This window comes from Heteronotia binoei, chromosome 16 (assembly GCF_032191835.1).
Source record: "Heteronotia binoei isolate CCM8104 ecotype False Entrance Well chromosome 16, APGP_CSIRO_Hbin_v1, whole genome shotgun sequence".
Taxonomy (NCBI): Eukaryota; Metazoa; Chordata; class Lepidosauria; order Squamata; family Gekkonidae; genus Heteronotia; species Heteronotia binoei.
The window spans coordinates 23,841,354-24,276,021 of NC_083238.1; the positions used below are offsets into that span (position 1 = coordinate 23,841,354).

At 45.2% G+C, this 434,668-nt stretch overlaps 2 protein-coding genes and 1 non-coding gene across 9 annotated transcripts; all 3 read left to right on the forward strand.

Moving 5' to 3' along the window:
* The first annotated feature begins 23,862 nt into the window (after positions 1-23,862).
* On the forward strand, positions 23,863-34,817 carry TBR1 (T-box brain transcription factor 1). Its single transcript, XM_060257144.1, is given in 17 exon segments — positions 23,863-24,016; positions 24,095-24,893; positions 25,740-25,894; positions 26,290-26,411; positions 26,853-27,011; positions 28,290-28,351; positions 33,756-33,822; positions 33,824-33,994; positions 34,032-34,115; positions 34,117-34,146; positions 34,148-34,279; positions 34,282-34,314; positions 34,316-34,370; positions 34,458-34,654; positions 34,656-34,697; positions 34,699-34,764; positions 34,767-34,817. Coding segments are annotated over 17 exon segments (2,379 nt in total).
* A 96,377-nt stretch (positions 34,818-131,194) lies between these two features.
* On the forward strand, positions 131,195-424,021 carry SLC4A10 (solute carrier family 4 member 10). Of its 7 annotated transcripts, XM_060257355.1 has the most exons (27): positions 209,262-209,703; positions 248,848-248,929; positions 276,768-276,914; positions 303,296-303,434; positions 310,200-310,360; positions 336,105-336,293; positions 343,385-343,476; positions 345,493-345,591; positions 355,009-355,166; positions 357,285-357,372; positions 358,355-358,501; positions 359,915-360,015; positions 362,741-362,915; positions 363,093-363,226; positions 364,914-365,159; positions 375,993-376,098; positions 389,207-389,368; positions 392,108-392,221; positions 393,987-394,148; positions 401,768-402,019; positions 405,175-405,243; positions 405,999-406,172; positions 407,242-407,364; positions 413,223-413,290; positions 414,541-414,657; positions 417,685-417,723; positions 423,577-424,021. In XM_060257355.1, exons 1-26 carry the CDS (start codon positions 209,632-209,634, stop codon positions 417,695-417,697), a joined length of 3,390 nt encoding a protein of 1,129 aa, XP_060113338.1. In that variant the 5' UTR covers positions 209,262-209,631; the 3' UTR covers positions 417,698-417,723; positions 423,577-424,021. The 7 variants fall into 7 exon arrangements, with proteins under 7 accessions (XP_060113337.1, XP_060113336.1, XP_060113341.1 ...); XM_060257354.1 differs by lacking the exons at positions 209,262-209,703; positions 417,685-417,723 and adding an exon at positions 131,195-131,260; XM_060257353.1 differs by lacking the exon at positions 417,685-417,723 and having other exon boundaries at positions 209,261-209,703; positions 343,388-343,476.
* On the forward strand, positions 416,070-416,141 carry TRNAP-AGG (transfer RNA proline (anticodon AGG)). The gene has a single exon. It is a non-coding gene; the product is annotated as a tRNA-Pro (tRNA).
* Positions 424,022-434,668: the final 10,647 nt, after the last annotated feature.

Consider the following 434,668-nt stretch of genomic DNA (forward strand, 5'->3'; position numbering starts at 1 on the left):
TTCCCAAGTTCCTCTTTCTAGAACAGTCCATGTAGATCCTGGGGCCGTACTAAGAGGAACGAAACAAAACTGCCCTCTCCTCCCTCTTCCGCTGATGGACTGTTCCACCCAGGCTATGTAAAGCTCTTAGCTGTGTTGCTTGGTTGATTCCGTGCTCTCTGCAGTCAGAGCTTTCCAGGTCAGACAGTTCTGGTTTCCATTCTGTTTAGATTTTAACCCCTGCTCTACAAGAGGAAAACAAGCAACAGTATGGAAAATACCTTGCATTTTCCATGGCCTTTTGATAAACAATCTCTCAAGGATGGGAATCAAGCAGTGGAAAGTGGTATTTAGTGTTACTTTGGAAAAGAGATACAGCTAATTTGGCTATGTTTAAATAATGGTTGTTCCACTGGATGTGAACCTGGAGGACACATTTATGGGATGACTGAAGAAGAAGTTTGATCTTTGAGCAAAGCATCTTGAGCCCTAGAATGCGGCAGAGGAAATCGATCTTAGTTAAAATGCTTGTGAGAACCTGGAAAAATGAATCAAGAAAGAGGCTGCAGTGTCCCATGACAGTGTTCCAAATTCTAATAAGGAGTTTTATATATTTCTTTCAAACAGTTCACACACAGAATTCAGTATTTTGAGAAGCTCTGTGTTCATTATTTTTTCACCTCCATCTTTCAAAGGGCAGAATACAATATCTTAAGTTTTTACCAACACTGCCATATAGGATACAAATTCCATTCCCCGTATTTTGTAAACCAAGCACAAACATGGAGACATCAGGTAAGCATGCCAGTGTATTAGTTTTTCTAGCTCCACATGGGTAGCCATGTTAGTCTGAAGCAGTAGAACCACCTTGAAGACCAACAAAGCTTTTTTTCAAGGCACGAGCTTTCATGTGCATGCACACTTCTGAATAAGTTTGGTTTGAAACTAGTTTGGGGTAGTGGTTAAGCGTGCGGACTCTTATCTGGGAGAACCAGGTTTGATTCCCCACTCCTCCACTTGCAGCTGCTGGGATGGCCTTGGGTCAGCTCTCGCAAAAGTTGTCCTTGAAAGGACAGCTTCTGGGAGAGCTCTCTCAGCCCCACCCACCTCACAGGGTGTCTGTTGTGGGTGAGGAAGATAAAGGAGATTGTGAACCACTCTGAGACTCTGAAATTCAGAGTGGAGGAAGGGATATAAATCCAATTTCTTCCTCCTCCTCCGTTCTTAGTTTTCCTAGGTGAGAGAAAGCAAAATTTCTAAATGTCTGGCAGTGAATTGTATCTCAGTCAGCATACACATGTTGGGTAACATTTACTGCATCATTACACTAGTGCCATATGTAAGCCTGCCTTGTTCTAGTTCCCAGTCCTGCTGTCAGGGGCAGAGGGGCATGAACTTCCAGGACTTCACTTTCTCGTTCCACTTTGGACAGAGAGTGAGCACAAAGCAAATGGATGCTAGAACTTTTTAACAAAACCAGTGCTGTCGGAAACGAAAAGTTCATACCATTTTACCTACAGAAGGGATGTGAACGTTATATTCAGTACAGCTGAACATGCTGCATAATCTGAACAGCAATACATACTAGAGAGAGAAGATTACAATTTCCCAATCAAAGAGCCACACTTTGGCAATCCCTGAACCCACGTGGTGGGCCAGATGTGGTTAATCGTCATGTGCCGCTGTCTCTGAGTCCTCACTGGTTCTATGCAAACTGGTTTCCAGCAAGCTCCTTTTAGAAGCACTTGACCCAAGCATGTTTTCACTTGGAGCAGTGCTGCCCCATTCCATAGGGTAAACTATTCTGCAAACTCCCCAGACTTTCAGAAGTGAATCGCTCAGTGTGCTGGTCATTACAAATCCCTTTCCTGAAAGTAGCGTTTGTGTAAATGCTGCCCTTTTCCTGGAAAGTGTATAAGAAAACACGGACACAATAGAAAAACTAAAACATGCTGCTTTCATTCCCCCCCATTTGAGTGGAGAAATACAATGAAAGGCAGGATTGTCACACGGCATTTGTGGTTGCAGGCAACTTTTCACTCATCCTTGCCTTCGAAGAGTTTCCAAGCAAAGAACAGGAGCGACTGGACACGTTTCAAACTATTTCAGCAACTCCATATTGCACGGGCTTTAAGTTCTTCCTTTTCAGAGCTTCCATGAGAAGTTCTAACAATTTACTGTATATTAAAAAGATCTGGTCATTAATCTACCTCCAAGGAATCTGATGGGAACAATAATAAGACCAAAGCTAGAGATACTTTAATTGGCAAGCAGATGCTAATGAAAATTTGTTTAATAGTGTTAACAGTTGGCTACGTGATCATGAATGTTCCTTAGGCCTGACCTCCATTGTGTATTTTTCGTTGGCAGAACGTGTTTCTCTTCGCGACGCTCTTCTTGTTCTGCCAAAGATAATGTGTATATGGGATAATATAGATGTAAGGAAAAGCATAAAAGTAAACACGAAAGAAAAATAGATGGTTTCTTTGAATACCTTGCTCTGTGCCAAATTGCGTTCTTGAAATTTTTGGAGCGGTTGTGAATTCTTTGGAGGGATGACTTTGCTGGCAGAATGACTCAAACCCTGGGACATAATCGTATGGACTCTGCTGCCGCTTCGACAATTCAGTCATAAACAAAATTACCATGTCTGTTGAAGCATTCACAGGCTCTACTGTACAAGAGCCATCCCAAGCAGTCACACCATTTTACATCAATTGACTTCACCAGACTGAATCTACATTCTGCGGAAGGACCAGCTGTTTAAGATGGCATTATCAGGGTTACATACGGAATGGCCTTCATACCAGATCAGTGCTTTCTCCACCCTCAATATAACTGGCAAAGGCTCTTGAAGGCCTTGTGGTGGTAGAAGAAAATGCCAGCAAGTCACAGCCAGCTTCCTTAGGTGGTCACCCATCCAAAGGTTAACCAAGGCTGACTCTGCTTAGTTTCTGAGGTCTGAGGAATGCCTCATACAAACGTCTTTTCCAGACCTGCCGTCTGAGGTCACTGTGTGAAAGACACCAGAGTATTATATCTGAAGTCTGCAAACCCAGTGTGTGTGTGGGCGGGGGGGGGGGCAGTCTTGAGTGGTAGTGCTCTCAAACTACCAGAAGGCCTTTTAGTTTAACTCTAGTTTGAGGCACATCCGAAATATAGACAAGGAGGGGCTGTGGCTCAGGAAGAGCCTGTGCTTTGCGTGCGGAAGGTCCCAGGTTCAATCCTTGGCATCTCCAGTTAAAAGGGCCTGGCGCCAGACGATGTGCAGGACCTCTACCTGAGACCTTGGAGAGCCATTGCCAGTCTGAGTAGACAATGCTGATCTTGATTGGAACTGCAATCTTAACTCAATACCAACTAGCTTCAATTGTGTGGCCAAAGCAGGGATAAGGGCTTTATTTTGAAACTGGCTTTAGGGTTGCTTTCAACCAAGCCAATGTACATTGCTGCTTCTATTAGTGATACCAAGGCTAAATGGCAATTCTGTTTAGGAATAAACAGTTTTTAAGAGTATTGTGAACTCCCACCTATGCAGACTGGGTAGGAGAAGAAATAAGCTGAATGTTAAAGTATTAAGTGGGTAAGGCTTAAAGTTTTGAATATGTTTGAAGTTTCCAAAATAATCAGGATCTTCTTCGTGGTCTCTGTGCCTCACACTCATGGGATAGTGCGCCTGCGCCGATCCCCGAATCGGTATCTGAAAAAGCCCGGGATTTTTCCGCGCTCGGCGCCAATAGGGTGGCCATAATGTCTGAAGGCCAGCCAGGGACACCTTGGGGAGGCGGAAGGTAGGGGTGTGCGCGCCGCAGCGCGCGCGTCGCCGGAAACAGGAAGTGACGTCACTTCCGGTGACGTCATGCCACCGCCGGGAAAAGGAAGTGACATCACTTCCTGTGACATCATCTCCCCCCCCCCACGCCACCTGCCGGAAACAGGAAGTGACATCACTTCCTGCGACATCACCCCCCCCCCCCCGCGCCACCTACCGGAAGCAGGAAGTGACATCACTTCCTGTGACATCACTTCCCCCAAATGACATCATTTCCCCCAAATGCCACTGCCGGAAACAGGAAGTGACTTCACAGCACTTCCTGTGACGTCCCCAAAAATCCCCCAAATATCACCGCCGGAAACAATTTTGTTCTCAAATCCTGTATATACTTCATCAGTATATGGGATAAGGCACTTTCTCAACTGTGTTGCATAATGCAGCCTATTTATTTTGTCCTGTTTGCTCTGTTGGCTCTATCTGCGCCACCTTCATCACTTTCGGGGTGTGGATCCCCCAGTGGGGTGGGCTCCCGACTCCCTCCGCCGGCCGAAGCAGCCTGTCACTAATAACACAGGTCGAGATGCAGGACAGGAACCCGGAAGTGACCGACAGGCTGCTTCAGCGTGCCGCTGCGCCGGCCCCCTGGGCCCCACAACGATGGGACCGATGCCACAGGGACGGGCTCGAAACACTCTATGACCCCTCAAAAGAACAGCAGTCTAGCTCGCTTCCCCCAAGCCCTGCCGCCATAAGCCTCAAGGGGGCTCATTTTGCGGCATCTCCCGGCGGGAGGGTGGCATCCGCACGGGACACATATCAAATGAAAGAGGGGGCGCAGGGCTATCAGAAACAGCCGGCGGAGGGAGTCGGGAGACCACGCCACTGGGGGATCCACACCCTGAAAGTGATGAAGGTGGCGCAGATAGAGCCAACAGAGCAAACAGGACAAAATAAATAGGCTGCATTATGCAGCACAGTTGAGAAAGTGCCTTATCCCATATACTGATGAAGTAAATACAGGATTTGAGAACAAAATTGCACTGCAGGCAAACACTGCCCATAACTCCTATCTGGCCTTTGCTGAAAGGATTTGGGTGGTATGTCTGAAAGCACCAGAAGACACAAACACAAAGCTCCCTTACACTGAATCAGTGCTTGGGTCCACCAAAGTCAGTATTGTCTACTCCAGGGGTGGCCAGAGTTGCTTAACAAAAGAGCAACACAGAATAAAGGTCAGATGTTTGAGAGCCGCAAGACATGAACATCGGATATTTGAGAGCCACGGAAGGAAGGAAGGAAGGAAGGAAGGAAGGAAGGAAGGATGGATCCTGGGGATAGCTTCTCCAGGAGAAGCACTCCCAGCCAAGTCAGTGTGCAGCAAGGAGTGATCTCCTTCCTTGCCACAAGCAGATCCTGGGGCCAGTTTTTCTTTAAGCACAATTTAAACCATGCTGCAAGGAGAAGCCCCAGAGTCAGGGCGGGTTTTTTTAAAACTACAGATATTTTCTTCTTGGGTCTATTGGACCCAGAAAAAATTGGGATTTCTGAAGAATCCAGGATCCAAATACCATACCGATACTGGGATCTGGGATTTTTCAGAAATACTGGATTTTTTTTAATCCTATAGACTTGAACCAAGAAATATGGGGGGAGGGGGTTTGCATACCCTTAATCAAGAGATCCATAGCTGGGAAGCATTTTAACATTTGCAAAGACACTGATATATTTGCACAATCTAGCCAGAGCTAAACACTTCAGTCCTATTAACTTCAATTAAATAGTTAAGCATGGTCTTAAATGGCATGCATCAATGCTTAATTTTAAAGTGCTTAACTTTATTATTGTTACTGACCATACAGAACTTAATGGAGCTTTCTAGACAGTAATTCCAAAGCCACAATCACAAGTAGTAAAACTACATGTCCATTAGTTGCATTCTGTAAGATAACCAACAGATTTCAGTATTATATATACTTTCAGTACATGTCTTCCCTTGCTCCTATAGTGAGCTATCAAGTATCTGAACATGTTCCTTGTTATTTGCCTCCTTTTTTCAACTGAATTTTTCCATCTACTCATGCTCCAAGCACAATAAATTTAGTTCCGCTTTACACACCTTCAGAAATTGCTACTGTAGTACGTTAATGGTATACTGGTACAAATTCTCCAAAACAGTAATTTCTGACTCTGTGGTGACATCACATCACAATGTTTTTCATGGCAGACTTTTTACGGGGTGGTTTGCCACTGCCTTCCCCAGTCATCTACACTTTCCCCCCAGAAAGTACTCATTTTACCGACCTCGGAAGGATGGAAGGCTGAGCCAACCTTGAGCTGGCTACTTGAACCCAGCTTCCGCCAGGATCAAACTCAGGTCGTGAACAGAGGGCTTGGACTGTAGTACTGCAGCTTTACTAATCTGTGCTGCAGGAATACCATATTGGCTGCTGACTTAAAATTTGTGTACAATTCTTAGATGGAATGGCCAATGGAATTACCAAGCAGCAATATTAAAACTCTGGTCAATGTTAATTAGATAACTGGAGTGGATGGGACTTTGCAAATTTCTACCAGGTTTGCAGCTGTAGGAATATGCTCTTAAAGTAAAACCTCTGGGGCAAAATTTAAAAGAAGCAGGCAATCTTTTACTTTAAAAATTCATGTTGGAAAAACAACACTTTTTTCTGTTTTGGAAACAGATGTCTGAATCAATTTTATTGACACTAAATTAAAACAAAGCAAATTATAACTCTTATCATGCCACTATGCAAATATGAAAGAAAGGACTTAAGTAATGATCAAATAAAACTGGGATTTTTATTGCATGCCCAATCCATTACCTTTAGTTATGCAAAATTACACACAATGTTTTATAATGAGATGGAAATTCCATGTAAATTATTGTCTAACATATATGTATTTTATGCATCAGAGAAATGCATCTACCATAAGTGCTGGAAAGTTCAGTTAACAAGGAATGCTAAACCAAACACTGCAAATAGGCACATTTAACATATTAGAATATGACTACATTTGTCCCTGCAAAATGCATACCTAAGTGCCATGTTTATAAAAAATGTAGGGTGTGAATTGAGTCACAATACCTCCACCTTCAATGTATGTGCTCCCTGTATGGGTACTTCCTACTGCTGACCCCCTCCCCAGCAATCAAAGACCTCCTAAATCAGCAATCAAAGACCTCCTAAATCTGTGATAGAGCTAGGGTTACCAACTCTGGGTTGGAAATTCCTGGAAATTTGGATGTTGAAGCTTGAAGAGGACTATCCTGAGTGCTATTACACAGCAAGCACACAGAGGTAGTTTCTAGGCATCAGAGCTGATCTGAGTACAGTTCCAAAGTTCATATCAGTGCCAGTTTAAACCCTGTGGAGGCCGGGCCAGCTAGGGTTGCCAAGTCCAATTGAAGAAAAATCTGGGGACTTTGGGGGCGGAGCCAGGAGACTTTGGGGGTGGAACCAGGAGACATTGGGGGTGGAGCCAAGAACAAGGATGTGACAAGCATAATTGAACTCCAAGGGAGTTCTGGCCATCACATTTAAAGGGACAGCTCACCTTTTAAAATGCCTTTCTTCCATAGGAAATAATTAAGGATAGGGGCACCATTTTTGGGGCTCATAGAATTGGACCCTCTGGTCCAATCATTTTGAAACTTGGGGGGTATTTTGGGGAGAGGCACTAGATGCTATACTAAAAATTTGGTGCCTCTACCTCAAAAAATAGCCCCCCCAGAGCCCCCAATACCCACGGATCAATCCCCCATTATTCCCTATGGGAATTGTTCTCCATAGGGAATAATAGAGTGCCTAGTAGACATTTCCCTCCCCCCCACACACACGCTTTCTAAAGGGGGGGAAGGGCCTCCATACCAAGGAATCACCCCTCCCTGCCCCGGGGCCCCCTCCCTCTCACACACACACACAAACACCTACCGTACTTGGTCTTCTTCCCTCTGACTGCTGTGAAAACCAAAGCAAAGAAAGGGAGGGGCCGTTCTCCGAAGCCCTTCCTGTTTCCTCCTTCCTGCCCAGGCCAGCCTTAAAGGGGCAGGCATTTTACAAACTGCTACACCTACAGGTATGTTCTCCCCCCTCCAGCCCCCCCCCGCTTCCTGATTTCTGGAAACCCACCGGGGGATGAAGGGGGGGGGGTTGGGAAGCCTAGGGCCAGCAGGGAAGGCGAGGAGGGCCTCTCCCTCCGGCTACCAGCGCAGCACAGCTCCCCTCCCACCTTCCGCATCACCCCCGGACTTACCAAGTCCTTGGCTCGGAAGGCCAGCGCGCCTCCGCCGCAGCCATGCCGCCTCCTCCTCCTCCGGCCGCCTCCTTCTCCTCCGAGGCCGGCCCAGCATGTCCCTTGCCGCCCGCACAGCAGAGGGGCCGGGCGGAGAAGTGAAGCAGGCCCACGCATGCCGCCTTTGCCCCTGCAGGGAATGGAGGGGCGGGGCGCAAGTCCGGCCTGCTCCTGCTCCTCCAGCGTTGCTGCTCAGGGTCCTAGAAGGACCCAGATTCGGGGCTTGCCACGCTTCTCCGCAGCTGCTCCTCCGAGATGGGCTCAGGCTGAGCCCATCTCGGAGGAGCAGCTACGGAGAAGAGGCAGCAGCAGCGCAGCCTCCCCCCGCTTCCTGGCCCCGCCCATGCCCGGCTCCTCTCGCTGGCTAAACCGGGACTTGTAATGGTCCCGGTATAGGCAGGCCGGGAGGCGGGAATTAGGACCCAGAAGCGGGACATTCCCGGGTGACCGGGACGGTCTGGCCACCCTAGGCGCCAATGAGCATGCGCAAGCGACCCACTGCGCATGCCCACCAGCGCCCGCGCGGCAATCCCGCCAGTTCCTTTCTGACCGCTGCGCTGAGAGGTTTACCTTTCCGTTTCCCCGGTCGGTGAGAAGTTTTTTGGCTTCGCCTTTTCTTCTCGTTCTAGCCCGTTTACCGTTGTTGTTTAGTAGTTAGTTGTAGTTCATAGTTGTTAGTTAGTTAGTTAAAAAAAAAAAAAAAAAGCGTTTTGTGTTCGCCCGCCGGACGGCCCTTCGGGGCGCTTCGCCCGCGCTTTTCCCCCACTCCTCTTTTTCTCTCTCAGATTGTTCTGGGGAGTTTTTTTGCGGCTACTTTCTATGGAAAGTCGCTGGGGGTTTTTCAAACGCTGTCGTGCGTGTGGGAAGAAGATCGCCCCTCCAGACGGTCATTCCCTGTGTCTACTGTGCCTGGGAGAGGCCCACCGAGTAGACTCGTGTCCGCATTGTCTCCGCTTTTCGAAGCAGACGAGGAAGAACCGGGCGGCTCGATTATCTGTGGCACTGATCGAATCGGCGCTTACACCCCATCGACCGATGGAGGTATCGGCACCGAAGTCGTCCGAAACCCCGGCCCTGGAGCTCGCATCGGCCGATGCGGCTCCGATACGGACTTTGGACTTGCCGGAAGAGCGTGGCTCCACGAAACGTTCCCTTGAGGGCTCGGTGGATACGCCCGCTAAAAAGCGCCAGGAGGACTCGGGGACCCGACCTCCGAAAAAGGCGAAGTCGAAGGAGGAGCGAAAGCGACCCCGCACTCCTTCCCCATCGGGCGGTGCGTCGACATCGACGTCGACAAAACCTCCGAAAAAACCTCGGACGCCTCCGCGCCGTAGCCCAGCCCAGCAGCGCCTGTCGGCGTCGGAACAAGAGCCGGAAATCGACTTAACCCAACGGTCTTCGTCTTCGGGCTCCCGTCGTCGCTCCGAAAGCGAATCGACCTCGGAGGTTGATGCGTCGGCACCGGTGATCGACCCACCATTCAAGCCCCGAGTCAGGCGAGACACATTCTATCCTCCTCAACGCTTCCCGATACCACCGTGGGAGCAACGCAGGTGGCAGCCTCCCTACTCCCGGTACGAGACCTGTCGTTGGTACCCGGACGACTACCACGATTGGGAGCAAGCATCCCAATTTTCATCGGTGTCGAGGGTATCCCATCGGTCTCGGAAGGCCTCTGCGTCGGCGTCGGTTCCCCCGGATCGACAGTTGGTTCCGGTAGATGTGGATCGAAGACCACCGATCCTTCCACCGCGAGAATCGACCCCGATGCTCTCGGAGCACTCCACACACAAGGACTCCTCGTCGTCGGAGTCGGAGAGTGAAGTTCAGGGATTGGAGCCTTCACCGGGTTCCCAGACGGCCGAGGATCTCCCGATCTCGCCGTCGGAGGATCTGAAGTCCTATGGGGACCTTGTGAAGCGGATTGCCGCCACCCTCAAGCTGCCTGTGACGCAACCGGAGCCAGTAGTGGACGACAATGTGTTCGATATAATGCAAAGGAACACATCCACTGCGGTTGCCCTGCCAGTGACCAAGGTGATCCTCCAGGTGGTCAAAGAGCCTTGGGCGCGACCCTCCTCGACGCCAGTCTCATCGAAACGGCTGGACCATATGTATAGGGTCCAAGAGACTGGGGCTGAGTTCTTGTTCACCCATCCGCGCCCGAACTCGGTGGTCGTCTCCTCCTCTTCGAAGGCAAGGAAGGTCCACTCCTCCCCACCGGACAAAGAAGGGAGGAAGATTGATGGAATGGGCCGCAAGGTCTACTCCGCGGGGGCACTCGGCATAAAGGTGTCTAACTATGCCGCCTGCATGGCTAGATATCAGTATGCCGTGTGGGAACAACTTTCCCCCTTCCTTTCCTCGTTAACTGAGGAAAAGAGGGCTGCTGCAACCAGGCTACAAAAAGAAGGTCTCGCTGTGGCCAGACAACAACTGGCCGCAGCAAAACATATGGTTGAAGCCTCGGCCAAACAGATTACGTCTGCAGTCTGTATCCGACGGCACTCCTGGCTCAGGTCTACCACGCTCCACCAGGACACTAAGACCTTCATCGAAGATCTGCCGTTTGAGGGTGACGGGCTCTTCAGCACCACAACTGACTCGGCGCTGCAAGAGTTCGACAAGAGTGTCAAAACCTCTAAGAACTTGGGTGTCCAATCTGCTCCTAAGGCTTCCAAATCCAAGCAATGGTCCAAACCCTGGACCAAGAAGCCTTATCAGAAGTTCTCTCCGGAGCAATGGCGTCCTCGCCCTGCCCAGTCCGAGCGATCACCCTACTCGGGTAACGGCAGGAACCGTTATGGATCACAACCGCCCAGCAAGTCGAAGGGGGTTCGCTCCCAGAAGCAGGGGGTTTGACTTCTTCCAAGCACGCGTCGTCGTCCCCGTTGGGAATTCATCCATCCGCCTACGCCCTTTCCTGCCTGCCTGGGAGTTGATCTCCACAGACAGGTGGGCTCTGTCCATCATAGAAGAGGGCTACAAAATAGAGTTTGTTCAGACTCCAAACCAGTCCGTGGTAGTCACCACTCCCCCTTCCCCACCTCTGCTGGCGGAGGTGAACAACCTCCTACAGAAACAAGCCATAGAGGTAGTTCCACCGGAGGCCAGGACGGGAGGCTTCTACTCCCGGTACTTTCTGGTTCCCAAAAGGGACGGGGGCCTAAGGCCTATCATGGACCTTCGGAGTCTGAACAAATTTATTCTGTACCAGAAGTTCAGAATGGCTACGCTGCAAACAATCCTGCCCCTCATCAATCAGGGAGACTGGATGGCGACCCTGGACCTCAAGGATGCTTATTTTCATGTCAGCATCCATCCCGCGTTCAGGCGTTTCCTACGGTTTGCAGTGGGTGCTCGTCACTTCCAATTCAGGGCCCTGCCGTTTGGACTGTCTACTGCTCCTCGGGTGTTCACGAAGCTGATGAGTGTGGTGGCTGCCCATCTTCGTCTGCAGGGAGTCGTTGTCTTCCCATACATCGACGACTGGCTTCTTGTGGCGAAGTCGAGGGAGAGTCTAACAACCCACATCGCTACCACTCTCCGTCTTCTTGGCACCCTGGGGCTGCAAGTCAACCTGGAGAAATCCCATCTCACTCCCTCAAAGACAGTTCAATTCATAGGGGCTCTGTTGGACACTCAACAACATCGAGCATTCCTCCCTTCGCAGAGAGCGAAGGACATCATCAATCTGGTGCAGCTACTTCAAAGGCGGCGGTGGGGCACGGCTCAGCAGCTCCAGCGGATGCTGGGGTTGATGGCCGCGACGACAAGCGTGCTACGTTTCGCAAGACTGCACATGAGAGGCCTACAGATTTGGTTCTTGCGCCACTTTCGGCCTCTCAGAGACTCACCTCGAAAGAGGTTCACCATTCCACCCGGGACTCTCCGCTCCCTGCAATGGTGAGGAACAGAGAGCAACATCCGTCAAGGGGCCCCTTTTCATCTGCCGACCCCTACAGTAACCATCGCTACCGATGCCTCCATGTGGGGGTGGGGAGCCCACCTGGAGGAGCTGTGTGTGGGAGGCAAGTGGCCACCGAAACTGAGCCGGTGCCATATAAACTACCTAGAACTGCTAGCAGTTCACTTTGCCCTTCGATCGTTCCGTCCACTGCTGGTGGGACAGACTGTGGCATTGCTTACGGACAATACCACTGCCCTGTGCTATATAAACAGACAGGGGGGGACAGTGTCTCGCAGGCTATGCTCACTGGCGATGGATCTCTGGGAGGAGTGTCTCCAGTGGGACATTTTTGTAAAAGCTACACATCTGCCGGGGGTCCTCAACATACAGGCGGACTCTCTCAGCAGGGGTGGAGCCTCCCCACACGAATGGGAACTGCAATGGAGGTTCCTAGAGCCGGTGTTCCAACTCTGGGGCTACCCACAGCTGGATGCTTTCGCCACAGCGCAGAACAAGAAGTGCCCATTGTTCTGTGCCAGGGGAGGTGCGGATCCGGCTTCCTTGGGAGACGGACTTCTACTTCGGTGGGAGGGCTGGTTCCTGTACATGTTCCCGCCCTTACCTTTGCTAACGAGGGTGGTCCACAAGTTAGTGCAGGAGAAGCCACGTTGCATTCTGGTGACCCCGTGGTGGCCCCGTCAGGGCTGGTTCTCGATTCTGCTCCAGCGGTCGAGGGGGACCTTTTACCAGTTCCCGGCAGAACCGGACCTGTTGTCGGCCCAGGGAGGGCACGTGCTCCATCACAACGTGCCGCACCTGAAGCTGACAGCGTGGTTCATCGACCACTAGACTTCTCCACCAGGGTTCAACAAGTGCTCCAGAGTAGCAGGAAACCTTCCACCCGTGCCTCTTACGAGAGGAAGTGGAAAAAGTTCAGTGACTTTGTGGTTGACTCTCCAATGTCACCTGACACTGTTGGGCTGCCCACAGTTTTTGAGTTTCTTTTGTCCTTGGTGGATGAGGGGCTGGTATTCTCATCCATTAAGGTCTATTTAGCAGCTATTTCTGCTTTTCATGATTCAGTTGAGGGTTACTCTGTCTTTGCTCACCCGCAGTCCAAGAGATTTATGAAGGGATTGTTCCGCCTTCATCCCCCGTCTAGATCCCCTCCACAGCTGTGGGATTTGACTTTGGTCCTGGACAAGTTGACTCGTCGCCCCTTTGAGCCTATGGCGACATGTTCCCTGCAACTTTTGTCTTGGAAGACTGCATTTTTAGTTGCCATCACTTCGGCACGCCGTGCAGGGGAGCTCACGGCGATGCGGTGTGACTACCCATACCTTGCCTTTAGAGAGGCTGGGGTCTCTCTGGCCCCAGACATTACTTTTCTCCCGAAAGTGGTTTCCCAGTTTCACCTTAACTTAGAGGTTTGGTTGCCCACCTTTTACCCTAGCCCTTCCTCGGATGAGGAACGCAGACTGCACGCGTTAGATGTTAAGCGTGCCCTCCTGTTTTATCTAAACCGTTCACGGGGTTTTCGTAAGGACAATCAACTTTTTGTTTCCTACTCTGCCCCAAAGTTAGGGTCCAAAATTTCTTCTCAGAGACTGTCCAAATGGCTCAATGAGACGATCAGACTTTGTTATTTGTTGGCTAAGAAGCCTCTACCTGGACCTGTTCGTGGACACTCCACAAGGGCGATGGCCACGTCGGTGGCATTCCTGAAGGGTGTGTCCCTTTCCGATGTCTGCAAGGCGGCTACCTGGTCTTCTCCGCATGCCTTCATGAAGCACTACGCGCTGGACGTGCATGCTCAGCAGAGGACTCGGTTGGGAGCTGCGGTGTTGCAAGCTGTTTCTTCAGGCTGACCGTCTTCCCGCCTCCAGGTATGCTTTGCTTGCTAATCTCCCATGAGTGTGAGGCACAGAGACCACGAAGAAGATAGACAGGTTGCTTACCTGTAACTGTAGATCTTCGAGTGGTCATCTGTGCATTCACACTACCCGCCCTCCTTCCCCGCTGCTGACGGTCTCTCTTCAGTAAAGGGGCTTTCAGCGGTCAGGGAGGAACTGGCGGGATTGCCGCGCGGGCGCTGGTGGGCATGCGCAGTGGGTCGCTTGCGCATGCTCATTGGCGCCGAGCGCGGAAAAATCCCGGGCTTTTTCAGATACCGATTCGGGGATCGGCGCAGGCGCACTATCCCATGAGTGTGAATGCACAGATGACCACTCGAAGATCTACAGTTACAGGTAAGCAACCTGTCTTTCTTCCATTCGAGACCTCGCATCTCTGGACTGTAGGATCACCTCTTTATATTTCCTCTGAATCCCACTCCCGTACACTTATATTTAAATAGTATTATTTAAATACTATTATATGTAAATAGTATTATTTAAATACTCGACAGGATATTTAAATAGTATTAATCAGATTAGAATACATCAGTTAATTTTATTACTAGCAAACATTAGGTCACCTGAAAAACGTTTTTTTTAAATTACGTCGTTAAAAACAAGCATGCTAAATTTGCAAGCATATATAGCCATCTCAGCGGCCCCATGGCGCAGAGTGGTAAAGCAGCAGTACTGTGGTCTGAACTCTCTGCTCACGACCTGAGTTGGATTCCGGCAGAAGCTGGATTCAAGTAGCCGGCCCGAGGTTGACTCAGCCTTCCATCCTTCCGAGGTCGGTAAAATGAGTCCCCAGCTTGCTGGGGGGAAAGTGTAAAAGACTGGGGAAGGCAATGGCAAACCACCCTGTAAAAAGTCTGTCATGAAAACGTGAAAGCAACGTCACCTCAGAGTCGGAAAGGACTGGTGCTTGCACAGGGGACCTTTCCTTTCCTTTCCTTTCCTTTCCTTTCCTCTCCTCTCCTCTCCTCTCCTCTCCTCTCCTCTCCTCTCCTCTCCTCTCCTCTCCTCTCCATAGCCATCTTTCAGCAGCAGGTTGTCTATATTAAATTATTTCTTACACTGTGGAGTCACAGTACATCACCATTTAATTAGAAATAATCCGTATGATGTTGTAGCCACAGAAATGTATCTTGAATAAGCTTTTTGTTGGACAATTCATGCTTAAGGAAGCTATCAGGTCAAGTACTGGTGTTTCTGATTTAACAATGTTTGTGAAATATCTTGCCTGGCAAATGTGGGGTTAATAGAACATCACTTAGCTTCAGCAGGGATAACAACATGAAAACAGCTCCGAAGGGACAGAACTTTTTATTTAAATTTTAAAAAGCTAAAGATAGTCCCCTGGGCAAGCACCAATGGTTTCCAACTCCAGTGACGTCGCATCATGACGTTTTCACAGCAGACTTTTTTATGGGGTGGTTTGCCATTGCCTTCCCCAGTCATCTACACTTCCCCCCCAGCAAGCTGGGTACTCATTTTACTGACCTGGGAAGGATAGAAAGTTGCATCAACCTGGAGCCGGCTACCTGATCCAGCTTCCACTGGAATCAGACTCAGGTAGTGAGCAGAGTTTAGGACTATAGTACTGCAGCTTTACCACTCTGTGCCACTGGGCTGCTTTAAATATTTGCTTTTTATTTAAATTAGGTAACTTTAAACCCATAGGATTTTTTAAAATTCTAATTTACCATAGTATTACCAATTACTGTGTCTTGATTCATTTGGACTGTGGTGTTGGAGGTACCATGGACCACAAAAAATAAATCAGTCAGTTCTAGACCAAATCAAACCTGAACTCTCCCTAGAAGCTAAAATGACTAAATGGAGGCTGTCGTACGCTGGTCACATTTCAAGAGCATTCATTGGAAAAGATTATGCTAGGAAAAGCTGAAGGCATCAGGAAAACAAGAGGGCCTGTAATGATATGAATTGACTCAATCAAGGAAGCCACAGCTCTCCTTTTGCAAGACCTGAGCAAGGCTGTTAATTACAGGACTTTTTGGAGGTGGTTTATTCATAGGGTTGGGGCTCTTTAGCTTGGAGAAACGACGACTGCGGGGTGACATGATAGAGGTTTACAAGATTATGCATGGGATGGAGAAGGTAGAGAAAGAAGTACTTTTCTCCCTTATCGCACAATACAAGAACTCGTGGGCATTCAATAAAATTGCTGAGCAGTCGGGTTAGAATGGATAAAAGGAGGTACTTCTTCACCCAAAGGGTGATTAACATGTGGAATTCACTGCCACAGGAGGTGGTGGCAGCTACAAGCATAGCCAGCTTCAAGAGGGGGTTAAATAAAAATATGGAGCAGAGGTCCATCAGTGGCTATTAGCCACAGTGTGTGTGTGTGTGTGTGTGTATATATATATATATATTTGGCCACTGTGTGCCACAGAGTGTTGGACTGGATGGGCCATTGGCCTGATCCAACATGGCTTCTCTAATGTTCTTATGTTCTTGCCATAACTCTGCCATGCAACAGTCACTTCCAGGTTGGATAACTGCAACTCACTCTATGCAAGCTTGCCCTTGGGACTGATCCGGAAACTCCAGCCAGCGGGTGCAGAATGCAGCAGCATGATTGCTGACTGGACTGCCTGTACGGGCAGGCAGCTGGCCGTTGCTACGCAGTCTGCACTGGCTACCAATCAAGTACCGGATCCGTTTCAAGGTTCTAGTATTGACTTTTAAAGCCCGGAGGCCACTACGCTCAGCCAACCAACATCGGACTGTCCTTGGCCCAAAGGATGTCCGGCTTGCCTGGGCCAGGGCCTTTTCGGCCCTGACCCCAACCTGGTGGAATCAGCTCCCCAAGGAGATTCGGGCCCTACCGGATCTACTGCCATTCCGGAGGGCCTGCAAAACGAAGCTGTTCCGCCAGGCTTTTGACTGAGGCAGGCGGGCATCCCCATATCATCTAACTGGCCTCCCTGCGCTGACTTCAATGACTACCATCCTGATAACCAGGGTCTGGGCCAACACCGTTGATAATTGACATCCAGGACACCTGTGATTCCTGTTTCTCAATCTGTGAGTGATGTTTATGCCACCGACGTCGCCTTATTTCATTTTTTATTTAATTGTTTTAACTTTTAACTGTTTTATCGTTCGATTTTATTGTGCTGTAATCCGCCCTGAGCCCATCCTGGGGAAAGGTGGACTATAGATTTGCAAAAATAAATAAATAACGCGGCAGCACTTAGCACATCCACACACTCGCCCACCAAAAAGCAGAGGTTCTGGTACCTCACAGAAGACATTGCTGTCATCTCACAGTACCAGACACAGAGATAGGGTTGCCAATCCCCAGGTGGGGGCAGGGGATCCCCTGGTTTGGAGGCCCTCCCCCCCCCCCGCTTTAGGGTCATCAGAAAGCGGGGGGAGGGGAGGGGAGGGGAGGGAAATGTCTGCTGGGAACTCTGTTATTCCCTATGGAGATTTATTCCCATAGAAAATCATGGGAGAATTGATCCACGGGTATCTGGGGCTCTGAGGGGCTGTTTTTTGGGGGGTAGAGGCACCAGATTTTCCGTACAGCATCTAGTGCCTCTCCCCAAAATACCCACCAAGTTTCCAAAAGATTGGACCAGGGGGTCCAATTCTATGAGCCCCAAAAGAAGGTGCCCCTATCCATTATTATTTCCTATGGAAGGAAGGAATTGAAAAGGTGTGCCGTCCCTTTAAATGTGATGGCCAGAACTCCCTTAGGAGGTCAATTATGCTTGTCACAGCCTTGCTCCTGACTCCGCCCCCAATGCCTCCTGGCTCCACCCCCAAAGTCCCCAGATATTTCTTGAATTGGACTTGGCAACCCTACACAGAGACCAGATTTTCACAAGCCTCACGTGAAGCCAGGGGCCTAGCACCAGGCTGCCTGTGACTTGGGAGTGGCTCCTTTCCGACCTGAGCCCTCTGTGAGGGAAGGGAAGGAGCGCTCAGTCAATTGGTTAGTGAGTCCGCCCCTTCCTCCCTCCCTCCTTCTCGGCAAGGGGCAGGCAAGCTGCCTCTTCATTTCTTTCTTCATCACTTGGGGAGCAGGGCTGAAAGGGTTGGGGGAGTGTCCCTTTTCAAGGGTGTTTCAATCCCCCTCCATCCCTGCTCACAGGGTGCCCTGGGGATGACAGGGGGAAGAGGAGAATGATACAAACTGCTTTGGGTCTCCACCGTAAAGAAAGGTGGGGTATAAATGAAGTGAATAAATGTAGCTGAAGATGGTGGGTGGATGGGAACAAGAGAAGGAAGCCAGGAAGGGTGCCCCTTGTAAGTCCTTGCAGGTTCTCCACTGTGCAACTGTGCCATAGTTTTTCCAGGGGCAGAAAAGGAGGGGGAATTGAAGGTGGGGATTAGAAGTGCGTTGGTTGTTGGGTGGGAAGGAGAGGAGGCAGGAAAAGGGAAGAAGCTAAGGGGATTTTAAGGAAACAGAAAATAGTGGGCGAGGTGGAATAAAATAACTCCCACAAGGCTTTGCAGGTTCCCACTAGTTTTAAAACATTTTCTTGCATGTGTGCACATACAGTAACACAATAAAGATCCATATGTTTTGGTAACAGCTGTTGCTGAAGAAACATCTACAAAAATTTGCACAGCCAGTTAGATTTCCAGTGGCCAATCAGAAGTCCTGCTGGTCAAAAGACTCACCAAGACCCGCCCACCTTCTAAAAACAATTGTTGGCTGCCCGGAAAGGTATCAGCAGGCACAGTCATGCCCATGTGCACCATTTTCAGGATCACTAGTTAGAGATATCCAAATCCCTCTTTGGTCATAAATCTCATCAATTGATTTTCCAACCAACACACTCTCAGACCAGCGATCTCATAGGGTTGTGGCAGTAATCAGGGGAAAGGAAAACCATATACACTGTGCTCTGGAGGCAGAATAAAAATGTGGTAAATACATACTTCTGTCTATCTAGGCTTCTCATTTATTTAGTCATTTGTGTTGCCTTTTCTTGATGCGGCAGAATTCCACTAGGCCAATTCCTGTCTGGTAGCCATTTCTGTTTGGTTCTTTTTCCCATAAGGCTTGCATCTCTCTCTCAACCCTGGCCTGTTCTGTCAGTACACTCTGCTCTAGAAGATCTGTGACATCTTTTAATTTTAGCCTTGGAGTCATAATATCTATGTGTCTCGATGGTTTCCTCTTGACACAGAGAGGTTACCTAGAGTACCACTGATAATATACAAATTGTTATTTGAAGAGACGTCAGGAAAGCTTGGACTTCTTGACCTCATAGAATGAGGCAAAGTTCATGCCTTACTGTATGAAAGGGGTTGGATTTTGTCAAATACGCCAGATGCTCATCACAGATCTGACAGTTACATTAGCTCCTATGGATAGGAAAAGGTACTTAATATCTGAGTTTTTTCTTGTTCCTTGTTGTTCTGGGCAAACACCCTCCTTATGGACCTTGGCAGAGCAACCAAGATATATATCCTCTATAGAATTATAGTGCACTCTAATTGGGTAATTGGTTAATTGGATTAATTCTATCTGCTGCATACTAGAACGTTATGTGTTTGAGATTTTTGCATTAAAATAATTATTTCTAATTCTAATAAAAGGTATTCTATCCCAATAAATAGTTTCTAAGGTAAAACCATTGTCTGGTTGTGAAAACTCTCTTGCCAGCCTTAATCCAGCCCATAGATTGTTAGTAGGGGGCCCCAGGTTTTCCTGGACCTTGAAATCTCCCAACATTTGGTACCTAAAGTGACTAGCTAATAATTAAAATAGACTGCTAAATTTCATAAAAACACAACTTGTGCAGGAGAAGCAATGGCTGCCTCACTTTCCATTAGTTAATTCAAAGGACTTTCAGAATAGAAGTGTCTCGCTTGCTTGGAGGCTGTACAAATGGCCCCAAGGTCACATCCTGAAGAAAGGAATTACAGCGCTTGGAGATGATGGTGGAAAAGGTCCTCCTCCAGATTCCCATCAGCTTAGGGGGTTCCCTGAGAATGACGCCATCCATCTACCACAGAACTTGGGCAACTTGATGCAGGCAGTGATAGATCTTCAAGTACTCTGGACCCTTTTCCTTCTTTTTTGTGAGCCTTCCTTCATTGTTCTTTCTTACATTTTTCTCCTCTGTGGAGGTAGTGGTTATACTACTAGAATAACCCATCTGAAATCTGCTCACAATTCAGCTGTGACAAACGTGATGTAACGGCTAGATGTTCAGCCTAGGTGGGATTCTTCATGTAGGACATGCATATTACAAGATACTTAAAAAGTAAAAATAGTACCATAAAATCATCTTTAAAAAAAATAATAAATGAACAATGCTAAAACCAAGCCATTCCACATAAGCCAGGAGCCTAAAAACATCATCAAAGAACTACTAAGCACCCTAAAAAGTCCATGATCATACCGTAAAGCAGCTGCAGATCATAAAACAGCTAAGAAGAAGAATAAACCCTTAGATTTAAAAACTGGTAAAAAAAGAACAGTTCAGGGCCTGGCACCTACAAGACAGTATGATAGGTGCTGGGTGAGCCTCAAGGGGGAGTGCCTTCTACTTCTAAAGGTGAGGTGCCACCACTGAAAAAGCCCTGTGCAGCTCATGTGTGAGATGTTGCTGCTTGAGAATAAAGAATGAACTATTGCCAAGGAAGAAACAAACACTTCCCTGATCCTAATTGCCTTGTTTAGCTCATTGCTAAAAGCCTGTGGTTGGGGGAAGCCAATACAGTGTCCTATCACCCACTTCAAATGTGTGACCATTGGTCTAAAGTGGAGTGATTGTTTCTTAGATGAGACAACCACTCCCAATCACTGCTAAATCCCAAGTTCTACGGCATCAAATGTAGTATATTAGACCAGCAAATATGCTGTAGTATAAACTTTCATGGGCCAAAAGGTCAGATTTAAGAAATTGTTGAAGATGTACATCATTGTGATTCAGAACACGTATGAATTCAAGTTCAAATATCTGTTTGAATATGAGCCATTCCCCATTAAGCATAACAAGAGACAAAGCATCAGCGTGTAAAATGGGACAGAATCCAGAGGATGTGTCCAAAGCAAAAGAGAGAGGGCATAACCCATCGCTGTTTTCCGCTCCTCTGAAATTTTCTAATGAATTCTAATTCAAACACTTTCACACTGGAGTCTCCCTTTGAAAACCCTGTTGTTGCAGTATAGTTTTCAGATGTTACTATTTTGAGTGTCTGTGCTCTTTTATTCTTTTTTTTTCAGTTTCAAATTAAGTTTATTGATGTATACAGGAATTAACATAGTATATCTAAACAAGTGAAGAACATATAGAAATGAAGCATCACTCAGTGAAAGACCACTGTGCATAACTACTTCATAATACGTTAGCTAAAACTATTGTTACATTCAGAGAGAAGTTCTTACCTAAATGCTGGTATATAAATTCCAGTCTGCTATAACATTAAGAGTGTTATGGTATTAACATTTGTTTTTTGGTGATCTAGGAACATTACCTTGCTCCATCCCAAGCCCAACAAAAGTAAAAAGGAAAAGAATAGTAGCAAAGATGGTAAAGAAAGATAAATTGAAGGTAGATTAGGTTAAGTGGTAAGATTTCATGAGACATCATGTATTCGAGATATGGAAGCCATTTCTCATCCAAAGACGCAGTCTTAGGATAAATGTCAGATGCAGAGAACTGACCTGTATCTTCTCCATGATCAGTTGATTTATTTTATTCTTGAGTGGATACTGACCTGTACAAACTTCCCCAAAAGAGTGCTGATCCCAATTTCCAAATGAATACAATCCAATACATTCCACTTCCTTGGCTTAGTTTGCCAGCTCTTAGAATTAATGGGATGGCCTATTTTGATCCCCGCCCCTCCCCCAGTCCAGAGGCCTGTTCCCAAAGGATGCACAGGGGCTTCTTGTATGTTTCCACTTCCCCCACACCATAAAGCAATTCTAAACCACAACTGTGGCATATAAAATAGGATGGTGTCGAATTAAATTGCACATAGAATACAATTAAAATGGAAAATGTTGATGTAGACAAAAAACGTGGAGATTTCAGTATCAAAATTTGTAGGACAGGAGATTTATTATTATTATTATTTTAGTTTTGTATGTTGCGTTTCCCCCTCCCCTCTGTAATGGGATGCCTTAGAAACGGTGAGGGAAATGAACCGGTGGTGTCCCTGGAGTCCTTTTGAAATCCACAGGGACGGTAGTAACTTTATTAGAACTTGCCATCATTCGCTATGTAGTATACCCGGTTACACAGATCTCTTCAGCATGGATGCTGAAGATGACATAGGTAGATGGACAGATAGACAGGAATCTGGTAGTATCATGACGCCTACCACCCTTACAGCAGAAGCTTTCGTGCACAATAAATCTCTGGCAGTCTTTAAGGACCCACAAGCAACTTATTTTTGCTTTTGTCGTGCTGGGTTCATGTGGCCAGCTCTCTCCGGAAGGGGGGAGTCTCCTAGGATTCTGCCTCTCTTCATCGGGGCCCAATTTGCCATCCTGGGATTGGTGGATCTGCTAGCCAGTCAGGGGAGCCGCCTCCATTCCACAACATAAAGGGAATCCAGAAAGGGGAGCCGCCGGAGGAAGCCGCCAAGCGCTCTATCTTTGTCTGCGCCGCAGTTAAGCCTCTTCTCAGCCTGATTTTGATTTCTGAAAGGTCTTTTCCTAGTCTCCCCATTTAATTTAAATCCTGGGCCGCGATCCAGACAAATTAAAGCTGTTTTTTATTTCTTAAAAAAAGGCAAAAGCAAAAGCTGAAATCCTAAGGAAATTGACTAGGCGCTTCCGTTTGAGTAAGCTTGCTTAGGCACACGCTTGCGCGTCCCACTGATTTCAAGGGAGAGTGGAGGAAATCCCACCGCAAGGAAATCTGCCTTCCCAAAATCTGTCTGGATTTGTTTGGGTTTTGTTTTTTTTTTTTAAAAAAAAAAAATCACGCAAACCAACCAACGGTGTGCCTTGGAAATCCTGGGCCCTCTCCCGTCTTTTTCTCAGAAGCTGCCATTTATTTCTAGGAATCATCCCAGGTATTTCCACAACCTCCGCCTCCTTCTCACCGGCGACCAGAGCGCTGTAGCGCGAGAGAAATCCCCGTGCGGGTCTGCCGGGGGATCGGACTGAGAGGGGAGAGAGAGCGAGAGAGCCTAGCGGCCCATCCCCTCTTCCTTTCCCAGGGAGCCCCAGAGGAGAGGCAGGCAGCGGCGGCTTCGGAGCGCAGGGGAGACGGGGGGGGGGCAGGCCAGCCGCAGCCCTGGGGGTCCCCGGGATCCTGCGAGGGGGAGCCCAGCCCCGAGTGCGCCCTCCAGAGGGAAGGGAGGGGGGACCCTGACACCTTGCTTAAAAAGCGGGGAGCAAAGGGGGCGAGGTGCTCTTGGGGGGGGGGGGGGAGACGTCTCCCCAGCGTCTCTTCCTTCCTCTCCGGAGGTCGCCCAGGCCGGAGCACGCGGGCTCCCTCTCCCTCTCCCGCTCTGTCTCTGTCTCCCCTTCTCTCTTTCCCCATCCCGCGGTTACGATCAGCCGCAGGGACGAGGCAGAAGAAGGCGAAAGGAGAAATCACTAACAAAGCACGAGAATAAATAATTCTCTCTCCCCCCCCCTCCCCCAAAAAGAGGGGGGGCCCCCGCGCCCCGATCCCCCCGCTTGGCTCCGCCTGGCTCCTCGCGCCCGGGAGCCAGGTGATTATCCTAATTAACGTCGATCTAATTAAATTACTGTCAGCGGCGAGCCAATGGCAGGAGCCGTTGCAGGCGCTCGGCAGGCAGGCAGGGCGATCAAAAGTGGCGGCTCGCCCGATCGCGGCGGCTCGGTGTCAATTGGCCAATCTGGGCTCCGCTCCGGAGGACCGGGCGGCGGGGCGGGGCGGGGCGGCCTTGGGGGGAGCCGCCTGGGGCGGGTGGCGGGAGACGGAGCGGGGCCGGCCGGCATGAGGGCCCCCTGAAGAGCCCCCAGTCGGTCCCCGCCGCGCCGAGCGGGGCGCCCCTCCCGGGAGGCCGCCGCCATGCAGCTGGAGCCCTGCCTGGCGCCTCCGTCGATGATGCTGCCCAAGAAATTCCTGCAGGCGAGCGGCGGCGGCGGCGGCGGCCCCGGCAGCGCTTACCCTCCTCCTCCTCCTCCCACGGCGGGCGGCTCCGAGCTGGCCCTGCACGAGCACCTCCATCCCCACCTTCATCCCCCCCCGCAGCCGCCTCCTCCTCCTCCCCCCCACCCCGCCGCCGCCGCCGCAGCAGCAGCCCTCCTCTCCGCGACGGCTGACAACCTGGAGAGAAGTTCACCTCGGAAAAAACTCGCCAGGGGGGGGATGACGAATCAGGCCGAGGCAGACAATTTCCCTGACTCCAAAGACCCGCCAGGGGACGCGCAGCCGCTCCACCACCACCACCACCAGCACCAGCACCAGCACCACCACCAGCAGCAGCAGCAGCCGCCGCCGCAGCCCGCGCGCACCAAACTCTCGCCCGTCGTCTTGGACGGCGGCGGCGGCCACGAGCACCTCCGGCCCGCCTTCGATGGAGCGGCCGCCGCCGCCGCAGCAGCAGCAGCAGCGGCGGCCGATCGCTACCTCCTCTCGCCGGCGGCCGCCTCTTCTTCTTCGTCCTCCTCCTCTTCTTCGTCGTCGTCGTCCTCTTCGTCGTCTTCGTCGTCGGCCGCTGCCCTCCAGCCCGCCGCCCCTTCGGCTCCGCCGGCGCCCGCCGCCGCCGCCACCATGTTCCCCTACCCCGGCCAGCACAACCCGGCGGCCGCCTTCTCCATCGCCAGCCCCGGCCGCTACATGGCCCACCACCCGGTGCTGGCCAACGGAGCCTACAACAGCCTGCTCTCCAACTCGGCGCCGCAGGGCTACCCGGCCGCCGGCTACCCCTACCCGCAGCAGTACGGCCACTCGTACCCGCAGGGCGCGCCCTTCTACCAGTTCCCCTCCGCCCAAGCCGGCCTCGTCCCCGGCAAGGCGCAGGTCTACCTCTGCAACCGGCCCCTCTGGCTCAAGTTCCACCGCCACCAGACCGAGATGATCATTACCAAGCAAGGCAGGTAAGCCCAGCCCGCCCAAGACGCCCAGCAGCCGCCGGCCCCGAGACTTGGGCCGCTTTCCCCCCCGAAGGCAACAAAAGCCAAACACTTTTTCCCATTTTTTTTTTTTTTCCAATTGCGCTTTGCTCTCTCGCTTCCTTGTTGCGGGCAACCTGCTTGAGTTCTTCGGGAAAGGCAGCGCCTTCTCTCCCTCGGCATTTTTCTCCCACTCGGACGAATTCTTCTCCTTCTCCTTCTTCTTCCTTCTCCCCACTTGGGGAATTTGTACCGAGGCGCATCTTTTGCGCGCGGGGTCGTTTTAGGATTTCTTTCTGGCGCTCTGCGACGGGCAGCCGAGCGCCTTTGGGTTACCCGAACGTGCTTCGCGCTTTGGGCAAGCGAGCCACTCAGCCCGGCTTCCTCGGAGCCAGCGCCTCGACCGGCCTCAGAGGGACTCGCTTCCGAGGAAACGCCACCGAGTGCCGGCAGGGAAACGGCGGGTGCCCCGAGTCCTCGGAAGCCAGCCCCGTCGAGCCGGGCAGAGAGCGCCGGAGCCGCCTTTCCTCCTGCCTGCAGAACGTTTCCCCTTCGAGGCGCGGAGCCGGTTTTTTCCCCAGGGGCGCCTTGGAACTAAACTCCCGGGGGCTCCCCTGACAGGCCGACGTCCCTCTCGGTGGGCATCTCTGGGTTTTCGAGGCCGGCCGCGAACCAGGAAGGGAAGGGGGGAGGACCGGGAAGGGGAACTCGGGGCGGGCTAGTGGGGCCTTCCAGCAGTTTCCTAATTCTATAGACATTTTCTCCCTTTACGCAAAACAAAAACCCAACGAACTCCCCCCCCCCCCGCTCCCTCCTTCCTCCTCCCCACAGGCGAATGTTCCCCTTCCTGAGTTTTAACATCTCCGGCCTGGATCCCACGGCGCATTACAACATCTTCGTGGATGTCATCCTGGCCGACCCCAACCACTGGCGATTCCAAGGCGGCAAGTGGGTGCCGTGCGGCAAGGCGGACACCAACGTGCAAGGCAAGTCCTCCGCTTCCAATTAACAAGCCCTTCGCACTCGGCGCGCACTCACACCCAGGCACACACACACACACACGTGCGCGCAGCCGGGCAGCCGAGCGCCCGAGGCGGCCGAGCGAGGTGCGAAGAAGCCTTAATGAAAGGGCGGGCGAAGCGCCGCAGCCTGGCCGGAGCAGGGACACAAGGGGAGAGGGGGGGAGCTGGGGGAGCTGGTCGAGAGGGCGGCCTTGGAGGGGAGGGGGGGGGTCCCCGATATTTTCAATCCTTTCCTGGTTTCGGTTTTGAGCCAACCACGGCAGGGGCCCTCCAGGGATTTCGGGGAGGCGAGACGCTCTCCCTCTCGGCGCAACGGCTCGCTTGCTTGCTTTCCGCTGAGCGAACGCGCCTCTCTGCAGGGAACCGCGTCTACATGCACCCGGACTCGCCCAACACCGGGGCCCACTGGATGCGCCAGGAGATCTCCTTCGGCAAGCTGAAGCTGACCAACAACAAGGGCGCCTCCAACAACAACGGACAGGTCAGTGGCGCCCCCAGCCCCCCCCCCAGCCCTCCCGCTGCTCCCGGGGAGGCTTCGGGCCTGGTGGGGGTTTTTTTTTTGGGGGGGGGGGGGGGTCTGCCGCGGATCGGTTTTTGCACATTATTTTTTTAAGGAGAAGCCCGATGATCCGTGGGGGGGCGGCCGGGAAACCCACCCTCTTCCCATTCCCTCTTCTGTGACCCAGAGCGCAGCAGGGGAGGTTTTTGCTTGGGATCCGCGTCGGTCGCTGTCTTGAAGAATCGTGGCGGAGTGGGGAGGAACAAAGAGGGCCTTGGCGGGCCAGCGGCTTTCTCGCCGGGGAGGGCGGCGGGGCTGCGGCCCGGCCAAGCCCCGCGTTGTCCCACCCTGGTTTGATGTCCCATCTCCTGCTCGCCTTCCCACCCCCCCCCCCCCATCCCTCCTGTCTCCTCCGCCCGGCAGATGGTGGTCTTGCAGTCCCTGCACAAATACCAGCCCCGCTTGCACGTGGTGGAGGTGAACGAGGACGGCACGGAAGACACCAGCCAGCCCGGCCGCGTGCAGACCTTCACCTTCCCGGAGACGCAGTTCATCGCCGTCACCGCCTACCAGAACACCGATGTAAAGAGCGCCCTTTTCTTTTTCTTCTCCAGCCCCCCACCCCACCCCATTTCCTCCCAGGATCGGAGAACCACCGGGGCAGGCAGGGGTGGGTGGGTGAGTCGCTGTGAGCCCCAGCCTCGGCCTTCTCTCGAAGCAGCCCTTCCAAGGTCTCTCCCGCCCGGCTCGCGGGCTTTGCTCGGAGCTCCTTCCCTGAGCCTGGGAGCACCTGGAGAAAGAGAGTCCCAGGAGGTGGTGGCCCCGGTGGGTGAGGAGGACGCCAAGCCGAGGGCTCCCTTTTTAGGCTCCCAAATGAATACCCCCCCTCCCCCACCCCCATACACACATCCTGCGGCTCCCGCTGTCTTTGTCTGAGCTCCCGGATCTGCTATGACCGCGTTTCGGTCTGTAATGGCTGAGTATTTCCTTTTCCCGTTGACGCGCTCAGGGCTGCCGGCGTCTGCAAAGACCGCTGCGTTTCCGGGCGCCAGCGTTTACCCGAGCAAAAAGCAGATCGCTTCGGAAAATAGGGCTTGAAATGATGCCTAGCAGTCTCGGATTTTGTGGCTGTATATTATACATAGTATAGTATATATATATTCACAAAATTTAGTATATAGTATAGTATATCTATATATATTCACAAAATTTGTAAGCAATTATTTTTAATAGCAGCACCACGGAATATGTTTGTTTTGTGGCCCAAAAGCGAGGATGCCTTTTTTCTTTTTCAACCCCTCTGCCGCGGAAGCCGGAGGCTCGGAGGCTGCGCGTTCCTGCCTCTCGATCCGGCCTTCCTACCCGCGCGCTCTTTTTTCCTCTGCATGCCGAGATGTTCTCCGTCTGCATTTCTTAGAACTGGCTGCTAGCCGTGTCGGCCACGTGAGGAGGCGTTACTCGCCCCTTGGGGCCCCGATCCTCTGCATGTTTAGCCGGTGGGGGCTTTAGTCCTACAGAAAGGTGCGCGGGATCGGGGCCATGCCGTGCGGTCTCGAATGGCTGTTTGCATTACTATCCACGCCAAACTGGAGGGGGGGGGGGAATCTCGCAAAGTTGGTGCCAATTTCAGCTGCCCAAAATTCTATTTTAAGTTTTTGGGGTCCTTCGTTCGTGGGGAGGGAGGGTTGCGTCTACCCCCTCCCCCCCAAAAAAAAATCAATACTCTTTTCTAGCGTCCGGTAGTGGAGAATGAACCCCAAAATTAAACGACAGAATGTTTTTAAATATAGATTTGTCTCTCGTGTGGATTTTTTTTTCTGGAAGAAGAACTTCTGACGCTTTGCTTCCCTCTTGGCCTAGATCACGCAGCTGAAGATCGACCACAACCCCTTCGCCAAAGGCTTTCGAGACAACTACGACACGTAAGTGAGACGGCCTCGGGCCCCTCCGGAGCCGCTGCGGCATTTTGAGACGGTAGCTCAGGATAGTTTGTTGACTTGCTTGGGGGGGGGGAAGAAGCGCCTGCAACCCGGGCCTGTGGTTCCCATCGCCTCTCCTCTCCTGAGAGGAACCGGCCTTGGAGGCTCCTCGGAGGAGATGGGAGAGGGCGACTGGCTGGCTGGCTGGTTCTTTCGGGAGAGCTAGGACAAAACCAGGCCGGCGCTGGTTGGCCATGGGGCGGAGGAAGGGGGAGGCGGCAAGTATCTCCGGCAGCCCTTTTCCTTAGCCGGCGGCCGGCTTTCACCCTTGGCGGGCGCTCCATTCCCCTACTCGGTTTCCTTGCGCAAAAGGCGCCAGCGTTCATGGCAGAAGGAAGGAGCTCTCGACACGATCCCGAATGTTTGTGGAAGAGGTCGTTATTGATCTGTTTGATTGATCGCATTGGCATCTGGCCCCTCCTTCAAGGGCCTTGCCCTCTTCACGAAATATTGGGGAGCGAATCCCAGAAGGGATTTGAACCCAGGCTTCTGCCCCATCTCCTTTTGATTCCATAAAGGGTGGCTTGTCTCTTTGTTTTCCTCTGATGTTCTTTGGGGCAATTCGTTTGCTCAATAGTTAGACCCAAGGCTGGGGGGGGGGGGGGGGGTTGGGGGAGGGGGGTCGAGGGTCGGGGAATGGGTCTACAGGGGGTTGCATGCTCAGCTGCGATCTGAAAACACTGAGGCTGATCATCTTCTTAAATGCGGTGGCGGGGTAGAGATCCAGTGGATGGAGTCAGAGCCACGATTCGCTATAACCAGGAATTTGCCACCAAATTGTCCTCTGCGGGCCCTTTCTCCCCTATGAAAGCCAGGCGTCACCAGCCGGTGGGATCAAGAAACAATCCTGTCCTCTTATGGGGCCGATGTCGGCAGCCGAAGAGCAGAGCAGAGCAGGTTTTCTGAGTGATGCCAAATCCCGAATCATTTCAGAGTTTGCGCAAAAGCAAGGGCTAGCTTTCATAAAGGGACTTTAGACGTGATCTTTGTACGTATATCCCCAGACTTCCAATTTGTTTCAAATAATAAACTCTGCTTTAGGCTTTCTCCAGGACACTAAGCGGTCCTAGACTTCCCTAGAGCCTGGGTTTCGCAGGAGGCATTTAACAGCTAATTCGATCTAATAGGAAAACTGCCTCTGATTTCTTTCACCTCCTCCTCACTTCGAGAATAAAACCCGAGGCAGCCCCTAACCTTGCCCTTTACCTGCCCTGGGGAGTAGACAAACAACACACAGGTCTAGAGCAAAGGCCATTGGATTCGAAGCCGCCATTGGAAGAGGCGCTGGCCTAATTGGGAGGTGAGGGAAGGGGAGTGTAGCTGTCCATGGTGCTGAAGCGCCAGCAAAACTCCGGCAGGCAGGAGACGCGCTATTATGCGCCTGGAAGTAAGCAACAAGACTAACTCCCAAATAAGCGTGAACTGGGCTGCAGTCGGACTGTAGGCGTTCCTCGGGCAGTTCGGCAGCTTTGAAGGAGGGGGTTTCCAGATCAGAAAAGGACCCTGTTGTCTCTGGGGTCTGGTCTTCTGGAAGGAAGCCTGCTAGGGTCTTTCTAGAACCGGCTCCGCTGAAGAAGAACAGAGGGGGTCTTTCCTAAAACACCTGACCTCAAACATTTAAACTTCACACTGGAGTCTAAATTTTAGGAAAGCCCCAACACCTTCAGTGAAGCTCGGGGAGACATCGCTTCCCAACCAAACTTGAGACCAGAAGCCACAAGGAGCGAACTCGATTTAAATCTGCGAATTTAGCCCAGAATAAGCAAAGCGGTTGAAGCAGCAGCTCAGCGCCTTAAATTTGCTTACAGCATCCACTGGATAATTGGGGGGGGGGGGGGGGGAGTTCAGGAGGTTAATTAAAGCACCAATCTGGCCTGAAATCCATAAACTTTGCATATATAATATATGCAAAGGATCGGCTCCCGAGGCAGTTTAAAATTAGGATAGGCTCCTAAAGAATTTGCCGGTATAGATTGGGATCGAGTATTGTAGGCCTGATTCTAGAAGCGCATCATTAGCTTCGACAGGGCTTAGTTATGTTTTTACACGACCGGGTGACCCCTCTCCGCCCCTTATTGAGATGACCGTGTGTGGGTCAAGTCGCAGCCGAATTAGGGGCACGCCGTCGGGGTCTCAAGGCAGGAGACGTTCAGAGGTGGTTTGCCGTTGCCTGCCTCTGCCTAGCAACCCAAGGCTTCCTTGATCGTCTCCCGTCCTAATTCTAACCAGGGCCGACCCGTCGGGGATCTGACGAGATCGGGCTAGCTTGGCCCATGCAGATCAGGGTTATTGAGACTTTTAGCTTTCTTTAAACGAAGGTGTCACGCAAACGGGCGTGATCGCAGGAACCAACCCGCCCCCACTCCCCCAAGAACGCCCAAAGAAACAATGGGTCGTAACAGATCCGTGCCAAAGCCACTCATTACCGCTACAGCGCTGTCAACACCAATACTTAACTGGAGCGGCAAACTAGGCAGGCATAGCGTCCAACAACCGGGGCTCCTTCCCTCCTTGCTTCCCACGGGAGAGCCCCTGGGCCTGGAACTGGCAGAGGTCCCGCGTCCTAACCTGTTAGCGACTCTGAGTTGCCAATCAAGGGCAGGTAGCTCGCCCGGATTGATTATTCCATTGGAGAAAAGGGTGCGATCAAGCGCCTGCCCCTTAAAACGCCCTCCGCGGGCACTTGATGAGCGGAGTGATTTCAATTTGACTCGCAGCCACGGCTGCTGTTCCTCGCCCTGCCACTCGCCTTCGTTAAGCCGTCTATTCCGAGCGCTCTGCAGATGGTTTGGGCCTGCTGTTTGTTACAAATGGCCCCCGAGTACCTGTTGAGTGTATTTGGGCCTCGGTCAATTTGCCACGCTGGCAGACTTATTCTTGGAGCACGGGAGGGGGGGCCTTGTTTAAAATTAAATATAAACTCCGTCCTGATCTTTACGCACTGCTAGAACGGGGTTTTAAAAAAAAAAAAAAGGAAAAAGAAAAAGAAAAAGAAAGAATGGAAAAGACCCGCATTTGGCAAAGGGAAACCGGTCGCTGTATATTTTCATGCCTTAAAGCCTTTTTAATATATATCTATACGGGATGGGGGAAAGTATATGTACTTTAGTGAGCCTGACGTAATCCAATGTTTCCTTGTCTGGGTTAGTTATCAAGCAGATGAGGACTCAGTTGATTGGATCCTGGGCTCCAAGCCAGGCAGCGATCCTCTTCCTCTCTGGATCTCCAGGTGCGCTGCCTTGTCTGAAGCTCTAGGGCTTCTCCAGGGGTTCGGTTGGTTTGAACGGGACTGGCCTGTTTGTTGTGGGAGGTTCCAGGTCACTTCCAGGGCCCCTGGCCTTCAGGGTTGTCTTGTTCTGCTTTGGCTCCTCAATCTCCCAGACAGATTTAGAAAATCCAGATCCTTCTGTGTTCTTAGTTTGCAGGAGAAAATGGCTAGATTGCAAGAAACTCTCCTCCTGTCACTTGATTGCCCAGTGATTCGATTAACAATTTCTAAGGGGGCGGGGGGGGGGTTGTTAAGCAGAAGTGTCTGAAACAAGAGATAGATCTTATGTTTCTGTGATGTTTTGGAATGAGGCATTATCCTGGGCATTCTAACACAGTTTGAAGGAAGGGGGATTCTGGGACTCTAGGATAACGAGGCTCTCCCAGAACATCTGGCCACACAACCTAGGTTATTCTGGGTTTCTCTCCCCCCCCCCCCCGCTTTCCCAGTTTTGATTCGCTTCTCTTCTGGGCTTTTGTCTCCGAACATTAAATCGGGTTCTAGATGCCACAAGCGTTAGAACCTTTCACACTTCTGTTTTCTGAACGCCTTGGGTTTTTGAGTCAGTAGGAACGCCTCTTCTCAACCCCCAGTTCGCCATTCATTCTCCCATTCCTAAACATCCAGAATACTTAATTCGAATCCTGGCTCAAGTAATGGCCAGCGAAGTCGCGACCAATGGTCCAGTCGTTCGAACGTGGCCCCGGCAGTCATGGCTGCGGCCTACATAGGGGTAAAAGAGCTGCAGAGTTTTCTAACTGGGACAGGCCTCGCTCGACTGTCCTGTTTAGTTGGTCTCCCAGGGAGCCGACAGACTCCATTCTTAGTCGTGGGGGACGGTGGAGAGAGAAAGAGAAACTGGAGACTGGACCGGAATTTAAAGCTTTTTTCTCTTTTTGACCTTTCTGGACAAATGCATGCATTTATTGTACTAGAACCTAGGCGTTTGAAACTTCAGGCTGTAAGCATTAATCCATAAAAGATCCAGGTTTGCTTTGGAAATCTGGTCCACTAGCCGAGAGTTCAGTAGGAATCACGGGGAAGACGAAAATAGCCCGGCCAGGCCTCTCTCTTTCTCCCACCCCCGCCCAGTTTTCTAAAGCGTCTTTCCCCATAATGTCTCCACATAATTATTTATTGGAACTTTGGTGTCATTTCAAAATATGACTATTGCATTTATTTCATTTTTCGAACCCAGCTTTCTGCTCCCCCAAGCAACAGATTTGAGCTCTTTTTTGTAATTTCCATTGGTCTCTGCAGAAGTGGTTAGGTTCTAAACTTAGGAGGGCCTGGGTTCTAGTCCAGCCGGCACCCTTTTCCTGGCAGGTTTCCTTTTAAGATGTGTTCAACAGGCAGAAATTCGAGAAGTGCGCCCCAGGACTGCTAGGTCTGGATTTCTGCAGAGCTACAGAACAGGAAACCCCCTAAGGAGTCTGACAAAAACCCGGCACGGTCCGGCTAGCCTGGAAAGTTTGGGTGTGGTTCTCTGGCTGCGCTTGTGATAACCGGGAAGGGAGACTAGAAGAGACCTCTGTACATCTGCAGAGGCATTCTTGGTGATTTAGCTGAAATTTGCTGACCTCGGAAACGGGTTCCCAGAACCTGCTATCCGCTCCTGCGCGAATGACGCCCTCAGTGCATTGCATGTCTCTTTGGCAGGTGGGGTCAGGGTATTATTCGGAAACCAACCCACCCCCGCGGGGTTCTGAGATTCTGTGGTGTGTCTGCAATTCCGCAGCCGGATCCTGGGCAACTCAGGAAAAAGAAAACCCATTCAGTTTTATGGGGTTTAACTCCCTCCCAAGTGAGATGAGGTCCCTGTGCGTACTTACTGGGCGCGGTGGGAGAGAGCCCCATTGAGTTCGATGGGATGGAACTCCCAGGACAGAAGACCGGGCTCAGCACAATGGCTCAGCCCGGTCTTTTGCCTGGGAAGGCCAGTGGGCGTGGCGTTCCGCAGGCACAGACTCTCGGTTCTGGAGGGGGTGCTAGGCGGGCGATGGCGGGTCTCTCTGGGCTCCTTCTCACGCCCTCCCCTCCTCTCTCTCCCTCCTGTCTCTGTGCCCCCCTCCCCGGCAGGATCTACACGGGCTGCGACATGGACCGCTTGACGCCTTCGCCCAACGACTCGCCCCGCTCGCAGATCGGTGCCCGGCGCCCGCTACGCCATGGCGGCGGCGGCGGCGGGCTCCTTCCTGCAGGACCAGTTCGTCAGCAACTACGCCAAGTCGCGGGGCTTCCACCCCCACCCCCACCACGCCCACCCCCACCACCCCCACCACCCGGGGGCCGGCGGGGGCGGCGGGGGCGGCGGCGGGGCGGGCGTGGGGGGGTCCGGGCGTGGGGGGCCCCGAGCGGAGCGTGGCGCACCCCAACGGCCTCCTGTCGCCCCAGCAAGCCGAGGAGCCCGGCGCGCCCTCGCCCCAGCGCTGGTTCGTTCACGCCCGCCAACAACCGCCTGGACTTCGCGCCGCCGCCTCTCCGCCTACGACCCGGCCGGCGACCTGGGCGGGCAAACGCCGCCACCCTGCTCTCCTTACGCGGCCGCCGGCGTCAAGGCGCTCCCCCTGCAGGCCGCCGGCTGCACGGCGCGCCCGGCTGGGCCTACTACCCGGACCCGTCGGGCTGGGGCGCCCGCAGGCCCTCCGCAGTACTGCGCCGCCAAGTCGCTCTCGACGTGCTGGCCCAACGGCGGCGGATGGGAGCGGCCGGGGCCGGCGCCAACAGCAACCCCTACTTGGCCGTCGGGGCGGGCAGCGGCGGCGAGGGAGAAGGCGACAGCTTTGGCGGCGGGCCGAGCGCTCCCCGCTGGTGGTGGCGCCGCCGCCCCCGCCGCCGCCCGCCGGCCCGCCCGCCGAGGACTCCAAGCCGCCCAAGGACTTGTCCGACCTCCGGACACTCCAGCTGAGATCGATGACACTACCCTCGTCTCATCCATCAAGTCCATCGACTCCACCGACTCGGGGATTTACGAGCTAGGCCAAGCGGCGGCGCCTCTCCCCCGCCGGCACCCCCGCCTCGAGAGAGCTCCTCGCCCCTCAAGAGCGAGCCCTCCCTCGCGCCCCGGGACTGCGACAAGACCTGCGCCGCCGCCTGCCGCCGAAGGACATCGGCTACTACGGCTTCTACGCCCACAGCTAGACCCCCAGGGGGGAGGAGGAGGAGACAGGGCAGGCCAGCGCCCCCCCTCGCCCCCCCCCCCGTGCTGGTCCAGAAGAGCCCTTTCGCTTGGCCTTGCGCCTGCGGCTGCGCCTCGGCTCACCGCTTTTCCCGCCCTGGCCCTTGCCGGCGACCTCTCCCCCCCCCTGCGACCCCCCGCCTCTCTCTCTTGGTTAAGCCCCCCCCTCCAAGCAAAACCGCCCTCCTCCAAGCCCGCAGGACTCCAGACTTTTGCCACCGCTTGGGCCCGGCAGGCGGATGACCCCTCCCCCCCAAGCAAGACTGGTCCGCAGCGCCCCTGCCTGCCCCTCTGCCCCCAGGTCCCAGGGATAGTCGTCGCCTAGGCCCAAGCGGCTGGAACGGCTCGAGGTGTGGCACGCCTAAAGGAACTCGGCTGGCTTCGCCCGGCCGGGGTGGAAAAGGACAGCAAGAAACCCGAGTGCGGTGGCGCCTCAGCGGCTAACCAAATGCTCGCTCTGGAACTCCAGGAGTATTTCGGACTGGATGCCGGAGAGGCCCACGAACTTGAGGCTGGAACCAGATCCGGTCAGTCTTTGAAGTGCCCCAAGACTCCGGTTTCTCCCCCTCCGCCCCCTTGCTGTAAACGCGGAACTGTGGTCCCGCCCTCTAATCTAGACCCCTAGGTCTTGCCTTCGACTGCACCCACCTGGTTGCCCCCTTCCACCTCCTCTGGGATTATTCGCACGTGGGGAGGGACGCCCAGATTCTAAACAAGTACAATAGCCCAGCGCCCGCTTAAATCCGGATGCGTTGTTCTTTTGCCACCGCTCCAGTCTCTTTGGGGGGCAACGCGCAACAGGGCGGTTCGCAGCGTTCCCCTTGGAGTTTGGCTGAGGGCTTTCATCCGCTTTAAGGCAGAGTGTGTGCGCCCCAGGGGAGTCAACCCCGAGGAGAACCAGTGAGGAGGGGCACTCCGGAGTTGGCAGGCTTGCTGTGCAGCGCAACTCCTAAACAGAGCGCGAATCCCCCAGGACTTGACTGCGTTTCGGATGGCGGCGGCGCTGTTAGGATCGCGCTCCTTTGGGATGGAAATCCAGCCGAGCCAGCGGGCAGTTGCAGGCCCCTGGAGACGGAGAGACTGCCTGCCTGCTTCGTCTCAAGGGTCCCTCCCCACCGCGGCAAAACTCTCCCCCCGGCCTTCCGCCCTTCTGGGATCTCTCTCGCCTTTGTGGAGGCCGCAGGGTCCATATGGCATCTACCGGCTCCTGCTGGCCAGGAGAAAGACTTCCGCTCGGGTTGGCTAGTGGGGCCAGCCAGGGCTGAGCTGGGACCAATTCCGCGCTAAGCCCTTGAAGCCTGGTTTAGCCCGAGTCCCCGAACTGACGTTCTACACTAGAAGCAGAGAAGAACCAGCTCTGTGACTCTGTGATTCTATGATTTGAGTGTAGAATCTCAGCTTGGGGACTGAGCTAAACCAGGATGAAAGGCCTCGGGCGAAATGACTTGTCTTGCCTGCCCCGCTGCCAACATTTGGAGGAAACTGGAGGTGGGGGAGAGAGATTTGCGTTTCTTTTGATTAAGAAAACCCCCTTGATATCTAAAACGAAAAAGGACAAGAGCCAGGGTCAAAAGCGAGCGGAGAGAAGGGCTCTAAAGGCGGGAAGGGGAGGAAGTAGAAGGGGAGCCACCTCTCCCCCCCCACCGCAGCCACCTCTCCCCCCCCCCCCCACCGCAGCCACCTCTCCCCTCCCCCCCCCCCACCGCACCACCTTCCAGAAGTTTTTGGGGATGAACGTGTCCTCGCGGACTTGGGCCTCTTAAGCGTTTATACTTCTGGGGGAAAGTAAGCCCCCCCCCCTCCGAAAGCCCGAAAGTTGTGTTTGTTTCGCCGCGGGGGTGGGGTGGGGGGGTCCGGCAGAAGTGCGAAGCGGGTGGGCTGTGGCTTCCTGGCTTGGCTGAGAGGCATTTCACTCCTGAATGTACCTTGGAAAGGGATCCCTTTTGGCCAACAGCCCGGCCCTTGCGCGCCCCACTGATTTCAGGAACGGCGCGATCCTAGGCACGTTTACTCGGAAGTAAGCCCCGCTGTGCTCAAGAGGGCTTACTCCCAGGTAAGTGTTGCATGTGATTGCAAGCCCTTCCCTTCTGTCCTCCCTGAAATCAAGGCGACTTCGAAGTGCGTCACTTTGGCTGAAGCTTGGCCTGACCCTCGTCCTCCTAGGGAGGTTCGCATGCCAGGAAAGCTGCCGGAAGCTGAAGTTGGAGCCGAGGCATATTTCTCATTTGTGAGGAGTTTCTCACCGACTTCAGTGGAACTAAATAGGATAGGATGGCAATCCCAGTGGAAGAAAGAGCCTAATGTGGGGCCTGGAGCAGAAGTTAATTCCCATGCCATTTCTAGGGGGTGTTTTATGGAAAGAAATGTCTCCTGCCAATATTCATGGGGCTTTAAGTTCCTTAGAATGGGCTTGCGCCCGATCTTACGCATGTACTTACAAAACATCCCCAGGTCGTTTCAGGAGCAGTGGTTTTCTAGCGAAGTGTGTTTAGGATCTCGGCGAACCTCCCTGAGGAATGAGTCAGTGGAAATCTGGCTAAGTGGGACTTCTTTTCCCATGCAACCCTGGATTTCTTTTTAGGGGCCTCCAAGCCTTGTTTAATCAATCAATGGGACCGGCAGCCCAGGCCTGAGGTTTTAGGGAAACCTTCCCCACCCCTTCATGTCACACTATTTTTTTTAATTTTTTTTTCTATCTATCTATCTATCTATCTATCTATCTATCTATCTATCTATCTATCTATCTATCTATCTATCTATCTATCTATCTATCTATCTATCTATCTATCTCTCTCTCTCTCTCTCTCTCTCTCTCTATATCATCTCTCTCTCTCTCTCTCTCTCATCTATCATCTATCTCTCTTCTATCTATCATCTCTCTCTCTCATCTATCACTCATCTATCTATCTATCTATCTATCTATCTATCTATCTATCTATCTATCTATCTATCTATCATCTCTCTCTCTCTCTCTCTGTCTCATCTATCACTCATCTCTCTCTCTCATCTATCTCTCTTCTATCATCATCTCTCTCTCTCTCATCTATCACTCATCTCTCTCTCTCTCTCTCTCTCTCTCTCTCTATCATCTCTCTCTCTCTCTCTCATCTATCATCTATCTCTCTTCTATCTATCATCTCTCTCTCTCATCTATCACTCATCTATCTATCTATCTATCTATCTATCTATCTATCTATCTATCTATCTATCTATCTATCTATCTATCTATCTATCATCTCTCTCTCTCTCTCTCTGTCTCATCTATCACTCATCTCTCTCTCTCATCTATCTCTCTTCTATCTATCATCTCTCTCTCTCTCATCTATCACTCATCTCTCTCTCTCTCTCTCTCTCTCTCTCATCTATCATCTATCTCTCTTCTATCTATCATCTCTCTCTCATCTATCTATCTATCTATCTATCTATCTATCTATCTATCTATCTATCTATCTATCTATCTATCTATCTATCTATCTATCTATCATCTATCTATCATCTCTCTCTCTCTCTCTGTCTCATCTATCACTCATCTCTCTCTCTCATCTATCTATCATCTATCTCTCTTCTATCTATCATCTCTCTCTCTCTCATCTATCACTCATCTATCTATCTATCTATCTATCTATCTATCTATCTATCTATCTATCTATCTATCTATCTATCTATCTATCTATATCTCTCTCTCTCATCTCTCATCTATCTCTCTTCTATCTATCATCTCTCTCTCTCTCATCTGATCACTCATCTCTCTCTCTCTCTCTCATCTCTCTCTCTCTCTCTCTCTCTCTCTCTATCTATCTATCTATCTATCTATCTATCTATCTATCTATCTATCTATCTATCTATCTATCTATCTATCTATCTATCTATCTATCTATCTATCTATCTATCTATCATCACTTGTTTTTGTGGGCATCTTCGAGATTGCAGGCGAGTTGCCGATCGACTAAAAAGAGAACTTGGTCTAAATGAAGCATCTGGCTAGATCCAGGGCGCCAGCGCTGACGCCCAGGGAGTAGTTAATTGTTCCAACTTTATTGCAGCACTTTTTGAAGTTTGTGCCTGCACCCTTTCCAATCTTTCAATACATTGATTACTTTAAAAAAAATGAAGCCCCGGGAGGTGAGCCAGCCTAAAAACCAAGCAGTTCTGAGTCGCGTAGATGTCTGGACAGGGAAGCCAAAAGGGGATTCTTCTTGGTCGAAGCTTGCGCTGCGCTCCGAAGTGCTCTTGGTCGAGGCTGACTCGTGCCCTCCGAACAGTTCGATCGCCGAAACGCTCCCTTAGCCTGGCGATCACCTCCTCGCCCCAGGCAGCCTGCTAATGATCCCCGGGGAAATGGGATCACGTGCGTGTGATTGCAGCGCCCCTTTCCAGAAAAGCCCAAAGCAGACGAGCGGGGCCAGCCGAAACACAGTGACGCCCTTCGAAGCCTGCACAGGGGACTACCTTTACCTTTTAAAGCCGAGGAAGTCAATGGGCTCAGAGGGGTAGAGCAATTTGGGGGATTGCTGCTGGAAAACCGGGACCCGTTTTCCGACAAGAGATGCGAACTAGCCCATTGTTCCCCGGAGCCTTGACTCAAATCGCCCCGCCCCCCGACTGCCTTCTTCCCCCTCTGTCCCAAATTGCCCCCCCCCAATCAGAACTGGCCTTGGGTGCAGCTTCCATTCGATTCCCCCCCCCCCCGGCCTGCCCCACCCCACTATGGTTGATTTCTAATGCTGTAAATCTTTGTAATGAGCAAGCGACAACCCATAATAGACGGCAGACTTGTTGGTACCCATAGTGTAGTCCAGTGAAAATGACTTCTGTGAGCTGTACTTTAAAAAAAAAACCCACAAAAGTAAAAGTACATTTAGTTTGGAAATATTTTATTTTTAATGCAAAAGTAAGTTGCTGGGGAAATGCACTAGGCGGGGCCGGGTCGGAGGGATTTTTTCCTCTCCTTTCCCTTTTCTTTTTCAACCTCCCCTCCCAAGTTCAGTCTCTTATTCCCTCGCGTAAGCAACAGTTCATATTCGACCGAGTTCCGCCCCCCCCCCACCCCCCACGTCGATATAGAGTAGCAAGTCTTTGAATTTTGTGTAGGAAATCTATATGAGCGACCCCTTTTTTTTTCTATTAAAAGAAAAACAACAAACCGTGAAATAAGCAGCAGGCAAAAACCGGTCAACTCTAGATTCGAATCGACGGGGATTCGTTCCCAGCTAGAAATTCAGGGTTTTCAAACCGTGTGTATATTTTTTGCCTCTTCTCTGTAAATGGATTGTTGTGATTTTTTTTTTTTAAAAAACGAAAACAAACTAAACGATTTGTTCTGTTATGTCTGTGCACCTGAATAATTATTTATACAAGTTGCAAATTCCATTTGAAGGAACAAAAGAGGATGTTTTGGTTTTTCGCCCGTTTGTATTGTCTGTGTAAACAAGGAGTATAATAAAACCTGGCAAAATGTTAAGCTGGTCTTTGCGCAGCGCGTTGCGCTTGGTGGAAGGAGCGAAGGGCGATCGGACCATTGGAGGCGGGGACCGGGGTGGATTTCTGAACCAAGGCAATGGAGGCGTGGGACTTTTCCCATCCCCCCCCCCTCCACCCCCGGAGTTAGTTATCGGGTGCTTTCTCAAGACGACTGTTTGCAAGTAGATTTTGCTATTCTTCCACAATAAAAACCCAGTTGCAAAGGGGGTTATTTAGTGCGTGTGAACGCACCCATTGTCCTCCCTCCCGTTGTGATTTATTTCTCAAAAGCAAATTATTTCAGGATTTGGGGCTGTTGTTTTACACACCTGCGCTGCTTCTTTTTAAAAAACTGTTGTGTTGCGATTTGGGCAAAAGCTGTCGATTTGCCTTTCAGGCCCTGCAAGGAATTTTTATTTGTAGAAGGAAGCGAGGAAATGGGTTGATGCATTTCAGGCAGGGACTGCGTCAGATCTGGTTCCTGGAGTTGCGCGGGGAGAGGCGGGGTCTGCGGGTAAAAGGCTGCGGCCCTGAGCCCTTGGGTGCAGTTCCCATGACTTCATTGGACTGGCCGAGTGGGTAGTGTCAGGGGAGTTTTGGTAGAAAGCAAATTGGTAGAACTCGGGTAGGCCTGGATGCCTGCTACACTTCTGTCCGCATCCACATCGGTGGGAGAGAGCCCATTGGCTTTCAAACTGCCTTCTGCTCCGTGGTCAGAGCAGATGTAAGGGAGTCTGGTTTAACACTCTACCCGCCAAACGCCTGCAAGCGGGCGTCGACATTTTGCTAGCACATCTGTAAGGCCCTGGCCTCTCTCTCTCTGCTCCTGCCTTCCCTCCCACTCCCACCCCTTCCGCGTTTCCTTTTCACTGACGCAGGCTCTGTCTTCCCAGGCCCAATGAGAAGATCTAGGCTTGGCGGCCACGGTCACCTCCAGGTCGCCCTGGCCTCACGTAGCACGCAGCTTCAGCCCCCCGCGAAAGTTGAAGGAAGTGGCGAGAGTTGATAATGTAAAGCAGCCCTCGAAGTTTCTAGCAGTAGGAGGATCAGCCACTAGGCGGCTCGGCCTGGACGGTGGTGGTGTGCACACTTCTCCCCCCTCCCCCCCATGAAATTGCGCAGTAATGGAGCTTTTATCTTATGTATTTGTGTCCACGAATTCGAATCTGTTTAGATGATTGCAGGAAAGTGGTCGAGAGAAACAGCCCCGTTTTTGTTTTTGTTTTTAAGCCAAAACGAAATTGAGGAACTAACTAGAAATTCAAGGCTGTTAAATTGCACTGTTAACGTTAGGATTCATGTTCTCTATGGCGGTCAGCATCGTTAGCTAATTTTAAACGACGATAATAACCTCTTAAATAGGCACCTGGGTACCTTGTCTCAACAGCTAAGGGCGGAGCGCGCTTTTAAAGTCCTTAACTTTGCTTGAGAATAAATCCCGTTGAAGTTAGTGGCAAGGGACCTCCAAATTAACGTGTACGAATATCTGCATGAATGCGCATCAATGGCTCCCGGCTCTGGCTTTCGATGCCCTCCCTTTAAAAAGTTTTATCCCCGTTTTGGAAATGGGGAAATTCAGCCTCCGGTTAATGATTTCTGTAGGACGTTCCGTTATTTGCCAATATTCGAGTCCAGGTTCCGGGACAACCCACAAAAAGGGTCACCTTTTGGAAGAGGCGCCTGACCTGTCCCTGACTCAGCGGTCTGCTGGAGTCCGAGGCGGTTTGGTTTAAAAAAAAAAAAAAACCCAAAACCACCAGAACACTTACGTCATGCCTCCTTCGTGCAGCAGGTGTTCCCACGCAAAGTCGGTGGGATGGCGATCGAAAAGACCTTTTTAGAAAAGGAGACAGCGACCTTAAGGACATCTACTACAGCTTAAAGGTGTGTCAAGATGTCCTAATGTGCTGTACGGAGAGTAATTGGAATTGACCCCAACTCACACACAAGAAAGGAGGGATGCGCTAGATTTTCTTCTCATCCTCAGTCACTAGTCTGGATTCTGTTTCGTAGTTTTGAATTAATATCGTGTCGAGATATATATATATCTTATATATATCTTATTTAAACGCATCAGTCTGGAAAGATATAATCGCCTTGAATATTCGGATTAAGGGCAAAAACTTAATCCAGGTGCTCTCTGAATAGGGAGCTCTAGTACAATGTCGAGGGCAAGTCATTGGTGCCATCATTGCCAGAAAGGTGGGAATTCGAATCAGAAATCACCCCCCACCCCCCATGGAAACAGACCATCACCTTCATTTCCTGCGCTGGAAAGAAGGCGTTCACTCGGCCCTGGGGCCCTTTCCCTAGGAATGGGTGCGATACTGGAGGGTCTGTCGCATCTTATTACCGGAAGGAGTTTTCTGTCATGTCCACTTCAGTGCTGCTCCCCTAAAGAGTAATTTCCGAAAGACCCTGGAGCCATAAACTGGCTCAACTCTCTAGAGGCAAAAGCGGGATACCAGCTCTCCGGAGACTGTTTGCGAAACTTGCGGCCTGGCCTTAGCCATTGCGTCTGGTTGGCTTCTCTAACTCAGTGGGAGAATCCTAGAACTAGGGAAGCACCTCAGCAGTCAGGTAGTCCGACTGGCTCTCTGGGGATACGTAGGCACACACCGCGGCCTCTCTGGTCTACCTGCTCAAGAGCGGTTGCGCTTCACGGTCTTCAGCACCATGGACAGCGCCCCGCGAGCAGCAACTCTATGGAAGCGCGAAGAAGTAGGCAGAGCCAACCAGCCCTGAAGGTCGATCTTCCATCTCCCCTTGTCTCAGGTTCAAAATAAGGAATCTTTAGAAGCCCCCCCCCCCCAGCTCTGCTCTCTCTCTCTCCCTCTCTTTTTAGTCAAGAGAGCATCTTTCCAGTCTTCACCAGAATCTTGGGTCTGGGGTTGTCGAGTCTCCTGCGGAACGCGCCCTTTAGCCCTGTAGTCTCCAGGGCAGATAGGGCTGGGTAATCATAAGAACGTAAGGGAAGACATGTTGGATCAGGCCAATGGCCCATCCAGTCCAACACTTTGTCACTCAAGCGCCGTCAGGAGTTCCATCAGTGAACCCGGGACACTAGAAGCCCTCCCACTGTGCTCCCCACCCCCCAGCATCAAGAATACAGAGCATCACTTGCCCCAGACAGAGCGTCCCATCTTCACCCTGTGGCTAATAGCCACTGATGGACCTCTGTTCCATATGTTTATCCAATCCCCTCTTGGAGCTGGCCATGCTTGTAGCCGCCGCCACCTCCTGTGGCAGTGAATTCCATGTGTTAATCACCCTTTGGGTGAAGAAGTACTTCCTTTGATCAGTTCTAACCCGACTGCTCAGGAATTTCATTGAATGTCCATGAGCTCTCGTATTGCGAGAAAGGGAGAAAAGTACTTCTTTCTCTACCCTCTCTATGCCATGCATAATCTTTTAAACCTCTAACCGTGCCACCGAACTTTTCCCACTTTCTCCCTGAGCGCGTGGCCAGAAAGATACTTCCAGAAGTCACATACCTGGCTCCTTCATCTAAATACATTTTTTTTTTGTCCTACTGGTCATCTACTCGGTCTCCCCTTCTTCTACGATGGGAGGGGTGATCGGACCCTTCCCTGGGTAAATTATACTGGCTTTCTTCCTAGTAGCAGGATGTGGGTAAGAGTAAAGCACAACGGCGGTTAGCAGACTCCGTGGTAACTGTGAAATAATCATGCCAATATAAAGTAGCTGCATTATGCGATGAAATCTCCGGAGAGATTCAGCTTCTTCTGAAATAACCTAGACCAGGGGGTTTGTTTTGGAAAGGGGGAGGAAATCGCACCCAGCTTTCACTCAAGCAGAGCTTCCGTTTACAGGAAAAGAGCAAGACTGTTTATGGAAATGGCTACAGAGACAGCCGCATACTGGAAAGAATTTCTGGGTAAGTACATTATGCCTAATGAGTTAGCCACAGCTGCTCGACTCTGAGGATTTGTAGGCTTCCCTTTGCTTTATCCGGGGCGATTTTAACCATCTCGTAGCAAAACGGTATCTCAACGGTGGTCAGCAACTGCCAGTTCTTGTGCATTGATGCGCCCTGCCTTCCTTGAAGCGGGTTGAGCCACTCTGCTGCGGCAGGGTTCTTCGCCTATGGGGCTCGGAAGCGAAATCCCGCTAAGAATAGCACGACCTTCCTCCCCGCGTAGCTTCCCAGCCTTACCTCAAGGAGCTTTCAAATATATTCCAAATATTTTCATCTCTTTGCCTCCTTCCCGTGATCACAAAAGAGGCCCCGTTGCCCTTAGGGCTTAAGCGAAGACAAACTTTTACCTTCTTGCGACTAGTAATGGATTGCACGAATATATTGGCTTTTGCTTAGAGTTTGATGTATGTACCTGTGCGGCGGGGTGGAGTAGAGTTCCCCCTGAAGATAAAGTGCTGTGTTTCCCCTTAGATTAAACTGCCGGGGCCTCAGTCAGTCAGACAATAGGCAAAAGTGGTTGGGTTGGTTTGTTTTTGGCCGGGAAGAAAGGCCAAAGGTGTGCAAATGTTTTAACAAATAAATAACATGTGAACATATGAAGCTGCCTTATACTGAATCAGACCCTTGGTCCATCAAAGTCAGTATTGTCTTCTCAGACTGGCAGCGGCTCTCCAGGGTCTCAAGCTGAGGTTTTCCACACCTATTTGCCTGGACCCTTTTTTGGAGATGCCGGGGATTGAACCTGGGACCTTCTGGATGCTCTACCACTGAGCCACAGCCGCATTCATGGCTCTCCAGGGTCTCAAGCTGAGGGTTTTCACACCTATTTGCCTGTACCCTTTTTTGGAGAGGACGGGGATTGAACCTGGGACCTTCTGGATGCTCTACCACTGAGCCACAGCCGCATTCATGGCTCTCCAGGGTCTCAAGCTGAGGTTTTTCACACCTATTTGCCTGGACCCTTTTTTGGAGATGCCGGGGATTGAACCTGGGACCTTCTGGATGCTCTACCACTGAGCCACAGCCGCATTCATGGCTCTCCAGGGCCTCAAGCTGAGGGTTTTCACACCTATTTGCCTGGACCCTTTTTTGGAGATGCCGGGGATTGAACCTGGGACCTTCTGCTTCCCAAGCAGATGCTCTACCACTGAGCCACCGTCCCTCCCCAATACAAATGCAATCAGCTAAAGCAGGCCACGGCCTGACCTGGGTAGCGCAGGCAAGCGGGATCTCCTCAGACCTCGGAAGCTAAGCACGGTGGGCCCAGTGTTCGTATTAGGCTAGGAGACCCACCAGAGAAATCCAGGGTTCTTATGAAGGGGGCAGGCGATGGCAAAGCGCTTGCGAACGTCTCTTGCCTTGGAAACCCCACCGGAGGTCACCAGAAGGCAGGTGCGACTTGACAACAACCGCAAGGACCACAAAGCAAGCCCACCGCGCAGCTTGGAATTGACAAGGCCGCCGCGGAGAAACCCAACAGCCAGCAGCCGCATTTCATTTATGGTGAATAACGCTCATCTACGGCTGACGCGCCCGCCGTGTGCGTTTGTGGAGGCCTCGTGTACGTTTCTTCAAAGGCTTTTTGAGTCATAGACGAAACGATGCTCTTCCTTGGGGAGGAGGTCGGGCTGAACCCTGCCTCTGAGGGTCGGGGTGGGGGGGGGGGCAGACACGAAGGGAAGGAAGGGCGGTGGCACAACTCGGAACAGGGAAGGCGGTGCGCGGGGGTTGGGTGGGGGTGGCCAAACCCCATCCTCGATAGCGTTTGAAGTGGCAGTGCAAAGCGACAAGAAGAAGAACGCCCTGCTCAGGCTTCCCGCGGGTGCTGTGCCCCGACAGAACTCTGTCCCCCCTATCTATTGACGTTTTATGCTGCTTCTCCCCAAATGGTCCTGCAGTTGCTAAACATCTTGGAAACCAGCATGCTGTGCGCTCTCAGCCTTTCCACTGCTGGTGGGCGCTTTCCTCCTTGCACTTGGAATGGAGGAGAGGATCCTGTCCCTTCCTGCTGCTCTCTTTCTTTTTTTCTGCCCTCAAGTCACAGCTGACTTACGGTGGTCCCTTAGGGCAGGGGTCCTCAACCTACGGCCCGAGGGCCAGATGCGGCCCGCTGAGGACGTTTATGCGGCCCGCCGGGTTATGGCAAAATCAGACCGGAAGTGATGTTCGACCTAAACTTGCGTTAGCAACGCACACTTCCAGCAGTGGGCTGAGGCGGCGGAGACAGAGTGTGAGGTGATATCGAGGTGAGGTGAGTTCCCAGGCCTGGGTGTGTGGTGTGGGGAAGGGAGAGAGATGCAGAAGACAGAGAACTGACGGCCCGCGGCCTTGTACAGTAACGGCAGTCCGGCCCTCCAACAGTCTGAGGGACAGTGAACTGGCCCCCTATTTAAAAAGGTTGAGGACCCCTGCCTTAGGGTTTTCAAGGCAAGAGGCATACAGAGGTGGTTTGCTTGGTCCTGCATAGCCTCCCTTGAACATCTCCCATCCAAATGCTAGCCAGGGCCAAGCTGACCCTGGTCAGCTTCTGATGAGATCTGGGTTAGCCTTGGGCTATCTGCAAATCCCCATGCCTGGTTACAGCCAATGGTTCCTCAGGCGGCCCGAGGTGGTCCTGACACCTTCACCGCTTTTGTCCAACTAGGATGGTGGAGTCCAACAGGTGTGGTTGGCTTCTGAAGGACTTTCAGAATTCAACAGTGCACAGCAGGTGTCTCTATCCCTTTTTCAAGGGTTCCCAAACTTTGTTGAGCTTATGAGCTTTTTTGGCATTTTGAGAGTGGGTAGTGGGTGGTGCTACTATAGGATGCTGGGCATGAGGGGAAGGCCATTCCCAAAAGATCATGAGGTCCCATGGATGGTGGATGGTGGCCTCCTCTCTGAAACATCTCCTGCCTCCAGAATGCAGAGGGAAGCTGAGAATGTGTCTTGGGAATTAGATGTTTGTTGGTTTCAGTTTCCAAACTGGGAGGGTTTGCACCCTGTGTTGTCACAGGCAGGGTTTTCTTTGTAGCAGGAACTCCTTTGCATATTAGGCCACACACCCCTGATGTAGCCAATCCTCCAAAAACTTACAGTAGGCCCTGTACTTAGAGCCATGTAAGCTCTTGGAGGATTGGCTACATCAGGGGTGTGTGGCCTAATATGCAAAGGAGTTCCTGCTACAAGAAAGCCTTGGTTGCAGGGGGAAGGTTTCAGTTTCGGAGTCATAAGGAAGTGTGTGCCTGTGATTAAGCAATGGACTATGTGCCTGCCTGTTACCCTACTTTGCGGGTAACAAAGAACCCAAATTCCCACCATCTCTCTCTCCCTCCCCCCACCATCGCCCAGTTCAATTCAAAACCCTTGGGATTGTATCCACAAAAAGCAAGCACCAAGTGGGCAGCAGGAAGCACATCGGTGGGTGTCACATTGGGGTTCACTGGGCTATGTTCTTGCCATCAGCACAAGCCAAAGGGCTGACTTTCTAGGCTGGCATCATAGCAATGGTTCTTCTTTTTCAGAACTTTCCCTTACATTTATCCCTTTTCAGAGCCCACGTTTCTTCCTTTCTGACCTGGATGGCCCAGACTAGCCCAATCTTATCAGAACTTGGAACCTAAGCAGGGTCAGCCCTGGTTAGTACTTAGATGGGAGACCAGTAAGGAAGTCCAGGGTTGCTGCACAGAGGCAGGCAAATGCAAACCACCTCTGAACATCCCCGGAAAAGCCTACAAAGTATGTTGGCTGCAACTTGACCGCACTTTCCACAACCCTTTGTCCCCTCTAGACTAAGCATTGGCCAACAGGACTGTTTGGGTTTAAAACCTGGGCCAAAAGTGACTAAACGAATGAATAATTCTAGCAGTAGTCATTTAGCCCCAGTTTCCTGCCCATTTGACCAAATTACACTGCACATGTTTTGAATGGCGAGAAAGAGGAAAACCAAGACTGGGTTTCCTCAACGTGGCTCTGCTGCTCAGGTTATCTTTCCAAATACGTGAACAATAAAACAGTCGCAATAGAATAACCAATCCATAACAGAGTAGTTGACTCTCGTAGTGGAACAGTCAGCCTATTTTATGAGACACAAATAGTGGTTTCATTAGAGAAAAGGAACCCCCCCCCCACAAACATAAGTAAGTTTTCAATGGATGTAAGTTTTAGATGATGGAAGGGGCCACAGTTTGAAAATCCCATCTCATGCTACCAAATATCCCCTTCCAGGATATTCCCTCAGGATATTAAATGTTCTTAGAAGAAAAGGACGATATTGGATTTATATCCCACCCTATACTCCGAATCTCAGAGTCTCAGAGCGGCTAACAATCTACTATATCTTCCTCCCCCACAACAGACACCCTGTGAGGTAGGTGGGTCTAAGAGAGCTCTTACAGCAGCTGCCCTTTTAAGGACAACTCCTACAACTCCTATGGCTGACCCAAGGCCATTCCAGCAGGTGCATATGGAGGAGTGGGAAATCAAACCTGGTTCTCCCCAGTCTGTGCACTTAACCACTACACTAAACTGGCTGTTAGAAGCTTGTACCAACTAAATTTCCTATTCCCTTTTTTCTTTAACTGACACTTAGCACTTTCAACATTTCATACTCCGGGTGCCTATTTAGGGTCCATTAGGCCATTTTAAGGTTGCTTTCCCTTTTGTTATTTTACAAAAACAATTTTCCCTGCATATCCAGAGAGCCCTATCTTGTCTGTGGGTAGCCTGCTCTTCTCGCTTTCACTGCTCACATAAAGGCCAAATACGCTCCTATTAGAAATGGTGATCAAAGTCCATGGATTTCTGCAATTCTGTGCGTTCTTCCTTAAGGACATAAGAAGAGTCCTGATGGAGCAGACCAATGGTCCATCAGTCCAACACCCTGTCTCACACAGTGGCCAACCACTTCCTCCAGAGGGCCAACAAAAGGGCAGAGAGGCTGAGGCCTTCCCCTGATGTTGCCTCCTGTCTCTCAGATTCAGAGGCTGAATGTCTCTGAACGTGAAGGTTCCTCTCAATCACCATGGCTAATAATTACATGGAGCTGACAAGGTAATTTCTGCATAGTTTAGGACTACTGCTTAAAATGTATTATATGTGTCATTGCGGTGTTACCTGTGTCATATAAGAAGTTCTGTTGCTATCTTTGCTGCACCATGAGGAAGAATGTTTTTTTTCTCCTAAATAATGTATTTAGTACCAAGGTGTTATTCTTTATTACTTGTGATGGTATGATGAGTCCTATTCAAAATGTATATCCTGCCTTCTGAAATGCAAGGCAGAGTACACTGGTCAGTACACAATAAAATGTGATCCAATAAACTAGCAAAAGCAACATCAGAAATGCCCACTGACTGTCCCAAATCCATTGGATAAAGCTCTGCAAAACAGCACAATCTCCAAGCCTGATGGAAATAAATGTGGATGCTCCCCAAGCTTTCTCTGAAGACCCTTTGACAACCCAGCAGTTGCAACAGAGGATGGAAGAAGTGTCACAAATCTACCAAATGAAGAGAACCACAGGCAAGACCTGTGCTGAGCAGAAGTAAGTGGCACACTGGCTCATGTGGGGAGAGATGGTCCTACAGGCATTTAGGTCCATACAAAGGCTTTATTGGTAAGAACCAGCACCTTGAACTGAGCCTGGAAGCCATGTCCAAGCTAATCACCCTATTTTAATCTTGGGTGGATATACATACATTTCATAGCTCCTATATCAGGCAAGTGACTGAATTTTACACTACTTGAAGCTTGCAGGTTGCCTGCAAGGGCAGCCCCCACAGAGTGCATTACAGTAATCTAGCACAGAGTCACAGAAGCATAGCCAGGTCAGTCCAGAAGGAAGGATAATCTGTGACAGATATGTGTGTGATATTTGGCACTTTTAGCAACAGCACCAAGCTGTTTTTCCCACAGCAAAGACTACATCTAGGAGCACCCCTAAACCATGGGGTCCTCAACCTTTTCTTTTTCTTTTTTTTTGCCTCTGGGCACATTTGGTGTTCTAAGAGAGTATGATGAGTGTAGCAATAAAATGACTGCCATGAAATGGCTGCTGGAGATGGCAGAGCCAACCACAAAAACAACCTTTAAAAAAAATCTGCAGAATCAATCCAACCTCCAGTAGTCAATCAGAAGCCTTGCTTGGCAAAACCCCACCTGGCCCCACCCACTTCCAAAAAACACTTGCTGGGTGTCATGAAAAGTATACTTGGGTGCCATGGCACCCACATGTACCACATTGGGGACCCCTGCTCTAAACTATAAGCCTAATCAGAAACTGTGGTCTGTATTTAATCACCTACTGACAAGTCAGCCCCTTCCAAAATATCACCATTTCAAGCCAGTGGGCGTTTTCGCACTGACCTTACACCGGAGCGACGTCCCTCTTCACCACGCAGCATCTGCGTGGATTTCGCACTAATTGCTCCGCAAAACCCAGAAGAGCCGCAAAGTCCCACAGCTTTTGCGTCGCAAATGTAAACCGCCAAAAACCAGTTTACATTTGCGACGCAAAAGCCGCAGGACTTTGCGGCTCTTCCGGGTTCTGCGGAGCAATTAGTGCAAAATCCGCGCAGACGTTGCGCGGTGAAGAGGGACGTCGCTCCGGCGTAAGGTCAGTGCGAAAATGCCCAGTATTACCTCTGTCTAGCCTGGATTCAGAGTAACTTGTTTTGTCTAATCCAGTTGAACACTATGCTCATACACTGAGACAGGACAGCAATGGCAGTCAATGATACATAAAGATGGCTGTCACCAGACATTGAAGACATCCAACTCTGGATGATCTCATTCAGTGACTTCATATGGATACTGAACAACACTGGTAATGGTATTAAGCCTCAGAGAACTGCCTAGACTGGGATGCTTGGAGATTATTTATTTTTAAAAGTTCCATGCTATCTCCTCGGAGTCTTGCTTGAGGTGGCTAACAATTACAATTCAAAGTCATGCCACCACAGAGAATGTCCTGTCTCTAGCTGCCACCCGCCAAGCCTCTGAGGTCAACCAGGGCTCAGGAGGCTGATGTTAACTGGTGGTCCGGATAGATCATCCTTCGAACCTGAGAAAAACTCTTGAAGTCCTTCCTGACAAATAACACCAGGACTGATTCCCCACTAGGCTTGTTCCGGTGTCAGACCTCTTTCCCCACTGTCGCTTCCCTCCGATTTCGCACAAGCTGCCATGCTGCAGCAACTTGGCCTGCCTCTTTCCCGCAGCAAGCAAGATCCTCTGAAAACCGGTTTCTGCTTGCCACAGGAAAGAGGCGGGCCACGTCACTGCAGCAGGACAGCTTGTGTGAAATCAGATGGAAGCGTTGGGAGAAAAAGAGCTCTGATGCCGGAACAAGCCTAGTGGGGAATAGGTCCAAGTTCGGCCACAGCAGTAACAGAAAAGTCTGCCACAAATTTCTGTCAGCCCAACAAGAAAAACTGATCAATAGCAGGGCTCTTTTTGTAGAAAAAGCCCAGCAGAAACTTATTTGCAAATTTGGCCCATCTCTTGACATCACCATTGTTTCACACAGGGCTTTTTTTGGAAGAAACCCCCCCAGCAGGAACTCATTTGCATATTAGGCCATACCCTTTGATGCCATGCCGACTGGAACTGCGTTCCTATGCATTCCTACTAAAAAAAAGAGCCCTGACCAACAGTATCGTAGGTTGCTGAGAAATTCACAGAATTAATATGGAAGCATTATTGCTATATCCATCTGTGGACATAGATAATCTACTAGTACAACTAAAACCAACTTTGTCCTATAACCCAGCCTGAAGTCATAGGATCAAGAAAATATGTGTTATTTGGAAATCCATGAAGCTACTGCACTGAAGAGAAGGATTTATACCCCACCCTTCACTACCCGAAGGAGTCTCAGAGCAGCTTATAATCTCCTTTCCCTTCTCCTCCCCACAACAGACACCCAGGGTGTTTTCGCACTTAGCGTTTGCTCCCCTTATACCACGGCGCAATTATGTCCGGCTCATTTTCCTCGTTTTCGCACATGGACTCATTTGCGGAGTCGCTTTCCATGAAGCCCCGGCTCAAATCGTTTTCCCACTGGCATCGACTTGAGTTCGATGCCCTGTCAATCATTTTTTTTTTAAGCGCAAGTCTGGTTGCGTAAGGACGTAATAACGTAACATCGAGCAGTCACAGCTGTTCCTTCCCCTTCTTTTCGTGGACAAACCGCATCACGTGTGCTGCTTCTGCTCATGGATTGGCTGTAGCTGTAGGATCCTCCACAGCCCTTTATGTATTAACAGAAGCATTCACAGTGGAGAATCCTAGCACTAGATTCCCCCCCCAAACTCTGAAGTTGCGAAATATCGCAATAACGAAGAGAGAGAAATCGAGGGGTGTGTGTGTGTGTGTGTGTGGCAGCTTCTTCCTTTCCCAGCCTCGCTCCCTTCCTCTGCGCTCTTTCCCCTCCCTGGCTGGGGCTTGCAACGGGGACCTGACTGATTCCTGCCGCCAGAGCTCCCCCCCCGCCCCATTCTCTCCTTCCCCTTCTGTGGCGCGTGTGAAGAGCGAGCTCGCGTCTATTTTCTAACCGAGCGGAATGTAGCCAGGGAGAAGAATGCAGGACTCCAACTTCCCATTTTATACATGGCGATTTTGTGCAGGTCCAGAAATCCTGGTGGCACAGCTGAGGGAGGCATTGCCTTTTTAAAACACACACACATGAACGCTTTGGCCCGCGCCGGCACTAGATTTCTCCCCCCCCCCCAAACAATGTATAATGTAGTTGCGAGATAACGCAACAGCGAAATAACGCAGGAGGGGTTTTTTTTTGTTAATTTCGAAATATCGCTATTACGCAAGAAATATGAAGTTAAAAAAAAAAAAGGCCATGCGGGCACTTTTGGGAAGCGCCGCGAACGGCTGATGATTGGCCAAGGGGGTGGATGGGGTGGGAGGACGGAAAGGGAGAGGGTGACGCCCACAAAGCAGTCGATCCGGCGTGGATGGATTTCCCACAGCAAACTCCGAGGAGTGGATCCGGTGTGGATCCAGAGGTTTTCAAAAACTCTGGAAGGATGTTGAAAAACATACTCCGGCGTGAAACCCCTGAAGCGCTGGAGCAAACCGCAGCGCCGGAGCAACAGGTGGGAAAACCAGGAAAAGATCCGGAGGTAAATGGGGTGCTACGCCGGAGTAAACGCTAGTGCGAAAACGCTCCCAGTGAAGTAGGTGGAGCTGAGAGAGTTCTGATGGAAACTGCTCTTGAGAGGAACAGCTCTGTGAGAACTTGTGACAGGCTCAAGGTCACATCAGCAGGTGGGGAGTGGGGAATCAAACCCAATTCTTCCAGATAAGAGTCTGCACAATTAACCACTATACAAAACAGCAAACTACACCACTATTATGTGCTTCATTGTCTTGATCAGAAAAGAAGTTTGATAATTGGACAGGCCTTTCATTTCCAATGGATTCTTTAGCAGACACCTCATTTCTTTTTTCAGCGTTTGAGAGATCATTCCCTGAAACAAGGATGTTACCTGATTTGGACAGCCCAGGCTAGCCTGATCTTGTCAGATCTCAGAAGCTAAGCAGGGTCAGCCTCAATCAGTATTTGGAGAGGAGACCACCAACGAACACCAGGGTCACTGCAAAGAGTCAGGCAATGGCAAGGCAAACCACTTCTGAACATCTCTTGCCTTGAAAACCCCACAGAATCACCGTAAATTGGCTGCCGCTTGTAAGGACTCTTTTTGTTAATGGAAATACCACCACATCACAGAATTGTTAATAAGCTTTATTGCATGTTTGGTCCAACCTAGTGAATTTTCTATCAGCTTTTCTCTATCCCCTGACATTTTCTATATCTACCAAATCATCCATATACGCTACAAAATGAGGGTAATGGTCTCATCCATTGATCCAATAGGAATTACCCGTCACTCCAGGCTACTACTAGGGAACTGCTATTTTGCCTGCCCAGATTTCTCAGAACATCCTGGAATCTTGTGTTATCTGTAAGTCTCCAACAGTATAATTCTAAGCAGAGTTAAACCCTTCTCAGTCCATTGAAGTAAATGGTCTTACGGTGCTCTGACTCTTCTAAAGGGTCCATTTCCCTTGTGGTTGGAAGGGAATAGATTCACTGCACCACCATTTTCCTACTCAATACAGAAAACTAAAGCTGTATGTTCTCTTAACATGTGCAGGGTTCAGTACAACTAGAGACAGTCCCATGGTTGCAATGGAGGCCACGAAGTCTTGGGTTTGGGAGGCACCATGGCTCAGTGGAAAAGCCTCTGCTTGGCATGCAGAAGATCCCAGGTTCAATCCCTGACATCTCCAGTTTAAAAGGACCAGGCAGTAGGTGGGGTGAAAGACCTCCGCCAGAGACCCGGAGAGCTGCTGAATAGGCAATACTGACTGATGGAGCAAGGGTTCAACTCAGTATAAGGAAGCTTCATGTGGTTAAGTCCTGGGCATCATCAGACAAGATTGCCTTATGCTCCCAAGGATGATACATTTCAGGATGTCCAACATTAGGCCAGAGACCTGCGTTAGTTAGTCAATGAGCACAGTGGAAAACTAAGTATATGATACATCAATATTAATGATTTATTTAGAATATTTCTATACCGCCTCTTCAGAGTCCCATTCAAGGTAACTTACTGTTAAAAAAACACAGCATATAACATAAGGCACTAGAATAATAAAAGACTATCCATAAAAAAGAGCATTAAATTCTTAATTAAAAGCTCAAGTAAAAAGATATGTTTTAGCCTGGTGCTAAATGAAACTAAAGAAGGTGCCAGACAAGCCTCAGGGAGGAGGGCATTCCAAAGGTGGGGTGCCACTACTGAAAAGGTCCTATCTCTAGTCATCACCACCAGCCTCAACTCTGAAGGCAAGAGCATAGAGAGCAGGCTTTGGAGGCAGATCTTAACTGGTGGACTTGCAGTTTAATATTACTGTCACTCAGCACAAGGTATGCTCAGTCAAAACTGGAATCCATCTGCCAAAGGGGAAAATCTCATAAAAACCATTCTCCACCCCTTCCTCTGAGATTAATGAAGGACTAAACATCCAGCTGAGGTAAAATGAGATAGAATAGAACCACTGCCCATTGCTAGCTAAGTCTTGGTTTCCACATGATATCTCATTCTCTTTTTCTTCTTCTTACATTATCACTGCCCACACACTATTTGGATGTTATATGGAAAGTCCTGATACATAATGATGAAAAGGCCTGATTGGTGTGGTGGTTAAGTGCGCGGACTCTTATCTGGGAGAACTGGGTTTGCTTCCCCACTCCTCCACTTGCAGCTGCTGGGAAGGCCTTGGGTCAGCCATAGCTCTCACAGAGTTGTCCTTGAAAGGGCAGCTCCTGGGAGAGCTCTCTCAGCCCCACCTACCTCAAAGGGTGTCTGTTGTCGGGGAGGAAGGTAAAGGAGATTGTAAGCTGTTCCGAGATTCTGAGATTCAAAGTGAAGGGCGGCATATAAATCCATCACCACCACCACCACCACCATCACCATCACCATCACCATCACCAGCATCACCACCACCTTCTTCTTCTTCTTCTTCTTCTTCTTCTTCTTCTTCTTCTTCTTCTTCTTCTTCTTCTTCTTCTTCTTCTTCTTCTTCTTCTTCTTCACCAATTCTTTCAAGAACATTGCCAGCACAGTTGTCTACTAAACACTAAAGTAACCCACCAGTGGAACTCATTAGAGGGACAATCACCCTCTGGCATTGTCCTCCAGAATCAACCAAGGACATTGAGTTGAGGAGAAAATATAACTTGCACCAGAAAGTGGAAGCAGAATATCTAAGAATGGATGATTATGACTGTCATCAGTCATTTCTTTATTAGAAGAATGCTGGATTTTTTTTTTGACAAACTTTCAGTAGTATTTTCCCATGGCATGTGGGAATATTCCTCTATCCATACATTTCAACACTTCATGTTGTGATGCCATCAGTGAGTGTTTGATAGAGCAGCAAAGTCTAACAGGCGGCTCACGTATGCCTCCTGGTGTCTTCTTGACTGCAGCATCAAGTGACAACTTGCATGTGTGAATGAGCCATCACCAATGAACTACCACAGACAGAAGATTCCCACCACCCAGTGTCAACTGCAACACAATACTCTTTGTGGAGACACTTCACACATTCCAGTTTGCTAGCTGTCAACTATCTAAACAAGTCATGTTCATACATGCAAGAACTGCAGGAGCTGACGCTAAACTTTTCCATACATACAAATGCTTCATGCATCAAGACCCATCCATGTGATCATGACTACTGGTTTTCTTCCTTTGCTGTTAATCTATTTTGGTTTTATAATATAATAATAATAAAATTTTATTTATATCCCGCCCTCCCCGCCGAGGCAGGCTCAGGGCGGCTAACAGCATTCATAGAATAATTATACAATACAGTAGTTATACAAAAAACTTTAAAATCAACATTGTCTTAAAACCATTCTGATTCACATTTAACATATTTTGACAGTAACGGTGATGTTCCTGGCGCTATTCTGTCAGTTTACATAGAAGTGAAGATCACTGAGGCCAAATCATTTTGGCGGATCCATTATTCAGCGTTCCATAGTCAGCAGTCTGCAAAGGCCAACCTAAAAAGGATGGTCTTGCAGGCCCTGCGGAATTGGTCGAGACTCCGCAGGGTCCACACCTCTTCCGGAAGCTGGTTCCATAGGCATGGAGCTGAGATGGAGAAGGCCCGTGTGCTGGTGTTCTGCAATTTCGCCTCCTTTGGCCCAGGGATGGTCAGCTTGTTCTTCCCAGTTGACCTCAGTGCTCTCTCTGTTTGTAATTTGTTTTGCATTTATTGTCTTGTTTTATCTTGAGTTTAAGACCGTTGGTCAAAGAAGCTGGTAAATAAAAGGAAGACCCATCCATATGTAATGTTATACCTTAGATGAGATATCTTTTATAATAGCTCTCAGCTGAGGGCTTCCAAAACCTCCCCTGCCTCTTTTCCCTTGAAAGAATACTTAATGGTTCCTTCTAACAGTGAGGAAGCTGAACAGCCCCACAACTCTCAGACAGACTGGAGTTTGTATGTGACTTGGTGGCTGCATATGAAGAAAAAAAATGACTGTAAATGAACTCAGATAAAAAGATGCTCCCTCCAAAGGCTTTATGGAAACTGAATAAACTGTGAGAGGCATAGAAGGTTGGGAAGCTGAAAATCAGCGATGGAGGAAAAGAAGAGGGGGGATTGGGGGTGGAAAGTGCTCTCAAGTCACATCTGTAGGGTTTTCAAGGCAAGAGATGAGCAGAGGTGGCTTGCCGTTGCCCGCCTCTGCACAGCGACCCTGGACTTCCCTGGTGATCTCCCATTCAAGAACTAACCTGAGCTGACCCCACTTAGCTTCTGAGCAGTTTGCGCAATTGAGACTTTGATCTAAAGTGTAACGGGAACTTTAGACAGATCAAAGTCTTCCACTAAACTGTGTGATGAGCTGGCTTGGATCCGCCACAGCCTTTCTGCAGACAGAAGGATTTTTCCTGTCCCCCGCCCAGGAGCAGCACTGCAGGGGGGCATTTTGGCCTTCAGCGGGAGTGGGGAGGTGAGAAAGTCATGCTCTGTGGGTGGAAATCCTTATGCCTGCGGAAACGCTCCAGTGGATCCAAGCGACTGCCTCCTTTTCCTTCTTCTAGTCCAAAGACAGCTGGATGGAGGGCCTATGACTCAATTGCAGAGGAAACGCAAGGCAGACTATTGGTCTGGTAGTATAAGGCAGTATCATAGGCTCTGGGAGAACCTGGTTTGATTCTCCGCTCCTCCACATATAGCTGCCGGAGTGACCTTGGGTCAGTCACAGCTCTCTCAGAGATGCTTTCCCAAGAGCAGTTCTCAATGAGTTCTCTCAGCCCCACCTACCTCACAGGGTGTCTGTTGTGGGGAGGAAAGGAAGGAGATTGTAAGCCGCTCTGAAACTCCAAGAGAAGGATGGGTATTATAATATAGTGGGTTCTATGCACTGAAGAGGCGAGGTGGTAGCGATAAACAGCTCTTTATTAGATACAGCAAGGTAGGTTGCTGTACTACAAAGATTGAGGAACGGGGCCCAAGAGGCCAACTATATACAACACAGGGTTTCCGTGCAAGTACCTTATTGGATCATTCAAACCGGCTAGGAGTCTCTGATTGGTGCCAGGCAGCAGGGATTTGGATCCTGCTGCCCATTGCTCTTGAGTCCCCAGGCTCCGTTCGCATGGCTCCAATGAGCCAGGCAGGACGCCTAATTCAGTCATTACTTGAGTCCAGTACACAACAGGTATAAATCCAATATCCTCCTCCCCCTCCTCCTCTTCAGCTTTGGCTGCAGGGGCTGACAACAACGTACTTCACACAGATTCAGAAGAGCAAAAGTAATCCTGCTCCACATCTAATCATTGACAGCCAGTGTGGCGCAGTTGTTACAGCACCGGTCTATTCTTGGGGAGACCCCGGTTTAATCCTTACTTAAGGTAAGGTGTGCCATTGAGACACAACTGACTCATGGTGACCCCCTAAAATTCTTCATGGGCTTTTCAAGGCAAGAGATGAGCAGAGATTATTTGCAGTTACCTTCCTCTGGACGGCAACACCCTAATCTTCCTTGGTGATCTCTCATCTACGTACCGATTCTGCTAAGCTTCCAAGCGGGGATGACAATGAGCTGGTCTGGGCTGTTAGGGCTGCTACAAAAAAAATTTCGACTTAGCTATGAAGCTAACTTATGTCAATAATCCTTACCATGCCAAGATCAGAGGGGGCTAGTGTTGTAATCTCCCTAAAACAGATGGGGGACCGAGGCACTGAGGAAATGGCTCGCCTAGTGGTTCAGATGGGGTGAGATTTGAGCTGCTATGTCCCAGAGCATAGCTTATGCTCTTAGCAGATGTGTATCAATGGCTTTTGGCTCTGGGTTTCTCTTATCCGTGTGCCCTCATTAGTCTTCCTCAAGTGTGGTAGTCAGTTCAACATTCTTAATTTTAATGATTTAAGTCATTTCTGCTTATGGAGCTGCCCTGTGGTTGATGACATGTGTCAGGATCACAGCACAAAGTTACACATGAATAATAGTGACCTTACATTTGAGCCTTCCATTGTTATTGCTGTTGACCGTATTTCTGATGCAGTGATGATAAAGGTCTTACTTGAGCAATTATTAGTTGTCCCTTACAGTGTTAATCACTTGACATTTAAATGCTCTGATGTTTTATGCTTAATGAAGAAAATTGTTGTTTTGTGTCCTTTCCATATGACTCTATTGTTTTAAAGGTGTTTCTTAAAGCCTGAAGAGTGGTTTGGATTGGAAATCAAAAGAAATATTTCTCATGACCCTAAGAATTTGAGATCCAAAGTAAGATGTCCCTAGGCCTGAAGCTCTTCTACAGTATGAGCTCACTTAAGTGATACTTAGGGGACACTGTCCCAATCTCTTCCCTGTTGGCATTTCTTGTCTTAAATTGAACCAGTTGCCACTCCAATCACCAAAGCAATAGATGGAGAAGAAATATGGGACATCTTCTCTACTGTAGAACATAATGGTCCAATGGCATGGATGCCATGGACAGCACATATACAACTTGTGCTGCGCCAGCTACACTTGCTTCCAGTTGAGTCATATTCAAGGTACTAGAATCAGATTCAAGGTAGAGTCAGATTCGACCTTCAAGGTCTTGAGCAGTCTGGGACCAATGTACCTGCAGGACTACCTCCTCCATTATGTTCTTGGGAGAGTGTTATGCTCTGTTGGCAGCAATTTGCCGGTGATCTCTGGCCCCAAAGTGGTCCGACTGTCCTCAATAAGGGCCAGAGCTTTCTCAACTCTGGCTCCAACCTGGTGGAACTCTCTGCCAGAGGACATCTAGGCCCTATAAGATCTTAGATAATTCCACAGGGCTGGTAAGACCTGGTTCCACCAGGCTTTGGACCGAGGACAGCAATGGCTGGCACCTTTTCTCCCCACCCTCACCCAGAATGCTCCAATATTCTCTTCTCTGGTAAGACCTCACTTGGAGTATTGTGTTCAGTTTTGGGCACCACATTTTAAGGATATAGGCAAGCTGGAACGGGTCCCGAGGAGGGTGACGAAGATGGTGAGACCACGTCCTATGAGGAAAGGTTGAAGGAGCTGGGGATGTTTGGCTTGGAGAGGAGGCGGATGAGAGGTGATATGATCACCATCTTCAAGTACTTGAAGGGCTGTCATATGGAGGATGGTGTGGAATTGTTTTCTGTGGCCCCAGAAGGTAGGACCAGAACCAATGGGTTGAAATTAAATCAAAAGAGTTTCCGGCTCAACATTAGGAAGAACTTCCTGACAGAGTGATTCCTCAGTGGAACAGGCTTCCTCGGGATGTGGTGGGCTCTCCTTCCTTGGAGGTTTTTAAACAGAGGCTAGATGGCCATCTGATAGCAATGAAGATCCTGTGAATTTAGGGGGAGGTATTTGTGGGTTTCCTGCATTGTGCAGGGAGTTGGACTAGATGACCCTGGAGGTCCCTTCTAACCATGATTCTATGATTCTGGATGAAGAACAGGATGCAATTGCCAGGATGCAATTGGAGTTTTAGAAGTCTATTGTTTCAATGTGTATTATTGTATTGTTTTAATCTATATGCTGTTTTTACTTGATGTACATCGCCCAGAGCCAGGCTTAGGCTAGGATAGGGTGATTCAATAAATCGAAATCATCGTCGTCGTCATCATCAGTTCTCCACTTGCAGCTGCTGGAATGGCCTTGGGTTAGCCATAGCTCTCGTAGGAGTTGTCCTTGAAAGGGCAGCTGCTGTGAGAGCCGTCTCCGCCCCACCCACCTCACAGGATGCCTGTTGTGGGGGAAGGAGATAAAGGAGATTGTAAGCCACTCTGAGACTCTGATTCAAAGAGGAGGGCAGGGTATAAATCTGCAGTTGTCTTCTTCTTCTTCTTCTTCTTCTTCTTCTTCTTCTTCTTCTTCTTCTTCTTCTTCTTCTTCTTCTTCTTCTTCTTCTTCTTCTTCTTCTTCTTCTTCTTCTTCTTCTTCTTCCTCCTCCTTCAGTTTAATACCAGAAGTTTAGTTTGGTGTGACTGTAGTCTTTTTCCGCCTTTGTGGCTGCCATCAGACACGCTGTTAGTCCTCACTCTTCCCACTCCACTCCTGTTTTATAGGAATAATCGTATGGTGCCACTTTCTAGTCAGGTGACAAGAATGATTGGAGTAACACACGTGAAGACGCTTGAACATTCCAGAGCCTGATAACCAATGTGAAGAGTGATTAATATATTGCAATTAAAAATCACAAAGGGATTAGACATTTTAGTTTGTAGTAGTGAAATCTGTTGGCCCTGGTAAATATCTAGAGGGGAGAAGACCAAGGAAGTCCAGGACTGCTATGCAGAGGCAGGCAACAGCAAACCTCTGTTCATCTCTAGTTCTGAGAACCCTTCGGCTCGCCATATGTCAGCTGTGACTTGATGGCATTTCCCACCATTAGTGAAATCTGGAACAGTCGCATGGCACCTTCATATTTAACAAGCATTTTGTGACAAACGTTTTGGGGACAGCACCCACTTCATCAGGTGCATGAACTAGCCTCTTTCAGTGCCACCTTATGCAAAGTGACGCCAGCCCAAGCCCCCTGAAACCGACCCTTTAGAATGGAGTAACACTGCGTAGGATGGCACTGTAAACTAGCTGGATATGCATTTTGAGCACAGTCCAGAACTCTACTGAATTCTGTGCTAGTTTTTCATCATATCATACTTTCCCTTGGCTTAGATCCTACCAGCTTTTCTGCGACTGACAGCTCCCTTGAACAGCAAAAGTCTATGCTGGGGAAGAATCACGGAAACATCATGGACAACAGACAGGTAGGGCTGTAATAAGGAGGGGAGTTGAGTGAAATGCTGCAGACAAGGTGGCTAGATTCAACCTCTTGCATGTGCAGTTCCCTCCCAATTATTCCACCAGGGGCCTGACTTTCCTGTGTAGAGGTCACAGATGGGACCAGCTATTGATTTTACATGTCTCTTTCCCATAACTATGCACAATATGAACTTATGAAGCTGCCTTCTACTGAATCAGATCCTCGGTCCATCAAAGTCAGTATTGTCTACTCAGACTGGCAGCGGTTCTCCAGGGTCTCAAGCTGAGGTTTTTCACGCCTATTTGCCTGGACCCTTTTTAGTTGGAGATGCCAGGGATTGAACCTGGGACTTTCTGCTTACCAAGCAGATGCTCCACCACTGAGCCACCGTCCCTCCCCAATATGGCTCAGCACTTGGGGACACGCAGTGAAAGAGGCCAAGTAATGCAAGCAACAGCTAAAGCAGGTAAGTCCTGCTACTGAGCTCCACATATCATGATTCAAAGAGAAAAGAGAAAATCAGAGCTGATATGAACCACTTTGATATAATCAGGGCTGGCTCTGCCACTAAGCAAACTAGGCAGCTGTTTAGGGTGCCGGCCTTCTGGGGGTGCCGAATTGGGTCATGTGAGTCAGTGATGTTATCAGTGTGTGGGGGTGGGTGGGAGGCTTCAGAAGTCAGCCTTGCCTAGGGTGCCGGACAGTCAAGGGCCAGCCCTGTATGTAATGGCCACTGGGGAGGGACGGTGGCTCAGTGGTAGAGCATCTGCATGGGAAGCAGAAGGTCCCAGGTTCAATCCCTGGCATCTCCGAAAAAGGGTCCAGGCAAATAGGTGTGAAAAACCTCAGCTTGAGACCCTGGAGAGCCATGAATGGGGCTGTGGCTCAGTGGTAGAGCATCTGCTTGGTAAGCAGAAGGTCCCAGGTTCAATCCCCGGCATCTCCAAAAAAGGGTCCAGGCAAATAGGTGTGAAAAACCTCAGCTTGAGACCCTGGAGAGCCATGAATGGGGCTGTGGCTCAGTGGTAGAGCATCTGCTTGGGAAGCAGGAGGTCCCAGGTTCAATCCCCGGCATCTCCAACTAAAAGGGTCCAGGCAAATAAGTGTGAAAAACCTCCGCTTGAGACCCTGGAGAGCCGCTGCCAGTCTGAGAAGACAATACTGACTTTGATGGACCAAGGGTCTGATTCAGTATAAGGCAGCGTCATATGGTCATATGTTGAGATAAACAAGCATAGTTAGAAGAATCATGTTAGCTACTGCCAGTTTCTACCATGTCCATGTTCCATAGTATAAAATTTGCTGACGTACTCTTATCATTCAATTCCGTTGTTGAATAGTTATCCATGTTGATTCAGCAATCCACCTCACCCCACTTCAACCGGTGAAAACAGAGTTGGATGAGATCCCCACCCTAGAAGAGACTGTTAAAGCCATCAAGCAACTGAAAAGTGGCAAGGCAGCAGGAGTTGATGGAATTCCACCAGAGATCTGGAAGCATGGGGGCACAGTACTACATAGCTCACTTCACAAAGTACTTGTCACCTGCTGGGAACAAGGCAAATTACCACAGGACTTTCGCGATGCAATCATCATCACCCTATACAAGAACAAAGGGGAAAAGTCAGACTGCTCCAACTACCGGGGGATAACCCTGCTCTCCATCGCAGGCAAAATCCTTGCCAGAATACTCCTGAACAGACTGGTGCCCACCATTGCAGAAGAACTCCTCCCAGAGAGCCAGTGCGGCTTCAGAGCTAACAGGAGCACCACCGACATGGTATTTGTTCTCAGGCAGCTCCAAGAGAAATGCAGGGAACAGAACAAGGGTCTGTATGTGACTTTTGTCGACCTTACCAAAGCTTTCGATACCGTTAGCAGGAAAGGCCTGTGGCAAATCTTGGAACGTTTAGGATGTCCCCCAAGGTTCCTCAGCATGATCATCCAGCTACACGAAGACCAGCGAGGCCAAGTCAGACACTGCAACGACCTCTCGGAGCCCTTCCCAATAGGCACAGGTGTAAAGCAAGGCTGCGTTCTCGCGCCAACTCTCTTTACGATCTTCTTTAGCATGATGCTTCAAAGAGCCGCAGTAGATCTAGATGAGGACGATGGTGTCTACATCCGCTATCGCACCGATGGCAGCCTGTTCAACCTGAGGCGACTAAAGGCACACTCCAAGACAATGGAAAAACTCATCCGAGAGCTACTGTTTGCTGATGATGCTGCACTCGTCTCCCACTCGGTATCAGCTCTGCAGCATATGACGTCCTGCTTTGCAGAGGCTGCCAAGCTATTCGGCCTAGAAGTTAGTCTGAAGAAGACAGAAGTTCTCCACCAGCCTGCACCCCAGGAAGATTATCACCCTCCCTGCATCACTGTGGGTGAATCAGTTCTGAAGACAGTCCAGCAGTTCAGCTACCTGGGGTGCATCATCTCCTCAGATGCCAAGATCGACAAGGAGATTGACAACAGGCTGGCAAAGGCAAACCGTGCATTTGGCCGACTGCACAAAAGAGTGTGGAGCAACAAGCATCTGAAAAAAGGCACAAAGATCAATGTTTACAAAGCGGTTGTGATGACAACCCTCATCTATGGCTCCGAATCGTGGGTTTTATACCGTCATCACCTGCGACTCCTTGAGCGCTTTCATCAGCGCTGCCTTCGCACCATCCTCAACATCCACTGGAGTGACTTTGTGACCAACACTGAAGTCCTCAAGCGGGCGGAGGTTACCAGCATCGAGGCACTGCTGTTGAAGACGCAGCTGCGCTGGGCAGGGCATATTTCTAGGATGGAAAACCACCGCCTTCCCAAGATTGCCCTGTATGGCGAACTCTCCACCGGCCATCGAAATAGAGGGGCACCAAAGAAGAGGTACAAGGACTCCCTGAAGAAATCCCTTAGCACCTGTCACATCAACCATCACCAGTGGTCTGACCTAGCCTCAGATCGCAAAGCATGGAGGCACACCATCCACCAGGCTGTCTCTTCCTTTGAGAACACACGCATAGCTGGTCTTGAAGACAAAAGGAGATTGAGGAAGAATCGCACTGCTACAGGACCAACGCTAAATCAGACTTTTCCCTGCAGCCGCTGTGGCCGGACCTGCCTGTCCCACATTGGTCTTGTCAGCCACCAGCGAGCCTGCAGCAAACGTGGACTATTGCACCCTTCTTAAATCTTCGTTCGCGAAGCCAAGCCGAGAGAGAGAGAGAGAGAGAGAGGTGATTTTTATAGCAGGAACTCTGTTGCCCATAAATACAGTTGTCTGGTAGAAACATAGCAATAGAAAAAGTAGAGCTAAGTGGCGGTCGGTAGATTTATAAGAAAATCATTTATCCAAAGTCCAGGCTCAGAGCAGGATTTCTGCAGAAGCTAAGTAAGCTACAATTGAGAGCCTCGAAGTACATCTTTTTAAACTAAATTACCATTTTTTTTGTGTGAGGGGGGGCCCATCATGACATAGTTTAGGGTCTCAGCATGTCTTAATCGGTTCCTGTCCAGACTTGACAGTGCTAGATCAAGAAATGCTCTCAGGAAACATTTATTGGATTGGGAAATATTATGTCTTGGTTCGTTCTCAAGCTGGTTTCTAAAAAGAGTTTGCTAATTAATTGCCTTACCAGTTTCTAAGAAACAGTTACTAGTTCACAAATACGCTGAGTATACATGCTAAATATAACATCCAGAATATGAAATAGTAGTTTGGAAATATGGAAACAAAAAAAGAGAAGAGAATGCTTCAAGAAATGATGGGTTAAATGAATTAAAGAGCTGGGACACTGAGGCTGCAAGAGTCAGAGGTTAGTTTGTAGCGGGGCTTTTTTTGTACCAAAAGCCCAGCAGGAACACATTTGCATATTAGGTCACACCCCCTGATGCCAAGCCAGCTGAAACTGCATTCCTGTGTGTTCCTGCTCAAAAAAAGCCCTGGGTTGTAGAAGAAATAGCTAGATTTTATCCTGGTGATTCCCCATTGTACTGGCTTATAGGCTCTGAGGTATTGGATTCTCTGGACTCGATACTGCCAAGGAAAGGAAAGGTCCCCTGTGCAAGCACCAGTTGTTTCTGACTCTGGGGTGATGTTGCTTTCACAACTTTTTCATGGCAGACTTTTTACGGGGTGGTTTGCCATTGCCTTCCCCAGTCATCTACACTTCCCCCCCCCCCAGCAAGCTGGGTACTCATTTTACTGACCTCGGAAGGCTGGAGCCGGCTACCTAAAAACCCAGCTTCCGCCGGGGATCGAACTCAGGTCGTGAGCAGAGCTTAGGACTGCAGCGCTGCAGCTTTAACACTCTGCACCACGGGGCCGTTGATACCGCCAAAGAACCATATAAAAAGTAGAGCGCTCAAGGCTTTAACGCAGCGGCAGAGCTGGAGCCAGGCGTGGCAGCAGACGTAACAAAGTTACACGGAGTCAGCAATGAGTTCTAAGACTAATAAAAAAACTTTTATTAGAGGAAATACACACAGGAGAGTGCAGGTGAGAGACAGGGGTAGATTACCTCTTCTTGCTAACGAGATGGTGTCGGATGCCAGCCTCCATGGTGACAGATGGAAAGATCATGCACCTTCTTTGTGGGGTTGCAAGAGAGAGGAAGTATGAGAGTGGATATAGAGGTAATTGCCCCCCGTAAAAGTAGCATTCTACTTCAAATGAAAGGATCAGATAGCAGGAAGAAGAAGACCATAGATTTGTACCCCATTCTTCTCTCTGAATCAGAGTCTCGGAGTGGCTTACAATCTCCTTTATCTTCTTCCCCCACAACAGGCACCCTGTGGAGTGGGTGGGGCTAAGAGAGCTCTCACAGAAGATGCCCTTTCAAGGACAACTCCTACAAGAGCTGTGGCTGACCAAAGGCCATTTCAGCAGCTGCAAGTGGAGGAGTGGGGAATCAAACTCGGTTCTCCCAGATAAGAGACCGCACACTTAACCACTACACCGAACTGACTCTATGGATGCTCTTTGTGTCCTGATCTCTCTATCTGGCTAAACTTTTTGATGCCATTTCTCAAGTCTGAGTCAGGAGATAGTGGAAAGTCCTCCACTTCCAACATGAATGTCTGGTACCAAAAGTCAGGCAAGGTAGGGTTATTCAGTCCAAGGTCAGAGGTCCAGATGTCAGGCAAGGCAGAGGTGGTGGCTTAGCGTCTATCATGCACATTGTGTAGATGCCTAACAGCCTTTCTTGCCTGGTTTTTATAGCCCCATGCCTATGGGTCATGCTTGCAGCCAGCTTCTCAGAAGCAATCCTGCAACTACTTCTTTGTTAGCAGCAAGCAGATGGTGTCAGGCCAGGAGGCGTGCACTTTGCCATCTTGTCTGTAGTTCTGTTCTCAGCCTCCATCTGCAGTGCTCGAAGGGTGTGGGTGCTATTGGTGGGCTGAAAACAACCAGCTGAAGTTCACCTACTGAATCAGGGCTGGAGAGTGTCAGTAGCTCTGCACCAGCTGCTGACCGTGATTCCTGAGAAGCCTGCAGCTCATTTTCCTGCTGGTCACCTTTTTCTGTTAACTCGAGGCTGGCTATATGGACTCCTCTTCTCTTGAGGAGTCCTCACTATCCCTGAGCACTGGTTGACCCCTGACACCCATGCTGGATGAGATATAGGTACACACCAGAGTGGTTATGAGAACTGTCCTACTGGAGTACGGATATCAAAAAGAAACACAAAACAGAATCATTGGGGAGGGGACATGGCTTAGTGGTAGAGTATCTGTGTGGCATGCAGAAGGTCCCAAGTTTAATCCCTGGCATCTCCAGATAAAAGGATTAGGTTGTATATGATGGAAAGACCTCTGCCTGAGATCCTGGAGAACTGCTGCCAGTCTGAGTAGACAATACTAACCTTGATGGACTGATGGCCTGATTCAGTAGAAGGCAGCTTCATGGGTCCATGAACCTAGTAACGTGGGACATAGGAAAGCTGCCATTAGGCCAACATTGCCTGAGCCTGGCAGTGCCGTGTTTGGGCATGGGACTCACTCTTCCCACCTGGTGAGAAACATATCAGTGCAGGTGTGCAACTGAATCACCATTCAGACAGGTGTGCAAGAGAACTAATCTCAATTAACCTACGAATCTCCATGTTAGGCAAGGCAGAGGTGGTGGCTTAGCATCTATCATGCACATTGTGTAGATGTCTAACAGCCTTTCTTGCCTGGTTTTTATAGCCCCATGCCTACGGGTCATGCTTGCAGCCAGCTTCTCAGAAGCAGTTCTGCAGCTACTTCTTTGTTAGCAGCAAGCAGATGGTGTCAGGCCAGGAGGCGTGCACTTTGCCATCTTGTTTGTAGTTCTGTTCTCAGCCTCCATCTGCAGTGCTCGAAGGGTGTGGATGATATTGGTGATTCCTGGATCACCAGAACTAGTTGTGCATCTGAATTCTCTGCACAAGAGGGGATGGAGAAGTGGAAGGAAAGAGGGATGTGCGAATAGAACAAGTGAGGTTTGTGCACATGTTAGTTTCATATAACCTCTGAATGTTTCCCAAGGAAGCCGGTTTCTTGTGTTTCCCCGGAGGCTGCTCCTTGGTTTGTCCTGCCTTCCCTGACTAGATCACCTTTTTAGATTGACTTTGGACTTTCACCTGCTCATGGACTTTACATGCTGTCCTCTGTAAATTGGCCATCTAGGTACAGAAGGGACATTAAGTGTTTGAGGCTGGTGCTGGAATTCAGCATATGCCCCTGAAGCACTGGATAGTCAGCTGCTGCAACCATAACTATGGCTGTTGCATTGCCTTCCATGGGGTCACTGAAGGCAATGCAGCTGATTATTCAGTGATACAGTGGTATAGGGCACTGGCTCAGAGGCAGGAAAACTGAGAGAGCAATTACATGCTGAACAGCTGCATCCCTGTTTGGGTCCGTACCCACAGCAAGTCTCAGGACTGGAGATTTGGATGGAGAGTGTCATCTGGCAGTTCAGTGGCAAACAGTGGAAATAGTTTTCTGTTTTTCAGCACTTAAGGTGAACATACAGGATTAGGTTGCCTATATTATGCATAGATAGAAAATGGAGCCGTCTCATACATACCAACATTGTTTATATTGACCCTGACCTGAATAGCCCAGGCAAGTCCGATCTCATCAGATCTCGGAAGCAAAGCAGGGCCGGCCCTGGCAACTACTTGGTTGGGAGAACTCCAAGGAATACCAGGGCCAGAATGCAGAGGCAGGCAAGCAAGCCACCTCTCTGAAATGTCCAAGCCCCACTAGGGGTCACTAGACGTCAGTCATGACTTCCAGGCAAGCTCTCTCTGTCTCTCTGTTTCTGTCTCTCTCTCTCTCTTTCTCTCTCTCTCTCACTCACTCACACACACACACACACACATTGTTTATGCTAGAAGTGACCTTGCCTGCAATAGCAAATCACCTCTGTTTGTCTCCTGCTTTGAGAACCCTTTGGGGTGGTCATATATTGGCTATAACTTGATGGCATTTTCCCACAGTAAAAACTGGCAGGGTCCCATGGGATCCTCAGATCTAACAAGTATTTTGTGACAGACTTTTTGGGGATATAACCCACTTCATCAGGTTCCTGAGCTAGTTTCTTTCAGGGTTGAGGATAAATTCTGAAATTCTGGTTCCTACACACAGTCATTTTATATATTTGTGTACCCATGTATCTCTTCAATTAGTTCCATTTCTCCTACCTTTAGACATTATTTTAAAGATTTCAAGTAGTTTTCAGTTCTCCAGTGAGAGCTAGGAAGTTGCCTGTCCAAGGAAGCAAATGTTGGGTGCCATAAAAGATAACAGAGTGGGCCATGGACACATCTGAGCCATGGGGCTTTCTCAGTTTTTTTGATTAACATTTTTTATCCTGCCCTTCCTCCCATGAGCCTACAGTGGTAGTCCTGGTCCCAGCTTCATTTTCTTCCCATAATAATCCAGAGCAATGTTTCCTCTAAACTGCAGAGTCTTGTGAGCAAAAATTCTACTTTGTGAGCTACTGGCATTAAAGCTGTGAGCTACTGCATAAATTAGTTTGCTCTAGGGCCATCTTTCCTGAGCTGAGACAAAAATGTGTGAGCTGGAGGCTAAAAATTTGTGAGTTAGCTCACACTAGCTCAGCTTAGAGGGAACACTGATGCAGAGTTCCTTATTTCCTCAGATCCATTCATAACTCTGCTCCTTGCTTCATAACCTTCCATCTCCAATGACAAAGCAAACCCTACCGCCCAGTTCTGTCTCTTGCTTCAGCATTGTGGGTTTGGAAACCGTAGTCTCGTTGGAAACACATGAAGCTGTTCCAAATTATTTTTAAACCCTCCACTCCCCACAAAAAAAGGAGAAGAAAACCATTCTTCGTATTTACTTTAAAATGCTAATAAACTATTAAATGAACAAGTAACACAATATGCAGCAATCTTTCACCATCCTTCCAGCGCCTAAAAATTGCAGGATGAAGTTGGTGTATACTTGATAACAATTTACATGTTTATTTTACCATCTGGTAAATGTGTAAATGATATTTTGGGAAGCACATTTCAAATTCACTTTAACAACTTATCCTCGACAATATGTATCCTATCTTATGTATCGACTGGAAGGTGGGGGGTTTGTTTTGCTTGGGTTTTTTCCCTTTTGGGAAAAAAAAATCTTGAAACAGGATTTTTTTGGGGGTGGGGATCTATCTACTTAAAAATAAGAAACTGATATTCAAGTGTTTGTTAATCCAGCATCATTAGTATATATGTAAGTCAAAGGTTCCTTTGAGATGGAAAGTCTTTATGTGTTGGAAGTATTTCAGTCACTTAAGCAATGGAGTGTTTTTGGGGTTTTTTTAATAATAATTTTTCTTTATTTTGGTTTAGATTTTCCAAAACAGTTACAGGTAAAATATCCAATCAGGAGAACAGTTATATATAAGGAAAAGAAAAACCATAAGTACAGTTACTATGGGTATTTTAAAGTTACAAATCTCAAAAGTTGTTGTTTCCAATTCTTAGAATTAAAAATAGAACATCTTGCTGTAAATCATTCTACTTGGAAGAATGTCTTGATCAGTCAGATAACTTACTAAAGGGTACCAAAGCAATGGAGTGTTTTGTAGCATTTCTGAGTATTGCAATTCAGAGATGAACACGTCAAGTTTCTTGCAGCCGTCAAGGGGGATTCAGAGGTATGAACCAAGAAGCAGGCCCAGTTATTTGTGTAACTCTTATCACATCCTTTCTAGGGGGCTTCAATTTGTTATTTGATATGTCTAAATATGGGAAGCTCGTTATTAGTTGTGTTTCAGCAAACCTCAAGTGGATTGCCTGCATTATGTACTTTAATAACATTTTGACCCTTTAGCAGTCTGTCTCCCTTTCCAGTTGTCTTCATTTGCAGTTTCACTGGTCTCACTAGAGTAGATCACTGGCACTTTCATAATTATTACAAACAGGGAATTTGACTTCTTTGGGTTGGTTTTTTTTTTAAAGATTGCCTCTCATATACCCTTTCTCAGCTAGTAACAATACACTTTGGTCAAAAGCAACCTGTCCTTCACAAGAATGTACCTCCACCCAAAGAGTACTTGTGAATGGTTCCTCCTCCTCTTTGAGAGGAGTGACAAATGGAGTGCCTCAAGGATCTGTGCTAAGACCTGTGTTGCTGGGCCTGTTTTATTTAATATCTTTATAAATGATTTGGATGACGAATAGAGGGAATGCTTATTAAATTTGCAGAAGATACTAAATTGGGAGGGGTTGCAAATAAATTTGAAGACGGAGACAGGATGATCTTGACAGGCTGGAAAACTTGGCTAAAACAAACAAACAAAAAGAATGTTAACAGGGATAAATGTAAAGTTCTGCATTTAGGTAGGAAAAATCCAATGCATAATTATAGGATGGGGGGAAAGGAGACTTGTCTTTGTAGAAGTTTGTGCAAAAAGGATTTAGGAGCCTTAGTGGAGCATACACTGGACATGAGTCAGCGGTAAGATGCAGTGGCTAAAAAGGCAAAATCAATTTTGGGCTGTATCAACAGAAGTAGTGTCCAGATCATGTAAAGTGATGGTATTGCTTTACTGTGCTCTGGTTGGACTTCACCTAGAGTATTGTATTCAGTTATGGGCACCACAATTTAATAAGGATATAGACAACCTGGAACATGTCCAGAGGAGGGCAACGAAGATGGTGAGGGGTCTGGAGACCAAGTCCTATGAGGAAAGATTGAAGGAACTGGGTATGTTTAGCCTGGAATGGAAATGACTGAGAGGTGATATGATTACTATCTTCAAGTACTTGAAGGGTTGTCTTATAGAGGATGGTGCAGAATTGTTTTCTGTTGCCCCAGAAGGTCAGACCAGAACCAACAGGTTGAAATTAAATCAAGAGATTTTCCAGCTAAACATTATGAAGAACTTCTTGACAATTAGAGCAGTTCCTCAGTGGAATAGGCTTCCTCAGGAGGTGGTGGGCTCTCCTTTGGTGGTTTTTAAGAAGAGGCAAGATGGCCATTTGACAGCAAAGCTGATTCTGTGAACTTAGGCAGATCATGAGAAGGAGGGCAGAGGGAGGTGATTTTCTTGCATTGTGCAAGGATTTGGGCTAGCTCACCCTGGAGGTCCCTTCCAACTCTATGATTCTATGTTTGCCATCTGACTGATTTGCTGCTGGTGTTGGAGAGCTCATTTCCAAAGCAAACTTTAACCAACCTTGTGCTTTATATTAATTAGCCCTTTAGTGTCTTCTGAAGTTGTGAAGCCACACACACCTGCAAATTTGAAAATGCTCAGTCACAGAGAACAGCATCCCAACATCATGAAGACTGCTGTTTTCTATCACTTTGATTTGGAGCTCCATTTGTGCCACAGAGCATTCATGGAACTCCATTGGGTTTATACTTTCCCAGGCACTACTGTCTGTAGGAATAACAGTGCAACCTTATTATCAGGAAGGAGAACAATACTAAACATACAATACTATAGAATGAGTTTATATAACATTTATTATGAAATGGAATAATCCTTTTACAGTCATTTCCACTGATCCCACAATATTGCTATTCTTCTCATCCAGTGAGGGATGACTATCGGTGGTTTCTTGATCTGTTATTTTTTTCATTGGTGGGGCAGAAATCCAATTCACAAAATTCATTTGCAGACTCAAGCATGATACAGATCCCAGTGCAATCATTTGTGCAAAGGGTGGGTTTGTGATCTGGTGCAGACTGATAATGGAGATAATCACAGTATGATTTTTTTTGCTATTTATTTATTACTAATTTAATTTCTATCCTGCTCTCCCTGCAAGTGGGAGGAAGCAAGGGTAGGTTAAAACATAAAGACTAATAACAATAACTACATTAAAATTAAAAAAAAATTCAGTTAAAACCACAAAACAGCGGTCAGATGGTATGCTGGTGTGGTGTAGTGGTTAAGTGCGCAGATTCTTATCTGGGAGAACCGGGTTTGATTCCTCACTCCTCCATATACACCTGCTGATGTGACTTTGGGTCAGCCAAAAGTTCTCTCAAGGCTGTTCTGCTCAAGAGCAGTTCTGGGAGAGCTCTCTCAGCCTCACCTACCTCAAGAGTCACAGGGTGTCTGTTGTGGGGAAAGGAAGGGAAAGAAGATTGTAAACCGCCCTGAGACTCCTTTGGCTAGCGAAGGGCGGGGTATAAATCCAATCTCTCTTCTTCTTCTTCTAAAAAGTACCCTACTATCCCGATTCTGCTTCAGCTTTTAATAAATATGGTCTGATCCATGGGTTTCCAAGTTATATCGTTTCAGCGCCGATTGAATAAGGCAGTTTTGCGGTGGTTTAACCTGGCAGTTTGAGCAGGAGGAGCCAACATTGACGTCTGCAGCCTTAACGAAAAGCCTGAGGAACTGTAACAAATCTTATAGGGCCCTTATCTCTATTGGGAGCTTATTCCACCCAACTGGGACCAGGCTCAAAAAAGCTTTGGCCCTAGTCGAGGCTTAGTTGGCCGTCTTTTGATCTGGCAATTAACAGTAGATGTATATCGGCCAAATGTGAGGCTCTTTGGGTCTGCATAAGGACTACACAAAGGCGTTTCTTTTTGGAGTTGCCAAGCAATCAGCGGTGGCAATCAGCGTGTCTAACTTTCCTTCCTGTGAGGCACCAATTCATAAATTGCTAGCTCCACACCATCCTTTGCTGAATCACAAGTCCGCTGCTGGCATCCCTATGTTCTCTGCAAAGCAACTGCATGAAGGTCACTGAACATCTGAACACTAATGAGTATTAAAAAAAAAAACCTCTCACAGGGAACCAACAGTTATATGAGTAGGTCATCATCATACCCACATTTGTAGAATTTGGCACTGAAACCTGTTTTGAACTGGGTCATTTCCAATTCTTTGAAATTTACTGAAAAAATTACTTCTTTCCAGCCATATAAACACAGTCAACGTTTCGGAATTAAATAGTGTCTGTTTATCTTCCAGTTCATCTGAAAGGCTAGGTCTATTTTTTCAGGGAACCTCATTTGTCAGGTTGTCCATGTTATTAATCTTTTCAGCTCCTTAACTGTTGAAGACATTTGTTTCTAGCTTGTGTAGTTAAACTAAACTTCTCCTACCGGGAAGATCTTGTCAAAGTTATTTGGGCATCCATTTCTGGTAAAACATGGGGTGCTTTCACACAGTGAGTGTTTGCAAGTGGATTTTGCCATTCTTACACAGTAAAAGTCCAGGTGCAAAACACATTATTTAGTGTGTATGAATACACCCATGGTTGGATCCTGCAGAAGACACTGATGGTCATAGACAGGTTTCATTTTGGGCAGGAGCTTACAGGAGTGGAGCTCCAGAATCTCTAAATTGTATTGTGCTTTTTCTTTCTTACCCCACCCCTATTCCAAATACTTGCTTCTGGGCTCCATTGTGGAGGGATGGTGGCTCAGTGGTAGAGCATCTGCCTGGGAAGCAGAAGGTCCCAAGTTCAATCCCTGGCATCTCCAAAAAGGGTCCAGGCAAGTAGGCGTGAAAAACCTCAGCTTGAGACCCTGGAGAGCCGCTGCCAGTCTGAGAAGACAATACTGACTTTGATGGACCAAGGGTCTGATTCAGTATAAGACAGCTTCATATGTTCATATATATATGTCCATTCAAGCCCTCTGTGATAATTTGCTGAATTCTAAGACTTTACAAACTTTCTAATTTTTTCCCCTCACCAAAAAAAAATGGGAAAATAACTAAAACATGTAAAGCAGACGGATGGAAATTTTCATCATGCCACTGTGGCCACATAGGAGAAAGTAATTTAAAAAGTACGATGGCAGTAAGGTTTGATTAAGACAATTATAATTCACGAAGCATTTCAAGGTAGATGCTGAGCTGATATAATTTAGTATACCTTCTGGTGATGTCAGGGGTGTGTGGTATATGCAAACGAGTTGTGCCAATGAGCTCCAGCACCTCTTTTTTACAGAATGACCCCTGGTTGCAGGCCTTCTCCACTTTGCCTTCTCTGCAGGTGTCCTTTCTGATTCCAGGAAAGTTGATTCCCTGAGTTGCCGAACCCATAAGGGCAAATAGCCATGTGGATCAGGAGATTACAGTGGGGATGAGAAAGGTGATAAAAGCAGCACAGAGAAAGCAGAAAAAAGAAAAAGGGACCGATTTTCTCCTCCACCAATTGCAGTTCACTCACCAGCTAACCGTTAGTCTATGTGTGTCCCACAAACCCAAAAATACATTTTTCCAGAGTTGTGGCGGGGAAGGAAGGGAAAGCAAAGATCCACATTACTTGAGTCATCCTTGCTTGATCCTTGTGCTGAATCCAATCCAAAACCTTTAGGATAGTGAAACTAAAATATATTGGAACCAAAGTATTTTTCCCAATTGAAGCAGTCTTCAAGTCTATCATCTAGATTGGCACATCCACAAAACAATTGCCCTTTTATCACACCCCCTCCAGCCTACAAATAGCAGCTCTCCAGCAGCCCTGGCCCCACTCAATGCACAGCAGCCAAGAAGGTCTGAGCGCCTGCTCCGGCTGCAACGCCACTGAGGATGTTCTCCGCAGCTGAGAACGAAATGTCTGGAAGGAAAACTTTCTCCAGTAGAACACGGCACTTGATCCCGAAAGATTCTACAAACCCTAATGATGTTACCAGCCGTGAAAACCTGAATTCTTTGATATCATCTAGATTGTCTTAATGCCACGACAAGGAGGAGCTATACCTAGACTTATTCAGTGCATGTGAGCCACTTGTGGGAAGGGCGGGATATAAATCTCGAATAAATCAATAAAAATAAATAAATAAAAACTGAAGATGGTGGGTGCAATCTTCTGCTCACAAAGCCCATCTTAAGGTCTTTTTTCTATTCATGGAATAAAATTTCAAGTATTGCAATTATTTTATCACATTTCATTCTTGTACGATTCAGTGTCCTAAGCAACAGAGGTGAGCTGTTTCATAATTACACCAGAAACTGCTTGTCCTTTAGGAGCTGTCCCTGCTATTCATTCGAAGATGCTACCCAGCCCAAATAAAATGGTTAATTTTAAAACAATTTTTCAGTTCCCCTGCAAATCTAAAAACAAGACTAAAGAGATAAATAGAAATAATTGGTAAAGACATATGTTTTAATATAAATTCTGAAGATCAACTGAATGTATCTTATTCTGCTAAAATGCTATCATTCTATAACTGTTATTCCATACTTGTTCTTACATCATTTAAACACAAGTTGCTAACTTCAATTATGGAACAGCTGTGCAGAGGAAGTCTGATTCCAAGGTGGAACTGGTTTTCTGGTGCTTGTAAAATAAACTATGCACTGCTATCAGAAGCATCCCTTGCCCAAATTCATAATAATTCATTAGAAATACCTGGTATAGTCTAGTGGTTAAAGTGTCAGACTGTAATCTGGGAGGCCCACATTCAAGTGCACTTTACTTGGGGCTGCCCTTGCAGACTGTCCGGAAGCCAAAGCTGGTATAGATGCTCTGGCCAGAGTGTTGACTGGAATAGATTGTAGGGACCATATCACGCCAATCTTGTTTTATCTACAGTAGCTCCCAGTTTGCTTCTGGGCTCAATTCATTGGCTTTTAAATGAAGAAGAACACTGCAGATTTATACCCCGCCCTTCTCCCTGAATCAGAGACTCAGAGCAGCTTACAATCTCCTATATCTTCTCCCCCCACAACAGACACCCTGTGAGGTAGCTGGAGCTGAGAGAGCTTTTACATTCATTCATTCATTCATTCATTCATTCATTCATTCATTCATTCATTCATTCATTCAGACCATTATAGGCATAAAGAGAGAGCTTTTTCAGCAGCTGCCCTTTCAAGGACAACTCCTGTGAAAGCTATAGCTGACCCAAGGCCATTCCAGCAAGTGCAAGCGGAGGAGTGGAGAACCAAACCCAGTTCTCCCAGATAAGAGTCTGCGCACTTAACCACTACACACTTAACCACTACACCAAATGCCTGTATAGCTTGAAGCCAACATACCCTAAAGACTGCCTTCTCCTGTATGAACCTGTCATCTCTGGTCATTTCTGGAGGCCCTGCTTTGGATGCCCTACTGCCCTCGCATTCTAGGCTAGATGAGCAGCAACTGGAGAAAGGGCTTTCTTGGTCACAGTGCCAAAAATTTGGAATTCCCTCCTCAAGGCAATTTGTCTGTCCTCCTGTATCAGTGTCTCTTGCCAGAAGGTGAAGACTCTTTTTGTTTGTTTGTTTCATTTGGCATACCCCTCCCCCCCAAATAACTGTTCTTGGCTCTCGTCCCTGTTTTGGGGGTCGCACGTTGATGCATTTTTACAGAATTATTTTTAATTTTAAACACTGATTTTTAAGTGTTCAAACGTTTTAATATTTTAATGTTTGTCACCTTGGGCACTCTGCTTAGATGGGAAAGTGCCATTAAAATGTTTTAAATTAATTAATCCCCATATTTAGTTTGCTGGGTGATCTTTGGCTAGTCTGGGGTGGTTGTGAAGATAAAATGGAGGGGAGGAGAATGTACATAAACAGGGCCACAAACTTCTGCTAACTGAAACAAATATGGAAGGGAATATAATGATTATTCTCATGATTGCATAACAGTGGCTGCATACATGGGAATCTTTATGTGACCATTGTCTGTTTGAACATATTTCTTTTGAGAACAAGATGTAAATTGACTAGTCAGTGGGTGTACAACAAAAATAGATGTTGACACAAAATGAAACCTTCGCAGCAAACAATTCATTATTTTGAACTGCGAAATGTTTTCGATGTTAGTGGAAAAATTGTTTATTGGATAAGGTGGGATTCAGATTAAATGCCCCCATAGCTTGCTAGAAATATGGCCATACACTCTACCAAGAGCTATAGTAGCCTCACAGAAAAGCAGTTTGTAATCATAGATATGATGTTAATTAACCTAGTCGTTATGTTAATTGCTCTTTCATTCTGCCCTTTATAAATTCATCTTCATTCAGATTAGTATATCGGCCACTGCATGGTATCTTTTCTATCTTTTAAAATCAACACTGTCCTACCTGGAGTCCAATGATCTGGATCAATTTAATTTCATCAAATATTTGCATAGATTCAACAACGATGTCTGGTGGAATGAATAGAAAATTGTTCCACCACACATGGTTCTTGAGTTTGTACAAATATTTGACGAAATTAAATTGATCGAATATAGAACTCTTATTTGTGTTCTGCCCTTTTGACTTCATTTATAAGTACATTTGTTAGGCGGTAGGTCCTATGGGACAATATTGGAGATACTCTTGAGAAAACTTGCTTAGGGACATGCCTTTTCTCTTGTAGGGTTAATAGGGATGGAGACAAACCCGGAAAATGTGTTTCAATTCATGGTGTATGAAGTTCATGAACCATGGACCATCATGAACTTTTTGACACTAGACAAACCCGTTCAGTTCGTGAAGTTTGTTACACAGTAGAATAGACCCTCTGGTGTGCTATAGACACCAGATTCACTGGGGATCTCTGGATGATTCTTCTCAAGCTGTTCTCCAAGTTTGGTGATGATTTGATTTACAGGGTCTGAATTATCCCAACACCCCCCCTGCAAAAAAAAGTTGGAGCCCCAGGAAAGTGCTTCCTTGGAAAATGACAGGCACAGGTTAAGGAGGTTCAGGATTGCATAGAATGGATCCTGTGCAAGCTATAGACACCACACTCACAGTAGTTTGGTGGGGATTAGATTCTCTAGTTTGACTGTAGTCCTTTGGAAACAATGGATGATGGGGCACCTTCTTTGGAGAGCCATAACTCTCAGACTTCGTAAACGGCTTTCCAAAGAAGGTGCTCCATCCTTCATTGTTTCCAAAGGACTGCAGTCAAACTAGAGAATCTCTCAATAGAAACAGAAGGGGGGGCATTTTTGCAAGCCCAGCAGAACCAGTGCCACTGTAGCACTGCAAACCCAACAAGACTAAGGTCAAGCCAGGAAAGTGCTTTTGGGGGAAATGTCAGGCACAGGTTCAAATGTGTACAGAACGAACCCCCTGAAAACTACACATACCAAATGCACAGGGAACCTTGGCCTGCCACCTGCTCCTCTACAATCTCTCCAAGTTGGAAACAGATTACATTTCTGGGATCCCAGTTATGGAATCCCGCCACCCCCCCTAAAAAGTCCCCAGTGATGGCTCAGGGACAAGCCAATGACACCAAACTCACAGGGAAATTTTACCTAGGCAGCCCCTCATCAAGCCAGACACTGGAAGTAAGGCAAGCATTCTCCATGCTCTCAGCTCCCCACAAGTCTCCAAAAGCAGCTTCTGAGGGACATAATAGCAGACAGCCCCAGAGTTGTGACAGAGTTACCCCACAACAACTTTGCCAGTGCCCCAGCCCCACCCGACCAGGGGAAACCAGAGTTTTTCACTTACAGTGTTTAGTGATGACAGAAAGAGAAACATCTGGCAGGGGCTCCCCAAAATAACCTCATGATAGGTTGGCAGACAGGGCACCCCAGCCCCACCAGACTAATTTTTTTTTCATTTAAGGTGCTCACAAGGTAGGTGCTATGTTATGAGGCAGATGCTGTTTCATGAGGTAGGTGATGGATGAGGGAGCCCACCTCCACCCAGCAGAGGCACCCATCCTGTCCCCCAAATGCCAAGGGTGCAACACGAATCATGAAATGGATTTGAACCATGAAAGTTGGGACTACGGTACAAGTTAAGGTTCCTTTTTGGTTTTGCCAAACAGACTATCATGGCTGTCTGAATTCTCAGGGAGGTTTAACTCTTGACACCTTACACCCTGAAACTCTTGTTGGTTTCTAACATGCTACTGGACTTGAATCTAACCCTCTAGAATCTGTCTTTTTTTAGTTACCTAGTGTGCAAAGATCTCACTAGGACTTAGCCTAAACCTTTGTTTTCAGCACATTCTGAGTTCTGGAAGAAAAACACTTTTAGGCATGCACAGAATGCCTTTCTAGCAACATTTTTAAAAATGCTGCGATCTCCTTTATTCCCACACACTTCAGTAATACTTAGCATACTTAAAAAGCATACTTAAAAGCAGTGGTTCCGCTGAGTAATATTTGTAAAACTGGAGGTGGTGGCAGCTACATACATAGATGGCTTCAAGAGGGGACTGGAAAAACATATAGAGCAGAGGTCCATCAGTGGCTATTAGCCACAAGGTATGGATAGAACTCTCTGTCTGGGGTAGTGATGCTCTGTATTCTTGGTGCTTGGGGGGGAGCAACAGTGGGAGGGCTTCTAGTGTCCTGTCCCCACTGAAGGACCTCCTGATGGCACCTGGTTTTCTTGGTCACTGTGTGATACAGAGTGTTGGACTGGATGTGCCATTGGCCTGATCCAACATGGCTTCTCTTATATTGTTATGTTTCCACATCCATGCATTTGTCTAATCCCTTTTAAAAGTCTTCTAAACCAGTGGATGTTTCCTCATAGTAGTTTATTCAATAAATTAATTATGCAGCATGTGATATAGACTGAAACCAATGGATTCAGCTATGAGATCCACTATTCCACATTTATAACCTCTATAACAGAGATTGATACAGATCGCAATGCATGCAAAGGGTGTGTGGGGGAATCACTCCTTCCCTACTTTGATAGATTCTTGGGAAATATTAACTCGGCACAGAGATTTTCTGTTTTGCTAATAAATATGTAGGTAACAATGTGGAAATAATGCAAATTTTCTTCACAGTTGGTGGAATTGTCACTATATAGTTCAATTGTGGAATCAAGTTGCATTTCAAATATCACAGGTAACAGGCTACACAATTCCAATCTTGCCAGAGAATTTCTTGTTAGATAAGTGGCTAGACTTAGACATGAGTAAGAGAACAAAAGAGCTGATATCCAACTTAATATCTACTGCTAGATTAACTATTGCTTTAAAATGGCTTGACAAATCCTCACCCACTATAAGCATTTGGCAAACAAAACTATGGGAACACTTTATTTTGAGTAAAATTTCTTATCAAACATCAAAAGCTTCATTAGAATATTACGAATCAAAATTTGTAGCAATATGGTTCCCGGTTTTAAGTTATATGACTATAAGTAATATAATACCAAAAAACCCATTGTATAAAAACATGATTTACTTTTAGATAACTATATGTAACTTTTGTGCTTTATAACTGAATGTTGTTATATAGTAACTTTATTATATTACCTATGCCTGAAACAGAACAATAACAATGTAACGTATCATAGTTTTTTAATTTAGTTATTACTTGCAATTGTAACTGTAACTGGACTTTAAATTGCAATACAATTTTAAATTTAAAAAAAATGTTTTAACATGGTAGAAACGAGAAGGGATGAGGCTCGAAGGGGGGGCGGGGGCACAGAGAAGCAAGGGAGAGGGAAATGAAGGCATACCAGGTTCGTTGATGAGCTTAGAAACAACTCCTGACAGGAAAATGTTTCCCTCAGCTTCGTAGCTTAAACAGCTTGCAGTGATGTAGAGCTTTCTAAAACAAAAATTGCTTGTAAAAAAGAAAAGAAAAAGAAAAGGCAGCAAACAGCAATGGGATTTGGGAAGTCAGAGCTGCTTTCTGTTTGCTCTGCTCTACCCCGGTGCACTCCTAGTGGCTGCAATGCAGAATTACACTCAAAGCAAAACAACCCCGCCACCCCACCCCCAAAATGTATTCATAATTCTAGCTTCACTGGGCCCTCAAGATGACTTGGCCCTTGGGAATTTTGCATCCTCTGTTGTCCCCCAGCTGCGCTGGCCACAAGAACTGCAGTAATCAGGCAAACAGTGTGATCATGGGGGGGGGGGAGGGGGGGCAGAAGCTACGTCACATTACCCCTGTGTGAAGAGGATACCAGTGCCGTCATGGACCCACTGACTGCTCCAGTTGATAGCGCCATAAGGCTACACCCCACCAACTGTACCACAGGGGCAAATGAGGAGGAGAGGGAGGTTAGCAATGGTGCTACCACCCCCAGTGTAGCAGCTAGAGGAGCAGAGGAAGATGGAGGTGAGGTGGCCATGGCCACAGAGCATAGATATTAGCTCACATGGCATGAGTGAAATCCAGTGGCTGATGCGATGCTCTCTGTCCCGCCAGGCTCCTTTGCCCTGATTTTGCTCCACAAGTGGCACACTCTAGAGCGGACCTGCTTGGAATTGCTCCCAGTGCACCAGGTGGTGATGCCCCCCCAATCCCCTCTTACTTTTTTTTGCTGCTGCCTCTGCTCTGGTGGTGAACTGTGCCGTAAATGGATGTGAGTGTGCCACAGGCATGACACAGTAGTGCTTAGCCCCCCTCTATCTGCCATTCAGCTTGCATATCCATGGGGTTGGCTCCCTGTGGCTGCCACTCTGTGATTAGTTGGTTCCCCCCCCCGTCTGTCCCAGTTACCATGTAGCACTCTTGTGACCTCTTGTGGGCATGACGGTTTGGTTGCTAGGGATGCCAGCATAGTCGTGGCCCATCTGTCCCACCACTGGGCAATACTCCCTCTAAGCTGTGGAGTCTGGTGAGCAAAAATTCTACTTTGTGAGCTACTGGCACTAAAGTTGTGACCTACTGTATAAAAAAGTTTGCTCGGGGCCATTTGTCCTGAGCTAAGACAAAAACGTATGAGCTGGAGGTTAAAAAACTGTGAGCTAGCTCACACTCACTCAGCTTAGAGAGAATATTGCTGCTGGGTCATTTGCCTGGTCCCCAGCCTGTGTGGATTCCCTTTAGGGAATGGCTCTGGCTGCCAGCCACCTCTGTTCTCTTGGGGTTGCACTGAAAACTTATCCTATCTCTTTCTTTCACTAGCAGAAGTGTTGAAGTAAGTCTGTCCGTCCATCCATCCATCCATCCATCCGTCCGTCCGTCCGTCCATCCATCGATCCATCCCACTGCTCTCCCAACATGACTTAATTAAATTAACCTTTATTATTGAGTTATTATTTTATTCACTAGATAGGCAAATTTATTTATTTGTTTCTTTGTCTATTTGCCATCAAGTTGCAACTGACCTATGGCAGCACTGTAAGATTGTCAAGGCAAGAGATGTTCAGAGGCTATTGCCTGCCTCTGTGTTGTGACCCTGGACTTCCTTTGGCAGTCTCCCATCCAAATACGGACCAAGACTGACCCTGCCTTGATTCAGAGATCGGATGAGACTGAGCTAGCCTGGGCTATCCAAGTCAGGGTAGTTAGGCAAGTAGACTTCCCAATTTGGCTTTATCATCTAATTCTCTAAAGAGTCAGAGTTTGGATGGATGTAACTTTGTTTGCCCGCAGACCTGAAGTGACTGCCTTGTGGTGCTCTGAGGCAATGTGCCCTGTAAGCTCTCATCTCTGAGCCCTTTGCAATGTAGGACAACAATAAATTAATACCAGTAAGCAAGACGGTATGATGCATTTTTATTTAGTTTATTTAGAGTCTTCACCTTCAGTCTCAGTCAGAAAGGGAGAACAGAGAGCTGGATTTAGACTGACATAGAGCATAACCTGCTTTCAGCTTTAGTGATCTTGTGTGCAGGAAACATGACACAAGAAGCTTCAATGATGTGATCTCTGGAGTCACTTTATAAGATATTGGGTCCTTCTACAAGTGGGAACAGCAAGGACTTGTGGGAGCATCTCATCCCCCCTGCCCCATTAGTTCCTCTTTCCCTTCCCTGAAGGCCCCACAGCCTTTCCCCTCTCCTTCCCACCCAACAGCCAACCTACATTTATCTGCCTCTTTATTGTCAGCTTCCCCCCTCCCCCAGTAGCCACTACCTAGGAAAACCATGGCACCGTTGTGTGGTGCCAACTGCTGGGCCAGCCCCATTTATTTATTTATTTATTTTATTCTTCGCGTTTATATCCCGCCCTCCCCGCCAAAGCAGGCACAGGGCGGCTAACAACAATCAAACATCAAACAATAAAACAGTAAGCAAACAATTAAAATTAACAATCATTACCAGTTAAACAATTTAAAACAGTTTAAAATAATTTAAAACAATTTTTGGTGCTAGTGTTGGTACCAGGAATCCCCAGGCCAGTCATTCCCCCCCACTGGTCTCCATTGTCACCTCAGACCAGTATATAGAATGCTCTGCTACAACCCTGTATTCCAGTTCTAGTTTCTACCGTCCCTGCCCTTGCTAACTAAAAACCCTCCCCAATCAATCTATCAGCCCCTACCAATTAACCTCCCCTAAATGGTTAATTAATTCTAAAACCCCTCTTAATTTCAATCTCATTAATTAATTAGCTAATAATCAATTTAACCCTAATAGCCAATTAAATTCTAGACCCCCACACCCACTAATTTATACTCCCCAACGTAATCAGCCAATAACTATCAGATTTCTCAATAGCTAATTAATTCAATAGCAACCCTGACCCAAATTAATTCCCCCCCAAGTTACTCTCCCCAATTAATCAATCACTAATACAATAGGTTCAATTATATTTAGCAGCTAAAACATAATTCAAAACTCATCGTTAGCAATAAAGACAGTTAAGTTAGGTGGGCATTCACTAAAGTACAACTGAAGTGAAGTGTTAGGAATGAAAGTGCTAATAATTAAAGTGCTTGATGATAACTAAAGATAGTATTAAAGTGCGGTCTATGTGCAGGCACCCCTTCTATCCTGGGGCCAAGTTCAGTCCCCACCAATCAGCTGCCCAGCAGGCACAGAGATCCTCCCCATGCCCCCCAAACGCCGAAGTTCTCCAAGCGGGAGCCAGACACAGTACCACCAAGCCGAGCGCGGCCCAAGCAGTCACCCCGCTGGGACCACAGCCGAATCAGCAACACTGGTACTGCCAACAATGGCAGCGGCCAGAGGATGGCCCGAATGCTGCCAGATGCAATCCTCGCCCAGGAACAGCACAGCCGCCGATCCAGGGAGCCGCCAGCAGCCAGGTAGCGTTGGTCCGACACGTAGGCAAAACTGCCACTGCGTAGGACTCATGTCAGAACCTCCCGGGGTGGTGGGGGCAAGATTTCTTCAACCGGGCGAGGGTCGGCTGAGGGGATTAGCAGTTTTCCTCATTGGCTGGGGGGGGGGGGGGTTGACAGCTGTTCCCATCCGCGTGAGTGCTCCACCACAACGGCCAACACTGCCAGCTCCACTCCTCGTTGCTCTGCCCCTCCCTATTGCGTCTGCCCAGCTCGAATTGCCATCACTTCCCCTGCTGCCCGGGTAGCCACTCACTCCACCCCGAGGTCCACCACAGCGCCACTTGCCAGCTCGGCAAGGCCACAAGCGTCTCCTTTTGCAGATTTTATCAGCGATAGAAGTCCATACAGAGTCCCAATTTCCTTCCTGCAGTCGACCACAACAGTGCATTATTCAATCCACCTTCCACCTTCCAAAATACAGGGCGTGGCGGGTAGTAGGAATTTTACCAACAGGAGCCCTAGCACCGAAGCTCAGCGCATGCTGCCATCTTAGATAGATCTGCATGGTAAAGAACCATCAAGGATTTTCAGGAGGGCACATTACTTTCTCTTGTATTCCACCTCCCCACATTATTTCCCTTTTCTGTCCTTTGGCAACTCTCCATAGTCTCTCCCTTTTCCCAATCTCATTTTCTCCTTCACCAGTCTACTTTTCATCTGCCTCCCCTCGTCATCTATATTTATTATTAATTTACTTCATTTATATCCTGCCTTCCTCCACAGTGGGAACCAAAGCAGCTTACATCATTCTCTTCTCCAGGGCTTTTTTGGTAGAAAAAGCCCAGCAGGAACTCATTTGCATATTAGGCCCCACCCCCTGACACCAAGCCAGCCACAACTGAGTTCTTGTGTGTTCCTGATCAAAAAAAGCCCTGCTCTTCTCCATTTTTGTCCTCACAATAACCCGATGAAGTAGGTTAGGTTGAGGCTGTGGCATTACAGGTTGAGGCATTACAGGCTTGGCATGATCTGGCCGCACCTCTAATTACAGTTTTACTTTGTAATGGGAAGTTTTGATCAGACATCCCACCCTGAACTGGCTTCACTGCACCCTCATTGGAATACTATGTACAGTTTTGGTCACCGTACCTCAAAAAGATTGGAAAAAGTGTGAAAAAGGGCAACTAAAATGATTAAGGGAATGGAAGATGAAGAAAGATTAAAGAGCTTAGGGCTTGTTAACTTTGAGAAATGATGAATGAGGGATGACATGATAGCAATTTACAAAACTATGCATGGGATACAGAAGGTAGAGAAAGAGGTACTTTTCTCCCTTTCTCACAATACAAGAACTCATGGGCACTCAATGAAATTAACAAGCAGTAGGCTTAAAACAATAAAAAGGAAGTACTTTTTACTTAAAAAGTAATTAACATGTGGGATTCACTGCTGCAGGAAGTGGTGACAGCTACAAGCATAGACAGTTTCCAGAGGGGACTGGATAAGCATATGGAGCAGAAGTCCATCAGTAGTTATTAGCCACAAGGTATAGATGGAAGATTAGGTCTGGGGCAGTGATGCACTATATTCTTGGTGCTTGGTGGGGCAACAGTGGAAGGGCTTCTGGAGTTCTGGTCCCACTGATGGATCTCCTGATGGCATCTGTTGTTTCCTAGCAAGAGCCACTGAGGGAATCCCTTGCTTAAAGCTACAGGTCCTCCTTTTATCACTTTTGCATTTTTAAACTACTCCCAATTTGTTCTTTTAGATTTCACATTTTTCTGCAAACCTGATGTCCTTGCCTGTTCACAGTTGCAGTCACCAAATTTAATATCCAAAGATTGGCCATCTTCACTATTAGAATATAAGATGATCTCTCTCTCGCTCTCTAACTCTCTCACACACACACATATACACACACACTAAATCTAAATATACAATAAATTTAATATGTTGTTAATGGAATGTTAATTAGATATTAGATATATATACTTCTAAACCTCATTTGTTATTTTGAAAGTGCCCAAGATCCTTGCTACATTTAATTTGATTTTTACCCTACTTTTGGTCTCCATATCCAGTAATAACCTAGGAAATACATGTTTGTCCTCTTAAATCATTTTTTCCCCCAAACCTCATGTTTCATAGGTCTGTAATGCAACTGGGAAACTACTTTGGATGGAAAGGAGGCATTTAAATGTTTTAATAAACGATAATTAAATAATCTCTTCGATCATATTTGAACATCTTTTTGAACCTTATGTTAACTTGACTTGGTCATTTCCTGATAGTGGTTGTTCATGCATTCTGAATCTTCCTTTATTATGACATTGAATTTCTATTGGACAAACCCATGTTGGCTGTTAGACCTGCTTTCCCACTCAACCATTCTTTCTTAAATCATACATTTACTGTTGCTTCAATTAGCAGTACGAGAAGTTACACTTGTAAATCCCCCCTACGCATTCATGAGAGAACAGACCCTTCCCTTTGGTTAACCATCCTCCAGTTATCTGGCACTATCCCCATTCCTTCAGAGTGCTTGGATATTGTAATTAAAACCTTCTCATGTTTTCCCTCATTCTTCTCCATTCAGTTTGTTGGGTTGTAATTTTTACTGGCTCCATGCCTTGGCAGCACTCAGCCATTCTAATTGCCTGCCTTCTCTGGTTTAATCAGAAAGCCTTTTAACTTCTCCTCCGGGCTTACAGCAAGATCAGTCCGAGTGGCCACAAGCTGCCCACTTGGGCTCTTTCATGAACCTTTCCGTAGCTCATTAGTGTCTTCACTTGAGAAAATACTTGTTGTCATTCTATATAGAACATCTGCTTCCCCCACCCCAGTACCACCATGATATACAACCTAAAAACAAATCTAAGAAGAGTTGGTCTTTATACTCTGCTTTTCACTAGAGGTCTTAGAGTGGCTTACAATCACCTTCCCTTCCTCTCCCCACAACAGTCCCTGTGAGGCAGGTGAGGCTGAGAGAGTTCTGAGAACTGTGACTGACTCAATATCACTCAGTTGGCTTCATGTGGAGGAGTGGAGAATCAAACCCAGGTTAGAGGCTGTCACTCTTAACCACTACACCAAACTGGTTCTTTACATATATGTAAACACTTTACATATGTAATCACGAGGTGGTTTTTGTATATGGTCACTGTACTCCTAATTTATCTTCGTTGCACTGAATAAGTGAACAGAAATTAGTGCAGTTTAGTGGCTAACTTCGGAGCCTACACATTTACTTTGATGTTTTGCTGAGTTCTTTGGAACTTACTTCCTAGCACCTGTGGCTTCTGATCTCACTACGGATCCCAAGGTTGCCCTCCTTAGCTCTTTAAAGGTCAGAATGGATGAAACAGAGAAAGAGATCTTTACTCAAATGGCCTAAATATGTATATACCCAGATTATAGGAATGTCCCACTTTAACATGTCAGAAACCTGTACATGTGTGCGCTCAGAGCAATTATTAATAATGGGATCTTTTGCCAAGTCTATACCAGGGTCCAAGGTCTAATCTAATGTCTCATAAGGGTGTGCAGACTCTTAAAAATAAGCAATCACTGGTATAGAGTTAAGAATTTATTAAGAAGAAGAAGAGCAAAGGGAATGAACAGACTGAATTCAGGGTTGGAGACACACACATGTGCAAGATAAACGTTCTATAAACTCTAACTTCTACTCAGTTCTAACTTTTGCAAATATTGCTAATATAAAGAGAAATGAGGGGACAAGAAGAACAAGGAAGTAAGACCTATGAGCCTGTCCCAGTAGGTGATATTCAGTAGGTTCATGAGAGGAAGAAAAAAGCAGTGTTGGTCAGAGTGGGGTGGAACAGTGGAGTGGGGTCATTGGTGCATTTGTGTTGGATGGCAGGGCCGCTACAGAGTCACACATGCATTCCCACTACTCGTTCCCATGTGGTGGTCTGGCGTCAGTTGCTGGATCCTAGTATTGAGATGAAACCCAAAGGCTGGATCAAAGTGATGGGATTCTTGGGGCTACTCAGGCTCTTTCATGAATTAAGATGTTCATCAGAACAGATAGGATCGGAGCCAAGAGTTTTAAACCTTATTGCTATATCAGGGAGATTACGAGCCTGCAGCAGACGTGGACTACTGCACCCTTCTTAAATCTTCGTTCGCAAAGTCAAGCCGAGAGAGAGAGAGAGAGAGAGAGAGAGAGAGAGAGAGAGAGAGAGACTGTGGTGCAGGAAAATATCTCCCAAGGAGAGGGAAAGTGGGGTCATCCGTGCCAGTATGGTCTACTTTGGCTGACTCTCCATAGTCTCAGGGAGAAATCTTTCAAATCAGCTGTTACCTGATTCTTTTAAATGGGGGATGCTGTGGCTTGACCCTGGGACCTTCTGCAATCCAAGAAGATATTCTGCCGCTTAGTTGTAGCCCCTCTCCAAGCAACTGAGTCTGCTTACATGTGCGCTTATGTTAGTATATCTCAAATCCTCATGGATTATGAGAACAATTAAATTTAATTTTTCATAAATCAATGCCTTTTTTTAAAAAAAAAAATCAATGCTATTTTGGTGATGTTTCTGATTTTTTAAAAAAGCCTATAACTTTGTGGCATATTTTACATGCAGCAAGTTCCAAGTTGCAACTGCTGTTGAAAGAATCTAAGGAAACAGAGCTGAAAGATGTTAGACCCTTGGTGGCCGCTGCCTGTTGAAGTAGATAATACTAGTCTGGATGAGCCAAAGGTTTAACTCAACATGACAGCATCTCTGAAGCATCAGGGGCACACCATCAGTCTGCTTCTTTCACTGAGCAAGAGCTATTTCTGTTCACCAGATCCCAACCCGTATTGAGCCAAAAACTCCTTTTAAAAGAGGAATGTAACAAGTCGTCTTCTGGGTAACATAGCCACATTGTTCAGTCAAAGGTTTAACGATAGCTTCATATGTTCACTTGGAGAAGGAACCATTCCTTTCCTCTGAGATGCAGTGGTATTTGTACAAAAATATGCAAGAATGAGTTGTTAACAGAAGAGTAGTTTTGAGGTTCTACAAAGCAATGCACAGTGATGAATATAGCAGATGATTGGGGACTTGAGAGGCATTTTTATTAGTTATACTGGACCTGAAATTTAATAGACACCCCTTCCACACACACCAATTCCAAGTCCCCACCTAGGCAGTTTTCCAGAGTGTGTTCTGTTCTCTAGACAGTGGTTGTCATGTTTCACCACATTTCCACTGAGAAAGGTTCTTCACGTGAAGAGTCCCTTTCAGCCCCTGAGATCACTGAGGCACAGGCCCCTCTGAGTGTTCTGCAGATAGGCCCCACAATTCTACCATGGCAACCAGTTGTGGTCCCCACCTCCAGTGACCAACCGGGTGCCACTTGGAAGGCCTGTGTCCTGCCAATGCCTTCTGGTGACCTGAAGCTGTTGCAGGAGCCCCGCCAAGGTCCCAAAACCACAGAGGTCCCCCCAGAACCTTAAGATTAGAAAAAAGGAGGACCAAGGAACAGAGAGGGATCCCTGAAGGACCACACAACGAGCAGCCCAGGGTCTGCCTCTGCTCAGTCTCTCTCTAGAAGGAGGTGAGGTGAAGTAGCTCTTGGCAAGAACCAGGGCTTTTAATCAGGTCATCAGAAGGGACACGGATCCCAGCTTCTCATGAAAGCCTGCAGAAACTTGGAAGCTTTGTTGTTTCAACAGCTCCCATAAGGCTTTGCTGCTGTTGTCTTGGCTTCTGCCTGCTTTATGTTGGCCAGCCTTCGAATCCCATTGAAGTAAATGAAGTTAACCCCGATCGGGATTGCGCTGTTACCATCCCAGTCCGCCCATGCCTGTTAGAGGAATCCGAAGCAGAATTACACCCTTCCAAACTCATGTACTCCAATGGATTTAGAAAGGTGTAACTCCGATTAGTATGGCACTGTTAACATCCCAGTCCATCCCTGGTTTTAAGCGTACGGAGAAGCGAAGCCCAGATGACCTTGAAGGCCCAACGATACGAAGCGAATCGGAGTGGGTAAGCCATCTCAACAGAAAGAGCCTTCTTTGCCTACTGCGGAGGGAAGCCGCGTACGACAAGAAGAGCCCAGGCAAAACTGCAAGTGCACAGTTTCCAGGGATGAAAGTAGGCTAATTAGTGTAGGAGGCTGAAGGGTTACAGAGAGCATTAGGTGTAAGAATGACACGATAGAGTGGGAAGCTAGCAGTCAGGGGCAGATGGTGCAATAATGTGACCTTCTGGGAAAGAGATGCTTAAAATAAACTAGAACAAATTCATTTCCTGCAAAAAAATAGCAATGCCTAATTCCCCCCCCCCCTCGGTTGTGCATATAAAAGTATTAATACGACCATTGTTTTGCTGCAGTAGTATATTTTTATTTAGGAAATCAGTCATTTGCGGAATAACATCCACAATTCCTTCGAGCAAAGTGAGAGTCCCTAATTCTTTATTTGTAGAATATTTCAAGAGATAGTTCGGAGAGCACTGGATCAAGTTGTAACGATTTGGTGCCCAGATGATCAATGTTCCCTCTAAACTGAGTGCGTGTGAGCTAGCTCACAATTTTTTAGCCTCCAGTTCATGCATTATTGTCTCAGCTCAGGAAAAATGGCCCTAGAGCAAACTAATTTATGTAGTAGCTCACAACTTTAATGCTAGTAGCTCACAGAGTATAATTTTTGTTCACAAGGCTACATAGCTTAGAGGGAACATTGCAGATGATGCCAAAGAATAACCCTCAATCCATTGTTCCCTTTGCCTGTTAGTTTGCTTTCCACAATAGGGGTTCCTCAGCAATGGAGGTCTTTCTTGAACTCCCAACAGGATGTAACCAATTGTAATTTGTTCTACGCTCATGTCGTAGATCATGTTTGCATTTTGTATGTAAGATCCCTGTAATAGACCAAGATTTGAGTCCAGATATAGCTGATGAAGGCAGCTTTGACTCTCAAAAGCTCATACTCTGAAAATTTCATGGGTCTCAAAGCTGCTACTGGACTGAAATCTAGCTGCAGCAAACCAACAGCTACCCTCTGAAACTAGCCCTGTAATATAGCTTTACATAAAGCTCTGTCTAAATTCATTTCCTTCATGGATTCTTTCCTTCATAGCAGCTATTTACTGCTAGGTAATATGAACTTCATTATGAACCTTGTGCCTACATTGGTGGTGGTTGTTTTTTGCTGTCAACTCACAGCTGACTTATGGCAACCCCTAGTGTGGTTTTCAATGCAAGAGAAATTTCAGAGGTGGTTTGCCATTGCCTACCTCTGGGTCATGATTCTGGTATCCCTTGAAGGTCTCCCATCCAAAAACTAGCCAGGGCTGACCCTGCTTGGCTTCCAAGATCTGACAACATCAAGCTAGTCTGGGCAATCTAGGTCAGGGCTCTGACTACCTTAAGATGTGGTAAAATATATTTCTGGGAAGCCAACTAGCCAGCCCAATGGACTGTTACTTGAGTTCCTTCTTTGCAACACCTCTCCCACCTTCTGAATGGGACAGAAGGGCTCAGGGATCTCCATTCCAACTTGTATCTGATGAAGGAGCTTTGCCTCTCGAAAGCTTAAACCTCCCAAATGGTGTTTGTCTCTAAGGTGCTGCAAGACTTGAATCTAGCTGTTCTGTAGTGACTATTACATGGTATTCTAAATACTATTGCTGACCTACAACTGTCTATTACATTTTTTTTAAAAAAAGACTTCAGTGCGGGATCCAGGTTTGTACCATTCCCCCCCCCCCCCAATAAAACCTGTGTATTGATCATCATATCTGATAATCCTTTCCATTGTATACACACACATACAGAAGTTCAAGCTGGTTTTGGAGAGGTAGAGGAACTAGAGATCAAATTGCCAACATTCACTGGATTATGGAGAAAGCACAGGAGTACCAGAAAAACATCTATTTCTGCTTCATTGACGACACTAAAGCGTTTGATTGTTTGGATGACAATAAACTGTGGCAAGTCCTTAAAGAGATAGGAGTACCAGACAACCTCACATGTCTCCTGAGAAACCTGTATAAGGGTCAAGAAGCAACTGTCAGAACGCGATATGGAACAACTGATTGGTTTAGAATAGGAAAAGGAGATCGACAAGGATGTATATTGTCACCCTGTTTATTTAATTTATATACAGAGTACATCATGCTAAGATTGCCAGGAAGACATCAACAACCTCAGATATGCAGATGACACCACTCTAATGACAGAAAGTAAAGAGGACCTAAAGGACCTTTTGTTGAAGGTGAAAGAGGAGAGTGCAAAAGTAGGCTTGAAACCCAACATCAAAAAAACTAAGATCATGGCATTTGTCCCATCACTCCTTGGCAAGTAGAAGGGGAAGACATCGAAGTAGTGACAGACTTCACATCCCTGGGATCCAAGATCACTGCAGATGGTGACTGTAGCCATGCAATTAAAAGACATTTGCTCCTTGGGAGGACAGCTATGGCAAACCTAGGCAGTATGATAAAAAGTAGAGACATCACCCAACCAACAAAAGTCCATATAGTCAAAACAATGGTATTTCCCGTAGTAATGTATGCAGGGGTGGAATTCTAGCAGGAGCTCCTTTGCATATTAGGCCACACACCCCTGATGTAGCCAATCCTCCAAGAGCTTACAAAAAAGAGCCTTGTAAGCTCTTAGAGGATTGACTACATCAGGGGTGTGTGGCCTAATATGCAAAGGAGCTCCTGCTAGCATTCCACCCCTGAATGTATGGCTGTGAGAGTTGGGCCATAGGGAAGGCTGAGCACAGAATAGATGATTTCGAGTTGTGGTGCTGGAGAAGACTCTTAAGAGTCCCTTGGACTGCAAGATCAAATCAGTCAGTCCTAAGGGAAATCAACCCAGACTGTTCCCTGGAAGGTCAGATGCTGAAGTTCAAATACTTTGGTCATCATATGAGAAGGGAGCACTCACTGGATAAGACCCTAATGCTGGGAAAGACAGAAGGCAAAAGAAGAAGGGGAGGGCAAAAGATGAGATGGCTGGACAGTGTTACTGATGTAACTAACATGAATATGAATGGACTTCGGAGGATGGTGGAAGACAGGAGGGCCTGGCATGACTTGGTTTTGGGGTCACAAAGAGTTGGACTCGACTGTGTGACTGAACAACGACAAATATACATTCCAAGAAGTAGGGTCATGATAGCAAAACTGACATATTAACCTTAAACCTGAATAAGCATGTGTTACTTACTGAATTAATTTATCTATATGCCACCTTTCCAGAGATCCTGTTCAAGGTGATTTACAAAATAAAACAAGAAAATCATTAAAATTAACAGCCATTATAATCCCTACCACAGCATTATGAAAATCACAAAACATTTAACTGCTTAAAACAACAAACATAAAACATGCCTTGGGCTAGACGTAAACTGTAAAAACAGTTTCAAAAGATCACCTCCCAATTAAAAGCCTAGGAAAAATTTATCTTTTGTCCTGGCACCTAGACAAGTTTAAGGTGAAGAGAGATGAGGTGCTGCCACTGAAAAAGCCCTGTTTCTGGTCCCATCTGCCTCACCTCTAGGGTTGCCAAGTCCAATTCAAGAAATATCTGGGGACTTTGAGGGTGGAGCCAGGAGATATTAGGGTGGAGCCAGGAGCAAGGGCGTGACAAGCATAATTGAATTCCAAGGGAGTTCTGGCCATCACATTTAAAGGGACAGCACATCTTTTTAAATGCCTTCCTTCCATAGGAAATAATGAAGGGCCACCTTCATTTGGGGCTCATAGAATTGGACCCCCTGGTCCAATCATTTTGAAACTTGGGGGGATACTTTGGGGAAAGGCACTAGATGCTATACTGAAAATTTGGTGCCTCTATCTCAAAAAAACAGCCCGCTCAGAGCCCCCGATACCTCCAGATCAATTCCCAATTATACCCTATGAGAATCGATCTGCACATAGGGAATAATGAAGTGTCCAGCAGACATTTCCTTTCCTCTCTTCTCCCCCCACCCCTGTCTCTGGTGACTCTGAAGTGAGGGATTGGCATCTCTACTCACGAGTTGCAGTCAACTTCTGCAAAGTAAAACAGACGCACCCTCCCAAGAGGAAGCCTTTCCAATTGGAGACTGAAGCCTCCGGAGGTGGAAAGCCACATGGTGGCTTTGGGGGCGGGGCTTCCCCCACCAGCCAGCTGACTGGGGGCGGGAAGGAGCCTGGGAAAGTGTAAGAACCCCTGCTGGGACCTGGGGATTGGCAAGCCTACTCACCTCTGTAGTTGGGGGTACAGAGAACAGATCTTGAGAGGAGGATCTTAGCTGGTGGGCTGAACAGTATGGAAGAAGGCAGTGTAGTGCCAGGGTTAAGTTTTAGTGACTATGTTCTGCAGGATTTCTCACCTTCTGTTGCAAGCCACAGGGTGGAACCACTAGCTGCAAGGCATTAGGCCTTGATTGCCAATTAGAGGCTGGTGGGCTAGTAAAAGAGGAGATTTCTCCTCCTAGTTTTAGTCTTCTGGGCTGCTTGCTTAGGCAAGGAGCTGTGGTGACTGAGGGTCAGTAAGAATATTATTGGGAATCCTGGTGGATTTGGCCAGACCGTCCTAGAAGGGAGTGCCTGTGGAACTCTGAACCTCTTAACTATCTACAATTGGCCTGAGGGTCAAGGTAAATAGACAGCTTTTAAAGCTTTTGTTATTTTGTTACATGGTGTTGGCAGGGCCGGCTCGCCCACTAGGCAAACCAGGCGGTTGCCTAGGGCACCGGGAGGTGGGAGACACCAAATTGGGCTTTTTCCCCTCCCAGTGCCCATGGCAAACACCTAGTTTGCCTCCCTCCTCTCCCCCACCGCCATCCTCCTGCCCTTCCTAGCACTGCAAGCCAGTGCTACGCTGTGCTCTGTTGCTGTCGTTGCTGCTGACCCCTCCTCTCCCCTCCCTGCCGCCGCGCTGCGGCTGCTTCTTACTGGCTTTGATGCTGCTGGCGCGGCTTCTAATCCTTTGAATAGCCCACAAGAGGAGACTTTGTCCCCCCTCACTTCCATTTCTGGGAAGGAGGGGGAGTGAGGTCTCCTGTCGTGGGCTCTTCAAATGACAAGATACTGCACCAGCTGCAGTGAAGCCAGTAAGGACCAGTCGCGGCATGGTGCGGGGAGGGCGAAGGAGTGCTGCGAAGGGAAGGAGGGCAGCAGCAACCGCGGGGGGAGGGTAAGGACCAGCCTCGGCAGGGGGCGATGGGGGGCAAAGGGGGGCAAAGGGAAGGAGGGTGGCAGTGGCCAAAGAGAGAGGGTAAGGACCAGCCTCGGCAGAGGGGGATGGGAGCGAAGGAAAGGAGGGCAGCAGTAGCTTGCCTGGGGCGCCATGTGCCCACGGGCTGGCACTGGGTGTTGGGAAAATACCTGTACGTCAGAATAAATTTTGTTTAACCTTTTGTTTGGTGTCAGTGGCTTGCAGAAGGGACCAGTGCATTTCGGCCCTAGTCAGAAGAGAGAGTGAATGCCATAAGTATCTCTTTGGTCATTTGGAGATTGTTGATCCTTCAGGGGAAACTGGGTTGGATTGGGCCCTGAAAAATACCAGTCTGGTGGCAGCAACCTTGGGAGAAGGTGGAAGAGCTTTGCCTCCCTCTTGGGATCAGTCTTAAAGTGCCCTGGTAGTAAGTTCCTAAGACTGGTCTCCTCGCAGGGAGTTGGGAGGTGGCTAGAGAGACTACTCGGTACCATAGGCAGTCTTCAACATTCTCAGAATTTAAACCCAAGTAGATAAAGGAGCAACTCTGTGATGCCATTTCAGATCAGGAAAATGGCATGGGGAATAGCATAGTCCCTCACAATGCCACGGTCCTGATCCACATCAAGGCCCTGCGCATCTATTTTTAAAACAAAATATATTGGGAGTTCACTCATGGAACTCCTAACATCTTGTGCACTTTGACCCTTTTGCCAGACCTGTGGTATAACTTTTTAAGCCCACTGAATACAATAGATTTAGATGTGCGCAGTTCTGCTTATGATTGCGTTGCTAGATGGCTCTCACCAGACACAAAGAAACTAGTAACTGCTATTAGTTCTCAGAACCAAATAACTTCATAGACCTTACATAAACGGAATGCATTTCTGCTCAGGTGTGGGTGGGTGTCCCTGTGATTTCTGCATATTGAAATGAAGATCTTTGCCATGCGGTAGTGATGGTGGAACATTCTAGAAACAGGGAAGGGCAGGAAGATTGGTCTCATGATCCCCCACAAATCCAACATAAAGCAAACACCAAGGAATCTTTTAAAAATGTGAAAAGTATCCCATTCTTCTCTAACTTTCTCTTAAATTCTCTTAAATTATTTGACAAGAATAAGGAAAGTAAAATTCCAGTTTCCTCATATTTTCTATGACTATCCATCTTTTGGTACTAATACAAAGAAATAGATGGTTTTATACTAGATTAACTGGACTATATTTAATGTTAAAGAGGAAAATTGCCAATCTGAAAATTGCCAATATTTTTGGTGGACTGTTTATTTAGCAGAATGGCAGGATATAAATATTCTATTTTAAAAATCTTGTCATAAGGGTACAAAATTCCATACTTCATGAAGCTCTCTCCATTTGTACAGCAGCCTGCCCTCTGGTGGCTTAAAAAATCTTTAATATTTTTACTGATGACCCAAAAGTAATTAATCAGAAACCTTACAATTTTAAGTTGGTAGATGAGTTTGGTTTATAATTTAGGAAAACAAATGCCTAGTAAAAGCAAGGGAGAAGGCAGTTTGATCAGCATCGACAACAGAAAGTTTACTTTTTTCAGGCAGCCACTAACTCCGTCCTTCCAAAGCGATTGAACATTAAATATATTAGATTTAAAACTGACTAGTGCGAATGGGTAGATTTCTGGGGAAAGTACATGGTATATCCTTGCAAAAGTTGAAAAAAAGCAAACCCTTTCCTGTTGTTTGAGGAGAAAGAAATAGATATTTTCCCCCCTTCATTTTCAGTTTTAAAATGTCTTTAGTTTCCATTTCATTCACATTAATTTTCATTTTGGTTTCCACTGTTTTCAATCAGGAAGTGCTAGGTAGAGTTCCCAGTAGGTAAGGCGGCAGATCAGGAAAGCCCAGTTCAGGGCTCACAAAATTGGTGACTCTAAAATGAACAGCAATCTGAACCCCCTGAGCCAGAAAGCCACCCAAATTGAACTGGTTCGAGTCCCCCTGGCAAATCCAAAAGTGAGTCTAGTGCAGGAGTGGCCAAACGTGCTTAATTTAAGACCCACTTAGAATAAACATCAGATGTTTGAGAGCTGCAAGACATGAACATCAGATGAAGGAAGGAAGGAAGGAAGGAAGGAAGGAAGGAAGGAAGGAAGGAAGGAAGGAAGGAAGGAAGGAAGGAAGGAAGGAAGGAAGGAAGGAAGGAAGGAAGGAAGGAAGGAAGGAAGGAAGGAAGATAGGGGAGGGAGAGGTGCAAAGAAAGCAACTTTAACTTTAAATGCATTCTCTGAGCCACTGGCTGGCTTGGCTCAGAGAAGTGATTTAAAGAGAGAAATGCCTTCTCCAAGCCAGCCGACAGGGTGTTGGGGGCTTTGAGAGCCACACAATATGTGTGAAAGAGCCAAATGTGGCTCCTAAGCCACAGTTTGGCCACCCCTGACCTGGAGGCTTTGAAAGGAACTTGGGATTGAGCACTGGGCTGACTCCTAGTTTGGTGCCCTTGCTCCCCCCCTCCCACCAAGAGAGTCCTGTCAGACCTTTCCAACTGGATCCAGATTTTCCTTTGTTTGAACGAACGCCGACCCTCGGTGACCGAACTGAGCAGAAACAGTTGCCAGTGCATATTAATAGCAGTCAAATGCATTCAGTGCTAGCAAAGAACCTCATGCGTGAATTTAAGTCCAGTTGGCAAGGTAAGCTCGTCTCTGAAATGTTGTTGGCTCTGCTGCAGCTGTCATTCTGTGCCAGCCCGCTCCATCCGATAGTAAGCAGGTGGCACACACATATTGTTTTTACTACATATCATTTTAATTTTGCAAAGCCTCCCTGAAATAAATAGGACATGCCTGCTAGTCAGTGTAAGGCAGTCTCTCTCTCTTTTTCCTTTAAAGATTGCATCTGAATGCGCAGAAATGCTCCTTCCGCTGTACAATATAGCAGCTGGTGAACCTGTTTATTCCCTCTGGCTGAAGTTGAAGCCTATCCTAAAATATAACTAATTAACTCCTATTAATTATGTTTCTTTTAAAAAGCACACATCTAAGCTGAAGCCTGAATGATGCTTTTTGAATGGTCTGTTGGAAGATTTCATTTCTCGTATGTATTTTAGAAATTTATACCCCACTTTTCTCCCATAAGTGGCTTACAACGTGGTCTTCCCTTCTTCCAGATTATCCTTCCAACAACTGCTAGCTTTAGTGGCACAGTTGAGGATTCAAACCTGGGTGTCCTCAACACTCTCCTTCATGGAATTTGTATGCCAACTCCAACAGGTCTCTTCAAGCAAAATTGCCCTTGGTCTCCTTAAGACAAATAGTTACTCAGCTCCTCCAAAGAGGTTTCACAACAGGATGCTTCTTCAAGGCTGAACACTCTGATAATTCCACAGTCGAATGATGCCTGTTTTCCAATAAGCCCAGAGTGCTTGTTTCACCCAAACATTTCTTCCACGATGGGAGAACATCTCTACCACAACAAAGTGGATCATTTACAAAATTTTATGGACAGGCATCAGCTCCAGTGATCTATGGATTTTGGTCGTATGGATTTCCAGTGGAATTGTAAGTAATTTGGTTGGTTTTGTACGTTGTTGGTTGCTTTGCATTCCATTATTGTTTCTGTCTTTCTGACTCCAGAACCTGCTTCAGGGTGGCTCTAATCACCTCGTCATACTGGCTCTCTCTATCAGAAAGTCACCTGAGGCCCATCCACACGCTCTTTTGTGAGGCCTTGTGCATAAACGAGAAATGTTTTGTGGGAGGCTACAACAGAATCCGACGGCGTGTTCTGAGACACCTGTATTCTAACAAAAACTGACCATCCATTGTAGCATCCTACTGTCCTGACTAATGAAAACAGACAGTTGTACTAACGATGCCTCAGCAGGGTGTCTATGAGTGGCATGGGTCTCCCTTATATCTTTTCTGATGCCCAATTTTCTTGTTTCCAAAGAGCCAGTCCTGGTTTCCCTTCATTTCACCCAAGCAACTGATGCTGCAGAAGATCCCAGAAAGCACCACCCGTATGCCTGCTGGGAGAATCCAGTGGGAAACCACTGCCTCTGTTGCAGGAGGATGCTTGGCTGGGAACCTCCTAACATTTTGTGGCACTTCCCAAAAGTGACAGCTGAGAAAAGGAGGAAAGGACACAACAGGGTCACAGCAGCACAAGCTCCATGTATTGAATTAGGAGCCCAGCCTCAAGGCGCCTGGGGGAACTTCTGGAAGTTTGAGAGAGGGCTGCGGCACCACCAAAAATGCCTTCCTTGGGGGATGCTGCTAGCCACAAAATGGCTAGTGATGGGGGCAGGATCGCCAGTTTGTTTTGGGAAAGAGATGCTGTGGAGAAGAGAGGGTTTGCTCCTGGCATGGCCACATGGAGAAGCATAGAAGTCTAAATACATTTTTAAAACGTCCCCTCTGGGTACCACGGCTCTCACCAATGTGCCTCTGGGCACCCACTTGCTTCTTGAGCCTTGGAGATAAACTCTAAAGAACAGAAACACAAGGTCCCTGCCTTCCAGCTGGCTGTCCAGCAAAGTGCTGAGTGCATCCCAGGCAGATGTTGCACCATCTCATGCTCTCCGTTTGAGATTCAAATCCAGATTCTAGGAGGGAATGGAAAGTTAGTTTCTTCCCACAGATGGCAAGCTGGGTGAAGTCCCACCAGATAAGCAGGGTGAATATTAGTACGACTGGAGGCAGTTTAGCTGAGGGAAGGGGGCAAAGTGGGCAGAGTGCCAAGAAGCAGGAACTTAAGGGAGGAAGGAGAAAGAAAAGGAGTCTGAAGAGGAAAGCTCGTGGGAGAAGGAGCTAGGAAGTCGTGAGGAGATTCAGAGTTGCTAGCTTTGCCCCTTAGGGTTGTTGCAAGAACCTGCAACATCTGCTCAGCATCACTGCTGCAGTGTAATCTAGCACAGTGTTTCCCAGCCTCTGGGTCAGGATCCAAAAGCCTCTGCAAGTGGGTTGCTGCTAGCCCTTCCCAATGACCAACCCTGCCCTTTCCACTGCTCTCTTTTGTATTTTGGAAACCAAGACCTGACCTTGAAAACAGTATCTTCCGTGTGATACATTAGCTGTTATTTCCTCTTCATTGCATAGGCATGTTGATCAAGTAAAACATGTCCTGATGGTTACTAGAGTCAGTTTCTTAGAATCTTAGGGAATATTAAAGGGAGAGATGGAGACGGAGAAGGAGGTCAAAGGCTGGAATGCAACCTCCATATGCAAAGGCTGTGCACATCAGAATGCAACTTGTGTGGGGCTCATAGTGGAGGCAGATGCGTCCTTAGTGTGATCTTTGTTGGTTTCTCAAAGACATCTGGCTGGCTACTGTAGAAAATGGAATGCTGGAAAAGATGGGTCACAGGTCATCGTTTGCCTAGGCGCCAAAAAACTGGAAGGCAACAACCTGGAAGGGTCACCATACCAAGTATGGGCTTGTGGGTCACCACCATACCATAAAGGTTGGGAACCTCTGACCTAGAACCCATCAGGGGGTTGGAAGGGTCAGGAAGCAAGGGGGAGGGGCTGGATTTTATATACTCATTTTGACTAACCAATGAATTCTTTGGGAGATTCCAGTTTAGACCAATACTCTCTCTAAGCTGTGGAGTCTCGTGAGCAAAAATTCTACTTTGTGAGCTGCTGGCATTCAAGTTGTGAACTACTGCATAAATTAGTTTGCTCTGGGGCCGTTTTCAGGAGCTAAGACAAAAATGTGTGAGCCAGAGGCTGAAAAACTGTGAGCCAGCTCCCACTAATTCAGTTTAGAGGGAACGCTGGTTGAGAGAAGTGCATTCTTCCTGACCAGATGACTATGCGGCTCCCTCACCTATCTTCTCCCCCAGGATAATGCCAAGGGGTGATTCCAGACTTCGATCTCCGTATTTTACAGTTGTTAAGCAGGAATAAAATAATTCTTACATGCCTAGGTTTGCAGGAGGGTCATAAAGTATGCAAAAGTGCAACAAAATGCAGTGTCAGGAAGGTAGCTGTGTTGGGAAGGGAGAGCCCTGGGTGTGGTCTGCAGCACAACAGTGAGATCAGCCTCCAGTAGCACCTTAGAGACCAATGAGGTTTTCAGGGTATGAGTTTTTGAGAGTCAAAACTCCATTCACTAGAGCAGGGGTGGCCAAACTGCGGCTTGGGAGCCACCTGTGGCTCTTTCACCCATGTTATGTGGCTCTTGAAGCCCTCACTGCCCTGTTGGCCAGTTTGAAGAAGGCATTTGTCTCTTTAAATCGCTTCTCCAAGCCAAGCCAGCCGGCAGGTTGGCGAATGCATTTAAAGTTAAAGTTGCTTTCTTTCCACCTCTCCCTCCCTCCCTTCCTTGCAGCTCTCAAACATCTGACGTTGACGTCTTACGGCTCTCAAGCATCTGATGTTTACTCTGTGTGGCTCTTACAATAAGCAAGTTTGGCACTAGATTCAAATTAAGAATGGAGATCCCTGAGCCCTTGTACCCCAGTCAAAAGGTGGGAGGGGTGTTGCAAAGAAGGGAATCAGGAGGCAGGGGGACACTACATAAGCCAATCAGTCTGATTCAAGCAGGGGAGAACGGCAGGTGTTGTTAAATGCCATCAAGTCATTTCCACTCGATGGCAGACATCCTACAGGCAACAGCCTCGCTCTCGTCCTGCAAACTGAGAGGCGCTTGGTGATGTTGGAAAGTGCTGTCAAGTCACACCTGACTAATGACAACCCTTGTGGGGTTTTCAAGGCAAGAGATGTTCAGAGGCGGTCTGCCCTGGCCTGTCTCCATGTCAGAACCCTGATATTCCACAGAGGTCTCCCGTCCAAATACTAGCCAGGGGCTGACTCTGCTGAGCTTCCAAGATCTGGTGAGATTGGGCTATCCTGGGCTATCCAGTTTAGGGCCAGAAGTGTTCAGGGGCAGCAAATTAGAATCTGTAGTGAGATAAGAATCCTATCTCCCTATTCAGCTCTGGGAGCTCCATTGTTCTGCATTTGGGAATAAACTCAAGGCCCTCAGCCCTCCATTGTCATCCCTGAGGGGCAGTCCCCCAGAACGAAAGAATGATTTGCCTTGCTGATGCTGAAATAAATGACTTCCTATCTGTGGTTACTTTGAAATTTCTAGGAAAGCAGAGTCAGAAGAAGCAACAGGTTCTGTAAAGACATCCTCCTCTGCTCTCTTCCGAATTTTGGCCCCCACCCCAAGAACTGTTTCCCTTATGTTTTTTTTTCTTCTGCTGCTGCAATCTCTCCTCAGTGCTTTTCCCGTCAGAAGCTTCATTTCTTCTCTTTTCTTTGCCTTTTCTTCTTGGTTCTTCATGGACCTGTACCCACACAAATCTTTCCCACATGGTGGTCAAACTTTATAATCCATAGTAAAATTAAAGCAAAATAGTATCGACTCTTCAAACCGTTATGCTGCAGTTCTACCTAGTGACCACTAAGTGGCACTACAGCCTTGGCAACTGAAACAGAGAGCCTTCCAAAGTCCGGTTTCGTTTCCAAAGACTTCTCTTTGATCGCATTAGATGCCAAATTAACGACAGCTAAGGTAAACTGCAAAATAGTGTAATAAGACTGCTTCTCATATACCATTTCTCGTTGGGCTTCACTCTTTTGGAAAATACATTTTGTACTTATCATCATCATCATCCATACAGAACAATTAGTGATCAGGAAGATGAAGCCAATTGGGGAGGGACGGTGGCTCAGCGATAGCGCTTGGTAAGCAGAAGGTTCCAGGTTCAATCCCTGGCATCTCCAACTTAAAGGGGTCAGGGCAAATAGGTGTGAAAAACGTCAGCTTGAGACGCTGGAGGGCCACTGCCAGTCTGAGTAGATAATACTGACTTTGATGGACCGAGGGTCTGATTCAGTAGAAGGCAGCTTCATATGTTCAAATTCATGGCCATTAGTCATAACAAATAAATGGAACCTCCATGTTCATGGGCAGTCTAGCTCTAAACACCAGGGCTAGGGACAAACCGCAAGGATGGCTGGTGTCCTTCAGGTCCCGCTCCTAAAAGCATCTGCTTTGCTATTATGGGAAACAAAATGTATGACTGGATATATCTCGCAAGGCTCTTCTTACGTTCCTAATAGATACACACACATAGTATCATCTTCATTTTTTAAAAAGCTTTTAAATCACTGGTGGGGGGTGAAGCACATTTTAAACGTCTTTGTTCTAATCAGAAATTCTGGGTTGATCGCATACCACTCACTTTCCTGCTTGGCTTATGAGTCTGTGCAACGTGGCAGCTTCGTTGTGTCTTTCCAAAGAGGCACTTTGCCCACCGACAGCTCTGCTTTCCGTCATTTTCCTTAACACTCTTCAGTTTTAGCATTCCATATTAAAATTCCTTTTCCATGCCACTTTCTGGTGCAAGGATGGGTCATGGCAGATAGGACAGGAAAGTAAATGGTGGCATTGTACTGAGGTTCAGAGATAAGGCTGCCACCTGAAGAGATTTCCATATATGCAACAGAAGAAGAAGAAGACTATACCCTGCCCTTCTCTCTGAATCAGAGTCTCAGAGCAGCTTACAATCTCCTTTATCTCCTTCCCCCGCAACAGACACCCTGTGAGGTAGGCGGGGCTGAGAGGGCTCTCACAGAAGCTGCCCTTTCCAGGAGAACTCTGTGAGAGCTATGGCTGATCCAAGGCCATTCCAGCAGCTGCCAGCGGAGGAGTGGGGAATCAAACCCAGTTCTCCCAGATAAGAGTCTGCACACTTAACCACTACACCAAACTGGCAACCCCTAAGTGGGTCTATTCAGAATCTTCCTCAGAGCTATTAAGTGGGGTTCTCTCCCACGAAATTTTTAATTTTTAAATTCACCAGGGCTTTTTTTTTTTTAGCAGAAATGCCCAGGAATGCAGTTCTGGCTGGCTTGGTTTCAGGGGGGTGTGGCCTAATATGCAAATGAGTTCCTGCTGGGCTTTTTCCTACAAAAAAAGCCCTGAAATTCACTATTTACTTCATTCTTGGACTTTTTGGCTGAGTCTCCAGGCAGATGACAGAATAGAAAGCAGTGCAGACTCACAGCACAAGATAGCCAGCAAACAAAGCCATCAGAATTAGAGAGCAACAAACTATCTACAGCGACATATTCTAGCAACAATACAAGTAGTGGATTACAAGGTATAGACAAGGCAGTATAAAAGCGGGCGATACCTACAATAATAATTGCAGCATCTAAAATCCTATTCTGTTAACAAAGGATATAGGGTGGCACTGATTGTGAGATCATAAGGCAAATGGAGTGCGTCGGAACATTACCATTGTATTGTTAGAATAAACTGTTCTTGTATTGTATTCAAGTGGCTTTTTGCAGCTGTGGAACAGCTCTCTTTTCCTGTACGTGTGCGTGTTAAGTGCTGTCAGCTATGTCTCGCTTATGGCAACCCTATGAATTAATGTCCTTCAAAATGTTCTGTCGTTAACAGCTTTGCTCAAGCCTTGGAAATGGAGGGCCATGGCTTCCTTGATTAAATCAATCCATCTCACGTAGGGCCCTCCCCCTTTTCCTGAGCCTCTTACTTCGAGGCTCCTTCCCATTCCCGTCGTGGCAACTGGAACGCCAAAAAACTAGCATCCTGTTGCCGCGATGGTAATAGGAAGTAGCCACAACATAAGAGGCGCCCACGGAACAACTAGCGGGCACAGGGAGAAGTGCGGGGGCCGAAGCAAATGCCAGTGAGGAATTAGCCAAAGTCTCCTTTTAAGAATCCTGGGAACCAGGACCTTTTTTTGTAGAAAAAGACCAACAGGAGCTTATTTGCATATTAGGCCACATCCCCTGATATCACCATTGTTCCACACAGGGTTTTTTTTGTAGAAAATCCCAGCAGGAACTCATTTGCATATTAGGCCACACCTCCTGGTGCGAAGTCAGCCGGAACTGTGTTCCTTTGCATTCCTGTTCCATAAAAGCCCTGCTGGGAACTGTGATCTGCCAGTGACCTCTCTCTGAACTGTAGTCTGGCAAAAGGGGTGAACGTTCTTTCAAAGATCCTGTCTCATAGGGCCAGAGTTCCCTTGGTCTCTGGGGAAGAGGAAATGCCCACCAACCCAACTAAGTAGGCGTGGATATGGTTTCTGACCATTTTATGCTACTACTGCTGATCATTGCTGATGTGGACCACATGTGGGGAATTTATGATGTGATGCCCTCATTATTTCACGTGGCACATATGAAGCTGACTCACCTCAAATTAGTCCATTGGTCTGATGGGAAGGATTATAGGGAGGAAGAAAGGCCTCGTTGCTCTTACATCCCAAGTTCCTCTATTTCCAGACTCAGCTATTTGATCTATCAGGTTGCCAGGATACAAACGGGTTGCTTGCGGTGCTGAAATTTCACTTCTGGATTGCCCATACCGCAGGAAGGGACCTATCCTATCAAATTTGTAGCCAATGGAATCTTTTGGACTCAGTCCTTAGAATCCTCAGTACCTTTTGTTATTGGCTCAATCGGTGTCGATGCTGGTCAAGAAGGGATTCCTATGCCATGTATCCCACTCATTGTAAAACTTTACAACTTTGCACAGGCCCTGCGGAAGTGCCATACCAAGTAGGGTCACCATACCAAGTACATTTGGGCTTATGGGTCACTATACTGAAGAAGTTGGGAAGTGCCGTTCTACATCTTGTTTACAATCTCTTCAGTTTGGTGTAGCGGAGAACCAGTTTGGTGTAGTGTGTGGACTCTTATCTGGGAGAACCAGGTTTGATTCCCCACTCCTCCACTTGCACCTGCTGGGATGGCCTTGGGTCAGCCATAGCTCTGGCAGAGGCTGTCCTTGAAAGGGTAGCTGCTGTGAGAGCCCTCTCCAGCCCCACCCACCTCACAGGGGTGTCTGTTGTGGGGGAGGAAGGTAAAGGAGATTGTGAGCCGCTCTGAGACTCTTTGGAGTGGAGGGCAGGATATAAATCCAATATCTTCTTCTTCTTCTTCAAAGGCTGATCACATTTCCCATTGTGAAACTTTACAACTGCCTCTGCAAGCTGAATGGCAGGCATGACCTCAAAAGGCTGCACTGGCACATGGCTTCCCTAAAGATGTACATGTTGTCAACAATGCTTGTAGGGCAGCCAACCCAAAAAGAACAGATGGTCCAAGTTCCAGGCTGGGACCTGGCTGAAGTACTGCATTACAGAGCATAGTTGGAGCCTTGGATATATATCCGCATCATGGGAGAGACAAAGTCCATTTCTGGCAAGGCCTAAGCCTTCTAAAGGGAGATGCACAAGGATATTTGTAATATAATAAAAGTACTTTCATCTTGGCAAAACTGAGCAATCTAATTGGTTGGGACTGGGTGGGATTGGGATGTATCAACCTTTGGCCCATCAGACTATCAATCAAGAGTACTTGCATGCTATTGGTTGAGTCTGCTCCTCTCTCCCGCCCAAGTAGCTGTTGCTAGCCAGCAAAGCTGATTCTGTCAGTAAAAGGCAGCCAACATTACTGGCTCTCACACTGGCTGAGTCACCTGTCACACTGACTCACAGAGGAGAGAAAGAAACTCTTCCCTCAACTGGCTGAGGGAGGAGTAGAAAAACAGCCAGAGAAATGCTTCCTTTGATTGGCTGAGGACTCCTCCTTATCCTCCTCTGGAAAGGGGGAAAAATGGCATCCTGTGGCAACAAACCAGAGACATAAACAGAGAGAGAGATACACAGGGACAGCGAGACACAGAGAGAGATTGAAGTCCTATGCATAAGACGAACATCATCACAGACAGACTGTTGGTCTGAAAGGTATCACTTAAGGCCTCTGAGGCAGAACTCATTGGGGCCAGTCCTGACTATGGCTGCAAGTTCCAGGTTGGTGGAAAATTCCTGGAGATTCTGTGGTGGGATTTGAGGAGGACATAGGGCTTCTTGCTGTGGAAACTGATTTGGTAACTTTGGACCAGTCGCAGCTTAGCCTGCCTCACAGGGCTGTTGTTCAGATCAAAGGGGGGAGAGGAGAAGGATGTAAGCTGCTTTGGTTTCTCCCCTCCCACTGAGGAGAAAGACTGTAATTTTCCTATGTAGAGACTGCAGGGAGGGGGAAGCTGAAGTCAGAAGGGCAGATAAAGAGAAGGAGATAAGGTTGCCAACTCCAGGTTAGGAAATTCCTGGAAATTTAAGGGGTGGGGTCTGGAGAGGGTGGGGTTTGAAAAGGGATGGGACCTCAGACAGGTACAATGCCATTTCCTCCTGGGGGACCACTGTTGCCATTCTACAGGCGAGGCCTGGAGATCACTCAGATTTACAACTGCTCTCCAGATGGCAGAAATTAGCTCCCCTTGAGGTGTGGGGGAATGAATGCCTTCACTTGGGTGGGTGGGAAGACAGAAAGAGTGGGGGGACATTTACCCAGAGCCTTTCTAGAGCCTGTTGTATTTTTTTTTCCACAACGGGCCTTATTCCTAGTAAGAAAACATTATACAGAAGGCCAAGCAGGCAGGCGAGGAGGGTAAGAGGCAAAGAGAATAGCTGACCTAAGACAGGGACAGAGTAAGTTAGAGATAAAGCTAGAATCTATGTGTTGCTTTGGCTAAGAACTAGGCCAGCCTTGAAGCATTTCTAGCAAATGTCTGCCTGGGTGGGGCACAGGGAAGACAATCTAGTTGCTTCACCTCTACTTGCTGGATCAAGCCAGTGGTCCATCTAGTTCAGTGTCCTATTTTACACAGTGGGCATCTAGTTGTACCGGAGGGCCAACAAATGAAGCACTGAGACTGCTAGTATTGGTTTTGTAAGGTTCACCGCCTCTGAATACAGAGCTTCCCTTTTATCACCAAAATTAGTAGTCATCAATAGGCCTCTCTTCCATGTATCTGTCTTATCCCTCTTTCAAGTCTTCTGTGGTCATGGCTGCAGCCTCAAGAGGCCCACCTCAAAGGGCACAAGTGTTTGAACGCAAAGTTTCCCAGATGAACAGAATACTTTTAGGTGGTGGTGGAAAGTGCCATGAAGTCTCAACAGCCAACTGATGGTGACTGCAAGGTTTTCAAGAGACAAGCAGAGGTGGTTTGCCATGGCCTGCCTCTGGGACTTCCTTGTGGTCTCCCATCCGTGGACTAACCATGGCTGACCCTGTTTAGCTTCCGAGATCTGACAAAATCAGACTATCCTCGGCCAAGGCCTTGACCCTTGATGGCCCTAGAGGAAAAGCCAGCAGGTAGTTTAGTCTTCCAAAAGCAGAACACAGCACAACGGCAGCACAGCCTCTCTTAAGATGACATCCATGATCTGAATATCTCTTTCAGGATATTGCTTCTGTCACTTCTGACTGAACCCTTGTTTCCCTAGCAGGTCAAATGATATTAATAGCCTGGCCAATTACCATATCCAGACACATCCTGAGTGTCCTAGTTTTGCTGTAGCCTGAAGTTGTTACAAGGCCAATATGCATCATTAATGGTTACTAATTTCCGATAAAGGAGCACGACCACAGCGTCCAAGCTGTGCTCGTTAGATTCATTTTTCTGACTCCCAAGCCGCTGACTGTGAAGATTCATTAACCAACCTGCGCACCATCCTTTGGTTGCTGGAAGAACATTAGGATGAATTCTGTTCTGTTACCAAAATGAGAAGAGGAAACTTCGTTTGTTCGTTTGCTGGAAGAGGTTGTTGATACTGATTAACTGTGAAGCGGTATGAATTGTGGTTCGTGGGTTATTTGATTTGAAGGAAAATGGAGTAGAGCAGGGGTGGCCAACGGTAGCTCTCCAGATGTTTTTTGGCCATGCTGGCTGGGGCTGATGGGAGTTGTAGGCAAAAAATATCTGGAGAGCTATCGTTGGCCAACCCTGGAGTAGAGCTTTCCATTGCTTGAAGATTTATCAAAACAGGAGCTACAAGTCGACTCCCTGTACTTTGATGCTCTGCTATCTTCCATGGATGCACTCTTTGAGAGTTTTGTCTCTGTCTCTATGTATTTGTGTCTTCTCACCATTATCACATTATTGTATTGCTATATAGTCTTAGTAATTGTTGGTCGCTATGACCATTTGTGGTTGTGTGTTTATTCACTTACCAGTGACCTCTCTGTTGTAAATTTAAAAAAAAAAATAGCTCCCATACTAGGCAAACCAACACAATACCTCCCTACTCACTTGCAAAAAGATTGCAGAAGAAGAATAAAAATAAATGAAGGAAAGCCTGGGTGAGAAAATGGGAGAAAGAGATGGGGGAAGAAGGAAAGTCGGGGGGAGGGCAGTAGAACCTTAAGCCTAGTTGCTTACCAGTACTGATTGCCAAGGACTGTGGCTGAAGAAGAGTTGAATTTATACCTTATTCACTCGCAGTTTCAGAGCAGCTTACAATCTCCTTGCTTTCCTCTACCCACAACAGACACCCTGTGAGATGGGTGAGGCTGAGAGAGCTCTGGGAGAGCTGCTCTTGAGAGAACATCTCTGTGAGAACTGTGGTTGACCCAAGACCATCCAGCTGGCTGCATGCGGAGGAGTGAGTTCTCCAGACTAGAGTCCATCTCTCTTAACCAGTACACTCAACTGGCTGCTATTGTAGCTGTGGAAAACCCTTTCATTTCAGCGAGGGCAGCCAATAACAAACTCTGCCTCACCCATGTTTTAAACAGCTTGGTGGCAACCAGCTGAAGTCTGGCAGGTATCACATTGGGGAACCCTAGCCAAGAGTGACAAGACCTCCAGAAAAATTCCACTCAGTTCTAAAATCTGTCATGCTGAAGTTTAGAGACATCTTACAGTGCAACACTTTAAGGCACTTGTTTAAGCAATAGTAACCAAGGGCTTTAATCTCAAATGCATCACTTGCCCACCACCAGCCAGCCTCCCCCCCTCCCCCCCTCTGGAACGCACCTGTGGGTGGTGGGCGGGCAGACCTCCTCCGAAGTCCAGCTGCAAGCCCTGGGGGATCTCCTATCCTCCCCCACCTTGCTGGGCTTCTGTTCTGGATCCTCCTGTTGGGAGAACTGTTGGAGCAGCTGCATGGAACCAAAGTGCTCCCAGGCACCCACCCTCACCGAGTTTGCACGTTAGCCTAGCCTGTGTTGGAGGGGCAGCCAGTCAGGCCTGCCAGAGCCTCCTCCTTTTTCCATCCCACCGCCCATCATCCACCAGTTGCACCCTGTGGAAAGAGGTACAAGAGATACATCCACAGGGAAGGGGGAGGAGCACTTGAGCTCAGAGCAGAGGGAGCAGTGGTGGCTGTGTTGTTGGATTGGAGGACGTCTTGGGCATGGGGCCTGGCTTATGGAGAGGGCAGCATTGTGATTGGAGGGCCGCCTGCAGGCCAGCCACTTCAAAAAGCAAGAGAGAAGGCAGTGGCACAAGGCTTGATGGTGGAGGTGAGCGGCATGCAAGAATTGAAATTGGAAGTTGGGAGCAATGGGGGACTCGGGAATACCAGGGGACTGTGGTTGGTGGGGCCAGGAATTTGGCATTGGAGGCTAAATGGTAGGGCATGGATCTTGGGGGCCCCACCATAGCTATGGGCCTGCATCACCTCCTACCTTGCCCTTTTAACAGGGGACTGAAACTGGGATCTTCTGCACACAAAGCAGATGTCCTATCACTGAGCCACCTTCTCCAACTGGCATTGTCTCTGTTATGTGCTATTGAGTTGCTTCTGACATATGGATGGTGACCCTATGAATTAATTATTAGAGATACGCACGAACTGGCTCAAGAATTACAGTTCGTGATGAATTCTGGCTGGTTTGTGGTTCGCTAACCAAAGTTTGTGACAGGTCAACCAGCACAAACTTTCCATGAACTTTCAAGCAGTTTGTGGAGGTTTGTGCCAGTTCATGAATAGGTACCCTTCCAGTCAGACTGAGGAAAGGGCTGCAGGCAGTGAAGGCATCTGTGAACACTCACAATGGGAGGGCTCATAAGTGGGCAGGGGAAGAACACACAGGCAACTGAGAGGAAAGTGGGTTGGGTGGGAAAGAAGGAGGGTGGGAGAGAAAAGCTTGGGATTAGCATAGGAGGGGAAGGGTACCTACAAACTATCTGCCCCCAAAACCTAGAACCAGCCCTGAAGTACTGCCACCACTAATGCCAGGATGGGGAGGTAGGGCCCTTTGACTGATAACATATTCTTCTGATACTTTTGTGGATGGTTTCTGTGCATGCTCAGCAGGATATACATGATCCCCACAGCAGGGGTTGCAAAGTCACCGTGTTTTCTGCAGCACGCTGATTCTCTACTCATTGCATGCTATTTCATGTTGCGGAGGTACCATTCATTTCATACATGACCTGATTTCCTTCCTCCAGCTTCTAGTGACACTAAATGCTTTCTCACATCACTGTCACACTGTGGAAGAGCCAAGGGGCAATTACCAGCACAGCTTATGAACGTAGCCCTGATTGATCTGTGGGTCAGGCTTCACGCTAGCCTCTGATGCCCTTGCTTCTAGGAGCAGTCTTTCCCCCTAACACTTCATATGAGCTGTGCTGTCAAGGTGTTGCATGCATTGTGGTGGAAAGTGCCATCGTGGCAACCAACGTACGGTTGCTCTGTATGGTTTCCAAGGAGGTTAGTCATTAACTGTTTTCACACACAGCTCACCTTGCAGTCACAATCCTGTTCCCTCCTCAGCGTCTGGTCAGATTTCCCGCCATCTGCGCCGAAGTTACAGGAAGTGCCGCAGCTTTTGCGTAGCAAACGTAAACCGCTAAAACCCAGTTCACATTTGCTACGCAAAAGCCGCGGCACTTCCTGTAACTCCAGCGCAGATGGTGGGAAATCCGACAGACGCTGCGGAGGGAACAGGATGGTGACTGCGAGGTAAGCTGTGTGCGAAAATGGTCATGGTCTGCCTCTGAGTAGCAAAGCTGAACTTCCCTGGGGTTTTCTATTCAAATATTAACCAGGGCTGAACTCTGCTTAGCTTCTGAGATCCGAAAAGATTGGGCTAGCCAGGCCTATCCAGGTCAGGTTGTGTATCTATATATTTAATTAAAAGACTAATATGCTACTTCTCAACCATCAGAACCCTGGGTGGGAAAATAAAAAAAGTTTGATGTCCATCAGTAATCTACAAAAGTTGTGAAGCTAAGCAGAGTACTAACATGTCCAAATCGTAAACAGTACAACCAGAATGAAAAGTCTTAAATCAGTTACTGATGGGAAGGAAAAGGGAAGGGAAGAAATCAGACAAGTAACATCAATCAAATGACAGGTAATATAAACGCAATTAAAACTGAGATGGTCACTGAGAGGATAGCAGAGCAAAGGGAACTTTCTAACTGAGGAGCCATGGCTGAGAAGGCCCTGTCTCCAGTGGCTGCTCACCTCACTTTCAGAGATGGGAGGGGGCACTCAGGGAAGGCCCTCAGAAGATGACCAAGGATGCTGGGAAATCTCATACAGCCAAAGATAATTCTTTATGTCCTCAAGTTCCACAGTGTTTAGAACCTAGGAGGCAATCGCCACCACTTGGTGCCCTGAAAAGTGAACACACCATAAGTGGAATTATTTTAATAATGGGCACATAAAGTCCCCTGTAGTTCATACCTATCAGCATTCTAGCTTCTGTATTCTGTACTGAATGAAGCTTCCAGACAGGTAGAGCACTTTGCAATAGGGCAATCTTGGTAGTATCCATACAGCACTGGATACTCTGCTATTGTTGAGCTGCAGCTGATGTTGGCAACCGGATTTTTCCTGCATGGGCAAGACAATTCAGTTGTGAATGGCTGCTAACAGCGCAATTTCCAAAGATGTGAACTGTGGTCCACTGCCTGGGTAACTGGCCACAGGAGGGAGGGACGGTGGCTCAGTGGTAGAGCATCTGCTTGGGAAGCAGAAGGTCCCAGGTTCAATCCCTGGCATCTCCAAAAAAGGGTCCAGGCAAATAGGTGTGAAAAACCTCAGCTTGAGACCCTGGAGAGCCGCTGCCAGTCTGAGAAGACAAGACTGACTTTGATGGACCACGGGTCTGATTCAGTATAAGGCAGCTTCATATGTTCATAAGTGGTACACCTGAAGATGTTGGAGCTAAGGCCCTTTGCCAAGGAGGCCTGAAATTCCATCCAAAGGCATAGATCTAATAGCAACTAAATAATAACTTTTTACCAGAGCATCCGGTAGGATATAGGTATAATCAGGGATCATTTCATAGAAAAAGAAGCGCTGGAGCTCATTAACACAACTCATTTGCATAACACATTTGCATATGCCACACACCCCTGACGTCACCGGAAGGTGTACTAAATTATATCAGCTCAGCATCTGCCTTAAAATGCTTCATGAATTATAATTGTCAGAATAAAACTTTATTCCCATCCAACGTTCCCTCTAAGCTGCAGAGTCTTGTGAGCAAAAATTCTACTTTGTGAGCTACTGACATGAAAGCTGTGAGCCACTGCATAAATTATTGTGCTCTGTGGTCATCCTCCCTGAGCCAAGACAAATATGCGTGAGCTGGAGGCTAAAAATCTGTGAGCTGGCTCACACTAACTCAGCTTAGAGGGAACACTGTTCTCACCCTACTTTTAAAATTACTTTCTCCTCTGTGGCCACAGTGGCCTGATGAAGATTTCCATCAGCCTGCTTTATATGTTTTGGTTATTTCCCCATTTTTTGTGGGGGGAAATATTATAAAGTATGTCAAATCTTAGAGTTCAGCAAAATTCTCACAGTGGGTTTGAATGATGGAGCCATATGGATAAACATATGGAGCAGAGGTCCATCGGTGGCTATTAGCCACAGCTTATTGTTGGAACTCTCTGTCTGGGGCAGTGATGCTCTGTGTTCTTGGTGCTTGGGGGGGAGCACAGTGGGAGGACTTCTAGTGTCCTGGCCCCACAGATGGAACTCCTGATAGTGCCTCGTTTTTTTTTGGCCACTGTGCGACACAGAGTGTCGAACTGGATGGCCCATTGGCCTGATCCAACATGGCTTCTCTTATGTTTTTATGTTCTTATGAGCCCAGAAGCAAGTAGTTTGGGGGTGTAAGAAAGAAAGAGCACAATAAAAAGTAGAGATTCCGGGTCTCCGCTCCTGCCCAAAATGAGGCCTGAGTATAATGCAGCTTTGGTAAAAGAGGTGGATCAGCCTTGAGGGTGACTTCCATTGCAGCAAATGTGTGGTTGTTGACTTCTGGAACATCTTGCTAATGTATTGCTAGAGAATCTGAGAGCCTGTGGGATGATTTAAATTCATAACAACTTCTTCAGTTGATTCACAGTAGACATACCTGGTTAAAATGGTGTTAGTCATATTGTTAGCAATAGCCGCTTTCTTTCCATAAATAAATTATCAGGATCTTTTTTGTTGGTTTACAAACCTTTTGTCACTGTATCAGGGAACTGCTAATGGTACAGCTGTGAATAGAAATTCTACATCAAGAGATACCACACAACAATTATAGCTTTCTGAAGAGCTGCATCTTCTGAATATGGCATTCCTTTTTTTTTTTGTTCCTCCTAAGCTGCACTCTTGAAACTAGGCATGCCCTTTAAGACGGCTGCTTAAGTTGCGTTTTTAGAATATAACGCAATGTTTAGATGTTTAAAAGAGCTGGAAATTAGGAAATATGCAAAGCAGCTTTGTGACCACATGGGAAATCATCAGGGGAAAAACAAAGTTTTAAGGCTGATCAAAGGGTGGGAAATGATCTTCGTGGAGTTTTAAGTTATTTTTTAAAAATCCAACAATATTCATCAAAGCCAAACTAACTGAAGGTAGGAAAAAGTGGATGAACAGTTAGAGCCAGGAGGTAAGTGGTTTGGCAATCGGACATCTGCGATGAGTCTGGAATTCCCATGTGACGAAGTCCTTCTGTCCCACATAGAGCTGCCAGAGGTTGTTGAATAGATGTGTGCCTGGAGTTCCACGATCAGAACTTAATTCTGAAGACCATGTGGGCCTGATTTGTACCAGAACTATGGAGTGCAGGGAGAGGTGTTTTGATCTTGTAGTGTATGCAGTTTTCCCAGCCTGATATGGGCCCAGGGAGTCACTATTTGCCCAGTCAGGGAAACTTGCATGTGCCGATAGTTGCACATAGTGACCCCCTGAGGCCATTTCAGATGAGAAAGGAATAGGAGTAGAGGACTGAATAATTTAACTGTGCCACTGCTCAAGGCTGTACAAGCTGTGGTGAAAGGTGTGGCTCTGTAAGACCAATGACGGGGGCAGGTCTAGGCAAACAAAATGGCTCAATGGTAGAAAATGTGTTTGGTCTGCAGAAGGTCCCAGGTTCAATGGTAAGGTAAGGTAAGGTAAAATTTTATTTGTATCCCGCCCTCCCCCGCCGAAGCAGGCTCAGGGCGGCTAACAGCATCTAAAGTAAACAATACAGTAATAAGACATTAAATTAGCATTAAAACATAATTAAAATAATTAATTAAAACATTCCTAAATCTAACAATACTAAATCTGGCAGTAGACATTATTATTTGACGCTATGTCTGTCAGATGGTATAATGATGGCAGATCCCTAAACCGGACCATTTTGGCGTTTCCTTTATTATACACCTATAATTCAGTCGTTGATGAACGCCATTTTAAACAGGGTGGTTTTGCAGGCCCTGCGGAACTGATCTAGGTTCCGCAGGGCCCGCACCTCCTCTGGGAGCTGATTCCAAAGGTATGGGGCCACGACGGAAAAGGCCCGTGTGCGGGTATTTTGAAGTTTAACTTCTTTTGGCCCAGGGATAGTCAATCTGTTTTTTCCTACTGACCTCAGTGCTCTCTGGGGCTCATATGGGGAGAGATGGTCCCTCAAGTAGGTCGGTCCTTGGCCATATAGGGCTTTAAAGGTAATAACCAGCACTTTGTACTGGATCCGGTATATAATCGGCAGCCAGTGCAGTCCGCGTAGCCCCGGCCATATATGCTCCCATCTTGGGAGACCAAGCAGCAGCCTGGCCGCCGCATTCTGCACTAGCTGCAACCTCCGGGTCCGGCACAGAGGCAGCCCCATGTAGAGGGCGTTACAGTAGTCCAGTCTTGAGGTGACCGTCGCATGGATCACCGTTGCTAGGTCCTGACGCTCTAGGAAAGGGGCCAACTGCCTCGCCCGCCTCAGATGGAAAAATGCTGACTTGGCAGTGGCTGTTATCTGGGCCTCCATTGATAATGAAGGCTCCAGTAAAACACCCAATCCCCAACATCCCCAGTTTAAACCATTAGCTAGTAGGTCAACATCATCAACATCAAAATATTTTATAGTTGTAGCCATAGGAAAGGAAAAGGAAAGGTCCCCTGTGCAAGCACCAGTCATTTCCGACTCTTGGGTGACGTTGCTTTCACAACGTTTTCATGGCAGACTTTTTACGGGATGGTTTGCCATTGCCTTCCCCAGTCATCTACATTTTCCCTCCAGCAAGCTGGGTACTCATTTTACCGACCTCGGAAGGATGGAAGGCTGAGTCAACCTCGAGCTGGTTACCTGAAAACCCAGCTTTCACCCGGGATCGAACTCAGGTCGTGAGCAGAGCTTAGGACTGCAGTACTGCAGCTTTAACACTCTGCGCCACGGACAACCCAGCAAATCCCCAAAAGTTTACAGTTTACTTCTAGCCATAAAAATTAAAACATTAAAAAAACACCATAGTAAAATACAGAACTATGAACAAGATTTAAAACATAAATAATAAAACAACATGACAGAACAAGACTATAACTTGGCCAAAATTCTTGTATGGGTGTCTGTGGTTATCTTCTTCCTTATTTTTTGTTGCTAGAAAGATGAAAGTAGCTACCTTAAGGGTAACATCTGGAATGGCATCAGCCAATAAAAATTTAATATATTCCTCTTCTGATTTAAACTTTGTGAGAAATTGATTCAGCAGTTTATTTTGAATGGGCCCATGGAATGGACAGGATAGAATACAATGAGCAATATCTTCTATCTGATTGGTACCACAGGAGCAGAGATGCTGGTCTACAGGTATTTTTTGAAATCCACCCTGAAGGTACAAGAACGGCATTGTTTGGAAACGGGCTTGGATAAATTCTTTTCTTAGAGGGGCGTTTGACAGGTCAGCAAGATAGCGGGAAAGAATTTATTTTTCTTGAACTGGGGATACCAGACAGAGAATTTAGATTGATGGTTCAGATTGATGTCACAAAGGGCGTCCTTTTCAAAAATCCAGTCCTGCAGTTTACTTGGGTCCCAGCCTATTACCGACTTTAAAGAGGGTAAAGAGTACATTTGTAAAATGGGTTAGCTAGTAGGTGATATGAAAGAGACCTGAGAAACTGGAGAACTTCTGTCAGTCCAAGTAGACAATGCTGACCTCGATGGACAAATAGTTAGACTCAACTTCATGTGTTCATTGTCTTCCATCAGTCTGGTGTTTCTTTCCATCTCATCCCCTGTTCTTCACTGGCTCTTGCCAGCAGTTTTAAAGTGATAGGTTGAGGTCCTTGACTGCATCGTTCTTCAGCTTCAAAGTCCATTATGGGCCCCTGTTAGCTACAGAAAGACGAGCTTATCACTGCTACCGGAGGAGAGGGAAATGGCCAGTCACTGGACTGAAAAGATCTTTTAAATGCAGTACTTTTTTTCTTAAAATCTGCATGTGGTTTGGCCACCACTGAGCTAGGATGTAGTACGGGTTCCCATCTGATAGCAAAGCGAAGACTGCCACCTAGGCTGCAGTACCAGCTGAACCTCCATGTGCATCCTTTCCCATCTATCATACCCTACAAAACTCTAGGCTCAGCAGTCCAAGTACCATGCCTCTTTTCTGCAGTCTTGAAGCAATTCGGTGCTCTCTTGGCTGTTTGCTTCTCTCTTGCCTCTAGCCTGCTGAACCTTACTCGCTATCTGGACCTGATCTGTCCTTAACTGTGCATTGACTTCCAAACCTGGTTGTTAGTACGCAGCTATAATGCACAGAGAGATTTTGTGGCAGGGGTAAAGACAGCAGTAAAACCTATGACCTTTATCGGCCTTTCTTATAACAAGACTGGGAAATCCAGAGAATGATTTGTTGAGCAGTTCAGGTCCTAGGATGGGAGCCAGAAGGGCTTAGGCTAAGAAGGATGGACTAGGACAGGAGTGTCAGCCCGGGGGCTGAATCAGGCCCTCGAAGGGCTTCTATTAGGCCTCCGAGCAATTGGCTGTCATCTGCTTCCTTCTCTCTCTCTCTCGCTTCCTTCTGCATAACAACTTGCTTTGCAAGGCTTATTCAATCGCACAGGACCTACAGAGCAAAGACTCTATTTTTTCCATTGGCTGAGGCTCCTCCCTTGGAGAGGAATGAGGAAGAATAGCTTGCTTTGCCAGACTCTCTCAGTAGCACAGCAGAGCTACTGAGCCAAGCCTCTCTTCCTTCTATTGGCTGAGACTCCTCCCCTTGGTCCCCTGGGGAAGTAAGGAAGGAGCCAGAGCTTCCTTTGCCCAGTTCCCTGGATTGCACGGGAGAGATACAAAGAAAGCACCTTTAAGACCAACGAGTCCTAATGTTTTAAGCAAGTTTTATTGTGTTTGTCTGTGTCCTTTATAAAGTTTATATTTCTGCTATCTAATCTTAAATAGGTACACAAACGGCCCAGCCCGATATGGCTCGGCCCAACAAGGTCTCACTTATGTCAGATCTGGCCGTCATAACAAATGAGTTCGATATCCCTGGACTAGGGTTATCTGCTCCAAATTGGGAAATCCCAGAGATTGTGGGGATGGAGGGTGGGGTTTGGGGAGGGGAGGGACTTCACTGCCGTCTACTGCCAGAGTCACCCTTCCAAAGCAGCCATTTTCTCCAGGTGACCTCTGTTGCCTGGAGATCAGGTGTAATAGTGGGAGAACTCCAGCCAGCACCTGAAGGCTGGCAACGCTTGGATGGACTAAACCATTCTTAAGAATGCAACAGGAAGTTCCTCGAGCAAAGGAAAAGTGTTCTAGGAAAGGAAATAAGAGTTGTTCAGGAGAAGAAAAAAAAGGAAGCCAGAAGGGGAAATGTGAGAACCAGCATAGTGCAGTGGTTTAAAGTGCTGGACTAGAATTTAGGAGATCCAGGTTCAAATCCCCTACTCTGCTACAAAGCTTACCAGGTGACCTTTGACCTAGCCTTCCCAAGCCTCCCGCCCTGGCGGGAGAATACTGGATTTTCAGCCTCTTTTCCCACTTTCCATAACTCTGGAAGCGGGGGGAGGAGGGGGGAATGGCGCCAAGGAGCATTTGCGTCGTCCGGGGAGGAGGTGCTGAGCCTGGCAAGGGAAATCTTGAGAAGGGAGGCTGGCTCGCCAGCGAGCGGGTGGAGGTGGCTGCCGAACGCAGGCGGGTCTTGACGGACTCCAATGCCCGATGCTTCTCCTCCTCCCTTCCCTTCCCACCCAGCCCCGTTGCAGCAGCCGTTCTTCCTTTTCGCAAGCTGCTTCCCGCGCCCAGTCAGCTGGCTGGGGGGGGGGGAGGAGAGAAGCCCCGCCTGCAAAGGACCATGTGCCTTTGCACCTCCGGAGGCTTGATTGCAAGGCTCCACTTTGGGATGGTGTGACTGCTGCTGTAAAGAAGCTGGCAGCAACTCGTGAGTAGAAAGGCCAGTCCCTCGCTTCAGTTGCCAGAAAGGGGGGGGGGAGGGAGGAGGAGAGGGAAACGTCTTCATTATTCCCTATGTGGAGATCAATTCTCATAGGGTATAATGGGGAATTAATCTGGAGGTTTTGGGGGCTCTGGGGGAGCTGTTTTTTGAGGAAGAGGCACCAAATTTTCAATATAGTATCTAGTGCCTCTCCCCAAAGTACCCTCCAAGTTTCAAAACGATTGGACCAGGGGGTCCAATTCTATGAGCCCCAAAAGAAGGTGCCCCTATTCTTTGTTATTTCCTATAGAAGGAAGAAATTTTAAAAAGTGTGCTGTCCCTTTAAATGTGATGGCCAGAACTCTCTTGGAGTTCAATTATGCTTGTCACACCCTTGTTCTTGGCTCCGCCCCAATGTCTCCTGGCTCCACCCCCAAAGTCTCCTGGCTCCTCCCCCAAAGTCCCCAGATATTTCTTGAATTGGACTTGGCAACCCTACTTTGACCAATCACTTTCTCTCAACCTAACCTACCTTGCACTATTTTGTGAGGGTAAAATGCAGAAGTGCGTTGTGTGCTACCCTGAGCTTCTTAGAGGACAGGTAGACTAAAAATGCTCTGCATAAATCAATGGTACTAAGTTAGGGAAATTAGGAGGATGAAGAAGTGGAAAATGAGCAGAAACTGCAGCTGAAATTCACAAACAGATATAAAATGTAATATGAAATATCATCTGCCGCTTGGGTAGGGTTGCCGGGTCTGACTCAGGAAATATCTGGAGACTTTGTGGGTGGAGCCAGGAGACTTTGGAGATGGAACCAGGAGCAAGGTTGTGGCAAGCATGGCTGAAGTCCAAAGGGACTTCTGGCCATCACGCTTAAAGGGACCACACTTCTTTTAAATGCCTTCCCTCCATTGGAAATGGAGGCACCTTCTTTTGGGGCTCATAGAATTAAACCCCTTGCTCCAATTTTTTTTTTTTAATTTGGGGGTAGGGTTTGAAGAGAGGCACCAGATGTTGTACTGAACATTTGGCACATCTACCTCAAAAACAGCCCCCCAGAGCCCTAGATACTCACCGATCAATTCTCCATAGGATATAATGGACTAGTCTCCATAGGGTATAATGCAATGCTCCACAGATATTTCCCTCCCCCCCATTTGCTGATTACCCTGAAGCAGGGAGGGGCCTCCAAACCTGGGGATTGGCAACCCTACCTCTGGGGTTTGTATCAAAACCTCTCCCTCCTTCCTAATCATGTCATTTGACTTAAGTTTGCAGGATCAAGCTCTTGAACCATTCTTGCCTTCACTTGTTTTCATTCCCCTCCCCCCTCCCAGTTTGGCTGGAATGAAAGCAAGCTTGCTGTAATTAAATTGTGAAAGGATTACCAACGTGTGTTTTCAATCTTCCTTAGTAAGTAAAAGAACTGAGGACTTAACAATCAAATAAGCTATGCTCCAAGTAAAGTAAAACCCACCCTGTGATCCAACTTTTTTTTTCTTTTGTAAAACAGGCTGGCCACAGCCCAATAATCAGAGGTGCAGTGTTTGCAATGCCATCCTCAGATTTTAAAAGGCCGGAGCTCCTTAGCCTTTGCATCAGAAGACAAGAGTTGTGAATGCAGCTCCTTTAAAACACAACTAAATGTTGTGCAGTTTTTTGGGGAAAGGGAAAGACTGAAGAAAATAAGCACGGTGGGCTCTCGAACATGTAGGGCGTTTTCGCACTTACCTTAAGCCAGAGCGACGTCCCTCTTCACCGCGCAGCATCTGCACGGTTTTCACACTAATTGCTCCGGAGCACCTGGAAGAGCCGCAAAGTCCCGCGGCTTTTGCGGCGCAAATGTAAACCGGTTTTTGGCGGTTTACATTTGCACCGCAAAAGCCGCGGGGCTTTGCGGCTCTTCCAGGTGCTCCGGAGCAATTAGTGCGAAAACCGTGCAGACGCTGCGCGGTGAAGAGGGACGTCGCTCCGGCTTAAGGTAAGTGCGAAAACGCCCAGAGTGTTCTTGAAGGGAATTGGCATATAGCTATGAATTTTGGTCACCTACAGTTCAGTTGAATGCAGGCTGTTCAGGGACAGTTGAGGTTGCTTGCTTATATACATGCAGTATTGTTTGAGTTGGTTTTCAGCTGTTAGCAAACACACTTCACTGGCTCTCTTTTTGCAGTATTTATTACAGTCATTATTTTAAAAATATATGAAGCACTGTTCAGGATAACGATCCAGCAGTCTTAGACATGTCTGCAGTACTTGTGGCGAAAAGTGCTTTTGCAAATCACGTTTCTCTGGTAAGCAATCTGTATAAACAATCCAGAAAGTGTATTACAGATGTTGAAGACAAGGCGTTAAAAGCAAAATGATGCATTCACTAAACATTGCAAGAGACTACAACCCTCAGTCTACTGTTTTCTAGCAGACCTTGGAAGAATGTTGCTTCCTGTACAAGGGACTGGAAATAAAAAAGGAAAGGCTTTCATAAAGGAACATATCTGAGCACTGTTATCAGTGTTTGGTTCTATTTATTTACGTACATCTCACTGCACTCTTCATCCAAGGAGCTTTTCCTCCAAGGGCAGTGTCACACCGCAAGGGGCCAGGAAGGGCCTGCTGCTGGCTGCCACCACTCTGGTAAGGGGCTGCATGGAGGGCACCCAACCACCCCTGTAAAACCTTTTAACAGTGACCAAGGAGAGGTGAGGACTTAGGCAATTAAGCAACAAAAACAAGTTTATTTACAATGCTCAAACAACAGGTGGGTAATAAAAGCTTTAGTACAACAGTGGAATATATAAACAGTAAAGGCTGGTATAAACAAAAAAGAAAAGCCCTGATGTGACTTGCTAAATGTTCCCTTCCTCTAGTACCAAATTCACCCTCCTAGAGTGAGGGATCTCACTCTAGCGGCATTCTCTCCAAACAGTAGGGTTGCCAATCCCCAGGTGGGGGCACGAGATCCCCCCCCCCCGGTTTGGAGGCCCTCCCCCCGCTTCAGGGTCGTCAGAAAGCGGGGGGGGGGGAGGGAAATGTCTGCTGGGAACTCTGTTATTCCCTATGGAGATTTATTCCCATAGAAAATCATGGAGAATTGATCGGCGGGTATTTGGGGCTCGGGGTGGTGGTGGTTTTTGGGATAAAGACACCACATTTTCAGTACAGCATCTAGTGCCTCTCCCCAAAGTATCCCCCTAGTTTCAAAATGACTGGACCAGGGGGTCCAATTCTATGAGCCCCAAAAGAAGGTGCCCCTATCCATTATTTCCTATGGAAGGAAGGCATTGAAAAGGTGTGACGTCCCTTTAAATGTGATGGCCAGAACTCCCTTTGGAGTTCAATTATGCTTGTCACAGCCTTGATCTTGGGTCCACCCCTAATGTCTCCTGGCTCCACCCCCAAAGTCCCCAGATATTTCTTAAATTGGACTTGGCAACCCTACCAAACAGACCCTTTCCCTCTGCAGCCTTTTCTAGAGACAACACCCCTTCTTCTGTAGCAGGATCTTTTATGTTTTCCTCCCAGGTCCCTCCCCTCCTAGGCCAGTTTTCCCCACAAAACCTCTTTATCCTATCAGAGGGACGGAAGGCATCCTGGGAGATATAGGCCCTCTAGCAACTCCTAGTTAGGGTTCTCCCTGCTCTCTAGGCTGCACTAGGCCTCAGATCATGACAGGCAGATTTAGGTGGGTCTCTGCCCTCTTCTGTCTTCACAACAACCCTGTGATCTCGTGATATTGATCACAGACCATAGAGATCAGCTCCCCTGGAGAAAATGGCTGCTTTGGAGGGTGGACTTCATTTAGTGAATTGCCCAAAGCCGGTCTTGTTGACTTTAAGCAGAAGACAAGAATATATATTTTTCCTTCATGCATTTTGCTATTTTCTTTATTAACATGCTTCCTTGTCCCCTTTTTCACCCCCTGCTCTTCTTATGTTAATTATTGCTCCTTGGTTTATTAATAGGGTTCTTGTTTTGGGTTCACAATACAAATGGTGCTATGGTTTAATTGGACACCTCAGTTTTATGTTTTTGTACTTTAAAAAAAGCTCTTGTTGATGAAATGGTTTTAAACTTCATATTTCAGAAGCATTCTAAGCTAAGGGTGTTTCATTTATACCCTTGGAGAAACGTCGACTGCGGGGTGACATGATAGAGGTTTACAAGATAATGCATGGAATGGAGAAAGTAGAGAAAGAAGTACTTTTCTCCCTTTCTCACAATACAAGAACTCGTGGGCATTCGATGAAATTGCTGAGCAGACAGATTAAAACGGATAAAAGGAAGTACTTCTTCACCCAAAGGGTGATTAACATGTGGAATTCACTGCCACAGGAGGTGGTGGCGGCCACAAGTATAGCCACCTTCAAGAGGGGTTTAGATAAAAATATGGAGCACAGGTCCATCAGTGGCTATTAGCCACAATGTATGTGTGTATATAACATTTTTTGCCACTGTGTGACACAGAGGGTTGGACTTGATGGGCCGTTGGCCTGATCCAACATGGCTTCTCTTATGTTCTTACCCTACTTTTCTCCCCAAGGGGAACCCAAAGCAGCTTACATAATTTTCCCCTTCTACATTTCATTCTCACTGTTGTCCTGTTAGGTTAGGCTGGGTCACCCGGTGACCTTCCAGGGCAGAGTGGGGATTTTATCCAAAGTCACCCGGTGATCTTCCAGGGCAGAGTGGGGATTTCAGCCTGGGTCTCCGAGATCCTGGGTCAGCCCTTTTAGTCACTGCGCCGCACTGGCTAGTGGTAATCACTGCATAGGGTTGCCAAATCCCCTGTGGCCACCGAGCCTCGTAGGTGACGTCCTCGCGCTGGTGACGTTGCAGACCGGTCGCTCTGTGGTTTTCCTGGATGCTCTAGCAATTTGGGAGGAAAACTCTAGAGTTTTCCTCCCAACTTGCTAAAGTGTCCAAGAAAACCATAGAATTTTCCTGGAAGCTCCTAGAACGGCTGGCATGCGACATCACTGGCACGATGACATCACTTATGAGTGATGTCATCGTGCCAGCAATGTCGGGAGGGGATCCACCCCCCACCGACCCACGGGGCCAGCAGGTGGGGGATCCCCAAAGCGGGAGAACCCCTGCCCGGGAGCTTGGCAGCCTTCATCATGTGGTATTGAGTTTCATAAGCTGAACATGCCAAGCACACAGAATCAAAATTTCTCTTGCTTCCAACCTGGCTTGGCGCTGAAGTGCTAGGTCGGAAGTAGGAGAAATGTTCATTTTGGTCCACCAGGAACCAAAGCAACGGGAAGAAACATCCATTTTTGCTCCTTGGGCAGCTGTCCAGAATAAGAGCATACATAATAATACTAAGTGCAGAAAAGTCTTGTGGATTCCTTTAAGAGATAGATAACCATGGATTCCAGTGCCACGTGGCCATATGGAACAACTGGAGCGTCTTAATGCTAAAGCAGGGAAGAACTGTAAATCAGAGAATCTGTTTTCAGATGCCATATGAAGCTCTGCTTTAGTAGTTAGCCTGGGCTTATGCCTTCAAAATATTTAGAAATAAGAATGAAAAATGGAGTCATCTCCTTATATAAAGAATCAGAACTGGCATGAAAAGTTGTTACGAATGGGCTGGGTGCGGGACCCCAACAACAGCAATCCCCAACCCATGATGCCAGACTTTGGTACCAATTCCTTTGCGTGCCACTGCTTCCTCTGGGTTTGTTTGCTTATTTGATGCATTCACAATATTTCTATGCCCGCTTTTTTTTTCTGAGCATCTCAGGACTCAAGGGAAGTTTTTCTTCCAGCAAGAACTTTGTAGGAGGCTTTGAAGGCAACGTCCCACTTCTCTCTAGAGGCAGCTCCTTCATCCTTCATGTTTAGTCAGCACTGATGGATTTGGCTGTATCCCAGTAAACGTACTGAACTGATGGACTTAGGAGGAGCACAGAGCAGCCAGCCATGTGCCCCCTCTCTCTTCCAGGTGTCTTGATTTGGCTTGAGGTATATAAGTGGAATTTTTCCATAATGATCCCATTTCTAGATTTCTTTTTAACAAGCAAGTAGCACCTTCTTGCTGGAACGCATATTTCGCAATGGGAATCACCGTTCCCTCTAAGCCGCAGAGTCCTGTGAGCACAAATTCTGCTTTGTGAGCTACTGGCATTAAAGTTGTGAGCTGCTGCATAAATTGTTGTGCTCTGGGGGTCCTCCTTCCTGAGCTAGGACAAAAATGTGTGAGCTGGAGGCTAAAAATCTGTGAGCTAGCTCACACTAACTCAGCTTAAGACTAACTCAGTTTAAGCTAACTCAGATTAAGACTCTTAAGATCACAACAACTGTCAGGGAGTCTGCTGGTTGCCTTTTACCGTAGTTCCATTGAGAGCATTTTATCTTATTGCCTCTGCGTGTGGTTTGGGAGCTGCACGGAAGCAGAGAGAAGGGTGCTCCAAAGAGTGATGGTGAGAGCACAGAAGATTTGTGGATGTTCTCTCCCCTCATTGGTGGATCTGTATGATATGGGATGTAGAAGGAAGATACAAATGATCTTAAGGGACCCTTCACATCCGGGCCCCTTGCTATTTGAGATCTTACCGTCAGGTAGGCGATATAGAGTGTTGAAGGCAAAGACAAATAGATTCAAGGGCAGCTTCTATCCAAGTGCCGTGGTTAAGCTAAATGCAGGGTTATGAATGGTTATGCGTTTTTAGATGCATTTAAATGGTCTATGTATATGTCCTTTTGTGGGTGTTGATGTGTTGGTATGTTTGTGGAAGAGCACCTCATTTCGTTGCTCCCATTTTCTTTTTTGAGAACAATGACAATAAATTTATCTATCTATCTTAGAAGGAACGCTGATGGCAATATATATTAAAGACCTGATCTGGATGGCCCAGCCTGCTTGATTTAATCAGATAATGGAAGATAAGCAGGGTTGGCCCTGGCTGGTACTTGGGTGACCCCCCCTCCCCCGAGAACTCCGGGGTTGCTACGTGGAGCCAGGCAATGGCAAACTACCTCTGAACCTTTCTTGCATGTCAAACCCCACAGGCTCACCATAAAATCTGCTACAGCTAGATGGCCCATTCCAGCGCCACCAATGTATCATAACACATATCCAGATCGCTATCTGAGAGCTAGTGTGGTGGAATGGCTCGTGTCGGAATAGGATTTAGGATACCCGGGTTTGAATCCCTTCTCTGCTATGGAAGCTTTCTGGGTGACCTTGGGTCAGTCACACACTCTCAATCTAACTCACCTCTCGGTGCTGTTGTGTGGATAAAATGGGGAAGCAGTTTTGTATCCCCGGGGGAGAGAATGGCAGGGTATCTATAGACATAAAACCGGCTTCATGTTGGCAAATCCCAGCATCCTGATTTGTTGGGACTGGGTGGGACTGCACTTCATCAACCTTTGGCCCATCAAACTATCAGTCAAGAGTACTTGCATGCCATTCGCTGTCTGCTCCTTTCTCCCGCCCGAGTAGCTGTTGCTACCCAGCAAAGCTGATTCTGTCAGTAAAATGCAATCAACTTTAGATCTGGCAGTTACTGGCTCTCCCTACTTTCCCCCATTGGCTGAGCCACCTATTGCATTGATTCACAGAAGAGAGAAAGAAAACCTTCCTTTGATTGGCTGAGGGAGGAAGGAGGAGGGAGACAGCAGAGATACTCCCAACTGTTGGTCTGAAAGGCCTCTGAGGCAGAATGCATTGGGTCCAGTGCTGACTATGGCTGTTGGTTCCAGGTTGGTGGGAGATCCCTGGAGATTCTGGTGGAATTTGAGGAGGGCATAGGAGTCAGGGCTTCAGAGTGGGGCCTGCCAGACACAGGTTCTTGCTATAGAAGCTGACTGAGTGATTTTGAACCGGTCACAGACTTTCAGCCTAACCTGCCTCACAGGGCTGTTGTTCAGATCACATGGGGGGGGGAGAGGAGAATGATGTAATCTGCTTTGGTTCCCCCCACTGGGGAGAAAGACTGTCCTTTTCCTATGTAGAGGCTGCAGGAAGGGGGAGGCAATGGCAACCTGAAGTCAGAGGGGCAAGTAAAGAGAAGATTTGGTTGCCAGCTCCAGGTTTGGAAATTCCTGGAGATTTAAGGGGTGGGACCTGGAGAGGGTGGGGTTTGAGGAGGTGTGGGACCTCAGACAGGTGCTATGCCATAGACTCCAAACCAACAATTTCCTCTCAGGGAACTATTGTTGCCAATCTCCAGGTGAGGGCTGGTGATCCCTCAGAATTACAACTAATTACAACTAATCTCCAGACGGCAGAAATCACTTCCCCTGGAGAAAATGGCTGCCGAGTGCTTAAGACCAACCATGTTATAAGAGAGAGAGTGTTGTTCTGAAAGGTACCACTAAAGGCCTCTGAGGCAGAACTCACTGGGGCCAGTCCTGCCCATGGCTGCCAGTTCTAGGTTCTGTGGTGGAATCTTAGGAGGGCAGAGGAGTCAGGGCTTCAGAGTGGGGCCTGTCAGACCCTGTCAGACCCAGGTTCTTGCTATGGAAATTGACTGGGTGATATCGGAGCAGTCACAGATTTCCAGCCTACCTGCCCCCCTCACAGGGTTGTGAGAAGAGGATGATGCAAGCCACTTTAGTTTCCCTTCCACACACACACTGTGGAGAAATACAGCTTATGTAGAGGATGCAGGGAGGGAGAAGGTGATGGAAAGCTGAAGTCAGAGGGACAGATAAAGGGAAGGAGATAGGATTGCCTACTCCAGGTTAGGAAATTCCTGGATATTTAAGGGGTGGGGCCTGAAGGGGGTGGGGTTTGAGGAGGGGTGGGATCTCAGACAGGTACAATGCCATGTTCTCCTAGGGAGTCATTGTTGCCAATCTCCAGGTGGGGGCTGGAGGACACTCAGAATTACAGAAAGCAGAAATCAGCTCCCTGGGAGGTGAGGGAGGAGTGAATGGGTGGGAAGACAGCAAGGGGGGCACTCATCTTGTGCTTCCTTCTAGAGCCCGTTGTATTTTTTCTTCTAGTTTATGAAATAAAACAGCAAACAAACATCATTGGTGTGAATTTGTATACAGCTTTGCCACAAAATGAGTGATGAAATGCTGCTGTGAATTTTATGGCACGGAGAGGGCTGGAGAATATTCCCCCATAGCGGACAGAATCTTGTTGGGTGTTATATGCAGTATGGTGGAACATTTGGCTGGTGAAAAAGGAACTGTACTTTCTTTTCCCCTGGCCCTGGAGTAAATGTACCTATGCTCCAGCAGTATTCAAGGCAATCATGTGCAGAATGGTTCCATTCTAAGTGTACAGTCTTTGCAGACTTACTTGGGAACAAGCCCCCAGAACATTGTGGGACATTTATTTAGCTCATTTTTATTTCACCTTTCCACCAAGATGCTCAGATTGGTGTGCACTGGAGGGGGAGGAGGAGGATTGGATTTATACCCTGCCCTCCACTCAAGAGTCTCAGAGCAGTTTACAATCTCCTTCCCTTTCTCTCCCCATATCAGGCACCCTGTGAAGTAGGTGAGGTCGAGAAAGTTCTGAAGGAGCCCAAGGTCACCCAGCTGCTGCATGTGGAGGAGTGGGGAATCAAACCCCGTAGTCCAGATTAGAGTCCGCTGCTCTTCACCACCACACCAACGGACTCTTGCATCCTTTCAACAACCCTGCGAGGTAGGTCGGGCAGAGAACCTAAGAACATCCACCCAGCTTCACGGAGCAGGGGGAACGTCAACCCGCTTCTTCCCAGCACCTAGTCCAACCGGTTCAGCCTGGCGGGTCTCTCTTATGGTGTATGTTTAGGATGCCACTAATGTCATTGGCACCCTGCCCGAGGTGACACCGCTTGAGGTCCCGGGAGCACACCTAGCCTGATCTTTCCAGGGTGGGTTGGGAAGCCGTAGGCAAAGGGAGGGTCTTCGACGCGCGCTGGGACCCGCTCTGACTCCTTCTGGAAGCAAGTGCTGCAAATGCGGTAACAGCGCAGGGCAGCCGCTGCACTGCCTGACCCGGTGGGTCGAGTTGGGCGAAGGAGAGACTCCCTCCCGCAATCCGGGCTCCCCCCAGCAGCCGCCGAGGCAGCGGCCTCGCTTGGGCGGGCGTCGGAGGCAGGGAGGCAGGGAGGGGGGGGGGGCGGCGGGGGAGCCATGTGACTCGCCGGTGAGTCGGGGCGCGCGGGTGTCTCCTGCTTCAGAGCGACCTGATCGGCATACTAAGCAGCCGAGCGGGAGCCCGAGAGCCGCGCCGGGGCTGCCAGACGACCGCGCCGGAGGAGGAGGAGGAGAAGCCGCAGCCGCCCAGGCGCCAGACCGGCGCCGCCGCCGCCGCCGAAGATGGAGATCAAGGACCAAGGCGCGCAGATGGAGCCTCTCCTGCCCACAGTAAGACGCCGCCGCTGCGGCGGAAGGAAGGAGGGAGGGAGGGGGAGCCTCTGCCGCAAAGCCGGGGGGCGGGTGGGGGGCTCGTCTCCCTGCAGGCATCGGCCGAAGTGCAGGCGAGGTGGCAACCCGGGGAGGTCGCCTTGCCGTGCGCTAGAGCGGGGGAGACGCGGCGGTGCAGTGGGGGGGGGGGGCAGGTGCGGGGTCGCCGCGGAGCTCCCCGGTGTCTGTCCCTCGAGGGGGGGGAGGGAGGGAGAAGGCCTGTTGGGGTAGAAGGTGACGCCTTTGCACGGAGCAGGGCCAAGAGGCGGCCCCCTGCATGGGAGGAAGGCTGCCGCAGGTGCCGGCTTCTCCCCTGGCGCATGCCAGGTAGCCACTTCCCTCTCACGCGGGCGGGCAGTGGGGGAATTCTGCCACGGCGAGACCGGCTGCCTGTTGGGAATCTCTCTCGCTCTCTCTCTCTCTCTCTCTCTCTCTCGCACACGCACACTCTCACGCGCGCACACACACGCGCACGCTCTCTCTCTCACACACTCACTCACTCTCTCTCTCACACACACACATATGCACACTCACTCTCTCTCTCTCTCTCTCTCAAACACATGCACACTCTCTCACACACATGCACACATGCAAAGTCTCTCACACACACACATGCACACTCACTCTCTCTCACACATGCACTCTCTCTCTCTCTCACACACACACACATGCACACTCTCTCTCTCTCACACACACACATATGCCCACTCTCTCTCTCTCTCTCTCACACACACACACACATGCACACTCTCTCTCTCTCACACACACGCACACATGCACACACTCTCTCTCACACACACACACATGCACACTCACTCTCTCTCTCTCTCACACACACACTCACAGAGTGCACTGAGGGGCCTGACTGTCTTTTCCAGAATGTCACCTTCAGACACAGATTGCTCCTTCAAGGTCCTTTCCCTCATTCCCGCGCCCACATGCGTGCATGACTGGCATGCTCTCCCTCTCAGAGACACAGAGGTTGGCTTTTGGGTGCTGCCTCTGCATACAGTCACTTTGGCAGGATTTCACAGGATGTGTGTATTTCAGTCCACTTTTGATGCATCTGGATTTTATTGTGTACAATGGCAAAATCCACTTACAAACTATCACTGAAGGGGGTTGGAACTTTAGCATGTGTGAAGGCACCCTGTGCAGTGTTGTGTGTCTTTTTCTCATATGCAGACATGTGTGTTTTTCTGTCTCCTACATTCATTCTAGCTGCGTGTTGAAGGGACTCACTTTTTGACCATCACACATTTAGTATCTTTCTCTCACACACACCCATGCATTTGGCATAGGTTTCTGTCTTTCTCCCAGACTCACTTCTATATAGGACATAAGCGTGTCTCACCTCCCTGAAATGTGCATAGGGAATCCCTCTTTTGTCTTCCATGTGTACTCGCAGGCCCATTACCCCATATCCATTCAGTTATTAATATCTTGAAACATCAGGTGATGACTTGGGTGAGCAAAAGGGACTTCACAGATGGAGCACCATAGATAACCTTAACCTACCCCCCCCTCCAATGCCTTTTAATGGAATAAGTCCACACATTCAGCTATGAGTGCATTGAACACATACAAAGGGCTGAAACAGAAGAGACAGCAGACACGGACAAAGTGCTTACTAATGTGAGCAACTCGTATCATGTGGGAATGGATTTGCTCTTCAGATCACGGTTTCCATACCAAGTCGTCATGCAAATGGTCAGAGGTATCTCCAGCATGCTAAGGCATGGCACTCATGAGCCGGACTCAAGCGTATCCATGATAGGATGTTAATGGATTTTGCCCATGGCTGTGGTCATGTTGGGTTGGGTGGAAGGTGTAGAGTTAAATCAAGCAGCAGAACCTGGCCTGAATGTGTGGCGGTCAAGTGTAGATCAAACTATCAAAATGAACCAACTCACAGCCTTGCCAAAAAGTGCTAGTAGAATTGCCAAGAATCCCGTCCTTTAAAGTTTGTCCCTTATTTTGGAACATGATAAAGCCATGGAAGGTGCCTCTTCTTTAAAAAACAACAACAACAACCAGTGGTCTCCTAGCACACCCACAGCATTAAAGTGTTTTGTTCCATCTGGAGCCATTTGCTATACTGGCGGGTTTGCATAAGAGAAGCGTGCATTTTTGCATATTTTTAGCGATGGATAAATTGCTCTGGGATACTGGTCTTACAGAGAAATTGCCCAAATTGAAGAAGAAGAAGAAGAAGATATTGGATTTCTATCCCGCCCTCCACTCCGAAGAGTCTCAGAGCGGCTCACAATCTCCTTTACCTTCCTCCCCCACAACAGACACCCTGTGAGGTGGGTGGGGCTGGAGAGGGCTCTCCCAGCAGCTGCCCTTTCAAGGACAACCTCTGCCAGGGCTATGGCTGACCCAAGGCTATTCCAGCAGGTGCAAGTGGAGGAGTGGGGAATCAAACCCGGTTCTCCCAGATAAGAGTCCGCACACTTAACCACTACACCAAATTGGAAGGGAAGGCATATATTGCAAGAATAAAGGATCCTTGCAAAATATTGCAAGAATAAAAACAGCCAGTTTGGTATAGCGGTTAAGTACTTGGACTCTAATCTGGGAGAACCAGGTTTGATTCCCCACTCCTTCACACGCATCTGTTGGGTGACTTTGGTTCAGCCACAGTTCTCACAGAGCTGTTCTCTCAAGAGCAGTTCTTGAAAGACCTCTCAGCCCCACCTATCTCACAGGGTGTCTGTTGTGGGGAGAGAAAGAGAGGAGATTATAAAATGCTCTGAGTCTTTGAGTGAAGGTAGGGTATACATCCAATCTCCTTCTCCTCCTCCTCTTCCTCTTCTTCTTCCTCCTCCTCCTCCTTTGAGACTGAGATTTTATTGGAAGTTCTGTAGGGTTTTGAACAGATGTATGTCCCTGGTATTCTCTGGAATTTATTTATTTACTTCATTTTTCACCAGTGGGAACCCAAAGTACCTGATATAGTTCTCTTCTCCATTTTATCTTCACAACAACCTTGTAAGATGGCTTCGGCCAAAGTGTGTGACTGTTCCAAGAGGTCACCGAGGAAGCTTACATGGCAGAGTGAGTGTTTTAACCTGGTTCTCCCTGTCGGAGCGGGAGTAGCAGAGTGAGGGAGATGACTTGCCCGACACAGGGCTTCAGGAAAGAAAATCAGGCCGACACGTGCAACTAGTGCCAAAAGGTGTATTAACATATATACACGACAAGTGCTCTCTTGTGCAGTCTATACAATATCACCTCCACGGACAAAGTGCTTCGCCTAACCACCATCTCACAGGGAGAGACCTGTGTGATGCACACACAGATCATATATAGTCCAAGCAGCCAATCCTGGCCGTGCTGACTCAGCAGATTGCATCACTTGGCTTCTGCCGGCTCAAGCCGGTCTGCTGATCAGGTCACTGTGACCTAGCCTGGCAGCTAGATCACCAGCTGTCATACTGTAGCTGTCAGACTGGGTTTATGTAGATTCTTGCTCCAACACACCTCCTAATCTATTTAAACCCAGTATACCCAAACACTTTACACAGTTTTCATGTTCACTTGCAGCATTACAGTTCATATTTACGTAGCTCGGAACCCTTTCCGGAATTCGTTCAGGAACTCATCATGATTGTAAAACACATCATCGTGTTCCTGTTCAGCCAGCTCTTTCAGACGCTTGGCTTCAGCCTCCTTCTCCCTTGCCTCGCACTCTGCCACCCAGGCTTTCCATTTCTTAGCCTTTTCTTTTAACATTTCCTCTAATCCGGGTGGATCTGGATTGACAGTCAGAGTGACATAGGGACACTTGTACCTAGCGGGACGTTGGCCTTTGGTGGACCTGGCAGACACCCGTGGCCCTGTGCTTGGACCAGCTTTGTCTTCTTCGGGTTGCTCTGTTCCCACCTCCTAGGCTGGTTGCTCTGCCCCTGTAATTGGGTGTTGAACCTCCTGACTCTCACACTTTACCTCCAGTTCCTGCATTTGAGGCTCTGCCTCCTGACTCTGCTCGTCAGGCTCTGTGCCAGCATTCGGCTCACCTTCTCCAGCCCCACTGGGTGCCACCTCCTGGGCTGGAGTTCTGGGCTGCGCTCCAACATCGTTATCGCTACTTGGCAGCAGGACAAATTGTTTCTGCAAGGAGTGCAACCTTGGCCAGCTGCTTTCTTCATTGAACTGGGCACTCTTACTAAGTGTTATCTTGCTTTTGCTATTGCAGAAACGATAACACCTGGCCCTTGGCTTGTAGCCCAGAAAAATTAGGCTCTCTGCCCGGACATCCCCCTCCCCGCTACTCGTGGAGTGGATGCCAACCCGAGCCCGTGACCCAAAGACTTTTAAAGAACTCAAATCTGGGGTCTTGTTCAACAGTAACCTGTAAGGCACATTTTTCACAGTATTACACCAAACCCTATTTTGCAAAAAAACAGCTGCATGTATGGTTTCTGCCCAATAGGTCATTGGCAGTTGTGCATCCTCTAACATGCAATACATCACATTCTGCAATACAGCCCCATGCCCATTTTCTCGGGGCGTTGCCGGGTTCGTCAGACGGTGGGCAATGCCCTTGTTCTCCAGCCAACGTTTCATCTGGTTAGATAAGGATTCCCCCCCTCTGTCGGTTTGTACAGCTAGGAGATTAACCCCTAATTGTCTCTCCACTGCTTTGACCCACTTGGTGAATGTCTTATACACCTCAGACTTATGCACCATGGTGAAAACCCACGCGTACCTCGTGTGGTCGTCGGTGGCCACCAAGCAGTATCTCCTCCCCGACAGACTCTTTGGCAATGGGCCAATAACGTCTAAATGGACTAGTTCCAGGGCTCGTGTGCTTTCCCTTGAGCTTTCTTTAGCAACAGCACACGCCTTGCTTTTGGTCTTCTTGCAGACCTGGCAATCCAAGTAACATTTGCAAGGATTTACTTTCAAACTAGGCACAAGCTCCAGGGTTTTCTTTAACGCCCTAAATCCGCAGTGCCCAAGTCTCCTATGGAGCAAATGTATACAATTATTGTGCACAGGCTCATTCGACACCTGAGCCACCTGGGCACAATCACTCTGGACCACATACAGTTTACCTTCCCTCTTTCCTGTCACAAGCAACTTTCCCCCACCTCCCAGGATTTTGCAGCAGGTTTTCTCAAATCTCACCTGGTATCCCTGGTCGAACAGTGTGCTAACACTCAACAGGTTAGACTGCAGTGAGGGTACATACAACACATTTTGCAACATACATTTCAGTGCAGGAAATTCCACATTGCCTGAGCAAACAGAATTGGCAGTGGTCCCATCAGCCAATCTCACATACTTATGCTCAGGACTGTCAATGTTTTTCAACAACTCCTTCTCGCAGCAGAGATGGCTCGTTGCCCCGGAGTCTAAAATCCAAGCAGACCCTGTGCTCTCTACTGCAGACGTGACCAGCCGGGTTGCTTCCTCACACGGGCTGGCGGTCCTCCGCTCTCGCCGCACACGCCCCCGCCTCTTCTCCCTCTCAGGGCAAGCTCGGAGCAGGTGCTGCGACGACCCGCATCCATAGCAGCGACGGACTGCAAACGCAGTCGGCTCCACTTCCTCCACCTTCGGACGCCTGCCAGCAGCAGAAGCTGGCTCATTCTTGGCTGTCTTCCCGGACACACCGATAACAGCACGCTGCCCGGCCGACACCCCCGGACAGCTCACGGCCGCAATTCTCTCTTGGAAGTCAAGCAGGTGGGCACAGACGTATTCCATGGTCAGGGTCGCTACGTCCACCGTCTCCAGAGAAGTTATCAGGGGAGTGTACTCAGGTGGCAACGACGACAGCAAAATGTACACTCTGTCGTCTGGAGCTACAGTCTTGCCTCTTGCCTCCAGCTCAACGAAACAGTCCGTTAGCCGTTTGATGTGATCTTTCACACACCCTCCAGCCGGCATAACGGTGCGGAACATCCTCCTTGTCAAGGCCATGAGGGAACCAGCAGTGGTGCTAACATGCACCGCACTCAACGCGTCCCAGGCAGCCTTGGGAGTGTCCTTCCCTCGCACATAAACCAGCTGGTCATCTCCTATAGACAGCACTATGTTGGCCAGTGCCTTATCCGATAACACAGTCTCGGCAGGAGATAAGTCAGCAGGGGGGTTACTCACGAACAGCCATTGCCCTTCACGCTTGAGGTAGTGTTGCATTCTCAGGCTCCACACCGCGTAGTTGGCTGAGGTGAGCTTCTCAACGGCTACTCCAAGCTGTTGCTGAGCCATCGTGCCGACTCCTCCTCACGGCTGGCTGCCGACGTCCCTCTGGCTCTCAAACAGAGAACGGTGGTGCTTCTGTGTCCTTCACCGGCGTTCCTCGCCTCCGGCTCTTTCCAAACTCACAGTCCGCTCAACTCTCAACTCTCTCCTCCGCGCAGCGGAACCGCCCTGGGCCCATAACCCTGTCGGAGCGGGAGTAGCAGAGTGAGGGAGATGACTTGCCCGACACAGGGCTTCAGGAAAGAAAATCAGGCCGACACGTGCAACTAGTGCCAAAAGGTGTATTAACATATATACACGACAAGTGCTCTCTTGTGCAGTCTATACAATATCACCTCCACGGACAAAGTGCTTCGCCTAACCACCATCTCACAGGGAGAGACCTGTGTGATGCACACACAGATCATATATAGTCCAAGCAGCCAATCCTGGCCGTGCTGACTCAGCAGATTGCATCACTTGGCTTCTGCCGGCTCAAGCCGGTCTGCTGATCAGGTCACTGTGACCTAGCCTGGCAGCTAGATCACCAGCTGTCATACTGTAGCTGTCAGACTGGGTTTATGTAGATTCTTGCTCCAACACTCCCAGCCACCGACTTGCACTTCTGATTTCTTTACCGGTGCTATTCTTGGAACATAGGCTCGGCATCATTAGCAGTAGGTCTGAAAGCTCAGGCTGGACTAAGAGGCTTTTCATTTGTCTCAAAAGCATCCGTAGAACACTTCATTTCTCTGAAGGGAACCAAGGTGCGGGCTGTTGAAGCCCAACCTTAGCAGCTCAGAATGAACAGCAACAGGGAGAATTTGCGCCGGATGTCTTCCAGGAAGCGAGGGTGGAGAAGAGAAGAAGTCATTGCCAGCAGAGCTTCTGTTGTTTGGTGCAGGGGTGGAGGTTGTTCAAGATCTCAGTTAAAGTTCTGTTGCATAGTAAGAAGAGGTAGGGGGTGGGGGAAAGAAGGCTCTTCCAAAGCCTCTGCCACTGTTCTCAGCAGTGAACCTTACGGCAGTGTGCCAGCAGGCTGCAAAGTTGATACGGGCCTGTGTAGCAAAGATGTAGTCCAGTATTAGTACCATTTAAAGAATAGTTGCACAAATGCAACCCACCACTGAGTAGCCTGAGAGGTAACGTGTTGTGTAATAATCAGGCGTGCTTCAACATTCCCTGCATCACAGGCGGGGAACCGCTTGTTGGGTGAGCTGTTCAGAGATGTTCATTTGCATGATCATACTTTTTTTAAAATGCTTTTTCTTGCTGCTTTCCCCCGCACCCTTTCGTCTTCACTTCACCTTCCCTGCTATTGCCTCGAATTTTAAAAAGAACAGATAGTAAAATGGAAAAATAAAATCAGCTTGAGATTTTTGTGTTGGGATTTACTACACAGATTTCCTACTCGGCGTTTAAGTGTTTTCTCATGAATCCAGCTAGTTTTGCTGGTAGTTCTTGAAATCACTTCTCGAATAGATGCCGGCTGACTGCACAAGTGCAAGAAACAGGCAATTCATTCTATGAATGTTGGTCTTTTAAGGGATACGTTTTGACTGTACCGGCACAAAGTCGGGAAGAGTGGGGAGGGGTTCGGTGCTTCATCCAAGTTGGTCAGTTTCATGACCCGAATCACCGCGACTCTGGGGAATTGTGCCTCTTTTTCTATGAATGAGATGACTTAACTCTTGATCTGGCAAATCAGCGACAAGCTTCAGCGACCAAGTGGCTAACATCCAGACACAAACCTGATCAGCGCAGTAGCTGGGCTCGCAACAAGCTTTCTGAGGAACCAGTGAGACTAGCTGACTGGGAGCTCGTCTATCATGCAGTCAAAAGAATTTGAACAAGGTGTGCCCCTGGTGAGCAAGTTCTAGTGATGATCTTGTACTTTAAGAACTTACTCGAAATGGCATATGAGCATTGGTGGGTGAAAGTTCTGTGGGTCCCTCTTTTCGAGGGAAAAACGATTCTTGCTTATAGCACGTGCTCATAAACCAAATTCAGCTGACAAGTTGCGTACAATGAATTTATAGAATGCTGGCTAGTGTTATGACAGCTGACCTTCAAATAGTCCTCCGAACAGATCCGGATTGAGGTAGGCTCGTGTAGTCCTGAACACCCTTCAATGTAATCATTATACTTATTGCCTTGCTAGGATATAGTATGTTACGCATTACTTTCTTACATGCGGATGGTTTGTTTGAAAGATCATTTGAGCAGAAGGGAGACCTGCGATGTCTCTGAGTTATGTCTTAACTAAGTAATCTCTGGACTTCCTTGGTGACATTAATGAGTCTCCGAGGTTAGCCATGTTGGTCTGAAGTAGAACAGATAGATTTGAGTCCAGTAGCACATTTGAGAGTAGCAAGATTTTGGGGGGCATAAGCTTTTTGATTCTCAAAAACTTATATCCCAAAGACCTTGGTGGTCTCTTAAGTTGCTACTGAACTCGAGTCTACCTGCCCCATTAATGAGTGTCGCACATGTGCTGTCTCACATCTGCATTATATTTGTCCAGGGAAATTTTTGTGTCATGTGCCTGGAATAATTTTTTCAGTACTTGGACTCCTTATTTTAAGAACATAAGAGCAGTTGTGTTGGACCAGACCAGCGTTTCATTTAGTCCAGCATCCTGTTTCGGGCCAATTAGAAGGGCCTGTCAACATGTTATAGATCCTTTTGCTCCCTGATATTCAGTCTTATGGTTTCTGAACATGGAGTTTCCAATAGGGTTGCCAATCCCCAGGTGGGGGCAGGGGATCTCCTGGTTTGAATGCCCTCTCCCCACTTCAGGGTTATTGGAAAGCGTGTGTGCGGAGGAGGGAAATGTTCGCTGAGTGCTCCATTATACCCTTTGGAGACTGGTCCCCATAGAGTATAATCAAGAATTAATCTGCGGGGATCTGAGGGGTGTGTGTGTTTTTTGAGGCAGGGCACCAATTTTTCAGCATAGCAACTGGTGCCTTTCCTCAAATCTTCCCCTCATTTAAAAAAGACTGGAAGATCAGACCAGGGGATCCAATTCTATGAACCTCAAAAGAAGGTGCCCCTATCTTCCCATGATTTCCGATGAAGGAAAGGCATTTAAAAGGGGCACGGTCTCTTTAAATGTGATGGCCAGAACTCCATTCAGAGTTCAATTATGCTTGCCACAACCTTGCTCCTGGCTCCACCCCCAAAGTCCCCAGATATTTCCTGAGCCAGACCTGGCAACCTTATTTAGTCAGTATGACTGCTAAAGGACCTGTCTTCCATGAGTGTGTCTCATCTCCTTTGAAAAGCCAACTGTGGGGATGTTTACCACACTGACTCATGCTCTGTGGGCATTAACATCAGTTGCTACCTCCCAACGTGATGAGAATAGTGCTATCAGAGCAACCTGTGCCAATAGGAAGCTAATGCTGCTACAGAACTGTGAGTCTAATGCATTTGGGATGGAGAAGCCACTGGTTCACATGAACGATGAGTTCTTTCTTTTAACATTAGAAGCACTGTTTTTTCTCCTGATTTGAAAAAATTAGATATTTATACCCTGTTCTCCCCGCTGTGAGGATCCAAAACTGCTTACCACATTCCCCCTTTCTCCGTTTTTATCCTAGCAACAGCAACTCTGTGAGAGTGTGTGACTAGTCCAAGGTCACCCAATGAGTTTCCATGGCAAAGTGGGGGTTCGAACCTGGGTCTCTCAGATTCTGATCTAGCACAGCAGCCACTATACCACAGTGACTTACAGTGCATTTCCCTCAAGCTTTCACTTCTACTACAGGCGACTGCCGATTGTGTTTATGGTGAATGTCTGCACATGCATTTCCCTCAAGCTTTCACTTCTACTACAGGCGACTGCTGATTGTGTTTATGGTGAATGTCTGCACATGCATTTCCCTCAAGCTTTTACTTCTACTACAGGCGACTGCTGATTGTGTTTATGGTGAATGTCTGCACATGCATTTCCCTCAAGCTTTCACTTCTACTACAGGCGACTGCTGATTGTGTTTATGGTGAATGTCTGCACATGTTGTGCAAATTTAACAGTGTGGAGTTTGTTTGGGTCTTGTCTAGATGATCTAAAAAGCAGATTTTGTTCTTTATATACTTGCACTGGTCAGTGGTGCGAAATCAGGGAGAAGGGGAGCTGGACTTGATTTCCTGAGTAAGGAACACTGTAATATTATTTCTTTCAAATCAAGCAAGTGTTTTTGAAAGGAACCCAAGAGAAGAGCTAAATAAAATTAAAAAGCCTGTTTATATGTGCATCTGTTTATATAAGCAGTCTGGGTCGTACAGCTTTTAGAGTTCTTGAAAGAACAGTTTGTTTTTTAAAAAAATGAAACAACAGAACATGAAATAGCAGGGCACTGATGATTATTTGCTTTGTTTATGCCTCACCTTTCTCCCCCCCAGTGGGGATCCAAAGCAGCTTATGTCCTTTGCCTCTTCTCCATTTTATCCTCACAACAGCCCTGCGAGGTAGGTTAGACTGAGAGTGTGTGACTGGCCCAAGGTCACCCAGCAAGCTTCCATGGTAGAGTGGGGATTCAAACACAGGTCTCCCAGATCCTAATCAGATACCCTAACCCCTACACAACACTGGCTCTTTTTTTGCTTGCTCCTTGTATAAAGAACATTGAATACCAAAGTGCACTTACACGTTAAAACTTCTAAAGACTTTAATACGAATGACAACCATGCAAATGTTTGAAGGTAACAAAACGCTTTTGGCACGGTGGGAAGTTCTGTCAGTCCTTGCTCACAATGTCATAGGGCTGTTACGCAGATGTTTGACTCACTCATGCAACCATATGGGGCTAGCAGGAAAGCTCTACATTAGTCTCGAGTGCCAGGACTGTTCAAATCCCTGGAAGTAAAATGGTATCCAGAGGGAAGATGTCTTGATTTGCTGTAATGGATGCATCGGCAATTAAGCAATTGTTTAAAAGGGAGGAAATGTAGAAAGTTCTAAATAGCCTCCCAGCGTTATTGGGTTCGTAGGGAAGATAGTGATTCAGTGACAGAGGATCCGTCTTGCATGCAGAAGGTCCTAGGTTAAATCAGTTAAGATTCTTAGGTAACAGGTGAAGTGAAAGACCTCAGCCTGAGACCATGGAGAATCATTGCCAGTCAGAGCAGACAATAGTGACCTTAGCAGTCCAACAATCCGATTTAGTATAAGGCAGCCTCCTGTATTCAAGTATGTATGTATGGGTATTCTTTCTGGATGGGGTGGTTCACATTTAAAAGAGAGAGCCAGATGTTTCTGTTTCTACTGTGATTTGACCATAGATTACCAAAAGGCTGCTTGCTATGTGGTGCATCTTCACAAGTTGACTTTTCCCCTGGTTGACTTATTCTTTTATTTTTAAAATATTTTTATTCTGCCTTTCTTTTATAGAAATTAAAACATTTCAAGCTAAAACCAAAATTAAATAAATTCCAAATACCTCCCTCCCCTACAAAAGGAGGCCTGTCAAAAGCCCTGACAAACAAACAGGCCTTCTAAAAAAAGTTTAAAGGGACTGCGCAAGAAAGCCTGAAGGAGGTGAGCTGCTCTACTGTTCTGCAGCTTTTGTCAGGAACAAAAAACAGGGCTTTAAAAGGAATTAGAGTCTCTTTAAACCCCTGCTTTCTGCCAGTTTGGAGAGCCAGTTTGGTGTAGTGGTTAAGTGTGCGGACTCTTATCTGGGAGAACCGGGTTTGATTCTCCACTCCTTCACTTGCACCTGCTAGCATGACCTTGGGTCAGCCATAGCTCTGGCAGAGTTGTCCTTGAAAGGGCAGCTGCTGGGAGAGCCCTCTCCAGCCCCACCCACCTCACAGGGTGTCTGTTGTGGGGGAGGAAGGTAAAGGAGATTGTGAGCCACTCTGAGACTCTGAGATTTGGAGTGGATGGTGGGATATAAATCCAATATCTTCATCCTCTTCTCTATCCGTGGAACCACACAAACTGCTTTAAAAGTTCATGGAAGTTTGTGTCAGTAGACCCATCGGTTTTTTGTGAACCACAAAATTCATGACAGATATTGCTTCCTGGTTCTTGCCCATCCCTAACTATACCACACTGGCAGGGGAGAAGGGGAAAGGGTGGGGGAGAAGTAGAAAAAATCCAGAACTGAAATAAAAAAGATGGTGCATAACTAAACTTAGTGCTAAATTAGGATAACTGTGGCACGTGGAAAGATCTCCTTCAGGAGTAATGTATCATAATGTGAAATGGACCTCTCCTGTTGTTACTCGGGGGGAAAAATAGCACGAATAAAAATGTGAACATAAAGCCTCACCACCAATTTGGTGCTACTTTGGTCATGGATAGTGAATCTGCTTCTCTCTAAATGCAGTGAATGAAATATCTCAGTCATATTTGAGCGTTGTTTCATTTGTTTTGAATGCTTTCCCTCTTTATTAGTTATCAGCTATATCTGGATGTAAATTACAGTTTCCTTTTTTGCACTAACCAAATCCCCCCTTCCCATCTTCCTGCTTAATCTCTTTGAATGCTCATTTCGATCATGGCAGGGGGAAAAAAATAGAAGCAGCAGGGAAGAAGAGATGGTGCATTTCAAAATGGGCTTCTCTTGTAATTGTGTTTATTCTTGATGGAAGAAACCTTTGGTGGTTTATGTTCAATGGGATACTTCAGTAATAGTGTATTTTTAATAAATCATCATTGTAATTACGTGTGATGTACTGTATCTTAGGTGTATAATGATACTATCGATTTTAAAATATAATCAGCTCTTGGCTCTTGTCTAGAATTGCAGCGCGAGAGGAGTACAGTTCATTGAGGAATTACAGGAATCTTGCATAAATTTGCTGGGGCATGTGGAAAAAACTACAGTTAAAGCACAGATTTTGTGCAGGCTTGAACGCTTCCAAGCTCCCGTTGGGGGATCCTCCAGTTTGGGCCCCCCCCCCAACCCGCCGGCACAGAATGGGCTGCCGGGGGGATCCCTGCCCCCAAAGAGCTCTGTCATTGTGTGGCTTGCCCTGTGTGATGACCTCACTTTGTGATGACATCATTGTGTGCAAAGTGCATGTAAGTTGAGTCCCCCACCACAGCCAAGGTAGGACTTTGCAACCCTAGGCTTTGATTGAGGGTATGGAGACCCCGGCTGGCAGTAATATTTATCAGGATTAGGCTTCCCAACCCTCCCACCCTGGCGGGGGACCCCAGGATTTCCACCCTCTTACCCCACTCCCCAAAAAAATGGAAGTGGGGGGAGAGGGGGGAAACGGTGAGCCGCCCGATCCTGGAGCGGGCAAGGCCGCCGTGCCACACCGCTGCCGCCCCCTCCCCGCCCACCGCAGTTGCTCCTCCGAGATGGGCCCAGGCTGAGCCTATCTCGGAGGAGCAGCCAAGAGGCGGCAGCAGCGCAGGGGAGGGCGAGGCAGGCCAGGAGCATGGCGAGCCGCGAATCCGGGCCCTTCTAGGACCTGGACTTGCGGCTTGCCACGCCCCCGGCCCGCCTCCATCCCCCCCTCCGCTTCCACCCCAGAGGCCGAGCGGGCGAGGCCGCCGCGCCGCTGCCGCCTCTTGTCAGCTCGCCGTGGCTGCTCCTCTAAGATGGGCTCAGGCTGAGCCCATCTCGGAGGAGCAGCCACGGCGAGCGGAGAAGAGGCTGTCGCGCCGCTGCCGCCTCTTCTCCGCTCGCTGCTCCTCCGAGATGGGCTCAGGCTGAGCCCATCTCAGAGGAGCAGTCACGGCGAGCCGAGAAGAGGTGGCAGCTGCGGGGCGGCTCGCCACGTTCCCCGGCGCCGTTTCCCCCTCCCCCCTAGCTCCACCCCCGTGTCTCCTGGCTCCACCCCCAAAGTCTCCTGGCTCCACCCCCAAAGTCCCCAGATATTTCTGGGGTTGGACTTGGCAACCCTAATCAGGATTGGTTCACATAACCATTTTAAATCAAGGGGTTACAGTCACAAGGATGTGTGTTTGGCACTTTCTCTGTTCAGTTGCACTCAGATATGGGGGTAGGAAGTAACTCATCTAGGCAAAGGAGAGATAGAGTTACTATCCCAATCAGTTTAGTGGTCCAGCTTCCATAATGTTTTTTTTTTTTAATCCTTTTAAAGATCCTTTAGCCTTCCTCCATCTTCAGAAACGTTTCTTTGAAAGATTCCAGTCCAGTGATAGCACTGGATGGAGCACCAGGCTTTATGATCAGTGGTGAGGTGAAATGGAGGACGCATCAGTTAGTGATTTCTGTGCGGATGCTCATCATAAATATTTCTAGGATGGAAAACCACCGCCTTCCCAAGATTGCCCTGTATGGCGAACTCTCCACCGGCCATCGAAATAGAGGGGCACCAAAGAAGAGGTACAAGGACTCCTTGAAGAAATCCCTTAGCACCTGTCACATCAACCATCACCAGTGGTCTGACCTAGCCTCAGATCGCAAAGCATGGAGGCACACCATCCACCAGGCTGTCTCTTCCTTTGAGAACGCACGCATAGCTGGTCTTGAGGACAAAAGGAGATTGAGGAAGAATCGCACTGCTACAGCACCAACCCCAAATCAGACTTTTCCCTGCAGCTACTGTGGCCGGACCTGCCTGTCCCGCATTGGTCTTGTCAGCCACCAGCGAGCCTGCAGCAAACGTGGACTATTGCACCCTTCTTAAATCTTCGTTCGCGAAGCCAAGCCGAGAGAGAGAACTATGTAGACAATTGCCTGGGAAATTTTCTGTCACAAACCTCATTGACACAAATATATTCGTGAATGGCTTCTGTTGGAGGAAGACTCCTTAGGCTGAAGGAAGGCTTACAACTTGGTTGAACAGAGTGGTAGGATAGTTTTCAAATGAAAACAGGAATTGAGGTCTGTGTGTATTTTTGTTTTTCTGTTGAGCACTCAATGGAGATAGAATGAAGGAGAGTTTGGTCTGGTCATTGGACTTATGAATAATTCAGCATGTGTGGTGAATTTGGTTGCCTTTTGTCATGGTCACAGTTGTTTCTCAGGATACCAGGTGAGCAACAGTCTTCTCTTTTAAAACAATTTTATTTAGTAACATATGGTAGCAATATCTATTTCTTGCATCATTAATAACTTCTTTTTATTTATCCCATATATTACTTTCTAACCACCCCTCCCCCCGTTACTTGACCCCCTGCCCGTGTTATTTACTTAAAATACTAATATTTAAAGGTACCCTTAACTAATAAAAACAAAAATTAATATCCTTCTTCCTTCTATTACTTAATCATTATCAAAAATTGTCCAATGTCCTTTTATTTCCCACTCTTTTTCTACATATCTTCTAAACTTTTTCCACTCCATCTTAAAAACTTCTAAATCATAGTCCCTTAAAGTTCTTGTTAATTCGTCCATTTCACTCCATGTCATAACTTTTACAATCCAATCCCATTTCTCTGGTATTTTTTCTTGCTTCCACAACTGCGCATACAATGTCTTAGCAGCTGAAAACAAGAACCAAATTATAGTTCTATCTTCTTTTGGAAATTTTTCCATTTGTAATCCCAACAGAAAAGTCTCTGCAACTTTCTTAAATTCATATCCCAAGATCCTAGAAATTTCTTGTTGAATCATCTGCCAATACTTTTTTGCTCTTTCACAAGTCCACCACATATGGTAGAAAGAACCTTCATGTTTTTTACATTTCCAGCATCTATCTGGCATCTTATTGTTCATCTTTGCCAACTTTTTAGGAGTTATATACCATCTATACATCATTTTAAAACAGTTCTCTTTAATACTGTGACATGTCGAAAGCTTAATAGAATTCTTCCACAAATATTCCCAAGTTTCCATCTGTATTTCTTTATTTACATTAATTGCCCACTTAATAATTTGAGATTTCACTACTTCATTTTCCGTAGACCATTTTAAAAGTAATTTATATAGTTTTGAAATTAATTTTTCATTATCTCCAAGCAGAACTTTTTCCATTTCTGTTTGCTCTTTTCTTATTCCTTCAGTTTTAATATCTTTTTCCACCAAGCTTTTTATTTGTTGCATTTGAAACCAATCATATTTATTATTCAGCTCTTCAGCAGTTTTCAGTTCTATTTCAGCTGATTATATGACGACCACTTTTCTTCACCCGTCTCAGCTGTTATTTTTATTACTTCTGCTGGCACTATCCATAATGGCTTTCTCTCATCCCCATATTTCTTATATTTCATCCACGTATTTAACAAATTGTTTCATAGAATGGTGAGAAAAAAACCATCCATCTTTTTTTCCCATAATACATATAAGCGTGCCAGCCAAATTTATTTCCATGACCTTCCAACGCTAAGAGTTTTTTGGTTTAACAGCATCACCCATTCTTTTATCCACACTAAACAAACTGCTTCATGATATAGTTTAAATCTGGTAGTTGGAATCCTCCTTTCTCTTTTGCATCTGTTAAACTTTTCATTTTAATCCTTGGTTTCTTCCCAGCCCACACAAACTCTTGAGATTTTTCTTTGCCATCTATTAAATTGTTTACCGTCTTTCACAATCGGAATAGTTTGAAACAAATACATTATTCTTGGCAGAATATTCATTTTAATTGCAGCTATTCTGCCCAGCAATGACAAATTAAGTTTATTCCATTTTATCATATCTTCATCCATTTTACGCCATAGCTTCTCATAATTGTTTTTAAACAAATCAATATTCGTCATTGTTATCTCCACACCCAAATATTTACCTTAGAGGTAACTTCACAACCCGTTAGCTTCTGCAGTTCCTTTTGTTTATTTACTTGCATATTTTTACATCAAAGTTTTGATTTTTCTTTATTAATATAAAGTCCCGTCAGTTCTCCATATTCTTGTATTTTAGCTAACAACAAAGGTGTTACTTGTATGGGATTTTCATTTATAAACATTATATCATCTGCAAATGCTCTATATTTATAAGTAAATCCTTTTACTTTTAATCCTTCTATTTCTTTGTCTTCTTGGATTTGCATCAGTAAAATTTCAAGAGTCATTATAAACAACAGTGGGGAAAGCGGACAACCTTGTCTTGTACCTTTGCTAATTCTCATATCTTCTATTAGATCTGCATTTATACATAGCCTTGCACGTTGTTCAGTATATATTGCTTTTATCATCCTTATAATGTTTTCCCCCAACTCCATTTTCTCCATTACTACAAACATAAAGTCCCAGTTTAAATTATCAAATGCTTTCTCTGCATCCGCAAAGAATAATGCTACTTCCTTTTCTGGATGTCTTTCATAATACTCTACAATATTTACAACAGTTCTAATATTATCTCTTATTTGCCTTTTGGGGAGAAACCCCGCTTGATCCTCCTTTATAAAATTTATCAGATGTTGTTTAAGCCGTTCTGCCAATATTCTTGTATATATTTTATAATCATTATTTAATAGTGAGATTGGTCTATAATTTTTTACATTCGTGACGTCTCTGTCTTCTTTTGGAATCAACGAAATAGGGTGAGCAACAGTCTTGACCTGTGGGAGAGCATTTGCTGATGCTCAGTTTATGATGATGATAATACTGGATTTTTAACCTTCCCTCCACTCTGAATCTCAGGGTCTCAGAGCGGCTCACAATCTTCTTTGTCTTCCTCCCCCACAACAGACACCCTATGAAGTGGGTGGGGCTGAGAGGATTCTCACAGCAGCTGCCCTTTCAAGGACAACCTCTGCCAGAGCTATGGCTAACCCAAGGCCATTCCAGTAGGTGCAAGTGGAGGAGTGGGGAATCAAACCCAGTTCTCCCAGATAAGAATCCACACATTTAACCACTACACCAAACTGACTCTCTGTTTATGAAAAACAGATGCTGCTGGGACTTGGATTTACTGGAAATTAGAACTCAAATCCCATCTCTTCTCTAATCATAGATATGCAGAAGAGGTTGGCATTACTGCCATGATTTGGAGGGGGGGGACCACTCAGTTGATGTTCAAAGGTATTAATTTATCTTAGGATGTTAGGCCTGGGTCAGGCCATCTCCTGTTGATAGGCATGCCAAACTCATCTCAGAGTGAAAATCAGTTGTAGTTCCATTGTGTAACCACTGTATCAAAAAATAACTTTACAGTTTTGGGGTGCAAAGTGCTTGATAGCCAAGTGTGGTCTACAAGTCATCATCATTAGAGTGTTGGACTAGGATCTGGGAGACCCAGGTTTGAGTCTAGTCAGCCATGGAAGCTCAATGAGTGACTGGTCTGGTCATACGCTCTCAGCCTAACCCACTTCATGGTTGTTGTTTTCTTTTTTCTTTTTTGTGTTTATGTGGATAAAATAGAGGAGGGGAAGAATGTTGTAAGCCTCTTTGGGTCCCTACTGTGGAGAAAAGTAGGGTCTAAGTGAAGCAGGGCTTTTTTTTTTAGCAGGAACTGCTTTGCATATTAGGCTACACCCCCCCTGATGTAGCCAATCCTTCAAGAGCTTGCAGGGCTCTTCTTACAGGGCCTAGTGTAAACTCTTGGAGGATTAGCTGCATCAGGGGTGTGTGGCCTAATATGCAAATATTCCTGCTACGAAAAATACCCTGCACTGAAGTAAATAATTTTTTTAAAAAGACTTGTGCCTGATTACAGTTAAGGAAAGCTCTGGATAATTCCAGTGGTCGAGATGTTTTGCTCACAGTGTCCACCTATGCAGAATTACCCCCTTCCCAGCTGATTGACCTCAGTGGATAGCACTGCAAATGTTGTACTAAGGGAGAAAAAAATCAGTGGTAAGGTGAAATGGAGGAAACATCAGCTAGTGATTTTTGTACAGATGCTAATCATGAATGCCCCTGGTGGTGTTACAGAATAAAAATAAATCTTCATGGTGCAGATCAGCCAATTATAAATAGGTTGCATTGCACATGTGGTAATAAAACAGTCCACAGTTCTTGAGGCTTATCATCACGGTGTCCTAGTTCACACTGTGCCTCTAATACTGTGGAGGAAACTATACAAAAATACTCAGTGGGCAGGAGCTCATGATGCTTTACGTTTACTTTTTTGGACTAGGATTGCTAGATGTTAGGTTTTGACCTGAAATTTCAGTTTTAGGTTCCAGGTGGGAGGGGGGCAAGAATCAAGGGGGGGAACTTGGGCCAAAGGGGGGAACTGGCAGGAGCATTATGTGAGAGGCAAGCAGAGGAAAGCTGGACAGAAAATAGGCCCATGTGTAGTAGCGTAAGGGGGCTTGTCCTTTCATTGGAGTTGACCCTGATCCTGTCTGCGATTTGTACTGCACAGCATAGTATCAGTGTCAGAGTTTCCTGGAGTAAGGCTTTTCTGGCTCTGAAACAATTAATCCAAGTTTCTCTTTTTTCCAAAGGGCGTACCTTTTGAAATACTGTAGCACACACTACTTTATCTGAAATAAGTGCCCTGGTTTCTGATACGTTTCTTTGTTCAATGCACTGTGCTGTTCTTACCTTTGCAGGAGGGCTGGCCGATTGACTAGGGTGCTAGCCTTGTGGGGATGCGGAGTTGGGCACCAGTGTCAGAGTTTCCTGGAGTAAGGCTTTTCTGGCTCTGAAACAATTAATCCAAGTTTCTCTTTTTTCCAAAGGGCGTACCTTTTGAAATACTGTAGCACACACTACTTTATCTGAAATAAGTGCCCTGGTTTCTGATACGTTTCTTTGTTCAATGCACTGTGCTGTTCTTACCTTTGCAGGAGGGCTGGCCGATTGACTAGGGTGCTAGCCTTGTGGGGATGCGGAGTTGGGCACCCCACCACGCGTCTTGGTTATGTTCTCAGTGCAGGGGGGGGGGGGAGCACCAAGAGTTAGCCTTGTGAAGGGTGCCAGACAGTCTAGCGCCGGCCCTAGGCTTCCCAATCCCCATGTCCCAGAGGGGGATACCCCGGTTTTACAGGCTTCCCCCCCTCCCCCAGAGCCATCATGCACCTGCATGAACGATTCCTATCGGGAATGATGGGGAATTGATCCATGGGTATAGGGGGCTCTGGGGGGGCTGTTTTTTGAGGTAGAAGTGCCAAATTTTCAGTATAGCGTCTAGTGCCTCTTCCCAAAATACCCCCCAAGTTTCAAAAGGATTGGACCAGGGGGTCCAATTCTATGAGCCCCCAAAGAAGGTGCTCCTATCCTTCATCATTTCCTATGGAAGGAAGGCATTTAAAAAGGTGTGCTGTCCCTTTAAATGCGACGGCCAGAACTCCCTTGGAGTTCAATTATGCTTGTCACACCCTTGCTCCTGGCTCCACCCCCAATGTCTCCTGGTTCCACTCCCCAAAGTCTCCTGGCTCCACCCCCCAAAGTCCCCAGATATTTCTTGATTTGGACTTTGCAACCCTAGCCGGCCCTGCTTTGAAATCCTTTATGCCCACGGGTCCTGAAAGACTGCTTTTATTAGCGTAAGCCTGTACATCAGTTACAGTTTGGTAAAGCGGCATTTGTGGTACTTACTTGTGCCTGAGCTGTTTTGAACCCATTCCCTGATTTTTGGATTGAGCTAGCAGCTGAGATCTGCACCATTTCCTCATTCCAGGTTTTTAGAAGAATGGTCAGCAGGATTTTGTTTCAGCAAGCTTTTTCTTAAAGGGGGTGCAATGAAGTGGTGATAGGATTTCCTTTCGGGCAATACATAGCACTGTAGACCTAGACCTCTCCGAGGAGAAGGAATCTATCTGAGAACCAGTTCCTACAGCAAAAGGAGTTTTTTTTTTTTTTTAAAGACAGAATACCCTGTGTGCATAAAGTGCCATTAAGTCACAGCTATTTATTTATTTTTTATTTATTTTATGATTTATATCCCGCCCTTCCCAACAAGTGGCTCAGGGCGGCTCACAACACAAAGTTTCATATAAATAAGATTTAAACATAAAACAGTTTAAATGATTAATACATTTAAAATTTTAAGACATTTAAACCATTTAAAAACATTTAAAAACATTGGGGACAGCAGAATTCTAGTATAACCACACTTGGTTTCTTGTACCAGCTAGTTATAGGCCAGCCGGAAGAGAGTTGTCTTACAGGCCCTGCGGAACTGAGCAAGGTCCCGCAGGGCCCTCACCTCTTCCAGCAGCTGGTTCCACCAGGAAGGGGCCTGTAAAGTACTGGGGTTGGCGCAGTAAGAGACCAGAGTCGGAGAGTGATTTCAGCAAGCTTTACTTCAGGAACACACACACAGACTGAGCTCTATTCAAACTTCCCGCTCCTTTATACAATTCTTGCCTCCTTCTGATGGGTCCTTAACTATGTACATGGATTGGCTATTTACAGGGCCCTAAGGGCCTATCAGGGTACAGTATGAGCCTAGATGTTGATTGGCTACTTATGTTTCAATCCTTCCCCTGACTGGGCACGCTTAGGCCTTCTCTGGAACCCTGGTGTGGAGTACAAGCTTTGGCTTGTTCAGCTTCCCTCCAAAAGTAACAGTTCCCTCCAAAAGTAACAGTTCTCCCATTTGAGCCTAGGACACAACAGGGCCATAACCGAGAAGGCCCGGTCCCTGGTAGATTTTAAACGGGCTTCTTTTGGCCCGGGGATAGCTAGGAGATTTTGAGTTCCCTATGGCGACCCAAAGGGTTTTCAAGGCACATGACGTTCAGAAGTGATTTGCCATTGCCTGCTTTTGTATAGCGACCCTGGACTTCCTCGGTGATCTCCCATCCACAAACCAGCCAAGGCCGACTCTGCTTACCTTAGCTTCTGATATCTGACAAGGTTAAGCTAGCCTGGGCCATCTGGGTGACAGCCAGTATATCCTAGTGCAGGGGTGGCCAAATTTGATCAACGTAAGAGTCACATTGAACAAACATTAGATGTTATCAAAGATTTCAGGTTTTCACGGCTGGCAACATCATTATGGTTTGCAGAATCTTTCGGGCTCAAGTGCCGTGTTCTACCGGAGAAAGTTTTCCTTCCAGACGTTTCGTTCTCAGCTGCGGAGAACATCCTCAGTGGCGTTGCAGCCGGAGCAGGCGCTCTGACCTTCTTGGCTGCTGTGCATTGAGTGAAATGCACAGAAGCCAATGCACAGCAGCCAAGAAGGTCAGAGCGCCTGCTCCGGCTGCAACGCCACTGAGGATGTTCTCCGCAGCTGAGAACGAAACGTCTGGAAGAAAAACTTTCTCCGGTAGAACACGGCACTTGAGCCCGAAAGATTCTACAAACCCTAATAAACATTAGATGTCTGTGAGCTGCAAACATGAACAACAGTTGTTTGTGGGAGGGAGGGAGGAAGGAAGGAAATTAGATGGGGAGGGAGGAAGAGGTGGAAAGAAAGCAACTTTAACTGCATTATCCAAACCAGAGGCTGGGATGGCTATGAAAGTGATTTAAAGAGAGACAGTCCTTATCCAAGCTGACCGATGATGCAGTGGGGGTTTCGAAAGCCATTCAATATGTTTGAAAGTGCCACAGTTTGGCCACCCCATCCGTAATAATAATAAAAAGTATCTGGAAGAAAATGTAAACGAACTGTTTCAGTGCTTTCAGGGTTTTCTTTTACTACTCATCAAAATAACACCGATGCAGGAAGTATTGCTAAAGTGGTGGTCATGGTAACTGAGAAGAGAATTCCTTTGGATGTTCCCATTTTTTCATACTTTCCAGAAGGATCAGGAAGACACTTGTAAGCCAGACTTGTGCTGATAAACAGATGATACAGAGTCTGATAAAACTAAGTGAATATAATGTGTGAATGGGGGTGTAGACCTCCTAGCAAGAGTCCCCCTCCCCGAAATGGAAAATCTGAAAAACTAGTAGCAAATATTACAAGGAGGGAAAATTGCTTGGCCTTTGTTTCCCCAAATAGGAAGGAATCTATCTGAGTATGGTCACATCAAATTGTATAAATCCTTTCTCAGGAGAAAATGGGAGAAGTAGATACTTGTGTGGAGCAGTGGATATACAGACATGTATATGTGTGTGGAGTTCTGACTCTGGCTTGTAAATTCTTCTGGGCAGTGCCTGGTGAGGGCAGAATTTGAGGACGGGAAGGAGCTCAGCAGAGATGCAATGCCATAAAGTCCACCTTCTAAAGCTGAAATTTCCCCCAGGAGAACAGGTTTCTGTAGCCTGAAGATCAGTTGTAATTCTGGGAAGACTCTAGACCCCAACTTGATGTTGGTAACCCACTGTGTGTGCCCACAGGACCACTCTAATGGTGAGAATACTTGGATTACCCGTAACAGGGAAACAGCAGTATGATTTTCATAGTTCAGTCTGGGGATGGGCCGCTATTAGTGGTATTTGCAAAAATCTATGGTAGTGCATCTTGTCAGACAAATGATGGTGCAAAACAGGGAAACGTTAAATGTTTGGTATCTCACTAGTAGGCTGGACACATTTTTTTTTAATTTCCTCTTAAAGTTCACTTGCTCACAAACATTTTGCTTCTCCAGAAGCAGAATCGTGCTGGGAAGTATAGATCACCACCCGCACGTTATATTCATTTTGTTGTCATTAATCCGAAACTCGTGAGCATCTGTTTACTTCAAATCATTAGCACAAGTCTGACTACTTAGACAAATTGCATTGCCAATTCATGGTGGGGGGGGGGAGGAGGGAAGCAACTCAGAGCAGCTATTTACCTTGTTTTTATTAAATCTGGCATGCAAATTCTCATGCAATATAAGAAGTATAATAGACGACATACAGGAACTTAAACTTGTGCTGATTTGTGAAGTGTTTCCTTTTTTTTTTTTAAATTGCAATAGGATAACAGACTTTTACAATATTAAATGTTTCTTCCACGCATTATTGGGTAAAGAAGGACTGCTTTATTCCTTGTAGATAGATCCAAATAGACAGCCGTGTTGGTCTGAAGTAGTAGAACAAAATAGGAGTCAATTGCACCTTTAAGACCAACAGTTTTATTCAGAATAAAATATCCTGTTTTGTTTTACTCCTTGTCAGTGCCAGGACTTTTTTGGTAGAACTCATTTGCATGTTAGGCCACACACCCCGACATCAAACTGCATTCCTGCTAAAAAAAAAAGCCCTGGTCAGCACTAGCCCATAGACAGGGCCAGTGAATCCCAGTGCTGTACCTTTAGGCACGGTGGCACCTGCTGATGTGTTTGCTGGTGCCCACTCACTTCTTCCCCAGAGCAATGAGCCAGCCCTGGATATCCTCCATTTCTTTGGAATAGACAGTGCTTCTGAGGAGCCCAGTAGGTAATGCCTTTGTGTCTGCGGAGTATGCCAGCTGCCTTCATCTTTGGGGGAATGCCTGGCTTTGGAACTTCGGTAAGATTTTGTGGAACCTCTAAATTCGATGCAGCCCTTGCAGCTGCTATGTTGTGAATGGTACTTCCTCCCCAATGGGTATTTTGCTATGGCAGTGACTACCTCTTCTCAAAGTTTCAAACATTCCCATAAGATCAACAAGCTAGGGTAGCCCTACTATAGGCAATCAAGTATTCTGTGAGCTGGCATTGTGAATCCTGGTAGAACAGAGTTTAGTGTTGGGAATGCTAGGATGAATTCAGAGGTGGGCCTAGGCAGAACTTAGGAAACAGCAACATCTAAATGTAGTGCTGAGGCAGAGTATCATTGGTTAGAAGCCAAGCCAATGAGAAGGTCCAGGTTGCATACATTTGCCTCTGATCTTGGCCATGATAAAAGCTAGTGGAAAGAAGTGGGTTCATTGGTAGGAAAGAAGTTATTGTGCTTTGGTTGGAGTGATGGAGTCTAGCCTCACTGAAGGTAGTGGTTATCTGGCCTAGGGTTGCCAATCCCCAGGTGGGGGCAGTGGATCCCCCGGTTTGGAGGCCCTCCCCCCGCTTCAGGGTCATCGGAAAGCGGGGGGAGGGGAGGGAAATGTCTGCTGGGAACTCTGTTATTCCCTATGGAGATTTATTCCCATAGAAAATAATAGAGAATTGATCCGCGGGTATCTGGGGCTCTGGGGGGGGGGGCTGTTTTTTGGGGTAGAGGCACCAAATTTTCAGTATAGCATCTAGTGCCTCTCCCCAAAATACCCGCAAGTTTCAAAAAGATTGGACCAGGGGGTCCAATTCTATGAGCCCCAAAAGAAGGTACCCCTATCCTTCATTATTTCCTATGGAAGGAAGGAATTGAAAAGGTGTGCTGTCCCTTTAAATGCGATGGCCCGAAGTCCCTTTGGAGTTTAATTATGCTGGACACAGCCTTGATCTTGGCTCCACCCCTAATGTCTCCTGGCTCCACCCCCAAAGTCCCCTGGCTCCACCCCCAAAGTCCCCAGATATTTCTTTAATTGGACTTGGCAACCCTAATCTGGCCTCTTCTTGGTAGATTCATAGTTAACGAGGATGCCAAATGATAGAAGAATTTGTTTTCTGAGAAAGGTGAATGTGACAGGATGGGTAGTCACCTCTCTGTTTCAATCATTCCTAGAGAAGGCAATTTTTTGTACATTCCTGGCCATAGAATCAGGAGAGTTTTTGTAGTTTTGGCAGACAACGTGCATTTGGAGTTTAATGGGGAATTATTTCCCAGTTGATTCTCTTAGACTTGTCACAGTCAATTGTCTGTGACGCTTCTGGGTGATATCATTGCATTGGGGATGTTGCACTGCAATGTCCCTGTTTAAGGGAGGGGTTTTCCCCACCAGCCAGTTGGTCCTCAGTGGGGAGAAGCCCAGAAAACTGGGGATTTTCCTTCTGGGACTGGAGGTCTGGCAACCCTCTCATGCAGTCAGGCCCTCTCAGAGGTCTGAAGAAGTCCAGGCCAATTTTAACTTTTGAGGACCCTAGTCATAATAATAATAAAAAAATTAAATGACACCAGGGCTTTTTTTGAGCAGGAACACACAGGAATGCAGTTCTGGCTGGCTTGGTGTCAGGGTGTGTGGCTTAATATGCAAATGAGTTCCCTCTGGGCTTTTTCTACAAAAAAGCCCTGCATGAAACAGTGGTGTCATCAGGGGGTGTGGCCTAATAGACAAATGAATTCCTGCTGGGCTTTTTCTACACCCCCCCCCCCCGAATGACACATAACAAAAGAAAGTTCCTAAAAAGAATGAGACACAATATGAATATTTTTGTATTTATTTTGTATTTAAGGCTCTCTGTAAAGCTTACGTCAAAGGACCTTCATGGTTTCCCCTTTGATAGGCTCTGCATGTAGTCATTCATGTAAGAGTGATCCCTATGAATGGACTCTCCTCTACTTACTGCGGTGCCTTTTCCTCTGGAGCAAGGGGATTTTTCCCTTCGTCACAGTAGAAAGGAGTTGCACAATCTAGCCCAATGTCTGTATTCCTACTGAAGTATAAGCATACCAACCAGATATGCCCTCGTGCAGGGCCTTTTTTTCTGGGGGAATGCGGAGGAATGGAGTTCTGGAACCTCTTTGTGGAAACAACGTTCTCAAAAAAATGTTTAAAAGTTCATGAGGGGCACCCATGTGTTTCTTCTTCAAAACTTGAGAGTTCTGGCACCTCTTTTCCCAGAAAACAAGCCCTGCCCTCATGTACCTGCAGTCCATGCAGCTGTTATGGCACCCAGCTTTCTCCTGCCAAACAAATTCTTTGAACGATCATCTGTGGTTGTACTGCTTAGCTATAGGAGGGAAAGGGGGAGGGGAGAGATGCTTGGATTGCAGGCCTTCAAAAACCTATGAGCTCTGTTGGACCTGATAGCATCTACTATCTGTTTGACAGAGGACAAACATTACAGAACTGTTCCACATGCTCTCTAGATGCTGGTCCCCAAGTACCTTTTGCACAAGTGGATGGAAGATGTATAACAGCAATGCTTTCTCGCCAACCTGTTTCTATGTGTTGACAACCATTCAGCAAATGTGAGAACATTCTTATACATACTGTTAGGTTCTGTGAGTGATTCTATGACTAGAAAACATGCTGAATGTATGTTTACGCAGCCACATTGCCGATGTGCTACATCTGCTTTCAAAACAGCTATTTAATTTAGTGTGGAAATCTCAAATAGATGGATTTAAAGGCAACCAGCCATTGTTCTGGTAGCTCAGGGTATAAAACTTTAAGAGGATTGATAGGCATTTGGGTTCAAATATGGCCTATGTAAGAGAGATTATATCCGTGTGGGATTGATTTCAAGTTAATGGCCTCTGATACTGAGCTCCTTGTGCATTCCCAAAACACACGTGGAACTCCAGCCCAAGTGCCTTCCCCTGTTAGCTTAAGGGGAAGGAGGAGCTCCACACATGCCTTTCTTGACCATGTCAAGAAATCCTTGTGAGCAGCATAGTTTTGTGCCAACGGGGAATTGTTGGATTAAAGTGTATGCCATTGTTCATGCCAAGCTTCATGGGATTATAGGATGAGGACTGTTAGGTATGGGGTGAACCACTGTAATAATTGCGTTTACTGCTTCTTTGATAATTAATAATAGCTGCTTGTTTCCTGCAAAACAGGACATTACGGAAGATGGCTGAGATTTTTGAAAGCTAGTTTGCTTTCTCTCTTTTTGGTCCTACCTGAGGTAATTGATATTCCTCAATTTGCCTTGAATACGAAAGTTAATTTATATTTCTGTTTGGATCCAAATGTTTTCCATCCCAAATTTAATTTGATCTACAAACTTAAAAAAAAAAAGTGGGGCTTCTCTTAGCCATACTCTGGCAAATAAGTAGTGATGTAGAATTTGTGTTTCTCAGAAGCGAATGGTGTATAATTAGGTCATGAATGCTAAATGACAGACTCTGCATACACTTGAGCGTGCATAGTTAATCAGCACTTTAAATGAAAGTTCTCAGCATGAGCATTTATGCTGTTTGGAGAGAAACTGAAGATTTCTGTGAATGTTCAGGTCTAGTGTGAGTTCATTTCTACAGCTGTTTCCTCTAGAGTAATCATATTGAATGTAATACTTAGAAAACTCTCATCAATTCACTAATGATACCAAGTTACAACAAAAAACAGAAAGAACTCTTGTGGCACTTTAACGACTAAAACAGTTTTCATTCTAGCATAAGGTTTTGGTATACTGGAGCTTACCGGTTCAGATGTTGTGAGTGGATTCTCTCAGTGCAGAGATTTTATGTGGGAGGCATGGAAAGAAAGAAGAAGAAGACATTGGATTTATATTCCGCCCTCCACTCAGAGCGGCTCACAATCTCCTTTACCTTCCTCCCCCACAACAGACACCCTGTGAGGTGGGTGGGGCTGAGAGGACTCTCACAGCAGCTGCCCTTTCAAGGACAACCTCTGCCAGAGCTATGGCTGACCCAAGGCCATTCCAGCAGCTGCAAATGGAGGAGAGTGGGGAATCAAACCCGGTTCTTCCAGATAAGAGTCCATGCACTTAACTACTACACCAAACTGTTTCATGGAAAACAAACAGTAAGGTCAAAATGCAGCAGAACAGTAAAATTCATATTTAATCAAGAAAAACACAGAGAGAATATACAGCTGTGACACTAAAAACAAGCCAAATAAATGTCATAATAAAATACTTTAATATTAAACACTAATATGTTTGTTGTGAGCCGCCCTGAGCCATTTTTATGGGAAGGGCGGGATACAAGTCATAGAATAAATAAATAAATAAATATTCAAAAGAAAACTTTTTTGCAACTTTCAGGTTTTCCCCCTGTGGTTCAGTTCAAATTCTTCTTTGAATTTTCTTTTTTGAAGTTTAGGGGCTCTTTTTCCACCTTAACATTTTACAGAACTTTTTTTTTTTTTTTTTTAATTTCAAAGTTTATTGTTTTCTTGACACAAACTTCAACCTCTTACAAAATACTATATCGTTCTGCCATATCAGTCTTGGTATATAAATACAGAACATAGATTTCTTCTTATAATTTCATCCAGGCACCAAAACCTCTAAATTTACATTGTCTTATACCTAAAACAGAGAGTGGAAATGGATTTAAACATCTACATTTAACCACCTAGTTTATAAAACTAAACATAGTACTATGTCATTTATTCATCACACCGAATTCTTATTATCCTTTCCTTTTGTCATCCTATCAAACCATATATATAACTTCTTCCATTTATTGCTTGCTACTGATTTTGTCTCCCCCTTCAAAAGAGTTGAAAGTATATCCGCTTCAGCAGCTTGGAGTACTTTTTCAGTTACTTCCTCTAAATTTGGACATCTCTCTTTCCTCCAATACTTGGCTAATAAGATTCTAGCAGCTGTAAGAATATAGATCACCAAATGTTCATCTTCTTTCGGTATAACTTTGTTTACCATGGATAGTAACATAATCTCTGGTTTAAACTGAAAATCTAACTTAGAACAATGGCTGCAATTGTGGAAAAACAATTATAATACCATCAAGCCAGTTAACTACAGGGAAAACTTTTTCAAAATGTTCCATAGGTGGTATATTACGCCAGTCCAGTTATCTAAGATGTCTAATAACTTGTCACCTAACTGTTGGAAATGTGGCACTGAAATAGGTACGTTCTATCATCTATGGTGGACCTGTGCTATTGTGAGAAAATATTGGGTGAAAATATTTTTATTTTTAAAGGAGGTATTATGTTTAGATTTTCAGTTTAAACATTTTACAGAACTATGCTGCAGGGTTTTGAAAGTTTTTTGGGCAATGTTCATGTTAGAAGTTTTCCTTTGACTTTTAAAATATGTCAGCTGCAGTTCAGCATCATTTGTAAACATTGATTTTTTTTTGTGTGTGTGAAGGGCAAGAATCAATAGTGGTTGATTTGTAACATGCATAACCTTTCTCCCTGGCCCAGATCCATAAAGATCTGTGGCTTAATTTGCTGGATATCTTTGTTGCTGCCTGCCATTTGTTTTGGAAGCACTGTAGCAAGCCACTGCCCAAATGAAATTAAAAGTGGCAAATAACTACGAACAATGCCAAATTCAATAGTGTGGTCTTGTGTAATTAGAGCTGGATGATTCTGTGTTAAGTGGCATGGGATGGCATTTGTCAGTTTTTAGCAACAGTAAATTTGTTAAAAGAGGAAAAGTGCGGTCTAAACCTACCTGGGATACATGTCCCTTGCTCTAGAACACTTGTCATTTCTAATAGGTGGATGAGGACCTGGAAGAGGAAATAACACCCTGCGCCTTGTGAGGAGAACAGTATTTCCTCTAAGTAGTTGACAATGAACCAATCTAAGCAAAATATACATTTTATTTAAGAGTTACAAATTTTATTACATTTTAAGCAGTATACATTAAAAAATACAAAAGATTTCAGAACCCCCACCCCCGCCCAAGAAAACAGGGAGAGAAAGGGGGGGGGGGAAGAAGAAGGGAATATATTTCAGCTTTCATCTACAGCTTGTACAAGTTAATTCTCTAGTCATTCCCTTTAAGTATACAAACATTAAAAACTCACTGTTTTGTGTACAATACTTTCCTTATCTTCAAACCCATAGATCATCAGTTTATTCTTTCTGTTCCATGGGAAAAAAATCCATCAAAATGCATTTAGTGTCTTTTCTCTGATCCAAGAGTTCAATTTAGCCATTTCTGCAAATTTATTTATTTATTTATTTTATTCTATTTATATCCTGCCGTTTCTGTAAAGCAGGCCTAGGGCGAGTTCCATCAAAAGATTAAACAATCAAATCAAGATAAAAATTACAATATAAAACAGCTAAAACACAAACTTAGAAGCATAAAAACTCTGCCTCTACAGTCATGACCAATCAGGTCCAGAGGTTTGTCAGATCCCAAGATCTCCGAGGGTGGAGGGGAGGAGGCCTACTAGGGGGTGGAGTCTGATGCTTCAACTGAACCCCTGGTGGAAGAGCTCTGTTTTTGCAGGCCCTGTGGAACTGCAAAAGGTCCTGCAAGGCCTTGATCTCCAAAGGAAGCTCATTCCATTAGGCAGGGGCCAGGAACGAAAAAGCCCTGGTCCTGTTTGAGGAAAGTTGGACATCTCTGGGGCCAGGGACCACTAGGAGATGTTGAGTGGCTGATCTTAAAGATCTACAGGGCTCATATGGGGAGAGGCTGTCCCAAAGGTATGCTGGTCCCTGGCTGTATAGGGCTTTGAAGGTAAGCAGCAGCACCTTGAAATGGATCTGTTACTTAGTAGGCAGCCAATGCAATTTGCTTAGCACAAATCTGTGGATCTGTGCCCACATAGGAGATGAGGTCAATATCTGTGCAGCTGCATTTTGCACCAGGTGGAGTTTCTGGATCAGAGCCAAGAGCAGTCCCACATAGAGAAAGTTACAATAAATCCAGCCTGGAGGTGACAGTTGCATGGATCACTTTAGCCAGGTCGGGGGGGGGGGGGGGGAAGATACGGGACCAACTGCATGATTCACCTCAGATGAAAAAGACAGACCTGGCAGTGGCTGTAACCTGGGCCTCCATAGTCAAAGAGGCATCCAGGAATACTCCCAAGCTCTTTACCCTTGATGTTGGCACCAATGGAGCCCTGTTGAAGGATCAAAGTCTGATCCCCAATCCTAGTCCCCCACAACCTAGGTTCAGGACCTTCAACTTTGATCATTCAGTTTCAGCCGCAACTATACAGCCACAGCTTGTAACGCTCCACCCAGCTCCTCTGAGGCAGAGCCTGGGTGGCCATCCAATAGTACAAAGAGCTGGGTGTCATCTACATATTGGTGACAACCTAGCCCATACCTCTGGATAATCTGGGTGAAGGGATTCATATAGATGTTAAATAACATTGGGAAGAGAATCGCTCCCTGTAGCACACCACATTCTAACAGATGCCGCTGAGACAATTCCCCAAGCACCATCCTCTGTCCTCGAACATGGAGAAAGGAGGACAGCCACTGTAAGGTGAGCTCCTGTATCCCCACGTTGGCAAGGCAGTAGGCCAACACTTCATGGTCAACCATATTGAACACTGCTGACAGATCAAGAAGTATCAGGAACACCAATCTGCCTTGATCCAGATGTCTCCAGAGTTCATCCACCAAAGTGACTAACACTGTCTCATGAGCAGGGTGGAAGCCAGACTGGAAAAGGATCCAGGATGTTAGCATCCTCCAAGAAGGCTTGGTGTCGCCACTGCCCTCTCCACTACCTTGCCCAGCAATGGCAAGTTAGAGACAGGGCAGTAGTTTGCAAGGACTTTAGAGCCCAAAGTTGATTTTTTCAAGAGAGGACGGCCCACTGCCTCCTTCAAAGCCCTCGGTAAGGTCCCCATTGACAGGGACAAGTTGATAATCTCTTTCAGGGGGATCTGTACCACATTGCTTCAGGCTTTAACCAGCCATGATGGGCAAGGGTCAAGGAGGCATGTGGTAGATTTTACAGCTGCCAGGGTCTTGTCAGCTTCATCCTGGGAAAGCAGACTGAAATGATCCAATACTGGACCTGAAGACAGGCAAGGGGCTTCCAGTTCCCTTATCGTATCAAATGTGGCTGGGACTTTGTGACAAAGTGATAACACTTTATCGACGAAATGGTTTGCAAATGCCGCACAGCCTATTTTCAATTCCCTAGCATTTGATACACCCTGAGGCAAAGAAGTTAAAAATCAAATTAATTTATATAATTGGACTGGGCACGAATTTGCAGAAGTGATAGAATTCCATTGCCTTCGCTATCTATTCTTCTGTTGTAGGTATCACTAGAGCCCCATAGTGCAGAGTGGTAAAGCTGCAGTACTGCAGTCCCAAGCTCTGCTCATAACCTCAGTTTGATCCCAGCGGAAGCTGGATTCAGGTAGCCAGCTCCAGGTCGACTCAGCCTTCCATCCTTCCGAGGTCGGTAAAATGAGTACCCAGCTTGCTGGGGGGAAAGTGTAGATGATTGGGGAAGGCAATGGCAAACTACCCTGTAAAAAAGTCTGCCGTGAAAACGTTGTGAAAGCAACGTCACCCTAGAGTCAGAAACGACTGGTGCTTGCACAGGGGACTACCTTTACCTTTTTTTAGGCATCACTAAAAATTTCAATTTCTGAGCGTCTTGGTGCCATTGTATATACAAAAATAAAGTTCCGTGTGTTCTTTCTAATTGACCATTAATCCCAACAGAAGAGCCTCTGGTTTCAATTGTATTTTAATCTTTAAGATTTTCTAGTAAGAGAATTTGGCTCCTGCTGCCATCTGAGCCAGCAGTGATAGAGGGTGGGGGTCATTTTGCCTCCCTGGAAGGAGGAGGCAGCAAAAACATGCGTGGGCAAAGCCAGCAGCGACTTAAGCATGGCTGCACGTTGGCTCTCCCTTTCGCTTTGTGCTCAGCTCACCCTCCTGCCCTGTGTGCAGTACAGGCTTTGGGCTAGTTGCCTATTGGGGCCATATAGGACGACCCCCCCCCCATTAATTGGGTCTTTCTGTGGGTTTTTTTGCCTACCTTGCACTGTTGGTCATGGAACTGGGAAACTGGATGTGGTGGCTCCGTTTAATTAGGTTAGTCTCTGGGCAGTTTAATATGTATAGGAAAGTGGATCTGGTGAGCACCACCGGCATATTCCTTTTGTGTTAACAGGACTCATCAGGAACAGCCTTCAAGTTTTACGGCCCAGGGCTGGGAGTGGGGATTGCCTTTGGGGCCCCTCAGGGTAGATGCCTCCCTGCAAGTTTCACAGCTTCAGGGATGATGATACAAGGCAGCCACCAGTTTGCCAGGTCCCTGGTTAAGAGCCAAAGAGATGGCTCAGGACTGGGACAAGTGTCTCGCTCAGTGGAGGGCAAGGAGGTAGACCAGGGTGACACCTGCTTTGCTATACTGGACCCATATATTCTTCCCTTGCTTCACAGGTTTAATTAAGTTAATACAGTGGCCCTTGTTTAAATCCACTCCAGTATCTGCCTCCTTCTTCCGACGGAGTGGGGCAATGTACTTGTATCCAAAATTTTCTAGCTTTATTGCATATCCACTATAAGGGCGTTTTCGCACTGACCTTCAAGTAGCGCGACCACCCTCTTCACACCGGAGGATCTGCCCGGATTTCGCACAAGAAGCGCCGGCGCACCCAAAAGAGCCGGCTACTTCCGTCGCGAAACCCGCTCAAACGGAAACCGCCAAGAAGCAGGAAAAATGTGATAAAATTCCCCTTCTTGCTCTTCACATTTCCAATACTTATTCAAAACATTTTTATGCATATTAGCTAACTTTCTGGAGACATATACCATCAGTACATCATTTTGTAAAAATTCGCTTTTAAATTAGTACTTAATGTAAATTTAAGACCATTTGAGCACATATATTGCCATTTGTTATATGTTATATCCAATTTGGTCGATTTTACCATACAATGTTTTATTTGTTCTTCCTCCGCCTCCAATTTGAACAATTTATACATTCTTGCAATGTGTTCGTCATTCTTGAATGATTCTATTTCAAATTCCATCATAAATAGTTCAAAACCACAAGATCTCTTATCTACTTTAAACCTTTTTGTGCTTAAAAACAATGACATACCTTTGCATTAGCAAATCTTCTCTTGATTTCATTTTACAGTCTCCATGCATGAATTCTAATGGATCACAGTACATTAACCACTTGTGTTTGGTGACTGTCTCTCATATAAAAAAATGCTTCCTGTTTTAGTTATCAAGACAAAAAATACATTTTCTGGACATCACTACAAATACATGATGGACACATAAACACCACCTTATACCGGAAACCTACTGATCAACAGACTTATCTACATGCATTCAGCCACTACATGCATTCAGCCACCATCCTAAACATTCCAAACAGCCAAGCGCTACCCTACAACCACATCTGTTCCAATTCTACAGACAGAGATTCTCACCTGAGGCTTTTTGGAACCACAGTATCAACAAAGCTTTTTGGAACCTCAGTATCCTCCTGATGAAGTCAAGAAGCAGATGAACAAAACCAGAACAATACTCAGAGAAAGCTTGTAACAAGACAGGCTCCAAAGAGACAATAAGTACACCACTATATTCAAAACAGTTCAACCCATTATAAATGACCTACAGCCTCTTCTGAATAATGACAGTTCTCTTTCACAAGCACTGGGAGGCGGGGGAGACCATTCTAGCACACAGACAGTCCCCCAATCTCAAACAACTCCTCACCCAAATAATACAACATCTAATTTGAACGTGGGCACTGGTACCAGAGCTTGCAGTAAACCCAGATGCCAACTTTGCTGCCACGTACACTCAGACAACATAATCACTGGACCTAACAACATCAATCACACCATCTCAGGTTTTATTCACCTGCTCATCTTCTAACACTGTATATGTGATTAAATGCCAAAACTGCCCTTCAGTTTTCTACGCAGAACAAACAAGTCAAACCCTACACCAAAGAATAAATGGACTCAAATCTTACATCAAGAATCACAAGACTGAGAAACCTGTAGGAGAGCATTTCCACCTTATAGGAGATCCAGTGGGTGATCTCAAAATAACTTTTATTGCAAAGAAACTTCAGGAACAGACTGGAAAGGGAAATTGTGTCCTGCAAATTCCTGCCTTTGCTACTAGTGAGAACTAAGGAAGAGGTTCCATGGCTTTGATGTGCAACACATTAGGATAACAGTTAACAATACAGCTATACCAATAAAGAAACAAGATGCTTGACAAATTGTTGGATTACAAGTTATTACAACACTCAGAACAATGGAACCCCCAGGACATAACAGGAATATTGGTTTCTTATTTCACTGCATATGCTAATGTCATTCTGTCCTTACATCTGTATTCTCACTAATCCCCCAGAAGGACTGTACATCCTCTTTATATTTTATTTTATTTCTTATTTGAAATAATGGACTAGAATAGAAAACGTAATGTAATGAATAGTAAAATATAATACAATTTGAAATGGTTTCTCTGATCTGAGGACAAAGGAAATACACTGCACAGCTAATTGCACCACCTCAAAGAAGAGAATGTTGTATTGTTGCCCCCAGACTTGAAAGGAGACGGATGGAGCATGATAGCTGTTGGAAATGCTTTTAGTTACTGAATTCCACTGAAGATCTAATGTTTATAACGCCATATTGTTAATGTTAATTTTAATAATCTGTAATTTGTTTTAACCATGATTTTATAAGTATAATTTGATGTACAGTGTATTTTATGTTGTGAGCCGCCCTGAGCCTGCCTTGGCGGGGAGGGCGGGATAGAAATAAAAAACTATTATTATTATTATTATTATAGCAGGGGCTCAGTTAATTGTTGTCAGCACTCCACTGTTAAGAAGGGTACAACGGTCCATCAATCTCTGATTTTTATACCTTTGTTTCCTTCCCTATGCCAGCCCCCCCTCAGGAATTAAACCCAAACAAATGGTGGTAATATAAACTAAGCTTGTTATTCCAGTTTGGTTCTTGCATCTGTTAAACACCTTTATTATGCTGTATGCTAATTTGCTGCTCATCCTCTACCTATATGTATGGACTGGTAACGTCCATTTCGATGTATCTGAAGAAGCGTGCATGCACATGAAAGCTTATATACCTTGAATGAAATATTGTTGGTCTTAAAGGTGCCACTGGACTCGAACTTTGTTTTGCTGTTTCAGACTGACATGGCTACCCACTTCACTGTATCCTCTACGTACTTTTTCCCTGGAAAGAGACAACGTGAGACAATAATCATTGAATCCATATTGATCATTGGGATGACCTTTTTGTTATAGGTGACAGATAGGCAGACAAAACACACTGGTATCAGCCAGTCTTACTCCTGGCAAGTTCTGGTCAGTTCTGATCCAGATCCATCTGCACAAATAAGAGAAGTCCCGGCTTTGGTGTCGTCGTGGCCAAGCCACGTGCCACGTGTTGGATTGTTCTACTCTCCTGTTGCAGGTACAAGTTCTTTTAAGTTTGCATGCAGTTCCTGAGCCATTGGGTCAGAAGTGGCCCCAATGATATTAAGAATATTCCTGTGTCAGGATCATAGCAGTTTAGGAGTGGCCGTAAGAAATCAAGGCATGTGTTTTGTCAGTGACTGGCATAAGTATCACTCCTCGGCAGTCCCAGTGATCCATTTTTAGCATGGAGATGATTGGAAAAAAAAATGGGTTTCCATGACATCTGTTTTGGACGAAGCAAGCAAGATGTATCGGTCAATTTTGTATTGATGTCAGCCCTTCAGCTGTCAGTTTGAATATAATCTAAAACAAAGAATTAAAAACCAAGCTAATCCGGAGGTTCATAAAATGGCAAATGCATCATGCATTTTAAGGCTAAAACTATTACACTAATCTCTCCTGGCTTTTTTCACATATGATGAGTTATAGAAGATCACTCATGATCCCGACTATCAACTACTTGTTTGTATCTTTTCCTTAGTCCCTTTTAAAGATATTGGTTTCTCCTTCCCTGTTTGCATATTGGGAACTTGTATGACATGTTAAAAGAACAGGTAGTGAGAACCACACATGCTGGATTTCATCAAGCCTTAACATTCCATCGTAGTGAATGTGATTCATATAGGTAGCTTGATCCTTCATGGTATTTACAGCCCTGGAAAAAAAAACGACACTATTTATTTAAATTATGTATGCCTCAGACTTTTAGCTATATCAACTCTCTAGGTGGCTCAATATATAATTAGGGTTTAACAGTAATTCCCATGTGTTGCTGTTTTAATTGCATTTTATTGGTTTTATTGTATTGCATTTGCTTGGTTTTATTTGAGTGTAATCTGCTCTGAGCCCATCTGGGAAAGGGCGGAATATAATAATAATAATAATAATAATAATAATAATAATAATAATAATAATAATAATAATAATAATAATAATAATAATAATAATAATAATAATAATAATAAGTTTTTATTTATACCCCGCCCTCCCCGCCGGGGCAGGCTCAGGGCGGCTTACAAGGCATGATATAGAATATCATGGTATAACAATAAAACAAAATAATACCATCAATAAACAGGGTAATTAAATACAATATATAAGTTAACATTAAAATTATTAATCTAAAATATAAATTAACCAAATAAATAAATAAATATACTAGGAAGTCTAGGGACTGCAGTTTGCGGGTATAAATGTTACTTGGACCTAGAAGAGAATTTTCAACACCTACCTAAACTACAATTCCCTGGATTCTTCCAGGGATGTCATGGTGACTGTGGCATATTACTGCCATGGGTTTTTAGGGTACAAAGACCTGATAGGACATCTCTTCTTTAATGTTTCAAATTCCTTCAGCAGGGCTGTTAGTCTAGGCATGACTGGATGCTTTTAGGTTCTTTCATCTCACATGTAGTATAACACAGTGCATGGTGTGCATTTCCCAGACGTTGACTCGCTTGCTTGGCTGTTGGGAGCATGTGCAGGTAAACATGCGGCAAAGTGCTATCATGTCACATGTTGTATTATGCTAGAAATTATCAGGTAGGGTTACCATATGTTGAAAAGCAAAAAAAGAGGACATGTTTCCTGACTACTTCAAACAAGTGATCACTCTGGCAAATATAATTTTAAGCATCCCTACGATTTAAGCTGTGATAATGGCCACTAACTACAAATATTCCTAACCTTCCAACCCCAAAAGAGGACATTTCATTAGTTTTCTTAAAAGAGCCCAAAAGAGGACAGACACACAAAAAAGAGGAAATGTCCCTATTAGCCAAAATCCAGAGCCATGGCAAATCTGTGGATGCTGTGGTATGAATAAAACCACATTATAACCAAGGAAAACATGAGGGCTGCCCAAGATAAACTGCCCAGGAGCTTAACTTGACTATAATAATTGCTCTAGGACACCTTCTGCAACATGTGTCCTTGTAAATTCCTGCATATTTTGACACATTGAAGAAGTTTCTCCATTTCATTTAGATCTGTGGTTTGGGCACATAGCAAAGGAACACATTTTTCTCTAGTTTTCTTGGTCCATTACTGAAACCAACTTATTTCAAAGGGCTAGGCTATTCGTAGTCAGAGTTGTGGCTGACCCATTGTAGCCTATGATGGGAAAGGACTATAGAACTGGAGTTTTGGAAAAAAATATTGTTAAAAATAACACAGTGAGATGCTGATTAGTTCCAAGATTGGCACGAAGAAAGCAATCAGGCTGCTTTGTCTCTGGGCTCTCCTCACAAACTTCAGAATAATCCTGATTCTCTTTGTAGAGTGGCAGGTAGAAAATGGCCTAGCAGAGTCAGTATTCAGGCATATTTGTATAGGTTTCCCTTCCTTTAAAGATTCTGCTGGAGACCAGCCTATCTTTACATAACAGAAGTTCTGTAACAGTTGAAGAACAACCATATCAGAAGGAGAAAAGTCTTTGTTCAACCAGCTTCCGAACTACAGTTTCCCCCCGTCTTTGGAACAGCTTTGTTTCTTCTCCAACAGAAATAGGGTTGCCAGCCTCCAGATGGGGCCTGGAGGTCTCCCACTTTTACAACTAATCTCCAGCAGAGCTCAGCTCCCCTGGAGAAAATGGCTGCTTTGAAAGGTGGACTCTATGGCATTGTACCATGCTGAGGCCCCTCCCCTCCCTAAACCCTCCCCTCTCCCAGATCTACCCACCTCCAAAGTCTCCAGATATTCTCCAACACAAATCTGGCAACCCTAAACAGAAACTACTGTGCTCCTCATAAGCACTTATGCTGTCTCCCTTCCTGCCTTTTCCTGTCAGGCTTTGTCTCACACCCCTCTCAAGAGTGAATCACAGCCCCCTCTTCATGTCTCCCCCCCTCTTTCCAGTCAACCCATTAAAGGGGTGCGCCAGAATCACCATCCACTAGATGGAGGAATTTTTTTTAATCTTAAGATTAACGTGTGGACACGTAAAAACCCACACCTTGAACAAAACTTTGTTGGTCCTAAAGGTGCCACTAGGTGGCGATGTTCCTAAACGTAGATTCTATGCAGGGAAAAGTAGTCTATAAATGTTTTAACAATAAATATTTCTTGAGACTTGTGCATTACATTCTACATGGCAAATATGAATCTAGGTAAAATATTCATTTTACAAGGCAGTTCACTTCCCTATCCAAGAAAGATTTAATATTGCCATTATATATATCTGATAGATTTAGTAACTCGTGTTACTTAACCTCATTAGATAAATTGAATGGACTTTTAAATCATTTTATGTCATGATAATTTATGAAATAAAGATATAGCTTGAATACTACCATAGCTGATTATTTAGGGTTTGTCAAGGTGATCACTGTATCACCTTTGTAAAGTGAATTTCTTTGTAATATACTTGCTTATTTTAACTCTCAGTGTATGCTTAGTAGATCTTATATCAGGGGTGGGGAACCTCTATGCCAAGGGCTGTATGTGGCCCTTGGGAATTGCTGGGCCGAACCGAGCCATGTGGAAGCCTCTCTGGGGCCTGGCTGGCCAGTGCGGATTGTGGGGCCCAGCTGTGCAGCAGCCTCCCCAGGGCCAGGCAGGGATCACAGGGCCCAGATATACTGTGCGGCAGCTTCCCTGGGGCCTGGCTGGCCCACCAGAATTGCTGCAGGGCCTGGAAAAGTTACTGTCACAGTTCAGTTTGCACTTGATTATCCCAGATGATGTGGCCTAATATGCTAATGAGTGTGTGACCTAATATGCTAATATTAGGGGATGTGGTCTAATATGCTATTGAGTTCCTGCTGGGCTTTTTCTACAAAAAAGCCCTGGACCTATGCATTTGCCTAGGGCGGCAGGCCAGAAGTGTGTGTGTGTGCCAGATCAGGCTCTCCTCACATGCCTTCAAATAGAAAAACAATCATTTGCATTAATTTTGCCGGCCTGAATCGTTCTCCCTTGGCGGAGCACTGTTTTTTAAGTTGATATTTTTTTTCTGGCCCGCGAATGATGTTATAAATATCCATACGGCCCTTGGCAGAAAAAAGGTTCCCCACCCCTGTCTTATATGCAGTGTTCCCTCTCAGCTGAGTTAGTGTGAGCTAGCTCACAGTTTTTTAGCCTTTGGAACACATATTTTTGTCTTCGCTCAGGAAGGATGACCCCAGAGCAAACTAATTTATACAACAGCCAAATCACTTGCTCACAACATTAATGTCAGTGGCTCATGAAGTAGATGTTTTGCTCACAAAACTCCACAGGTTGGAGGGAGCATTGCTTATATGTATGGAAAGTGGTTATATAAATGTAGTAAACAAAAATAAAGAAAAAAAGAATAGTCCTGCTGAATTTTTGTTTGCAATTGTGCAACATTTGGCTGATATCCCTTAATCAGATTTTGGTGTTTTGTGTGGTGGTGCTAAAAGAGTTACCAAATTCAAAAAAATTAATAAAAAACTTCCACTCAACCTGGCCCTGTGTTCTGATTAGTTGAGGCTGGTTCTTTAAGGCTCCTTTCCCCAATTGCAGTAGGGAATCTGTCTTGGGTACAGCTTTTGGTGTCCCTTGATTGGTGTCTCATCAGTTTTTTAAGTATTTTCTTCTCTGGGTCTTCTCTGGGTCTCTGGAGAGCCAGTTTGGTGTGGAGAGCCAGTTTGGTGTAGTGGTTAAGTGTGCGGACTCTTATCTGGGAGAACCAGGTTTGATTCCCCACTCCTCCACTTGCACCTGCTAGCATGGCCTTGGGTCAGCCATAGCTCTGGCAGAGGTTGTCCTTGAAAGGGCAGCTGCTGTGAGAGCCCTCTCCAGCCCCACCCACCTCACAGGTTGTCTGTTGTGGGGGAGGAAGGTAAAGGAGATTGTGAGCTGCTCTGAGACTCTTCGGAGTGGAGGGCGGGATATAAATCCAATATCATCATCATCATCATCATCATCATCATCATCATCATCATCATCATCATCATCATCTTCTTCTTCTTCTTCTTCTTCTTCTTCCTCATAGTTGCCTGATGCGAATAGCCGAAGGGGTCATTTGTCTTTCTTATGGTGAGTTGCGTCTTGTTCTTAGTTTTAGCATGGCAGAGAGATGTTGTGCTTGAACAAGGTGTCCCTATTCTCCTCCCTGGGACTGTACAAATCCAATATGTCTAGATGATGAGGATGATTACAAGAGCTTACTATTTCTTTGTCTTGTGGCTGTCGTCCCTGCATAATTGCAAAACAACTAGGATGACCTTAATGACATAATGTACTGCTCATTATAAGGAAAAATATAGTCATCTTAGTGGATAACATGAATTTTTTTAAAAAAATCTGCTGCAGAACAAAACAGAAGGCATGGAGGGAAAAGAGGGAAGAAAACATCTTTCAGGGAAATAATATTCCTAACACTCCAATCCTAAATTCTATTTGTTCCACAGGCTTTTCTGAATGACCTTGGAGGCAGTCACAGGTTCTCAGGCTATCCTACCTCACAGAGTTGTGAAGTATTCCACACTGCTGCAACATCCTATCTGATGGAATAACTGGAAGTGACATCACTGTATCGTGGGGCACTTTAGGATTTCCATGAAACTCTATAGTAAAAACCATAGATTTGCAAGTGACTTCTAGAGCATCCTGAAACGTAGTCACACCACTTGTGGTTATACAGTCAGAAGTGACTTTGCAGCATCACTGGATGCCATTTTGCTCCCCAGTTTCCTCCCTCTGCTGCTCTACTGAGCAGGAGTAAGGGACCAAGACTGGAGGTGGCAACCTTGTCACCCAATTCCTGATAGGGTTGCTGTGTCCCTCCTGGCAACTGGTAGGGTGGTGGTGGTGAGGATTTACTGCACTGGGGAAGGCCTAGGCCAGCACTGTGGTGACATAACTTATGACGTGTACCAGAAGTGATGCCATCATGTCAGCAGTAACACAAGGAGGCTCTATACTGTCCTTATTCTGTTTTTTTTAAAAATATATATTTATTTAAAACATTTTTATGCCTCCTTTCTACTCACATAGAGCCCTCAAGGCAGCAAACAATCAAAAAGACATTAAAAGAAACTTTTAAAAACAATATAGATATGTAACATCAGCAATTAAAACAAATGAGGAGAGTCAGAAATAAGATAAGATAAGATAAGATAAGATATTGGATCTATATCCCGCCCTCCACTCCGAAGAGTCTCAGAATGGCTCACAACCTCCTTTACCTTCCTCCCCCACAACAGACACCCTGTGAGGTGGGTGGGGCTGGAGAGGGCTCTCCCAGAAGCTGCCCTTTCAAGGACAACCTCTGCCAGAGCTACGGCTGACCCAAGGCCATTCCAGCAGGTGCAAGTGGAGGAGTGGGGAATCAATCCCGGTTCTCCCAGATAAGAGTCCACACACTTAACCACTACACCAAACTGGCTGGAAGAAGGCAGTGACCAAGGGGGATACGCAAATCTCCCTTGGGAGGGAATTCAGCAGTTTTTGGTGCCTTGACCAAGATGGCTCTTTCTCAGGTTGCCACCTGTTTAGTCTCAGATGGGAGAGCCCGAAGGAGGCCCCATATCATAACAGTTGTGTAGGTTTGTATGAAAGTAGGCAGTCCTTATGATATGCAGGTCCCAGGCTTTATAGGACTTTAAAGGTCAATACCAGCCCCTTGAGTTGGGCCTGGAAACAGACTGGTTGCCAGTGTAGATGCAACTGTTCTCTACTGTTATATTTTCCATTTTCACTTTACGGAGGAAGGATGGGATCATAGCTGCAGGTTCTGCTGCCAACCTACGTACAATAATTGGAACACACAGTCTTGCTCTCTTGATATATACAGGTGAAAAGAAGAGAGTGGGAAGGAGCACTAAGGAACCTGCCCCCAACCCATGTATGATCATATGTGGAAACTATGCACATCATGCCCTCATGATTGGGAGCATTAAAAAACAGCAATATTCTTGGTCATGGGAATGGAGCCTGCTTATGTATTGTTTATGTGTTTTGGTGCTGGGCTCATCTTCATGCAGAGACTGGGACCAACCATGTCTGTTACCATTGGCCCTACTTAACAATAATGTGTTCTTTTCATGCTGGACAAGTGGAATGAACAGTGTTTGAGTATACAGCAGAGGTGGCCAAACTGTGGCTCAGGAGCCACATGTGGCTCTTTCACAAATATTGTGTGGCTCCCAAAGTTAGCCAGCAGCTTGAAGAAGGCATTTAAAGTTGCTTTCTTTCCACCTCATCTGTCTGTTTGTCTGTCCGTCCTTCTATCCCTCCCTCCCTCCGTCCTTCCCTCCTTCCCTTCCCTCCCTCCCTTCTGCTCTCAAACACCTGATGTTTATTCTTTGTGGCTCTTAGGTTGTTGAAGTTTGGCCACACTGGTATACAGCCTAGCTGTAAGCTGTACAGGCATATGTAGGTATATGCCTTGGTTTTGTCCTATGCTGCATTGAATGTGCATTGGTTGGGGACATAGCTTGCCACCATGATCCTATTCCCTCTCCCTTGCATGTTCTTTCTACCTGTTTTATAACTTCTGAAAAGGGCTTAGTTGTTAACTATCCCATAACGACCTGGAAGACATTGTTCCTGGTTTCTTTTTCAGCACTGTTCTCCAGGCACGACGCTGGCATGCTGACAACTCACCGATAAGCCTCCCACCACCGTCTGTCAGGCCCTTGCCATCCCTTGGGAATTGCTCTGCAAACTGGTTCTGATATTGCCTGTTATTAATAGGCCTGACGTTTGTGCCAATAGAACGATGAATTCATTTAGTTCGACATCAAGTACATTTCAATGAGAACAGAAATACCATATGGTAGTCCTAGACTGTAGAGATTAGGAATGCTTTTAGAGCTCAGGTTGTTCTACTTTTCAGTATCCTTCTGCTATTATTTCTGTTTTCTCCACCGTTCATAAAGGAATTCACAGATACCAGTAAAGGAACCAACAAGGTTTCATTGATTAGTTGCTAGGCATGTCTAGTGCAGATTTTGCTGGTCTCCAGGTACAAGTTCATGAGGTGAGCTCCCAGCTCGGTCCTTATAGTTGTTTGGCTGCTTGCAACTTTTGCTCAAGGGCAAAACTGGTGGTTGGCAGTTTCTGTAAGGGAAATGATGTGGGTGATGTGGTTAGAATAACCCTCCTTAGCACTACATTCTCCATCCGTACCACTGACCCTCTAGATGCTTCGTTAAAAAAAAAAAACATTAACCATAATATGTAGTTTGGTCCAGTGATAGAAGTGGAAAATGGTGTCTGATTCTCTTTCATTCTCTGCTTCCAGAGCTAGAAGTTTTTCTCTCTCTCTCATGCTTCTGGTGGCTGTTCTCATGCTTCCGGAGAGCCAGTTTGGTGTAGTTGTTGAGTGTGCAGACACTTATCTGGGAGAACCGGGTTTGATTCCCCACTCCTTCACTTGCACCTGCTGGAATGGCCTTGGGTCAGCCATAGTTCTGGCAGAGGTTGTTCTTGAAAGGGCAGCTGCTGGGAGAGCCCTCTTCAGCCCCACCTACCTCACAGGGTGTCTGTTGTGGGGGAGGAAGGTAAAGGAGATTGTGAGCTGCTCTGAGACTCTTCGGAGTGGAGGGCGGGATATAAATCCAAAATCATCTTCTTCTTCTTCTTCTGTGTCTCAAAGTCTGGGGCCCATGCAGGGACGGCAGGAAGGGCAAATTTTAATTAGTAGAGCTGTGAGCTTTGGGTTTTTTTTGGTATCATTTAATGTATATTATTGTAATAGGAAATAATAAGAGAATTTTAATGACGTGCGGGTTTTGGTTCCCACAATGAGGTTTTATAAGTTATCGCTCTCTTCCTTCAGGTTCTAAAAATTAAAACAAATAATCTATATTTTGAGAATATGTAAATGTCTTTTAATTTAATTGACGATTCAGTGATAAACAGATTATTTCAGCTGATTTTTAATTGGCCATAATAAAGACACCTGGGTCTAACAGGTGTATCAAAATTATGAAGGAACTTTCATCGCACGAAGGCTAATAATTGATACACACCGGCTCTAACAGATGGGTCTGTGAATGGATCTTCCCAGCATTTTGAAAGGGAAAATAGATTGTATGGCCCCAGCTTGGATCAGCACTGTTAATGTGTGTTTGAGCTAATATATGTGATGCTCAGTTCTTGCTGGTATTCCACAGAACTTCTTCCCTTCAGGCAGGCCTCAGATTCAGCAGAAGTTCACAGGAGCACATCTCCTGAACCTTTCTGGCAGAGGTTGTCCTTGAAAGGGCAGCTGCTGGGAGAGCCCTCTCCAGCCCCACCCACCTCACAGGGTGTCTGTTGTGGGGGAGGAAGGCAAAGGAGATTGTGAGCCGCTCTGAGACTCTTCGGAGTGGAGGGCGGGATATAAATCCAATATCTTCTTCTTCATGATCTTCTTCAGCTACCTACACTGCAGGCAGCTCTTGTGCTGTCCAGCATTTTAGCTGCTAGACCTTGACTGTTGATAGTCCTGACTCGCTAGGTCAGATTTTATCCTGCCTGCCTGAGAATGGGAATATAGCAAAGAGAGCCAGTTTGGTGTAGTGGTTAAGTGTGCGGACTCTTATCTGGGAGAACCGGGTTTGATTCCCCACTCCTCCACTTGCAACTGCTAGCATGGCCTTGGGTCAGCCATAGCTCTGGCAGAGGTTGTCCTTGAAAGGGCAGCTGCTGTGAGAGCCCTCTCCAGCCCCACCCACCTCACAGGGTGTCTGTTGTGGGGGAGGAAGGGAAAGGAGGTTGTGAGCCGCTCTGAGACTCTTCGGAGTGGAGGGCGGGATATAAATCCAATATCATCAATATCATCATCAAAGTATCCCCACTGCTACAGAAAGCCTGACCGAACACACACACTGAGGAGTCTAATCAAGCTTACTGTATGAGGGATCTGCACTAATCAAAATCCAAGCCAAGCATACCCTGTTCATTAATCTCAGAAGATTAACTAATCCACATTTCCTCTGGTTCTTGGACCCAAGCTGGCTTGGCCAATTATGGCTGTATTGCTGGTGCCGCTGCTATGTCTGTGCTTCCAATCCCCTGTGGCGGTGGGAACTGCCGTCGGGTTGCAAGCAACCAATTTACGGCAGCCCCCGAAGGTTTTAAAGCAAGAGGCAAAAAGCAATAGTTTGCCGTTGCCTGCCTCTGCGTAGTGACCCCAGATTTCCTTGGTGGTCCCCCCTCCAAGTACCAACTGGGGTAAAACTTGCTTACCTCCTGACATCTGATGAGACTGGGCTAGCCTGGGCCATCCAGGTCAGGGTAATTCCCTGTACTATGTTCTTCAAACTTAAGTTTCCCCAGGTAGCAAAGCAGAGGGAAATGTGAGGTTGAGTGACGGACAGGCACACCAGCCAACCAGAATTCTCAACACATGTTCACGCCAAATAGCATTTCTCTGATTGACAAAGAAGCACGGATTTTCCCCAGTTGCATTTCAAGCTCAAAAAGGGCTCTCGTTTTATAGAACCAAAGGCACCACTTGCTCGTACTGGTCCAAATATTAGATGTGAGCCTGACAGCATGAGCCTTGTTTGGTGTAGTCATGAGCCAGTTTGGTGTAGTGGCTAAGTGTGAGGACTCTTATCTGGGAGAACCGGGTTTGATTCCCCACTCCTCCACTTGCACCTGCTGGAATGGCCTTGGGTCAGCCATAGCCCTGGCAGAGGTTGTCCTTAAAAGGGCAGCTGCTGTGAGAGCCCCCTCCAGCTCCACCCACCTCACAGAATGTTTGTCTACTGAGAGCCAGTCTTGTGTTGTGGTTAAGTGCACAGACTCTTATCTGGGAGAACCGGGTTTGATTCCCCACTCCTCCACTTGCACCTGCTAGCATGGCCTTGGGTCAGCCATAGCTCTGGCAGAGGTTGTCCTTGAAAGGGCAGCTGCTGTGAGAGCCCTCTCCAGCCCCACCCACCTCACAGGGTGTCTGTTGTGGGGGAGGAAGGGAAAGGAGATTGTGAGCCGCTCTGAGACTCTTCGGAGTGGAGGGCGGGATATAAATCCAATATCTTCTTCTTCTTTTTCTTCTTCTTCTTGTTTGCTTCCAGTAGCTGCTAAACCCTATATATTTGAACTTCCAAAGTGCCTTTGACAAATTCCATCACCAAAGGCTCGTGATGGGAGATCTTGTCATGGACTAGCAGCTGGTAGAAAGTAGAGAGCAGAAGTATCAGGAGGAGGCCCCTCTTCAGTTACAGTAGCAATTTTTGGATTGGAGGAGAGAAGATTTGTGGTTGCAGTCTTCTCTCTATACACGCATTCAAATAAGAGGCAGTTCCTCCTTCATTTTAATGAATTGCCTGGCATTTTGCTGCATTGTGTTTGACCAATTCAGTATCTAACCAGCCAAACCTTCTCCTTAGAATCTCTATTAGGATTGCATGTCGTTTTGTCCTTGCTGGTAGCTTATGAGCCCTGGCTGACATTTTGTTCAGGACAAAGCCATCATTCCCTTTTCTTTCCTCTAATTGTTCAAACACCTCAGGCAGCCCCCAGAAAGAAAGAATGTTCAAAGCTTAGGCCGGCAGGGGTTCAGGTGAAGGACAAGGAGAGCAGAAATAATGGCAGCCTAGCAACACCAGGCAGCTCGCTTTACCACCTCAAGTTATGTAGGAAGGTTTAATAAAAGAACTCGTGGCTTTGCAAGCTTGAAATCCTAGAATCTGTGCACAGTGTGATCTTGGTACAAATGTGGCTATGGCAAAAGGAGATGGCTGGATGATGGAAGTTTCTACCCTTGGGGAGGGAGGCTATGCAAACCCAGATTGAGTTCTCACTAGGCTTGTTCTGGTCTCGGAGACTCCCCCCCCCCCCCGGTGCTTCTGTCCGATTTTGCACAAGCTGCTGCTGAGCTGCGACTTGTCCACCCTCTTTCCCATGGCAAGCAAGATCCTTTGAAAACCAGTTTCTGCTTGCTGTGGGAAAGAGGCAGGGCAAGTCACAGCCCCGCAGCAACTTGTGCGAAATTGGACAGAAGCGCTGGGGGGGGGGGGAGGGCTCCAAGACTGAAACAAGCCTAATGAGAAATTGGTCCCAGACTATAATGTTTTGGAGGCATCTGTGAATTTGTCAGGACAGGGCTAGTTCCAGGGTTTGGAGGGCCCTTGGCAGGGTCTCTCCTCTGCCTACCACTGGGTGATCAAAGGCATCTCCTTTCCTGCCCAGCTGCTTGCTGAAGTCCCTTCTTCTGAAGTCCCTGCTTGCTGAAGTCCCTGCTGCAAATCCTCTCACCTGTACTTTCTCCAGTCTCACAAGGCAGCATAGAATTGGATACCGGAGCCAGGAAAATGTTTTCTTCATACTAAGAATTGCTCCAAGAATTATTGTAATGACTGAATGGTTGTCTTTTCTGTTCCTGGAAGAACTCTGCATGGCCATTAAAATGGCAGCCCCTCTGAAGGTGTAGGAGGCTAAAAAGTCACAGAGGTCTTTCTTCCTGTTTGAAAGAGGACATAACAAATGGCCCTGAAACATATTTTTATATACTTGTATGTACATTTAGCTAAACAGCCTGGTTTTGACCACTTAGAAATTACTTATATCCTATACTGACGTATTTAGTTTGCAGACCGACAGCATGACTCTAGCTCTAATAACTTTTAAAGCATTTTCTGTAGCAATAATTCATCAAGGCTGCAGATCGAAAATGTTCTATGGATGCTGTAGGGATAATTACATTCTTGCTGGGTTTTTTCCCTTCATTCCTAGCAAAGGGAGAATATAACTACATGAGCATGCTCTGCTTATCCTGTTTTTTTTTTTTTTTTAAATGATCTGATTCCCAGGGCTTGCATTATGAAGCATAATTGCACACCTGAGATCAAACAAATGTCGATTCTGGATTTTTAACAAATTCAGTGAAGTACTGGGGTTGCCAGGTGGTCCCTCCAATTCCCCAGCAGGGGACTTTGGGGGGCATTCCAGGAGGGGGTGGGACAGTGAGGATGTCAGGCAGAAGTGACATCATCGTACTGGGAACCAGTGGCTGTGCTTCAAGCTGCAAATTTGTGGCTAGAATTGTAGGTGTGCGCCACCCCCTGCTTCTCTCCCCAAAGCATTTAAAGGAGCGCCTGCCTCTCTGCTTCCCTCTTGCATGATTTAAAGGGCCCTCTAGCTGATCGGTGGGCCACATGCTCCCTGCTGATCATCTGAAGGTTCCTTTAAATCTTGCAGGAGGAGAGGGAAAGGTGTGGCTGCCAGAGGTCAGGCTTGGGGGGCAGGGCTTTCCCTCGCTGGCCTAGGGTTGCCAAGTCCAATTCAAGAAATATCTGGGGACTTCGGGGGTGGAGCCAGGAGACATTGGGGGTGGAGCAAGGAACAAGGGTGTGACAAGCATAATTGAACTCCAAATACCTTCCTTCCATAGAAGATAATGGATAGTGGTACCTTCTTTTGGGGCTCATAGAATTGGGTCCCTGGTCCAAACCTTTTGAAACTTGGAGGGTATTTTGGGGAGAGGCACTGGATGCTATATTGAAAATTTGGTGCCTCTACCTCAAACAGCCCTCCCAGAGTCCCAGATACCTGCGGATCAATTCTTCATTATTTCCTATGGGAATAAGTCTCTATAGGGAATAATAGAGTTCCCAGCAGACATATCCCCCCTCCCCCGCTTTCTGATGACCCTGAAGCGGGGGAGGGCCTCCAAACGGGGGGATCCCCTGCCCCCACCTGGGGATTGGCAACCCTACGCTGGCCACTGTTGGCAGGCAGATTGGAGCTCCAAAAAAGGGGGGGGGAGCCCTACCAGAACTATGAAGTGCTCAGTTCAGTTAGTGAGGTTAGTACATGTTGCTAGGGCATGTTTTGTGGTTTATATAGTCAGTCAGTCCAAATGATCATGATTCATTTTGGATTCCAGATGGTGGCATTTATATGACCATCCACAGACCTACTGAATGAGAGTTGTTTGTTTTACCTTCTTGTCACTGAGTCCCACCCCACCCCCCACCCCAAATGTTGTTCCTGTGGGTCAACATGTCCTCAGAAACAGCAAAGGAGGCAACATGGGCATTTATGGGAGGTGGGATTGGCAGAAATTGCTACCTCCCTTTCTGCAAATGGAAATGCCACTCAATTAGAGGAGCTGACTCTGGTGCTGAAAATTCCTGGAGATTTGAGGGCAATGCCTCAGGAGGGCAGAGTCTGGGGGTATGGTTGCCAGGTCCAACTCAGGAAATATTTGGGGACTTTGGGGATGAAACCAGGAGCAAGGCTCTGAAGGGAGTTCTGGCCATTACATTTAAAGGGACCATCACATACCTGCGGGGCCGTCTCTTCCTGTATATGCCCTGGAGGTCGCTTCGTTCAGCCTCCCAGGATAGGCTGACTGTCCCTGACCCAAAAGATGCCCATCTTGCCTCTACCAGGGCCAGGTCCTTTTTGGTCCTGGCCCCAACCTGGTGGAATCAGCTCCCTACAGAGATCCGGGCCCTACCTGGCTTACTAGCCTTTTGTAGAGCCTGTAAAACGGAGCTGTTCTGCTAGGTCTTAGGGTGAGGCGGAGGGCATCTGTCCACTAGATCGGTCAGCGTCCCCATCTGTATATCCTACTGTGCTGACTCGCTGCACTGTCCAGCTGCACCATCTCATCAGAACTGTTCTGCCAAGCTATTTGTTTATGGAATAATTGTAATTGCTTTTATTAATATACGATTTTAATGTGATTTTATTATGTTGTGCTTCGCCCTGAGCCCCCTCGGGAGAATGGGCAGAATATAAACAAACTATTAATAATAATAATAATAAAATGCCTTCCCTTCACTGGAAATAATGGAGGATGGGGCACCTTCTTTTGGCAGGTAGTACTTCTTCACCCAAAGAGTGATTGACACATGGAATTCACTGCCACAGGAGGTGGTGGTGCTGCAAGCATAGACAGCTTCAAGAGGGGATTGGATAAACACATGGAGCAGAGGTCCATCAGTGGCTATTAGCCAAAGCGTATTGTTGGAACTCTCTGTCTGGGTCAGTGATGCTCTGTATTCTTGGTGCTTGGGGGGCACAATAGGAGGGTTTCTAGTGTCCTGGTCCCACTGATGGACCTCCTGATAGTGCCTGGGTTTTTTTGGTCACTCTGTGACACAGAGTGTTGGACTGGATGGGCCATTAGCCTGATCCAACATGGCTTCTCCCATAGTTCTTATGGGGCTCATAGAACTAGACCCCCTAGTCCAATCTTTTTTAAACTTGGGAAGGGGTGTTTGAGGAGAGGCACCAGATGCTATGCTGAAAATTTGGTGCCTTTACCTCAAAAAACATGCCCCCCCCGAGCCCCAGATACTCACAGATCAGTTCTCCATTATATCCTATAGAGACCAGTCTCCATAGGATATAATGGAGTGTCTAGTGGACATTCAACCCCCTCCTGCTTTCTGCTAACCCTGAAGCAGGCGGAGGGCCTCCAAACCAGGGGATCCCCTCCCCCCAACTGGAGATTGGCAACTCTGTTTGGGGAAGGGAGGGAGCTCAGTTGAGTTGAGATACCATAGAGACTATTCTCTGAAGCTGCCATATCCTCCGGAGAATTGATCTCTGTAGTCTGGAGATCAGATGTAATTCCAGCAAAACACCAGGACCCATCTTGAGGTTGGTATCCCTAGGTTAGAAACATGCCCGTATCTATATAATCATACTATTTCAAGAACACTATTGACACTTTTGTGGTATTTTAAAAATGAAATCAACATTGAATTTTTCCCCAATCAGGACTGAAACAGATGTTCTCACTGCCATGAGTAAAATGGCTTGCTCCAGCAACAGTCCCATGGTCCTTCCATTCAAAAGTCCACTTGGCTCATGAGCAGGGCTTCGCAAACTTTCTTTGGCTTTAGGAGCCACACCCAAAATATGAGGGCTCAATTTATTTTTCGGCCTTCAGAATTTTATATTTGATTATTGTCAACACAAAAGTTAATCCTGAACTCACAGTTGTTTGTTATTTTTAAAAAAGAGATAGGAAAAGTGTAATAGCATTTAAATAAATGTGGGGTAAACCTGGTTGTTATCACGACAGAAAAGCTGACCTCACCTTAAGTAGGGTTTTTGCTTCTACTGAGAATCACCAAGAGCCAGTTCGGTGTAGTGGTTAAGCGTGCAGACTCTTATCTGGGAGAACTGGGTTTGATTCCCCACTCCTCCACTTGCAGCTGCTGGAATGGCCTTGGGTCAGCCATAGCTTTTGCAGAGCTGACATTGAAAGAGCAGCTTCTGTGAGAGCTCTCTCAACCCCACCTACCTCACAAGGGTGTTTGTGGTGGGGGAGGAAGGTAAAGGAGATTGTGAGCCACTCTGAGATTCAGAGTGAAGGGTGGGATATAAACCCAATATCATCATCATCACATACAATAAGCGACTAAACCTACTCATTGTATGTGATGATGACTAAACCTACTTATTGCCACAATTAAATCTCTTAGAGCCCCGGGCACCTGGAATTTCTCAGACCTTGCTCTTGAGCCCCTTCATTTGTGTGTAGAGTTAGTAGCCCTGTGATCAGGTGAGTTGCTCTGTGCATGGCTGGGCCATCTCACAGTTTGCATTTTACTCCCAAGTAATCTACCTTGTCACAACAAAGAACTCTTTTCAGTCTTCTTCCTCACTATACTGTCGGATTGGTTTCTCATTTTCCTAGTATTTGTACCGATGACTTCTTGACTTTTCCCTGTATGTGCTTGGGGAGGAAAGTAAACACAAAAAATTGTTCCTTATTTAATCACTGTCTCCTTTGGTCCTTTTGTGACTCATGTGGGATGTGACTAATCAACAGTGTTCCCATTTGTCTGTTTTGGCTTGTGTTCAATACCAGGAACTCCCCAAACTCTAACATGATGCTTTTATTGTGAGGAGAGATTCTGAGCATACTTTCTTGAAGTTTGATTGTAGATGTTGTTTTACAGATAGTTCCAGGTGAACCACTAGGTTACCTGTATTAGATGTGTGAAATGTGTAACATTAGCAAGTTTTGATGTTCATCTCCAGAAGAGGGGAAAGTTCATCTCCAGAAGAGGAGAAATAATTTTTCACTGATTTCCCTCTCACAGTAGACCCTTGGTTTGGTCTCCATTCCATTCTTGGGGGTTTGTTGACCTCTGGGAGCATCAGATAAGGGGTACTGCAAATTGCAGCAGACAGTAGGAAAGATTGGTCGTTTTCACACTTACCTTATTCCGGAGCGACGTCCCTCTTCACCGCGCAGCGTTTGCGCGGATTTCGCACTACTTGCTCCGCAGAACCCGGAAGTCCCACGGCTTTTGCGTTGCAAATGTAAACCGCCAAAAACCAGTTTACATTTGCGACGCAAAAGCCGCGGGACTTCCGGGTTCTGCAGAGCAAGTAGTACGAAATCTGCGCAGATGCTGCGTGGTGAAGAGGGACGTCGCTCCGGAATAGGGTAAGTGCCTATTTGTTTCCATGCACATCTTTCCACTCATGCTAGACTACCCCACTGGATTCAGTGAAAAAGTAATTGGCAAAGAACTTGAGCTTACCTAAAAATGGACTCAAGTGAAGACATTGGGTATTCCTGCCTGGCTCATTGGAGCCATACAGACTGAGCTTGGGGCCTTGGGAACAATGGGCTGCAGGATCCAAATCTCTGCTGCTCTGGACCAATCACAAGCCCCGCCAGTTTGAATGACCCAATAACGTGCTTGTGCGGGAACCCAGAGATGTATATAAGTTTGGCCCCATTGGCCCAGTCTTCAGTCTTGATCGTGCAGCTCTATACCATGCTGTACCAAATAAAGAGCTTGTTATCACTTATACTGCGACTCATTGATGCATAGAACCCACTATACAACACCCTTAAAAATGCTTTTGATGCAGAACAGTGGAGTGGCTAAACATTTTCCTGATGCCAAAGATTTCATTCTAACCACTTGGGTGCCAGAACTATATTGCATCTTAAAACAAACGTGTGTTCCCTTTTCTCCTGCCCTGTTGTTTACTCTTTATCTCAAATGGTTGGTCTGTTCATGCTCAATACGTTTAAAAACAGAGCTAAGGCTTAGTATAATAGCCAGGAAAAATGGGAGAGATTTTGCCCTTGTGGTGCCGGCGAAGTGGGAACAATTGAATATGTTCTGCTTTCTTGTTGTTTCTATCGAGAAATTTGCATTAAAAATATTTTTTCTGTTGCTCAGGTTTCCTGGCTGCTCCAACTATGATATTTTAAAGCTTTTTCTTATGGGTGGCAACCCTCAGTCTGCAGTGTGAAATTATTTGTGGTGGCCTGTAAAACCTTCCAGGAAATTTTAATTCAAATTTCAGCTAATGTTAGAATTTGATATTGATTTTGTATATTTATGGTTAACTCCTTTTTTTGTTTGAGTTTTCTTCATTTGTCTATAACCTGTAATTTGTGCTGGTCATTGATTGAATAAATCTGATTGATTTATAGGGGGAGGGACGGTGGCTCAGTGGTAGAGCATCTGCTTGGGAAGCAGAAGGTCCCAGGTTCAGTCCCTGGCATCTCCAAAAAAGGGTCCAGGCAAATAGGTGTGAAAAACCTCAGCTTGAGACCCTGGAGAGCTGCTGCCAGTCTGAGAAGACAATACTGACTTTGATGGACCAAGGGTCTGATTCAGTAGAAGGCAGCTTCATATGTTCATAGCTCTGAGGCATCACTTCATCTCTTGATCTCTTCAGGATAAGGTTGCCAATCCCCAGGTGGGGGCAGGGGATCCCCCGGCTTGGAGGCCCTCCCCCTGCTTCAGGGTCATCAGGAAGTGGGGTTGGGGGGGGGAGGGAAGTGTCTGCTGAACACTCCATGATTCCCTATGGAGACCGATGCCCGTAGGGTATAATGGTGAATTGATCTGCGGGTATCTGGGGGAACTGTTTTTTGAGGTAGAGGCACCATATTTTCAGCATAGCATCTGGTGCCCCTCTTCGAAATACCCACCAGGTTTCAAAAGGTTTGGACCAAGGGGTCCAATTCTATGAGCCCCCAAAGAAGGTGCCCCTATCCATCATTATTTCCAATGGAGGGAAGGCACTGAAAAGGAGCATCATCCCATTAAATGCGATGGCCAGAATTCCCTTTGGAGTTCAATTATGCTTGTCACAGCCTTGTTCCTGGCCCCACTCCCAAAGTCTCCTGACTCCACCCCCAAAGTCCCCAGATATTTCTTGAATTGAACTTGGCAACCCTACCTCAGGATCGAACAAATCAAGAAAGATGAAGAGAATGTCTGTATAATTCTTTTATCCTGGGATTCACAGGCATCCGTACAGACCACTTGCTTATCTTGATTATCAAGACAGGGTATCCAGCACCCTTGCATTTCATGGAGAGGGGGCAGCTTTCCCTAGTAAGTGCTCCCCTGCAACCCCATTGAAATGAGCTACATTGCAATATCTTGCAATTAATTCTTCATTTCAGTGGGAACTAGCACAGGGAAACTTCCCAAGGGATCGTGGCCCAAGGGGACAGACCCATTTTTCACTCTGCCAGCCTTGAGAGCTCTAAATCTATCACCTGAAGGGGCGGCATTACCATGGTAGGGGCAACCTCTGGTTTGTCATACAGTTGTTCTTATCCTGGGAATTAAAATGCATTAAAGGTTCTTGAATGGTTGGGAATTTTGTCCATAGAGGCTAGATGAGAAAATGCAACTGGATTTATACCAGACTTTCCAGATGTCATCTGTCACAATGCATTGAAACATTTCTTAGATCTATCATTTTACTAAAATCTGTTCCTCTGCGATTCTTGATTCTTGTCAGTCCTACTTTCTATTAGTAGGAGTATTATGATTTATGCAGGGTTTATAAAATGTGCTTGAGCTGCCAAGATGAAGGATGAAAATAACAGTAATACCTGTAGTTCAGGTATATACCTCTCTTCTCCAAATTTTGCAGGTCATATGATTCCAACATTGTTACTGTGTGAAAGAGCACTGTCATGGCATTGTTTGTATTTGGGGGGGGGGGGGCAAAGGCTGGTCAATGTTGGGAATGTTTAGGGATGGTTCTGAATCCCCATCCAGATACTCTGAACACAGAATCAGTGTAAGGGAGAGGGAAACTTCTGTTTATACTCCCTGGGCTTTTTTGGTAGCAGGAACTCCTTTGAATATTAGGCTACATCCCCCTGATGTAGCCCATCCTCCAAAAACTTACAGTAGGCCCTGTACTCAGAGCCCTGTAAGCTCTTGGAGGATTGGCTACATCAGGAGGGTATAGCCTAATATGCAAAGGAATTCCTGCTTCAACCCCCCCCCCCTCCCCTGTATATGCCTCACACTAATTAAGCTGACTAAATCTAGGGCCTTAAGAAAGATTGCTGTCTATCCTAGGGCTGCCAAGCCCCTGGTTTGGGCAGGGATTCCCCCGCCCGGGAGGTTCCCAACCTGCCGGCCCACATTGGGCCGGTGGGGGGAACCTTCCCCTACATCGCCGGCACAATGCCATCACCCAGAAGTGATGTCATCACGCTGGTGATGTCACACGGCAGCTGCTCTAGGCATTTCTGGGAAAAACTCTATGGTTTTCCTGGATGCTCTAGCCATTTGGGAGGGAAAACTCTATGGTACAGTAGGCATCATAGAATTTCCTCCTCCCAAATGACTAGAGCATCCGGGAAAACCATAGAGTTTTCCTGGAAACACTTAGAGTGGCCGCGCATGGCGTTGCCGGCACGATGGTGTCACTTCCGGGTGACGTCATTGTGTCGCCTGCGCTTTGTGCACACGCAGATGTCCCCCGCCGGGAAGCGCAGGGGACTTGGCAACCCTAGTTTATCCCAAGACCATCAGCAGTATGCTGCCAAAAGCCACATGGAAGTTAGCAGAGTCATCCTAAGCAGAGTTACATCCTTCTGAGTCCATTGAAGTACATTCTTCTTAAGATAGCACTGAAAAGCTGTGGGAAGGATGTACAATTAACTGTACATGAAGTGGGAGGGAGGCTGTAATAAATACATGGAAGTCTATCACAAGGCTTCTCTATGACCAGCAGGTGCCTATCATTGCACTGGGCCATTAATGGTGGTGGTTGAAAGTGCTATCCAGCCAACTTATGGCGACCTGGTAGGGTTTTCCAGGCAAGAGCTGTTCAGAGGTGGTTTGCCATTGCCTGCCCCTGTGTAGCAACCCTGGGTTTTCCCTTGTGGACTCCCATCCATATACTAACCAGGGCCGGCCCTGTTTAGCTTTCAAGACCTGATGAGATTAAGCAAACCTGGGTCACCCAGGACTCTGTTGGAAACTTCTAGCCCTTCATAGAAGGGCAGTTTCCAAGTCATGACTGTTAAACAGGTTTGAAACGGATTTAAATTTGTAGCAAACGAATACATCAAGAACAGACCTATTTTTGAGCAGGAACATACAGGAATGCAGTTCTGGCTGGCTTGGCGTCAGAGGGTGTGACCTAATATGCAAATGAGTTCCTGCTGGGCTTTTTCTACAAAAAAAGCCCTGCACAAAACAATGGTGATGCCAGGGTGTGTGGCCTAATATGCAAATGAGTTCCTGCTAGGCTTTTCCCCACAAAAAAGCCCTGATCAAGAATAATAAAGCAATTTCTGTACGCAAATTGTAAGATTTGCATTCTTTTTGTGTTTAAGACTGAGTTATATTTAATTTCTAAAAGGAGGCCAACTGTTATGAGAAATTAAGATCAAAGAAAAAGATGTTGAAAGATGCCTAAAATCTGAATAATTTATTTTTGTCTTGATTTGATATTTTATTTTATCTTTGTGCTATATAAATACCACAGATGAAATCGCAAGGTGAAAACAATCCTCAGACCCCACAAATACTAATGGTAGGATTTGATCCACTGAAAGAGGTCATGGAAGGTGTTGGTGTAGTGAAATTTTCTTCCCCTTCCCCAGGCTGCCTGCTGTTTGAGTATTTTCCACTCTGAGAATTGAGAGAGCCTCACAAGATAAATGCACCAGAAGATGGGAAACTCCAGTGATGAGTAAGATCAGTGCCGGATTAAACCCTGTGGAAGCCAGACCCCTAGAGTCGCCAAGTCCAATTAAAGAAATATCTGGGGACTTTGGGGGTGGATCCAGGAGACATTGGGGGTGGAGCCAGGAACAAGGGTGTGACAATCATAATTGAACTCCAAGGGAGTTCTGGCCATCACATTTAAAGGGACAGCACACCTTTTAAAATGCCTTCCTTCCATAGGAAATAATGAAGAATAGGGGCACCTTCTTTTGGGGCTTATAGAATTGGACCCCCTGGTCCAACCATTTTGAAACTTGGGTGGTACTTTGGGAAGAGGCACTAGATACTATACTGAAAATTTGGTGCCTCTACCTCAAAAAACAGTTCCCCCAGAGCCAGGGGCGTAGCTAGGGCTTTCGGGGCCCGGGGCCCAAGATTTATGTGGGCCCCCCTACGTGTGCGCACGCCGCCGGAAACAGGAGGTGACGTCACTTCTGGTGACGTCACTTCCGGTGACGTCATGCCACCGCCGGAAACAGGAAGTGACATCACTTCCTGTGACATCATTTCCCCCCCCCCCCGGCGCCACCTGCCGGAAACGGGAAGTGACATCACTTCCTGTGACATCATTTCCCCCGTGCCACCTGCCGGAAGCAGGAAGTGACATCACTTCCTGTGGCATCACTTCCCCCAAATGACATCATTTCCCCCAAATGCCACTGCCGGAAACAGGAAGTGACTTCACAGCACTTCCTGTGACGTCCCCAAAAATCCCCCAAATATCACTGCCAGAAACAATTTTGTTCTCAAATCCTGTATATACTTCATCAGTATATGGGATAAGGCACTTTCTCAACTGTGCTGCATAATGCAGCCTATTTATTTTGTCCTGTTTGCTCTGTTGGCTCTATCTGCACCACCTTCATCACTTTCGGGGTGTGGATCCCCCAGTGGGGTGGGCTCCCGACTCCCTCCGCCGGCTGTTTCTGATAGCCCTGCGCCCCCTCTTTCATTTGATATGTGTCCCGTGCGGGTGCCACCCTCCCGCCGGGAGATGCCGCAAAATGAGCCCCCTTGAGGCTTATGGCGGCAGGGCTCGGGGGAAGCGAGCTAGACTGCTATTCTTTTGAGGGGTTATAGAGTGTTTCGAGCCCGTCCCTGTGGCATCGGTCCCATCGTTGTGGGGCCCAGGGGGGCGGCGCAGCGACCCACCGAAGCAGCCTGTCACTAATAACACAGGTCAAGATGCAGGACAGGAACCTGGAAGTGACCGACAGGCTGCTTCAGCGGGCCGCTGCGCCACCCCCCTGGGTCCCACAACGATGGGACCGATGCCAGCAGCAGCCTTACCAGGCAAGTCAGGCAAAGAGTGGCCCCGTTGCTGGCTGTGCATGAAGGCTGGGAGGGCTGCAAATGGGGGGTGGGGGGGAGCCAGCCTGGGCCCCCTAAAGGCATGGGGGCCCACGGGCCAGTGCCTACTTGGCCTAATTGTTAATCCAGCCCTGAGTAAGATTGCCAATCTCCTGGTGGAGTTTGGAGACCATTTATGATTCTGGGAGATCTACAGATAGTAGTTCCCTTGGAGAAAATGGCTGCTTTAGAGGGTGGACTCTATGAAATTCTACTCTGCTGAGGTACCTCCCTTCCCCAACCCCTGTCCTCTGCAGGCTCCACCCCCCAAATCTCCAGATTTTTCCCAACCCAGAGGTGGCAACCCTAGAGATGAGGAGTAATCAAGTAGTATCCCCACTTTGTTCTGTTCTGTTCTCTGTTGTTACGGTTTTAAATGCAACATCAGTTTTGTATCTGTTAGGTACAGGGCTTTTCCCCCAGGAGAAAGCAGCAGAAGAGAGTTCTGGAACCTCTTTGTGGAAACATCATTTTAAAAAAAAAAACGTTTAAAAGTTCATGAGGGTCACCCATGTGTTTCTCCTTCATTTCCCTCTTGAGAATTCTGGCACCTCTTTTTCTGGAAAAAAGCACCTGGTTAGGTATAATCATAATACTACACTTTAGTTATATTGTTAGGTATTTTAAATATTGTAAGCAGCATGGACAGCGGCTTGCATTCAAACACCCAATTAAGTGCATGTAAATTTCCTTAACTGGAGGCAGCAAATATCACTGCTTTCTTCCTAAACATGTTTTCCACTTAGCACATGAAAGTTTTGTTTGGGGGAAGATGTTTAGCAGAATTTCACAACAGATATAGTGGGAGGGGGGGAAAATTAGCAAAAATGATCATTCCTTCCTAAGAAAACTGAAATCACTAAGATTTTTTTGAAACATGGCTGGATTGTTGCCATTCTTAGGAACACGAAGCATGTAGAATAACATGTTAAGCAAACAGTTGTTGTTGTTTGCGGTCGTGTCACAGCTGACTTATGGCAACTCAGTAAGGTTTTCCAGGCAAGGGTCATTCAGAGGTGGTTTGACGTTGCTTGCCTCTGAAGAGCAACTCTGGGACTTCCGTGGTGGTCTCCCATCCAAATACTGGCTGGGACAAATAAATAGATGTTTGACCTGAAAAGTTGTGAAGAGTGTTAATGTTGTCAAATTAACAAGACTGATGAGTTGGGCCCAAGGAGATCCCTGCCTCCATGCTTTGATTGGTCACTTGAATGGAACTAAACTCTGTTTGCTTGGAGAAATTAACTTTACTGTGGAATCCAGTTAGACAAGGGAGCTGTATCCCCAGGCTCTTAGAAAAATGTCATTCCCTTAAGAGGCAGAAATGCGAAGTTTGCAGACTGCTAATGGTAGTAATTCAATCGCATTAGAATTTTAGTTCACGTGAACCCCGCGGTGCAAGGATAATACGAAATGGGTGGAATAACTGCTAAGTGAGTTAAAGACTGGTTGATATCTAGATTGTCTGGCACTCATGTTGATATCTAGATTGTCTGGCACTCATCTGTACTATGTCTGTGGCCGCAAAAATCTGAAAATAGCTGTTAACATTGATTAGTCTGATGAATGCAGGGAATGGCAATGCAAAAGGAACAAATGTATCCTGACTAGAAGCAGAGGTACTTGTGAGAGAACCGCAGTTTGAAAGAATTTTGGTTCAAGGGAGACATCTTATCATGCAAAGCAATTAAGTGTTTTTGTCATTCTTTTTCTCCATTCCTTCATTCTCTGTTCTGGTTTTAATTGATTCCTGATTCTATATTTTGTACCTCAAGCAAGTTCCTCATTCCATTTTTACACCTCTGGTCATTTGGTATCACCTTCTTCATGCGGTTGCAGCAGGCTCTTTGCAGCAGGTGAAGTTCGTACCAACTCAAATTTGTCTTCAGTGTCTACTCTAAAGTGTTCCTTTTGCCTTTGCTTTGGGATCACTTCATGTCATCTCAATGAATGACTGCATTGGGGGATTAATTGTATTGCTAGTAATAAAGAGAGCTGCTGGAAGTCAAAGCTCATTGAGTTGTCACAATGATTTATTTCGCTAAGTCAGGACTATGGTAGAAGGACGCTAGGACTATATCACCCTTCTGTTTAGAGGTTGTAACTTGGTGGTCAATTGTGAATGGTACCTTCAAACTTTGGGAGGAAAGGTTGATGGTTTTTTTTTTAACACTGGATCACAGCGCGCTGTGCGCATTCAAGCTTCCACCGCCATGCTTTTCCTGTCATATTTGCCATATCCCATTAAAAATAGCCCTATATGTTATAACTGCTGTTTTCATGATCCTTAAAGCAAACCTTCAGCAAAAAATGATGTTCAGGATATACTGTGGACACCACAGCAGCTTTTTAGGAAAGGACTAATTGCTTGTGCTGTACATGACACATTTCTTTAAACATATGCTTTGGGGCTGTCCAGTTATTTGGTCTTTTTGGGAGGAAGTAAATACTCATGCCCTGACCTGACCCAGGCTATCCCAGTCTCATCAGCTCCCAGAAACTAAGCAGGGTTGTCCCTAGGGTTGCCAGCCTCCAGGTGGAGAACTCTCGCTTTCACAACTGATCTCCAGCTGGCAAAGATCAGCAAAGATCAGCTCCCCTGGAGAAAATGGCTGTTTTGAAAGGTGGACTCTATGGCATTGTACCATGCTGAGGCCCCTCCCATCCCCCAAACTCTGTCCTCTTCCAGTTCTACCCCCAAAGTCTCCAGGTATTTTCCAATGCAGATCTGGCAACCCTAGCCCTGGCTAATAGTTGGATGGGAGACCACCAAGGAATACCTGGTTCATGATGCGGAGTCAGGCAATGACAAACCTCTTATGAAAGGTCTCTTGCTTTGAAAACTCTTAAGAGGTCTCCATAAGTCAGCTGTGACTTAACAGCCAAAAACCAAACTAATATCCATTTTGTATTACAACATACCATTTTTGAGAATTCCTCTGTTCTGTTAAACTATTTCCCTATCTTCTGAAGACTAACTAATGGTCAGTGAAAACAAACCTTCTGGGTCCATACTGTTGCTAAAAGACATATATTACAACACTCAAGAGATAAATGTCCCCCTTCAGTAATCCAGTGTATTAAGGACTGTGAGGGAGCTGGTCAGATCCTTACTTGGGAGGGCGACAACTTTAAAGTTCTTCCCTGTCACCTTCCCTCAGTCACACTCACAGAAATCCTGTCAGACTCTCAAAAATTGGCACCAGACGGTTTTAAAGTCAAAAGCCACAAAATATTTATTAGGTAACTAAAGGCAAGAGAGAGGGATAAAATAATATTGATTGTGACTGTTCAATATTAAAAAGGCAAATCAGTTGGCAGATGGTTGACAGAATAAATCAATTACTGAGAGTTGAGATTTATCAGGCTGATGTAAAATATAACAAATACTTTGGCAGAGGATCTTTAAAATAACAATAAAGCAGGCAGGCTTCAGAACCCTACTAGATTCTACAGGCAGGCTGTGCCTTCTGGGCACTCAGAATGCTGTTACTTCAGATGTTTAACCCTAGCTTCGGCAATGCCAAATCATAAAAATAACAAACTACAATTACGCTTTCCACACACACATATTTTTATTTTATTTTATTTATTCGATTTATATCCCACCCTCCCCACCGAGGCAGGCTCGGGGCGGCTTACAACATGAAATTCTAACAATAAGATTAATAGAGAACTCCTGACTGGTGTCAGTATATTCTCCCTCACAGACCCTCTCACACTATCTTCCAGGACTCGCTCCCCTCAATACCAGTGTGTCTCAGCCCCACATCTAGTCTTCAGGTCTGAGTCTTGGGTAATCCTGCTAACCACCAGAATCCAGTTCTCCTCTCAGTGTGTCTTTGTGTGATCTAGTTTGTACACGGAAGTTGCCTGATGTGCTGGCAAAATCTCCCTCAGAGAGTTTCACACTGCCTTAAAACTCTCTTTCGGACAGAGACTACACTGCTTTGTCTCCCACAAGGAGCCCAGCCTCACTGGCTGATCTCAGCTCCTCATCCAGTTGGTTTTACAACTGATGAGCCTAAGCCCAAAGTCTTCTCTTCAAACCCCTTCTCTGAAGACATCTCTCGAAGACTCCCAGGCTAAGACTCCCCCCCTGAGGTGTTTCACTGCTAAGCAAACCACATAATGTTACTTCTACATTACTCGGGCAACGTTCCAGCTAATCGTTGCAAGCCTGTTCCCCAGCTCTCAGGCTAAGTTCCTGAGTCCGTAACAAGGACCTTACAACTTTATCAACATTTGAATGCATGACATATAGGTGACAATTGCAGGTGGACATATTTTTAGGTATTTAGAAACCTTATATAGATGCTTATCTGTAGACTTGCCACCGCTGTTGATATATTTTTTATTGCTTTCTGTTTGGGGCAATGAAAAATCTATTTTTTTAAAAAAACTGTCATATGTTAAAAAAAAGAATTGTGAAATAAAAAGGGATGTTGCAATCCTGTGCTGGTGTTAGAGTGTGGAGAGAAAAGTTTCTCTAGTCTTACCTATTTTCTCCAGCTAAAGAAATCTTAGATAATGGGAGAGTTTTGAGTTTGGTTCACAAATTCATCATGTGTAGTCATTCTTGCTCTGCTTTGTCTTGTCTGTTGTCGTGTCCGTACTTCCAACCACCCATTTAAAGCATCCAATAGGGAAGGGATCCTTAATTTTTTAAACATGTATGCCACCTGTCCAGGGAACTTGCCCAAGGTGGCTTACAGAATAAAATAGAACGCAAACATTAAAAAGTTATTAATTAAAATCCAGCATTAAAAGTCTGTAATTTAAAAAAAACCCTCCCAGAACTTAAAAGCAGAGAATGTCAAGCAACTTAAATTAACAGTTGTCAGACAAAAAGCATGTGATAAAAGATCAACCTCCAAGATTGGAAGTCTGAGTGAATGGAAGGATTTTGGCCTGGCATCTTTCTGTGTGCAAAGTGCCATCAAGTCACAGTTGACTTATGGCAACCTCATAGAGCCAGTTTGGTGTAGTGGTTAACAGCAGTGGACTCTAATCCAGAGAACTGGGTTTGATTCCCCATATCAAATGAAGTCAGCTGGGTGACCTTGGGCCAGTCACAAGTTCTCTCAGAGCTGTTCTCTCAAGATCAGTCCTCGAAAGAGCTCTCTCATTCCCACCACAGGGTGTCTGTTGTGGGGAGAGGAAGGGGACTGTAACCTGCTCTGGGACTTCAAGTGAATCTCCTCCTCCTCTTTCAGGCAAATGATCAAGTAGAGATGGTTTGCCTGGCACTTAAAAGACAGCAGTGTAGGAGAGAATGTTTTTCTTGGTTGCCTTAGTCTTGCTGGAGTATGGTCAAGATGCGTCGCTTGTCCAGCCCTGCTAATTTTGACTGCCTGATTGTCAGCTGTGGTTCTAAGCGGTAAGTTCTGAGCATGCATCGGCATGTTGAATTGTGCCAACTGGTGAAGACTGGCAATTGAGCAGGTACAAAAGCAGCAAGTGTTGGACTTGGAGCACAGAACTGCATCTGTTTTCCAAGCAGGTGATGGCCATTTAGATATGGGTGGTCTGGAGGGGTATTCTAGTGTTTGCATTTCCAGGAGACAGTCCGTACTGTACTAGTATGCTTTTCTCCTGCTAGTGCATTACAATCTGGAAGATGCTGTTTAGACTCTAGTTTTATGAGCAGGCTCTAGCTTCTTAACGGAGAAAGCTTGTGCTAGATGTGATTGAAGTCCATTCTAGCCCCTTGATTCTGTAACAAGAATAAATATTGGGCACAGTGTGCTGGGAGGTTTATACAGCATTATCAAAAGGATTGTTTTTTCATTTGACTGATTGGACATTATTTGGTTTGTGAGCCTTCAAGCTGTTTTAGCTAAACCTCAGAGATAGTAATAGGACACATTAACAATTCATACATTTAAATGGGTTGAGTCAAATCCAGTGATTTCTGCTAAATAAGATCCAATGCCTTAATGGAGGGGAACCTCTGTGTTCAGAGGCACTAAGGCAGGGGTGTCAAATATGTGGCCTGAGGTCTGAATCAGGCCCCCCTGAGAGCTCCTATTAAGCCCACGAGCAACTCACTGTCATCTGCTTCCTTCTCTCTCTCTTACTTCTTTCTGCATCACATCTTGCTTTGCCAGGCAATTGCACAAGAGCTACAGAGCAAAGCCTCTATTTTCTCCATTGGCTGACCAGCACATGAAGCAACTTATGCACAAAAGAAGAAGAAGATGATATTGGATTTATATCCCGCCCTCCACTCCGAAGAGTCTCAGAGTGGCTCACACTCTCCTTTACCTTCCTCCCCCACAACAGACACCCTGTGAGGTGGGTGGGGCTGGAGAGGGCTCTCACAGCAACTGCCCTTTCAAGGACAACCTCTGCCAGAGCTATGGCTGACCCAAGGCCATGCTAGCAGGTGCCAATGGAGGAGTGGGGAATCAAACCCGGTTCTCCCAGATAAGAGTCCACACACTTAACCACTACACCAAACTGGCCCTCCACAATGCCCAGCCATTTCATGTTTTCCCCTGGGTCTTAGGCTCAAAGCATTGACCATTAAACTTTTGTAATGAATATCAATACATCAAAAGTAGATTTACAGCTTACAACTGGTGAACAACATCTGAACAACACTTGAACAGCATACTGAAGATTGCTACAGCACAGACAATCTCCAGATTTTGATACAATAATTCAGAGCAAGAGGTGTCAGTTATCAGAAGCTGTTAAATAAACAAAATATTGCAAGTATGCCCATCTTTTAAGCATATTTTATTATAAGCTTTTTTTAAAAAAAAATCTTTAATTGTTTCTGTCTGTATCCTTTATAAAGTTTATATTTCTACTACCTGGCATTACATTTGATGACACACATGGCCCGACCTGAAAAGGGCTCATCTATCTCAGATATGGCCCTCATTACAAATTAGTTTGACATCCCTGCACTAAGCCTCTGAATCCCAGAGCCAGGAGGCAACATCAGGAGAAGGTCTTGGCCTCCATGCCCTGTTGTTGGACCTCCAGAGGAACTGTTGGTTGGCCACTGTGTGAGACAGGATGCTGTGCTAGATGGACCACTGGTTTGATGGAGCAGGGCTTTTCTGATGTTCTTAATAACTGCATTAATAATTTCTGAAATTGTACTGTGTGTTTGTGTTTCTGTTCCTCTTTGGCTTGGTGTTTATTTTGTATCCTTGGTTGGCACCCAAGAGGGCTGGGTGTGGGGAAGGGCAACTGCTGTGCAAATAAAAAAACATTACAGACTCATCACGTAGACTATTCAGGCTTATTGGACACACATTTGGAACATTTATTTTTATGTACACAAACGTCTGCTAGTTTGGTGCCAGTTTGGTGTAGTGGTTAAGTGTGCGGACTCTTATCTGGGAGAACCGGGTTTGATTCCCCACTCCTCCACTGGCACCTGCTGAGATGGCCTTGGGTCAGCCATAGCTCTGGCAGAGGTTGTCCTTGAAAGGGCAGCTGCTGTGAGAGCCCTCTCCAGCCCCACCCACCTCACAGGGTGTCTGTTGTGGGGGAGGAAGGGAAAGGAGATTGTGAGCCGCTCTGAGACTCTTCGGAGTGGAGGGCGGGATATAAATCCAATATCTTCTTCAACTTCATCTTCTTCTGCTATTTAGTAATGCACATGCTAGTTGCTCTATCGGGGATGCCATCGTGCTCACTGAATGGTCTATGCTAAATTTTAAAAATGTATGCTATAAATGAAATGGTGGTAATAGAAGCAGCAGACAGCATAGAACAAGTGATAGTAGAAGAGTCCAACAGTATAATTGTAAGCGGAGTTATATCTTTCTAAGACCACTTAAGTCAGCAGGCTTTAGAAAGGGTGTCAGTTTGCTTGAAAAGGCATTCCAAGGCTCACTGACTCGAATTCATATCTAAGCTCCAAAGTGGCTGAACTTGGATGGCCAAGCCTAACAATCACAACGTTATGGTTCCAATGAGAATGTGCAGTTTGTATTTTTGGTGTATGTTTTATGTTCATTTGAAAGAGAGTAAATATGCATGGTCTTGATGAGGAAAAAAAAAGGTGGAACAGCTTTTCATTTTGGGCTTTGTATTGATGTTCCCTAAATATTTCATGATGCCATCATGGAAGTTTGAAAACACCTACATTAGGAACATAAATTATGGCACAATTGCCTTTTTATTTACTAATTCAGGGTACATTTTGGATGCCAGTATCAGGAGAACTGATTCAAACTTCCAGAGCTTCATGGGTTCATTTTTGCGCTTTGCCTAATAATAGAATGTAATAAAGCAAGGTGGAATAACTTAAATCATTTCTAAAATGAAAAACGTAAGATACCACGCTGAGGGCCAGCCTAGAAAATACTGACATACTGAAACACTAAGGTCGTTTTTGCACTTACCTCCAGCCGGCGCGACCCCCCTCTTCACCGCGCAGGATCTGCGCGGATTTCGCACTAAATGCCGCGGAGCAGCCTTTTGCGCCGGAAACTCCCGTCGCAAACGCCAAACTGCTTTTTGGCGATTTACATTTGAGCGGCTTTTGCGACGGGAGTTTCCGGTGCAAAAGGCTGCTCCGCGGCATTTAGTGCGAAATCCGCGCAGATCCTGCGCGGTGAAGAGGGGGGTCGCGCCGGCTGGAGGTGAGTGCGAAAACGACCTAAGTGTACTGAGTGTACTGAGCACTGAACGTTTAGAGCTGAGTTCCCAACCCTGTTATTTTGCATCACATTATCCTCCCTCAGTGCCTGTACAAGGAGCTGTACTTCGACAAATCCAAGGCTGCCAAGCCCCTGGTCGTGGCGGGGGTCCCCCTTCCCTCTCCTGTTGTCTCTGTACAACAGTTGGTGGAAAACTAAACAAACAAACAGTGACACAGGCTGTGGCATCATGTCTCCTGCAGTAAAACAAACAGAAGTGACAATGGGTCGTTCTAGGAATCACCAGAGACTCCATAGTTTTACCAGTGAGTTTTTGACAATTCCTAGAGCTACCTATTTCATTTCAACTTTTTAAATGGAAGTGAAGTGATGCTGCAGCTGGTGTTGTGGCCTCTCCGTGTCCCCAGCCGCAATCCTCCCACTGGTTGCCAGACCAGGGTTGCCAAGTCCAATTTAAGAAATATCTGGGGACTTCGGGGGTGGAGCCAGGAGACTTTGGGGGTAGAGCCAGGAGACATTAGGGGTGGAGCCAAGATCAAGGCTGTGACAAGCATAATTGAACTCCAAAGGGAGTTCTGGCCATCACATTTAAAGGGACGGCACACCTTTTCAATGCCTTCCTTCCATAGGAAATAATGAAGGATAGGGGCACCTTCTTTGGGTGCTCATAGAATTAGACCCCCTGGTCCAATCTTTTTGAAACTTGGGGGGTACTTTGGGGAGAGGCACTAGGTGCTATACTGAAAATATGGTGCCTCTACCTCAAAAAACAGCCCCCGCAGAGCCCCAGATACCCGCGGATCAATTCTTCATTAGTTTCTATGGGAATAAATCTCCCTAGGGAATAATAGAGTTCCCAGCAGACATTTCCCTCCCCTCCCCCCCCCGCTTTCTGATGACCCTGAAGCGGGGGGAGGGCCTCCAAACCGGGGGATCCCCTGCCCCCACATGGGGATTGGCAACCCTATGCCAGACACTGCAACAGATCTAGACAAGCCTCAGACATTCTTCAAAGCTGGGGTAAAGTTAGAGGTTCAGCCGTATGGTCCCTGGGCAAGCCCCAGTCGTTTCCGAGTGAAGGACATGCTAAAGAAAGAAAATGTAATAATTTATTGCTAGTCTAAGGCTGTGATCACACGCACTAAATAATGCACTTCCAGTCCACTTTCCAACTGGATTTTATCGTGTGAACTGGCAAAATCCAGTTGGAAAGTGCACTGAAAGTGGATTGAAAGTGTATTATTTAGTGTGTGTGATCACAGCCTAACAGTGTTTTCCTAGCTTCCCTTAATGCTCTCCAACCACCTGCAGCTCCTCCCCTCCAGCCAGAGGCAATCTTCTGTAAATTCTCATGCCCATGTTCCTTAGGGCTTAACATATACCCTGTGATATTCCCCCTTTGTGGGTTCCAAGGTGGGATGCTCCCTTAGGCTTCCAAGCCCCAATTAATCCTGTTCTTATGGTAGAGAACCAGCATGGCATAGTTGTTAGAATGTCAGACCAGACTCTAAGGAGATCCAGATTTGAATCCCCTCTCTGCCATGGAAGTTGACCTTGGGCTAATCATATACTCACAGCCTAACCTATCTCAAAGGGCCATTGTCGGTATATAATGGAGAACAATATAAGCTGCTTCCTAAGTGGAAAGAAATGTAAGATATAAATGAACTGAATACATAAATTAGGGTATTAGTCAGCAGAGGCTGGTAGCCTTGTGACGACAACAACATACTTACAAATTGCTTCAAAGCCTCCTTCAAAACTCAAACATGCTTTTTGCATAGAACCAAATGAAGAAGAAAAGAGCCCCACGGCGCAGCATGGTAAAGCTGCAGTACTGCAGTCCTAAACTCTGCTCGTGACCTGGGTTTGATCCCGGCAGAAGCTGGGTTCAGGTAGCCGGCTCGAGGTTGACTCAGCTTTCCGTCTTTCTGAAGTCGGTAAAATGAGTGCCCAGCTTGCTGGGGAGGATAGTGTAAATGACTGGGGAAGGCAATGGCAAACCATCCCATAAAAAGTCTGCCGTGAAAACGTTGTGAAAGCAGCGTCACCCCAGAGTTGGAAACGACTGGTGCTTGCACAGGGGACTACCTTTACCTTTTTAAAATGAAGACGGGAACCCCACCCAATAAAGGACTGAACCACTTGATTTGAATACCAGAGGGTGAGGTGGTTTCTACAGACCATGAAATTATACAACACAATTCCAGATTGGGAATCTCCTGGAGATTGATGGGTGGAGCCTGGGAAGGGAGTGTTTGTGGAAAAGAGAGACTTCAGTGGGGTATAATGCCATCGAGCCCACCCTCCAAATCAGCCATTTTCTCCAGGGGAATGATCTCCAGTGTCTGGAGATCAGTTGTAATTTTGGGAGATTAAGAGAGCAATCCTAAATAGGTCTACTCCAAATTCTACTACATTTTATTCAGTGGGTCTTACTCCCAGGAAAGTGTCATTAGAATAGCACTGTAAGTATATGAAAGCTGTAGAGGCCTCCTGTTAGTGAATGTTTGAAGTTGCTCTGGATTTGAATAAGCTTGGAAAAAGCAGTCAGCGGGACAGCACCTGCATTCTGGGTTTTCCTGTTGCTGTGCGTATAAATAAGGGATAGGGAATATATACACCTTGAAATCCACAGCATGGCGAAGTTGTTATGGAAGGCTGTGGATCGTATCCTACATAAAACTGTATGATCCAGTGCCTTATATTGTGTTGCAAATGAAAGAACTGAAAAACACTTTGTTATATGTTTGAAAACTTTATTCATAAATACCACTGGATTTTTGTATAAGAAGATGAAGAAGAAGATATTGGATTTATATCCCGCCCTCCACTCTGAAGAGTCTCAGAGCGGCTCACAATCTCCTTTCCCTTCCTCCCCCACAACAGACACCCTGTGAGGTGGGTGGGGCTGGAGAGGGCTCTCACAGCAGCTGCCCTTTCAAGGACAACCTCTGCCAGAGCTATGGCTGACCCAAGGCCATTCCAGCAGGTGCAAGTGGAGGAGTGGGGAATCAAACCCGGTTCTCCCAGATAAGAGTCCGCGCACTTAACCACTACACCAAACAGAGACGCTAGATGTGTTTTGTAGCATGGAGCCTTGTGGCTTATCTCCTAATCACCTGGAGTTTGGCAACCATAACACATGCGTTTCCCATGACTTGATGAACACTTCCTGGCCAAGAACCAGAAATTTATGGTGACCAGATCCTCCCATGACTGGGTGTAAGCCAAGCAGATATCCAGCTTCATAGTTAAAGCAGCATTGGTGACGGTTATACAGCCACTGGTTTACACAGGACAGTGGATGAGGTTTGCAGGCGATTTGTGGTGATGTCTGACTCACTGGGAATGTATAATTTTCTTAATCGCTATATAGTAGAATCATTCAAGTTGGAAGGGGCCTCTGTGCCGTTGCTGTGGGGTGAGAAAGAGTTAAGGACATAGAACAAGGCAGCCCACAGACCTAAAATCTTGATACACAACAATGAAACAGGAAGTCCTATTCAAAATGCATACTCAAAAGTAGTGCTGGTGCAAAAATGAAGCTTCTTTCTTCTGAGGGACTGTAGGGCAGAATAGGCTCAGCCTCCCAACAAAAAAGAGGACACTTTCATCAGTTGTTATAAAAAAGCCCCAAAGAGGGTGGACGTCAAAAAAGAGGACATGTCCTCTAAAAAGAGGGCATCTGGTCACCCTACACCAGATGGCAATCCACCCTCTTCTTGAAGAGGAACAGCATGATGCTGAGGCAAAATCACTCAGTGGTACAGAGGATTCCTTTTCAACACAAGCCGGTTAAGAGCAAACCCCCATCCCTCCCTTGCACTCTCTTCTCCACTCTGGGCTCGACCTCTTCCTGCCCCCAGCAGTTGGTTCTGTGGGGACCCAAAGCAGCTTATGGTGTTCTTCTCTCCTTCATTTTTTTCTCATGACAAACCTTAGAGATAGGTTAGGCTGAGTGTGTCTGTGACTGACCTAGCGACAGCTAGAACAACAACAACAAAACCTCAAATCCATATTACTACATTTATGAAGAGCTATGGTGAGCTTGAAAGCCCACCATAGCTCTTCATCAGGCCAGATGTTACAAAAAATAGTCGAGAAAAAACACATTTACCGTATGTTTCAAGTCATGACTGTAAAACCTAGATCACCCAGGATTCTTCCATGACAAGCTGGGGATTCAAATCTGGATCTAACCATTATGTTATTTAAGTATACAGGAAAAAAAAATCTAGAGGAATACCACTTCCTATATAAATGCAAGTCACTATTATTCTGAGTAAGAGATCTCACATCTTCACCAACTGCCATTGGGTTTATACTCCATAAAATGTAGATCTAAAGACATTTTCTTCAACAGAAAAAATGGGGACATTCTGCTGTTTTCAGGTCACACTATTGAATGACCAGTCAAATCATAATTAGTCAAGATATAATACGATCAGTTCTTTAATTTAGTCGATAGGACTAATTAGACTACAATAATTTCCGGCATTCAGGAAGAGTTGAAAACATTTGAATCTAAAATTGTTACTTTGGTGCTTTGCTGTCTGGTTTCTGTTTAGTGTGCAGTAAAGGAATAGTAAGAGGAGTAATTCAGCCAGTCAGGGCACACATACTGGGATGGCCCAGCTAAACAACGTTAGGATTTCTAGTTCTGGGCTGGGAAATACCTGGAGATTTTGGGAGCAGAGCCTGAGGGGGGAGGAGTTGGGGAGGGGAGGGACTTCATTGGGACTTCATTCATAGGGTCCACTTATCAAAGGGGCCATTTTCTCCAGGTGAACTGATGGCTATCTCTTGCAGATCAGTTATCCCAGGAGCTCTCCAACCACCATTGGAGGTTGCCAATCTCCAGGTGGTAACTAAGTGAAGTAAACCCCCCATGTATAAGAGTCTAAATACAATACTGTCCCCAGTTATATGTCCCCAGTTATATGTTCTTCAAATGTTCTTCAAATATGTTCTTCAAATCAATAAAGTCTGATTACAAAAATATTCACATATATCAAAAATTCATGAAAACACATGGAATACCCACAGTGAGGAGCAGATGATCCAGTTAAACAGTCCAACAGGTAAGTTATTAATACTGTGAATCAATCACCTTTTTCTTCAGTCTGGAGGACGTTTTCTGTTTCAGCCATAACAGTAAGTAATTCCACTTGGGACAGCAGTCCAGCTAAATCCCACCAAACAGCTCACCACATGGGTTGTCTCTTTCTCATCTGTTCCTCGCTGTGGCTGTTCTATGTATTTTTGTGAATTTTTGATATATGTGAATATTTTTGTAACTGGACTTTATTAATAGTATTCGAATAATGTATAGTCGGGCATTGTATTATATTTAGACTCTTATACATGGAGGCTTTGCTTCACTTGGTTGCTAACTTATCTGTGTTTCTCACTTTTTTTTGCCAAATCTCCAGGTGATGGCTGGAGATCTCCTGGGATTACAAGTGATCTCCAGGCAACAGAGATCAGTTCACCTGAAGAAAATAGACACTCTGAAAGGTGGACTCTATGGTATTAAGTCCATCAATGCTCCTCCCCTCCCCCAATCCTACTCTCCTCAGGATCCACCCCCAAAATCACCAGGAATTTTCCAACCAGGAGCTGGTAGCCCTATTGGCATCCATACACCTCTGTGTTGCAGACTCAGAGGGAGGGCAGAAGCAGTGGCTTAGGGTTTTCTCCTCGGCAGGAGTCAGACATACCAAATCAGGTAAAACATGAGATATCAGAGAAAAGGAAGAATTAGATTTTTCTGTGGGGAAGAGAACTGGGGATTGAATAACTGAGCTCTTTCCTTTTATTCAAAGGAAAATATGGATGAGGGAAGGGAAGATTTGGAGGCAGGAAAAACAGATAGCCTTTTCACATTTAAAGAGAATGGTGTTTTGGTTTAAAGAGGAATGGTTCAGAACAAATTGGCTTGTTCTGAACAAAGCCTAAGAGTTTTAGAAGATAATTAGGCTGGAAGTAAAATGCTCAAAGCATCGGGAAAAACAGTTCTGAAATGTTGCAGGGCGGGGGGGGCGGGGTGTCCTTCATCCACAGGCTACACTCCGAATTATTTTTTAGTCCCTTCAACTGGTTAAGCTGCACACCCAGCTCTTTTCCAACAGGATGCTGAACAAATTATTCACACAGTTATGTGGTTATTGTGAGCCAGGTTTGTGCACAATGATCAGAAAAATACACCCATTTCTGATTGGTGCTCTGAACTAAAAGAACTACGTCTTTGTTTTCATGAACATTATTTTTGGTTCCTCTTTAAATAAACAACAAAGAAACTGCCAATCTAAAGGAATAAGCTTCTTTCCTTTCTTCTCACTGTACTTGGTAGGGGTCAAGTCCAGAAAAGGAAATATTCGCCAAAAAGAAATATCTCTCAATGCTGAGTTTACCCAGTAAAACCTTCCTCAGGAACCTGATGTCACATGAAATATAGGCTGAATGGCATCAAATAGTAGTAATAAACAGTGGACTCTTCATTCAACTAATCAAACTCTGATCAGCGAGTGAAATCTCCACACCTTGTGTTGTGTTTTGTCTTCATATGGTGATAAGTCATGGGGACCCATCTTATTTGGGTAGGGTTCTAAACACTGCCTAGACAAATGCCAGAAGATTTGGGGGCCAGTGCCTAGAGAGGTTGGAATTTGGGGATGATGTGATGTCACTTATAGAGGACACTCTAGGAATTCCCCTCAATCTCTGTGGTAAATACCATATTAGACATGGGGAAATTTGTATATCATCACTATGGAAGCCAGTTTTTCTCTCAATGCCTCACACTTTCTTGAGGATGGAAGTTTGGGGCTAGGGGTAGAAAATTCCCTACTGGGCTCAGGCACTTGGGAAGCCTGTATTTGGGCCTGGAGCCTGTCCTCCTGACACTTTAATGCAAAAAGGGAATTTCAGGAGGATTAGGACTTCATGCCTCTCTGTGAATTCAGCACTAAAATCTGAAATATCACACAAATCCAGGCATTCCTGTTCCTTCTGTCATGGGAGACATAGGGCTTTTTTGTAGAAAAAGCCCAACAGGTACTTATTAGGTCACACCCCCCGGTACCAAGCCAGCTGGAACTGTGTTCCTGTGCATTCCTGCTCAAAAAAACCATGGGGAGGCAACCTGTCTCATGTTTGCTTCAAAACTGGAGGTTGGATTTCTTGGGTGAGGGGTTCAGTCCCTGAAAATTTCATCAGTTGGCTCCTTTCCTGGAGCAGGACGATCTGGCAACAGTGATCCATGCAACGGTCACCTCAAGGTTGGATTACTGTAATGCCCTCTACATGGGGCTGCCCCTGTGCCGAACCCGGAAGTTGCAGCTAGTGCAGAATGCTGCCGCTCGGCTGTTATTAGGGCTCCCTAGATGGGAGCACATTCAGCCGGGGCTCTGGGGACTGCAGTGGCTGCCAATAATATACCGAGTGCGGTACAAGGTGCTGGTTATTACCTTTAAAGCCCTATATGGCCTAGGACCTGCCTACCTTAGGGACCATCTCTACCCATATGCTCCCCAGAGAGTGCTGCGATCCGGCTCTCGAAATCTGCTTGTAATCCCCGGGCCAAAGGAGGCCTGGTTGAAGTCAACTAGGGACAGGGCCTTCTCAATCACAGCCCCTTGCTGGTGGAACCAGCTACCAGAAGAGGTCAGGGCCCTGCGGGACTTTGGACAGTTCCGCAGGGCCTATAAGACAGTCCTCTTCCGGTTGGTTTATAACTGACCGGCATTGAAATATTCTGAAGGAAGACAATAAGATAGCAACTGACATTGACTGATACATTGATATACTGGTTGTTTTAATTATGTAAATTATTATTGTATTTTAAATTTTTAAACCCTATTAGAATTATTGTGTTGTGAGCCGCCCTGAGTCTGCCTCGGTGGGGTAGGGCAGGATATAAATCAAATCAAATGAAATGAAATCCCAGGGGGTTGGCAGTTGAAAAAGTTATATGTTGGAGTGTATTTCAAAATGAATAAGGGATTGGGCGGGGGGGGGGGGGCGGATTCTTGCAGGCATAATAAAGAAAGCAAATTTAAAAAAATAGAGTTATTTTGTGTATAACCCTAGTTGCATAATCTCTAAAAAAAATGGCATTAGGCCAAATTGGCATGCAGGAAAACAGTAGCTGTTTCTATAGTAGTAAAGTGATTGTGGTAAATAGGAACTATATGCATTTGTTTGGTTCTGTTCATTTCAGCATCACTTTTCTGGTTTCTAGAACGGTTGAGAAGGGTGTCCAAATACCTCGAACCAGTGATGGTGAATTCAGCTTGCCTTGTTTACTTTAAAAGAGAACTGATGGTCATGTGCAGAATTAATATTCTTGTCCTTGTTCAAAATTGGACCGATGATCTGATAGGATTTTCTGTCTTCCATTAAAAATATTAATTTCTGGAAATTGCTGAAAATAATTGGATCATTTGTCAGTTGTACGTGCTGTACAATCCTGGACAAAAAAATGGGTTTATTTTGGTTTTCCTCTTCAAAACAGTAGCTCTGGACCAATCCCACTGAAAACTATGTGTCTGAATACATTGGTTTGTGGCTCAAAGCCTATCAATAGAATATCATTTCCAGCCCAGCATAAACCTCCGTTTTTTAACCAGAGAGCAATTGATTCACTTTGCTCCCGATTAAAAGTGGCACCAAAGTGATTCATGGTAATATGCTGCGAGATCTAATCGGCTTACTCTTGTGAATTGTTAATGAATTATTCACAGGGTTTTTTTTTTTGTTTTTTTAAGAGAGCAATAAAATTTTCTGATGGAGTAAAATGGGCTGCAAGAACAACAAATACAGATATGTGATTGTGGTGTTTGGTACCCAGATATATTTGCCCTGTCATAATACTGGCATGATTTCAAGAGATGTTGATTTCTGGCTTGCTGCCAGGGAGCATTGAAAACTGCAAGGAGGATACAGTTTCCTGAAAATGAACACGGCAAATCTACATCTATATATCTCAGTATTCTCAATTACACTGGATTTGTTTTAGTTCAGTTGATCTGACGTGTAAAAGCCATTACAGACCTCTTTCCGGTATTTTTCTAGATCCTTCACGTACCTTCCTGCTTTGAAATGGCTTTATGGTTTCTTTCTGGCCATTTTCTTTTGTGTCATATTTATGGAGGGTTTCTTTCAGCACAGTAAACTATGCATGCTCCAAGCACCGTTTTGAGAGCCAGGCGATGCCATTCCGTCTGCTGTCGTATGTGCCCCTCTCCCTCTCTCTCTCTGTCTCTCTTGATGCATGCAAACCCAATTATATAATGGCTGTGTTCACCTTTAATTGTCCAGAGACACAGCCAACCGTAATGGCAACCCAAGGGTTTATAGTAACGCAAAGAGGAGGTGAAGGATGTAGCTGGCTTGGTTTGGGAAAGGCTGGATTGCTTTAAGCACTCAGCTTACTGTTTCCGGATAGCACTGGCAGCATCACTGATGTAGCAGCTCTGCCTGCCTCTTTCGCTACTAGATTCCTGTAACTGCACGCGGGGTGTGGGGGTGGGGTGGGAAGCCCCTACATAGGAGATCTGATCTCTTGAAAGAAGTCCTCACTGCCTGAAGAGACCTGATGTTTTCCTTGCCAGCCCAGAAGATGCCAGAGAGATAGGCAGCCGAGGGATGCTTTGTTATAAGGCAAGGTATGCAGTCTCCTGCAGATAGAAAGGTCATGCAGCTCAGCGTCGGTGAACCATTCCAGTCTCTCAGTCATCAGGTATGGCCTTGTCCTTTTCTATTAATCTTTCCTTGACTGCTGCTTGGATCGCTGTTTCTAGTTCATTTAAGAGCGACATCTTGATTGCAGGGTCTGAGACAGGATTTAAGAGAGCAGATGCTTGTTTAGAGAGGAATAAATATTCGCCAGAAATAATGAAAGTCAGCATATCAGGGGGGAAGAGCAAAGGAATTTTTTTTTGGGGGGGGCCATGCTTACACTCTTGTTTATAGCTAATCAAGTATATGTGCTAGTAACATGTTGCAGAATGTCAGAACCCCAGGCATAATATGGGATTTTGAGCAACGTTGCACATCTTTACAAAGTGCATTCAGCATAGCAGGATGGTCGTTTGGACAAGACATCACAAACCTCCTGTAATCCTCGTTATGCACAAGAGCTAAAAACAGCCCATCTCTCTGGGTAGCTGAAGTTATTGATTTGGGGAGGGGGGAGCAGATATTTATCTCAATTTCGAGGACTGGATAAAGGGCTTGTCTTTTTTTAAAAGTCTCTTGCTTGTTCCACTCAAATGTAAAGGTTTTGAAATGTAATCTGTCTGTTATTTTATTGTTGGTGGGGAAAAATGCAAACCAAAATGGCCTGATAAGTGGAGTGGCTTAATTTTTTTTTTAAATTGACATTTTTTTTGGTTGCTAATAGTTTTGAGTTAGAGCATGTTTAATTGTTTTGCATTTAACCTTTGGTCCAAACCATTGTAATCTCAGATTGTGGGAACAATGTGAAGTTTTAAGCATGGAAGGCAGCTGGGTCTCTATTTTATATAACCTTTCGGCCAAAGCAGTGTCAGTTGTAGCCTATTTTTATGTACTGGGGTGGGGGAAAGAAATTGGAAGCCCTGTAATCAGCTTAAGCATGCTCGTTGCAAATGGTGGTAGACGGCCCACAGAAGGGGGCTCTCATTTGCACACCATGAATACCATGTAAGGAGATTATATCTAAAACACGCACGTGAATTTTTCCCCCAGCAGCAGTTTTGTGTATCAATTTATATGATTTGATCCTGTTTGGTGGACATTTCTATGGTAACCTCTTAGGGTCTGTTTTAAAAATTGCTCAGAACATGAAAGGAACCCCATGCTTTAGTTCCCTGGCTCCCATGCAATGTTCGGCTTGGTCAGGGAAGTGTGATCCATTTTCTAACCCTAAGATTAAAGAGACTGGAGATTTTAAAATCATGTATAACTCAGAAGTGAAGACCTATAAAAAAATGCAATGATTAAACAATATATTCTTCCCCTAGGTTTTCAGTTAAAAATGCATATTGGAATCCCCAGCTAAAGTCTAAAGCTGTGGCTCACACAGGGCTCTAATTCATTAAGATAGCCATTCCAGTCATTTTTAATTAAAAACATCAATTAAAACAATATTTGGCTCATTCGTAGTGACGATAACTGAAAAGTTTCCTGCTGTACTTATCCAGCTTATGTTTTGATTAACACTAGGGGTTACAGACACATTCTTAAGCTTGATTAGTTTTGGAATGGTTTTAATGTTACTTTTTCAGTTGCTACAAACCTTGTTTAATCATTTAGAATTGATTTTTGGAGAATTTTAATGCATTAGCTACAAAAAGTACATTCTGTTTCTTGGCAGCTGGCTGGAATTCCAGAGGGTTACAGGTATGCTGGTGATTTTTCAGGCTACTCTTGGTTTTCTGAAAAGGACCAAAGCACATAAGCCTGTTTTTAAGTGTTGTGTACAGTTGGGTTAGAAGTGCTCATTGATTTTCATAAGCAGTTCCAGCAGTGATGAAAAATGTAACCACATTTTTAATATTTTTGACAGTGTCTATAAAAATGCTTGCCTATTCATTTGCACTGCTCTCTCTTCTTTCCATGGCTTCATTTGTCTTAGTGATATTATCATGGTGACATATCTGACTGGCAGATGTAGAATGATTCCTGATTGGCTGTGATCATCCATGTAATTAATCCATTACATGCTGTCCTCACTCATAATTGACTCTTTAGTTTGCTGTAGTGTAGTGTAGAACCATGTAGTTCACTGGGTAATGTTAGGCAAGTCACTCGTTGCAGCCTATCCCATCCCACAGAGCTGTTAGAAGACAAAATGGAAGCACAAAGGAATATACAAACTGTTCTGAATTCATTGGAAAAAGGGCGGGATAAAAATGAGATAGATAGTTTAATGTCACTTCATTCACATTTGATTTCAATTACTTATCTGAATCAACTGGAAAGGGGAAAAACCATTAACCTGAGGAGAAAATGGTAATGACAATATCATCTGACAGGGGAATCGCTGGTACCAAAAGGATTGAAAAATGTAATATTCTCATATTCTAACCATTTTTCAGGAAATATCCTGTCCCCCTGAAATCAAACTTGTATAGAAACCTGTGTTGGTCCCTGTGCTGGCATGAGGGATAGTTATTCCTTGCCATCTGTATTTGTTTTGAAGGGCTTCTGGGTTGAAATTACAATTGAGGGAGAAATTGAATAGTCTTACTTCTGTACATGGTAAATAAAATAAGTTTCTAAGTTTTCAGATTTTCAGAAGTCAGAGTATCATAAAACTTGTCCAGAATGGAACCCATAATGCAGGTGTCCCCAACTTTTTTGAACTTGCAGATACCTTTGGAAGTCTGACACAATGTGGTGGGTGCAGCTACAAAATGGCGGCCACAAAATGGCTGCCACAGGAGATAGAGCCAGCCACAAAATGACTGTCACAGCTAACTTTTGGTCACACAGTGATGATCCTTGTGCTGTGGTGGCTGCTGCAGCCAAATCAACATTTTAGAAAAACCTTCATAGCCAATCAAATCTCCGGTGGCCAATCAGAAGAATTGCTGGAAAAAGCCCCACCTGCCCCAACATTTTCTAAAAAAAACACTTAGTGGGTGCCAGGAAAGGTTTCAGCAGGCGCCATGGCACCTATGGGTGCCATATTGGAGACCCCACCACCCTGCATTAATACACTAACTTAAGCAAAATTAAAACTGAAAACTTATTTGTTAATATAGTTATTAGAAGCTGTTAGAAGTTCATGAAGAATTGCAAGGGGGGTGTCAATCTGGCAATCTCATCCCATCATCAAAATCTTTGGCCTTCACTTTCACCCACCCTGAACCTCAGCAAGAAAGGCGGACTGTAAATGAAGTAAATAAATAATACTTTATAAACTATGCAGTGTTCAAGCAAGCAGATGTCTTCTCTCCCCCCTTTCCCCTTTAACTGGCACTCAGATGTTCTCAATGATATGTTCCACCTGGAGCATATTCGCTATTCTTCAGACAATTTCTGAAGGGTTATTCCCTCCCCCCCCTTTTTTTTGCTTAATTTACATAGTCCCAAATTTCTGCATATCTGAGTATGTGGAGACCTCTGCTTTGTCTGTGTGGCCCAGTTTTGCCTCTTTCATCCTACATGTGGACGCCAGCCAGTTTACTGTTAGATATGGTTATAACCAATCCCAGCTGCAAAAGGTAACTTGTTGACATTAAGTTCGGACCGTAATCAGAACTCCTAGCTGCCTAGTTTAGGGACAATGGAGGTCCCAGTGGGAACAGACAGTGATTCCGTGATAGGAATGCTTACCAATCAGCAGACTTACATAAAGATATCACCACCAAAGAATATGTGCTCATAGGTCTGTTTTCCCAAGAGCATTGACACTTTGGTGACTCACTGGCTAGTAGGGTTGCCAATCCCCAGGTGGGCGCAGGGGATCCCCCGGTTTGGGGGTTGTCAGAAAGCGGGGGCAGGAGAGGGAAATGTCTGCTGGGAACTCTATTATTCCCTTTGGAGATTTATTCCCATAGAAAATCATGGAGAATTGATCCGTGGGTATCTGGGGCTCTGGAGGGGGCTGTTTTTGGGGATAGAGGCACCAAATTTTCAGCATAGCATCTAGTGCCTCTCCCCAAAATACCCCCCAAGTTTCAAAAAGATTGGACCAGGGGGTCCAATTCTATGAGCCCCAAAAGAAGGTGCCCCTATCCTTCATTATTTCCTATGGAAGGAATTGAAAAGGTGTTTCGTCCTTTTAAATGTGAGGGCCAGAACTCCCTTTGGAGTTCAATTATGCTTGTCACAGCCTTGATCTTGGCTCCACCCCCAAAGTCTCCTGGCTCTACCCCCAAAGTCCCCAGATATTTCTTGAATTGGACTTGGCAACCCTACTGGCTAGGGATGGGTTTAGTTTGGTTCATCAGCGCTGCCTTCGCACCATCCTCAACATCCACTGGAGTGACTTTGTGACCAACACTGAAGTCCTCAAGCGGGCAGAGGTTACCAGCATCGAGGCACTGCTGTTGAAGACGCAGCTGCGCTGGGCAGGGCATATTTCTAGGATGGAAAACCACCGCCTTCCCAAGATTGCCCTGTATGGCGAACTCTCCACCGGCCATCGAAATAGAGGGGCACCAAAGAAGAGGTACAAGGACTCCTTGAAGAAATCCCTTAGCACCTGTCACATCAACCATCACCAGTGGTCTGACCTAGCCTCAGATCGCAAAGCATGGAGGCACACCATCCACCAGGCTGTCTCTTCCTTTGAGAACACACGCATAGCTGGTCTTGAGGACAAAAGGAGATTGAGGAAGAATCGCACTGCTACAGGACCAACCCTAAATCAGACTTTTCCCTGCAGCCGCTGTGGCCGGACCTGCCTGTCCCACATTGGTCTTGTCAGCCACCAGCGAGCCTGCAGCAAACGTGGACTATTGCACCCTTCTTAAATCTTCGTTCACGAAGCCAAGCCGAGAGAGAGTATGAGCACTGGCTCCTGTTTGCTTGCTCCTCTGATCTTTCAGGCTTTGGCTGCTAGGCAGAGAGCAAAAAGCTTGCTGTGCATGCTGACGTATAAGCAGGAATCTCTGTTAGCTGGGGTATATGGTAACTGTTATATTTATCCCCCTTCATAGCAATACACAATCCTACCATTAGGGCAGATTGGTAGGTGCAAATTTTTGCTTGCACATACAGACAGGCAGCCAGTGCTGCAAGATACGATGTGGAGGAAAATGCTGCATTTATGACATTTGGCTGCCCAACAGCATCTGTAAACAGCCTTTTAGTTAATTACACTAAAGGCCAAATTGCTCCAGATAGAGAGCTCATATATTTATGCTTGTCTGGAAAAGTGTGTGCGGGGTGTCTTTTTAAAGTAAAACAGAACTGAGGGAGGAACACTAAAGATGGCTGCTTCCCACTCCTTACATGGCTGTGCTGTGCTGAGTGAAGCATTTCCCCCTAGCAAAAGAGTGTTACTGAAGCACAGTTAGCTAAAAATCAGGTGGGAGCAGAGTTTAGCTCCTTGCCTCTCACTTTTTTGTGTGTTTGAACAGGCAGAGTTGTATACACAAAGAACCCCAATCATCACTTAGCGTTTGTTCCCACTGTCTGTTTTCTTGGTTGTCAAATACATTTGTGTTTCCACGCTGCATCTGAGAGTTTAATTATCTCTAGAATAGGGACTTGTGTATCTGAAATTTAGTAGAGATTGTGTGAAGGACACAGCCCTGGCAATTTTATTTGAATTGTGTGAAGGGAGAGTCACATATGGTTCTTTTTTGTGCATTTGTCACTTTGATGATTTCATGAGGCTTCATTTGGGCCTCTACTAGGCTTCCCAATCCCCAGGTCCCCCGCCCCCAGCCAGCTAGCTGGCGGGGGAAGCCCCACCCCCACCCTAATCCATAGCTCCAGATCTCCGGCAGTTTTAGGGAATAATGGGGAATTGATCCACAGATATCAGGGGCTCTAGGGGGGCTGTATTTTGAGGTAGAGGCACCAAATTTTCAGAATAGCAGCTAGTGCCTCTCCCCAAAATACCCTCCAAGTTTCAAAAAGATTGGACCAAGGGGTCCAATTCTATGAGCCCCAAAAGAAGGTGCCCCATCCTTCATTATTTCCTATGGAAGGAAGGCATTTAAAAAGGTGTGCTGTCCCTTTAAATGTGATGGCCAGAACTCCCTTGGAGTTCAATGATGCTTGTCACACCCTTGTCTCCTGGCTCCAACCCCAAAGTCTCCTGGATCCACCCCCAAAGTCCCCAGATATTTCTTGAATTGGACTTGGCAACCCTAGCCTCTACAAGGTTTTTATATGTTTTTGTAATAAACACATGCATTTTTGTCTATAACAATTGATGTTTTTAACTTTTGACCTCTTACTAGAACTCTAAACTTCCTTTGGAGGTTTTTGCTTGGTTGGTTTAGTTTCTTTCTCCTCCCTCCGCCTCTTTTTGGCTGGCAGGAGAGTTAGCAGCCAGAAATATGTTTGCCACTCAAACTAATGGGAAAGAAAGGAAAATAAAGAAAAAGATTATAGGAAACAACAACAACAAAAATAGTGCACATTCCTAATTCACACAGGACAAATTGTGTTTTTTATTTTCCTCAGTTTTTTTTTCTTGCTTCAGAAGTTGCAGAAAAATGCATCTTGACAGGTAGAGGCAATTAAACAATAACTTTAGTTTGAGAACAGAGTTTGAAAGAATCTGGTCAGGGAAGGAATGAAAAGAGAATCAATATGGTTACCAGGACTTTAAAAAAATTGTTAGAATCTAGTGCAGTGCATAGATTAGTTCTCTAAATAGTGTAACTGTGTCTTTAAGGAATACTTCCTGTTTCTCTGTTCTGGCTTAGAAGTTCTACCTTGGTGGCTGAAGTGAGCAATGTGCTGGAGGTAGGGTTGCCAGCTTTTGGAGGCTCCTCCTCACCCACAAATACCCCAAAACGCATTGTGATGACATCATGCTGCCGACATCACACAGTGATGCTCTAGGCTTTGGGCAAAACTGTATGGTAAATTCGGGCTTAAACCCATAGAGTTTTGCCCAAAACATACAGTAACCCAGAAGTGATGTCATCACACAGCAGAAGATCCTAAGGAGGACCCAGGAGTGCAGTGGAAGATCCTGCAGAGGACCTGGCAACCCTAGCTGGAGGCCTGGTTGTTCATAAGCAGGGTTACCAGGTGTCTCCATTGGGTGGGAGACCTCTAGCTCTCCACTGCCTCTGCTAGCTGCTGCTCAGCTGGGTGGCAGGATAAAATCCTGGGTGAGATGGGGGAGTGCTAATCAGCATCACTTGACACCATGTCTTTATGAACATGAACATATGAAGCTGCCTTATACTGAATCAGACCCTCGGTCCATCAAAGTCAGTATTGTCTACTCAGACTGGCAGCAGCTCCCCAGGGTCTCAAGCTGAAGTTTTTCACACCTATTTGCCTGGACCCTTTTTAGTTGGAGATGCCGGGGATTGAACCTGGGACCTTCTGCTTACCAAGCAGATGCTCTACCACTGAGCCACGATTCCTGCCATACATATGAACATCTGAAGCTGCCTTCTACTGAATCAGACCCTCAGTCCATCAAAGTCAGTATTGTCTACTCAGACTGGCAGCGGTCCTCCAGGGTCTCAAGTGGAAGTTTTTCACACCTATTTGCCTGGACCCTTTTTAGTTGGAGATGCCGGGGATTGAACCTGGGACCTTCTGCTTCCCAAGCAGATGCTCTGCCACTGAGCCAACGTCCCTTCCCAAATGTGGCAAACATTTACTTCCATCATGACCTGTAGTGATGTCATTTTGTCAAGTGATGTTCTAGTATTTACCCCAAATTCCATGGTATAACCATAGAGCTTGCAGTGAACGCTGCAGCTTGGACCCTTGTGCAGTGATATTGCTCGGTTGCATCAGAAGTGATGTCATCATTCTGGGGCAGTGCTGACAATCGAAGCCTTCATCTCCGCCATCTGCTGCTGGTTACTGGGATGGGTCGTCAACTCTGTTTTTAAGTAGTTTGTTTCTCTCTAGCAATTTAACCTTTTGGTCTCCAGTCAGGTTAGTGGAGACCTCATATTATCTTTGTTTCTAGAACATTAATTGGCATCTACTGTTTTTAAGATTGCCAGGCCTTAGACTGGATCCTATTTGTTTCATTTTGTGGAAATACTTCATGAAAATATTTCCAATGTAATGTTATTTAGCTGGCCAGTGGATGAATTTGTTGAGTACCTGTTTGAAGTGGTTAAAGAGAACTGGGTTCTCCCGTTGTGCATCTCTGGTTCCTGCTGCTGGTCAGTAGAATGGTGGGAGGTATAGGGGGGAATAGGCATCACAGCAGTTCCAGCTGCAAACCCAAAACAGATGCCATTGTGTTGTACTGATGCTCTAAAAAAAAAGGTAAAGGTAGTCCCCTGCGCAAGCACCAGTCATTTCCGACTCTGGGGTGACGTTGTTTTCACAACGTTTTCACGGCAGACTTTTTACAGGGTGGTTTGCCATTGCCTTCCCCAGTCATCTACACTTTCCCCCCAGCAAGCTGGGTACTCATTTTACTGACCTCAGAAGGATGGAAGGCTGAGTGAACCTTGAGCCAGCTACCTGAACCCAGCTTCTGCCAGTATTGAACTCAGGTCGTGAGCAGGGAGCTCAGATCCCCCCAAATCTCTGTGGTGAAAACTGTAGAGCAGGGGTCCTCAAATTATGGCCCGCGGGCCAGATGCGGCCCGCTGAGGACGTTTATGCGGCCCGCCGGGTTATGGCAAAATCAGACCGGAAGTGACGTTCGACCTAAACTCGCATTAGCAACGCACACTTCTGGCACTGGGCTGAGGTGGCGGAGACAGAGTGTGAGGCGATACCGAGGTGAGGTGAGTTCCCAGGCTGGGGTGTGTGGTGTGGGGAAGGGAGAGAGATGCAGAAGACGGAGAACTGACGGCCCCGCAGCCTTGTACAGTAACGGCAGCCACCATAACAGTCCGGCCCTCCAACAGTCTGAGGGACAGTGAACTGGCCCCCTATTTAAAAAGTTTGAGGACCCCTGCTGTAGAGTTTCAGGGGGATCTCAGAATGTCATGCCAATGCAATGACATCACTCTCATGTTTGGACTAGAAATGACATTGTGGTGTCACTGCGCCATCTGATTACTCGTCCCTGCCCTACCCTAAAATCTCCAACTGGTTTCAAGCACTCAGCTGGAACTCCAGGTGATCTACATGATATCATTTGAAACCACAGTCTTAAAAGCAGAATTGTGTGTTAATGCAAAGAATTATCTTGATCACCAACTCAAAACGTGAAAGAATCCTGTGCCAACTTATTGCAAAAAGTTGAATCTTCCATGAAAAGCTAAACGGTTGTTGTCTTCCTTGTGTCACTTTGCTGTCCTTGAGTCCCCTCACTAGCAGCTACTTGAACTGTTGTGATGACACAGAATATTTGTGAACATTCTAACTATTCAAACTGAAGTAGAAAGTTGACAGAAGTACAGTTTTTATTGGAATTAGGCAGGATCTTGAAGGAGCAATAGAAATGTGAGGAAGAGAGGGACAAAAGAGGACTTTTTAGGAATGGGCATTGTGAACATTTATGTCAGGCTTAAGGATAGAAGGACTTGGAACTTTTAAGTAGAAAGGCGGTGACTTAGCAAAGTAGTTCTGGAGGAGTAGCTATTAGAAAGTGAAGAAGAAAGTGTTATCTTTCATGTTAATTTGAACTAATAAGATTCATCTTTGGTTCTAAAACATTGTCTCCCCCCTTGCAGCAAAATTGTTCTAGTAATCACTAACTGCAGGGTTCTTTTCGAAGGAGAGCTCATCAATACATCTTACAGCAAACTTTCTGCTGTAACAGCAAACCCTGTACAAATATTACCATTATGGAGCATTAATGAATTTTGCTGTTCAGCAAGTCATAAATGTTTCTTAGAAACTCTGCAAAAAACAACAACCACCACCAATCCTTGCACTTCTGGGGAGAACAACTTTGGGGAAAGTTTTCTTTCATACCTCCTCCCACTTAGGGTTGCCAGGTCCCCACCACCACTGGAGGTTTCAGGTTGCCAGATTTAGGTTGGGAAACTCCTGGAGATTTGGCGATGGGGCCTGGGGAGGACAGGGACGTCAGTGGGGTACAATCCAAAGTATCCATTTTCTCCAGGAAAATTGATCTCTGTAGTCTGGAGAAGAGCTGTGATTCTGGCGGATCCCCAGGTCCCACCTGGAGGTTGGCATTCCTGAATTTTAGCACTCTGTCTCGTCTTCTCCTTGGGGTGGTTTTTGAAGCTCAGCAGAACTGTGCCAAGTCACCCTTTTCACAGAAGACTGTGGCCCCAATGCTGAGGATGAATGAGTTAATCCTTGTTTTGCAGAAACATCTGACCCTCTAGAAAGGGTTAGATCATCAAGATAACACATCAAAAGCAAATTGAAGCACAGTGGGAAGTAACAATATGAAAAAAAATTCTTCTCTTAGCTTGTAGAATCATTCTTTTGAAAAGTTTTTAATTTATTAAAATTAAATTAAAATTAAAAAAGGAAGGCTGTACAGAACATACACTGATCAACTCAGGCCATATGGTTGCAAAAAGTGTGACCAAATGTCCTTTCTTGTATACAGGAACTCATTTGCATATTAGGTCACACACCCCTGATGCCACCATTGCTTCACATTTTTTTCTACAAAAAAACCCAGTAGGAACTATTTGCATATTAGGCCACACCCTGCATTCCTGTGTGTTCCTGCTCAAAAAAAGCCCTGCATGCCTTTGGGACTACACTAGATGCCCCTATATAGCTGACTCTTTTCTTTCAAATGGTCTATGTGTGGTGTGGAATTAGATTTCCAGTACTACAGGACACGTACTCCTGACATCCATAGTACTCTATACTTTATGGGACCAGTCTGCTAAGTTGCTTCTGCTGCTGCTTGGATCTCTCAAAAATTCTCAGCATTTTATAATGCTTTTAATGTTCAGTTCTTTATACAGTTTGTTGAGAATGCTGAAGACACATGTATTTATTTTCCTGCCATGTCTACGTAGGGTTGCCAGGTCTGTTTTGGAAAATACCAGGAGGCTTTGGGAGTGGATCCAGGAGAGGGAGGGGTTTGAGGAGGGGCCTCAGTATGGTACTATGCCATGGAGTCCACCCTTCAAAGTAGCCATTTTCTCCAGGGGAGCTGATCTCTGCCAGCTGGAGATCAGTTGTAAAAGTGGGAGATCTTCTACCCCTCTTGGAGGCTAGCAACCCTGCATCTGCATGAGAAGTTAACCTCATTCCTGCTATACCTACACAATGAAGATTTATACATCAGCTACCCACTGTGGTGCTGGAGAAGAATCTTGAGAGTCCCTTGGACTGCAAGAAGATCAAATCAGTCAGTTCTAAGGGAAATCAACCCTGACTGTTCCCTGGAAGGTCAGATGCTGAAGCTCAAATACTATGGCCACCAAATGAAAAGGGAGCACTCACTGGAGAAGACTCTGATGCTGGGAAAGACAGAAGGCAAAAGAAGAAGGGGACGGCAAAAGATGAGATGGCTGGACAGCATTACTGATGTAACTAACATGAATTTGAGCAGACTTCTGAGGATGGTGGCAGACAGGAGGGCCTGGCATGACTTTGTCCATGGGGTCTAGGGTTGCCAAGTCCAATTCAAGAAATATCTGGGGACTTTGGGGGTGGAGCCAGGAGACTTTGGGGGTGGAGCCATAAGCAAAGTTGTGACAAGCACAATTGAACTCCAAAGGGAGTTCTGGCCATCACATTTAAAAGAACCACACGTCTTTTAAATGCCTTCCCTATATTAGAAATAATGAAGGATAGGGACACCTTCTTTCAAGACTCATAGAATTGGACTCCCTGGTCGAATCTTTTTAAAACTTGGAGAGCATTTTGAGAAGAGTCATCAGATGCTATGCTGAAAATTTGGTGCATCTACCTCAAAACACAGCCCTTCCAGAGCCCCAGATACCCCCAGATCAAGTCTCCATTATACCCTATGAGAATCAATCTCCATAGGGAATAATGAATTGCCCAGAAGACATTTCCTCCCCCCCCCTGTTTCTGACGACTCTGAAGTGGGGGATTGGCATCTCTACTCACAAGTTGCTGAACTTCTTCGAAGTAACACAGAGCAACTAAAGGTTCAAGTTTACCTTTCGTATGCAAAGGACCTCTGAAAAGATTGTGCAACCACATCCACTGGGAGCAGCCATGTACTTCTGCCTTCTCCCCCCACATCCCCATTCAGCCTTAAAGACACAGACACACCATTTATTCAGCCTTAAAGACACAGACACAAGAGGAAGCCTTTCCAAGCGGAGTCTGAAGCCTCCGGAGGTGGAAAGGCACATAGGGGCTGTGGGGGGCGGGGCTTCCCCCACTCGCCAGCTGACTGGGAGCGGGAAGGAACCTGGGAAAGCAGGAGATCTCCCGCTGGGACCTGGGGATTGGCAAGCCTAATGGGGTCGCAGAGTCGAACTTGACCGTGCAACTGAACAACAACAAAACCCACTGTGGAATTCACAACAATTTTTACATTGACATTATTTTTATGCAACACATTATTTCAGTGTGCAGAATAGCAACAAACTTTGATTTTGATCTAGGAGCACAGTTTCTCCAACACTTACGTTAGTTGTTATGATGTTCCAAGAAGAGTAGACCTGCCCAGAGAGAGGATTCTAACCGAAGAAGAAATTGCCCCACAGACAATCAGAGGTCACAACTATCAAAATACCTTATCTCATGGGCCCATAATTGGCCATAATCACAAAAAACAAAAACTGTGGATTAAAAATTTTAAAAATCCTGAAATATTTTTATGTTAATACAAAGCAGAGTTTAAATACTGAGAACCAAACACAATTAAATGGTTAAGTGATACGGTATCCCAAGATAGGTTAGGCCCACCCTTTAAAATGTAGCAACTAGGCTGCTTTCTTTGGGCCTGCCCTGAATTCCCTTCTGGTACCTGCCTGATCAAATTCAAACAGGAAGTTATAGATTAGATTTTATTTTTTAAAAGTGACGATTGGTTAGTGGTAATGCTGGTGATGCACAAAATGAATCAATAGTTGGCAAGTGTGTTAAAGGAATACATGCGCACAGTAAAATAGTTTTGAATTACTTCACAGTAAACTTCAACAATTATCTGTACATGATGTATGAAATGATAAACTTGTAGCATTTGAATCTGGAAGGATGGGATTCAAATTATAGTTCACATGTAAAAAAGGTTGCCAGATCCAGGTTGAGGAATACCTGGAGACCTTGAGGGTGGAGCCTGATGAGAGTGGGATTTGGGGAAGGGAGGAACCTCAGTGGGGTTTAATGCCAAAGAGTCCACCTTTCAAAGTGGCCGTTTTCTCCAGGTGAATGGATCTTTGTCACGTGGAGATCAGTTGTGATCTCAGAAGAACTCCAGCCACCACCTGGAGATTGGCAACCCGACATGTAAAGTTAGGTAAGTCGCTTTGGCCATGTTCTTAACAGTACTATACTAAGAATTAAAAAGGTAAAGGTAGTCCCCTGTGCAAGCACCAGTCGTTTCCGACTCCGGGGTGATGTTGCATCGCAACGTTTTCACGGCAGACTTTTAACGGGGTGGTTTGCCATTGCCTTCCCCAGTCATCTACACTTTCCCCCCAACAAGCTGGGTACTCATTTTACCAACCTCGGAAGGATGGAAGGCTGAGTCAACCAGGAGCCGGCTACCTGAACCCAGCTTCCGCTGGGATTGAACTCAGGTCGTGAGCAGAGAGTTTGACTGGAGTACTGCAGCTTTACCACTCTAATATGCAAGACAGTGTGCGATCGCAATAAAAAAGGCCAATGTCATGCTGGTAATTATTAGGAGGGGACCTGAAAACAAATCAGCTAGTATCATAATGCCCCTGTATAAATCGATGGTGCGTTCTCATTTGGAATACTGTGTAGAATTCTGGTCACCGCACCTCAAAAAGGATATTATAGCGTTGGAAAAAGTCCAGAAAAGGGCAATTAGAATGATTAAAGGCTTGGAACACTTCCCCTATGAAGAAAGGTTAAAACGCTTGGGGCTCTTTTGCTTGGAGAAATGTCAGCTGCGGGGTGACATGAAAGAGATTTACAAGATTATGCATGGGATGGAGAAAGTAGAGAAAGAAGTACTTTTCTCCCTTTCTCACAATACAAGAACTCGTGAGCATTCAATGAAATTGCTGAGCAGTAGGGTTAGAACGGATAAAAGGAAGTACTTCTTCACCCAAAGGGTGATTAACATGTGGAATTCACTGCCACAGGAGGTAGTGGTGGCTACAAGCATAGCCAGCTTCAAGAGGAGTTTGGATAAAAATATGGAGTAGAGGTCCATCAGTAACTATTAGCCACAGCATATTATTGGAACTGTCTGGGGCAGTGATACTCTGTATTCTTGGTGCTTGGGGGAGGGGGGGAAAGTGGAAGGGCTTCTAGCCTCACGTGAACCTCCTTTCTTTTTTGGTCACTGTGTGATACAGAGTGTTGGATTTGATGGGCCATTGGCCTGATCCAACATGGCTTCTCTTGTGTTCTTATGATGATACTGCACTACTGAACAATTCAATGTTATCAGACTCAATTCAATAATCAAAGAAGTTTCTTAGCTCTATCTACACGTTAGTGAACGGCTCCTCTCAGCCAAATAATATACATTCTTTTGTTCCGTCAAATATGTGCAGTTTTGTTTTCAACTTTATTTCCTTCCTAAAAACTAAAGCCTTGCAGACCTGTGTAGTGACTTTCCTTCCCGTAGCCTCCTCCTAGACATCACAATATTTTCACGGCAGACTTTTTACGGGATGGTTTGCCATTGCCTTCCCCAGTCATCTACATTTTCACCCCAACAAACTGGGTACTCATTTTACCAACCTCGGAAAGATGCAAGGCTGAGTCAACCTTGAGCTGGCTACCTGAACCCAGCTTCCGCTAAGATCGAGCTCAGGTCGTGAGCAGAGAGCTCGGACTGCAGTACCGCAGCTTTATCACTCTGCGCCATGGGGCTCTTTTAAGCAGAGTCACACCCTTTAACTCCCTTGACTTCAGTGGATTTTAAAGGATGTAGGGTTACATTTTCAGTCTACTCCTCAGGTGCCCAATGTTCGGGGAATAATTCTGAACATCCCAATGATGTAGTGATGATCAATGAGCAAAGTGCTTGAAGCAGTATCTAGATAACCATTCAGAGTAAGGAATACCTTAATAACCTTCAGCTGAGTCGTGCAGATGAAAGTGTAAAAAGCAAATCGCTATTCGTGAGCCAGTTGCATCCTCCTTGTGTAGTGAGAACATTTTAATTTGAAATTTAAGATCGCCCAGAGCGTGTGACTCATACCCATTTATTTTTAAACCTTAGCTTGTTTGAAAAGGCAGTGAGGGTTCCCCCCTCCCCATTTCTGTATATGCACTTGTGCATGGATACATGGGAAGCAGCATTACCCAACACACATTTTCCCTGTCAGACTTTGACAATATTCTAAACATAGCCTTTGCAAGGGGCAAAGAACTAAATAAGTTTATGTCTGTGCAATCTTTCTGACAAGATTGAACGAAACCACATTCTTTATCGAAAGGTAATAGATCCTGTCTTCCTCAGATTTCTCCTTCAGGATAACTGATGCTTTCTTCAAGAAATGCATTTTAGTAGTCTGGGAGCGAATGAATCTCTATGCATGCTTTGTAGATGTGTTTCAGGAATGCAGTCCAGGAAGCCATGACTCTCAGTTTGCAAGACCTGAGCAAGGCTGTTAACAATAGAATGTTGTGGAGATCAGTGTGTGTGTGTGTGTGTGTGTATATATATATAAATTTTTGGCCACTGTGTGACACAGAGTGTTGGACTGGATGGACCATTGGCCTGATCCAACATGGCTCCTCTTATGTTCTTATGTGACTCAGAGTGTTGGACTGGATGGGCCACTGGCCTGATCCAACATGGCTTCTCTTATGTGACACAGAGTGTTGGACTGGATGGGCCATTGGCCTGATCCAACATGGCTCCTCTTATGTTCTTATGTGACACAGAGTGTTGGACCGGATGGGCCATTGGCCTGATCCAACATGGCTTCTCTTATGTTCTTATTCATTCATTGAATTGCCATAAATCAGAAGAGACATGATGGCACTTAACACACACACACACACACACACACACACAAATTGCCAGGAAATACCTGAGGACTTTGGAAGTGGAGCCAGAAAACTTTGGGGGTGGAAGGGAGTTCCAGCCATCTGCATGCTCCTATTTATGAGGGGAAGACTTCTGATTACTGCTGGCTTTTACAGTCTCAAGGGCAAGCTAGTTGAGAAGAAGATACTTTAGACTATAGTGGAAGAGGCCCATGTTTGTAGCTTGCAGAGCTTTGGGCGTGTCTCAAACTAGATTATGTGGTGCTGGGTGCAAAAAGAGATTCTGGGATGCACCAAAGTCTGATGGGACAGGTTTGTTTTTTTTTAAGGCCACATTGCCTTTGAGATTGTAAAAGCCAGCAGTAATCAGATGTCTTCTCACCATAAATAGGAATATACAGATCCTGTGAGATCTCTTGCTAGGCAGCAAACAGCAGAAAATAATTTGTTAATAGACCTACAAGAAGAAATAAGTTCCTCATGTGTAGGGCTGCCAATCCCTAGTGGGGGGCAGGGGATTCCCTGGTTTGGAAGCCCCCCCCCCTTCAGGGTCATCAGAAAGCAGGAGGAAATGTCCACTGATTACTCCATTATACCTCATGGAGACGGGTCCCCATAGAGTATAATTGAGAATTAATCCGTGGGTATCTGGGGCACTGGGTGGGGGAAAGCTTTTTTTTTAAAAGCATCCAACTCGAAGAAAGAGTTCTAGGGACTTAAAAGGCTTTCACGGTGGATTGTGATAGTTTAGTTGATCTCAAGAAATGTTTGGTTTTGTAATGTTGCCACTAGGGAAGCTTAAATGCGTACGATCCAGTTCCAAAAGACCTGCACAGGAGTTGTGTGTTTCAATGTGGATGCGGCATTTCTGGATCAGGCTTCTTGCCATCATAGAGAGCAGGCAGTTCAGATATGTTTGGCCAGATGGCATATTGCATGTCCCGTCCTCCATCAGTGCTCAACACCCTGGTACAATAAGCTGCAGCTTTTCTGTATGGGAATCATAAATTTTAAAATGAATCTAATTCATACTGAATGTTCTGCTTTGGCTGCAAATGGTAGAAAGACTAATGAGTCCTCCTACTTCCAGCATCCTAGCTCATAACACAGTGTTCTGGTCAGTGGGAGAAATTGAGAATTGCTTGTATTGGGCAACTGGAAAAGTTGGAGGGTTTATCTTTTGCACCAGTGTTTTCCGGTGGGTTGCTTGCGTATATTGTCATTGTTACATGACAGTAATTTCATCAAGTCACTCATTTCACTTAACTTATATTCTTGCTGCTAATGGAGTGCTTTTGGATCAGTTATTGAATTGACTGGTGCCATTAAGAGACATTTACATGTGGGATTTGGTGATATTGTTTGCATTAATAACCTGATAGTGAATGTAATGCTCTGTTGTTACACACAAGGGCTCAAATAAAAGATCACACCAAGCTGTGGTTGAGGAAACTTCATGATGGTTCAGAAGAATGCCCGAATTAACAAACCATGATTTTTCAGTGGGCTAGAATGAGAAACCATGGTTATAAAGTGGTTTTTAAACCATCTGTTGTGCTAACTTTGGGTTAGTATACAGTCCCAGTGGGAACTTGTTTTATGAAGAAGAAAGTTTTTATACCCTGCTTTTTACTACCTGAAGGAGTCTCAGAGTGGTTTACAATCACCTTCCCTTCCTCTCACCATGACATATCTTGGAAGGTAGGTGTGGCTGAGAGAGCTCTGAGACAACTGTGATTGGCTCAAGGTCACCCAGCTGGCTTCATGTGGAGGAGTGGTGAATCGAACCCAGTTCTCCAAATTAGAGTCCACTGCTCTTAACCACTACACCAAACTGGCTGTCATTGTTGTGTGGGCCCAGTTCTGATATTGATCACTGTAGCAAGGGGGAGGGGTTCCTGTCTTGCCCATGTTGTTTTTCTGACCTGCATAAGCCATTTCAGGTGGGAAAACAGCATAGATGGAAGGCAGGAGCCCCTCCTCCCCTTGTGTCACAGTGGTGCCGGCCAGAATTCAGTCTCTGAGGTATCACCGAATACAGTTCCCTAGTGGGAACTTGCTGCTTCAAAATGGCAGCAGGTCCCCAAGGTGGATTTAGGGAAGGGCTCTCATCTAATTTGGCCCTCTGTCTCCAGAGGCTTTTGTGCCATGAATTGAATTCATGAACAGAGTGCTGGTAAGATGAGAAAGGAAAACAGACAAACTGCTCTAAATTGTTATGAGCTCAAACCATAGTTTGAGTCTAAACTCAGGCCTTGGGAGATGGTGATGTTTGAGTTGCGGTGTGGACTTGGATGACATTTAATTTGGACAATCCTATGTTACAAACCTCATCCTTATGACTAAGATTCCAGCCCAAACTGTTTTGCAGTCCCAAGGATAAAGTCCTTCCCCCTCCTAGTGTTGTGAATTGTGTCACATTTCCTTTGGCTAACGAAGTTGTCTCTCAGTTAATTTTATGGGAAATTCTTAATGAGTTAATTAGCTTGCCTTTTAGTTTGCAAAATGTATGTGTCTTTGGTGCGTGGTTTAAGGGCTTGGGATTTAGGATTTGAATTAATGGCTTAAAATAATGCGCTTGTAGTTCAGGAACAAATTAAGCAGTTCTGCAGCCAGCAAATATTTCCCCCCACTGTGCTTAAGGGACAGCAGTAGACAATTTGTTTTCAAACTTCGCTGGATGCATCACATTTTGATCTTGAAGTCTTATCTTACAATTATTCCTTTAAGCCTGGGAATACGCTTGAGCATCTGGTTTTGGTATATCAGTTAAGAGTAATATACCAAAACTTCTGTATGGGGATGTTGCTTCCCCCCCCCCCCCATTAAAATGGAGTATCATGGCTTGAATCCCGCAAGATTTTCTAATGTTGAAAAAGGAGGTGGTGGTCTCTGATGAGGATCATGGGGTCTGCAAGGACAAAAGTCAAGTGGGACAACAGCTCTAGTAGTAAGGAGAGGAGTTAGGAGAGACGGATTGAGAAGATGGCTGGATCAGACCGTATCTTTCTAGAGATTCCACTTAATTAATGTTTAATCTAAGATTTACCCATTAAAATTATTTCATGTTGAGGCTCTTAGTATATAAGTGCATTAAATGTGTCATGCCATTGCGCTGGCAGTGTGTGACATTCTGGAGTAACACCGCTGATGTCTTGAATTTAAGATTGGCATGTCTGTTGACAGATTTATTTACATACATAAATGTGTACACGAGATAGTACTGTTGATAGGGCTGGGTTTTAATTATAGCACGGGATCAGCACTGACTGTAGGGCTGGTTTATATGATTGCACATTCAAAGTACATTATAGCTGCACCTGAGGATAAGATACAGTCTGAGATGTTGCTCTACTCATTGCGGGCAGCAAATTGATGGAGCTGAATGATGGAGCTGTCAAGTGACAGCTTCAGTGTCTGATCAGCTGTAAAATTGTATTATATGCAGAGTTTGTCTTTGGTTGACTTTCAGATGCATAACATGGTCATTAGATAGTGTTAACCAGGATTTTTTTGTGTAGCAGGAACTCCTTTGCATATTAGGCCATGCCCCCCTGATGTAGCCAATCCTCCAAGAACTTTCAGTAGGCCCTGTAATAAGAGCCTTGTAAGCTCTTGGAGGATTGGCTACATCAGGGAGGTGTAGCCTAATATGCAAAGGAGTTCCTGATACAAAAAAAGTCCTGGCATTAACCAATGAGTACCTAAGAAACAGGGCATTTTCGGAATTTGTGAAACAACCTGGGAAGGTAGCAAAAGGCGCAAAATTATTGGGAGACAAAATCTAGAGGAGGAGGCAATTGGATTTAAATCCCGCCCTTCACTTGGAGCCTTAGAGCCGCTTACAATCTCCTTTACCTTCCCCTCCCCACAACACACACCCTGTGAAGTAGGCAGGGCTGAGAGAGCTCTCTAAGAACTGCTCTATGAGAGTTATGAATGACCCAAGGTCATTCCAGTAGGTGCATGTAGAGGAGTCAGGAATAAAACGTGGTTCACCCAGATAAGAGTCCATGCACTTAACTACTACACCAAGTTGTCTCTTGGGGAAGGTTGCTTGTGGCTGCTGCTGGTGGAGTGCAGCATATGCGAATGAGTTATGCTAATGAGCTCCACCAGCTATTTTTCTACGAAATGACCCCTGTCTATAAGGAAGAAGCTTTAATAAATTTAGCTTTAATAAATTTAGGGCTGGGGCTGTTCTTCATGTGGAGAGTGTAATGTGTAGTACTTCTCATAGGCTTGAACAGTCATCCATCAATAAGCAACCCCTCACTGCCAGGGTATAATACCTGTCTGAATAATACCACCTTCATTTATACTCTGCAGTTCTTATTGAGACTCAAGATGGATGACAGAATTGTAAAACAATGCAGTTTAGAATAGTATAATAGCACAATAAACAATGCAATAAAACTGGATCGCAAAATTAAAGAACATGGCTATTACGACATACTACTTCTAGTAAAGAAAGCTTTTTAAAAAGCTGCCTAACGAGGTCGCTGAAGCTCTGTAACTACTAAACCATACATTTCCTTCTGACCTTTCAGGAGTCATTCAAGAGGTCCTTTGAGGGCAGTTGCAGTGATATACTGTATGCTGTTTTGCTTTGAACTGGGTTTAAAAAATGTTTTTGGTTTTCTATTTTTAAGAGCAGGGTTGTTTTGTTTTTTTGTGTAGCATTGTCATAAGCTGCTTTGGATCCTTTTGTGTGAGCAAAGCACAGTGAAAGCATTTTAAATAAATAAATTCTAAGATTCAGGCCTCAAGCATAAGAAGATCTGAATGTCTCTGAGACGGTTCAGCAGCCTTCACTTAGCTGCTGGGATTTAGGCAAAACTTCCCAGCAGAGAGATAATGGCTGAAAAGATACCACATAGCGGATGTATACCATGTACTCAAGTGAGAACATGTAATAAGCATTTGTATGTTGTACCAAACAAACAAACAAAAACCCTTGCCAAATAGTAATCATCTCAAAATCCAGGATTTCTTTCTATATTGGTTCATAAGATAATGCATCTTTCCTAACTTTATGCTCTGTTTGGCCTTTCTGCGTCATCCTCAATGCTCCCCCGCCACACAATACCCAACCATTCCGGCTTTATGCAGAGATTCCTGTTATACAGAGCAGTCATTACTGTGACTAATGTATTAAAATCCACACGGCAATATTTTCTAGGTTGCCTCACCAGATTGTCATTACCTGTACTTGAAATATAGCTTGTTTCATTTTAGAAAGGAGTTTTTATTGATTTTTATGTTGTTACGAGGATTCTGTTGTTCTGTAGGGGAAAGAATGGAAATCTAGACTTCATCCAGAGCCTTGATTTCTTTCTTGCAGACATAAATTTCTTGTGTTATGTGTAGTATCTCTGTGTCTAGAATGAAACCTCCAATGAGATTTTTCGAATCTCTTCAGAGTTTAGCTGCTGATGGAGTGGTAGGGACATTTTTTCCCCCTTCTTCAACCAGTTTTGACAAAAATCAATAGATACATCTGATGGTGGAGTGCTCTGCCGGCTTTAAATAACTGGTAAATGGGATTAGGAGATATGAGGCACTTTCACACACCCTGAATAATGCACTTTAGAGATGCACTTCGAATGCATTTTAGTGATGGTTTGCAAGTGGATTTTGCCATTTCACACAGTAAACTTCAGTTGTAAAGTGCATTGTAAGTGAACTGGAAGTTCATTATTCAGCATGTGTGAAAGTGCCGATAATGTTTCCACATTTAGGACAAGACGGTGTATATATGTATGTGTAAAATTTGCAATACAGAAGCATCAGTGGTAACCCTTCAGAGGCTGATTGTTCACTGGAAGCATATGGAGCGATCTGGCAGACCATGGACAGCTCCTAGCAAAGAAATTGCTGCTAAGCGCCACTGAGCTGCTTTGTCTTGATTCAGGCTCTGGTCATTTCTGAGCTGCAGAGCCTGGCTCTTCTAGAGTGCACGATTGTTTCTTGGTGGAACGTTTGCTCCCTCAGACAAAGAGAAATGAATGATGGTGAGCAGCTGGCCTGGTGATTATTTATCTATTCACATATGGTGGTCCAATCCATTGTTTGTTTAGTATAGTTTAGGGTCTGTGGTAGCTCAGTAGTAGAGCATTTCCTTTGCTTGGAGAAGGTCCCAGGTTCAATCCCTGGCATCTCCACTTAAATGGATCAGGTAGTAAGTGATGTGGAAGACTTCTTCATAAGACCCTAGAAAGCTGCTGCCAGTCAGAGTAGACAATACTGACCCTGGTGAGCCAGTGGTGAATGGACTCCATGTGAGGCAGCTTTCTGTATTTATTTTTATGTCCCCTTTCCTGCAAGGAACTCAAGGAGGTGCACATAGTTGTCCCTGTCGCTTGTGCATATGAGAAGTGACAGCTTATAGCATGTGCTGTAGAAGTGAAAGTAGATCTGGAGGCTAGATGATCTAGATGACAGCAGGTGGCTGGGTGCCAGAGGTATTGCATCAGCCAGCACAGTCAGCATGACACAGCAAGTTGCTGATTGGCTATCCAATGTATAAATGTACAGAGTAACTATGATGTGTGTGGGTTAATGGAGTTGGTGTTGCAGCGGAGCATACTGTCGGAGAGAAGAGGGATTGGTGTGTAAATAAATGTATATAGTGGTTTTACAGCTACTGTGTACAACCTTCATTCTTGCGTCGCTAAGAATCACCCTCTTGGACTCTAAGCGCATCGACAGTCCCCTCATCCATTTAATTCTCAAAACTCTGTGAAGTAGGTTAGACTGAGAGGGAGTGACTGGTCCAAGACAACCCAGAGAGCTTAATGGAAAAGAATAGATTTAAACCTGGGTCTCACACATCCTAGTCCAACACTCTGATAACTACATCATGCTGGTTTCAGGGGCTGAGTCTTCATTTCTGTAAGGAGAATGTTCTTTTATGGTGAATATTTAATTTGGCATGCACAAGCTGCCCAGTGTCACCTCCTCTACATAAGTACTGCTGTTGTACAGAGACATGATAACTATGACTGACATACCTGAGCATTTGTCCCTCAAGACCAGTTCCCCTCATCCTTTAAGTGGCAAGGAGTCCACCCCCTCCATTGGTAGAATTAGTATGGGGAGGGAAAATTGGGCTTAGAGGATATATGTCATTGAGGTTGAGAGCACTCCTTCCACACAAGGATAGACTTAGAGCTGAAGAGAAATGAGAGGCGTCCTTTCAACTTCATTTCTTACAATTTAATTCCTAGTTCCAGCTAGCTGAGGGCTTGTGTCTGTGTCCTACCCAGGCAGCATATGCACCCAGCTTTTGGTTCCCCCCTTGTTTGTTGAAAAATGGAGTTGTGAGGCACCTGTCAATCATCATGACCCCTTGATTCTGTTTTGCAAGAGTAATGGGTCTCCACTGTGGTCCCTTCCCTGTCCTTTCTCCCTGCTCCCACCATCATTTAGTTTTCTAGAGTGTCCACTGTGAAGAAATTCATTTTTTTCTTTGGAGGTTTGGAGTGAGTAAAATCTTCATACTGAGTTTTAAACGTCTTTTCTCTGTGCAGAGAACAGGCAGGAAGAGGAAAGTCAGTCCAGTTGCTTTCAAGACATTCCTCAGCCCACTTCGTACTAATGCTAATAAATCTAGTAGGAGACGTAATGGGTGGGCCAAGCTCTCTCCCTTCTCTAAGCAGGGAACACAGATTTGGAGGACTTTAGACTAGAATGGGTCCAGGAAGAAGCTACAGGAAATGCTTCACTGACACGGCCTAACCAGTAGGTCAGTAGGTGGAGAAAGAGATATGATTTTTTTTTAAAATGGATGCTTTTGTGCTGGATCCATGAGAGCAGACAGAACTCTTAATTGAGGTAGCCATTTGACCACGTGCTTGCCTGAAGTGCTGGAGAGAGTTTTAAGGTAATTCCAGCTCTTCACGATGTGTAACTTCCTAAGCTTTAGGGTCTGTCCTATATTTTAATATCTGATAGGGTGTGGGTGTGTGTACACACACAGAAGTTGCATTTTGCCCATTTCTTTTAAACCCCTTGCTCAATCTGGTGCTGTGCTAAAACAAATAAATAAAAATACAGCAGTGTAGTCTCCCTGAATATAGTCATTTCCATATCCCCTAACTCTCTCTCTCTCTCTCACTCTCACACACACACAGAGCAGCCAAAATAAGCACAGTTTGGAAGGACACACTTTGTGGTCCCACTGAGGCAATTTACTCAACGTGGGAGTTGTTGACTGCTCTGTGCTCAATATTTTAGTGCGCAAACGGCTTAAGGAACTGGAAAACAAATGAGCTTCTGGGCTCCTTCTGTTCTCTTCTCTTCTCTTCTCTTCTCTTCTCTTCTCTTCTCTTCTCTTCTCTTCTCTTCTCTTCTCTTCTCTTCTCTTCTCTTTCAACAGGCTCCTTATTCTGCAGGCTCGCCCTGCCCCCATTCAGCCTGACTTTTAAAGGTGCACCCACTGCTCCCAGGGTCTTTTTAAGCCTTCCAAGGGTAGAAGGCACATGGAGGCTGTTGGGGCAGGGCTTCCCCCTGTCAGCCAGCTGACTGGAGGCAGAAAGAAGCCTGCAAAAGTGGGAGAACCCCCATTGGGACCTTGGGGTTTGCAAGCCTATGACCAACTTTAGTTGGAATGAAATTTTAAGAAAAGGCCACTCGATCACACATAGTGAAATTTTATTAGGGGAGGTATGGTGGCTCGGGGAGGGACGGTGGCTGGGGAGGGATGGTGGCTCAGTGGTAGAGCATCTGCTTGGTAAGCAGAAGGTCCCAGGTTCAATCCCCGGCATCTCCAACTAAAAGGGTCCAGGCAAGTAGGTGTGAAAACCTCAGCTTGAGGCCCTGGAGTGCCGCTGCCAGTCTGAGTAGACAATACTGAGTTCGATGGACCAAGGATCTGATTAAGTATAAGGCAGCTTCATATGTTCTCATAAGTTCTCATTAGACAGTTACACCCACATTATAGTTGAATTTTAGGCTACTTTGCTGACACATTTTTCAAATAGAATGGTTAGGTAACAAAGAACATGAAATATTGGTTTCTACAAAAGTGAAGTACCAAAGAAATGATTACAAGGTCTATTTGAGTTCTCCATCGTAGATCCATGGAAACTGATGCATAAATAAACCTAGGTTTTAGCTATTTGTGTTGGCAGTTTTGTGTTTGGTGATAAAATTAGGTCAATGCATAATTAACGTAAGGAATTCTCTGTCCCAAGATGGGAGTTGGTAGTGATGACTTTAGATGGGTTTGAGAAGGAATAATGCAAAATCATGGAGGACAGGTTCACCAGCGGCTTCTGGTCTTGGTAGCTCTGAATGCTGGTTGCTGAGTGAAAACAATAGGACAAAAATTGGATTTCTGTGTCCTGTTTGTAGGCCTTCTGAGACAAGTGTTTGGTTACTATGGAAAACTGGATGCTGGACTAGATGGACTGTTAGTCTGACATAGCAGGGCTGTTTTTATGGTCAGGTTACAATGATGAAGTTGTGCTTTGTGACGTTTCCCTAATAGAGACTCAGTCTTGCTTTGATGCAAGATCATATATCAGTTTTGTAAACTGGGCATGATAAATGCATAATCCATCTAATTTCAGAGAAACACTGTGGCTCATTTCAGTTCTGAATAGCCTTGTAGTTCACTATCTTAAATAGAATATCAGCCTGAGTGTTTTTTTTTAAAGTGGAAACATCTAACAGCAAAGCAATATCTGCTAATTTAACAATATAACATTTAAACATCTATGTATAATATAATCTGGGATCTCTTGTAATAAATTATGCGTTGGTTGTTGGAATAGACCATGTCTGGTGTACAAAGAAGAAAGGAAGACCCTGAAGGGGGCAGCAAGAAGATAATTAGATAGATAGTGATCAGCATCATTTCTCCTTTTAAGTCTCATTCCTTGTCTGTCTCCAGATTGCGACTCTTAGGGCAATTTCCTCCTTGTTCTTAGAAGTTCCACACTTCTTCAGATACTAACCAAAGAAGGATTTGAGCAAGTCAAAACAGAACATTGCCTATGCTCAAGATACAGAAACATCCAATGGATTTACATTCTGATTTATGTGAATGACCTAATTTTATGCTGTGAAGACAAGGAGGACTGTGATGAAATAATTCAGCATCTGAATCAAGAAGCAGAAATGAAAGAATTAGGAAACATCAACTGCCTGTCTTGGAATCCAAATAGAACAAGAGGAAGATGGAAGTTATCTTCTCAACCAGAAGTAGAAAATCCTTGAATTTCTGGACTACATGAATATGAAAGGAGCTAGGAAGCACTCTATGGAAATAAACTTCCTGAATCAGCAAGGAAGCGGTGAACTTCTGCCTGACAACAAGCAATACAGGAAACAGTGGGAAAAATTGTTGTACATAAGCACATTGATGTGTCCTGGTATCACAGCAGCTGTAGGGATGTTATGGAAGAAGATGGAATCCCCAAGCAAAATGGCTCTGCAGTGAAAAGACCTGCAAAATACCTGCATGGCACTGCACATCTGAAACTAAAGTTGCCAACGAGTTACAACGGCAAACTAGTAGAATACATGGATGCAGACTGGGTAGGAGATTCTACAGATAGAAAGTCAACCAGTGGTCATGTATTCTTCAAATCAGTCAGCTGGAGCAGCCAGAAGTAAGAAACTGTAGCTGTGCCCTCAACTGAAGCTGAGGTGTGCAGAAGTGTGCAGACAACTCAAGTGGGTACTGCAACTAATGCAAGACTTTGGGATAGAGGTACCCAAACCAGTACAACTCTTTGAAGACAACCAAGGGTGCATAAAACTTGCACAGCTGGAGAAGATCAACTCAAGAACAAAATACATGGATGCAAAGCATCACCTACTTGGAAACATGCAAGAGGAAGAGCTAGTTGAGTTAGAATACTGTCCTGCCAATGAAATGATTGCAGGCATACTTACCAAGCCACTTTCTTGAGAAAAGTTTGAAAGTCTACATAAGAAGACGAATCTTCTGGATTTTGCACACTAGACCTTGGGAAGGGGTGTTGGAATAGACAATGTCTGGTGTGCAAAAAAGAGAAGAAGACCCTAAAGGGGGCAGAAAGAAGACAATTATAGCATATTGAGGTCAGTACCTTCTCTTCTATTAAGTGTCATTCCTTGTTTGTCTCCAGATTTTTACTATAATGGCAATTTCCTCCTTCTCTCATAAATTCCATGCTTAGCGCTCTCTCTCTCTCTCATGCACACACACACGCACACACAGGTAGAGATGTAGTTAGGACCCTATCTCTGTTTTCTCCTCTTTACTATCAAGTATGTTAATTCATAAATAAACCTTTATCTAAACTGTAATAAGGTTCTGCACCATATCTGTGTTAATTATTCTGCCAACATTACTTTCTCAGGTAAAATGAAATAGGGACCATGATGGAATGAAATGAGAGTTAGAGGGACCACACCATAAATAAAGTATATAAAATTTCCTACACCAAAGTATAACTATTTATATTTAATGAAATGTTGAAATATCATATTTAGTCTGTGATAATTCAATACAAAATTCAATACAAATAAGAATGATCAACAGGGCTTTTTGCCTCCCTGGAAAAAGAGGTGCTGGAACTCTCAAAAAGGAAACACATGGGTGAACTTTTTAACATTTTTTTTTGAGAATTTTGTTTCCACAAATTGGTTCTGGAACTCCATTCTGCTGCATTCCCCCGGAAAAACAGCTCTGATGATTACTAATCCACGGAATACATAGTCTGTAACAATTTCAATCACGTAGGCACTTCAAGAATAGTAACATATATATCCTGATGTCATGAATTCATTGGCACTTACAAACAACCAGAAAAAAAGGCTGGGTATGACCGTTTTCCATACAAAATATTAATTATTAATCCCCAATGGATAGTCAGCATTGTTCTGTCCATTTCAAATGTTTTTTCTCAAGGACCTATGTTGTATTCACGGCACTGGTCAATTATTTCTGTCGGTCATGACTGATGTTGGAATTTACAGTCACTGAGCTCCCTTAGGAGCCAAATGAAATACCCTAAAATTATTCACAAATGGGAACACTGCAATCTTGCCTGTTTTCCACCATTACAATCTCTTCAGTTCATTCAAAACGGAACAATACCAGCTATCCACTGGGGATTAATAATTCATACTTTGTATGGACAGTGGATCATGTCCAGCTTTTTAGCTGGATGTTTGTAAGTGCCGTTGAATTCGTGGTGTCAGGGTATATGTGTGACTATTACTGAAGTACCTATAAGATTGAAATTGTTACAGACTATCTATTCCGTGGATTAGTAATCATCAGAGCTGTATCTAAGCTGTATCTATCTATAGGCTATCTATTAGGAACATTGCTTTCTTTTTCTCAGATGCCCAGAAGTATAAAGCAAAAAAACCCAAATGGGTGATGGAAATAGCACATCTGTTTTGCATAAGTTAATGCATGGATCAGTTTAAAAATAACTCCCTGCATCTTTAGGAAACTAAGCCAATACCAGCTTAATGCAGTGATACACTAGGCTGACACAGAACAGATCCCGTGTCATTAATTATACGTTTAGCATGGCTCAGTTGATGCGGTGCCTAAAATAACCCATTGGAAAGGAGCTTCTGCTTATCTTAGGTTAGGCTGTAGCAGCAAAATAAAACAGGAATCCAACAGGTATAAGGTTGCCAACTCTGGTTTGGGAAATTCCTGGAAGAGGATGGGGATGAAGAAGGGGAGGGACCTCCGCAGGACAGAATGCCATAGAGTCAACCCTCCAAAGCAGCTGTTTTCTCCAGGGGAACTGATTTTTCTCTTCCTGTTCATGTCCAGAAATTCAAACTTCAATGTGCCATTGCGGAGAATAATAATAATAATAATAAAAAAACCAGGTTCCAAATTATTCAATATTATTAAATATTGAAAGAAAATTCATTCCTCAAGTTTAGATGATACATTTTCCCCTGCCAATAAAGGTTTGTGACTATCCTCCTTCAAGTCCCAGAAGAAAGTCCTTTGTCAGTTGAATAAAGTGCTTGCAAAAAACTTGTTTCCAATCAATATCATTCATAACTTCAATATTCACAACAATGGCAAGGACATGTGATATGACCTCTGATGGATACTGTCGACCTTTGCGGTTGTTTCCTTATCATTCTTTCTCAAAGAGGTATCGTATGAAGTCCACGGACTGGCACCAACACTTTCTTCTTGCTCTGTGGAGTGACCAAGAAGAGATCTGCACTTTAAAGAGGCTTTTTGAACTTGCTCATTGTGCTCTTTAAAGAGAGAATTTTGAATTTGCCTATTATGGATTGCGTTTGGAATTTATGAAGTGGACTTTGAATAATTCTATATGAAATATTATATGGAATTAAGAGATTGAATGAAATTGCAACAGATTGGTGTTAGTTAATTCACTCACAGTTTGATATTTTTGATATTACTTTATTCCGTGGATCTCTGTGTGTACCCACCTTGAGCCTGGCACCCCTAACAATGATGCTTCTGACAGAAGAAACCACCATTGGGCCACCTTTTGGTTCTGACTCTATATCTTTTTTGTGAACTAGGTTACTGGATCTCTCTCTCTAACCCCCCCCCCCCCGCTTTTGTAAGCTTTCAAAGATAAGTGGTTTTTCTTTGGGTGAAGTCAGAATATAAAGAAAGAACAAAGAAAAGGGAAGAGCAAAAACTGTTCATTAGAATTTCAAATGAAAAAAAACGATGGTCTATAGGAGAATGAGGTTGGGTACCGTAGTGCAAAATGACAGATTTCTGTTAAGAAAGGGTAAAGATGTGTCAGTTGTGTATTTCTCTTGCCCTTCTTGAACAAGGTAGATTTCTGCTTCTGGGCAGAGAATATTTTCTGATCTACAAAGGGTAGAAAAAGGGGTACCTAACTTTGTTGAACCCAAAAATGTTTCCGGAATTATAAGAAAGGGTGGTGAGCGCTGACACAAAATGTCTGCCATGGTGAGGGGCAGTTTGAAGATGAGGCTGTTGATTCCCACAGCCTCTGTACAAGGATTTGGGACATATAGGACAGTGTATCAGATGCAGCAGGTATTAGGTTAGTGGGATGGGTTTCCCTTGCTGTGAGTCTGGGTGGGTGTCAAGCTGAAAGGACCCCTTTTAAATTAGTCAAGACAGGTTGTCCTTTACATAAATGCTGCAGGCCTGATTTGGATTGGGACCACAGCAGGTGGAGGAAGAGAGGCTGGAGCCTCTCTTCTATTTAGAAGATATTGGATTTGTATCCCGCCCTCCACTCCTAAGAGTTTCAGAGCAGCTCACAATCTCACTCCAAAGAGTCTCAGAGCGGCTCACAACCTCCTTTACCTTCCTCCCCCACAACAGACACCTGTGAGGTGGGTGGGGCTAAGAGAGCTCTTACAGCAGCTGCCCTTTCAAGGACAACCTCTGCCAGGGCTATGGCTAACCCAAGGTCGTTCCAGCAGTTGCAAGTGGAGGAGTGGGGAATCAAACCCGGTTCTCCCAGATAAGAGTCCACACACTTAACCACTACACCAAACTGGCTCTCTCTTATTTACCTAAGCTGAAACAGATGGGGAGGGGGTGCTTGAAGGTGCAGCCGTATTAAGGGACAAATAAGGCTCTGGGACAGGGTTGCCAGATCCTCCCTAGCTAACAGCAGGGAAGAGAGTAAGGTTGCCAGATTCAGCTTGGGAAGCTCCTGGAGATTTGGGGCTGGAGCCTGGGGAGGACAGGAACTTCCATGGGGTACATTGATGTAGAGTCTATACTTGAAAGCATCCATTTTCTCCAGGGAAACTGACCTCTTGTCTGGAGATGAGCTGTAATTCCAGGGGATTCCCAGGTCCTACCTGGAGGCTGGCATCCCTAGATTCCAGAAGCATCTTAAAGACTAACAAATAATAATAAACTTTGAAGTAAGTTATGTTAGTTTTTAAGATGTTTCCAGGCTCCTGTTGAAAGTTTGGATGCAGTATTTTTTTTATTTATTTGCAGGGTTTTTTAGGTAGCTCACAAAGCAGCAACAACAATAAAAAACTATTTAAAACAACAAAAATCACTGTGATGTTGTTCACCGGGGTAATAAAAAATAACACAACATAAAAAACAGTATTCATCAGGATTAAATGGCAATGAAACCGTTTAGCAGGGAATATAAAAGAGAACTTAGAAACAGCATAGGCTGTAAAAAAAACATAAAAATTGTAGCGTACTTTACAATGAAAAGGCAGGTGAAAGAGAACTATTCTAGCTTGGCACCTGAAATTGTACCTGTCATGGTGAGGGGCAGTTGGAAGATGAGGCCATGTTTGAAGATGAGGCTTTGTGAAGATGAGTGGGCAGGCGGGCAGACTGTATTCATACTAAAGTTCCTTTGGACTGACCCGACTCCCCTCCCCCTGCAGCTATAGTGACATCATATTTGTAACATTTGTTTAATGTAGGGGAAAGTTGCAATTGGATGTATTGGTCCACGCAAAAGCCGAAAACAAGAAAGATTTAGAAGCGTACACAATGTTTTGTACCATTTTGGTTGGTCCCCAAAAATATATTACATGAGCATTGTTCTTGTTGAGGGAAAAGACTATGGTCGTTTTCGCACTTAGCGTTTGCTCCCCTTATTCCTCGGCGCAATTATGTCCGGATCATTTTCCTCGTTTTCGCACATTGCCTCTTTAGTGGAGTCGCTTTCCATGAAGCCCCGGCTCAAATCGTTTTTGCACTAGCATCGACTTGAGTTCGATGCCCTGTCAATCATTTTTTTTTAAGCGCAAGTCTAATTGCGTAACAACGTAAACCGCATCACGTGTGCCGCTTCTGCTTATGGAGTGGCTGCAGCTGTAGTATCCTCCACAGCCCTTTATGTATTAACAGAAGCATTCACAGTGGAGAATCCCAGCACTAGATTCCCCCCCCCCCAACACAAATTCCAGAGTTGCGTGTGTGTGTGTGTGTATGTGGCAGCTTCTTCCTTTCCCAGCCTCGCTCCCTCCCGGGTGGTGAAGCTGGGATTTCCTCCGCGCTCTTCCCCCTCCCCGGCTGGCGCTTGCAGCCGCAACGGGGACCTGACTGACTCCTGCTGCCAGAGCTCCCTCCCCCGCCCCATTCTCTCCTTCCCCTTCTGTGGCGCGTGTGAAGAGCGACCTCGCGTCTATTTTCCGGAGTTGCGAAATATCGCAATAACGAAGAGAGAGAAATGGAGGGGTTTTTGTGTGTGTGTGTGTGTGTGTGGCAGCTTCTTCCCTTCCCAGCCTCGATCCCTCTCGGGTGGCGAAGCTGGCATTTCCTCCGCGCTCTTCCCCCTCCCTCCGCGCTCTTCCCCCTCCCCGGCTGGCGCTTGCAGCTGCAACGGGGACCTGACTGACTCCTGCTGCCAGAGCTCCCCCCCCCCGCCCCATTCTCTCCTTCCCCTTCTGTGGCGCGTGTGAAGAGCAAGCTCGCGTCTGTTTTCTAACCGAGCGGAATGTAGCCAGGGAGGAGAATGCAGGACTCCAACTTCCCATTTTATACATGGCGATTTTGTGCAGGTCCAGAAATGCTGGTGGCACAGCTGAGGGAGGCATTGCCTTTTTAAAACACACACACATGAACGCTTTGGCCCACGCCGGCACTAGATTTCCCCCCCCCCCCTAACAATGTATAATGTATAATGCAATTTCGAAGTTGCGAAATAACGCAACAGCGGAAAAGCAACCTCACATACCCACCCCTTCAGGAGGGTTTTTTTTTTTCTATTTGTTAATTTCGAAATATCGCTATTACGCAAGAAAGATGAAGTTTTAAAAAAAAATGGCCGTGCGGGCACTTTTGGGAAGCGCTGCGAACGGCTGATGATTGGCCAAGGGGGTGGATGGGGTGGGAGGACGGAAAGGGAGAGGGTGACGCCCACAAAGCAGTCGATCCGGCGTGGATGGATTTCCCACAGCAAACTCCGAGGAGTGGATCCGGTGTGGATCCGGAGGTTTTCAAAAACTCCGGAAGGAGGTGGATTTAGATACTCCGGCATGAAACCCCTGCAGCACCGGAGCAAGACGCAGCGCCGGAGCAACAGGTGCGAAAACCAGGAAAAGATCCGGAGGTAAATGGGGTGCTACGCCGGAGTAAACACTAGTGCGAAAACGGCCTATGCTCCACAAGGTGAATTCACCTGATTTGGCTTCAGTTGAATTTATACTCTGAGGGTGTTTTCGCACTGACCTTAATCGGCAGCGACGCCCCTCTTCACTGCGCAGGATCTGCGCGGATTTCACACTAATTGCCGCAAAGCACCCAGAAGAGTCGGAAAGTCCCGCAGCTTTTGCGGCGCAAATGGAAACTGGTTTTTGGCGGTTTCCGTTTGCGCCACAAAAGCCGCGGGACTTTCCGGCTCTTCCGGGTGCTCCGCGGCAATTAGTGCGAAATCCGCGCAGATCCTGCGCGGTGAAGAGGGGCGTCGCTACCGATTAAGGTCAGTGCGAAAACGCCCAGTGTGTCAGTTTAAATTCATCTCAGGCATTGTTAAACAGAAGTACTACCATGCTTCCTTCAGCCCGTGTCTTGCCGAGCTTCTGAGAAGCATTTTTATGATGTTTGTTTTCTCAACAAGGGGATTCCGTGATCTTTTTCTTCCCAAAAGACAGTGCCATAACTTGACACTGGCACTAATTTGAAACTACATTCCTTCTTAGCATATTACCAAGAATGTTAGTGACACTATGTCTTCAGATTATGACCTGAAAAATCTGCTCCTCCCTATTCAGTTTTTTTTTTTAAAACCTAGTGTCTATCCTGATGAAGAGTTCTGGTGAGCTCAAAAGCTTGCACAGTGTTCTGTGTCATCTTGCTTTGTTCCAATACAGGGTATTATCGGATAGGCACTGTTCTTGTTTATAACACGGGTTTGTTCCTTGAGGGTTAACAGCAAGGAATGAGCTCTCTTTTCCCGTTGCAAATGAATTGGATGCTTCTTGTACTAAAGATCTGCTTGGTCTGAGCTCATTGGCATATCAGGTCTCTCAAAGCTAACGTTGATTAGTGCAGATTTTAGCACAGTTGTTGCAGGGGAGGGAATTTTATACTGAGTCATAGTATTCTCTAGCTATGCTAGGGAGAGAGAGAGAGAGGAAGAAAGGGAGGGAGTCTGGCTGAGTGGGTAGGCAGGCGAGCAGAGCTGTCCTGATGTATAGGACACACAGCTCTGGGGAAGATATAAATCTGGAATGAAAACTAATTGCTTTCTACTTTGTTTCACATCCTGTACTGTGTGGTCCAAGCCTAATCAAAAGGAGCACATCCATCCATTAACCTTAATACAGAAAACTGCCGTAGCAGCATTCCATTTTTAAAAGGATGGTTTTAAAATAAATACTTTGGAGAATGTGGACTTAATTGCTTTTTTAAAACAAAACAAAATAAAACAAAAACCCTGTACATCCTTGGCAGTTCTTCGAAGAATGAAGGTTTCTTTGATGCAGATAAAATTCACAGTGCTTTCCTCATTTGTTGTGTGTTGAATGCAACTGTGCTTTCAAACAGATGGTGGTTTGTAGGAAGGGGAGGGAATAATAAATACCATGTCATCATAAGGACCATTCAGAGAGAACAGTAGGTCAACCATCAGAGGCTTCTTTGTCTCAGCAACCCAGGGCTCATCCACTTTGAAAATACAGGTTTCCTTGTATGTTCATAGCTCTTCATAAGTTCTTTTCAATGGATAGATGTATAATTTGTGTACAGTGTACACTTGATTGTTCTTTATATGTGTGTTAAATAATTCACATGCTATAGTCAACACATGTAGCAGAATGTGTGATTGAAACCTCGTTTTTATCCAGGTAGTGGTCCCGTTTCATTTGTAAAAGGAATGCATGCTGACTTTTTTTTTGCAAACAGGTACGCATGTATACAAGCAGGCTATACAATTGTTCACTGTAATGTGTGAAAGGTCTTTTCTTTTGCTTTAGAAATGCCAGATCTTCTTTTGCTTTAGAAATGCTAGTTCTTGTAAGTCTCAAAGGGAATGTTATTAGAAATATAGAATAATTGCCTTGAAAAGATGACTGATTTCACACTCAGCTTACCCTGCTGTCACGTTCCTCTTCTCCGCGCAGCATCCTTCAGATTTCCCACTATCTGCTCCGGAGCTGCAGCAAACATTGCGGTTTTTGCATGGCAAACGGAAATTGGTTTTTAGCATAATGCAACTAGTCTGTTAATACTTGATAATTTGGATTACTTTAGAAATAGTTGTTGGCTGCTTTGTTGAAAATATAGAAAGCTGAGTCCGACCATTGGCTCAGCTTAGTTAGTATAGTACTCTACTCTAATGGGCAGCCGTTTTGCAAAATCTCAGGCACAGAATGGTCTTTCCCAGCATCTGCTATCCAAAATCTTTGAACTATAAATGTAAGGGGTGATAGCTTCTGCATGCAAAGCATCTGTTTGCGGCTCAGCTGTATTCCTTCCACTGGAAAACCTGGGGTTTTGTTATACAAAACATGGAACAGTTTTCTAGACATGTAACTCATTAGAGTTCCTCAGTCTGTGAAAACTTCTCTTGAACACCCAAAGCGTTTTGAATCCCTAATAATCAGTACTCGACTTGAGCACTGGAGTAATTAGTTTCATAATTATGCACTTATATATTCCTCAAAAGCCAACAACGTTACATTTCTAAAGAAATTGTGCATAAAAGATGCATACAAAGGGGTGGGTTTTTTTTTACATTGAAATATGTTTAAAGTAAAAACAACACAGCCCATCCTCTTTATGCTATGCAACTGTACTCATGGGCGCATACCTGAATACAACTCAATGGAGCTCTTTCGTTCTTTTCTCTGCCACTGATGCAGTATAGGTGGTTCCCGACTGTTACCGAGAATAGGATACACTTTCCATAATGATATCCTGTAGCCTCATGTCTTGGGTTTATCAAGTTTATATATATTTTTGCAAGTGCAAAATGATCGGTGATGGTAAAGCAAATGCGTGGCTTCTGTCAGTCATTCTCCCCTATGCAGCTGTCCAGCAGGGCTGGCCATGCCACTAAGCAACCTTGGCAATTGCCTAGGGTGCCAGCCTTCTGGGGACATCAAATTGGATGCCCCCATGTGCCTAATGATGCTATCAGTGTGTGTGTGTGGGGGGGGAGGGGGGGGCTCCAGACGTTAACTTTGCCTAGGGTGCCAGACAGTCTAGGGCTGGCCTTGCTATCCAATAATGCCTAATGAAAGAAACATGAGATTAGATGTCTCTATTTTTTGCCCTTTCTTATCTCCATTAGACTTCATGGGTTGATGCTTGGGTTGTGTCTTCGTTCATAAGATGTTATGGCGGGAAGTGTGTCTTGGTGAATTCTAGCGAGGTTCAGAAAGTTACTTGTTGGAAAAAGCAGTGCCGCAAGAGATGTTCAACTGAATAGTACATGGAATGAAAGACTCTGAGAGATTTCAGATATACTATATATACTGGATATACTGGAAGTTGGGGGCAGGGGGCGGGGCCTTTCCTGGGGCATCAGAGCCCCCAGCACCAGTCTTGCTTTCACATCACCCCCCCTCCAGAATCTCTTCCGTTGATATATGCAAGTGCGAGAAGCAGAAAGAGAAGTGCCAGAATATTACAGTTCCCAAGGATATGAGATTACCAATTTCTGCAATTTTAAGCGGAGTAGAAGAAGAAGAAGAAGAAGATATTGGATTTATATCCCGCCCTCCACTCTGAAGAGTCTCAGAGCGGCTCACAATCTCCTTTACCTTCCCCCCCACAACAGACACCCTGTGAGGTAGATGAAGATATTGGATTTATATCCCGCCCTCCACTCCAAGAGTCTCAGAGCGGCTCACAATCTCCTTTCCCTTCCTCCTCCACAACAGATACCCTGTGAGGTGGGTGGGGCTGGAGAGGGCTCTCACAGCAGCTGCCCTTTCAAGGACAACTTCTGCCAGAGCTATGGCTGACCCAAGGCCATTCCAGCAGGTGCAAGTGGAGGAGTGGGGAATCAAACCCGGTTCTCCCAGATAAGAGTCTGCACACTTAACCACTACACCAAACTGGCTATATAGGGTACTTTAGCAGATCATCCTGTATTCTGAATTCTGGGAATGATGAGGATGATCAGGGGTCTGGAGACCAAGCCCTATGAGGAAAGGCTGAGGGACCTGGGAATGTTTAGTCAGAAGAAGAGGAGGTTGAGAGGGGGAGCATGATTTCTCTCTTGAAGTATTTGAAGGGCTGACACTTAGAGGAGGGCGGGGAGCTGTTCCTATTGGCAGCAGAGGAGAAGACTCGCAATAATGGGTTTAAATCAGGGGTGGGAAGGTACTGGTGGGATATTAGGAAAAACTTTTTTTCACAGTAAGAGGTGTTCAACAGTAGGATCAGCTACCAAGAGAGGTGGTGAGCTCCCCCTCAGTGGCAGTCTTTAAGCAGCGACTGGCAAACATTTGTTGGAGATTCTGTAGGCTGATCCTGCATTGAACAGGAAGTTGGACTAGGTGGCCTGTATGGCCCCTTCCATCTCTGTGATTCTATTATTCTACCTTGGCTGTGTGCAGATTGAGAGATACAGAGAATGAGGGCTGGTACGGATAAGGATATCTTTTCTATTAACCTGATCCCTCCTCTTTGCAGACAAATGTGAAAATGAAAAATGAGGAGGGTTAAATCTGATCCAAAGGCAGGAATTCTTATAAATGATTGCGTTTGCGCAGATGGCGCACACTTACCTTGAGTAGAGTGGGGATGAGGAGAAGAGCCATCTGAGTCCAGACATAGAGATGCAACTGGGGTGCCAGCTTGTGTTCAGGCACTGCACAGCTCCTCCTCAGCTGCCTCTCATTTCCAAGCTGGGGAATGACTGGGCAAGGAAAAGGGTCACAGAACCCTTTTGGGGAGTGGGGGAAATGATCAGGAGCCATTACAGCCATTTGAATGGAGGATGGAGGTGATCCACTAGTAACCAATATATATATATATATATATATATCAGGATTGGCCATAGTCATCTGTATCGCAACACTTTAGCATATAGGGTAGAAGTGAGCAAACCTCAGAAACTTGCTCCTTGCTTCTTAAGATCCCCTGTTTCAGTTGACTTGCTATATTCTCTCTGTTTCCAGCACCATAACCCATGGTTCTGTGACCCTTTTCCTTGCCGAGTCATTTTAAGGGTTTGAGTAATAGACAAGATGAGCTGGTGGGTCTTCTAGTTGGCTCATTTGTCCATGGCATTAGGACCCCTCTGCTGATCAGTGCTAGGAACTTTACCGTCATCACAATTCACAACCTCAATATCTGCATTGCAGTTTTAGGTGACTTTAGATACTGTTTGTGTCAGAAGATCCTTTTGAGGAGTGAGCAGTTTGGGGTAGAGAAACATAAGGTGAGGGAAAGCATTCATCACACCACTGCTGCTTTCCCATGTCCTTTCCCCCCCGCTGAGGTGATGTTTCTCATCTCTTACTGTGTGCCAGTGTATTTCTCATTCCCAAGATGCTGCAATATAATGGCTTAAGTTCTGCTTCAAATTTCCACAGATGGAAGGGATTTGTCTCTACAGAACTGCCCATTACCACTGCAGCCCAAAAATACCCCTTGAAAAGCTACTCTGGGGAAACGGGGACCCACAGGAATGAGTCGGAGGGCAGTTGAAGGTCTGCTGCAGAAGAGGGGATTCAACATAAATTACTCCCCTTCTGTCCATGGAAATTTTAGGCAGGATCTAAGCCATTACATGAATATTTGGACACAGAAGTCTTGATGTGGTACCAAGTCTACAAAACAACAAATGCTACACAATTACCTTAAGTCTATATGGTGACTTAAAGCCATAGCTATTCTAATGATTTTTGAAGTACTAAGAATATTATTATTAATAATAATTCAACTTAATTCATTGCCCTATCCCAGGCTCAGGGTAATGTACAGGCTCAGGGTAATGTACAACACAGTTTACAATGCCTGTATTTTACTAGTGCAATTTTATAGTATAATATCCTTTATATTATTTTCCATACTTTTGCCAATTCATGATTGCTTCTTAGAAATGTTGACTTTCTCTGCATGTGACCGATCTGCCATTTATTCTGGTGGCAGTCAGTTTTTAGGGAGGGTGCCGTGTATGACATGCAAGCATTAATAGTACTAATTATTTCCATCTTGGTTTCTGATGGAAGATCAGACTTGTAAAAAATAATTTGTACCTTACATTGTTCAGGTTTGGTGACTGAGGACAGTGTCGCAAAAGCCTTACATGTTCCAACGGTTTTATTTTTATAGAGAAACGATGAAGAGGCGGTAGTGGACAGAGGTGGAACACGCTCCATCCTCAAAACCCATTTTGAAAAAGAAGACTTGGAAGGTGAGAACTTGCTATTTCTGTTTTGTATTGCAATTTCCTTGGAATGAGTTGGCTTAATGTCTTCTGCAACAAATGTATACCAAGCCTGTGTGAGGGGCGGAAATCATCTCCCAGTTATCAAAACTTGCTAGTCTGCAAGGGGGGGACATGGTTCAGCTGGGCTGTGAGTGGCTGAAGATCTCTCTCTGTGTTGCTGTGAATCAATGACAAGTGAGTCTGTGATGTGGGAAGGTTTTGTCTTGAGTTGGATGCCTTAAAGCAGCCTGGAATACCAACTGGGTTGCTGATAAAGAAGGTGGAAGTAAGAGCAGAGGCATTGGCCCTGGGAACTGGGAAAAACAAACCAGACACTAAAAGTTGTTTGTGGGATGATTTTTGCTTCCCAAAACTCATGATAGTGTTATTTTGTCTTACCTCTGAACTAGCCTAGTAGAGAAGAGGTGACTGTGAAAAAGCAGGGGTCTCCTTATCTCTGTTGGTTTTTTTGGTCTTGCTTGTGCTACAGAGCTGGCGGGCTTGTGTTTCTCGCTAGAAATAGCTGTAGTAGAAATAAGGGTTTGTACCCAAATTCTTAAAGCAGTTGGGATATGACTTGGCCAAATGGAAATGTGGATTTGACACCTGGAGGGGAGCTTATGGAGCAGAAAACATCTCTGAAACTTGCCAGCAGCCCATCAGTATGCATCTTTTTTGTGTGTTTAAAAAAAGTCCCTTTCGTTATCTTTATGGACTATTTCTGCACGTATAATTTCCCAAGCCAGGTGTCTGTAAGCATTTATTTGTATTTATACCCAATTAAACTTTATTTATATCACACGGTGTTCTGCATCACATTGGTGTATCTGCAAAACCAAATTGTTTTCTCTGACTAACCAGGCAGTGTTATTTTAATTTTATCTCTCTGTTTATCTTTTGTGGGGAAAAAATAGAAATACCATCAGGTAATGAGCAATTCTTTGACCAAAACTCCCCCCTCCCCAGAAGTATGCTTTTAAAATTACAGTGTTTATAGCTTTAGTAGGCCTGTGTGTTAACTATAACTGGGTTGTACAAGTAAAATACTGCATTTTCAGCCACGCTCACTTGTGTGTTTTATCAAGCCAGAGAAGTCTAATAATCTGTTATGTTCCAGAAGAAAAATCTATCTCATTCTTACAGCATCATTTCCTGGTGACAACTTTGTAAGGTGAAAGATCTAGAGACTATTTTTCTCTTGAATAATGATGACATTGCTCTTTACGACACAAAGTACCTCCTGGAAGTTTGCAGTTTCCTCAAAAAGAAAAATAAAACTTTCTGGGTGTGGGGGGAGGGGAAGAGAAAGAAAAATGAGCTTTATATCTGTGGGCTGTAAAACGTGAAGATGTTTCTAATAAAATATGAATAGTGTTGCCATGCCAGCCTCTCGCTTTTACAACTGATCTCCAGCTGGCAGAGATCAGCTCCCTTAGAGGCCATGGGGCTACCCTTGATGCTGACTCGGAAACTACAGCTAGTGCAGAATGCTGCGGCACGGCTGTTAATGAGGCTCCCTCGATGGGAGCACATTCAGCCAGTGCTGAAAGAGCTGCACTGGCTACCTATTGTGTTCCGAGTCCGCTTCAAGGTGTTGGTATTGACCTTTAAAGCCCTTTATGGTCAGGGACCTGTTTATCTGTGGGACCGCCTTTCCCTATATATCCCCCAGAGGGCACTGCATTCAGGGAAAAAAAAAATCTGCTGTCCACCCCTGGACCAAAGGAGGCCAGGTTGCGTCTGACACGAGCCAGGGCCTTCTCGGTGGTAGCACCAGAGTTATGGAATGCTCTCCTGGAGGCCATAAGGGCCCTGCAGGACCTTCCTGCATTCCGCAGGGCCTGTAAGACCGAATTGTTTAGACAAGCCTTCGATGTTTAAACTGAGAGAGAGCTGCCACCTGACATCAGCTAGAGTTTCTGGTGACCAACCGCCTGAAAAGCAGAACTGCCAACATAGTAATGGCACAGCACCGTGGAATAGTTTTTAAATTTTAATTGTATTAATGTTTTATAGATTTGATTGACTTATTGTTTTAAATTGTGTAAACAACTGTTGTAAGCCGCCCTGAGTCCGCTTGCGTAGAAAGCGGGATAAAAGTCTAATGTAAATAAATAAATAAATAAGAGAAAATGGCTGCTTTGAAGGGTGGGTTCTGAGGCATTGTACCATGCTGAGGCTCCTCCCCTCCCCAAAACCTGCCCTCTCCCAGCTCCACCCCCAAAGTCTCCAGGAGTTTTCCAATGCACACCTGACAACCCTAAATATGAAATATTTTTGAAACGAAATGTAAGGTTTCACAAGAATGCCAGGCCAGGGGCATGCAACTATATGAGAATTTTTGTAACGAATGTGAAGCATTTCTTTCAGTGGGTTGAATCCAGCCACCTTTATTGTGACTGAAAAAGGGAGGAGGGGTGCTGGTTTTGTGGGATCTTCATGAACAAAAGGCAGAGACAGGAGTTGTCGTAAGAAGTGGAATTAGGTAAGGATGAGTGAAAAAAATTGGCTGGACCCAACCTAGGGTTGCCAAGTCCAATTCAAGAAATATCTTGGGACTTTGGGGGTGGAGCCAGGAGACATTGGGGGTGGAGTCATGAGCAGGGTTGGAACAAGTACAATTGAACTCCAAAGGGACTGCATACCTTTTCAATGCCTTCCCTCCATTAGAAATAATGAAGGATAGGGGCACCTTCTTTGGAGGGGTCATAGAATTGGTCCCCCTGGTCCAATTCTTTTGAAACTTGGAGGGTGTTTTGAGGAAAGGCATCAGATGCTATGCTGCAAATGTGGTTCCTCTACCTCAAAGAACATCTCCCCCCCAGAGCCCCAGATACCCATGGATCAATTCCCCATTATTCTCTATGGGAATCATTCTCCATAGGGCATAATAGAGTGCCCAGTAGACATTTCCCTCCCTCCCTGCTTTCTAAAGCAGGGAGAGGGCCTCCAAACTGGGGAATCCCCTGCCCACTCCCTCTCTTTCTCTCTCTCACACACACGTACTGGGTCTGGTTCCTTCACAAATTTACTTGCTCTGAAAACGAAAGCAAAACAAATGGAGGGTCTGTGCTCTGATGAAGCTGCAGCTGACCCTTCCCCATAAAGCGCTTCCTGTTTCCTGCTCAACTTTAAAGGCACACATTTTAAACATGGACCTGTTTGCAGGTTTCTAAACCTGCCAGAGCTCTAGAGGTACATGGTGACTATGGGGGTGGGACTTCCCCCGCTGGCCAGCTGGTTGGGGTGGGGGGATGCCTGTAAAAACAGGGGATCCCCCGCTGGGACCTGGGGATTAGGAAGCCTAACCCAACCCATTGTCTGACACAAATTTCTCATTTTTATTCAGGGCAGGCCCTGCACAAATAGCAGAGGTCCCTGACCTTTTTGAGCCTGCAGGCACCTTTGGAGTGCCAGACAAATCCAGAAAGCTTTTGCATCTGTTTAGAGAAGATGTTAAGGACTGGCTTGCTCCCAGTACACACACTGATTTGTACAAGAGGCTAATGACTCTGAAATATATAGGGGGATGGACTTTTCTTTGTAATATTGTAAGGTTGTACTTCTTTATCATGTGACAAAAGATTTGTAAGATCCTTGATAAAAGTATTCTTTATGAAAGTTTTACTAAATGTGTTAGCCGGCATATCACGGAGTTTGTTTGTTTGTATCACCTTTGGAGTTCTAGGTGCAAGCACAAAATGGCTGCCATGGGAGGTGGAGCCAGCCACTAAAGGGTTGCTACAGAGGAAGCCCAAATGGTGGGAGAAAGAGGGTAATTTGAAAATACACAGGAAAAGAGCAGCAAGGGGAAAATAAAGCTAACACTGTTGTGGCAGCTGCCACTGCAACTGTTATTTGAATATGTCCAGCCAGTCCAATCTCCAGTGGCCAGTCAGAAGACCTGTTGGGTGAGTGCCTGACCTGGCCCTGCCTACTTTCTAACAGCACTTGGTGGGCATCAGGAAAGGTGTTAGTGGGTGTCATGGTGCCCACAAGCACCACGTGGGGGACCCCGATGTATAGCATTGAGCAAAATATGTATTGTGTAAATATGTATTGTAATTTAGTATGTTATTTGGTCGTTCTGTTACAAGTACGGATCCATATCTGTCACAAATTCTTATCAGCTGTATGTGACACTTGCCATAGTTAAAAAGGGTGGGGCAGGTTTATTTTAAATCATGCATAAGGGCATTGCTGAAGCTGTATGGAATTAGTTCAGCATAATCTGTACCATCAGATTTTAGTCTTGCCACTTGAAACATCTAAAGCATTAATTTTTTATTGAATCACTTTGAACAGCCTTTCAAGTAGAAGATGAATTATCAACATGGAAGAGTTTGAGAGGCTGAAGTAGCATAGTAGCTAGGAGGATAAGGACTGAACCCGGGAACTGCTCATTCATAGCTCATCTCAGCCACACTGTCTGCCTCCATACGCACATTACATGGGTCCATAATTCAATTGAACTGAATATAGTTTGTGTGATTGTCTGAATGCAGACTGCTCCATTACCTGGGGAGGGACAGTGGCTCAGTGGTAGAGCATATGCTTGGGAAGCAGAAGGTCCCATTTTCAATCCCTGGCATCTCCAAAAAAGGGTCCAGGCAAATAGGTGTGAAAAACCTCCGCTTGAGACCCTGGAGAGCCGCTGCCAGTCTGAGAAGACAATACTGACTTTGATGGACCAAAGGTCTGATTCAGTATAAGGCAGCTTCCTATGTTCACCTGTGGTTAGATGGGGTCTGTCAAATCAGCGCAGGGTATCGGCATCGTGGTTTTCTCATCGGCAGCTCAGCTGGTATCCCAGCCTGCTTTGAGGCACAACATTTTTCATAGATGGAAGCTTCTGTGCTTTTATTTGGTGTTCTTGTGTAATTGCCACTTGAACAGAGATATTGGTAGCTACTTCCAAATCTTCCATCCAGGCAGAACAGATGGCTGTTCAGATCAATAACACATTCCAGCAAAATGCTCAGGAGTTGCTTGTAAAGGTGCTTAAACCTGGTGAGTGGGTGAGGGTTAGGATGCAGCCTTTTCCGATTAGCCTTTGCAGATGCAAAAAGCCGATCCTGATAGGTAAGTCTAGGCGAGGAAAGGAGTTCTCTTTCGTTGTTGTAATGAATCAGGCAAATTCAAGAAGTCAGTTTGAGCCTCTCCACGTACAATCCAGTCTAAATGTAGAGGTTTCTATGGTTTCTGTAGTGGCTTCTTCCTGTGGCACAATAATTGGTTTATCCTCAGCAAGCAGACTGCAAAGACAAGGAACTGATCCAGGGAGCACAACACTGCCAGTCAACACAAATAATAGATCCCTATCATGAATTGTCAGATCTCAGAAGCTTAGCGGGGTTGGCTCTGGGTAGTATTTGGATGGGAGACCTCTGTGGAATTCTAGGGTTGTGATGCAGAGGGAGGCAATGACAAACCACCTCTGAATGTCTCTTGCCTTGGAAACCCTTTGGGGTTGTTATAAGTCCACTGTGACTTGACAGCACTTTCTACCACCATCATGAAAATGGCATTTTTGGTAAGATGATGTTGCACAAAAACTATACGTTGAGTCTAAGGATGCTTGAACGCACACCTATTTACCTTGTGTCCTTTTTGCTGGTTAGGAACAGGGAGCTGATGTTTGGATGATCTGTATGTTGGCTATGCAGTACATACTGTTCGTTACGCTGCCTCCAGATCTGCTTTTGGAATTGAATCTCCTGGACCAAAAGAAAAGAGTACACAATTGAAATATGATTTTGCATTTATGTACCTCATCTGGACGCAAGGCGATGCCACTTGAGGCCTATATAGTACATCCTTGCCTTGAGTCACTGATATTTATCAAAACATAATTTTCACTTGGTCCTATATTTCTTAATATTATTATTCCAGTAACTGAGCCTACATGCAGCATTTATGCTTGACCACTGAAGATGACTGGTAGGCCAAAATGTGTCTGTTTTAAGGTTGCATAAGTTCCTAATTGTACAATTTATAATGTTTATTGAGGCTATATTTGGGTCTATAATTGTTTTAAATCTAATTTGTAATAAAAACATGCATTTTAATGATTTGTAATATTTATATTGTATATTTATTGATTTTAACATTTGCCCCCCTAATTTGTATCCATTAAACCTTTCAGGCTCTTAATTCTTTTTTGGGGGTGGGGTTTTGTTCCCCTTTTTCTTTCCCTACTGGTTATTGACCCAGTCATGGCTGTTTTGTATAACTGCGCTGCTTAGCAGAGAATTGCTTAAACAGACAATTAGATAAATTGCAAATATACAAAACTGTCACAACAAAATGCTGTCTTTTAATAAAATCCTACCCTTCAATGTTAGTCTAAACATGGTTTAGCACTTACCTTAAGCCGGAGCGACGTCCCTCTTCACCGCGCAGCGTCTGCACGGTTTTCGCACTAATTGCTCCGCAGCACCTGGAAGAGCCGCAAAGTCCCGTGGCTTTTGCGTCGCAAATGTAAACCGCCAAAAACCAGTTTACATTAGCGACGCAAAAGCCGCGGGACTTTGCGGCTCTTCCAGGTGCTGCGTTGCAATTAGTGTGAAAACCATGCAGACGCTGCGCGGTGAAGAGGGACGTCGCTCCAGCTTAAGGTAAGTGCGAAAACGCCCAATGTAAGTCCATAGTGATACTAATTGCTGCTGGTTGGTTTGAACCAGCAGTGTCTTTGCACATGTGTAGGTTTGCAAAAATCTGATGTGGATGCATTCAGGTGGTTTTCAGAGCCTGTTCGGCACAAAACAGGCAGGCTAGGTGATTGGTTCACATTTGATTGGCACCTTTGAACATGGGAAGCTCAACTGTTGTCCACATTCGTGGCACAGTTCACAGCTCCTGGTGGAGTCAAGAGTTGGCCATCTTAAAGCTTAAGCTAATTAAGCTACTTAATTGTTCATGGTAACCAGTTGACATTCCACAATAAGACATATTATTGAAAGAGCTCAGATAATTCCAATGTGCTCAAGTTGGGATTAGAAAAAAACAACTTCAAGATTTACAAAATGCACCTCAAGAAGAAACAGGCCTGAGTTTTGTGGCTGGCCTTGAAGGTTACAGGAAGATACTTCTTGCTTTGGGGGAAATTAGTTTAGACGTTGGTGGTGTCTGCCTGTTTATAGGTAGCCGTCTGTTCATTCATGTTTCACATATGAATTTGTAAATAAAGAGACATCACAGGAGGAAAAGGCTTCCAGGCTCCTCGTCCAAGAGAAAAGAAAGAACTTCCTCACCACTTGAAAATAGCAATAGCCAAGGCTGTCGATCTCGTCTCAGCTCTTGAGTGCCATTTTAGCATTTTAGTGAGTTGGATCTTTCAGATGGTGTGATTTCCTGGAGGAATCAGAAGAGCATTTTTTATTTGCAAAGCCAAAATCTGTTAGTTTGTCATCAGATGAAAATTGTTTGGTCTCAGTCTATCATATTCACAAATGTCCTTGTTTCGCATTTGGTTTTGAACTGACAGCGCTCATCATCTGTTCATCCGAGAAAGGGGAACAGTCGAAGAGCAGATGAGCAACCTTCTGCTGCTCACAGACGTATTTGGACAGAGACCTATGCATCGTTCGGTATCGTTTCCACTAATCTTTGCACAATGGAGGGAGTATTTGAATGGTGAATTTCATTTCTATGAATTACCTTTATGATTATCTTTCCCTTAAATTAAAGCGAATGGGGAAAACTGAGATTTGAATTATAATCTCATTTATTAATAGTCAACTTGCTGTAACCACAACAGTAGCTGGGTTCACCCATTACGGGGAGTGCACATACATCCTGCATGTAAGAAAAAAGCCAACACGCATCCGCTTTCCAAATGATACTAGGGGCCAATACCTGGATAAATGTGAGGTATGAACAGCACACTCAGCAGTGCATATGCTGAACGTAACACGAGAATTAGTCAACATATGTATAAGGAAAGATCTAGTGCACACTCTGAACAGTTTGTATATACATTCACTGTAATTGTGAACTGGACTAGTGTTAATTAAGGACATCATAATAACGGTGTGTGAAAACATTTAGCTGGTGCAATAGAAATAGAGGGATAATACAGGCAGAAATTGGACCTTGACTCAGGGCATCTGCCTGACATGCTTTCAGGTTGAGGATCAGATTCAGTCCCCAGCATTTCCCATTAAAAGGGCCAAGTAGTATGAACATACATATGTGCCATGTTCCCTGATGGTCTTCCATCCGAATGCCGACCCTGCTTAACTTCTGAGATCTGATAAGATTGTTTTATACTATGCTGTCTTCCTTCCCAGATCAAGTAGTTGGAAATGTGAGAGACCTAAGTCTGAGCTCCTGGAGATTCTCTGCCAGTCTGAGTAGACATTCTTGACCTCAGTAGATCCTTGGTTTGAGTCAGTAGAAGTCAAGCTTTTTTTTTTTTTAAACATCAGATGTTTTGCAGATTTGCTTTTTTCGTAGTGACCTGTTCTGATTATGGATGTCCAGAGTAAGTAAATAGATTTGTGGATGTGAAAAAGCTTCTTATGCAGACAATTGTTTGTAGCTTCCTTAGACTTAAAACAGGTTCTGTTCTGGATGTTGCTTGAGCTAGGGCAACACCTTCAGCTGAAACACTTTTCATTTTGTGTTGTGTTTTCATCTTGTGTTGTAAATAGCCTAGTGAGGTGTACTTATACAGCACAACACAAGTCTGACAAGTCTCCAGTATCTGTTAGGGCTTGTTCACACATTTTGTTTCAGAAGCTGTTATCTCCAAGCTATTATCTGACATCAACATCCGTTGTTTGTGCAGAAGGGAATCCTAGCAGTTGCCCCTTGCGGAGCATCTTGGGTTATTTCTGCAAATCTGAAATAATAGCACCACTTTTTTAAAAAAAAAAGTATATAAAGAGCACATCAAGAGATAATTACTCCAAATTCATTCTTTCTTTTGCTTTCACCTTCTGATTAACCCCCTTTTAGTTTGTAATTAAGTTAAACAGCGAATGAAGTGAAGGTATTAGTAGCTAAGGAAGACAGGTGGCAAGTGTTCATTGGCAAACAGGGAAACAGTCTGATCAAAATCAATGTCCACCTGTTTAAATGAATTACTAATAAGGAGGAATGAGAAGCAAAAAATGGCTCTGTAAAAGGGCCCTGCCCCCTGCTAGAATTGGGGAGGAAAGAGCAGGGTCATGCCTACCCCATGTGGGGCTCAGGCTGCTGGATCACACCCACCCTGAGGCTGGGGCCCCTGGCATATACCTTTACCTGTGACCCTTTAGCTCCTTATGCTTAGGGAAGGGCCCTGGTCCATGGGTTCCTGATCTGACAGTGAGCAGACTGAAGGACCCAGGCAAGGATCCTTTAAGTTAAATAAAGCTTTATTGATTACAGTAAAGTACTAACAATATTCATTCAAACTGGAGAGCCGGTTTGGTGTAGTGGTTAAGTGTGAGGACTCTTATCTGGGAGAACCGGGTTTGATTCCCCACTCCTCCACTTGCACCTGCTGGAATGGCCTTGGGGTAACCATAGCTCTGGCAGAGGTTGTCCTTGAAAGAGCAGCTGCTGTGAGAGCCCTCTCCAGCCCCACCCACCTCACAGGGTGCCTGTTGTGGGGGAGGAAGGTAAAGGAGATTGTGAGCCGCTCTGAGACTCTTTGGAGTGGAGGGCGGGATATAAATCCAATATCTTCATCTTCTTCTTCTTCATAGACCTATGCCTAAGTCAGGTTGGCCAGATCAGAAAGCAGCAAAGACTGTCCAGACAGGAGAGCTTGGTTGAAGATGATGGAAGATAGAACCCCTGCAAGGTCTGGTCTTCTGTTTTATATGTCACAGAGCCTCTGGCCTTCTTTGCCTCTTGTGCCCTTCCCCCATGCTCTCCAAAATGCGAGCACACCCAGTTCTCACTTGGTGCTTGTTGACATTGTTGTTGGCCAGGGTAGTCTCTGAGACTTTCCAAGTGGCCTTACTGGCCAAGCCATCCCTGATCACTAACCCATTCAAATGACTTTCAGTGCTTTTTACCTAAGGACCTGTTTTTCTTTCCATGCTATCTCATCTGGAACATTGCAGCTGAAGAGAATACTAATAATGGCCTGCATATGTGTTTTGAAATTGTGTGCACTTGCTTCATTGCTTATCTATCGATCGATTGATCGGTCGGTCGGTCTATCCATCCGTCTATCCATCCATCTGTCTGTTTGTCTTCCATCCATCCATCCATCCATCCATCCATCCATCCATCTCTATTTGTTTAGAAATTTTACAGTGTGATCCTAAATGGGGGGGGGGGTTGCCATCAAGTCACAGCTGATTTACGGTGACCGCATGGGGTTTTCAAGAGATGTTTGGAGGTGATTTGCCATTGCCTGCCTCTGCCCAGCAACCCTGGCAATCCTTCGTGGTCCCACATCCAAATACTAACCAGAACCAACCCTGTTTCGCTGATGATACTGGGCTAACCTGGGCCACCTGGGTCAAGACAATATGTGTATTTGGTGGTAGAAAGTGCTATCAAAATTCAGCCAATTTATGGTGATCTCCATAAGTTTTTCAAGGCAAGAGATGTTCAGAGATGGTTGCTTGCCTTTGTGTCACAATCCTGGGCTTCCTTGAGAGTCTGCCATCCACATACTAACCAGGGCTGACCTTGCTTTAGCTTCTGAGATCTGATGAGACTGGGCTAGCTTGAATCAGGGCAAAAGTTACACTGTTTTAAATACATTAAAGTCAGTGGTTTTAAAACAGTGTATCTGATTAGGATCACACTATTAGATTAGGTAAATTTTTTTTAATGGTGTTGCCAGTATACAGCAATGGGAGTAACAAAATAGCCAAGGCATGCTTATTTCCCCAGTGTTCTGCTATTGTATATATGCCTGAGAATTCTATGAGAGTCAGGAAGGATAAGTTTTCCAACAAGTTTGAAATTTGGCGTGGGGAATCCACGTAGAATCCATGCAGCACAATTCGACTACATTTTAGAGATGGGGGGAAAAAAATCAAATTAAACAGTTGAGGTTACAGAAATTTTCAGCATTTGCCTGTATTTTGAAAGTTCACAAGTTTTCTGTTGATTTCTATGTGCACCAAAATATACCTTCGTTTTGTCCTTCATACAGGTTGCATTGTCCAAAATTCAGGTTGCATTGTCCAGATGTTCCAGGGGACTTGCTGTAACTGAGTTAATGAAAATCTGTTACATAATCATAAAGTGATGATGTTTCGGAGTCTCCATCTAAAACTTCCAATGAAATACAGGTTAATTAGTTAGTAAAGTAAATCCTCACTATGGAATTTCCTTCCTAAAGAAAAATGGACCAGCAGAGACAGAGTCCAGGGGAAGTAGGAAGGCAGTAACAGATCAAGAATGGTAGTTCTGTATTAATATATCCCACAGGGGATGTCTTGGTTTTATTTTTCTCTCTTTCACTTCTCCTTATGCACTTGCGCAGTCCCTCTATTTTAAAATAGCAGGGGCATCTAAGAGTGTGTTCACTCAAGTGTGCGGTGATCAGTGGCAGAGAAAACATACATCTCCCCAAAGTCCTACAGGATATGCACACAACCAAACTCTGCTCTGTTGCTAACCCAGTCGGGAAATGTATAGTGTCAGAGATCAAAGTATCACAGAGGTAAAGTGCAGGTAAATTTTGCCTACTCAATACCATACGTCTCTAAACTGGAAGGTGCATTTTATTCAGTGCTTTGCCATTTCAGAAACAAGGGAATTATAAAATCCAGTTACCTTTGATTAAGAGTCGAGCTAAGAGCATTGCAGTTTCATTAACATCCCAAACAACTATATACCACCTGAGGAGTACTGTACCATCCTGACATTTTCTGGTCACCTACAATTTAATGATCCATGAAGTCAAAATTTCCCTTGCTGTTGGAAGCTTGAAAACAGCAAATTTGGCATTGCCTTTGCATCTGTTCTGCCAACAGGATGTCTTTCACCATTCAGTTTGGTGTAGTGGTTAAGTGTGCGGTCTCTTATCTGGGAGAACCGGGTTCGATTCCCCACTCCTCCACTTGCACCTGCTGGCATGGCCTTGGGTCAGCCATAGCTCTGGCAGAGGTTGTCCTTGAAAGGGCAGCTGCTGGGAGAGCCCTCTCCAGCCCCACCCACCTCACAGGGTGTCTGTTGTCGGGGAGGAAGGGAAAGGAGATTGTGAGCCGCTCTGAGACTCTGCGGAGTGGAGGGTGGGATATAAATCCAATATCTTCTTCTTCTTCTTCTTCTTCTTCTTCTTCTTCTTCTTCTTCTTCTTCTTCTTCTTCACTGTCTACATTAAGTACTGACTACATGATGAGTCATGACTGCCCTGACTTGGATAGCCCGGGCTAGCTAGATCTTGTCAGATCTCATAAGCTAAGCAGGGTCAGCCCTGGCTAGTCTTTGAATGAGAGAACTCCAAGGTTGCTATGCAGAGGCAGGCAATGACAAACTACCCCTGAATGTCCCTTGCCTTGAAAACCATATGGGGTCGCTGTAAGTCATATAACAGCAAAAATAATGATGGCCATTGCAGCTTCAGTCTGCAGAGTAAGAGAACTGGGAATAAAAGGACAAGTTTATGCATGGAGCCTATTAGGCAAACACAGACTGTATGCAGCATGCTTTACACTTTACACAGCATTAAATTAAGGAAGTGGGCTTACAGTGCTTATTTTTTTAACGTGGAGTTTGTATATCCCTCTTAAACCCAATGGACAATCTACCTTGAGCCCCTGTGAGAAAGGTAGACTGTAAATAAGTAAAATATAACCCAGAGGCATTCATTGCAGGGCTTTCTAGTTCTTAGGGTTTGTAGAGTCTTTCGGGATCAAGTGCCGTGTTCTACTGGAGAAAGTTTTCCTTCCAGACGTTTCGTTCTCAGCTGCGGAGAACATCCTCAGTGGCGTTGCAGCCGGAGCAGGCGCTCAGACCTTCTTGGCTGCTGTGCATTGAGTGGGGCCAGGGCTGCTGGAGAGCTTTCTAGTTCTCTTTGCAATGTGAAATATTCATTGAACCCAATGCAAGATTTCTGTGTGTGTGGCTCTAGACAAGGTTGAAGATGCATAAGCCACAGTGCAAAGAACCTGGCTCATAGCAGTGCATTGGGCACATACTGCAATACTCACTGGTGCGTACTTGTGCAACTGCTTACCTACCATGTGACTAGTATCATAGCGCTGATAATTTCCCGCACACTCAAGAGGGAATTGGCACATATGCCGTATGTGCAGCTTCATTCCAATGCCTGGACTGCTGTACACTACAGACACAGGAGCTATAACCAGACACGTAAAAAGGTTCTTGATGCAGAAAATTTATGTATGAAGCCTTCTTCTTGAGAGTGTTGTGTAGCGGTTAAGAGTGGCAGATGCTGATCTGGAGAAATGGGTTTGATTCCCCTCTCCTCCCCATGAAGTCAGCTGGGTGACCTTGGGCCAGTCACAGCTCTCTCAGAACTCTCTCAGCCCCACCTACCTCACAGGGTGGCTGTTGTGGGAAGAGGAAGAGAAGGTGATAGTAAGCCATTCTGAAGCTCCTTCAGGTAGTGGAAAGCAGGGAATAAAAACCAGCTGTTCTTAATCACAGTAGCCCTCTTGTCCTGAACTCTAGGTATGAGTTCTGCCTTATAAATCTTTGCTTTTTTCTTTAGATATACTTGATTCAATTCACAGTTTCCCTCTTCGTGTAATTTTGCTAATATTTTTATGCTGTTATTAGCAGACTCTTAAATTTTAACATGCTATTAAACATGACTGTTGGACACAATTGAACTTAATTAAGAGCAAATTTGTTTCATGAGACAGCACATCTTTTGTGTGCAACTGCTAAGAGATAACATTTGCATTTTTTTTTTGCTAATGTAGAAATATAGGTCAGATTATCCCCTCTGATGGATCAGCTTTCATTTACATTTATTTCCCAGTTTAGATTTTTTTAAACTCCATTTTCACATGGTTCATTTACTGAGCCAGAAGGCAGAGTACTCTTCTGCTAATATACAGGAGACGCTGGAGTCTGCGCACCCTTTGACTTCCTCAGGCTGTGCTTATTGATTTGGCAGTGCCGGAAGTCTGTTCGCCACTCATTTCTTTGGTTGGTAATTTCTGCTTTCTATCATTTCTGTTGATTATAACACGTTGGCTCTGACCTTTAAGGTCCTCAGCAGTCTGGGTCCCACATACCTTCAGGACCACCCCTCTCAGTATGCCCCTGGAAAGGTGTTATGCTCTGGGAATAAGAACTTCCTGGTCCCCAGCCTCAGAGAAATCTGGGTGTCCTTTTCGACCTTGGCCCCTGCCTGGTGGAACTCTCTGCTGGAGAACATCCATGCCCTGTGGGAATTATTACCTTTCCACAGGGCATTCAAGGCAGAGATGCTCCACCAGGTATTTGACTGAGGACAGCAAGGAGACAGTACAATATCTGGCACTCTCATATCCTTCACCAGGGTGGCCAAGCTTGCTTAATGTAAGAGCCACATCGAATAAATGTCAGATGTTTGAGAGCTGCAAGACAAGAACATCAGATGTTTGAGAGAAGGAAGGAAGGAAGGAAGGAAGGAAGGAAGGAAGGAAGGAAGGAAGGAAGGAAGGAAGGAAGGAAGGAAGGAAGATAGATGGGAGAGGGAGAGGTGAAAATAAATTTATTTATTATTTATTTATTACGTTCAATTTATATCCCGCCCTCTCCGCAAGCGGACTCAGGGCGGCTCACAACATTATACAGTACAATCAATCCAATAAAACATATAAAACCATAATTTACTTATTTCAATTTTAAAACCATTCTATGGCGCTGCTTCAGTACAATATAAGCGGTATTGAATTTTCGACTGTGATCACCAGTATTCTATATGATGTCCGGTGGCAGCCCTTTTTCAATTAAACAGCAAAAGCCTGCTTAAACAATTCGGTCTTACAGGCCCCGCGGAACGCAGACAGATCCCGCAGGGCCCTTATGGCTTCTGGAAGGGTGTTCCAAAGTTCTGGTGCTGCCACCGAAAAAGCCCTAGATCTTGTTACACATAACCTGGCTTCTTTTGGCCCAGAGGTGGACAGCAAATTTTTTGTCCCTGATCGCAGCGCTCTCTGGGGGATATATGGGGAAAGGCGGTCCCGTAGATAGACAGGTCCCTGACCATAAAGGGCTTTAAAGGTTAATACCAACACCTTGAAGCGAACTCGGAACACAACAGGCAACCAGTGCAGCTCTCTCAGCACTGGCTGAATGTGCTCCCATCGTGGCAGCCTCATTAACAGCCGTGCCACAGCATTCTGCACTAGTTGTAGTCTCCGGGTTAGCATCGAGGGTAGCCCCATGTAGAGAGCATTACAGTGGTCTATTCTTGAGGTGACTGTGGCATGGATTTAACTTTAACTTTAAATGCATGATTTTTCTATCTGGGCTGGTCGTCCTCTTCCACCAAGTGTGCAGCTTCGGGAGGAACGCACATGGCATGGTGAGGGAAGTAGAGGACACCCACCTAGCCAGCCAGATCAGCCGAATCAACCCTGGCGATCAATGGGGTGACAGATGTTGCAGCCAGATCGCCCTCACATACGAGGCGTGCAATCAGGGTGTGGCAACTACTTGGCTCCGAGATGTTAAAAAAGATAATTTAGAGAGTATTGATGTCAGCTCCAGTGCAAGCCCTAACAACCAAAGGGATTCGGTCCAGCTATTTGCCCAGCTAATTGCTAAAACTGTGGATGTTATATTTGAAAGAATCAAGCTTTTAGAGGTTAAGATCGAGCAGTTTATCCAGACAGCCACTAGCAACCCTGGAGTGACTTTGGGCTCTGATAGTCCTCATACAGGAGGACATCGGAAACGACTGTACATCGGAAACGACTCGACAGCACTTAATGCGTGCACACACCGAAAGCAACTAAAAGGATGATGACTTCTTTTTTATCAGTGGCATATGTTTTTATGGACCAGCGTCCATTCCTTCAGACACATGAAGGGACTACTTTATTGGGTAGGTGTACACATTGACTTCTGTATCCAACTGCTTTGCTTCTCGGAGGATGAATGTTTCCTTCAGCTTAAGGAAACTTCCTCGAATGGAGATGGCTCTTTAAAGAGCCATACTGTTCGGAGGAAGGGTTCCTTAGGCTGAAGAAAGGCCTTGGGTTTTGCTAAAGTGTAGAAGACTATAAGCCTCTAAGTACAGAGAGAACTAAAAATGTTTGTCTTAAAAAGGAGGTTGAAAGAACAAGAGAAAATGGTGAATGAGTCACCCATAGATACAGAATCCAGTGGAGGAAATTCACACTTCAGCATGCATTGATATTAATCACTCTGGACGAACAGCTGCTGGTGATGAATAGACACAGCAAGATCAATAGTGTAAATTGTCACCTACAGAGAAACATTGTTTTCTGGAAGGAGCTTGCTATTCCCAGAATCTGTTGAAAGCAAAGCTCTTCAGTTTCATGTTTGTTCATTCCAATTTAGGAGTTTCACTGAAACTGGAACTTGGTTATTCTGTAAATCTAGTTTATTCATACATTCTCTCTCCACATAGTTTACAAGGCTGATAAAACTGACAATAAAACCTAAATAAAACACATTAAAACAGGGGTGTCAAACTCATTTGTTATGAGGTCCTGATAGGACATAAATGAGACATTGTCAGGCTGGCCCATATTGGGCCGGGCCATATGTTAGGCTTGCCAATCCCCAGGTCCCAGCAGGGGTTCTCCCGCTTTCCCAGGCTCCTTCCCACCCCCAGTCTGCTGGCCGGCAGGGGGAAGCCCCGCCTCCACAGCCACCATGTGACTTTCCATCTCCGGAGGCTTCAGTCTCTGATTGAAAGGCTTCCTCTTGGGATGGTGTGTCTGTGTTACTTTGAAGAAGTTGGCAGCAACTCATGAGTAGAGACATCAATCCCTCGCTTCAGAGTCGCCAGAAACGTGCGGGGGGGGGGGGGGAGGAAATGTCTGCTGGGCACTTCATTATTCGTTATGTGGAGATCGATTCTCATAGGGTATAATGGGGAATTGATCTGGAGGTATTGGGGGCTCTGGGGGAGCTTTTTTTTGAGGTAGAGGCACCAAATTGTCAGTATAGCATCTAGTGCCTCTCCCCAAAATACCCCCAAGTTTCAAAACGATTGGACCAGGGGGTCCAATTCTATGAGCCCCAAAAGAAGGTGCCTCTATCGTCATTATTTCCTATGGAAAGAAGGCATTTTAAAAGGTGTGCTGTCCCTTTAATTGTGATGGCCAGAACTCCCTTGGAGTTCAATTATGCTTGTCACACCCTTGCTCCTGGCTCCACCCCCAAAGTCCCCAGATATTTCTTGAATTGGATTTGGCAACCCTACCATGTGTGTACCTATTTAAGTTTAGGCAGCAGAGATATAAACTTTATAAAGGACACAGACAAACACAATTAAAGAATTTTTTTTTTAAAAAAACTTAAAATAAAACATGCTCAAAACATTAGCACTCATTGGTATTAAAGATGCTTTCTTTGTATTTCTCCCATGGGATCCAGGGAACTGGGCAAAGGAAGCTTTGGCTTTTTCTTTCCTTCCCCAGGGGACCAAAGAGGGAGGCAACCTCAGCCAATAGAAGGAAGAGAGGCTTGGCTCAGTAGTTCTGCTGTGTGATTGAGAGAGCCTGGCAAAGCAAGCTCTGTCCCCCCCACTCCTCCCCAAGGGAGGAGCCTCAGCCAATGGAGAAGACGGAGATTTTGCTCAGTAGCTCCTGTGTGATTGAGCAAGCCTTGCAAAGCAAGCTGTTATGCAGAAGGAAGCAAGAGAGAGGGAGAAGGAAGCAGATGACAGCCAGTCGCTTGGGGGCCTGATTTGGCCCCCAGGCCACATGTTTGTCACTCCTGCATTAAAATATGCAATAAAAGCAACACCATGCCTCAAGAGCCAGTTTTCCTAAATACTTAAAGGGAAATGCGCACTTTGTTAAGGAATTTGAACTACAGTGGAAAATTCCTCTCTGCAGACAGCTTAAGAGAAGCTAGAGCCATTGTAGACATCACAGTAAACCTCAGTTTATGAAACTGACAATTTCACCAAACACAAGTTTGCTGTGTGGTCTGAACTAAGAGGAAAACTACATGATGCATTCCTTCATTCAATTTCACTGTTGGCCTTATTCCCCCACAACCCTACAACAGGGGAACTGTTTATAAAAAAAAAAAAAAAGAGTGCCCAGAAGGGCTAAGAATGGTGATGAGAGAGGAGGAAGGGCTTCTGTATGTACCCCGAGCAGTTTTCTCACACAAAAACCACACCTGGGGAAGTTATTTTGTCAATTTTGCTGCCCCACATGAAATATTTGAGTGGTTCAAGTCTGAGTAATCCACAGCTTCACCCCCCAGGACTGAATCTACATGCTTTTTGAAAGGGGGAATTAAAAAATGGCACCCCCTTATGGGCCCATTCTACCTTATGGACCCATAGAATAGAATGAACTCCATACCCAATTTGCCGCCCCCCGGTGGCGCTCGGGGCAAGCATCCCCCTCTGCTCCCCCCAAGATCTGGTCCTGTCACCCCCAGGCTGCGATCACACACACTAAGTAATGCACTTTTGTGTTTTAACAATTTATTGATAACATATGGTTACAAAACTTAATTATAAATTTTCGATACTAACCCATATGATATTTCAATCCCCCCTCCCTCCAATGTTGACTTCCCCGAAGTTATAGATTTAAGTTCAATACTAAAGGTACTACTAACCGATCAAAGTTCAATATATATTTTTTTCTCATTAATACTAAAAAATTGTCCAATGTCTTTTTACATTCCACTCTTTCTCCATATATCCTTTAAATTTCTTCCACTCCTTTTTGAATATATCTAAATCATAGTCTCTTAGAGTTCTAGTTAGTTTATCCATCTCACTCCATGATAAAACTTTCATAATCCAGTCCCATTTCTCTGGTATTTTTTCTTGTTTCCACAGCTGCACATACAACGTCCTAGCAGCTGATAGCAAGTACCAAATTAAAGTCCTGTCTTCCTTTGTAAATAAATAATGCACTTTCAATCCACTTTCAATGCACTTTCCAACTCGATTTTGCCAGTTCACACAAGTAAAATCCAGTTGGAAAGTGCATTTTAAGTGGATGAAAAATGCATTATTTAGTGTGTGTGATTGCAGCCCCAGAGCACTCCTGTTTTTATAAGCATTTTCTAGCAACTGCTGTGTGAAAAACGGGCAAACTATTGTAAAGGAGTGAAGAAACATAACGTTTCGATTGGTGGTATTGCCTCTATGGCAATACCACCAATTGAAAAGCGCAAAATTAGGACTTCCAACCACAGTTAACAGGTTTATTGTATCTGAATTTACAAACAGCAGTGTGTATATAGAACCACCTCTTGAGGCCCATCTAGGCACAGAGATGATTGTGTAGGGGGAATGTCCTCCATTGCTGGGTGGTGGAAGATGACACAAGAAGCAGATAAATTGAGGTTTACGCACAAGGAGCACACACAAATAAATTGAAGCAGATATATTGAGGTTTACATACTTGCTGAAGTTTGTGAAGTTTCACACAAACTTTTTCTAATTCATGATGTATTGTGATACCTGAATATAGCCAATGTGTTTCATTTATGAGGAGATGATAGCAGAAATATAGTTAAATGTCTTTAAATATTTTTGTAGAAAGCTTTTCATTTTTTTAAAAAAAGTTTAATATGTCTCTAACATAGATGGTAAAATTAAACAAATTTAACTTGATTAACGTTTTTGCAGATATAAGGGCTTCCATCCATGCAATATGATTTTCCTGCCTTCTACCATGGCATCCTAAAATGTGCCATCCCCTCCTCCCGGTTCCATTGTGGTCCGTTCTATCTGAGGAACAGGATTAGGGGGACATTTTGGGCTGCCTGTAGAAACATTAGGGTGGTCTGTGAGCAGCATTATCACATGAACTGCCTTTTCCTGGAATTAATCCGGCATTATAGTGAACGCCATGGGAAGTGTCCCAGAGCATTTATGTATCCTAGAGGCTGCCCATACTCTTGGAAGGGATGAGTTAGCAGGCCCTACCTATAATCTTCTGTGTCAGTCAAATCAACCGGTGACATGGATGTTAACAGGGCTTTTTAAATAGAAAAGGCCCAGCAGGAACTCATTTGCATATTAGGCCACATCCATTATGTCACCATTTTTCACACAGGCCTTTTGGTAGAAAAGGCTCAGCAGAAACTCATTTGCATATTAGGCCACACCCCCTGATGCCAAGCCAGCTGGAACTGTGTTCCTGTTGGTTCTTGCTCAAAAAAAGGTCCTGCATGTTAAAAACTAAAGCATCCCCTATGTCTTGGACATGTGGGACCCAAGGGAACAATTCTAAGCAGGTGTACTCAGAAGTATCATTTTATTTAATGGGACTTAGCCTCAGGAAAGTGTTCACAGAACTGCTACCTAAACTCAACAAGGAAACACTCTGAAAAAACCAATCTAGCCATTTGAGAATTTCTAGCAGAGCAGGCTTTTGCTTGCTATAGGCTGAGCAGTCGTTTCCTTTCTGAGAAACACAGGCTGGGAATCCATAAACCCAGTCCTCAACTTTGCTACATTGCTGATGCCTGGCACAACTAGTTGGTCTTTCCTGCTCTCTCAGTAAAGAAAATATTTTTTTTTTTGAAAAAAGAGACTTTAGTTCAGGGAGCTGAGAGTATAGCAGCTGCTCTGGAGCCCATAGCAACATCGTGCTATGTCTACCAATTACAGAATGGCATGCTATCAACTCCCCCGTGTCAGCTGTATATGTAAGTAGCCAACCAGTGCGTGCCAACACTGGCTTACAGGCCTGACATCAGTCCCACACATAAGAGAACAAGGGAAGAAACATAAGAGAGTCAGAACCTTCCGGTGTAGGAAGGGCTGTGGCATGACAAATAGGACCTCTGTAATTACCACACTCCTGTGAGCTCCACAGATGGGGTTTTCATTCCCGCCTACAAAGAGATAGATATATAGGGAAGGAAGAATGGGGTTTGATCCAGTCAGCTTTTCCACTGAGTTTTATCTAATGTCCTCCTTGCTCCAGCCTTTGATATGTGTGCCTTTTGTCCATATAGGTCTTCAGCATAGCCTTTTTGATGGTCAAAAGGAACCCTCACCATCCCTGGCTGAAAAGCTGGTTAGATCCAACCCATGGCCTCTCTAATCCTATGATCCAAATCCCTTTATGGCTCGCTTGGCAGAGGAAGCTTCCAACCAAAGCCTAGGCTATCCCACAGAGGTCTGTTACTGAAGAACAGAAGACTACACAACTGCACATTCACCGAAGGTGTTTCTGTCATCTATAATAGTTCAGCAAGGAAAGCCTCTCATGAGAAGCTGGAGGGAAGGGTTTGAATCATGTAAAATAAGGGAATAGGCAAAATTGACTTCTTGCCAGCAGGAAGCTGACCACCAGCAAAACAGAAGCAGGAGGAGAGTCTAGAACTCACACCACACCCCATGGGAATATCCCTGCAAACACACAGCCGATTAGACACACATAAGAAATACTGGACGTTATGTGGGGCATTTGGCATCTCCTTTGGGTCTGTGTAGGGTTGCCAAGTCCAATTAAAGAAAAATCTGGGGACTTTGGGGGCGGAGCCAGGAAACTTTGGGGGTGGAGCCAGGAGACATTGGGGGTGGAGCCAGGAACAAAGATGTGACAAGCATAATTGAACTCCAAGGGAGTTCTGGCCATCACATTTAAAGGGACAGCACACCTTTTTAAATGCCTTTATCCCATAGGAAATAATTAAGGATAGGGGCACCATCTTTTGGGGCTCATAGAATTGGACCCCCTGGTCCAATCATTTTGAAACTTGGGGGGTATTTTGGGGAGAGGCACTAGATGCTGTACTGAAAATCTGGTGCCTCTAACTCAAAAAATAGCCCCCCCCGAGCCCCCAATACCCACGGATCAATTCCCTATTATTCCCTATGGGAATCGTTCTCCATAGGGAATAATAGAGTGCCCAGTAGACATTTCCCTCCCCCCACGCTTTCTAAAGGGGGGGGAGGGCCTCCAAACCAGGGAATCCCCTGCCCCCTCCCTCTCTCACACACACAAATACGTACTAGATCTTCTTCCGGAGAACTCTACTTGCTGTGAAAACGAAAGGAAAAAAAGGGAGGGGCTGTTCTCCGAAGCCCTTCCTGTTTCCTGCTTCCTGCCCAGCCTTAAAGGGGCACACATTTTACAAACGACTCAGGAGCTCTACAACAATATGAAGCCTACACGTATGTTCTCCCCCCCTCCACCCCCCCGCTTCCTGATTTTTAAAGAGCAGGGGATGAGGCTGCGAACCCAGGAGTCCCCCGCCAGAGCGGGGGGGTTGGGAAGCCTAGGTCTGTGTCAGAAATGACCATGTATGAAAACTCAGGAAGGACTGCAGAGAAAAACCAAGTGCTGTTAAGGCTTAGCATGCGTCATGGCCGTGATTTGAGCCCTGCATGGAGTTAGCTTCCAGACAGCCCAAGATGGATTCCTGGGTTCACCTGAGATATTGCCATTTATTGCTTGGCCTCCCCAGATGGTAATCATCTTGCTGTGTCAGTCTAGGATCTGAAAGATCCAGGTTCCAGTCCTCACTTTGCCACAGAAGCTTATTTCAGGAGCTTGGGGCACCCACTCGCTCTCAAACTAACCTGCCTCACAGTGTCGTCGTTGTGAAGATAAAATGAAGAAGAAAAGGAGGAGGAGATTGGATTTATACCTTGGCCTTTACTTGGAGTCTCAGACCAGTTTATAATTTCCTTCCCTTCCTCTCCCCACAACAGACACCCTGACCCTGTGAGGTAGGTGGGGTTCAGAGAGCTCTTTCAAGAATTGCTCTTGAGAGAACAGCTCTGAGAGAACTGGCACTGACTCAACGTCCCCCAGCAGCTGCATGTGGAGGAGTGGGGAATCAAACCCGGTTCTCCAGATTAGAGCCTGCTGCTCTTAACCACTACACCGAACTGGCTCTCAATGGAAAAATAAAGTTTGGTCTCCCCCATTGTGAAGAAAAGTAGGTTGTTGATATCATAATACATAAATAAATTCCATGTAGCCATCTCTTGTTTGCGATTTGTAGATTCACCATTGTCACCTCCCGCTATTCTTCCCAGCAACCCTTGCCCTCCCACTCTGCCACAGAGCTTGCACGGCTTGCCACACCCAAGCAGTGATCAATTCATTGGTCTGTCCCTCTCTTTGCTACAGCACAACTGTGTGAACAGTGGAGGCTGCTCCCAGTTCCATATGGAAGACCACTATCTACTAAACCACAAGAGTCCAGCTGGACTCTTGTCCTTTAGAAAGCTGTGTCAGCCTCAGAGGAATGGGTTCTTAGTTTGTTTTTATTTACAAAATTTATACCCTGTTTCTCTGCCCTCATCAGGGCCACCAAGGTGGCTAACAGATTAAAAACCTACACAATAAAAACACATCTTGAAACCCATTAAAACCAAACAAAAACAGCATTAAAATAATTAAAACCAAAAGACACACACACACAAACTTGAAAATAATGAAATTTAGAGTAGGAGGGAGGGATCACTGAAGGAATAGACAGGCAATTAAAAAAAAAAGACTGTTCACTTGTTGGCAGAAGGAAGGGTACAGGTGAGTCTGAATCTGTCTGGAAAGAGTTCCAGAGTTGTGGTGCCACAGAGGAGAAAGCTGTTTTTGAGATTGCAATCTGCCTAATCTCAGAAGGTGGAGGTACTTGAAAATAACCATATTAGGTAGGTTTGTCAGGGTCCTTCAGCTATGCAGGTAGAAATAATGATGCAATTTTATATATTTATTAGAATATGCATGTCCCACTGCTGGGTCTTTAAAAAGGCTCCTATCACTGAATACCCAGAATACAAATGTAAATATGAGTGGCCTTTTTCTGTCTAACTATGAAGAATGGCCCATGAGACGTTGCCTTTTCAGTCACATCATGCTTACGGATCACCTTCCTGCAGGAGGCTTGCTTCTCTGTAGTTTTTATGGCAGCTAGCAGAAATCTAAGAGGTTTGGAACACATTTGGAGTAGATGGCAGTTTATTAGTGGAGAAATGCTATTGTAGTTTGTTTGGTCTACTGAGTCTGTAAAAGTAGCAGTTTTTTTTAACAATATTGCTGAATTTTGGTTAATGATTGCTCAATTTTTTTGGGGGGGTGGAATTCTTAGCTGCCTTGGAGAAGAGATCTGTTTTTTAGACCTAGCAGTGGGACATGTATATTCTAATAATTAAGATTTCATCATTATGGTTGTTGGCATTATAGTTTCTGGCAGTTTAGCCAAAACAGAAATTAGGCTAACTGGCCTGTAATTTTCTGGCTGATCCTTTCTTAAGAATTGGCATTATATTGTCCAGTCTCCAAACTTCAGATGAGAGTAGGCTTCCCAATCCCCAGGTCCCAGAGGGGGATCCCCCGGTTTTACAGGCTTCCCCCCTCCCCAAGCCAGCTGGCTGGCGGGGGAAGCCCCGCCCCCACAACCATCATGCACCTCCATGAACGATTCCCATAGGGAATGATGGGGAATTGATTCACGGGTATCGGGGGCTCGGGGGGGGGCTGTTTTTTGAGATAGAGGCACCAAATTTTCAGTATAGCATCTAGTGCCTCTCCCCAAAATACCTCCCAAGATTCAAAAAGATTGGACCAGGGGGTCCAATTCTATGAACCCCAAAAGAAGGTGCCCCTATCCATTATTTCCTATGGAAGGAAGGCATTTAAAAAGATGTGCAGTCCCTTTAAATGTGATGGCCAGAACTCCCTTGAAGTTCAATTATGCTTGTCACACCCTTGCTTTTGGCTCCGCCCCCAATGTCTCCTGGCTCCACCCCCAAAGTCCCCAGATATTTCTTGAATTGGACTTGGCAACCCTAGATGAGAGGCTGGTTTTAATGACAAGTTGAATATTTTTGTTATTTGAACAGCGTTTTTGCAAGTATATTCTTTCAGAACTCCACTTGGACCTGGAGGTTTGTTTATTTTTATGCAGCCTTCTCAGAAACTTGCTTCAGGAGGCTCATGGTGTTAAATATAGAATAATAAAACATTAAAGGTAAAAAGGTAAAGGTAGCCCCCTGTGCAAGCATCAGTTGTTTCTGACTCTGGGGTGACATCGCATCACAACATTTTCATGGCAGACTTTTTACAGGGTGGTTTACCATTGCCTTCCCCAGTCATCTACACTTTTACCCCCAGCAAGCTGGGTATTTTTTTTTACTGACCTCAGAAGGATGAAAGGCTGAGTCAACCTTGAAACGGCTACCTGAACCCAGCTTCCGCTGGGATCGAACTCAGATTGTGAGCAGAACTTGGGACTGCGGTTCTGCAGCTTACCACTCTGCACCATGGGGCTCCTTCATAAAACAGTTAAATCATTAAAATTTCCAGTATTAATATTCAGCCAATAATAGCCAGTAATATAACATTAAAAAAAACACTATGTCCGTGAGTCCAGTGGTCTGAAGCAATTCCTCTTGGACACAGGTTTACTGACTGAGTTCAAGCGAGGCCCTTTTCTTCCTGTTGTTATTTCTTAGCTCTTTTCTTTGGTTGTTGTCACTCGCTAGAATCCTGTAATTTCCCCCTTTTTATCCCAAATTATTGGTTTCGGAGCTGTAATTATTATTCAGGATTGAATCTTTGTTCACAGATATATTGCGCCCCCCCCCCCCAATCTTCCTTCCTTCCTTCAGTAGTAAGTGGCTGTTTGATATCTGCAAGCATCTCCTGGAAGTTTCCTAATATTTAATTTTGCTTTAGACTTCTTCCAAGCTATAGTGTGATCTGCTGTGAACTTGTTAAATCCGTGCCACCCCCAACTGCCTCCAGATTTAGTTCCAGTGTATCTAATTGTGTCTATTTTCTCTTCTTGGCTTGGAAAGTGGAACAAAGAAGAAAGTGGAGTGTTAAATGGTTTTGGCAAAAATGGTTTGGACTTTTAAAAAAACAAATAAATACCCTGCTCACAAGAGTTTGGCTTAAAGGAAGGCTCATGGTTAGAACTTCTGGTTTACCACAGAACTAAGGGGTAAAGTCTGCTCAGGAAGAAGAAATTGGATTTTATATCCCGCCCTATACTCTGAATCTCAGAGCAGTCACAATCTCCTTTACTTCCCTCCTCCCGCCCACATCAGACACCCTGTGAGGTAGATGAAGATATTGGATTTATATCCCGCCCCCCACTCCGAAGAGTCTCAGAGCAGCTAACAATCTCCTTTCCCTTCCCCCACCCCACAACAGACACCCTGTGAGGTAGATGAAGATATTGGATTTATATCCCGCCCTCCACTCCGAAGAGTCTCAGAGCGGCTCACAATCTCCTTTCCCTTCCTCCCCCACAACAGACACCCTGTGAGGTGGGTGGGGCTGGAGAGGGCTCTCCCAGCAGCTGCCCTTTCAAGGACAACCTCTGCCAGAGCTATGGCTGACCCAAGGCCATGCTAGCAGGTGCAAGTGGAGGAGTGGGGAATCAAACCCGGTTCTCCCAGATAAGAGTTTACACACTTAACCACTACACCAAACTGGCTCTACATATGCTCTGGAGAATGTACAGAGCACTGGCTTCAAGTTGATGAGTTTGAGCAAAGTGATAAGCCTGTTGTTAAAGAGTCACATACACTTCATTTATATGTATGTGCCTGAGGAGCGGATATGCCTTTGTCCCAAATAGCTCCCATGACTATGGTGCCAGCAGAGGCTGCCTCTTCAGCCTTCCTTATTCTACCATTCTGTAGGTGACTGGGTTGCAAGCCTCCAAGTGGGACCTGGAGATCTCTCAGTATTACAGCTTATCTCCAGACAATAGAGATCAGTTCCCCTGGAAAAATTGGCTGTTTTGGAGGCTGGACTCTGTGGTATTGTACCCTGATGAGGCCCCTCTGCTCCTCAAACCCTACTCTCCCCAAAATCTCCGGGTATTTTCTAACCCTAACTAACCATGGTATGTGCCCTTCCTCCAGGAACACCCTGCTTGGTCAGACAGATGTTTCACTAGTTAAAGAAAATTTGAATATTTAAAGAAAAAAAACAACAGTCCATCTAGTTGTTCTGATCTGTAATTTGGCCCTTCCCTCTCAAAATACTATGGAAAACCTTTTTTTTTTTTCCTTAAGTGTTGTCTCCTAAGTGTTGTTTGGATCAGTGCAGTTAGTTTCATTAACCCAGTAAGCCTGCAAAGAGATTATTAAAAACTGAAATAGGGAAAAGTGCTGTTCCAGTTTGTCACCTGGGAAGGGGCGGAGGAGTAGAGGAAGGAAACCAATGTTTTAATGACTTGCCAGGAGCTTGTTTATTTCTATTTTTGCAGACGATTCTTGTCAACCTCAAGTGTTGATGTCTTATGACAAATGTCGCCTTGCTGTGTTTGTGCCCATGCTGGAGTCCCTGTAGAATTCTAGGGGACAGAGTGTTTCAATTGACTATACTTTACTAGTGAGAGAAGGGGGAAAATGACATTGTCTGAATCTATGCTGGCTGTTAAGAGACCTCGGAGAAAACAGAACTGAGGATTTCCATTGGAGAAGCGTGGTTTATCCTGAAATGAAAGATGCCCTTTGATTTTACTTCCTTAATTACACCACATTTATCCCAGCTGCTGTCCCTCCATCAAGTACTTGTGCTAAGATGATGTTTCCACTTTCTCCAGCCCTGTTCAGCTTTTTCGTCTTCAGCCTGCAACGTGACATCCATTTTAATATTTCACTACGGCGCTTCTCTCCCATCTCTCTCATTCTACCATTTGCCCCCTACAGAACTTCTTCCTCCTGGTATCAATATTGTTTTGACATTATTGACCGATCACTGCCTCTCTTTCCGAATGCACTTGTAACCTGTATCCTGTTTTATAGGTCACAGAACTTTGTTCATTGGTGTTCACGTCCCACTGGGAGGAAGGAAGAGCCATCGACGTCACAGGCATCGTGGACACAAACACAGAAAGAGAGACAGAGAACGAGATTCAGGGTTAGAAGATGGGAGAGAGTCTCCTTCGTTTGGTAAGGGTGATGGGTTTAAAAAAAAAAAAAGCTTATGCTGTTTGTAAATGATCTGTGTGATGGTGCATTAAGAAGTGATGTAGTTGCATTCTGGGGCTGTTTCTGGGCTGTTTTCAAGGTCGACATTACTGTAATTGAATGTGGAGGTCAACAAGTAATGCATGATAATGTTCAGGCAATCCTTGGTCTGCTGAAAGGGATGCAGTGGATGCATTAGCTAAAGGAGGCAGAAGACACTTCCGGCTACTGCTGATACCTGAACCTTCAGCAGTAGTGTGCTGAAAAGTACTTCCAAAATGTACACCTGATTCCTAAAGTCATCACAACAGGCATGTTCATTGCCTAGAGTGTTCACACGTGTGATCACAGCAGGCGTTTCTCCTTCCTCCCTTATTCATTCCTCCTTCCAGCATCAGTATCACTGTCATGATCTGGAGAGGCTGATTGTTTGCTGTGTTGTGATTTTGCTGTAGTTCGAGAAGCTGGCGAGAATAGAATATTGCCCCTCTTGCAGAAGAATGAAATAAACCTGCAATTAGGATTTACCAGATGGGAATCTTGAAAGGGAATCTTGGGGAGGGACGGTGGCTCAGTGGTAGAGCATCTGCTTAGGAAGCAGAAGATCCCAGGTTCAATCCCTGGCATCTCCAAAAAAGGGTCCAGGCAAATAGGTGTGAAAAACCTCAGCTTGAGACCCTGGAGAGCCGCTGCCGGTCTGAGAAGACAATACTGATTGATGGACCAAAGGTCTGATTCAGTATAAGGCAGCTTCATATGTTCATATGTTCAAAGGGATGTGGCAAAAATGCAAGCTCTAACTGACACCAGGGATGTCCTTTCTTTGCCTGGCTATTTAGGGGAGGACTGACATGGAGCCAAACTGGTTTGCCTTTTGAGATTGCCCCTTGGCCTGTTGAAGTCCAGACCTCTTATCTCATGTTGCCGTGTTGTAAAAGAGAAGTGAGAAGTAGGTCCCTATGGAAACTGAAGCTGCATTATAGCTTTTGCCATCTGAGATAGCAGCTGCCCTATAATGCCACCTAACTATGCAAAAACCCTACCATCTATGAGATGTACCCTCCTGGGTATTATTTCCATCCATCTAAACCAGGGGTCTCTCCTTCATTGCTGAACCATTGGGCCATTTGGGCATTTTCAGATTAGGTGGTGAACGGCATAACAAAATGGCTGGCATGGAGAGTGGGACCAACCACAAGGTATTGGGTGGTTCCATACAATCTGAGTAGGTTCCAAGACTAGCATTCTCCTATGATAAAAGACAGCTGTTTCCAAGAGAATACTCCTTGCAGACACAACAGTGCTCTTCTAAAGCATTCCTACAACCCCAGTGTAGTGCAGGAAAGCCAGAGTTGGGGAAGTGGGCGCCAGGAAATACATCAGAAGGGACCATCATGCTTACAGACACCATGGTTCTTCTCTCACCCTTGATATTAATTCCAGATATAAATTGACCATTCTGCATCCTAGCTTGCTTTACTAATTGCTACTCCCTGCTTCCCAAGCTGCTATATCAGCTATGTACTCACTCCTTGTTAGAGAAGGTGGGAGGAAGAAGAATGTGATGTTGGCTACTTCTGCTTGGAAGTCTGCCACAAGTTGGTCCACCTGCATGACCGCATGGATTCTTATGGGGAGCTGAATGGGCATCCAGAGAGCCACGCTTTGCAGTTGGCTATGGTTTCAGGCCACAGTGACCCCTCAAACTACATGCATTGTAATGGGAAGCAATATGAGGATCGTGGGCCTTGAATAGGCTTCTGTGAAGTTGCTGCTTGGTGCAAATGACTGGAATTACATGGCCTTTTCTGCATCTTTTCCTCCCCCTTTCCAGTCACTTTTTGGCAGTGATAACCTAGGATGTCTCTAAAATCTGACTCATGAGCTGTTCCTGGAAAGCTTCTGTGAAGATTTGTCCTTGCTTTGCAGCAGTTTTCTTGCCAGATTTTTATCTCCTTGTTTTCTTTAGATTCAGGTTTTATCTACAAGTTGATCTGTTTTGAATCCACATAGGACAGGGGAGTGCTCATATAATTCTTATGGAATGGATAGCTTCACCCAACACATTGGGTAAAAGTTATAACTGTATCTGTTCTGGAATCATAAGGGAATAGATCATTAGGACAATTCCAGGTTATGATACATTCTTAAAAGGCTGAGTAAGTGCATTTATCCCCCCCCCCCAATGCTTTTTCCCTCCCTCTCCTCTTCTGATACAAACTGCAGTCATGGTTCTGTGTGTGGGAAATTCTTACTTTACTATAAAATCAGGGCTTAAAAAAAAAAAAACTGGAACGCACTGGAACGCTGTTTTAGCTGGCACCAGCAGTGTTCTGGCTGCCTTCGCCAGCATTCCGGTTCCTCCAAGCGCCCGGGTGGCAGGCGGCACTTGGGGCTCAAGCCATACTCTCACAGAGGCCTCCCAGTGTCCAGGTCACCTGCCACACTTAGGGGCTGAGCCACGCTCTCGTGGGGACCAAGCTGCACTTGCGCAGCAGCTTCCCAGCGCCTGGGTTGCTGTGCTCATGTGGAGGCCTCTCACCACCCAGGTCGCCTGCTGCCCTTGAGGGGCCAAGCCGTGTTCATGCAGCGGCCTCCCTGCATCCAGGTCACTGGCTGCATTCAGGGGGCTGAGCTGCACTTATACAGCAGCCTCCCAGCACTCAGACCACATGCTGTGCTTGGGGGGCTGAGCGGCGCTCACCCAGAGGCCTTCCAGTGCTCATGTCACCTGGTGGAGTTAGAGGTCCCAGCTGTGCTGCATGATTGTAAGACCTTCCTTCCTTTCACTTTCGTTCCTTTCCCTCTCTTTCTTCGTTTCTATCCCCCCCCTTCTTTCCAGCTCCTCTCCCCCCCTTTCAAGGTCATCTTCCTTCTCCATCCCTCTTTTCAGCTCATCTTTCTCTCCCCCCCCCCTTTCCAGATCATCTTTCTCCCCCCCCCCCCCTTTCCAGGTCATTTTTCTTCATCTCTCTTTCCAGGTCATCTTTCCCTTCCCCCTATCTTCCAGGTAGTCTTTCTCCGCCTCCCCTTTCCAGGTCATTTTTCTCCCACCCACCCCCTCTTTCTGGGTCATTTTTTCCCCTCCTCCCTTTCCAGATCATTTCCCCCCTTTCCTCGTCGTCCCCCCCCTTCCTTAAGTCATTTTTCTCCCCCTTTTTCAGATCATCTTCTCCTCCCCCTCTTTCCAGGTTGTCTTTCTCCCCCTGCCCCTTTCCGGGTCATTTCCCCCCTATTTAAGTAATTTTTCTCTCCCCCCTTTCCTGGTCATCCTCCCCTCTTTAAATAATTTTCCTCCCTCCCCTTTCCAGGTAATCTTTCTTCCCTTCCCCCTCTTTCCAGGTTGTCACCCCCTTTCCTGGTCTTCCCCCCCTTCTTTAAGTCGTTTTTCTCCCCCTTTTTCAGGTCGTCTTCTCCTCCCCCTCTTTCCAGGTTGTCTTTCTCCCTCTGCCCCTTTCTGGGTCATTTCCCCCCTCTTTAAGTCGTTTTTCTCTCCCCCCTTTCCAGGTCATCCTCCCATCTTTAAATAAGTTTCCTCCCTTCCCTTAACAGGTAATATTTCTTCCCTTACCCCTCTTTCCTGGTTGCCTTCCCCCCCCCCTTTCCAGGTTGTCCCCCCCTTTCCTGGTTCCCCCCCCTCTTTAGGTCGTTTTTATCCCCCCCACACTTTCCAGGTCATCTTTCTTCCCCTCCCCCTCTTTCCAGGTTGTTCCCCCCCCCTCTTTCCAGGTTGTTCCCCCCCCTCTTTCAGGTTATTCCCCCCCCTCTTTCCAGGTGGTCTTTCTTCCCCTCCAGGTGGAGCCTGGGGAGGACAGGGATCTCAGTGGAACACAATGCCATAAAGTCTGCCCTCCAATGCCCGAGTCTGCCCTCCAATGCCCAAGTCTGCCCTCTTGTCTTCAGGGGAACTGATTTCTACAGTCTGGAGAGGAACAGTAATCCTGGGGGAATCCCCAGATCCCACCTGGAGGTTGGCATCTCTGCTTTCCCTCCTTCTGCATTACAGTTGCCATCCCTTGGTTGGGAAATGCCTGGAGATTTGGGGTGGGGGGAGCCTGGGTAGGGGATGGGCTGAATACAGCGCCGTGGAGCCCACCCTCCAAAACAGCCGTTTTCTCTTGACTGTGCAGAGATCAACATGTAATAACAGGAGATCTCATGGTGCCACCTGGAGGTTGGCAACTCTACCCTCACAGCACCTCAGCTAAGATAGAAACGAAGCCGGCATAGGCTTAAAGCCTCTAAAGATAAGAGTGTTAGTTGAATTAGCAGATTTCCACCCTCTCCCTTGAAATGCTGGGCTCCCTGCCTTTCACTCCCCCCTCCTTTGAATCACCATAGATGGAGGTCGAAGTATGAGTCCAGGGGCACTTTTAAGACCAACAAAGTTTAATTCTGGATTTTTGTGTGGATCTGAAGAAGCGTACCTGCACACACGAGTTTATACCCAGAATTAAACTTTGCTGGTCTTAAAGGTAACCCTGGACTCTAACTTCCATCTTCTGCTTCAGATCACCACAGCTACCCACCTGAATCTGTTTCCCTCCAGAGCCCTTCAGTCCTTCTGTTCAGGATAGAAAAAAAACCTATGCTCGTTGCCCTTTCTTTTAATTGATTTACCTTTATCGCCTCCCTACCTAGGACTCAGAGTAGATTGAGGTTTGCCAGCCTCCAGGTGGGTCCTGGAGATCTCAAAGAATCATAACGGATCTCCAGACAACCAAGACCAGTTCCCCTGGAGAAAATGGCTGCCTTAGAGAGTGAAGTCTGTGGCACTGTACCCCTCTGAGGTAGCTCCCCACCACAAATCTTGCCTTCCCCAGTCTCCATCCCCACCAAAAAAAAAATTCCAGGGATTTCCCAACCCAGAACTGGCAACCCTCTGATACTCTAACTACCAGGGTGGGGTGGGGGGCTGAGCACAGGAATGCAGTTCTGGCTGGCTTGGTCCAGGGGGTGTGGCCTAATATGCAAATGAGTCCCTGCTGGCTTTTTCTAAAAAAAAAAAAGCGCCCTGTATATAATAATGGGTTGGATTCTAACAGTGGTTTTGCATGTACCTGCAGAGTATGATTTTCACAGCTCTGTCTTCCCATTACAGCCCAGAATCCTTTTCCTGGGGTTCTCTTTTCTTCCAGGAGTGGGATATTAGGGGGGGGGGGAGGAAACACTGGCTTCAGAAATTCCTGGAGTTATGAGGGTGATGCCTTGGGAGGATGGAGTTTGTGATTTAGCTTGGAGAAATGTCGACTGCAGGGTGACATGATAGAGGTTTACAAGATAATTCATGGGATGGAGAAAGTAGAGAAAGAAGTCCTTTTCTCCCTTTTGCACAATACAAGAACTCGTGGGCATTCGATGAAATTGCTGAGCAGACAGGTTAAAACGGATAAAAGGAAGTACTTCTTCACCCAAAGGGTGATTAACACGTGGAATTCACTGCCACAGGAGGTGGTGGCGGCCACAAGCATAGCCACCTTCAAGAGGGGTTTAGATAAAAATATGGAGCAGAGGTCCATCAGTGGCTATTAGCCACAGTGTGTGTGTGTGTGTGTGTATGTATATATATATATATAATTTTTTTGGCCACTGTGTGACACAGAGTGTTGGACTGGATGGGCCATTGGCCTGATCTAACATGGCTTCTCTTATGCTGTTATGGTGGTCACTTGGAATATTGTGCTATGGCATCTGCCCTACAAACCTGCCGTTTCATCTACAGCAGCTGATCTCTGTAGTCTGGAGATGAGCTGTATTTCTAGGAGAAGTCTAGGCCTACCTTGAGGTTGGTAACTTTACCTTGCATTCCTAGAAATGCTGCCCTGGATCAAACCCTATATGCCTCTCAGCATGCTCACAATGTTGTCCTGAGCACATTTACCTGAGAGTAAAATTCACAGAATATAGTAGGACTTACTGCTAAGTAAAGCTGCAAAGGATTGCGCTGCTATATGTCTACTTATTTGTGGGGTTTTCAGCTCTACAAAAAAGCACATGACCCTTTGAATGAGTGTCCTGGGATTGATTTGTTGTAACAAGTAGAAGATCATGGTAAATCTTACTAATCGAGAGCCATTCCCTACTTGTGCAATAGTATAACTTGCTGTATGGAAGGAAAAAGCACATACAAGATGAAAATACTTTCAAAGTTATAATAAGCAGAGAGACAAAAATGAAAACACTTGTGGGAAAATCATATCACACCACGCCACAGAACAAAAGAATATTTTAGCTTATTTGAGAAGTGGAAATGCCAATATAATTTTAGGTTGTGGAACATTCCTTACAAAAGCCTTTTATTTTCAACTGGATTTTAAATTATGTGTTGAAAGTGTGGAAGCAAGGTGTTAAGAAGGCTAGGGCTTTAGAAAAGGGCTTGAAATCCCTAACATTTTTCACATTAGAAAAAATGTATAGTGGATGGAAGCAAAATAAAACTGCAGTAAGAATCAAGAGGGTTAAGAGTAGGCTGGGTCACTGAGAATGAATAGCAATTCAGAACCAAATGATTGAGCTGGATCTGTTTTGGGCAAAATGCCATTATCCCAAGATCCTAAAAGTAGAGGCGGAAACACATCCTCTCACACATTTCAAATCACCAAAAAGCAGATGCTCCTAATCCAGGAAGTGCGTTATTATTTTAAAGTATCTTACCGGTTTGCTAAGAGGAGAATTGAAAAGACAAATAACCAAGGACTAGAGCATACATAATGGATGATGTAAGTAATGGATAAATATGTTATGGCCAAGTCCCCCCACCCCCAGCCCGTAAGCAGAAATAGCTGTAGGATGCACTAGAGCAGGATTTGAGTACAATAGCATTTTACAGACCAATTAGATTTCCAGGGTATACGTTTTTGAGAGTCAAAGCTCCCTTTGTCAGACTTTGGGTTAGATCACATGCGAGATTTGGCCCAACCTAGCCATGCCTCCCCTCTAGATTGAATGTGCATGATCACACACACACATCTGCCCCCCCCCCCAAGTCCTGCTTGTACTTAACCCCGTTTTAAGATGGGCTGGGGCTGGATTAAATAGCTACCAGGAACTTCCCAGTAGCAAATCTCTAAAGCGCATGCAGGGCATGTTTTTCAGCTGTCTGAATGGCTGGGATGCATGATGCACCCGCCTCACATGCATAGAAGCAGGAACAGTCTGAATGCTTCTCTTGTGTATGTCTGACTTGTGCCTCTCCCAGCAGCAGGGCGGGGGCTGTGTGATTGCCACAGTGTGCATCAAAGAGCACTGGCTTTTTCAAAGCTGGAATGCTGCTGGGCCAAATTCCCACTGTGATCCTACCCTTTGACTCTTGAAAGCTTCTTCCCTAGGAATCTTGTTGGTCTTCAAGGTGCTACCGGACACAGGTCTTGCCCTTCTACTGCAGGCCAGTATGACTATCAGCCTGGACCTATCTTCATAGGATGAACAAGGTTTTTCAAGAGGGATGGCTCAGTTACTCTTTACATCAGAGTTCCCAATGTGGTGTGGGCACCATGGCATTCACTGACACCTTTCCTGGTGCCCTTCATGTGTTTTTAGAAAGTGGGTGGGGCCAGGTGGAACTTTTGCCCAGCAAGGCTTCTGATTGGTCCCTGGATATTTGGATGACAGTGCAGGTTTAAAAAAAAAATTAACGTTGCTTCGGTGGCAGCAGCCACTACAGCACAAGGATCTCCACAGTGTGGCCAAAAGGAAGCTGCGGCAGCCATTTTGTGGTTGCTTTGTCTCCTGTGGCAGCTATTTTTGTGACTGTGTCCACCATGTGTGAGAATTCCAAAGGTATTACGTGTTACCAGTCTCTTCCAAAAACTACCAGTTGCTTTCTAGGAGATTTCTATGAATTAATTGTGTATGAGTCATGTGGTTATAGTAACAAACTCTTTTAACCTGTTGGCAAAATTTGATGTATATCTTTATGTCTCCATATGAAAATGGCTCTAGGTTAACCTCTGACCATAGTACAAATTAAATGTTTACATAGTACAAATAAGAGATGAGCACGAACCGGGAAAAGGGAGGTTTGTGAAGGTTCATGGAGTCTTACAAACCACAAACCTCCATGAACCATTTCATTTAATGAGCCAATTTGAGGCTGTGCCACTGCAGGGGCAGAACTCATATGAATTCAGAAGGCATTAAAATGCCTTCTGAGTTCACTTTCAAGGCCCTTTAAATGGTTTTTGTAAGTTGTGCCGCCATGGTGTAACTTGCAGGTTCACTCACTGAGTAGCACTCCTGTGCTGGCATGGTTTGTAAGAATCATTTAAACAAATCACACTCTCTTTATATGCCTTCCTCAAGCCCCACCACTGGCACCAGTGTGTCTGCCAACACAAATTACACAAACCTCTTAAATAGGGTGGCCAGATCGTCCCGCTCACCCGGGAAAGTCCCGATTCTGGCCCCCAATTCCCGCCTCCTGGGCTGGCTATACCAGGACCATTAGAGATCCCGGTTTAGCCAGCGGGGAGCCGGCGGGCCGCGCGCGCTGTCGGGGAAGGCGGCGAGTGAGGGACCGAGCGTCCCTGCGCGTGCGCACGGCGGTGTGGCGGGCTCTGCGCATGCGCGGGGCCAGGAGAGTGAGCGGCGTAGGGCCCGGCACACCGCCGCGCGCACGCGCAGGGACGCTCGTTCCCTCGCTCGCCGCCTTCCCCAACCGCGTGCGCGGCCCGCCAGCTCCTCTCGCTGGCGTAGGGCCCCGGCGGCGGCAGAGGGGGAGGCGGCGGAGGCGGAGGCCGTGGCCGGAGGCCCCGGGTCAGTGGGCTCGGCCGCCTCCTCCTCAGCCGCCGCCAGCAGCGCCGCCAGCAGCACCAGCCGCCGCTGCGCCTCCTGGCCAGCCCGCCCGCCCGGAGGGGAGGCCGCGCCCTGGGAGAAGGTAAGCCGGCAGGCAGGGACGGAGGGAGGGGGCCAAAAGCGGGGGGGGGCGGCTGGCGGGAGGGGGAGGCCGGCCTTCCTTCCTTCCTTCCCTCCCTCCTCCCTTCCTTCCTTCCCTCCTTCCTTCCTTCCTTTCTCCTTCCTCCCTCCTTCCCTCCTCCCTTCCTTCCCTCCCTCCTTCCTTCCTTTCTTCCTTCCTCCCTCCCTCCTTCCTTCCTCCCTTTCTTCCTTCCTCCCTCCTTCCCTCCTTCCTTCCTTCCCTCCCTCCCTCCTCCCTTCCTTCCCTCCCTCCTTCCTTCCTTCCTCCTTCCTTCCTTTCTTCCTTCCTCCCTCCTTCACTCCTTCCTTCCCTCCCTCCTTCCCTCCCTCCCTCCTTCTTCCCTCCCTCCCTCCTTCCTTCCTCCTTCCTTCCTTTCTTCCTTCCTCCCTCCCTCCCTCCCTCCTCCTTCCCTCCCTCCCTCCTTCCTCCTTCCTTCCTTTCTTCCTTCCTTCCTCCCTCCTTCCCTCCCTCCCTCCTTCTTCCCTCCCTCCCTCCTTCCTTCCTCCTTCCTTCCTTTCTTCCTTCCTCCCTCCCTCCTCCTTCCCTCCCTCCCTCCTTCCTCCTTCCTTCCTTTCTTCCTTCCTTCCTCCCTCCTTCCCTCCCTCCTTCCCTCCCTCCCTCCCTCCTTCCCTCCCTCCCTCCCTCCTCCCTTCCCTCCCTCCTTCCTTTCTTTCTTCCTTCCTCCCTCCTTCCCTCCTTCCTTCCTTCCCTCCTTCCCTCCCTCATCCTTTCCTTCCTTCCCTCCCTCCTTCCTTCCTCCCTCCTTCCTTCCCTCCCTCCTTCCTTCCTTCCCTCCTTTCCTCTCTCCCTCCCTCCCTCCCTCCCTCCTTCCTTCCTTCCTTCCTTCCTTCCTTCCTTCCTTCCTTCCTTCCTTCCTTCCTTCCTTCCTTCCTTCCTTCCTTCCTTCCGTGGCTCTCAAATATCCGATGTTCATGTCTTGCGGCTCTCAAACATCTGACCTTTATTCTGTGTTGCTCTTTTGTTAAGCAACTCTGGCCACCCCTGGAGTAGACAATACTTACTTTGGTGGACCCAAGCACTGATTCAGTGTAAGGGAGCTTTGTGTTTGTGTCTTCTGGTGCAATTTTGTTCTCAAATCCTGCATTTACTTCATCAGTATATGGGATAAGGCACTTTCTCAACTGTGCTGCATAATGCAGCCTATTTATTTTGTCCTGTTTGCTCTGTTGGCTCTATCTGCGCCACTTTCATCACTGAAGCAGCCTGTCGGTCACTTCCAGGTTCCTGTCCTGCATCTCGACCTGTGTTATTAGTGACAGACTGCTTCGGTGGGCCGCTGCGCCGGCCCCCTGGGTCCCACAACGATGGGACCGATGCCACAGGGACGGGCTCGAAACACTCTATAACCCCTCAAAAGAACAGCAGTCTAGCTCGCTTCCCCCGAGCCCTGCCGCCATAAGCCTCAAGGGGGCTCATTTTGCGGCATCTCCCGGCGGGAGGGTGGCACCCGCACGGGACACATATCAAATGAAAGAGGGGGCGCAGGGCTATCAGAAACAGCCGGCGGAGGGAGTCGGGAGAGCACCCCACTGGGGGATCCACACCCCGAAAGTGATGAAGGTGGCGCAGATAGAGCCAACAGAGCAAACAGGACAAAATAAATAGGCTGCATTATGCAGCACAGTCTCACTGGAATCTCACTGGAATCTGACTGGCTTCTCAGCGTGGAACCCGTTCTCTCTAGTCTTCTCACTTTGAAAAAAGTAAAAAAAGAGTTTTATTTAACTTTATTTCCCCCTTTCCCTCTCTATAAATAATCTTGGTGTTTCCGGCGGTGATATTTGGGGGATTTTTGGGGACGTCACAGGAAGTGCTGTGAAGTCACTTCCTGTTTCCGGCAGTGGCATTTGGGGGAAATGATGTCACAGGAAGTGATGTCACTTCCTGCTTCCGGCAGGTGGCACGGGGAAATGATGTCACGGGAAGTGATGTCACTTCCTGTTTCCGGCGGTGGCATGATGTCACCGGAAGTGCTGTCGCCGGAAGTGATGTCACTTCCTGTTTCCGGCAGGTGGCGCGGGGGGGGGAAATGATGTCACAGGAAGTGATGTCACTTCCTGTTTCCGGCTGTGCCATGTCGTTACCGGAAGTGATGTCACTTCCTGTTTCCGGTGGTGGCATGCCGTCACCGGAAGTGACGTCACTGGAAGTGACGTCACTTCCTGTTTCCGGCTGCGCGCGCACACACACATTCCTTCCCCCCTCAAGGTGTCCCTGGCTGGCCTGCAGATATTATGACCACCCTACTCTCAAAGGCACCTGGTAGGTTTGTGAAGGTGGGATGGCACAAACTGAGATTCACGAACCACGAACCTGGTTCATGACAAATTTTGGTTCGTAATTCAGTTCTTGCCCATCCCTAGTACAAGCTAAACATCGATTTTATGCAGCTGTAATGTAGTCTCTTGTTTTTCTGTCATACTATGGTGTTCTGCTCATTGCATTTTCCTTTTTTTCTTTTATTCATATCTATACAAAGTTTGTGGGAAATTCTTACTGGTAACTCTTGGAAATTCTAATTTTCCCCCATCCTTCCTGATAGACAGAAGAGCATAGGAGTGCGGGAGAAATCTGTCTTTGAATACCAACATAGCCAATGAGTCAGAAGGTTAATTTTCTCTTTTTTCTCCTAAATGGCAGATTTGCTCTTTTGATCCAGGGCTTGGTCAGAGAATAATGGGTTTATATACAGGCTGGTGATTCGTTGATGACTTTCTGAATCACCAGCTTTACCTTGAATCTATTTATGAGTCTACGTGGATTCTGAATGGGGATTGTTAACTGCTTGGGATGTCTATCACAGAGTGCTCTATGTAAAAGCAACTATCCCCGCTTGAAACAGTGCTAATGATATTGTTTGAAATGAAATGAAAAATAGAAGTGATGGAAGACACCTGTATTGTTCAGGTTCACAGTCTCCCATGATACGAATGGAAGGTGAATGAGATCTATGTGTATTCATCACATGTGGCGATTCATATGCAGCATCCATATGGTTTTCTTTACAGTAGCGTGGGAATATCGACATATCAGATTTACCTTTTCTTCAAGAACAGAATGAAATTAAAAGGGGTTACAGTAGGGTAGCCGATTGGGCAAGGAGGTGCAGTGATCATTTATTTAGCAAGAGGGATTTATTTAGCAAAAGGAATCTGATTTGGGAAAGGCATCTGAATTGGGGAGGGGCTACGGCATGGTGGTAGAGCATCCGATTGGCATGCAAACGGTTCCTGGTTCAATCCTTGACATCTCTAGTTAAAAATATCAGGTGGTTGGTGATGCAGAAGACCCCTACCTGAGATCATGGAGAGTTGCTGCCAGTCTGAGTAGATAATTTTGCTTTGATGGGCCTGTGGTCTAATTCAGCAGCTCTGTTCACATGTCACTCATACATCTGTTTGTAAGAAAGAGCTGGTTAGTGCATGTTCACTTTACAAATGAAACTGGAGACTAGTACCTGGATTAATATTTAAATCACACATTTAGATATACATACATTGAGCATAATATGAGAATTGCTCAGTGCATAGACAATGAAAAATTAAGTGTACACTGTACAGAGCTTGCATGTGAATGTACAAGAGTTTAGAGGTCATGATCCATTGTGAGAGAAAGAGGGAAAGATTTTCAGAAGGGAGACGTTAAATCATAGCTGCCCATCTTGAAATGCATGTGCCGTGTCCTTACTGGCAGAGGTAGGGTAGATGGAAAAACCTGACTTGAAGGCTGAATTCCAAATTTAACACACCTAATTCCCTCTTTGTGGGCGAGGGTTTCCTGTGATGTGTATGTGTGTGAAATGCCATCAAGTCATTAACGACTTCAGGCCCGTAGCTACGAGAGGGCCTGTGGGGGCACAGCCCCCTGTCTGCTAGGCAGGGCCCCCTGACTTGGGGCCCCTAACCAGCCTCCAGTGCCTCAGCTGCATCCTTCTCCATTCTGCCGTCGTCATACACCGTTGCTTCTGCTTGCTTAGGGGATGTGATCATACACAGTTGCTTCTGCCTGCTTAGGGGCCGGAAGAATTCTCTGACCCCTCAGCAAGCAGAAACAACAGGGCACTTTCAGAGGCGAGGACTGAAAGTTAAGCTCCCTGTTGCTTCTGCTTGCTTTGGGGCTGGAAGGAATCTCTGACCTCTCAGCAAGCAGAAACAATAGGGCACATTCGGAGCCCAGGACTGAAAGTTAAGCTCCCTGTTGCTTCTGCTTGCTTAGGGGCTGGAAGAAATCTTTGACCCCCCAGCAAGCAGAAACAACAGAGCACTTTCAGCGCCCAGGACTGAAAGTTAAGCTTCACGTTGGGCTGATGTTGGGCTAGAGGGCGCCTGCAAGAAGAGGCCATTCTGGCCCTCAAGTGGGGCGGCGGGGGTAGGGGGCTGATGGCTCCATTGCAGACAGGGCAGGGTAAGGTAGGCTGGCACACACAAATGGAGGTCTCGGCTGCAATCCAGGGCTGGGGATCAGTGGAGAGGTGATGTTCGCCTGCAGGGGTTTTCTGGCCTGGTCTCGCTGGCCACCAGAGTGAGGGTGGGAGCTGCGCTTGGGCAGCCTCAGCTCGCCCTCCAGGAAGAAATCCGAATTGGAGATCTTGTAGCCCCAAAAGTCAGTTGCAACTTGGTGGTGCCTTCCACCTGCCCCCCCCCCTTGTCCCGCCGAGCTTGCCTTGCTGGATCATGCTACAGGTAAGGGCAGGAGACCGTGCGGCATGTATCTAAACCTCTGAGTGGCTCCCCAGCAGAGCTGCTGGAAGAGGGGTGGAAAGGGATTACCTTGGGGCAGCTGTGGGGAGGGGGGAGGCTGCATGGCAGCGAGCTGGCAGCTTTCTTCCTCAGCGGTGGTAGGAGAGAAGGCCATGGAGGTTGGGGCCACTATGTGCCCCCTGAAAAAAATCAGGGCCCCCCAATTCTTCAAATCCTGGCTATGGGGCTGAACAATTTACGATGTCCTTATTAATTAATGACCTCCAAAATGTCCTGTCATTAACAGCTTGCTCAGATCTTGCAAACCTTAGGAGCCATGGCTTCCTTGATTGAGTCAATCCATTTCATGTTGCATCTTCCTCTCGTCCGGCTGCCTTCAACATTTCCTGTTATTATTGTATTTTCCAGTGACATGTCTTATCACAATGTAACCAAAGTTGCAAGAGCCTCAGTTTAGTCATTTTAGCTTCCAAGGAGAGTTCAGGCTTGATTTGATCTAGAACCCACTTATTTGTCTTTTGGGGAGTTTGTAGTATTGGTGAAACTCTCCTCCAACATTACGTGTCAAAGGAATCGACTTTCTTCCTGTCAGCTTTCTTCACTTTCCAGATACCCATACATAATAATGGTGAATACTACAGTATGAATTATCTCGATCTTGGTCAAAGTTGCCACATCCTTACTGTTGTGTATGTGGACTCTGTGTTTCATGTGACGGGCTCCTGACAGGCTCATTGGAGGACTTGGACACAATGGGAAGCAGGATCCAAACCTCTGCTTCCCTGGACCGATCACCAGCCCCCTGCTGGTTCAAATGACCCAATGACGTTCTAGCGTGGGAACTTTAGAGTGTATATAGTTGGCCCCGTTGGCCCAGTTCAGTAGTCTTAGTTTAATCGTTGCCATGCTGTAATCACAATAAAGAGCTTGATCACTGCAACCTCGCCTCTTCATGTACTGAACCCACTATTTAACACTTACCCTTAAGCAGGCCTCGGATTCAGCGGGAGCTCACAGGAGCAGAGCTCCTGAAACTTTCTGACAGTACCACCTCCTCCTTCCCACCTTGTCCATTGAATAGTAGGTGCAGCTGCTTAACCATCCCTGGATGAGCTCCACCACCTTTTTTTTCTACAAAACAACCCCTGCCCTTAAGAATCTTTTTTAGCTCCTTCCTGGCTGCCCTTCGCAGTCTCAATCTTACATAACATAAGAACATAAGAGAAGCCATGTTAGATCAGGCCAATGGCCCATCCAGTCCAACACTCTGTGTCACACAGTGGCAAAAATTTTTTATATATACACACACACTGTGGCTAATAGCCACTGATGGACCTCTGCTCCATATTTTTATCTAAACCCCTCTTGAAGGTGGCTATGCTTGTGGCCGCCACCACCTCCTGTGGCAGTGAATTCCACATGTTAATCACCCTTGGGGTGAAGAAGTACTTCCTTTTATCCTTTTTAACCTTTCTGCTCAGCAATTTCATCGAATGCCCACGGTTCTTGTATTGTGAGAAAGGGAGAAAAGTACTCTACTTTCTCCATCCCATGCATTATCTTATAAACCTCTATCATGTCACCCCGCAGTCGACGTTTCTCCAAGCTAAAGAGTCCCAAGCGTTTCAACCTTTCTTCATAGGGAAAGTGTTCCAGCCCTTTAATCATTCTAGTTGCTTTTTTCTGGACTTTCTCCAATGCTGTAATATCCTTTTTGAGGTGTGGCGACCAGAACTGCACACAGTACTCCAAATGAGACCGCACCATCGATTTATACAGCAGCATTATGATAATGGCTGATTTGTTTTCAATTCCCTTCCTAATAATTCCCAGCATGGTGTTGGCCTTTTTATTGCAAACACATACTGTCTTGACATTTTCAGTGAGTTATCTACCACAACCCCAAGATCTCTCTCTTGGTCAGTCTCTGCCAGTTCACACCCCATCAACTTGTATTTGTAGCTGGGATTCTTGGCCCCAATGTGCATTACTTTGCACATGGCCACATTGAACCGCATCTGCCACATTGACGCCCACTCACCCAGCCTCAACAGATCCCTTTGGAGTTCCTCACAATCCTCTCTGGTTCTCACCACCCTGAACAATTTAGTGTCATCCGCAAACTTGGCCACTTCACTGCTCACTCCCAACTCTAAATCATTTATGAACAAGTTAAAGAGCATGGGATCCAGAACCGAGCCCTGCGGCACCCCACTTCTTACCGTCCTCCACTGCGAAGACTGCCCATTTATACTCACTCTGTGCTTCCTCTTACTCAGCCAGTTTTTGATCCACAAGAGGACCTGTCCTTTTACTCCATGACTCTCGAGCTTTCTAAGGAGCCTTTGATGAGGAACTTTATCAAAAGCTTTCTGGAAGTCAAGGTAAACAACATCTATTGGGTCTCCTTTGTCCACATGTTTGTTCACCCCCTCAAAGAAATGTAACAGGTTAGTGAGGCAAGATCTTCCCTTACAGAACCCATGCTGAGTCTTCCTCAATAACCCATGTTCATCAATGTGCCTACTCATTCTGTCCTTCTGATTTCCTGGTTGCAGTCTCCTTTTTGGTTGATGATGGAGCCAAGGAACAGAAAATATTTAACAACATCAGTTTCCTCATTGTCAGCCTTAAAGGCTGGATGCATACAGGCAGCTTGGGTCATCAGCCTCCCAACTCAGGAGAAAGCTGGCATAGTTAGAGGCACCCCGAGGTGGTAGACAATGCACACACTGCTGCTGGAAGAGGAATGGGCTGTGTGTGCCCAGGAGGAGGAGTCACACCGCTTGAGTGCTTGGGAGGCGTTTCCCTGGCACTCCCTGGTCAGGAAAGGTGACAGGGAAGTGCCTCAGAGATTTGCCTTCAGTTAGTAACTGGTGACTTTTTGGAGCAGCATAGAGGTGCCACAGGATGAGGTAAGGGTAATGTCACATTCTCAGGGTGCAGGCAGGCAGGAGTCCAAAGCCAGTCCAAGGTCAAAGTCCAGGATGTCAAGCAGGAGCCAAGTCACCAATGCAGAATCACAAACCGGAATCAGAAGTCAATGTCCAAAAGCCAAAAGGTCAGGGTGCCAAGGAAATCAAGCAGGTCAGGATCAGGAAGGAGCGTGGATGCAAGCCAGAGAATAGACTTGTTGCTTCCACAAGGTTACCAGGTCCTGGGTGGGAGCTATATGGGAGTCTCAATCAGCCTGCTCCCTGGGTGGCAGTGACTCTGCTAGAACTCAGGGTTGAGAGTTCTGAAGCATTGGCGTGCCTCATGTCTTTGCTCTGAAAGTTCTTTCCGGAGCCTGCTTCAAACTCTTGAGATGGGAGGAGGAGATCTTGGAGGAGATTGATTGTCAGCAGCTGACACTGGTGCCTGGAGAGTGATTGATGGGCCAGCTGCTGTTTGTTCAGCTGAGGGAACTTGCTGGCAGCTCTTCCAGGTCTGTTAACCCTTCCGGCTCCTCCTCGTCTGGGCTCATGACAGGCAAGTGAGGGCCCAAATTGGCTGTCTGAATGCAGCCAGAGTTGTATAATTCCCCAGTAGTCATGACTTTTGTCTTCGTGATGTTCAGCTGTAATCCTGCTTTGACACTTTCTACTTCAACTTTATCAGTAGTCATTTCAAGTCTTCACTATTTCCTGCCAGTAATGTAGTATCATCTGCATATCTTTAAAACTGTTTATGTTCCTTCTGCCAGTTTTCACTCCACCATGTAAATCAAATCGTGCTTTCCTTATGATATGTTCTGCATATAGACTGAAGAGACAGGAGACAAAATGTATCCTTGTTTGACACATGTGCCAACTGGAAACCATTTGGATCTTCCGTATCCTATCCTAACTGTAGCCTCTTGTCTAGAGTATAGGTTGCACATCAAAACTACCAGATGTTGTGGCACACCCATTTATTTTAAAAATCCATCATAATTTCCCATGCAGCCAAAAGCTATGAAACAGAATTTCGTCTCCCATTTTAGTTCTGAATTTCTGTTATATGCTGCAGTGATAGTGATAGTTGGGTCAAATTAAATGATCTTACTTGCTAGTAACCAAGATAGAGGAAACTTATTTCTTTGACTAATATTTGTTCAGGATAAAGCTAATTATGACTTATGAATACTTATATGCTGACACATTCAAAAATGATTGAATATTTAATGATTACAGCTTGGAGAGACGTCAACCGAGGGGTGACATGATAGAGGTTTACAAGATTATTCATGGGATAGAGAAGGTAGAGAAAGAAATACTTTTCTCCCTTTCTCACAATACAAGAACTCGTGGGCATTCAATGAAATTGTTGAGCAGTCAGGTTAGAATGAATAAAAGGAAGTACTTCTTCATCCAAAGGGTGATGAACACATGGAATTCACTGGAACAGGAGGTGGTGGCAGCTACAATCATTGATGGCTTCAAGAAGGGATTGGATAAACATATGGAGCAGTGATCCATCAGTGGCTATTAGCCACAGGGTACAGATGGAACTCTCTGTCTGGGGCAGTGATACTCTGTATTCTTGGTGCTTGGGAGGGCAACAGTGGGAGGTCTCCTAGTGTCTTGGTCCCACTGATGGACTTCCTGATGGCACCTAGTTTTTTTGGCCACTGTGTGACACAGAGTGTTGGACTGGATGGGCCATTGGCCTGATCCAACATGACTTTTCTTATGTTCTTAATGGCAAACCACCCCTAAACATCTCTTGCCTTGAAAACCATATGGGGTTGCCATAAGTCAACTGCAACTTGACAGCAAAAGAAAGAGAGGGAGAGGGAGAGGGGGGCGTGTTGTAAGAACACTTTTCAGAGACTAAGAACGATTAAATACACCTTGAGTAAAATTTTGAGTAGACCTTCTTAAGATTGTTTCTTAAGAGAACAGTCCTAATCAGGTCTACTGAATGGGGCTTAATCCCAGGAAAGTGGTTTTAAGATTGCACTATAAATGTATTGTACTCCACCAATACAGAGTCGCATATGCTTTGGCAGCCTGGAAAATACTAGTGAAATCTGTTTCTGAAGGGCAGTTTTTTAAACATTAGTACTTTTGTGAGTATCTAAAGTGCTATCAAGCTGCAGCCAACTTCTGTTGATCCCAGCTAGGGGCTTGAAGGCAACTGAGAAGCAGAGGTGATTTGCTATTGCCTTCCTCTGCAGTGCCTTCCCTAATGGTCTTCCATCCAAGTATGGATCTTGCTTAGCTTCCAACATCTGATTTAAATGGGCAATACCATGCTGCCTTCCCTCCTAAAGTACTTTCAGATTTGGTTATTTTGATGATATTTTTTATTATTTTTGTTTTATTTCTTGTGATTGATTGTAATGGCCTTTGGCTATATGTAGGGATGGGCATGAACCAAAGCATGAAACAAATTTGTACTGAATCAGGGTGGTTTATGCTTCAGGAATAAGGGGTTCAGGATAATGTGTCTCCCCCCCCATGATCCACCTATGAACCCCAAAATACAAACCAGTTAATGCTTCAGGGAGTTTGTTGGGGCCCCACCCATATAACTGCCAGGTGAGGCCACTGAACCAAAAGTGAGCCCTGAAGGAATTAAAATGCTTTTGGAGCTCACAAGGGAGTTCTGGCCATCACATTTAAAGGGACAGCACATCTTTTAAAATGCCTTTCTTCCATAGGAAATAATTAAGGATAGGGGCACCATATTTTGGGGCTCATAGAATTGGACCCTCTGGTCCAATCGTTTTGAAAACTTGAGAGGTATTTTGGGGAGAGGCACTAGATGCTATACTAAAAATCTGGTGCCTCTACCTCAAAAAATAGCCCCCCCCAGAGCCCCCAATACCCATGGATCAATTTCCTATTATTCCCTATGGGAATCGTTCTCCATAGGGAATAATAGAGTGCCCAGTAGACATTTCCCTCCCCCCCTATGCTTTCTAAAGGGGGGGAGGGCCTCCAAACTAGGGAATCCCCTGCCCCCTCCCTCTCACACACACACACACTTACCAGATCTTCCTCCGGACAACTCTACTTCCTGTGAAAACGAAAGCAAAAGAAAGGGAGGGGCCGTTTTCAGAAGCCCTTCCTTTCCTGCTTCCTGCCCAGCCTTAAAGGGGCAGACATTTTGCAAACGGCTCAGGAGCTCTACAAAATGAAGCCTAAAGGTATGTTCTCCCCTCCCTCCACCCCCCACCCCCGCTTCCAGAGTTTTGAAGAGCGGGAGATGAGGCTGCGAACCCAGAAGTCCTCCCGCCAGAGCGGGAGGTTTGGGAAGCCTAATGTGTGCAGATTGCTTTTATTTGAGCACACAGTCATTTTCCTGAAGAACAAATGTAGAAACTGAATTAATTGAGCATGCAACTGTTAGAGCCACCTCATTTAAATAGGTTAGACATGAACTTATACTCCTCAAAAATCCTCAATTAAGTAAAATTAATGGTTTCATATCAAAACCTGAAGATATCTAAGATATCAGAGGAAGATGAAGCTACCTTAAGTCAGCCTTTAAGAGATGAAGGAAGTTGATAAGAAATTCTCAAAGAATAAAACCCCTGGGTTTGACGGATTCATCTCTCAAGTTCTACCATAGTTTTATAGATGTGGTTGCAAACACAAGTAGGCTCATATAAACCTATTAACCTTTTAAATTACAATTATAAAATAGTTACCTCAGTGTTAACAAATAGATTAAAGCAAGTCATATTGAGATACATCAGTGAGTTTCATCTCTGGGTGTTCAGTAGCAACAAATATTAGGAAACTTATAGTGCAATCCTAAACAGATCTATTCAGAATTCCACTGAAGTCTGCTCAATGGGACTTACTCCCAGGAAAGTGGTTTTAGGATTGCACTGCTTTTATCTTAAGGCATTATGTAAAAAAAAAAATCTCAAAGATGATTTTTTTATGTTTGAATGCAGAGAAAGCTTTTGATTGGGTTGAACATACATTTCTTTTGAAATGTTTAGAGGCTTATGGGTGTGATTAACAGTTTAATATGTCAGCCAAAATAATATATGCAACTTCTTAAGCACACTTAATGTAATGTCAAGACGTATACATAATGTAATGTCAAGACCTTTTTCATTAAATAGAGGTGTGAAGCAGGGATGTCCACTATCAGCCTTAATGTTTAATTTGTATATTGAGGTATTAGCAATAGCAATATGAGGTCTGGAATTAATATCTGGTTTGAAAATAGGATCTTCTCAGTATAAGATAATGTTATTTGTAGGTGATATCATAATTTTTTAAACAGAGATTTAGGAATCTAGGAATCGTATAAGTAGTATATTTAATCTATTCTTGAAAGTTTCAGGCTATAAGATAAATGTCAACAAAACCATAATAATGCCACTTAATGGTGCAGTATCAGAAACGAATTCTTCAAATAGACTAGAAAAGATAGAGGTGATGGATAGTGAGCTGGGATCATTTTGTAGAAAAAGAGGTGCTGGAGCTCATTAGCCCAACTCATTTGCACAACTCATTTGCATATGCTACACACCCCTGACATCACCAGAAGGTGTACTAAATTCTATCAGCTCAGCATCTACCTTAAATGCTTGAATTATAATTGTCATAATAAAACCTTACTCCTATTATACTTTTAAATTAGTTTCTCCTATGTGGCCACAGTGGCATGATGATTTTCATCTGTTTTGGTTATTTTCCCTTTTTTATGGGGGAAATATTAGAGTTCAGCAAAATTCTCACAGGGGCTTTGAACAATGGAGCCCAGAAGCAATTTTTTTGGGGGGTGGGGCGGGCGGTAAGAAAGAATTAGCACAAAATTTAGAATTTCTGGAGTGCCACTCCTGCCCAAAATGAGGCCTCGTAGTGATGGCTCCTATTTAAGTGTAAAGATTAGAAAAAGATGACTGAAAACGGTTTTAACTAAGTAATTGCTGATACTAAACAAAAATTTTCAATATGGGAAAAATATAATCTTTTTTTTTATTTTAGGAGCTCCCTGAAGGCTCCAGTCTTCCCCAGTGTGTCTGCTGTGGCAGGTATGCTGGGGAAGGCACGGGGAGGCATCTTTAATTGACTCTCCATGGCTCCAGCCTTACTCAGCCAGCCCACTGTGGCAGACCTGCTGGGGAAGGCTGGAGCCATCAGGGAGGTGTTTAAAGTTGCCTCCCTGTGCCTTGCCTGCCTCAGTGGGCACCCTGGGGGGAGTTGAACCATTGGGGAAGCATCTTTAAACACCTCCCCAATGGCTTCCCCAGCCCCCCTTTACATCCAGGGGCAGGCTGCCATCATTAAAGGGAAGGCAATTTGGTTATTTTCCCATTTTTTATGGGGAAAATATTAGAGTTCAGCAAAATTCTCACAGGGGCTTTGAACAATGGAGCCCAGAAGCAATTTTTTTTGGGGGGTGGGGCGGGCGGAGTGATGGAGAGGGGGATTTAAAGTTTAAATGACTGGGTGGGGCAGCCAAAGAAAACCAAAGAAAGAAAAAGGGGGTTGCTCAGCTAAGAACAATAGAAAGGGAAAATCTGTGAAGGAGGGCAAAATCATTATAACATGTATTTGTGATATTTGGCCTTGAAGTGGAATTGCCTAAATCCAGTTTGGAGATGAAAAAGCTGCAGTTTTCTTCTGAGCAGTCCGAGAATACCTGATGTTATAGCGTTAACACAAAGATGATGTGGACCTGTTCAGTGCCTGGATAGAGATCACTGGGAAGCTGCTGCAGACTCCTCCAATCTAACTAAAAGAAGAGCAGGATGAGAGAGATGAATTTGATTTGTATGGGTCAGCTTGACATGGCTAGCTGCCACTCTGCAGTGCCAGTAAAGCAGCCTTAATGTTTGTTGCATTTCCTTTGTGTTTTCTGTCTGTCACCTAGGCAACCGAAAACCTGCTCTCCTGGAACTCCCAATTGAAATGCTAATAAGCTTGTTAGCAGGTGGCGGTGGGCTTGCCCTTGCCCAGCTCTTAATTGGCTTTTCGCAAGCCCTATCTTTTTGGTTGGCTTCAATATTGACTGGCTTGCATCATCATGTGTTTTGGAACCCTTCCGACCAATTGGGATGAATTAGATTTTTTATAATGGGGAAGAGCTAGGAGCGTTCTTCATCACCTTCTCTTCTGCTTCAAATACTAGGCTAGAGCAGCTCTAGAATCCTTGTAATCGGTATTTTTTTTGGTTGTCTGGTCACAGCTGACTTATGGCGACCCCATGGGGTTTCCATGGCAAGAGGTATTCAGAAGTGATTTGCCATTGCCTACCTCCACTTCCCAGCCCTGGACTTCCCTAGTGGTCTCCCATCTGAATACTAACCAGGGCCGACCCTGCTTAGCTTCCAAGAGCTGATGAGACTGGACTAGCCTGGGTCATTCAGGTTAGGACCTTTGTAATCATCCCCATTTTGAAATGGCCTGGACCAGGACTTTTGGAAACCCGACTGCTGAAATAAATTACTTCCCTGTTGCTTTATGCCATCATGGGATCAGCAAAATTCACTTTGCAACCACGTTTCAAAATGCCTTCTGCCCTTTTAGGCTTTGAGATCCTGATTGATCTGATTTCCTAATAAGAAACTTATTTTTATCCATTACTCCAGTGGTCCTGCAAATCTCTGCCAGCACTCCAAATGGCAGAGCAGGAGAGGGTTTGAGTACTTAGGAACAGTTTATCATATATTGTTTTTTTCCTAGAGAAGTCACATTGGTGATTGCGTACTCAGCATGTAGTCCAGAACACAAGGATAGGGCTAATGCTCCTAAGTGCTTAAGCACTCTGCTTGAGCTTACATATTGGTAAATATATATATATAGGTAGGAACAGTTTTGCACTATTTGAAAATGGTGGACTAAGCCATACTAAGTATTAAATCACCTCTGTATGGTTCCTCTAGAAGAAATATGAGCAATTCCTCCTAAGCTAAGTGATTTGTCATCTGTATTATAATGGTAAATGGGTATTTTTAGCCTATATGATGGATCAAATCCCACCCAAATGCCAGTAGGTTGGAAAGCCAAGTATTAATCATTCAGGTTATTCTGAAACAATGACAGTAGATCATTACTATATGGGGAATTATTTTACTATGTCAGAGTTGATTCCCTGTGCCTGATTAGGGAACTGTTGAGAGCCAGTTTGGTATAGTGGTTAAGTGTGTGGACTCTTATCTGGGATAACTGAGTTTGATTCCCCACTCCTCTATATGTACTGGGTTTGATTCCCCACTCCTCCATATGTACCTTGAGTCATATGTACCTAGATCCCCATCAGTCCGGCTTCTGCCCAGGTCATGGGACAGAGACAGTACTGGTCGCCCTGGTGGAAGACCTCCAGTGGCATCTGGACTGAGGCGGTTTGGCAGTGCTGATGCTATTGGCTGCATTTGACATGGTCAACCACCTGTTGCTGACACAGGGATTCAGGATTGGCCTTGCAATGACTCTCCTCTTTCCTTTCTGGTCAGGGGCAAAGGGTGGTGATCGGGGGACAGTCATGCTGGAGACACCCGCTTAATTGTGGTGTGACCCAAGGGGCAGTGCTCTCCCTGATGTTGTTTAACAGCGAGCATGTGCTTGGAAACCCAACATCAAGCACTGAAGCATTGGGTCCACTTGCTCCGTGAGCACAGATGAATGCTCTTGTCTACTAATCCCCTTGGGTAACATTGGCCACTCCGGAAGGATTCCTGGATATTCTCCCTGCTGTGGAGGAGAGTGGCTGAGAGATTGCGTTCATCAGCCTATTTCAGGAAATGCGGATTCCATCCAAAGTGTACTGATAAAAGAGATTTGCCGTTTAAATGCAAAATAGGTTTTAAGGTGGTCATGGCCTTAGAGGAATCATAATAGTATTAAAAACCCCTTTGCATTATCCAAATAACAGAAAGCAGGAAGCACTATGATGATTGCTTGAATCTATTCTGGTCTTGGATATCACCAAGCGGAGCAGTCATGATCCCTACTGTACGAAATACTAAGAAATGCCTGTATTGTAAGGCATGATTACAATCTAAGCAGCAAATACATTTTTGGATATATTACCAAGGAAGAAGTATGTGTTTGATTGTAAAAAATCAAACTTGCCATGCAACAAAGCTGGATTTGTGACAACATGGCAACAACAAGTTTTGAGAATTAGCATTAAAGTATGGCTGAGTTGACAATGAGTAATTATTTTTATTAAGTGCTATAATGCCTGTTTGTAAAAGTTAATTATATGGATAACATACTGCTCGATAGTCTTTTTTCATTCAAATCATTTGCTTACCTGACACAAAGGATTGTTGGTTGCAGCCAATAATTCTAATATCTAATTGCGTTAACAATTCTTCTTTTTTTTTTGTAAGTCATATATATAGATAGATGAAAAAGAGGTTGCTTGAAGCCATGTTGGTTCAAGTCTAGAAATATAAGTCACACAATACCTTTCATGAAGACCTGTCCAAATGACACAAAACATTGTGTATCATTTTGGTAATGGAAAGCACCATCAAGTCCCAGACAACGGATGGTGACTTCTCATGGGATTTTCCAGACAAGAGATGAACTGAAATGGTTTACCATTTCCTGGCTCTACACAGTTCCATTATGCTCTCCCATCCAGGGGCATAAACTATAGGGGGCAGTGGGGTGCAAGCCGCTGGGATTTCCTGGAGGGGGCTATGCCCCCTGCTCTGCATAACGAGGCTTAAACTGTGTAGTCTCATTCTCTCCACTCACACAGAGTGCCAACTCCACTTTCTCTTTCTGGGACTTTGGGACATTTACTTGCCACACAGGAGCTCCCTTCTACTGCAGTATTTTTCCCCCTTAGGATCTTTGGAAGTTCTGCTGGGGAAAATAGTGGTTCAAATGCTAGAAGTTACGGTGGTTTTGGAAACCTGAGACTTGAAGCTTTTGAGAAAAAGAAATGGAAGTTATAGGAGTAGCCATCTCTTTTATCTCTGTGCATGTGTACATGGTGGAAGGGAGGAGATAAAGCTCACCAAATATAGGAAGTAAGATGATTCTGCAGTCCTGGACCCTATTTCAACCAATCCAATGCTCCCATAATTTTAGGAGCGGGTATCAGAGAAGCTAGTATTTACTATGTGTTTTTCTGTGGATTCTGAGATGCATTAGGAGATTCATACTGAGTATTCGGTATGTGAGTGGTGTAGTTGTTAGAGTGCTGGTTCAAGAGTGGGATGACCAGTGCTCAAACCTCCATTTAGCCATGAAGCACACTCAATGACATGATCTTGGGCCAGTCAGATACTCAGCCTAAGTTGTGAGGAAGGAGAGAGGGGGAGGAAGTATTTCCTTTCATAAAGAAATGAAATATTTACTCAAATTGTCTCAGTGAAGGAGATCATGACATTTTTCCTCTCACAGTCCTTTCTTTGACTGTGATTCAGACTGTTACAAGTGAAAAAAGTTATATTATTAAAACCACATGATTATTGTATATGTTTTTTTTTGAAAATTTAAATAATTTCATATTTAAATAATTTAATGTAGTGTGGACTGGGACCAGTTTTAGCCTTTTGCCCCCCCCCAACCCCCCCCCCCCCTGAGACATCTATACCCCTGCTCCCATCCAAATTCGAACCGTGGCTGATCCTGCTTAGCTTCTGAAATCTGACATCAGGCTAGCCTGGGCCATCCAGATCTTAATAAAGGTCAGTTGGTTAATCTTAATAAAAGTTATTACACGGCTTTTGTTTTTGCAGTTGGCCATTTAGTCTCTGTACCAGCTTCTCAGCTGTTTTTTATTATCTCATTGCTTCCATTTAATGGCCTTTCTTTCTCGTCTTTTCCCCCCAGACACCCCTTCACAGAGGGTACAGTTTATTCTTGGAACAGAGGATGATGACGAAGAACACATCCCTCATGACTTGTTCACAGAGCTCGATGAAATTTGTTGGCGTGAAGGAGAGGATGGCGAGTGGAGGGAGATGGCCAGGTGAATGTCTGTTGAAGGAAGCCTTTGAGTTCACATTTGTCACTCATGGAAAACAAGCAAGCATACATGGTAGAACATTTCAGAGTCATGTGGAAGTGAAAAAAAAATGGCCATTGTTGTTACAACCAAACACATCCTTTACATCCATGTACCAGCAGTAGTATTTTGACAAGACAGGGCTTTCTTCAAAAGGAGAGCCAGTTTGGTGTAGTGGTTAAGTGTGCAGACTCTTATCTGGGAGAACCGGGTTTGATTCCCCACTCCTCCACTTGCACCTGCTGGAATGGCCTTGGGTCAGCCATAGCTCTGGCAGAGGTTGTCCTTGAAAGGGCAGCTGCTGGGAGAACCCTCTCCAGCCCCACCCACCTCACAGGGTGTCTGTTGTGGGGGAGGAAGGTAAAGGAGATTGTGAGCCGCTCTGAGACTCTTTGGAGTGGAGGGTGGGATATAAATCCAATATCTTCAAAGCCAGATGTTACTATCTGGAGTAAATATTTTATAGGCCAGAGCAGATTTGGAATTTAAAAAAAATGAAACTGGCAAAGAATAATAAACAATGGAGATCTCTTGATCTCTCTCATTCAGACACACACATACTCACACACAAAAATGCTGAAGATATTTCATTCATCTCCAGAAGAAAGCATTGTGAATGTAAATTTGGTTTAAACCAAGGTTCAAGAGAACAGAAAATACTGCTCTTGCCTATTTGTCTTTTTATTTAACTGATGTGGTCCTGGTTAGGTAATGTAATATAGCAAATGATTACTGTTTATCATAATGAAGTAGAGGCGCCATTACATAATGCCTTGTGCAGCACTAATCCTGAAATAATAGGCTTTGGTGGGTAAATCCTAAATCTAACATAGTTCTAGTAAAGTAGGCATTGATCTGGCGATAAATCTAGTTGTGAAGGAAAGTATTCCTTACCCTTAGCAGGCCAACATATCCTCAGCAATGCTTTTCTGTTTGATGGGTTTGTGCTCCTCAGTTTACTCTATTTTAAACAGAAAGTTTTGGAAGTGGGGGTTTGTGGCATATAAAAGACAGCGGCCAGTTTGTTCAGTGCTTGGAGTGGGGGTGGGATAATCATTCCTCCTCTTCAAAAGAGCCTAAGGTCTACCGTAAGAAAGGGAAGCCCAGTTAGGTTTGCCAACCTCCAGGTGATATAAAAATATTGAACACTCCATGAAAAATCTGACACTAGAAGACATTGCCTCCAGTTCTGTCAGTCTGAAGTCTTCAAAAGCTTTAAGTTGTTCAAACATTTATTGTAAAAATGGTTGTTAAAAAGTCCTAAGTTAATTCAGGATCCTCAAATGTTTGCTGTTGCTAAAAGTTGTAAGTTAATTCAGGATCTTTGTAAAACAGTGGTCTCATTCCAGTACGCTCCCAAATCAACTGGAAATGCCTGTTAGGTTTCATAAACTTGACTCCCTTGGATTCTTTGTCCAGCCCTTTAAGAGAAGCCCAGAGCAGATAGAAGTGTTGAGCCGTGCCATATCCTTTGGAAATACAGAGCAGTGCCAATTGAAATAATTTAGTGAGTATATATGAGTGTATCTTGAATAAGACTCAGGACAATATGCATTTAAAATATTGTTAAATCAGGTTTTTTATGACGTGCCAGCCCCTTTAGTGAGCTGCCTGAAGAAGGATTGGCTCTGAAAAGAGGATGGAAGCAGCAGTCCGTTTGCAGCCACACCTGTTTTGGGAGCAGTCATATCTATTTGGGAGTTATTGGACTTTGAATAGCTCTGCAAACAAGGAGAGAACACAGTACATCATTCTGTAGAATGGACTGTTTTATTTTTTTAAATACTAGTGGATATTATTGAATTGTTTAGTATAAAAATTGTTTTAATATATGTATTAGTAAAAATCCTCACAGAATGTCCAATATTTTTATGCCTACTTATACCTGTGAGCTCTCTATCTTGACAGCCTCCAGGTGGTGGCTGGAGATCCCCTGGGATTACAACTGATCTCCAGGTGACAGAGATCAGTTCACCTAGAGAAAATGGCTGCCTTGGAGGGGGGACTCTATGGCGTAATACCCTGCTGAGGTTCCTCCCCTCGTCAAACCTTGAACCTCATTAACTTCCTTAACCTCTTAGTTCAGTAGCCTTCAGCCTTCAAACCAGGGATCTACTGAAACATGGGTTCTGCTTATCATTTTCATCTGCTCTATTGTCTTCCTATTAATTTATCCAGATCTGACCTTCTGTCTCTTTCTCTGAAATGTATGAACGTCCATATTCCTGGTCTGTGCCCTCCCTAGTGAAGATGCCCAGTCCATATTTCCTTATTGCTTTCCTTATTTCTCTTTCTCTTCCTGGCTTCACTGATATGTAGTTTCTTAAATGTGGGTAGGAAAAGCTCCTCCCCCTCTAGACATCACCTGGTTGATCAGATGCAAGGTAAACAGTCAGGTATCTGTACTTTTGCCAGTTCTGCATGATATTTTTGCCACTTTCCTTCACCCTAACATAGAGAACTGCAGCTTCCCACAGTTCTCTCCTCTGCTTCTACATGAGTGTTAAAAAAGTAAAGGAACTCTGTTTTCCTTTACATCTGGTGTCTCTTTCTCCCTGTCACCTTTTTTTTTTTAAGTGGTAATACCATCCTTAGGTCAGGGTGCAATTCACGTGTAGGCCATGACCAATCATTTGATGACTAATGATCTAACTGAATGTTGTAGCAAAGTCCCACTTTTGGAGCACTTTAATATCTCATGTTAAGATCTACCAAGATACTTACTGTTCACTTAGTCAGAAGAAATGCAACAGATACCAGTGAATGGTGTGGGCGAGAAGTTGGCTGAAGATCAATACCTCCAGGAAGACAACAGATGTAGCTAAAGTAAATACAGAAAATATTGAGCAAGTTACTACAGAGCATTAAAAGTTCCTGTTGTTTTGCTGGTCATAATAATCATAATATCCTTAACTGTGATCCGGCAGTTTAGAAGTATCAGTGAGCAATAGCACATATAAAGAATCATAGAATCATACAGCTGGAAGGAACCTCCAGGGTCATCTAGTCCAACCCCCTGCACAATGCAGGAAACTCACAAACACCTCTCCCTGAATTCACAGCATTTTAATTGCTGTCAGATGGCCATCTAGACTTTGTTTAAAAACCTCCAAGGAAGGAGAGCCCACCACCTCCCGAGGAAGCCTGTTCCACTGAGGAATCGCTCTAACGGTCAGGAAGTTCTTCCTAATGTTGAGCCAGAAACTCTTTTGATTTGATTTCAACCCATTGGTTCTGGTCCTACCTTCTGGGGCCACAGAAAACAATTCCACAGCATCCTCTACATAGTTCTGTATAGATATACAGTGTCATAGAGTCCACCCTCCAAAGCTGCCATTTTCTCCAGTGGAACTGATCTCTGTAGTCTGGAGCTGGAATTCCAGGGATCCCCAGGTCCCACCTGGAGGCTGGCATCCATAACTGATTATAAAAAAATAAGATCCATTTAGTACAGAACATACCTGTTTCTCACCTCTCTTTTTAACAACCATGTGGTGTGGATTACTCTGAGAGAGAAAGAGAGAGAGAGCAACTGACCCAAGGTTACCAAACAAGTTTCAAAGCAGAGTGGTGATTTGAACCTGGGTCTCCCATATCCCATTCCAATACACTAGCCACTACGCCCTATTGGCTTAAGTAGTTAGATACATCGTCTGATTCAGAATCACTGCCTTGCACCTGTCCCCTTAATTCCTTCTTCCTGTATGGTTGCCAGGTCTGTGTTGAAAAGTACCTGGAGACTTTGGGGGTGGAGCCGGGAGAGGGTGAGATTTGGAGAGGGGAGGGGCCTCAGCTTGGTACAATGCCATAGAATCCACTCTTCAAAGCAGCCATTTTCTTTAGGGGGACTGATCTCTGCCAGCTGGAGATCAATTGTAAAAGCAGGAGATCCCCAGGCCCCACCTGGAGGCTGGCAACTCTATTGTGTGTATGATTTTTAGTAAACCTGCAGACAGCTTACTTTTTTTAAAAAAAATTGCTTGCATGAAGCGCTTAATAACTTCAAAAGCCTTTAAATAAAATGTACATTTATTGATTTTATCTAGAATATTTGCTTACTGCTTCTTCAGAGTCCTGCTCAAGGCAGTTTACAGTTAAGGACCATAGCGTAAAACAAAGTTTATTTAAAAACACATTAGCCATTAGACATAATAAGCATCATAAAAATGATGCACAAAGCAGAGCAGACTATTAAAATGATAAGATAAAAGCCGTAAGTAAAGACCTGCATTAAAAAAAAATATGTTTTGACCTGGCAACTCAGAGAAAGTGAAGCAGGCACTGGGTAAACCTCAGGGGGAGAGCATTCCAGAAGTGAGGTGCCACCACAGAAAATACCCTGTCTCTAGTCACAACCAGCCTCACCTCTGACGGCAAGGGACAGAGACAAGGGCTTGAGAGGCAGATCTTAACAGGCAGACGGGATGATATGGAGGTGATGGGCCTTCAGGTATCCTGGCCCCAAGACATTTAGGGCCTGGCATGTGAACCATTTTCGGTCATTCTGATTTTGATGCTCCAACCTTGTAATGTAAGAGCACATTATCCATGATCCTTCTGATACACATGGTTACCATATTGTGCAATAGGCTTACCAATCCCCAGGTCCCAGCTGGGGTTCTTCCGCTTTCCCAGGCTCTTTTCCACCCCCAGTCAGCTGGTCGGCGGGGGAAGCCCCACCTCCAAAGCCACCATGTGACTTTCCACCTCTGGAGGCTTCAGTCTCCGATTGGAAAGGCTTACTCTTGGGATGGTGTGTCTGTGTTACTTCGAAGAAGTTGGCTGCAACTTGTAAGTAGAGAGGCCAATCCCTCACCAGGAGAACCGGGTTTGATTCCCCACTCCTCCACTTGCACCTGCTGGAATGACCTTGGGTCAGCCAGAGCTCTTTGCAGCGTTGTCCTTGAAAGGGCCGCTGCTGTGAGAGCCCTCTCCAGCCCCACCCACCTCACAGGGTGTCTGTTGTGGGGGAGGAAGGTAAAGGAGATTGTGAGCCGCTCTGAGACTCTTCGGAGTGGAGGGCAGGATATAAATCCAATATCTTCATCTACCTCACAGGGTGTCTGTTGTGGGGGAGGAAGGGAAAGGAGGTTGTGAGCCGCTCTGAGACTCTTCGGAGTGGAGGGCGGGATATAAATCCAATATCTTCATCTACCTCACAGGGTGTCTGTTGTGGGGGAGGAAGGTAAAGGAGATTGTGAGCCGCTCTGAGACTCTTCGGAGTGGAGGGCGGGATATAAATCCAATATCTTCTTCTTCTTCACTTCAGAGTCGCCAGAAAGGGGAGGAGGGAGGGAAGGAAATGTCTGCTGGGCACTTCATTATTCCCTATGTGGAGATCGATTCTCATAGGGTATAATGGGGAATTGATCTGGAGGTATCGGGGGCTCCGGGGGGTTGTTTTTTGAGGTAGAGGAACCAAATTTTCAGTATAGCATTTAGTGCCTCTCCCCAAAATGCCCCCCAAGTTTCAAAACGATTGGACCAGGGGGTCCAATTCTATGAGCCCCAAAAGAAGGTGTCCCTATCCTATATTATTTCCTATGGAAGGAAGGCGTTTTAAAAGGTGTGTTGTCCCTTTAAATGTGATGACCAGAACTCCCTTGGAGTTCAATTATGCTTGTCACACCCTTGCTTCTGGCTCCGCCCCCCAATGTCTCCTGGCTCCATCCCCAAAGTCTCCTGGCTCCACCCCCAAAGTCCCCAGATATTTCTTGAATTTGACTTAGCAACCCTATTGTGCAAACAGAGCAACATAACCACTTTTCTGTTGGTGCTCATGAAACCATATCCTGAAATAATCAGGATTTCAAGTCTATGTACCTGAAATTGGAGAATACTCACATTCAGGCAGAATGGCAACTGCTCATATCAACAGGGCTACATGTTACACAGTCAGTAGGAAAGCAATAAAGTATAATAACTGAAAAAGACTAAGGATTCTTCTACTAATGGAACAAATGGTAGGATCCAATGCAATGTGTCTATTTAATTTTATCCTAACAATTCAGCCTAAGGCTGGATAGAGATTTGAACCAACAACTTCCACTTGGAACTTCAAGTGGACTTCAAGTGGAACTTCTTAAGTCGCTGCATTCTGCTGTTTTGCAAAATGCAATTGCGGCTACCCTTGAAGACTGTCTGGAAACTTCAGTTGGTAAATAATGCTGCATCCAGAGTATTTACTAGAGTGGGTCCTAGGGACCATAACACTCCAGTCTTGTTCCACTCACAGTGGCTTCCAAATTGCTGGTAATGATCTTGAGAACCCTGTATGGTCCAGGGCTAACATACATTAAGAAGCACCTTCTCCCATAAGAGCCTAGCTGCTCACTCTCGTCCTCCTCAGAAGTCCTGCTTTGGTTGTCCCCACCACTTGAGGCTAGGTGGATGGCAACCCAAGCAAAGGCCTTCTCCATCATGGCACCAGTACTTTGGAATTCCCTCCTCAGTGAGATTCATCTGTCTCCCCATATTGATGTCTTTCACCAGCAGGTGAAAACGTTTTTGTTTTGTCTGGCACACCCCCAATAACATTTTTGACCCGCTCTCTAATATTGTTTGTTTATGTGTTTTTAATTGAATTTTATATTTTTAACTTATTTTAATTGTTAAAATATTTTAATGTTGTTATGCTGGGTGCCATGTGGACCCTGATTGGGTGGGAAGGCTGTATAACATTGTTTAAAATAAATAAATAAATGTTGATTAAACTGTTTGCTCATTTAGGTGGTTGAAGTTTGAAGAAGATGTTGAAGATGGAGGGGAGAGGTGGAGTAAACCGTACGTTGCCACTCTATCGCTACATAGTTTGTTTGAGTTGAGAAGTTGTATCCTCAATGGCACCGTGCTGCTAGACATGAGAGCAAATTCTTTAGAAGAAATTGCAGGTAAGTTTGTGCTTCACCTTGGTAATATGTGGGAATGGGCACAGACTCGAACCCGAACTAAAATCTGGCCCGGACTTTACCTTTTTCGAGGTTCAAACAGTTCGGTTCAAAAGTCACATGTTTGGACCAGGAAGTCTCCGAACTTTCTGCCCAGTTCGGAACCTCTTGTGCACTCTTGGCAAAGAAACTCCACCCATGGAGTTTCGTGCTGAAAAGTGGGTATGAGTGGGATATTTCCAGCCATCGAGGGACCAATAGTGACAGTCTGAAGATGACAGGCAAGTCTGATTTCCAATGACAAGCATTGATCTGACTTCCTCAGGATGGGGGGGTGGGTGGGATGTATATAATCACTGGAGGCGCATTCCTGTCCTCTGTTCGCATCTGGTTTTTGTTCTTCTTGCGTGTGAAAGAATATCTTTTGGTGGATTGAAGGGGGGAATTACTGGGGTGGGTGGAGAAACCTGTTGAATCTCCTGGCCTTTATACAAACTGCCAGAGTAAAAGCATCACCTCTCTCTTTTTTCTCCTTTCTTTGCATTCAGAGCTACATTCTCTCTCCCTCCCCCCACCATCTTTTTCTTTGCTGTGAGGTGTGGGAAACATGGATAGATTTTTTTCATCTAAAACATGTTTTTGATTTGATTTGGGGGTGGACTGTTCACTTTTGCGGGTTCTGAAAACTTCCCTTTTCTCTACATGCTGGCTGTGAGGTCCCCTTTCTTCTCCTCCAAAAAGCACCCCGTTTCTTCGTGCATAGCTTAAGTCTCTGCCTGGGGGGTATCCTCTCCCACTCAGGCACCCAAACTACCTACACATTTTTCGGGGGGTTGGCTAACTGCTGTCTTCCCTGGCTGTGGGGTCCCCTTTCTGCTCCTCCAAAAAGCACCCCATTTCTTTCTGCATTGCTTGAGTCTCTGCCTGGGGAGGTTTCCACTCTCCTCTCCCACTCAGGCACCCAAACTACCTACAGATTTCTGGGGGGCTTGGCTAACTGCCCTCTTCCCGGGCTGTGGGGTATCCTTGCTGGTCCTCCAAAAAAGCATCCTTTCTCCTCTGCCACATATTCCCACACATTCCCTTAGCTAGTCCACCAGTGCCCCCTCCCACAGCTGTGCAGTGAGTCCCAGCTGCCAGGCTTGGCTGTCCCTTTCACCTTCCCAGGTAGCATAGAAGGCTTGGCCCCAATCAGTCATCATGTCACCAGGACTGGGTGGCTAGTCCCAGGAAGACACAGCCACCTGCAGCCATGTGGGTGATCCCAGGGGAGGTACTCTGGGAGTCTGATGCCTGTAGCTTAACCAGGTCCACACTGTAGTGTCTCAAACTGACACTGGACAACTCCCCCAAAAACAGTTTCCTGGAGGCACCTTGCTTGGTGGTCTGCTACTTGGATGCTCCCAAATCTGACATGCATGTAATATATGGGCCATGTGGAGGGTCACCCCAGGGAGGAATTGTGTGCGTTGAAGACCTCTAGCTTACACAGGTCAGTTTTTGTCACTTCTGAACCAGCAGAGGTGACATCCCACTGAAAAGCATTGCAGTGAATGACCTTTTTAAGGGGTCTGTAACTCAGCCCCCCACCCCGAAGTCCAATGTGGACCAAACTTGGTGGGTACATTGAGGAGAGTGGTCTGGAGAGAACCTGCCATTTTGGAGCTTCGAAGCCCTGTGTAGGGGCTTTTTAAAAACCGTACCAGTTTGCAAACTGGTTCGTGAACCAGTCTGTGGTTCAGTTTGCGAACTGGTCCGGGAACCGGTCCAGTTCTTTTCGTGAACCGAACCAGCATTTTCTGGTCTGTGCCCATCCATGTCTTTCTTTCATTTGTATTTTTAAAGAACTCACATTACTTAAAATGAACCAAAGCTATATGGGATGTGATCTGTTTCAAACACAAAGATGAACATCACAGATTCCCCACCCCCCCATGATGTTATATGAATGTTATTGTATATACTTTGAAAATGGCCCTGTGGGAATTTTAGGGGAAGGCCTGTCAATAAGGTCAACTTGCATACCAAAGATCATCATATGAAACTATTATTCCCTCATATTCCCAAGGAATGGCTGGGTGACTGTATGGTGTGGTTGGGCTATTAATGGGGGTGGGGGAGGGGGTTAGGGTTTTTTTTAGCAGGAATGCACAGGAACACAGTTCCAGCAGGCTTGGTGTCAGGGGTGCATGGCCTAATATGCAAATGAGTTCATGCTGGTCTTTTTCTACAAAAAAAGCCCTGGCTGTTAATCTTTCTAGTATTATTCTTAAGGCACTGAAGGGCCAAGAAATACCTAAACTTGGATGCATGAGGTCTACAAGGGACATGAACCATTACCAGCTTCAGACAAGTGTATGTGTTTGTATTGAGATCTCTGAAGTTGTGGTGGGAATGCATTGGATTAATGGAAAAACATTAAAGGACATAATATCAATGAGAAATCAGTGAAAAATCAGAATGAATAGACCAACAAATATGCTTCACGTAGCATTACTGGACTCTTTTAAAGACTGCGGTGGTCACTTTGAGAGATGGAGGTGCCTTCTATTTCTGTTTTATTTCTTGGCTCCTTGTTCTGTCTGCGGTGGAAAGCAGCTGTCTACTTGCACATTACTGCAGGTGGAAAATGATGGGACAGCCAGGCTTATAATGACACAGGTCTCCCTTAGTTACATATTTACTGGCTGCTAATGTATATACTATGGCCCCAATCAAGAAAGTGGCCTCTTCCTTGGCAGGCATAATGTGGAACAGCTCTTCATTGTATGCATGGTATACTGTGTGGAATGTCTTTTTTGGTGGACTCCACATGGGAACTGTCATGTATACTTGGTTCTGGGCTCTTTAAATGATGATCTCTGGATTTGAGCCTGGCAAGCAAAGCTCAAACCAGAGGAAGCATAGAAAGAAAATAGATTTGTAGCCCTATAGGACATGAAATACAATCAGTTAAATACAAAACGTTATGTGAAGAAGATATTCCAAAGACAATAGACTAAGGGTAGCTCTTAATGGAGAATTCATCATCAGAACATGAAGGGTTGGATCCTATGTGCTATATCCACTCTCACAAGAGCATTACACAAGGAGAAAAACAGGCAAGTCATTGTAAAGTAGTCCTTGTACTGAGTTAGCTTGACTGTATCCCATTTTGTATTTCTGCTAGCACAAGACATCACACAAGATATATTTCAACAAGCCAACAAATAGAGATTTTTATCAAGTCATATCACACCTCCAGAGTGAACTGTAATGACTGCCTCAAATAGCCATTTGGTTTTTGCCCTTACTGACACTGATCAGAAATGAAAGGATCTTAGAGTAGCTCATACGTAGTGTCGTGCATGAAAATGAAACTGCATTGAGTAAACCTTCTCTCCCATTATTGCATGGCAGGATCCAACCCATAGCTTTCTTAGAGTCATCCAAGAATAAAAATAAAAGAACACTAGAGCCACTGTATTTTTCACAAGGTGAGAAGTATCAGCAATGACAGTCAAAGGTCATCAGATGTATAACTGGAGTCTTACACTGGATGTCTTATGCTTCCTGATATCTTGAAATCTGATTTCAATCTCATCAAGATAGGCAGGGTATAAAGTAAATAAGCAAACAAATGATTCTTTCTCCGGTTACCCCTACAACCACCTCCCTTTATTGTAAATTTTGATTGTAGCTCCATAGGGCAGGGACCTTTCCCCCTTCCCCAAAGTGTAATGCAATTGTGATGTTGTATGGTGGTTGTTGTTGTTGTTGTTGTTGTTGATGATGATGTAGATAGTGGCCTGTATCTTTCATTCAGCAAGATTTGAAACTTTCCTCCAGTCTAAGAAGGCTGCCTCTTCTGCGCAGGGGTAGGGAACGTTGGCTCTCCAGATGTTTTTAGCCTACAACTCCCATCAGCCCCAGTCAGGATGGCCAATGGCTGGGGCTGATGGGACTTGTAGGCAAAAAACATCTGGAGAGCCAGCGTTCCCTACCCCTGTGAGGAAGAGCCAGTTAAGTTGCAAGAAGTCTTAGTGGAGGAGGAGAGTTTTGTCTTCGCAGAGCAGAGCCAACGGTAATCATAAGCCCCTTCTCATAAGCCCTAAGTGCTACAGTTTACAGATTGGCTACACCAGTCTTCGCCTTTGAAATTCTGATTACATTCATTGGTCAAATAAGTCCCATATCCCAACTTAGAAGCGAGAGATGAATAGATATCACCCGCGGTCCGCTAATCTGGACCCCCATGCCCCACTTCCCTATACTTCATATCTGCGGTTTCGCCCCCTTCCCTGTTCGACTCCAGTGTAGGCCACCTGGCCCAATTCCAGGATGAGTAAGTGCAGAGCTCCTGCTGTAGTAGGGAGATTTAACCTTCTCCAAGAGATAGGCTCCCGGTGACTCCTGGAGGTAGAAAGATAGCTTACTTTTCACCGAAAGATGTTTACAGAACAAAATGAAGATAACAAGTCAATTTTGAGATTCAATAGGTAAATAACACAGAGTTACCAAGGCGCCAGGAGGTGGTCATGGGGTGGTCATAAGAGTCCTTGCACATTTGGCAGGCTCACCACGTTGATTGTCCCCTGGATAGGGAACAAAACCCAGATAAAAGAACGCAGTCTGCAATGGGATAGGCCTCGAAGGAGCCTGATCCTGGATGAGAATTGTGTTCCAGGGGTTAATTTGCTTACAGATACTGAATATATGGCCTTAGGTGGTTCATTGTTTGGCTGCCAGGCTTGGCAGCTGTGAATGGAATAAACATAAATGGGCTAGCTTGCCTAGTGGTTAAAGGGATAAATGAGACATCAAAAGCCATAAGTGGTCTGTTGCTAGACCTCAAAGCCACAGAACGGGCCACACTTCAAAATCAAATGGCATAGATTTCTTGCTCCCCAGAGCAAATCATGGCTGTGAGGAGTTTTCTGAAATGTGCTGTTTGAATTTGAGTGATCACTCCCGTTCTATAGAAGCACATGTGAAGAAGTTACAAGAGTTAACAGAAAAAGTCACCATCAGTGAAGGAATATTTGGGGACCTACTGGGAGGTGTTGGGGAATGGTTCCAGAGCCTGGGGTCAAAGGTAAAACTTGTCCTCATGTATTCTTGCCTATGCATAATCTTACTTGTATGCTTTTGCACCTGTATCCAATGCATACCTTTGCTTATATCATGCTTGAAAACAATGACCAAAGGCCTCCCCCACGGGGGAAGAGAATGAAGGAGAGAAAGAAGACTACACAGAGAGAGACCTGGAGTTGATGAAAGTGGAGCGTAGACATCTCCCCTCCATTTTCAATCAAATGGGGGGAGTTGTTGGACGTAGATTCAGATTTGCATTACAGCATGGTCAGAGTGCCAAACAGAATTGCACTAATCTTGATCATTTGCACTAACCTGCCTTAACAAAGTATTATACATGTGTTCAAAGTATCATGTTTGCAGTGTTATATTTGCTGAGCTCACCTTAAAAGTATTATAGGGCCTTTCCCATGATTTTGGTTCCAATGTCCTAACTAAGAACAATGGGCTACTGTTAGATACGAAAGGAAGTCTTCCCTTCAGTAGAGACTCATTATCTTTATTTTGTTCTGTAAACATATTTCGGTGAAAAGTAAGCTATCTTTCTATCTCCGGGAGTCACCAGGAGCCTATCTCTTGGAGAAGGTTAAATCTCCCTACTACAGCAGGAGCTCTGCGCTTATCCTGGAATTGGGCCAGGAGGCCTACACTGGAGTCGAACAGGAAAGGGGGCGAAACTGCAGACATGAAGTATAGGAAAGTGGGGCATGGGGGTCCAGATTAGTGGCCCCCGGGTGATATCTATTCATCTCTCGCTTCTAAGTTGGGATATGGGACTTATTTGACCAATGAATGTAATCAGAATGTCAAAGGTGAAGACTGGTGTAGCCAATCTGTAAGTTGGTCTTTGTTTACAGAAAGGTATAAGATGTTGTGACTATGGGGAAGAATTTCGAAGGAGAACGGGGTGTATGGTTTGTTTTCTCCTCCCCACATTAATGTGAAAAAACAATAAAAGAGATCTGCACATCTTCTGTGTCTCTGTCGTTCGGGAAGTCCTTTGGGAAGAAGGGGACTTCATCTATGTGCAATAAGCTCTTTCACATGAACTGGCTTTTTAACAATTGCTATAGCACAATAAGAATGTAATATAAAACAATGTGTGAATGCAGCCCTGGTCTCATGTCCAGTTGAAATATGACCTTTGGTCTTTGAACACCGGGGCACTATCCTATAATATAAAGAGCCTTTGAAATGGCTCTCATGGAATGATGCTGGGCATCAAAACTCCAGCTTCCTAGGGGGTGAAGAACTAATTTCACAGCTGTTTGGATCTCACCCTTTGGAAACATATTCCCTGTAGGGGCTGTGTACTTGCCCCTTATCTCTTTAATCTGTTTCTGAATTATTTGAGCCAACATATGTCCATTGTGAATGGCCACCCTCCCTTCTTGGAACAATTAGCAGTGCCTTTACTGCTATACGCTGATGACACTGTCATTCTTTCACGTACCAGAATTGGCCTTCAAAAATACTTGAAAGCCTTTCATCAATACTGTAGATTGAATCAACTGGTAATTAATTATGAAAAATCAAAAATCCTGGTTTTTTCAAAGAGCTGGCACCTATGGAAATGGTGCATTGGTACAGAAGAAATTGAACAAGTGAAGACTTACAAGTATTTGGGAATTACCTTTAACGACAACCTTAGATGGCCAACGCATCGTAATAGAGCTGTAAGTCTAGTGAGATGTTCTCTGGCGCAAATTAAAAAGTTCTATTTCTTAGGAGGTAATCAGTTCATTCCAGCAACTCTGAAAATTTACAGTGCTAAAATCCTCCCTCAGTTGCTATATGGAATACCTTTTTGGATTGGAGCCTTTAGTCCTTGTGTGGAGAATGTGCAATCATCATTCTGCCGTCAGATTTTAGGTGCTCCCAAATGTGTCCCCTACTCATCCATTGGTGCAGAGCTAGGTTTACACCTTCTAGAAACCAGAGCCTGGATTATGGCTTTTAAATTCTGGTTAAAAATTCATTTCAGAATGGATTCAGGAAGTTTATTACACTACCTGATGAAAGTTAGGCACAGCATTACTTTGCTCTTTACATTTGCCCACAAACTACAAAAACTTGGTATTGAGGTGGACACTCTTTTCTCATGTGACGAATTATATATCTTCAGAACATTCCAACTAAGGCTTATGGATCACAAATACCAAAAAGTGTTCCCCTCACATTCCCCTGTTTGCTCTGCAGCCAATCTAGGTATACCCCAAAGACATGGGAAGATACCCCATTATTTTTTTACTTTAGACTCCCCATTCCATCGTCGGACTTTTACTTTGGCGCGTTTAAATGCCTTCCCATCAACAGTTCTCTATGGTAGGTTTAGACAGATATCTCTCCAAAATAGATTACGCCCATGTGAATTAGGAGTCCTTGATTCTATATCCCATATTATTTTAGAATGTCTTCTCCTGGCCTCACAACGTAGATAATTTTTAGCTGAATATCTTCAACATAATGTATTTACTAAAAGGAAAATTCTATCCTACCTTTTAGAAGATGTCAATCCCCATATTACTGCATGTGTTGCGAACTTCTTAACAGAAGCCTATAAAATTAAATCTAGGCATACTACTTTATTTTAATTGCTGTGTGTCTACTCTTGATTAGTATTATTGGCTGCTGTTTTAATTGATTGTTTATGTATTGTTCTTACTATATTTCAGGCCTTTGTACCTACTTTTGATAGTGAATCATTATTGCTCTTATGCCAATAAAGGTCTGACCTTTGAACTTTGATATTCCCTGTAGGCCTCTACTTTGTTGGTTTTTGAATACTTCTCTCCCATGAGTCATTCACTATGGTGTGATGGTTTAGGAAGGAGAACAAGACATTGATATGTTGATACTAAAGTAACTGACAGTGGACGTTTGCCAGGTTGAAGGACGGCACCAGAATTGGTATTCCTGTTATGATTTGTAGACATGCTTAGGTGTTCTAATTGGGGCAGCGTTCAGGAATCTGTTGCCTGAAAGGCAAGCTTGATGTGATGACTGCTAGTGTTGAGAGACATTTGCAAGCAGCAGGAGTGAGTCAGGCTGTATCAGGGTCCTGGCCTCTTTCGATTGCTGCCAGCCTGCTGTCACGCAGCATCACTCAAATAACGATGCTGCATTTTTTGTTAAGGTTGCTAAGCAAAGCACTCTTCATTCTGGGAATCCTACCATCATTCTGAAGATGGGGAAGTTGCAATACAATTTGTTGTAGCGATCTGTTTGCAGTCTTTCCGAAAGCATGTTTTGATAGGTTTTTATGTTTTGTAGCCTTTTTTTCCTTACCCTTAAAATATCACTGTAGCATAATTTAGATGGTCCTGCTCTTGCACGTTCGTGTGTTGGTAATTCGGGATTTGACAAAATGATGAGCGGAGCTTTTCTCATGGATTGGATTTGGGCTGCCTCTCCCTGTGGTTTCTGAAGGGCTTTAGGAATGGCATGGGATATGGCTAGAAGACTGAAAAGGATAGTGGGAGAGAGGAGTTGGCAACAATCCCCACTCTTTAAGTGGCAGGGGGTGGTGGTATTGGACCCAACATAGTTTGTGGTGTTGTTGTTGTTGTTTTTACTGTACTACTTTGTATAAAACATAAGGGTTTTGCTTGATATGGCCTACCTAGACAGCATCCCATTTCCTACAGTAGCCAGCCAGATACCTCCAGAAGGCATCCAAGAAGGACACAAGGGGCAAGCTTTTCCCTGATGTTACCTGTTGGGACTCAGAGGTATACTGCCTGTGAACATGGAGCTTTCATTTAACCACTGTTGAACCTATCCTCCAACTCCCTTTTAAAAGCCTCTGATCTATTGGCTATAAAATCCATTGGTGTCATTTTTATACTATCTATTACCCTGACTTGGATGGGCCGGGCTACCTTGACCTCATCAGTTCTCAGAAGTTAAGCAGAGTCAGCCCTGGTTAGTACTTGGATGGGCAGCCACCAAGAAAGTCTGGGGTCATGACGCAGAGGCACACAATGGCAAACCACCCCTGAATGTCTCTTGCCTTGAAAACTCTATGGGGCCTCCGTAAATCAGCTGTAGTTTGATGGCACTTTCCACCATCTGCCACATTGTTATCCCAACCTTCCTCCAGTTGGCTTAGGGCAGCATACATGGCTCTTCCCTTCTCTGTTGTTTTATTCTCACAAACACCCCTGCAGGGAAGGTGTTGTGAAGAAGGCTGGAGAGTAATGGACCCAAGGTCACCCAATGAAACCCAATGGAAGTCTGAAGCAGAGTCTGTTAAGTCCTAATTCAACACACTTATCACTACATCCCATTGACTCTATACTCTTCGTCAGGGAAAATGAGTTTTTGGTATATTGTTCTGTCTTCACTACTTCTACAGGAGTCTTGCAAGTTAGAAAATAGCCAACTATTGCCCATCCCTTCTATCCCATGCTATATGCCCTTACTCTGAGAATTAAGTCTCTTCTCAGTGCTTTTCCTGATGGCAATTCTTTCCCCCAGTAGTTCATCCAGAAGTAGGCCAAGGTCCATTGCCAGACTCATCAATGGAAAATCTGAGTCTCTGGACCGCCAACTGTGGGGATCCCATAGCTGCTGACCTCCAGGTTTAAATACTGTTAAAGTCAGCACAAAAGGAATTAGCAACACCAAGCATCTATGGTCTGAAGCACCTTGAAATCAGATTAGGAAAAGTGCCTTATCCAACCTTACATAATGACTTTGCTGTATTATGTCTTTCCTATTATTTGAGATCAGGTTGGCATATGGGAATGTTCTCTTTTGATATTTTCATCTAGTTCCTTTGGATGCATTCAGATTCTCAAAATGCCATCTGGTTTTTGACTACAGCCACTCAATGACTCCATTAGATTTTTTGCACATAGCATATGCCATTTTTCTAGTGCTATTCAAAGGTATTTTCCTTTTGTTCTAGCTTGCAGTATGATATTAATATGTACTGATCCAAGTTGTTAGCTTTGTTTTTCTTTCATTATTGTGGGAAAACATCCAAATCCATCAAACAGTTCAATTCATTGGTTCTCCAAATATGGGTCATGACCCCAGAGTGGGTAGGTAGGTTGCAGGATCAAGCTTCTGAGCTGGGACAGTAGGCTCCAAGCCTGCATTCTCAATGACAGAAAAAGAAAGTATAAGATATTGGATTTATATCCCACCCTATACTCTGAATCTCAGAGTGGTCACAATCTCCTTTACCTTCCCCCCCACCCACCACAGACACCCTATGAGGTAGGTGGGGCTGAGAGAGCTCTTACAATAGCAGTCCTTTCAAGGACAACTCCTATGAGAGCTATGGATGACCTAAGGCCATTCCAGCAGTTGCAAGTGGAGGAGTGGGGAATCAAACCCGATTCTTCCAGATAAAAGTCTACGCAGTGGTATTGTAACATCGTAGCAAAATCAGTTGTGTCTACTCTGATAAGGTGGTTTTCTGGGGTCTTAGGTCAAAATGTTCCATGTCATCTGCTACCTGAACCATTTAAGTGAGCATGCCAGGGACTGAACCTGAAACTTTTTGCATGCCAAGGAGATATTCTGCCCCTAAGCCACAACCTCCTCAATTTTTCACTCTAGGGCCCTATTAATCCTCAGTGACTTGGCTCATTCCAAACCACCCATTTGGACATGCACTGACAGTTTCCCATAGTGCTTGATACTATGGTGGTGGGCCCCAGGGAGCAGTGTAAATTTGGAAGTACGTCTCATTTCACAAAGTTTGAAAACTACTAGTTGAATAAGTTGTATACATTTGATTTTATTGATTTGCTGACAATAGATTAGATCCAGAGTCCATCTTCTGTAACACAAGAGGAGAAATAAGGCTATATATGTTTCAGTGGCAGAGCATATGTCTCACATTCAGAAGATCCAGTGTTTAATCCCTTTAGCTCAAGAGTCTTGAAAGCAAGAGCTGGGAAAAATCTTGGCAGGAGATACTAGAGATTCTTTCACAGGCAGAGTGGATAATACTGAATTCGTGGAACCAAAGACATGGCGTCTTTGTATGTTTTTATGTATTTGGGGGGGGGGGGGGATCAGAAATCAAATTTTGAAAAATGGTTTGATTGGATGTAGTGATATCTGTGAGCATAGATGTCTTTAAAGGAGATGTGATACCCCTTTTCTGTCACACAGGATGCCTACACTCCTTAGCAACCACTCTCTCTTAGCTTCAGGGCTTTAGGTAGGTCAAGGCATCACAAACTATCCATTTTCCTTTGGCTGATCACTTAGGAAACAGGATGCTTGACTGGCTGGCCCACTAGTTTGATCCAGTGGGGCTTTTCTTATTTTCTTATTAAGATCCAGACATGTGATAAGCATCCTGATAGGGTTGCCAAGTCCAATTAAAGAAAAATCTGGGGACTTTGGGGGTGGAGCCAGGAGACTTTGGGGGTGGAGCCAGGAGACATTGGGGGTGGAGCCAAGAACAAGGATGTGACAAGCATAATTGAACTCCAAGGGAGTTCTGGCCATCACATTTAAAGAGACAGCACACCTTTTAAAATGCCTTTCTTCCATAGGAAATAATTAAGGATATGGGCACCATATTTTGGGGCTCATAGAATTGGACCCTCTGGGGGTATTTTGGGGAGAGGCACTAGATGCTATACTAAAAATTTGGTGCCTCTACCTCAAAAAATAGCCCCCCCAGAGCCCCCAATACCCACGGATCAATTTCCTATTATTCCCTATGGGAATCGTTCTCCATAGGGAATAATAGAGTGCCCAGTAGACATTTCCCTCCCCCCACACGCTTTCTAAAGGGGGGGACGGCCTCCAAACTAGGGAATCCCCTGCCCCCTCCCTCTCACACACACACACTTACCAGATCTTCCTCCGGACAACTCTACTTCCTGTGAAAACGAAAGCAAAAGAAAGGGAGGGGCCGTTCTCAAAAGCCTTTCCTGCTTCCTGCCCAGCCTTAAAGGGGCAGACATTTTGCAAACGGCTCAGGAGCTCTACAACATGAAGCCTAAAGGTATGTTCCCCCCCCCCTCCACCCCTGCTTCCAGAGTTTTGAAGAGCAGGAGATGAGGCTGCAAACCCAGAAGTCTCCCGCCAGAGCGGAAGGTTTGGGAAGCCTACATCCTGATCACAATTTTTATTTTAATGCATGCCTGAATTAGTACAGGATGCTGGCTGATTCTGGGGATCCAGAAACAGGACTGTCCCTATCAGTATAGGGGAGGGACAATGGCTCAGTGGTAGAGCATCTGCTTGGGAAGCAGAAGGTCCCAGGTTCAATCCCTGGCATCTCCAAAAAAGGGTCCAGGCAAATAGATGTGAAAAACCTCAGCTTGAGACCCTGGAGAGCCGCTGCCAGTCTGAGAAGACAATACTGACTTTGATGGACCAAAGGTCTGATTCAGTATAAGGCAGCTTCATATGTTCATATAATATGAGTTAGTGAAGTTAATTTAAGGAAGTTTATGGACCCTGCGAGTGCTGGAGGCCTTTAGATTGGGATTGAGAGTTTATAGTGTTTATTATCCTAATATGAGGTGAGATGCATGCAGTGCTAAGGAGTGTGCCTGGAAGAGAAATTGAAGGGGAGTCCCTAAATAATTAATTAATACCCCCAATATTAGTAAGTGCTATATTAAATAAGAGCATGCTTTGTCTTAACGACGTCTGCTGTAATTTTCCATTAAATAGCTGGCCACAACAGAGTGGGTGTGTGTCTGAAGCTGGCTAACTAAGATAAGAGAAACAGCCTTCTACAGGCAACTTGCTGTGATAGATAAGTAAGGAAACTTAGTTGAGGTGGGACCCTTTGAAATCAGATAAGATTGTATACCTGCCTGCTTGTTTTCTGTGTGAATAAAACTTTCTGTATGTAGAATGATTGGAACTTAGTCATTTTGGGGGCCATGTCCAACTGGGTCCTACCTTCTGGTACCAGAAAGTAAACCTCGCTTCATACCAGTAAGTCTGTGTGGACCTCGTTATTTCTCTGCTTCAAAATCTGATGCTTACCACTGATATTCCTTTAATCTATGCTTGTTATAACCGTTCTTAACAAGCAGTTTTGAGTCCATTACAAGCAGCATCACCATATTATACAATAAGGTGAGCAATTATGTATATGTTCATTTTAGGAAAGGCAACTTGGGAGCAGAACCCTGTTGCTTATTCCATTCAGCTGCATTTCCCTGCAGAGTGAGCATAAGAAATCCACAGGGTTATCAAAGCTATTTGTATCCACAGCCTCAACCTCTACGAGCATCCCTCGGAGATCCAGAAACAGGACTGTCCCTGTGGACAGATATTTACTTCTTCTGTAAGATTGTTGTCTAGTAATTTGTGTTTTGGAAATTGTTCGTTTTCACTCAGCCGAAATGCCAAGAAGTATTGGAGTCAACAGTTTCTGGCCCTCCATGTGGCTTCTTTGATATGGCTGTCTTCATGTATAATATTATTAAGCTGCTTTGAAGTTGTACATGTTCATTTGAATGCTTAAAAATAAAGTAGACTCAAAGCCATCCTAAGCAGAGCTATCAGTATATCTAATTCTCAATATAGCCAGATCTGTGGATACTTAAATCCAGAGACTGGAGCCATGAACAGACAAGACAGATTTTTCTACAAACCAATAACATGCCCTTGTTTTATAGAGAAATATGAAATCTTAACACCCCCCCACACACACACACAAATAATAGAAAAATCTGAAATATTAAAAAAAAAATACAGAGAGGAGGAGAGGAGAATGTTGTCCACATTGTGGAGAAAGGCAGGATATAAACAAAATAAATAATACATCCAATTCCAATTCCAAAAACCTTTATTGGCATAACAATATAGCTGAAAATGGGGGCAAATAAGAGGTAAATTGGTTGTTGGGTGGGAAGAAGAGAGAGAATCAGGAAAAGGTGAGTATATGGAGATTGCCAAGGGGAGGGAAAGGGGAAAAGGTGTGGGCAAGGGAAAACAGGGGGAAATATGTTGCCCACTGTATAGCCTTCAGGTTACCAAATGTGCAGCTGAGCCTGACCCAACAGCCAACACTACACAACCTGGCTTTAGTTTTCCCAGGTAGATGCTGCCAGGAGGACGGGAGGAGGGAAAGCTGAAGACAGGGGCAGGTAAAAGTAGTTTGGCTGGTGGGTGGGAATGAGAGACGGTGGCAGGGAAAGTGGAGAAGTTGTGGGGGCTTTTAGGGAAGGGAAAGAGGAAGCAGCTGGTTAGAGGAAAGGAGGCATGCCTGCAAGTCATTGCACGTCCCCAGAGTGTATCTTTCTAAACCCATTGAGGCCAACGGATTTAAAAGAGTGTAAATCTTCTTACTATTGTGCTGTTAATTTCCATCTATATAAGTCTGAAAAATCTGGCACTTGAGAAAAAGGTGTCATATTTACCCATTCCTAGACGATGACTAGGGTTGTCAGGTCTTACCTTCTCACTGGCAAGGGTTGGGAGCGATCTTTCCGGGAGCGTGGGTGCGTGCGTGCCGGGCAACGTTGCTGCATGTGACATCCCTGACATAATGACATCACATGGAAGTGATGTCCATGTGATGTCATTTGTTCTCCCTGCTGGCCACCTGGCCAACAATAAGCAGGAGCTTGCAAAATTGGGACATCCTCTGCTCCCACCCAGGGGCTAAAAAACAGAGGTACACAACCCATCGTGAAAACCAGCTTCTATTATTGAATCATACAAGGTCAACAAAAATAAACATACTCATATACAAATCCCACCATCATAAATTACAAAACGACCATAACTTTTAGTCCTTAATGAAAAAGGAAGCATTAGCACCAAGACTCCTTCTTTTCATTCTATGGTAAAACTTCCCATCTCATTCCATGAAATCCTGGTGTAGTACTCCAGATGTTTGATGTCTGTCAAAAGATGCAGCCAATAATCCAAGTTTCCAAGGACAAGGTCGTACGGAACCCTTGTTTCGCGTGAGCTTCTTCAAGCTGCAATAATCCTCTTAGCCGTTTTCCTTAAGTGTTAGGCCAAACAGCCAGCTTGTTTAAACGAACACCTACAAGGTAAAATCGGGACATTCCGGCTGGCTTACAACTAACCGGCACTTGAAACCTGATACTGAGTGTAGTTTTTATAAGATCGCTGTATGTTTTTAATGTTTTAACTATGTAAATTATGTGAAATGTTTAATTTTAACTATGTAAACTGTGTGGAATGTGTAAATTTTTATATTCTTATGTTAGATTTTATATGTTGTAAGCCGCCCTGAGCCACCTGGTGGGAAGGGCGGGATATAAATTACAAATAAACTAAACTAAACTAAACTAAATCCTCTGCTCCCACCCAGGGGCTGGCAACCCCAGTGATGACCAAATGTAAAAAATTACTTTTATGTAAATTTTAGATTCCCTATGGCCAAACTTCTTGATTCTTAGCCAGTTTTTTTCCTACCTGCAAAAAACTGGTCCAAAAACTGGTACAAAACATAACCCACTAGCAGCTTGTTTTGTTACTAATAATAGTACATATAACTTTGGTGGGTTTTTTAAAAAAAATCTAAGTGCAAAAATACAAGTAAAAATATACTGAAGTGTATACCATCTTTTGTTGACCAAAGTTTCATATTTGTTATTTTTAAGTTTTATAATGTATGTCTTCCAGCTAATCTATATATGAATACGAAGCTGCTTTTGTAGAACCGCATGTATGGTTGAAAGCTTTTCTTTGAATAAGGACATTTTTTAGCACTGCTGAGTGCTTTTCTGTTACTACAGAGCAGAGAGCGCCCAGGAGCATATGAACCGTCATAGAAAGAGAATATGCCTTGGAGATATCACAGTGGCTGAAATACTTTTAAGAAAATTGTCCTGGATATGTCCCAGAGGAAAAAAGAGTGCAGAAATATTGTAATTTCTTTGGGCAGAATCATCCGTCGTGCAGAATGTGCTGCATTTTAAGCATCACTCTTACGTAACAGCGTAGCTGGATTTTCTGACTCAGTCCGGGGGTAAACATTAAAACTTAAGGAGAAACCAAAAGTCTAACTATCTAAAAATGTTTTCATTGATGTTTTTATTGGTTCTAGGAGTGCAGAGGCTAGGGTTCAAATCTCCATGAAGCTTACTGAATGTCCTTGGGCCAGGCACACGATTGCAGGCTAACCTACCTTGCAGTGTAGCTGTGAGAATAAAATGAGGGCGGAAAGAATCCTTCCTTTCCCTGTAACTTAGCCTACAAGGATCTTACAGAAGAAGGTTTGCTGGAGCTTATCAAAAGGATTCAGTGGTCCATTGATCCAGATTGGGGCTGTATAAAGCTAGGGAGATTGGTAGCTTTATAACTTTAACAGAAGCTGGATAAATTGGCTGCTTTTAGTGTAAAATAATGTCTGAAGAGTGATTAATGCCCTTTAGCTCTTTCTTATAACAAAATTTATATGGGAGCTCCAAGGTAAATCATAATTAAACATTGCACCGAGATATTTAAACTGTCTGGCTAAAGAAGAGAATCATGGAAGTTACTTTGAAATCCTTGGCAGAAGAACAGAACTCCTCCACTTGCACCTGCTGCAATGGCCTTGGATCAGCCATAGCGCCTTGAAAGGGCAGCTTCCGTGAGAGCTCACTCTGACCCACCTACCTCACAGGGTGTCCGTTGTGTGTGGGGGGGAAGTAAAGGAGATTGTGACCGCTCTGAGATTCTCCTTCACACATCCCCCCCACAAAAAAAAAAAAAAACAGGGCTGCAAGGCCACTGCTGGGACTGGAAGATCCCCTGCCCCGAGTGGGCGCTCCCTGCCACTACTCAGCTCTAGCCAGCATGGGAAAAAAATGGCATGAAAATGGGGAGGGGCCCCCAATCTGGATATTCCAGGCAAGCCCAATCTAAACAAGCTAAACAAGGCCGACCTTGGCAAGTACTTGGATGGGAGACCTCCAAGGAATGTTGTCGTCGTTGATTCGATTTAATTAATCACCCTGTCTCGGTTTGCACCAGGCTCTTGACGATGTACAACGTACATTAAAAACAGTGTACAAGTTAAAAACAACACAGATTAGTTAAAATTATAAAAATTGCAGCGCCCTATAATTTTTTCTACATTTTGAACTACCAGGATATCATGCTGGGGTGGGGTGGGGGAGGGGATTTGCAAAGTGTCTGTGACGGAAGAGGAAAGTGCCAGCTGATGACCAACTGTTGCTGCCCTCAACCAAAAGCCTGGCAGAACATCTCTGCCTTACAGGCCCTGTGGGATTGCATAAAGTCCCACAGGGCCCTGATGTCATCTGGCAGAGAGTTCCACCAGGTCGGGGCCAGGACCAAGAAGGCCCTGACCCTGGTTGAGGACAGCAGGACCTCCCTAGGGCCAGAGATCACCAGAACATTGTTACCAGTACAATGCAGTGCTCTTCCAGGGACATACTGGAAGAGATAGTTCTGCAGATACATTGGTCCAGATTGCTCAGGGCCTTAAAGGTCAAAACAAGAACCTTGAATCTGACTTGGTACTCTACTGGGAGACAGTGTAGCTGGCACATCACTAGTTGAATATGTAGTGTCCACTGGGCTTTTTTTGTAGCGGGAACTCCTTTGCATATTAGGCCACACAGCCCTGATGTAGCCAATCCTCCAAGAGCTTACAGGGCTCTTAGTACAGGGCCTACTGTAAGCTCCAGGAGGATTGGCTACATCTGGGTGGGTGGCCTTATATGCAAAGGAGTTCCTGCTACAAAAAAAAAGCCCTGGCTGTCCATGGCATTTCTGTCAGGACTTGCACCGCCACATTCTGGACCAGTTGGAGTTTCCGGGTCATTCTCAAGGATAGGCCAACATAGAGCGAGTTACAGTAGTCTAGTCTGGAGGTGACTGTTGCGTGGATTACTGTGGCTAGGTCAGGATGTGACAGGAGTGGAGTTAGCTGCCGAGCTTGGCAGAGATGGAAAAATGCCACCTTGGCAATGTGCATGACCTCTGCCTCCATCAAGTGGGAGGTATCCAGTGTCATGACCAGGCTGTTAACGGATGGCACCAGTATCAGTGGTGCCCCATCAAGAGCTGATAGAATGACCTGGCTGGGGTGCAGTGGAAGGCAATAAAAACCGCTCTCAATAAAACACCTCCCAAAACATGAGCAGTTCTTTGCAAGCAGATGATTTGTTCTTCATGCATCTAAAATTTTCCAGGTTTTTTTTTTTCTTTTCGTACCTGTTTGGATTTCATCCCTGTTTCCTTACTATTGACGAGTATCAAAAGCTTGACTCATCTTCTCTGCTTTTGACATACAAAATTAAAATCAGTTTGACTGTGTGAGCCTCTTGTTTCATGACTGCTCTTACCATGAGGTTGAGTTGAGTAGACTTTCGTGAGTTATGTTAATAGTCTTCACACAGAGATCGTGACTGACTAGTTGTGTCACAGCTTCAGTAGGGCATGGTTTTTAATGAATATGCAGAGATGCTTAATGCTCAGTTAGTACTGTCTCAGTGGGCTTAGAATGGCTGCAGAGCCTAAGGACTCCGTGGGAGTAATGCTTATTGCATAGTGCGGTTCTAAGTAGACCTGCTTAAGATTGCTTCTTGTGAATCTTTCCTTTTGTTTTTAAGCTTTACTCTTGTCAGGGAAGATCCTGTCATTTCCCCCCAAATATCTAGAATTTTAACAGTATTTTGTGATCTGTTGTTTCAGCTTCCCCTTGGTCTCAGTGAGACAAGCTGTTTGATACGCTGTAGCTAATGTTACACTGCAGATTTAAAATGCACAATCGAGACATTAATGCATGATCTTTAAATGCATGATCAGTGGGACCTATCTCATCCTGCAGTTGTCACCTCCCCCCCCCCAATTTGAGTGTTTTTCAAAACCAGGGAAATGCCAAGGTTTAAGGATGTCAGCGGTTTCACCCTGCATTCTGGATGTCTGACTTCTCCATCATGGTCTCAAGCTGTATAGGAATTCTGAACCTTCCCTTCCATTTTCATCCTTTACCAAAAAAAGCATTTAGCGATGTGCCTGTCACTGGATCTTCATGCTAGGGTTTTGAATCACTGCTTGCACAATATTTTGTTGTGGATGGGAGCCCATTGGGTGGGTGTTTTTTTAGAGCAACAAATTTGAGAAAAATGACGCTTTCTGCCATTTCTTGGGGTGGAATGGTGCTGGAAATAATCCCTACTTAGACTCCCATATCAGCGACCACAATTCCACTCCCAGAACTTTACCCAAAGCCACTTCATAATATTGCTCTGGCGAGAAGGCTCTGTGGGGAGAGAAGAAGGGGAAACTTCCCTGTGAAATGAGTGGGAAAGGGAGTAAGATCAGGTGGGAAAGGGCGTCATTTCTGGTGGAGAAATACAGTTGTAAAGGAACCAATAATCATAGTACTTGGTGGAGGAATTATGGAGCTGTCAAGAAGGAGCTGGCGCTTCAGATATGCGCTGATGTGCATGCTGTCAAGCATGGTAAAATTCCATTGTTAATTGATTGTTTTAGAGTCCTGTTTAAGCCTGGTCTGGAAAGTGTCATGGAGGGCTCAACCTTGTTGCCTTGTTATTCTTTCCCTTCCCCGCTGTCCCGCTTTATGGCTAGCAATTAGAAGTAGTGAGAATTGAAACCAAGTAATCAGCACCTTCTCATACACCCCGTGAAGGGAGTATAGGCCATCTGGAGAAAGCAAGGACGAAGTCCTGATAACGTTATGGGAACCTAGACATTTATGATAGTTTATGTGTGAATGCTACCCTGCAACCCCATCCCTTGGAATCCCTTTGAAGTAAGCCTTAAAAGTATTGTATCAATGTATCAGCTTTATTCTTCTCAAGTATCGGTCTATCAATAAACGCAGTCTTTGCATCAACTTCGACTCGTCATTGAACCCGCATGCTTGACACATGCATGAAAGAAAAAGAAAGAATAAAAAAGAATGCCACCTGACCACCCTCTCAGTGGTTACCATGCAGCCATAATCTTAATGGTCAACCACGGGGCGAGTACATGGAGCAGCAGGTTAAGGTTAGATGTTTAGGCAAAACTCTCCAGCAAAAAAAAAAAAAGAAGATCAAATGATGGGTGCAACCAAAATGCATTAAGCCTGCCTTCTAACCCCAGTCCTTGTTTCCAACTGATAATGTCACCTGTGTATCCCTAGAACTGGGACTGCCCGTGTGTTGATTGCTTTTACTGCATTGCCTCCATTTAATTTTGTTCACAATATCTTTTGTTCACAATATGGTAATACGCCTTGGTTGTAGTTTTCCAAGCAATGGCATGTTGTTGCCAGCTTCCAAAATTCCAAGATATCTATAGTTTCCTTCAAAGCCCAGTGTTTTGATGTTGATGTTTGGCATCTTGATTTCTTCTTGTTCAGTGATCTTCACTAGATCTTTGTTGAATATTAAAACAATATTTAGTAAAGAATCTATCACTGATGAGGAATTTTCATACATTTTCAAATCATCCATATATATATATATATATATATATATATATATATATATATATATATATATATATATATACACACACACACACACACTGTGGCTAATAGCCACTGATGGACCTCTGCTCCATATTTTTATCTAACCTCCTTTTGAAGGTGGCTATGCTTGTGGCCGCCACCACCTCCTGTGGCAGTGAATTCCACATGTTAATCACCCTTTGGGTGAAGAAGTACTTCCTTTTATCCGTTTTAACCTTTCTGCTCAGCAATTTCATCGAATGCCCACGAATTCTTGTATTGTGAGAAAGGGAGAAAAGTATTTCTTTCTCTACTTTCTCCATCCCATGCATTATCTTGTAAACCTCTATCATGTCACCCCGCAGTCGACGTTTCTCCAAGCTAAAGAGCCCTAAGCGTTTCAACCTTTCTTCATAGGGAAAGTGTTCCAGCCCTTTAATCATTCTAGTTGCCCTTTTCTGGACTTTCTCCAATGCTATAATATCCTTTTTGAGGTGCGGCAATCAGAACTGCACACAGTACTCCAAATGAGACCGCACCATCGATTTATACAGGGGCATTATGATACTGGCTGATTTGTTTTCAATTCCCTTCCTAATAATTCCCAGCATGGCGTTGGCCTTTTTTATTGCAAACGCACACTGTCTTGACATTTTCAGTGAATTATCTACCACAACCCCAAGATCTTTCTCATGGTCAGTCTCTGCCAGTTCACACCCCATCAACTTGTATTTGTAGCTGGGATTCTTGGCCCCAATGTGCATTACTTTGCACTTGGCCACATTGAACCGCATCTGCCACGTTGACGCCCACTCACCCAGCCTCAACAGATCCCTTTGGAGTTCCTCACAATCCTCTCTGGTTCTCACCACCCTGAACAATTTTGTGTCGTCCGCAAACTTGGCCACTTCACTGCTCACTCTCAACTCTTGGGCCTGTCTTTGAATATTGGTATCTTAGGCCCATGCTGTTGAGAATTATGGTAAGTGGTATTAGGACAAGGAGAAAGGGCAGAATGATATTGAGTCTGCTTGGAAAATTTCTCATTTGATATTTCTTCTCCATTCAGACAACCTAGTGTTCCATTTACTTATGGGCATTTTTGATAAATGTCATCACAGTTTTGCTGATGCCTATAATTGTCATGGTCACCATCACCATCGTCATCATCAACAACAGTTGTATTCTGTCTTTCCACCCTTACAAGGTTTGACAAGTGGCTAACAATTTAGAACATACAAAATAAAATTATATTATAAAACCATTAAAATCAACCCCCCCCCCCCCCTTTCAATGAACCAGTTATTTCCACTAGACTTTGAAACTTCCAGCTCTGGATTGGTTGTTATGTAAGATATCTTGTATGTAACAGCTGGCAGTTCACAATGAATGACCTGATAAATCTGATGTGTGAAATAATCTGGATGTTACATTTTATTTACAAAATTTATATTCCACCTTTCTGTGGTTTCACAAGCCACCAAAGCAACTAACAATTTGAAACATACATGATAAATTCGCATATTAAAATTTACCCCCCAACACACATCATTAAAACAACTAAAACAATTAAATTACATACAAGGCATAACAACAGAAATTAGGTTAGGAAGGAGAAATCACTGAAGAAATGCCATATGAAACAAACCAAGTTTTCGCTTGCTGGTGGAAGACAGCAGTAGTTTATATATGAGGGCAACAGGTTATGTGTGACTGTTCATGCCACAATTCATGACCTGCAACCCTTTATATGATCACTCATACCAGCAACTCTTTATGTTCTCACTGCACCTCCAACTCATCAGTTAGGAGTGGTCCTCACTGACTCTTATTAGGGGTTTTCATTGGATCTTGTCTGAAAATGGCTTCTCTCTTTGTAATAGCTTTCTCCTCTCAAACTTTCCTGTTTGTAGCTTCTAACATAAATGAATCTGCCTAATGGATGAACACTTCATGCTTTGTCTCATCATGAAAGTTTACGCTGCAATAAGTTGCGTTAGTCTTCAAGGCACAACTGGACTCCTGATCTATTTCATATCATCTCTGTCTCCTGCTCTTCCTCTAAGATGCTCAGGGCATCATATGTCATTCTGCTCTCTATACTTTTATCTTTACAACAAACCTGTGTGGTATGTTAGGCTGAGAGAGAAAAACTGCCCAGTGAAAACTTGGCTGAGTGGAGATTTCAACTTGGACTGCTCCAGTTGTGACTACTACAGACCAAGGCGAGGAGCCGATTATGGCTCGCCCGCGGAGTCAAATGGACCCGGAACGGTTCCAGATGGCTCTGCGGGACTCCTGGCCCTCTGGCGGCTCCCTTGATGGCCTGATTGAGACCTGGAATAGCCGGCTCTCTAGGGCCATTGAGGAGATCGCACCTCGGCGCCCTCTGCGACCTCGGATCAAGCTGGCTCCGTGGTATACCCCGGAATTACGCCAGCTGAAACAAGGCCTTAGACGGCTAGAGAGGCAATGGCGACGCACTCGTGACGAGGCGACTAGAACATCTTATAGGAAGTTTATGAAGTCCTATGAGATGGCAATCAAGGCCGCAAAGAAAACATACTTTGCGGCTAGGATTGCATCCGCAAATTCGCGCCCAGCCCAATTATTTAGAATAATTCGGAATCTGACTACATTGCCTCAGGGCAATTCTAAAGCTAAGGAATTGGAAATTGGCTGCGAGGCCTTCGCGAAATTCTTTGCGGATAAGGTCCAATCGCTCCGCCAGGACTGCCCCGCCAATTTGGAGGCAGTAAGTGGACTCGAAGCCCAATGCGTGTCTTCTGATTCAACTCTGGATTGCTTCGACCCGCTCAGCTTGGAGGAAGTCGACAGAATTCTTGCCACTGCACGTTCCACGACTTGCGATCTGGACCCTTGCCCCTCCTGGCTAATTAAGGCCTGCCAGGAGGAACTAAGATATCCTATACGGGATATTATAAATCGATCCCTTTCAGAAGGTGTTTTTCCAACACCTCTGAAAGAGGCACTGGTCCGCCCTCTCCTGAAAAAACCGTCATCAGACCCGGCCGAATTGGCACATTACCGGCCGGTCTCAAACTTGCCCTTTTTAGGCAAAATTATCGAGAGGGCCGTGGCGGTGCAGTTACAGGAATTTCTGGAGGACGCTTCCGTCCTAGACCCATGCCAGTCTGGCTTTCGCCCGGGCCATGGGACAGAAACAGTCCTGGTCGCCCTCATGGATGACCTCCAACGGCAACTGGATCGAGGCGGCTCGGCAGTACTGCTGTTGTTAGACCTATCGGCGGCGTTCGATATGGTTGACCACCGGCTGCTGACCCGCCGCCTCGCCGACGCAGGAATTCGGGGGCTAGCCTTACAGTGGCTCTCCTCCTTTCTTGAGGGTCGGGGACAAAGGGTGGCAATCGGGGGGGAACTGTCTCAGAGGTATCCACTCCATTGCGGAGTGCCTCAGGGGGCAGTCCTCTCCCTGATGCTGTTTAACATCTTTATGCGCCCCCTTGCCCAAATTGCACGGAGGTATGGGCTGGGTTGCCATCAATATGCAGATGACACCCAGCTCTATCTATTGATGGACGACCGGGCTGGTGATGTCCCAGCAAATTTGGACCGGGCACTACAAGCCGTGGCTGACTGGCTCAGGCTGAGCGGGCTGAAGTTGAATCCGGCGAAGACTGAGGTCCTTTGCGTGGGCCGTGGCGGACCGGGAGGGGAGACTACTTTACCGGCCTTTGACGGTGTGCCACTGGTACCGGTGCGCAAAGTCAAGAGCCTGGGGGTGCTACTGGAGTCCTCCCTATCAATGGAGGCCTAAGTAGCTGCCACTGCTAGATCCGCCTTCTTCTATCTCAAGAGGGCGAGGCAGTTGGCCCCCTTCCTGGAACGCGCCGACCTGGCAACTGTGATCCACGCAACGGTCACTTCGAGGTTAGACTACTGCAATGCCCTCTACATGGGGCTGCCCTTGTACCGAACACGGAGACTCCAGGTAGTCCAGAACGCGGCGGCCAGGCTGTTGGAGGGACTACCACGGTGGGAGCCTGCACGGCCTGGGCTGCGCAATCTGCACTGGCTGCCGGTTGTCTACCGTGTTCGCTATAAGGTGCTGGTTATTACCTTTAAAGCCCTATATGGCCGAGGACCTGCCTACCTAAAGGACCGCCTCTCCCCATATGTACCCCGGAGAGCACTGAGGTCTGGTTCTCAGAACTTATTAACAATCCCTGGGCCAAGAGAAGCTAGGTTGAAGGCCACTAGGGAGCAGGCCTTCTCGGTGATAGCCCCTCGCTGGTGGAATGATCTCCCAGAGATGGTGCGAGCCCTGCGGGACCTGAACCAATTCCGCAGGGCTTGCAAAACATTTCTTTTTCAGTTAGCATTTGAGTCACCATGTGGTAACTAAGACAGAACCTGATTAATGAATGAATAGACATTTAGCCATCTTAAATACATCATTTTAGCACCTATTTTTATATCTTATATGTTTATATGTTTTTATGTATTTTAAATAATTTATTGTAATTAATGTTTAAATTGTTATGTTTTATGAATCACGGGACTCCCATGTCTATTATTGTTTAATGTGAATCATGAGACTCCCGTGCCTGTTAGCCGCCCTGAGCCCGCCTAGCGGGGAGGGCGGGATATAAAAATAAAATATTATTATTATTATTATTATTATTATTGTGGGATAACCAATGAATTGTATCATTTTTTATGCTCTGACTGGATGTCTCTTATGGCTGGGTTTCTTTATCATTTGTTTTTAATCATGTTTATGCTATTAATACAGTTTTTATCATGTTTGTGAGTCTCTTTGAACAGGAGAGGCAGTATAACATTTTCTCAGTAAACATAATCACAGCACTCTTACTGAGAGCTAGTTTGGTGTAGTGGTTAAGAGTGGTGCACTCTAATATTGGGAACTGGGTTTGATTCCCCACTCCACATAAAGCCAACTGGGTGACCTGGGGTCAGTCACAGCTCTTTCAGAGCTTTTTCAGCCCACAGGGTCTCTGTTGTGGAAAGAGGAAGAGAAGATTATTGTAAGCTGCTCAGAGATGCCTTTGAGTTGTGAAGGCCACTCAGAGATCCCTTTGCGTGAAAAAGCACCTCATCTTCTACTTCTCTAACAGGCTGGTGAAGTAATCCGTGGACCATCAATATTGTTTAAATGTTTGAGCTAAGTATTCAACAGTGATATTGGCTAGGGATTTTTTTATGATTGGCTAATGATAGTGTTTATAATTGGGTAATGGAGATCTTAACGCCTTATGGCGGTTGTCGTTCATCTTTCAGACATGATCCTCGATCAACAAGTAGGCTCAGGACAGCTCAGTGAAGATGTTCGTCACAGAGTACACGAAGCGTTGCTCAAACAGCACCATCACCAGAACCAGAAGAAGCTAAGCAACAGGATCCCCATAGTGAGGTCCTTTGCTGATATTGGCAAGAAACAATCTGAACCTCATTCCATGGACAAAAATGGTAAAGTGTCAATACTATTTTGTAAGGGTTTTAAAATCTTTCATTACCTATGTGTTAAATAAACAAGGCATTTGGTTGTAAGAAGCAAAGTGGTTGGCATCCTCCTGTGCCAATGGCATAACAGCATTGCGGGAACACTGCACTTAACATTGTATATTACCTCACATCACAGCAGAGCGCATGTTTCTCTGCATTTTCTCTTGGCCAATCAAGATCAGCTGGAGTTGGGGATGCTAGTCTCCAGCTGGGACCTGGGGATCCTCTGGAATTACAGCTCATCTCCTCATTGTGGAGATTAGTTTCCCTGAAGAAAATTAATGTGTTGGAGGTGGGCTCTATGGCATTGTACCCCACTGAGGTCTTTGTCCTCTCTAGGCTCTATCCAGGGCTTTTTTTGAGCAGGAATGCACAGGAACTCAGTTCCAGCTGGCTTGGCATTAGGGGGTGTAGCCTAGTAATCAAATGAGTTCCTGCTGGACTTTTTCTACCAAAAAAAGAGCCCTGTGTGAAATAATGGTGACATCAGGGGTGGGGGGGGGTAGCCTAATATGAGTTCCTGCTGGGCTTTTTCTACAAACAAAACTCTGGCTCTATCCCCAAATCTCCAAGAGTTTCCTAACCTGGATCTGGCAACCCAACCCCTCCATCCCCCCCTGGTGGTCAGGAGGGACCTGGCAACCCTAGCTTGAGAGAACAGATTATGATCCTTTCACTTCAGTAAGTCAAAACTATGAGACATAACTTGGCCATGATGGTCCTGGAATTATGAGGTATCATCTATTTTCATGTCTCTGCAGTTGGATGGGAGGGAAGGAGTCATGGTGTAGCCTGATCCCATCAGATCTCAGAAGCTAAGGAAGGTAGACACTTGGTTGGAAATCCATCAAGGAAGACCCTACAGAGGAAGGCAATGGCAAATCACCTCTGCTTCTCGCTTGCTTTGAAAGCCCCTTGCTGGAGTCACTATAAGTTAGCACCTTGACAGCACTTTATATGCACACAAATGGGTACCCATAATTGTTCTCCTCTCCTCCATTTTATTCTCATAACAACATCCCTGTGAGGTAGGTTAGCCTGAGAGAGAATATTTGGCCCAAGGTCAGCCATTGAGGATCCGTGGCAGAGTGGGGATATGAATCCAGGTCCTAGTCCAATACTCTAGCCACTACACCATAGTGGTTCTCATGAGGGTACTGAGGAAACCTTCCAACCTGGAAAGGTGCCCTATAAACATTCAATAGGGTATTCAAGACCCTTGCCAGGTACACATGGGTATATTGTAGGCTTTTTCTGTCAGTTGTCTTTCTGGTTGGGTTATGTATGTGTTATAGTTGTCTGTATTTTATTGATTGGTTGTAAATTAATTTCAGTAAAAATTATCAAAGATTTCAGGTTTTCACGGCTGGTAACATCATTAGGGTTTGTAGAATCTTTCGGGCTCAAGTGCACAGCAGCCAAGAAGGTCAGAGCGCCTGCTCCGGCTGCAACGCCACTGAGGATGTTCTCCGCAGCTGAGAACGAAACGTCTGGAAGAGAAACTTTCTCCAGTAGAACACGGCACTTGAGCCCGAAAGATTCTACAAACCCTAATCAGTAAAAATTGCAGAACATTATGTATTTGAGATGTAGTGAGGAAGGGATTCCTAAAATACATATCTTGCAGTGTTATGCGAATATAGCTGTGCTTATGGCATTTCCTAACTAATTAAGTGCTGGCACAGCAGGACTTTGGGATTGGGGTGGAAAAGGACTGACCTTTCCAATCCAATTATCCTAACTCTGAGAGGCTCAATCAAGAGACATTTGTTAGGGCTTATCCTGGGGTAATAAGGCTAAACCCTCAGGTCAGCAGGAATCAATGGGCATAGTACAGGTAAGCTGCTCAAGGAATGCAGCTGAAACTTCTTAGGTTGTGGCTCATGGTCTTTGCAGAGCTATTGATGTGGCACCTAAAACCTCTTATTTCAGTGATAATGGGAAAAACAAACACTTCATGTTCATATTCTGAATTCTTAACATACACCAAACTTTATGTGCTGGTTTCAATGCAATTGCAAACTTTTGAGTAGTTATTCTTATTGTCTTTACTAAGTGAAAAGCAAATATTTCCAGTTTCATAATCATTTTTCTTATAGTGGATTCTTGGGAATTCACTTGGAAATCACAACGCAGAGATGCTGTTACAAGTTTTGGACGGGTGGACAATCTTTTTAGAGTAGTATTCGGGGTCTACATAAACCTATGTTCGGAAGTAGGAATTAACAGATTTAATTTAGTATTGTAAAACATGGTAAGAATCAGCACTGCCTTTTTGATGCTATCCAAAAATACGAACAAACTATTAGCATCTTCTTAATTGGAAAATAATCTAGATTTCAGTTTATGTTTTTTTCTGAAACCTTGTATTCTAAAGCTGTGGCATTCTACCATTTTTACTTTACCTGTTTATCAGATAAATGCCCAATTGCTTCATAGTTATTATTGAGGGAATAAATCTATCTGCATTTCACTGCAGATAGGAGTTTAGGTAACTGCATAGGTCTCCTGCTCGTGGCCAGGGCCATTTTGGAGGCCCCCCCCCGCATCAGGGTTATCAGAAGGTGGAGAGGGGGGTGGGAAAGGAAAATGTCTGCTGGGCACTCCATTATATCCTATGGAGACCAGTTTCCATAGTGTATAATGGAGAATCGATCGGTGGATATCTGGGACTCCGAGGTGCCTGTTTTTGAGGTAGAGGCACCAAATTTTCAGCATAGCATCTGGTGCCTATGCCCAAAACACCTTCCACGTTTTAAAATGATTGGACCAGAGGGTCCAATTCTGTGAGCCCCCAATAGGTGCCCATATTCTCCATTATTTCCAATGGAGGGAAGACATTTAAAAGGTGTGCAGTCCCTTTAAATGTGATGTCCAGAACTTCCTTTGGAGTTCAGTCGTGCTTGCCAGAACCTTGCTCCTGGATCCACCCCCACAGTGTCCAGATATTTCTTGAGTCAGACCTGGCAACCCTATAGCAACCGTATTTGGTTGGCAATTTTAGGGCAGAAGATTTCAGCTGAGTCAGCATTTCAAATATTTGAAAGGAAGACAACTATGAATGTAAGATGATCCCATTAAAAAGATTATGTTAAAAAATTTGTTAACAGTTTTTATTACAGCTCACTCTTTTTTGTAGAAAAAAAGTAGTCTTTCTTTTAGGTAATTAGATTAATTTCATTCTCCCCCTCCTCCTAAGGACAATAATCTTTAGTAGTATAACCTTTTTTTGCTAAGAGTAGTTTGGGATTCATGTTACCAGTAGTAAATCAGACAGTGTACAAACTTATAGCTCAGTTTACAAAATGCTGAGCCAAAATGCTACAGAAGGATCATGGTTAAATCATTGGCTTTTTCCAATTAAAGGATCTTGGGCAAAAGGTCTTGGGAAAGAACTCTGCATGATTTTTATTTTATTTATTCATTTTGATACTTATACCCTGGTTTTCTCTCCAATGGGGATCCAGAGCACCTTACAACATAGTTATCCCCTCCTCTGTTTTATCTTCACAACAACCCTGTGAGGTATGCTGGGTTGAAGAAGTGATTGACCCAATGTCACCCAATCAGCTTCCATGGAAAAATGGGGTTTGAACCTGGGTTTCCCAGCCCTAATCCTATGTTCTAGCCCCTAGGCCATGCTGGCTCATGTGAGATTCTGGAGAAATACAGTCAATCAGAATGGTCAGTGTTGAGCTTGATGGCCCAATGGTCTGAAACAGCATAAGTTAGTGTACTTCAAAGTAGTAATAATATACTTGTGAGAACATGCAGAGAAACTGCATCTTTCAAGAATTAAAAATATTGACATCCTGCATTTAGAAAACAGTGGGCTGGACCCTACCTACTTCTCCACTCAGTGTTACCATCTCATATAGCTTCTTTCCATACAGATACCATGATTGCTAGCATAGCCTTCTTGATAGTGAAAAGAGACTCCCTCTTCCTTTTATCACTAGCAGAAAAGATGGTTGGATCCAACTAAATTTCTAGGGTTGCCAGCCTCTAGTTTAGGCCTGGAGATCTCCCTGTATTATACTACAGAGATCAGTTCCCCTGGAGAAAATGGCTGCTTTGGAGAGTGAACTCTATGACATCACACCTCAAATCCCACCTGCCTGAGACTCCACCCTCCAAATTTCCCAGCCCATAGCTGGCAACCCTACAAATTTCTATTCAAAGTAGTAACAACAAGTTACATAAGAATAATAACGTTGAAATTGGCTCAATAAAAATGACAATGAAACTCAACAAACCAAGGCTGCAAGCAACCTTTTACAAACAGAATGAGACCTAACAAAAACAGATGAGAATATAAACAGATTAACCATACCTGGTTGCTGAACACCAGTAGCTAAGTGCTTAGTTAAGCCTTCCAGAAATATGGTGCCACTAGCAAGAAGGCCCTTAGTAAATTACCCAGTTCTCTACCTAGAAATTATGCACTGAGCTCAATGCTTGCAAACATATGTGACCTATTCAGAAGTGTCACTATCCTGAATTATTTGCATATATAAACAGGAGAGATTAAGGCATTCTGAGCCTCTAAACTATGTCTAAATTGCCAGGAATCTGCTGAGTATGCTAAGCAACTCCCATCCCTGCGCTCCATTGCCTGCCCTCCTTCTAGTGAACAGTATGGGAAAAAAGGAGTGGAACTAAGTCTCTGACATTTTGACATTACTTCCAGGTGATGAACCATTGGTGATGTCACTTCCTCTCAGCCATTTAGTGCTCTAGGAATTAATCCATTCTATGGTATTTACCATGTAGTTTGGGGGATTCCTAGATGGTTGCAGGTTCAGTGATGTCACTTTCAGGTGTTTACCCAAGGTGTCATCAAAGCAACAGCAGCACTTTCCTCTCTGAGGACCCATCCCCAAACAGCTTCTGGGATGACATCTCTAGTCAGATTTAAGAAGTCACATAGTATTATGTGTATTTTCTTAACTAATTATGCAAAACTGGAAATTTAGTCATTTTTAAAATTTATGTCCTCACATATCTATATCTAAATTATATCTTCCTTAGTTCATGCATAATCCAGCTCTGTATTAAAGTTATTGCTGCATGTAATTTTTTTGCAGTCTTGGAACGAGTTGGAGCATCTATCCCCTCAGTAGCCAGAGCAACACGTATTCTCTATTTTTGTTTTCTGTTCATTCTATTCAAATTTACTACCTTTGCTCATGAATTGCTCTTAATCCATAATCTTGATATAAGGGTCATGTAACTCTTAATCATTTTTTTTCACTTCATAGTAAACCTTTCTTCTCCCTGTATTCTTGTGCTCACAAGTAACTGTATGTGATTTTGAACTCTGCTGTTGTGTAAGTCATCTTCACATTTCTTTATTTTGCTCTGTCTTTGTTGTATCTGTCTCTAACAGGCTCATCTCATCTCTGTACCTCCCTCCCTCATCTCCTAACCTTTGGGTTCTGTAAGCTCCTTGAAGGTCCAGAGGTAGTGTAAAAATCCTATATTGCATGAGCTTTAGACCAATTCAAATGTTCATTCATGTTTCATATCAGTTTTCTCCTAGCATGAAGTTTTTCATTGTTATCTCAGTCAATCTCCTGATATTCAGAGTCCATAATAACATTTTCCAGAATGTTGTGAATTGTAGGCCAACACAGTTGGGCTCATTCACAGACACAAACACACACACGCATGTTCTCTCAGGGGTCCAGAGTAGTCTAGGTCACTTCCAGCTTCTGAGGCCCTTAGCTATAATAAAAATATAAAAATAATGACACATGATGTGCAAAAAGCCCCAAGTTGTGAAACATATTAAATACCAAAAAAATTAACCTGTGTCTAAATTTGAGCCCTCCTTTGTGCTTGAGGCTCAGGCCAAATGGCCCTCCTAGCCTCACTCTTTGATGAGGGTTGCTGGTACTGCCTTAGCAAGTAACAAGAGATTTGAAGGTGGTGTTCTGGGGAAAGTGGAGTTTGGGGAGGATGTGGCTGTTCTTTTGGGTGACAGCCTAGGAATTTCCACACATCTCTATGATAAAAACCACAGAGACATGGGAAATTCCTAAAGTGCCACTATATAAACCATCCACCCACCCACCCCCAATTTGCTCCCACTCCTCAATTTCTGAGGGGTAGGGGTTGGGGCTGAGCATGGGGGATTTACCCACTGGGGTATGGCAAGTGGCAATCCTACCTCTGTGTGGGTGCACATACACATACATACAGAGTCTTAGTGAAATTCTGACATAATCATTTTGTTCAGCTGACATCTCTCAGTTTTTGAAGGAAAGAAATTGGATTATAAGTTAAGTTTTAAAAAGTGGCTGCTTCAGACCATAGACCCATCTAGCTTCATACTCTGGGCATGTCAGAATTACAAATATATGTTGTTTTGCTATCAATTTAACTGTTCTGTCTTCCCCTAAAGAACCAAGAAAAATAGAGTTAGGTAACAGCACAAATAATTATTTACCAAATACCTACTCATTCTCACCATTTGATATTCCAAAGGAAGAAGTATTAAACAATTTTAAGTCTGTGGATGGGGAGCCAACCAGATACTCTGAGAAAGCACATTTACTGCAATAACTCTCAGGCAGCTTTTAGTGGTTTCATGATAGTGACTTAAGTATAAGTGGAGGGGTGATCCTTGCCAAATCAATAGTGCAGGTTGCTGCCCTGAACCTGTGTAACTGCCGTAATGGACTACAGATACATCTTCTCAATTTACATTTTCAGTCATTCCTCCCCCCACCCCCCAGTTTGGTTATTTAAACTGCCTGTAATTTGTTCCAAAGGTCTGAGTAGGCATAATGTATTATTCTGTCCTGAAAAGTAGTGAATGATTTGCCTTGCGAATGTTATGAAATAGTCTCTGGGTTTTGATTCCATGGTTCACATGCATAAAATGTGTGTTTTAGCTATGCCGCAAGTCTCCTTGAACTCTGCATAGACAAAAGGCAGCTAATACATGCTTTAAATGAATAGATATGTGAATTCTCTGAATAGCTACTCCACTGAATGTTTCACAGTTGCATACATAATTGTTAGTATCCTGTAATAACAATCTTTTTTAGCAGGTCAGATTGTTTCCCCCCAGTCTGCACCAGCTAGCCTTGAAGTCAAGAATGATGTAAGCAGAGAAAACAGCGCCATTGACTTCAGTAAGGTAAAACTTCACTACCTGGAACACATGAACATTTGTGTGGCAAGCATGTTATTTAGTTTGTGGAGTGTACACATTTAGTTTCTGTGTTGCAAAGTGTTAACTTGTATTGAGTAGATTTTAGTTAAAAGGAAGGGAAGGAGAATTTTAAGAGTGCTGGAAGTAAAGCGATCAAGAAATCCGGTTTGGGGACATTTCTTTGCATAGTAATATAAGGAAATCCTAAATTTTTTATAAAGCTTCATGGAAATGTTAACTCGCAAGCCATCCTTATGTCTCAAAATGGAACAAAGGAAAGAAGAATGTATTTCCCATCAGAGAGATAGATACAGGCATTTCCCACAACACAGAATAATTTCTTCCATTTGTAGCTGTGGTCGTTTAGGTGACAAGGGATTAAAGTAGCCTGCTAGTTGTCCAGTCCTAAACAAAGTTATACCCTTATAAGTTTATTGAAGTCAGTGGTTTTAAGATGGTATAACTCTGGTTAGGATTGCAAAAGATGGCTCATTCAGATTAGCAGTAGGCCCCTGGGGGATCTTTGGAGAAGGCGTTGGCAGCAAACTCTTATGCACTGGACTTCCTCTTGCTGCTCATTTCCAGCAAAATGTCTGTTCTAGGGTTGCCAAACTCCAGGTGGTATCTGGAGATCTCCTGGGATTACAATTGATTTCCAGGCAACAGAAATTGGGGAGGGACAGTGGCTCAGTGGTAGAGCATCTGCTTGGGAAGCAGAAGGTCCCAGGTTCAATCCCTGGCATCTCCAAAAAAAGGTCCAGGCAAATAGGTGTGAAAATCCTCAGCTTGAGACCCTGGAGAGCCGCTGCCAGTCTGAGAAGACAATACTGACTTTGATGGACTGAGGGTCTGATTCAGTATAAGGCAGCTTCATATGTTCATATGTTCAACAGAGATCAGTTCACCTGGAGAAAACAGCCGCTTTAGAAGGTGGACTCTGTGGAATTATACCCCAGTGAAATCCCTCCCCACCCAACCCCACCTTCCTCAGGCCCCACTTCTAAAATTTCCAGGTATTTGCCAACCCAGAGCTGGCAACTCTGTTTATTCCTCCCCCCACTGACCTCTGTTTCTTCCTTTTGCACAGCCCATGTGCAGTCCTAAGCAGAAATCCACCCTTTCAAGGCCACTGAGGTCAGTGGGTTTAGAAGGATCTCTGCCTATTTAGGACTAGCTGGTTAGCCAGTGATGGTGGAGACCGACAGCATGTTTAGTAAGTCAACTTGCCAGGCAGATCCCTGTAGTCAGAAATTGTAGAAGCTGATAAATAAAATCAATGTATTCTCCTAATTGTTGGTCATAGCTGCACTCAAGTTTCCTAAGTTGTATTTTTGGGACCTGGGATGGCTTGTGTGGGGATGTCCCAACTGGTGAATTAGGACAGAATTCTCAGATTGTATTGTCATCCTTAGTTCCTGCAGTTCTAATTTGTAGCACTTGCTCCTATGCAGTTATTGGGTTATTACAAACTGCATCTAGTTTTTCCAATAATGCTGTGTCAGAGCCAAACCAAATCTGATTCTGTTGTCCTGTTTTCTTCATACTAACTGACTGCGCAATAATACTAAGAATAGTTTTAAGCTACACTCCTAACTTAGCTTTTGATATTTCATTGCATATTCCAAAGAGCATGGCTGATAAAATAATGCATGAGAAAAGAAAGAGGTCGATGATGCTTTACTTATTGAAAATATCACTAGAGTGGGCATTGCGCAAAAGGCACTACATCATTAAAGTGTGTTTGCAACAGATATAGATTTGACAGCTACAGCTGTGAGAGTGGACCCCAGCTGGGTCGAGTGAGGATTCAGCAAGACATCTTAAACCAAGATTGTGTTCTCTGAGAACTGATGCAAGAAGCATTTGGATTCTGTTGCTGAATGTGCCGTGCAGTCAGCGCAATGAAGCTAGAACTAGTTACGTGCTTGCTCCATCTGGTGCCAGACAGAATATGAGAAGCAGCCTTTTGTACCAGCTGAAGTCTGTTAATTGTGCGTGCAGGGACTAGGAGACCCGCAGAAAGGGCATAACAGTAGTCTATTTGGGATGAAACAAAGACATGAAAAAGGACATCTTCATCAGGAAGAGAGAGAGAGAGAGGTGAGGACACACTCTGGCTATCTTTCTCACAGTGATTGCAAGCAGAGTCTTGAGCTTTTCTGTTTCTCGATGTTAGTTCCAATTTAAAGCATGTTTTATCAGTGCAGTAGGCAGCAGTTTAGACACACCAGATGAACAAAACCAAATTTTGTTATATATTAAAAAAAAAAAATTATACTGCTCTGAAGGGTCAACATATTTAAAGCACAGACTTTTTTGAATTGCACATCTTTGGAAATCCAGGTGAATTATCACAAAGCAAGACCGGATCTACATGTTTTTTGAGGGGGGGGGGAGAATTAAAAAATGGCGCCCCCTTATGGGCCATTTTATCTTATGGTCCGATAGAATACAATGGACTCCATACCCAATTTGGCGCCCCCCCTTCCAATGGCGCCCGGGGCAAGCACCCCCCCTCTGCCCCCCCCCCCCAGATCTGGCCCTGCACAAAGTTCTCCCAAGATGGGCTTTCCTTCCGCAAATATATCTACCCTTAATGTTAACTAAATAGCAGTCATTAATAGCAAGTTTAAAATGGAAGCTATTGCTGCTAATACTTCTGAGAGGCATTCAGGTCCGGGCTTTGGAGACACTCCAACCTGGAAAGCGGCAGTGAAACAGATATGCAGGAGGACTGTGGCTTTCTCTTCCACCCAAGAATGATGCAGACCCCTTAGCTGGTTGACTCACTGTGTGGGGAAGGAGAGCAGATGCAAGCATGCTTGGGCCCTCCCTGTGTGTGATTGCCTGGTCACCTGTGACCACATGAAGGAAGTAGCTCCTCCCCATGAGCAAGAATGCTAATTTTGGAACATTACTCATCACAAGGAGAGGTGTGCATATGGACCGCCCCCCCTTCCTTTCCTGCTTTTGATATGGAGGGGAAACGCTGCTTTTCCTCCCCTTACCCCCACTCCATGGCAGCCAGAAATGACCCCTGAAATCTTGGGTCCCCCTCCCTGTACAGGATTCCATGGGGCATTTCAGAGCCAAACTAGACATGACCAGGCAGTCACTCAGAGGCAGAAGCAGCCATTTCATGCCTGCTTTGCCTTTCTGCAAAGGGACTTAGGGGGAGTGGGGGGGAGAGGCTTCTGTCAAAAGTGCTTTAATGTGCATATGCACTGAAACAGCATGTGGGGAAAGACAAGTTTGTTAAACTGGAGTATTAAAGCAAGGACACCTGCACCCTGAAACATATTCCAGTTTCTTTTAATACAAATTCATACTATTGTATGATTTTTTTTTTAAATGTGGTTTTAAAAAAATCCCCTGCTTTTTAAAAACAAGGATTTTTGCCCATGTAACGCTGCTTTTCCTCCCCCCCCACTCCACTCCATGGCAGCCAGAAATGACCCCTGAAATCTTGGGTCCCCCTCCCTGTACAGGATTCCATGGGGCATTTCAGAGCCAAACTAGACATGACAGTGTCTCCCAATTCAACGTGGGGATGCCCTTACCATTTTAGGGATGAAATTCTCTCTGTTTACAAGCACAGTGGTGCCCCAATCTTGATTTGGAATGTGGTGAGGGAGCTGTGCTCCTTGCATGTGCATTGTTTCCAAGAGCAATATATTTATGACCATCTGCAGCTTTCTCAATTAATGAAGCACCTTTTGTGGCTGCAGCAGCTAACCCAGGCCAACAGAAGATGGACTTCTTCTGTATGACCATTTTTCCTACTGGAACATCACATCTCTATGCTCTGGATATCTTATATCTGCAGCAGCTAACCCAGGCCAACAGAAGATGGACTTCTTCTGTATGACCATTTTTCCTACTGGAACATCACATCTCTATGCTCTGGATATCTTATATCTGTTTCTACAGGGATCCTACCCTACACGTTGGCCACCTCGATGGTTGCAGTCAAATTGGGGACATGCTTATCCTTGATACATTCTTGTGCTTGAAAGGCAACTGATAGTTTCCCATACCTGCCTCTCACAAGGCCTGGAGGCCACTATGATTTCCTTGTGTTACATGGAAATGGTCTCTCAGAACAAGAAAACTGTCAGGGTGTCCTTCATGATGACTAAATTTTGGAGAAGGATCAATGCTTGGCATTGTTGGGTTAGTTTCACTTCTTGCCAATTAGGGAGGAAACGTTTGTTAGATTTCTTTCCCCTCCATATCAAAAGCAGGCATAGCTAAAGATATCATGAATTGGCATATAGATCCCTCCCCTCATGGGTCCATGCACACGTGATGTCTTCCTGTTCCTCACATATGACTGCAGAAGTGGCTCAGGTGCAGACCCATAGCTGCGGGGGGCCCATGAGGGGCCAGACCCCACTAATCTTCCCCCTGCTTTACCTTTCTGGCCCCTCCACGGCTCGCCCACGGCCTTCCTCACTTGCCCACAGCCTTTCTCACCCACCGCCTTCCTTGCCCGCTTTTCTCTCTTGCCTGCCGCCTTTCTCGCCCTCCTGTCACCTTCCTTGGCCGCCTGCTGCCTTTCTCTACTGCCCATTATTTTTCTCAGTCGCCAGCCGCCTTTCTCGGTCACCTGCCACCTTCCTCTCCTGCCCGCCACCTTTCTTGCGCACCTGTCGCCTTCCTTGGCTGCCCACCACTTTCCTCACCTGTCTTTCTCGCCCGCTCCCACCTTCCTCGGCCAGCTGCCACCTTCCTCACCTGCATTTCTTTCCTGCCCACCGCCTTCCTTGCCCGCCCACCGCCTTTCTCAGTTGCCCACCGCCTTCCTTGGCCGCCTGCCGCCTTCCTCGGCCACCCACCACCTTCCTTGCCCGCCCACTGCCTTCCTCGCCTGTCTTCCTCAGTCGCCCTCCACCTTTCTCACTCACCTGCCCCATGGGCCCCCCACCTTAATTTTTATCCCCTGGGTCCCCCCATCCAAAATCTTCTGGCCACGGACCTGCTCAGGTGGTGTAGTGATGGTGCAATGCAGGTCTGTATTCTGCACAGAAACATTTGGGGTTGGATCCAGCCAGCTTTTCCACAGGTGGAAAAGCAGGAGAGAGTCCCCTTTAATCCACTGTGCAGACAATCATGGGAGAAGTGTAGACAAAAACACATGGGACAGGAAATGGAGTGGAATCGGGTGAGGTTAAAAAAAAAAGTTGGCAAACGTAAGCAAAAAGTTGCGAACCCCTGGATTAGAAGACCATAGAAACATGTAAATATTTTCACAAGTTGAATGCTTTGCTAACTTCCAGAGCTACTGTGCTTTCACTCACATTGAAAACTAGGAAGGCTGTAATTCAAATGTGAAAGGAACGGTGTGGGAGCAGCCTTTTATAAAATACATCCCAATATGGCTTCCTTTCCAGCAGAACATGAGGCTTCAATTACACTGTCTTTCAATTTTTTTTTTTAAAAAAAACCTCACTCTACATCCTTTCCAAACATGTACATATGCTTGACTCCATCTGTGGTATACCCCTCACTAAAAAGCACTGTTGCGTTTCAAGCTATCAGCGATAATCCCTTGGTATTGGATCAATATGTAAACTTTAAAAATTATTTTTTCCATAAGGAATGTGTACATAAGATGGCAAAACAGTGAAATCGAGGCTTTGTTCGGTTTAAGTTTGGGAGACGTTTAAAGTTTTGAGATGCGTTTCATGAAACTGACAATTGCATTATGCTTGAATTCTGACTGTGTGCCAGAGCCATTTGCAAGAAAACAACTTTGTAAATACCATCAAAGACTGCACACACTGGTACTGACAGATGGCTGTAAGATAGACATGAAAATGGTCACTTTAACAGTTTATGTTGGATCTGGTCACTGTTTTTATGTTTAGATTGGTAACAGGGAAGCGAGTTGGGGGAGGGAAATCCTGCAATTTGAAATTCCCAAACTATGAAACTGTGATCTCAATTTGAACACAAGGTTATGCAAATCACTGTGTTTTCCCCCCTTAATAATATTTTAAAAGGTACAATAGGCAGAATGTGAATAAAATACGTTTATGAATATCAGACAACTGCCATTGTGACTTAAATGTTGCTGTGAAGCTAATGAGTTGGATCCAGCGCACCATTTCCATGACTGCCATGGCTCCCCTCCACCTCCCATGGTGGCATAAAACACTTCTGAAATCTTGTTCTTAGTGATCCACGCCCCCCCCTCCCCCAAGAAACAGGATTTCAATCTCCCAGGAGAGAGCAAAATTACAAAAATCATGGTCAATGGGTGGAGGTTCTTGGACCTTTGGAAACACTGCACTGGATCCAACTCAGTACATATAACTCAATATATACATATTGTCCTTTTTAGATATTAGAATCAGGCATATCAGGAGCCTATCCACCCCATCTAATGGCTCTGTGTGCTACGTATGATGTTCACAGTACACACGGTCAATGTGTTGCTTGAACAAGGTCAACCTGTGTATTTGCCAGGCACGTGCAGCTTTGGTACAAATGAAACTACTGAATTTTTTAAGGATTCGCTTTTGCACAAATGGAGGCTTTATTTGCATGGCAACTATGCTCCTGTTATGTGTGATGGATAGGCTCTTGGTATACATCTGAAAAGGACACACACATATATTCTACTGTGGCACTTATTTTAATCCATACCTCCGAACAGAATAGGAGCGATGTTTTATCAGTCTTTAGAAAGCCCAATAATGTAAGGTCGTATGGAAGAGATGGGTTGCCCATTTTGTGACTACAATCAGTGAAACCATATCAGGGTTTGAGAGAAGCAGTGAATGGTGTAGTAAGCTTCATTGGGTCCCCATTGATGAGAAACGCAGGGAATGAATGAATGAATGAATGAATGAATGAATGAATGAATGAATGAATGAATCCTCCCTCCCTCCCTCCCCACTAGACCCCACTCAAATAGGGATTCTGATAGTATTTTAAAATGTTCAGGGAATATGGGATATGGCCGTGCCTTGTCTTCAGTTCTTTTACAGCCTGAATGAGGAGAGGTAGCTGTTGGAGAATAAAGGTTAAATTCACAGGTACCCTTGGTAAAGTATACTTAACAGTTTGGCCATAACATTATGGATTTTTCTTGTAACTGCTTAAGAGGATGGTACCCTTGATAGAACATGTTCCATTACGCCTTAATTTAAGGACCTTTTAAAAATTGTTTGCTTTACAGTCTTATCACTAGCACCTTTTTTAAAATTATAATTTGGGAGGAGGTGAAGTTTCGATCACCTAACCCTTTTAAGGCTTGCACAGGGCTGACGTTGGTTCCCAGTCCCTTATTCACATTTAATAGTTTCTTGTGAATCCAGTCACAAATATTAAGAATGCTTTAAAAGCTCTGACCCCCAAAATAAGGTTTGAATCATTACAAATTATATGTGACTACTGAACTGGGATCCAACTTCAGCCTTCTTATAGCTACCAAGAGGACAAAAATCAGGAAGGGAGGGCCTTGCATTCCAGCGTGCCTGCTGTATTGCGCCCAAGGAGTGGGAAAGCTGCCCTGTGGAAGCCGTGTGGATACTGGCCGCTATATGGTTCCCTTGCAACTCTGTGGTCCAAGCCCTGCTGACAGCCCCTGAGCTGGGCATGCTGGCTCCACCAGACCCCTGATGAGGGTCCCCATAACCATGGGAAGTGAGCATGCAGGAATTGCCTCCCTAGCCAAAGGATTTGTCCCAATGCTCTAACCGCCCAAAGTTGTCCCAATAAGAAAATATCATACTTGACCCTGTGACAACCAAAGGCAGGGTGGGAGGGGGAAACAGACCTGCTGAACAAAGGCAAGGACCTGGGTGGCTGCCAATGACATAGGAGATGGGCGGGCAGACAGAAGAAGACGACTGCAGATTTACACCCCGCCCTTCTCTCTGAATCAGAGACTCAGAGCGGCTTACAATCTCCTATATCTTCTCCCCCCACAACAGACACCCTGTGAGGTGGGTGGGGTTGGGAGAACTCTCACAGCAGCTGCCCTTTCAAGGACAACTCCTGCAATAGCTATGGCTAACCCAAGGCCATTCCAGCAGGCGCAAGTGGGGTAGTGGGGAATCAAACCCAGTTCCCCCAGAAAAGAGTCTATGCACTTAACCACTACACCAAACTGGCTCTCCCACTGACCCACCCCCATCCCGGCCCTGGATGAATGACTGGCCCATTGTGGCTGATTGCTGTCTCCAGGCCCCACCATCAGGCACCAGGCACAACGGCCAGCTACACCGCTCCCTCCCCCCCAGCCCCAGAGTCCACAAAGCAGTGTCGGGGGCAGGTCTCTTTACAGCTGCCAGTTTGCTAGTTTAGCAGTTCATAAATAAGGATGAAACTTCCCTTTGCTCATTCTACTCAATAGAAAACTCTGGCTTCCTCCTCCACCACTGTCCTTTTGATGGCCAAGAATTTGAATTTGATAGTGAATTATTTATCTTTTTTTGTCATTTTCTGTAGTTTGTTCTTTTCACAGACTGCTAAAACAGCTCGTTTCAGTCCCTTCATTGTTACAGAATTGCTTTCCTAGTTACTGTTCTGGGATCAAGAGGTGTTCCCAGGCTTTTGAGGTTCTCAGTTTGACAGCTCTTTTGAATGTGCTAATTAGAGTACACTGTTTGCTGTTTATCTACTTAGGATGCACAGGTAGAAAGTGCTCCTTCGGGCTTGATTCTAAAGACATCATAGTGAGAAGAAAAGTCTATAATTGACAACCTAGTTATCTACTGAGAGCCAGACTTCAGGATGCTGTAACCACAAGAGAGAAGTCCAGTTCTGCCTATTGAAGTTTTTAAATATTCCTCCACTGGTGGACAGACTAAGCTGCATGGGATTGCAGCCAAACATACAGAATAAGACATACAGCTGGCTGGCTTTCTTATCCGTTGTATCCTTCACTTAGGCGGCCAGTTTTCTGTGGGAGGGGAGAGAAAACGGGAGATTAACCATAGCCATTCCTTCTTTTTGTGTAGGCCCACAATTCCCTCCAGTGCTCTCTGGTTCTTGGTAGGAAAGTCTTTGGAATTTTCAATCAGCATGTAAAATGAAGCCCAATTTCATTCCAAAATCCCACATATAACAGCATTGCAGAAGCAAGACTCTGACCCCTTTTGCAGTATTGTCCACAGGGATGTTAACCATTTTGATTGGTTGTAGCTTTTGTATTTGGTTTAATACACTGCCACATCATATATCAGATGCACACACTTATACATTATTATTAATTACATTGGGTCTTCCAATAAATGGCCACAGTCCAAGGGAGAGTTAAGTGTACTTAAGTCCATTGATTTGAATGAGCTTGTTTGCCTGACTCTGTGTTATATTATGGCCAAGGCTGAGATGACCCTTGTAACAGCTATGTGTATGCTGTAGGACAAAATCAGAACATAAGAACTGGATCAGATTGCTGGACCATCTAGTTCGGTAGCCATGACTCTAAGTGAGTTGGATAAACCATGAGTACCACAGTAGAGAGCAAAATTGTACACACCCAAAAAACTGAAACTATAATGAACAACTGTTCAAAAAACAAATTATGCAAATGTCAATGACACCATTTATAAGTAGAAATTTCTGTAGTCAATACATAATAATAATAATAACAGATCACAGTAAAGCACACTAAAACGTTCAAAGTTTCCGTTCAAAGTTGTGTGTCAGTTTCCAACTTTAAATACTTCAAAGACAATTTGGTGTGTAGGACCATCTAATTCAGCATTCTGTTTCACACAGTGGCCTACTTGGAAAGCCAACTAACAAGGCTAATGGATGAAGGCCTTCCCCTGATGCTGCCTCCTATCACTGATATTCAAAGGTCTGCTACCTCTAAATTTGGAGATTCTGTTTAGGAACCCTGGCTAGTAGCCATTAATGGACCTCTCCTCCATGAAGCTGCAGTACTGCAGTTCAAACTCTGGTCTCACCTTGAGTGCGATCCCAGCAGAAGCTGGATTCAGTTAGCTGGCTCAAGGTTAACTCAGCCTTCCATCCTTCTTAGGTCAGTAAGATGAGTACCCAGCTTGCCGGGAGTAAAGTGTAGATGACTGGCAAACCACCCCATAAAAAAAAGTCTGCCAAGAAAATGTCATGGTGTGACATCACCCCATGGGTCAGTAATGACTCGGTGCTTGCACAGGGGTCTACCTTTGCCTTTTACCTCCCTGAATCTGCCTTTTAAAGCCATTTGTACTCGTGGCCATTCCCATACTTACTGGGAGTGAATTCCATGATTCAATTACTGATTGAATAAAGACATGTTCCCGTATGTCTGTCCTCACCGTATTGCTCATCATCTTCATTGGGTGCCCCTGAGTTCTAGTCTCATGGGAAAGGCAGAAAAACCTCCCTGTATCCACTTTCTCCACTCCTTGCATGACCGATTAGGCTACATTACATATTCTTAATGCAAAAGAGAAACTAAATCCTTTATATTGCACAATTGGACAAATGCTAATGATTAACATTAATGATCAGCTGATTAACTCATCAATTAAGTAATTAGTTCATTAACCTTTCATCCATTTATATGCCATTATAAAGATCTTGAGTGATGGTATTCTCTCTGTGAGGTACCAATTCTTAAATGATCGGATTATCTTTTGCTTATGTTTTAATAAGACAACACTGAATGCATTTAATATGTCAAATGTTTAATGTCAGCAGTGATTTTACTGCATTAGATTCAGGAGATAAAAAAAGATGTGAAGCTAATTGCGCTGTGTTTTGTCACAGCGCAAAAAATGTTGCTCGTGCATAAATCCCAATGAAATTAATGGGAATCGTGATGGATTTGTCAGTTTCAGTGGGATTTAAGCATGGCTAAGAGTCTCATGGGGAGGGAAGGCAGAATGTTGGCCTGATCTCATCAGATCTTGGAAGATATGTAGGGTCAGTGCTTGGAAGGGAGACCACCAAGGAGAAGGCTCTGCAGTGGCACACCACCTCTGCTACTCACTTCCCTTGAAAGCCCCTAGTAAGGGTCACTATAAGTCAGCTGTGACTTGATGGCACTTTGCACAGACGCACATCCGTGTCTCATGACTTTCAAGCACGCTCTCATGACTTTCAAGCTTATGACTTTCAAGCACGCTCTCCTCGTTTGACATTGGCAGTCAGGACACAGAATAGCCAGCGTATCGGGCAGCCTTCAGAAGGTATCAGTGTGGCTGTGATGCTATGACAATTTCATTCGTTTTCTATTCCTGCGCTTAAGCAAAGAAACTTTTTGAAGCGCATTTCAAACAGCTAGTAACGATTAACTGGTAGCTTGGAAAGTTGATGATTCAAGATTCAATTGATTAGTCACATCCAGGAATTGTTGAAGACTTGCACACTATGCTCATGCCACACACAGCCGAATTCACAGCCGCTTGAATGGTGGAAGATGCATGATGCAAAGATACTGTGTCAGCCAAGTGAAATACAAAAAAATGTTATGTATCTTATAGTCTCTTGTTCTTTCCTGTGCGTTCTTTTTCCGGTGTGATTTTTCTTTTGCTTGCTTTGCTTGCTCAGGTGGACCTTCATTTCATGAAAAAGATCCCTCCTGGAGCTGAAGCCTCCAACATTTTGGTCGGGGAGCTGGAATTCTTGGACCGGGCTGTTGTTGCTTTTGTAAGACTGTCCCCTGCAGTGCTGCTTTCTGGACTAGCGGAAGTTCCAATCCCAACAAGGTAATTTGTGATGAAGACTGAAAAAATAATATATAAATCGTCGCTTGCTGAAATACTTGTAAAGAATCTAAGCAAACCAGATTCTAATGGCACCATAAAGCATGCACATCTGTGTTTTCATGGAACGAACAATTGATCAGTGTTGAGGGGCCACCAGGCTCCTCTTTGGTTGCTTGTTTGCCTTCGTGAAACTGACTCACATAGCTGCTTCTCTGTCATTTGTGAGAATCTGTAATGCAGATTCAACCCTTTTGAGCAGGGGTCAGCAGCCTGACTCCGGAGAGCCAGTTTGGTGTGGAGAGCCAGTTTGGTGTAGTGGTTAAGTGTGCGGACTCTTATCTGGGAGAACCAGGTTTGATTCCCCACTCCTCCACTTGCACCTGCTAGCATGGCCTTGGGTCAGCCATAGCTCTGGCAGAGGTTGTCTTTGAAAGGGCAGCTGCTGTGAGAGCCCTCTCCAGCCCCAGCCACCTCACAGGGTGTCTGTTGTGGGGGAGGAAGGTAAAGGAGATTGTGAGCCGCTCTGAGACTCTTCCGAGTGGAGGGCGGGATATAAATCCAATATCTTCTTTAAAAAAATTTGACTCAACCCTGACCTGGATAGCCCAGGATTGCCCAGGATAGCCTAATCTCATCTCATCTTGGAAGCTAAGCGGTGTTGGCTTTTGTCAGTATTTGGATGGGAGACCACCAAGGAAGTCCAGGGTTGCAACACAAAGGCTGAATTCAGATGGCCAGCTTGGGCCAACACAGGCAACCTCCACGTCCCACCCGGGGTCCCGCCCCACTCCATCCTTTACCTCATCCTCTGATGCTTGTATACTGCTTCAAAAATCTCTAAAGCACTTCCCTGTCCCCTTTCCCGGCCATCTGAACAGCCTGAGAGCAGCAGGGAAATGCCTCCCAAGCACAAGAACTGTGTAACTGCTCCTCTGGAGCACATACAGCCCATTGCATATCTGGCAGCAGGGGGCACGCTGTCTGAGCACCCCAGGGGGCCTCAACCTATGCTGGCTTTTTCCTGAGCTGGGAGGCTGCCATCCCAAGCTGCCCATCTGTATCCAGCCAGAGGCAAGCAATGGCAAACCACCTGTTAGCACTCTGGCCCTGAAAGCTCTACCAGGTCACCCTAGTTCATCTGTGACTTGACAGCAAACAACAAAAAAGACCTCAAAACGGCTCTTTAAAATCAGAAATGAAATCTTCACGTTAAGATGTATCGGAGAGATAGATGGGATCTAGAATGATGGGTGTGTGAAAGGAAGAGCAAGCGAAGATTTTTCTGGGACTTAAGGGTTTCTTAGAGATGGTTTCCAGAAAGGGAAATGATAGAGGTGAACAGTTGCCAATAATCCAGGTGTGGACCATGTGCCAATTTAAGGCAGTGCTCTCAAATAATTGTGCTGGATGCTCCTGTGTATATTTGTTACTTACTATGAGACCTTGTGTGTGTGTCACTTCCTAATAAAAGACTTACAGTGACCATAATTTAGGCAATGGATACGTTATAGAGTTTTAATCAACATAATAGTTATCAGTGATATTAAGTTGTATAATTTCAGTTGCACAAAGGGACTTTCTAATACTGGCTCTTCGTTGATCTCTAACCTGAATCTCTATTTCCGTGCTGTCTTCTGTTTTCCTCGCGCTGAATTATGATGTCATGATATAAACGGACCCCTCCTGCCTTTCAACCTCTATGTCTTTCCTCCAGTTTTTTTGTCATCAGCTGTGACATTGACACTGATTATAACAAACTAACACTGGAACGCCAAGGAAACAATGTTTGGACGCTGTCTTTTAAATTTATTGATCTGACCATTTTAATAAATGGTTTTATGTCCTGTTATTCATGTTGTAACCTCCCCTGAGCCTGTTTGCGGGAAGGGTGAGATAAAAGTAAAATGAAAGAAAGAAAGAAAGAAAGAAAGAAAGAAAGAAAGAAAGAAAGAAAGAAAGAAAGAAAGAAAGAAAGAAAGAAAGGACGTTCCTTGTCTCATTCATTGTAAAAGGTTGCTCACTCTTGTTTTAGAGCTTGACTTGCTTTTCCTTAAAAGCCTGTGTTGTATGAAGTGAATGGCCTCTAAATATTTCCTCCCCCCACCCATTTATTTGCAGATTTTTATTTATTCTCCTGGGACCGCTAGGAAAAGGCCAGCAGTACCATGAGATTGGCAGGTCAATTGGAACATTAATGACGGATGAGGTAATTTATCTTTAACATGCAGTTTATTAAAACTTATTTGAAGCCAACCTCTTTTGGTGTAGTGGTTAAGTGAGCGAACTCTTATCTGGGAGAACCGGGTTTGATTCCCCACTCCTCCACTTGCACCTGCTGGAATGGCCTTGGGTCGGCCATAGCTCTGGCAGAGGTTGTCCTTGAAAGGGCAGCTGCTGTGAGAGCCCTCTCCAGCCCCACCCACCTCACAGGGTGTCTGTTGTGGGGGAGGAAGGGAAAGGAGATTGTGAGCCGCTCTGAGACTCTTCGGAGTGGAGGGCGGGATATAAATCCAATATCTTCTTCTTATTATTCTTTAAATCCTTTGATTTGTTTTACCTCCAAGTATATCTAATAGCACTATTGCCGCACTCTGTAGCAGTGTACGATTACATTCAGCTTACATCAAAATTGAAAAAAAAAACCCAGTTTAAAGAAGGAAAGGGAAACAGCTGCATCCTGAAGCAGATTTGACATGGTGGGGCCACCCTGAAAAATGGCACAGAAATAAATTGCATGTTTAATTGAGGAGGAGTCATATAAGTGGGATGGTAGCTCAGTGGTAGAGCATCTGCTTGGTAAGCAGAAGGTCCCAGGTTCAATCCCTGGCATCTCCAACTAAAAAGGGTCCAGGCAAGTAGGTGTGAAAAACCTCAGCTTGAGACCCTGGAGAGCCGCTGCCAGCCTGAGTAGACAATACTGACTTTGATGGACCAAGGGTCTGATTCAGTATAAGGCAGCTTCATATGTTCATATGTTCATAAGCTTGTTCCTTATGGATTGAATCCAACCATATTATCTGCTGGTGAAAAAGGGAAGGGGGTGGGATCCCTCTGTCCACCAAAGTACTGAAGCTAGGGACCATTGGATCAGCACTGACAAAAGACATCTGGGGCTGTAGGAAGGAGGTGAGATTGCGTGAGAAAGCTGGCTGGATCTAACTTTGAGCCTTTTCTTCTGTGGCTGACAGGTGTTTCATGATGTTGCGTATAAAGCTAAAGACCGCAATGACTTGGTTGCTGGGATTGATGAATTTCTCGATCAGGTGACTGTTCTCCCTCCTGGAGAATGGGACCCAACAATTCGTATAGAGCCACCCAAAAATGTTCCTTCTCAGGTGTGTACCTTATTTTACATCAATCAAGAAAATATTTTGGAAATGTGAAGATGAAGATTGCTTACTATGTTTGTTTACTGATTTTAAATAAGAATTATAGGAAAGGTGTCTTCAGGTTTCTATATGACTTCGTTGTCTGCTTATTGAAGGATTCTGTATTCTGTGTTTCTTACTATGGCTTGGATCCACCAGAGAAATTCTGCCAATGGAAGGTATTTCTATCGGTGGAATGTGACTTTCTCACCTCCCCCTACTATAGCCCAAAATATTCCCCAGAATCCTGGTCTGGGGAACAGAGAGATCTCTAAGAACAGAGGCGTATAGCAAGAAAATAATCTCTGCCTTCCATCTATGGAAGTCTTCCAGTGGGTTCAAGCACTAATTAAGTGCAAATAATCCCATGTAGAGGTATGTTTCTGTGTTTTAATTTTAGTTTATTAAAGTAAAAATGGAATAATCACATATGACCACTTCATGGCAGCAAAAGAAGTAGTTATTGAATGGCATTTGGAGAGCCAGTTTGGTGTAGTGGTTAAGTGTGCGGACTCTTATTTGGGAGAACCGGGTTTGATTCCCCACTCCTCCACTTGCACCTGCTAGCATGGCCTTGGGTCAGCCATAGCTCTGGCAGAGGTAGTCCTTGAAAGGGCAGCTGCTGTGAGAGCCCTCTCAGCCCCACCCACCTCACAGGGTGTCTGTTGTGGGGGAGGAAGGTAAAGGAGATTGTGAGCCGCTCTGAGACTCTTTGGAGTGGAGGGCGGGATATAAATCCAATATCATTATCATCATCATCATCATCATCATCATCATCATCATCATCTTCTTCTTCTTCTTCTTCTTCTTCTTCTTCTTCTTCTTCTTCTTCTTCTTCTTCTTCTTCTTCTTCTTCTTCTTCTTCTTCTTCTTCTTCTTCTTCTTCTTCTTCTTCTTCTTCTTCTTCTTCTTCTTCTTCTTCTTCTTCTTTTCTCTTCCTCTGTATTTTAATCCTCACAAAAAGAACCCCGGTTAAGTAACTCAGCACCAGGTGTGTGACTGGCCCAAGATCATCCGCCATGCTTCCATGGTGGAGTAGGGATTCAAACCTGGTTTTCTTCCAGATTCTAGTCTGACACTCTAATCGCGATACATTGCACTGGTGTTCTCTGTTTTACAGCCTGGTGCTCAAGCCTATCAGGTTGTTGTCAATTGATAAACAGACTGTTCTGAAGCTGCTTCTGTCAGGTTATGGCTGGCATACCCAGATGCTAACTGTCCTTACAAGTTAGAGGCTAGAGTGTGATTTCTATTACTTGCGCAGGGAAACTGCGAAGGGGTACTGAAAGCCTGAACAACTGGCTAGCTGATCATAGCAGTTTCTTGGCAGCCCATCGTTTGGAATGAAAAAAAAGAAAATTACATCTTTCTTCCATGTAGGAGAAACGTAAGATTCCAGGTGTTCCAAATGGGACTGCAGCTCATGGAGACGCGGAGCCACTTGGAGGGCACTCCGGTCCAGAATTACAGCGTACCGGAAGGTCAGAAATAATTATACATATTATTTGTGTATGGATAATTTTGCGGGCACTGTGGCTTTTGAAAAGGGCCATCATCAGCCATACGGCGCATTCGTTTTGTTCAAATTATTTGAGCCTTGGCTTCAGCATCTGACCTTCCAGGGAACAGTCAGGGTTGATCTCCCTTAGGACTGATTTGATCTTCTTGCAGTCCAAGGGACAGTGCATGCACACGACACTAAATAATACGTTTTACATCTGGATTTTTGCTATTCTTAGACTGTAAAAATCCAGATGTAAAACACATTATTTAGTATAGTATGAATGCACCAACACTGATTGAAAACCCTGGAACTCTCCGTTGAAAGGAGTTGAGAGCTTATATCTATCTCTGCCTGCAAATCCCACTCCCATTGGAACGAACAGGCTTTCCCTGCTTATTTCAGTCGAGAGGTTTTATTTGTACAAAAAAAAGTGAATGCGTATGGAGATTGGTTTCCTACCTTGAAAGGAATATCCCATCCCTTGCACCACTTCATGGTTCCATCAGCACCTAGGTTTGTAAGAAGTAGCAGAAATGGGATGCTTGGCTTTAACACTGGAAAGTACCAGTGCTTACTTATAACCAATGCTTCTTCATGGCCGGGCATTCTGGTAAACTCATATTAGCAAAAAGTGGGGAGCAGAAAAATTTACAATAGGAATGTTTTTTTGGATGGTTATGTACCATGTTGTTGTTTTAAAACACGAAATCTTTGGAGAACAAGAAACATGTAAGACATTAACATGATTACTCAGTTTAAAACCATTAAACCATTCCCCAGATAAAGCAATGTCATAAATATACATCATGAACTTATTTAATACAAATTCAAATAAGGAGTGCTTCCAGATATTTGCCATTTGTAACGTTGCAGCTGGGCTCATAAAAGCGACCTGTTACAAAACTTCAGTCTCAGGAATTTGGACAGTTCATACATTCAACCCGGCAGATGGTGAAAACCTCTAACCTCATTTGAGATGGGCCAACTTTTCCTGTATTGGATCCTTCCGAGTCAAGATGGCTCTTGCATCAGTTGAGTGACAGCCACTCATACTAAACTAATGCTGAAATTATGGCATCAAGGCACTTCCTCATAGCAACAACACTACTGAAGTTTTGCAGCTAGGTTTATTACAAGATTGGCATAAGAACATAAGAGAAGCCATGTTGGAGCAGGCCAATGGCCTATCCTGTCCAACACTCTGTAACACAGTGGCCAAAAAACCAGGTGCCATTAGGTACCTACAGTGGTTTTGCAAGGGAGATTTTTGAATAGGCTCTACACTGACAGAATCTGCCCTTCTGGCCTTAACAGGATTGATATCTCCTTTCATGCTCTGATGGAATGCAGATTTTTTTCAAGATTATGAGAGACAACTATTTTAGAAGAAAATATTGGATTTATATCCCGCCCCATACTCTGAATCTCAGAGTTGTCACAATCTCCTTTACCTTTCCCCCCCCCCCCCACAACAGACACCCTGAGAGAGCTATTACAGCAGCTGCCCTTTCAAGGACAATCTCTGCCAGAGCTATGGCTGACCCAAGGCCATTCCAGCAGGTGCAAGTGGAGGAATGGGGAATCAAACCCAGTTCTCCCAGATAAGAGTCCGCGCACTTAACCACTACACCAAACTGGCTCTCATATTAAGCCTTTATTCAACCAATCGTCCCCCACAAGAAACACTGGATCTTTTGCTCGGTGATAAGGATCCTATGAACACGCTAGCAATTGCAAAATTTATCAGTCCTTTTAGCCCTTGCATAAAAAAAAAAATAAGAAAATAAGTGTCTGCTGCTGCTCAAGATTCATGAATCGATGAGCTTCTCATGGTGCAAAAGATGAGCTTCTCATGGTGCAAATGGCTTCCTGTGGCAGCCATTTTGCACTTGTGCCCACCACCCCGTGCCAGAATTCCAAAGCTGACCATAGGTTGGGGCATCTGGAATTACATATTGAGATTTACAAAGTAATAGTGGTGCAGATAGATAACCTGTTTTCTTACAAAAGTCATTGTAGGGGTACTTAAATGCTTCAGACACAACACAAGCCCATGGATTAATTTAACTAAGGTTTGTGTGATTGTCTAAATGTGGGCAACACCAGTATTAGTGGTTAACTGGGGTTAAACCAGGATACTATTATTGGCTTTAATAGCCACAGTTAGATTTAGCTATGATTTTGGGTGATATATGAAGGGAGATACCCTGGCTTGTTTCCGGGCACTGCCCAGCTATAGAGACACATGGGCAGAATAAAGGCAATGGAACCAGCATTTGGCAAGGGAAACCGGGGTGTGAGTGATGGTTAGAAAGCCAAATGCTGGTTTGACAAACTAACCTTAGTTAAAAACCAACCATGGCTTAGCTTCATGTCCTGAACCAAGCTACAGTGACATTCCCAGGCAAAGCCGAAAGCATTGCACATGGCAGGGCATTGTGGTTATTTATAGAGGTTTCATCACATTCGTTAATTAACTGCTGTATGGCAGCATGCGTAGCCGGAAGATCCTAAGATTGTCTGGCAGCCAAAAGCTCTAGCTCTTTAGCATTATGTATATTTTGTTTTAATAGTGCTTCATCTTAAAATAAAAGCAGTTTTAAAATTTCATTTGGAAATGGCAATGGGCATGTGAAATATTTATCAGCAGCTTTTAACTTTAATAACCTGTCTTTTCTATATCTGTTCCCGTCTCTGTGCAGGCTTTTTGGGGGCCTGGTTTTAGATATCAAGAGGAAAGCTCCGTTCTACTTGAGCGACTACACAGATGCATTCAGCTTGCAGTGTCTGGCATCATTTTTGTTCCTCTACTGCGCTTGCATGTCTCCCGTTATCACATTTGGCGGTCTGCTGGGAGAAGCAACTGAAGGTCGTATAGTATGTGTTGTGCTTTAATCTGAACCTTACATATGAGATTTGTGGTTTATGTTTTGTAAGCATCCCGTACAGAAATATGGCCTTTGAGCGTCTCATTTGCTGTAAATAAGATTGCATCATTTGCCTTGGCTCCAAAATAAAGTCTATAACTTCCCTCTCTCTTTTTTAACCACGCAGAGTGCAATAGAATCTTTGTTTGGTGCATCGATGACTGGTATAGCCTACTCACTCTTTGGTGGACAACCTCTTACCATACTAGGTAGCACAGGGCCAGTCTTGGTTTTTGAAAAGATATTATTCAAATTTTGCAAGTAAGTGACCAGTTTTCCTTGACGCCGCTCCCCTCCGTATCCCCAACTTTCATCGTATTATTATATTCAGTTGTGCTTAAGGTTGAAACGCAGTGCCAAGCCTTGTAGTAGGAGGTGTAAAATTCTTTGTCTAGTTTCCTGTCAGTTTTGAAGACATACAAATAACTTGTTATCCCCTTTAGCTGTGCAGGGATATCGCATAAAGGCAGTACTAGTGAAGGTAAGGCAGGAGCAAGGCCACGAGTATCCTCAGTGCTCTGGGCTAATTGTGTGACCCAAGAGCCCATCTGTTTAGGATAGTTTTAGACTGAAGTCTCTTTTGTTGAATTCTTAATAAATGTGGTTGTGTGTCATATGAACAGCTTATATAACATTGGATCCTAACAGCCTTTCCACTGACAAGGTAGGAGGGGCCCCCCTTTTTGACCACTGAAAAGGTTTGACAGGAAAGTGTGCTAGCCTGCCCTACAATGATTTTGTTCATTCATTTATTTAAAACATTTGTTAGCTGCCTTTCTACACTGAGAGCAAATACGATGAGCCTGGTTCAGGAACTGCTTGCAGAAAGGCACTCTCATGTTCTTATGTAGCCATCCTGTCTGTGCTTTCTAAGAAATGAAATGAGCACAGGAAAGCTCCCTCCGTTGAAATGAATGAGGTAGACTGCTCTTAAGAAAAGCTCAGGGTGTACGTTACAGCTGCCTATCTTTGTATGCCCAGTTGTGCTAAGATTTGTGGTTGCTGCTACCTAGCTGTTCTTCTATTTAAGGTGGCCTGCTCCCATTAAGGGACGGACAAAGCAACACGGACAAAGCAACATAGGACAGGAGAATCATCTAAAATTGATAGAAAAAACTGGAATGATCCAACCCTTAGTTCCCCTTGGAGAGTTGCAGATCTAACCCACTGACTCAGAGACTCTCATGCACTGTCCGTCTATCTCTCTATACTGTGCCTTTTCCTTGTGGGTCAAAGCATTATACAATGCAAGATTTAAAACATACACAATTCAATAAAGCACCACAAATCCTCTCCCAAGAAGATGTCTGCAGCTCAGATTCTATCTCAAATAAAACAGCCTTACAGATCCTCCTAAGAACTTCTAAGGTCAGTGCCTCTTCATGTCCTCAGAGACCCTACATCAAAAACTGGGAGCCACTAGAGAAATGAGTCCCCTTAATGGAAGCAGGCCACCTTAAACAGAAGAACAGCTAGGTAGCGGCAACCACAAATCTACAGTTAGCACAACTGGGCATACAAAGATAGGCAGCTGTAATGTACACACTGAGCTTTTCTTAAGAGCAGTCTACCTCCTTCATTTCAACGGAGGGAGCTTTCCTGTGCTCATTTCATTTCTTAGAAAGCACAGACAGGATGGCTACGTAAGAACGTGAGAGTGCCTTTCTGCAAGCACTTCCTGAACCAAGCTCATCGTATTTGCTCTCAGTGTAGAAAGGCAGCTAACAAATGTTTTAAATAAACGAATGAGCAAAATCATTGTAGGGCAGGCTAGCAGACTTCCCCGCAATATCCTGAACCCTATTACTGAAGCAGTTTTTTATGGCACGGCAACAGAGCATAAGTAACCTGTTATCCTCTGGGGAATGAGTTGATTTCCGTAGGCCAGGACGCCTCAACATTCTGCTATTTCTGCAGCCGTCAAAGTGATGCTCTCCTGTCCTTCTAGGGATTATGGATTGTGTTACCTTTCGTTGCGGGCGAGCATTGGCTTGTGGACAGCCACACTCTGCATTATTCTTGTGGCGACTGATGCAAGTTCCCTAGTGTGCTACATCACTCGGTTCACAGAAGAAGCTTTCGCAGCGCTCATCTGCATCATTTTCATTTACGAGGCCTTAGAGAAGCTCTTTCATCTCAGCGAGACATATCCAATCGACATGCATAACAGTGTGGAGCTACTGACACAATACTCGTAAGTGCGATCTCACCAGTTAACCATGGGGGAGTCACATAAAGGCTGTGTTAGTGGAAGTAGGGACCAGAAGGGGGCGTGTGTTGTGCTGGTTGTCTGACCCAGGAGCCCGTCTATTTAGGGTAGTTTTAGACTGAAGTCTCTTCTGCCGAGTTCTTATAAACGTGAAAGGTTGCCTTTGTGACGGGTTGTGCTTCCCCTGTGAGAAGCAGGTGTTGATGCTCAGGAGGGAGAGTACTTTCATGTTTGTGCATATTGCAGACCTGTGCAGTGGCCTGTACACATTCCAGGCTGGAGAGACCTGTTCAACCTTCATGCAACAGTGAAACTGCTTTGTGTTGCCTGCATTTATTTATTTAGATGCTTTCCTTCCCGGCAGTAACCTGAAGAAACATATACTATCATTCTCCTCACTTCCATTGTATCTTCACAACAACCACCCTGTGAGGTAGGCAAGGCTGAAAGAGGGTGGCTGGCCCAAGGTCACTCAATGAATGCTCAAAGCAGAGTGGTGTTTTGACGCTGGATCTCCCAGCTCCCAATCCAACCCTATCCATGACTCCATGCAGACTGTAGCAGCTTGTTATAATAAAGGCCTGTGAGAGAAGTTGGGTCCAGATAGTTTCAAATGCTGAAGTTATCAAGGGAAAACTATAGTTCTTGCACAAACAATGGCAGCATGGTAACAATTCAAACTTATTTGCTTTCCAAGAGATGGAACTAGCAGGCAATGTGGATGTTCAGAAGTTGTACTGTTAAAGTCAGAAAGTCACTATTGGGTAGAGGCAATGGGGAACTTGAGCTATCAGCAAATGAGATTCAATTATGATACATGAAAACCACAAAATCCTCATGGGCAAAGATGAGATTTTGTTCTGGCTTGAGGCACATTACAGCCAACTGCCAACCAAGACAGATAAGGGAAACTTTCGCAGGCTACAAAGAACCTCCAGATATGAGGGTGTTTTTTGGGGGGTTTTTTGAAAAAAAAATTGTTTTGTTCAACACAAACCAACAGCTGGCTTGATAGCTGAGTCCTGAAATAGCAGTAGAGAAACAGGGCTACTCTCACCTGCTCCCTGACAGAAGAGCAGTGAATCATTCCAACAAAATGTAGGCATCTGTGACTAACATATACATTCTTGCAGAATATATGTGGGAAATATTTTTCATTAGGGTTTGTAGAATCTTTCAGGCTCAAGTGCCGTGTTCTACAGGAGAAAGTTTTCCTTCCAGACGTTTCGTTCTCAGCTGCGGAGAACATCCTCAGTGGCGTTGCAGCCGGAGCAGGCGCTCTGACCTTCTTGGCTGCTGTGCATTGAGTGGGGCCAGGGCTGCTGGAGAGCTGCTCTTTCTAGGCTGGAGGGGGTGTGATGAAAGGGCAATTGGTTTGTGGATGTGCCCATTGTTTGGTGGGGCTTCCTGGAAGGGTAGTGATAAGGAAACTGGCTGTTGAATGTGACCATTGTTCTGTGTTAATTGCTAGGAGGGTTGGAAGGGGTGTGAAGATAAGGAGCTCTCCAGCAGCCCTGGTTCCACTCAATGCACAGCAGCCAAGAAGGTCAGAGTGCCTGCTCCGGCTGCAACGCCACTGAGGATGTTCTCTGCAGCTGAGAACGAAACGTCTGGAAGGAAAACTTTCTCCAGTAGAACACGGCACTTGAGCCCGAAAGATTCTACAAACCCTAATGATGTTACCAGCTGTGAAAACCTGAAATCTTTGAAATATTTTTCAGTCTCCCATGCTGAGCATCGAACATGCTGCCTTATTCCACTCCTTAGTCCATTTGGGTCAGTATCGACTACCCTCACTGGCAGTGGCTCTCCAAGACCAACAGTAATGTAAGGCCTTTCCCAACCTGGTAGGGAAAGGGGTAGGGTGGCATAGGTGTATAAAAGAGAGATGCATTCTGCAAAACTTTTAGCATATGTAAAAGCGCCCGGTATGTTTACCCTGCCCCCCCCGCCATAAAAAAAAAAAAAACAGCCCTGCATCAGTATAAAGTGCCAGGTTTCTGTTCACTGTCTGGTAAATCCTTCCTAAGAGCAATCTAATCCTATGTTATTACATGCATGTGTATTCTAATAGATATATTAGCATTTGATTCAGAGAACTGTGAGCAGAAGGAAAATAGTTGCTTGGGCTGCTCTGGAAACACTGGTGCACACAGTGCTGTGTTTGGACGGTTAATTTTGTAACAGTTGTTGTCATGTACCTACTGGTGGGAGCACAAGCCACTGCATGAGGGGAGGAATTTAAGGGATTTATGCTCTCATCTTACACCAACACTCAGGGGTAAGGTGTGAAGCAACCTTTTTGTTGGCTCAAACCATTCAACCTCCCTAAATGGGCAGGAGTGGTAACACAGAAGAGGGAATTCTCTTCCCATCCTTACCGCAGCCTTTGTGAGGTTCAGGATGGACTCCAGGCTAGGACTGTGCTTTTTTTGGAGGGGAGGGTGTCCTTCAGCCTAGTCTCAGCTGTTCTTGTCACCCTCCGTTCTTTCCGGCCATGATCAGAGGAGGGATTCCACTTGACTCCGTGAGTTTTGTGGTTAGAATGTCCGACTAGGATGTGGCGTATCCAGGTTCAAATCCCTGCTCTGTCATAGAACTCACCTTTGGGCAGTCACTGTATCAGCCTAACCTACCACAGTTGTTGTTGTTGTTTTTTAATGAGGACAAAACAGGAAGATAGAACAATGCTGTCAGCTGCTTTGGGTTCCCATTGGCAAGAATATCTAAGTAAATATTTCAAAGGCGCTGCCGCACGTTAAACAGGTGATGTTTTCATATTCCATTATGAGCTTTCATGAGACAGAGCTTGCTCCTTCAGATACGACAGGAGAAATAGATACCTTTGCTTTAGTTTTAAAAGAAGGGAAGAGTTGAGAGAGAGAGAGGCTTGGTATAATAAAGCTCATACTGTTAAATCTTTAAAGTGCCACTGGTCTTCTGTTTTGTTCTGCTACAACGGATTAACACAGCCAACCCTTTGGAGTTATCTCGCTAATGTCAGGGCCTAACTGGCCTTTGACCCTTCATTTATAGCTTCACAGGATTGTTGGGTTGATAAAATGGGAACAGGGGAGAATGATGTCCTCACCTGAGCTCCTGCGATCAGGATAAAAATGTTACAATAAATTCATATTTACAGCATTATGTTGTTTTTATCCTGCTTTTCCATCTAAAGGATCCCCAAGGCAATCCTTAAGGGAGAGGGAGGGGAAATTCAGATATGAAGGGATTGGGGTGTGATGGTGTTTGGCTTTGTAAATATTCTAAGAATACTTGTTGACAACACAAAATGAAGCTTTAACATCCATCTTCCAACCTATCTCACAAACACTTTTGTTTATGCTGTAATTATGAACATTTTAAAAAAAAATAAGCTAAAATGCAATGATAGCTGTCTGGGCCACTGGGCTACATAAACATTTATTCTATTTGACATGCAAGGAAAACCTGATTTTTGGCCTCCAGTCTCATTATGGTGACCTTTTCCTTCCTCTCTTGTCCTTGTCTGTTAATAGGTTGTCATGGCAACCCTCCTTTCCCTCCCCATTCCTTCCCATCTTTGTTCCTCTTTGTAATTTTGTTTTATGATTAAAATAATGGGAGAAATTCCTCAAGTGCAGCTCTGTGTTATAACTACTGAACCTTTTGCTTCTGTTTCTTCGCTGAAATGGCCTTCCTCCTTTCTGTCACATAATACGTAAATGCTCATAACAGCTGAAGAAATGAAATGAAAGCACATACGCTAAACAACGCACAGCTATTTACTTTAAAAAGCAGGATTCGGAAATGCGTTTCAATCCTGCCAGTTTCGTGCGGACAAACAAACAATATCTGGTTGGAAAATGTAAAGTTTAGCCGTTTGTTCGGTACCTGCCTCCTCACCCACCAACTCCTGGCAACACCCTACATTCCCAGAATGGTGAAGTTGTGTTTTCTAACAAAAATAATGCTTTACCAGAAGTTCCTCCATTATTATATTGAATAATTTCAGAGCACTTTTGGCATAGTAATATGCATATTACAATCTGTCCCTGAAATGTATTTAAGAATTAGGAGCATAACATCCCATTCTCAGAGGTATTCAAGGTGCCAAGTTCGTGTCAGACTGACATGTCAATTCAATCTGAACACATCAGTGGATGCAGCCAGCCAAATGACACTGCTGCTCATCTGCCTTTGGTTTCAGGGAGGCTTTTGTGGTTGTGCCATTCAAGGCCCATGGAAATGGAAAAGAGGGGATTCAGAAGCAAGGCGCAGGATCCATGCAGGCCCATCCCATCCCAAACATAGAATATACCATGAATCATGAACTAAAATTTTCTGTTTTGTTTCTGAAATGACATAAATAAACCACATCAGCCCTGAGCCCGCTCATGGGGAGGGTGGGATATAAATCCAATAAAATAAAACTGTAGCAGTTAAGAGTGGCGGACTCTAATTTGAGAACTGAGTTTGATTCCCAACTCCTCCGCATGCAGCCAGCTGGGTGACCTTGGGTCAGTCACAGTTCTCTCAGAGCTCTTTCAGCCCCATCTACCTCACCGGGTGTCTGTTGTGGAGAGAGGACGGGAAGGTGACTGTAAACTGCTCAAATACTCCTTCAGGTAGTGAAAGATGTGGTATAAAACCAACTCAATTTGCCGCCTCCTCTGAGCTCCAATTAAGTGGACCACTGCTCCTGTACAGTCCCACCCACCAGGTAATATAGGGATGCCAGCCACCAGGTGGGACCTGTAATATCCTACTTTGTTATAAAATGCAAAAAAAACAACAACCCCTTTACACAGTTTCATCATCACATCAAATGTATTCAAAAAGTATGCTGCTGTTGTGGATAAACTGTGGTTCCATTGTCAGTAACAGCATCCATATTCTCAAAAATATTCTGCTTTCTTTAAAAGAAAATGCCTTGATCTTTAAAGTGGCTGATTTGAGGGGTGTGTGTGTGAGTGAGTGAGAGAGAGAGAGGGGGGGGCTCCCTCAAGTCACAGCTGAGTGGCAACCCCAGCAAAGGGCTTTAATGGCAAGTGAGAAGCAGAGGTGGTTTGCTATTGCCTTCCTCTGCAGAGCCTTCTCCTTGGTGGTCTACCTTCCAAGTGCCAACCCTGCTTAGCTTCCATGATTTGATAAGATTGGGCTATACCATGCTGCCTTCCCTCCTATTTGAAACCGTAGCTCATGGTAATTATTCACACTTTAATTATGCAAACAGCCAGGGCTTTTTTTTTTGAGCAGGAACACACAGGAATGCAGTTCTGGCTGACCTGGTGTCAGGGGGTGTGGCTTAATATGCAAATGAGTCCCTGCTGGGCTTTTTGTACAAAAAGGCCCTGTACAAAACAACGGTGACATCAGGGGCTGTGGCCCGATATGCAAATGAGTTCCTGCTGGGCCTTTTCTACAAAACAAGCCCTGCAAACAATACATTTTTATCTATTATCCCTCCCTTTCTTTATTTGTCCAACTTTCGCACCCATACATAGTAATGGGGAATACTATGGTATGAATAATTGTGATCTTGGTTGCCAGTGACACATCCTTACTCTAAAAGATCTTTTGGAGCGCCGTCATGGCTGTCCTTCCAAGTCTCAGCCTCTTTTTGATTTCATGGTTGCAGTCTCCCTTTTGGTTGATGATGGAGCCAAGGAATAGAAAATCTTTAACAATTTCAGTTTATTCACTGTCAGCTTTAAAAGTTGTTTAATTCCTCAGTAGTCGTTACTTTTGCCTTCTTGATGTGCAGCTGTAATCCTGTCCTGCCACTTTCTGCTTTAACATTCATCAGTAGTCACTTCAAGTCTTTACTGTTTTTTTTTTTTTGCCAGGAATGTGATGTTACCTGCATATTTTAAATGGCTAATGTTCCATCCACCGATTTTCACTCTCCTTTCATTTAAATCTAATCCAGTTTTCCTTCTGCATATAAATCGAACAGATAGAGAGATAATGTACCTCCTTCTCTGACATCTTCGAATAACTTCTGTCAGGTTGTAATTGTTTAAGTGTTGCCAGGAAAGAGCAGCACCTCCTTTTAACTCTGGCGATGGGCCTCTGACCATGGCCTGGCACAGCAACTGCAATGACTAGAAGAAGTCCAGGAGCCCTTTAAAGACCAACAATATTTTCCCAGCACTTTTATCAGTCAAAGTTTATTACGGCGTCTTACGAAGTAAGCAATGACTCATGAAACCTAATACTCTGGGAAGTTTTCTTGGTCTTTAAGGTGCCGCTGGAACTGAGTTCTGTTCTTCTACTACAGACTAGCATGGCTACACATATGAAGCAATGACTAGATTCTTGCTTGCAATGTAAAAGGGAGCTCAAGGACTAGGCTTTTGTTATAAGCCAGTTGCCAAGAGTGCTGAATGTACATTTTAAGTTGCATCAGGCCCAAACCGGATAAGTTCCATTAGCAGATTTCCCAAGGTTTTTTTTTTTTCCAATTGGGGAGCTGCAGCCACGGGGCCACTCAGTGTGGATGGAATCTGTGGTGCAGTAGGAAAATTTATTAACACTCACTCTGCACTATTTTCTAGTCCTTAAATCAGCCTTTAGAGTTGATATTTAGCCCTTGGTGGGGGACAGACACTTAATATGTATATTCTCCCCTAACAGAGCGAATTGCATCTCCAGAAGAATGTTTGAAGTTGGGAAAATGACATGGAGCATGGTTAACTCCCAGCTTGCCACCCCATAACTTTAATCCAAATCAAGATCTTCTGTGGCTTCTGTATAACATAAGAAGAGCCCTGCTGGATCAGAGTAGTGGTCTATCTAGGGATGGAAAAGTACATTGATGCATTCATTGCCCATGAGTTGGCTACGGACTAAATTGGCAATTTCTACCAGTTCCCTGTTCCTGCTTTGAACTCTCCTCATGTCCCCCCAGGAACAGCATTTTTGTGAAGAATGGTGGGCTGCAATGAGGCGGGTGGGGGGCCCAGGGAAGTTCCACCGCAAAAGGTGGTCTGGATCCAACCCCATGTCTATAACTGGAGTGGGGTTATAGTGTCTTCGGGATTCTGGTCAATGACTCTGATTTCCACAATAGGGTTTGTAGTCTTATAGTGCTATCCTAATCAATGTATCAGTGAAGTCTGTAACACTGCTGAGGGAGGCACCGTTAATGTCATATTGGAGAACTCTGGTCGTTTTTGCACTCACCTCCAGCCGGCGCGACCCCCCTCTTCACCGCACAGGATCTGCGCAAATTTCGCACTAAATGCCACGGAGCAGCCTTTTGCGCCGGAAACTCCCATCGCAAAAGCCGCTCAAACGTAAATCGCCAAAAGGCAGTTTGGCGTTTGCGCGGCTTTTGCGACGGGAGTTTCCGGTGCAAAAGGCTGCTCCGTGGCATTTAGTGCGAAATCCGCGCAGATCCTGCACGGTGAAGAGGGGGGTCGCGCCGGCTGGAGGTGAGTGCGAAAACTACCTCTGTGAATTATTCTATCTGGAGAAGATACTGGGGTTTATGACCTATGCCATTTTTTTTACAAGATAATAGAGGTATAGGTCTTATGTCCAAAGATAATGTTTCTGTGTATAAAATCTAGGCAAGTTATGTCCCATTTATGGCACAATGCACTGTTTAAGCGCATTTACTGTGTCTATAAAACTCATTTGAAACTCTAGTCTGTTTTACGCAAAAGGATAAGGAGACTGAAACACCAAATTCTGGATCAGAATATGCTTGCAGCAGCCTTTATTCCTATTCTCATTCTCTAGCTCACAGCTAGTCATGAAATGAAAACATATTATCCCCCCCAGTAATAAAGACACAGAGATTGCCTAAGTTTGTAATGAAACAGATCTTTTGTTTTGTGGTGTTGTAGCTTGGTGATACATTCAGCTCCTTTTTAGCCAGTGTAAAAAATAATAGGCCATCTCCTTAGGCCTCTGAGAAATAACAAATTCCTACAGTTGCTTCTGTGTCTTTAATTTTAAGTTTTAAATTGCCTGTGTGGAACATTGTACACCCACATGGACTCATCTCTATAGTTTCTATATTTAGCTGTACATTTTTAAATGAGTGTGGAGCTTTAAAAGCAGCTAGGAAGAAGAAAAAGAGAAGTGTAATACAGTGTAGCAGGGCCTAAAGGGACAGTTCAGAAATAAACAATGTTTTATCATAGTTTGGCATTATATGTAGGGTTGCCAGGTTCTTTGGAAACACTGACGGGGAAATGGGGGGGGGATGTTCTGGGAGCGAGAAGAGTCATCCTGAGACATGCGTATGTCACTGGAAGTAGGGTTGCCAATTCAAGAAATATCAAAGGACTTTGGGGGTGGAGCCAAGAAACTTTGGGGGTGGAGCCAGGAGACATTGGGGTGGAGCCAGGAGCAAGGGTGTGACAACCATAATTGAACTTCAAGGGAGTTCTGGCCATCACATTTAAAGGGACCACACATCTTTTAAATCCTTTCCCTCCATAGGAAATAATGAAGGATAGGGGCATCTTCTTTTGGGGCTCATAGAATTAGACCGCCTGGTCCAATCTTTTTGAAACTTGGGGGTATTTTGGGAGAGGTACTGGATGCTATGCTGCAAATCTGGTGCCTCAATCTCAAAAAACAGCCACCCCCCCCCCACAGAGCCCCAGATACCCACGGATCACTTTTTCATTATTTCCTATGAGAATGTCTCCATAGGGAATAATAGAGTTCCCTCCCCTCCCCCCATTTTCTCTCTCACACTCACACACGTTTAACTGTCTCTGGCGCAAGTGGGCAGCCGTGTTGGTCTGAAGAGTAGAACAACTCAGGAGTCTCTGGTGCCTCCACAACCATGTCTGGAAAGTACAGGGGCTACGCTGCTCTTTTACACACACACTCACTTGTCCGAAAGGAAAGCAAAACAAACAGAGGGGCTGCACTCTCACGAGGTCTGCTGTTGCTAATCCTTCCCCATGAAGTACTTCCTGCTCCAATTTAAAGGCACACACACGTTTTAAAACTATACCTATTTGCAGGTCCTACCCAAGATCTAGAGGTACAGGGTGGCTGTGGGGGAGGAGCTTCTCCCGCCGGCCAGCTAGCTGGGGAAAGCCTGTAAAACCAGGAATCCCCAGCTGGGACCTGGGGATTGGGAAGCCTAAGGGGAAGGGAAGGGGCAAGGAGAAGCTGCTGCGATGGGACTGGGTGGGAGTGGAAGGGAAGGGGCGAGGAGACGCTGCTGCGATGGGGCTGGGTGGGAGGGGAAGGGGTGAAGAGATGCTGCTACGATGGGGCTGGGTGGGAAGGGAAGGGGTGAGGAGATGCTGCTGCGATGGGGCTGGGTGGGAGGGGAAGGGGCAAAGAGAAGCTGCTGCGATGGGGCTGGGTGGGAGGGGAAGGGAAGGGGCGAGGAGAAGCTGCTGCGATGGGGCTGGGTGGGAGGGGAAGGGAAGGGGCGAGGAGAAGCTGCTGCGATGGGGCTGGGTGGGAGGGGAAGGGAAGGGAAGGGGTGAGGAGAAGCTGCTGCAATGGGGCTGGGTGTGGCCTAATATGCAAATGAGTTCCTGCTGTGCTTTTTCTACCAAAAAAGCCCTGCACACAACATACCTGCATCACTCAGAAGTGACGTAGGTACACTGATGACCTTGAGGGCAATGCTGCTGTTCTGGGGCAAAACTCTATGGTAAAACCCTAAGTGTTGCTCCCTGACATCACCAGCATTACTATGTCACTTCCAGGTGACACTGGTATGCAACATTTTTTCCGGTGATGTCACTCTAGGAATTTCCTCCAACTGGCCAGCGGCAGGTAAGAAACTACAAAAGTAGGGTATCCCCCACCCCCAACTAAAGAATGGCAACCCAACATGTACTCTAACAAATTACGGTTTATGAACCAAACCAGAATCTGAAGCCATGGTCTGAAACTGGTTCCAAACCATTTCTTCCCAGCTAATACTGGTTAGCTCAATCATAGAGGACATGATTGATTAGCATGCAGAATGTTGTTCTAAGTCCAGTCTTTGGTATCTCCAATGAAAAGGATCTAGGTAGAACGTTTGGAGAAAGACTCTACCATGTTTGAGGCCTTGGTAACCTACTTCTAGTCACATTCGCTCAAAAGAGCAGAGTATAAGGCAGCTTAATATTTCCCCAAGAAATCGACATTCAATTTCATTTTCATTTTTGGAAATCTTTGAATTAATATTAAGAATCAGCTTTAGAAATCAGTTAGGTCCATGATATTTTGCTTTAGTGGAAGACAGCTAGCCTCCATACATGATAAAGGCCTGGCAGATTGATCTTGTATTCAGGGGGTTTTTTGAGCAGGAAGGCACAGGAACGCAGTTTTGAGTGGCTTGGCACCAGAGGGTGTGGCCTAATATACAAATGAGTTCCTGCTTGACTTTTTCTACAAAAAAGCCCTGTGTGGAAACAATGGTGATATCAGGGGGTGTGGCCTAATATGCAAATGAGTTCCTGCTGGGCTTTTTCTTTTTTAAAAAAAACCCCTGCTCATATAGACAACATAGTGGGGAAGGGGAAAATGAAATTCTAATCTCAGTTTCAGGGTGAGATACTGCTTTGCCGGAATCACAACAGATATATGTGTATGTACAAATGATGGGATCGTGTGTGTATTTTAGAGGCTTTGCTCGTTCACAAATATATGTTTATATAAACTCTTTGTTGTTTTCCCTAACTGTTCTTGAAGTTACAAAATATGAATCTGGTGGAATTCTGTGTTCAATGCAACTATTAAGGGGAACTTGCAAAGACTAGGCTTTAACCAAGATTATGTTGTTCATTTAGCATAACAAAAATTTGGTGCTGTCACTCTTCAACTTTAAAAATATAAAAACAGGTACGTTTTACCTTTCAGGTGTGATTGTGTGGAGCCAGACAACCCCAGCAATAAAACTTTGCAATACTGGCAATCTAAGAATATCTCATCATCAGATGTACCTTGGGGAAACCTAACTTTGTCAGTAAGTATACATTACAGATGAAGATATCATAAAAATAAACATTATTTGTGAAAATAATAATGAGGAGGTCAACCATTTCCAATAACGATAGCAAAAAATTATCTTTTCATTTAATAAAACTTAATGGAGATTATTCTTTATTGTTTCTAATGCATATTAAAACAAGCTTCTACACCACAGAACACTGCTTAGAAAACTTATTTGTGTACTAACAGGGAGTATTACTGAGATTAAATCGACATTCATCAAATAACAACAGATTTGACCTAAATTCTACCAGATGGTAAATCTGAAGCTGCCTTGTGTAAAAAGAACATGTAAGCTCCATATTTTTCCTAAAATACTCCCCCAGATGTTTGGGATATAGTAAAGAGTTAAAATAGAATGTTTGCAGACATCCTTGTTTAATATCCCTCTATTGACATCATGGAAGTTCATGACCAGGCAGACAGAAGACAGTGGCCTGAATCCAGCAGGGCATTTCTGCAGGCAGAAGGATTTCTATCCACAGAGTTCAACTTTCTCATCTCCCCTTTCCTGCTGTATCATGCCCCCCATAATGTCTCCCAATTTGGGGGGAGTGGGTTGGGGGATATGGGGCTGCAGTGGGAGGAGGAAGGTGAGAAAGTTACGCTCCATGGGAAGAAGTAGGAGAAGACTTGACTTCATGCTTGTGACTCTGGTTTTTACCAGAAGTCATATATTATACTGATGCATTTTAAATGTTCAAAGCTAGAATTTATCCTCAGGTTCGGGTAATCATTAAAGCACAATTAATCTCTGTTCAGTGGTTCAGAGTAAGCTCACTCACTGAGGGACACAATTTTTTTTGGGGGGGGGGCAAGACCTTGGTCTGCTGAATAATACATTTCTTATGGGAATCCAGTCATCCAATAGGCACTAGACTACCCACTGAAAATTGAACAGTGGTTCTTTGGTGGACTGTGATGGACTTTCTGTTTGCCCCTTGTCATCCGCCTTTAATTAGCTGTGTAGAAGTTCCTGGTTTCTGGCCATTAAAGAGCTACAAAGGCTACAATTTCCTTCCTCTGTGGCAGCCTGTAAAAATCATAGGGAAAGTTCAATGAGAACACCACCTAATGCAGCTATGCGCAGGATACAGCAGTAGTTTCCAGAAATACTGCAAAGGCACTTCCAGTTTCCTTGCATTACCAGTCAGACTTGACTTTTGCCCGTGAATTGCAGCAGTGTCGGTTGGCTGGGTTTCACTTGCTGAGGTTTGCTTGCCATTGTAATTCTTTATGTCTAGGACACTGATGATAGGTCCCCCCCCCCCCAGTTTGGTGTAGTGGTTAAGTGTGCGGACTCTTATCTGGGAGAACCGGGTTTGATTCCCCACTCCTCCACTTGCACCTGCTAGCATGGCCTTGGGTCAGCCATAGCTCTGGCAGAGGTTGTCCTTGAAAGGGCAGCTGCTGTGAGAGCCCTCTCCAGCCCCACCCACCTCACGGGGTGTCTGTTGTGGGGGAGAAAGGTAAAGGAGATTGTGAGCCACTCTGAGACTCTTCGGAGTGGAGGGCGGGATATAAATCCAATATCTTCTTCTTCTTCTTCCCCCTCCCGGTCTGTATTGTAGTTATAAATCCAGAGACACTTAAAGCAATATGGATCAAGGTGTGTAGCTGTGTTTGTCTGAAGCCGCGACGACCTAGCAACAGTGATCCATGCTACGGTCACCTCGAGGTTGGATTACTGCAATGCCCTCTACATGGGGCTGCCCCTGTGCCGGACCCGGAAATTGCAGCTGGTGCAGAATGCCGCGGCCCGGCTGTTATTGGGCCTCCCAAAGTGGGGGCACATTCGGCCGGGTCTTCGGGCTCTGCACTGGCTTCCAATAATATACCGGGTCCGGTACAAGGTGCTGGTCATTACCTTTAAAGCCCTATATGGCCTGGGACCTGCCTACCTGAAGGACCATCTCTCCCCACACGTTCCCCAGAGAGTACTGAGGTCTGGGACGCAAAACCTTCTCACCATCCCCGGGCCCAAAGAAGTCCGTCTCAAGACAACCAGAGACAGGGCCTTCTCTACAATGGCCCCCACATGGTGGAACCAGCTGCCGGAAGAGGTGAGGGCCCTGCGGGATCTTACTCAGTTCCGCAGGGCCTGTAAGACAAGCCTCTTCCGGCTAGCCTACGCCTGACTAGATTAATGTGGCTTATCAGACTTTAGTGAAATATACGGTATAGTTTTAATGTTAAGATTTTAAGGTTTTTAAGTGTTTTGACTTTTTAACTGTAACAATTTTGCACTTTGTGTATTGTTTTATCGTTTGTTGTGAGCCGCCCTGAGCCATTTGTGGGAAGGGCGGGATATAAGTCATAGAATAAATAAATAAATAAATAAATAAATAAACAGTGGCATCTTTAAGACAAGCAGAGTTTTATTCGAGGTATGAGTTTTCATGTGAGCGCACACTTCCACAGATACAATAAAATGGAATTTACCAGTCCATAAGATAAGGCAGAGGTTGAATAGCAAATTAGCATACAACATGATGAAGACGTTTTAACAGATAAGCTTAGTTTATAAGGTCACCATTGTTTGGATTTAATTCTGGGGAGGAAAGTGAAGCACATAAATATGTCAAAATTGGAGATAGACATGTAAATGTATCCTCCTTAATTGTGGAATTCAATTAACTGAGAACTTGTTGTTACACTCCATCTGTATGGAGGTCACTAATAGCATCTTTTTTCTTTGAGGTGGAGTGATTTGTAGTGCAGTGTTGTGTCTCCTCTGTTACCAGGCTGGAGAAACGCATTCCAATATATCATTCTAATATTCACTGCATTACATTATTATCACTATTCTAATCTACTATTCTGAATAAGAAATACACTAAAATAAAGAGGATGTATAGCCTTTCAGTGTAATGGTTAAGTCTGGTGTAATGGTTAAGTCTGGTGACTCTTATCTGGGAGAACCGGGTTTGATTCCCGACTCCTCCACTTGCAGCTGCTGGAATGGCCTTGGGTCAGCCATAGCTATTGTGGGAGTTGTCCTTGAAAAGGCAGCTGCTGTGAGAGCCCTCTCAGCCCCACGTACCTCACAGGGTGTCTGTTGTGGGGGGAGAAGATATAGGAGATTGTAAGCCGCTCTGATTCTCTGATTCAGAGAGAAGGGCGGGGTATAAATCTGCAGTCGTCTTCTTCTTCTTGGTGAGCATACAGATGTACGGAAAGGACTGAATGAATTTAGCATATGTAGTGAGATAAGAAACCAAATCCCAGCTACTTTGAGGTCACCCATTGAATGTCCCGGAAGGTTGAAGCATGCTCCTACAGGTTTTTCTGTCTTGTAATTCTTGCTGTCAGATTTCTGTCCATTTATCCAGCATAGCATTTGACCTGTTTGCCCTATGTAGAGAACCGAAGGGCATTGTTGGCATTTAATGGCATATACAGTGTTAGAAGATGAGCATGTGAATAAGCCTGAGATGGTGAAGTTGATGTTGGTAAGTTCAGTGATTGTGTTGTCTGGTTGTATGTGGCAGCAAAGTTGGCATTTATAGTTGAATAAAGTTGGTACCAGTGTCCACATTCAAATTACATGTTGTATTATTGCGTGTGAGGTGTTCAAAGTAGCTGTTTTATTGCAAAAGAACTTCAGGAATTGAGTGCAAAAGGAAATTGCTGAATTACAAGTTATTACAACACTTGGAACACTCAGGACTTAATAGGGATATTGGTTTCTTATCTCACTACATATGCTAAATTAATTCACATATGCTAAATTTATTGCATCTGTTAAAACATTTTCATTATGCTATATGGTAATTTGCTGTTCAACCTGTGCCTTATATGTATGGATTGGAAAATTCCATTTCATTGTATCTGAGGAAATGCTGCATGCACCTGAAAGCTCATACCTTGAATAAAACTTTGTTAGTCTTAAAGATGCCACTGGACTCAGACTTCGTTTTAAAGCAATATAGTTTCAGAGGGTAGCTATGTTGGTCTGCAGAACATTTAGATTTGAGTCCAGTAGCACCCTAGAGACCAACAAGATTTTCATGGTATAAACTTTCTAGAATTAATGCTCCCTCCATTAGACACAATAGAATAGAGTAGAATATTCTACTGTTTCTGACAAAGGGAGCTTTGACTCGCAAAAGTTTATACCCTGCAAATCTTGTTCATCTCTAATGTGCTACTGGACTCAAACTGAAAACGACTTTAAAGCAGTATGTTCACATTTTGGTGTGGTGAAATGTAGGTACTGTGAAAATTTGCAGCTTGGCAAAGTGAATGTTGCATTTGCACTCTCTGAATACTAAGAGACTAAACTAAAACTAGCTTTGCAGACAGTCAGGTCAAAAGGTTGCAGGGCATTATTTTTCCTTCTAACTCCCAAGTTTGCAAAAGCTAGCATTCCTGTGTTGATGGAGTTAGCCAGAAGTACCATAGACTGTGGCATGGGGTGGGGATGCAGTGTGGAGTAAAAGCTTCTGGCAAAAGGTTAGCAATGGAGAGATTTCATAGTGAGTCTGTTCTTTTGTGAGAGGAGAGCTCATGGTGGGACGAGGAGAAAGTTTTCCGAACTCTTTTGAGGAGAGTCAGGTATCAAGGGAAGATGCCAACAAGATCTGGACAGCAGCTGAACAAGAAATCTGGCAACTTTAGGATGATTATGCCTACCTCTTAGGGAGGTAACTTTTGGACAAGAGGCAAGAAGATAGATGTATCACCCATTATATTTTCTTTTGCTCAAATGTTAATCATTGCTCAGCTGTATGCTTTTCCTTTTTTGTAACCAGCAACTACTCAAACAAGTAATCCCCACCCACCCCTTTTGGGGGGGAATTGGTGGGATGTGGTCACTGCACCCACTCAAAGATCAGCTCAACTTACACCTACCAAGATACAAAGAAAACATAAGGAAATGCCTGCTTAGCTCCAAATAAACTTTTTTAAAAATGAGATTTTTCAAAGTTTCCCCCACATTCATGGCTGTAGGAGGGCAATTCTTCATTTGAAGAAAGGTCGACAAAGAATTAGATAGAGTACCTCTAACTCCTGACTTGGAGTGGCAACAGATAGAGATCCTAACAACCCTGGGTGGGAGAAGGGGCAGTGAAAATATGATGAATTTGTCATTAAAGTGTAGCACTTTGGGGTGCAGCCTGGCTGAGTAAATCTACATCTCCTGTTATAGGATATGACCAGCGGCAGCCTGCTGCCATCTCTGCTCAAGAATCATAGAATCATAGAGTTGGAAGGGACCTCTAGGGTCATCTAGTCCAACCCCCTGCACAATGCAGGAAACTCACAAACACCTCCCCCTAAATTCACAGGATCTTCATCGCTGTCAGATGGCCGTCTAGCCTCTGTTTAAAAACCTCCAAGGAAGGAGAGCCCACCACCTCCCGAGAAAGCGTGTTCCACTGAGGAATCGCTCGCTCTAATGGTCAGGAAGTTCTTCCTAATGTTGAGCCGGAAACTCTTTTGATTTAATTTCAACCCATTGATTCTGGTCCTACCTTCCGGGGCCACAGAAAACAATTCCACACCATCCTCTATATGACAGCCCTTCAAGTACTTGAAGATGGTGATCATATCACCTCTCAGCTGCCTCCTCTCCAGGCTGAACATCCCCAGCTCCTTCAACTTTTCCTCATAGGGCTCTGTCTCCAGACCCCTCACCATCTTTGTCGCCCTCCTCTGGACCCGTTCCAGCTTGTCTATATCCTTCTTAAAATGTGGTGCCCAAAACTGAACACAATACTCCAGATGAGGTCTTACCAGAGCAGAGTAAAACGATACATCACATGTGTCTACAACATTCCCCTGATCCAGCAAGGTAGTCACTTTCTCAAAAAAAAGAGATCAGGTTAGTCTGATATGACTTGTTCTTGAGAAAATCATGCTGGCTCTTAATAATCACATCCATTCTTTCTAAATGTTCCAGGACTGACTGTTTGGTGATTTGTTCTAAAACTTTTCCAGGTATAGACGTCAAGCTGACGGGTAGGTAGTTACCTGGATCGTCTTTTTTCCCCTTCTTGAAGATGGGGACAACATTTGCCCACCTACAATCTTCCAGCACCTCTCCTGTTCTCCAAGAATTTTCAAAAATAATAGCCAGAGGCTCAGAAATTACATCCACAAGCTCTTTTAGAACCCTTGGATGCAATTCATCTGGCCCTGAGGACTTAGTTTCATTTAAAGAAACTAGGTGTTTATGTACTACCCCTACGCTGATCCTAGGTTGGAACTTCATACCCTCCTTATATGTTCTGTTTTTGCCATGTTGAGCACCGTCCCCCTTAGAAGAGAAGACTGAGGAAAAGTAGGAATTGAGCAGTTCCGCCCTGTCTTCATTACCTGTTACAATTTCACTTTCTTGCCCTCACAATGGGTCTACCATGTCCTTGCTCTTTTTCTTACTCTGAACATAAGAAAAGAACCCTTTTTTGGTTTTTTAGCATCTTTGGCCAGCCTAAGCTCATACTGAGCTTTAGCTTTCCTAACTTTTTCTTTACAAGCACTGGCGATTTATTTATATTCATCCTTGGTTATAAGGCCCTCCTTCCAATTCCTAAAGGAGTCTTTTTTATTTCTCAAGTCTTTAGAGAGCTGTTTATGGAGCCACTTCGGCTTCTTTAGGCTTTTTCCATTTTTTCTTCTCATAGGAATCGTCTGTGATTGCGCTTTCAGTATTTCGCTTTTAAGAAACTCCCACCCCTCCTGAACCCCCTTCCTGCTAAGTATATCTGACCATGGGGTTTTACCCAGCATAGTTCTAAGTTTATCAAAGTTTGCCTTTCTGAAGCCCAACCTATAAGTCTGACTACATATAGCTTTTCCCTTCCCTAAGACTGTAAATTCCAAAATCACATGGTTACTACTGCCCAGGGTGCCCACTATTTCCACTTCTTCAATCAATTCTTCCTTGTTGGTGATAATCAAATCCAAGATAGCAGATCCCCGTGTTTCCTTCTTCAGTTTCTGGAAAAGGAAGTTGTCAGCAAGACAAGTCAGGAATCTATTTGACTTTTCATTTTTAGCAGAGTTGGACATCCAACAGATGTCCGGGTAATTGAAATCTCCCATGATCACTGTATCCCTTCTCTTGGAGAACTTTGCAATCTGCTGTAGAAGTATCTCATCCAAGTCCTCTGCCTGACTTGGTGGTCTATAGCAGACCCCACAATAATATCACTGTTGTTTCTTACTCCTTTTATTTTTACCCAAGAGACTCTCAACTGAGCTGCCATGCTCCGATTCACACATTTCCTCACAAGTATATACCTCCTTCACATATACTGCTACGCCTCCGCCCTTTCTCATTTGCCTGTCCCTTTTAAATAAGTTGTACCCTTGAATCCTAATATTCCAGTTGTGAGTGTCATCCCACCACGTTTCAGTAAGGCCTATTATGTCATATTCTCCTTCCTTCATTAGGACTTCCAGTTCCTCCTGTTGGTTTCCCATACTCTGTGCATTAGTGTAGAGACGTTGGAATCCAAGGTAACATCAAGTCAGTAGCAGATAAAGCTTAGCCATAGCATCTTCTAACTCTTTTAAGAAATAATGTCTCAATCTCAACTCAGCCAATTCTAAGGATTCTCACATCTGGAGACTGGAACCATGAACAGACAAGACACATCTTTCTACAAATCTGAAAAACATCTCAGGTTTGTAGAAGAATCTGAAATCTTTTTTTTAAAAAAAGTTGAAAGGTTTAAAAAGGCTCAAAATGTGCCTTTAAGATACCCTCAGCGGCCATTGCAAGACAACCACAACGGTTCTGTCAGCATTCCAGGCTTGGTTGCTGTCAAAAGAAGGAAGAGAGAGAGCTCAGGGCATTTTCCTGGGCTGTTTTGGCCTTTGAAGGAGATCTCACTGAGACCAGGTTCAGCAGCAACTATTGGGCGACTTGACACCACCCAGTTTGCATGACTAGCCCAGGATTGGACGCTTGCTACTGTTCAACAACAGTCACCCTGCAAAAGGCAGCATAGCATAGTGGTTAGAATTTCAGACTAAGGTTTGGGCAATCCAGGTTTTGATCCCCATTCTACTGTGGAAGCTCACTGGGTGACTTTGGACCAGTACCTCACAGGGTTGTTGTGAGGCTAAAGTGGAGGTAAGGATAATTGTGTGAGCTACTTTAGGTTCCTATTGTGGAGAAAGTTGGGATATAAATGAAGTAGATAAATATAGCTGAAGATTGGACCCAGATAAAAAGGTAAATTGTTTAACAAGTAAGGAGAGAAGGAAGCATGGAAAGGTTTGGGCATTGCCAGGAGGAGGGAAAGAGTAAATTATGTGGGGAGGGAATCCAGGCGAAAGTGACATATTCCCACAAGTACTTGCAGGTTCCCCACAATGCACCTGAGGCCAGCTCAGCTAGCACTGTGCAACTGGGCTGTAGTTTTCCTGAGCAGAGGCTGCCAGGTAATGGGGGAAGGAAAGGGGCAGAAAAAGGAAGGTTGGCTGGTAGATGGAAAGGCCATGCTGGGAATTATTAGGAAGGGAATTGAAAACAAATCAGCCAGTATCATAATGCCCCTGTATAAATCGATGGTGCGGTCTCATTTGGAGTACTGTGTGCAGTTCTGGTTGCCGCACCTCAAAAAGGATATTATAGCATTGGAGAAAGTCCAGAAAAGGGCAACTAGAATGATTAAAGGGCTGGAACACTTTCCCTATGAAGAAAGGTTGAAATGCTTGGGACTCTTTAGCTTGGAGAAACATCGACTGCGGGGTGACATGATAGAGGTTTACAAGATAATGCATGGGATGGAGAAAGTAGAGAAAGAGGTACTTTTCTCCCTTTCTCACAATACAAGAACTCGTGGGCATTCGATTAAATTGCTGAGCAGCCAGGTTAAAATGTATAAAAGGAAGTACTTCTTCACTCAAAGGGTGATTAACATGTGGAATTCACTGCCACAGGAGGTGGTGGTGGCCACAAGCATGGCCACCTTCAAGAGGGGTTTAGATAAAAATATGGAGCAGAGGTCCATCAGTGGCTATTAGCCACAGTGTGTGTGTGTGTGTGTGTATATATATAATTTTTTTTAGCCACTGTGTGACACAGAGTGTTGGACTGGGTGGGCCATTGGCCTGATCCAACATGGCTTCTCTTATGTTCTTATGTTAGAGAAGGAAGCAAGAAAAGGGGAGAGGCTGTTGAGGTTTTCAGGAAAGGAAAAGGGTGAGGGAGGGGGAAATGAGATGCTCTCTGTAAATCTGTGCGGGTCCCTCACTTTTGTACTTCCAGCTCAAACATTTGTGTTATTTGTGAAAATATGAAACTGTGATTCACTTAGGGTAGGAGAGGTTATTCCTTCACATATATAATATCCAGTTTTGTCCCCGATAAGCTTTATAATTTCCTCTGTTCTCACTTATCAGACTTTAACTTTGCTGCTAGAATTAGGGATATGAAGGATCCCACTGTAGATTCTTGCTATTTTTATGGAAGCACTTCATGCCCTTGGATGGCTTGCAGAGATGAAAATCTCCTAAGTTAACATTGAGATTTTACATAGGCCAGAGTTCAGTGCTTACAGGAGCATTTGTCCGATGTTACCAAATGTGCCCTGTGCAGGAACGATAGAATTTCTAAAGATCCATCCTGTTAATTTGAATCCTCTCTGTTTCTTACAAAGATACTCCACTGAAATTCTCAAGACTTCTAGCAGGATCCCATTCCCTAGAGTAGAGAAGGAAGGAAGGAAGGAAGGAAGGAAGGAAGGAAGGAAGGAAGGAAGGAAGGAAGGAAGGAAGGAAGGAAGGAGAGAAAGTGCCCTCCTTTCCTTCCCATAGTCTTGTTTTCACAACCAGGAACCTTTCATTATTTCTTCTCTTTTTTCTGAAGCTGCACACACACCCAGTGCCTCCAATTCACTTTGTAGATGTGCTCCCCATTACAAATCAATACGCTGCATGCTGTCACCCTGAATGAAACTGAAATTGGCTAACCACTTATTTAGAAAAAAAAATGGCACATTACTTGGAAAGCTCATTGGAAACCTGTGGATTTAAAGTATAGCCAGTTTGGTGTAGTGGTTAAGTGTGCGGACTCTTATCTGGGAGAACCGGGTTTGATTCCCCATTCCTCCACTTGCACCTGCTAGCATGGCCTTGGATCAGCCGTAGCTCTGGCAGAGGTTGTCCTTGAAAGGGCAGCTGCTGTGAGAGCCCTCTCCAGCCCCACCCACCTCACAGGGTGGTTGTTGTGGGGGAGGAAGGTAAAGGAGATTGTGAGCCGCTCTGAGACTCTTCGGAGTGGAGGGCGGGATATAAATCCAATATCTTCATCTACCTCACAGGGTGTCTGTTGTGGGGGAGGAAAGTAAAGGAGATTGTGAGCCGCTCTGAGTCTCTTCGGAGTGGAGGGTGGGATATAAATCCAATATCATCTTCTTCTTCTTCTAAATAAATTGAGATGTGATACAATAAAAGCTTGATATGATTTCAAAATCCAATTACATTGAATTCTACAATAATCTCATTTCCTCAGCTTCCCCAGTGACATCCACAGCACTTTGATTTACCATCCACATTCCTGTATATGTGGGACCCTGTTTGTAAAGGCAGGGGTGTGATGAGAGAATGCCAGAACACAATAGAAATTTCTTTTGCTACCTTCAAATTTCCTCATAGGTTTACCACATGAAGGACCTTTATGTTCTACTTGAAGTTCCATCAGGTAAAAACAGGGTGGGAACTCAAGCTAGGACATAAAATTGCAGGCTTTGCTTTTGTAATATAAATTAAAGGGGTTAACTTGTTAACGCAGACAAATATTTCCTCAGTCTATTCCTAAAGAGTTCTCTTTACAAATATTTTTGCTTTAGCCAAACTACGAAGAATTTTGTGGAGTCTGTTGCCACCTTGTGGCAAAAGAAAATCTTTCTTCAAACTGGACAACCAAAGGGATTTTGGATTCCTCTAATCTGTCGTTTTACATAACATAGGATTTAGAATATGATCTTCAAACTACTTACTCGGCTCTAATACAGAGAGAAAGGTTTCCGGATTATAATCTGCATTAAGCCTACAATTTTTGTGAGTAACAGTGCAATCCCGTGCAGAGATACATCCTTCTAATTCCATTGAAGTCAATGGGCTTAGAAGGGTGAACTCCGCTTATGACTGCACGGTGCGCAATACAGTTGATTTGAGATTGAGGGGGAGAGAGATCGGAACTAATTTCCCTTAAAACCCTCAAACCGTTGGATGTTAAGTGAAACAAAACAAAATTGCTAAATGGAAAAACAGTGGTGAGTATCCAGCCATATGTGGATTAGCTACAGCAGGATTTCCTGATTTGTCCCTCCCGCTGCAGACCACTAAGCACCAAAACATTTTTTTCCCTGGGGTTCAGCAGTTTCCCGGAGACAGATGGGGAAGGGGAAGTAGAGATCTGCATTCATGGCAATCACTTGTCCCTCTTCTGCAAATGGAAACAGGAGAAACTCCGTGGTTGGATACATGCTAATATATACATATAGTCCAGCCATTGAAAGGAGAAGAAGCACTCCTAATTTATTGTGGTTTTTAAAAGTTTTATGTAACTGTTTTAACTGTATTTATTAATTGAATTTTATCATATGAATTGTATTATAATCATGGTACACACCGTGTCTTGTTAGCCGCCCTGAGCCTGCCTCGGCGGGGAGGGCGGGATATAAATAAAACTTATTATTATTATTATTATTAAGAACATAAGAAGACTGCAGATTTATACCCCATCCTTCTCTCTGAATCAGAGACTCAGAGCGGCTTACAATCTCCTATATCTTCTCCCCCCACAACAGACACCCTGTGAGGTGGGTGGGGCTGAGAGGGCTCTCACAGCAGCTGCCCTTTCAAGGATAACTCCTGTGAAAGCTACGGCTAACCCAAGGCCATTCCAGCAGGTGCAAGTGGAGGAGTGGGGAATCAAACCCTGTTCTCCTTGATAAGAGTCCGCACTCCTAACCACTACACCAGACTGGCTCTCAGATATTCAACACTATTAAATATAAGTAAGCTCAATTTAGGGAAACTGTGCATTTTGTGGTGATGCATTGTTAGTTATGATCCAAAATATACTTGCACAAGAAGACTAGAACCCGCATTCCTGTGTTATGAACCAGAAGATTATAAAATATATTTGAACTGGAACTTGACCGCACACAGGCTGTAATTCTAAGGCTTATTGTATTTAAGGACCTACATCAGAAATTCCACCATAGTAGTTCTTCCCTGTCTACACGTGACAAAACTCCACTGTCCAGTATAAGCAAGTGACAATTAGTGGTGGCTGAGGAAGACTATGGAGGAAGTCCTTAGTGCGCATCCTAAGCTAACCTTAAATAGTATTTAATTTCTTGTATGTGGCATGAACTGATCAAAGATCCCTCAGATGTGTTCTGCTAATGGTATTCCTTTCCTCGGGTCCAAGAAAGCTTCTCCAACACAAGGAACGTTTCCATCAGTGGCAGAGCCTCTTGCACCAGAGGAAAATGCCAGCATTTGCATGATAGATCTGCAGGATCCAACCCACCAGTTTTTACTGATCTTAGTGAACAATTTCATCTTCATGTGTGATAGCTACAAGTCATGTGTACAGTTCATATATTAACATTTTGAAACAGGCATCAAGCAATAAAAACATGCGGTACTCAAAAGCAGATGTAGAGGAGGGGCCTCTCTTAGTTTGCTAATAAATGTGTGCTCAACATACACAGAGAGAAAGACGGTTTCCAGATGCCTGACAAGTGTCCATATTTTACATGTTTCAAAATACGTTTGTCACATCCACAGGTTACATTTTTTTTAAACGGTTCATGTTGAACAATTCGTTACAGTCCTAAGGACTCTTTCCTGCATGTAAGCCTGACTGAATAACGCAGGACTTTTTTCTGCTGAGGATTTCTCCCACACTTTTCGATGGTGTGGACGCTGCGTTTTCCATCAGCATAATGCCTCACAGTATTGTTGTGAGGATAAAAATCTATCGAGATAGATTTGGATATTTAAAGTGAATGTCAATAATGACCTATGAAATGATTGATCGGGTCTTGTTTATCTATCACCCTTTTCAGTCACAAGAATATAAAACGTGTCTTTACTTTCCATGTTAGCAATGTAGGTGGTATCAAGGGAAATTTATAGGACGAGCCTGTGGACATGAAGGTCCTTACGTCCCTGATGTTCTCTTCTGGTCAGTCATCTTATTCTTTTCTACAGTTACAATGTCATCCACACTGAAGCAGTTTAAGACCAGTCGCTATTTCCCAACCAAGGTAACCTGAATATTCTTTTTTAAAAAAATTGTTTTAATATGAATCTTATTACCAACACAGGATATTGTCTCTTGCACCCAACATCAATAACTGAGTTATTATTGGCATTAGTGGTGTCAAAATTATGTATTGTAATATCGTTTTCCCCACTTATGAATGATGGCTTGGATCCTGCAACTCCACTCTGCTAACGACAGGACTTTCTTCATCCGGCAGAAGAGGTTTTTTGTGCCACTGCGTCAGCCCTGTGTGCCTTCTGAAAGCTTAATCTTTCGTGGAGCACCTTCCTAGGATTCAACCCATCACATTAATATTTGTGAGGCGGAGGTTCTCATGAGAGAGGAGATAAGGCGTATATTACAGACTGCTTTCTTGCTTAGAGCAAAATATTTCAGGCAGAGCGTGTTGAATCGGGAACGGCGACGTGTGTCACGATTGGATCCTAATGTGTAAAAAGAAAGAACTCTGTCACTATACAAATTAACAATCCCTTAGATATTTTTGTGCTTGAAGCCGAAAAGTCCAAATGGTGCCTCCCCACTGTGAACCTCGGCTCATTTTTAATGGCTGACAGAGACGAAAACAAAATGTGTTCCCTTCTGCCTGCTGAAGCAGAAAGGCCTTGCATGGTAAGGCCGCCCCTGCAAATCACCCACTCTGTGTGCTGCGCGCATAACTCCCGCTTAGCACCTGCCTGAGCTTTGATACTCTGCCGCAAATCTCATTTCTCAAAGATGCTGTTTTCTAGTGCTTTAAAACCACACTACCTTGTGTACCTCACAGTACACAACAGCACTGACGTGTCACTGTGCCCTGTTCGTCCAGCTGAAAGGACTTGACATATTAAATTTTAAAGAAAAAAAATTACTCACTTTCACACACACTAAATAATGCACTTTCAATCCACTTCCAATGCACTTTCCAACTAGACTTTACTGTGTGAAATGGCAAAACCCACTTGCAAACGGTCACTGAAGTGGGTTGAAACTGCATTATTTAGGATGTGTGAAAGCACCCTGAACTGACTGTGTGTTTTAAACGTATCAGCCATCAGCTATTCAGTATGGGCAACTAGGCTCATCATGTCTCCTACTGTGGCTCGAGACCTCCCAGTATTTGTGTGCTGCCCCACTGCTATTCAGCAGGGTAGTGGAGGAAATGGGGGGTGAGAGACCCGTTGTGCTAATGGCACAGCCCTGCTTCCACCGCAAATCTGGAAGTGAGTCACCACATCAGCACAATGATCTCCCAAAACCTCTGAGGTTTTCGATCCTGGACACAGTGACATCATTTCCAGGTTTGTGCTGGAAGTGACATTTTGCCATTGGCATCATGTCTTCCCCTCCCTTTCCCTCTCCCATTAGTTGTAACACAATGTCTGGCAATTCTACAGAGAACTGTGCTAAGGACACTATTTCTGAAAGCCTAGATGTCCATTCAAATTGTAACTCTGCACTGTTACTTCTTCAAAACAAAACCAGTTCCAGTTTTTAGAGGGCCTTGAGCAAATGCTGCCCAGTGGACTGCAGTGCCGCTCTCTCTGCTCCCCTCTCCAAGCTTATCTATGGATTTGTCAGGAGTCAGCAAATCAGGACAAAAAGGAGTTGGAGAGCTCCTGTTCTGCTCTCTCAGCTGTTTCTCTGACCAGGAAATGGAAGGGTGTCCCTGAGACCTCTGTGACACTGCAGAAGCTTCGGGAACACCTCCAGTGAGAGGCCCCAGAAATGGGATCTCTTATATGTCTGAGAGTCTTTCCTGTGGCATCCCTCATAACAGGAAATGAAAGCTTGTCCCAGAGGCCCCTGTCACGGACTCCCATTTCCTAGGAGTGGGTGGGCCAAGCATCACTGATAGCGAGGAATCCACTGCTGGCTAGTGGGCATGAGAATGCCCATCTCCAGGCACCCAGCACATGCCCCATCCTTGAATGCTGGCTTCAAAATGCCAGTTTAGTATAGTGGTTAAGTATGCGGACTCTTATCTGGGAGAAATGGATTTGATTCCCGCTCTTCCACTTATAGCTGCTGGAATGACCTTGGGTCAGCCTTAGCTATTGCGTGAGTTGTCCTTGAAAAGGCAGCTGCTGTGAGAGTCCATTCAGCTCCACCCACCTCACAGAGTGTCTGTTGTGGGGGGAGAAGATATAGGAGATTGTAAGCTGCTCTGAGTCTCTGATTCAGAGAGAAGGGCGGGGTATAAATCTGCAGTCTTCTTCTTCATCATCCACAGCTCTAGCAGTGCTTGTACTCCCTCCTTTTCTACTACCCCTTTCTACTCCCCCCCTTTCTACTCCCCCCCTACAAACAGATTAGGAGGGACTGTTTTCTTGTTCTTTTTTTCTCTTTCCAAATAGAGGTTCCATAAGGACTTTTGGGTTTCTAGAGCAGGGAGAAAATAGTGGTTGCAGGCAATGTTCCCTCTAAGCTGCAGTCTTGTGAGCAAAAATTCTACTTTGTGAGCTACTGGCATTAAAGTTGTGAGCTACTCTATAAATTAGTGTGCTCTGAGGTCATCCTTCATGAGCTAAGACAAAAATGTGTGAACTGGAGGCTAAAAATCTGTGAGCTAGCTCGTGCTAACTCATCTTAGAGGAAACACTGGTTGCTGCAGGGCCTGTATGCCATAGGCTTGTGCTCATGTTTTCGGCTGGGGATGTACTTGCAGCTCTCTGCAGAAGGTTAGGATATTCTGTTTAAAGTGTATGTCTTCTTGTCACTGACAATGGGTTCATATTTCTAGGTACGGTCCGTCATAAGTGACTTTGCTGTCTTTCTCACCATCCTGTCCATGGTTTTAGTTGACTATGTCCTTGGGATTCCATCACCAAAGCTTCAGGTTCCGAATGCTTTTAAGGTAAGTCTGTATCTGATTGTACCAGTTTTAAATGACTGAAAGTTACTCCTTTCTGAAACAAATCAACATATCAGCAAGATAAGCATACTTGATATGCAGATCACAATTTATGCTGTTCTAGTAGAAGGAGCATTCAGAAAGATTAAGCTGAACTAGGAGAATTGTAAAAAAAAAGACACTACATGTAGGCTAACCTAATAAGAGGAGATCAACAAAGAAGAGCAGATACAATGAACAGAGCCTTCTTGGCTGCGGCTCCTTCTCTTGAAAAGGCCTTCTGCATTCAGTTGCCGAATGCTGAGTTGCCGGATGCTATGAGTTCTCAGCACCAGATTAAAAGATATCTGTTTTCCTCGGCTAATTGACTGCTATATCATGCGTGTGGATTATTTCCACCTTTGTTTATACTATCTGTTTTCAGAGAGATTGCTAGGCCTGGTTGATTATTATTTTATTTTGCTACCTGCTTTTATTTTATTCCTCTTTCTCCTCTAATATTACATTACTTTTTTTTTAAGTATTTCTGTTGAGGATTTTTTAATTCCAAAGCCTTCCTGGTTGTTTTTTGTTTTATATAGTGAGTTCTGTTGTTTTATTTTGGTTATTGTATTTTGGGTTTTATTTGAAGCCACTTCAAGAATATAAATTGGCAACGAATGAGGGATATAAGTAAGTTTAATATATGCATTATTTCCCCCCTCCTCCATTCCCAGTGCTTTCCCCATTAGCCCCGCCTCTGACCACTGAGCTATCATACGTCAGAACTGGATGTTTGTGCAAAGGATTTCAGTGAAAATCCTGTAATAGCTTATAGACAGATATACAACAAGTGCAATTTACTGCACAATATGTTGTGCTTTTAATGGGTAATTTTTACGGTGTTAGAGGGAGTATATGCTTGCTAGATTGCCCACCAAGGTCGGAATAACGAGTCGGACACAATGCATTGGAATGAAATTGGGCCACTTTATTAACTTACAACATGAACAGCAAGGGCACCCCACCAGCGGCCTGGCCAGGGCTAGGGGTCACCGTGACCGCTCCCCTGCCATTAACAGGCGAGGACCCAGCCCCCCAGCCGGAGCTGAGCTGCTCAGCTCCCTCCAGGCAGGACCAGCAGGGAGGCCCGCACCAGAGGGCCCAAACCCAGACGCACGTCTCGGCAGAAAGGCACCCTCTAGCCGAGCCTCCTGGACAGTCTGCATTCTCCAACCCGGGTCTCCAAACCCCAAGGCCGATCATGCCAGACCCCAAAATTCCCCCCAAAGGGGGGATGCTTCACAGTCCTCCCCTAGCCGCATAGTGTCCTAAACCCCTAAAACCTGCCAACTAAAGTGACCACCTATTTAAAGGCACCTTCCCAAAGCCAATTCCACAATCCACTGCACTGCTATGCAGGGTAGGCAAAAAACACACCCCAGCACCAGCCAATCAGTTGGGGCGTAAAAAATTCCTACCTGGCTCCCCAAATGAGGCAACCAGCAATGCCCACATAGCAGACAGGGCGGGTGGGAGGGCCAATCGCCAAGGGACTGAAGAAAGGGACGGGGAGCTAGCCGTTGACGCGGCTAAACCCCGCCCCCAGCAAAGCGAGCCCGAACGGGGCGAAGACCAACTCTTCCCGCCCTGGTGGGCAAACAGCTCCAAGCAGCCTAGCAGCTATGCTGCAGGCTGCAAGACCACGATTGTTTCAGAGGCCTCTACTGATGTTCCATGCAATTTTGGTTTAATGACCATCTCATATTCCTAATTGCTGTTCTCCTAGCCCACCAGAGACGATCGTGGCTGGTTTGTCACACCGTTGGGACCCAATCCTTGGTGGACTGTGCTAGCTGCTGGAATCCCGGCTCTGCTTTGTACGATTCTGATATTTATGGACCAGCAGATTACAGCGGTTATAATAAACAGAAAAGAACACAAGCTAAAGGTAAGCCAGCTGACTCGCAAAGTCTATACATTTTCAGCAGTTTTCTTCAAAGCCTCTTTTTTCAATTCAATTCAATTTTATTTACGGCGAAAGCAAGCATCCTGACTAAAAAGAATATCTCTACATATAGATAAGAAATATCTGTAAAAGCATAGTAAAAGTATTATGACATTATTAAAATAGGTAAATATACGGAAATGGCCATTAAGACAAACATGCTGTGGCGTTTTAAGCTACTAATAGTTTTCTCATCCTAAAGGCAAACCAACCAAATTTAGCTATTTCATGAGTAACTGCAGGATATTTACCCTCCAGGAGTTCTTTAAGTTGGTGCATTTTTTGACTGCTGGTAGGGGGCATAATCATAGAAGGCAGGAGGGGTTCCCTATGCTTACTATACACCTTGCAATCATAAAAGACATGAACTAATGACTCTATGCCATCATTGCAGCAAGGGCCTATATGAGCTTCATAGAGGATTTTCCTGCATCTACCCTCTGTAACTGCCAAAGGGAGGGAAACCTGTTTTTCTTTTCTTTTTTTTAAAAAAATGCATTTCCCAGTGCCAGGTGCCACACAACTAGCCCTTTATTGAAGTGGAACAAAAAGATTCTTCAGGCAGGAGTACCATAGATGCATCAAAGCACACGGGAGAGCCAGTTTGGTGTAGTGGTTAAGTGCGCAGACTCTTATCTGGGAGAACCGGGTTTGATTCCCCACTCCTCCACTTGCACCTGCTAGCATGGCCTTGGGTCAGCCATAGCCCAGGCAGAAGTTGTCCTTGAAAGGGCAGCTGCTGTGAGAGCCCTCTCCAGCCCCACCCACCTCACAGGGTGTCTGTTGTGGGGGAGGAAGGTAAAGGAGATTGTGAACCGCTCTGAGACTCTTTGGAGTGGAGGGCGGGATATAAATCCAATATCTTCTTCATCTTCTACTGGAAATGCAAAATATAAATAGCGATCAAGAAACTCAAGGTGATACCAGTTTTATTGTTAAGTACATGCTCAATTGCTGAAATGAATTTATCTGGGACGCCGTTTTTGTTATGGGCCAGTATAGCCCCGAGAGCAGTAATTTTGGTCATGCGTTTCATTGACTGCATGATTATTTTTTTTTGCTCATCCACCCTCAATATCTAGGTTAGGCTACGTCAGAACACAGATGATGGGTTGGATCCTGCAATTCGTTAGTAGGATGTGCTGTTAGTCTTCTCCTTACAGCAGTCCTTTCCGACCCTGAGAACGTTAATCCCCAGGGGCATGGGACCTGTGTGGAGTCATAGCCGTATGAAACAGGAGGCTGCAGTGTGGAGAAGGAAGAGGATGGAACTTTTCACACTGTGCAGAGCTCTGCTGACAAAAGAGTAAGAAGGCAGTGATTTGGCCTCTTCCTCCTCCCTTACTGCAGCTTCCTGATCCAGGTAGCTGTCGCTGCATTCAAGTCCTGCAATTAAGGGTGCCAGCCTCCAGATGGTGGCTGAAGATCTCTTGCAGTTACAGCTGCTCTCTAGGCAACAGAGATCATTTCACCCGGAGAAAATGGCCACTTCGGAAGAAAATATTGGATTTATATCCCGCCCTATACTCTGAATCTCAGAGTTTCAGAGCAGTCACAATCCCCTTTACCTTTTGCCCCCCCCAATGGACACCCTGTGAAGTGGGTGGGGCTGAGAGAGCTCTTACAGCAGCTGCCCTTTCAAGGACAACTCTTAACAAAGCTATGGCTGACCCAAGGCCATTTCAGCAGGTGCAAGTGGAGGAGTGTAGAACCAAACCCAGTTCTCCCAGATAAGAGTCCGCACGCTTAACCGCTACACCAAACTGGCTCTCTGAAGGTGGACTCTATGACATTATACCCCACTGCAGCCCCCCCTCCTCAAATCCCACCCCCCTCAGGCTCCATCCCCAAAATCTCCAGGTATTCCCAAGACTGGAGCTGGCCAACCTTATCTGCAGTCCCATTAATAAACTTTCCTGTTGTCATTCTGTAGAGATTCTGGGGCCCAGGGCAAAAGTGAAGGATGGAATCCTCACACTCTCTTTATTCCCACTCAACCCAGTCTGAGAAAGAATACAGCTCCTAATTCTCACAATGCACGTCCCTTTAGAAAGGCAGTGCAGTTTGCAACTCGATGGTCCTTTTTCTCCCTCTGTTTCTTTGGTGGCCTAGAAGTAACTGCTGGTGGTGGTTTCAGCCCACTCTTTGGCTGCTGCCAGAACAGTTGCTTGCTGATGAAGAATATAGTGACCTTTCATAAAGTTTCATGTAATTTCTTCTCTGCCCCCCCTCCCCCCCTTCATTTTTTCTGCCTCACTTAGACAACTTCATTTCATTGCCTCTGGCTGAGCTCATCTAGGTAGACCATAACCTAATGTTAGCTAGACTGATGCATTTTTGAAAATGACACTTATGGCAGATGAATAGCGCTAGCTAGAGCAATCACCTGTAGGTATCGGGTTTTTTTAAAAAAAAAAAATTACAAGTGTGAATGAAATAGCTCATTTTCAAAAAGCAGGCAGGTACCTGGAACTACTTGCCGGAATGTTTTGCTATCAGAGGAAATTGCAACAATCGTGTCAGATTTTTCATTCTGTGCACAGAGTGATGTACACGATGGAGTCTTTAATAGGCCATATAATGTATCGCCCCACCACCACCACCACCAGCTGCCTGGGAAATAGCCCAGGCTGCCCCATGTAAAGCTCCACCTGGCTTCAGGAAGGGGGAATACAGGAAGATCACACAACCCAATCACAGTCCTTGCAGAAGGAATAAATCTCTTGAGGTATGAGCATAAAGTAGATGCCTTTGGCATACCTCTGCTGAATCCATGAGAATAGATTCATGATCCTGTTAGCAGACAAGCATGTCTTAAATTTCCTGCGCATCCAAAGGTTCGCATACTGGGAGTGTCTAAGACTTTGTCACACACACACAAAAAATGTCCACAATGCTTGATTAGGCAGATACATTTGATGAAGTTGGCTCTTATCTAGGAAAAGCTCTGGCCGCAGTAACGTTACAGAAGCTGACTGTGCCCTTGGCCCCATAAAGACTTAACGCAATATTTATTCCTGTGGGAGCTTTCATAACAGAACAGTTCTAAGCAGAATTACACCCTTCTAAGTCCATAGACATCAAGGCTTAAAAAGCTGTAACTCTATTTAGGACAGCACTGCTCAGTGTATTACTTTAAAGGCAGTGCAAAATTCTCTATGGCTTTTTTCTGCCCATCTTGGCATCTGCGTCCACAACAAGGCCAAAGTTTCTTTTGGTTCTGCCTTTGTCCCTTTCAGATTCTCCCCCCCCCCCCCCCGCTTATTCTCCTATTGTGGAAAACGGGAGACTGTACAAATGAGGCTTCAGATGGAATGGTTAAGTCCTAAGCCACACATTTTTTCCCCCTCCAATAACACTTACAGATGGAAAAATAGAGCAGGGTTCATCACTTTTCCGATAGAAAAATTGGAATCGATTCCAGGGACAAGCTTGTCTGCGTGTATGCACAGATTTCCGAGCCGCTTTGGTAAACAGCAGTGTAGTCTTAAAAATCACATTAAAAATGCATTTGCAGCCATTTGTGACTTCTTGGTTGCTTTGAATATTTTCTGTGTTCCCTTTTTTGTTGTTGTTGTTTTCCGAAGGGGAGGGTTGCCCTCTTTGTCAGTCTGGCTGCTCGTGTCAATCCACAGTGTTTTGTGTGGTTCACTTGACAGATGCAGGGAATTTCTGCCAAGTTTTGGAATGTATTCTTTTTTTTTCCCCCACAGTGGCATGTGGGTGTCAGATGGTCTTCCTGGCTGCCCTCTTGCCTTACTGCATATTCATTTTTTGCTGGGGTCTGATGTAGCATCATCACCTGTTGCCTTGCTTCCTTTGCCTCCCATATGTCAGTTTGCTCAGGCTTCTGTGCCGATATGAGTGTGTGCTTGGGGCGGGGGGAGGGGAACAACTCCCCAGCTCTGTAGAGAGATCTATGGAGTCATGAATATACTTTCCCCACAGCTCTAAAGAGCCAGTTTGGTGTAGTGGTTAAGTGTGCGGACTCTTATCTGGGAGAACCGGGTTTGATTCCCCACTCCTCCACTTGCACCTGCTGGCATGGCCTTGGGTCAGCCATAGCTCTGGCAGAGGTTGGCCTTGAAAGGGCAGACTCTTATCTGGGAGAACCGGGTTTGATTCCCCACTCCTCCACCTGCAGCTGCTGGCATGGCCTTGGGTCAGCCATAGCTCTGGCAGAGGTTGTCCTTGAAAGGGCAGCTGCTGTGAGAGCCCTCTCAGCCGCACCCACCTCACAGGGTGTCTGTTGTGGGGGAGGAAGGTAAAGGAGATTGTGGGCCGCTCTGAGACTCTGTCCTTGAAAGGGCAGCTGCTGTGAGAGCCCTCTCAGCCCCACCCACCTCACAGGGTGTCTGTTGTGGGGGAGGAAGGTAAAGGAGATTGTGGGCCGCTCTGAGACTTTGTCCTTGAAAGGGCAGCTGCTGTGAGAGCCCGCTCTAGCCCCACCCACCTCACAGGGTATCTGTTGTGGGGGAGGAAGATAAAGGAGATTGTGGGCCGCTCTGAGACTCTGTCCTTAAAAGGGCAGCTGCTGTGAGAGCCCTCTCCAGCCCCACCCACCTCACAGGGTGTCTGTTGTGGGGGAGGAAGGTAAAGGAGATTGTAGGCCACTCTGAGACTCTGTCCTTGAAAGGGCAGCTGCTGTGAGAGCCCTCTCCAGCCCCACCCACCTAACAGGGTATCTGTTGTGGGGAAAGAAGATAAAAGAGATTGTGAGCTGCTCTGAGACTCTTCGGAGTGGAGGGCGGGATATAAATCCAATATCTTCTTCTTCTAAAGAGGCACACTTGCACTGAGAGAGCTGTTTTTGCCCCTTTTGGTTCCAGCAAGTTTAAGGGGAGATGTTGTGAGATGCATGGCTGTCACGTTCCACTAGACATTAGCTCCTTGAAGAGGCTACTGCCCAGAATCTTTGTTGAATCTTTTGTTCACCGTTGCCCTTCTGCTATGATAGTGCTGGGGACAAAGCACATGGGATGATATCCAGATACCATCCCCCAATCCCCCTCCTTCATTCAGCCCCCATCCAAGAGGGTGCTTGTCCATGCAGGTCTTGTGATCCCCAGTTTAGCCTTTTCGGAATTCAAGTAGGATTCTGTCATCCTTTCACCAGCAGAAAAGCTGGTTGGGGATCCACAGCAGCGCACAACCTCTTTATTTTGCCCTCCGCTTCGGCATCGTAACAACAACCCTGAGATATGCTATGCTAAGAGAAACTGGCTGACCCAAGGCTACCGAGTGAGCTTCCATGGCAGAATGAGGATTCAGAACTGTGCCTCCAGGATCTTAGTCTGACACTCTAAGCAATTGCACTCTAAACAAATTGGTTGGCTGTTGTGAGACAAGATAGCAATGGGGGCTATTGCTTTTTTTTCCTGTAGAGGAAGAAACTTCAGCAAGTATGGCCTTGCAACCCCTGTATGATTTGACCCCTGCCAAAGTTCCCTCTCCTGCACAGTGCTTCACCTTAGTCCAAGCAAATATGTGTGTGTGTATGCCTAAGGCCTTACTGAGGAGCCCCGTGGCACAGAAGTGTAAAGCTGCAGTCCGAGCTCTCTGCTCACGACCTGAGTTCAATCCCAGCAGAAGCTGGGTTCAGGTAGCCGGCTCAAGGTTGACTCAGCCTTCCATCCTTCCGAGGTCAGTAAAATGAGTACCCAGCTTGCTGGGGGGAAAGTGTAGATGACTGGGGAAGACAATGGCAAACCACCCCGTTAAAAAGTCTGCCATGAAAACGTCGTGATGTGATGTCACCCCAGAGTTGAAAATAACTGGTGCTTGCACAGGGGACTACCTTTACCTTTTAACGGCCTTTACTAGTCTAACAGAAATGATAAAAATGCATGTGTGGGGGCCCTGACCTGGATAGTCCAGGCAAGCCCAATCTTGTCTGATCTTGGAAGCTAAGCAGGGCTGACTTTGGCAAGTACTTGGATGGGAGACCTCCAAGGAATACCAGGGCTGGGATGCAGAGGCAGGCAATAGAGGCACCTCTCTGAAACGTCCAAGCCCCGCTAAAGGTCGCCAGATCTCATCCACAACTTCCAAACATGCATGCACACACACACAAAAACTAACCAATAATATTTTTAAAAAATACAGCTGTGAGGGTTCCTCTGAACATGCCACTGTATGCCCATCTTCATTAAATATGTTTGAATTAAATTTTAATATTATTAAATATTAAACATTTCATTCAGGCATTGTAGGGCTATAGCAACAAAAATTGAGTGTAAAATTGTGGAATACAGCATTTTGTCATTGTCGTCTGTATTTTATCTAATTCACCCTTGGAGTAAAAATTCCCCCAATGCTGTTGTAATATACAAAACAAACGGAGAAAGGCATGAAATACTGCAGAGCAATCAAGAGTCAGTGTGGTACAGTAGCTAGGATGTCAAATTAGGCTCTGGGAAACCCATATTTAGAGTCCCATTCAGTGATGATGCTCACTGGATGACCTCGGACCAGTCCCCGCCCCCCCCCCACACAACCCTCACAGAATTTTTGCAAGGGTAATACAGGTGGAAGAGCCCCATGGCGCAGAGTGTTAAAGCTGCGGTACTGCAGTCCTAAACTCTGCTCACGACCTGAGTTCGATCCCTGGCAAAAGCTGGGTTTTCAGGTAGCCGGCTCGAGGTTGACTCAGCCTTTCACCCTTCCGAGGTCGGTAAAATGAGTACCCAGCTTGCTGGGGGGAAAGTGTAGATGACTGGGGAAGGCAATGGCAAACCACCCCATAAAAAGTCTGCCATGAAAACGTTGTGAGAGCAACGTCACCCCAGAGTTGGAAACGACTGGTGCTTGCACAGGGGACCTTTCCTTTCCCAATACAGGTGGAGGGGAGTCTGTACACCTTGCTTGGAGAAAAAGTATGATACGAGTTGAAACAAAAAAAAAAATGACTTCATTATGGCTGAGGGATGTGTGGAAGCTGAAAAGATGGAAAACAAAAATTATCATTCTGCCCCCGTCTGCTTTCCCACATCAAATTTAACACTACTTTTGACACATCCCATTCTTGTAATTCTGGGGTCTTTGTGCTGATGCTTAAAGTTGTGGCATCATCCTGCCCCAGAATTAATGTTTGTGGAGTAGCAGCCATCAGTGCAGCTGCTATGAGTATTCGAGACATGTAGCATCAGATTCCCAGATTACAGTGTAGTTTGCATTTTCAGGGCTTCAACATAGTCCGCAGGAATTTATATTTCTCTATTGAAATACATGGGACAGCTCTGGAAAGCAAGGGAACTCTGGATAAACATTCCTACACCCTCCCTCAGGGAATCCGTGGCTTAAAGAGAGAACGTATTGTTCATGCAAGAGTGCGACGAGGGCTCGAATCCGACACAAACAGATTTATTACAGCACAGGAGAAATGAGAGCACCAACTATTGCCTAATGCTTGCCTAATAGTTGGTTCATTTCTCACAAGCATTGTTAAAATACCTGTTTTATTAGGAATTTCCGCCTTCTGTCTCAAATACTGATGAATGCCGCAATCAAATAATATTGCTTCCGTCCAGATAATGCCGTTATCTTTCTTCTTTTAAAAACAGAAAGGCTGCGGCTACCACCTCGACTTGCTGATGGTAGCTCTCATGCTTGGCGTCTGCTCGCTTATGGGGCTGCCCTGGTTTGTTGCTGCCACCGTCCTCTCCATTTCGCACGTGAACAGTTTAAAGCTGGAGTCCGAATGCTCTGCTCCAGGAGAACAGCCCAAGTTTCTTGGCATCCGGGAGCAAAGGGTGACAGGACTCATGATCTTTGTACTTATGGGCTCATCTGTTTTTTTGACCAGCGTTCTTAAGGTAGGCCGCTCTAGAAAAATTGAATTGTACATGTAGGTACGTTTGATTTCCATATGAACAGACGCCTTGCGATGAATTGTTGCACTGCCCCCCCTCCCTGCCCCTTTCCCGGATCTTAACTAAACTAGCGTTCTATGGCAGAACACATAGAAGGAGGTCTCAGGTTTTGTATTTTTAAAAGGATCTTGAAGAACTACTTCTGTTTGGAATAGACAATAATAGATTACACAGGCGAGTGGCCTGACTTAATAGATGGCAGCTTCATATACCATTTGTCCAATCACATCGTCCAGGAGGTACTCAGTGTCAGGCCTACATGCCAGGTGTGATCCATCAACTCTTCAGATTGTCAAATAACAAAGCAGACATTGGCTCTTAATACGAAAAGATTTTTGCAGGGATCCAGAGCCTCATGCCATAAGCTCCAGGGTTTCTCACTTTTATATTTATGAAAAGAATGTTTGAAATCCCATCTGGTGTGTGGTCTTAAAAGCACAGATACCAAAACAACACCCCCTTATTTTTTTATTTTTTTTTTAGATGTAGATTAGCTATAGATACATGTTGGAGAATTTTGAAGGAAGCTAGTGCTTGGGCCTCTGTTCTTCTGTTCAACATTTGTTTATCCTGTACCTAAGTTTCCAACCAGTGGTGTGGACCTTGACAGAGGAGGGGACACCAGGGATGGAAATGGCAAGCAAAGGGGAAGACTGTCTCTATCTCTCAGCTGTCAGTTGATGTAAATTGAGGGCGTTTTCGCACTGACCTTAATCAGCAGCGACACCCCTCTTCACCGCGCGGAATCAGCGCGGATTTCGCACTAATTGCCGCGGAGCACCCGGAAGAGCCGGAAAGTCCCGCGGCTTTTGCGGCGCAAACGGAAACCGCCAAAAACCAGTTTCCATTTGCGCCGCAAAAGCCGCGGGACTTTCCGGCTCTTCCGGGTGCTCCGCGGCAATTAGTGCGAAATCCGCGCCGATCCTGCGCGGTGAAGAGGGGCGTCGCTGCTGATTAAGGTCAGTGCGAAAACGCCCTAAGTGTATTATCCCATTAGCTGGCACTGCAGAAACACATGGCAACAAGGGAGTCAAATTTCAGAGCAAGAGGAAACACAGATAATCCTTGTAAATTTGCATTGCTTTTGAAGAAAAAGAAGATGATGATGATGAGGAGGAGGATATTGGATTTATATCCCACCCTATACTCTGAATCTCAGAGCAGTCACAATCTCCTCTACCTCCCCCCCCCACATCAGACAACCTGTGAGGTAGGTGGGGCTGAGAGAGCTCCCCCAGAAGTTGCCCTTTCAAGGACAACTCCTGTGAAAGCTATGGCTGACCCAAGGTCATTCCAGCAGTTGCAAGTGGAGGAGCAGGGAATCAAACCCGGTTCTCCCAGATAGGAGTCCACACACTTAACCACTACACCAAACTGGCTCTCTGGGATGCCCCACTTTCCCACCACATGTTGACCTAAAGAAAGAGGAGCCCAAGAAGAGCTGTTGCTTTGAATTTGGCCTCCTATGCAGATCAATAAACCTTAAAAAATGGGGCCAGACTCAGTTAGGATATATTCCTCTGCAGACCTGGGAGACCAGCTGGGTTTGCAGAAAAATGTGAAAGCTCCTCCCCCCATGTAGGTGGGTTGCATTCCTACCCAAAGAGAGGGATTTTGATTGCACTTGCACTGATGGCATAATGGAATATCTCCTTTGAGGTAGTTGTGGGGCGGGCAAGAGAAAACAGCAGGAGCCGCCACTACCACCTAAACTGGGCACGCGAGAGCCAGAGACACTGCTGGATGCGCCAGTCAGGCAGGAGGAAAGAGGGGACAGATAGAGATGCCACTGCATGTGCCAGACAGAGGTAATGGCACTGTGGATGGGAGGGGAAAGAAGGAACTGCCCCCCCCTGCTATGTGAGCCAGGCAGCCATTGGTGGTGGCTCTGCAGGCAGGCTGGCCAATAATAATAATAATAATATAATAATAATAAATTTTATTTATATCCCGCCCTCCCCGCCTAGGCAGGCTCAGGGCGGCTAACAACAAGTTCAATAAAATTATACAATATATATAATAAGTTTAAAACAGCATTTAAATTGTACAATAATTTAAAACAACAATATCTAAAACCAGTTCCGGTTGTCTAAGCCATTCCATAGCTTAACAGCGGCGGTGATGTTCCTGATGTTATTCTGTGCATTTATATAATGGCAGAGATCACTAGATAAATCGTTTGGTGGGTTGAACAGCCATCCTGTCAGCAGTCTACAAAGGCCTGCTTGAAAAGAATGGTCTTACAGGCCCTGCGGAATTGGTCCAGATTCCGCAGGGCCCGCACCTCCTCTGGGAGCTGATTCCAGAGGCACGGGGCTGTAACACAGAAGGCCCGTACCCGGGTACTCTGTAATTTTGCCTCCTTTGGCCCAGGGATAGTCAGCATGTTCTTCCCTGCTGACCTCAGTGCTCTTTGGGGCTCATATGGGGAGAGACGGTCCCTCAGGTAGGCAGGTCCTCGGCCATATGAGTTGGAAGTCCACCATGGGGAGAGGATACAAGGAGGATGGGATTCTCCCCAGTCACTCATGTCTCTCAGGTCCTCACTTGTACTTTTCTATCCTTCTTCTAGTGTCCTAATCTATAGATCCACATGTGTGGCAGTAGTATATGCAGGCCCTGGATTCAGCAGGAGCTCACAGGAGCGCAGCTCCTGAACCTTTCTGAGGATTCCCCCTCCTCCTCCCCACCTAGTCCCTTGAATAGTAGGTGCAGCTGCATAACAATCCTTGGATGAGCTCCACCACCTATTTTTCTACAAAACGACCCCCTGAGTATATGTATCAGCTGCTGTACTAACAGGTGGAACACATGGTTGATATTGGATTGGGGGTAGTGGTGTATTGATGTTCATTTGACTTTAGCAGGGCAGGGCTGAAGAACAAAAAGTCTAAGGACATTCCAACCTAGCTATTGCAGGACATCTAACACCCCTGATGAGTGTAAGTGCATTAGTGAAATACGTCATCCAAAGAAAACCTTAAAATGAAGTCGCAATCCCTGGTAGTCGACAACATTGATCAAGCACCGTTTTTTGCCTCCTGTAATATGTCATCCCTTGAAGATCAATTTTGACTTTTCCCTTTCCCTTCCAACAGTTTATTCCCATGCCAGTGCTTTATGGCGTATTCCTTTATATGGGTGCCTCTTCTCTCAAAGGAATTCAGGTAAAGTATGTGAACCATTTGGGTCCTTTTGTTACCGCTTTCTGTTCCTTACATTTTACATTGCTTAGAAATTGAAGCAGCACGGGGTTTACTCTGGGGGCCAGCTTGGAACATTGAGGACATAGTTTATACCGTAGCAAGCCTCTGTGATGTGCTTAGACAGGAGGAAAAAGGACTCTGCTGTTGGTTCTGCTATCCCTGTGAACCACTCACTTCCAAATTCAGTAGGTGAGGCGACAAACCAAAATAAGTTATAGGGAAGCATCGCAGGTCTTGTAGAGCGCGGCGCAATCTTTAGATTTGACTTAAGGCGCACTTGCCTGAAAGACTGGCTAGCTACCATGCTTTTAAGGTTTGCCACATATTTTTCTAGCCCACATATGTTCTATCCCACTGTAGATGGACGAGGGTAGAAATGTGGGATATTAATTTTGTAAATAAATAAATAACCATTTCTAACGCACATCCATTCTCTGTTCTCTCTACTCTGGATCCTGCCTCTTAGGAAATATTTATATCAGTGAATATGTTGCTTTTTGTGGAAACAGAAAATTATGGTTCTCTCTTGCAAGTAATGCTATGATGTTCACTAAGAGTTCATATTAATTATGGTTGATTTTGTATATTGATGAACCCCCCCCTCCCTTTTAGCGGCATTGTTCTTGCTCTTTTCAACATTTCATTGTGTAGTGATCTGTAAAGCAATGACCCCATTTCAGTGCTGAAAATTGAACCATGTTCTTTTCCTATGGCAGCTCTTTGACAGAATCAAGTTATTCTGGATGCCTGCCAAACACCAGCCAGATTTCATCTATCTGAGGCATGTCCCTCTTCGGAAAGTCCATCTCTTCACAGTAATCCAGCTGAGCTGCCTTGTGTTGCTGTGGATTATCAAAGTCTCAAGAGCTGCCATAGTGTTTCCTATGATGGTATGGACCTACATACTTTAGACTATAATCTATTATTAGTAACAAGGGAATTACAAACTTGCTGTTAGCTGCCCTTTTTCAAGGGATGGGGGCTAATACATCTGAGTGGAACCATCTGCTTGGATCCACAGGAGAATTTCTGCTTAAGGAGGTTGCAATTTCCACTGATTCTCCTTCTTCCAGTGACAGATGTTTGACTCCTCCCTCCTTCTGTTCCTGGGGATCTCCTGTCCCCCTCTGGAGCACCACGGTGGTGTCAAGATCCCTTGCCATTGTTTATCACTGTATGTAACTGCTTTGTCTAGAGAAAACCAAAAGTTTGCACCCTATGAGAGAGGCCATTTTGGACAACAGTAGGAGGTGGAATGTGGGGGAGTTGTGCTCTGCAGACAAAAATCCATCCCATCTGTGGAAAACTTCCAGTAGATCTGACACATTATGAACATATGAACATATGAAGCTGCCTTATACTGAATCAGACCCTTGGCCCATCAAAGTCAGTATTGTCTTCTCAGACTGGCAGCAGCTCTCCAGGGTCTCAAGCTGAGGTTTTTCACACCTATTTGCCTGGACCCTTTTTTTGGAGATGCCAGGGATTGAACCTGGGACCTTCTGCTTCCCAAGCAGATGCTCTACCACTGAGCCACCGTCCCTCCCCAACTCCTGCTTCCTGTTGGGAACATCCACCTATATTCTTGCTCAGGATTTATTCTCACAAGATTGACTAATAGAAACACTTCAATATGGAGGCAACTTCACACAGCGATGCTAACATGTCACTTATCCCACGGATCACTTGCAGAGGCTTACCGCCACCATCTCCCACCTCCAGTGGTTTCCATATAATGCTAAGAATTTCACCCTCAGGCTCACAGACCTACTATAAATGTATTTGCAAATTGAGTTCTCTTATGCACACATGTGCATAGATGTCTACATACTCATGGAGGATAACATCTGGATATTTCAGATCTCACCACTTTGGACGATGGACATAAGTTTGGTTCTTTGAAGAGCAACATTTATTTCAAGCTGCCAATAAAGTCTTACCATATTATATTTTGACTAGGTCTTAGCACTGGTATTTGTCCGAAAACTCATGGACTTATTTTTTACCAAACGAGAATTAAGCTGGTTGGATGATTTGATGCCAGAAAGCAAGAAAAAGAAGCTGGAAGATGCTGAAAAAGAGGTAGGCCTAGATTGCTTTTCTTTTCCTCGCTCATTTTCTTTTCAATTCAAACTGTTTAGTCAATATTTGGTTACATTATATATAATAAAATTGACTGCCTAGGGGTTTTTTAGGCATGTGCGTGAAGTAACCTTCAAAGTAATCTGAACCTCAAGTATTATTATTAGGTATTATAAAAGACCTGCTGTTCTATAAACACATGTGCCATTTTCCACAAAGGTGTTCTGCATGCAGAAATGGATATTTGCACACTCAGGTGATGTTCACTCAGGCACCTTTGAATGGGAGTGGTTACATCTTTTAAGTATCTTTTCCTATGGATGAGATGAAGATTCCCAGATGGAGCCACTAGCTGTTGCATGGAACCACAGTTGGATCAGAATCTAAAGTAACTGGAAATATTATGTCATAAATGGTGCAGCCCAGCATTCTTCTAAAAGCCATGCAGCCAATAGCAGCCCTGGTCCTTTCCTAGGCATAATACGACATAGGCTTGGGATAGCAAAGATGTCTGCAGCTTCCCCCCTCAGGAGCATATCCCGAGATATGCTGGTTTATTTGTTTCCTTAGTAGCATGGTGTAGCGATTAGAAGGAGAAGAAGAGAAGAGATTGGATTTATACTCCACCCTTCACTCAGAGTCTTTGAGTGGTTTACAATCTTCTTTCCATTCCCCTCCCCACAACAGACACCCTGTGAGGTAGGTGGGGCTGAGATAGCTCTGACAGAAACTGCTCTTGAGAGGAACAGCTCTGAGAGAGTTATGACTGACCCAAGGTCATTCCAGCAGGTGCATGTGGAGGAGTGGGAAATCAAATCCAGTTCTCCCATATTAGAGTCCACACACTTAACCACTACAATAGAGCGGGGATTCCCCTGACCATGAGGTTCCCAGGAGGAACCTCCCACAACGTCGCTGGTGCGATGATGTCACCCGGAAGTGATGTCATCGTGCTGCTGACCGCTCTAGGCATTTCCCGGAAAACTCTATGGTTTTCCCAGATGCTCTAGCCATTTGGGAGGGGGAACTCTATGTTACCATAGAGTTTCCCCCTCCCAAATGGTTAGAGTGTCCGGGAAAACCATAAGAGTTTTCCCAAAATCACTGGCACGATGACGTTACTTCCAGGTGACGTCATTGTGCCCTGCATGCTAGCACACACGAGGAAAGTCCCCCACCAGGAACTCAAAGGTACTTGGCAACCCTACACTACACCAAACTGGCTCTTATGGTTGAACTGCCAGTTTGGTGTAGTGGTTAAGTGTGCAGACTCTAATCTGGGAAAACTGGGTTTAATTCTCCACTCCTCCACTTCCAACTGCTGGAATGGCCTTGGGTCAGCCATAACTCTCACAGAGTTGTCCTTGAAAGGGCAGCTTCTGTGAGAGCTCTCACAGCCCCACCTACCTCATAAGGTGTCTGTTGAGCGGTAGGAAGGTAAAGGAAATTGTAAGCCACTCTGAGATTCAGAGTGAAGGGCAGGGTATACATCCAATATCTTCCTCATCATCATCTAGTGAACCGTGATACACATCCCCACTATGCCATGAAAGCTTGCTGAATAGCCTTGTGCCAGTCACTGTTTCTTAGCCCAGTCTACCTTTATGGGATTCTTGTTGTGAGGGCAAAATGGAGGAAGATAGAACCAAACAGTAAGCCATTTTGAGTCCCACTGAGGAAGAAAGCAGGTTCTACACTTTTAAATAAAATAAAAAACAATGTGTGTCACAGGATTGTTATGATGATTAAATGACAAGAAAATGGAGGAGGAGAGAATGTTGTAAGCTGCTTTGCCCCCTGCCCCGGGAGAAAAGTGGGATATATAATAGATCAGGGATGTCAAATATGCAGCCTGAGGGCCGGGTCAGGCAAGTCTGCTTCCTTCTTCCTCTCTCTTGCTTCCTTCTGCATCACAGCTTGCTTTGCCTGGCTTGCTCAATCACCTAGGAACTACAGAGCATAGCCTCTATTTTCTCCATTGGCTGTGGCTCCTCCCTTGGGGAGGAATGGGGGAGAGGGAGAGCTTCTTTGCCAGGCTCTTTCAATCACACAGCAGAACTACTGAGCCAAGCCATTCTTCCTTCTATTTCAGGCGTGTCAAACTCATTTGTTATAAGGGCCTGATCTAACATAAAGGAGACCTTGTCGGGCCAGGTCATGTCAGGCTGAGCCATGTGTGTTTCTATTTAAGATTAGGTAGCATAGATATAAACTTTATAAAAGACACAAACACAAAGTCGTGGGATTTTTTTAAGTAAAACTTGTTTAAAACATTAGCACTCATTGGTCTTAAAAGTGCTTTCTTTGTATTTCTCCCATGGGATCCAGGAAACTGGGCAAAGGAAGCTTTGGCTTTTTCTTTCCTTCCCCAGGGGACCAAAGAGGGAGGGAACCTCAGCCAATAGAAGGAAGAGAGGCTTGGCTCAGTAGCTCTGCTGTGCGATTGAGAGAGCCTGGCAAAGCAAGCTCTGTCCCCCCCCCCACTCCTCCCCATGGGAGAGCCTCAGCCAATGGAGAAGATAGAGGTTTTGCTCAGTAGCTCCTGCGTGATTGAGCAAGCCTTGCAAAGCAAGCTGTTATGCAGAAGGAAGCAAGAGAGAGGGAGAAGGAAGATGACTGCCAGTTGCTCAGGGACCTGATTTGGCCCCCAAGCCACATGTTTGACACCCCTGGCATAAAACATCTAGTGAAATGTAGTTAGACTGAATTACAGAACTAGCAGATGATCATAGCATGACATAGCTATCTTCTCTCCCCACATCTTTTTTCAGAGGAAGAGTCTGCAAGGCTCTGAGCAGGAATGTTTGCACACGGCTGGCATTGATCTTAAAGATAAATGAATATTTTCCTTCTACTTCTTTTGGAAGGGAAGGACATAAAGAAAATAAGGGGAATCAGCACTCCTTGGTGTGCTGTGCTCCCACACAATGTCCTGAGTGCTGTATTCTGCTTATTGCAGTGCAGAACGATAAAAGCAAGGCAAAGGTTTTTCGTTGTGGTTGCCACAGGAACCTATTGCTCTTGATCCCATGTTTCTTCTTTCATGCCATTGGCTATTTCTTCTTGAATAGTGACAGGCAACAAAACTTGGGGAAATACAGTTTTTATTTGCATCTTCTTTTATTTTCAGTCACTTCGTTGTTGTTTTTTTGAGGGGTTATTTTTACATGTTATGGCATTGCTAAATATTTGAGGCTATTATTAAACCTGTTCAGCTGTCAAAATCCTGGGAAAGCTGTAAAGCCCTGGAACATGACAAAATTAACTAGGAATGAAAAAAAAATATTCAGAGATGGAGCCACTGGAATGCAATCGGAGAGACGCAATTCTGCTGACTTTAAAAATAAAACTGGGCCTCTGTGCCTGCAAATGGAAAGGGAGCTGACAAGGGGTTTTTTTTTAAACAAATAATCATTTGACTGAATCAAGAGTTTCATTCTGCAAGGCTGTCTTCAATATTAGGAACAGTTCTTCTCTATGAGGAGCCTTCTTCGTTGATGTGGGGAACAAGGTTTGCCCTCAGTTCTCCTACTGATCCTTGTGGCAACCTTAAATGCCACGGCTGGTCTCAAAACGGTGGCCTACTTATGATGAATGGCTTCATGTGCGTAGCTATGCTGCCACCAATGGCCATTAGAGACATGGTATAGGTACCATATTAAAAGTCTCAGGCTGCACCATTTCTTTCTCTGGCTGTTTGCACAACCAGGGGAGTTTTTGCTCACTTGCATAACAGGAAGCCTTCACAATAAATGGGAGCATCCAGATGATGTCATGTCCACTCTAGGCACACCCTAGATTCTTCCCCTTTTAATCTAGAGATAATAAAAACCTTATTTTCTTATGCCTGAAAGGGAAACCATGGAGTGACGATGGAAGTTCTACCTGTAGCCACAGCAGGGAAAGAAGGCTGTGAAGAATATCAGGCCAAGCAAAAGGGGGGAAATGGAAAAGGGTGGGGTGTTGTTTCTTTCTTTGGTCAGGCTCAAAATATCTTCTTAGTTCATTCCTTGCACTTGAAGTACTCTTTGATGACATCTTTGGCCGGAGATTCTTTGCCATTGTCTTTTACAACCACGCAACTGCAGCCCACAGCTTTGTGGGTTTTTTTCTTCTGTTGCTCTTGCAGAGACCTACCAACTCACCTAGTTTCTTGTTGACATCAACCTTTAATCAGACTCTCCCCACATGTTCCCCAGAGGGTACTGAGATCAGGATCACAAAATCTACCAGTAATCCCCGGGCCAAAGGAGACCAAATTAAAAACCACCAGAGACAGGGCCTTCTCGATTGCAGACCCTTGCTGGTGGAATCAACTGCCGGAAGAAGTGAGGGCCCTGCGGAACCTTGCGCAGTTCCGCAGGGCCTGCTAGACTGTCCTCTTCCGGCTGGCGTTTAATTGACACGGTGCCTGTATTCAAGGAAGTGGAAGAAATGCCGTTGCCACTGAAATAGCACCAAACTAATATCTTGTTCTTAACTGTTTTAAATATTGAATATTGTGTTTTACGTTGAATGCGTAATTTTAATGTTTATTAAATTAATTGTCTGTTGCAATTTTATGTTGTGAGTCGCCCTGAGCCTGCTTCGGCGGGGAGGGCAGGATATAAATCAAGTCAAATAAATCAAAAATGTTGGAGCTGATTTCCAAAGGGGTTCTTTGCCACATGGCAGGGCTTTTCCTCTGGGAGAATGTAGCAGAATGGAGTTCCAGAACCTCTTTGTGGAAACAAAATTCTCAAAAAATGTTTCAAAGTTCATGAGAGGCACCTGTGTGTTTTGCCTTTATATCCCTCTTGAGAGTTCTGGCACCTCTTTTTCCAGAAAAAAAAAAGCCCTGTTTCACAGTATATTCCTCCCATCTCTGATCCAGTCAAATATTTAAAATAGATCCAGCATAGTGTAGTGGTTAAGAGAAGGGCACTTTAATCTGAAGAACCAGGTTGGATTCCCCACTCCTCCACACAAAGCCTGCTGGGTGACCTTGGGTCAGTCACAGGTCTCTCAGAGCACTCTGTCCCACCTACCTTACAAGGTGCCAATTGTGGAGAGGGGAAGGGAATGTGATTGTAAGCCACTTTGAGGCTCCTTAAGGTAGAGGAAAAGCGGGGTATTAAAACTAATTTGTCTTCTTTCTTCTTCTTCTTAAAACATAAAAAAAAATTAAAGGCTTCCTTGACACATGAGAGGGAGAGACACACAGCTAAAGGGTGGTATGCAAAGCTGCAACAGGTTGCAAAGACCTGTTGCAAAGCTAAGCTCATGTTGCAACAGAAGGTCCTGCTCTGTTTGCTCCTTATCTGTTTCCACTTTCAACAACCTGCCAACATGAAGGATCCCATGTAAAATAGCATAAATACTGTGTACATCTAAGCAGTAACTTCCTGCATTTGTGACTGCTTATACTGCCTCTCCCCAAAGAAGCCATAATTATCACCTACCATCAAGGGGTGCAACCCACCAAAAGGTCCCTTGTGCACGGCTCCATTGCAATTGAATGAAAGTTGCACCCAACCACAGCCTTCCTGGGGACTGCGCCCCAGACAAGTAACACATTTCACAGCGTTCTCATCTTTCTCACAAAGAACTATTTTCAGCAGTGTAAATTAGTTTTTTGTCGAAGAGTTGTCCTTTTAAATACAGTTTCCTAATTTTTGGCACCTGCCATATCACTTTACGAAAGAGCCGCTAACAGGAAAGGCCAGTGAGTTGACACCTTGTTAAAAACAATTTGGAAAGAAAAATGAAGAAATGCTGTTTATTTGTTTCTTTTGGGTGATTGAATCTGCAAATGCAGGCAGACGGCTGCTGCGAGACCTTTTTTCTTTTTTGCTCATCTCCCAATTGTTTTCTTCTAGGAGGAGCAAAGTATGTTGGCAATGGAGGAGGAAGGTACAGTCCAGTTACCACTTGAAGGACACTACAGGTAAATCACTGAGACTGAATCTTTTTGCTTCTCCACTGAAATTCTAATGAAAACCTAGTGTATCGATATGGTACAGTAGTTAGCATGTCAGCTCCCTACTCCCATGTTTGTTTGTCTCTCAGGGTCTAACTATAGATTACAAAGCCCTCAGCTCATGTCTGGATTCCTGTGAGGAACCAGATGTGAGTTCCCCTCTGGACACTTGAGGACAGGAGCATGATGCTCGGAGAGCTGACTCTTAAAGGGAATGAGGTTGAGGTTAGCACCTGTGCATTTTAAGCAGATTTCATTGCTTTGTTCCTTACATTTTATTTTCCATCCTTCCTCCTGTTTTTGCTGTCTCTTGTTCCTTCTGTTTCCTCCCCTTTTGTGCATGTAAATCTTGCTGACTGAGAGTGCACTTCATGCATCTGACAAAGTGGCCCCCGGCCCACAAAAGCTCAGGAGATGTTGGGGAGGGGGCGTGGTCTACTACTCACAAATGCCAGGAGAAGATTTTCTCATGAAGTAAGATACGTGTGTGCGGGTGCCCATTCCATGAAATCAATAGGAATTTCTCTTCTACTAGACCTCTGGAGTGTGGACATGAAACTTTGGAACAGGAGTTTGGGCTGCCAACAGCCCCATGGAAATGAAAGTGCCCTTGATGTTACGCTATTCGTAGGGGAATAAGTAATTCTAACTGCAGTAAAGGCTTTGATATCCAACATTCTTTGGGTATAGAGTTAATAAAGCATGTCGGAAATGCAAGCTTGTTGCTCTGCCCTGGCACTCCTACCTGGAACAAACACACATTCTTGCACGCACCATGGCAACACAACCCCCACACCTGCTGGGACTCTCCCCAAAGTTGTCTTGCAGAGCAGGCAGACAAGCAGGTCAGCTGCCCAGGCTAAGGAGGAAAGCAGCACCCAAGGATGCCAGCTGACAGAAGCTCAGCCATGGCTGAAGGCTTCAAGCTGGCCAGCTGTAGAGGCGCAAGTTGGATAGGCATGAACCCGGAAGACACAGGGATATAGTGGCTGAGAGGGAAGGCCTTGCTTCTTGGGTGAGGCTGCTTAACTGAGCATTCTGGATGACCGAGTACTGGATAACAAAGCTTGTACTGTATTTCCCTAGGGGGACTTGAAAGCAGGTTTGTGTGTTCCTTTGAATCTGTAGATTGCCCAAGACTGCAGATAAGAAAGCTTGATTGCTCTCTCTTTCTGTGTGTGTGTGTGTGTGTGTTGTGTGTGCTCGTTTTGTTTTAGAGATGACCCATCCGTAATCAATATTTCTGATGAAATGGCAAAAACAGCTGTGTGGAAGACACTACTGATAGCATCAGAAAATAACAAGGATAAGGAGTCCAGCTTTCCTTCTAAAAGGTTTAATACATTTTTTTAAGAACAGTAATCCTCTTATATGCCATCTACTTTAGTAAGAGTTTGTTTTGGATCAAGTTTTTGCTTTGTTATTTATATAATGGGTTGGATCCAGCCAGCTTTCTCGCTAAGCTTCTCCCAGTTCCCATCCTTTCTCCAGCCCCCATCACACATGCCTTTTGGCCCATGTAAATCCCTAGAACCCCAGCATAGCCTTTTTGGTAGTTGAAGAGGACACTTTCCTCCTCCCTTTTTCACTAGTGGAAAAGTTGGTTGGATCCCACCCAATGCACACGCGTACATTGTTCTAATGATACATTTATGCCTTGAAGAACTCCGATAATCAGACCCTTGTAGATACTTCTAGACACATACCGAAAACCCCAGCAACATAATCCAAGTGGCATCAGTGCATAAGTAGAGGGCTGTATGAACTTATGTTCTGCATAGCTGTTGTGCCAACAGCTAGGTCCTCAAAGATTTGGGATCTTCAGGTCTTTGGAAATGCTGGAGTAGCCAACCTCCACACACACTCTGTTTTCCACAAAGCTCAGCAGTAATCCTTGAAATTGTCGAGGAGAGGGGTGTGTGAACAACAGAGCAAGACCTGGATAGGGGGCGGTTAGATGCTTCTGGGTGATTGCTTCTCCAGAAACTATAGCATTAAACGCCCAAGTGTAAGGATTTCTTATAGAAGATGTACCTGCCAGTGCAGGCAGGCACATGTGTGGCACTAACATTTCTATGCTTTATGTCATAGTTCCTGAGCCATTCAGACAGATCCTATCAGTCCATCTGAACTAATGACAGGAGTACGGTAAAAACCCTTGGTAGATTTTCATGCCCACCTCATGCAAAAGCAGCCATATAGGAGCAGCTTTATCAACAACAGGATGTAAATAAAGATGAAATAACAGCCTTGTGATCTAATGGGCATTTCAAGTGCATCATGAATTTGTGCCTGCCTTTCCTAGTGCCATTGTATCATTTCTTTATTGTAAAGCCGTGGGGAAGAACACTTTCTACAATCTCTAGTATGGGAGGTGCTTCTTTACTACTGCTATTACTGCCGTTACTTTTTTTACACAGTTAGTTTTGTGCTAATAGCCATGGGTGATCCTCTCATGTGGAACAAACATCTCTATTGTGGGGCCACCCAGGATTACAATAGAAGTTTATTTAAACCTTGCCCCCCCCCCCCACAAAAAAAAAATTACTGAGACCTCGTGATACTGACACAAGATTCTGGTCATCATTTTGAAACTGATTTCAGGGGATGGGACGGTGGCTCAGTGGTAGAGCATCTGCTTGGGAAGCAGAAGGTCCCGGGTTCAATCCCTGGCATCTCCACTAAAAAAGGGTCCAGGCAAATAGTTGTGAAAAACCTCAGCTTGAGACCCTGGAGAGCCATGAATGGGGCTGTGGCTCAGTGGCAGAGCATCTGCTTAGGAAGCAGAAGGTCCCAGGTTCAATCCCTGGCATCTCCACTAAAAAAGGGTCCAGGCAAATAGTTGTGAAAAACCTCAGCTTGAGACCCTGGAGAGCCGCTGCCAGTCTGAGAAGACAAGACTGACTTTGATGGACCAAGGGTCTGATTCAGTATAAGGCAGCTTCATATGTTCATAGATCTTAAGGCTGTCAGACAATTCTATTGAATTGTTGCTGGGGTTGCTGCCTTTTTTTCCAAGGCTAACTAAGCTACTGGAAATAGATCAGAAAGCTTCGGTGGTGCAGATATGTTCCAGTCAGATGTGCAAAGTAACCATTGCATGTATTGGAACAAAGTTTGAGTCCAGTAGTACCTTTAAGACCAACGAAGTTTACGCCTGGGTATAAGCTTTTGGATGTATGCACCCTTCTTCAGATACACTGAAACAAGACTTCCTCAACCATGGCAGATAGATTGCGGGGAGGGGGTGTTTAGTTGCCAGGAAGGGCTAATTAGAGTCAAGATGTGTGAGTAACTGAATGAGAAGTATAGTTGATCAGATTAAAGCACCTGGTAAAACCTGTAAAAGGCAACAGATTAGCATGCAGATAATAAACAGATGTGAGAATGAAGTTAACATAGTTAACAAACAGATGTGAGAATGAAGTTTTAGTCCAGTGGTACCTTTAAGTTCAGCAAAGTTTAATTCTGGGTATGAACAAGAATGGACTGACTCAGCATGTGTGGTGAGATCAGAACCCGATGTCTCTGTTAAGCCCTGGGAGTTCCATTGTCCTGAGTGGCATGTATTGGTCATCATAGTTATAGTAAAACGATCATAGGCACATTACTGCTGGCTCCTTAAAAATAACGGTATGCTAAATTTCTCCCAGCACAGAAGTACAATTTAGGAGAACCAAGTAAACATGGAGTAATTAATACCTTGTGTGGTCATAGTTGACTAAGTGCAGTTGGCTTAATGGATGGTAGCAGCTGATTCTCTCTTCCACAGCTGAACATATCTCTGGGCACTTTGTGCTTGGGTAAGAGGAAAAGCCAGTGGGATCACTGGGACTGTGCATAGTCATTGTCTTCCTAGGAAAAGCTGTGTCCATGCAGAGTCCGTGCATGCTCTCTAAATGAACTGCAAAACCAGACCTTTGTTATTATGATAACCTGGTTGCAGAGCTATACCTTTCTAAGTCATCTATACCCTTCTAGGGGAGGGACAGTGGCTCAGTGGTAGAGCATCTGCTCTGTAAGCAGAAGGTCCCAGGTTCAATCCCCAGCATCTCCAAAAAAGGGTCCAGGCAAATAGGTGTGAAAAACCTCACCTTGAGACCCTGGAGAGCCGCTGCCAGTCTGAGAAGACAATACTCACTTTGATGGACCAAGTGTCTGATGCAGTATAAGGCAGCTTCATATGTTCATATGTTCATAAGCCCCTCAGCTTCAGTGGACAGAAGGATAGGACTCTACTTAAGGTATCATTGCTAAGTATAAATGCAATAGTCTTAACAGCTGTTTTCCCCCAGTGCCATTCATTTTGAATTAACATTGTTTTCTACTTAATTGTTCCATTACCACATTTCTACCATAAGCTCCCCTTCCTAATCTCTCTAGAAGCTGATTCCCCAAAGGTAAGACCCTGTCCCCGAATCTCTGCCTTGATTGCTTTTCCCACTACTAAATGGCTTTTTAAAAAAACATTTGCTAACATTATGTGTGAATTTTGGGGAGACAAAATTTAATGGAATTGTATCAAAAGCAAGTTTCGAAGGTGCTTGAATGTCTTTTGAGAGCTTACATAAATAAGTCTTTTGAGATCTTACATAAATAAGAAGGAAGTGTAATGGTGCAGTTCAGCCAAACTTTTGAACAAAACAGCACTCCAGCACTGAGAAAATGTTACCTTAAAGAAATTCACGTTTCCAAACATTAACTGAAACGAAACTCCCTTACTTGATTTCTAGTATTTTGTCACCCCAAAAATGGCATGTTGCTTCTTCAGTGTTCTTCCTCTTTCAGAGCAGCATAAACAAGATGATCAGCCCATGATCAAACAGATGTCACCACCCCTCCCTTTAGTTGGGATGGTACTACATGACCTCCTAGTTCATATGATCTTTTCTTCTGCTAATCACACAAACTGTGGCCTGATTCACACTGGTAGTGTGAGGGGTTGGCACCACTGCCACCCATTAAATGCATAAACCAGAAATTCTGCCTTTTCTCTGCTAAATTAGATTATTTACATTGCAATACTAAGGATATTTTCCTGGAATTAAGCCCCATTGAATAATATAGGATTTATTTCTGAGTACACTACCTTAGTTCTCAACAGGGTTTGTTTTTTTGGTAGCAAGAACTTGTAGCAAGTTATATTACCCTATAAGAAGTTATATTGCCCAAACTTATATTGCCCTATAAGAAGACCCCGGAAAGGAAAGGAAAGGAAAGGAAAGGAAAGGAAAGGAAAGGAAAGGAAAGGTCCCCTGTGCAAGCACCAGTTGTTTCCAACTCTGGGGTGACGTTGCCTTCACAACGTTTTCATGGCAGACTTCTTATGGGGTGGTTTGCCATTGCCTTCCCCAGTCATCTACACTTCCCCCCCAGCAAGCTAGGTACTCATTTTACCGACCTTGGAAGGATGGAAGGCTGAGTCAACCTTGGGCCATCTACCTGAATCCAGCTTCCGCCGGAATCGAACGCAGGTCGTGAGCAGAGAGTAAACATTAGTGCAAAATGATTTTGGAGTGTCCCTCACATCTAATTGAGGGAGCTCAAACAAAGTATGCCACGGTCTTATTTCATCAGATGTCTCCCAAGCTCCCAAGTAGAACACACAGATTCCTTAATAGGCCGAGGAAAGACATGATTGTTATGAAGATGCTTGAAATTAATTTTAAACAATGCGCTAAGTGAAGTGTCGACGGAAGTCAAATTGGGTGCTACCTCCTTGTGTTCACAGCGGGTAAAGGACCACATAAAGGACCATTTCCTTGAAATGAAGAATCCCTCATTTGGACACCTGCTTATAGTATTTCCAGATCACACAATCACATTTTATACTGCTAACACCCATTGTCATGGCAAAAGAGCATTTTGTCATACTGCTGGAGACCACTGGTTTTGAGCTATGGCTTTCTAACAGCACGTGGGTCCTCATCCACAAGCAGAAACTCTTGGGGAGAAAAATCAAGATAAGCCAAACATAAAAGCAGTTCCTGAGTTAGCTTTGCATCCATAGGTAAACAAATGGGAATAGCCATAGTCCCCTTTTCCTTGTGAGGTTTTAGGGGGCTTTCCTTACCTATTTAATGTACTTTGCATATCATTAAATTCCATGCAGTCATGCTTTCCAACTGCAGGAGTATTGTCTCGGATCCAGAACAGCATGCCAGGATTTCTGCCTGTGGAATGTGATCCCAAAATAACCGCCAGACTCCCATGTCCACTGGAAACAGAATTCCTGGAAGCATTTGAGGTTGCTGTGGGCAGGGGGAGATCTCAGTCCTTGTGCCTATGGAAATGCTGCTCTGCGTGCAAGCCATTATGTAATGTGGCATAATTCAGTGGGAAAGAGGTAATGAAGATGTCATACGATGAACGTCCCTACAGTGGCATGGTACAGGGAAGATGGATGAATAAAAGAGGAAGTCAACTCTTTTAGCAGCGGCTATAGAAAAGGCACACTGTGGAAATACCTTATACAAGTTGCATTTTTGGATTGCTGTCCTTGGCTCAAGTCATGTTGGAACAGCAAAATGTCCATCATGCAGCCTGTTATCAAGCGGTGCCGCCGCTGCTAGGATTCAAGCATCGCTTAGGTCCTGACCCCGTTGTGCGGTCTCTTGATTTGAATCAGAGTAAAAACCCTAACGTGTCCTGTTGCCTGAGAACATTACTGCCTGAGAGACCATCCTGTTCAGAGTGCACTTTGGCATTTATAGTAGCTATCGAGGATTTCTTGTACAAGGTGATGTGAAACTGTGGCTGCTGCATATTGAATCCAAATTAAAAAGGGAAACAAACAGCACGTGCCTTTAAAAAAAATAGATATTCGTTTGTGCTGCTGGAGACTAGTATGCCCTTTCCTTTATGTGATGTAATCCAGCCTTTGAGAGCAGTACCAATAAAAAGTTTTTGACTCTGCCACTCATACTCTCTGGGTTGCAAACCTAGTATGCAGTGAGCAATATAATACTCATTTGCACTAGCTCAATTTCCCCGGTTAGGCACAGGAACATCTGATCCCATTGACAGCTTCCCAGATAGCAGTCGATACTGCTTTTTTCTGACTCCCTCCCCAGTATACTTCAGTATCCCATTACAGGTCCTTATGTGTCCCAGTTCCACGTTTTCTTGCCCTGCCATGCTACTGGGATGCCCAGGTAACTAAAACAATGGTGGGAGCAGCAACAATAATCGCCACCTGGCTTGTCTTTATCTCCATCTTAGCAGGGTGCTGATCGGTTTGGAAAGAACCCGGGCTTGTCTCCTCTAAGCAAGTATTCATGCACACTAGGCAGTATTTGCCATGTAGCATTCATCCTTTCCCACTACAACTTCCATTTGCACAAGATCTATGGTTTCCGGAGGGTTTTATGCAAATAGGGAGTTTTGACATAGGAAGAAGTGTTTTCTGTGGCAGAGAGGGAATTCAGATCCAAGCGCAGGTAAACCAGCTCCACAGTTACCACTTACAAGGTTGTTTCAGTTCATATATATTCTCCAACATCATGGAATAATACCAAAGGGAAGTCTCTCAGGTAACTTGACCAAGAGGACCTTGGCAGAGAAGCTATTTTTTAGGAGATGGTATTCTAGCCTGCAATGAAAAGTGGTGGAGGTCCTCCTAAACAGAGATATTGTACTATATTGATTTATTAAATTTATGTACTGCTTTTATACTTATACCCCACTTTTCCTTGTGGCTCAAGACCCCTTAGAATTCTGAAGGAAACCCATAAATAATCCTTCTCCAAGAAAGCATCTTCAGCTTTAGTCTCTATTAAAACCCCTAACAAAGTAACCAGCCTTACAGCACTTCCTAAAAATTTCTAAATATAACACCCCATTCCATAAGGAGGGTACCACTACTCAAACAGAATGGGCTCTTGTAGAAGCTAAGCGGGAAATTTCACAAGGTGTGGAGGTGAAGGTGGCAACTAGAGAACCACAACCACAGATGGATAGATGCGGGCCCTTTGAACTGAACTCGGCAACAAACTGGAAGACAGTGTAGTTGTTTTAAAAATAGGTAAGATGTGTTCCCATCAGCTGGCTCCTGATAATAATCAGGCTGCTACATTCTGGAGAAGCTGCAGTTCCCGGGTTGTCTCCCAGGGCAGCCCAACATTACAGTAATTCAGCCTTGGTGTTTTGAACGCATGGACTGAGATGACCAGGTCGGCTGACTCTAAGAAAGGAAAGAGTTGGCAAACTAGATGTAGCAGATAGAAGATGCTCTTAGCAAGGCTGGGTCCATGAGCACCCCCAAGCTTTTAACCTGCTCTGTGAATGCCAACTCTGCTCCACCCTTGATAAGGGGAGCCAGTTCCTCCATAGCATCAGCCTTACCAACCAGTCTTACTTCAGACTTGTCTGAATTCAGCTTCAGCTTGTGCTCCTTAGCCATTTGACTGCACCATGAAAGCACTGGGTTGGACTTGGAGCTTCCAGAGACTTAGCTAAAGAAACATAGAGCTGGGGGTCACCTTTATATAATGACATCCAAACCCAAAGCTGCAAATGATCTTATTCAGTAGCCCAACATAAATATTGAAAAGCTTGGGTGAGGGAATGTAGCTGTAAGGCATTCCACAAGACAAATCCCAATCTGTTGATTCTGCTTCCCTGATGGAATAAGAAAGAAAAGAAAGACTGCAGCATTCAATGAGCTGTTCTTCCAATAGCTGTTCTTTATTTCTCTTGTTGATAAGCATGGTCAATTGAGTCAAGGGCTGATTGGTGTAACAATATCAATATGAGTGGGTTGTCCATTGTCCACCTTTAAAGAAGATTTCCCACCGGTGCAATCAAATCAATCCCCATTCCAAGCCAAGGCCTGAAACCAGATGGAATCGTTCAAGGCAACCTAGCTGCCAATTTTGACTCAGCAGAGCATGAAGTGCTGACAAGTAATTCCATTGCTGCTCTATATTGTGGTAACACAACCCTACAAAGAGCTGTAGATGAACTTGGACAAAGTAAAAGTAAAGAGGAGCAGTTATGCAGGCGGTCTGTGAGTTCAGGAAAGGATGTGGTTGAAGGTGAAAGTAAAATCTGTGCATTCTTTCTGTCCAGTGTACTATTTGGAGCTTTTATGCACTGGCTAGGAAGAAGTATTTTTTTCAGAGTTTTCTCCTCCTGTTGGAACTTTTCCTCAGATTCATTCGACTGCTACTTAGACTCTTTACCACAGAATAAAGCAGGAGTCTAGTGGCAGCTTAAAGACTTGTGAGCCAGAGCTCACTTCATCAGATGCATGAAATGTCCATCCACTAGCTCGATGTTATTATATCTTTACAGCAGTCTCGAGCAGTGTGCTGGAGGAGGGCTGTTGCCGTGTTTCTGTTTTACAGACCATAGTTTGGATCCTACCAGCTTTTCCGCTGCTGCAAGAGAAAAGGAAAGGGGGTCCTTTTTGACCTCTCCAAAATTTGTACCAGGGTTTGTGTGGCCCCTCATCACCTGAAAGACTGGCAAGACAGGGCTATGGTGGGGATAAAGCTTGTGCAAGATCACCCATTCTCTTTTTTGCACTAACGGAAAAGCAAGTTAGATCCAACCTATGCTAAGGTCTACCTTTTTTCCCTAATGGCCCTTTAATGGATCCTAAACTAGATTGCAAGTTTATACCTGTCATAGGTTATTGAGATTATGTTGTGTTAAAATATATATATCTTGATTTTACTGTTTTGATGCTAGCTCTGGCTAGCGTTGTAAGCCAACTTTGGGGTCTCTGGAGAAAGACAGGGCACAAATATTTTTTAATAAATAAAATAGTATCTGACTACATCCACATCTATCAGACTTCAATCGGAGGGCACAGACGCGCACATACTAACCAATCCACTACTTAACTTCTTGTTTGTGCATGAGAAGATGTGTCCTACATGGCAAGTGGTCTTTGCAAAGAAAATATCTGCCATTTAAACACGCAGTGGTTTCCGCTTGCATGCTCGCCGATTTGTATGTCAGTAACTTTTTTTTCTTACTTCAGCTGTTCTTCTGTTTCATTCTTTGCCTACCATTTTTGTTTGTTCTGTGATGATGGCAGGCTCTTTTCATAACAATGTATTTCTTTGCTTCCTGGTTTTGTATCTTGTGGCATGAAAAGCTAATGCAAATGGTATTGTTGGATGGATTTCTTCCCACCCCCCACCCCCAACCCCTTCTGCCACCAGCCTTTCCCCTTTCCCCCTGATAGCTCATAATGTGTCATGTACAACAAGACTTTTGTTCTTCTCTTTCTTTCCTCGATGCAGTACTGAAAGCCAACGAGAGAAGAAAGCTGACTCAGGGAAAGGTGTGGACCGCGAAACTTGCCTATGACTTGTTCTATAGTTTGTTTTTACAAAACAACGCAAGGAGTGCCACAATACATAAGGTGATCCATTTCTTTCTCCAAGCTGTCCTTCATCCCAGAGTATAAGCACTGGTAACGTATTTAGTGCCATCTGTGTTTCAGCTCACTGGCTCTTCATTGACTCTGGTCTATAACTCATTGCAGAAGTCAACTCTATCCAATGAAAGAATCTTGTGCTTTCCTTCCTGGGTCCTCCAGCCTTTGGAACCCACTCCATCCAGTCAAGAAGTGGACAAAAGTTTCCTTTCACATTGAATTAATGTCTCAGTAGGTTTGGACGATACCTTCCTACTTTGCCTGCGTAATTTATTTTCATGGCTTCTCCATGTCAGGAATAAAAACAACCTGGGAGGTGGGAAGCCGCTCCTTTTTAATAGGTAGCTTTCAGCCTGTCCTTTCAGAAGACCTAAGGTAACAGAGACACTTGTAGTTTTAGAGCTGTTTTTAAATGAGGAGTGGCTCAATCCTACAAACTCTTAACCACAAGAATGAGTTTCTTCCCCCAGTTTAAAATCATGGCTTTGATGTATGCGTGTGTGTGTGTGGTCATGTGTGTGTGTGTGCGCGTGCGCGTGAGTGTGTGATTTACAGAATCAGACCCTATATTTGTGCTATTTTCCTTGATTTAATACTGGATATTTAATATTTAAATTTATATGTAACTGCAGAATAAAGTAATATAATATATAAAGATATATAGAATATAGTTAACAATCTCTCACCTTGTTTGGAAAAAGTCACATCCAAGGATGCGCAGTATCCATGCAGTATTTGTTGTGAAAGCAAGCCGTCATTACAATATCTCATACTGTACTATACTAAATGTTGCAGTGGTGATTCCAACAGCTGCATTGTAGTGGTAAATAATCCAGTTTCCCCCTCTAGATTTCTGGATTATAACAATTCACAGAGATGTGCAGTAAGATCCCCCCTTCTTCTCCATCGCCAAAGGTGATCAACGTGGGGTGGGATTTCTTGAAACGTCTGAGTACTGCCCTTGGAATTCCTACACGATGTGATGTACTTGTCTAGCTAGAGACGAAGTACCGATTAGACCCAGATTATAAATCTTACATATATTTTTGCTAGAGAGCTTGTTTTGTTATTTTGTCAAATGCATGCCAGCTTTTTTTAAAACTTACATTTGAAATTTGTTGTTTGATTAAGAAAACAATCCAGCCAACGGTAAAGCTTCGCCTTAGGGTCAGTGAAGCAGAATTTTATTGTATTTTCAAGCATGACAGCAATATTAGGTGGGGCTGAAAGAAACAGTGCTTGAGCCCTGAATGGGACCAAAATGTGGTTAGCATTGCCTGGATTATAGACTTCATTTATTCCCACACTGCAAATTAGATTGGAAGTCAAGATCCCATTAACTGAATGGGAATTTTGACACCAATTCAGGGGGCCATGAAGACCCCGTTTTGCAAAACAAAAACCAAGCTTGAGGGTGTGCTTCTGTCTGGCCTTTGTTAATAGGAGTAATTGAACTGAATTCCCTTATCAAAGGCAAATGTTTCCACAATACAGAACTCTTTTTTGTATATGCCATATAGATTTTATCAAAGTCTTCATACTTTATTATATAATCAGTTTTTAAACTAGGGAGAACAGCAAGATTGCACCCCTGGTCAAGATCCATCATCTTCTGGACATACATCCTCTTCTCACAAAATCAAAATAGCTCTTTTCTCTCCTTCTCCTTTTGGCCACTTTTGGCTGGAGGTGTTTAACCATTTGCTTCAATAGGAAGAGAGAGCGCACCTTCCCTACAAAGATCCAGCCATAGTTCTCTTCCTTATGGACTCCTGCACAGGTTGTACATGCCTGCAACATGAATAATGTTTGCGGGTAGCTCTCAAGAGGAATTGAGATGGCTGGATCATCATCAAGGAGGTACACTTGGCTGGTGAAAAGTAGGACAGGAAAAGGGCCCCATGAATCCTTGGGAGAGGATGTATTCCCCCCTCTTATTAAAACAAAATAGGACAGATATCAAAACGTTTTACAATTTTTTTATATGTATTCATTTTTTTTAATCTTTTTATGACACTCCCCCACACACACCTTTGATCTTTTAAAATTGTTTCAATTTGCAGGGCTTTACAATCAGTCTCAGAAATGCACTATTTTATTTTATTTTTTTTACTTTCTAAACGGACCAAGATAGTGTAATAAGCCTTATCTCAGCTCTGCTATTATGCATGGCTCTTAACACCACATAAATTAGCTTGTGCCAACACAGCTATGCAGGAATTCGGTGCAAAGCCATTTGGAACTGAGAACGGACAGAGCTGAGAAATTTTTTTTGTTTCCATGTGCATGAGGAATTCTAGCCCATGTGGAACTGACCACCCTGGGCACAAAGAAGCAGGAGGGGGGGCTTCTTTTGACGAATCCCTATGGCTAGAGGTGTGTCCAGGCATCCATGAGCATGTAGGAAAAGAACAGGAATTTCCCAGGACAAGAAAAGGCATGGTTTCATTGATTAGGGCAACTTCTGAATGGCTCAGATTGAATCATTTCAAGCCCATGTGATCAATGCACTCAGGAAATGTGCATTGCAGTTCCTGCTGATTCAGCAGATGACAGAGACACTGATCCTCAGTACTAGTTCTGGGATTTCCTGAAGAAAAGTTTCTTCCAGGTTGGACAGTTCGTAATGTTATTTCCACTTTGTAGATGCGAAACTGAGATAAAGAAGGCACTGAAGAGGCTGCAACCAACAGGGACAACCCATGCGAAGATGCATGGTACATGAGCAAACATTACGTCATCCATCTTGTGCAGGACAAGTGCTATAGTATGGCAACGCCATATTGGCATATCAGTTTGGCAGGTTTACACCCATGAAAGGCTATTAAAGACATGTGGCATCAACAGTGGTGGCAAGTGAGGAGAAGTGACTTTGGAGATGGTGACTGAGCAAGAACTGCACACATTTGCATATGCTGTGGTTGTTCAGTGGCCAGCAGAGTATGAGACTATACCGAAGGGGCCATACTCCCATTCCCTAGGTCCTGCACTTCATACACTAGACCACCCAAGCAGCTCATGTGCCAAAAGTAGGCTAAATCAAGTGGGCATAATAAAAAAAGTATAGGGTTGGATCCAACCAGTTTTTCCACTGATGAAAACGGAAGACAGGAGTCCTCTTGGACCACCAAAAAGATGTGTTTGAAATTGTGAGACCTGGCTGTGGTAAGGAGGGGAGATGAATGAAAAAGCTGACTGGATTATTTTGCGGCCATGGTTTCAGGTGGGTAGCCATGTTGGCCTACAGTAGAAGAGCTAAATTAAAGTCCAGTAGCATCTTCGAAACCAACAAGATCTCAGGGGCGTGAGATTTTGAGTGTCAAAAGTTTCTGGTAAAGGGAACTCTGCATCTTGAAAGCTCATCCCCCAAAAACCTCGTTGGTGTCTGAGGTACAAATCTGGAATCCTTGAGGTCACAGATGCTTTTTGCAGATGACTTCTTTTAGCTTCATTCAAATTCTTCAGATGCATATTATGCAAATTATATTACCATATACAATTAAAATATTTGCATTTGATAAAGATGTGCTTTAAAATTTAGGGGGGGAAGTACAGCTATGTTCTGATTAAAATGCTTTGGGTATTGCGTTCTTGAGGATCCACTGTTAATTTTTGAAGAGAAGTCTAGTATAGCACCGCAATGCCGATTTATCCTGGGAAGGAGATTGCTGATGGTTGAAGGAATTGCTGACTTTCAGTTTTGAAAGAATCAAAACAAATTAGAACCTGTCTAGCTTTTCTGGATACTGTGAAATCAGTGTATTCAATGGCATTCTGAATTTTTGTTCAGTGTTTTCATATACGGTATATACATTTTTTTACAGTTATTCAGTTTTTGTGAAAATTTCAATGCCGCATCATTGTTCATCCCAGCATTTTGAAATCACGGGGAGGGGGGGGGAAGGGGGGTTGGCAAATGGTAGTGTTACAGTTACTTAAAATTTTCATATTTCCTGGCCAAAATTACTGAATTTCTTGGATGTAATTTATTACAAAAGTTTAAGTAACGTGTATATGTGAATAGAATATTGTGTTTTTCACATCTTCAGAGATGTTATGTGGAAATAAAATATTTATCCTTACTATTCTTCAAGGCTTCTCTCTTTACTGTGTCTGTCACATGTTCAGCACACAACATGCCTGATATTGTGAGAGTGGCCCAGGAGTGAAAAAAGGTCTCTTTGCATGGACTTGCCTGTCTATAGTGTCCGATGTCTACTAGCTGGGCTTCTCATGTGGTGCTCTGACAAGCACATATCTGCTGTCTCACAAGTGCTCATGTTAGCTCTGGGCATTGCAGCCTTTTAAAGGGATGAGTTTAGAGGCTTCCTTAGGAAGCGATCTGATGTTACTTGTTGGGGAGGGACGGTGGCTCAGTGGCAGAGCATCTGCTTGGCAAGCAGAAGGTCCCAGGTTCAATCCCCGGCATCTCCAACTAAAAAGGGTTCAGGTAAATAGGTGTGGAAAACCTCAGCTTGAGACCCTGGAGAGCCGCTGCCAGTCTGAGTAGACAATACTGACTTTGATGGACCGAGGATCTGATTCAGTATAAGGCAGCTTCATATATTCATATGTACTTGCTTCTGTACCACAATAAGCTTCAGTTGCCTATTTCCATATGTTAAGCCTCTATTTGAGGTGCCAGGACGTTTTTTTTTCCTTCCAGACAGTTTTTGACCCTAGATGACAGTGGTATGTGCTGGACTCATATAGGTACCTGATTCCTTGTCCCCAGTTCAGCGTGATGGAGTCACTCATCAAATAGCAGACACAAAACCAGCAAGTCTAGATCTGGACCAGCATGCAGCCAATTGCCATAGGGCTATGGCTTCAGGGGTCATGACAAGGATATACTACTGGCTAAGATCCTCAACCCTCCCACCAGACACCAGGACCAAAATTGAAGACCACCCCTTTGAGGATAGGGAACTCTTCAGCTGATGGATGAAGTCCTAGATCCTATCCAAAAGGGTAAGATTACATTGAAGTCATTGGATATTATCTCCAGTGCTAGCCAACAGTATAAGCCAGAGGTGCTGGTCTAGAAACTCACAAAGGTTTCACTACTCAAGGCCATTTATGTACTTTTGAGTGTGGGTAGCAAGCCCCTCCGTCCTCTCAACAAGCCTTTAGACCTCTTTATTCCCAGCAGTCCCAAGGTAGGTGGTAGAATAGAAATAGGAATAAGCAACTCTTCCAGTCCCCCAGGGATCAACAACCTAGGGGAATGGCAACGCCATGACTAGCAGGCAAGACCTTCTTTCAGGACAGATTATCCACGTTTTCTGGTTTTAGTCAACAGTTACAAATGATGCCTGGGTGTTAAATACAGGTTATTTTTTTGGAATCCCACTTTCCGCCTCCTTACCAACTGTATCTTAGATCATCCCCACACTTCTTGGTTTTTCTCACTCAAGAGGTTGCTTCATTACTAAAGGGGGGCATCACAAGAGTTTCCCCAGATTCATGCCATATATGGGTTTTTCCAGATACTTTGCAACAGACAAAAAAAGGTGGCCAAAAGAGGCCCATCTTGGACCTTAGGACCCTGAATACTTACACGTTCCAAAGTTCAGGATGTTATCCCTGCAGGAAGTCTTCCTCTTACTGGGCAGAGTTCTTTGGTTTATGAAGGATGCCTATTTCCACATATTTATCCATAGAACCTGTAGGAAGTACCTCAGGCTCCTTTATGAGGGCAACATGTACAAATGTACAGCCTTGCCTTTGGGCTAGCATCAGCACCATGGGTGTTAACCAAGTGCTTATCAGTGGTTGTCTCCTACTTAAGACTTCAGCAATCTTGGATAAATGGCTCTTTGTAGCTGACTCCCTAAGGAAGGATTTGGACTGTGCTCTGTGAACACAAAACAATCTCGGGTTCCTTATAAACGAGGAGAAATCTCACCTTTCTCCTACTCAACCCATAGGCTTTGTAGGTGCTAGTATTGATTCAATGAGTGGAAGGGCATTCCTACCATTAACAAGAACTAGTCCTATTAGATCACTGGCTCAGAAATTTTTACCGTACAGATTTCAATCTGCCAGAAACATTCAAAGATTACTTGGATGTATGGCATCCACTACAGCAGTAACCCCACACATGCAGCTTTTCATGAGTCCGCTCCAAAACTGGTTCTTCTGAGAATTCCATCCAGTTTCAAGCTCACAGTGGAAAAGGGTTTTGATTCCCAGATCCATCCTTAGCGCCCTTAACTGGTGAACCAAATTTCCACATCTGCTTAGGAGAACCTGACTGGGAGCCCATTCACATGAAATACAAGTCTTTACATACACCTCCTGAATGAGTTGGGGGGCACAGTGTGGAGTGTATGCAGCTAAGGGCCTATGGTCTGAAGCCAAAGCTAAACTACACATTAATCTGTTGGGAATTCGGGACTTTAAGGAATGCTCTTGCTTCTGTAACAGGATTACTTCAAGGTCAGCAGTGCTCCTGGCTACAGAGAACACAACAGCCAAATTTTAAATAAGCAAGGGGGCACAAGATCCATCAGTTTATACACAGAAGTATCTCACATTTGGCACTGGACAGCAAGGCACAGGATACATCTAATAGCCATATACATAGCAGGGCAACACAACATCTTAGTGGACATCTTAAAGCACAGGTGTGTCTGTAAGCCAAGAGTGGTCAGTCATGGACCATTACCTTCATCCAGTTTTTCAGGGATGAGGATTTTCCAAAGCAGATCTCTTTGGAACTACAGCCAACACAAATGCCCCATTTTTGCTCCTGAGCGGCAGCAGACCGCAACTCACTTGGGGATGTGTTCCAGCTATGCTGGCATGGGCACATGTTCTTATGCATCACCTTAAAAGAACTGTTTTCCCACACAAGCAATCTCCATTATATCTTTGCTGCTCTGACTGAGGAAGCTTACTTCATAACTAAATATATCATGCAAGGAATCCCACCAGATTTTCTTCTAGTTAAAAAAAAATAATGGTCTTTGACCACCAAAAAGACTGTGGTGGGAATCAATGGGTCTACCTAAGACAAAAGGCACAAGGGATGAGGGCTGTAATAAGGGAAATTGTTTGAGGTAGAGTGAAAATGCTTTCTGGATCCAACCCTATAATTAAAAAAAAAACATTTTTACCAATATTAGACAAGTACTTTTTAAAAATATATACTTACATCGTAACATACATAAAAGGTACAGGAAAATATTACAGGCATAGTACTATGAATATATACAGATAGGCTTTCCATCTAATGAGCTATTAAATTGCAATAAGGAAAATTATAAAGATCAACCTGTAAATTAAGTTTTGACCTCCAACTACCCAACAGTGCATGGAAACCTATTATAAAAACAGATTTATTTTGTCTACCATCCGTTAAAAGACCAGACAGTCAACCTGGACATTGTAGCAGTTTGCCACAGCTTCTTAATACATTATATATTTTTTAAATATCCCCACCAATTTTTAGTGATTATTACTTTTGTAATGATTCATAAATCTGCAATAATGGATAGGTATACAGAAATTCAGCTGTTGATATTTCCTAATGATAATACTTCATGGTCTTTATATAACATAACTCCTGTCATACATTTTAATAACCTTCAATATTCTTATCCAATATTTATAAACTACAGGAAATGATCACCACATGAAGATATAATTTACTGCATTTCCAACAAACAAATGTTTTAATCAATTTGGTCAAACTTGCTTTGAGTTTAGCACCACAGATACAAAACTTTAAATAAGTTTTCTTTTAGATCTTTGCAAATTGCATTTGCTGCAGGGAAATCACACAGTTCCATTCACTGGCAAATACTTCAATTGAAGCAAATGGTGAATTCTTAACATTAATTTTCAGCATTGATTGATGCAAATATAGGTAACCTTTATTTTTCAGTATATAGGCTTTTCAAAATCTTTTAGGAAGCAATGCTACATTTTGTTCAATAAAAGTGTGAAAATGCAAATATGCAATAAATAAATAGCAGAAGATATTTTCAAATTTTATATGGGTCACTTAAAAAAATAACATTGGAACACACAAAAATATTCAAATAGTAGGCAGGCTGCAAAAAACCCCCCAAAACCACAAATGGTAACATGCTGCTAAAACCCCAAAATGATACCAAGTTGAACAGGAGAGTTTCTCCATCCCCTTAGACCAGGGGTGTCAACTATGGTTGCCAATCCCCAGGTGGGGGCAGGGGATCCCCCGGTTTGGAGGCTTTCCCCCGCTTCAGGGTCGTCAGAAAGCGGGGGGAGGGGAGGGAAATGTCTGCTGGGAATTATTCCCTATGGAGATTTATTCCCATAGAAAATCATGGAGAATTGATCCGTGGATATCTGGGGGGGGGGGGCTGTTTGTTGAGGTAGAGGCACCAAATTTTCAGTACAGAATCTAGTGCCTCTCCCCAAAATATCCCCCAAGTTTCAAAACCATTGGATCAGGGGGTCCAATTCTATGAGCCCCAAAAGAAGGTGCCCCTATCCTTCATGATTTCCTATGGAAGGCATTGAAAAGGTGATGGCCCTTTCAATGTGATGGCTAGAACTCCCTTTGGAGTTCAATGCTTGTCACAGCCTTGATCTTGGCTCCACCCCTAATGTCTCCTGGCTCCACCCCCAAAGTCCCCAGATATTTCTTAAATTGGACTTGGCAACCCTAGTGTCAACACATGGCCTGCCCAGGGCCCTTATTCCGTCTACAAGCAACTGGTGCAATGGAGGTTAGGGAGTAAGCTCAGGGCGAGGGTGAGCAGGCACACATGGTGAGACAAGCATGGTAAAACTTTCAAGGAATAGAAAGGAAATGGCTAAGGAGCTGGGCTAACAGGCTGAGGTAAAATAGCATGTAAAAGGAATGGCAGCGAAGGCAGAGAAAGAGACTTTCCTCCCCCCCCCCCCTTGCCTCCTCTGATCACAGCTCGCCAAGGATTGATGAAGTCACTATATATGGGGCAGAATCAAGCAGCCAGAACTGCCACCACATCAACTGGCTTTCTGTTTTTCAAATGGCAACTATGAGGGGGGTTCTCAAGAGCAGGTGCATGGAGACAGGGCTGCCAGGGGAAGGTGGAGAGGGCAGGTACATGGATTAGGAAGGAACTGGGCTATGTTGTGCATGCTGCTCTGAGGGGAAAGATGTCCTGGCCTCAGAAGTGAGTGAAGGAGTAAAGGGGAAAGCTGCAGAGTCAGGAGGCAGTGTCAAGAGCAGGTGGGGGACAATGACCTCCATTCTCCCCACCCCCACCTGTTCTCAGTCTGTGAGGAAAAAGGGGTCACAGGAGGACAAAAAGCATCTCCTGGAGGTTTGGAGACAGCCTCTCTGTCAGGCCTTCACCTCAGACCTGCCACTTCTGTGGGCAAAGCAGGAGGGATGCGAACTGGGAGTGACGGAATCTGGGAGACACTGTGGAGAATCAGGTTCAGACCCCCCACCTTCCTCCTGAGCCAGGATCCTGTCTGAGTCACCCACGGCTGTGCTCAGCCTGGCCCATCTCACAGGGTTGTTGGTGGGGATGGGGTGGTGGTGGAATTTGTGTGCTTCCGTGAGCTCCTCAGAGGAAGGACAGGAAGAGAGGAAACCGAGGGCAAGAGACAAATCATAGCTGTGCTCAGCTTGAGGCTGGGTGTATTGGAGGAGTAAATAAAGCATTTTCTCATCTCCTAAAAGTGTGATGTAAACAAAAAGTAATTGATTTTAAGGGAATATAAGAAACCCCACCTTTTATGGCATCCTGGGGGGGGTGGAGGAAGTAGTCTTGCATATGATCAAATACACTTATTTGGGCTTTCGTGGTTTCTCAAGTAAATCAATTGCTTTCACTTCTAAGAATCAGTTGCTTTTCTTTGTATTTTGAGTCGAGAACAATAATGTTAGTTGGGTTTGCCTGTCTCCTTCATAAAGTTTATATCTCCTGTACCAGGCATTACATTTTATGACACATATGGGCTAGCTTGTCAAAGTGATATTTCAGATCCATCCCCTGTAACAAATGAGCTTGACACTTCCACTTTAGGCAATTTAATTGATTTTCCCCCCCAGGCATCCCTGGACCCAATGGCTCAATGGACCCATTTATGATGTAGCAACAGCCTTAACCATCGAATATAACATTAAAAACAACACAGTAGAAACAAAAACTGAAACAACTTATGCCCCAACCATCAAGTTTTACAGTCTTGAGGCAAAGTAGGACCCTATCCCCTCCCCCCCCAACGCCTTCTAAGAGGCCAAGCTAAACAAACTGCAAGCAGAGTGTCATGGCAGAATATTATTTATAGATGATATTCTACCTATATATTTATTATTTTATTTACAACGTTTATATCCTGCCTTTCCATCCCCGTGAGAACCACCAAGGTGGCTAACGATTTAAAATATACACAATAAGCTCACATTTTAAAGCCATTAAAATCAACCAAAAACACACATCATGGTAAGAAATTAAAAACAGAGTTAAAATACAAAGACAACCCCCCCCCCCAGCAAATAAAACATTGGTCTGGAAGGCAGAAGTACTCAGGGATTGCCAAATGAAAGAAGTCTTCACCCTCTGGCGGAAGATGGCAATAAATAAATAAAGTGGACAGATAAATCTCATTTTTTTGGGGGGGGGGGGGTTCCAGAGATATAGAAACCTTTCAAGAAAAATCTAAGCCCAAACATATACGCAGCAGTTCTTTCTGCGTAGCTTAGTGCTTAAAATTTCTGATGTAGACTCATGCTACTCAAGGTGTAAGCTTACCAGATAGGTCAACATTTTGGAAGGCATACAATATGTTTCTTCCAACTCTGTATGTAGCAAAGTGTTCAATCTCCACTGGTTTCACTATTTTCAATTATATAATTTTATTGACCAGTACTACAATTTTAAGCACGTCATAGTTTACAAATATTGCCCAAGAATGTAGATCAGTTACTACAGATTATTCAGAACCCTCTAAATAAAAGCAAATTA

Coding starts and splice junctions, on each gene's coding strand:
- SLC4A10 (XM_060257352.1), top strand. CDS start 209,632: ATGCAGTCTCCTGCAGATAGAAAGGTCATGCAGCTCAGCGTCGGTGAA. Junction 389,369..392,107: donor GTCGCTATTTCCCAACCAAG/GTAACCTGAATA, acceptor TCATATTTCTAG/GTACGGTCCGTCATAAGTGA. Junction 406,173..407,241: donor CCATAGTGTTTCCTATGATG/GTATGGACCTAC, acceptor TATTTTGACTAG/GTCTTAGCACTGGTATTTGT.